Source organism: Bubalus kerabau, chromosome 8, assembly GCF_029407905.1.
Source record: "Bubalus kerabau isolate K-KA32 ecotype Philippines breed swamp buffalo chromosome 8, PCC_UOA_SB_1v2, whole genome shotgun sequence".
NCBI lineage: Eukaryota > Metazoa > Chordata > Mammalia > Artiodactyla > Bovidae > Bubalus > Bubalus kerabau.
The window spans coordinates 10,100,467-10,554,695 of NC_073631.1; the positions used below are offsets into that span (position 1 = coordinate 10,100,467).

Consider the following 454,229-nt stretch of genomic DNA (forward strand, 5'->3'; position numbering starts at 1 on the left):
TTAAGAGCTATCTTATGAAGAGGCCAGTCATCAGATTTAGGTGCCATCACTGTGCTATAATAATGGAATAGATCATTCCTTCCATGTTTCAGGCTTTGAGTTGAGCATGTTTTATGTAGTTATGCTTTGATGAAGGATTAAGCCCTCTTTCCTTTTCATCCCTATACAATAGAGACAGTCATTTGGGAAGCAAAAGTCTTGATTTCTGCACAATTAGATTTGAATCTTTGTTCTATCCAGCATGACACTGATGAACCCCACCAAATTACCTAGTCTCACCCAGTCCCCACTTCAGAATTCCTTATCTTGGGCTTTGCTTCAGGAAGAGGCCACACATATACCAAGTGTAGGGTTCCTGCCACGGAGCAGGTATTTCATCATAACTAATCTTGCATCTCCTTCTCTCCAAACAGCATTTCTAATTAGTGTGTGTTTGAGAGGATTTCTTAAGTAATTTCTTTAAGTAAGTTTATAGATCTCAACAGATATGAATTTTGTGACTCTTATTTGCTAAAGGACAAACAGAATCCTATAGCGATTTTATAGACAAAGTTCTTTATTTCTATTTGTCCAAATGTGGCAAGAGGTCAACTATCCTGGAAAGTTTAAAGCAGATCCTCAAGATCGATTTCCTGAGGTTTGCTTATCTGGGAGGTAATCTCTAACCCGTGGCCACTGACACATGAACCAGCGTTAGGACAAAGCTTTCTTTACATAATTACACACAAACACAAAAAAGAAACACTGCTATAGAGATTAAAAGTCATTCTAGAGAATGGGAAAAGAATGTAGGCTGAATCGTTTACTTGTCCCAGCCCAGTAATTTATAGCCTACTTGATTTTAAAGTTTGCTGTGTAACTTGTGTTCAAGAAAATGTACTGACCACCTACCATGCATCAGACATGCTGCTAAAAACAAGAGGAATGAAACATTCAATTTCCTTGTCACTCACAACAAAGGTATAATCAAACAATTAGAAGACAGGCTGTGTGTGCTGTAGTGAAGCAGATACGGTGCCCTGGGGGAAAGCACGTGCCCCCGCACAAGCGTGGGCTCTGGATCCGTGTACATTGGGTGCCAACCCCTCACACCTTCCTAATCACTGCTCTGACCGTGACCTCACAGGAGCCCAGTGTATCATTCATTCAGTGAATAGAGGCTGTGTTTGCAGAACATTTTTGACTTGGGAAACATTGAGTCTGATTCAAGATAGATGCTCAATAGATCACAATAGATCTGGATTGGTTTTAAAACAGACTAGAAACGTGTTACATGCGGCCATTTTTACCATACTATTCTTGAGTATAAATTTTATTTAAAAAGCTAAAGGTAGGTGCTTCAAATGGCTTTTTGCTCCTATGCAATTTATAGAGACTGTGAAAATCCATAATCTCTTTGATGAGCTGAAAACATTCAGGGCAGACACCTCCACAGGTGATTATTGTGGGTTGTTGTAAGATGCTTGTTGGGAGGATGCTTGCCAAGTATGTTCTTGGGCAACACCTTCTTATTACATTTAATTGGTGCCTTTTAGAAATTCAAAGCCAGACGAGCATCTCTGTGGTACTGACATACTCCTGGAATACATCGAGGATGCGTGCAGACACAGACAGTAAGTGATGGCAATGTTTGCTTCCAGATGCACATCTGCTCTTGTGAGTTTCAAGATGGCGTGAAGAACAAAAGGAATCAACCCGCAAAGCAGGCACAGTCATTCTGATGGCGAGTGCTGACGTTCGTAACATGCTGTTATATTTTTAGAATAGGAAATAATGTATTGTGCAAAAAGTGCAACAAAATGTTATGATCTGTTCTTTTTAATGTTTTCATGATTATTCTGGACTTTTTGCCTGATTTACAAGTGTGATTTACAAGTATGAATGCGTGATGCTTGATGTTCTTTTTTGTAATTAGTAGAAAAAAGTGTGAGCACACAATAGGGAAAAATCAAAATAGACTGATAACTGTATCCTATATACGAATGCAGTACATTTACTTTATCATAAAAATCTTTGACGTGGACGAACCTAGAGCCTATTTTACAGAGTGAAGTAAGTCAGAAAGAGAAAGATAAATATCATATCAGTTCAGTTCAGTTCAGTCATTCAGTCGTGTCCAACTCTTTGCGACCCCATGAATCGCAGCACGCCAGGCCTCCCTATCCATCACCAACTACTGATGCATATATATGGACTCTAGAAAGACGGTACTGATGAACTTATTTTCAGGGCAGCAATAGAGAAACAGAACAGACCTATGGATGTGGGGGGAGGGGAGGAGAGGGCGAGATGTATGGAGAGAGTAACAAGGACACTTACATTACCATGTGTAAAACAGACAGCTGACGGGAATGTGCTGTATGGCTCAGGGAACTCAAACAGGGGCTCTGTATCAACCCACAGGGGTGGGATGGGAGGGAGACGGGAGGGAGGTTCAAAAGGAAGGGGACATGGGTGTGCCTATGGCTGATTCTGATTGATGTTTGACAGAAACAGCAAAATTCTGTAAAGCAATTATCCTTCAATTAAAAAATAAAGTGGCAAAACATCTTTTTTCTGAGAATATTTTCTATTTATTTTAAAATGAGTTTTTATTGGAGTATAGTTGCTTTACAATGTTGTCTTAGTTTCTATTGTACAACAAAGTGAATCAGCCACACATATATATATATATACTGTTGTTGCTGTTCAGTCGCTCAGTTGTGCCCAGCTCTTTGCGACCCCATGGACTGCAGCACACCAGGCTTCCCTATCCCTCACCATCTGGAGTTTGCTCAAACTCCTGTCCATTGAATCGGTGATGCCATCCAACCATCTCGTCCTCTGTCAGCCCTTTCTCCTCATCTATCCCCTCTTTTTTGGACTCCCTTCCCATTTAGATCACAACAGAGCACTGAGTAGAATTCCCTGAGCTATACAGTAGGTTCTTATTAATTATCTGATAAAGAATATGTGATACATATATACAAATAGTACTCCACTATAAAAAGGCAGTGGCTCATTGTAGAGATGTGTTTAGCCCTAGATACTGTCATACAGAATGAAGTTAAGTCAGAAAAAAAAAAAACCATATATTAATGCATATATATAGAATCTATAAAAATGGTATATAGATGATCTTATTTGCAAACCAGAAATAGGAAATAATATTTTTTGCCACTTTGCCCAGTTTATTAGGGCTTCCCTGATAGCTCAGTTGGTAAAGAATCCACCTGCAATGCAGGAGACCCCAGTTTGATTCCTGGCTTAGGAAGATCTGCTGGAGAAGGGATAGGCTACCCACTCTAGTATTCTTGGGTTTCACTAGTGGCTCAGCTGGTAAAGAATCTGCCTGCAATGCAGGAGACCTGGGTTTGATCCCTGGGTTGGGAAGATCCCCCGGAGAAGGGAAAGGCTATCCACTCCAGTATTATGGCCTGAAGAATTCCATGGACCCTATAGTACATGGGATCACAAAGAATCAGACAGGACTGAGAGACTTTCACTTCACTTCACTTCCAGTTTATCAATTGCAGAAGGACTCACCATGATCATTTCATTTGATTTTTACTACCCATCAGTTCAACCTCCTCAAGCAGAATGCATCGATGTTATCATGGAGTCTTCAAAGTCATGGAGTCTCTGCTCTCGCTCTAAAAAAGGTCACTGGGAACAGGGAGGAAGGCAGGGCTTAAGGTTAGAGAGGGGAAATAATCTACTGAAGCCCCTGAGGAAAGCTGCCTCAATGTCCTGAGTCTTTCTGCTCTCCCTCCCTAAATCCTCTACCTGAAGGAAAAAAGCAAAGCTACGAGAGTAGGCCATGCCACGGACGACCTCCTTAGAGGACCCAGTGTTCCTAAACTGTGGACAGAATCTAATTGCAGACCCTGCCACCTTGGACACATCATATGTGGACAGGGTTCATGGTCAGAGAGAACTTGAGTCGAGTTCTATCTTTCCCTTGTGACCTTCAGCAATTTACCAACCTCTCTGAAGCTCAGTGCTTCATCATGGTTTACTCGTTTCTGTCTATTCTCCTATTGGATTGTGAAGAAAAAAAGGTAAAATTTGAGTCATTTTGATTCCACTTGTTTGACTTAGTATGAATAGAATGAATAGATTTCTAATTAAAATAAAAAAAGATATGCAACAAGCCACAGAGGTTTACTGAACAGCACAAACAACTACAGTCAATATCTTGCAATAACCTATCATGGAAAACAATTTCAAAAATAAGATATGTGTATATGTATAACTGAATCAATTTACTGTGTGCCTGAAACACTGTAAGTTAACTGTGCTTCAATAAATATATATATATATATATATATAAAGAAAAAATATCCAATGTATAAAGGACACTAAGGCGGATGTCTAAATGTAAAGTGAGGCAGAACAGAGAATGAAATGAGGAGACCCACTGACATGTTTCAGTTTAGGCTGTGCACTCCTGGGCATGTGGCCTTCGTGTCTGCTCTGTGTTTTGTTTTGGTGTTTCAATTCTGTTGGACTGACCCAAAAGTTCTTTTAGGCTTTTCCGTATGATGTAATGGAAAAACCCAAATGAACTTTTTGGCCAACTCAATACTTTACCAACTTGAAAACAAAAAATCCCCAAATATGAAAGTCTGTAACATCTTAGTGTCTTTTCATCCCAATTTCCACAAGCCTATACTTGATAAATAAGATGATGATTAACTCTTTTCATTTCCATAATTGATTTCACAATGGGAATCCATTTACTCATTTTATCCTCCCTTTTTAAAAACATTTTTATTTTATATTGGAGCTTATTAACATTATATTAAAGTGCACAGCAAAGTGATTCAGTTACACATATACATGTATCTACTATTTCAAAGTATGATCTCTGCTTCACTGCCTGAGTCTTTCTCTTCTCCCTCCTTAAATCCCTGAGCCTCAGTTTTCTCATCAGTAAAATGTGTGCATCTGTGTCTGTCCAGCAGGGCCGTATAACGTGAACACAAGATAAATTATGGTATGTAACAACACAGTTCACAGCTGGCTCATAGCAAATGTACATAAGATGATTGCAATATGATAAACTGTTTTACAATATTTTGTGATAATTCTTGCCTCTAGAAGAAGAAATCTTTTCCTCAGGCAGACATGTATCTCAAGGTTTGCACCCTGAGTTTAAATGTGTTTTATAAAAGCATTAGACTGCCCCCAAGGAAGGGGCAGGGTTTCTCTTAGATTTCAGACATTTATTCTGCCTTCAAGGCTGCCTGTGACAACTACCATTTGGAAAGTTATCCACACGTTACTAGTTCTGTCATGTTGGACCAGCTGACTTTTCCATTTCCTCATCTCCTAACCAGAAGTCAGCCTATCCTGGACCATCGGGACCCTAGAAGCAGAAAGGTGTGCAGAGGCCCCATGCCAGTGACAGCTGGTTTAGAATTCAAGAAGCTACAGAGTAAGCATTTTCCAAGTTTCAGCCTCAATTTCCTCTCCAGCCAAAATGCCAGGAAAACCAGAAGTTTTATCTTTCTGAACAGATGGGATTGTTGAAATCAGAAAGAACCACATCCCGGCCCCACAATGGAACCTGCAAGAGGCAGCCACTGCTCTTAGAATAGCAAATATTCAGGCAAAACCATGCTGATCAAAGCATGGCACAAACATAACACAAGGTATTTTTTCTTGACACTTTCACATAAAAAGGTGAACAAGATTGATAAAAAGAAAAATAACTTTCACTGAATCTCATTATGCAGCAACCAATTTTATGGTAAAACTGTGTGAAAACACCTTTCTTAGACAAACTCCTGCATATGTAGACTTTGACAACCTGTTAGTTGTAATAAGAGATAAATATAGTGAATGCCTACCCCCAAAATTTCTTGTTCAATAAGGGGATTTTCAACGCCCTTGAACAAAAAGTAGCCTTGATGAAGCTGACCCTGGCCAGGGCCTCAAGGTCTGAGCATTCCTCGAGGGCAGTTCCCGATTGTGGGCCTCCCCAGACGTGGGCACTTGACTGTTTTGAATTCTAATCTTTCAGAAAGTCTAGACTCTCCTTTGGATTCCATGAGTCAACTTTTCTCTCTGAGGACAACTTCATGGAAACAAATATACATTTTCTCTACCATTTCTTCATTCCAGCAATTTGATAGAGTTGATCTCTGGTTACACTGAGAAAGAAGACATCCATCAAGAACTAAGAAATGTTCAGGCTCCATTGATCTTCAGTGATCTTGGTCTTGTCTAAACAAAATTCCAGAAAAGGACTAAACTTTCAAAAATTCCTCCCACCAAAAATTGTGCTCACTGCAAATACTTTATTACCCTGATGCATTTTGGTAATATTATCAATTATATTAGACTTTTGCAGGCACCATTTTTATCTGCTAGGATGGTATTGTCTTATGAGGAAATTTTAGTATCTAAGGGCTCTGTTGAAATTTCCGTGTGATGAAATTTGAATTATATCTTCTATTTGTTTATTGTATAATGTGATTTGAGATTACTAAAAGAGGAATCACAGACTCCCTGCTGTAACTGAACGAACGCACGCATATACACAAATACATACCATGCTCTGAGAGCAGTAGGAATGTTCTCTTGTATGACAACCCCTTTGACAAGGAAGGGGATGCATTTCCAATGTATTCAAAGTGAATGACCCTCAAAATGGTAATTCAGTGAAAGTCTCCCTTCTTTGGAAACAATGCATTTAAGAATCGGAATAATTAAAATTTAAATGGGTCACATCTTTAATTAGATATCTTCCTCTACTTGGAAGACTTCAATAAAATTAAAAGGTTAATTTTAGTCAGCAGGATATAGAAATAGCATAGACGTGTGTGTGTGTGTGTGTGCAAATATTTTTAATAAAATAGAATATCCATTCAAGCTCCACTTGGCCACTCATCCTTTAGGAGACATATCATCCAGAGGCTCAGATGACGACAGCTAACTAGTCCTAACATATGAGCATGTCCAAGTCTGTGCATCGTGTCTGCAAATGTCTTATTGTTCAGGGAAAGCTCCATAGACAAGACCAGGTTCACAGGTGTGGACCCCATCAGGCATGGACTGATCAGTCTCATTGCTTCAATCAAGTGGCCATGGTCAGCGTTCCATGGACCATCATTATCTTTGGGTGAGGAGCCAGGGACATGCATATTACAGGGTATTCATTCACTCTCTCATTCAGCAAGTCTTCATTACACTTGTTTATTATATTGCAGTGGTTTGAATATGTGACACCCAAAACTTATGTCCAAGTGGAACCTCAAATCTCATGTGCGTGTAGGGTCTCTGCAGATGCAGTCAGTTAAGACAGAATCATCCTGGGTTAGCTTGGGCCCTAAGTCAGATGAGTGGTGTCTTTAGAAGAAGAGGCGAGATGCAGATGCAGGAAGGATGACCTGTGTGACCAGGAGGCAGAGACTGGGATGATGGGCTAGAAGCCAAGGACACCGAGGATTGACAGGAGTCGCCAGAGACACAAGCCTTCAAAGAGACATAGCATTGCCCCAAATCTTCATTTTGGATTTTGATAAGAGAACAAATATCTGCTGCTTCAAGCCATCTGGTTTGTGGTAATTTGTTACAGCAACACTAGGAAACAATTACATCTACTAAATGCCAGTCACTGTTTTTCAAGAGCTGAGAGCAGATGAGCAGGTGACCAGGTAAGCAGATGGCAAAGAGCACTTTGCAAAGAAGGGCAGAGGAGAGCAGATACAGCAAATTTTACCCCTTTCCATCCTGCCTTCTGCTTTATTTTCACGTGGAATTATTAATTTAGGAGAGAAATTTTGAGAAAAAGGAAACTGCTTCATCATTGGAAAAAAAAATTGCTTTAAAATCAAACTGATCTTGGTTTGAGCTGCGTCTCAACTATTTTCTTGCTAACTTAGTGAATACCATTTTTTTCTGTTACCTCATCTGTAAAATGGACAAAATAACCCATGCTGGACAGTGCTGTAGGGAAGACTAGACCAGTTAAGACATATAAAGTGCCTGCTGGGACTTCCCTCGCGGTCCAGCAGTAAAGAATCTACCTGCAATGTAGGAGCTGCAGGAGATGTGGGTTCAATCCCTGGGTCAGGAAGATCTCCTGGAGGAGGAAATGGCAACCCATTCAGTATTCTTGCCTGGGAATCCCGTGGACAATCCCGTGGACTGGTAGGCTACAGTCCATAGAGTTGCAAAGAGTTGGTCACAACTGAGGCAACTTAGCACTCATGCACACACTTCCACTGCAGGGAACACAGGTTCCAACCCCGGTCGGATCTTGTCTGCTATGTGGTGCAGCCAAAAACAAGGAAATAAATGAATACTTGCATAGAAGAATCAGGTAACAGAAGAGAATGTGTTGGTTAGTTATGCTTGGTGTCAGCTCCATACACAGACTCCCTAAAACTTGAAATCATGTCTGATTTACCTTCATACTCTCCTCCCTTTACCCCTCAACTCTTTACCTGGTACCTGTCATCACCATACAAATGTTTGTGAAACATTCAAGGAATGAGTGAGTGAACAAAAGAACAAACCTCTGGATGTGTCTCCTGGTCTTCGATCTGGCTGGGATGCCCTTGTCTCTCTGCTTTTCTAGCAACTTCCACTTACCCCTCTGAAAGTTTGTCTCTTACTCACCAGATCATGAGCACCTTGAGATATACCTTAAACTCCCAGCAAATAATGCCATTAATGGAATTTAATCCAGTAGACAAGACAGTTTGAGCTCTTTGAGACCTTCTATTTTGAAAACTCAGGAATTATTCCTTCCTCTGTTCAAAAGATGCTGTAATATTGCTAGATGATTTCTTAAAATTGGTTAAGGTTTAAAAAGAAAAAGAAGAAGGATCTGGTGTTAGCACAGTACAAATTGAGAGTTTCTTAAAAGCAGTCGGGTACATAATTGAAAACTAATTGAATGTTCTAATCCATATGCATGAAAAACAATTTGCATTGCTTCATTACTTAAAAGCAGTGTGAAGATGAGGATGTGCTGGGAATCTACAGGAGGAGCATTCTTTTGAGAAAATTCATGCATATGAAGCTTAACTCTTTAGGTCTTGGAAATAAATTTTGGAAATACCTAAACACTCAAAATAACCTGCATTTTTATTTTGATTTCAGATTAATTAAAAACTGCATTAGAACTAGTTGTATCCACAATTCACACCTTAACAGAATTCCAATCTTGACAGTATTTATTCTAGACAAAGAAAAATAGACAACTTGGTGTTCAAACAAACTTGTATTGAAGCCTCTGTGAATGTGTGATCAGTAGTTCCAAAACCAGTGTTGGTTCAGAAAACCGAAGGATATTCAATAACAGACCATGAGCAGAATTGCAGGTCACCACCACTGCCCTTGTCCTGCAATGGGGGAGTCCAGAATCTGGGTCAAAACTGTGCTGGACATTTTAATGTAAGTCTTGCCACTTAGACGCAATTCAAGTAGTTGTGGACTCTTGTTTATTTCTAAGACATTCCCTTTGTATCACAGAGTGAGATTCCTTGTGCCTTGTCAGTTGTGTGTGGGTGTGTGTGTTCGTGCTCAGCTGTGCCTGATTCTTGCGACTCCACAGACTGTAGCCCATCAGGAAATCCATGGGATTCCCAAGGCAAGAATAATGGAGTGGGTTGCCATTTCCTACTCCAAGGGATCTTCCTAACCCAAGGATCAAACCTGCATCTCCTGGCATTGGTAGGCAGATTTGCCACTGCACCACCTGTTGTCAGAAAAAGCCTGGTATTCTTACTACTTGGTTTCTCTTCTCCTCTGTCCAAATGATCTTTACAGAGAGACTTTGGTTTCCAATAAGATGGAAAAACCAGGAACCAGATTTGCCTTCTCACCTTAAATAACTGAAAGAATGAGGAAAATATACATTTATAAAACAATGGTTTTCAGACATGAGAGTTCTCTGAGAGAACAGAAGCAAAGGGTAAAAGCTCTATGCTTGCCCTGCTGCCTGCCTGGGGAAGGATTCTGGGTTGTGACTGTTGGAGGAGGAACACAGATGGAGCCTAGAGATTGCCATGGTGACAAGAGACAGAGTGTGGATTCTGGAGAGAATGAGTCAGAGATTGCAAGGCCAAGAACCAAGGAGAGCTGAGGGATTGGGTCTCCAAAGTTTGCAGAGGGCCACCCCACGCTCTTAGCTGAGGGCTGATGGGAGCACAGGCTGAGGAATATGCCTGAAGCTCTGGGAGAACAATCCCACAGGAGCGGGTGGAACCATCTTCAAAGCTCCCTCAGGCCAGGATAGTTGGTACCTCCACTGTACAAGTGGAAAAAAAGTCATAATACACAGAGGATCGGGAAGAGTTAACCCCATGGGAGGGTTTTGTTTCAATCATGAGAAAATACACACACCAAATGCTGGTGTGGTTCAGTCTAACAAAGCTGAAAAGCAAGTCTCAACAATACCCCACTGTTTCAGAGTAATTTAACGGAATAAAAATGAAGAATTGTCGAAAGTAAAAGGAGGTACAGAACTCAAAAAAGTAAAATTACAACATCGTCAGACATCTAATTAAACATTTCCATACATGGAAGAGCATAAAAATCTATCAAAGCTGATCCAGAAAGAGATGACAATGACAGAATTATTGCAGCAGGGACATTCAGACACTCATTACAACTTTATTTGATATATTCAAGAAAGCAGAGCGCAGCAAAGTACAAGCCATAGAAGACATAAAAAATGCAGCCCAAATTGAATTTCTAGAAGTGAAAACTACAATGTCTAAGATGAAAAATACTGAGTAAGAGTAAGAAAAGATTTCTGCTCAACACGGAGGGGACAGGTTATCAAATGTGAAGACACAGCAACAAAAGCATCTGAAAGGAAACAGAGAGAGTGAGAGCAGAGGAGCATCTGTGAGCAGACCCAGGGCATCAGCAACGTTTAGATACTTCCAAATATGCAATTGAGGCAAGGGATTCAGGATGCCAAAAACTCAGGTCTCGTAGTAGGAAATACATACATGTGTATTGTGATGTATATGCATAATCATCTAGACTAATGCCGAGAGTAAATCATTTCTGAGAAGTAAAGAAAGGCTTAAAAATAGATGATATTCAAGGGGGATGGGTGAGGGGATGGACTAGGAGTTGGGGTTTAGCAGATGCAAACTCTTATATATAGGATGGATAAACACCAAGGTAGGAATAAGATGGAGGAGTAGAAGGACGTGTGTTCAGCTTCTCCTGAGAGAACTCCAAAATTACAACTCACTGCTGAACAACCATTGATAGGAGAATGTTAGATCCCACCAAAAAAAGGTACCCCATGTCCAAGGGCAAAGGAGAAGCTCCAGCAAGATGGTAGGAGGGATGAAATCACATTTAGAATCAAACTCCATACACACCAGTGACACTTGGAGAGTTCAAACAAACTTTCTGCACACCAGGACCCAGAGACTCCAGAGATTGAGCCAGAACTGTGTTTGAGTGTCTCCTGCAGAGGTACGGGTCAGCAGTGGACAGCTGCAGGGACAGGGGCTCTGGTTGCAGGAGACCTGGGTATGGCATAAGCCCTCTTTAAGGAGGTCGCCATTAACCCCACCGTAGAGTCACCAGAACTCACACAGGACTGGGAAACAGACTCTTGGAGGGAACAAACAAAAGCTTGTGTGTACCAGGACCCAGGAGAAAGGAGCAGTGACCCCACAAGAGACTGAGCCAGACTTGCCCATGAGTGTCCAGGAGTCTCTGGTGGAGGCGTGGGTTGGCAGGGGCCTGCTGCAGGGTTGGGGCACTGAGTGCAGCAGTGCATGCATGGGACTTTTTGAAGGAGGTCACCATTATTTTCATTACCTCCGCCATAGTTTGGCCTAGGGTCAAACAACAGGGAGGGAACACATTCCCACCTAGCAACATAAAATTGGATTAAAGATTTACTGAGCATGGCCCTGCCCATCAAAAGAAGACCCAGTTTCCCCCACAGTCAGTCTCCCCCATCAGGAAGCTTCCATAAGCCTCTTATCCTTCTCCATCAGAGGGCAGACAGAATGAAAACCACAATCACAGGAAACTAACCAATCTGATCATATGGACCACAGCCTGGTCTAACTCAATGAAACTAAGCCATTCCGTGTGGGGCCACCCAAGACGGACGGACAGGTAATGGTGGAGAAGTCTGGCAGAATGTGGCCCACTGGAGAAGGGAATAGCAAACTACTTCAGTATTCTTGCCTTGAGAACCCCATGAATAGTATGAAAAGGCAAAAAGATAGGAAACTGAAAGATCAACTCCCCAGGTCGGTAGGTGCCCAATATGCTACAGAAGATGAGTGGAGAATTAATTCTAGAATGAAGAGATGGAGCCAAAGCAAAAACAACGTTCAGCTGTGGATGTGACTGGTGATGGAAGTAAAGTCCAATGCTGTAAAGGGCAATATTGCATAGGAATATGGAATGTTAGGTCCATGAATCAAGGCAATTTGGAAGTGGTCAAACAGGAAATGGCAAGAGGGAACATCGACATTTTAGGAGCGAACTAAAATGGACTGGAATGAGCGAATATAACTCAGATGACCATTATATCTACTACTGTGGGCAAGTATCCCTTAGAAGAAATGGAGTAGCCATCATAGTCAACAAAAAGATCTGAAATGCAGTCAGATCAGATCAGTCGCTCAGTCGGGTTCGACTCTTTGCGACCCCATGAATTGCAGCACACCAGGACTCCCGGTCCATCACCAACTCCCAGAGTTCACTGAGACTCACTTCCATCGAGCCAGTGATGCCATCCAGCCATCTTATCCTCTGTCGTCCCCTTCTCATCCTGCCCCCAATCCCTCTCAGCATCAGAGTCTTTTTCCAATGAGTCAACTCTTTGCATGAGGTGGCCAAAGTACTGGAGTTTCAGCTTTAGCATCATTCCTTCCAAAGAACACCCAGGACTGATCTCCTTTAGAATGGGCTGGTTGGATCTCCTTGCAGTCCAAGGAACTCTCAAGAGTCTTCTCCAACACCACAGTTCAAAAGCATCAACTCTTCGGCGCTCAGCTTTCTTTACAGTCCAACTCTCACATCCGTACATTACCACAGGAAAAACCATAGCTTTGACTAGACAAAGCTTTGTTGGCAAAGTAATGTCTATGCTTTTGAATATGCTATCTAGGTTGGTCATAACTTTCCTTCCAAGGAGTAAGCGTCTTTCAATTTCATGGCTGCAGTCACCATCTGTAGTGATTTTGGAGCCCAAACAAATAAACTCTGACACTGTTTCCACTGTTTCCCCAACTATTTCCCATGAAGTTATGGGACCGGATGCCATGATCTTCGTTTTCTGAATGTTGAGATTTAAGCCAACTTTTTCACTCTCCACTCTCACTTTCATCAAGAGGCTTTTTAGTTTCTCTTCACTTTCTGCCATAAGGGTAGTGTCATCTGCATATCTGAGGTTATTGATATTTCTCCTGGCAATCTTGATTCCAGCTTGTGCTTCTTCCAGTCCAGAGTTTCTCATGATGTACTCTGCAGATAAGTTAAATAAACAGGGTGACAATATACAGCCTTGACGAACTCCTTTTCCTATTTGGAACCAGTCTGTTATTCCATGTCCAGTTCTAACTGTTGCTTCCTGACCTGCATACAAATTTCTCAAGAGGCAGATCAGGTGGTTTGGTATTCCCATCTCTTTCAGAATTTTCCACAGTTTGTTGTGATCCACACAGTCAAAGACTTTGGCATAGTCAATAAAGCAGAAATAGATGCTTTTCTGGAACTCTCTTGCTTTTTCCATGATCCAGCGGATGTTGGCAATTTGATCTCTGGTTCCTCTGCCTTTTCTAAAACCAGCTTGAACATCTGGAAGTTCACAGTTCACATATTCCTGAAGCCTGGCTTGGAGAATTTTGAGCATTACTTTACTAGCGTGTGAGATGAGTGCAATTGTGTGGCAGTTTGAGCATTCTTTGGCATTGCCTTTCTTTGGGATTGGAATGAAAACTGACCTTTTCCAGTCCTGTGGCCACTGATGAGTTTTCCAAATTTGCTGGCATATTGAGTGCAGCACTTTCACAGCATCATCTTTCAGGATTTGGAATAGCTCAACTGGAATTCCATCACCTCCACTAGCTTTGTTCATAGTGATGCTTTCTAAGGCCCACTTGACTTCACATTCCAGGAGGTCTGGCTCTAGGTCAGTGATCACACCATCGTGATTATCTGGGTCATGCAGATCTTTTTTGTACAGTTCTTCTGTGTATTCTTGCCATCTCTTCTTAATATCTTCTGCTTCTGTTAGGTCCATACCATTTCTGTCTTTTATCGAGCTCATCTTTGCCTGAAATGTTCCTTTGTTATCTCTGATTTTCTTGAAGTGATCCCTAGTCCTTCCCATTCTGTTGTTTTCCTCTATTTCTTTGCATTGATCACTGAGGAAGGCTTTCTTATCTCTTCTTGCTATTCTTTGGAACTCTGCATTCAGATGTTTATATCTTTCCTTTTCTCCTTTGCTTTTCGCTTCTCTTCTTTTCACAGCTATTTGTAAGGCCTCCCCAGACAGCCATTTTGCTTTTTTGCATTTCTTTTCTATGGGAATGGTCTTGATCCCTGTCTCCTGTACAATGTCATGAACCTCATTCCATAGTTCATCAGGCACTCTATCTATCAGATCTAGGCCCTTAAATCCATTTCTCACTTCCACTGTATAATCATAAGGGATTTGATTTAGGTCATACCTGAATGGTCTAGTGGTTTTCCCTACTTTCTTCAATTTAAGTCTGAATTAGGCAATAAGGAGTTCATGGTCTGAGCCACAGTCAGCTCCTGGTCTTGTTTTTGCTGACTGTATAGAGCTTCTCCATCTTTGGCTGCAAAGAATATAATCAATCTGATTTTGGTGTTGACCATCTGGTGATGTCCATGTATAGAGTCTTCTCCTGTGTTGTTGCAAGAGGGTGTTTGTTATGACCAGTGCATTTTCTTGGCAAAACTCTATGAGTCTTTGCCCTGCTTCATTCTGTATTCCAAGGCCAAATTTTCCTGTTACTCCAGGTGTTTCTTGACTTCCTTCTTTTGCATTCCAGTCCCCTATAATGAAAAGGACATCTTTTTTGGGTGTTAGTTCTAAAAGGTCTTGTAGGTCTTCATAGAACCGTTCAACTTCAGCTTCTTCAGCATTACTTGTTGGGGCATAGACTTGGATTACTGTGATATTGAATGGTCTGCCTTGGAAACGAACAGAGATCATTCTGTCGTTTTTGAGATTGCATCCAAGTACTGCATTTCGGACTCTTTGTTGACCATGATGGCCACTCCATTTCTTCTGAGGGATTCCTGCCTGCAGTAGTAGATATAATGGTCATCTGAGTTAAATTCACCCATTCCAGTCCATTTCAGTTCGCTGATTCCTAGAATGTCGACATTCACTCTTGCCATCTCTTGTTTGACCACTTCCAATTTGCCTTGATTCATGGACCTGACATTCCAGGTTCCTATGCAATATTGCTCTTTACAGAATCGGACCTTGCTTCTATCACCAGTCACATCCACAGCTGGGTATTGTTTTTGCTTTGGCTCCATCCCTTCATTCTTTCTGGAGTTATTTCTCTACCAATCTCCAGTAGCATATTGGGCACCTACTGACCTGGGGAGTTTCTCTTTCAGTATCCTATCATTTTGCCTTTTCATACTGTTCATGGGGTTCTCAAGGTAAGAATACTGAAGTGGTTTGCCATTCCCTTCTCCAGTGGACCACATTCTGTCAAATCTCTCCACCATGACCTGCCTGTCTTGGGTTGCCCCATGGGCATGGCTTAGTTTCATTGAGCTAGACAAGGCTGTGGTCCTAGTGTGATTAGATTGACTAGTTTTCTGTGAGTATGGTTTCAGTGTGTTTGCCCTCTGATGCCCTCTTGCAACACCTACTGTCTTACTTGGGTTTCTCTTACCTTGGGCGTGGGGTATCTCTTCATGGCTGCTCCAGCAAAGCACAGCAATCTCAAAAACAACTGAATGATCTCCGTTCATTTCCAAGGCAAACCATTCAACCTCACAGTAATCCAAGTCTATGCCCCGACCAGTAACCCTGAAGAAGCTGAAGTTAAATGGTTCTATGAAGACCTACAAGACTTTCTAGAATTAACACCCCAAAAAGATGATGTTTTCATTATATGGGACTGTAATGCAAACGTAGGAAGTCAAGAGATACCTGCAGTAATAGGAAAATTTGGCCTTGGAGTACACAGTGAAGCTGGTCAAAGGCTAACAGAGATTTGCCAAGAGAACGCACTGGTCATAGCAAACACCCTCTTCCACCAACACAAGAGAAGACTCTACACATGGACATCATGAGATGGTCAATATCAAAATCAGACTGATTATATTCTTTGCAGCCAAAGATGGAGAAGCTCTATACAGTCAGCTAAAACAAGACCGGGAGCTGACTATGGCTCAGATCATGAACTCCTTATTGCAAAATTCAGATGTAAATAGAAGAAAGTAGTGAAAACCACTAGACCATGCAGATATGACCTAAATCAAATCCCTTAACAATTATATAGTGGAAGTGGCAAATAGATTCAAAGGATGAGGTCTGATACAGTGTCTGTATCAGAAGAACTATGGACAGAGGTTTGTGACATTGTACAGGAGGCAGTGATCAAGACCATTCCCAAGAGAAAGAAATGCAAAATGGCAAAATGGTTGTCTTGGGAGGCCTTACAAATAGCTGTGAAAAGAAGAGAAGCTAAAGACAAAGGAGAAAAGGAAAGATATACCTATTGGAATGCAGAATTCTAAAGAATAGCACAGAGAGATAAGAAAGCCTGGCTCAGTGATCAATGTAAAAAATAGAGGAAAACAATACAATGGGAAAGACTAGAGATCTCTTCAAGAAAATTAGAGATACCAAGGGAACATTTCATGCAAAGATGAGCACAATAAAGGACAGAAATGTATGGACGTAACAGAAGTAGAAGAGACTAAGAAGAGATGGCAAGAATATACAGAAGAACTGTACAAAAAAGATCTTCAAGATCCAGTAACCATGATGGTGTGATCCCTCACCTAGAGCCAGACATCCTGGAATGCGAAGTCAAGTGGGCCTTAGGAAGCATCACTAGGAACAAAGCTAGTGGAGGTGATGGGATTCCAGCTGAGCTATTTCAAATCCTAAGATGATGTTGTGAAAGTGCTGCACTCAATATGCCAGCAAATTTGGACAACTCAGCAGTGGCCACAGGACTGGAAAAGGTCAGTTTTCATTCCAATCCCAAAGAAAGGCAATGCCAAAGAATGCTCAGACTAAGGCACAATTGTACTCATCGCACACGCTAACAAAGTAATGCTCAAAATTCTCCAAGCCAGGCTTCAGCAATACGTAAATTGAGAACTTCCATATGTTCAAGCTGGATCTAGAAAAGGTAGAGCAACCATAGATCAAATTGCCAACATCTGTTGGATCATCAACAAAGCAAATGACTTCCAGAAAAACATCTACTTCTGCTTTATTGACTATGCCAAATCCTGTGACTGTGTGGATCACAACAAACTGTGGAAAATTGTTAAAGAGATGGGAATACCAGACCACCTGACCTGCCTCCTGAGAAATCTCTATGAAGGTCAAGAAGCAACAGTTAGATCTGGATATGGAACAACATACTGATTTCAAATCAGGAAAGAAGTCCATCAAGGCTGTATATTGTCACCCTGCTTATTTAACTTATATGCAGAGTACATCATGAGAAACATTGGGCTGGAAGAAGCACAGGCTGGAATCAAAATTGCAGGGAGAAATATCAGTAACCTCAGATAAGCAGATGACACCACCCTTATGGCAGAAAGCAAAGAAGAACTAAAGAGCCTCTTGATGAAAGTGAAAGAGGAGAGTGAAAAAGTTGGCTTACAACTCAACATTCAGAAAACTAAGATCATGGCATCCAGTCCCATTACGTCATGGCAAATAGATGGGGAAACAATGGAAACAGTGACAGACTTTATTTTTGTGGGCTTCAAAATCACTGCACATGGTTACTGTAGCCATGAAATTAAAAGACATTTGGTTTTTTGAAAAAAAGCAGTGACAAACCTGTTGCTAAGTCACTGCAGTCGTGTCTGTAGGGTTGTCCCCTGTGCAACCCTATAGACAGCAGCCAACCAGGCTCTCCCATCCCTGGGATCCTCCAGACAAGAATACTGGAGTGGGTTGCCATTTCCTTCTCCAATGCATGAAAGTGAAAAGTGAAAGTGAAGTTGCTCAGTTGTGTCCAACTCCTAGTGACCCCATGGACTGCAGCCTACCAGGCTCCTCTGTCCATGGGATTTGCAGGCAAGAGTACTACAGTGGGGTGCCATTGCCTTCTCCAATGACAACCCTAGACAGCATTATTAAAAATCAAAGACATTGCTTTGCCAACAAAGTTCTGTCTAGTCAAAGCTATGGTTTTTCCAGTAGTCATGTATGGATGTAACAGTTGGACTATAAATGAAGCTGAACACCAAAGAATTGATGCTTTTGAACTGTGGTGTTGGAGAAGACTCTTGAGAGTCCCTTGGGCTGCAAGGAGATACAACCAGTCAATCCTGAAGGAAATCAGTCCTGAATATTCATTGGAAGGACTGATGCTGAAGCTGAAACTCCAATACTTTGGCCACCTGATGTGAAGAACTGACTCATTGGAAAAGACCCTGATGCTGGGAAAGATTGAAGTCGGGAGGAGAAGGGGTCGACAAAGGATGAGATGGTTGGATGGCATCACTGACTCGATGGACATGAGTTTGAGCAAGCTCTGGGAATTGGTGATGAACAGGGAGGCCTGGTGTGCTGCAGTCCATGGGGTTGCAAAGAGTTGGACACCACTGAGCAACTGAGCTGAAACAACAGGGTCCTACTGTATAGCACAGGGAACTATATTCAATCTCCTGGGATAAATCATAATGGAAAAGAATATAAAAAGCAACATATATATATATTTATATTTATATATTTGAATCACTTTGTGGTATTGCACAGTTTAACACAACATTGTAAAGCAACAATACTTCAATAAAATAAAAAAATTTTAAGTAAAAAAATGATTTGGGAGATTGAGATTGACACATATACACTATTGATACTATGTATAAAATAGATAAGTAATGAAAACCTACTGTATAACACAGGGAAGTCTACTCAATACTCTGTGGTGGCCGAAATGGGAAGGAAATCCAAAAGTGAGGGAATATATGTATATGTACAGCTGATTCACTTTACTGTACAGCAGAAACACAGCATTGTAAAGCAACTCTACACCAACAAAAATTAATTTTTAAAAATATATATTTGAAATAATAGGATGATATCTGTGTTGAATTATAAATAATGACAGGAATGATAACAGTGCTTTGGATGGAATGCTTGTGTCTCCCACAAATTCACATGTTGAAACCTTCACTTCCAATATGGCTAAATTTTGAGATTGGCCATTACAGAATTATAGTTCAAGGAGGTCATGGGTACGGTCCTGGATAGGATCAGTGTCCTTAGAGGAAGAGAAGGCAACAGCTCATTCTCTCTGAGAGCTCAGACCAGCTGAGCACTCAGCCCTGAAAGCCAGGAAGAGAGCCGAGAATCAGACCTACCCCCAGGCAGCTGGGGCCTCCAGGATCTGAGAGATGTAAGTTTCTTCCGTTTCAGCCCCCCAGTGCAGGGCATGTTGTTATGGCAGGCCTGGGGCAGTGATGGTGATAGTGATAATAAGACCATTTATTTAACTGTTCACCACATGAAAGCTCTACACGGGTCATCTCACTGAGTTCTTACAACAGCAGTGATCATACGTATATTTTATGTAAAAGCTGAATCACAGACAGTTAAGTAAGCTCTTGAGTTTGCACCACTAAGACCTACAGACAAAGCCCAGACTATTTATGTCAGCACAATCCTGCCTCAGGACTGATTCCAAGAGCTGCTAATATCGCTGAACATCTACTCCATGCTGGACAGTGATGAAGAGAGATTTGCATTAATGTTCTAGCTTGATCCTGAGTTACAAATGCCCTCTACATCCAGGAAGGTCAAGTAACATTCCCAAAGTGAAAATGTTAGTCACTCAGTTGTGTCTGATTCTTTGCAACCCCATGGACTATAGCCTGCCAGGCTCCTCTGTCCACAGAATTTCCCAGGCAAGAATACTGGAATGGCTTGCCATTTCCTCCTCCAATGGATCTTCTCAACCCAGGGACTGAACCTGGGTCTCTTGCATTGCAGGCAGATTCTTTACTGTCTGAGCCACTAGGGAAGCCCCAGCACCCCCAGAAGACCCGCTATTCTCAGGTCAAAGAGGCAAGATTTGAAAGTAGGTCTTTCTGATTTCAGGAACCATCCTTCCACTGCCCTGAATTTTATAGCATTTCAGCAGAGAGGAGAAACATGCTTTTCAGAGGAACTACAGAGAAAATACTCAGAAGCTTTGATGTATTGGAGGGAAGTGTACATCACAAAGTGGGCTGGAGAAGATCACATTTGAGCTGGAAGCAGAGCCAGATCTGCTGGCACCCAAGCTGGTATCTTGCCCTTGACCTGCTGTCTGACCCTGGCTCATAACCCTGGTTCAGTTCAGTTTATGTAAAGGTGAATGAAGCCTTCATCTGATTACATTTGGGTGGGGTAACTATGGGGCTTTCCTGGTAGCTCAGCTGGTAAACAATCTACCTGCAATGCAGATCCTGGTTCAATTCCTGGGTGGGGAAGATCCCCTAGAGAAGGGATAGGCTACCCACTCCAGAATTCTTGGACTTCCCTGGTGGCTCAGGTGGTGAAGAATCTGCCTACAATGCAGGAGACCTGGGTTCTATCCTTGGGTTGGGAAGATCCCCTGGAGGAAGGAATAGTAACCCACTCCAGTATTCTTGCCTAGAGAATCTACATGGACAGAGGAGCCCACCAGGCTACAGTCCATGGAGTCACAAAGAGTTGGACATGACTGAGTGACTAAGCATAGCCCAGCACAGGGTAATTATGAATGTGGGGGGGGGGGGGCGGGGGTTGGGGGAGGAACAGTGACCAATCAGCCATCACGACACCATAGGAAGGGTTTGTCTGAAGTTACATCCTGATGTTTAATGAACAAAACCACAAATATATCCCCATAATTTGGTAACCCATGGGATTCAGTGTACAAAGTCATACCCTCGGACATATGAAATTGAAAGTGAAAGTTGCTCAGTCCTGTCTGAATCTTTGCAACCCCATGTATACAGTCCACTGAATATACAGTCCTGGCATATACATATACATATATGCCATGGCAAATATAGTATTCACAACAATGCCTCCCATTTGCAAGACAGTCTCATGAAGCTTCTAGATGTGTTTTTTAACCAGTACATTTTCCTGGGTTTGAGAAATGCATTTACCTCAGTAGACTCCATTTTTTCCTTGAAACACTTGAATGTAAAGAAAAATATGATAAATTTACTGATAAGATAGTGAAATATCCCCCATGCAATGACAAGCAATAACAAATAATTAAGAAAAATGCTTCTGACTTCTTTCAGCAATTTGAAACCCTTTCCAGCAAGAAAAAATTATCCATTAAAGCTCTCCATAGGAATTCTCACTGGGAGAAAATGGCAATGATATTTTTTTAGCCCAAATGGAAAATATACATAAAATTTGTTCTTTTCTTTATCTATTGGATCCAATTTGATAACGCTTGTAAATACAAACAGCATTTGACCTACAGATGTTAATGTGTGTGTGTGTGCATGTGTGTGTGTTAGTCATTCAGTTGTGTCTGACTCTTTGCAACTCCATGGACTGCAACCTTCTAGGCTCCTCTGTCCATGGGATTTTCCTGGAAAATATACTGGAGTGGGTAACTATGCCTTCCTCCAGGGGATCTCCCTGACCCAGGGATCAAATCCAGGTCTCCTGCATTGCAGGTGGATTCTTTACCATCTGAGCCACTAGGGTAGCCCACAGATATTAATAACACTACACTCATCCTAAAAATAGTAATGCTCTTAGAGCCTGGGCTGCACCAAGATAGTCACCTAGTTCACTCAGCATGTCCAAAACTGATTTCATTCTGTTCTCACGGTGAAATGGCCACAAAACTTGTAGTGTGTTCCTGTGGTAGTAATAGCTGGCTGCTTATATCCAGTATCTATTTTATTCTTGCATAAAATCAGAACCCACATTTCATTTTAGGGCCATGCCTGACAATGTATTGCCCAAACATTTGCAGATAAGCTATGGCTATGTGATTATTTCTGGCCAATGTCATATAAGCCAGGAGACTTCTTTAAATTTTGTACTTCCCCCTACCCAACCCTAATCCTTTTTTATTTTTTTTCCTTTTTGGATTATATTGTGACAGCTAGAGCTCTAGCAGCCACTTTGGAATATAAGGGAAATTCTAAAGATGGCAGATCTGGGTTCTCAGTGTCTGTGGATCCATTATATGTTTCCTCCAGAACTGTAGGCAAATAGCCATTGCTCACTGAATAGTGTTTATTTGCTCTAAAATTCTCTTACTCTCAATAAACTTCTTCCTGTTCTCCATCTCTGGAGGCCCATCCAGATGGTGAGGATTCCATGAGGTCAGTACCCGCACCGCTGGTTGGAGAGCAGAGGGTGGTCAGTGCTCACAGGTCTCAACCTGCCATCTCCACCAACTGCCTGCTTCTCAAGCTTTTTACTGAATACATTACCTCTTGCTTACTGCACTCACCTTTCATTTAGTACATAGAGAGGGCTTAATAATATTAATTGAAAAAATGATCATGTGCATGCACACTTACGTGACCGAAAGGGCTTTGGACTATGCTAGGGTATGAAACTAAGCTGAAACATACCATAGACAGACTGCCCCCAAACCATCACTAAGCAGGACTAATGCAACAGCCAAGCAATAACAAGGAGAAAACACAGTCATATCTGTTTGGAAATTTTAAATGTCTATATCCTCCATTTGGGTAGGAATATCTGTGATTAAACTGAAGTATTCATATCCTACTTATGACATGAAATATCGGGGGGAGGGTATGTGAGGAGCATGCATTTCATAAGATGATTTGGAGGGATAATGTTATTGCTGTTCAGTCACGAAGTCGTGTCCAACTGTTTGTGACCCCCCGCACTTCAGCGCGCCATGCTTCCCTGACCTTCCCTATCTCCTGGAGTTTGCTCTAGCTCCACTTTTTAATTCAATATCCACTAAACCAAACTAAGTGTAAGTTTAAGGCTCTTACTCTTTACTATTCCAAAAATATACTTCTTGTTTGCTTTTTACACTCTCGATTTTTCATGAGGGTCTTAATACATCCTCTGTTTAAACATCTGGGTAAAGATACACCATATAATAAAAGTCAGATCAGTGGAAGTGGAATCATAATGGTTGTGTCTGCCTTACAAAGTACTCCACTCATAATGCTTTCAAATGATGGGAGTTTGTTTAAAAGTCTCAGTTGGGTGACCTTAAGCCCAAAGGTCTTAAGACAAATGTTCAACTTCAAAGGCATAACATATCTGCATGACTTATGAATGCAATGACATTTTCAACATTAACATAAGCTTTGACCTTTTGTGTCCAGCCTTCTGGGATACGGTGTGTTAGCAGGTATGCTTCCTGTGTATTGTTCAGAGTACACCTTGAAGCATAAACTTCAAGAACACAGCATCTCAAAGCCTAGAAAACAATCCCTAAGAGCAGATTGTAGCAGAGTAAAACTCAATGAAATTTTAACCTTTTCAAGCTTTAAAGGATCTAGTAGTTTGTTTTCCTGCTTACCAAAATTAAATTCAATTCCTAAAGATGCAAGGAAATATACTGGTGGAAACACAATTACATTCCGAGAATCAAGTTAAAGCACATCTCATTTATTCACAGCAGTATAAACATGTTCATTATTCACAAATTTTATCTATTGATTCAACAACAACAAAAGATTGTATCTTCCATTTTGACAGGGAGACAATGTGAGAATTTGGGGAAGATCATAAGTAACTTCTTCAAGAAAGCATAATTCAAGTGATACATGTGGATCAAAATCATTCCACCAAAACAATTCATGATTGGCTTAATCCTTACCAATTAAAAAATCTCTAGTATAGAGTTATATTCAGGAAAGATTATATTTTAATGAAATCTTGCTTCAGCAAAGAAATACCACATGAAAGTGTTTTGCTTTGATCACAAGCTACTATTATTAAATAACTTAATTGCATAAAGTTAAATTTTAAAATAAAGTCAGTACAGTCCTCTATTTTAGAAAAATGTTATTCAATGAAAGTTGAGAAAACTTTCAACTCAGAAGTGTCTGACTAGAAACTCTTTCAAGGAGCAGACATGGTGATTTTATTCAAGTTTACACAGCCTTCTAGAGCACTTTATATCTGAGAACATTCCAAGGACAATAATTCTGAGAATAACATAATTTTAGAAATATAAAACTTGTCTAAAAATCAGTGTTTCCTACATATAGTGGTACTTTTGCTTCTATAATTAGAAGGTACCTAAGTATTTCTTAGATCGTTGATTTTCAAGCTGAAAAGTGCCTCAGAAACCCAGGGGACTTGTTTAAACTGAGACTGCAGGGCCCCCGGCCCAGAGTTTTAGATTCTGGGGTGGGGGCTGAAAACCTGCATTTCTACCAAGCTCCCAGAAGATGCTGATGCAGCTGTTATGGGCACCAACACACTCTGAAAACCACTGACTTAGAATAACTTTAAGAACAATAATAACTCATTCAAATTAATAAAAGGAAAATACATCTATATCACAATTCTTTCTATATTTTCCTAAATTTATAATCTGTGAAACTCTGGTCAAATTTTTTGTAAATGATACAGAGTCCCCAGTTCAATTTACTTAATTTTGATAAAGCAAAATTGACTAAAAATTTCTTTAATTACTCTTTTTAAAAAGACTCTTTTATAAGGAAGAAATGGTATGCTTTCATCTCATACCATATAATGTCATCCAGGGTTATGGAAAGGGTGCATTTAAATCATTGAATTGTTACTTAGACACATGTAAAGGTAATTCCCCTGGAGAAGGAAATGGCAACTTACGCTAGTATTCTTGCCTGGGAAATTCCATGGACAGAGGCCTGGTGAACTACAATCAAAGGGTCGCAGAGAGTCAGACACGACTGAGCGACTGAACAACAACAACAACAACAAAGATAACCGAGTAAAAAGATGACAAAAAATAGGAAACAATCCTGGGTATTATTCTCTATGCAAATAAGTCAGGAAAGTCTTTAACCTTCGGGGCCTCAGTTGCTTTAAAACTAAAATGGAACATTTCACCCAGACAACCTCTGACAGCCTTTCTAGCTCCTGAAGGAATGTGAATTCCTTCCTGTGTCCCAGGAAGCCACCTTGGCTTGGCAAAAAGAGTAACTAAATCAGAGAAAGTGCCCAAAAGTCTACAGAAAAGCATGACCTTTCAGCGTGTTCATTATTAACTAAGAAAGAGCTTCAAAACAGAACATGAAGGCGAGAATGAGACTGGACTGCCACCCGTGTCTTCCACCTTCTCTGGGGCCCACTTGCTTCTTTGATCTTTGAATTTAATTAAAACAAAAGACAAGGTTTTATTTCCCTGAAAAACGTCTTCTTAGTGCTTAGACAGGCAGGTGCCGTGGGTGATCACACTCAGCGGACAGATCAGAAGGTGATGGAGTTTGCCACTGCTCAGTCGCAAAATTAACAAATATCTGGAAGAAATGATGAACACAATTGCTAACTTCGAGGAACCCTCAACCCTTTGTTCTCATACAAGGAACATCTTCTCAAATATTCCTAAGAATCACAACCATTCATTCATACCAATCCTTCCCAATCACCTTCAACACATAGGTCCCAACTTCAGGAATGATAAACATTTCCAGACACAATAAATTGCCAGGAAATTCTCAATGCCTTAAGCACGATTTTAGATTGACCTATGATCTAATTTCACCTGCCAGGACTCTTAGGGAACCAAGCACGTTTCTTCCTAAGGTCAGCTCACAGTGGAGCCCCTTTAATTATTAGTGGTATGTGTGGGTGCCAGGTCGCTTCAGTCATGTCTGACTCTTTGCAACCCTATGGACTGTAGCTCACCAGGCTCCTCCATCCAAGGGTTTCTCCAGGCAAGAATACTGGAGTGGGTTGCCATGCCCTCCTCCAGGGGATTCTCCTGACCCACGCCTCTTATGTCTCCTGCATTGGCAGGAGGGTTCCTTACTGCTAGCGCCACCTGGGAAGCCCAGTTATTAGTGGGGGTGGGGGATAACTGGAGACACAGTGGATGGCAGCCTGACCTGCTTATTGAACAAACAATGAAACTAGGAGCAGATGGAAGCCCTGAATGCTGAATACTTACCTTGAGTGGAGAGCACACAATCAACAGACCTCCTTTATAAACTCAAAAAGTGGTTAATAAAAGACATGGTGACCTCAAGAAGTAATCTGCCCCTTTTTTAAATCAGCTGGAGCAGGCCTCAAGGAAAACAACCCAGTGTCTCCTTCAAGGTACTATACCTGCTCCAGAGTGGTTTGGTTGATGGAGTAATGTCTGATATTCAGGAAGCTTTTATTGTCTTCTAGAACTCTGAACAGGTTGGCTAAGCATGCCCATCTTTTTGGCATGTGATATTCCAACAAATTAAGGCGCTGCCCCTGAAAGCAAAAAAAAAAAACAAAAAGATTGGATCACAGGATTAGGAATCATTAAAACTTGACCACACTATAGTTAATTGCCAAATAAACTATCTCTTTTCAAAGCACAGTCTTTTCAAACCCTTTTCAAACTCTTTTCAAACCCTCAGACACCAGCTAAAGTCAGAGGTCAGTTTTGTGAGCCTTCCAAGAATGCTCATGGGCTGTGCTTTACCACGAGGCATATTTGATAAGACGTATCCCCCAGGGAGGGGTGCTGCTCTGCCCCTTTCTGTCCCCACTGTGCCACAAGCCTGGGAAACCCTTCTTGGGGAAAGAAGATCCTGTTAACAGCTAGGGAGAGGGAGGTGGATGTGGTATCAGAGACAGATGCACGGAGACCCCTGAACCTCACACCAGAGCACCCGCCATCCTCACCACTGGCTGAGCAACTCCCGGTAAGATGCTTAACTCTCTGAGCCCCATTCTCAGGGGCGCATGTGGAGACCCCAGTAGTAGTTTCATGGGGTAGAGGGCCTTGAACATGAACCCCTGTAACCTAGACAGTATGCCTCTCTCTGGGTAGGATTTTACCCAATGGTTGTAGATGAAATAGACAAGCAATAGCTCCTTTAAGGACAACAATCTATTAGAAGTTCTGACAAACTGGAATCTTGGGGTCATCCAAGAGAACTGCAAATGGTGCTTCTCAGAGTTTCCTGTGCACAGGGGTTGCTTGGTCCCCTTGGTAACACAAAGACCTGGGGTTAGGATGCCGGGGACTGAGATGCTACGGGTCTCACCCACTCCCAGGTGATGAGGACCCACTGGCTCAGGGACCACACTTTGTATCAAGTGTGTAGAGGGCTGTGACCTCAAGCCCAGGGCCATTCTTGTGAATTAATGCTGAAACCACAGAAGCTACAACCCCCCTAGTAAATGTATGGAAGAAGCTAACTTGTGTATCTTCCCTCCTAAAGAAAATGAACTATGTGATGAAGTTGTGCCCAGAGGAAAGGGAAGATGAATAAGAACTATCTGCACTGGGAGACCTCATAACAGGACCAGAGGCTTGCCATCCTTCAGAGAGGTCAGGTGACACCCACAGACAGCCCCTGCTGTTTTGGGGGAAGATATGTGGCCTGTACTTTGCAATGAGCTCACAACAGCAGGCAGTGTCTTTGAAGCATAGAATTAAAACAGGGGGAAGACAAGGGCATTTGTGAGAGGTTTTTAGCTCAAAATGAAGTAATGTACAATGTTAGCACTACCTTAAACTGGATTCCTGGAAAATAGAGCTTCAAGCAGTCAGAAACAGCACTGTGTTGATCTACTTCCTTGTGGAGCCAAATCTTGACTGTATAACCATCACCAAACCTGAGAGTTGAATTTAAAAAATAAGGTTACTATTATATAAATCTAAGATAGATAAACTCTAAGTCCACTTTCACAGGAAGGCAGAAAAAGTCAGTAACTATTCCAAATTGTTGGAAGATTGTGTATTCTCAAAAACAGAATATTCAAGAATTAATAACACAGACACTGATTTATCTGTTTGAAAAATTAGCAAATCTTAGAATCAACACCTGGTTCAATACAAAAGAGAGGGTGAAAATGCAAGCTGTGAAGACAAAGTGCTAAGTTAAGAAGCCAGAGCTGAGATGGAGATGAGCCCTGGGACCATCCCAGTCTCAAGAACTGCACTGATGCCCAAGTGGCTAGAAGAGTGGACGGTAACAGGGGCTGATCATAGAATCAAGACAGACATTTGCTTATCATGAAAAACAATTTCCTCAACTGTCTGCCAACTCTGAGGGCCCAGCAACTCTGACGTCACAGAGCTGTGAACAGAGGTCTGCTGGGGTCTGAGCAACCACACCCGAGGGGACGCTCCTACTACACACAACCTCAAATAGTGAACCCCAAGAGTGGAGGGGGCTTCCCAAGATGATTTACATTGTTCTATTACATAGGCCAGGTGCCCAGCATGGTGTCAGACACACAGTCAGATCTCAGTGAAGATCTGCTGAGTGAAAGCAAATACACAAATATATCATGATAGAGTGATTTTTTGCTGGTTTTGTTCACTGATATATTTACCCCAAGTACCTAGAACTAATAAACAGTAGTCGAATGAATGAATGAAAAAATAGTACGTCCAGAGCCTTACAAGCACGATCATGCTGGGGGGAAACATGCTACTTTTAAGTCAATTTTCCATGACTAAGACTGACTAACACATTTATGGGCAATCATTTTTCAGGTAAGTCTACCTGGTGAGGAAGAGGACAAAGATAATATGGCTTTGCTTCAGGGACACGGAACAGCCTTGCAAACACCCAGAGATCCTGGTCCCAGTTCTGCTTTCCCACCTCCTGCCCTGATCTCAGATTTCCTCTGAGACCTGTGTGTGACTCCAACTGCCCCCAGCTATTCCGAGTTCATGGTTTCACGTCCACTCCGGGATGAGAGGTCACTGAGGACATGGACAAAACCTGAGTGACAGCAGCCAAGGAGGTAGCCCACCCCTCTGGCTCTCCTGAGCTCATTCCCAGGACTCTCTGAGGCCGACCCTACCCGGTTAGTACAGGAAGTGTGTGTGCTCTGGGCTCCCCTCGCTCAGGGGTGCATGTCCGACATGGAACCCGGGTTCCTGCTCTGTGTCCCTGAGAGTCTCCCACGTGGGTGTGTATTTCAGGGTTCCATGGAGGAAGAGCTGAGGTCCAGATCCTTGAATGGCTCCCACGGTGAGGTGCTGTCTCAAAAGCTGCTACCCTTCAGAGAGCTCTCTGCTGTCCTGGGGAGAGATGCTCCTAGTCACGTGGTTATGGCCAGCCTGAGAGTGAAGGTCAAAGTGTCTGGAAGCCTATGTGTGAATCCAGCTCCCCATCCATGCACCAGACCTCTGACCCCATGGAATTGAATTGTCTCACTTCCATTCTCTCATCTAGAAAACGGGCTCATAGAACGAGGCCCCTGACAAGGGGGTCAGAAGCCTGAGTACACGACCCCCTGAGGAAGCAAGTGCATGAACATCCAGTGAAAGTGAGGTTCCACATGGGACAGGCCCAGAATGAGGAGCATCCTTGGTGTGAAGATGCTCACAGTTTATCTGGGGAACGTAGACAAAGCAAATGAAAAATCAGAACACAGGTGTACCTAGAGATGACCATACTAAGTAAGTTAGACAGAGGCAGACAAATATCATTTGATATCACTTCTATGTGGAATCTAAAATATGACACAAATGAAACAGATTCAGAGACATAGAAAACAGACTTGTTGCCAAGGGGGAGAGGCAGAGGGATAAATCAGAAGCTTGGGATTAACACATGCACACTACTCTATATAAAACAGATAACCAACAAGGCCCTACTGTATAGCATAGGGAACTATAGTCAATGTCTTACCCAACAATGGAAAAGAATATGAAAAAGAATGTACATATGTGTATAACTGAGTCACTTTTCTGCACAGCAGAAATTAACACAATATTATAAATCAACTCTTACCTCAAAAAGTAAAGAATCAGAACATGAATCTGCAGCACTTATTACACAGAAATACAGGGTGAGAGGTGACACAGACTAAGCAGAAATGACTTCATGGTTTCACACACATTAGGATCCCCTTCACATCATCAGAAATGGCAGCCCTCCAGGGGTATTCTCCTAGAATGTCTTTTAATGCACGCTAAATTCCAATAATGGTCTAATATTTTCACCATAAGCATGTATACATATTAATGTTTAAAAGTTATATTTGCACTAAGCCATTTCAGCTTTACTCTAGAGAATCAGAATTACACAGTTCCTTAAAAAACAAACAAAAAACACCAAAGAGAAAATGTTTCTGAAATAGATTGCAAACTCCTCAGGATCTCTCTAGAATACTTGATAAGACATGCAGACAAAAAATTATACAATCACAGCATCCTCAATAATTGAGAGAATCTTTGCATATTATCAAATTATGATATATCTAATTTACATTATTCTTACTTTCTCACTTCTGCCTATAACCTACACTTAATGCCAATGATCTAAATTCCACGAAGGATTTATTCGATTCGTGTACTTTCCATTCTAAAAGCTTTCAAAGTAGCAAAGGAGTCATCTGTGTATCAACTCACTCATCCCTCTCACATTTGCAGATAACCGATCACATCCACATCATTTGCAAAGCCGGCGATTACGTAAAGACAAATAAACAGCTTTACAACTGTCACTGAAGACGCCTGTAAGAAGCACTCAATCACTATTGAGAATCAGCATTTAGGTACCACAAACATTCAGTGTAACATATGCAATAAACAGTAAAACAGGGGAGTAGCAATGGACTAGTGGAATAAGAAATGTACACATATATACTGTAAAAGCCAGTGAGGAAATAAGGAAGGAGTGACTGAATGATAGATACTCATCAGTTTTATTCAGCTTCCAGAGGATCCTCTGCAAATCGCTCACACTCATGGCATTCATTTTTAAAAAAATATTTATTTAGTTGCAGCATGCAGGCTTTTGTGAAATATATCTCCTGCCATATAAACAAACAAGAATGTCAAAGCTATCCGTGATTCCTGCCCTCCAAATGTGAATTTCTGAGCCACGCAGACAAGCGTGCTACTCCCTACATGACAACTTAAGGATGTCACAGTCATCAGTGATTATAAATCTACCCCAGGGTGAGCCAGTGAGCCCTAAGGGAATCCAAGGAAGAAAAGAATATGTCTGTAAAAATACAGGATGCTTGGCCTTAGATAGCTGAGATGTATACGAAAGAAATGACTTCAGTAACCCCAGACTCTTGCATCTTCCCGTACATAGAAAAATACTAAATTCCTTAACTTGATGTCTACTTTTCATTACTTAACAATAATATTTGATGTTCAGACTGCCTGCCCCCTTTGTTGCAAACTTCTATATAAACTGACCTACTGCTCAGGGCTACTTGGGATGCTGTCTCCAGGGCTTGAAGTCCTAAGATTTTCCCACCAAATAAAACATCTCTACCTTCAGTCTGCTTTCAGGTTGTGACTATTTTTTACGTCGACACTTTGTCCATGGCATGTGGGATCTTAGTTCCCCAGTCAGGGTTTGAACCCAAGTTCTGTGCACTGCAAGGTGATTCTTAAGCACCAAATCACCAGGGAAGTCCCCCATAGCATTCCTAGTAGTAATGCTCTCACATCAAGCCTCCTGAGAAACCTGTATGCAGGTCAAGAAGCAATAGCTAGAACCGGACTTGGAACAACGGACTGGTTCCAAATTGGGAAAGGAGTAGGTCAAGGCTGTATGTTGTCACCCTGCTTATTTAACTTATATGCAGAGTACATCATGAGAAACACTGGGCTGGAAGAAGCACAAGCTGGAATCAAGATTGCCGGGAGAAATATCAATAACCTCAGATGTGCAGATAACACCATCTGGCAGCCTAAAGAGCCTGTTGATGAAAGTGAAAGAGGAGAGTGAAAAAGTTGGCTTAAAGCTCAACATTCAGAAAACTAAAATGGCATCTGGTCCCATCACTTCATGGCAAACAGATGGGGAAACAACGGAAAGAGAGAGACTTTATTTTGTCGGCTCCAAAATCACTGCAGATGGTGACTGCAGCCATGAAATTAAAAGAAACTTGTTCCTTGGGAAAAAAGCTATGACCAATCTAGACAGCATATTAAAAAGCAGAGACATTACTTTGCCAACAGAGGTCCATCTAGTCAAAGCTATGGTTTTTCCAGTAGTCATGTATGGATGTGAGAGTTGGACCATAAAGAAAGCTGAGCACCAAAGAATTGATGCTTTTGAACTGTGGTGTTGGAGAAAACTCCTGAGAGTCCTTTGGACTGCAAGGAGATCCAACTAGTCAATCCTAAAGGAAATCAGTCCTGAATATTCATTGGAAGGACTGATGCTGAAGCTGAAACTCCAACATTTTGGCCACCTGATGCGAACAGCTGACTCCTTTGAAAAGATCCTGATGCTGGGAAAGATTGAAGAGAGGAGGAGAAGGGGACAACAGAGAATGAGATGGTTGGATGGCATCACCGACTCGATGGACATGAGTTTGAGTAAGCTCCGGGAGTTGATGATGGACAGGGAAGCCTGGTGTGCTGCAGTCCATGGGTCTCAAAGAGTCGGACATGACTGAGCGACTGAACTGAACTGAATGAGAACGTAATATATAGTACAGGGAACTCTACTCATTACTTTGTGGTGACCTAAATGGGAAGGAAATCCAAAACAGAGGGGATGTATGTATACGTAGAGCTGATTCACTCTGCTGTACAGCACAAACTAACATAACATTGAAAAGCAGCTGTGTGCATGCTCTGCTGTATCTGACTCTTTGTGACCCCATGGACTGTAGCCCATTAACCTCCTCTGTCCATGGGATTTCTAGGGCAAGAATACTGGAGTGGGTTGCCATGCCCTCCTCCAGGGAAGCTTCCCTACCCAGAGTTAGAAGCCATGTCTCCTGAATTGGCAGGTAGATTCTCTACCACTGACCCACCTGGGAAGCCTTAAAAAGCAACTATACTGCAATTAAAATTAAGTTAAAAAAGAAGCCTGGTCATCAAAGAGAATGGCTTTTTTGTGGTATTAATGTCTGTCCATCCTGGGTAATGTCAGCACCAGAAGGGAAGGGTCTTTAGGAAATGTAGAAGTTGCTAGCAGCTGGATGGATGTCCGGTTACATCAGACTTCATAACAAGACAAATTCTGGAGATCTGCCTGCAGACAGTCTCAGCTGCCAAGCTGTGCTCACACCAGGGTCCCCTGCAGAGGCAGATGGGACTAAGGTAATCATTCTCCTCCTGACTTCTCCCTCTGAGCCTCTCTACATAATTCAGCAAACGCCCCATGGAAAATGGCCACTGCAATTTACTGCCTGACCTGATGAGTGCTACCTGGAGAGATGGCCATAGAACTTATGCATGAGACCCCAGGAGGGAAATAGCATCATGAAAATGGGGACCCTCAGAGCCTGCACCCCACTCAGCTGCCCTCTGGACAAAGATCACAGCTTCAAAAAACCCTTTCTGGCAGCAGGAAGTACTCTGTTCTAGGCCCACAAGCAAATGCACTTGATGCTATTCGGCTGGAGTTTGAAACTCCTGTGGTGTAAGGGGGATGGGTCCTCTTAGAAGATGTGATTAAAGCTCTTCTGAATTTCATTTTAGAGAGTTCCCAAATAATCTCTGTGGACTCCAGTCAGATCCTATGTAATACAGCCTTTAAAACAATATGGGAATAATGAGAAAAATGATTTTCTTGGCAGAGAGGAATTAAGAGGCAGACTCCTTCCCCCTGTTGAGAAAATGCTTCAAGAAGCCAGATTCAGGGTGAAAGTCTCTGGGGCCTAAAACATTCCTGCTGGACACGAGGGTAGATACATGCTGCCTGCCAGAGGAGTGTGGAGATGAGAAATAGTGGGTGCAGGATGGCGCCAGGCAAACGGGTAGCTCTGTGCTGCCCGTGCCCACCTTGCCCCCAGCTCCATGTTCAACAACATCAGGGAAGTGACTAAGTTCGCAGTACACTGGAGCCTGATGTGTTTGGGGGCGCATGATGAGAGGGTACATGGCTGAGCTGACCTGGTCCCAAGGGCAGCGGCAATTGCATTGGACCTAGACTAGCTAAAACAATCTTAAAAAGAGGAAGAAAGCTGAAGGACTAATACAAATTTCAAAACGTACTCAAAAGCAACAGTAATCAAGACAGTTTGGTATTAGCATCAGGATAGATATATAGACCAATGAACAGTATTGGGTCCAGAAATAAGTCTGTGGGCCTATGGTCAACCAATTTATGACAAGGTGGTCAGAACCATTCAATGAGAAGAATAATGTTTTCATCAAATTGGTCTGGATATACAGCAATACCAAGAGTTAACACATATAGTTTATGCAAAATGGATCAAATATCTAAATGTAGGTGTGTAAAAATACAAAACTCTTAAAATCATACATAGCAATAAATCTTCACTTTCTCTGATTTCACAGTGGATTCTCAGATATGACAAAAAAAAACCATGAAAAACAAAAGAAAAACTGGTAAGTTGGGCTTTATCAAAATTAAAGACATCTGTGCTTCTAAACGGAGAAGGCGATGGCACCCCACTCCAGTACTCTTGCCTGGAAAATCCCATGGACGGAGGAGCCTGGTAGGCTGCAGTCCATGGGGTCTCGAAGAGTCGGAAACGACTGAGCAACTTCACTTTCACTTTCCTGTATTGGAGAAGGACATGGCAACCCACTCCAGTGTTCTTGCCTGGAGAATCCCAGGGCCGGGGTAGCCTGGTGGGCTGCCGTCTATGGGGTCGCACAGAGTCAGACACGACTGAAGCGACTTAGCTGCAGTGCTTCTAAAGGTGTTATCAAGAAAGTGAAAAAGCAAACCAACAAGTTGAGAGAGTAGCACTGGCATATATACACGACCATGTGTGAGACAGCCAGCTCGCAGGAAGCCGCTGCACGGCACAGGAAGCTCAGCTCAGTGCTCCACGACGACCTAGAAGGGTGGGAGGATGCGCAAGGGAGCCCCGAGTGGCAGGGGACAGACATACCGATAGCTGATTCACACTGTCGTACAACAGAAACTAATACAACATCGTAAAGCAATCATACTGCAATTAAAAAGTAAATTTAAAAATGAGACAATACTTGCAAATCACCTATCTGAAAAGGGACTTGTACCTAGAATGCACAATCCTTCAATAATAAAAAGACAACCTAATACTGTTTAAATGGGCAAAAGATATGAATAGACATTTCTCCACAGCAGACAGGCAAGTGAGCAACAAGCACAGGACAAATCAAAACCACAAGATACTACTCTTCACTGGGATGGCTAGAATAAAAATTCAGATAATGAAAAGTAATGGCCAGGATGTAGAGCGATTACAAACTTCATTCAGGGATGATAGGAATGTAAAATGGTACAGACGGTTTGGAAAACAAACCGACAGCTCCTTTAATGTTTAAGCACAGAGTTAACAATATGAGCTGCTTCCCTGGTGGCTCAGCTGGTAAAGAATCCGAGAATTCCATGAACTGTGTAGTCCAAGGGGTCACAAAGCGTCAGACACGATTGGGTGACTTTCACTTTACCATATGATCTAGCAGTTTTCCTCAAAGGTATATACCCAAAGAAATAAAAGATATGTCCCTAGGAAAACTCCTAGCTGATTGTTTGTAGCAACAGAATGTATAACAGCCAAAAGGTGAACATAACCCAAATGCCCACTGACAATGAACAAACAGAAGTGTTGTATGGTATTTGGCCTTAAAAAGAAATGAAGTACTGGTAACACAAATGAACCTTAATGAGTGAACGCAGCAATGAGTGAACGCTGCTGGTCAGAGAAGACCATATATTATGTAATTCCATTTATAGGTCAATAAAAGACAACTTTATAGAGACAGAAAGCAGATCAGTGGAGGTTAGAACTAGAATGAAAAGAAAATTGATCGCTAAAGGGACAGGGTTTCTTTTTGAGATGATGAAAATGCTCTAAAATTGGCTGTGGAGAAAGTTGCACATAATTATGAATATGCTAAAAAGCACTGAATTATACACTTTAAGCGAGAGAGTTGTATGACACGTAAAGTATATTTCAATTAATCTGTTAAAAGACAAAGAAAGGATGGCCACTGTTTTGAAAAATCAATGACAAGTGGTTGGGACTGTAAAAGATTGTAAAAGTGTTAGTCATTCAGTTGCGTCTGACTCTTTGTGACCCCATGGACTGTAGCCCACCAAGTTCCTCTGTCCATGGAATTCTCCAGGCAAGAATACTGGAGCAGGCTGCCATTCCCTTCTCCAGGGAATCTTTCCAACTCAGGGATCAAATCTGGGTCTCCCGCATTGCAGGCAGTTTCTTTACCATCTGAGCCACCAGGGAAGCATGGCTCCAACATGACACCCTTTGCCATATCACCCTGCTGAGTTCTTGCCTTAAGAGGTGAGACTGTTCTCCTGCTCTTTTTCTTAACAGCCATGTGACACGGTTTGCAGGTGCTATGTGACCTCAGGCTTGAATCGTACTTGTGCTCTCTAAACATTTTCCTGTTTGGAAAATGCTCAGACACTGATTCTGGAAGGAGGATGTGTTACAGGTGAGACAGAGCCAGCCCCTTTGAACCATCCAGACCAGCCCATCTGCAGCTGCTGGAGGATGAATGAAAATCATATCAACCACTGCATCTCATAAACTTCACTTTGCAGCTGTTTACAACAAAAGCTAACTCATGCAAAGTTTTTTTTTTTATGCTTTTGATAAAAGAGAGCCAAATCAAATTTGTAAAATGCTTCTCAACTATGAAACCTTTAAACTGTTGCGGCCCCATGCATTTTCTTTGAATGCACACACATTCACCAACACACACACTTACATACACACATACAAACATACATACATCCACATACACAGACACACATGTACACTCACACACAGAGAAACATGTACACACACATACACACAGAGATACATATACACACACACCTAAATTTTAGGCTAACTGAACCCAGAGTAAACAAACTTCCCAAATTTTAATCCTGAATTATTTGAAACCTGAAATACAGTTCCGACCTAGTTTGCAGTTTACCGCACTGAGCTGACCTCCTCACGGTGCTGTGCTCCGTCGCACAGTCATGTCCGACTCTCTGTGACCCCAGGGACTGTAGCCGCCAGGCTCCTCTCTTCATGGGATTCTCCAGGCAAGAATACTGGAGTGGGTTGCCATGCCCTCCTCCAAAAGATCTTCCAAACCCAGGGATCAAACCCAGGTCTCGCGCATTGCAGGCAAATTCTTTACCATCTGAACCACCAGGGAAGCAAAGTCCTGGGCTAAGAGGAATCCATTTCTTTGGCTAGCCTGGGTATTCCTGGGCTTATTAAGCTGCATTTACAATTGGAACTCACCATCCTGCAGTGCCCGCTGGGCTTTGGAGTGGCACATTTTTGCTGTCTATGTGCACATTAGTTCTTGGCAGGTCAGGCTACGTCAGTATTGGGTCTGGCTACCCTGCAGGGAAGTGACAGGAAAACACTGCCAAGACTGAGCAGCAATTGGGCCTGCATCACACACCTGATGGTTCCTGTTAATGGAGACACTGAGTAAGACAGAGCCTGTTTCTAAAAACAAAGGATGAACGATGCAGAAGGTTCTGGGAGAAAGCAGGCTTCATCCCATCCAGAGAGCAGTGGGAGCTGAATAGAAATCTTTATCAAAGGGGTTGATTGTTGTTATTAGTCATTCTTCATTAAGCTGAGCAGAGCCTAAATTCTCCCACAGTCTCATCTGACTGCTCTTTTAAAGTTCAATCAAAGCAGCCTGGAAGAAGATATCATCTAGCAAAGGTCTCTCATGCACTACAGAGTTTGCGTTCATTCACTCATCTATTTATTTGTTCAACAAATACCCTGAGCATACGTCATGTACTGTCCCGAATGTCAGAGATACAGTAATAAAAACAAAGGTCTACTGTCAAAGGATTTACATTCTATCAGGAAGAAGTTTAAAATAGTAAAACCCACGAATGTTGTGTTTTATATGTCAGAGAGTGCTAGTCTGTTCAGATTCATAAATGAGTGGCAGAAAACCCAGAGAAGTAGGATATTAGCAAGTATAAAATCTGAGGTCAGGCAACCACAAAAGGGTAAGGCCTTTCTTTGGCCGGTTCTGTCATACTGCTCTGCTCACAGGTCTCCATTGCTGAAGTTGCCTCATGGTCCAAGATAGCTGCTTCATCTCTAACCATCACATCTGCATTCACATCAGAAGCAAGGAAGGAAGAGGCAGAAAAAGTGCACACCCTTCCTTACAAATTCATATCCTTGAAGTTGCTAGTACCTCTTCTATAATCTCTTTGCCCACATATACAGATAGTGAGAGCTGGAAAGTGCATTCTTATTTCCAAGTGGCTATGTTGCTAGCTAATATCCAGGGGCTCTTATGCTTCTATGAATAGGTGGACTACATATAGGAGATCCCACTGGAGAGCAACTTTTGAGAAAAGAACAGAGGAAATAAACTACAATTTGATCTCAGGGCATCCTAGCCCTCAAGGTAGAAATATGCTCACTGTATCCAGCTACGTCTTTCCACAGTACCGCAAAATATGTATGATTGTCCACATTAAGAGAAAAAAACAAGCTTTCAGAAATGTTAAATAACTTTTTCAAAATCCTAGAGGTGATGTTCCAAGTCTGACTGTAACATCAGACCGACTGACTGGCTACATCTCATCCAGCCATACTAGCTTTCAAAGAGGAGTCAGCCCATGTTTCAAAACGAGGGGAGTCTGTTCTCTCCGCAGAGGCAAGAGAAGAAAGTTCTACAGAGGAAGCTCACAGCTGGCGTCACAGACAGACGCCCCCAAGCGCTCCCAGCAGCAGAGCTCTGTCATGCCGTCAGTTTGGGGTGAGTTGGGGAGACAGCCGTAGTATGAGGATCTTAGGAGTTGAGAATTGAGTTCTAAAACTGGTTCAGCTTTGTAACTCTGTGTTCTGAGCCAACTGCCGAACTTGTTTAGGTCTGAGCTGCTTTATGGTGAAGTGGGTAAATCACAGCTATTTAGGCTATTAAATGAGATGATGCACAGAAAGCACTTGACAAATGGCCCAAGTTCAATAATGTTTCAGGAAAGGTAAGCACATGGATGAGAGCCCCGCCCCATGATATGCAAATCCACAAAAGTGACAAAGGTGGCATGAATCCAGCTACTCCCTGCCTCTGTCTCCCGAGAGAGTCGACGATCACCATCAGCTTTAGGCTTCTCTCCCTGTCTCCTGCCACAGCTAAGAGCATCCGGGCAGAACACAGCATCCTTTCTTCCTTATGAACCCCTGGGCAGCCCCCAGGCTCACAGAGAACACGCTCCTAGCTCCTCCCTCTCAGCCCATCCTGACTTCGTGTTTCTCCCCTGACATCACCATCTTCCACCTCCCAGATCCCAAGGCTAGTGACATGACAGCTCCTTCTCTCCTATTGCCTCAGACCAGCTGGCTGTAAAGCTCTGTTATTCTTCTGCCAAGCCTCCCCACCAATGCTTTCTTTCCCGCCTGCCCTGTTCCCAGCTGACTCCAGTTCATCTTAATTAACTTCCAGCTAAAGAACAAAAGTCACCTTTTAATGGACCATTTCTGCTCCTGTTTCTTATTGCTTCCCTTTGTTCCCTTATTTTCCACTCCAGAATTTAAACCTCCCTTGGTTTAACCCCAAACACTGTCTCCAAGTGGATGCCCCCATTATTCACCCTGCACCTGTGTGACAGTCCAGCTCTTCTCAAATGTGATTTGCGTTACTCATCTCCATGACTCCCACCACCAGAAGGGCTCACACAGTTGATTCACCTCCCACGAGTACACCTGGTTTAAATGCCGCCTTCTCCAGGAAGCCACCCAGGAAATCCATCATCTAAAACACTGGGCTGTCTCCTAAGCCTTACCATGAGTAGCACTTATGGTATCTTATGTAAGCTTTTATTTGGGCTGCACCTTATTCATCTATCCTAAAGACCCTGTGACTAAAGAGACACCCAATAACAGTTGCATCATACAGCATTTTGTCCACAAAATTACCTCACTTTGTGTTGCATTTACATGTCTTTGTAATGTGTGTCCATCTGACACCAGACTTACTGACTTAAGGGACCAGGCTCAAGTTGGGGTCCTGACACAGGCCCTCATCAAATGTGCAGGAATGAAAAGGGATCACGGTGTGAATCTGAATCCAGGAAAAAATCTCCCATCACTTCCATTGCACATCTTCACTGTAGGCAAGAATCAGTCCCACTGTTCCAAGGGAAAATATGAGAAAATCAAAGCACAGTGCTCCCTCTGGTAAAGTGACACTTTGGATGACATCCCTCATGAGCTGAATGTCCAAGACCAGGGACATCGCCCAAGAAGTCCAGTGGGAGAGGAGCACGTAGATCAGAAACCCCTGGAGCAACACTGAGTGTGTTCAGGCAACTTGGTGTCTTCAAAGCAAACAGGATAACAAACTACTAGCCTCTGTAAAGTGCACACATGCTGAGGAGAGCTCAGTCCTTTCTCTCAAAAGAACCATTTCTAGTAAAGAGAATGAATTCATTGTTTTTAGAAGTGGTGAAATGCTTCTAAGCAAGCAAAACGCAGACCAATAGAATTTGGTTCCCTGTGATTCAAAAGCTCTGTGCCACAGCAGAAGTCATTCTATGCGCCCATGTACAAAGTGCCTCCTCATTTGTGAAGATGATATAAACACACAGAATCATCAGATATTTCATTTTTAAGTGAGCCAGTTTATTATCAGGCGATATAATCTAAGTCTAGGCTTTTATGTATGTGGTAATGTTTTGTAGAAGTAATAGATTGAAGTTGTCACGCTTAAGCATATGGTGTCACATAGGTGATATATTAATTTGCAGATGCCCAGAAAGTCACAGTCTGAGAACTGAAACATCATTGTACCTCCTCGTGTCTCTTCGCGGAAAACTGATGGATAAATCCTCCAGATTATTCTTTATATTTTGGGCTTCCCTCGGTGGCTCAGTTGGTAAAGAATCTGCCTGCAATGTGGGAGACCTGGATTTGATCCCTAGGTTGGGAAGATCCCCTGGAGAAGGGAACGGCTACCCACTCCAGTATTCTGACCTGGAGAATTCCATGGACTGTATATTCCATGGGGTCGCAAAGAGTTGGACGCGACTCAGTGACATTCACATTCTTTATATTTTAAGTAAAATAGCGACATAAATGACCGATGAGCACATCCTTTGAGGTTTGTTTCATTTTCTTTCTCAGTTCCTAAAATTTGCATGTCAGACAACTCAAGGAAATGAAAATTCTCATCATCTTAAGTAGTCTCTTTAAAATCACATAAAGTTTTATTTTGTGTATACATAAACAGCCCCATCTTCCCTCTCCACTTAAACTGGCCCAGCAGACTTCAAATTGTAAACACTGTGCTTCAGAAATGTGACTCATTTTTCCTTCCTGGGAGGACCGCTTTTCACCTTCAAACTTAACTCTCCCGCTTAAGCCAGTCCCAAGGGAGGGAAAGCAAAGGGGTGTGATGCATGGCTGTTACGGGTCCCTCCCTGGTGGGTCATGAATGTGCCCACAGCCTGCAGGTGATAAGGCAGCTGCCCAGACTCTCAGGATGTGCTCCATTACGACCTGCATCCCTCACTACCTGGGACGAGGCATCAGTGCCCACAGAGGTTGGTGTTAGTCATCCCTGGTTACCAGGTAGCCACCACTGCCTCCAGCTTTCCTTTATACAGACATACACACGTGCACACGATGTACGACTGTATATTCCATATCACACACCAGTCTTGTACCAGAACCACAGATCACAGCCCGTTGAAACTGACAACCACTCTCAACTGAGGAAACAATCCTATCAGAATGTGACACTGCAGAGAACCACCCAGCATCTATCTCCCTTGTCTTCCTCGTAACAGAAATCAACTTTATTTCAGTGGGGAAGCCCCTAGCTCAGGTCTATATTTCTTAGCCTTTCTAGTAGCCAGGGTGACCAACAACACATAAGTGAAAGTCTCTGGGTGGGACTTGGAAAAGCCTGCTTGAAGAGGGAACAGTGGCATGCGCCTCTTTTGCCTTTCCCTCCTTCTTGATTCTCGTCTAGGACATGAATGTGACGGGTGGGTGGAGCCAAGCAGCTATTCTGGGGACCAAGCAAATTGTGAAGACTCAGGCCAAGTGAACAAGTGCCAATAACCAGTTGCTTCTGGGTTTTTACTACATGTGAAAATGAATATGCCTAATAAATATGCTTCTATGTGTCTAATGTTCTGTTACTAATAAAGAAATGTATCTCAAAACAGATACAAAAGAAAAGGTGTAAGATCCAGAAGAGGAAGGAGAAAAGCACTAGAGGAAGGTCTCAAGGGGAGATCATGTCAGTATCAAATGGATACAAGAAATACAGTTGATAAAGAAGCAATGTTCTTCCTCAAAAATAGGGACATCAGAAGAGAAGAATGTTGAATAAATATTTAGTGAGACCCCACTGAAGCATCTTTCAGACCTGGAAATCAGAAGTTAAACGTTAAGTGGGGGGTCAGATTCTCAGTGACAATTAGAACATGCAGAAACACACCAAGAGGAAGGCTGGTGTGGCTGAAGACCCGGCACGAGTCTGCATCCATTCTCATCTGTACAGCCCTAGATTGCAGCCAGCGGGAAGCCAGCCTGGTGCAAGCTGACCATCCGGGGGCTCAGCAGTCAGATGGACCACAGGTGAGCCCTGACCTCACCCTGGCTCACTCCTGTACTTGTTAGATGGGGATGGTCAGCCCCAGTGCTTGGGCTCAAATCCAGCTCTTCCATTCACTAACCAGTGGCCTAGAGAGACTCCCAAACATTCCAGTCTTACTTTCTGTGCCTGTAAAAGCAGAGAGGCCATAATGTCGGCTCCTGGGTTGGTCATCATGGTCACGAGGAATAAGTTACCTGATACACATAAAACTGAAGAAAGGAATAGCAACCACTGTAGTATTCTTGCCTGGAGAATTCTATGGACAGAGGAGCCAGGTAAGGTGCAGCTCGTGGGATCGCAGAGTCAAACACGACTGAGTGGCTCACACACACACACACACACACACGTGTGCACACACTTAGGACCAGCATCTGGAATGCACTCTACAGGGGTCATCTCTGGGTATTACTATCTAGCAAGCTAGATGATCTACACACAGTACTTAGTCCAGCAGGGATGAAAACAGGTGATCAATGGCCACCAGGGAAGAAAGGCAATTTGGAACTTAGAAGGGCTGACCCAGAGCCTGGGGAAGCGAGAAAGGGCAATGGGCGTGACTCCCTGGAAGGGCCTGGTCACCAAGGAGCAATGGTCTGGGACTGCGGGCTGTTGTCATGCTCTATACATTTCAGAGAAGGCGACTTCTTTAACCACAGGCTTCCCATGTAACTCAGCTGGTAAGGAATCCTCCTGCAATGATGCAGGAGACCCCAGTTCGATTCCTGGGTTAGGAAGATCTCCTGGAGAAGGGAACGGCTACTCACTCCAGTATTCTGGCCTGGAGAATTCCATGGACTGTATAGTCCATGGGGTTGCAAAAGCTGGACATGACTGAACAACTTTCACTTTCAAAAGGAAAAGGCCAAAGGATGAGGGACATGTTCCCAAGTTTCTTGACCCTAAAGGGGTCTTCCAGGGGCACCAGGAACTCTCCTGCTCTGATTGGAAACAGGGAACAAAGGAAAGTGGTGTCCAAGCCCCACAGCCACTGAGCACAGGCATGACCCCCACCCCCAGAGGCTGGGGGAGGAGGGATGATGTCCGGGAGGTGGTCTGGCTGAGCGCAGAAAGGCAGGGAGTGCAGATGAGACTGAGGAGGGATCTGAGAGGAGCTCAGAGATGGCAAAAGCCCTGTGGCTGGATGGGGGCAGGGACACACACCTCCAGCCTGAAGCAGAGGCTGGGGGGTGCAGGGTATGGGGAGGCACAAAGATGGGGTAGAGACGGGGGCGGAGCCAGGGCACAGCCAGGGTGCCACCCTCCCTGAGAGACCACGCCTCAAAAAGTCAATCGCAGACCCTGTGTGTCCTCCTGGCCCACCAGTCCCACTTTTAGCCAAATCCTCCTGTCTCCATAGCAGGCAGGCTAAGGATGCAATGCTGGCTGAAGCCAGGACCAGCAGAGCCAGAGCCTGGGTAAGTCCCAGGAAGAGAAACCTAGCAGTGATCAGACTCGACTTGGTTTGTTCTTGGCTTGCAAACGCAAAGAACATTTAAAAATAAATTAGAATGCCAGCTCTAAGGTTAAACACAATGTTTATAATTAACTAACTAATTGAAGTCACTCAGTCGTGTCCGACTCTTTGCGACCCCATGGACTGTAGCCCACCAGGCTCCTCCATCCATGGGATTTTCCAGGCAAGAATATTGGATTTGCCATTTTCTTCTCCAAACACAATGTTTAGTTGTTTAGAAATATGACTTAAGATACCTTAAAAAGTTATAAAAAGAAGGCCTGGAACCTGACAAAATAGGATGTCCAATTATTAACAAAGGAGTGAGTTTAGAGTCTGGCAACATGAGGGCTCCTGGGAATCAAAGCCTGAACATTTCAGGACCACATGCACATCTCTGAGGTGGTTCTGTTGGGTTCCCTGCACCAAGGCATCCAGGACTGGCTCTCACTGCCCCCAGGTTCCATCCCTGAGACGGCACGGATGCTGAGCCCAGGGCGATGCTGGAAGACAAAGGACCCAGGCGGTGTTATCCAGGAGCGTCAGGTCTCACTGGAACCAGGTGGGTCTGGCACAGACAGAACTCCTGGCAGGGAGGAGACAGCTCCTGCCAAAGAAGAGACAGGCAGTAGCTGCGAAGACACAAGGCAGAGAAGTGCTGAGCCTCAGAGAGGCCAGAGGCCCCATGCCCTGGCCAGGAAGGAGGGCGGTGCGGGCGGCTTGGTGGGGTGCAGTCATGGCTGCAAGGTGTCCAAGCAAGCGGGAGACAGTGAGGCAGGAAGAGGAGGGGTGTTCAGAGGATGTGGGGGATCCCAACCTGCCATCTTCACAGTGTCCTCCAGGCCCGCTGGCACCCGGGTACCATTTCTCACATCTGAGCTGGACCAGACTGAGGCTGGAAGGAGAGGAAGATGCTCTTCTCACTAGATCCTGGAACTTATGCAAAATGAGATTACCCAGGGCCCAGAGGACCAGCCTACGGGAAGAACCATCCCCCAGTGTGTGCAGAGCTGGCCGTCACCAGGCCTGTTACCAACCCATCCCGCTCACAGTCTCTCCTCTAGCTGACGCAGAGCCACACCTTGGAGGTCAGGGAAAGGGCAGGGCTACGGCCTGAGCTGCCTTGGGGACTCTGAGTTCCAACCTCAGTTCTGCCCGCACGTCCAGCCATCTCTGACTGCCTGAAGACACGGGGGAAAGTGCAGGTGAGATGGTGCTTCGCAGCCAGGGCCATGTCTGGGGACATGCTGTGCTGCCATCCCCAGGCTGGGGGCGCTGCCGAACGAGACACAGGACAGGCTCCGCTGAAAGAGTGATCCACCCCAAAATGAAAAGAATGCAGGCTTGTGAAACCCAAGGTAAGGCCAGAAAACCCATGGTCGTTCAGCCATATTTATTGTTCAGTTGCTCAGCTGTATTTGACTCTTTGCAACCCAACGGACTGCAGCATGCCAGGCTTCCCTGTCCTTCACTATCTCCCTGAGTTTGCTCAAACTCATGCCCATTGAGTCGGTGATGCCATCCAACCATCTCATTCTCTGTCATCCCCTTCTCCTCCTGCCCTCAATCTTTCCCGGCATCAGGGTCTTTTCCCACCAATATTTAAAAATCAGCTATTCCCAGGGTGGATTTCACTCAGCCAATGATTCCCTTTAATTTCAACATTATATCAAAGCATTCTTTAGCTAGCGTACATTCATCCCTCTTAAGTGTTCTCACATCCAGTATTTGTAGAGCTGTGTCTATTATGCAATCAAGAATCCAATGCCCTTTAAACAGTCTCCCCATGGTACTTTTACCTGTACTCAGAGACTTCTCTATGACCCCCAACCAGAGAAGTCCCCTCTTCTGGACCCATGGTTGCTACCTCTCCTGAGATGCCCACCTACCAGGCCTATGAATGCCACAGGCACCATGAGCTCCACTCCCCAGACTGATGGGCACCCAATGGGAGAGACTCCATTGGGCCAACCTGGTACCTCCCACTGAGTTCAAGCCTCACACCTCTGCCCAGAAGATGTGACAAAGCCCTCGGTCCAATCATCTTCTAGTCTGTGGGCCTCATGACAACTCATATTTTGATGAATGCATTTAAAACATATACACAATGGAGTATTACTCAGCCATTAAAAAGAATGTATTTGAGTCAGTTCTAATGAGGTGGATGAAACTGAAGCCTATTATACAGAGTGAAGTAAGCCGGAAAGAAAAACACCAATACAGTATACTAACGCATATATATGGAATTTAGAAAGATGGTAACAATAACCCTGTATACGAGACAGCGAAAGAGACACTGATGTATAGAACAGTCTTTTGGACTCTGTGGGAGAGGGAGAGGGTGGGATGATTTGGAAGAATGACATTGAAACATGTATAATATCATATATGAAATGAGTCGCCAGTCCAGGTTTGATGCACGATACTGGATGCTTGGGGCTGGTGCACTGGGACGACCCAGAGGGGTGGTATGGGGAGGGAGGAGGGAGGAGGGTTCAGGATGGGGAACATCTGTATATCTGTGGTGGATTCATGTTGATATATGGCAAAACCAATACAATATTGTAAAGTTAAAAAATAAAATTAAATTAAATTAAAAAATAAATAAAATAGAATAAGAAATGAAAAAAAAAAAAGAAACAGGAGGGATGGAGGAGGTAGTAGGATGGGCATGCCGCAGGATGCTGGGCTGTGAAGCTCAGAAAGGACTTGGGGAAGGGCTTGTCCTTCAGAGGAACATTCTATGATTGGGCGGTTCTTGGGGTCTGCCCCTTTGGGTCCAGGAAAGGAATTCAAACAAGCAAAGGTGGAGAAACCAACACAATACTGTAAAGGAATTATCTTCCAATTAAAAGTAAATAAATTCTTTTAAAAAGAAAGGAATCAGACCTAACACCATACACAAAGATATACTCAAAATGGATTAAGACCTAAATGTAAGGCCAGAAACTATAAAACTCTTAGAGGAAAACATAGGCAGAACTCTTGACAACATAAACCAAAGCAATATCCTCTATGACCCACCTCCTAGAGTAGTGGAGATAAAAGGAAAAGTAAACAAGTGTGACCTGATTAAACTTAAAAGCTTTTGCACAGCAAAGGAAACTATAAGCAAGGTGAAAAGACCACCCTCAGAATGGGAGAGAATAATAGCAAATGAACCAACTGACAAAGGATTAATTTCCAAAATATACACGCAGCTCATACAACTCAATACCAAGAAAACAAACCCAATCAAAAAGTGAGAAAAAGACGTAAATAGACATTTCTCCAAAGAAGACATACAGATGACTAACAAACACATGAAAAGATGTTCAACATTGCTCATTATTAGAGAAACACAAATCAAAACTACAATGAGATATCACCTCACACCAGTCAGAATGGCCATCAAAAAGTCTACAAACAATAAATGCTGGAGAGGGTATGGAGAAACAGGAACCCTTCTGAACCATTGGTGGGAATGTAAATTGATACAGCCACTATGGAAGACAGTATGGAGATTCCTTAAAAAACTAGGAATAAAACTGCCATATGACCCAGCAATCCCACTCCTAGTTATATACCCTGAGGAAATGAAAATTGAAAGAGACACATGTATCCCATTGTTCATGGCAGCACTATTTGCAACAGCTAGAACATGCAAGCAACCTAGATGTCTATCGACAGATGAATGGATAAAGAAGTTGTGATACATATACACAATGGAATATTTCTCAGACATAAAAAGGAATGCATTTCAGTCAGTTATAATGAGGTAAATTAACTCAGAGCCTATTATACAGAGTGAAGGAAGTCAGAAAGAGAAAGATAAATATTGTATACTATGACTAGAGATCTCTTCAAGAAAATTAGAGATACCAAGCGAACATTTCATGCAAAGATGGGCTTGATAAAGGACAGAAATGGTATGGACCTAACACAAGCAGAAGATATTAAGAAGAGATGGCAAGAATATACAGAAGAACTGTACAAAAAAGACCTTCATGACCAAGATAATCACGATGGTGTGATCACTCATCTAGAGCCAGACATCCTGGAATGTGAAGTCAAGTGGGCCTTAGAAAGCATCACTACGAACAAAGCTAGTGGAGGTGATGGAATTCCAGTTGAGCTATTTCAAATCCTGAAAGATGATGCTGTGGAAGTGCTGCACTCAATATGCCAGCAAATTTGGACAACTCATCAGTGGCCACAGGACTGGAAAAGGTCAGTTTTCATTCCAATCCCAAAGAAAGGCAATGCCAAAGAATACTCAAACTACCGCACAATTGCACTCATCTTACATGCTAGTAAAGTAATGCTCAAAATTCTCCAAGTCAGGCTTCAGCATATACGTGAACCGTGAACTTCCTGATGTTCAAGCTGGTGTTAGAAAAGGCAGAGAAACCAGAGATCAAATTGCCAACATCTGCTGGATCATCGAAAAAGCAAGAGTTCCAGAAAAACATCTATTTCTGCTTTATTGACTATGCCAAAGCCTTTGACTGTGTAGATCACAATAAACTGTGGAAAATTCTAAAAGAGATGGGAATACCAGACCACCTAACCTGCCTCTTTAGAAATCTGTATGCAGGTGAGGAAGCAACAGCTAGAACTGGACATGGAACAACAGACTGGTTCCAAATAGGAAAAGGAGTACATCAAGGCTGTTTACTGTCACCCTGTTTATTTAACTTCTATGCAGAGTACATCATGAGAAACGCTGGACTGGAAGAAACACAAGCTGGAATCAAGATTGCTGGGAAAAATATCAATAACCTCAGATATGCAGATGACACCACCCTTATGGCAGAAAGTGAAGAGGAACTAAAAAGCCTCTTGATGAAAGTGAAAGTGGAGAGTGAAAAAGTTGGCTTAAAGCTCAACAGTCAGAAAACTAAGATTATGGCATCTGGTCCCATCACTTGATGGGAAATAGATGGGGAAACAGTGGAAACAGTGGCAGACTTTATTTTTAGGGTCTCCAAAATTACTGCAGATGGTGACTGCGGCCATGAAATTAAAAGACACTTACTCCTTGGAAGGAAAGTTATGACCAACCTAGATAGCATATTCAAAAGCAGAGACATTACTTTGCCAACAAAGGTCCATCTAGTCAAGGCTATGGTTTTTCCTGTGGTCATGTATGGATGTGAGAGTTGGACTGTGAAGAAAGCTGAGCACTGAAGAATTGATGCTTTTGAACTGTGGTGTTGGAGAAGACTCTTGAGAGTCCCTTGAACTGCAAGGAGATCCAACCAGTCCATTCTGAAGGAGATGAGCCCTGGGATTTCTTTGGAAGGAATGATGCTAAAGCTGAAACTCCAGTACTTTGGCCACCTCATGTGAAGAGTTGACTCATTGGAAAAGACTCTGATGCTGGGAGGGATTGGGGGCAGGAGGAGAAGGGGACGACAGAGGATGAGATGGCTGGATGGCATCACTGACTGGATGGACATGAGTCTGAGTGAACTCTGGGAGTTGGTGATGGACAGGGAGGCCTGGCGTGCTGCAATTCATGGGGTCGCAAAGAGTCGGACACGACTGAGCAACTGAACTGAACTGAATGCATATATACAGAATCTAGAAAGATGGTACCAAGGAACTTATTTGCAGGGCAGCAATGGAGAAACAGACATAGAGAACAGACTTAGGGACATGGGAAGAGGGAAGGAGAGGGTGAGATGTATGGAGAGAGTAACATGAAAATTTATATTTACATGTAAATTTACACGTAAATTAGATAGCCAACAGGAATTTGCTGTATGGCTCAGGAAACTCAAACGGGCTCAGTATCAGCCTAGAGGGGTGGGATGGGGAGGGAGATGGGAGGGACGTTTGAAAGGGAGGGGATATATGTATACCTGTGGCTGATTCATGTTGAGGTTTGACAGAAAACAGCAAAATTCTGTAACGAAATTATCCTTCAATAAAAAAATTAATTAAAAAAAAAGAATCAGAGCAGCAAGAATGGCGTGTCCATGGAAACCACCCAAGAGGAGGCAGGGGGAAGGTCTCGCCCCCCAGGCTCAGACATGACGTGATGGCTCTGAGGCCCGGGGGGCACCATCTTCCCCGAGCTGCCTCCTGAAGCCCCCCAACACCTGGAGGAGAGAAGCAGGCACCATACTGATGACCCCCAGGTTTAGAAGCCCAGCATGCATTTTATGATGAACCCTGTATTCTTTATCTCAATATTATGGAAACACATGCACTCAGTTTGTCACAAGAATATACCAACTTTACAAATCATTTTTTGAATGTATTAAGTTCAAGGTTCCAGTCAATCACCCACAAACTATCTCTCTTAACAAAACTGTACTACTCATACTTACTGACCATCTGTTCTCAATCCTGTTACACACTGAAAGTGCTAGTTGCTCAGTGGTGTCTCACTCTCTGTGACCCCTGGACTGTAGCCCACCAGGCTCCTCTGGGCATGGAATGGTCCAGGCAAGGATACTGGAGTGGATTGCCATTCCCTTCGCCAGGGGATCTTCCCAATCCAGGGATTGAACCCAGGTCACCTGCATTGCAGGCAGATTCTTTACCATCTGAGCGACATATTACACATTATCAGACCTGAAACTCAGCAGCAGGTGAGAGCACGCAGACCAAAGCGGGGAGAGGATGCTCCTCCAGGGACCTTACTCACTGCCACTTCCAGCGAGGTCAGGAGACCTCCTGAAGGGCAAGAAGCCAAACTCAGACATACATCACCCAGCAATCGGGCAAGGGCTGTAAAACTTTATGTGAGCATTCATAAAGGTGAGGGAGCGTGAAATATTATTTTTCTTTTGATGATCCTTATTAAAGGTGAGCAGAGCACATTCTGAGAGAAGTTTCCAGCAGGCTATCTGATGAGGGATTGACCTGAAGTGAGAGTGAGCAGGGCAGACAAACAGTGCCCCCAACTCTGAGCCACTGGAAAACAGCGATCTACCTCCCAACTTGGCATCTCAATCCAAGCATTCATTGTTATTTTCTCCATAGAATAAAAATATTTCGACCTAATATACAAATTTGTTACAAATTTAACAAATCTCTGCTTGGGAATTCCAAATTTAAAAACGTTGAATAAATAAAAGAGATTTATCAACATACATGGATAAATTACTCTAGGTCAAAAGGGACAGATTAAACAACACATTTAAAAGAAATGACAGGGCAGACCTTGGAGACACTGCAGGTTTGGTTTAGGCCACCACAATCCAGCAAATGCCACAATTACAGGGGTTACATGTTGGGGGGCTTCTCAATGCATATAAAATTATGCTATACTGTAGTCTATTAAGTGTACAATAGCATTATGTCTAAAAATGTACATGTGATGTGAAGTCACTCAGTCATGTCCAACTCTTTGCGACCCCATGGACTGTAGCCTGCTAGGCTCCATTCATGGGATTCTCCAGGCAAGAATACTGGAGTGGGTTCCCATTTCCTTCTCCAGGGGATCTTCCCAACCCAGGGATCAAACCTGAGTCTTCCACACTGCAGGCAGACTCTTTACTGTCTGAGCCACCATGGAAGCCCAAAAATGTACATATCTTAATTTTAAAAAGATTTTGCTAAAAAAAAATGCTATCATCTAAGTCTTCAGTGACTCATAATCTTTTGGTTAATGGAGGGTCTGAAATACTGCAAGAATTACCCAAATGTGACACAAAGACAGAAAGTGAGCAAATGCTGTTGGGAAAATGGTACCAACTGACTTAGTCAGTGCAGGGTGGCCACAAACCTTCAACTTGAAAAAAACGCAGTGTCTGTGGAGCGCAGTCAAGTAAAACACAATAAAATTGTGGCATGCCTTATAAACTTTGAAAACAGCTTAGGCAACACTGAATTTTTTTTTAAGTTATATGAATACCTAAAAACACTCATACAACTTGATTATAGAATCATTAATATTCCAAAGAGTAAATGGAAAAAAAAGACAATTAACCAAGGAATAAATCTAAGCTATTAAAGCACAAAGTCTCTAGTTTATTAGCTGAACTAGGAAGCAACTACAAGAACCATCTTTCACCACCCTAAATCCATGGGGTCTTTCTCCAAGTGCAGCACAGGTTACTGACCCGCTCTGGGTGAGGGATATGTCAGTACATCTTTCCATGAGGTTTTGTGTATCCATGAGGATGCTTTTGGTCCCATTTCATCTTGACTCTGCAGTGGTATTTCGAACCCTCCCAATGTCACCACAATGAGAGTGGGTGTCCTTGGGGGCAGAAGACCTTGCGGGGAAACGCTGGGCTCTGTGGGGCTGCGAGTGGGCACCCCCGGTGATGGTGTTTCACACACACCCTTCCCATCGCAGCCTCCGTCTCCCCTCCCAGGCCGTGAGGGGCCTGCACCATGCCAACCCTAGTGCCCCCCTGGTTATAATGGGTCCAACTACAAATTCACAGGAGACATCTAAATGAAAAGATGGCACGCACCTGTTTTTGATGTGCTGTGGGGAACCCAGGCATCGAAAGCTGCCGTGGACCATGATGGCAAGCCTTGTGCACACAGCCTCGCACTCCTCCATGCTGCGGGAGACAAGACCAGGGGTGAGCCGCAGCCCCAGACTCAGGGCTTGAATCAACAGGGGGATGGGCAAGGAGAGACATGCCATTATTGAAAATCAGCTGACTTTCCATATAGGAACCTCGCAGAGCTCAAAACAGCACTCTGGAAATGGTTAAGGTTTCATTTACATGGCCAACTACACGATTAACCAAAATATAGTAGTCTTTCCATATACTAGGAAAAACTGTTACTGAATATATAGGAGAAAACCTTTTAGCAATAGCACAAAAATGCAAAATAGATCAGAAAGACCTTCATAAACATGTGGAAATCTTATGAAAAGAAAGATTTACTGATGGAAAATGAAATTTTGAACCAGTGGGAAGATATATCAGAAAGAGGGAAAAGAACAAATACAGTTTAAATGAGAAATTGTTAAAAAAAATCATTATAATATAAATAATATAATGTAAGTATAAAATTAACAAGTATAAAATAAATTTTGTATAAACTATAAATAAAAGTCATACTTTAATACAGTATATTATATATAAAAAATAACAATGTAATTTATAACTATAACTTAGCTTGTAATATAATTTAATATTATGTTGATATGAAGTATGTTATCAAGATTTAAAATTTACAATTATATCATTCTAAATATATAAAAGTATAATATAAATTTTAAGAAGAATTTAGTATAATACTGATCAAAAGTTTATCTCTCCCCACAAGAAAAATTGAAAACAATTTAAAAAATATACTTTAACACTATTTAGAGAGAGTTAGAAAAAGGTCAAACAAGAAGAGAAGTAAAATAAGACTCATTCCAGAAAATATTAACATTTTCTTAAATAATTAAAAAGAGACAGTATGCTAAGGAATTACAAGCAAGATCTTTGGAACAAAATATGACAGTGCAGATGAGACATTAGTATTTTAAATACAGACTAGAGCATGGAACATGACTCTGAGCATAAGAGCAGTGGAATAAACTGTGAAGGGAAGTTTTATGTACTTGACAATGAAAAGCTACAAACTTCTAATAAGTATGTCAAAACACAGCAAACTAACATTTAAAAACCTGCAACAAACACAAAGGGTAATATTTGATGCACTTATTATAAGAACTCATGTGTGCGTGCTAAGTTGCTTCAGCCGTGTCTGACTCTTTGAGACCCCATGGACTGTAGCCCGCCAGGCTCCTCTGTCCCTGGGATTCTCCAGGCAAGAATAGCAGAGTGGAATGCCAGGCTCTCCTCCAGGGCATCTTCCTGATGGCAAGAAAGGAGTCACAGGGATCGAACCTGCAACTCATGTCTCTGGCATTTGCAGGCAGGTTCTTTACCATGAGTGCCACCTCAGGAGCCCACAGAACTCATATATACTACTGTAAAAATAAACAAAAACTCAAGAGAGAAAGGGTAAATAATATGTAGACTTTTCAAAAAAATCATTTATGGGTAATAAACATACCAATAAATTACAAACGAAACCATCAGATAAGTGATCTTAAAACTATTTTCTAGCCTGATAGGCATTTGTCACATATACTTGTGTGTGTTACAGACAAAAATTCTTTTTCCCTCCATCTCCTATGTGAATAAAAACAATAAATAGATCCAAAAAAATACTCCCAAAGTTAGACACTTTCTCAATAATTTTAAACAGGTCAGTGTATATATGACTGTTGGGAATAAAACATTGGTATACCTTGGTGAAAAACAATTTGCCAAAAATTCCTTTCCTAGGGACTCACCTTAGCAAAGAAATACAGAAAATATGAATGCATATAACAACTTATTTATAACTGTAAAAAATCTAGAAACAGGTTCCACAATAGAATAATACAGAAACATAAATGAGGGTATATCCATATGTGTGTCAGCCACTGAAATGAGGGTTTCCAAAGTCAATTAATTGGATATGGAAAAGGTAATTATTTAGCAATGGTAAAATGACAATCCATGTTAGGAAAACTGCACATATATGTTTAAAAAAAAAAGTAAGGAAAAGCACAAAAAAAGTATGACTGTCAAATACCTGAAAAGTGAAGCTACTGGTGGAATTTCTTTCCTTCTTCTACCGTGTTGTATTATACAAATTCTAAGTATTGGAAAAGAAGAAGTAAAACTCTCACTGTTTGCAGATGACATGATCTTCTACATAGAAAACCCTAAAGACTCCACCAGAAAATTACTAGAACTAATCAATGACTATAGTAATGTTGCAGGATATAAAATCAACACACAGAAATCCTTTGCATTCCTATACACTAATAATGAGAAAACAGAAAGAGAAATTAAGGAAACAATTCCATTCACCATTGCAACAGAAAGAATAAAATACTTAGGAATATATCTACCTAAAGAAACTAAAGACCTATATATAGAAAACTATAAAACACTGGTGAAAGAAATCAAAGAGGACACTAATAGATGGAGAAATATACCATGTTCATGGATTGGAAGAATCAATATAGTGAAAATGAGTATACTTCCCAAAGCAATTTATAGATTCAATGCAATCCCTATCAAGCTACCAACAGTATTCTTCACAGAGCTAGAACAAATAATTTCACAATTTGTATGGAAATACAAAAAACCTCGAATAGCCAAAGCGATCTTGAGAAAGAAGAATGGAACTGGAGGAATCAACCTGCCTGACTTCAGGCTCTACTACAAAGCCACAGTCATCAAGACAATATGGTACTGGCACAAAGACAGAAATATAGATCAATGGAACAAAATAGAAAGCCCAGAGATAAATCCACGCATATATGGACCCCTTATCTTTGACAAAGGAGGCAAGAATATACAATGGATTAAAGACAATCTCTTTAACAAGTGGTGCTGGGAAATCTGGTCAACCACTTGTAAAAGAATGAAACTAGAACACTTTCTAACACCTTACACAAAAATAAACTCAAAATGGATTAAAGATCTAAACGTAAGACCAGAAACTATAAAACTCCTAGAGGAGAACATAGGCAAAACACTCTCTGACATACATCACAGCAGGATCCTCTATGACCCACCTCCCAGAATATTGGAAATAAAAGCAAAAATAAACAGATGGGACCTAATTAACCTTAAAAGCTTCTGCACATCAAAGGAAACTATTAGCAAGGTGAAAAGACAGCCTTAGGAATGGGAGAAAATAATAGCAAATGAAGCAACTGACAAACAACTAATCTCAGAAATATACAAGCAACTCCTATAGCTCAACTCCAGAAAAATAAACGACCCAATCAAAAAATGGGCCAAAGAACTAAATAGACATTTCTCCAAAGAAGACATACAGGTGGCTAACAAACACATGAAAAGATGCTCAACATCACTCATTATCAGAGAAATGTAAATCAAAACCACTATGAGGTACCATTTCACACCAGTCAGAATGGCTGCGATCCAAAAGTCTACAAGCAATAAATGCTGGAGAGGGTGTGGAGAAAAGGGAACCCTCTTACACTGTTGGTGGGAATGCAAACTAGTACAGCCACTATGGAGAACAGTGTGGAGATTCCTAACAAAACTGGAAATAGAACTGCCTTATGATCCAGCAATCCCACTGCTGGGCATACACACTGAGGAAACCAGAAGGGAAAGAGACACGTGTACCCCAATGTTCATCGCAGCACTGTTTATAATAGCCAGGACATGGAAGCAACCTAGATGTCCATCAGCAGATGAATGGATAAGAAAGCGCTGGTACATATACACAATGGAGTATTACTCAGCCATTAAAAAGAATGCATTTGAATCAGTTCTAATGAGGTGGATGAAACTGGAGCCTATTATACAGAGTGAAGTAAGCCAGAAAGAAAAACACCAGTACAGTATACTAACGCATATATATGGAATTTAGAAAGATTGTAACAATAACCCTGTGTACGAGACAGCAAAAAAGACACTGATGTATAGAACAGTCTTATGGACTCTGTGGGAGAGGGAGAGGGTGGGATGATTTGGGAGAATGGCATTGAAACATGTAAAATATCATGTATGAAACGAGTTGCCAGTCCAGGTTCGATGCACGATACTGGATGCTTGGGGCTGGTGCACTGGGACTACCCAGAGGGATGGTATGGGGAGGGAGGAGGGAGGAGGGTTCAGGATGGGGAACACATGTATACGTGTGGTGGATTCATTTTGATATTTGGCAAAACTAATACAATTATGTAAAGTTTGAAAATAAAATAAAATTAAAAAGTAAACGGAAATATATAAAAAAAAGAAAGAAATTCATTTTTGTGGGAAATATAGACTGTTTAATGGCTTCTTTCAATTCAATTGTTTTAGTAACAGTATTGTTCTGTTATTACATTTGCTAAAAAAAATGTTTCCTATTTTTCTGTATGTTCTTCAATCATCTGTTTTAAATAAGCATAATACCATTTAATAAAATGACTTGACTATCTTCTTAAAAAAAAAAAAGAAATTATGGTTGTTTTCCTGCTGGGGAATGGACATAAAACAGTGTGCTCGTCGGGTCAGTGTACGTTCTTATCAAGATTATACTGGTCAGCCTTCCATGCAGCCACAGGTGGACACACAGCCAAACAGGTCAGTGTGAAGGACAAATTATGAGTCACACTGATGTGGGCAAGCTACTTGCCCTGGGTTTTGGATCTTTCCACTTCCCATAAGCTGTGATGTGGATACAGCTACTGAGTCAACTCAACACTGAAGATAAAGAGTGAGTGACTTGGTGGAAAGAATCTGAGTCCTTGGATGACCCTTGGCTCTGACACAGCCCCCCAGTGTGAACTGAGAATGTTTGTCTGGTCTGGGTCACTGTCATTTGGGGTCTTTCTTACAGTAGCTTAACATGAAGTCTCAGGGCTATTCACATCCCAAGTATGCTTTATATATTTTTCTGTGCAGATGTTATCTTTCTCTATGTTTCTTAATTAATTTCAGTCTAAAATAACCATATCATTTTTTGTTATGAGTGCATAGTAGGTGTCTCGTAAAAGACAATGGCACCCCACCCCAGTACTCTTGCCTGGAAAATCCCATGGGTGGAGGAGCCTGGAAGGCTGCAGTCCATGAGATCGCTGAGGGTCGGACACAACTGAGCGACTTCACTTTCACTTTTCACTTTCCTGCATTGGAGAAGGAAATGGCAACCCACTCCAATGTTCTTGCCTGGAGAATCCCAGGGACGGGGAAGACTGGTGGGCTGCCGTCTATGGGGTCACACAGAGTCAGACACGACTGAAGTGACTTAGCAGCAGCAGCAGTAGGTCTCTAATTAAAGTGATAGAATATCTAGTCACTTCTATATGACCTTCCTAAACACAAGACCCCAACAACAACTGATATTAATTCAGGCCGCAGAATAACGACTCGCAGTTTCCAATTGCCTGAGTATCTGCTATCAAACAACTATGCTCTAGAACCTTGGGATTCTATAGAGTCTTGACCCAGAGGCAGAGATTTGAAATGCTGATGGTCTTCAGCATCAGGAAGGATACACAGAGTCAAGGTTCTACACAATGAAAGGAATCTCTGACCATTCATTCAAACATAAACACTATGCTGTTTATTTTTGGTGATTAAGCAGATGGGGACAGAACTGGGTCAGGTGACTCAGAGCTTTAAGTGTTTATACGGTAAATCCCCTACAGACAAACCTTCAAGTCAAAAACTTTCAAAGACACGAACATGCGTTCACATGTCCAATCATGTAAGTGAGCTCACGTGTCTGCATACACTGTCGCGTGCACGCATCCTCTACACACGACTGTGCTTTCGTGTACCACACAGTGCTGGATACAGTACGGCAGTGCAGCATGTTTCTTTCAAGCCCTGGATGTCCAGGAGCAAGTGTAAACGCAGTGGTGATATAGCTGGCATTACTGTACTTTTCAAGGTTCTGTACTGTAAGATTAAAAATGTTTTATTTTTGTGATTTTTGTTTATTATTCATGCAAAAAGTTATATAAACTTATATAGTATAGTACTACAGACCTGATTGTGTTAGTTGGGTACCTAGGCTAACTTTTCGGACTTATAAACAAATTGAACTTACAAATGTGTTCTCAGAATGGAACTCGTTTGTATACAGCGGACGTCCTATGGTGAACTTCTCAGGTCAGTGTCTGATGAGTGAGGAGGAAGCAGTTCTGGCCCTCTTGGTCGGGCTGATTTTAATTCCTCATAAAATGTAAATCAGGACCCAGCACTCCTACTTTTGTGCCCTACCCCTGCTCTCCACCACAGTCCCATAGGATAAGGACTTGGAGAGGGGGGAGATGGACTCCTAATTAAAAGGAAACTCTACTTCAGAGACTTCCTAGAATCAGGGAATCAATCCAAGGCTGCCTTGCTCTTCATTGTCAGTCATTTAGACCTTCGTGTTGTGTGACTACAGACAGATTTTTGGAAATAAAGATACATCATTAATGTGAGACCAAATGAACAGGAGGATATAAAAAAGAAATTACAGTGATATTTGGTCTTTCTGAGAGCTGTCTGCAATAATTATATGTTACATGAAAATTATAAAGACCTTTTAACGTGACACCTGAGTTCCCAATCTTAGAGCTTAGGGGATCTAAGTACTGGCAGAATGACAATAGAAATCAGAGTTCCCAGGACTGGCAGAGAAAGATGGTCACTGGAAGCAGGAATGTATTATGATAAAGCAAGGGATTTGCCAAATTTATCTTACTTTGATGTAACATTTTATTTTCTGAATAGAAAAGGAAAAAAGACAAAAAAAAAAAAAAGCATACTCAGGACTTTCAGCTAACAGCCATACTGCCAAGGGCAGTCATGTTCAAAAGACAATTAAGAAACCGGAGAAACTGAACAAAAATGATATGTTTCAGAATTCTGGAAATTGACCAAAAGCATAGGACAATAAGAGAAACAGTTACAGTTGACAAACTGCTGAGCCAGGGTAAGAAGGGGGACGGGCTATGGCATCCTGGCTTGCAACAGGCAGCTCCTGTTGCAGGGGGCCAGGCCATGAGCATCGGCAGCTTCTCTGCCCTGTGGAAGGATGCGCGCCCTGTGCAGGGTGGGGCAGAGCCCACACCTGTCAGCCCTGTCCCACTGTAGACTCCACAAGCAGGAAGGGCCAGCAGCCCAGCATCTGGCCTGCGGCTGTGTCACGCGCGGAGCCCGTGAGGCTCCGTGTACAGCACTAGAGGTTGGAGAAGTCCAGGCCAGCCACCCACACCACGTGAGCCCAGAGGCTTTATGCCCACCATCCACGTGCACCCTACACAGACTAGAGGGACCAGGAAAGACAAAACCTGGCCGACTGGAAAATGGCCTGAGCTGGGAGAGCCCCGCCTTGACCACATTCAGGTGACAGCAGAGACTGAATCCTTGTAGACCTGCTGCTGCTGCTGCTAAGTCGATTCAGTGGTGTCTGACTCTGTGCAACCCCATGGATGGCAGCCCGCCAGGCTCCTCTGTCCCTGGGATTCTCCAGGCAAGAATACTGGAGTGGGTTGCCATTTCCTTCTCCAATGCATGCATGCTAAGTTGCTTCAGTAGTGTCCGACTTTGTGCGACCCTATGGATAGCAGCCCACCAGCCTCCTCTGTCCATGGGATTCTCCAGGCAAGAATACTGCAGTGGGTTGCCATTTCCTTCTCCAGAGTCCAGCAAAGGCTCTAACTGTCAACTCGCCTGGACAAAAACAGCGTGGCTCCAGAAACATCCAGGCTTCAAAAAATGAAAACAAAGTTGAAAAAAACAACTAGACAGAAGCATCAGGAGCTGCTCACTGCAAGAAACATGAACAAAACCCAGCTAGAACACACACAGATCTACATCCAAACACATCAAAGTCAAGCTGTTGAAAGGCACTGAGAAATCTGGAGAGAGCCAGACAAAACTCAGGACATCCAGGGAGCAGCGGAGCTGTTAGCGGCTGGCTTCTTATATACCTGTGGCGGATCCACTTTGATATTTGGCAAAACTAATACAATTCTGTAAAGTTTAAAAATAAAATAAAATAAAAAAAATAATAATATAAAAAAGAAGCAACGCAGGTGAACAGACAGCGAGGAGAGATGTTCGTTCCAAAAATGTGAGTTAAAACCACACATCACCAGGACGGTTACAAACAGGAAGACCAGCAGTGTTCATGGCAGCCTGGAGATCCTGGAAACTTCCATCAGTGTTCCTGGGATTAAAAGATAATTGACACTTTGGAGAACAGCTCTGCAGCTTTCTAAAGTGCTGAACACAAGTTACCGTACAACCCAGAAAAAGACCGCTGAGAGAACTAGAAACGTGTGTCTGGACAAAGACGTGTGTGCAGCTGTTGACAGCACTCTGCACTGAACAGCCGAGTGTGGGAACCATCCAAAGTGCCAGGACGGCGGAGTGGGCAGCAAGCAGTGTCCTGCTGCCCAGGGGACACAGCTCACTGCTGGGTGCCGAGTGGTGACTCTCAGACAGAGGACAAGTGACAGAGTCACAAACAAACGATCACAGGTCACATGACTCCATGTGGATGGAACATCCAGGAAAGGCACATTGATGGAGACAGAGAGACCGCAGTGGACGGGGGTGAAGTGAGAACCCTCCAAAGCGATGGAGATGCCCTGAACTGGGTCTTGATGACGAGGCACAGGACTGCGGTGACGAAAAACACACAGGAAGGTGCACTTAAAGTGGAGAAATCACATGGTACATAAATCACACCTCAAAGAACCTTTTTTTAAATGGCAGTGGGTAGTCTGACAGCAAGGGCTTCCCTGCTGGCCCAGCAGTAAAGAATCCACCTGCCAATGCAAGAGATGCAGGAGACCTGGGTTCAATCCCTAGGATAGGAAGATTCCCTGGAGGAGGAGGTGGCAACCCACTCCAGTACCCTTGCCTGGAGAATGCCATGGACAGAGGAGCCTGGTGGGTCCACAGGGTCATAAAGAGTAGGACATGACTGGGCTATGGAGCGTGAGGTCTAACAGTAAAAAATTCAGGAAAGTCGGGCAGCAGGCACAGCATCACTGAGTGCTGCTGTGCCATTCAGTTGCTCAGTTGTGCCTGGCTCTCTGCAACACTATGGGCTATCGCATGCCGCTGTCCATGGGATGCTACAGGGAAGCATGTTGGAGTCGGCTGCCATTTCCTTCTCAAGGGGATCTTCCTGACCCAGGGATTGAACTCAGGTCTCCTGCTTGGCAGGTAGATTCTTTGCCACTGAGCCACCTGGGAAGCCCATCACTGAGCGAGTGTAAGCTAGAAAAACACAAAGAGGAAGCAGTGGTGTGAACAGCATCCCTCCCCGATGAGGGTCGACTCCGCCTGGACCCGAGGGTGGCCCCCAGCCCTCCCAGGGGAATTCGTTCTAGTAATAGCATTCCCGCCATGGGTCTGTGTGCCTGGATTGACAGCGCCCGGTGTTATTTTTCCAGGAACTGACACTGCTGCAGTCGTCGGCAGTGTCTCCCAGGACCCCCTCGGAGACCTCCCATCTTGACTGATGGGCTGGCTTTGTGTTTCACTTCTAGCAACAAGGAGCAGGCCACTCAGTCCAGCTCAGACTTATCCATTCAGGAAATTTGGGGGACACTCCTCAGGGCCCCTCCTCCCTCACAGGTCTGGTTAAGAATCCCCAGGCTGCAAGATCCCGGCTGGTCTTGACCTGGGCCTTTCCTCACAGCTGTGTTTGCATGAGCAACCTCGCATAATGAGGGCCCTCGGCTCCCAGAGGCAGAGCTGGCTGGCTTGTCAGCTGCAATAAGGCAGAGGGTCCCCAGGTCCATGTGTCTCTCCTGTGCCCACAGGTCTCTGTCTGAGCCTTTGGCATCCCTGGGGTGACCCAGGCTCAGGAGACCAGATGACTTTGCTGATGCGGGTTGCTTCTCTCTGATTCATGAGTCTCCTGTCTTCTGGAAGCATCCAGGAAGCCATACACCAGATCTGTAAGCTTGCAAGTAAGGAAGAATCCCAGATCCTTCACCGTTTCTAACATTTTGCTCCTGGCATATTTGACTTCCAAGTCAGAAGAAACCACGTCTAAACTCTAAAGCCTGATCTCCACTGTAGGACATACAGTGCCATGTATAAAACAGATCACCAGTAAGGCTCTAATGTAGAGCACCGGGAACTCTACCCAGTACTCTGTGAAGACCTTTATGGGAAAAGAATCTGAACAAGAGGGCGTATATGTACATATAACCGATTCACTTTGCTGTACAAGAGAAACTAACACAACATTGTAAATCAACTATATCCAATAAAAGTTAAACAAAATAATAAATTTTAAAAGAATGCTGATGAGCCAAATCACTGTGTTCACTCTCCCTCCGTGAGTTTAGGAAACCTAAGAACTGCGTCCCTCTGCATCCTGGAACAGTGCAGCATAAAGCCAAAAAAAAGCCAACGATGTGAAAATCTCACTACAAGACTAATTCTGTGAGGAAGAAAGTACGAGACCCTATATAGAAATGTGCTGAGTTTTCATTTCAGCTAATTCTCATGCTGGAATAAAGGGGCTGAAACTGGTCGCAGAAGGGCCTGAGGAGGATGCCCGGCTCTTTAGATGTGACTGACGGACAGACAGAGTGTGGTGAGTGAGGGCCCACTGGCTGCAGAGTCCCAGCCGGGCCACGCACCGGGGGAACGGCCTGGTCAGTGTCCCGACCTCCGTCAGGGGTGGCACATGGCATCTGTGTGGCAGTGCTGTGGGGGGGCACTGCACTCGGTTGGGGAGCCACTGGGCTCACCTGTGGGAGCTCAGGACCACAGCACAGCCCTCCTCAGCCTCCTTCCTCAGTGCCTCCCACAGGTGCCGCTTGGAGCAGGGGTCCATGCCTGAGCTGGGCTCGTCCTGAAGGAGAGAGAACAGAGGGTGAGGGGAGGGGGAGAAGCCACACGGGAACACGCTCCCCGGCGCAAGGGTGCAGGCTGGGGGAAATCCAAGCCCACACGCTATGCTGAGCAGGCACCAGCACCCCTCAAGTCTGCTGGGCTCCCCTTGGAATCCTGGGGAGGTGGGCCTGCCCTGATGCACCCCAACCTCTTTATAATACCAGAAGCATCTACCCTAGAAGATATACAAGAGCAGAAACAGGCTTCATTGGTTTCACAACATCAAGGACCGTGAAATCTCTTTTAAACCTGAAGCTTCCTCCTTCAACAAACACCCAAGCACTTCTTATCTGAGCCCCTTTAGAGAGAGCTGTGTGTAGGCTGCCTGATGCATTTCTGTGCTCTTGTGGTCAGGGAGTACCAAACATATTGTTCTTAAGAGCTGAGGTCATCAACTGCCCCAAAATCACGTGACACGGTGAATAGTTATAAACCAACTAAGTGGAAGGCGTGATTGGCCACTGTTCCCTGAGAGAGTCGGAGGCATCACTCCACGTTTCCACACAAGTGTCCGCAGGGGGACACTTGACCTGTCTCTGGGGAGGATGCTGAGCGTCCTTCAGCACACCTCCTCTGCCAGATGCACACACTCACAGTCACCCCCGCCACTAACGCTTCACGTGGAGGATTTCAAGGGTGACTTCAAGGACTCCGAAAGACACACACTGTCGTCAAGGACCACTTCAGATGAGGAGGAAACATGCACAGGACTTGTGAGCCCCAACCCAGGTCACCGCCCAACCACTGGAGACCTAGCGAGCTGAGAGTGGGATCGAGGACCAAAGTCCCAGCCAATGCAGGATATGGGGGGCAAGGCTGAGCGGAGGATCCTGCTGAAGGCAGGGAACAGCCCCGCCGGGAACGCTTTAAGGCAAGCCGGCCTCTCCTCTTGTAAGGAAAAGGCCTTCTGCAAACTGCAAAATCACGCAAGCGTAAGCTTTGGTTACCCGGTTTCAGACGATGGATTACACAGTCGTCTTTGATTCCGGACCTTAGGAAAAAGCAAGCTTAGTGCAAGTAAGAGGAGAATCCAGCTCAGATTCCAGAAGACACTCCACAATGGGGCCCTTTCTTCAACGCAGGTCTTCTGAATCTCCCTTAAGTCCCCCCACTGAAACGCTGCCTCCACTGAACAAACAAGAACGGGCAAAGAAAGGCTGTCTTCTGTCTCCCATACTGTTCCATGTTCCTCAGATGTCCTTTCAGTGCAAAACCCTGGGAGGTCCTCTAATGGTTAGAATCCAGTCTATGGCCCGCAAATAATGACTTCTTTTTATTATTTAAATGATACTACTCTTAGCTATTTTTGAAATGCAAAACAAGTGGCTCTGTTTATTGACACCTGGGCCACCTCTAACTCATGCTTCTCTCCAGCCGAACTGGATTAATTTCAGTGCCCACGTGGATGATAGGTGGCCCTGTCTCAGGCCCACTGTCTGTACTCTGCTCTCCTGCTGGACGCCCTCCCCTCCCCCGCAGGTTCTTCCTTCCCCAAGACCCCCACCCTCAGATTCACCACAGAGTCCCTACAGCTCTGACCATCGTATCTGCAGAAGACTTAAAGCAACAGGACAGAGGACAGGCGTGCTTTGGATTTCAGATTACAAGTGGGCTCTGGTATTCTTTTAAAAATATTGTCTTTAGTGTTAAGATTTTATGGACTCTTCAACTGGATAAATAAAAGGGACTCCAAAGACTCTGCTTTGTCTCAGTAAAATTCCAATGGTATTATAGATTCTGTTTGGAAAATGTTGATTCAGGGCAAAACATTTATTAGTTCAGAAATGTGACATTGCAAATTTTGAACATCCTCCCCGGAGGACCTCTGATAGATCAAAGCATTTTATTTGGAGACACTGGCATGTCACTGCTCCATCCACTACTCACCAGTAAGAGAAGGTCAGGTTTCCCCAGCAGGGCCAGGGCTGTGGACAGCTTCCTCTTGGTGCCCCCACTGTAGGTGGCCACGGGTTTGTCCACATGGGCTTCTAGGTGGAGGCGTCTCACGAGGTCCCCAGCCACCTGGAAGAGAGGAGCTCTCTGTAAGGGCACCCCATTCACCAAGGGCCCCCCTGACAACTGTTTCTGGGCCTGGAGCCCTGCTGCCTCCTGCCCTGCCCACACCCACACTCAGCCCTGCTCCTGAACAAGCCCCCATGACACAAGGATGCTGGGAATGAACAGGCAGGAGCCCCCCTGGACAGAGCTGGGTTTTCTGAGCCTATGAGTTGCGGAATTGATGGCCAGAACCCTGAGCTCAGGCTTAGACTCAGGGAGCAGCAAGGGCCATCAACGTGGGGTCCAGCGTGGGTCAGACACACTTCCATGCTGAGGTGAGCAAACACAGGTGAGCCAAGCAAGGACAAAGATGGAGCTGAGGGCGGCAAAACCTGAGGAGAGGAAGCTTCAGGGGACAGAGGAGCAAGCGGGAGCCTTCAGTATGCCAAGAAAGGAAGACTCTTCCCTAGAGACTGTACTCCTGGTTCAGTTTAGAAAGAAGAAGAGCGGGTGTCCTGTTTATCTGCAACCACTGAGCACCCTCTGATCAGGTCCAGAGGATGCTGACTGCCTATCACCAGAGCACCTCCAGCCCCAGGGGCATCCCAGCCCCCGGTATTTCAGGCACAGTCACCGCTCCTCTTCCCCCTCCACCTTGCAGCCCGTCACACTTTTATATCTCCTAAAAGCCCCAGATCCTTTCCTTCCCTCCCAGCAGAAAACAGCTTCCCCCCACCACCTAGCTGCTTCACACTCTTTCTGTCTGATTCCTGGCTGCGCTGGCTCCTCTGGGGGCCAAGATGAAGAAACGTGTGCTTTCAATGATTTTAAAATGTTGTAAACAATTTTATTTAACTATTGTGATCCTAGAAGTATTAACATAGATTTGTTTCTTTCAATATCATCATGTAACTGAACTGGTCAAAATCGTATCTCAATTCAAATATCAGAGAAGTGGGAAAACCTCTGTAGGACTCTGGGGGTGAGCTAATAAGTGTGTGTTCTAAATAACCCAATAGAGCACAGTTTTAAACTCATACATACACTTTTTTTTGATAAATGCATAAAAGTTGGGATAGTAATAATAACAGTGGTAATTGCAATGATGAAATATTAAGAACTTCTAAGATTAGGATAATATTTAGGCCACCCAATAAAAACTCCTTAACATAAACTGGGGCTTCCCCAATAACTCAGCAAAAAAATCCACCTGCAATGCAGGAGATCTGGGTCAGGAAGATCCCCTGGAGAAGGGAATGGCTACCTACTCCAGTATTCTTTCCTAGAAAATCCCACGGACAGAGGAGCCTGGTGGTCTACAGTCCATGGGGTCGCAAAGAGTCCGACAGGACAAAACAAGTAATATTTTCACTTTTCAAGATCAACTGCTATTTCACTTTATTTGTACAGCCTCAAAATGACCCAGAAAAAATTAAGTCTCCATGACTGGTCTAGTTGTGAAACAGTTAATTCAAGGAGGTGAAGATTTCAAGGCCCCAGAGATTCCAGAGGATGGTCTTAAATCCCCTGAGATCTGGCAAAGAATAACATCTCAGTCAGTAGTTTGTTCATCTTGGAAATGCCATCGTTTTCCCAGATAGGTTTAGAGGTACTATCCCTTTCCATAGCGCCATTAAGTATAATAATTCCAATTAACATAAAGTGCCTGTGTGCTAAGTCACTTCAGCTATATCCAGCTCTTTGCAACCCCATGGACTGTAGCCCACCAGGCGCTTCTGTCCATGGGATTCTCCAGGCAAGAATATGGAGTGGGTTGCCATGTACCCATCCAGGGGATCTTCCTGACCCATGGATTGAACTCCCATCTCTTACATCTCTTGCATTGGCAAGTGGGTTCTTTACCACTAGCACCACCTAGGAAGCCCCTAACATAAAGTAAATGAATGAAGTAAGTAAAAAGTTGTTCAAACAAAACAAATGATTCACAACAGACAGAAGTGTGAAAGGCAGTCCTGTGAGAGGGAGACAGAGATATGATGGCTGGAATCAGAGAGGGTCTTCCAGAGAATAAGACCAGTTCACAAGCAGGCGTTCACATAGAAAATGAAAGAAGACAGCCAAAGAGGCTTCTTGGAAGAAGAGGCTCTGTTCACGTGAAAAGAAGGAAACTGGGAAGGCAGAGCCTGCTGGGAAGCTTCCTCCTCCTGGAAGGCGGTGCCACCAGCTCTGGGGCAGCTGGTGGGAAAGTGATATTTTTAGGTTATTTTTAGATCCATAAAAATCGTGCCAAAGAGACTGGAAATACACATATGTATCAGAAATAAATTTTATTTCATGCCCATTCTCCTTATTCATAGACTCCTCTGTCCATGGAATTTTCCGGGCAAGAATACTGGAGTGGGTAGACATTCCCTTCTCCAGGGGCTCTTTCCAACCCAGGGATCGAATATGGGTCTCCTGCATTACAGGCAGATTCTTTATCATCCGAGCCAACAGGGAAGTTCATTTAAAGGCTAGCAAGACCTAAATGAAAGCTTATAAGCAGAAAAATGAAATAAGACAAGCACAAAAGTACAGCCTGTTGCTGTAGAAAATGCACTGCCGGATAAGAGAACTTCTGAATAAACCTACCAAACTAATACTGAGAGTTTTTATGAAATCAGGAAACATGTGTCATGCTTTTCCAATTTCACAAAAGGTTAAGTGTTGCAACCTTCAAATTCTGGACTGGTTAACCACAGCAAAGAATCCAGAATATACAGGAATGGACATATTAGTTTGATTCACATTCAGAATGTCATGTTTTCAGAAAAATAGCTGAAAATGGTCTAATAAGAAGTGTTCTGTTGCAGTCCTTCCTGCACTCAGGACTCTTGTCAAAATAATGGCAAAAGTAACACCTTAGTCACTGTGGTCGCAAAATGCCATCTAAACAGCAAAATGTCAATAGTTAATGGGATCTCTCTGCTGCTAGATATTTCCTTGGCATAAATTCTAGAAATTGTACTGCACTTAAGGCAAGAATTTGGGATTATTCACTTTATCGCCTCAATCTCTAATCATCTTTAAATGGAACTTCTATAAATATTATTTGAATCAAAATAAATTGCCCAGAGATTCATCCATCCATCCAATTGATTCCAAAGCCAAAATGTTTCCACTAGCTTATGTGTCAATAACCACATTGAAATGTTTCATGAGATTAAAAGATCAAAATGAAGTGTTAAGTGGAACAAGGGAGTGAAGGGCTTAAGGCAGAATGCCTTCCTTCTGATCCTCTATTTCCTTCTGGCTCCTGTCCCTCTTGTTTTATAATGTCTAGCTCCTTCTAACAAAACTGGGAATAGAAGAAAACTTGGGGAGACAAGTGATATCTGTGGAGAAGATAAGTAGAAAGATGCAATAGGGTTTTTTCCCTGATTAGTGTCTGCCAGTATTAACAAAGAAGAGATGGCTAAGGGCCTACCTCATCTATTCCAGGGAAAATTAAAATACAGAAATCCCAGCCCCATCCCATGGGCAGTGTGGTTTGGTGTTGTGAATATGACTCTAACTCTGAAATTTTCTTACATGTGTCTCTAGCAATCCAGACCATGTTATAATCATTTTGTTATAACTTTACCTAAGTTTTAAAAAATTAGATTAACTGAATTCAGGCTCAGACATGGATACAGTCCAAAACTATGCAGTGTGGACAATGGGGGAAAAAATTTAAATGATTACATCAATCTGCTGAGCCTAAATCCAAGCTGAATGAAGACAGCATCCTTTTCTTAACAATTTGAACTTCTGGAAGGTCACGGAAATGGGTGATACAACCACACGCTGGAGACCCCAAGCTGGACATGAGCAAGGACCCTGGAGCACGGTGGCAGCAGCAGGTGGGGGGACGCTTGGGGGCGGGCCTTCCCCAGAGCCAGGGGGGCTCTGCCTCCACAATCACAGAAGACACAAGGGTGCGCGTCGTGCCACAGCGAGGACAGGTGGAGAGGGCCCAGTACAGCGCAGACACCAGGAGAGCCTCCTACCAGATCTGGGAGTCCTGAAACCCAGAACAGCTCCCCGTCAGAGGAGCCTTGCCATGACCTCATGAGGTTTCCCTCCTTCAGCCACTCACGGGGTGTGGAAAAGCAGACCGAGCCATTCGGGGCACTGGAAACTCCACCTGATCAGCCAGCCACCCAAATGTGCCGAGAACCCACACTCTGGAGCCAGTCCATCTGCCCTCAAAACAAACCACCCACATTCCAGCCACTGGTTTGGGCGGCTTCCTATCCTGTGTTCAGGCACTAAGCCATGTCCAACTCTTTGAGACCCCATGGACTGCAGCATGGGAGGCTCCTCTGTCCTCTCTTTTCCAGAGTTTGCTCAAATTTATGTCCAATGAGTCAGTGACGCTATCTCACCATCTCATCCCAATTCTGAAATGAGGAATACACCCTGCACAGCTCCCATGGTGGTTGTAAAACAGAACAGTGCCTTGCCCACAATAAGAGAACTATTGTTTTCTGCTCTTTTATCAAAATCCCTTCTGGTCATGTAGTGATGAGTGCATTGGACCAGACAGCCTCTTCTATATTTCACATATTTCTAAAATTTACAGGAGAGGGGAATTTGTCATCAGGGGAGCTAATTCCTCTCGGAACACATGTGCTGACATCTTAGAAACCTCTGAGCAAGCAGCGATTCTATCTGCAAAAATCACTTGCCATTTCATGAAAGAAATGAAGCCAGTTCCTAATTGGCGACCATTAAGATAACTTTTCTCTGTGGAGACGCTCAGCACAGCGAGCTCGCAAGACAGCTGAGGATCAGAAGCGATTGCTCTGGAAGACAGCAAGCTTCACTGTTTTAACAAGAATGCTTTCAAGGGGCGTGCTTCCCCCGCCTCCCCGGGACAACAGGGGAGCTAGCATTGAGCGCTCGCCAAGCATCCACCTCTTTAATCAGAAACCAGCCAGGGAAGCTGGCGGAGATGAACACCGATTAAAGGCTGAGCCAGCAACTAGCTCTGGATGTCAAGAGCTGCTTAAACTGTGGTGAGCTGGGTCCTTTGGGCGGACACGTGTCTTTGCTTTATTGAGACGGGAGGTGGGTGAGTGGACTAGCACCCCTCTAGGGACATGGAAAGATTTCATTCTGGTTTCACTTAGAGTCACAGGGCATAAATAAGAAAGGAAGGCCGCAGCACGGCACGGCAGCACAGAGAATGAATTTTCATGGGCTGGTGAAGGAGATGGCTGTGGGTTTGTCTCCTGGGAACCCCATGATTGCTCCATCTCCTGCAGAAGCTCATTGAAAATGCATCCCACACGCCCCTTATTTCTGCTCCAACTTCAGAATCTAGACAGGCAAGCAGCACCCCACAGCCTCCACAGTGAGGTGCAGAGGAGGTAAAACCACTGCCAGTCTGAGGCCCCCTGGCCTGAGCTGTCAGTAAAGACTGTCAGCTCCGCCTCGCTGGCCACAGCTGGAAGCGACAGAAGGGCAGATGCTTCTGATTCTCTCAGTGGCACCCACTCCCTCAGCCCCGAAGGGAAGGGGGACTCTGTGGCTCCCCCCACACATCTGCCCCCTGGACCCCCCAGAAAGGAGATGCAGAACCCTCCAGAAAGGTGCCCAGGCATGTGGCTGGCAGCCCCCTCAACAGGAAGTCATCCTTTCCATCCACCCACCAAGTCCACGCATGAGCTAAGTCCTTCTCCACAGGCCCTGGGATCCAAATCTATGCTATTTGCTCTTCACTATAAATTAACAGCCCACTAAATGTAAATGATGCTTGGTGGGGGAGGGGGTCCTATAGGAAACAAGATTGCAGATGGCTGTGGGCTTTCACTCCTACCCACGGCTTCTTCTCTGGGCAGGGACCTATTCTAAATATACATCATGAATATCTGTGTTAACTTCATATCTGTGTTAACTTCAGTGTGACAATACTGGAAATATATTTCAGGGACACTTAACCTGACACTGCAGATCCTCATCACAGGCTGAGAGAGCTCGCCTAGGACCCGGGGTGCTGCCACGCACTCCTCAGCTGGCCCCTCTTCCAGGAAGCCCCAGGAGGCTCTTACCTTGGGGATGGACTGCTTTGGAATCCCATGGAGGCAGCAGTAGTAGTGCAGGTGCTCCCAGCCCGTCAGGAGCTCGTCCAGGGCGTCCTGCTGCGGACAGTAGCCAACGCGGATGCCGGCTGCACCAGCAAGAGACAGATTCACGTCCTCTCTGCCAAGAGAAGCAGCAGCATACAGAAGATCCAACTTTCTGGACAAACATCACCCATTTCTTAACACTGGCTCATCGATCACAAGCTTGTGACAGTTGGTGCTGGGTACTAAGTGCGTGCTAAGTCACCTCAGTCGTGTCCAACTCTTTGTGACCCTATGGGTTGCAGCCCTCCAGGCTCCTCTGTCCGTGGGATTCTCCAGGCAAGAATACTGCAGTGGGTTGCCAAGCTCTCCTCCAGGGGATCTTCCTGACCCAGGGATCAAACCCACATCCTAAGGTCTTCTGACTTGACAGGCAGGCTCTTTACCACTAGCACCACCTGGGAAGCCCTGTTGCAGTTTGTCTAATTCAATTAATTAACTTAGTATAAATGGGTTCAATGAACTAGTAGCAGTCCATGTGTGGCTAGGACAGACCTAGCTCTAATGCCACGAATGCTCTGGATGTCAAAGAACAGGCATAAGGCACAGAGCTTCCCAGCATCATCTGGCTGCACACAAGGTTTTGTTTGTGCCCTCCAAGAGTCTGTTTCCCCAGTGGAACTTCTGTGATCAAATACCACTGGCCTCCAAAGTCAAATTCCCGAGGGGTTTGGCAAAAATGCCTGCTGCTCCATAAATGGCCATCACAGCTATTATTCCCCCAACCAAAACAATTTATATGAAGATCTAATAAATCCATGGTGAGGCTATCACTCAGTATCACATTTTTTAAAAATCACTTTTATGATAGCAATAATATATATCTGATTGAACATACAGAAAAATAGAGGCTAAAAGAAAAAATTCATGGTCTCAGCCCTCAGGTAATATCGACCATTGATATTCTCATGCTAATCCTTTAAGTGTAGCAATGCTCCACGAGTACTTGCTGAGGACTATACAAAACTGTACTTACTCAAAGGAAAAGAGCTCCTGTTTTATTCTAATTGTATTATTAATAGATATTCATTATGGACATTTTTAAACTACTCAAATGTGATCACATTTAACATGAAACATTGACTTCTTTCTATGCATTTTTACATAGATAGAATCATAAAGTCTAATAAATTTTCCTGAGAACACTTCAGAAAGGAAAATTTACATTTTCAAAATGGAACATTATGTAAAGAAAAACTTGCTGAGAAATTATGACTACTACAGAAGCTGTTATGAGCATCTTTCATTAAAAAAAAAAAAAACAGTGAATCTAGTCATTCAATGACTAAAAAAGCAAAATGGCCGTCTGAGAAGGCCTTAAAAATAGCTGTGAAAAGAAGAAAAGTGAAAAGCAAAGGAGAAAAGGAAAGATACACCCATTTGAATACAGAGTTCCAAACAATAGAAAGGAGAGACAAGAAAGCCTTCCTCAGTGATCAGTGCAAAGAAATAGAGGAAAACAATAGAATGGGGAAAGTCTAGAGATCTCATCAAGAAAGTTAGACATACCAAGGGAACATTTCATGCAAAGATGGGCTCAATAAAGAACAGAAATGGTATGGACCTAACAGAAGCAGAAGATATTAAGAAGAGGTGGCAAGAATACACAGAAGAACTGTACAAAAAAGATCTTCATTACACAGATAATCACGATGGTGTGATCTCTCACCTAGAGCCAGACATCCTGGAATGCGAAGTCAAGTGGGCCTTAGGAAGCATCACTATGAACAATGCTAGTGGAGGTGATGGAATTCCAGTTGAGCTATTTCAAATCCTGAAAGATGATGCTGTGGAAGTGCTGCACTCAATATGCCAGCAAATTTGGACAACTCAGCAGTGGCCACAGGACTGGAAAAGATCAGTTTTCATTCCGATCCCAAATAAAGGCAATGCCAAAGAATGTTAAAACTACCATACAATTGCACTCATCTCACATGCTAGTAAAGTAATGTTCAAAATTCTCCATGTCAGGCTTCAACAATACATGAACCATGAACTTCCAGATGTTCAAGCTGGTTTTAGAAAAGGCAGAGGAACCAGAGATCAAATTGCCAACATCTGCTGGATCATCAAAAAAGCAAGAGAGTTCCAAAAAAACATCTATTTCTGCTTTACTGACTATGCCAAAGCATTTGACTGTGTGGATCACAATAAACTGTGGAAAATTCTGAAAGGGATGGGAATACCAGAGCACCTGACCTGCCTCTTGAGAAACCTGTATGCAGGTCAGGAAGCAACAGTTAGAACTGGACATGAAACAACAGACTGGTTCCAAATAGAAAAAGGAGTATGTCAAGGCTGTATATTATCACCCTGCTTATTTAACTTATATGCAGAGTACATCATGAGAAATGCTGGGCTGGAGGAAGCATAAGCTGGATTCAAGACTGCTGGGAGAAATATCAATAACCTCAGATACGCAGATGATACCACCCTTATGGATGGGTGAAGAAGAACTGAAGAGCTTCTTGATGAAAGTGAAAGGAGAGTGAAAAAGTTGGCTTAAAGCTCAACATTCAGAAAACGAAGATCATGGCATCTGGTCCCATCACTTCATGGCAAATAGATGGGGAAACAGTGGAAACAGTGGCTGACCTTATTTTGGGGGGCTCCAAAATCACTGCAGATAGTGACTGCAGCATGAAATAAAAGACGCTTACTCGTCAAAAGAAAAGTTATGACCAACCTAGACAGGAGAAGGAAATGGCAACCCACTCCACTGTTCTTGCCTGGAGAATCCCAGGGACAGAGGAGCCTGGAGGAGGCCGTCTATGGGGTCACACAGAGTCGGACACAACTGAAGTGACTTAGCAGCAGCAGACAGCATATTAAAAAGCAGAAACATTACTTTGGAAAACAAAGGTCTGTCTAGTCAAGGCTACGGTTTTTCAGTAGTCATGTATGGATGTGGGAGTTGGACCATAAAGAAAGCTGAGTGCCGAAGAATTGATGCTTTTGAACTGTGGTGTTGGAGAAGACTCTTGAGAGTCCCTTAGACTGCAAGGAGATCCAACCAGTTCATCCTAAAGGAAATCAGTCCTGAATATTCATTGGAAGGACTGATGCTGAAGCTGAAACTCCAATACTTTGGCCACCTGATGCGAAGAACTGACTCATTTGAAAAGACTCTGATGCTGGGAAAGAATGAAGGCAAGAGAAGAAGGGGACAATAGAGGATGAGATGGTTGGATGGCATGATCGACTCAGTGGACATGAGTTTGAATAAACTGTGGGAGTTGGTGATGGACAGGGAAGCCTGGTGTGCTGCAGTCCATGGGGTCGCAAAGAGTTGGACACGACTGAGTGACTGAACTGAACTGACTGAATGTTTTAATCTGTATTTAAGTGGTACAAGTACCTGGTAACAAGTAAACAATGCAAGAAAATTTGGTTTTGTGTAAAATTTTTCCCTAAATTTCAAATAGCAAAAGTTTATTTCAGCCTGATTTTTGCTACTCTTTAGAAAATACGTTCATCTGTTCAATCACTCTTAGGAATTTTCTTTATCAGTGTATTTAAGAGATTTCACAAGACATACAGTGGTGTGTATCTTTTTCAGCAAATTTACTGGCATATTAGAATTTTTTATTTCAATATGTAACATCAGGTTTTGTTTTGAACCACTGCCTCTGGAAAAATTTCACTCAATAACTTTTTTTCTACCCTCTTTTTTATTCTTCGTGGTGGTAAAAGACATTATACAAAATTTACCATTTTAGCCATTTTACATTTTAAGTATAAAATTTAGTGGAATATTAAAAGCATTCTATGCAATCATCATTACTATTAACATCTAGTTCTAGAACATTTCCAATATCCTCAAAGTAACCTGATAATTATTGGTATATTTAAAATAAAGAAACAGAAACTTTAGTCAAACAAAGTTAGTTGAGGTGGCTCAGATGGTAAAAAAATCTGTCTGCAATGTGGGAGACCCAGGATCGATCCCTGAGTTGGAAAGATCCCCTGGAGAAGGGAACAGCTATTCACTCCAGTATTCTTGCCTGGAGAACTCCATAGACAGAGGAGCCTGGTGGGCTACAGTCCATGGGGTCACCGACTGAGACATGACTAGGTGGCTAACATACATAGGAGACCAGCAGCTCTCAAGCCCTGTGTCAGCAGCAGGGCCCACAGGCAGAGGAAAGACTTCCTCTCTTCTGGCCTGGACTCAGCCAACGGAAAGTCAGCGGCAGGCTCGTTGTGACTGCTCCACCCACCCTGCCTTCCATTCTATAAAAGCTTTTCTGCATTTTTACAGGGGGACTTGCCAATGCATTGCCATGGTTGCAGACCCCAAATCATAATTTCTTTGATGATCCCCCAAACCCACCCTTGCTGGAAAAATAACCAGCAGTCTATTTATTCTATCTGTTTTAGATCAACATGCAGGTATGAGTCATGCCTCATTTCCCTGTCCCTCCAGCCCCTCACCTTCTTTTTTAATCACCACTTTCCATTTTGTAGATGTTAAAACTAAACCCTGCAAGGCACCGCTGCCTTGAACTGACTACAGAACCAGTTCTAACACCTTTATGTGGCCCATACAAGTCTACCATTGTTTTCATTCTTTAACACTTTTGTACAAAGATAAATTGACAATATAAAAAAGGAAGAGAGGAGGTTATTACCTTTTTAACTAATCGGTTTAATTTTTAGAGTGGTTTAGGTTTATGGGAAAGTGGAACAGAAAGTACAGGAAGATGAAGGAGGTCACCTAGAACCACCCCCCTCCAATTATCATCTTCATTGCTATGGCACATGTGTTAAAACTGACTGATACTCCTATTAACAAATGTCCACAATCCACCCTGGGGCTTGCATTTTGAGTTGAACATTCTGTGGGCTTTGTCAGAGTCATGATGTCAGGTACCCACAGAAGCACACAGGCCAGCTTCGCTGCCCTAAAGTCTGTGATCAGCCTCTCCACCCCTCTCTCCATCTTCCCTGGAAACCACTGATCTTTCATTGTCTCCATAGCTCTGACTCTTACAGATCACCATAGAGTTGAAATTACACAGATATATAGTCCTTTCAGACGGGCTTGTTTTACTTAGTAATATGCATTTAAGTTTCTTCCACAACTTTTCATAGCTTAATACTGAACTGTACTCCTAAAAATTGTCACGATGGTGAAATTTATGCTGTGTGTGTTTTACAACAAATTTTTTAAAGATATACTATGCAAACGGTATCCAAAAGCATTTTGGAGTGGCTATACTAGTATCAGACAAAATAAATTGTAGTATAAAACTTGATAGACACACAGAAAAGCACATAATAATAAAAGCCTCAATTCCTTGGGAAAATGTAACAAATATTAACATGTTTTTACCTTAGAACAGAGCCCCAGAATACATGAGGAAAAACTGACAGAAGTAAAGAAGAAACAATTTAACAATAAAAGTTGGAATCTTCAGAATATCACATCTGATAATGGATAGAAAAATCAGACAGAAAAATCAAGAAGGAAACAGAGAACCTGAACAACACTATAACCAACTGGACCAAGAGACTTTTATAGAATTCCTCACCCACAACAGCAGATGGATATTCCTTTCTGATGCTCTTAAAACATTTTCCAGATAGAATATTTGTGAGCTTATTAAAAAAATCAATATACGTTTTCTGACTACAATAGAATGAAATTAGAAATAGAAAAAGAAGGAAATTTGAGAGGACCACAAATATGTAAAATTTAAATGACATGCTCCCAAGAAAACGATATGCCAAAGAAGGAAAACTAGAAAATATTTTGAGATGACTAGAATAAATATAAAATATATAAAAATTTATGAGATTCATCTAAAGGAGTACATATAGGGAAAGAAACAGTTGCAATATATATATGAAAGAAAGTCAGTTTCAAAACAATAACCTAACATTCCCAGTAAGAAATTAGAAAAAATTACAGCCAGCTAAATCTAAAGCAATCTGAAGGGAAAAATATAAAATCACAACAAAAAATGAATATGAAAAATTATAGGGAAAATCAACAAAACAAAATGTTGGTTCTTTGAAAAAACACAAGAGGATCCACAGGGTAGACTGACCAAAGAAAAAGGAGAGAAGATTCAAATTATTGAAATCAAAATTAAAGAGGAGACATTAGTATTAAACTAAACAAGAGGCATTAGTATTAAACTTACAGAAATAAAAAAATTTATAAGGGAATACTGTAAATATTGTACAGCAAAAAATTAGATCCATACCTCACCCCATATGTAAAAATCAACTCACAATTGATTTTAAAAAAAACTTAAACATAGGAACCAAAATTATGACACTCCTAGAAGGAAACATATGCCTGAATCTTCCTGATCTTGGAGAAAGCAATAATTCCTAGATATGACACAAAAAGGATAAGCAACAATAGAAAAGACAGCATCTATCCAGACTCTACTGAAAAAAAAAACTGTTAGAATAAATCACCAAATTCAGTAAAACTTCAGGATTCAAAATCAGTGTGTAATATATGAATTCTTTAAGTAGATGAGAGAAATCTTTCCACATTATATATTATATTATGCACTTTAAACATATTAAAATTTTATCAATTATACCACAATGAATCTGAAAAAATACAAAAAGATAATTGCATAAAACTGAAATTTAATTTTTTTGTGTTTCAAAACACTATCAAGAATATAAAAGATAACCCATGCAACTGGAGAAAGTTTTTGTAAATCATATATCTAATAATGGGCTGACTCTAGAATGTAAACAACTCATACTAGTCAATAATTTTAAAAAAGTGACCCAATTTGAAAAATGTTCAAAGGATCTGAATGTATATTTCTTCAAAGAAGATGTACTGCTGCTGCTAAGTCGCTTCAGTCGTGTCCGACTCTGTGCGACCCCACAGACGGCAGCCTACCAGGCTCCCCCATCCCTGGGATTCTCCAGGCAAGAACACTGGGGTGGGTTGCCATTTCCTTCTCCAAATAACCAATAAACATAGAAAAAGTTGTCAGCATCATTAGTCATTAGAGAAACACAAATCAAAGCCATAATAACATACAGTTCACACCCCAAGGGATGGCCATAATAAAAAACAAGAAACATGGCAAATGTTGGTGAGGAGGTAGAGAAATTGGAACCCTTGTATATGACTACCAGGAATGATGTAGCTGCTTTGGAAAACAGTTTGGCAGTTTCTCAAATGCTATGCTTAGATACCTAGCTATACAACCCAGTATTCCACTTCTGGTTATACACTCATTAGACCTGAATACATATGTCTGATAAAATATATACATTAATGTTCATAGAAGCCTACTCATAATAACAAAACAAGCAGAGAACCAAATGTCCTTCAGCTGATGAGTGGATAAACAAAATTTGATAGACTCATACCATTAACTACTGTTGTCATAAAAAGGAGTGAAGGACTGACACAGGCTGCAGCACAAACGAACCTTGGAAACACGCTAGGTGAGAGAAGCCAAACATAAAAGGCTGTGTGATTCCATTCTTACAGATGTCTGTAATAGAGACACAGAGTCACAGAGACAGAGAGCAGACTGATAGCCGCCACAGGGAGGAGGGACAACAGGGAACAGCCACTTGAAAATGGGCATTTCCCTGGCAGTCCAGTGGTTAGGACTCCACCCTTCTACTGCAGGAGGCACAGGTTCCATTCCTAGTGGGGGAATTAAGATCCTCTTTGCCAAGCAGCATGGCGAAAAAAAAAGTGATGCAAATGATATGGAATTAGTAGAAATAGTTGCATAACTTCGTGAATTACTAAAAACCACCAAATTTCTACACTTAAAAGTATGAATTTTATGGTATATGAATCATATAGCAAAATAGTTTGTCAGTATCCACAAAGGCTGAAAATGCACGTGCTCCCTGCAAACAGCCATGTTCCTTAATATGTATACAACTGGGATGCCTTATATGTTCCCCAACAAATGCAATGGTGCGAAGAGCTGACTCATTGGAAAAGACCCTGATGCTGGGAAAGACGGAGGGCAGGAGAAGAAGGCGGTGACAGGGTGAGATGGCTGGATGGCATCATTGACTCAATGGACATGAGTTTGAGCAAATTCTGGGAGATAGTGAGGGACAGGGAAGCCTGGCATGCTGCAGCCTACGGGGTCACAACGAGTCGGACATGACTGAGCAACTCAACAACAACAAATGCTCACAACACATCTCTGTCAATATTAACTACGTGAACTACTGCAAAACGTAACAACACAATGCATCTCACAAACACAACACTGCCAGAAAGGAGCCCCTAACCAAAGCATATGCTGTATGATTTCATGTGTATAAAGTTTTAAAACAGGAGAACTATAATCTAGGTGATAAAAGTCAGAATACTGCTTTAGTTTGGAGGAGGGCTCTTGACTGAGTTCATGATGGTGGTTTCTGGGTCCTGGCAAAGGTTAATTTCTTGCTTATGTGCTTATCTGGGTGGGCTAACATGATGAAAACCCACCACGCGTTACACACTGAGAAGTTCTAGGTATTACATATCTCAATGCAAAGTTTTCATTTAAAAAACTGTTGTACATGTTAATTTATAAGATTCCCTGGTGGCTCAGACAGTAAAGAATCCACCTGCAATGCCGGAGAACTGGATTCAATGCCTGGGTTGGGAAGATGTCCTGGAGTAGGGCATGGCAAGCCGTTCTAGTATTCTTGCCTGGAGAATCCCCATGGACAGAGGGACATGGCAGGCTACAGCCAGTGGGATTGCAAAGAGTTGGACATGACTGAGTGACTAAGTACAGCACACAACACAATTTTTACTGTTTAAGAAGCGAAGTGAAGTGAAAGTCACTCAGTTGTGTCCGACTCTTTGCGACCCCATGTTCTATATAGACCATGGAGTTCTCCAGGCCAGAATACTGGAGTGGGTAGCCTTTCCCTTCTCCAAAGGATCTTCCCAACCCAGGGATTGAACCCAGGTCTCCTACATTGCAGGCTGATTCTTTACCAGCTGAGCCACAAGGGAAGCCCAAGAATACTGAAGTGGGTTCAGTTCAGTTCAATTCAGTCGCTCAGTAATGTCCAACTCTTTGTGACCCCATGGACTGCAGCACACCAGGCCTCCCTGTCCATCACCAACTCCTGGAGTTTACTCAAATTCAGGTCCATTGAGTCAGTGATGCCATCCAACCATCTCATCCTCTGTCTTCCCTTTCTCCTCCTGCCTTCAATCTTTCCCAGCGTCAGGGTCTTTTCTAATGAGTCAGTTCTTCACATCAGGTGGCCAAAGTGTGGGAGCTTCAGCTTCAGCATCAGTCCTTCTAATGAATATTCAGTACTGATTTCCTTTAGGATGGACTGGTTTGATTTCCTTGCAGTCCAAGGGTCTCTCGAGAGTCTTCTCCAACACCACAGTTCAAAAGCATCAATTCTTCAGCATTCAGCTCTCTTTATAGTCCAACTCTCACATCCATACATGACTACTGGAAAAAGCAGAGCTTTGACTAGATGGACCTTCGTCAGGAAAGTAATGTCTCTGCTTTTTAATATGCTGTCTAGCTTTTCTTCCAAGGATCATGGCTGGAGTCACCATCCACAGTGATTTTGAAGCCCCAAAAAATAAAGTTTCTCACTGTTTCCACCATTTCCCTATCTATTTGCCATGAAGTGATGGGACCAGATGCCATGACCTTGGTTTTCTGAATGTTGAATTTTAAGCCAACTTTTTCACTCTCCTCTTTCACTTTCATCAAGAGGCTCTTTAGTTCTTCTTCGCTTTCTGCCATAAGGATGGTGTCATCTGCATATCTGCAGCCTATCCCTTCTCCAGCAGATCTTCCCAACCCAGAAATCTTACCTTAAGTTCTGCAGGAATAAGTTTTCATGGTTTCCTGAAACAACTTTCCCCATCTCAAGTCTTTGACAATTTAACAATATGAAGCTTGTATGAATTTAAACATTCTGACTATTTAAAGAGATGGAATAGCTTTTTTAATTACCCTTTTCAATACTCAGTGGGCTTAGGACTTTCTGCCCACACTCTGCCTGTAACCCTCCAGTTGGTATCTTTGAATTTGGGAAAGTGGAAGTGTTAGTCACTCTGTTGTGTCTGACTCTTTGAGACCCCGTGGACTGTAACCTACCAAGTTCCTAGTCCATTGGATTCTCCCGGCAAGAATACTGGAATGGGTTGTCATGCCCTTCTCCAGGGGATCCTCCTGACCCAGGGACCGAATGCATGTCTCTTACGTCTACTGCATTGGCAGGTGGGTTCTTTACCACTAGTGCCAGTGTTGGTATCTCTGAACTTGGGAAGAGGCGAACAATTCAGAGTAAGTGAGTGATGGTGGGCTGGGGAGGCAGGGGTCCAGCCATGGGAAGAGTCTGGTCCTTTTTCTTTTCAGACTTACTCGTTACTTAGCCCAGTGACTGCAGCCTAATTTCTAGCCACACAGGACTGATAGCTTTTAACTAAGGACAAGATTTCACAATGGAGTGAGATAAAGTGCTTTTACCCTCTCCTTTTAGAGCAGGGCATCTTCTGCCTGCTATGCAATTAAAATGTGTGCATTTGCTTTGAGTGAGAAGGAATCGCCTCCCTGCTCACATCTGGCACAGGACAGTTGTCAGTTCTATAGTTTTTATTATGAATTGGCATTCATCTCTGTGGGGCTCCTGAACCGCAGTGGAGCTAGTTGCTCAAACAGCATTAAAGACACATGAAGTCAAAGCATGTCAAGGTTTCCTTAGCTCTATCTCATTAGCTTAAATACCTGCTGCTCTGTAACTAGAAAACATTTTTTATCAAAATTTCGGAGGAAATAAGGCCTCGAAGAGATCAACCTGACACCTCAAGTTCAGCTTGAACATGACTCACTTTCAATGACATCAACTTACAAACCAGAGATGGAGTGGGCACAGCCTTGTGAAAACATACATACAAATAAAATCATCTATACCATTTTTTCGGCCTTCCCAGGTAGTGCTACTGGTAAAGAACCCACCTGCCATGCAGGGGACATAAGAGATGCAGGTTTGATCCCTGGGTCAGAAAGATCCCCTGGAGGAGGGCATGGCAACCCATTCCAGTATTCTTGCCTGGAGAATTCCATGGACAGAGGAGCCTGATGGGCTACTGTCCACTGCGTCATAAAGAACTGGACATGACTGAAGCAACTTAGTACACATGTACATACCATTTTTCTATATTCAACATCTAGATCTCATATGCAAAGCAGAAACAGTGATACGAATGTGGAAAGCAAACATATGAATGTCAAGGGGGAAGGGGAGGATTGGATGAATTGGGAGATGGGATTGACATATATACACTATTGATACTATGTATAAAATGGATAACCAGTGAGAACCTACTATGTAGCTCAAGGAACTCTACTCAGTGCTCTGTGGGGACCTGAATGGAAGGGAAATCCAAAAAAGAGGAGATACATGTGTACGTATGGCTGACTCACCTTGTTGTACAGTAGAAACTAACATGACACTGTAAAGCAACTACACTCCAATAAAAGTTAATTAGAGAAAAAAATACAAAATATAATACCCCTGTATGTACAAAAGGGCATCATATGACAATGAAGCTATGGAGTAAGGCCAGAGTACAGGACCAAACCAGAGTTCATTCTAACTGACCTAAAAGAAGATGAACCTGTAGATATTAATCTCCCAACTCATCTGTGAGTGATGCTAGCCAAACATTTTCCAAATCAAAATCACTGTCAATCACATCTATGTGCTATTGGAAAATGCTCACATCTATTTTTCAGTTTCCACATACTTGCATTTCAGTTATCTCAAACTAATAAGAAAGGTCATAACACTGTATGCTTTATGCTCTAGTGCCAATCGGAAAGGCAAGACATTTTTCAGTTGAAGGTCTGACATAAGAATGAACTTTGAGTGGTTTTTACCACGATGCATGCTGACTAGGCTATTTTTCTCTTTATTTAATAACAGGGCATGAAATTATGAAAATTAAATAAAATGTCTGGAGCATTCTGAGAGGTCTTTACCAAACCAATGGTTTAATGTTGGGAAAGGTTTTACCAGGGTTTCGCTTTTCACTTCAGGCCGTTAATTTTCTTTGTATCATCAGCAGTTTGTAAGCTGCCAAAATAGGTCAAAAAGAGCCAGGAAAGAACTGTTTGGTGGCCCTGGTTTGATTTGCTTTCCTGTCAGTACTTTAAACCTGTTTGCCCTCAAAATGCTTGATGTTTTGCTGACACCGTCCACATTTCACTGCAAGGTTACCCACTAATTCACCCCCATTCTGTCGTCAGGTGAGTGCAGGGCTGTCTTCACACATGATTCCTGAGCAACTGGACTGTGAGTCAGTCTCACTGACTCCTGGACATGAGCCCTGTGTCAGGAGAAACCCCTGAGCCCAAGAACAAACTCAGCGACTGGATTTCCGGGAGCTGAACCCCCATGATGACTTGATGTGGCTTTAGAGTGACACGATGCTGACATGTTGCTCTGTTTTAGCTCCTTCTCTGAAGACAGAATAAGTTCATTGCCCTGGTTCACACATAAACACACACACTAACACACAGACGCACACACACAGAAACACACAGACATGCCACACACAGCACACATATTCTACTGTCTACTACAAGTAGAGTTCCCTCAGGTCCTTCAGATCAGTACTTAAACACAAGCACACCTGCAACATTCAGAGAACACGGTCACTCTTTCAGGGAGTACTGAAGCTATAACTCGGAGAAGGCACTGGCACCCCACTCCAGTACTCTTGCCTGGAGAATCCCATGGACAGAGGAGCCTGGTAGGCTGCAGTCCATGGGGTCGCTAGGAGTCGGACACGACTGAGCGCCTTCACTTTCACTTTTCACTTTCATGCATTGGAGAAGGAAATGGCAACCCACTCCAGTGTTCTTGCCTGGAGAATCCCAGGGACGGGGGAGCCTGGTGGGCTGCCGTCTATGGGGTCACACAGAGTCGGACACGACTGAAGTGACTTAGCAGCAGCAGCAGCAGCAGCAGCAGCAGCAGAAGCTATGACTTGTATTTGTTTTTATTATCTCTAAGCCAGCAACCTGATTAAGTAATGTCCTTTCAAAACAGTAAAATGATACCCAATCATATTTTTCTATGGCTGAGATTTTTGCCTTCCTGCCCAAGGCAACACTACAAACTTCTGGCAACAAAGTGGCTCATTGCCTTAGACACATTGCTGGTGCACAAGTCTTCAATCTACTCATTTACTCCAGGAAAGATGAAGTGGATACATTGAAGACTTGTTCCTAAAGAACAAATGCTGGGATTCTGCCAGTCTCCTGCTGCACTCTCACTAGACTGTCCGTTCAGCGCTTTCTCACTTGATGCCAGACGTGAAATGAGACATGCTGGTCCACCTGGGAAACCACGGGGACCAGCAGCGCCGCCCTGTCCGCAGGATCGCTTCACCATACACGCCCCTCCTCACGTCAGGGTTAAAGGTTGAATAAGTCATTGCAGCTCACAGAATCAGGACAGTAAGCCTGAGTGTCACTAGCTCACAGGATAATTGTAATATATCTTGCATATATTTGTACCTATGTGGATTCAAATTATATTAAATGTGTTATGAGTAGAAATATAATATCTATTTCTGACTATAATAGACATTGTCAGGAAGAGTGGTTTTTTCTTTAAATAGTTTAAATTATTCTAATAGTTGGTAGCTCTGTTTAAAATTATACAAGGCTAAAAAAATTGACATTTTGATTCCACTTGTTTGACTTAGTATGAATGGTATGCTAGATTTTAATTAAAAAGAACAGATATGAAACGAGCAACAAAGATTTACTGTAGAGCACAGGGAACTATGGCCAGTATCTTGTAATAAATAACCTATAATGGAAAATAATCTAAAAAATAATATTTGTGTGTATCTATAACTGAACCACCTTGCTGTGCCCCTGAAGCACTGCATGTTAACTGAACTTCAATCATATATGTATGTATTAAGAAAAAATAAAATTTTATAATGAATCTTCATATAAAGAAATACTAAAACACCAGGACATTCATAAAAAATTGACAAATTGGGAATGTTTATATTCTCTACCTATTTAATAGTTGGAATATTTAAGCAGGGACAGGCAAAGTTGCTATGGTTTTTATTTTCTCAATGTGAGACTAGTAATTCCTACATTAGAAGTGTAAGTTAACTTTACTATGTCATGTGTCAAAATCTACTGAGTCTCATAGAAAATAACAAGCTACAAATAATACTATTAGCAAAATAACTTCATTTTTAGTGCTAATAAGCTGTTGATGAACAGTAGACATAAGATGACAATGCCTCAATTTTATGGCATTCTTTAAAGTTTTTGGAGTCTCAGAAATTCTAACATATTTTCTTCAATTAAAAAAGAACACTCTGGAAAACTCGAGGTTGTTATTTTACAAGTTTAGAGGTCAAAGAAAAAAGCTAATGTATGAGTTACACTGCTTCACGTGGAGACGCCGGTAAAGGTCTGACAACCAAGTGACACCAAAGTCTCTGCTTTTGTCCAGTTCTCACTCCTACATCAGTGATGCCGTATCACCTCCCCCAAAAAAATTCTAGGGGTAAAAAGTGAAAGGAGAAAATTCATTAAAAAAAAGAAAAGATGGGGTGATGTCTGAAATTGGGAACGTATGGACTTTGCTATTGTTTATGCTGAGGAGATAATAGTCTCTATAAAGTATAAAATTATGTACTATATACAATTATATTTGTAGAAGAAACCAGAGAAGTTGAACACAGTCTGAAAACCCTCAAAATTGTCAGATGAAATGTGAGGCATGCAGAAAATAAAAAAGGAGCATTCAACAGAAACAAAAATAGACCAAGAAGAAATAGGGCATGTGAAAATTTCCTAGTGAATGAAATAAACCAGCAGAGAAACAAAACATTGCAGAACTTTGAAATGTCAAAATGAAAGCTCTTTCCAAAATGAAAAATCAAATGACTGTGCAAAATATATGGAAAATAACAAAATGAAATCATACGTGGAATGTTGTCAAAAACAATGATCAGAGGAAAGTTCATGGATTTAAAATTTTCAATAACAGAAGAACTAATTGGATTTAATGAATTAAGCAGTATACTAAAAAAGCTAGAGAAAATTTAAAAGGACATTGAAGGAAAGAATAAATATAAAGCACAAATTAAATAAATGCAAACAAAAAACAGAACAATTAATAGCTGATTTTATGAAAAAAGTAAACAAAAGATCCATTCCACTAAGGAAAAAAAGATAAAAATCACAAAGCTTAAAATGTGAAATAAAAACAATGACATTACAAATATAGAGGAAAGTAAAACAATAAGAAGACATTATTTTGCCCATATCAAAGCAAATAAACTTACATTTGGATGAAATTATTTTCCAGGAAATAGAAATGGCCCCCCGGACTCCAGGATGGCAGCCAAAATGTAGACCAATTACTATTTCAGAAACTGAGAAATAGATGCTGATGACTAACTCCCATTCATCCCCTCCCCCTCCACAATGTCTAGGCAAGCAGGAGCACAGACTGAAGCATGAACCCTCCAGAGGGGTACCGGCCCACTAGGGAACCCAGTTACCCCATAATCTACAGTCTTTGAGTATTTCTACCACATGTATGCATTGCATATTCCAAACAGCTAAAATGAGGATGACAAATGCTAAAGCAACATCACAAAAATTATTTACCTGATAAAAAGAATGCAAAAAGGAAACTGATATTTTAGACCAAAGTATTAAATAGTATCCATACAAAGCCCACAGCCTTTAAAATATACTCTTCTGTGATCTAGGTAACAGCTTGAGGCTAAAAAGCATCATCCTTCCCCATGGAAATCATAATACATCAGTGTTATTACAGATAATACCAAATGTTTACTATTTATGCTAAATAATTTGGGTAATCATCTACCACATTCAAAGGCAACAATTTACATCAAAAGCACAACTTCATCCCTGTCTGTTTCAGGAAGCATATTTACCTTTTATAGTTTTGTCTAGGAAGAAAAAGGAAAAATAACATAAATATGATGCATTTGTCCCTTTTAGAAAAGAGCATATATTGCAGGGACCATAAGACTAAATATAAAATTTAAAAAAAGAAGAAACAACAGTAAAGCCCTGATCTTCTGCCCTCAGTGGTTTTTTTTTTTTTTTTTTTTGGTTTTTAGTTTGCAACTCTACTGCTGGTTAACACTCCAATCTTCAGAAAATCTTGACTCACACTTCTCAATCTTCTTTCAATGCCCCTGTTCAAAATGTATGGCACTATGTTCCCAGAACTATTTGGGCCTCTTTCTTTTCTCCTCAACTCTTCTCTCCTGGTTTGGTTACCACTGAACCTTGCCTACATCTCGGAGAAAAAAAATGTTAATTCATATTAATCCACATCAATTCTCACTTTACCTCATTATCAGCATTACAACCAGAGGTCAAACTTCCATTTAAAAATTACATCCATAATGTTTACCTTAAAATGCCTCTATATGCATGTGTGCAAATCACTTCAGTCATGTGCGACTCTTTGTGACCCCATGGACTGTAGCTCACTAGGCTCCTCTGTCCATGGGATTTCCCAGGCAAGAATACTGGAATGGGCAGCAATGCCCTCCTCCAGGGGATCTTCCTGACCCAGGGATCGAACTCCCATCTCTTATGTCTCCTGCACTGGCAGGCGGGCTCCAGTGCCACCTGGGAAGCCCATAAAATTCAACAAAATTTCTTCATACAGAGAAGCAATGTAATAATCTGTAATAATATTAGAGGGCATCTTAATAGTTATAACCAAAGGACTTGGATTTTAAGAAACTATTAAAAACCCAGTTCATAATAAGGATTTGAATCATAGAAGAGAATATGTGAAGAAAGGTAGGTAAACCTACATCCACCTTCCCCCACCCACAGATGCAGCACCTGGATCCTGGGTCGGAGAAGAAAGAACAGCCACCAGAAGACAGGGCTCCAGAAACCTCAGGTGCCGCTCTGAGTCCCAGCTCGTGTCTGTGTTCTACCCTGGCTCAGAGCTGCAGGACAAGGCAGCACAGGCGAGAACCAATGCCACCTCAGTACAAGGGGCCAACGAAAGGGAAAAACCTGCCGGCCACCCACACGGGCCTGCGCCCAGTCCTCTCCTGCTGCTGCGGCCAAGTCACTTCAGTGGTGCCCAACTCTGTGCGACCCCATAGATGGCAGCCCACCAGGCTCCCCCGTCCCTGGGATTCTCCAGGCAAGAACACTGCAGTGGGTTGCCATTTCCTTCTCCAGTGCATGAAAGTGAAAAGTGAAAGTGAAGTCGCTCAGTCGTGTCTGACTCTTAGCGACCCCATGGACTGCAACCTACCAGGCTCCTCCATCCATGGGATTTTCCAGGCAAGAGTACTGGAGTGGGTTGCCATTGCCTTCTCCGCCCCTCTCCTGCAGGCATCTCTAAATTTTATACACAACTAGTCCTACCTGCGTAGAGAAGCCTGCTTACCACTGCTTCCAAGAAATATCAACTTAAGAAAGAGCACACCTTTGCTAAGAGAAGTAAAATGATACCCCCTAAAAACAGTGTTGAAGAGTGAAAAGGGAGCAACATCCAGAAAATTCATCAAGAGGGTGTCTGAAACACTTAGGAAATATGTACACAATCCTGGTAGAACATGAGATAGAGCAGCCTCAGTGAAAGAGAAACATTAGTCCAAGGAGAGAAATGGCAGGTAAAAGGGCATCAAAATAAAAAGTCTCCCAGGATGAGAATAACAGGTCATAACTTCAAATAAAGAAGGACAGTAAGGAAACCAAAATTATCTTCTCGAATTTAATTTAAAAACGTATGAGAGAGGGCTAAACATAATCCAAAATAAAAAAAAAAACTATGAATTCTCTAATTCTTGAAGAATAGTTAATAGGTTTTGTTTTTTTGCTTTTTCTGGTAAATTTAAGGGGAAAGAAAATAAGACAATACAGATATCTGAAAGGGAAGCAAAGTGAGGCTGATAGGCAGCAGACAATGGAGCAACATCCAGAGCTTCTGAGAAAGACCATGGGACCTGCGGACATCCATACACTCAGGTTGTCTTTCATCACGGAGGCAAGTCTCTGATACTCCAGCAACCATAACACATATATCTCTACATCCCAGTTATCCTTCATTAAAACAAACAAACAAAACCTAGGTAGGACTAGACACTATAAATATAAATGGAAAAGCTGATGATCAGTACTGACACCAATTAAAACAGGCATATATCCAAATACATGATGCATGCGACACATGTGCACCTTCTTCTTTAAAAAGAGAAAGAACAATACAAAAATTTAGCAACAGTCTGAATCTAAAATCTCTTTATATGATCAAGTTAGAAGAGGAAAAAGATCCAGTCACCTCTGGATTAATGAGAGGGGGAACAAAAACCAAATAGGATGTCATGTTTTATAAATAAATAAATAACCACAGAGAATAAACTAGTAAAAATGTAAAAGCAATGATTACATTAAAAGTTGAGAAAAATCTCCCAGAAAGTAGAACTAGAAAACAAAGATGCTGAAAAGAGAAGAGAAAATGTTTCATTCTAGGAGACATGCCAGCTGAATAAAGAAGACCAAGAAAGAGATAACAAAGAAACACAAGTGGGGAAATTATAAAAGAAAACAAAATCAAGAAGATGTCTAAGCATCAAAAGAAGCAAGCTTTTACTGATTAAAAGAACCCACAGAGTCTTCATTAAGACTTTTAGTGCAAAAAAGAAAAGAGCTCAACTACAAGTAGTATTTATGAACTGAATATTTAGACACTGAACAGAAAAGTTAACCAGTGTGCATATGTATTCCTTTAAAAATATGTAAAATAATATAGTTCAAATGATGAAAGATCACTGATATTCACAATTTAGATAAAATCAGCAATCATTCCTAATGGAAAAATTCAGAAAAGTGAGTTCTTAGTAAAAGATACTTATTACATATGCAGGTTTAGCATAATTCTAGTTCAAATAAATTCAATCATAAAAAATATAGAGATAAATATTAGATATATAAATATTATAAAATAAGAAGTAATATTTTTCTCTACCAAGAAAAATGCTGATACTTAACTAGGAAAATAACAGATCAAATAAAATAATTTTACAAAATGGATACAGCTTTAAAAAATTAGTTTCCTTGGATATCAACATTGATCAATTAAAAATATAAGTGAAGGAAAATTAATTACTTTCACAGCACTATCAAATTACATAAAATATTAAGACACATCCAGAATGTGAAATATGCAGGTTATGTTAAAATTTAATGAAGAATCGCTGCAGCTGATGCTACTAAGTCACTTCAGTCGTGTCCAACTCTGTGTGACCCCAGAGACGGCAGCCCACCAGGTTCCCCCGTCCCTGGGATTCCCCAGGCAAGAACACTGGAGTGGGTTGCCATGTCCTTCTCCAATGCATGAAAGTGAAAAGTGAAAGGGAAGCCCCTCAGTCGTGTCCGACTCTTCGCGACCCCATGGACTGCAGCCCACCAGGCTCCTCCATTCGTGGGATTTTCCAGGCAAGAGTACTGGACTGGGGTGCCATTGCCTTCTCCGGAAGAATCACTAGAAAACTGCAAAAAGTGTAGCAACCATAGTCCTAAATAAGAAGGCTTAGAATCATCAATATTTTCAATGTTTTAACAAGTCTTTACATCTATGTAGATTTCACAACAGGAAAATTCTGATAGCTGATGATGAAGGAACTTTCTTTGATCATAAAATATATTATAAAACCATAGTTTGAAAGATGTAGGGTAGAATTTGTGCCAGAAAATGCAAACGAGTTTGAAACTTAAAGCACATAAACATATCAAGTTTATATAAATAAACCTAACAGTGTATTAAATGCTAAGTGGGTCACTTCAAATCAATAAACATCAACTATGCATGGGTATGGGAATAAATGGATAACCCTTTTTAAAATTCAAATCTTAATTGTATCTCATTCTTGTATCCCTGAATAAGATACAGATCCAAAAGGATTTTGATATAAACAAGGAATCAGAATTTTATCTTGTGTGAGCATCTCTACTACTTAGGTGGGGAAGACAGTATTGTGCATTGCTACGCATTACTCTAGGGTTGAACATCAACAGGAGGTAGAGATCAAGTTATTGGAATAACTAGAAAGGAAAAACTAAAATCATCTCATCTCCAATCATAAAAATTTGTCTGGGAATTCAGAGTGTTAATGTCAATTACTTCCATGAGGATGTTAAAAAAGTGGTGTGTGTTTAGTTTGCTTGTTTTCTTGATTCTTATAAGTATTTCAGATGATAGTATTTGTTTTCTCTCAGAATGCACTTCCAGCATTCCTGCTACAGAAGGTGGGCATGAAGAATGACACATGCAGACCTTATTCTAGAAGCCTGCCCAGCTCTCCTGGAGAGCCCACACCCCGTGCTGCACTGGGAGAGGTTTCTAATTTACTCCACCAAGTGCAACGCAGAGGAAAGCTGAAATGAGTAGGAGAGTTACTTGCCCTAAAGCGACAGGGTGAAATACAGAATGAGATCAGAGTGTAATGACGAGAAAGGCAGTGTCTGTTCAGTTTCCAGCAGACGTGGCTTCTGTGTGTTGTACACTCACCATCTTAGCTCTTCCAGAAAAGAGGAGGAAGAGGCGGAGGAGGAGGAAGGCGGGAATGGTGGAATCTGGGGAGGAGGATCCCTTACGACTATACCATGGAAGTTACAAATAGATTCAAGGGATTAGCTCTGATACACTGCCTGAAGAATTATGGACAGAAGTTTGCAAGACTGTATAGGAAGCAGTAATCAAAACCATCCCCAAGAAAAGGAATGCAAAAAGGCAAAATGGTTGTCTGTGGAGGCCTTACAAATAGCTGAGAAAAGAAGAGAAGCAAAAGGCAAAGGAGAAAAGGAAAGATATACCCATTTGAATGCAGGGTTCCAAAGAATATCAAGGAGAGATAAGCTTCCTCAGTGATCAATGCAAAGAAATAGAGGAAAACAATAAAATGGGAAAGACTAGAGATCTCAAGAAAATTAGAGATATGAAGGGAACATTTCATGCAAAGATGGGTACAATAAAGGACAGAAATGGTATGGACCTAACAGAAGCAGATGATATTAAGAAGAGATGGCAAGAATACACAGAAGAATTATACCAAAAAAAAATCTTAATGGCTGAGATAACCACGATGGTGTGATCACCCACCTAGAGCCAGACATCCTGGAATGCAAAGTCAAGTGGGCCTTAGGAAGGATCATTGCAACAAAGCTTGTGGAGGTGATGGAATTCCAGTTGAGCCATTTCAAACCTTAAAAGATGATGATGTGAAAATGCTGCACTCAATATGCCGGCAAATTTGGAAAATTCAGCAGTGGCCACAGGACTGGAAAAGGTCACTTTTCATTCCAATCACAAAGAAAGGCAATGCCAAAGAATGCTCAAACTACTGCACAATTGCACTCATCTCACATGCTGACAAATAATGCTCAAAATTCTCCAAGCTATGCTTCAACCGTACATGAACTGAGAAATTCCAGGTGTTCAAGCTGGATTTAGAAAAGGCAGAGGAACCAGAGATGAAATTGCTAACACCCATTAGATCACAGAAAAAGCAAGAGAATTCCAGAAAAACATCTACTTCTGCTTTATTGACTATACCAAAGACTTTGACCATATGGATCACAACAAACTGTGGAAAATTATTCAAGGGATGGGAATACCAGACCACTTTATCTGCCTCCTGAGAAATCTGTATGCAGGCCAAGAAGCAACAGTTAGAACTGGACATGGAACAACAGACTGGTTCCAAACAGGGAAAGGAGTACATCAAGGCTGTGTATTGTCACCTTGCTTTAACTTATATGAAATGCCAGGTTGTATGAAGCACAAGCTGAAATCAAGATTGCCAGGAGAAATATCAATAAGCTCAGATACACAGATGACACCACCCTAATGGCAAAATGTGAAGAGGAACTAAAGGGCATCTTGATGAACGTGAAAGAGGAGAGTGAAAAAGCTGGCTTAAAATTCAACATTCAAAAAACTAAGATCATGGCATCCAGTCCCACCACTTCATGGCAAATAGATGGGGAAACAATGGAAACACCAAGAGACTTTATCTTCTTGGGTTCCAAAAGCACTGCAGATGGTGACTGCAGCCATGAAATTAAAAGACGCTTGCTCCTCAGAAGAAAAACTATGCCCAATCTAGCATTATTAAAAAGTAGAGACATTACTTTACCAACAAAGGTCAGTCTAGTCAAAGCTATGTTTTTTTCAGTAGTCATGAATGGATGTGAGAGTTGGACCATAAAGAAAGCTGAGCACGCAAAAATTGATGCTTTTGAACTGTGGTGTTGGAGAAGACTCTTGATTGTCCCTTGGACTGCAAGGAGATCAAACCAGTCCATCCTAAAGGAGATCAGTACTGATTATTCATTGGAAGGACTGATGCTGCAGCTGAAGGTCCAATACTTTGGCCACCTGATACAAAGAAGTGACTCATTAGAAAAGATCCTGATGCTGGGAAAGATTGAAGGCAAGAGGAGAAGGGGAAGACAGAGGATGAGATGGTTGGATGGCATCACCGACTCGATGGACATGAGTTTGAGCCAGCTTTAGGAAGCCTGAAGCCTGGCGTGCTGCAGACCCTGGGGTGGCAAAGAGTCAGAGATGACTGTGCAACTGAACTGGGGAGGAGGAGGACAGAGAGATGAAATCTCAGCTGACAGCTCTCTTGTCCCATTTGCCATGTGATGGAGTGAAGCCCTGTGGGATGCCAGGTGTGACAGCTGACACAGCAGGGATGTAGGGGAAGAACAGAGCAGTGATGACTTGTCCTTGTGTAGAAAACATGAAATCTTAACCCCCAGGGCCTCAGAATGGGACTTTCAAATACTCTGGGGACATGCCCTTAGAGGTAAGCGACGCTAAATATGGTCATAAGGTTGTAAAGTCAGACAGACCCCAGGAAGCATGAGGACCCAGCAAGAAGCAGCCCTCTGCAAGCTCAGGAGGATGGCCTCTGTAGTTCATCTTGATCTCGGACTTCTCTTCAGAACCATGCAAAAGTAGGGAGAGAAGGATTGGGGTTAGTAGATGCAAGCTATTACATATGAGATGGATAAACTAAAAAGTCTTACTGTATAGCTCAGGGAACTATATCCAATATCCTGTGATAAACCAGAATAGAAAAGAATATAAAAAGAATACATATATATATAAAACTGAGTCACTTTGCTATACAGCAGAAATTAATACAACATTGCAAATCAACTATACTTCAAAAAAATTTTTTTAATTAAAAAAAGTAACCACAAGAAAATAAATTTCTATTGCCTAAGCCACCTGTCTATGTAATTTTGCTGTGGCAGCCCTAGAACATTATTATATATATATAACAGTGTAATACTAGGGCTTCCCTGGTGGCTCAGACAGTAAAGAATCTCCCTGCAATGCCAGAGACCCGGGTTCAATTCCTGGGTAGGAAAAATCCCCTGGAGAAGGAAATGGCTACCCACTCGTGTATTCTTGCCTGGAGAATCCCATGGACAGAGGAACCTGCCGGGCTACAATCCATGGGGTCACAAAAACTCAGACATGACTGAGTGTAATACTACACACACACACTTACATACAAACACACACATACTGTCATTCAACCCGTGGTGTCATCCACTGCAAAAAGGAAAACAAAAAGTAGGAAACAACTGTTTCAATGGATTTTTGTTCAACAATAAAAACAAGAAATATATAAAATGCTTGATACACAAGGGAGTACATGAAAAGTTGAATTTTCTATGAAAATATATAATATTCAGACATTTCATGATAGGCATGGCACAAAAATGTCAGCTATGTTCCATCTAATCATGAGCTTGAAGGATAGAGGGAATGTAAACGTGTTCTGCTGAACCAGGCTGTTACAGTTCATGACATTCTTCCTGTTTTCTAGACATCTTAAGGTCAAAACTTCAACAAAGGCAGTAATAAAAACAGCAAAAATTTATTGATCACTCCTTATGTTCTAGCCATGGACTGTCTCATTTAACCCTCACATAGACCCCTGGGATAAGTTATTTCAATCTATTGTTTTCTCATTTTAAATATCAAAAGCTTATATTTAATGAAGATAAAATAACTCACCCAAGCTCACATAGCTAGTCAGTTGCAAAACTAAGATTTAGATCAAGAGAGATTCTCTCCTAAGCTCCAAATGTAAAACACTGCCCTTAACCCAGGAAGATTCCTGAGGGTCAAGATCATGGTTTATACATGAAAATACATAACAAATAGAACAATGTTTTATGCAGTTAAGATATAATGGCAATGGCTGGAGAGCTAAAGTACTGTGTTATAGTTTTAGTTACTATTTTAACACATCTCAAACATTCAGTTCAGTCGTTCAGTCGTGTCTGACTATTTGTGACCCCATGGATAGCAGCATACCAGGCTTCCCTGTCCATCACCTACTCCCAGAGCTTGCTCAAACTCATGTCCATCGAGTCAGTGATGTCATCCAACCATCTCAACCTCTGTTGTCCCCTTCTCCTCCTGCCTTCAGTCTTCCCCAGCATCAGGATCTTTTCAAATGAGTCAGTTCTTCGTATCAGGTGGCCAAAGTGTTGGAGCTTCAGCTTCAGCATCAGTCCTTCCAATGAATACTCAGGACTGATTTCCTTTAAGATGGACTGGTTTGATCTCCTTGCAGTCCAAGGGATGCTCAAGAGTCTTGTCCAACACCACAGTTCCAAAGCATCAATTCTTTGGAGCTCAGCTTTCTTTATGGTCCAACCCTCACACCCAAACATGACTACTGGAAAAACCATAACTTTGACCAAACAGACCTCTGTGGGCAAAGTAATGTCTCTGCTGTAATCTCAAAGGTTACAGTTTTATTTCACCTACATGACTAGTTAAATATTTGATTAATCCCACAGTGGTCTGCATTGTCTCCATTCACATGGTCGTGTCCTTATAGATTGTATGATCAATTCAATGACAGAAAATATAATGACGACTCTCACTTTTAAGTCAATAGAAAAATCCTTTAAATCATTTTTCCTGAATCATATTAATCATGCTGCTTCAGTTATAGCATTGTGAAAATTACTCTTATAAATGACATGTGAAATGCAATCTAGGTAGCTAACATATTTATAGGTATAGTTCATGAGAGGAATCAGAAATCTTTAGCATCAGACTAAGAGACAAATAATGACCCCTAAGTTTAGGTTTTTGGCCACGGGTATGTCATGGAAGTGACCACCTTCTTCACCAATCTTAACATGTTGCTGCTATTTAGTCACTAAGTTGTTTCTGACTCTTTTGTAAGACTCCATGGACGGTAGCCCAGTAGGCTCCTCTGTCTATGAGATTTTCCAGGCAAGGATCCTGGAGTAGGTTGCCACTTCCTCCTCCCCCCAGGGAGTCGAAGGATCACAAAGAGTCAGACGTGACTGAGCGACTGAGCACAGCGAATTAGAGAGGTGCTGAGGACTCACAAGATGCTGGGACGGCTGTCAGCATGTGCCAGGGGCACCAGCAATGGTGATGAGGTCCACAGTGACTGAGCTGAGACAACCAACTCTATTTTAATATTCCAAGCTCATAACAGAACCCTTGTACAGCTCAAGATACCAGCTCTAAATTTGTGACTTTTTAAAATTTTTTATTTATATTGGAGTACAGCTGACCAACAATATTGTGTTAGTTTCAGGTGTACAACAGAGTGATTCAGTTCAATGTATACATGTATCTATTCTTCTTCAAATTCTTTTCCCATTTAGGTTATTATAGAGTATTGAGTGGAGTTTCTATGTGATGGTTTTTGACATTTAAACATCTTGGGATGAAAAATCAAATGTCTGAAGTTGCTGTTCCTACTGCCCCATACTCTTTGCAGCCTAGTCTATTTATTAAAGGAAATATGGCTCCGTGTTAGAGCAGCCTGAGAAAAAATACATTCTCAATTTACAGAGACCTCCACAAGGCTTTTGTATTTCAGTATCTAAGAAAGGAAGCAATTGTCTTCAATGTCCCTCTTCGGTGAGCATTATCCCTAATTAAAAAAATGTTTAAGGACACAGCTCTGCCAGGGGACGTTCAGAGTTCCTCTAATACTGGTTTGTAATGAAACACACAGATTGCCTAAGATGAAGCAATTACGCTGGCACATCACGGCAGGAGAACAGAGCAATTTTGCAGGCATAGGATAAAGCCCCAGCGAGAAATAATAAGTCATGCTGCACACTCCATATGAAGGGTCAGCAATCCTTTACATCCTGAAGGTATTTTCCATTAAAAAAATTGCATTCTGAGCTCCAAAATAATATTGTTATTGCAACTATGTATTTATGTATATATGCATATATACTTGTGTATATAGATACATAGCTACATTTCTTTTGCAAAACTGGGACTACAAGAATGAAAATAACTTTAATGTAAGATTATACAGGGTTTTCCTTCATTGTTTCTCTAACTGTATTAGTGTTGCTAAATTGTGATTTAATTTAGAATACATGTTCAAGCAATTCCTAGTTGGTGAGCTTATGGTTTAAATTACTCTAATTTGGGATTCCTGTCAATCTAAAGGAAGATAAGGCTTTTACTAGCAATAAATGAGCTCCATGTGTTTTTATATAGGTATTGCAGTGGTTTAAATGAAGCAGAGGAGCCTGTATATAAGCTCCTAAATGCTGTAATTCCATAATGCTTAGCAATTTGATAGAGTTACAGAACTTTAGAGTTACTGTTCCCATGAATCCTATGATAGTGATCACTTAAGACAGGGAGAAACTAAGGGTGAAAAAGTCTATCACTTGTACATATTAAAATAGAGCAGGTTCAGAAAATGCTGGTTTGAAATGTGAAGAGAAAGCCTTGTATCTTAAGTTTTTCTATTGCTTATTACTTAAATATCTGACAGTTTAACATAGGATCATGATATGAGCTGAAAAACAGAGGAAAGAATGAAGAACAAATAAAAATTATCTGTCATTCCCCACTGAGACATAACAACTGTTGACCTATCCAGAAATTTCAGATTTTTCATTCATGCTATTATTCCATTATTTCTATGTATAAGCCTGCTGCTAAGAGGGTGGCTTTGGTGTATGTCCTCACTGCCCAATGGAAATTCCTGTGACCATGGAAATGTTCTGCCTCTATGCCATATAAAACAGAAGAAACTGTTGAAGCTCTTGAAATGTGGCTAGTGCGGCCAAGAAATTAAATTTAAAATTAACTTATTTAAACTGAAGCCTAGAAGCCATGAATGTTTAGTAATGACTATTTTGAACAGGTACAAGTCTAATTTCACACCTTTATGATGATCTACGTTTTCTCCTTTTTTTCTTTACTTTTGGAATTCTGCCATTTCACTGTAAGATGTGTATGAATATCTTCTTATTTGTTATGCTTGAGAAGCATAGCGCTTTTCAGCCTGAAAAATCTTTTTATTTGCACTGGAAAAGTCTTAGCTATAATTTCTTCCAGTGGTAGCTTTATTCCATTCTATCTTTTCTGTTGTTCACAAATCTGATTAAACACGTGTTACATCTTCTCTTTCTACCCCTCATATCTCTTAATTTCTCTTTCACATATTTTTATAAGCTGTGTATTATTTGTTTTCAACACAAAAACTGTATTTTATTTTTTATTTCAATGACCATCTTTTTCAACCTTAGAAAGTGATCCTTTTTTCAAATCGCTTCTTTTTTATGATGTCCTGTTGCTTCCTTCATGTTGCAAGCTCTCTATGAGGTTCCAGTTCTATTATATTAGATTCTTTGAGGCTAACTGTCCCCTTGTCATGGGCTTCCAAGATGTCGCTAGTGGTCAAGAACCCGCCTGCCAATCCCTGGGTTGGGAAGATCCCCTGGAAGAGGGCAAGGCAACCCACTCCAGTATTCTTGACTGGAGAATCCCATGGACAGAGGAGCCTGGCGGGCTACAGTCCACAGGTCGCAAAGAGTCAGACACGACTGAAGCAACTTAGCATGCACACATGTTCCCTCTGTCATACCCATCAGTGTATATCCTCAATAGATAATTTTCTGAGTTCTACAATGTTTGATTGGAAACTCTATTTTAGTGGGACTCTGCTTTTGTAAATGAAATTCCCATAAAGTCTGGGTGGTGGAAGCACCCTTTCACATAAATTTCATGTTGTTTTCTTGTAGGTGCCCATGGGGACCATCAGCCTGAAGTTATCTTTATGTTACATTCTTGGGTAAGGAGAGATGAAAATCCTTCCAGAGGTAGTTAAATTAAACCCCCTTCCCCACAGTCAGTAGAATCCCAGAGTTTCAAAATCCCAGGGGAAACCTTGCCTTTAAACTCTGACCCTCAATTGAAACCAACAAGTTTTCTTATCATCTCTCTCTCTGCCGGTTTTTGAAAAGCCCATTGCATCAGTGAGGACTCAGCCCTTCCGTGATGCTAGATTTATACTGGTCATAGGTTCAAAGTCTTCCCTTGTGCAAAGCTGCAGCCACATCTCCTCACCTTCAGGGACCTTAAAACCACAACCTCCAATTCCCAAACCCGGAGGTGCTCTGGCTTTGTCAGGCAGCCAAAGCACCAGACCGAGCAATCACTCTGCTTTGTGAGTTTCCTCTTCAGTCATAGAACCAGGATTCCCTTTCCTTCTTGTGGTCTCAGATAGGCACTTATAAAATAACCATGGTTTAACTAGTAATAAGAGCATTGTAAGGTTATCCCAGTCTTTCACCTTAACTGTCAATAAATAGTATTCAAACTTATAACGACTTTATATGTCTATCCTGTCTTATTAGATCCTTGCTTTTGCCTTTAAATTTTAGTGATTTTGCTTACAAGAAAAATGTAGAGTTTCCACATTTAAATATATCTGTATTTTGCATGAAGAATTTTATATTAATGTTCAGAAACAGGGGAGCAGTCCTAAGATGGTGGAAGAATAGGATGGAGAAACCACTTTCTCCCCCACAAATTCATCAAAAGAACATTTGAACGCTGAGAAAATTCCACAAAACAACTTCTGAACGCTGGCGGAGGACACGAGGCACCCAGAAAGGCAGCCCATTGTCTTTGAAAAGAGGTAAAACAAAAGATAAAAGATAAAAAGAGAGACAAAAGAGTCAGGGACGGAGACCTGTCCCAGGAAGGGAGTTGAGAAGCAGGAGAAGTTTCCAAACACCAGGAAACCTTCTCACTGGCAGGTCTGTGGGGAGTTTTGGAATCTCAGAGAGCAACATAACCCAGATGAAAAAATAACTAAATAAAACCCACAGATTACATGCCTAACCTCAACTCCCAGTGGAGAAGTAGCCCAGATGCTCGCGTCCCCACCAGCAAGCGGGGGCTGAACAGGGAGGCATGGGCTGAATTGCTTAGGGTAAGGACCAGGCCTGAATGCCCTGAGGACAATCTGAGGGAGATACCAACCCCAATTGTGGGATAGCCAGAAGGGGGGTAAAAAAGAGGAAAGAGAAAGAGAGAACTTTCCCATGAAAAGCTCTAACCTAAGGCACTGCTGGGCTGCTCACAGAACAAAGGACTGAGCAAATACCAGAGGAGAGCTAGCCAGCTGCAGACAAGCCCATCCCCCGCCAGAGGCAGGGAGGCAGGTGGGTGACAGCCAGAGCCAGAAGGCGAGGGGCAATCTCGGCCCCAGAGACAGCATCCACCACCAAACTGTGAGCAGGCTCTCAGTTGCTAACCAAGTCTTCCTGGGATCCTGGATGGTTGACATCCACCAGGAGGGTCACAGCCAGAGATCAGCTCCCCAGAGCAGACACACAGCACACCTCAGACAGCACTCCTGTTGCGCACCCAGGAAACCAAGCGGCTGGGACTGGGGAGGTGATAAGACACACCACCCACCTGGGAAGAGTGTGCTCGCCAAGCACCTGGTCACCTAAGCTGCTCAGACCTGAGAAGGGCAAAAAACACAGGAGTCTGTGCCTTTGTGGTATATGAAAGAGCCTGAATCTGAGTGACTTAGACCTGGGAAGCACATGCAACCCAGGGCCCGCTTTATCAGTTCCTCTGCAGAGCAACCTGGAGACTGAGCAGTGTAGACCGGAAAAGCACACACGCCGTGAGTGGGGACAAACCCAGTGTGGCCCAGACACTGCGAGCACTCCCCACATACGCTGGTGATATTTGTTTGCAGTGTTCCTCCCTCCCTGTGGCACAACTGAACAAGTGAGCCTAAATAAATGATCACCTTCGACCCCTTGTGTCAGGGCAGAAGTTAGATACTGAAGAGACTTGCAAACAGAGGAAGCCAAAATAAACAAAGAAGAGGGAACTGCTTTGGAAGTGACAGGTGCAACAGATTAAAACCCTGTAGTTAGCATTGACTACATTGGAAGGGAACTATAGACCTTGAGAAGAAGTATAAGTTGGAACAAGGACCTATCTGAAACTGAACTGACCCCACACTGCCCTCAACAACTCAAGAGAAATTCCTAGATATATTTTACTATTATCATTTTTTATTTTTAAGTTCTTTTTACTTGTTTAATTTTCATTTTTAAAACCTACTATTAAAAAATAAATAAATAAATAAAACCTACTATTACCTTGCAAAAAAAGACCTTATTTGTAAAGCAAATTTCATATATTTTTAATAACTTGAGATTTTTTTTAATATTAAATATTTGAGAGTCAAAACTCTAGATTTTTAATATTCACTTTTTGGTATCAGTTATCAATTTTGTACCTTTAAGAATCCAATCTGCAGTACCCATTTTTACTTAGGAGTGTGATCACTGGCTTGATTGCTCTCTCCCCTTTTGACTCTCCTTTTTCTCCCCCAGGTCACCTCTATCTCTTCCCTCCCTCTTCTCTTCTCTACTTAACTCTGTGAATCTTTTTGGGTGTTCCAGGCTGTGGAGAACACTTAGGGAACTGATCACTGGCTAGAATGGTCTCTCTCCTTTTGACCCCCCCTCCTCTCCTCCTGATCTCCTCTGTCTCCTTCCTCCCTCTTCACTTCTCTGTGGAACTCTGTGAACCTCTCTGAGTGTTCCAGACTGTGGAGAGCCCATAGGGAAGTGATTACTGGCTAGATTGCTCTCTCCCCTTTTGCTTCCCCCTCTTCACCTCCTAGTCACCGCTGTCTCCCTCCTCCTCTTCTCCTCTCCATGTAAATCTGTGAACCTCTCTGGTGTCCCTCACTGTGGAGAATCTTTTCACCATGAACCTAGATGTTTTATCACTGGTGCTGTATGGATGGAGAAGTCTTGAGGCTACTGTAAGAATAAGACTGAAAGCCAGAGGCAGGAGGCTTAAATCGAAAACTTGAGAACACCAGAAAACTCCTGACTCCAAGGAACATTAATTGACAAGGGCTCATCCAAAAGCCTCCATACCTACACTGAAACCAAGTTCCACCCAAGAGCCAACAAGTTTCAGAGCAAGACATACCAAGCTAATTCTCCAACAATGTAAGAACAAACCCTGATCACAAAAATACAGGGGGCCAAAAGTCACACCAAGCACATAGACACTTCAAAACTCACTACTGGACACTTCATTGCACTCCAGAGAGAAGAGATCCAGCCCCACCCATCAGAACACCAATGCAAGCTTTCCTAACCAGCAAACCTTGAAAGCCATTCGTCCAACCGCACCCACAGGGAATAGCCTCCACAATAAAGAGGAATCACAAACTTCCAGCATACAGAAAGGCCACCCCAAACACAGCAATCTAAACAAGATGAAAAGGCAGAGAAGTATTCAGCAGGTAAAGGAACATGATAAAAGCCTACCAAACCAAACAAAAGAGGAGGAGATTGGGAGTCTACCTGAAAAAGAATTCAAAATAATAATAGTAAAAATGATTCAAAATCTTGAAAACAAAATGGAGTCTGGAGACAAGGATTGAGAAGATGCAGGAAAACGTTAACAAAGACCTAGAAGAAATAAAAAAGAGTCAATATTTAATGAATAATGTAATAACTGAAATCAAAAGCACTCTGGAGGGAATCAACAGTAGAATAACGGAGGCAGAAGATAGGATAAGTGAGGTGAAAGATAGAATAGTAGAAATAAATGAAGAAGAGAGGAAAAAAGAAGAATGAAGTAAAAGAAATGAGGACAATCTCAGAGACCTCTGGGACAATGTCAAACGTCCCAACACTCGAATCATACGAGCCCTAGAAGAAGACAAAAATAAAGGCCATGAGAAAATACTTGAGGAGATAATAGTTGAAAACTTCCCTAAAATGGGGAAGGAAATAGCCACCCAAATCCAAGAAACCCAGAGAGTCCTAAACAGGATAAATCCAAGGCAAAACACACCAAGACACATATTAATCAAATTAACAAAGATCAAACACAAAGAACAAATATTAAAAGCAGCAAGGGAAAAACAACAAATAACTCACAAGGGGATTCCCATAAGGATAACAGCTGATCTTTCAATAAAAACTCTTCAGGCCAGAAGGGAATGGCAAGACATACTTAAAGTGATGAAAGAGAAAAACCTACAACCCAGATTACTGTATCCAGCAAGGATCTCATTCAAATATGAAGGAGAAATGAAAAGCTCTACAGACAAGCAAAAGCTGAGACAATTCAGCCACCAAACCAGCACTTCAACAAATGCTAAAGGATCTTCTCTAGACAGGAAACACAGAAAAGGTGTATAAACTCGATCCCAAAAACAACAAAGTAAACGGCAATGGGATCATACTCATCAATAATGGGTTGAATGCCCCAACCAAAACAGAAAGAATGGCTGAATGGATACAAAAACAAGACTCTATATATACTGCCTACAAGAGACCCACCTCAAAATAAGTGACACATTCAGACTGAAAGTGAAGAGGTGGAAAAAGATATTTCACACAAATGGAGACCAAAAGAAAGCAGGAGTAGCAATACTCATATCAGATAAAATAGACTTTGAAATAAAGGCCATGAAAAGAGACAAAGAAGGACACTACATAATGATCAAAGGATTAATCCAAGAAGAAGATATAACAATTATGAATATATATGCACCCAACATAGGAGCACTGCAATATGGAAGGCAAATGCTAACAGGTATGAAAGGGGATATTAACAGTAACACAATAATAGTTGGAGACTTTAATATACTACTCACACCTATGGATAGATCAACTAAGCAGAAAATTAGCAAGGAAACACAAACTCTAAATGATACAATGGACCAGTTAGACCTAATTGATATCTATAGGACATTTTACCCTAAAACAATGAATTTCACCTTTTTCTTAAGTGCACATGGAACCTTCTGCAGGACAGATCACATCCTGGGCCATAAATGTAGTCTTGGTAAATTCAAAAAAATTGAAATCATCTCAAGCATCTTTTCTAATCACAATGCGGTAAGATTAGATGTCAACTACAGGAAAAAAAAAAACTATTAAAAATACAAACATATGGAGGCTGAACAATGCACTTCTGAATAACCAACAAATCACAGAAGAAATCAAACAGGAAATCAAAATATGCATAGAAACAAATGAAAATTAAAACACAACAACCCAAAACCTATAGGATACAGTAAAAGCAGTGTAAGGGGAAGGTTCATAGCAATACAAGCCTACTTCAAGAAACAGGAGAGAAATCAAATAAATAACCTAACTCTACATCTAAACTAACTAGAAAAAGAAGAAATGAAGCACCCCAAGGTTAGTAAAAGGAAAGAAATCATAAAAATTAGGGCAGAAATAAATGCAAAAGAAACAAAGGAGACCATAGCAAAAATCAACAAAGCTAAAAGCTGGTTCTTTGAGAAGATAAATAAAATAGACAAACCATTAGCCAGACTCATCAAGAAAAAAAGGAAGAAGAATTAAATCAATAAAATTAGAAATGAAAATGGAGAAGTCACAACAGACAACACAGAAATACAAAGGATCATAAGACACTACTATCAGCAACTATATGCCAATAAAATGGACAACTTGGAAGAAATGGACAAATTCTTAGAAAAGTATAACTTTCCAAAACTAAACCAGGAAGAAATAGAAACCTTAACAGACCCATCACAAGCATTGAAATTGAAACTGTAATCAGAGATCTTCCAGCAAACAGAAGCCCAGAACCAGACAGCTTCACAGCTGAATTATACCAGAAATTTAGAGAAGAGCTAACACCTATCCTACTCAAACTTCTAGAAATTGCAGAGGAAGGTAAACTTCCAAAATCATTCTATGAGGCCACCATCAACCTAATACCAAAACATGACAAAGATGCCACAAAAAAAGAAAACTACAGGCCAATATCACTGATGTAACATAGATGCAAAAATCCTTAACAAAATCCTAGCAATCAGAATCCAGCAACACATTAAAAAGATCATACATCATGACCAAGTGGGCTTTATCCCAGGGATGCAAGGATTCTTTAATATCTGCAAATCAATCAATGTGATACACCACATTAACAAGTTGAAAGATAAAAACCATGTGATTATCTCAATAATAACATCCATTTATGATAAAAAAAAAAAACCCTCCAGAAAGCAGGAATAGAAGGAACATACCTCAACATAATAAAAGCCATATATGATAAACCCACAGCAAACATTATCCTCAATGGTGAAAAATTGAAAGCATTTCCCCTAAAGTCAGGAACAAGACAAGGGTGCCCAGTCTCACCACTACTATTCAACATAGTTTCAGAAGTTTTAGCCACAGCAATCAGAGAAGAAAAAGAAATAAAAAGAATCAAGATTAGAAAATAAGAAGTAAAACTCTCACTGTTTGCAAATGACATGATCCTCTACATAGAAACCCTAAAGACTCCACCAGAAAATTACCGGAGCTAATCAATGAATATAGTAAAGTTGCATGATATAATATTAACACACAGAAATCCTTGCATTTCTATACACTAACAATGAGAAAAAGAAAGAGAAATTAAGGAAACAATTCCATTCACCATTGCAACAAAAAGAATAAAATACTTAGGAATAAATCTACCTAATGAAACAAAGAGTAGGAAATGGCAACCCACTCTAGTACTCTTGCATGGAAAATTCCATGGACAGAGGAGCCTGGTAGGCTACAGTCCAAGGGGTTGCAAAGAGTCGGACATGACTGAGCAACTTCACTTACACAAAGAAAAAAAGACTTATATATAGAAAACTATAAAACACTGATGAAAGAAATCAAAGAGGACACAAATAAATGGATCCATGTTCATGGATCAGAAGAATCAATATAGTCAAAATGAGTATACTACCCAGAGCAATCTATAGATTCAATGTAATCCCTATCAAGCTACCAATGGTATTTTTCAGAGAACTAGAACAAATAATTTCACAATTTGTATGGACATACAAAAAACTTCAAATAGCCAAAGCAATCTTAATAAAGAAGAATGGAACTGTAGGAATCAACCTGCCTGACTTCAGACTATGCTACAAAGCTACAGTCATCAAGACAGTATGGTACTGGCACAAAGACAAAAACATAGATCAATGGAACAAAACAGAAAGCCCAGAGATAAATCCACACACCTATGGACACCTTATCTTTGACAAAGGAGGCAAGAATATACAATGGAGAAAAGACAATCTCTTTAACAAGTGGTGCTGGGAAAACTGGTCAACCACTTGTAAAAGAATGAAACTAGAACACTTTCTAACACTTTCATACACACAAAAACTTCAAAATGGATTAAAGATCTAAATGTAAGACAAAAAACTATAAAACACCTGCTGCTGCTGCTGCTAAGTCACTTCAGTCATGCCTGACTCTGTGTAACCCCATAGACGGCAGCCACCAGGCTCCCCCGTCCCTGGGATTCTCCAGGCAAGTGGAGTGGGTCGCCGTCTCCTTCTCCAATGCATGAAAATGAAAAGTGAAAGTGAAGTTGCTCAGTCGTGTCTGACTCTTCGCGACCCCATGGACTGCAGGCTACCAGGCTCCTCCATCCATGGGATTGTCCAGGCAAAGTACTGCTAGAGGAAAACATAATGCAAATCACTCTCTGATGTAAATCACAGCAGGATCCTCTATGACTCACCTCCCAGAGTAATGGAAATAAAAGCAAAAATAAACAAATGGGACCTAATTAAACTTAAAAGCTTCTGCACAATGAAGGGAACTATAAGCAAGGTGAAAAGACAGCCTACAGAATGGGAGAAAATAATAGCAAATGAAGCAACTGACAAACAATTAATCTCAAAAACATACAAGCAACTCCTGCAGCTCAATTCCAGAAAAATAAATGACCCAATCAAAAAATGGGCCAAAGAACTAAACAGATATTTCTCCAAAGAAGACATACAGATGGCTAACAAACACATTAAAAGATGCTCAACATCACTCATTATCAGAGAAATGCAAATCAAAACCACAATGAGGTACCATCTCACGCCAGTCAGAATGGCTGCTATCCAAAAGTCTACAAACAATAAATGCTGGAGAGGGTGTGGATAAAAGGGAACCCTCTTACACTGTTGGTGGGAATGAAAACTAGTTTACAGCCACTATGGAGAACAGTGTGGAGATCTCTTAAAAAACTGGAAATAGAGCTGCCATACGACCCAGCAATCCCACTGCTGGGCATACACATCAAGGAAACCAGAATTGAAAGAGACACATGTACCCCAATGTTCATTGCAGCACTATTTACAACAGCTAGGACATGGAAGCAACCTAGACGTCCATTGGCAGACAAATGGATAAGAAAGTGGTGGTACATATACACAATGGAATATTACTCAGCTATTAAAAAGAATGCATTTAAATCAGTTCTAATGAGGTGGATGAAACTGGAGCCTATAATATACAGCGAAGTAAGTCGGAAAGGAAAACACCAATACAGTATATTAATGCATATATATGGAATTTAAAGGCTTCCCTGGTGGCTCAGAGGGTAAAGCGTCTGCCTACAACTTGAGAGACCCGGGTTCGATCCCTGGGTCGGGAAGATCACCTGGAGAAGGAAATGGCAACCCACTCCAGTACTCTTGCCTGGAAAATTCCATGGATGGAGAAGCCTGGTAGGCTACAGTCCACAGGGTTGCAACGAGTCGGACACGACTGAGCAGCTTCACTTCACTTCACTTCACATGGAATTTTAAAAGATGGTAATTATGACCCTGTATGTGAAACAGCTAAAGAGACATAGATGTAAAGAACAGACTTTTGGACTCTGTAGGAGAAAGCGAGGGCAAGATGATTTGAGAGAACAGCACTGAAACATGTATAAACAGATTGCCAGTCCAGGTTTGATGAATGAGACAGGGTGCTCAGGGCTGGTGCACTGGGATGACCTTGAGGGATGGGATGGGGAAGGAGTTGCAAGAGGGGTTCAGGATGGGGGACACATGTACACCCATGGCTGATTCATGTCAATGTATGGCAAAAACTACCACAATATGGTAAAGTAATTAGCCTCCAATTAAAATAAATAATTTTTTTAAAAAATAAATAATTCGCCATTGACTAATGAATGTTTATATATATATTTGCAGTATTTCTAGGTTTCTAAGAGAAACATTAAACACTGATCTCAGGAAAATTTGGTGATATGATCACCATGGTACTAGTAGTAGGGAATAATTGCACTGGTAAAGTTTTTGAGTGGGAGGTTAAAAGTTAACTACTGTTGCCAGAGAAGTTTATACAGGCTAATCAGACCTACATTTTTTTTAAGTGCAAACTCTTCAAGTCTCCAAACTATTTTTGTGGACAGTCTGTTCACTTTCTAAAGTGTGAATGACAGTATCGGAGTTTTATCAAAAAAATTTAAAAATTCATTACCAGTATATAAATATTCATATAAGTATTATAATTTAAGTGTATTTATATCTGAGAAAGATAAAATTTGGTATATATCTTTCTGAAAGGAATATTTAAATATATATATTTAACATGTCTAATATATATTTTATATAAAAAACATACTTAACATGCAATATATAAATATATAGGCGATTCTTTACCACTAAGTGCACTCATCTTCTCCTGTGAGAACACCAAAATCACAACTAGCTATTGAACAACCATTGACAAGAGAATGTTTGGTCCCACTGAAAAAAGATACCCTGTATCCAAGGGTAAAGGAGAAGCCCCAGCAAGATGCTAGGAGAGGTACAATCGTGTTTAGAATCAAGCTTCATATCCACCAGAGACGCTTGGAGGGGGCAGACAAAATCCTTGTATGCACCAGGACCCAGGGAAAGGAGCAGTGACCCCCCACAAGAGACTGAGTCAGACCTGCCTTTGAGTGTTTGAGTGTCTCCTGCAGAGGCATGGGTCATCAGTGGCCTGCCAAGGGGACAGGCGCTCTGGCTGCAGCAGACCTGGGAGACATGGCATTTGGCATAAGTCCTCTTGGAAGAGATCGCCATTAGCCCCACCATAAAGCTACTGAGCAGACAATCCACAAACTAGAGAACAATTATACCAAAGTTCTCATACTTTTGCAAAAGTTCTAGGGCCCACAGCAGATTTCCCACCTGATCTGGCAAAGGGACTGAGAACCCCTGGGGAATTTGACTTTGAAGCCCAGTGGGATTTGATTACAGGACTTCCACCATTGTCCCTACCACAGTTTGACCTCAGGCCAACTACAGGGAGGGAAGGATTAAAGATTTACCTAGCATGGCCCTGCCAATCAGAGCAAGACTGGGTATACCCCACAGCCAGTTCCTCCCATCAGGAAGCATCCACAAGCCTCTTATCCTCATCCATCAGAAGGCAGACAGAATGAAAACCACAATCACAGAAAACTAACCAAACTGATCACATGGATCACAGCCTTGTCTAACTCAATGAAACTGAGCCATGCCATGTAGGGCCACCCAAGACAGATGGATCACGGTGGAGTGTTCTAACAAAACGTGGTCCACTGGGGGAAGGAATGGCAAACCACTTCAGCATTATTGCCTTGAGAACCTCATGAACAGTATGAAAAGACAAAAGATGAAACTGAAAGATGAACTCCCCTGGTCAGTAGGTGCCCAATATGCTTCTGGAGAAGAGCAGAGAAATAGCTCCAGAAGGAATGAAGAGGCTGAGCCAATGTGGAAACAGTGACCAGGTGTGGATGTGACTGGTGGTGAAAGTAAAGTCCGATGCTATGAAGAACAATATTGCATAGCAACCTGGCATATTAGGTCCATGAATCAAGGTAAATTAGAAGTGGTCAAATAGGAGATGACAAGAGTGAACATCAACATTTTAGCAATTAGTTAACTACAATGGAGCAGGATGGGTGAATTTAATTCAGATGACCATTATATCTACTACTGTGGGCAAGAATCCCTTAGAAGAAATGGAGTAGCCATCATAGTCAACAAAAGAGTACGAAATGCAGTACTTGGATGCAGTCTCAAAAACGACAGAATGATCTCTGTGTTTCCAAGGAAAACCATTCAATATTACAGTAATCCAAGTCTATGCCCTGACCAGTAATGCCATACAAGCTGAAGTTGAATGGTTCTATGAAGACCTACAAGACCTTCTAGAACTAACATCCCCAAAAGATGTTCTTTTCATCATAGGGGACTGGAATGCAAAAGTAGGAAGTACAGAGATACCTGGAATAACAAGCAAGTTTTGCCTTGGAGTACAAAAGGAAGCAGGGCAAAGGCTAATAGAGTTTTGTCAAGAGAGTGCACTGGTCATAGCAAACACCCTCTTCCAACAACACAAGAGAAGACTCTACACATGGACTTCCCCAGATAGTCAATACCAAAATCAGACTGATTACATTCTTTGAAGCCAAAGATGGAGAAGCTCTATACAGTCAGCAAAAACAAGACTGGGAGTTGACTGTGGCTCAGATCATGAAGTACTTATTTCCAAATTCAGACTTAAATTGATAAAGTAGGGAAAACCATTAGACCATTCAGGTATGACCTGAATCAAATCCCTTATGATTATACAGTGGAAGTGACAAATAGTTTCCAAGGTATCAGATCTGATAGACAGAATGCCTGAAGAACAATCAATGGAGGTTCATGACATTCTACAGAAGGTGGTGATCAAAACCATCCCCAAGAAAAAGAAATGCAAAAAGGCAAAATGGTTGTCTTAGGAGGGCTTACAAATAGCTGAGAAAAGAAGAGAAGCAAAAAGAAAAGGAGAAAAGTAAAGATATACCCATCTGAATGCAGAATTCCAAGGAATAGTAAGGAGAGATAAGAAAGATCTCCTTAGCGATCAGTGCTAAAAAAAAAAAAAAAAGGAAAACAACAGAATGGGAAAGACTAGAGATCTCTTCAAGAAAATTAGATATCAAGGGAACATTTCATGCAAAGATGGGCACAATAAAGGACAGAAAATATATGGATCTAACAGAAGCAAAATATATTGAGAAAATGTGGCAAGAATACACAGGAGAACTATACAAAAGAGTCTTCATGACCCAGATAATCACAATGGTGTGATCATTCACCTAGAGCCAGACATCCTGGAATGTGAAGTCAGCAGGCCTTAGGAAGCATCACTACGAACAAAGCTAGTGGAGGTGACGGAATTCCAGCTGAGCTATTTCAAACCCTAAAAGATGATGCTGTTAAAGTATGCACTCAATATGCCAGCAAATTTGGAAAACTCAGCAGTGGCTACAGGAATGGAACAGATCAGTTTTCATTCCAATCCCAAAGAAAGGCAATGCCAGAGAATGTTCAAACTACTGCACAATTGCACTCATCTCACGTGCTAGCAAAGTAATGCTCAAAATTCTCCAAGCCAGGCTTCAACAGTAAGTAAATCGTGAACTTCCAGATGTTCAAGCAGGATTTAGAAAAGGCAGAGGAACCAGAGATCAAATTGCCAACATCTGTTGAATCAAAGAAAAAGCAAGAGAATTCCAGAGAAACATCTACTTCTGCTTCATGGACTATGCTAAAGCCTTTGACTTTGTGGATCACAGCAAGCTGTGGAAAATTCTTTAAGAGATAAGAATACCAGACCACCTCACCTGCCTCCTGAGAAACATGTATGCAGGTTAAGAAGCAACAGTTAGAATTGGACATGAAACAATAGACTGGTTCAAACTGGGAAAGAATTACATCAAGGCTGTATATTGTCACTCTGCTTATTTAAATCACATGCAGAGTACATTATATGAAATGCAGGGCTGGATGAAGCACATACTGGAATCAAGGTTTCCAGGAGAAATATCAATAAGCTCAGATATGCAGATGACACCACCCTTATGGCAGAAAGCAAAGAGGAAATAAAGAGCCTCTTGATGAAAGTGAAAGGGGAGAGTGAAAAAGCTGGCTTAAAACTCAACATTCAAAAAACCAGGATTATGGCATCTGGTCCCATCACTTCATGGCAAATAGACAGGAAGCAATGGAAACAGTGACAGACTTTATTTTGGGGGGGCTCCAAAATCACTGCAGATAGTGATCACAGCCATGAAATTAAAAGACGCTTGCCTCTTGGAAGAAAAGCTATGAGCATCCTAGACAGCATATTAAAAAGCAGAGACATTACTTTGATGACAAGGTACATATAGTCAAAGCTATGGTTTTTCCACTAGTCATGTATGGATGTGAGAATTGGACCATAAAGAAAACTGATCACTGAAGAATTGATGCTTTTGAACCATGGTGTTTGAGAAAACTCTTGAGAGTTCCTTGGACAGCAAGGAAATCAAATCAATCAATCCTAAAGGAAATCAATCCTGAATATTCATTGGAAGGACAGATGCTGAAGCTGAAGCTCCAATACTTTGGTGAAGAACTGACTCATTGGAAAAGGCCCCGATGCTAGGAAAGATTGAAGGCATGAGAATGGGATGACAGAGGATGAGATGGTTGGATGGCATCACTGACTCGATGAACATGAGTAGGCTCCGGGTGTTGGTGATGGACAGGGAGTCCCGGTGTGCTGTAGTCCATGGGGTCACAATGAGTCAGACATGGCTGAGTGACTGAACAACAACCAGAAGCACCACCTGGGAAGCATATATGGCATGTAGAACTACATACAGTTATTATTGGGATCAGAAGTTATCATTGGGATCAGAATGATTAGGGTGTGGAAAAGGAAGTTGATCTTAGGATCAAGAACAGATAAGAGAGGTGAACTGAAAGGAAAAATGGAAACAGGATTTTCCTTTTCTCCACTACGTAAAAAGAGTCGATGGGTTCGATCCCTGGGTTGGACAGATCCCCTGGAAAAGGGAATGGCAACCCACTCCAGTTTTATTGCCTAGAGAATTCCATGGACAGAGGAGCCTGGTGGGCTACAGTCCACGGGGTCACAAAGAGTCAGACACGACTGAGTGACTAACTTTATCTTTTATCTTTTACTTTAATCATCTATCAGTAGGACCAGCAAAAAAAATGGCACAGCCTCCACAATGCTGACAGGATATGACATAAACACATTCAGCAATGCACAGTGTCCTTTTCCAGAGCTGATTTACACCTGCTGAGAAGCCTCCAAATCTGAGCTGATTCCAGGAGGGACCAGGTCAGGCCAGCTGGGCTCGGAGTCAGCACCTCAGTCTCCTGTTGGCCTGCTGTCCCATTAATGGGCCTAGATTCCAACCATCAGTTATTTGCTGACCATATGTTATGAGCATGGATTCAAGTCCTCTGCTCCTCCCGGGGAGTCTGCCTTCTGTCCTCCGCTCAAGTCCTCTGAATCTCAGCTTCTTTCTCCCTCAAATTAGGGCAACAACCTCCTCTCAAGGTTGTTACAATTATGAGATAAGGTGGAGGAAGCCAAGCCCATGACACGGAGCTGGTCAGCACTTGAACACTGTGCTCAACCAAGGACAGGGCGGGTGGGGTTTGGCCTGCAGTCTTCCACTTAGTGATTGCTGCCATTATACCAGGAGCTCCTAACGCTTTAAACCAAATCATAACAATCACATCATATTCTCAAGTTTGGGCTTCTCTAGTGGCTAATTCTGAAAGAGATGGGAATATCAGACCACCTGACCTGCCTCTTAAAAGACCTATATGCAGGTCAGGAAGCAACAGTTGGAACTGGACATGGAACAACAGACTGGTTCCAAATAGGAAAAGGAGTACATCAAGGCTGTATATTGTCACCCTCCTTATTAAACTTACATGCAGAGTACATCATGAGAAACACTGGGCGGGAAGAAGCACAAGCTGGAATCAAGGTTGCCAGGTGAAATATCAATAACCTCAGATATGCAGATGACACCACCCTTATGGCAGAAAGTGAAGAGGAACTCAAAAGCCTCTTGATGAAAGTGAAAGAGGAGAGTGAAAAAGTTGGCTTAAAGCTCAACATTCAGAAAACAAAGATCATGGCATCTGGTCCCATCACTTCATGGGAAATAGATGGGGAGTCAGTGGAAACGGTGTCAGATTTTATTCTTTGGGGGCTCCAAAATCACAGCAGATGGTGATTGCAGCCATGAAATTAAAAGACACTTACTCCTTGGAAGGAAAGTTATGACCAACCTAGATAGCATATTCAAAAACAGAGACATTACTTTGCCAACAAAGGTTCGTCTAGTCAAGGCTATGGTTTTTCCTGTGGTCATGTATGGATGTGAGAGTTGGACTGTGAAGAAGGCTGAGCGCTGAAGAATTGATGCTTTTGAACTGTGGTGTTGGAGAAGAGAGTCCCTTGAGACTTGGGAGTCCCTTGGACTGCAAGGAGATCTAACCAGTCCATTCTAAAGGAGATCAGTCCTGGGTGTTCTTTGGAAAGACTGATGCTAATGCTGAAACTCCAATACTTTGGCCACCTCATGGGAAGAGTTGACTCATTGGAAAAGACTCTGAAGTTGGGAGGGATTGGGGGCAGGATGAGAAGGGGACGACAGAGGATGAGATGGCTGGATGGCATCACCAACTCGATGCACACAAATTTAGGTGAACTCTGGGAGTTGGTTATGGACAGGGAGGCCTGGCATGCTGCAATTCATGGGGGTGCAAAGAGTCGGACAGGACTGAGTGACTGAACTGAACTGAACTGAATCACAAAAATTAATAAATTGGAAAACACAACTGTTTCTGATAATATAATTTCAAAGGAGAGGCCAAAGGAGCCCTAATCTAACAAATGAATGAATTGCTGTGTTTCAATTAGGTAACAGTTAAATTATGAGCTTCCTAGGCATAAAAGGTATATACCAACTCCCTAAATTGTTAAAAATTCCATTGTGTTCTAATTATCCATTTACTCCCTTGAATACCAATGTACAATTAACATTACAAATAATCAAGGTTAAAAATAAAATGAATGCAAGTGTGACCTAGTTATAATTAAACTAATTATACAGATATGTAGCATAATAAGGGTCTTACAGACCATTATAAGGATGTAAATTTATTCTTCCTTTCAAGATCAGCTATTTGAATTTCATTTTCCAATTACTTGACAAATGATGGAATGGGATTATTAAGAAGAGAGTCAGCCTTGCAGGGCTGATAAAATGAACCACATACTTTAGTTTTCTTTTGAAATTCTGATCCTTTTGGCCATATATACTTAGCTACTGAGCACAAGCGTACCTCTTGTTCAGATAAGCAGTAATATTGTGCTATTTGGGTCTTCCCTGGTAGATCCATGGCAAAGTATCTACCTGCCAATGTAGGAGACTCAGGTTTGATCCTTATGTCAGGAAGATTCCCTGGAGAAGGAACTGGCAACCCACTCCAGCATTCTTGCCTGGAGAATCACCATGGACAGAGAAGCCTGGTGAGCTACAGTTCATGGGGTCACAGAGACTGGGACACAGCTGAGCAACTGAGCGCACATGCACGTGTAAACAGAGAAACTGGAGGGGAAAGGGCACCACAGAATCAGCAAAAGCACTTTCACTTGTATGGCTGCATAGCAAAATGAGCGACACACCACCCGAGAGCCTCAGGTGCACAGGGCTTGGTTCCCTTTCGGGGTGCCAACTGGGATCTACAACCCTACCTCCACAGACCTCACTCACTCACTCAACTTACCAGTTCTTTCTATTCTCTGTTCTTGAACATAATTAGTTACAAATACTGACTTTTTAATCAATTGTCACAGACTCACCAAAGTTTAATGCAGTCTCTGTCCACAGACAGCAATGATTGTAACAGTTAAGAGCCAATACAAATCAACTATAACATAAAGCAAAAATTAAATTAAAAACAACAAAGCAAACAAGAGCCAATAGATGGCAGAACAATTGGACATACAGTCTTTGGAGTAAGACAGATATGATTTCAGGTCTCTAACTGTCCTCACAGAAGCCAAGAATGGGAACAGTCCTTGCATGAGGAGTGCACACCAGCTGCTGGATATCAGACCTCTCTGAATCTTCGACATCTAAGAACATCATTCCTAGTTAAAGGATAAGGAAGCCAGACTGGAGGAATGGGGAGAGGTAGGAAAAATGCCATCTTAAGAAGTGAAAGGAATAATGAAGCACAAGTAAATGTCTGATATCTTCTAAATCTATCAGAATAAAATTAGAATAATACAACCAAATACAAACAAGCAAACAACTCCTAATCTTTTACCTCTCAGGGTGATTGGAATGAACTGATTATCTTGAAAACCGAATAGATAGATAGAAACGAAAAACAAAAGCAAGCATTTATCTGTTCTTTTTTTATGTGAAATATACCTCTGGGTAGTGAAATAAAATATAGGAACAGAAACTACTTATAAAATTATTCCAGTTAGTAAATGAAAACAAAATGACAAGTTAATACATAACCATTTTGCAATCTCCAATGAATTAATGCATTAACCTTGGCATTAGGCATCAAAAAAGGTGACAAGACCAAATATTATATGCTTCCTGATGAAAAATCAAAAACGAAAATACTACCTCCTGCTTACTTGTGCCAAAGGACAGACCCAAAGACTGATTATAACTCTGGACCCAGCAGCAACTTGTAAGAAACAGGACAGAGCATCACAACAGGCCACATAATTTGTATGCAATCGTGTGATCCACAGGCAGCTCTCTCCAAATCCAACGGCCCAGGATCAAAGGCAGATTAGAAAGAAAAGAAAGAAAGGAAGAGGGGATCTGTAGACTGAGGGTCTGAAAAGTCCTATGAGATCTTTACAAATGAGCAAGTCTAAAAGCTTGTGTCCAGGGCAATCTCAGGAGATAAAGCCACACAGGATCCTCTACATAGAGGGGATGTTGCTGGTACAGGGCAGGCACACTGGCTTCTGGGTTACCTGCCAAAGTTCTGGGTCGTGGTCAGAGTCTTGGTGATAAAAGCTTGCCTTATAATAATATACTAATTTACATTTAAAAAAATATAATTGGAGTTACCTTTGAAGGGGAAAAATGACTGGATAGGGATTTAAGGGGTACAGTCCTATGAAGATGGGACTATCAGACCATCTCACCTGTGTCCTGAGAAGCCTGCATACAGGTCAAGAAGCAACAGTTAGAACCAAACATGGAACAACGGACTGGTTCCAAGTTGGAAAAGGAGTACGTCAAGGCTGTATATTGTCACGTTGCTTGTTTGCAGTGTACATCATGGGAAATGCTAGACTGGATGAAGCACAAGCGAGAATCAAGATTTCTGGAAGAAATATCAGTAACCTCAGATATGCAGATGACACCACCCTTATGGAAGAAAGCAAAGAGGAACCAAAGAGCCTCTTTTTTTTTTTTATTTTATTTTATTTTTAAACTTTACATAACTGTATTAGTTTTGCCAAATATCAAAATGAATCCGCCACAGGTATACATGTGTTCCCCATCCTGAACCCTCCTCCCTCCCCCCTCCCCATTCCATCCCTCTGGGTCGTCCCAGTGCACCAGCCCCTAGCATCCAGTATCGTGCATCGAACCTGGACTGGCAACTCCAAATTGGAAAAGAAGAAGTAAAGCTCTCACTGTTTGCAGATGACATGATCCTCTACATAGAAAACCCAAAGAGCCTCTTGATGAAAGTGAAAGAGGAGAATGAAAAACTCAACATTCAAAAAACGAAGATCATGGATCTGGTCCCATCACTTCATGGCAAACTGATGGAGAAACGATGGAAACACTGACAGACTTTATTTTCTTGGGCTCAAAAATCACTGCAGATGGTGACTGCAGCCATGAAATTAAAAGATGCTTGCTCCATGGAAGAAAAGCTAAGATAAACCTAGACAGCATTAATTAAAAAGCAGAGACATTACTTTGCCAACAAAGATCCATATAGTCAAAGCTATGGTTTTCCTAGTAGTCATGTATGGATGTGAAAGTTGGACCATAAAGAAGGCTGAGCACTGAAGAATTTCTGCTTTTGAACTGTGGTGCTGGAGAAGACTCTTGAGAGTCACTTGACTACAAACCAGTTAATCCTAAAGGAAATCAGTCCTGAATATTCATTGGAAGGACTGATGCTGAAGCTGAAGCTGAAGCTCCAATACTTTGGCCACCTGATGCAAACAGCCAACTCATTAGAAAAGACCCTGACGCTGGGAAAGATTGAAGGTATGAGGAGAAGGGGATGACAGAGGAAGAGATGGTTGGATGGCAACACCAACTCAATGGACATGAGTTTGAGCAAACTCCAGGAGTTGGTGATGGACAGGGAAGCCTGGTGTGCTGCAGTCCATGGGGTTGCAAAGAGTTGGCTACAACTGAGCTACTGAACAAAAGTCCTAAACAGTTTCTTGAGAGAGACACAGATTACAAAAGTATTTCACTTTTGTAAAAATTCATTGAAATGTTCTTTTCTATAACTTCAATTAAAAATTTTTAAAGACATTTAAAAAAATACATTAAACCAAGAAACACAAGATTTTGAGATAGTATAAATATCCTTCTAAGTGAATTTTGGAAAGATGAAATCAAAATTATGTATATTATGTACAGAGCAATGACAGCAATAATATCACTTATGAAATTTTTAGGGTTAAAATAAATCTGTACAAAGAAACATATTTATAGACTTGGTTTGATAATTTATTTAAAGAAAAATATTTTAAAATTCATTCAAATCAAGTTAGAAATAAAACAACATAACTAAACTGAGAAAAGTACGATGGAAAGGCTAATAAAAATGAAAAAATTTAACCTAGAGATTGTCATAGTGAGTGAAGTCAGACAGAGAAGCAGAAGCATCACATGACATCCCTTAATGCAGACTAAAAAGAAATTATACAAATGAACTCAATGCGGACTAAAAAGAAAATATACAAATGAACTTATCTACAAAACAGAGACTTAGAGAATGAATTTAGGCTTGCTGGGGGTGGTGGGGAGAATGGAGGGAAAGGATAGCTAGGGAGTTTGGGAGCCACATGTACACACTGCTATGTTTAAAATGGATAACCAACAAGGACCTACTGTATAGCACAGGGAACTCAGCTCAGTGTTATGTGCCAGCCTGGCTGGGAGGGGAGTCTGGGGAAGGGTGGCTGAGTAACTTTTCTGTGCACCTGAAACTCTCACAGCATTATTAACCAGCTATACTCCAATATAAAATAAAGAGTTTAAAAATAAAATATTAAAAACAAGAATTTTTTAGAAGGTATTAATTAGAAAAACTGGTGTGTGATTTTCTCAGCTGAAGCAAAATAAAATGGAAGATCTATTTTTTAAATATTGATTTTAAACTTTGGTAAAATAAACTGATCTGTGACTTTGTTAAAAAAAAATGACAAAATTTAATAAATTTGGAAACTGAAAAACATTTGAATTACTATGTAAATTCAATATTTCGTTCTTTTTAAAATAAAACAGTCATAGTCTGGAAAGTACAAAGACAATTTAACAGAAAAAAATCACAACTATACAGGTACAGAGGGAGGAAAAATACAAATATTAAGATGATCATAGTTATAACTCCATGTAGGTACTTAAAATTTTAAATTAAGTAAATAGGTTATAGAACAGAAATAGAGTCATAGATGTAGAAAAAATTTATGATTACCAAACGGGAAGGTGGGAAAGAGATAAATTGGAAAATCAGGATTGATAAATATATACTACTATGTATAAAACAGTTAACTAATAAGGACGTACTAATAAGGGAACTCTACTCAATACTCTGTAATGTGACCTACATAGAAACAGTATAAAAAATAGTGACTATATGTATAACTGAATCAATTTGCTGTATACCTGAAACTAGCACAGCTTTGTACATCAACTATACTTCAATAAGAATTGATTTTAAAAAAATAAGAAATAAAGTAAATAGGTTCATGGAAGAGAGAAATATTTTGTTGTCAAAATAACAAAAAAATAGAAGTAACTTAACAGTAGGGCTTCCATGGTGGCTCAGCAGTAAATAAGCTGTCTGCCAATGCAGGAGACGCAGGTTCGCTCCCTGGGGATCGGGAAGATCCCCTGGAAAAGGAAACGGCAACCCACTCCAGTATTCTTGCCTGAGAAACCCTATGGACAGAGGAACCCAGTCCCAGGGGTCGCAAGGAGTCAGACATGACCGAATGACTAAACAATGACAAATTAATAGTACGGATTTAACATCAGATTTTTTTTTAACAAAACAACTAGTTTTGTTATGAATCGTAAGTTTAAATGATGTATGAAATTTAACAAATAAGAAAATATTTAAATTCCTGACAAAAGAGTGTGCTGCAGAAATAAAAGGACAGATTGATAATCGACAATCTTTTATTTGTGACATAAATATGTCACAGGGATGAAATGTTCAGTGTGGAGAATATAGTCTATAATAACATCATAACTGCGTGTGCTGACAGATGGTAACTAGATCACCCTGGTGATACCGCCATAATGTACGGAAAGAGCTAATCGATGTGCTGCACACCAGGAGCTAGCATAGTGCTACAGGTCAATTATACTTCAGACTGACAAACTCATGGAAAAAGAGATGAGATTTGGGTCACCAGAGGCAGGAATGGCAGGAAGGGGAATCTGATGCGGGCAGCCAAAAGGTACGAACTTGCCGTTATAAGATAAATAAGTATTAGGGATGTAAATGTACAACATGATGAATACAATTAGCACCGCTGTGTGCTATACATGACGGTGGTTAAGAGAAGACAACTTAAGAATTCTCATCGCACAGAAAATATAATTTTCTCTTTCTTTTATATCTATACGAGATGATCAATGATCACTAAATTTGTGATAATAATATCATGATATACGTAAGCCATTCCATGATACATGTACACCATTATGCTGTACTCCTTAAATTTAACACAGGTTTATAAAATGATACTGTGTGTCCATTATATCTCAATAAAGTTGGAAGAAAAAAAATAGAGGAGGGAAAAAATAAAAAGAAACACTATTATTAGGTTAGTAAGATAACACTACCATTGAACATTGCCTGAATGGTTTTAGGGAAAGCAAAAAGGAAATAGGAATCAGAAGCATTACTATAGGAGAAACGGAAGATTTTCATGAATTACTAGGATAAACATTGTATTCTGGATGGAATAAAATACTTTTTAAAAGGAATTAGATTTGTTTCAATGAATGGAAAATATAGAAGGTTTGCAGAAAAGACAAACATTCACATACCAGTTATTTTCAAGTTAATCTATTAATATAAATGCAATATAAAGTCAAAACTCCAGTGTGAATTGTGAAAACAGCTTTACATTTTTTCTCTACATTGAAAAAAATAACTTATATGCAAAACAGATATAGATCCACAGACATAAGAAACTAATGGTAAGGGTTGGGGGGGGATAAATTAGAAGTTTGGGATTGACATATATACTACTATATAGGTGACTCAGTGGGTAAAGAATCCATCTGCAATGCAGGAGACACAGGAGACATGGGTTCAATCCCTGGGTCAGGAAGATCCCCTGGAGAAGGAAATCACAACCCACTCCAGTACTCTTGCCTGGAGAATTCAACGGACAGAGGAGCCTAGGAGGCTACAGTCCACAGGACTGCACAGAATCTGACACAATTAACACTTTTCACTTTCAAGAGATGAATTACCTCCTGATGAAGACAAATTCACTGCAGATCTAAAACAGATATGCAAGGATTCTACAGAGAAAAGTGCAAAACAAGTAAACAAGGCTTTTTTAAATGACCTGAATGCATGGCTCTGTACCAGAGTTAAGGATAACGAACACAAACTATCATAGAGATGTAAATCTCTTCAAAGTATAAAATAAATTTGACTCCATTCCAATCAAGATTCAAATATTGTGACACTTTTATACAAGTTACCAAAATGATTCTAAAAATGATAACTCATAAAGGTACCAAAGTAGTCCAGATTATTCTGGAAATGAAAAACTAGGAAGACAGTCAGGTGGGACCAACTCACCAGTATACATCTGAAACAGAAGAAGGTAAAGCGAGTCCCAGCCTAGCTGCGAACTCGGTGCAAAGAAGAAGACAGACAAAAGACACATGGCTGTGAAGGTGGCCTTAGACAAACTGGAACTGGAATCTTGGACTGGAAAAAAAATCAGATTATATGTTCAAATATAGACTCCATGCAAATAATAAACATGAATGTAGAAAAGAAGCCTCTGAAAAGAAAATAGCTTTATCATAGTAGAAAGAGAATTTCCTGAGACTCAAAAAGGAAGAAATAACAAAGGAATAAAAGAAAAAACTGTCTTATCAAAACTGAGAATGTCTATAACAAAATTAAAATACAAGGAACCACTAACAGGTAATACTTGAAACATATAAAGCACGTTGAAGATATTGAATATGTGAATATATTGCCAGTTGAATATATTAAAAACTCTTACATTATTAATGAGTAAAAAAGACAACCTTATAAAAAAGAACCATAGTCATGACAGGTGATTGGCAGAAAGAAACCCTAGGCAACAGATAAATACGGGGAAAGCACTCTGTCAAGTTCATGAGTAATTAAAGAAATGCAAATCAATCTAACAATGAAATTGCCTGCCCACCAGGCTTGTGAAAAATTAAACCCTTTAATAACTATTGCTGAAGAGGATTATGAAATGTTCATGGAATAAGTGTAGGTGAAGTCTACACAATGATCTTTATAATCGTGTCTGATTTTAAAATATGATTCTCCCCACATATTTAATCACCTACACTTGACATGCCTACACATATGCAGAAAGTGATAAAAGTAGATACATACACATGGACACCTGTGTATGTTTAAACAACGAGCAGGAGACATACAAATATTAACACTGGATTTTAGGATTAGAGGAAGAATTTCTGTTCTCCTCGTGCCTGGCACGTCATAGATGGATGATAACTATTTGTCAATGCAAAAAAAAAAAAAATTAGCTAATTAATGAGTACTTATGATATTTTTGAAATTTTTTCCATGAATTTATTTGAACCTATATATAAAAATCTCAAGCAAATTACTTCCAAGTCTATTAAGAGATAAGTCTAGGATTCCTGGTAGACAGACTATGAAACTGAGAAGTTGGTGGCTATTTACACAATGACCCTCAGAGAATGTATCACAATGCCTGTCGTGTTCTTTATGTCAGTTCCATGAGAGATTTCTGAAATCTGTTATCAAGTTACAATTAATTCGCTCTAGCAGGAAAAGCAGAAGGATATGTGCTGGGACCTGTCGCACAGCACTGATGCTCAGAAGAGCAGGGTACAGGGTGGGCGTGGGGAACAGCTAAAGGGTTATTAGGACACATACGCATGGCACACAGATGGGACCGACGGAAAACTGCTGAACTGCCAGAAAGGCAAAGTCTGGGGGTAAAACAAATGAAACTACCCCGCCCTGCCAGCCCCTGCACTGCAGTGAGCCATCTGAAGCTCCACCCCGTCCGTGGCAAAGCAGAAGAACCCGGCCCCGGCCACTCCCACCCACCCGGCTTCCATGGGGCAGAGCAGCCAGCATCACTGCTGGAAGAGGGTGGCCCTGGGCTGCTTTCACCATCCTCTGGCTGGAAACATCAAGTCCATTTCATTCCCTCTTAGAGGCCTTTTTCCCCTCTTGTGAGCAGTGGTCACTGGAAATAAATTTGGAGGCCAATGACCTCCTCTGACTTTAGAGCACAGGATGGGGGGAGGCTGGGATTCTCTAGATTTGATGATCATCTCTACAGGCAATAACATGATGGAACGTGGACTTTACCCCATGGGAATCCTGACGACGGCGTGTCCCGAGCTTGGAGGCAGGTCCCCAGTCAGCATTTTGAAAGTGGTGGTTTTCCCAGCCCCGTTCACCCCAAGAAGCCCAAAGCACTGAAGGCAGAAAAGAAACAGACCATAAAATCAAAATTACATCAGAAACAGCACTTGCTTTCAACTACTTTTGTGCTACTTTTGGTTTGTATTATTTGTAGCCTTTTACAATCATAAAATAAGTGTATAAAGCACTTTATAGCTCACACAGTACTTCTGAAATCACTGTGACATTTGAGCGGTATAATTTCAGCATTAATTCACAGACAATATATTCATGTCTGGAAAATGAAAGAGCATGACAAGTAAGTGCAATTACCACAAATTATGCTGAATCCTGTCTGATAAGACAGGGGCCCACATCACAGGTTCCTGTGTCCCTCCGGTTAGCACAGGATTTTTAGGAGTCACGTCATCATAGTCATGACTATCCCAGTGCCTTCTTCTGTCTCTGAATCTCTCTCTGTCCTCTAACTCTGATGATGGCCTAACCCTGACAACTAGTGAAGAAAGCCCTCTATTTCCATATGATCACACTCAGCATCAGGTCACCTTTTCCTGCTTCACTCTGTCATATTCTGTGTGGAACACGGCCCTGCTGTCTTTTGCAGCCCAGTCTCTACTTTGAACCTAGGCTATTCTTAGCTGGAGATGCTGTGGTGGAAGCCGAGATGCTTATCCTTACTGACCTCCTTCCAGGACAACTGTTTCCCAATGTCTGGCCACTGCTGGCTCCCTGAATCCTGGGTTTCCTGTGGCTGAGCCCACTTAATTAGCACAGAGCCCTATTTTGTAGCTCTGGGAGCAGTCTGCTTCAACACCTATGTTTTCCCCACCTTACCTGGGTCTCTTCTACCCTCTGAAACATGGGGCCATCCTGCTGCAGATCTGTGCTGTCCCGTCACTCATGTCAGCCAGACCACACCTGAGCACTGCCCCAGGTACAAAACCATCAGGTAATTCGAGCACATTCTACCCTCCGGGCTGAGGCTGAAGTTTATTGGAGCCTTCCTTTCTCACACTCCTGCCTCCCCACTCCGCCTATTCCCCCTTCCCTGCTCTCAGGCTCCACCCTGGCCGTGGGGCCGCCATCTCTAGACTTACGGCTCTGAGGCCATTCACTTCACTCGGCGCCTTTCAACCTTGATCTGCTGTTACATCACACTGGGCACTGTTTATGACCTCCCATAGCCTGCCCAATTATTAATTCCTGGAGGGAAAGGGGCACAGCATAGTCATCTCGGTGTTTTCCGTAGGCTTTTGCACAATTCTTTACATCTAAGTCATTAAACTCAGATGCTCAAAAAAAAGCCTAGTGAACAGAATCCCAAGATGAATGCATCCTGGACCATTTCAGATATCTGGAGCATTTCTCTCAGGACATTTTTCAAGGTTTTTTTCTTACTCTTTAGATCTATCACAGAGAAGGAGCTGTTGGTTAGTCATTCAGTCATGTCTGATTTGACATCCCATGGACTGTAGCCCACCAGGCTCCTCTGTCCATGGGATTTCCCAGGCAAAAATACTGGAGCAGGCCATTTCCTCCTCCAGAGGATCTTCCTCCTCCAGGGAGTCAGTCCCAGCCCAGGTATTGAACCTATATCTCTTGCACTGGCAAGCAGGTTCTTTACACTGAGCAACCATGGAAGCCATGGAGAATAGCAAAATGGAAGTTTTTTCTTTTTAAGCGAGGGTAAAAAAAATAGTTTGATAAGATGGCAAAAATCACAATACTAGTCTTAGAGTTGAGCAGAAAACACAAACCCTGCAAAAAAACACTTGTTTAACATCTGTCCTGTCTGACTGCACACCTCAGTGCAGGGTGCCATGTCCCTGGTTAGACACGGATCCATCATCCCTCAGCTCCTCTCTACCTCAGATCCACTCACAGCAGAGCTTGGATGCCAATCAGATAACCATATAACCTACTTTGAATTCCTCAGAAGCTTGGAACATGAATGCAAGATACTGTCATTTATTTTTAACAGTTAATTAAAAGTAATCACTTTCAGAACTGACTTCCCTTTATGCATTAAGCACGCATCAGGAACAATTTACGTGGCTTCTGTCAGTTCAGAAAAAACATTTCTACTAGAATTAATGCCACGTTCATGAAAAACAACTCTAAGCTAGCTGTGGTGTGTGAGTGTTTTTACTTTTTCAGAATAACATTTTACTAGATGGCTTAATTGGCCACTTAAAGAGTACTGAAGTTCAAACAGGAGTTAGAAGTGTTTTCCTTAATTAATCGGATTTATAAAATATTTGCACTCAATGGAGGGTCACCCTGTAACCCAAACAACAATGAAAAGTCCTGGGTCACTTGGGCTTCCCTGGTGGTTCCCTGGTAAAGAACCCGCCGGCCAAGCAGGAGATGCAAGTTCAATCCCTGGGTTGGGAAGATCCCCTAGAGAAGGGAATGTCTACCCACTCCAGTGTTCTTTCCTGGAGAATCCCATGGACACAGGAGCCTGGTGGGCAGTCCATGGGTTAGCAACTGAACAACACCAACCTTGATCACTTAAATTTTTTAAATTATGAAAGAGAATAAACCCCATCAATCAATCAGCAGAGTTTTCACTAGGGAAAGTCAACCGACTCTCTATACAGATCCAGGAGAGATTCCTAAAATGTGCAGATGCTTTCAGTTGTGAAGTCAGATATTCTGAGAATAACATGAGCAGATCAACAATTAGACTGAGGTCTGTTTGCAGCAGAAAAGGTACAGGTAGAAGTCTCTTACCTCTCCCCTGCGTACGCCCAAACTGATATCTTGCACGGCAGTCATGCTCTTGAAGAAGCCCCTGTAATTCTTACTGAGGTTGTACAGTACCAGAGTGTCTCTGCTGGTTCTGCCTTTCAGCACCCTCACTTGCTCTTTTTCAACATCTATGTCCTTGGAAGATGTGACTGTGCCTTGAATGGCAGAGTGGCCCCTGGGAGGATAGATAATTCAGAGTTAATTCACCACTGGGAAATGGGCCGGAAGAATCGAGGGGAAAAGAAAGGTCAGAGTTCATCCAAAGGGTGACATGGATGGACACCAAACTCAAACCACTTGCTGATTTTATGAACAATAAAGTCACGCCAGACTTTTGTGCCAAAGGACAAATAATTTATCACAAAGTTGTAAGAAATCAACTAGTCTGACCACTTTGAGCAAGTGAAGCCAAGAGTTAGTTGCTCAGTTGTGTATGACTCTGAGACCCCATGGGCTATGGCCTGCCAGACTCCTCTGTCCATGGAATTCTCCAGGCAGCAATACTGGAGTGGGTTGCCAGTTCTTTCTCCAGGGGGTCTTTTCAACCCAGGGATTGATCCTGGGTCTCCTGCATTAACAGGTGGATTATTTACTATCTGAGTCAGCAGGGAAGCCCTGGAGCAAACAAGCCCTTTGATAAACTAGATTATACATGAAAGTCCCCAGTGCTACAGTTCTGCAGCACGCGCTGGATTGTGTAAAAGAAAACATGGGAGGCACTCGACAGACACCTGTCAGATGAGCACAAAGCTAACTCTTGCCTCTGATTTTTTTCCCTAAATCTGAGCCAGCTCACTTTCTAATCTTTATGATTTTCTTTTCTGGTGCATTTTGCCTTTCGAGTAAATCTCAATTTCTGCAAATTGTAATAAGCCAATATTTTAGTAACTAAATGAGTACAGATCACTGAGATAGCATTGTACCCACATCAATTTCCTGGTTTTATCAATGTAATATTGTAGTGTACTGTGTTATTATACTATCACAGTATTGTTGGGAGAAGCTGGGTGAAGGGGTCATAGAATTTCTCTGGACTGATTTTGCTATTTCTTATGAGTTTCTTAAGCTATTTTAAAATTTAAAAAGTATTAAAAATACAATAAAATATCTAGAGCTAGACCCCAGTGCCCCCAGCCCCTTTCCCTGTACTATTTTTTCCATACCTGAAATCACCACTGGAAAAACATATAAGTTTCTCAACACACAACATAGATGATTAGAAAATACAGCTACACGTGCAGGAGTATGTGTTATATGATGGATTTTATATAACATTCAAAAGCATAAGAAATGAATCCATCTATAGAGTGGGACAGGAAAGCCTGGTGTGCTGAAGTCCATGGGGCTGCAAAAACATGACTTAGGGACTGAACAGAAAACAGAGTGGGACTGACTGACAAGGGGTTCTGAGGGGACTTCAGGTGCTACTGACTAGGGGAAGGTAACGCGGCTGTGTTCAATTTACGAACATTCACTGAATTTGACACTTTCTCCTTGACTGTCGGGCACCCTTCCCCAGGTGAGGGTGCGTTCCATGGCCCTTCAGCCTAGTCTGGTCATCCAGAGGCTGTCTATCACTCCACCAGGACACACGTCACCTAATCCCTTCCTGTTTCCAAGACCCATCAGCAGTTCCGACCATCTCCTCATTAGCATCACCCGGGCAGCTCTGCGCCTGCTGCCTGGTCTCAGGTCAGAGCATCTGCTCTCAGGGCTCAGGGCTCCAGCACGTCTACTAGTTTCATCTCAAGTGGATCTGGTGGGTGGGGGGCTCTGAGTGAGGTCACTGCCCGTTGGCCTCCTCCCCACAACACAACATGCAGTTCATACCCCTGTACTCAGAAACGAGCTGCCTGGCCATCCTCCAACTGACCATCATGAAAAACCGCATCTGTGTCAAGAGGAAGGAGCCTGGTGGGCGTTGGTGCAGCGGGTCTTTGCAGGGATTTAGTGCAGCTGATATCAGAAGGGAGACGCTGCCCTGGGCCATGTGGCTGCTCAGACCCAGCCGGCAACTGGGATATAGAGAGCAGAAACTGCCTCCAGACCAGAGAGACAACAAACAGGGACCTCCCCCCACCCCATAATCAAAGCCCACCCAACCTGATTCGTGTGTGGCTGGAGCGCAGGTTCTGATGTGGTCCTGGGTCTGGGCAGACAACAGGGGCTGACAGAGGGACTGCAGGCTATAAGCAGGCGCCGGGTGGGGAAGGGCAGTGGGGAACCAGCACCAAGGTCAGGCGGGAGACAGTACACTTAGGAGGGGCTGCAGGAACTGTCTGCCCAGATGCAGAGGGTAGGGTGTTCCTATTCTTTCCAGGAATTCACTACAACAGTGTAAAATGTTTCCTGCACAAGGAATTTATAGAGTCAGGTAGAGGAGAGGAACAAACACGTTAAAACAACACTGACGGCCCTGATGGTAGATGCAAGCTGTAATAGAAACACTGGCAGGACGTCATGCTGGGCCGGAGAGGCAGGAGGACCTACAGGGAGGGTCCTGGAGATGAGGAAGGCAATCCTGGCAAAGGACCAGCCCAGACTGGAGATCAGGGCCAATGTCACAGGTAGAGACAGAAGGGACATCACATGGAGCGTCCCTGAGCATGAGCTGCCAGACTTGAAGGGCCTGGCTGAGAACCTTGGACTTAGCTTTCAGGCAGTGATTAGTGACCTGGTTAGATCTGGTTTTAATATGGTTTTAAAATCCATATTAATTTGGTCAGGTCACTGTCATTCATAATGGACTGACAGGTAACTAATATCTAAGTTATATTTAATTGCTGGATTCTGTAACCTTCACAATGACAAAGAACAACAAATATTGACTATTTACTGCAGATAACAAGGACATTATTCTAATATTTGGTTTCACTTTTACTTTTCCACTCCAAAATCACTGCAGATGGTGACTGCAGCCATGAAATTTAAAGACACTTGCTCCTTGGAAGAAAAGCTATGACCAACCAAGACAGCATATTAAAAAGCAGAGACACTTCTTTGCCAACAAAGGTCCCTCTAGTCAAAGCTATGGTTTTTCCAGTGGTCATGTATGGATGTCAGAATTGGACCATAAAGAAAGCTGAGCATCAAAGAATTGATGCTTTTGAGCTGTGGTGTTGGAGAAGACTCTTGAGAGTCCCTTGGACTGCAAGGAGATCCAACCAGTCCATTCTAAAGGAAATCAGTTCTGAATATTCATTGGAAGGACTAATGCTGAAGCTGAAACTCCAAAACTTTGGCCACCTGACATGAAGAACTGACTTATTTGAAAATTCCCTGATGCTGGGAAAGACTGAAGGCAGGAGGAGAAAGGGACGACAGAGGATGAGATGGTTGGATGGCATCAAATGACTTGATGGACATTAGTTGAGCAAGCTCTGGGAGTTGGTGATGGACAGGGAAGCCTGGCATGATGCAGTCCATGGGGTTCCAGGTAAAGGTAACACCCAAAGTCTTTACAGAAAATTCTTTTGATGCTGCAGGAGGATTTAATACCCTGAAATCTGCTGAAGGGGTTTCTACAAAATAGGTTTTAAAATACATTAAACTATGTAGGGCCGATGGAGAAGGCAATGGCACCCCACTCCAGTACTCTTGCCTGGAAAATCCCATGGACGGAGGAACCTGGTAGGCTGCAGTCCATGGGGTCGCTAAGAGTTGGGCTCAACTGAGTGACTTCACTTTCACTTTTCACTTTCATGCATTGGAGAAGGAAATGGCAACCCACTCCAGTGTTCTTGCCTGGAGAATCCCAGGGACAGAGGAGCCTAGTGGACTGCCATCTATGGGGTCGCACAGAGTCAGACACAACTGAAGCGACTTAGCAGTAGCAGTAGCAGCAATGGAGGGCCGAACACAGGACCAATTACATTTGAAGAGCACACAGAATTCTATTTCAAACTCTGCCAGTATTGGAAATCTACAGATTCCAGAGGGATTGTGGCCAACTCAAGAGAGCTTCGTGATGGGTATTCAAATGGTTCTCCACTTTAGCAGATTCTAAAGGAAGTATGTTGATGAAATGACTGAGGGGGGGATAGTCTATAAGGAAATCATCATGGATTGTTAATACTAGGTCTATAATATTTAACAGTTTCTCCTGTGATATAGTCCTAATTAGTACTTTCTCCATGAAGGATCCCTTTCTTAGAGCAAGTCCACAGATTAAGGCCACGAGGGTTACAAAGGGAGAGACATGCCATTGTGGACCCTACATAAGAAAGTACACTCCTTGCTTAATACTTGAAATGTGTTATCTGTCAATATGTCACATGTCCTTGCAAAACCACTTATGATCCTATTGAGAATATAGAGATGCAGGTATAAGAATGTGTTTGTGTGGACATGGGCACACAGAAACTCACGTGGACAGCACACATCATATACACATACACCCCTTGGGCTACTGACTTTCATTCTCACCTAACAAAGAGGAGGACATTATCAGCATCATTATTGAATAATATTAATTAAATAAAATATCTTTAGTGCTAATAACAAGAGGATCCCTCCCAGCATCAGGGTCTTTTCCAATGAGTCAACTCTTCGCATGAGGTGGCCAAAGTATTGGAGTTTCAGCTTCAACATCAGTCCTTCCGATGATCAGTCCTGCTGAAGCTGAAACTCCAATACTTTGGCCACCTCATGCGAAGAGTTGACTCATTGGAAAAGACCCTGATGATGGGAAAGATTGAGGGCAGGAGGAGAAGGGGATGACAGAGGATGAGATGGCTGGATGGCATCACCGACTCAATGGACATGAGTTTGAGTAGGCTCCAGGAGTTGGTAATGGACAGGGAGGCCTGGCGTGCTGCGATTCATGGGGTCGCAGAGTCAGACATGACTGAGCAACTGAACTGAACTGAACAAGAGGATCTGGCAAAGGGCAAGTGGTTATCAGCACTGACTTTCTTACACACCTGCATTTAGGAGTTGATGCTATTTTGCCACAAAATGATATTATGTTATGAAAGTGAAAGTGTTAGTCGCTAAGTCATGTTCAACTCTTTGAGACCCCATGGACAGTAGCCCACCAGGCTCCTCTGTCCATGGGATTTCCCAGGCAAGAATACTGGAGCAGGTTGCCATTTCCTTCTCCAGAGGATCTTCCTAACCCTGGGATCCAATCAGGGTTTCCTGCATTGCGGGCAGATTCTCTACCATTTGAGCCACCGGGGAAGTCCAGAGTATGTTATGGGACCAACTGAATTCACCCTAGATGCTACAATCAGAGTAAGAGGAAAACTGAGCAATTTTAAGAAGTAAAATTCATTAAGGTGACTAAAGAATTGGGTTGATTATCTCACAGGTTGACACCTTTTCTTTTGGCATTCCCCTTCCTAATGTCAGTAACTCACCAATAAAAAGAAAAAAAAAAAAAAAAACAAAGCAAACAAAAACTATAAAATCCTAACTATGAGATGTGGGTATGACACTGTTCAGAATGTTTCTTGTCCCGCAACCTCTAGGATGGATTTGCTGCTCCATCTTTATTCAGACACTAGTTCCATCAAGGACGAGCCCTGCAGGACGTACCTGGGTTGCAGCCAGAGGTCTCTGTGAAGCAGCACCCTCAGGAGGAGAAGGACCGAGCCTTGTACAGCCAACTGCACGAAGATCCAGCCCAGGAAGTTCATCTCAAATGGGCTCACATAGGGGTCAATGCCAAAGTTATGGGTCAGGTCGTACCTGATCTGATTGTAACAGAGTTCTACCAGCCCCTGACCCAGGCAGAACTGAGGGAAAATAGTGAAGACCCACTTGAGGACGTCATAGATGTTCTGTAAATTCTGTGCAGTGAAAGAAAGAGAAATCAAAGTGAGAGCTCTTCATAAAGAAGACATACAAAACCATCAATTACCTATCTTACAGCCAATACCGTCCAGTGTTCCCTTATAATGTAAACTCACGGCTGTTCACAATGAGTTGTCTCTACTAGTGTGGTTCACGGACAATAGAAAATCCAAAAAAAAGGCTTTTAGGTCAACACCAAAAATCAAACAGCCCAATCAAAAACTGGGCAGAAGACTTAAAGAGACATTTCTCTGAAGAAGACATAGAGATGGTCAAAAGGCATAAAAAGATGCTCATCATTGCTAAGTATTAGAGAAATGCCAATCAAAACCACAATGAGATATCACCAGTCAGAATGACCATCATCAAGAAGTCTACAAATGCTGAAGAGGGTGTGGAGAAAAGGAACCCTCCTACACTGTTGGGGTGAGAATGTTAACTGGTGCAGCCACTATGGAAAACAGGACGAAGATTCCTTAAACAGCTAAAAATAGAGCTACCATATGATCCAGCAATCCCACTTCAGGGCACATATCCAGTGAAAAATCTAATTTGAAGAGATACATGCACCCCTATGCTCACAGCAGCACTATTTACAATGGCCAAGACATGGGAACAACCGAAATGTCCTTCAACAGATGAAGGGATGAAGAAGATGTGGTGCACACACACAATGAACCATTACTCAGTCATAGAAAGGGATGACACAATTCCAGCTGTAGCAACATGGAGGCTACTAAAAGGTTATCACACTACGTGAAGCAAGTCAGAAAGCGAAAGACAAATGTCATACGCTATTACTCATATGTGGAATCCAAACCATGACACAAATCAGCTGATCCGTGAAACAGACACAGACTCACAGACATAGAGGACAGATCTGCAGTTGCCAAGGGCAGGGGGGAAGGGGAGGGGTGGAGAGGGAGTTTGGGATTAGCAGATGCACGCTATTACAATATAAAGAATGAATCAACAACCAGGCCCCACTGTATGGTACAGGGAACTACATTCAGTACCCTGTGATCAGTCATAATGGAAAAGAACAAGAAAAAGAATGTACAGACGCATATGATTGAGTCACTGAACTGCTGCACAGTAGTAATTAACACAACATTGTAACTCAACTCTACTTCAATAAAAAAGTAAGCTGAAAAATAAGAGTGATAAAGCAAAAAATGACTTTTGGGGGGCATGTATTGCTGCATCACAGTTTACTGTCCTTTGCATGCAGACATGAGAAAAACATGAAAGGCTCATTTAATGATCCTTTGGTTCAAGTCTTGACCAACTACCACTATTTACAGATTTCAAGCAGTCCTAAAGGGGCTTATTATCCCACTTTTCATAAAACTATGTCCCTGGATCAAATAATATATGACTTCAAAGGGTTCCATTTTAACAAGATGGAAACAGGAGACTATTATAGCTTTTAACTCAGGATCTGACAGTTCAGGGAATAATTAATTAATGGTGAGGACTCAGATCTGACTGCAAGAAAGTCACACACTCTCTTCCCACATGAACGAAGCTATTTGCAACTCATAACACCAAGTTGGTAAATAACCCCCACGTGTTGAGTGTAGCCACACAAAGTCACAGAACAGCAATTCATAAGTGTCTGATTCATAATATGTGGAGATTGATCAAGTAGAGACATAAATTACTGAAACTATGCTGCTGCTGCTAAGTCGCTTCAGTCGTGTCTGACTCTGTGCGACCCCATAGATGGCAGCCCACCAGGATACCCCATCCCTGGGATTCTCCAGGCAAGAACACTGGAGTGGGTTGCCATTTCCTTTTCCAATGCATGAAAGTGAAGAGTGAAAGTGAAGTTGCTCAGTCATGTCTGACTCTTCGCAACCCCATGGACTGCAGCCTACCAGGCTCCTTCATCCATGGGATTTTCCAGGCAAGAGTACTGGAGTGGGGTGCCATCTACTACTGAAACTACGAGCTTTTTCCAAAAGCCAAAACTACTGGGTTGGCACACCACAACTAGAGAGCCCATGCACCACAATGAAAGATCCACACGACACAACCAAGATCCCACGTGCTGCAACCAAGACCCAACGCAGCCAAATAAATAAACATTAAAAAAAAAAAAACTATGAGTTTTTCACCTACCTGCATCCCCCATCCCTCAAAAGAGAATCTCCGCAGTGGGAGAGACAGATGCACCGCAGCCTGAATTAGAGCCCCAAATACCTTTTCTGTGCATATCTGCCTATAAACTGTGACTTGGTCAAAACTAAAATGCTCACATTAACAGTACTGTGTGTCTACACAGTGGTTAATGCCAGCTCTACTGGTCTTTAGCACTGGTCTGAAAACCTAGTCCCCTTCCTCATCTTATGTCATGTTTTCATAGGAATACGTTACCTCTTGAACTTACAAAGGAATATCTGAAAATCACCCATTTATGACGTTGATCTTTTTAAGCGGAGCATATCAAAATAAAGAGCAAAGGGAAAAAAAGACCTCAGCAACAGCAAGGAAATGCCTTTTATTATCTGTTAACCATTGAGCTTGACTCATTTTTTGCAAACAACTTACTGCCTGATTTCTCTCCAAGTGAACAAAGCTGTTTATAACAGGAGGGAACAAGGCATCCCACTGACCTCAGTCTCAGGACCTCAAGACTCTGGGTTGGTTTGCTCTGAGGGTCTAGAAGACCCCTCCCTCATCCTCTTCTGTCTGTGACCCGTCCCCAGGGCAGGGACTGTCTATCTCGAATCTGCCTCTCTTCACATTTAGTTCATGAGATCCATGGTTATATCAGAGCTCTGACGAGGACAAGGAAGCTCTGTTCTACCTCCACTAACTTCAACGCTCTCTCAAGTTAAAGTCAATGAATCGTTCTGCTAGTTTGCTATTTCAAGTCTAGACCCACTAATACAGATTAGTGTCAATAACAGATCTAAAAAAATCACCAGAATAAGTTGTTTCTTTCAATTGGATCCAAAAACGCATGTCTACAGAGCTCACTGCTTCTGTACAAACTTAAGGAAAAGAACACAAGCCGTTGCTGGAGAATCACGTCCTGGTGCGTCTGGGCACAGGAAGGGAGCTTAGCCTCCAACTTGCTGGACACTGACCAGCAGCCCGTCCTCTGGACTGGGCCTTTCTGGGGCTGTTTTCTCAGCCTCTGAGTGGATCCAACACCAGGACTAGTGAGGAACGGGGCCCACACAGTGGGGAGTCGGGAGAGAACGTTGTGGCCAGAGCCAAGAAGGGAAAGTGTGGAAAGACGGGCACAGGAGGCTGCAGACTCTGAAGTCCATCCCCACAAGCAGCCCAGGGGAGGCTGAGAAAGACGGAAAATGAGTTACTGCGGACAAGACCCCAGCAGGCCTCCGGAGAGGAGCCTGGCCCGACAAGAGTCGGCGGGTGGTGGGGGGTGGCCAACACTGCTGGGTTCCACTGGACCCTGATGCCTGCTGGAGTGACAGCCCTGAAGTGGCCCTCCTGATACAGACCGCCTGATGGAAGGGGTTCCCTGAGAGAGGCGCCTCCTCACCAGAATAAATGTTCCTGGGCCAGGAGTCCAGTATTGGGGAAGCCTTCTGCTCCAAAACTCTGAGAGCAGCAAATCTAAATCTGTCCCAGGGCTCCGAGGGGAGAGGGCAGAATCACCCAGAAAATCCAAACCCGCTGTGGCCTGAGAGTATGGTCTGTGCTGTGGCAAATCCCAGGCCGGAGCATCCAAGCCCAAAGACAGGAATGTCTGAGCCCCGTTCCCGCGATGCCCAGACAGGACACACATCACACAAACAGCCCCTCTTCCAACCGTCGATCGGTCATTCATCCGTAAACAGGGATGAGGCCATGAACCCACTGCTCAGTCTGCCCTTCACCCGTGAAGCAGGAGCACAAACAACTCATCTTCTGCCCATGGCTGCCAGCCTGGGTCCGCTGCTGGCAGCAGATGTCAAGGCACAGATGTTTCTGCTAAGTAGAGTCCCTGTCTCTCTCTGGAGGTAAAGACAGTGGACACCAGTACATCTGCAGTGAAGCCCAGTTGGAAAAGGAATGGTCTCGGTGTGAGTCGACCCTCTCTCCCCCCCTCACCCTGGGAGGCCGTGCAGAGAGTCACGGACCTGAGCCTTGGAGACGATGGCCAGCAGCCGGGGCATGACCGTCATCATCATGGTACAGAGGCCAAAGATGAAGTTCAAGGAGATGTAGGAGATGAAAGCAACGTCCGAGCTGGAGAAGATCCTCGAGACGAGATACATCCAGGGAAGAGTGGCATACCTGAAAAGCAAAGCGAAAAGCCATGCTCCTTGTCCTGCAACTCTTCTTTCTCTAGAGACTGAATCACAGACAAGATGCTGTTGGCTGGTTAGTCTTCCTCCCTCAATGAACAGAGGCACACTTGACTTAATAAAGCTGGCAGTATTTTCTAAAGATGAAGCGCATTTTCCGTAATACAGTGTGCAGAGCCTGGGTCGGGTCAAACCCGGGCCTGGGCGTGTAGCTCCATAAGCCAAAGAAAGGCCTACTTCCCCCACCCGGTGGGGCAAGCTTGGCCTTGCTCCTCGCTCACAGCTTCTCAGCAAAGAGACATGACACCTGTTTGTTAGAGTGAGAATTAAAGCTATCACAAGTGGAGAATGCTATACAAAAAGAGGACCTCAGATGAAAATGGAAAGCTTCCTCTCTGGGGTGTCCTCACAGGCTCCATGCCTTATGCCTCCAGTGTGTGCTCTGACCTCCCCTCTCCTACAGCCCCCCAGGTGGGAGCCATGGCCCTGTTTCACCACGGCACTGACAAGGCTCAGATGCCTGACTGGGAACCCACAGCTGGAAAGGATGTGGAGCTGAAGTGGGAGTCATTTCTGTGTGACCCGAAGCTGGGCAGTGGACAGTGAAGCCCAGAAGTGGCCCCCACAGGCCTCAGACAGCCTCACGCTGTAGGAAAACACCCACAAGGTTCCTCACAGGAAAACACCTCTTCATGTTTCCTTCTCCAGAGCACAGAGCCAGGATTTATTCACGGTTGACTCCCCTCGGCTTCCTCCTGTGACCTCCCCAACCCACCTACCCCACTAAGCAAAGGAAGTTGGTACCTCAACGTGGACGCCAGCAGAGAAGTCACTGACTTTTTTAAAAAAAAAATTTCTTTTGTGTGTGTGTGTGTGTGTGTGTGTGTGTTTTGAGATTAAACTTTATTGCATTTGATTCCAAGTGAATTGGGGCTAGGTTACAACTTCAGCCCAAGCTTATATGCCTTGACTCTCCCTCGCAATTAGTTGTACATTAGCCAGACTCCCTGACCTCAGACAAAATAAGTCCCCATTTCCTTGTTTGTAAAAGGGGAACAATGACCTTTTCCTCACAGGGCTGTTTAAAGCTTAGTAAGATGTGTATCAAGGGCTTAGCACAGAGTCTCAGACTTAGGGAAGCGCTTAGTAAAAGTCACTTAGCGATAAGAAAGGAATAAGACATAAGGAGATTTGTAGGGGGACATTCATGGAAATCGGTTGTCTCTTCTCTTACTCAATCCACTTGCTTTTTCACTTATTTTTTGGTCATCGTTCACTTTTGCATATAAGGTACAATCTAAAAGTTCTAGTAGTTTATGGGAAACTCTGTCAGAGTCTTTTTTTTTTTTAACTTGAAAATATTTCTTAATATTTTTTTAACTTTTTATTTTATATTGGAGTAGAGCTGATTAATAACGTCATGATAGTTTCAGGTGGAGCTAACGGACTGAGTCACACATATACATGGATCCATTCTCCCCCAGACTCCCCTCCCATCCAGGCTGGCACATAACACTGAGCAGAGTTCCCTGTGCTATACAGTAGGTCCTTGTTGGTTATCTATTTTAAATATATCAGTGTGTCCGTGTGTGCTCAGTCATTTCCAACTGTGTCCAACTACGACCCCATGGACTGTAGCCCACCAGGCTCCTCTGTCCATGGGATTCTTCAGGCAAGAATACTGGAGTGGGCTGCAAGAATACTGGATCCTCCTCCAGGGGATCTTCCTGACCCCGGGATCGAACCCGAATCTCTTGAGTCTTCTGCTTTGGCAGGCAGGTTCTTTACCGCCAGCGCCACCTAGTAAGCCCAGCAGTGCTTACATGCCAATCCCAAACTCCATACCTATTGCTTCCCTCTGTCCTTCCCCCTTGGCAACCAGGAGCTTGTTCCCTAAGACTGTGAGTTTGTTTCTGTTTTGTGATTTCATTTGTATCATTTCTTTTTAGATTCTGCACATAAGGAATGTCATACGATATTTCTCCTCTGTCTGACTTACTCCATTCAGAACAATCTCTATGCTGCAATTTTAGCATTATTTCATCATTTTTATTGGCTGAGTAATATTCCATTGTAAAGTGGTACAGCCACTATGGAGAATAGTATGGAGGTTCCTTTAAAAACTAAAAATACAGCTACCATTTAACTCTGAAGTCCCTCTCCCTGGCTCAGCAGGCTCTTGAAATAGGTTTAGATTTGAGTGTAATTCCTTATCCACATGAAACCTATGGTATTTGCCCCTGGATCAAAAATACATCCTTGTATTTCAGAAAATATTAATATTATATATGTTTAATATTAAACATAAAATCATACAGTATGTTAGAAACTTCTGTCAACAGTCTGCCTCATAATTCAGGCATGAAAAAAATGATTTTTAAGCACATGAGGGGAAGGTAAGTGCTTTAATGCAACTGGTCTTAATTAGCCGTTGCATCAAATAGTTTAATGATTAATGATCACTGAACTAAATTCACACTACTATGTAAAAAATAGATAACCAGTAAGGACCTACTGTATAGCACAAGGAACTCGACTCAATGCTCTGTAATGATTTATATGGGAAAAGAATATTAAAAAGAGTGGAAATATGTTGTCCAGTTGCTAAGTCGTGTCTCACTCTTTTCAAACCCATGGACTGCAGCATGCCAGGCTTCCCTGTCCTGCACTATCTCCCAGAAGTTGCTCAAACTCATGTCCACCAAGTCAGTGATGACATCCAACCATCTTGTCCTCTGTCACCCCCTTCTACTCCTGCCTTCAATCTTTCCCAGCGTCAGGGTCTTTTCCAATGAGTTGTCTCTTCACATCAGGAGGCCAAAATGTTGAAGCTTCATATGTGTAACTTATTCACTGTGCTGTACATCTAAAGCTAACACAACACTATAAATCAACTATACTCCAATAAAAAATTAATTTTAAAATAAACTAAATTAATTACCAAAGAGGTCATGACTCCATGGACTCCATCTGAAATACAGACAGCAGCCCTGCCTCATGTTCAGCCCCACACGGCCACTCTCTGTCCTTCTCTGTCCCCCAGGACATAAACAAGTGCTACCCTGCCGCTGTGTGGCTGTCTGGATGAGCACATGAGACAGCAGCAGTCAGAGCAGATTTTAACTGAAACACAAGGAGCAGCAGCAGTCTGCGAGCCAGCTGTGGGAGGCAGCTGTAGTTGCTGTGAAATTCCTTCCAAGAATGAGCCAACACTCCCTCCCCAGCAACGTAAAACTACTGATTCAGGGACTTCCTGGCCATCCAGTGGTTAGAACTCTGCGATTCCACTCAGGGTGCCCGGGTTCCATCCCAGGTCAGGGAACTAAGAGCCCGTGTGCCACTCAGCAGGCTTCCCCAGTGGCTCAGTAGTGAAGAATCTGCCTGCTACTGCAGGAGGTGCAGGAGACGTGGGTTCAATCCCTGGGTCAGGATCCCCTGAGGAGGGCATGGCAACCCAGTCCAGTACTCTTCCCTGGAGAATCCCATGGACAGAGGAGCCTGGCGGGCTACAGTCCTTGGGGTCGCAGAGAGTCATTCACAACTGAGCACACACACAAAGGGCATAACCTATTTTTAATGAAACCTATGGTAGCTTCTAACATCCTCCATTTTTTATTAAACTATAATGCCATTTTAATATTTTAACACTGGAGGTCGGAGGCCTGCTAACCATTATTCTGCCATTTACGGGGTTTTCCTCCCTTGAAACTGGCCCCTCCCCCCACACAGCAGGAATTTTCCAAGACATGGAACAGGATTCTGTGCTCTCATCCTTTAGTGTTAAATGTGCACTAAATAGTGGTTAAGGTTTCATGTTTTTATATAAGTTAGATTCTCTTTTCTCTCTGAGATTTTTAGGTTTACTTTCTTTTTCCTTTTTGATGCTTATTCTCCCTTTCCAGCTTAAAGATTGATTTTTCCTCCATAGAGAGAAAGAAAAGAAAAAGGAAAATTGTAACTGGGCATGTTTTCCTATTATATCTTATGAGACTCTGATCACTTACACAATCCCTAGTTTTTCCAGATTCCAAACAAATGGCCCCTTTTAATGCCTGACTGTGTTCTTGGGTCTCAGCTTATTCTGGGATCAGCCTTTTTGAAGTGGTTCTGGGGCTCCTTCTGTGGACAGGAGGGGTCAGCCAACACGCTTGTCCACTGGGGCACTCAGGGGATGTGGTAGCATTTGGGGCCCCAGGGATCTCTCCTCTTGCAGGGGAGTCACCGTGTCAGGGTCCTGCAAATTCCTGGGCTCCAGTGGAGGAAGAACCCGTCTAAAAACTGAACCAGCCCTGGGATGTCACCTGAGAGCCTGGTGGGTCCCTGCTTTGTGCTTCTCCCCCAGAACCTGCCTGAGTCACCTTTCCAGGTCCTCTGGGTCCCCCTCACCTGGGACCCTCCACTTGACATGTCACCCTCTGGGCCCATGGCTGTGCCTCAACCCGAGAGACCAGTGAGTCTCCTGAAATCCTTTGAAAGGTGCTGCTGTCATGAACATGCAGAGAATTCTTAGCTTAAGGTTTCTCTGTCTCTCTCTTTGTCCCTCATCTATTCATCTATCCATCCCTGTATCTGTTTTTCCAGTAAGGATATAACTGTTCCCTAATTAGATGCTTTGAAAGGTCTGAATTGCTGATACAACTGTCATCTATGTAAAAACCATTTCATAAACTTTGGCTTAGATAAAAGCAGAATGCTCTGTTTAAATATATATATATATATATATATATACACACATATATAAGTGTATATGTGTGCATGTGTGTGTACTCAGTCGTGTCTGACTCTTTACAACTCCATGGACTGTAGCCCTCCAGGCTCCTCTGTCCATGGAATTTTCCAGGGAAGAATACTGAAGTAGGTTGTCATTTCCTGTTCCAGTGGATCTTCTTGATTCAGGGATTGAACCCATGTCTCCTGCACTGGCAGGTGGCTTCTTTATCAGCGAGTCATAAGTTAATTTTTTCCCTACTATTATCAAGCATCTCTCACATACCTAGCCTAGATCTAGAGTCAAATGATGATCTTATGCATTCTTGCTACCTGGCAGATACACTTTGGGGACTGCTAGCAAGGATCCTGATCAGTGTGTACAAAGGAGAAATTTGTAAAATGACTTTTCTGCTTTTGTTACTTTGATGCTGTGAGAAAAATAATAAAGAGACCGAAGTTAGACAAAACATTTCCAAACTACTGAGACCAGGAGAGGGAGAAATATGGCAGCCGTAGAGCTTCACGAGTTCCAGGACAGCTCCGGAGCGCAGTGGGTGGTATGTTTGAGCCCCAGAGGAACATCAGAGATGGAATGACGGGCTCTGAGACAGATGGGACCAAGCTGTCCCTGTCACTGCCCCCCGACCGTGAGCAGGTACCAGGCGTCCTGCTCAGGCTGCTTACCTCCGTGCCCCTGGAAGCAGCAGCGTAATTGGTTGGAAAGAGAGAAAACCGTGAAGCTGGCAGCAGGTTCAAAGCTGCCCCGGGGGGTTTCTCCTTCAGAAAACAAGCCGTAATTCTTCAACCACGCGTCCCATCACATACCCGAAAAGCACCAGCAGCAGGGCCGTGGCTGCCAGGTTCTCCCGGAAAGTGAAGGCGGTTAGCTGGAAGGCCATGATCACAGAGACACACAGGCAGACGGAGACCAAGTAAAAGAGCTGAGAAATGAAGAGGAGAGAGCCTGTTAGCACAAGGGTTTGTCTATCACCATCTCCTGACCCCTGCCTGCCAAGACAGGAGACACAAGAGATGCGGGTTTCATCCCTGGGTTGGGAAGACACCCTGGAGGAGGGCATTGCAACCCACTTCAGTATTCTTGGGCTTCCCTGGTGGCTTAGACAGGAAAGAATCTGCCTGCAATGCAGGAGACCTGGGTTAGACCTCTGGGTTGGGAAGGTCTCCTGGAGGAGGGCATGGCAACCCACTCCAGTATTCGTGCCTGGAAGATCTTCATGGACAGCAGAGCCTAGAGCGCTACAGTCCACGGGGTCACTCGCAAAGAGTCAGGCATGACTGAGCAACCGAGCATGCACGCCTGACCACAAGCTCTCAGTTTGGCTCCCACTTAGCCTGTGTCCTGTCTAGCCCAGCACATGGTTGCAGCAGTGGACTCAGGCCTGGAAAGTCACAGTTTGGGACTGAAACATGTCCCCTTCGAGATTCATGTAAAATGAGGTCGTGAGGATGGACTCTGACTCCACCGGGCGGGGGTCCTTACAGAGAAAGGAAATGAGGACACAGGCTCCCAGAGAGAGGACGTGGGGAGGAGACAGCTGTCCACCAGCCCTGGACGGAGGCCTCGGGAGTATCACCAGCCCTGCCCACGCCGGGATCTGGGACTCCAGCCCCCAGAGAGGCCACGAGATAAACGTCTAACGTCTACACCACCCACACCCACCTCCCATGGGAAAGGGCAGGAACCCAGCCCCTGCCAGGACACACAGCTTCTTCCTACACTAAGAACCAAGGCTAGAAACCCCTCCTGCAGGGAGCAGCCCCCGAGCACTGACAACCCGTGGAAAACCCCCCAGCAGCAGTGCCCCTCCTGAAGCGTCAGACCACAGCTCTGATCTCGTCACCCTCTGTCCAGTGGCCCTCTCCCACACCTCTGACAAACCAAGTCTCAAGACGATTGCATCTTGTGTATTTATTTGTATTTATCTACTTGCTTTCTGCTTCCACCCATAAGAACACAAGTTCTTTACAGGCAGAGACCCTCTCTGTTCTGTTCATGGTTTGTCCACAACACCTCAGACACACCTTAAAGAAAGTGAGAGTAAAGAAAGTGAAGTGGCTGAGTCATGTCCGACTCTTTGCCACCCCTTGGACTATACCCTACCAGGCTCCTCTGTCCATGGAATTTTCCAGGCAAGACTACTGGAGTGGGCTGCCATTGCCTTCTTCAGGGGATCTTCCCAACCTAGGGATCGAACCCAGGTCTCCCGCATTGCAGGCAGACGCTTTACCATCTGAGCCACACCTTGGCCCAGAGCAAAACCTCAAAACCCTCCATTAAATGAGTGACTGACTAGGTGGGGAATGACTGGATGGAGGTGGGAAACCGAGAAGAAAGCAGTGCTCCCTGACTTATGCCTCCAGAGTAAAGAGGAGCCACGGTTAGTGGGAGAGAGAGGAGGACAGTTGACTCATGACTTCAGGAATGGGGAGGCTCTGGGTCTCTCCTGCCTGCTCTTATGCTCTCCGGGCACGTCCTGCCCCTTCTCCTCCTCGGAAGCAAGGGTCACTCTGCATCATTAAATAGCAGGCACGGCAATGGGCAGTCAGGGAGGTCCCTGAACCAGGACTGGGCAACTGGCACTGACCCGCCCGCTCTGTGCCCTCTGGACACACAACCATGGAGCAGTCACTCCCAGTTCCATGCTTCTGTGTCGTGGTCCCACAGGGTCAGCCTTCGGGACGCGGCCTGGCCTCAAGCGGGCATCCAAGGAGGGCACTGTTTAAACAGCAGGGATGGATGAGATCACCCACTCCTCACCCACGTTAGAGTGCGAGCCTCTCAGCACGCCCCACGGTGTGAGGACACATGCCCCGTGCAGGGCTTTGCTGTGCTCACCTGCCCCGCTGGTGTTCTCCTTAACGGCCGTCTCCCCTAAAATCAGCTTTCAGTCCCCTTTGGTCTGCCCTGCTCCTGAGTCAGCCTGCTTTGAACAGTTTTCTTTCTCTCGCTTCTTTCACTCTCTGTCCACACACGGCATCCTGCAGGAAGGCATCCCTGGCTACCTTGATTTGGGTGAATCGCCTTCTCTTTGGGGTTCTCACAACACCTTAATTTCCATTTCTTGTGCTGATTGCAATGCTGGGTTTTAACCATCTTCCTGCTAGTTCATCTCTTATACAGTTCTGTGCATTTCGTCTGGGTGGGAATTACATCGTTTGTCCCCAAAGCTGCACAGATCCCAGCTTATATCCATCTTCCCCTCCTCGGAAGCAACACGACTGGGAAGTGCAGAGAGGAGGCTTAACGTCAAATGTGCTCCCAGGAACTGGCCAGCAAGGTGCAGCCACACACACACACACACACACACACACGCACACACACCTCCCGGGGGTGCAGGGACACAGAGGGACAGCGCCAGAGTCCTACCATGTCAAACAGGAAGTGTGTGAGCCAGTAGGTCCTGTAGCCCAGGCCGCTCACGTGCTGCAGCCGCTTGGCCCCGGTCACCCTGTCCCGCACCACGGAGCTGCCGATGGACGCAGAGAGGATGGAGAAGCCAAGCACGATGCACAGGGCGACACCGCACTGGCGGATGCTCTCCAGGCTGCGGCAGGAGCAGAACGGGCATCAGCGGCTGACAGGGACCCGGGGCTGCTCCTGCTGCTACAGTCAGTGAACTGTTAGTTATCAGTTGAACGGTTACAGGGATGGGGAGGACTGACTCTTTGCAACCCTGTGGACTGTAGCCTGCCAGGCTCCTCTGTCCATGGGATTCTCCAGGCAAGAATACTGGAGTGGGTTGCCACTCCCTTCTCCAGCAGATCTTTCCAACCCAGGGATAGAACTCACGTCTTCTGCACTGTGGGCAAAGTCTTTACCACCTGAGCACCAGGGCAGCCCGAAGGGAGGACAGGGTGGGGAAAAATTATTATGGGACGATATGAAATCATATGTGTGAAACTTCTGAAAACTGTAAAGCATGACAGAATTTAAAGACTCTTTCACTTACTTTCTTTAAAAAGTGAAAAAAAAAAGATCTTTCATCCTTTCTGTACTGACTTATAAGAAGGTCCTACAATCTCAATAAAACTAGCTGTTGCCAGATGTGTTGTAAATATTTTTGTTTCTCTCTTCACTTTTTAAAGTTTAGTTTTTGACAGACTTACTTTCCACTTTTGAATATATATATTTATATAATTTATAAAATATATGCTTTAACTTTATAGGCTTTGCATTGGGCTTAGAAAATTTTAGTTCATGAAAATTACAAAAATATTCAGACATTTTCTTTCATTATCTTAAAGTTTTACTTTTAAGTGTTTGTTTCATATGGATTTTATTTTACTGTAAGAAAGTGAGGTAAAAATTAAAAATGCAGATTCATTCATTTACTTTTCGAATAGCCAGTGAGCTCTGCCTACACTGTGAATATATATATCTCTCTCCTCAAAGGAAAAAAAATAAATAAATAAACCGGACCAGCCGGCATATTGGCTAAGGGTGTGGATTCTCTTACTAAATCCCCTTGATGACCTTTCCAGGCCTGGGTTACAGCTCCCAGCATCCAGAGGACACAGAGGAGAGTGAAGGTTTCCCGCAGGTGCCCGTCTGCCCACTCAGAGCCTTGACATGACACTGAGTCTGCGCTCAGGTAAAACGGATGGCCCCTACTGCCTGGCCTGCATGCTGAGCTGTGCCCTCTGCCCACTTGGGGCTACCTCGCTGGACAGCAGCTCCCATGGGGACAGGGAGGCGATCAGCCCACCTCGCAATCTAAGCTCTCAAAGCACTGAAGCTCTGCATAGATGGTGGTGCTTGGCAATGACACACACTGTGCTTTCTGGGCCATTTTTAACTGGAGCATCACTAACACCTCTGGTCCATCGCCGCCTCCTCCTCGGGGATGGTCACAGCCCAGCTGAATGGCTCAGCTCAAACCGTCCATCACATCTTACTGTATAACCAAAATTGACAGACCCACGCCTAGAATCCGGGGCAGGCGTCAGGTAAAGAGAGGACCCCAAGAGTCCACGTGCAAACGTTAGGACCACCTGCCATGTTCAGGACGTGAGGGGGTTCGCCCATCAGGCAGATTGATGTCCTCCCACCCCGTCTGGTCAGTCACAGGAAGTGCATAAATAATACTTTTTCTTATCACCCATTTTTCACTAAAGGTTTGCTCCCTGTGTGGCAGAGAAGGGAGACGGGGAGGAGGAGACTCTCGGGTCTGTACATAAAGGGGCTCACTAGCACCATCTCCATGCGGACAGCGAGGAAAGACTCGCGGGAAACATCAAGACGCGTCGCTATGGTGACCTCAGTAAACACAGTGCTTACAATCTTCACTTGAAGAAGATGTTGGGTCCCATGGGCTCTGGTGAACCATCCCCTCAGAACAACTTCCACCTGGAACTCAGCCGTACAACACGTGCATCCCTTTTAGACTCAGCCGATGCACATCCTCCTTCACTCATCCCTGTCCGCACGCTTTGCACTCAACGCCCAAGTCTTGCTCCACTCAGTGCATCTGCCAGCATCACTCACGGATGAGAAGAGGGATGAGAAGCACCCCTACCAACCCCAAGATGCTCTTCCTTAGCCAGCCCTCCCTCTGTTCCTTCAACTCACATCTTGTCCTCGTTCAGTAAGGCCCCTCCATACGGGTGGCTGTAGAGCGTGATTCCTATGAAAGACAAGTTGAAAATGAGTGAGAGAGCCCTGCCTGCGGTCCAGGGACAGCCCCCCTGCTCGCCACCCGAGGCACCGTGCCCAGTGCTGCCTGCCCACCTGGCCAGGGCCAGTCCCTCCACCTGGAGAACGGCGAGTCGCAGCCAGCAGGTCAACCAGCGTGCACTGGAACTTCTGCAGCCACTGCTCCCAGAAACCACCCCCAGGTACTGAACACATCTGCACTACATGCTAGCCTCAGTGCTAACACGTCACAGCGACAGACTGTCCGTCACTGTGGCCTGGGTAATGTGTTACCCGTGGTTTACTGTGGGGAGCCAGGCTCAGGAAGACCAAACAGCAATACACCAAGGGCATTCCTTCATGGAAACCACTGAAATACTCAAAACTTCTCCTCCAAATCAAGCCAAGTCTAGACAGAAAACGGAAACACTCCACTGGCCCAGCTTTGCTTTGGGGATTGTTTTGTTTTTTGCTTTGTTAGCTTTTTGAGGCTTTTAATTGCTGTAACCACAGTAGCTAATATGGAGAACTTGCCATCAACTTGTCGATTAAAAGGACTTCATCATCTGTACCATCTTTATAGACTCCATATATATGCGTTAATATGCAATATTTGTCTCTTTCTGACTTCACTCTCCTTGATAGACTCTAGGTTCGTGTATTAGTTCAATTCAATTCAGTCGCTGAGTCTCAGTCGTGTCTGACTCTTTGCGACCCCATGGACTGCAGCACACCAGGCTTCCCTGTCTTTCAGCAACTCCCAGAGCTTGCTCAAACTCATATCCATCGAGTCAGTGATGCCATCCAACCATCTCATCCTCTGTCATCCCCTTCTCTTCCTGCCTTCAATCATTCCCAGCATCAGGGTCTTTTCAAATGAGTCAGTTCTTTGCATCAGGTGGCCAAAGTATTGGAGTTTCAGCTTCAGCATCAGTCCTTCCAATGAATATTCAGGACTGATCTCCTTTAGGATGGACTGGCTGGATCTCCTTACAGTCCAAGGGACTCTCAAGAGTCTTCTCCAACACCACAGTTCAAAAGTATCAATAGGTTCGTGTGTACCTAGGGCTGATGCATGGAGATGTATGGCAGAAACCATAATAATATTGTAAAGTAATTACCCTCCAATTAAAAATAAAATTATTTTTTAAAAAACAGGATTTCATCATGAAGGCTTTTGAGACATCCATGTGTGCTCCCCACCCCAGCAAACTCCATCAGTGTTGTATCCAGAAGAACTCCAGGGCAGCAGGCATCTCGTCTTACTGTCAACGATAAAGACCAACCCCTTTTCCTGTTCTGACTGGTCATCTCAGAGGTGCAGAGCTGAGGCGCAGCTGCACATGGAGCTCATCACTGCATCCTTGCCCCATCTCACCCAGCTCCCCTACACGTCTCCTCCTCTGGTGGCTCTAGCCAGTGATCTGTATTTTGCACTCTCTTATGACAGCATGCCAAATATTTATGGAAACACATGGGGCAGAAGTAAACATAATTAAAGAGCTTGGTGCCAGAAGAGACGACAGAAGCCAGGGTCCCACCAGCCCCGCCACCAGGCACCCTGATCCCTGTCCACCCCCGTGCCTCCTTCCCACTCCAGGCTTCTCTCCTCCCACCCTGGGCTCAGCCACCACCAAAGCAACAGCTTCACAGCAGAGAGAACAGTGGGAGCTACTGGTCCAGCTTTCCAGAACCATTTCTGGACTCTAAATTAATGTTGTCTGGGTGCTCTCCCACAGACTCTCAGCCTGTGTACCAAACGCCTGGAGTGGGTTTCCCAGCCCCTAGACCTGATGTACATACACATCTGCCATGAGCCAACTCTGCTGCTCTCGACCACTTGCCTATCGGGACCACTGACGCCCCCTTTTCTGTCTTTCTTTGCCGGAACAAGGCTCTTCCCCCTCCTTAGGTATCCTCCAGCTCTGGCTCCTGCAGGTGCTGAGTCACCTGACAAGTGGCCCAGCATCTACCAGCACTGTTGAGAGGTGGCCCAGCAGCTAAGGGACTGAGGACTGTGCTCAAAACATGCAGATCCAGCCAAAATCTGGCAAGGGTCCCACCAGGCATTGGCAATGCCATGCAACACTCAGGGCTACATGGATGAATAGCACATTCTAGACGAGAAAACATCTAGAAAAATGCAGCTCGCTGACGAGCAGCTTGGAAAATATTTTATTTTAGTGACACGGGAGAACACTGGACTTGTCTAACCTGAAAATAACCCCTGGAGCAAGAGGGAGCCTGAAAATGCCTTCAGGTGGCTAGAGGATTGTCATGAGCACAGAAGATGGACTCGGTCTACAATGTTCTAGAAGTTAGTCCAAGGAGGTAGATTCAGAAGAGATAAAAAAGCATGTGACTAGAGGGTTGAAACTGTGGGTCAGCCTGACTTCTGAGGCAGGAGGTTGTGTCTTCAGCATCTTGTGTTTGGTTGGCTTTTCCGAATTGCAGTCTTTGTAACAGAATAACACTGTGATTGTAGGGCCAGGGCTTCCCTGAGTTCTGTGAGCTTCTAGTGAATTCTCTAACATGATGGAGTGGCTGTAGCCAGCCACTCAGAAGCTGCAGAGTTGAGAGGAGGCTTGAGAGGAGGGAGGAAACTGAGGTGGAGGAGGCTCCAGTGGCCTCTCTAAGAGAAAGTCATGTCTGACTCTTTTGTGACCCCATGGATTGTAGCCTGCCAGGCTCCTCTGTCCATAGAATTTTCCAGGCAAGAACACTGGAGTGGGTTGCCTTTCCCTTCTCCAGAATATCTTCCTGATCCAGGGATTGAACCTGGGTCTCCTGCATTGTAGACAGATTCTTTACCATCTGAGCCACCTAAGGCCAAACACAATCAGTAGGCGAGTGACAGCCACAATCCTGACTACCTGGAACCCAGCTCATCCACTGTCTGCATTTACAGCCTGTGATGCCCTTGCTGTAGGAACCATGGAACTGCAACAGCAAGCCCTGTAACTGGGTTTTGTTTCCGTCACATCACATGTACTCAGAGCTGCGCTTAGGCAACAACTTGGAGCTGATTATGAGGGAAAGGCCCAGGCTCCTCGAGAAGGACCATGGTTCCAGCACTGCACAGGATGAAAGGAAACCACTCACATCTCTCTTCCAAAGGCTTTCAGAAACAATGTTTCAAAAAGTACATTTTGAATACACTTGCCTGATTTTTCTTTGATTATTCTTGCCATTTATAGTCCAGCTTTTCTAAGAATTGGCCCATGGCAATGTACAAATGTATAAAATTAGTTTTTAGTCTTTTCATTAGACCACGTCTTCTATGGTTTCCAGAGTCTGTATATCTGTCATTTGTAAAAATGCACATCTGTGCTTTTGTCCAATATTCATTACAATAGCAAAGTACTTAACTTGTCTCCAATTCAAGCAGTCACTTTTGGGTTCATTTCTTCTGTAAAACTTATCTTTGCAAGTACTAATGCCCAGATGTCTGTAAACATCTACACCTAAGGAAAAGACTGGATTTGGCATCAACTCATAGGCAAAAGTTTTGTTCTTTTAATTAATTCACTATGAGAGATGGAAGAGTTTATTTAATCTGACAGAGTAGTAAGAGAAATGTATGAACTTTTCTGACTAGAAGGCATTTTGATGGCTTTCTCTCTGTCTCTTCTTTCTCTTAATCTCTTCTGGAAAAAAAGATTTTGTTATCAATAGTAAGATTAATTATTATGCTTACTGAGTAGTAGATGCCAATCATAAAAAGATTTTAGATAAAGAATAGGGGAGATAGTAAAATTAAACCATAATCCAACCCCAAACCAACCAGAATTAAATACTATTTGCATTTTGATATTAATTATTTCAAAATGTCCAAGGTTTTGTCCATACACACATTATTATTAAATTATATTTCACTTTAGGTATCTTCTATTTCATGGATCATTCATGACCTTCAATTAATTTTTTGCTGCTGCTGCTGCTGCTTCTGCTGCTGCTGCTGCTAAGTCGCTTCAGTCGTGTCCGACTCTGTGCGACCCCATAGACGGCAGCCCACCAGGTTCCCCCGTCCCTGGGATTCTCCAAAAACAATTTTTTGCTACATGCATGCAAACATGTGCATAATCTATGTGCTTCACTAGAATCGATGTTCACCAAATAATTTTATTCACTCTATGGATTCAATATTTTTGTGATATTACTCCTGATGAATGCCTTACATGGCTGTCTTTGGGCATTCGTTTTCCCTAGGAATATTGATGATATGTTTCTGAGCTACATCCCACAGAAGGGTATTTCTGTGGTCTCTTTACTTTACAAGCAACACTTTCACAATGTATGGAGTTTGGTGAAAGTGTTAACAGTTCACTCGTGTCCAACTCTTTGCGACCCCGTGGACTGTAGCCCGCCAGGCTCCTCTGTCCATGGGATTCTCCCAGCAAGAAGACTGAAGTGGGTGGCCATTCCCTTCTCCAGGGGATCTTCCCAACCGAGGGACTGAACCCAGGTCTCCTGCATTGCAAGTGGATTCTTTACCACTGAGCAGGAGTTTGGGTGCTTGGCTTTTTCCCACCATGTTCTATAGGCAGCGTTACAGGACCTGCTGCCTTGGAGACTGTGGTCAGACTCAGAAATCAAATTGTGGCTCCTCCACTCCCTTGTGAGACCACAAACCCTTGGCCATCACACAACAGAACTCAGAGAACACTCTGACAGGCAGGAACAGGATCTGAGGACACAGGGAAGGACACTGCGTGTCCCCTGCTTTACTCACTGCCCCCACACATCCAGACAATTGCTAATTCCAAATGGATACAGCCAACAGGGAAAGACATTCTGTCTGTGCTGGCTCCAAGAAGCCAGCAAGTCAGAAAAGTGTGGCCCAGTGAAAGAAAACCCTCCTGGCAATATCTACTCCACCCGCCATTCCAGCCAAAAGTCTCTAGGAAAACTGCCTTACAGCAGGTCCCAACTGGAAGTGGATCCCCTCCTACCTGTAGAGACAGCTGGCACCATGGATCCCCTGCCAGCGTTCAAAAGTGAGCTGAGCCTTTTCCCACTGGCCAGTGAGACTGACTGAGGGAGGCGGGGCACGGTGAGGCAGCAGGAAGCCCAGCCCCCATCCACCTGGGGCACCAGACAACGTGGCCACGTGGGGCAGGGCTGCCAGTGCCCCGCTTCACCACCACGCTCAGTCCCACCCTACAGCCCTTCAGGGGCCACGCCTCCATCCCACCGGCACCACTGAGACTAAGGGGGCTGTGAGGTGGGGCACTTGGAGTGCCAAGGGTCCTCTGGGAGATGAACTTAAACCCTCACTTGGGAGCAATGAGACAGTGCATGTTGGTGCCTTATTCACCAGGCTCAGTATATCTGAGCCCACCCTCTGAAACAAGGCAGATCTGTTGCAGGGCCCAGGGGTAGGTTCAACATACATTATCTACCTCGTTCTCAGCCTAGATTTCAACAAGGACTGCCTGCTTAAAAACAAAACAAAACCACTTCATTGGATTCATAATCTAATAATTTGGCATGCAAAATGTCTAGGATTCAATTTAGAATATCCTTCGTAACAAGAACCAGAATAATCACAACTTGAAAGAGAAAAGACAATGAACAGACACCAACACTGAGATGAGTCAGGATGTGAGAATTATCTGACAACACAGATCATAAAGGTGTTTCAACGTGTAATTGTGAATTCTCTTTAAATGTAAAAATATTTTAGTGTATCAGTAAAAAAAAATATATATAGCAGTGATAAAAATAATCATGTGGGAATTCTAAAACTGAAAGTAACAGAAATTTTTAAAAATGTACTAGATATACTCAACAGTTGGGTGGAAATAGAATGATAGAATCAGTGAGTTAGAGGATGAACAACAGAACTTACCCAAGCTAAAACAAAGAAAATAAATCCCAGAAACTAAGGAACCTATGGAAAAATAACACAAGACCTGACATTCTTATTATCATCGTCCAAGAAGAAAAGAGAGGGACTGAAAAAGCACTTGAAGACATAATGGCTGAAAACTTTGCTACACTGGCAGAAGATGTAAACCTACAAAGTCCAGAGCTAATCCTAAATTAAACTTCAGTGAATCCCAAACAGGAAAACACAAATAAATCCATGCCACAATGTATTATAATTAAATTTCCAAAAATTAAAGATAATTTTATAAGGTCTTAAAATCAGCCAGAGAAAGGGATGGTTAACACAAACTCAAAATACAGTGGATTCCTCATTTGGAACCATGGTATCCAAAAGAAATTGGCATATCTTTCAAGTGCAAAATTTTCTTTTCTAATTGACAGCCATGAGTTATATATTCAAAGAAAATATATTTCAAGAATGAAGGAGAAATTAAAACATTCTCAGTGGATAGAAAAGAGAATTTGCCATTAGTAAACCTTTCTGCTTATCTGAGGTGACTGATATTTCTCCCAGAAATCTTGATTCCAGCTTGTGCTTCATCCAGCCTGGCATTTCACATGATGTACTCTGCATATAAGTTAAATAAGCAGAATGACAATACACATCCTTGACGTACTCCTTTCCCAGTTTGGAACCAGTCTGTTATTCCATGTATCAATAATCTCTGATACACAGATGACACCACCATTATGGCAGAAAGCAGACAAGAACTAATGAGCTTCTTGATGAAAGTGAAAAAGGAGAGTGAAAAAGTTGGCTTAAAGCTCAACATTCAGAAAACAAAGATCATGGCATCCAGTCCCATCACTTTATGGCAAACAGATGGGGAAACAATGGAAACAGTGACAGACCCCCCCCCTTTTTTTTTTTTTTTGGCTCCAAAATCACTGCAGATGGTGACTGCAGCCATGAAATTAAAAGATGCTTGCTCCTTAGAAGAAAAGCTATGACCAACCTAGATAGCATATTAAAAAGCAGAGACATTACTTTGCCAACAAAAGTCCATCTAGTCAAGGCTATGGTTTTTCCAGTAGTCGTGTATGGATGTGAGAGTTTGACTAGAAACAAAGCTGAGCACCGAAGAATTGATGTTTCTGAACTGTGGTGTTGGAGAAGACTCTTGAGAGTCCCTTGAGAGACTGCAAGGAGATCCAAGCAGTCCATCCTAAAGGAAATCAGTCCTGAATATTCATTGGAAGGGCTGATGCTGAAGCTGAAATTCCAATATTCTGGCCACCTGATGTCAAGAACTGACTCATTAGAAAAGACCCTGATGCTGGGAAAGATTGAAGGTGAGAAGAGAAGGGGACGACAGAGGATGAGATGGTTGGATGACATCACCGACTCGATCGACATTAGTTTGAGCAAGCTCTGGGAGTTGGTGAAGGACAGGGAAGCCTGGCGTGCTGTAGTCCATGGGGTCACAATGAGCTGGACACGATTAAACGACTGAACTGAACTGAACTGAAACCTACACTCTAAAATAGCAAAAGCCAGTCTTCTAAACAAAAGGGAAATCATAGCAGAAGAAGACTTAGAACTTCTAAAAGGAAAGAACAACATCAGTTCAGTTCAGTTCAGTTCAGTTGCTCAGTCGTGTCCGACTCTTTGCAATCCCATGTATTGCAGCACGCCAGGTCTCCCTGTCTATCACCAACTCCCGGACTTCACTCAAACTCATGTCCATCAAGTTGGTGATGCCATCCAGCCATCTCATCCTCTGGCGTCCCCTTCTCCTCCTGCCCCCAATCCCTCCCAGCATCAGAGTCTTTTCCAATGGGTCAACTCTTCGCATGAGGTGGCCAAAGTATTGGAGTTTCAGCTTTAGCATCAGTCCTTCCAAAGAAATCCCAGGGCTGATCTCCTTCAGAATGGACTGGTTGGATCTCTTTGCAGTCCAAGGGACTCTCAAGAGACTTCTCCAACACCACAGTTCAAAAGCATCAACTCTTCGGCGCTCAGCCTTCTTCACAGTCCAACTCTCACATCCACACATGACCACAGGAAAAACCATAGCCTTGACTAGACGGACCTTTGTTGGCAAAGTAATGTCTCTGCTTTTTAATATGCTATCTAGGTTGGTCATCACTTTCCTTCCAAGGAGTGAGCGTCTTTTAATTTCATGGCTGCAGTCACCATCTGTAGTGATTTTGGAGTCCCAAAAAATAAAGTCTGACACTGTTTCCCCATCTATTTCCCATGAAGTGACAGAACAACATCAGGATGTGTTAAAAATGGAGATAAACATAGCAGACTGGCCTTTGTCACATGAGTTTCTCAAGTCACAGTTTGTGACATAAGCAATAGTTTGAACAGGATATAAGATGGCGCTCAGTTATAAGTAAATACTTAAGACTGTTAAAATTTACGAATGGAGAGACCTAAGGGGCCTAAGTTCAAGGCATGTTTCTACACAGCAAAGTGGCAAATGCTGAAACCAGTTAGTCACCCGTGTACACTGTAACACCGAGAATCACTAGGAAAACTAGATCAGGGGAGATACTCAAAATATGACAGCTAAACCAGACAGAATCCCAAAAACTGTTCCATACTTCACAGGAAGGAATGAAAAAGAAAACAGAAGAAAGAAAACAAATAATAAAGGGTCAGAATCAAAATGTAAATCCATTCAATATAAATGGTCTCAATATGCCAATTCAATGGCAGAGACTGGTAAGAGTAGATTAAAAAATAAGATCCAACTATACTCTGTCTACACAAAATTCACTTCAGATATAATGAAATAGGCTAGAAATAAAAGGACAAAAAAGATATATTGTGCAAATATTAATTTTAAAAAGCAGGAAAATTTGTATTAATATCAATTAAAGTAGACTTAACAGCAGGTAAAATTATAGCAACGATGAGGAATGCTACACAGTGACAAATGAATTAGTCCACCCAGAACACATAACTATGTAGCTTCAACCATCAGAGCTTCAAAATACATGAAGTGGAAATTGGCACAGTGGAAAGGAGAAACAGACAAATCCACAATTATATTTGGGAACTTCAGTGCACTCCACTCAGCATATGACAGAACTACCAGACAGAAAATCAGCAAGTGTATCGATGAACTCAGCCACAAAAACAGGCAGTAAAACCTAATCGATATATATAGAACACTCCACCCAACAACAGCAGAATACTCATTTTTTTCCATCCCCCATGGAAACTTCACCAAGATAAACCACACCTGAACCATAAAACAAACCTCAGCCAACATAAAATCATTAATATGCAGAGTGTGTTCTCTAACTATGATGACCCAAACAAAAAGTCAATGACAGAAAGGTAACAGGAAAATTCCAGAAGACTAGAATTTAAATAACATACTTCTAAATAATCCCCGAGTACAAGAGCAGGTCTCAAAGGAAATTTTTGAAAGTCAGAAGCCGATCTTATTTGTATCACTTCAAAAGTAATCTGTCACAGCTTTGTAAAAGAAACTGTTCTTTAGCTTTGAACTTTAGAAAAATCATCAGTTTTTTTTTATCAATAATTTCTATCTCATAATTTCCAGTTTGGGAATATTGCTTGATTCATGGCAATCCCCTTGTTTGTCCAAAGTCATGCTGTCTTGTTCTGATGCACGTTTTCTTCTCTCATCATTCTTTGTTACTTTAATTATTATTTGTCTGTTTTCTTTCTCTACCTAATCCAAATAGCTCTCCTCCTCCTCATCATCAGTTTAATGACATCATCCTCTCCCTCTGTGCTCTGAGGAGACTGTACGTGGGACAGGAAGTCTTGCAATCAATACAGTGACTCTGCATCCAGTGAAAATGTATGTCACCATCCGCATCTCAGCAGTCTTCTGCCCCAGCCCTGCAACTTGGGCTGGCTTTCCTGCACCTTTTCCCCTCTGTTTCATGAGTTCACACATCTGCCTGGATCTGTGCGGACGTGAGCTCATCCTAAGATGCTCCCTTGATAACCCCTTCTCAGTGTGTGCGGTGTCTTCCTTCCATGAGACATGGGGCAGGTCCCTCACCCCGTGCTGGGTTTGACAGCTGGTTTTGTCTTTTGTTCTGACTCCTCTTTGATGAGGCCAGGGGCTGGTCCTGACATCTCAGTGCCTACGGCCCTTTCAGCATAGGGAGCTCGTCACCTCCGCTTGGGTGAGACCGGATTTTCTCTCTCAAATATCTCCGAACAAATTGAAGGCCAGTGCTGACGACCAGTTCCTGACACCTGACATCTCTTTGTGCAGAAACTCTGCTGGACCGATCTGAGCTGACCTCCTGTTCTCAGGCCTGGGCTCTCTCACCAGGACTCAGGGGTTTATTCCTAGGGGATGTGCATCTTATTCCATCAAAAGGAACATAGGGAGGAAACTCTGCTAAACATATTTTCCTTCTGATCACTCTGAGGAAAAGGCCTTGTATTTACTGTTCCATTCTAGGCTTTGAACAGTGAAATTTTTAAGGATAAAAATTCTGGGGAGAGCTATCTAACTGCTGTTTTTACTGTGAAACACTAATTTTTTTTCCAAGCAGTCTCTTTTTTAAGAGTTATACATACATGGGAGAAAATTCATAACTTACTGTATGAGACAGAAAATTTTAAACATTCTGTGATTCATCTACTCAGAGAAAAAGCCACCATTAATATTTCTGAATCTGTGTGTGTGTGTGTGTGTGTGTGTGTGTGTGTGTTATACATAGATACCTATTGTCTCTCTACACTATTCCACTATATCAAATTCCTGCTTGGAGGTATGTATGTTGCTATAATTTTTTAAAACTATTTTAAACCATTATGCAAGCATAGCTTTAAAGATAATTCTGAAATTATATGCTCATTACTTCCTCCTGAAAAATACTAGCAACTGGAATTGTTTGGCTGCGTGGTTTCCCCCAAACCCTCTTATGTAGGAATTACTTTGATTCTTAAAACAATCCTGTGAGTAGAGAGGCTCACTCTTATCGTAACTAAAATTGTATTGTGTTAAAAAAAAAAAAAAAGTAACCCAGAGAAACCATAATCTGCTTCCCTCCTGCTCATAGGCTCATCTCACCCCCACCTGCGGGCACATCATCGCTCCCACGTGCGCCCTGCCCCAGTCACCTTCCCCTCCCTGGGGTTGACAGCACCTTTGTAAACTGTCCCCTCCAAGGGGGATTCAGAAAGTGGAGTATGGAGCGGAGGAGGTGGGGTGGGAGGAAGGGACATGCTCCTTCCGGCTCCTGACCCAGAACCATACTTCCTGCCCCCAGCACAGGTGTCCGTCGTGCCGGGCAGCGATGTCCGAGCAACTCTGAGTTCAGAGAGGAGGCAAGGGGGGAGCTCTTGACTGTGGCTCCCACTCACCCTCTGTCTGTCTCCCTGCCGCAGTAACCGAAGTATGACTCAGCCAGGTGCCCTCAGTTCAGCCCATGTGGCCGTTTGCGTGTCTTCTTTAAAAAACATCTGTTCAGTCTTCTGCCCACTTCTTATTCAAGTTGTTTATTTATTTCGTTATTGAGTCAAAGGTGTTATATATATTGGATATTAAGTCAATGGGCTATATGGTCTGCAAATATTTTCTCCCATTCCATAAAGTGCCTTTTCATTTTATTGTTTCCTTGAATTAATCAGGTCAGACTCAGAAGAACAAATACTACATGATCCCACTTACATGAAAATTCTAAACTAGTTCAACTCCTAGAAGCAGAGAACAGAATAGTAGTTATCAAGTGCTGGAGGAAGGGGAGATGGGGGGTGTTGTCAAAGGTAAAGTTTTAATTATACAAGCGGTAAGTCTTAGACCTCTGTGCAGAGCCTAGGGTTTAAGGCACTGTACTGTGTATTTACAAATCCACTAAAAGGATTGATTTTATGTTTTTTAATCACAAAATAGATTGACAGATAATAGAGGGATAGATAGATAGATAATAGATTGCTGTAGTTGTTCAGTTGCTAAGTCATGTCCAACTCTTTGTGACCCCCAGGACCACAGCATGCCAGGCTTCCCTGTCCTTCACTATCATCTGGAGTTTGCTCAAACTCATGTCCACTGAGTCAATGATTCCATCCAGCCATCTCATCCTTTGTCGTCCCCTTCTCCTCCTGCCCTCAATCTTTCCCAGCATCAGGGTCTTTTCTAATGAGTCAGCTCTTCACATCAGGTGGCCAAAGTATTGGAGCTTCAGCTTCAGCATAAGTCTTTCCAATGAATATTCACAGAATTCTCCAGGCAGGAATACTGGAGTGGGTAGCCATTCCCTTCTCCAGGGGACCTTCCTGACCAGGGATTGAACCCAGGTCTCTAGCACTGCAGGCAGATTCCTTACCATCTGAGCCACCACAGAGTGACAGTACAGAGATAGAGGGAAATAGACAGATGGACAGACAGATGTGTGGGACAGAAGGCAGGCAAAGGTAACGTTAGGGGCCTGACCATGATGATGGTTTCAGGGTGTATACTTACCCCAAACTCATCAAGGTGTCTATATTGTGTTTACAATTTTCCATATGTCAAACGTATCTCAATATGGTTTTTTGTTTGTTTGTTTGTGTTTAATGTAGAAAGTTGAGCAGAAATTTTTCAGATGAAGAAGAGTGTAAGAGGTGCCCTGGACAGAGGCTGAGCAGAAACCAAGCCCGAAGGGGCAGCAGGTCAGTGGGGTGATGTGCTGGCCACTGGGAGGGTAGGAGGGGAGCATGGCAGGAACGGGGCGCAGTGACAGGTCAGCAGCAGACTAGAAGGCAGCCTTTGACGTGGGAGGAAACACAGGCACTGATGCCTGAACACGGGGCCAGGACAACCTCACCGCTTTAGAAACGCTTCCCCCAGCAAAGCGTCAGCATCTTAACCATGTCTTTACTCTTGAATCACTGTCAGTGGAATCTCAACAAAAATACTTTCCAAGGGGAGCACCCAGACTGGGGCCGGGGGCATGCAGACGTGTGCGCAACATGAAGGGGGAGTGAGGTGCCGGCGATGGGCAAGCAGGACTGAAGCTGGGTTTGGGTTTGAAGGTTTTATTATTATTTCATCCAGGAGGGTATGACAAACAGTCAGGCTTCTCAAGAACCAAGAAGAAAGAAGGGAGGGGCATGGCAGAGAGGAATGCAGAAGAAAGAGAGTCAAGAGGGGCGGTCTGGCCAGAAGTGGGGTGCCTCAGGTTGTAGGGAAGAGTCTATTTTATTTGATTACAGGAGATACAGGAAGGCGGGTGGGTGTGTGATCTGAAGGACTGATTCTGTGGGTGACGTGGGCACTTAGAGGACATGAGGCTGTGGGGTTGGGGGCAAGTAGGAGTCCAGGGACTCGCCCAAGAGGCTGACACAGGGGCAGGTGGTGCAGATCCTGAGAATATTCAGGATCCCAAGGGCAGAGAGATGGACCGATGGTGGGAGGCACAGGAAGAAGCTGTCCACTCTGGGGGGACTTGGCCTCAACTGACTTCTAACTTCCCTCGGAACCCAGAAAAACATCATCACATGACCTTGCTGTTGTTGCTGTTCAGTTGCCAAGTTGTGTCTGACTCTTTGCGACCCCATGGACTGCAGCACGCCAGGCCTCCCTGTCCCTCACTGTCTCCCGGGGTCTGACTTTACCACGTGACTATCCTATTGACATGCGAACAAAGCCTCTGAGTTGCTGCATTCTGCAACCCCCACTCCTCAGATGAACTGAGGCCGCATCCACGCCTGCCGCCTCCCTGGCTGCAGGGCTCTGCCCAGAACCCACAGCTGTCCAGGCCATTGTAGGCAGTCACCGAGCAGGACACGTGGATTCACGTGGGAGGAAGAGCCTCCCTGCAGAGTCCATGCATGAACACATCTACTCATCTAGACCGCCACCAGCCTGCCAGTCATCTAACGATGACTCCAGGTGCTGGGCGAGGCTAGTCACCTGCTTTACATTGAGTTTCACGCTTAAAATCAGGGGGGCCCTGACAAGCTGCAAATTTGCTGGGGCACAGCAGGGTGGCCAGGCTAGGTCAGGGCTCAGAAAGCTCCTCCACTGAAGGCAGGGATGTCCAGGTGTGCCAGGACCCAGGGCCTTGGAGACGAGAAGCAGGTATGTCGTATGCAGAGTGGCTCATCAGCGGTTGTTGTCAAGATACCCACTGATCAGGTTCCCGGTTCTGCTGGGCTCAGGACTCAGGCTCCGCTTACATGGCCCTGCCTGAGTCCCACGGCCCATGAGCTCTTGAGTCATCATAATGGCTAAGCTAACAGCTTGCCGTCTGTCCATCGCAGACAGACAGACAGCCAGGGGTGTGAGGAGGGGCTTCTGTGCAGAGCCCTGCTCATCAGAGTCCTTAATCAATGGTCAGCTATGACAGGTCCCCACACATTCTCCCAAGGGACTGTGCTCCCAATTCACTGCACAGACCTTCCTTCCCACAAGGACCACGTACTCACACCACGAGGAACTGGGATGTGACACAGATAACATACTGCTCAAGAAGTTGCCAGTAGCTGATAATAAATGTCTTCTTCAAGTCAACAGAACCTTACAACAAAGGAACAGAAAGTCTACTACCAGTGGTCGCTTCTCAGCTGACCCTCTCACCAGGCAGGCCTGGGACCCCAGAAAACAGGGCGGAGAAGACACAATCCGCGGATGCCTGCGGGCTAGTCACACTGTCCCCAGGCCCAATCGCTGCTTATGTTACATGCAGCTGCACACACACACACACACACACACACATATGCACACGCACACACATGCACACACACACACACACACACACATACACACATTCCCTGCTCATCCTTCCTCACAGCCAACCTCCCACAGAGTTTATCCATCTGGCCTCCTAAATTCCTGAAAAGGCCTCTCTCACCACCCTCCTTCCCTCTGATTCCATCTCCACAAGTACCCATGTCTAGCTTCACAGAAGCCACCAGCCAATGCACCGCACACCCATTTTCCTGGAGATGCTGGAATACTGGGTGATTTTTTTTCCTGCTCTTCCTGACACGCTACCTTTCTCTGGACTCTGTGCCAAGATCTCTCACCTCAGGGGCCACAGCCCCTCTGCCTCCTTCCCGCTCCCACCCTCTCTCATCCCGACTTTCCTGTCTCCACATCAGTTTGGGCTAAATGGTTTTTATTTACAAGCCCTCTCCTGACCTTATCTCTCCAGCTGTCTGAATCCTGCTGCGCATGTATTTTCACCTGACATGTGACATGAACCCACCACCTGTGAACTTGTATAAATCCCTTACTCTGTCTCTTTCTCCTGAATCATTCCCAGGTCATCAGTACTGACCACTACATCATTCATTACTAAAAGCTCAGATTTATATTTTAATCCTATAAGCTCTTCCTCTAAATGTCCTGGTGTCAAATTCTTAATTTTTCTTCCTGTTCCCTTCTCCAAAGGCTCAACATTTCCTCCCACCTCTTTGAAGCTGATAATTTTCACCTGTTTGCCTTGAGGCGTCCTGGCCTTACCTGGGTCACTCCTAAGTTGGGAGCAGCATCCTTCCAGCAGGGCACGTGGCAGCAGCCAGGGCCCCTCCCTTTACCACGTGGCTTCAGATTATTCTTCCTGACACACTCCTGGGATCCTGTCATCCTCATTCTCAGATACAGACCAAGCCTTTCAGCTGCCCACCGCATAAAGGCCATCATCCTCCCCTGTCAGTGAAGGGCAAGCAGAAGCTGGCCTCAGGGGCCCTCTCAGACAGATCAACAGTGCTCCTCCTGTACACTCGCCCTCGGGATGAGGTCAACTGGAACTTCCTCCAGGAACTTGAGCAGATGCTCTGACTTCTCTCACATCACCACCACTAGTACCCATGGTAGCATCCTGACATCAGTCACACTTTTGCTCATGTTCCAGGTCCGGTGTTAGTGACCTCCTCCATGAAGCATGTTCCATGAAGCACGCTCCCCTCCATGAAGCATGTTCCATGAAGCACACTCCCCTCCATGAAGCATGTTCCATGAAGCACACTCCCCTCCATGAAGCATGTTCCGTGAAGCATGCTCTCCTCCATGAAGCATGATCCCCTCCATGAAGCATATCCCATGAAACACGTTCCCCTCCAGGAAGCATGTTCCCCTTCATGAAGCATGTTCCATGAAGCATGCTCCCCCCATGAAGCATTTTCCCTTCCATGAAGGATGTTCCATGAAGCATGTTCCCCTTCATGAATCATGTTCTATGAAACACGTTCCCCTCCATGAAGCATGTTCCATGAAGCATGTTCCCCTCCAAGAAGCATGTTCCCCTTCATGAAGTATGTTCCATGAAACATGTTCCCCTCCATGAAGCATGTTCCCCTTCATGAAGCATGTTCCCCTTCATGAAGCATGTTCCATGAAGCGTGTTCCCCTCCATGAAGCATGTTCCATGAAGCATGTTCCCCTTCATGAAGCATGTTCCATGAAGCATGCTCCCCTCCATGAAGCATGCTCCCCTCCATGAAGCATGTTCCATGAAGCATGTTCCCCTTCGTGAAGCATGTTCCATGAAACATGTTCCCCTCCATGAAGCATGTTCCCCTCCATGAAGCATGTTCCATTTGTGCCTATTAGAAGCACCCTCTCAGTTTGTTGCAACAGAAAGGCAAAGGCTGTGTTATCAGCTGTACCTGGAACCGAACTGTGGCCCCATCACTCAACAAGCAGGTAATGGGTGATTCCTCTGAATCTCAGTTTTTTAAACAGTGAAAGAGGCAAATGCCACCCACCTTACCAAATTAACACAAACACTAAATGGGACCATGGATATAAAAATATCTAATGCCCATAGTACATTTCAGACACAATAAACACCACTCTGCTATCCCTCATCCATAGCACTCTATATTCTTTATTACTTCACTTGGGCATACACATTTTTATATTATATGCACTGCCATCCCAAAACAATTGCAGTGCCACAGAATAATTAAACCTGTTTTATTTTGAAAATTGGTGGAGAGGGGAAAACAAATACAGCAGAATGAATTTGGAATAAAGTCATGGCATACTGGGGAAATGGTTTAACATTTATTTCTATGTGAATTAATGCTTCAAAAAAATCCTGTAAATAAATAATGACAGCTATGACCTGCTGGTATTTATACATCTGCTTGCATGCTTCCTTTTTTTTTTTTTTTTCAAAGAACTGAATGAATTTGATAAACTACTCAAGTGAAGCATATAACATCCCCTTAAGCCAATAAATCCACTCTGGGTTCCAGAAATGGACCCGTGTCATTTACCAAAAGAAGAAAGCACAGGGAGTGAATTCACAGTCAACACAGGTGCCTGATGAGTGGAGGGCTCAGCATAAAGTAAATTATGGTAAGCAATGAGCACCTTCCCATCAGCAGTGGTGACCTGGACCACACAATAGTGTCTTTAGACAGAGCAATTACTCTTGCTTCTGGAGGATGCTAAGTCACTGGGACTGAGCTCTCTAGCCACCTTCAACTCCTGTCATCTCATAGCTGAGGTCACAACTTCACAGGTAAAGACACTGAAGGACACACAGACACAAAACCCACCACAGCCTCTCAATGTGTACGTGCTTCTACACAGATTGGCTGCCAAATAGAAACTTCGCATCTCTTTTCACATTTCTGCTCACAACTTTTTCTGATTCTTTCCCATTTAACAACACTGTCTTTGGAAAGTAGTGAATTAGAAAATGCACACAGAATAACATTACCATACTGTCTCCAGTCTGCGGTTGGGGGTAAGTGCCTCCACAAAATAAGATTGTTGAGATGATTTAGGTAGGAAGGCAGGGAGTGGAAGCCTTTCTGGTTGTACCACACCTAAAAGAGAAAGATAACTTAATGGCCCTCCTGAAATTAGTTCTTAAGTCTATTCATAAGCTGTTCTCACATACAAGGAACACGTGTAAATTTGCTTCTCCAGCACCTGAACACAGGCCTCCGTGTATTGGTCCCGCATGGCTGACAGTGAGCAGTGAATTCCAGCCTGCTAATTTTATATTTATCTCCAGCATATAATTTATAGCTAAAAATAGATTAATTTTCCCCAGAACAAATGTGAGTGTTGCTCTATAATTATATTCTCACAGCAAAAAAAAAGGAACCTAAGCCCTTTTATTTTTTTTTCTTTCTCCATTGGTAAGCTAATGAAATCTGACCTGCAAATTAAAAGCACAGAAATGATAAGAAAAAAATGATGACTCTCAAATTAATAACTGAATGTGGAACATTATTCCTCAAAATAAATTGAAGTGAACATTTGCTGAGCATGGAGAATAAAGCAGCAGGCCCATCAGACAGGAGGAAGGTGAAGGAGAAAACGGGAGACAGACAATGTTATTAAAATTGAAATAAGGAGTAGCATAAAAAATACTAATTGAACCATCAGTATATCTATATCTCACAATATTGATATTTTAATGAAAAAAATTTTAATGTACTCAGTGGAATGCTGGTGAGTGTCTTTAAGAGATAATGAATCAACCAGCAAATTTTGACCCTAATTCAAGTTCATTTCTCTAGATGACACTGTCTTTTGTGACAATCTTCTTTGTGGAATTACAGCTGCTCCCTCGCTGGTTTCTACTCAGAGGAAGCTGTACAGGTTCTCACAGTGTCTGCAAAGTTCAGGCCAAATCTCAGGTCCCTGGGCTTCCAACCCATTCCCCTCCCCAACCCCATCACAGGGTGACCAGTTGTCTCCACCAGGGTCCTGAGTTCACAGGGGGAGCTAAGTATCCAGTGACAGCTCATGAACATGCCTTTCTCTGCAGGACAGTGGCCCAACCCTTTCTTAGGAAGCCCACCTCCCTGGGTGATGAAGGAGGCAGAACCCTGCCCTCTGTCACAGCAGCTGCCTTTACACACCCCCATCTTCAAATAGTTTCTTAGGTTCAGGGAAACCCTTAGCAGTCACTCTTTCCAATGCCAAGAAGGAAGAAATTCTGCTCAAGACCGACTATCCACAGACCCAGGACAACCTGTTGATGCCCTCGGCTGTGCTCAAGTGGATCTGAGACTGGTAACAGAAAAATCCACAGACTCACAAATGGGTGTAATTCAGACACAGGATTCTGAAAAGTGGGGGAAAGCATGGGTTCCCTTCACAGGGCAGCCCGCCCTGCCCTGGACTGAGATCACTTACCAGAGGGTATCTGCCCCCGTTCTATACCCAATACAGTGACCCCAGTCCCTGCAGGATGCCCCCAGTCCACCTCTCACCACCCCCACCCTCAAACACACACACCTGCAGATGTGCTAACATACAGGGACTACCTATGCGTCTGGATACAATGACGCAAAATGCAAGACCACTAAAGTAGTTAAAGGACATACAGTAGAAAACCTCTGCTGTGGACAGGAACTACAGTCCACGGGCTTCTCCCCCCACCACCAGTCTTGGCTCCATTAACTGCTTAACTGGAGGAAAAAAACATGAAAGCCAAGGGTGTTCTCTGCCCTAGACATGGAGCCTTCAAATTAGTTTGTTTGAAATTTTGTTTTAAAAGCAGGGTGACATTTTTCTCAGCTCAGAAATGACACTGTACATGGAAATTCCATAGTGGTCCAGCGGCCAAGACACCGCACATCCAGTGTGGGGCCTCGGATTCGATCCTTGGTTAGAGAATTAGGATCCCACCTGCCTCATGGTTTGGTAAAAAAATTTTTTTGATCTTTAAAAATTAAGTGATTGATTAAAATAAAACAGCAACAAGGATTTACTGTACAGCACAGGGAACTGTATTAAAAAAATACACACAGTGTACAAAAACACAGAAACCAAAGTGGGGTAGCTATGGTGGGGGCGGGGTACCCCAGAGCCTGGGCATCTCGCCCACCCCTCCCATCGGCTTCAGCTTCTGTGTTGGGTCAAGTTCATGCTCCGTTTCTCCTCTGCCCGTGGCTGTGGGTCTCTGACCTGGGCTCAGCCCCTGTGCCTCTGTTGTCACCGCGGTGCCCCAGGCAACCACCAGGACTGGGTCTCCACCATCATCCCAGTTGAAACCAGCAGCTGACAAACCTCCCCACTCAGGGACACAGTCTCCAAGCCAAAGGTCAAGAGGGATGCCTCATGATCAAGACCAAGTCATAGGCGTGGCCATGAAACTTGGTGATGCTTGCTGAGGGAGGGGTGGTGCCCAGTGACCCTCTCAGGGGACAGAGGGGCTTCCAGGGACCTAAGGGGTATAACTCTGAGGACCCTGACATCCCAAAATGCTCGTTAACCATAGAGGGTGCAACTTGTCCTAATAGGAGCCACAATGCAGCCTGAGGACTTCAGTGAGATGATGAGACGCCAGGGTTCATCAACAGAGCCAGGCCAAAGGGCAGAGGGTGCTGTCATGCTGGCCCCTGAGGGCTCCAGCCCTGCTCTTTGCAGGCAGGGGGCCATTGAGGAGCTTCTCTGTTAGCCTGAGTCTAGGTACTGAAAACACAGCCACAGAGACAGTGCCAGGGGACTGGGTGGGATCCAGTCAGGGAGCCTCCCCACTGGAGGGAAACCCAGCATTCTGTGCAGAGCGCAGCCCCCCAAAGCCCCACCCAGCTCCATGATGGCCAGCTGCTGATGGTCCTGACGACCCTGGCATCACTTTTGGGACAGATGACAACATACAGAGTTCCAAGGAACAATTTGAACGTCATTTCAGTTCTATACAAACTAGCTTTTGCTTGGGAGAAATTTTATAAATTCTTTTAAGTAAGCGATAGATGCTTCATGCTGCTGCTGCTGCTGCTAAGTCGCTTCAGTCGTGTCTGACTCTGTGCGACCCCATAGACAGCAGCCCACTAGGCTCCTCTGTCCCTGGGATTCTCCAGGCAAGAATACTGGAGTGGGTTGCCATTTCCTTCTCCAATGCATAAAAGTGAAAAGTGAAAGTGAAGTCACTCAGTCATGCCCAACTCCCAGGGACCCCATGGACCGCAGCCCACCAGGCTCCTCCATCCATGGGGTCTCCCAAGCAAGAGTACTGGAGTGGGGTGCCATTGCCTTCTCCAGATGCTTCATAATGATCTTAAATAAGTTGTGGGACTTCCTTCCCTGCTGGTCTCTAAGACAGGATCAATAAATCCAACAGCTGAAGGAGGAAATTAACCTCCTTTTAGGAACACATCATGACACCTCAAAACAGACCTTTCATATCAGAATCCCCAAGAACAGTTCCTCAGAGAGGCAACTAAGTTACTATAAGGAAAAAAAAAATCTCTGGATGGATATTCAAATGCGTAAAAGTATACACGAGAAAAGAACAGAATGAACGCCAAACACCAAGAGGGGAGTGTATTTAGCTTTTTTAACTGAAATGTATACATTCTAGAGGGTCTCCCTGGTGGCTAAGAGGTAAAGAATCCACCTGCCAATGCAGGAGATGTGGGTTTTATTGCCGGATCGGAAGATCCCATGGAGAAGGAAATGACAACCCACTCTAGTTATCTTGCCCGGGAAATCCCATGGACTAGCCCTTGAGGCTCTCTCTGTCCATGGGGTCGCAAAGAGTTGGACAGAACTTAGCAATTGAACAACAACAAAATACTTTCTAGAGGGTGTTTAACTAAACCAGCTGAACACTCAAGATGTGAATGAAATCATTCATAAAGGTTCCATGAGAGATATTCTAAAATATGATGAATTTTAAGTATTAAGCCTATTCATATGCAAATTTTCCATTTTCTCCTCAAAAAGACTGCGAAAATCGTAAACTCTGTGGTCTTATGAATGTACCCCAAAGGCCAAAGTAAAAGGCTGGTGGTTAATTACCAAGAGGTTAATGTAAAAATTTGACATGACATCAACCACCAACAATGCTATAGGAACTTGAGACACCAGATGCCGTTTAGAGTCCAATGCAGACTCACGATCATTGAGCTCCCTGAAAAGAGGCTCTCTCCCCAAAGGGCTGGATACTTGCACGCCTGAGTATGGCAAAGTCCATGTCAAACAACATCAGAAGCTGCAGAAGTCACTGCTCAAACATGTCGATACAGAAGACAAACAAGGAGGAAAAAGAGCAGGTGTCAGGGAGACATAGGATGCTGAGCCCTTGTCACGGGAGCAGAGAAACTGGAGAGCCTTGACTGCCTTGCCCCAGACCCTAGAAGCACAGACAGGATGCTCCACTGTCAGCAGGAGGCTTGGTATTCACACAAATTAGAAACTTAAAAAAAATGTTCTCAGAGGAAATGGACAGATTCCTCCTACAAACTGGGTTTATTAATAACAGTCACATCATGTGTTCAAAAAGCCAGCAAAGGTATTTTAGATTATTTTTCTATCAAGCTATGAATCTTGATCTTTTGATCTTAAGCTATAAATCTTTCCCTGTGTGTGGCCTGCAGTGTGAGAGAGATTTGAACAAACTTCAGCTGAAATGAGGGATGTCTGAACAGTCTACACAGGGACCAGAACTTTTCATCAGGGATTACATTGTGAAATACGACTGTTAAAACTTTTCTTTGTGATTACATTGTGAAGTATGAATGTTAACATTTTCACCAGGGATTACATTGTTAAAAACCTGTAAAGCACCTTATTTCAGTGAATAATCCTTCAACAGGCATAAGCCTGGATCCTGAAAAGCTTTTCCATGTCACCATGAACCACGAAAGGCCCCATGACAAGGCAGAGACATTTCATCGGTGATATGACAGGTTTACAAGCAGATACCACTCCCAGGTGGCTCAGCGGTAAAGAATCCAGCTGCCAATGCAGGAGACTCGAGAGACATGGGTTTGATCCGTGGGACAGGAAAATCCCCTGGAGTAGGTAACCTGCTCCAGTATTCTTGCCTGGAGAATCCCATGGACAGCGGAGCCTGGAGAACTACAGTCCATGGGGTCGCAAAGAGTCGGACACGACTGAGCAACTAACACACACACACACCACTCCCATGACTTACTCTTTTCCCAATTTCTCTCAAAATCAGGACCAAAACCAGACTATTTCCCCAATCACTGAGGCTGCGAGCTTCAAATCTTTCCCATCTTAAGGTTGTACCAAGCTCTTTCCTTAGGGAAACCTGTCCTGACTACCTGCCTCTGAGTTCCTTGGTGGCTAAGGGGGTAAGGGTGGTACTGGTGTAAGGGGTCTTTCCTGGCCACTCTTGGTAATGCCAAAGGCATTTTCCTCATTCATAGGGCCAGACCTGGAGGGCTTAAAAATCCAACCCCTGGCAGGGGTGCTCACCACTCTGGGTCCATCCAGTCATCAGGAAGAAAAGGAATTTTTTGGGTTGACCCAAAAGTTGGTTCAGAATGTTACAGGAAAAACCCAAATGAACTTTTTGGTCAATAAATGCATGTATCAAGATCACTGTCATCCTGATGCTGCTGCTGTGGCTAAGTCCCTTCAGTCGTGTCCGACTTTTGCAACCCTATGGACGGTAGCCCTCCAGGCTCCTCTGTCCGTGGGATTCTCCAAGCAAGAATACTGCCGTGGGTTGCCATGCCCTCCTCCAAGGGATCTTCCCAACCCAGGGACAGAACCTGCATGTCTTCCGTCTCCTGCACTGACAGGCAGATTCTTCACCACCTGTGGCACCTGGAAAGCCCTACCCTGACGATAAGCGTCTTTAAAAGCAGATTACTTTCCTTATTTGCTTTAGGTCTATCAAGTGAATTCCCATCTTTACAAAAAACAGTGACCTATTTCATATATTTCTAGATAGTCTAAAGGAAACGACTCATTTTCTCTTTCAAGAGAAAGCTCACATACAACTGGCTGTGTTTCCGGGTAACAAACACTGGTATTTGGTTTGCTTTCGCCTGTACCCACAGATATTTACAAAGCAAGTTTCCCTGAATGCTTTCTAAAACAAGAAAAAAAAAAGAAAAGAGGAAAGACTGTACCTTTGCCAGATTTTGGGGTTTTGACATATTTGAATTTGTGTCTTGAACTTGATTGGGGATTTGTACTCCAAAAGACCATCCTCCGAGCCTGGGGAAGTAAACAAGAGGTCAGAGCTTCCGCCAGGCAGCACCGGGCCCTCCTAACAGAGGGTGTCTCCCACCCACCACACCGGAGGCCGTAAAACAGTGGCTGTGGAACTTCCAGGCTCTGGGTCACAGCCCCCCGGGGTCAGCCTGCTGCGGGATGCGGCCCAGCCCCAGGCAGGTATCCAAGGAGGGCACAGCTTATTTAGCAGGGATGGATGAGATCACCCACTCCTCACTCACGTTGGAGTAGAGCCTCTCAGCACGCCCTGCAGTGTTAGGACACACGCCCCGTGCAGGGCTTTGCTGTGCTCGCCTGCCCTGCTGGTGTTCTCATTAATGGCCATCTCCCCTAAAATCAGCTTTCAGTCCCCTTTGGTCTGCCCTGCTCCTGAGTCAGCCTGCTTTGAACAGTTTTCTTCCTCTCGCTTCTCTCACTCTCTGTGCATACACTGCGTCCTGCAGGAAGGCATCCCTGGCTACCTCAACTGGGGTGAATTGCCTTCTCTTTGGGGTTCTCACAACACCTTAATTTCCATTTCTTGTGTTGATTGCTATGCTGGGCCTTAACTGTCTTTTTTGCCAGTTCATCTCTTACATAGCTCTGTGAGTTTCTCCCGGGATGTGGGGTGAATTTTCTCTCCATATCCCTTGGGTTATATAGTATATTTAGCACTTATGAAACTTCTAAAAATATTGGACATTATAAATAAAAACACATACTAAAACTTTGTTTCCCAGTCTCTGGATAAAAGGAGATTAAAACAACAAATTTCCGCTGTTGTGCCTGGATTTTGAGCAGAAATTTGGGGCAAAAGAATAAGGATAGATACCCACTCAGCTCAATTTAACTCAATCATTCATTTCAGAGACTCAAGCATTCATTGATTGAGTGCCTTTTGTATACCAGATACTATTCTAAGTCCTGGGCACACAAGCGCCCACCTTCAAAAATCAGAGATTCCTGGATGTGTTTAAAGGCACAACGGAGGGCAGCAGGGGCCAGAGATGGTCCGGGAAGCATCAAAAGGAAAGACGGCCTGAGGGTGGGGTGGGAGGATGTTCTAGGCATCGCAGACACCCCACACAATGGTGCTTTTGTGTTGGGGGGTGGGTCTCAGGACATTTGATGGAATAGTGAGTATGATTGTAATTTAAAGCAATGAGCAGCTCATCCCTATCCTCTCATCTAGATTCCCCCTCTCAGGCTCAAGGAAATGCAGCACAGAACAAAAGCTTTCCTCAAAATCTCTTAAGAGGGACATTAGGATACCATGGAGAGCTTCCCTCATTATGCTGTGAACGTCTCAGGGCTTATCCTCTAAAGCAGTCAAGCTGCTTCTGCTTCCCCCAGGTGACACTCCATGAACATGACTCCCCCACTCCCCCCAGGGCCGGAGTGAAAGTCAGCAGGAGGAATCTGATTAAGTTCTGCAGCACGGCTTCGGAATTTTTATGAGTATCAAGGTTACCAGGAGACTTCTGAGCATTGAAGAACATCAGCATTTGAAACGATCAGATTTCCTAAGTAACTCTGAGAACAGGAAAGATACAGCAGAGGTTTCAAACCCACCTCGGTTTTTCTGTCGGCGCCAGCAAATACTCCTCCAGGGGGAGGCCAGAGAGGTTGAGAAGCCGGTGGCCCAGGCGGTTTGTCAGGTAGGGAGCCCTGGTGCTCGCATTGGGGCACTTCTGCAATCATTTCCAAAGATGGGAAGTAGAAGCTCGTTCACACCCACATGCAGGTTTCCCAATACCACTTAAGTAAAGCAAATGTGACTCTTCCCAGCTCTCACTTTTTCAGTGACTCATCGATGGCCTTTTATATGTTCTGATTCCTCATGTCTCTCTTAAGAGAGTCACCTACATTTGAGAATTATACCAGAATTCCACTGCAATCTTTGCCCCTAGTTGCACTGGGGAACTTTCAATCCTTTTCTCTATATAAGTTGGGCAGATGGGTAAGAACTCAAAAGGGAAAATATGTTTTCACTGGGGTCATCTTGCATTTGCTGAACCACCAAGAGAGTCAGAGGACGATAACCAAGAAAATTCAAAAGACTGTGTTTCTTCTCTAAATGCCTGAAACAGAGACCAAACTCCTCTTCTGAAGCCACTCAGAGGCTTGGAACCTGGAAATATTTGCCCGGCAGGGACCACCTGACTCCCTCTCTCCCAAGGGCCTCTGGCTCCTAACGAGTAGACTAGCCTAGCATTTCTGGAAGATTCTGCCAAGGTACCTAGGCACCACACACACACACACACACACAAACAAGGATTCTTTAGTCAGATAAATTAAAAGCTGCCTCTTTCCCACTCCTTGTGATTTGAGCATCTTGCAGGAACTATGGCAAAGAGACCTGTTACATGGGGCTTTCTCTGACATTTCTGAAGCTCCCTTGGCTATGGAGTTTTTTCACAGGAATTGCTTTTCTCCTTGCACACGTATTTCTGAGATCTCGCAGTTCATGTGAATTCGAGCGAATTCAACATCAACCATTCTGGTACTTGTTCATTCATTTGTCTGATACTGACACCCAATCTAATTCCAATAAATTTCAGGGAGCTTGTAATAAAAAGTACCAGTCTAACAGAATGAGTGAATCAAGGCCAAAGAATCAGAGCATGGAGTGAAAACTTATAGGATTCCTGAGTTAATGGAATAAACAAGATGGGGAAGAAACAAATCACTGGGTCCATAAAGAACTTGAGCAGAACAGCTGGTCACCACAAAGGAGCAGCAAATAGAATCACCAATGGCCCAGGCCATAAGGGTGGCATGCGGCATCCATCAGTGGTCTCTGGTGGGCCCTACCTATATCCACAGTGCTATGTGACTGCCTCACCTGAGTCCAGACATTTGCTCTAAAAGAAGAAAGGAGACCGGGTGCATCGAAAGGAAGCCTTTCGAAAGTCACTACACTATTAGGAGGGCTTCCATGGTGGCTCAGATGGTAAAGAATCTGCCTGCAATGCAGGAGACATGGGTTCAATCCCTGGGTTGGGAAGATCTCCTGAAGAAGGGATTGGCAACCCACTCCAGTATTCTTGCCTGAAGAATTCCATGGACAGAGGCTACCATCCATAAGGTCGCAAAGAGTCAGAACCAACTCAGCAACTAACACACACCCTGTGGACCACTAAACAGAAAAGACTTATAAACATGCTCACATGGTCATTTTCTTAAAACTCAATTTAAATTAAGATTTTTGTTTGTCTTATTTTTTTCCTGTAAATTAGGATAGCCATATCTGTTTCTTGATTTTAGCCAACAGACCTGTGCCCTTTACTAACTGCCTCTTGAGATTTCCTTTGAGATGAGTTCCAACCAGTTTTCCACATAAATTTCACTCCATTCTTCTCAACAGACTGGACAGCGCGCCTCTCTAACAGGGGAACCTACTTCTGTGTGCCATTGGATTGCTCAGCCATAGTTAGAAGAGCCACGTGATGTCTTAGTTTTTAACATCCAGCTTTCAAAACTCAAATAAAAATACAAGAAACCTGAGGTCACCCTGCCTTGAAATTCTGGGAAATTTCCCCCCTGAAGTGCAATTCTAGCTCCATTGTTGGACTGTCGCTGATCGCGACCAGTGGAAAATGAATGGGAGGGTCACCCTGGAAACCACATCATGACACCTTTCCAAGAAGCATCCAATCAAGGAAACCTAAGAGTCATTTAGTCTGAAAGTTCATGTAGTTACCGAAAACAAAGATTTTTCAGATGGGAGTGAACTCATTCTTTTTTTAATTGGAGTATAAATCCTTTACAATGCTGTGTTAGTCTCTGCTGAACGAGGAAGGGAATCAGCTCTATGTGTGTTCCCACTCTCGTGGACCTCCCCCACCCCCCCCCACCATCCCCCTCATCCCACCCACCTGGCTCATCACAGAGCACCAAGGGAAGCGATCTAAACGTCAACAGATCCACAGAGAAGGAAGATGTGTGTGTGTGTGTGTGTGTGTGTGTGTGTGTGTGTGTATACCCACACATATGTATATACACACAGTAGTGTCAGCCATAAAAAGGAACAGAATCGGACTTCTGCAGAGATGTGGATGGACCTAGAGTCTGTCATACAGAGTGAAGTAGGTCAGAGACAGAACAGCAAATATCATATATTAATGCATATATATGGAATCTAGACAAATGGTCCAGATGAACTCATCTTCTGGGCAGGAATAGAGACGCAGACATACAGAATGGACACGTGGAAGGGGAGGCAGGGGAAGGGGAGGGTTGGGTGAATTGGGAGAATAGGTGAACTCACTTCTGTTCCTTGAAGTTTAGGCTTTTAAAAAATCAAAAACACTGAGGTAACCTACCAGGCAGCCACAGGACTCTTGGATGCCCCAGTGAGAGGAGGGGTCGGTGTGCCAGCAGGAAGAATTCTCCCTGATAAAACGAAGGAGAAGGTGGGATGATACTCAGATCACAGAGCTGCTGCGTCTCCATGACAGCGTCCCCCAGACCGGAGCACAGCTCATGAGAGCATCGTCTCCCCGTGATGCAGAAGGCAGAGTGCTCACATTTGTTTTCACAGCTTGAGCTGTTAATCTGATGACAATGCTTTATTACAATCACATTATTTCCATTATATTAAATGATGCTCTCTGTTCGTGCACTGAATGTGCCACTGAGGCTCCCGGGGGGCTGTCATGGACCCCAGGGCTCCTGGTGGCCAAACCAGGTACCTTCAGCACAGCAACTCCTAAACACAGGAAGTTGCTAACTCCTTTTCATCGTGTGACATCATAACTGATCATCATTTAAAGAAAAGCGACCAGTATTAAATTTCTGTTATGAAGAACGGTGGTGCCACAGAAATTGCTATGAAACCAACTTACTGCAGAGTTTCAGAACCTCTGTATTCCAAAGCTCCCTATCACTGTTCTCCTTGTTAGTCCTCTTGTTTTGATTTTTTTCAGCAATGTTTACAAATCAAAATCTGCTTTAGTACTAATAATTGTTATTTACCCACAAATTGGGAGAGAAAGGAAGAAATTAACCTTCACTGAACTACAGGCACCTGGCTAGATGTTTTCACCACAGACATCTGCAACCTCACTTCTGGGAAGAAGGGCTGGGGTTCTCAAAGGTCAGGGGCTCACCCGACATCACCCTTTGGAAGACAGTCTCATGTGCTCCAAGCCCTCGCTCTTTGCTCCAGGCGGTGTGGCTCTAGTGTTAGAACATCAAGGTGAAAAACGTCCAAGCCAATGAAAGGAAACCTGCCATTTCTATTAACCAGGTCAGCAAAATACAATTTCCATGTAAATTTCTGAAATATCAAAAATCACTTCAAGGCTTCCCTGGTATGACTTTCTCGGTCAACCAACCCATGGAGACTCCTGTTTTGAGCCTTGAAAGTGACAGGAAGACAGTAGCCAAGGCAGTGATGTGCTTAATCAGACTGCTTGCTGTATCTGATAATCATTTGGAAAAAAATGACTCCATTTACATTCCTGAAGTTTGCAGCTTTCCTTGCTTCCACTGCTGGTCTTCGATGACTGTTAGCAAGTATTTACAACATAATGCATTTCTTCAAAATGTCCTCGTTGTCTCTTCCAAATCCTCCACTGGTTTTTCTCTTAGCTTCCAGTTTAGACAGTAAAGAGATGCACCTTGCTGCACAGGGACCAGCAACAGCATTTAGCAGGTTCTAGATGTGGGAGCCTCCCAGCCTCCAGGAAGTCCTGGGAAGCTGTGCTTGCAGAGGGCGCAGGAGATGGGAGATGTAGGATCAGACTTATTCGCATCCCTCCAACATCAGGACCCCAGGGTTGTGTGTGGAACACCAGCCAGGCTTCACAGGACACATGAGCAGTGATGTCATCCCAAGGGGGTGTCTGACATGGTCCCTCTGTCCATCGCATCTGGCAAGGCTGGACTGAGTGGGTCTCCTTGATGCAGGCCCGCCTGCCTGCAGTTTTCAACATTCAGACGTGCACTTTGCATCTCAGTGCCAGAGAGAGGTTCTCAGGACCTACTCTCAAGAGGGAAGGTTCTGACACAAACTTGCCTGAAGGAACAAAAGTCTCGGCACGGGGACACCCTGTGGTCTGAGGTGACACTTGCTGTCTTGCGAGACATGGGAGCACAGTGATGCTAAAAGAGCAGAGGGAGGCGAGTCATGCCCACATCTCTCAAGAGCGTCTTCAGCAGAGCTGGGATGTAGGCTCTTGTGGCCCCACCCAGAATCTGGGTCTCCCCCAGTTTTCCTGGGTGCTCGATATGTGCATTCTGGGTGTGCTTTAGATTCCTGACCTCACCTTCCATTGCCCCAGGTCCTCTGCAGCCTGGAAGCTGTCGCAGTGATGCCAGGAGTGAGGACCTGGCCTCGTGAGCCTGGGAGTATGGAACCTTGAGGATGACTGCTTGTGCTGCTGCTGTCCAACCATGGAAACCAACCTGACCCATCTTCCCACCTGCGTCTGAACGTGCAATAGAAGATTTGCTCACTGCCCTTCTGTTCTATACAGAACACTATCTAGAACCAGTGGGGAAAGTGTTTTACTTGAGCTATAGTAGGGACACCATGGCTGGAGGTTCACCAGACACAAGCCTTGTGACGTTAACCTCAGTGTTGAAATCTACCCATCTGCTTCTAAAATTTAAATTAGGCATCATCTACTACAATAGGAAAACAGAGAGTTCATTGCACATTTATACCACAATAGTTCTTTCTGGGGACTTTTACTGCCTTCTGCCTTGGTTCAGATGGTAAAGAATCTGCTTGCAATTCAGGAGCCCTGGGTTCAATCCCTGAGTTGGGAAGATCCCCTGGAGAAGGGAATGGCAACACTCTCCAATATTCCATTGACAGAGGAGCCTGGTGAGCTGCAATCCATCAGGTCACAAACAGTTGGACATGACTGAACGACTATCACTTTCTTCACTTTTCTGCCTGAGAAGAGGTAAAGTTGGGGGTTCAATATGCTCCCTCAGCAGAAGCTCAGAGTCTGAGCAGAAAAACAGTCAATACACAGAATCTCGTCTACTGTCTTAAAATGTGTCTGCTAATTCATAATCAAATGATGGCTAAAGTCTGCCCACAATGGAAAATGTAGACACTGAATTCAATACTGTTTTACGTTTATAGAAGGAAAATTATTTGTTTTAAATAAAACCTTTTGTTTCAACCTGAGATTTCGGTAAATAAGACTTAACTGTGAGACGTGGACAGAAATTATTACTGATGTAAGTATGCAAAGCGCCTCCTTGTATAGCGCCCTCCTCCAGCTTTTGGTCATGCTGACCAAGGAAAAGCATAGAAATGGTTAACAGTTAGGAAGGAGTTAAGGGACAAGAAGCAGAAGCAGACCCAGGAAGTCGGAGGAAAGGCTGAGGAGGGAACAGTGAGGATCTGCAGGCTGTGGGGCAGGGGCAGAGCTCGGGGGCAGGGGGTGAGGCAGGAGGGCCTGGGGGCCACTGACTCCTGGCAACAGTTCGTGAGGGTAAAACTGACGTCTGAAGAGAATTTGGAACATGGTCTCCTGTCTTAGCACTGATTCTACCTTTTCCCTCCTCTAGAAAGGCCAGATAAATATCTTTTTCTTTTCTGCCAACTGTTCTTTCTTCTTTGTTGCCAGGTTGGGCCCAGACTAAACCCTGCAGGGCCCCAGATTATATTTCAATTTCTCAAAGGTAGACAGTTTTTACATCCTGCATGTTTCTTTAGACAGAAGGGAAATAAAAGCATCACCATGGAAGCTTTTATTTAGTTAAATTAATTACTTCCTTTTTCAAGAGAAGACTAAAGTGAAACAACGTGATTAACTTTCTATTAATTCTTCCTTACTGAGACCAGTAATAGTTATTCAGTCTCATGTTCATTACCAACATCAATAATGCACAAGACGAGTCATCACAAATTAGGAAAACATGCACCGATATGGCATTATTGTCTGGATTTTAGTATTATTACTGAAAAACATACACTTCAGTACTTAATACATCATTATGGTTTTTTATCACTTCCCCATTTGTAAACTCCTAAGTCCTCCATCAATCCTGGTTTCTACAACAGCACTATATTTAGAGTAGATCCTCAATAAATAACAGTCAAGCAAAGTGAGAGAGAAGACTGCTTATGAAGAAAGGCATGCTTTATCAAGGTCGCATCTCTATAGTATTAATATCATTTTCAAATCTTAGAAAAAAAGTTTTCAAAGTAATTCACCCCCACACTGATGTTATTGACTTTTTAAGTCTCTTGACTTAAAAAAAAAACAATTAATCTTTTCATAGGTACAAGTTTACCCTAAAAAGTAAATAATAAATATTAATAATAACTATTTCATATTTAATTGTTACTTTATTCTTTTTACAGTATTCTTTGGAGGTTTTAGCAAGTTAACTGAATGCTATTGATTATTGATTTTACTAATTGATTTTGCAATGATATAAAGCCTGTATTTACCAAGGAAGGGAAGGGAGAATGATGGAGCTTCTCTTAGGTCATTTTATCAACAGCCAGCATCAGGCATGCTCAGTCCTCACCCTCTCACCCAGCTACTGCTCTCCCTGTACTGAGAACAGGTGCCAGGAGATCCTGCCAGCCTATGGGTTGCCAGCTCAAGCCTGAACTTCTGCAAAGGGTGTCAGGTACTTACAGGTCCGGGTATACGTCAGCACAGGGCGGATCCTGATCCCCAAACTTCCGCAAAAGCATCCGGGTGAGCTCCAGGCCATCATTCTCACTGCTGCTCATGGGGAGACAAAGGACAAGGGGGGAGGTCAGTACTCGGCCAGGAGTTCTCAGGACGTTCTGCCTCAGAGCCAGCCCCAGGCCCACGGGGGCAGGCACATGTTCCCAGGGGTGCAGTTAGAGCTCATCATTCACCTTGTTTATGGTGAAGTCAACCAGGATGAAGAGGCATGATAAAAGCACAGTTTCACCACCACAGATAAACCCATTTTTATATATTTGCACTTAAGTGAGTCATTTTTCTCATCTTTTCACTTAAAATTAAATATTACTAACTCTAGCATCTCTGCATGTTTTTAAAAAATTAACTTTAAAGGCTGCATAATACATCATATTAACATATTCAAGTCTATAAAACCATTCTCTTAATGCCAGAGCTCTGGTTTGCTATGAACATTTGCTCTACTATATAGCCCAGCAACAAAACATCTTATAGTTGGTCTTCTGTGTGTTTCTCTACAGGCTTCTCTGATAGCTCAGTTGGTAAAGAATCTGCCTGCAATGCAGGAGATCCCGGTTAAATTCCTGGATTGGGAAGAGCCACTGGAGAAGGGATAGGCTACCCACTCCAGTATTCTTGGTCTTTCCTTGTGGCTCAGCTGTAAAGATTCTGCCTGCAATGCAGGAGACCTAAGTTCGATCCTTGGGTTGGGAAGATCTGCTGGAGAAGGGAAAGGCCGCCCACTTCAGTATTCTGGCCTAGAGAATGCCATGGACCGTATAGTCCATGGGGTCTCAAAGAGTCAGACACGACTGAGTGTTTCTATACAGGCTTTCTGGGTGGAGGTGGTGGTAAAGAATCTGTCAATGCAGGACTCACAGGAGGCGTGGGTTCGATCCCTCGGTGGGGAAGATCTGCTGGAAGAGGAAATGGCAGCCCATTCCAGTATTCTTGCCTGGAGAATCCCATGGACAGGAGCTTGGCAGGCCGCAGTCCATAGGGTCACAAAGAGTCAGACACGAATATGTAAACTATACTGAATATCTTCTTGATAAGAAGCTCTGCTGCTGCTACTGCTAAGTCGCGTCAGTTGTATCCGACTCTGTGCAACCCCACAGACGGCAGCCCACCAGGCTCCTCTGTCCCTGGGATTCTCCAGGCAAGAATACTGGTGGGTTGCCATTTCCTTCTCCAATGCATGAAAGTGAAAAGTGAAAGTGAAGTAGCTCAGTTGTGTCCGACTCAGCAACCCCATGGACTGCAGCCTACCAGGCTCCTCTGTCCATGGGATTTTCCAGGCAAGAACACTGGAATGGGTTGCCATTTCCTTCTCCAAAGCATGAAAGTGAAAGTGAAGTCGCTCAGTCGTGTCCGACTCTTAGCAACCTCATGGACCATAGCCTACCAGGCTCCTCCATCCATGGGATTTTCCAGGCAAGAACACTGGAGTGGGTTGCCATTTCCTTCTCCAAAGCATGAAAGTGAAAGTGAAGTCGCTCAGTCGTGTCCGACTCTTAGTGCCCTCATGGACTGTAGCCTACCAGGCTCCTCCATCCATGGGATTTCCCAGGCAAGAGTACTGGAGTAGGGTGCCATTGCCTTCTCCAATAAGAAGCTCTAGGTATGCTTTAAGTACACAGTGAATTATAGTCTCTATTTTACTGGCATGAATCTCAGAAGTTAATTAACAGTTCAAGCAGCATCCATGGGAACCAAGCCCTCCAAGATGGAATCTCCTTATTGAAGACAACATCAAAGATAAGACACACTATTCTTCTAGTATGGGGGAGATGTGGAAACAAGCTTTACTGTAAATTTTATACGTCAGTTTTACAAAACATCTTGACTGGAGAAAATGCAGAGGAAACAGTATTTTAAACCTGCCTAAATTAGGCTGATTAGGAGTTGGTCTTACTACGATTAATCACAACCATGCACGTGCGTGCTGTCATTCAGTCGTGTCTGACTCCTTGTGACCCCATGGACTGTAGCCCGCCAGGCTCCTCTGCCCATGGGATTCTCCAGGCAAGAACACTGGAGTGGATTGCCATTTCCTCCTCCAAGGGATCTTCCCCACCCAGGGATTGAACCTGGGTCTCCAGCCTTGCAGGCAGATTCTTTATATCTGAGCCATCTGTGAACAAATTGTGATCTTGCTGATATGCTGAAATCAAAGACCTAATCCTTCATCTCCACCCAGTTATCTTACTTCTCTCAACTGGATCTTCCTGGACCTCTTACCTTTGAGAAAGGACCAGTTTTAATGGAAAAGAAATAACAACTCATTACACCAAATAAGTCATATATTTCTGCTGAGGACAACTTTACTTTCAGACCTAAGATGGAATGCAAATACTGCTACAGCATCCAAAACCAAAACGAATAATTATTTGCAGGAAAACGCCACCTTCCCCACAGCATGAAATATAACCATGAGTTTAAAATATCCAGGTGGTTTACAACTGGCCTAATCTGATTCCCTACAGCCATGGCCAGAACTCTGCAGTGATGAAAGATACTGAAATTTACAGCAAAGCTACATCTCATAAGTAGGCAGTGTGACCTCTGTATAAATAGTCTTCAAGTTTCTGACAAATGAGAAAACACTTTTAGAAGGAAAGGGACATATTTTCCAAGGAAATGTGGCTCGTAAAATGAAAACATTATTTGTGGCATCTGTGGAAATACTCTGAATTGCTCTCTTTTGACCCATTAATCCAAGAACAAATATGAAAGTTTGAAATTTTTTTCCTGAAAAAAATATTGATCCACGAAGTTGTTTACTAGGGATAATTACTAAAAGCAAGTTTCAAAGTTATGGCTTACTTTTACCACTTTTTTGCTTAGGTCTAAAGGTCACTTAAAAAAAAACAAAACTAGCTTTACATTATCCATGTTGCCATAAAATTCAAATGCCTGTTATTTGAGCATGCATGCTAAGTCGCTTCAGTCATGTTCAACTCTTTGCGACCCAATGAGCTGTAGCCCACCAGATTCCTCTGACCATGGGATTCTCCAAGCAAGAATATCAGAGTGGGTTGCCATGCCCTTATTCAGGGGATTTTCCCTACCCAGGGATCAGCCTGTGGCCTGTTCTTTATTATTTTTTTTTTAATGATATTAATTTTATTTTATTTTTAAACTTTACAATATTGTATTAGTTTTGGCAAATATCAAAATGAATCCGCCACAGGTATACATGTGTTCCCCATCCTGAACCCTCCTCCCTCCCCATTCCATCCCTCTGAGTTGTCCCAGTGCACCAGCCCCAAGCATCCAGTATCATGCATTGAACCTGGACTGGCAACTCGTTTCATACATGATATTATACATGGTTCAATGCCATTCTCCCAAATCTACCCACCCTCTCCCTCTCCCACAGAGTGTATAAGACTGTTCTATACATAAGTGTCTATTTTGCTGTCTCATATACAGGGTTATTGTTACCATCTTTCTAAATTCCATATATATGCATTAGTATACTGTATTGGTGTTCTTCTTTCTGGCTTACTTTACTCTGTATAATAGGCTCCAGTTTCATCCACCTCATTAGAACTGATCCAAATGTGTTCTTCTTAATGGCTGAGTAAATACTCCATTGTGTATATGTACCACAGCTTTCTTATCCATTCATCTTCTGATGGACATCTAGGTTGCTTCCATGCCCTGGCTATTATAAACAGTGCTGCGATGAACACTGGGGTACACGCGTCTCTTTCCCTTCTGGTTTCCTCAATGTGTATGCCCAGCAGTGGATTGCTGGATCATAAGGCAGTTCTATTTCCAGTTTTTTAAGGAATCTCCACACTGTTCTCCATAGTGGCTGTACTAGTTTGCATTCCCACCAACAGTGTAAGAGGGTTCCCTTTTCTCCACATCCTCTCCAGCATTTATTGCTTGTAGACTTTTGGATCGCAGCCATTCTGACTGGTGTGAAATGGTACCTCATAGTGGTTTTGATTTGCATTTCTCTGATAATGAGTGATGTTGAGCATCTTTCCATGTGTTTGTTAGCCATCTGTATGTCTTCTTTGGAGAAATGTCTGTTTAGTTCTTTGGCCCATTTTTTGATTGGGTCATTTATTTTTCTGGAGTTGAGCTGTAGGAGTTGCTTGCATATTCTCGAGATTAGTTGTTTGTCAGTTGCTTCATTTGCTATTATTTTCTCCCATTCTGAAGGCTGCCTTTTCACTTTGCTAATAGTTTCTTTTGATGTACAGAAGCTTTTAAGGTTAATTAGGTCCCATTTGTTTATTTTTGCTTTTATTTCCAATATTCTGGGAGGTGGGTCATAGAGGATCCTGCTGTGATGTATGTCAGAGAGTGTTTTGCCTATGTTCTCCTCTAGGAGTTTTGTAGTTTCTGGTCTTACGTTGAGATCTTAAATCCATTTTGAGTTTATTTTTCTGTATGGTGTTAGAAAGTGTTCTAGTTTCATTCTTTTACAAGTGGTTGACCAGATTTCCCAGCACCACTTGTTAAAGAGATTGTCTTTAATCCATTGTATATTCTTGCTTCCTTTGTCAAAGATAAGGGGTCCATATGTGCATGCACTTATCTCTGGGCTTTCTATTTTGTTCCATTGATCTATATTTCTGTCTTTGTGCCAGTACCATACTGTCTTGACGACTGTGGCTTTGTAGTAGAGCCTGAAGTCAGGTAGGTTGATTCCTCCAGTTCCATTCTTCTTTCTCAAGATCGCTTTGGCTATTCGAGGTTTTTTGTATTTCCATACAAATTGTGAAATTATTTGTTCTAGCTCTGTGAAGAATACTGTTGGTAGCTTGATAGGGATTGCATTGAATCTATAAATTGCTTTGGGTAGTATACTCATTTTCACTATATTGATTCTTCCAATCCATGAACATGGTATATTTTTCCATCTATTAGTGTCCTCTTTGATTTCTTTCACCAGTGTTTTATAGTTTTCTATATATAGGTCTTTAGTTTCTTTAGGTAGATATATTCCTAAGTATTTTATTCTTTCTGTTGCAATGGTGAATGGAATTGTTTCCTTAATTTCTCATTCTGTTTTCTCATTATTAGTGTATAGGAATGCAAGGGATTTCTGGGTGTTGATTTTATATCCTGCAACTTTACTATAATCATTGATTAGTTCTAGTAATTTTCTGGTAGTCTTTAGGGTGTTCAATGTAGAGGATCCTGTCATCTACAAATAGTGAGAGTTTTACTTCTTCTTTTCCAATTTGGATTCCTTTTATTTCTCTTTCTGCTCTGATTGCTGTAGCCAAAACTTCCAAAACTATGTTGAATAGTAATGGTGAAAGTGGGCACCCTTGTCTTGTTCCTGACTTTAGGGGAAATGCTTTCAATTTTTCACCATTGAGGATAATGTTTGCTGTGGGTTTGTCATATATAGCTTTTATTATGTTGAGGGATGTTCCTTCTATTCCTGCTTTCTGGAGAGTTTTTATCATAAATGGATGTTGAATTTTGTCAAAGGTTTTCTCTGCATCTATTGAGATAATCATATGGTTTTTATTTTTCAATTTGTTAATGTGGTGTATTACATTGATTGATTTGCAGATACTGAAGAATCCTTGCATCCCTGGGATAAAGCCCACTTGGTCATGGTGTATGATCTTTTTAATGTGTTGTTGGATCTGATTGCTAGAATTTTGTTAAGGATTTTTGCATCTATGTTCATCAGTGATATTGGCCTGTAGTTTTCTTTTTTTGTGGGGTCTTTGTCAGGTTTTAGTATTAGGGTGATGGTGGCCTCATAGAATGAGTTTGGAAGTTTACCATCCTCTGCAATTTTCTGGAAGAGTTTGAGCAGGATAGGTGTTAGCTCTTCTCTAAATTTTTGGTAGAATTCAGCTGTGAAGCTGTCTGGACCTGGGCTTTTGTTTGTTGGAAGATTTTTGATTACAGTTTCAATTTCCGTGCTTGTGATGGGTCTGTTAAGATTTTCTATTTCTTCCTGGTCCAGTTTTGGAAAGTTGTACTTTTCTAAGAATTTGCCCATTTCTTCCACATTGTCCATTTTATTGGCATATAGTTGTTGATAGTAGTCTCTTAAAAATATGGAACGCTTCACGAATTTGCATGTCATCCTTGTGCAGGGGCCATGCTAATCTTCTCTGTATCGTTCCAATTTTAGTATATGTGCTGCCAAAGCGAGCACTGGCCTGTTCTTTAACTCCTTTTTTTTGTTATCTTCAAACTCTAAGCTGTATTTAGAGCACTGCTGGAAGCATGAGAAGCCTGTCCTTATCAGACTGCAGGAACTGGAAATAGTGCTAGATTGGGACTCCTGAGGCATCTCCTACATGGGCACTGCTTCATCTCCATGTCAGCATATCTCAAAACTTCACGTGCAGCAGCATGGCCCAGGGGCTTGTTTGAGCTAATGTGGATTACTACACATCATCCCAAAGGTCTTCGTGTTAACAAGAGTCCCCAGGTGTAGCTCTTGGCGATCAATCCAAATCAAGAAACGTGGGGCTTCTGGGAGGAAGCGACCTGCACATGACTCTCTCTACTCTGTTTGCTGTCCAGTGCTCTGCTGCCCCGAGTCAGCCCCGGATTGGACAGGCATCGGCTCCAGGGGATGCTTGGCTCCGTGGGCACTTCCTCAGGCAGAGCTATCTCAGGGCTAGGTGGCACAGGGATGACATTTGAAGAACAGCTGCAAAGCACCTGGGGCAAGGAAGAGAATGGGCTAGTCCTCCAGAGGATGGCCCTCAGAGACCTACTGAGTACAACCTCCCTGGTCTCTTGGCCCCAAAGAGGAGAGGAAAAGCTGAATGAGAGGGCAGACACCTTCCTCCTCCTGAGCCAGGGAGTGTGGAGGGAGCAGAGGAGGAAACCGCCACGGCTTGGGCCCCTCTGCACCGCCAGAGCATCTCAGAACAAACACGGCCCCAGGGCCCCAGCAGCCAGAGAAACCCAAAGAGCAAAGACACTCAATGAATATAAGGTCGACACAGCTAGAACCAGTTTACATGGTTATGCTTCTTGTCATACATATTTCACCACAACAAAAAAAAGTCACTGAATGAATAGACACCTTGAACCAAACTAAATAAATAAAGTAACAGTGACTGAGACTCACACGCCTACACAGGGCTTTCTTTCTGAAACCAAGACATAGCGTTTTGAGCAAACTTCTGAGCATGAAAGGGAATGATTAACTTATGCACCACGATGCCAGACCTCACCTCTAGTAAACCAGGACATGGGGTCACCCCACTAGGGCATCCGGGACCCAGAGCAGGCAGTGAGGGCTATGGAGAGCCCTCAGCAGCACAGCTGTGCCCACTGAAGCAGGCAGAGGCTCTCCCCTGGCCCACAGCAAACGTAAAAGACAAGAATTCAGATGAGGAAGGAACGTTTCCAGCAAAATTAATGATCTCCAGCAGGATCTTAGTTCCACTCCCCACCCCCATATTTAGGTACACTCCTACTCTACTAAAACAAAAAGTAACAACCTGTAAAGTTGTTTTTTTCTGTTTAGTCTGAAATTAAAGACAAGTCCATTCTGAAGGAGATCAGCCCTGGGATTTCTTTGGAACGACTGATGCTAAAGCTGAAACTCCAGTACTTTGGCCACCTCATGCGAAGAGGTGACTCATTGGAAAAGACTCTGATGCTGGGAGGGACTGGGGGCAGGAGGAGAAGGGGACAACAGAGGATGAGATGGCTGGATGGCATCACCAACTCGATGGACATGAGTCTGAGTGAACTCCAGGAGTTAGTGATGGACAGAGAGACCTGGCGTGCTGCGATTCATGGAGTTGCAGAGAGTCGGACACGACTGAGCGACTGAACTGAACTGAACTGAAAGACAAGTAGAAGGGAAATATGCAATCTCTGTTGGGTCCCCATCTGTAAATATGAGAAAATGAGCATCGAATATGTAGGCTCCTCTGTTTCATAATTTATGCAACATGAGAAATACCTTTGTTCTCATTTGAAAGACTTACTCTTAGAAATGGAAGAAAATATTAAAAGATCTCTAATTCTCAGACTCAAAATAATTTTGGAGTGTGTTACTTTTATGAAAGATTAATACTGTGAGAGCTGGAAGAAATGCTCACAAACAAACAAAAAAACCATAATTACCAAATTAATAACACAGCAGAGAAACTGAATTGGTACTGGCAACCAACTGGAAGCATTTCAGTGCCATGAGCCCAATGAAGAGAAATGCTCACCTGCTTGAGAAGAAAAGGTTAAGATGGGGCAGAGGAGAGGGAAAAACACTGAGTGGAGATTAATTGTATGTGATGCTTGATCTATTCAACATGCAAAGTTAAACGCAGAATAACCACAAAGCAACTGAGAACCTTCAGTCTTAAGAGAAACCTAAGAGCTGCCTAACAGAAACACAGTAGTAAGTCACAGAGTCAAAAGTAATAGAGAGCACTTGAGAGAAACAAGCTTCCCCTCTCCCAGGAACCTGGGGACTTTAGCCTGTTCTACTCACATGTGTGTGACCACCAAGAATGGTATCTGCCATACAGTAGGTGCATAACAGGGCTTCGGCCTGCAGTGCAGGAGACATAAGTTCGATCCCTAGGTTTGGAAGATCCCCTGGAGGAAGGTGTACCCACTCCAGTGTTCCTGCCTGCAGAATTCCGTGGACAGAGGAGTCAGTTGGGTTACAGTCCATGGGGTCACAAAGAGTTGGACACAACTGAAGAGACTGAGCATGCACACACAGATGCATAATAAATATTGTTGAATAAAAAAAGCAAAAGTGTTATGGGACTGTAAGTTAGCGCACATTTGTAAGGATGGTGGTGGCTGGTGGTGGTGGTGATGGTGGCTGAGTGGCTAAGCTGTGTCCCATTCTGCAAGCCCATGGACTGCAGCCCACCAGGCTCCTCTGTCCATGGAATTCTCCAGGCAAGAATACTGGAGTGGTTTACAATATCCTCCTCCAGAGGATCCTCCCAGTCCAGGGATTGAACCCATGTATCCTGCACCAGCAGGTGAATTCTTTACCATTGAGCCACCAGGGATAATTTGGTAATATCTTCCCTGAAATTATTGATGCTATCCTGGAAAAACTTGTGACAGAAATGTATGGTAATGGAAAAAATGGACAGTTGCATAAATCCAAAGTATTCCTACACCACTGTCCATAGTAGGAACACTTACCTAAATAAATAAACAAATCTATACATGCCCCCAAATAGAGACTGTTGACATAAATTACGGCCCCTCCAGGCAACATTCTACAGCAAGTCCAAGGAACTGGCACCACTGTACAAAAATAGATCCACAAATGCATTATCAAGTAGAAAAGCAAATGATGAACAGTGTTACAGTGTGAGCTCATCATTATAAAAGTAAAAATGCATGCATGTGTGCTAAGTAACTTCCATCTTGTCCAACTCTCTGCAACACTAAGGACTGTGGACTGCCAGGCTCATCTGTTCATGGGATTCTCCAGGCAAGAATGGGAGAGTGGGTTGCCATTTCCTCCTCCAGGGGATCTTCCAGACCCAGGAATCAAACCAGTGTCTCCTGTGTCTCCTGCAATGGAGGCAAGTTCTTTACCACTAGCACCACCTGGGAAGCCCAAAAGTAAAAATGCCTAGATTGAAAAATATTTTATGTAACAAGGGGTAGATGACACACCAACAGGTTTGCAGTAGATGGGGTTAGTAGGAACACACATGATTTATTTTTAAATTTAGGCTATCCTGTATCTTATAATACTTGCTTCAAAAAACATACTTTGTAATTCAAAAGCTCAACATAGTTACAGGGTTGTATAGCTTATAACTTAAAGGGTTAAATAGTTATAGCTTATTATGGATATAACAGTTCAGTCACTCAGTTGTGTCCAACTCTTTGTGACCCCATGAACCGCAGCATACCAGGCCTCCCTGTCCATCACCAACTTCCAGAGCTTGCTCAGACTCATGGTTCATCAAGTCAGTGATGCCATCCAGCCATCTCATCCTCTGTTGTCCCCTTTTCCTCCTACCCTCAATCTTTCCCAGCATCAGGGTCTCTTCCAAGGAGTCAGTTCTTTGCATCAGGTGGCCAAAGTATTGTAGCTTCAGCATCAGTCCTTCCAGTGAATATTTAGGACTGATTTCCTTTAGGATTGACTGGTTTGATCTCCTTGCAGTCTAAAGGACTCTCAAGAGTCTTCTCCAACACCACAATTCAAAAGCATCAATTCTTCAGCACTCAGCTTTCTTTATAGTCTAACTCTCACATCCATACATGACTACTAGAAAAACCATAGCCTTGACTAGATGGACCTTTTTTGGCAAAGTTGTCTCTGCTTTTCAATATGCTGTCTAGGCTGGTCATAGCTTTTCTTCCAAGGAGCAAGCGTCTTTTAATTTCATGGCCGCAGTCACCATCTGCAAGTGATTTTGGAGCCCAAAAAAATAAAGTCTGTCACTGTTTCCATTGTTTCCCCATCTATCTGCCATAGAGTGATGGGACTGGATGCCATAATCTTAGTTTTTTAAATGTTGAGCTTTAAGCCAGCTTTTTCACTCTCCTCTTTCACTTTCATCCAGAGGCTCTTTAGTTCTTCTTCACTTTCTGCCATAAGGGTGGTTTCATCTGTGTATCTGAGGTTATATATTTCACCCGGCAATCTTGATTCCAGCTACTGCTTCATCCAGCCTGGCAATTCACATGATGTGCTCTGCATATAAGTTAAATAAGCAGGGTGACAATATACAGCCTTGACATACTCCTTTCCCAATTTGGAACCAGTTGTTGTTCCATGTCCGATTCTAACTGATGCTTCTTGACAGATTTCTTCTCAAGAGGCAGGTCAGGTGGTCTGTTATTCCCATCTCTTTCAGAATTTTCCACAGTTTGTTGTGACCCACATAGTCAAAGGCTTTGATGTAGTCAATAAAGCAGAAGTGGATTTTTTTTTTAACTCTCTTGCTTTTTCTATGCTCAAACGGATGTTGGCAATTTGATCTCTGGTTCCTCTGCCTTTTCTAAAACCAGCTTGAACATCTGGAAGTTCATGGTTCATGTATTGCTGAAGCCTGGCTTGGAGAGTTTTGAGCATTACTTTACTAGCATGTGAGATGAGTGCAATTGTGCAGTAGTTTGACCATTCTTTGGCATTGCCTTTCTTTGTGATTAGTATGAAAACTGACCTTTTCCAGTCCTGCAGCCACTGCTGAGTTGTCCAAATTTGCTGTCATATTGAGTGCAGTACTTTCACAGCATCATCTTTCAGGATTTGAAACAGCTCAACTGGAATTGAATCACCTCCACCAGCGTTGTTCGTAGTGATGCTTCCTAAGGCCCACTTGACTTCACATTCCAGGATGTCTAGCTCTGGGTGAGCGATCACACCATCGTGGTTATCTTGGTCGTGAAGATCTTTTTTGTACAGTTCTTCTGTGTATTCTTGCCACCTCTTCTTAATATCTTCTGCTTCTGTTAGATCCATACCATTTCTTTCCTTTATTGTGCCCACATTTGCATGAAATATTCCCTTAGGATCTCTAATTTTCTTGAAGAGATCTCTAGTCTTTCTCATTTGATTGTTTTCCTCTATTTCTTTGCACTGATTGCTGAGGAAGGCTCAGTAAGATACAAGCTCCTCCTATACCGCTGAGGAGAGTGACAGAAATCTGAACACTTGGCCAGAGAAGGCATTATTAGACATTCGTCTTACAGATTTAAAGCATAGCATAAATGAGAGATGAGAGAAGGCAAATAAAGTACACAGCCAGAGAGGAGGACCCCACTTGGAAAGGACCAGTCAGAACAGACACAGAATCCTTCACACAGGCAGGCAGCAGAGCGGGCTTTCTGCTGGTCAAACCCAGACTCCATGGGGGAGGCAAATACCAATAACCATGGGAGATAGAAACAAACTAGTTTATTCTCAGCTTTCCCTTTTGGGCCTATATTTGTTTAAATCTCATTTCAAAATTGACATAAAGGTCAGCAGGCATGCAGAGCTGAGCTCATGAAGCTCAGTATTTTCATCAAGATGTGCATCTGACAAAAGCAAAGTGACCCAAACTCCTGGCTGCCCGCACCGTGCACAGCCCAATGAAGACGCAGGCTTAGCGGGGGCCAGGTGCCCGAGCCCTGGTCTGCATTCCAACGGGACTGGGCTTTGCCTCCCGGAAGGAGGACGGGCCAGTCTTGGCGCTCAGTGTAAAGACACCATGGCGGGTGCCCAGCAATGATGCTCTGAACGCAATCTGGCAGAGCCAGCCCGCCCAGGACAAGGGTCTCAGGGGCCAGGGACACCTCTCGGGCCCCAATTCCACCTGAGTGAAACAGCACCCCTCGAAGCTCTGAGAAATTCCTACATAAACATATCTGGTGGCAACACTGGAACTGGCCTGAACATGCTGGCAGAAATAGGACCTATTCTGACTTGGAGCGGTGCCTGGACCCATCCTGCTCAGAGAGAAAAAGCCAGACATTTCTCTGTAGAGGGGCATGCACAGTTGAGGGCCGGTGTCTTGAAGCAGCCTTGAAGTGTGAAATATGCAATCCATATACTCTACTAAGGGCTTGCCAGGTGGCGCTAGTAGTAAAGAACCCTCCTGCCAATGCAGGAGATGTAAGAGATGAGGGTGTGATCCCTGGGTCGGGAAGATCCTCTGGAGAAGAAAATGGCAACCCACTCCAGTATTCTTGCCTGGACAATTCCATGGACAGAGGAACCTGGTGGGCTACAGTCCATGGGACCGCAAAGAGTCGGACACGACTGAGTGACTTAGCACACACGCACACATGTGCTCTTCTAAAGTCATAACCATCCTGGAGCAGAAACAGCCCTCCCAGTCCTGTGGGCCTGTGGGTGGCTGTGTTCCCGACTCTCTGCACATCAGAAGTCATGGTCCTTTCCACCAAGGGGACTTGGCTACCTGGGGGGTGTGGGGGGTGGGCAGGACCCCCAGGGACACAGAGGTTGGACCAGGTCTGCCTCGTGTGCCCCTAGCATCTATCACAGGACGGACTTCAAAAAAGCAAAAGCTATTCAGCACTCACCCTCAAGTACACAGACCTCCAAAATGATAACAACTTGTGTATATTTGAAATTCTTCAAGAATCAGAGCTACCGCTATTCATAACCTGTCCAGATGTAATTTGGAAGCACAAGGGGGAAAACAAGGAAAGGTTCTTACCTGAAGAAGTAGGTCTCTGCCTTGTCGTAATGACCCAGCGTCAGTTTGAGGGGAGGGTAGTTGATGGGCAAAGGCCTGACCATGAACAAGGCCATGGCCAAGGCCACGAAGAGCACGGGTAGCAGCAGGTCGGAGACGGTGCCCTTCCAGGCCCGGACAGCGTGAAGAAGCCGCTTCCGCAGGAGGGCAGCTGTCTGTGCCAGGAGTAGGGGGCCACCCCGCACCAGGGGGGTGCCAGTAGGTGTGCGGTCTGCAAGGAGAGGAAGATGTGGCAGGTCTGAGTCCCTGGGACTCCTGTGGCATCCCTGACAGCCCCCACCCTGCTCTCATCCTGCAAGTCCCTGCACCAACAGTCTCAGGTGTTCCCTAAGTCAGGACACCCTGGGAAGTTTCACACACAGGCATCTCACAACATCAAACACAAGGACAGACATCGTGGTAGCCCCCCTTGGCTCCTGCAGCTGAAGGGGGGCAGGCAGATGGGAAAGGACAGGGAGAAAGGCTTCATGTTTATTCCTGCAGATTAAAACAAAGCCTGTGACATGAGCTTCATTTCTAAGCCACCAATGGAGGGCTGGGGGTGGCAGAGACGGCACTGCCCAAATGAGACGTCATCTCCAGGCTTTTTGCCTCTGTCCACACCCTGAGTCCCCACCCCTGGAAGCACAAGGGGGACAAAACTGGTACATCTCATTTTAGATCCAGGCAGCACATGCTTGCCTCCGTCCAGGTCCCCATGAACCCCGCACCTGTGTCCCCTGCCCATCCAAGACATCCCAGGTGGGGAGGAGCCTGGGGCAACCTCTGGGGCAGCAGGGGGTCCCGGCTTCTAATTCGGCCCCTCATAGCCTGTCAGTCTCAGCAGTCCAGGCCTCCCTTCCTGACATGGTAGATCTGAAAATGGCCCTCCATGAACAGAGGGGCAAAATGCAGACCCAGGAAGTAGTGCAAGCTGGCGCCCTGGCTCAGTCCTTCACCAGGCTCCCTCTTAGGCTGGGCATCTGGGTCCACACCCCACAGTGAACCTGCCCCCATTCCCACAAGTGATGCCAGCAGCTGCGTCCAGCAATGAGGACACCAGGCAGGAGCAAACTGAGGCGCCCAAGGCCCGCTGTCTCCAGCTATGTCTAGAGGGCAATGCGGCTCAAACCACTGGCCAGGCCCATGGGCCCCCAGTGAGTCCTCCTAAGGCACGGTACTAGAAATGTGGATTTCTGAAAGAACAGATACGGGAGCTCCCTGGTGGCCTAGTGGTTAGGATTCTGGGCTTGCACCGCTGGCAGCCTTAGTTCAATCCCTGGTTGGGGAGCTGAGGTCCACAAGCCACGCAGAATGGCCAAAAAACAAAACAAAAAAAAGAACAGATATGGTAAATTGATCATACTGCTTATTAATACAAACATCAAATTGCTATATAGTTAATAAAAGAGCAATGAATAAGCTTAAAGTCCTAGAGAAAATATTTCTACAGAAACTACCATTTGAAAGATAAATGGTTGATAATGGCATTAAGAACAGAGATGCAAAGGCATGCAGGTGGAGGTGTGGAACACAGGTTGGGAAAATCCCTCATCTGCAGGTCCTCAGTGAACACCAGGGCGTGGCAGGCTCGGGTGATCTGATTTCTGGCCTCAAAAAAAGGCGTAAAGTAGGGACTGAGATAAAAGTATGAACAATCCAACACAACGTAAACACGACAAAACAATGCACGTGGAGCCCGGGCGGGGCTGAAAGGGTTGGTGCCAAGGACACAGTCTTGGGAGGTTTAAGAGGAAAGTGCAGAAGCAGAATCTTTAAGACTCCGGAGATGTCTGAAAGAAAATGTGGATGTTTAAAGATGAACATGACATACTAACCCTCAAGGTATATTCTGTGTGAGATGCAGAGTATATGTGGCCAGTGGCAGCGGTGCAGCTTAAAGATTAATACGCAAAGCAGAAACAGAGACACATGGACGTCCCTAGTGGTCCAGTGGTTAAGCATCCACCTGCCAATGCAGGGGACACAGGTTCGACTCCTACTCAGGGAAGACTCCACCTGCAACAGGGCAACCGGGTCTGTGAACCACACCCCCTGAAGCTGAGCTGGAGAGCCCACACACTACAGCTACTGAGGCCCGTGTGCCTAGAGCCTGTGCTCTGCAACAAGAGACACCACTGCACTGAGAAGTCCACGCGCTGCAACTGGGGAGAGCCCGTGCATGGCAGTGAAGACCCAGCGCGGCCAAAAATTAATTAATTCAAAAACTGAGTATTGTTCTAAAAAGAAAAGAAATAGAGACAGCTGTAAAGAACAAATATATGGATACCAAGTGGGGCCCAGGGAGCGGGATGACTTGGGAGACTGGGATTGATATATACACACCACTATGTATACAATAGGTAACTAACGAGGACCTGCTGTACAGCAGAGGGAACTCTACTCAGTGCTCTGCGGTGACCTAAATGGGAAGGAAATCCAGAAAGAGGGGCTATATATATCCATATGGCTGACTCACTTTTCTGTACAGCAGACACTGACACAATAGTGTAAAACGAATACACTCCAACGAGATAAATAAATCTTGAATATAAAATAAAGATAGACGCTGACTCATGGAGCTCTTTACCAGCCACTTGAAGGATTACAGATCTTTACTGGACTGGAGGTCCCATGACAGGGTGCACATTATGATATAAAGTAATATTTTACTGTAAAACAAGGAGCATTCTCTAACAAGGGTGGGCGCTGTGTGGTGGAAACAGCAGTTAACACTTTTGACTACATATCAGATTCTCCAGGGGAACTTTTTGAAGAATGCTGATGCCCAGGTCCACCTCCAACAGAATCAGATCTTCAGACTCACAGATAAAAAGACTCAGAAATTTAAAAAAAGTAAAACTTCCCAGAGGCTCCTGATGTTCAGCTGGGTTTATGAATGGCTGATATAATGCACAACCAATGGGGATTCATATGTAACTCATGAAGCAGTTATTAAATGAGCAGATGGAAAGATTCTAGTGCTAGAAAAAGGTGTATTATTAAGCTAAATATGATCCTTTCTCACATAAATACAGATGTGAATATAAAACACCCCCTTCCCAATCATTTTAGGAGATTCTGGTGTGGAATAATACTGATGCTGGGCATTATGCGTTCAGATCTATTAGGATAATTATGTGAATTATCTAGCTCAAGCTGAAATAACTGAGATGTTGCCGGTTGCCAAACCCCTAGATTTCCAAAACAATTGCTGAGATAATTGCTTGATGTTCACAGCCTTGGACTCAGGAGCTCTTTCTCTGCCAGAACAGAATGCCTCATTCTTTCAATTCAAACCAGAAGTCACTGGTGGACCCTGGGGCTTGGTCTCTGCCACGCCTCTGGACACTGTCCACTGGGAGTCACACCCCTTGGGCCAGCCTCTAAGGAGCATCCTCTGAGTGCATGTCTGGACACCACAACTGCTTCCATACTGTGCATCTTCTCACACACACGCACCTTCTCACACATATGCACCGCAGGCCGTGACTGCAAACACCTGTTCACGTCACAAACGGTCTGTCTATGCAGCAGATGCTACAAAATGGAAAGAGGATGTGACTACCTGGGTGTTGGATTTCGCTGGTGATGGAGGAGCTGGACCCGAATCAGAGAATGGCCCTGTGCCCTCTGGCCATCACTGTGGGGTGGTACAGCCTCATCTTTTAATCCACGTAAATTAGGATTTGAATCCAATCTCAGCCAACAGGCTGTGTAACTTCTGGAAACTTACCTAACCTCTCTGAATGCCATTTCCCTCAGTTGTAAAATACAGACTTATAGTATTTTACCTTAGTGAGGATTATTATTACCACATTTATTAAACTACCAATAATAGTAAATGCTCATCAGACAGCCCCAATAAGTCTGCAGAGAAAGATGTTCCTTATATTAATAAAAATGAATTTTCCCCAGCTTCCCATAATCATTAATTGTACATAAATGGAAAAAATAAAGGGCTAAGATTCTGAAGCTAAGAGAGCTGATGTCATGAATCAACACCATTCAAATATTCATGGCTAAACTCATAAAAGTATTCATATGAATAATTTAACAGACAAAACTGAAATACTGGGCCAAACTGTTATGAATTGTCTCATTTGACTTATGAGTCCAATTATATCCAAGGACTCCCATTACACCCATAATTATTCACCCTCATTTACCCTGACTATCATATTACTTAGTTAAGATGTACAAAGGGTTTTTTTTTTTCTTTTTTTTGGGTCAGATGGCTTCGGTTGTTGAAACATTAATGCCTACTAAGAAATAACTTAAAAGGTCAAGGACTCTGCATACACCCCAGAGTGTGATCTCCACATCACCAAGTTCATCCAAATATTCTCAAAGAATTTAAAATAAAGCATTACAAATGTAATGCCTTTAAATCAATTTTCTAAAAATGAGTACTCCAAAAGAAAACTGGGCTAACAGCGTATCTGAATGTGCAGGTCATTAAAAATACTACAAAATAGTAAAAATATGCTTACTGGGAAATCAGATATTTTCACAGAAGAAAATTTATCTGGAAAATAAGTTTTCAGATGATCAACATGGTAAGGATTAAAAACAAGGTGAATCCCTACCATCACTGAGGGTTTTAGGAAATTGGCCTCATCAGCAGCAGTGCTGGAAGAACAGACCTGGCCAGTCTTTCTAGGGGAAACAAATATGAGCCCCCTCTGATCAGCTTAATTCCAATCCAAGAGTGGGATTAGTCAAAAAAGCAAGAGAAATTCATCAAATAGAGCAAACAAGGCGGTTTGTTACATCCTATAGAAAACAGTAGCAAGAAGCTGGAAACAAATGTCTGACATACAGGGATGAACTCAACAGTTGATAATACAACCATGCAGTGGAGAAAAACCCATTACAACATAACACATGGAGAATAAATTGCTACTGTTTTGTGTATATACCTCAGTGAAAAGTTGTCTTTTATGAAGTGCTACACTCTATACATTATTTGAATTTGACCAAGTGATTTTTTTTTTTAGATTCAAAAAGCTGAAGTGCTATATACATTTTCAATCTACTTACTAAAGATTTGTAACTCCTTGTGCAGTAAGATCATGCTACGTCAACTTTCTTCTTCACAGTTTCTGGGTTTGAAACAGTGAATATTCATGCATCTCGTAAGCTTACAATCCACGGGGTCTCAAGAGCTGGACATGACTTAGAGATGAAACCACTACTAATCAATAATTATTTTGTAAAGACTGTATATTTATCTGGGAAATGAGGTATGATTTTACGAAACAGAAATAGTATCTTTCTTTATTCACTGAGTTCAAGAATTTTACAGTTCAAGTGGATCTTAAATATAGTAATTCAAACATTTCACTTACTTATAAACAGACCCAGTTCAAGAGAAATTGTGAAGGAAAGTTAAATTTGGGAGAACAAAGCATGGACTTTATTATGTATAAGTGCTTTGCTAGACCCTTAGGTTGTCTCTTTGAATAAAGTCCTCAAAGCTTTTAGTCCTGTAATAGAGTCAAATGTAACAAAACATGACAATTAACCAAGACCAACACAGTGTACTCTGTTCAACAGTGGGTCAGACTTCTCAAAAGAGCTGTCACTGCCAGAAATTCAAGGAGTAAAAAATGTTCTCTGATGGGTACGGAGGGGTGCCTGGTGTAGGAGAGGACCTCCAGGGAGGAGAAACGAATTCTGAGACAGAAACATGGTAAGCTGGGTATTACGGATGTGGCCAGCCCTCCCTATCTGCCTCAGATCAAAAATATTCAAGAAAAAATGTTCCAGAATGTTCCAAAAAGCAAAACTCAGATTTGTCACACACTGATAACTATATCACTGCAGATGGTGATTGCAGCCATGAAATTAAAAGACGCTTACTCCTTGGAAGGAAAGTTATGACCAACCTAGATAGCATATTCAAAAGCAGAGACATTACTTTGCCAACAAAGGTCCATCTAGTCAAGGCTATGGTTTTTCCAGTAGTCATGTATGGATGTGAGAGTTGGACTGTGAAGAAAGCTGAGTGCTGAAGAATTGATGCTTTTGAACTGTGGTGTTGAAGAAGACTCTTGAGAGTCCCTTGGAATGCAAGGAGATCCAACCAGTCCATTCTAAAGATCAGTCCTGGGTGTTCTTTGGAAGGAATGATGCTAAAGCAGAAACTCCAGTACTTTGGCCACCTCATGCGAAGAGTTGACTCATTGGAAAAGACTCTGATGCTGGGAGGGGTTGGGGGCAGGAGGAGAAGGCGATGATAGAGGATGAGATAGCTGGATGGCATCACCGACTCGATGGACGGGAGTCTTAGTGAACTCCGGGAGGTGGTGATGGACAGGGAGGCCTGGCATGCTGCAATTCATGGGGTTGCAACGAGTCAGACATGACTGAGCAACTGAACTGGACTGAACTGAACTGATAACTATATAGGATTTACATTTGTATCAGGTATTAGAAGTAATCTGTAAGCATGCGTGCTCAGTCACTCAGTCATGTCCAGCTCTCTGTGACCCCACTGACTGTAGCGCAACAGGATTCTCTGTCCATGGGATTTCCCAGGTGAGAATACTGGAGTGGGTTGCCATTCCCATCTCCAGAGGACCTTCCTGACCCAGGGATCAAACCTGTGTCTCTTGCATTGGCAGGCGGATTCTTTATTGCTATACCACCTGGGAAGCCCTGGAAGTAATCTAGAGGTGATTTAAAAACATAAGAGGGTGTGCGTAGATTATATGCAAATACTACACCATTTTACAGAAGAGGCTTGAGCCTCTGGGGACTCTGCTGTCCACGGGGTCTGGGAACCACGCCCACCCCTTGGACACGGAGGGACAATGATGTTTTCTACTGCACCCCGGTCATGACCTGGGATTTCAAAATTATTAGCAGACAGTAAAAAGCTTACACCATTTCATCTGTTCTCACCAGTCCAAAAACTAGAATCAGTGAGCTGTATGGAAAACTAACAGTGCTGGATGGTTCCTGGGGGGTATATGCTTTCAGTTAACCCGGTGGACACCTGTAGATGGGCATTAACATTGAAAACATGTCACAGGGACACAGCTTCCAGCATCGGGCCCCAGAAACCCCAGCCTCACGTGGACACACTGACCTTTGGGCAGGGGTTGTCCCACCAGTGACCCTGTTCAGAACACAAAAGATGCAGCTGGGGTGGTTCCCAATCCTGTTCCATTAAAGACTATAACTGTACGACATTTATGCAAATTCTGACTGAATTATGAATAAGAATTCATACCATTTAAAGAAGAAAACTAACAAAATAAAATATCCTCCAATTAAGAAATGAAGGAAAGCGGGCAACAGGGGTGGGAAGGAGAGAAAAAGAGAAAATTGAAAAAAGAATGAGGAAAAATCTAAAAGGAAGTTTTGTGACACATTACAGGCTTATTAATATGACATAAAACCCAAAATACATTTACTTCTTAAATGTTAAACATGATAATATAAAAATATATAAAACATAAAACCATGTAAGTTACTGTGGCTTTTGTTAACTATTCTTTTATAAAGCAAATGCAATATTATGTTGAATTCTTTAAAAAGCTAACAAATAGAGTCTATTTTATCTAAACTGTCTTGAAAATAATTTCACAACTCTATTTTACCCAAATTTTATAGCACTTTACCTGTTCGTTTCTTGTAATAACCATACTATTTTCTTAGACATGATTTTTCTTTAAAAAAAGAAAAAAGTAGGTGATAGAATAACTTTCTACATGACAAGCCACTGAACACTCCAGTTTCTGTACAGGTATATATCCTTGAATTGGTTCTTTAAAAAGCACTATGACTGGTGAAAAGATGTTCAACATCGTTAAATGTTCAGTTCAGTTCAGTTCAGTTGTTTAGTTGTATCCGACTCTTTGCGACCCCATGAATCGCAGCACGCCAGGCCTCCCTGTCCATCACCATCTCCCTGCGTTCACTCAGACTCATGTCCATCGAGTTGATGATGCCATCCAGCCATGTCATCCTCTGTCATTCCCTTTTCCTCCTGCCCCAAATCCCTCCCAGCATCAGAGTCTTTTCCAATGAGTCAACTCTTTGCATGAGGTGGCCAAAGTATTGGAGTTTCAGCTTTAGCATCATTCCTTCCAAAGAACAGCCAGGGCTGATCTCCTTTAGAATGGACTGGTTGGATCTCCTTGCAGTCCAAGGGACTCTCAAGAGTCTTCTCCAACACCACAGTTCAAAAGCATCAATTCTTCGGTGCTCAGCCTTCTTCACAGTCCAACTCTCACATCCATACATGACCACTGGAAAAACCATAGCCTTGACTAGACGGACCTCTGTTGGCGAAGTAATGTCTCTGCTTTTGAATATGCTATCTAGGTTGGTCATAACTCTCCTTCCAAGGAGTAAGCATCTTTAAATTTCATGGCTGCAATGTTAGAGAAACACAAATCAAAACTACAATCACACCTGTCAGAACGGGCATCATCAAGAAGTCTACAAACAATAAATGCTGGAGAGGGTGTGGAGAAAAGGGAACCCTCCTACAACTGCTTGTGGGAACGTAACTTGATTCCCACACTATGGAGAACAGTATGGAGGTTCCTTTAAAAACTAAAAATAGAGCTACCATATGACCAGCAATCCCACTCCTGGACACATTTGCAGAGAAACACGCAGTTTGAAAGGCTTCGCGCACACCAATACTCACTGCAGTATTTACAATAGCCAGGACATGAAAGCAACCTAAATGTCCATCAACAGAGGAATAAAGATGTGGTACGTATATACATGGGATGTGACTCAACCATAAAAAAGGACGAAACAATGCCAACTGCAGCAACACGGATGGGCCTAGAGGTTGTCATACGAAGTGAAGTAAGTTGGACCAAGACAAACACTGTGTGAAGTCACTTACATGTGGAATCTAACATATGAAACAAATGGGGGAGGAGCCAAGATGGCGGAGGAGTAGGACGGGGAGAACACTTTCTCCCCCACAAATTCATCAAAAGAGCATTTAAACGTCGAGTAAATTCCACAAAACAACTTATGAATGCCGGCAGAGGACATCAGGCACCCAGAAAAGCAACCCAACTCTTCGAAAGGAGGTAGGAAAAAAATATAAAAGACAAAAAAAGAGACAAAAGAGGGAGGGATGGAGTTCCGTCCCGGGAAGGGAGTCTTAAAAAGAGAGAAGTTTCCAAACACCAGGAAACCTTCTCACTGCCGAATCTGTGCCGAGCTTTGGAAGCACAGAGGGCAACATAAAAGGGAGAAAAAAAATAAATAAACAATTAAAAATCGCAGATTGTGAGCCCTACGGTAACTCCCCCAGCGGAGAAGCAGCGCAGACGCCTGCACACGGCATTAGCAAGCGGGGGCTGGGCAGGGAAGTGCGGCGCGGGCTGTGTCCCTTAGAGTAAGAATCGGCCCGAATGTCCTGAGCGCTATCTGAGCGAAATAATTTGGGCTAGCAAACCAGACTGTGGGATATCTACCACGCGAAAAGCCAGCCCTAACCTAAGACACCGCCAGGCCCGCGCACAGAACAAAGGACTGAACAGAGATAGCCGGCTGCAGACCTTCCCCCTCCGGTGACAGGCAGCCAGAGCCGTAAGGGGGCAATCGCAGCCCAAGAGAGACACTATCTATAAAACTGTAAGCAGGCTTCTTTGCTAACTAAAACTTCTTGGGGGTCTGGACGGTCAACATCTGCCTGAGAAGGTGTGCCGGTTTTACACCCAGATAACCGAGTGGCGGGGAGGCGATAAGTCGCAGCATTGGCGCCCACCAAACACATCACCTGAGCTGCTCGGATCTGGGAAGAACACAAAACGCAGGCCCAACCGAGTCTGCGCCTCTGAGGACTACCCGAGTGCCTGAACCTGAGCGGCTTGGACCTGGGAGCTCAGCCCAGGGCCGGCCTCTGATTGTTCCCGGCGGAACAACCTAGAGCCCGAGCAGTGTGGGCAGGGAGGCTACACGCGCCGTGAGCGGGGGCAGACCCAGTGTGGCTGAGGCACTGCGAGCGCACGCCAGTGTTATCTGTTTGCAGCATCCCTCCCTCCCTCCCCACAGCGCGGCTGAACAAGTGAGCCTAAATAAAATAAAAAAAATAGTGTCCTCCACCATCCCCTTTGTATCAGGGCGGGAACCAGACACTGAAGAGACCAGCAAACAGAAGAAGCTATAACAGAGGGAAACGCCTTGGAAGCTACAGGCCATAGATTAAAACCCTGTGGTTACTACGGAATACATAGGATCTTGAGAAATATAAGTCAGACCAAGGAACTAGCCAAAAATGAACTGAACCCACAATACTCACAACAAAACCAGAGAAAGACCTAGATATATTTTTACTATTTTTACAATCAATCTTTCTTTCTTTTCTTTTTTTTAATTAAAAAAAAGTTTTTAAGTCCTCTATTGTCCTTTAATTTTCACTTTTATAACTATTACTTTGCAAAAAAAAAAAAAGACCCTATTTTTTTTTCTTCTTCAGCAAACTTCATATATATATTTTATAATTTTTGACCGTGTTTTTTTTTTTTTTTCTTTTTAGTCTTTTCTTTAACATTGTATTTTTGAAATTCCAAACTCTACTCTAGATTTTTAATTTTAGCCTTTTGGTATATGTTATCAATTTTGTACCTATAGTTTTTTTCATAATTTCTGTGACTTTTTTTTTTCCTCTGTTTCTTTCTCTTCTTCTTTTGTATAACATCATATATCTGCAATTCCAAACTCTACTCAAGACTTTTAATTTATGCTTTTTGGTATTTGATATCAATTTTGTACCTGAATTTTCTTTATAATTTTTGCGACATTGTTTTTGTTGGTTTGTTGGTTTTCTCTCTTTATTTTTCTTCTTCTTTTTTTTAACATTGTATTTTTGAAATTCCAAACTCTACTCTAGATTTTTAACTTTTGCTTTTTGGTATTAGTTATCAATTTTGTACCTGTAGTTTCTTTATAATTTTCGCGACCTTGTTTGTTTTTCTTTGTTCGTTTTTTCTCTCTTTCTTTTCCTTCTTCTTTTCTTTAACATCGTATTTTTGAAATTCCAAACTCTACTCTAGATTTTTAATTTTAGCCTTTTGGTATATGTTATCAATTTTGTACATATAGTTTTTTTTTTTATAATTTCTGTGACTTTTTTTTTTCTTTTTTTTCCCTCTGTTTCTTTCTCTTCTTCTTTTATATAACATCGTAAATCTGCAATTCCAAACTCTACTCAAGATTTTTAATTTATGCTTTTTGGTATTTGATATCAATTTTGTACCTGTATTTTCTTTATAATTTTTGCGACATTGTTTTTGTTGGTTTGTTTGTTTTCTCTCTTTATTTTTCTTCTTCTTTTTTTTTTAACATTGTATTTTTGAAATTCCAAACTCTACTCTAGATTTTTAATTTTTGCTTTTTGGTATTAGTTATCAATTTTGTACCTGTAGTTTCTTTATAATTTTCGCAACCTTGTTTGTTTTTCTTTGTTCGTTTTTTCCCTTTCTTTTCCTTCTTCTTTTCATTAACATCGCATTTTTGAAATTCCAAACTCTACTCTAGATTTTTAATTTTTGCTTTTATGTATTTGTTACCAATTTTGTACCTTTAAGAACCCAATCTTCAGGACCCATTTTTCACTAGAGAACGAGATTACTGGCTTGACTGCTCTCTCTTCCTTTGGACTCTCCGTTTTCTCCACCAGGTCGCCTGTATCTCCTCCCTAACCCCTCTCTACTCTACCCAACTCTGTGAATTTCTGTGTGTTCCAGACGGTGGAGAACACTTAGGGAACTGATTACTGGCTGGATCTGTCTCCCTCCTTTTCATTTCCCCCTTTTATCCTTCTGGCCACCTCTGTCTCCTGCCTCCTTCTTCTCTTCTCTGTATAACTCCGTGAACATCTCTGAGCAGTCCAGTTGTGGAGTGCACATAAGGAAGTGACTACTGGCTAGCCCACTCTCTCCACTATTGATTCCACCTCATCTCATTTGGGTCAACTCTAACTCCCTCCTCCCACTTCTCTTCTCCATGTAACGCTGTGAACCTCTCTGAGTGACCCTCACAGTAGAGAAACTTTTCATCTTTAACGTAGATGTTTTATCAATGGTGCTGTATAGAAGGAGAAGTTTTGAAATTACTGTAAAAATAAGACCGATAACTGGAAGTAGGAGGCTTAAGTCCAAACCCTGACTCCAGGGAACTCCTGACTCCAAGGAACATTAATTGACAGGAGCTCATCAAACGCCTCCATACCGACACTGAAACCAAGCACCACACAAGGGCCAACAAGTTCCAGGGAAAGACATACCAAGCAAATTCTCCAGCAACAAAGGAACACAGCCCTGAGCTTCAAGATACAGGCTGCCCAAAGTCACCCCAAAACCATAGACATCTCATAACTCATTACTGGACATTTCATTACACTCCAGAGAGAAGAAATACAGCTCCATCCACCAGAACATCGACACAAGCTTCCCTAACCAGGAAACCTTGACAAGCCACCTGTGCAAACCCACACACAGTGACGAAACGCCACAATAAAGAGAACTCCACAAACTGCCAGAATACAGAAAGGACACCCCAAACTCAGCAATTTAAACAAGATGAAGAGACAGAGGAATAGCCAGCAGATAAAGGAACAGGATAAATGCCCACCAAACCAAACAAAAGAGGAAGAGATAGGGAATCTACCTGATAAAGAATTCCGAATAATGATAGTGAAATTGATCCAAAATCTTGAAATTAAAATGGAATCACAGATAAATAGCCTGGAGGCAAGGATTGAGAAGATGCAAGAAAGGTTTAACAAGGACTTAGAAAAAATAAAAAAGAGTCAATATATAATGAATAATGCAATAAGTGAAATTAAAAACACTCTGGAGGCAACAAATAGTAGAATAACAGAGGCAGAAGATAGGATTAGTGAATTAGAAGATAGAATGGTAGAAATAAATGAATCAGAGAGGATAAAAGAAAAACGAATTAAAAGAAATGAGGACAATCTCAGAGACCTCCAGGACAATATTAAACGCTACAACATTCGAATCATAGGGGTCCCAGAAGAAGAAGACAAAAAGAAAGACCATGAGAAAATACTTGAGGAGATAATAGTTGAAAACTTCCCTAAAATGGGGAAGGAAATAATCACCCAAGTCCAAGAAACCCAGAGAGTCCCAAACAGGATAAACCCAAGGCGAAACACCCCAAGACACATATTAATCAAATTAACAAAGATCAAACACAAAGAACAAATATTAAAAGCAGCAAGGGAAAAACAACAAATAACACACAAGGGAATACCCATAAGGATAACAGCTGATCTTTCAATAGAAACTCTTCAAGCCAGGAGGGAATGGAAAGACATACTTAAAATGATGAAAGAAAATAACCTACAGCCCAGATTATTGTACCCAGCAAGGATCTCGTTCAAGTATGAAGGAGAAATCAAAAGCTTTTCAGACAAGCAAAAGCTGAGAGAATTCTGCACCACCAAACCAGCTCTCCAACAAATACTAAAGGATATTCTCTAGACAGGAAACACAAAAACGGTGTATAAATTCGAACCCAAAACAATAAAGTAAATGGCAACGGGATCATACTTATCAGTAATTACCTTAAACGTAAATGGGTTGAATGCCCCAACCAAAAGACAAAGACTGGCTGAATGGATACAAAAACAAGACCCCTACATATGTTGTCTACAAGAGACCCACCTCAAAACAGGGGACACATACAGACTGAAAGTGAAGGGCTGGAAAAAGATTTTCCATGCAAATAGGGACCAAAAGAAAGCAGGAGTAGCGATACTCATATCAGATAAAATAGACTTTAAAACAAAGACTGTGAAAAGAGACAAAGATGGTCACTACATAATGATCAAAGGATCAATCCAAGAAGAAGATATAACAATTATAAATATATATGCACCCAACACGGGAGCACCGCAGTATGTAAGACAAATGCTAACAAGTATGAAAGGAGAAATTAACAATAACACAATAATAGTGGGAGACTTCAATACCCCACTCACACCTATGGATAGATCAACTAAACAGAAAATTAACAAGGAAACACAAACTTTAAACGATACAATAGACCAGTTAGACCTAATTGATATCTATAGGACATTTCATCCCAAAACAATGAATTTCACCTTTTTCTCAAGCGCACATGGAACCTTCTCCAGGATAGATCACATCCTGGGCCATAAAGCTAGCCTTGGTAAATTCAAAAAAATAGAAATCATTCCAAGCATCTTTTCTGACCACAATGCAGTAAGATTAGATCTCAATTACAAGAGAAAAACTATTAAAAATTCCAACATATGGAGGCTGAACAACACGCTGCTGAATAACCAACAAATCACAGAAGAAATCAAAAAAGAAATCAAAATGTGCATAGAAACGAATGAAAATGAAAACACAACAACCCAAAACCTGTGGGACACGGTAAAAGCAGTCCTAAGGGGAAAGTTCATAGCAATACAGGCACACCTCAAGAAACAAGAAAAAAGTCAAATAAATAACCTAACTCTACACCTAAAGCAACTAGAAAAGGAAGAAATGAAGAACCCCAGGGTTAGTAGAAGGAAAGAAATCTTAAAACTTAGAGCAGAAATAAATGCAAAAGAATCAAAAGAGATCATAGCAAAAATCAACAAAACCAAAAGCTGGTTTTTTGAAAGGATAAATAAAATTGACAAACCATTAGCCAGACTCATCAAGAAACAAAGGGAGAAAAATCAAATCAATAAAATTCGAAATGAAAATGGAGAGATCACAACAGACAACACAGAAATACAAAGGATCATAAGAGAGTACTATCAACAATTATATGCCAATAAAATGGACAATGTGGAAGAAATGGACAAATTCTTAGAAAAGTACAACTTTCCAAAACTCGATCAGGAAGCAACAGAAAATCTTAACAGACCCATCACAAGCATGGAAATTGAAACTGTAATCAAAAATCTTCCAGCAAACAAAAGCCCAGGTCCAGACGGTTTCACAGCTGAATTCTACCAAAAATTTAGAGAAGAGCTAACACCTATCCTGCTCAAACTCTTCCAGAAAATTGCAGAGGATGGTAAACTTCCAAACTCATTCTATGAGGCCACCATCACCCTAATACCAAAACCTGACAAAGATCCCACAAAAAAAGAAAACTACAGGCCAATATCACTGATGAACATAGATGCAAAAATCCTTAACAAAATTCTAGCAATCAGAATCCAACAACACATTAAAAAGATCATACACCATGACCAAGTGGGCTTTATCCCAGGGATGCAAGGATTCTTCAATATCCGCAAATCAATCAATGTGATACACCACATTAACAAATTGAAAAATAAAAACCATATGATTATCTCAATAGATGCAGAGAAAGCCTTTGACAAAATTCAACATCCATTTATGATAAAAAAAACTCTAAAGAAAGCAGGAATAGAAGGAACATCCCTCAACATAATAAAAGCTATATATGACAAACCCACAGCAAACATTATCCTCAATGGTGAAAAATTGAAAGCATTTCCCCTAAAGTCAGGAACAAGACAAGGGTGCCCACTTTCACCACTACTATTCAACATAGTTTTGGAAGTTTTGGCTACAGCAATCAGAGCAGAAAGAGAAATAAAAGGAATCCAAATTGGAAAAGAAGAAGTAAAACTCTCACTGTTTGCAGATGACATGATCCTCTACATAGAAAACCCTAAAGACTCCACCAGAAAATTACTAGAACTAATCAATGACTATAGTAAAGTTGCAGGATATAAAATCAACACACAGAAATCCCTTGCATTCCTATACACTAATAATGAGAAAACAGAAAGAGAAATTAAGGAAACAATTCCATTCACCATTGCAACAGAAAGAATAAAATACTTAGGAATATATCTACCTAAAGAAACTAAAGACCTATATATAGAAAACTATAAAACACCCGTGAAAGAAATCAAAGAGGACACTAACAGGTGGAGAAATATACCATGTTCATGGATTGAAAGAATCAATATAGTGAAAATCAGTATACTACCCAAAGCAATCTATAGATTCAATGCAATCCCTATCAAGCTACCAACAGTATTCTTCACAGAGCTAGAACAAATAATTTCACAATTTGTATGGAAATACAAAAAACCTCGAATAGCCAAAGCGATCTTGAGAAAGAAGAATGGAACTGGAGGAATCAACCTACCTGACTTCAGGCTCTACTACAAAGCCACAGTCGTCAAGACAGTATGGTACTGGCACAAAGACAGAAATATAGATCAATGGAACAAAATAGAAAGCCCAGAGATAAGTGCATGCACATATGGACCCCTTATCTTTGACAAAGGAAGCAAGAATATACAATGGATTAAAGACAATCTCTTTAACAAGTGGTGCTGGGAAAACTGGTCAACCACTTGTAAAAGAATGAAACTAGACCACTTTCTAACACCATACAGAAAAATAAACTCAAAATGGATTAAAGATCTCAACGTAAGACCAGAAACTATAAAACTCCTAGAGGAGAACATAGGCAAAACACTCTCTGACATACATCACAGCAGGATCCTCTATGACCCACCTCCCAGAATATTGGAAATAAAAGCAAAGATAAACAAATGGGACCTAATTAAACTTAAAAGCTTCTGCACATCAAAGGAAACTATTAGCAAGGTGAAAAGACAGCCTTCAGAATGGGAGAAGATAATAGCAAATGAAGCAACTGACAAACAGCTAATCTCGAGAATATACAAGCAACTCCTACCGCTCAACTCCAGAAAAATAAATGACCCAATCAAAAAATGGGCCAAAGAACTAAATAGACATTTCTCCAAAGAAGACATACAGATGGCTAACAAACACATGAAAAGATGCTCAACATCACTCATTATCAGAGAAATGCAAATCAAAACCACTATGAGATACCATTTCACACCAGTCAGAATGGCTGCGATCCAAAAGTCTACAAGTAATAAATGCTGGAGAGGGTGTGGAGAAAAGGGAACCCTCTTCCACTGTTGGTGGGAATGAAAACTAGTACAGCCACTATGGAGAACAGTGTGGAGATTCCTAACAAAACTGGAAATAGACCTGCCTTATGATCCAGCAATCCCACTGCTGGGCATACACACTGAGGAAACCAGAAGGGAAAGAGACACATGTACCCCAATGTTCATCGCAGCACTGTTCATAATAGCCAGGACATGGAAGCAACCTAGATGTCCATCAGCAGATGAATGGATAAGAAAGCTGTGGTACATATACACAATGGAGTATTACTCAGCCATTAAAAAGAATACATTTGAATCAGTTCTAATGAGGTGGATGAAACTGGAGCCTATTATACAGAGTGAAGTAAGCCAGAAAGAAAAACACCAATACAGTATACTAACGCATATATATGGAATTTAGAAAGATGGTAACAATAACCCTGTGTACGAGACAGCAAAAGAGACACTGATGTATAGAACAGTCTTATGGACTCTGAGAGAGAGGGAGAGGGTGGGAAGATTTGGGAGAATGGCATTGAAACATGTAAAATATCATGTATGAAACGAGTTGCCAGTCCAGGTTCGATGCACAATACTGGATGCTTGGGGCTGGTGCACTGGGACGACCCAGAGGGATGGAATGGGGAGGGAGGAGGGAGGAGGGTTCAGGATGGGGAACACATGTATACCTGTGGCAGATTCATTTTGATATTTGGCAAAACTAATAAAATTATGTAAAGTTTAAAAATAAAATAAAATAAAAAAAAGAAACAAATGAAGTTATTTACGAAACAGAAACAGACCCACAGACATAGAGATCAGACTTTTGGTTGCCAAGGGGTGGGGGGTGAGGGAGGGAAGGAGTGGGAGTCTGAGAACAGCAGATGCAAACTGTTATATGTAGGATGGACGAACAAGTTCGTTTAGCATAGGGGACTATATTCAGTCTCCTGGGATAAACCATAATGGAAAAGAATATGAAAAAGAATGTATATATCTGTATATCTGAGTCACCGTGCTGTATAGCAGAAACTTGTACAATGCTGTAAATCAACTGTACTTTAATAAAATTTTTAAAAACCACCATGACTATAATAACCAAAAGTTTAAAGGAATCAAATTAACATTTTACTTTGGCATAGGGTCACCCCTTATACGTAGCCATATTTTTTTTTTTAATAATGTAAAGGTTGCCGAAATCCCTTTGTTTAAACCTACCTTGAAAAAACAGACTTGACCTTCAGAGAACCAGGGTGCATCCCGGCTCTGCCACGAGCTGCAAACATCACCCGGGCAAGTCACAAGCTCAGAATTTGCGTTTTGTCTTAAGTGCACCAAAGTCAGGTCCTCCAGAAGCATCTTGGGTTTTCAAACCTGAGCTCCCCCCAAAGTTCTAACACATGATTAGGAAAGAGGACTTGGGGACACTTTCCACTGCACCCCCATCTCAACCCCAGCCCTGGCCCTCATCTTGGGCTCTGTTCTGCATGGGTTGGATGGATGAAGGCATGGCTGGATCCAGCATACCCATCTATTTATAACTCACTGGGCTGTTTCTCCCCTACCCCCACCCCAGGCCCTTCTCCCTACTTGACAAACAACCCCTGTGCATTTCCCCAGGCCCCGTACCCTCTTGGTTATGACAGTCATGCCTAGTGGGCCTCATGTAAAGCTGTCCTCAAGCCACCAGCGGTGGCTCCATCTCAATCTGATTTTAATCAGCATAAACAACAACGCTGAAGCAGGTGACAAAGCAACGACACGACTCTGCGGTGTTTAGAGACATAAATACAGCTGCTCAGATACCCCCAAGGCAGCTGCAACCGTCAGGGAGGGACAAACAAGGTACCAGTTCAGGATGCCCGACTCAATCTCCACCCATTCCGGCCAGGGGGAGTGTGTGGAGGGGGCGGGAAGCATCCAGGGCACATCTATCCTCAGCTTCCTGAGGACTGGCACGCCCCTAAAGGTGCCCAGAGCCCTCCTGTCTGATTGACCCGAGTTGGTCCCATGACTTTTGAGGCAATGACTACACTTCAGAGAAGTAAAACACATTCTCTGTCAAATATTTCACAAGCAGATGAGACTCCGGTTCAGGAAATGAGGATGGTATGGTAACTATTCATCGCCAACCTTCCCAGGTGGCGCCAGTGGTAAAGAATCCACCTGCCAATGCAGGAGACTCAAGAGATGTGGGTTCAATCCCTGAGTCAGGAGAATTCCCTGGCGTAGAAAATGGCAACCTACTCCAATATTCTTGGCTGGGAAATCCCATGGACAGAGGAGCCTGGTGGCCTACAGTCCATGGGGTCGCAAAGAGTCAGACACAACTGAGCACACACATCACCAGCCTCGGGAGCTCGCTCTGGCGGTTCTGATCTGCATGCCAGCTCCACACACTGTCCCTGCTTCCCGAGTCCCCTGTGACCAAAGCTGCTGCTTTCTGGCACCTGCCACCAGCATGTATTCCACCCAAGTCTATTTCAATCCCATTTTTATTTTGGCAGACCATTTTCTGCAAAGCACCCCGCCAGTAGCTCTCTGCTGATTTTAGCGAACTTGGCACACAGACCTTCTCTGGCAGGTGTAAGCAGCAGCAGACACGAATCCCACCACCACCACCTCTTACAGAGAAGGCAGCATTTGAAGTTTGAGGAAATGTGGACAAAGAAGAAAAGACAGCTCTGCATCTAACGCCAAGGCCAAGCCCTAGGAGATACACAGAATCTGCAACAGCTCAATGAAGAGGCAGAGAGTACTGGCCTCCCGGTGGGATGGCAGTCAACAGGATGGTCTTAAAAACCATAGGAGAGGCTGCAGAGCCTTCAGATTACTCTCTGCCAAAATTGCTTCCCATCATCACAAAAGCAGTAATTATAGACGAAGCACAGAGGATTAAATCGAGGGGAAAGAAAGAAGTTTAGAAAAAGTGATGCAGACAACCAGAGTTATCAGAATATCAATGCGATCTCAGCAGCAAAGCCTTATAGGGAGAAAACACTTGTTTCCCACATACACTATTAGATGGATTTGTGAAGTTTTACATCAAATTTGGTTTAAAGAGATTCTTAAAGGGTGCTTTTATAGCAGTGACCACAGACTACCTAAATCAAAGGAAACTGGGATGAATGCTTAAAAAAGCAAATGTCTAAGTTTTTGGAATCAAAATTCGTGGAAAGTTAAAGTCACATCCAACTCTTTGCAACCCCATGGACTGTATAGTCCATGGAATTCACCAGGCCAGAATACTGGAGTGGGTAGCCTTTCCCTTCGCCAGAGGATCTTTCTAACCCAGGGATTAACCCAGGTCTCCCACATTGCAGGCAGATTCTTTACCAGCTGAGTCACAAGGGAAGCCCAAGAATACTGGAGTGGGTAGCCTATCCCTTCTCCAGGGGATTTTCCCAACCCAGGAATCGAACCGGGATCTTTTGCATTGCAGGCAGATTTTTTACCAACTGAGCTATCAGGGAAGCTCAAAATTTGTGGAAGTCAGGCGTAAAAATCTGCCACTTTAATAAACATCAGGTTACCCTGCTTTATATATATAAAATAGCCAACCTAACACATATAAGGTGATTCCATTTATGGTTTTGTTTGCATTTTCCTGATGGTTAGTGATTTTGAGAATTTCTTCATTTAACTGTTGTCCATCTGTATGTCTACTCTGGAAATATTGCAAGTTCTCTGCCCATTTTTAAATCAAGTTATTTGTTACTGATTGCAGGAGTTCCTTACATATTTTGGATATTAACTTCTATCAGGTACATAGTTTGCAAATATTTTCTTTCATTCTGTAGGCTGCCTTCTCATTCTGTTGTTTCCTTGGCTGTGTAGAAACTTTTGGCAAGAATGTGGAAAAGTCAGAACCCTGTACACACGTTTTATACATATATATATATATATATATATATATATATATATTTATAATGGAATATTATTTAGCAATAAAAATGAGGAACAACTGGACCAGCCGAAGCTGGGATGTGCTCAGAGATGCAGGGAAGGGAGAGGTCTTGGGGGCAGGAGAAGGGCTAGGGTGAAGGTCCCAGGGGCCAGACAGAGCCCCACAGCTCAAGAAATGGAAGGGATCCGGGCTGGCTGCAGCACAGATACTGGGAGGCAGCCCCAGCTACAAATCAATCGGGTCTGTGGGCAGAATCTGGGTGCCAAAAAACGGAAAACTTTGAGTAGGAAATTTGCAATCAAATACTTCAATGCCTCTGGCTACGCGGAGGGTGGGATTGGAGGGAGTGTCATGTAAACCAAGTGGAGAGAGATGATGTTCTCTGAAGGGGTGGAAGACTAACAGGTGGGAATCATGAGCTGGGCTGGACCACACAGAGAGGAAGGGGCTGAGAGGCTCCTGGATGGAGCTGCAAGCAGGTGGTCACAGCCCCAGCTTGGGGTCGGGGGGTGTAACCAGAGATTCCTCAAGAGCTACAGGGATGAGCAGCACAGACACTGCCGCCTCCGACCAGGAAGAGACAGCTGTGGGCAGAGAGTGGAGCTCAGAAAGGAGTGAAAAGAGGAGAGCCCAGGCTACTGGAGCAGGGGCCTGGAGCCTACAGATGTGCGACATCACCAGGTTCCAGGAAAGAGAGTTTTGTGCACAGAATCAGGGCTGAACGCCACTCACAGGTCAGGAGTGAGGCCTTCAGAGTGAGCAGCACAGGGCCACTGGGGAATCAGAGCAAACCCTGGGTGAGCAGAGCAGGCACAGGACACACGGGTGGACGTGAGGGCATCTCACTGTCCGTGTGAGGGGGGAGCCCTGCAGGGAGCAGGGAGGCGGGTGGGTCTGTGGGGGCAGGGGCTGCGGAGAAAGCTTCTGCTGTCATGTGCCATTGGTTTCCAAAGGAAGACCCATGGGCCTATGTAAGTCCTGATGGGACAGACTCGGGAGATGGGAGACTGAAAAGACAGAGGAAAGGACTTCTGCTCAGAAGGTCGGAGGCTCTTGTCCTGGGCAGAGGACCTGTGCTCACCCAGGAAGGGGGACCCTCTCTCTCCTGGGAGGAGACAAGGGAAGAAGGAGTGGAGCAGGCAGGGGCAGTGGAGGGGGCTGCAGAGGCCAGTGCTCTCTGTGGCAGAGAAGGCAAGGGGGAGGCCAGAGCCACAAGGAGGGTCCAATTTCCAGCGTCTGAATTCTCACCAGTATCGTGGGAGCCCAGGGAGGTGAGCTGGATGGCCAAGAGCCAGTCATTGAGCATCCATCCCCTGCCGCCACTGCACAGTCCAGAGGTGTTCAGAAGCCTCTCGGAAGAAAGTGAGAACCATGCAAGTGAGTGAAGAGAACTCAGCCTGGTCAAACCTGTGAAGGACCAACACACTGGACGTTGCAGGGATGTGACCACTCAGGAGAGAGGAGAGGCCTGGGGTGCAGAAGCTGCTCACCATGCCCTGGGGTCAGCGGGCTCAAGGCAGGCAGAAGGTCAAGGTCACCTGTGGCTGAGCCACAGGGCTGGACCCTGCAACTCCACCTTCATGTCCTGTGTGAAGAGCACAGCAGGGTAACACCTTGTACTGTTTGGCTGCAGCAGTTGCTCTGAAAGCCTTTCAGAGTAGGCAGTCCTGGTGGATTCAGCTACAGAAATATGCTTTATCTCCGGCATCGAGGCTGGAGGTTCAAGATCAGGTGCCAACAGAGCTGCTGTGCCTGAGGCCTCCCTTCCAGGCCAGCAGATGGGGTCCTCACATGGCTCTTCCCAGTCAGGCACGCTCCCTGGTGTCTCTTTTTATGGCCAAATCACCTTTCCTGAGGAGACCGGTCATACAGGTTTAGTACCCATTCGTGTAACCTCGCTTAACACACCTGTGGACACCTTATCTTTGACAAAGGAGGCAAGACTATACAATGGATAAAAGACAATCTCTTTACCAAGTGGTGCTGGGAAAACTGGTCAACCACTTGTAAAAGAATGAAACTAGAACACTTTCTAATACCATACACAAAAATAAACTCAAAATGGATTAAAAATCTAAATGTAATACCAGAAACTATAAAACTCCTAGAGGAAAACATAGGCAAAACACTCTCTGACATAAATCACAGCAGGATCCTCTATGACCCACCTCCCAGAGTAATAGAAATAAAAGCAAAAATAAACAAATGGGACCTAATTAAACTTAAAAGCTTTTGCACAACAAAGATAAGGTGTCCATATGTGCGTGGATTTATCTCTGGGGTTTCTATTTTGTTCCATTGATCAATAGTTCTGTCTTTGTGCCACTACCATATTGTCTTGATGACTGTGGCTTTGTAGTAGAGCCTGAAGTCAGGCAGGTTGATTCCTCCAGTTCCATTCTTCTTTCTCAAGATGGCTTTGGCTATTCGAGGTTTTTTGTATTTCCATACAAATTGTGAAATTATTTGTTCTAGCTCTGTGAAAAATACCATTGGTAGGTTGGTAGGGATTGCATTGAATATATAGATTGCTTTGGGTAGTATACTCATTTTCACTATATTGATTCTTCCTATCCATGAACACGGTATATTTCTCCATCTATTAGTGTCCTCTTTGATTTCTTTCACGGGTGTTTTATAGTTTTCTATATATAGGTCTTTAGTTTCTTTAGGTAGATATATTCCTAAGTATTTTATTATTTTCTTTGCAATGGTGAATGCAATTGTTTCCTTAATTTCTCTTGCTATTTTCTCATTATTAGTGTATAGGAATGCAAGGGATTTCTGTGTGTTGATTATATTTCCTGAAACTTTACTATATTCATTGATTAGCTCTAGTAATTTTCTGGTGGAGTCTTTAGGGTTTTCTATGTAGAGGATCATGTCATCTGCAAACAGTGAGAGCTTTACTTCTTCTTTTCCAATTTGGATTCCTTTTATTTCTCTTTCTGCTCTGATTGCTGTAGCCAAAACTTCCAAAACTATGTTGAATAGTAGTGGTGAAAGTGGGCACCCTTGTCTTGTTCCTGACTTTAGGGGAAATGCTTTCAATTTTTCACCAATGAGGATAATGTTTGCTGTGGGTTTGTCATAGATAGCTTTTATTATGTTGAGGCATGTTCCTTCTATTCCTGCTTTCTGGAGAGTTTTTATCATAAATGGATGTTGAATTTTGTCAAAGGCTTTCTCTACATCTATTGAGATAATCATATGGCTTTTATTTTTCAATTTGTTAATGTGGTGTATTACACTGATTGATTTGCAGATACTGAAGAATCCTTGCATCCCTGGGATAAAGCCCACTTGATCATGGTATATGATCTTTTTAATGTATTGTTGGACTCTGACTGCTAGAATTTTGTTAAGGATTTTTGCATCTATGTTCATCAGTGATATTGGCCTGTAGTTTTCTTTTTTTGTGGCATCTTTGTCAGGTTTTGGTATTAGGGTGATGGTGGCCTCAAAGAATGAGTTTGGGCACAACAAAGGAAACTATAAGCAAGGTGAAAAGACAGCCTTCAGAATGGGAGAAAATAATAGCAAACAAAGTAACTGACAAAGAATTAATCTCAAAAATATACAAGCAGCTCCTCCAGCTCAATTCCAGAAAAATAAATGACCCAATCAAAAAATGGGCCAAAGAACTATACAGACATTTCTCCAAAGAAGACATACAGATGCTAACAAACACATGAAAAAATGCTCAACATCACTCATTATCAGAGAAATGCAAATCAAAACTACAATGAGGTACCATCTCACACCGGTCAGAATGGCTGCCATCCAAAAGTGTACAAGCAATAAATGCTGGAGAAGGTGTGGAGAAAAGGGAACCCTCTTACACTGTTGGTGGGAATGCAAACTGGTACAGCCACTATGGAGAATACTGTGGAAATCCCTTAAAAAAATGGAAATAGAACTGCCATATGATCCAACAATCCCACTACTGGGCATACATACCGAGGAAACCAGAATTGAAAGAGACACGTGTACCCCAATGTTCATCACAGCACTGTTTATAATAGCTAGGACATGGAAGCAACCTAGATGTCCATCAGCAGACGAATGGATAAGAAAGCTGTGGTACATATACACAATGGAATATTCAGTTCAGTTCAGTTCAGTCGCTCAGTTGTGTCTGACTCTTTGTGACCCCATGAATCACAGCACGCCAGGCCTCCCTGTCCATCACCAACTCCCGGAGTTCACTCAGACTCACGTCAATCAAGTCAGTGATGCAATCCAGCCATCTCATCCTCTGTCCTCCCCTTCTCCTCCTGCCCCCAATCCCTCCCAGCATCAGAGTCTTTCCCAATGAGTCAACTCTTCACATGAGGTGGCCAAAGTACTGGAGTTTCAGCTTCAGCATCATTCCCTCCAAAGAAATCCCAGGGCTGATCTCCTTCAGAATGGACTGGTTGGATCTCCTTGCAGTCCAAGGGACTCTCAAGAGTCTTCTCCAACACCACAGTTCAAAAGCATCCATTCTTTGGCACTCAGCTTTCTTCACAGTCCAACTCTCACATCCATACATGACCACAGGAAAAACCATAGCCGTGACTAGATGGACCTTTGTTGGCAAAGTAATGTCTCTGCTTTTGAATATGCTATCTAGGTTGGTCACAACTTTCCTTCCAAGGAGTAAGCGTCTTTTAATTTCATGGCTGCAGTCACCATCTGCAGTGAGTTTGGAGCCCAGAAAAATAAAGTCTGACACTGTTTCCACTGTTTCCCCATCTATTTCCCATGAAGTGATGGGACCGGATGCCATGATCTTCATTTTCTGAATGTTGAGCTTTAAGCCAACTTTTTCACTCTCCACTTTCACTTTTATCAAGAGGCTTTTGAGTTCCTCTTCACTTTCTGCCATAAGGGTGGTGTCATCTGCATATCTGAGGTTATTGATATTTCTCCCGGCAATCTTGATTCCAGCTTGTGTTTCTTCCAGTCCAGATTTTCTCATGATGTACTCTGCATAGAAGTTAAATAAGCAGGGTGACAATATACAGCCTTGACGGACTCCTTTTCCTATTTGGAACCAGTCTGTTGTTCCATGTCCAGTTCTAACTGTTGCTTCCTGACCTGCATACAGGTTTCCCAAGAGGCAGATCAGGTGGTCTGGCATTTCCATCTCTTTCAGAATTTTCCACAGTTTATTGTGATCCACACAGTCAAAGGCTTTGGAATAGTCAATAAAGCAGAAATAGATGTTTTTCTGGAACTCATTTGCTTTTTCCATGATCCAGCAGATGTTGGCAATTTGATCTCTGGTTCCTCTGCCTTTTCTAAAACCAGCTTGAACATCAGGAAGTTCACGGTTCATGTACTGCTGAAGCCTGGTTTGGAGAGTTTTGAGCATGACTTTACTAGCGTGTGAGATGAGTACAACTGTGCGGTAGTTTGAGCATTCTTTGGCATTGCCTTTCTTTGGGATTGGAATGAAAACTTACCTTTTCCAGTCCTGTGGCCACTGCTGAGTTGTCCAAATTTGCTGGCATATTGAGTGCAACACTTTCATAGCATCATCTTTTAGGATTTGAAATAGCTCAACTGGAATTCCATCACCTCCACTAGCTTTGTTCATAGTGATGCTTTCTAAGGCCCACTTGACTTCACATTCCAGGATGTCTGGCTCTAGGTCAGTGATCACACCATCGTGATTATCTGGGTCGTGATGGAATATTACTCGCCATTAAAAAGAATACACTTGAATCAGCTCTAATGAGGTGGATGAAACTGGAGCCTATTCTACAGAGTGAAGTAAGTCAGAAAGAAAAACACCAATACAGTATACTAACGCATATATATGGAATTTAGAAAGATGGTAATGATGACCCTATATGCAAGCAGCAAAAGAGACAGATGTATAGATGTATAGAACAGTCTTTTGGACTCTGTGGGAGAAGGCAAGGGTGGGATGACTTGGGAGAATGGCATTGAAACATGTATATTATCATATGTGAAACGGATCACCAGTCCAGGTTTGATGCATGATACTGGGTGCTCGGGGCTGGTGCACTGGGATGACCCAGAGGGATTTGATGGGGAGGGAGGTGGGAGGAGGGTTCAGGATGGGGAACACATGTACACCCATGGCGGTTTCATGTCAATGTATGGCAAAACCAATATAATATTGTAATTAGCCTCCAATTAAAATAAATAAATTTTTAAAAAGATTGCATTAAAAAAATGATTTTTTAAAGACCCTGCCTCCAAACACACTCACCTGCTGAGGTGGTGGGACCAGTACTTTAACAGACACCATTTAGTCCCTGTGCCTCAGACAATAAAGAATATGCCTGCAATGTGGGAGACCTGGGTTCAATCCTTGGGTCAGGAAGATCCCCTGGAGGAGGAAATGGCAACCCACTCCAGGATTCTTGCCTAGAGAATCCCATGGACAGAGGAGCCTGGTGGGCTACAGTCCACAGAGTCACAAAGAGTTGGACACAACTGAGCGACTAACACTTTCACTTTCTTTCATCATTCATCATTCAGTCCGCAACACCAATGCCCTGCTAGAAAGCAGCAGAAAGAGCCAACAGACTTGAAACTTGTGATTCTAAGTAGAACTGCCCAACTATTCCACCCAACCAGTGGATTCAAGGTGTGGGGCCTAGAGCAGCAGCAATGCCTGGGAGCTCATCAGATATGCAGGTCCTTGGCCCCCATCCTAAACAACTGAACTGGGAATCTGGGGGTGAAGCTCAGTGCTGAATATCTCAACAAATTCTCTGGGTCAACATTTTGATGTGCGGTCAGTAAATTTTTCAGGAAGTCAACCAGTGAATCCAGTTCTCTAGGTATACATCAAGTATTATAATAAACCCAAGTATATTAGATCTTGGAAAAGACTTTGCAAAAAATAAAGGATCCAAAGAGATGAAAGAGCAGGTAGTGCACCTGGATGGGCGTTTCCTGCTGGACCCGCTGAGGGTGGGCAGACAGACAGGATAAGTTAACCTCAGCCTCCTCACCCAGACAGGTGGGAGGGCCTGCCTCTAGGCTGGCTGTGGGCGTGTAATGAGAACACACACACAGTGTGTGTGTCACAGGTCTGACGCCCTCTGGGTGCCTCTATGTGGGGGCAGTTCCCACGCCTGCCTCACCACACAGGACTCGGGCTTCACAGCTCATCTCTGTGGAGCACTGGGGCTCCAAGGATTAAGTCTATATTCTATATTTTATTCTGCCTTCATCAATCTCTCAGAGAAATCAGAACTGACTTACTGGCAGGCTGTGTCTGAAGACACTGGGTGTGTAGAGAGAAGGGGTACCTGCGGGGGTAGGGGTGCCCCCGGTATAGGAAAACATGACAAACAGTAAGTTTCCAGGGCATTCATTGGAAGAGGAACCTTTCTGTAAGTGGTTACTCTAGAAATCATGTTTCCCTAATGGGGATCACGCAAACAAAGATAGACAAACATAGTTACTAAAGCATTTTACCCAGAAGACATGAAAACACACAGTCTCCGAAATCCTGATCTAGCTTTCTGATAAAATTACTTCCAGGAAGTAGCATAAATTTTACTTAGGTACAGGCCTCATGCTGAGCTGAACAGGAGGATTTTGCAGAATATGATGAAATTGGTAAATGTAGGCAATCTGGTACCAAATTTGTTTTAATGTTTCTTGGACTCATTTCTTTTTTAGTAATGAAATACTTAAATAGATTTTCAAATGATGTATTTTCCAGTTCCATAATTTGTAATTTCAATGATAAATGAGATTACATTTTTATATCATATTTTACAACAGTAATGGAAAACACTATAATTTTTCTTTCCTTGGGATTCTCTTTAAAATTTAAAACATACCTCTTTTTCAAGTAACATTAGCTTTTTTGTATGTCTATTTCTAACATATTTACATGGATTTTCATAATGTTCCCCAAATTCAGAACATGGAATTATTATTTTTCAAAAGAGACATATAGCCAGAATGAAGAGGATATATATGTAGGCAATACATTTTCCATGTAAATTATCTTAAATTCTCAACAATGACAAAATGTTTATGAGAGCATAATCATATTTTCTTTAAATTTGTGCATATATATAAAAATCATTTAACTAATGTAACACAAAAAACTGAAGACTCAGAAATTAACCCCTTAGGCAACATTCTAGGACTGAAAAGAAAAAATAATGCCTCTGTTCAGTTAAAATAAAAATTTTATATAAAACAGAGACAAGTTATGATATGTACAGTGGAATATTAACACAGAAGTTACACAAGCAGTAAGACAGATGAATCTCAGAGATAAAACATAGGAAAAAAACCCACACAATTTTGTGCATATTGTATTATTCCACTCATATGAAGTTAAGAAAACAGGCAAAACTACTGAAAGTTAGAGCGTTACTGTCAGAGGAAAGGTCCGACTGGGCGAGGACATGAGGGCCAGGCAAGCCAGCCTGGGCGATGGCTGCACAGGTGCACCATGGGAAGTTCACCCAACTGTGCGCCTGAGAACTGTGCCCTTTATGGTAAGATACACCCAGTTTCTGTTAGTAAAAACACACGTAAAGCACTACTTTTAAAAATGAATGATTCATGGGAAAAGTAAACAATTACAGGATTTTGAAACAAATTCAAATCACTGTAAATATGAAGAGGGGCCCAAATTAATTAGTAACATGGAAATAAGCTCGGCAGTGACAATAATATGAGTCTGAAGGAACCCAAAGGCTGACCCTTCATAAAGGGTTACAGGCCTTTCCTTTGGCTGCAGGGGAAGACCTTACACGTAACAGCTGTCACTCCTACACGTAGGCTACACAACAGCAGAAGTAAAGACTTTTACATATTTAATTAAGATTGCCTTTAAAAAAATCAAAACAGAGACTTTCTCCTGTTCAGTCTGAAGAAGAAACGCATCCTGTTGTGTAAGAGCCACATGGCTAAGACCTGAGGGTGACTTACAGGATCTGAGAGCAAATCCATTCACTGCTGGCCAACCATGGTAGAGCCCAGTTCTATGAGCTGCTGCTGCTGCTAAGTTGCTTCAGTCGTGTCCAACTCTGTGCAACCCCATAGACGGCAGCCCACTAGGCTCCTCTGTCCCTGGGATTCTCCAGGCAAGAACACTGGAGTGGGTTGCCATTTCCTTCTCCAATGCATGAAAGTGAAAAGTGAAAGGGAAGTCGCTCCGTCATGCCCAACTCTTAGTGACCCCATGGACTACAGCCTACCAGGCTCCTCCATCCATGGGATTTTCCAGGCAAGAGTACTGGAGTGGGGTGCCATTGCCTTCTATGAGCACAAGGACCCAGATTCCACCCACAAGCTGAGAAAGTCTGGTAGACGATCCAGATAAGGAGGATTCTAAATAAGAATGTAGAGCAGATGGCACCTCTATTTCAGCCTTGGGAGACTCCAGACTTCTGACCTCAAAGACTGGGAGATAAGTGAATATTTTGCACACAAATATGATGTAAAATCAGCAACTGTAAGAAGAGACTACAAATGTAGGATGTTGGAAATGCATTTGAAACTAAAAGATCAGTAACTTCAAGCAATCTTGTGTGTGTGTGTGTGTGTGTGTGTGTATATATGTGTGTGTGTGTGTGTGTGTGTGTGTATAGCCTGCTATATCAAAACCTTATAGCAACTGCAAACTGAAAATCTCCAATATACATGCACACACACACACACACAGCAATCCAAACACAACACTAAAATTAGGCATCGGATCACAAAAGAACAAAAGAGAAAGGGAAGAAAAAAGACCTACAAAAACAAACCAAAACAATTAACAAAATGTCAATAAGAACATACATATTGATAATTACCTTAAATGTAAATGAATTAAATGCTGCGACCAAAGGACATAGACTGATTGAATGGATACAAAAACAAGACCCATATATATGCTGTCTATAAGAAACCCACTTCAGATCTAGAGACACGTACAGACTCTTCTAACACCATACACAAAAATAAACTCAAAATGGGTTAAAGATCTAAACGTAAGACCAGAAACTATAAAACTCCCAGAGGAGAACATAGGCAAAACACTCTCCGACATATATCACAGCAGGATCCTCTATGACCTCCCAGAATATTGGAAATAAAAGCAAAAATAAACAAATGGGACCTAATTAAACTTAAAAGCTTCTGCACAACAAAGGAAACTATAAGCAAGGTAAAAAGACAGCCTTCAGAATGGGAGAAAATAATAGCAAATGAAGCAACTGACAAACAACTAATCTCAAAAATATACAAGCAACTCCTCCAGCTCAATTCCAGAAAAATAAATGACCCAATCAAAAAATGGGCCAAAGAACTAAATAGACATTTCTCCAAAGAAGACATACAGATGGCTAACAAACACATGAAAAGATGCTCAACATCACTCATTATCAGAGAAATGCAAATCAAAACCACTATGAGGTACCATTTCACACCAGTCAGAATGGCTGCGATCCAAAAGTCTACAAGCAATAAATGCTGGAGAGGGTGTGGAGAAAAGGGAACCCTCTTACACTGTTGGTGGGAATGCAAACTAGTACAGCCACTATGGAGAACAGTGTGGAGATTCCTTAAAAAACTGGAAATAGAACTGCCTTATGATCCAGCAATCCCACTGCTAGGCATACACACTGAGGAAACCAGAAGGGAAAGAGACACGTGTACCCCAATGTTCATCGCAGCACTGTTTATAATAGCCAGGACATGGAAGCAACCTAGATGTCCATCAGCAGATGAATGGATAAGAAAGCTGTGGTACATATACACAATGGAGTATTACTCAGCCATTAAAAAGAATACATTTGAATCAGTTCTAATGAGGTGGATGAAACTGGAGCCTATTATACAGAGTGAAGTAAGCCAGAAAGAAAAACACCAATACAGTATACTAACACATATATATGGAATTTAGAAAGATGGTAACAATAACCCTGTATATGAGACAGCAAAAGAGACACAGATGTATAGAACAGTCTTTTGGACTCTGTGGGAGAGGGAGAGGGTGGGATGATTTGGGAGAATGGTATTGAAACATGTATAATATCATATATGAAATGAGTTGCCAGTCCAGGTTCGATGCATGATACTGGATGCTTAGGGCTGGTGCACTGGGACAACCCAGAGGGATGGTATGGGGAGGGAGGAGGGAGGAGGGTTCAGGATGGGGAACACGTGTATACCCATGGTGGATTCATGTTGATATATGGCAAAACAAATACAATATTGTAAAGTTAAAAAAAATAAAAAAAAGAAAGGTGTAGTAGCAATTCTCATATCAGACAAAGAAGACTAAAATACTGTTACAAGAGCCAAAGAAAGACACTACATAATGATCAATGAATCGATCCAGGAAGTTATAACAATTATAAATACATATGTACCCAACACAGGACATCTCAATATATAAGACATATATTAACAGGTATAAAGGGAGAAATAGACAATAACACAATAATAGAGGAGGGCTTTAACACCCGACTTGAATCAATGGACAGAACACTCAGAAAATCAATAAGGAAACATAGGCCTTAAATGACACATTAGACCAGATGACTTGATTAATACTTATAGAACATCCGTCCAAAAGCAGCAGAATACACATTCTTCTCAAGTGCACATGGAACATTCTCCAGGATTGACCACATGCTGGGCAACAAACTGAGCCTTGGTAAATTGAAGAAAACTGAAATCATCAAGCATCCTTTCCAACGGCAACACTATGAAATTAGAAATCAACCACAAGGAAGAAAAATCTATTAAAAAAACACAGACATGTAGAGGTGAAACAATATGCTACTAAACAACCAATGAATCACTAAACAATATCAAAAAGGAAATCAAAGAATACCTAGAGACAAATGAAAATGAAAGCACAATGATTCAAAACCTATGGGATGCGGCAAAAGCAGTTCTAAGAAGGAAGTTCATAGCAATACAATCTTACCTCAGGAAGCAAGAAAAATCAAAAATAAACAACCTAACCTTACACCTAAGGAAACTAGAGAGACAAGGACAAGCAAAACGTAAAGTTAGTAGAAGGAAAGAAATCGAAAAGATCAGAGTGGAAATAAGTGAAACAGAAATGAAGAAAACAATAGGAAAGATCAATGAAACTAAAAGCTAGTTCTCTGAAAAGATAAACAAAACTGGCAAACTTTAGGCCAGACTCATCAAGAATAAAAGGAGAGGGCTCAAATCAACAAAATTAGAAACAGAAAAGGAGGACTTATGGGGCTTCCCTGGCAGCCCTGCGGCTACAACCCCACACTTCCAATGCAGGGGACGGGGGTTTAGTCCTGGTTGGGGAACTAAGATCCCATGTGCCACGTGGTACGGCCAAAAAAAAAGTTATATAGACAGCACAGAAATACAAAGGACCATAAGAAACTACTGGAAGCAACTTGAGAAATTTGTTTGCAGGTCAGGAAGCAACAGTTAGAACTGGACATGGAACAACAGACTGGTTCCAAATAGGAAAAGGAGTACACCAAGGCTGTATATTGTCACCCTGCTTATTTAACTTATATGCAGAGTACATCATGAGAAATGCTGGACTGGAAGAAACACAAACTGGAATCAAGATTTCCGGGAGAAATATCAATAACCTCAGATATGCAGATGACACCACCCTTATGGCAGAAAGTTAAGAGGAACTCAAAAGCCTCTTGATGAAAGTGAAAGTGGAGAGTGAAAAAGTTGGCTTAAAGCTCAACATTCAGAAAACGAAGATCATGGCATCCAGTCCCACCACTTCATGGGAAATAGATGGGGAAACAGTGGAAACAGTGTCAGACTTTATTTTTCTGGGCTCCAAACTCACTGCAGATGGTGACTGCAGCCATGAAATTAAAAGACGCTTACTCCTTGGAAGGAAAGTTATGACCAACCTAGATAGCATATTCAAAAGCAGAGGCATTACTTTGCCAACAAAGGTTCGTCTCGTCAAGGCTATGGTTTTTCCTGTGGTCATGTATGGATGTGAGAGTTGGACTGTGAAGAAGGCTGAGAGCTGAAGAATTGATGCTTTTGAACTGTAGTGTTGGAGAAGACTCTTGAGAGTCCCTTGGACTGCAAGGAGATCCAACCAGTCCATTCTGAAGGAGATCAGCCCTGGGATTTCTTTGGAAGGAATGATGCTAACTGAAACTCCAGTACTTTGGCCACCTCATGCGAAGAGGTGACTCATTGGAAAAGACTCTGATGCTGGGAGGGATTGCGGGCAGGAGGAGAAGGGGAGGACAGAGGATGAGATGGCTGGATGGCATCACTGACTCGATGGACGTGAGTCTCAGTGAACTCTGGGAGTTGGTGATGGGCAGGGAGGCCTGGCGTGCTGCGATTCATGGGGTCTGAAAGAGTCGGACACGACTGAGTGACTGATCTGATCTGATCTGATATGCTAATAAAACAGACATGAAAGAAACAGAAAAATTCTTAGAAAGGTACAATCTCCCAAGACTGAACCAGGAAGAAATAGAAAATATAAACAGACTAATCACAAGTAATAAAACTGAAACTGCGATTTAAAAACTCCAAACAAACAAAAGCCCGGGACCAAATGACTTCACACGTAAATTCTATCAAACATTTAGAGAAGAGCTAACACCTATCATTTTAAACAATTCCAAAAAGTTGCAGAGGGAGGAACACTCCCACATTCTATAAGACAACCATCACCCTGATAGCAAAATCAGACAAAGACAACACAAAAGAAGAAAATTACAGGCCAATACCACTGATGGACACAGACGCAAAATCCTTAACAAAATACAAGCAAACCAAATCCAACAACACATTAAAAGGATCATACACCATGATTAAGTGAGATTTATCCCAGGGATGCAAGGATTTTTCAACACCTGCAAATCAGTATAATACACCACACTAACAAACTGAAGAATAAAATCATATGATCATTTCAATAGTTGCATAAAAAGTTTTGACAAAATTAAATACCCATTTATGATTTTTTAAAAAATTCTCCAGAAAGTAAAGCCTAGAGGGAACCTCAGTTCAGTTCAGCCACTCAGTCGTGTCAGACTCTTTCCAAACCCATGAACTGCGGCATGCCAGGCCTCCCAGTCCATCAACAACTCCCAGAGTTTACACAAACTCATGTCCATCAAGTAGGTGATGCGATCCAACCATCTCATCCTCTGTCATCCCCTTCTTTTCCTTCCCTCGATCTTTCCCAGCATCAGGGTCTTTTCAAATGAGTCAGCTCTTCACATCAGGTGGACAAAGTACTGGAGTTTCAGCTTCAGCATCAGTCCTTCCAAAGAACACTCAGAACTGATCTCCTTTAGGATGGACTGGTTGGATCTCCTTGCAGTCCAAGAGACTCTCAAGAGTCTTCTCCAACACCACAGTTCAAAAGCATCAATTCTTCGGCGCTCAGCTTTCTTTATACTCTCACATCCATACATGACCACTGGAAAAACCATAGCCTTGACTAGACGGACCTTTGTCTGTAAAGTAATGTCTCTGCTTTTGAATACACTATCTAGGTTGTTCATAATTTTCCTTCCAAGGAGTAAGTGTCTTTTAATTTCATGGCTGCAGTTACCATCTGCAGTGATTATGGATCCCAAAAAATAAAGTCTGACACTGTTTCCACTGTTTCCCCATATTTGCCATGAAGTGATGGGACCAGATGCCATGATCTTCGTTTTCTGAATGTTGAGCTTTAAGCCAACTTTTTCACTCTCCTCTTTCACTTTCATCAAGAGGCTTTTGAGTTCCTCTTAACTTTCTGCCATAAGGGTGGTGTCATCTGCATATCTGAGGTTATTGATATCTCTCTGGCAATCTTAATTCCACCTTGTGCTTCTTCCAGCCCAGCGTTTCTCCTGATGTACTCTGCATGTAAGTTAAATAAGCAGGGTGACAATATACAGCCTTGGTGTACTCCTTTTCCTATTTGGAACTAGTCTGTTGTTCCATGTCCAGTTCTAACTGTTGCTTCCTGAACTGCATACAAATTTCTCAAGAGGCAGGTCAGGTGGTCTGATATTCCCATCTCTTGAAGAATTTTCCGCAGTTTATTGTGTTCCACACAGTCAAAGGCTTTGGAATAGTCAATAAAGCAGAAATAGATGTTTTTCTGGAACTCTCTTGCTTTTTCCATGATCCAGCAGATGTTGGCAATTTGATCTCTGGGTCCTCTGCCTTTTCTAAAACCAGCTTGAACATCTGGAAGTTCACAGTTCATGTATTGCTGAAGCCTGGCTTGGAGAATTTTGAGCATTACTTAACTAGTGCGTGAGATGAGTGCAATTGTGCGGTAGTTTGAGCATTCTTTGGCATTGCCTTTCTTTGGGATTGGAATGAAAACTGACCTTTTCCAGTCCTGTGGCCAATGCTGAGTTTTCCAAATGTGCTGGCATATTGAGTGCAGCAGTTTCACAGCATCATCTTTCAGAATTTGAAACAGCTCAACTAGAATTCCAACACCTCCACTAGCTTTGTTCGTAGTGATGCTTTCTAAGGCCCACTTGACTTCACATTCCAGGATGTCTGGCTCTAGGTCAGTGATCACACCATCATGATTATCTGGGTCATGAAGATCTTTTTTGTGCAGTTCTTCTGTATATTCTTGCCACCTCTTCTTAATATCTTCTGCTTCTGTTAGGTTCATACCATTTCTGTCCTTTATCCAACCTTTGCATGAAATGTTCCCTTGGTATCTCTGATTTTCTTGAAGAGATCTCTAGTGTTTCCCATTCTGTTGTTTTCCTCTATTTCGTTGCATTGATCACTGAGGAAGGCTTTCTTATCTCTTCTTGCTATTCTTTGGAACTCTGCATTCAGATGCTTATATCTTTCCTTTTCTCCTTTGCTTTTTGCTTCTTTTCTTTTCACAGCTGTTTGTAAGACCTCCCCAGACAGCCATTTTGCTTTTTTGCATTTCTTTTCCATGGGGATGGTCTTGATCCCTGTCTCCTGTACAATGTCACAAACCTCCATCCATAGTTCATCAGGCACTATATCATATCTAGTCCCTTAAATCTATTTCTCACTTCCACTGTATAATCATAAGGGACTTGATTTAGGTCATACCTGAATGGTCTAGTGGTTTTCCCTACTTTCTTCAATTTAAGTCTGAATTTGGCAATAAGGAGTTCATGATCTGAGCCACAGTCAGCTCCCGGTCTTGTTTTTGCTGACTGTATAGAGCTTCTCCATCTTTGGCTGCAAAGAACATAATCAATCTGATTTTGGTGTTGACCATCTGATGATGTCCATGTGTAGAGTCTTCTCTTGTGTTGTTGGAAGAGGGTGTTTGCTATGACCAGTGTGTTCTCTTGGCAAAACTTGATTAGCCTTTGCCCTGCTTCATTCCGTATTCCAAGGCCAAATTTGCCTGTTACCCCAGGTGTTTCTTGACTTCCTACTTTTGCATTCCAGTCCCCTACAATGAAAAGAACATCTTTTTGGGGTGTTAGTTCTAAAAGGTCTTGTAGGTCTTCATAGAACCGTTCATCTTCAGCTTCTTCAGAGTTACTGGTTGGGGCATAGACTTGGATTAGTATGATATTGAATGGTTTGCCTTGAAAATGAACAGAGATCATTCTGTCATTTTTGAGATTGCATCCAAGTACTGCATTTCGGACTCTTTTGTTGACCATGAGGGAACTTACCTCAACATAATAAAGGCCATATATGACAAACTCAGAGCAAACATTATTCTCAATGGTGAAAAACTGAATTTCTTCTAAGATTAGGAACAAGACAAGGATGTCCACTCTCACCTCTATTATTCAATACAGTTTTGGAAGTCCTTGCCATAGCAATCAGTGAACAAAAGGGAAAAAAAGGAATTCAAATTCCAATCCAAATTGGAAAAGAAGTAAAACTGTCACTGTCTCCAAATTACATAATATTATAGATAGAAAATCCTAGGGATACTACCAGAAAACTACTAGAGTTAATCAATGAATCTGGTAATGTTTCAGGATACAAAATTAATGCATAGAATTCTGCTGCATTTGGATGCTAAAAAGAAAAATTCAGAAACAGAACTCAAGGAAGCAATCCCCATTACCATTATCTCAAAAAGAATTAAATACCTATGAATAAACTTACCTAAGGAAGCAAAAGACTTGTACTCAGAAAACTACAAGGTACTGATGAAAGAAATCAAAGATAACACAAACAAATGGAAAGATATACAATGTTCTTAGATTGGAATAATGAACATTATCAAAATGATTATACTAACCAACACAATTTACAGATTCAGTACAATTCCTATCAAACTACCAATGGCATTTTTCATAGAGCTAAAACAAAAAATCTTAAAAATCTGTATGGAGACATAAAAGATGCTGAACAGCCAAAACAATCTTGACAAAGATAAACAGAGTTGGAGGAACTGGGCTCCCTGACTTCAAACTACACTATAAAGCTGCAGTCATCAATACAGTATGGCACAGGCACAAAAACAGAAATACAGATCAATGGAATAGGTCGGCAAACCGAGAAATAAACCCACATACCTATGGTCACATATCTATGACCAAGAAGGCAAGACTATACAATGGAGGAAAGACAATATCTTCAATAAATCGTACTGGGAAAACATGTAAAAAAGGAAAGCAGCACATTCTGTAACACCATACACAAAAACAAACTCAAAATGGATACTATAAAACTCTTAGAGGAAGCATAGGCAGAACACACTTTGACACAAATTGCAGCAATATCTTTTCCAAGGCATCTCCTAGAATAATGGAAATAAAAACAAAAATAATCAATGGGACCTAATTAATCTTAAAAGCTTTTGCACAGCAAAGAAAACCATAAGAAAAGCAAAAAAAACAACCACAGAATGGGAGAAAATATTTGCAAAAGATGTGAGTGACAAGGGATTAGTCCCCCAAATTTATAAACAGCTCGTGCAACTCAATATCAAAAAAAAAAATCCAATCAAAAAAATGGGCAGATCTAAGAAGACATTTCTCCAAAAGAAGACATACAAATGGCCAAGAGTACATGAAAAGATGCTGCTGCTTCTGCTGCTAAGTCACTTCAGTCGTGTCTGACTCTGTGTGACCCTATGGACTGCAACCCAACAGGCTCCCCCATCCCTGGGATTCTCCAGGCAAGAACACTGGAGTGGGTTGCTATTTCCTTCTCCAATGCATGAAAGATGCTAAATATCATTAATTATTGGAGAAATGTAAATCAAAACGACAATGAGGTATCACCTCACAGTAAACAGAATGGCCATCATCAAAAAAAAAATCTACAAATAATAAATACTGTATAGACTGTGTTGAAAAGGGAACCCTCTTACACTGCTGATGGGAATGTAAACTGGTGCAGCTGCTACAGAGAACAGTACAGTGGTTCCTTTTAAAACTAAAAACAGAGCTACCATATGATCCACCAATCCCACTCCTGAGCATATTTTGAACAGAACTATAGCTCAAAAAGCTGCATGCACCCCTGTGTTCACTGCAGCCCTATTCCCAGTAGCCAAGGCATGGAAACAACCTAAATGTCCACTGACAGATGAATAGTAAAGAAGATGTGGTATTTACACACAATGGAATATTACTCAACCGCTAAAAAGAATGAAATAATGCCATTGGCATCAACATGGATGGACCTAGAGATTATTATCCTGAGTGAAGTCAGCTTAAACTCCTTTAGACAGTCTGAAACCTGAACTTTACAGATGCCACCGAGGAGGCTCAAGAGGAAGTGAGGTACCTGTTGCTGGAAACGGGAGGAAGATCATAGTCCGGCAGGTCTTCACATGGTTAACCAGTGATCTCACTCCTAGATGCATGCCCAGGAGAGAACGTACGTCCATAGATAACTCATACACAGATGCTCATAGCAGCAGCTTCGTAATAGCCCAAAATTAGAAGCAGCCTGAAAGATCATTAGCTGGTGAAACAGCAAACCAATTTTGGTGCATCTGGACAATGAACATGATCTGGCCACCAAAGGATGAAGCACTGACAGACCAGCACATGGTCCCTGGGAAACAGCAGGCTGAGTAAAGGACACCAGACACAGACACCCACGTGCCATGGGCTCCACTTGTACGAATGTCCAGAGCAGACAGGCAAGCAGAGACAGACGGCAAAGTACAGCTTACCCATGACTGGAGCACACGGGGCTTAGGGGAGGCGACAGGTAAACTGAGGAGAGGTTTCTTCCTGTGGTAGTGCAACTTGCTCCGAACTTGATGGGGGCAAGGGATACACAACTCTGTGAATAAACTATAAGCTGCTGAACTGTGTTAAATGGACAAATTGTGTGGCGTGTAAAATTATTATCTCAATAGAGCTGTTAGAATAAGATACACCCGACATCATTAATCATTAGGGAAAAGCAAGTTAAAACCACAATAAGAGACCCCTACAAACCAATTACGATGCCTAAAATAGATAATTTTTAAACCTGACAGTACCAAGAGCTGAAAAGGAAGCAGGGCCGATGGAAACTCATACGCCGCCTGTGAGAATGCAGTCTACCAAACGTCTGTCGTCAACATCTGGAAGCGTTTAGTTCTGGTCCCTTATTTGCCCTCTATGTGCCTGGAGTCTCTGAGGAAGCCTCTGAGGTCTGTCCTCCTCCAGGCCTCTTCAGCCCAGCTCTGTCCTCCTTTCTGGGTCACTGCCCACAGATCGGGTAGGAACTGGCTTCACTGAGGCCCAGTCACACACCAGGGTTCTGCTCCATGGCCGACGCCTGTGCATGGAGATCTGCACATGAAACCTAAGAACACACTTCAGTCCCAAGAGGACAGATGCTCCAGGAAGCAAGACTCGCATTTGGATTTTTCTGCATGTAAACCCGTCCTGGCACAGTCCCTGCACGTAAGGTGCCCATTGAGAATGATGCTGGACTGGCTTGTTCGTGAGGCGGGAAAACAAAATGGACTGATTCTGTTACCCTCATTTTCTACACTGAGACATTGCTTCTACGATAAATTAAGTTCTGAAGAAATGTAAAGCTGTCCCACAAACACACAGATGTTTGATTCAAGTCAAAGAAAAACACTAAGCTTTCTGCCTCCATTCAATTACACCCCTCACTGTGCTTAATCTCTTCCTCTCCAACTTTTTTTGAATTTATTTATTTTAATGGGAGGACAATTACTTTACAATATTGTGATGGATTTTGCCATAGATCAATACGAATCAGCCACAGGCATACACGTGAACCCTCTCTCCTGAACCCTCCTCCCACCTCCCTTCCCAGCTCATCCGTCCAGGTTATCACAGACAGCGGCTTCTGATGCCCTGCGTCATACATCCAGCTTGTACTGACTGTCGATTTTACATACGGTAATACACATGTTCCAATGCTATTCTCCCAAATCATCCCGCCCTCTCCTTCTCCCACTGAGCCCAAAAGTCTGTTCTTTACGTCTGAGTCACCATTGCTGCCCTGAACATAGGACTGTTGGTACCAGATACCATATATACACATTAATATATGGTATTGGTCTTTCTCTTCTTGACTTACTTCATTAAAACAAGGTGGCGGTAAGGGTGGGGGCCTCACCTCACACACCCCCGCCCCCCCACCCAGTGGAAATGCAAAGAAGTCCCCTGACTTACAGTGACCAGGACCAGGCTCTGGGGGTGCCGACTCCAAGCTCAGGGCAGTATCAGGTTGCTTCTTGGAATCTTGCAAAAGATGCAGAAACACCTTTTTGAAAATGGAAAAGAGCTTCACGTTATTTTATGTTCCCTTCCACATTGTACCTCTTCTGCCTCAATTACCCAACTGGGTCATTATGACAATATTCACCAAACAGCCACCACATTTCACTTGGTCGTTCAGTTAAGGGACAGAACTCTAAGGCCACCTGGTCCTGCCCACAGGACACAAAGGTGAGTAAAACCAGTCTGAACCTCAGGGCACCTTGGTCCTGGCCAAGCCGCCAGGAAGGAATGGGCAGGGTGTGGTGGGGCCGATCACACAGAGCATCCAATTCAACTGTGGTTTGTGAAGTGCCGTCCAGCATCTGAGAAACTCAGGAAGAATCAGGCCACAAACCCGTGACCCACACCGCGGATTCAGAGTGGATGGGCCCACGTGTGACAATCCCCACCACAGAGTCTTCTCCACAGGCTCTGGGACCTCTTAATACCTAAACAGGTTTGTCCTATAAACTGGCTTGAAGTCAGTAATTGGTTAGTGCTGGACGCCGAGGCCCTGCCTCACTGTTCAAATCGAAGGGCTGTGGCTGTCATCAAAGTCCACGAACAATAAATGCTGCAGAGGGTGTGGAGAAAAGGGAACCCTCCTACACTGTTGGCGGGAATGTAGAGCATTCCCTATGAAGAACAGTATGGAGGTTCCTTACAAAACTAAAAATAGAGCTACCACATGACCCAGCAATCCCACTCCTAGGCATGTAGCTGGAGAAAAACATAATTTGAAAAGATACATGTTCACTGCAACACTTTACAGTAGCCAGGTCATGGAAGCAACCTAAATGTCCATCAGCAGAGAAATGGATAAGGACAACGTGGTACATATATACAATGGAATATTTCTCAGCCATAATAAATAATGAAATAATGCCATTTGCAGCAACATGGATGGACACAGAGATGATCATATTAAGTGAAGAAAGGCAGAAAAAAAGAAAAACATCATAAAAATTGTTCATACGTTCTATCTAAAATATGAGACAGATGACCTTATTTACAAAAGAGAAACAGACTCACAGACATAGGAAACAGAGCTACGGTTACCCAACGGGGAAGGAGGGAGGGATAAACTAGGAGTTTGGAATGAACTTATATACACACTACTATAAAAGAACTAGATAACCAACAAAGATCTACTGTATAGCACAGGGAACTATACTGAATATCTTGTAATAACCTATAAGGGAAAAGGATCTGGAAAAGAATATATACATATTCATATAAACATACATATATATGTATATATATATGGGCTTCCCTGGTAGCTCAGCTGTTAAAGAATCTGCCTGCAATGCAGGAGACCCTGGTTTGATTCACGGGTCAGGAAGATCCCCTGGAGAATGTATAGACTACCCACTCCAATATTCATGGGTTTCCCTGGTGGCTCAGACAGTAAAGAATCCGCCTGCAATGCAAGCGACTTCGGTTGGATCCCTGTGTTGGGAAGATCCCCTGGAGGAGGACAACCCACTCCAGTATTTTTGCCTGGAGAATCCCTATGGACAGAAGAGCCTGGTGGGCTGCAGTCCATGGGGTTGCTAAGAGTCAGACATGACTAAGCAACTAAGCACAGCACAGCACATATATATACATATACATATATATGTGTGTGTATGTGTGTGTATACACACACACACACACACACAGAGCTTCCCTGGTGGCTCAAACAGTAAAGAACCTGCCTGCAATGCAGGAGACCTGGGTTCAATCCCTGGATTGGGAAGATCCCCTAGAGAAGGGAATGACTACCCACTCCAGTATTCTTGCCCAGAAAGTCCCTTGGACAAGGGAGCCTGGTGGGTTACAGTCCATAGGATCACAAAGAGTAGGACACAACTGAGTGACTAACACTACTACACACACATAACTGAATCACTTTGCTGTACACCTAACACTACCACAACACTGAATATCAACTATATTTCCATAAAAATTTTTTTTTGTTGTCTTTTGTTTTTTCCAAAATCAGTATGAGCAAGGTGCAAAAGCATGTGCCTGGAGACAGGGAGATGGGAGGACAGGAGTCTGTAGGTGACTGCTGGGGGGAAGGGGATGGGCTGCGTGCAGAGGAGGGAGGGTGTCCCTGATGAGAACCCTTGCAGGGTGCGAGGAGAGGCAATCTGGAGAGGGCAGAGGCGCTGGGCTCTGAGGCAGGGGCTCCACACCCAGCAAAGGTCTGGTCAGCCTTGCACCACAGACAGAGGACTCACACATCCTGAGACCAGAGTGACAGTAACCCAGTGCATAACGGCCACAGACTGGGGAGCAGGCAGTGGGTTTCCTCACTCATTGCTCAGCCACAGTCCACTCAGCCTCTCCTGGGGACCATCACTGAGCCAGGCACTGCCCAGTGCTGCCTTCCCCTGGCGGCATCACCACACACACACCCCCTCGCTGCTGCCCATTGCTGCAAAGCCCTGGGGTCCTGACCTCGGCCCCGCTGCAGCCTCCCCACCAGGTGGGCTCCCACTGTGACTTCAAGTCACCCCCCCCCCGGACTCTGAACTCTGCAAACAGCATTTCCATCCTGACCGAGTTTATTTCGGGGAATGAGCACAGAAATATTGACCAACTCTAGGCATTCCTGGGAGCCCGTGGCCCCTAGGAGAAGATGGGGAGAGGGCACCAGGGGAGAAGCAGCTGGCAAGGGGGAGAGACCTGCCTTCTCAGTACATATGATGAATTATTTTGGGCAGACTCCTGCTGAGAGGAGTCTGAGTCCTCCGAACTAGTGATGAGCCATGAGCTGTCATTACTTTCGATCTGATGAGGTTGCTTTTATTGGTAAGATAACCTCTTGCTGATTCCCAGTAAGACCCCAAGGAAAAGCTGCAGACCTCACAATTACTACAAGTGGGAACAACAGCTTAATAATAAGAGAATAGCAACGCTGCGCCATGTATCACCTTCACTGCCTCATCTAATTAACGGTATTAATAATAAGACACAAAAAATAGAATTGTTGCAAAAAGTGAAAGTGTTTGCATGTAAAGCTGGGAAGACAATGCTAGCCAATTGAGAAGCTCGTGATATCTGAGCCCAAGAGTGATGGGAGGAGGAATAATGACAGCTGGATGCCTGCAACGTGTCACATCATTTTATTACTAAGTTGACCCAATGAGATCAGCACGGTCATCTCCCTAAGAAGAGAGCGCCGAGGCCCAGTGAAACCAGCATTCACCTTGTGCGTTTACCAAGAATGAAATTAGAAACAGTAGAAATAGAGCAACTCAAGATTCATTCACTGAGCAAAGGCTTACTTTGTACCTCATTTTAATGGAATTTTCATTGGGTTTTAAAATGTAATTGTGAATTATACAAAACATACCTTGAAAACAAAGGAGGGAGTCTTGATAATCATCTTCATCTGCTCTTCTATCAGTTTCCCTCTCTTTCTCCTTTCCTAGCAAGGCAGTGTGTGTGTGTATGTGTACCTGTGTACTTGGGACGAGGAAACAAAATAAAGGCAGAGGCCCTGCTCTCAGAAGCTCACAGACCACTGGACAGATCCGTACAACACAGAACTCGTGTCGTAAGGACTAGTCTCAGCAGCCTGGGGCAATAATGTACAGCAGGGTGACTACAGGTAATAATACTGTGTTGTATATTTGAAAGTAGCTGAGAGAATAATTTTTTAACTTCTCATAACAAAAAAAACACAATTATGTAAGGTGATGGATATAACTAAATTTATAATGGCGATCATTTCCCAATATATACATAAATCATAATGTTGTGCTCTTTAAACTGATACAATGTTATATGTCGATAAAACTGAGAAGAAAGAAATAACCAAATTAAATATCAGGGACGCTAAACAGTGTGAAAACAATTGACAATTTAACAAAACTATGGATTTTAGTACAAAGCCTATGGCACCTCTAAAGGAACAGAAGGTCAGGTGTTGGGGAGTCTTCATTCTGGGATTTGTGTTTTTGTAATTGAGAAGAGCTGCAGGATCTAACTTCCATAATGGTCCCAGTTCACCTCAATGTCAACTGGGCCATCAATCCTCAGACCGCAGGGCTAAGCCTGCACCCTCATCAAGCACGGTTAGACCCCAAACTTGACCTGCACTGAAAGTGCCAGCTTGATGGACTGCATCCTGGAGACAGCCAGTGCAAGACGCCTTCTGCCTGGATGCTGCAGAAACTCACAAAACTGACCAACCTCTGTAAGACAATGGTAGCATCACTGCAGGAAGAACGTGAGCAGAGGAAGAATCCCCAAACTTTGGCCAGTGTAACATAAGCTGCGTCTTTCAGCTTCCCCAAAGAGATTTTTTAAAAAAACAATGGACGATAAAATCATGGAAATGGTTTAAATGATAAAGAATAAGACAGTCACTGGCCAATCCTCTCCAGGCATGGGATTCTGGGCAGGGCTCTCCGCTGCCAGGTCACACTGTGCACACAGAAGGACTTCTATTATTTCAAAGATCTTGAATGAGTTCACAACTGCTGATATAACAAATTGTCACAAACATAGGGCTTATGACAACGCACATCTACCACCTTATACTCCTGAAGGTCAGAAATCTAAAATGGACCCAAGGACTAAGATCAGGACGTTGCAGGGCTGGGTTCCCTCTGCAGGGGCTGAGGAAGGAAGCCCTCTGCTGCCTTTTTCAGCTCCTAGTGGCCTGTTTCTTTGGCTTGAAGCCCCTTCCTCTGTCTTCAAAGCTCATCGCTGCGATCTCTGCTTCCACAAAGGCATCACCGGCTCCAGGGTTCCAGGGATACGCTGGCTCTGGAGGTTCCAAGTGGTTCTCAGTATATATCGAGAGCTGGAATGAGTGCAGAGCCTGAGACTCCACCAGGAAGGAATCAGAGGGAGCAGACCCCTCCTGACCATGACGGCATCCAGCGGCCAGGCTCCTGGGAGAGACAATGACTCTAGCTCCTGGGAATTACAATAAGATCTGGAGCTCAAAGATGGGGGGATGTGTTAGAAGACACCGGTCGGCCCAGTGGGGTCCACTGGCTAAATCTGATGTGAATTCCAAGTGAATAATTATCACAGTGAACTGTAGCTCACTGAACAAAATAGGAAGCCATGCATCACTATGGACATCAACAGACAGGGTGAAGATACAGTGCTTCCTTATGTTAATGTCAATTTAAAAATGTAGACTCCACACTGGGGTTAGGAAATTGTCCCCTTGGCAGATGTCTCAGCAACAAGGAACTCGGAAAAGGGTTAAAACCAGTGGGCAAAGTGGAGTTAAGAAAGAATGGGAATTTTAAGAATCTCAAAGCACATCCTCAAAAAATAAGCAATAATGATGGAAAAAGGAAACAGCTTCCAGGGGAAATGCCTGGCAGACACCGTTTGACCTGGACGATCAAAGTTCTGGTCACAGTGTGATGGATGGACCCCCAGCACCGGGCAGTGGGGAGCAAAGAGACAAGGCGGCCCTCCTGTGACTCTCCAGCCAGAAGGTGAACAGGAGGAACCACAGCACCACAAAGTGAGGGCTCCATCATCTGCAGGAACATCCAGATCACTAAGTCAAGGAAACAGGGATTCTTTCTGCTTGATGGCTGCTCCAGAGATGGGCAGTGAGCTAAGCGAGACTCGTGTTCATGAATCAGATCCTTTTGCTCTTAAGGGCAAGGGTGGGATGACTGAAACATGATGGGCGAAGAATGCCTGGGGGTTCTTTGTTCTTGAAAGTTGTTGTCAAAGAGTAAAAGTAAATAACTAGAACATGAATGTCAGGTCCTTATTCCCACTCTGGACTTGATTTTTTTCATCCTCTTAATGCTGTGTAAGATGAAGGCACCCAAGCTCAGGCACCAGAGGGAATGACACTCAGGATCCTCTTGACAGACAGACAAAGGAAACCCTCCTAGAGGAACTCGGCAGGCTCGGTGGAAAGAAACTGCCCATCTCACGTGGGCAGTCTGACTTCCTAAAATACTAAAAGCTTCAGGTATATTAAAACTGCCCTAGGACACTAATCATGGAGGGACACTCTGTTGGGAGGGAGAGGGGTGCAGCGGTGTAGAGGATGTATGGGAAACCTTGGTACCTTCTGCTCCACTGCTGTGAACCTAAAACGGCTCCAAAAATTAAGTCTGTTCCACATGATGCTACTCACATTCACCCTATGTGCATTACGTCAGCAGATTCTGTCTTAGCCTTAGAGACGGCTGTAAACAGACTTTATCTGCAGGTTGGGGCCCCCACTCTCCTGGCCCACAGCCCTACACACAGTAAACACTATCCCTTGCACTGGAGTTGATGTTCAGTCACTCAGTGGTGTCTGACTCTTGGTGACCCCATGAACTGCAGCATGCCAGGCTTCCCTGTCCATCACCAACCCCTCCCGGAGCTTGCTCAAACTCTTGCCCATTGAGTTTCTGATGTCATCCTATCATCTCATCCTCCGTTGTTCCCTTCTCCTCCTGCTTTCAATCCTTCCCAGCATCAGGATCTTTTCTAATGAGTTGGCTCTTCGCATCAGGTGGCCAAGGTATTGGAGCTTCAGCTTCAGCATCAGTCCTTCCAATGAGTATTCAGGCTTGATTTCCTTTAGAATTGACTGGTTTGATCTCCTTACAGTCCAAGGGCCTCTCAAGAGTCTTCTCCAGCACCACTATTTGAAAGCATCGATAGAGGGGTGGGTATGTAATTGCCAAAATAAAGACAGTGACGAGCACAATCAAATTCCACATCCCAGTCTCGCTGGCCTGGGGCCTGTTTCGGGACCGTGACTTACAAGGACATGATCTCAGCTCAAGCGACGCCTGGGCTCCAGCTGCAGAGCCAGGCGTGCTGCTGGCAGCCCCTCCCCGCCCACTAGGAGGTCGTCAGGCAGAATGCAGACAAACAAAAGAAAACGTCCTGGGGTGCAGTTATAGCCCCGCTAACCGTAATCGATCACAGACTCAAGACGCAAAGTCAATACTCGCCAAGTGTAAAGACACAAAATTGGTGGAGATGGGTATTTTATAGACAATACCAAACAAAAGAATTTTTTTTAAGGTGCTTAATCTTTTTTCCATTTACAAAAGCTTTCTCAAATAGATCCAAATATACTATAAAATTATATTTCATTAAATCTCCTATCTGAGATATATAAAATGTTGGCTGCCCCTAACAACAGATACCTTCTTTTTTAGTATCTGTGTGTGTGTGAGAGAGAGAAGAGAGATGAGACTGTATCAATCAATATTTATTTAGTACCTATTACACACAAAGCATGCACTAAACGTAGCAGGTGGAAATTACTGCAAGAAACTGGAGGAGCAGATGAGACTTTCAAAGTAATTGAGTAGTTGGTTCTGTGACTCCTCATTGGGCTTGTTTGGGGATGATTAACAGGATGTGATCCACACAGTCAAAGGCTTTGGCATAGGCAATAAAGCAGAAATAGATGTTTTTCTGGAACTCTCTTGCTTTTTCGATGATCCAGCAGATGTTGGCAATTTGATCTCTGGTTCCTCTGCCTTTTCTAAAACCAGCTTGAACATCTGGAAGTTCTTGAGAAACGTATATGCAGGTCAGGAAGCAACAGTTAGAACTGGACATGGAAAAACAGACTGGTTCCAAATAGGAAAAAGAGTACGTCAAGGCTGTATATTGTCACCCTGCTTATTTAACTTATATGCAGAGTACATCATAAGAAACGCTGGGCTGGAAGAAGCACAAGCTGGAGTCAAGATTGCCCGGAGAAATATAAATAACTTCGCCCATGGACAGAGGAGCCTGGGAGGCTGCAGTCCATGGGGTCGCTAAGAGTTGGACACGACCGAGCGACTTCACTTTCACTTTTCACTTTCATGCACTGGAGAAGGAAATGGCAACCCACTCCAGTGTTCTTGCCTGGAGAATCCCAGGGACGGGGAGCCTGGTGGGCTGCCGTCTATGGGGTCGCACAGAGTCGGACACGACTGAAGCGACTTAGCAGCAGCAGCAGATATGCAGATGACACCACCCTCATGGCAGAAAATGAAGAGGAACTAAAAAGCCTCTTGATGAAAGTGAAAGAGGAGAGTGAAAAAGTTGGCTTAAAGCTCAACATTCAGAAAACGAAGATCATGGCATCTGGTCCCATCGCTTCAAGGGAAATAGATGGGGAAACAGTGGAAACAGTGGCAGACTTTATTTTTGGGGGTTCCAAAATCACTGCAGATGGTGACTGCAGCCATGAAATTAAAAAACGCTTACTCCTTGGAAGGAAACTAATGACCAACCTAGATAGCATATTCAAAACCAGAGACATTACTTTACCAACAAAGGTCCGTCTAGTCAAGGCTATGGTTTTGCCTGTGGTCATGTATGGATGTGAGAGTTGGACTGTGAAGAAAGCTGAGTGCCGAAGAATTGATGCTTTTGAACTGTGGTGTTGGAGAAGACTCTTGAGAGTGCCTTGGACTGCAAGGAGATCCGACCAGTCCATTTTAAAGGAGATCAGCCCTGGGTGTTCTTTGGAAGGAATGATGCTAATGCTGAAACTCCAGTACTTTGGCCACCTCATGCAAAGAGCTGACTCATTGGAAAAGACTCTGATGCTGGGAGGGATTGGGGGCAGGAGGAAAAGGGGACAACAGAGGATGAGATGGCTGGATGGCGTCACCAACTCAATGGACATGAGTTTGCATGAACTCCGGGAGTTGGTGATGGACAGGGAGGCCTGGCGTGCTGCAATTCATGGGGTCGCAAAGAGTCGGACACGACTGAGTGACTGAACTGAACTGAACTGAACAGGATGTGAGGTGGGGGGAGGGGACCCTGGAAGAGAAAAGGCAGTTTACAGGGAGGAGAGGTTTGTGGCTGAATGACTCCTTTGAGAAGCAGTGAGAACGGAGACCTCTGTGTGTCCAGTGTGGTGGGTCCAGTGGTCCCATGACCCTCTGCAATTGCCACAGTGCTTAAGAGTGCATTTTACTGCATGCAATTTAAATAATATTTTTTTAAAAAAAGAGAGTAAAGAGAAGGAAGATTTTAAAATGCCCGAAAGGAACCATATTCAATATCTTGTGATAAACTATAATGGAAAATAATCTGATATATATATATACATATACATATAACTGAATGACTTTTGTTGTACACTAGAAACTAACACAACATTTTACATCGACTATAGCTCAACAAAATCAAAGAAGTGTTCAAAAAGAACATGGATGGGTAAAGTAAAAATATTTTGGAGAAGAAAGGCAGATACTAAACAGAAAGGAATATTTAAGGAATACAGCATAAAAACCATTTTTAGAAGTCATGCTATGATGAAACACTGATCATGACATTAAAAATATAAAGAAACCTTTAATTTCAGAATAAATCACTGCACAGGTACTCTGGAAACAGCAGCAGGAAAAGTAATACTGGTAAGTCTTCACCTTTGTGTGTTTCCTTGCTATTTGTAACCTGTACTCAGTATTATTATATTACTCGATCCAGACGAAAACTGCGTGTGAAAGTTAGGGAAGATTTGTCTCCTTTAGGAATGAGAAACGTGGAGTTCCAGCCTAGGATGGAAGACCAGCTTCCCCTGACAGCAGGTACAACACAAGACCCGCTCACTCCCCGGACCTCACACTCCCTCCTCCCCAGTGGGACAGGGGACGACTCGGGGACTAGGGAAGGGGTTACCAGGGGCAAAAACGCTGGGCTTACAAACAGGTGCATGATTACAGGTCTGAAGGCTCATATCTTTGTCCCAGAAATCACACTTCTGACTCTAAGGCGAGGACAGCAGAACGCCCCCCACACCCTGTTCACCGAGCTCTGCCTTATCTTATTGACAGTATGGAAACACTGCACACGATTTAAGTGCCCAAAGGGCAGAAGTGAGAAACTGCACCGTGGGACTGCTTGATGTTAGAAATTATGTAGCCATAAAGATAACGGTTATGGGGGAAATGGATACTGCTTGAGATAAATAGCGTTAATTGGGTAACTCCTGATTCTTTTATATACACACACACACATATATATATGCAATGAGATTTCAAACCTAATTTAGAATTCTGGGCAAGGGAATTCCCTCAGCATCCAGCGGTTAGGAATCTGAACTTCCACTGAAGGGAGCACAGGTTCAGTCCCCACTGGGGAATTAAGGTCCCACGTGCCCTTTGGCCAAAAATAAATAAATAAATGCAAATTATATAAAGGAAAATAGAAATAAATTAAATTCTGGGCAGGTTCCTAACAAGCTGAAGGTCTCCACGGAGGAGAGAGGAAAGAGATGGGGGTGAGCTGGGTGTGGTCAGAAATCAGGGAGAAGGGGGACCCAGGGGAGGCTGAGAGAGGAGGCTGGCAGGTGAAAGAGCCCAGCAGGAGAAGGGACACTCCCACGAGATGGGGTGGAGGCCCCAGGGATGCCCCATCCAGGGCGAGGGACCCCAGGCTGCAGTCTGTTGCCACCGGCCGCATGGCCAGCCCGAGGGACCCCCAGACCTCCCACGCAAGTCCCAGTCACACTGAACTGCACCAGACCTACGCTGGGGTCCCCTCCATCAGCCCAGCTCCCTGCTCCTCAGTGGCGGCACAGAGCGCAGGGGGCAGACATACCCATAGCCTGAAGGCAGGACCACAACCCGTGGGCTCTATGTTCAGCGCCTGGGCTGGGCCTCCCTGAATTCTGCCAAAACCTCGAGGGCCATCCCATGAGGCAGCCAGACCAGGGCTTCCTGAGGTAGGTCATCATCGCCCAGGCATGAGGGGAGCACACAGAAACCTCCATTTCTACCCCAAGATGAACCCTGTCAGCGGATAAGAATCCCTAGCATTTAAGGCATCGCCACACGTGTTCTAGGTCAGCCATGTAGCCACGGTCAACAGTTTGACAGAGGTCATCTCACTGTTTCCTCTGCTTCAGCAGGCCACAGCTTGCTGTTGCACTTCAAGTCAATTTTCCATCAATTTGCCTAGCTTTTACCAAAATAAGGGGCCTCCCAGGTAGTACTAGTTGTAAAGAACCGCTGCCAATGCAGGTAGACGTTAAGAGACCCAGATTCGATCCCTGGGTCGGGAAGATCCCCTGGAGGAGGACATGGCAACCCATTCCAGTGTTCTTGCCTGGAAAATCCCATGCACAGAGGAGCCTGGTGGGCTACAGTCCCTGGGGTCACAAAGAGTCGGACAGGACTGAAGCAACTCAGCATGCAATAAGAATGCTTATGAAGGAGACAACTGGCTTAAAAAGACCTGGCAGATGATATGTGATACAAACAAACAGGTAAACAGCAGGGCTGCCGTCTCTCCTTCAGAAGCTTCCTTGCTGTAATATCAGGGCAGGGCTGGGACATGCAGCCACAACCATCATTTGAAAGAAAAGAAGGAAGCAATTAGGGGAAAAGAGAGAGAGGATAGAGGGAAGGAAGGGAAGGAGGAAGGAAGGGAAGAAGGGAGGGAAGGAAGGAGGGAGGGGGAAGGGAGGGAGTTACTAAGAATACTGAAGGATCTGATTTACATAAAGCATAGTTCTCAATAAGCCTCTCCTTGGATGTTCATGCTGCCTCGAGACAGTACTGACTGGTTCCATGAAGCACATTGATTAATGAAACATTTAAAAGCTGAGCATCTGCCCAAAACTTAAAGACCCTCCTCACCACGTTCCCTGCGATGCTTAAAGCCATAAAATAGGCCGATCCCTCCCCACCACCTCCCTCCACCTCGCAACAAGCATCACAGGATTCCTGAGGTTCCCTGCTTCCCGGGCAGCAGAGTAAGATGTCACTTACACAAAGGAACACTTGCTCTAGCTATGGGTTTAGCCGTAAATAAGTGAGCACACACATGAGAAGGGTGAACACTCGTTACTGGTGAGTGTGTTTGGTCCAAAAGGCTGAGCCATGCCCCCTCAGGCCCGGCGGCCCTAGCTAGTCCAGCGAGCGCAGGACACGTGTGCATCTGTCCACACCAGGCAACATACTCTAGGAAACACCCAGTGACAAAGATGACTCCAGTGAGACAGCGCATAACATGTCTGCGCGTGACTGGCAATCCCCTCTTCTTATAGTTGGAAAGAAACTCGTCTTCTTTTTCAAGTGACCTAGGCTGGCGAAACAACGCCCAAAGGCACCTCCTCTCCATCTGCAGAGAAGCTGTGATTCACACCACACAGAGGCTCCTAACTGTACAGATCACAAGCTTCCTAGTAACTAGTGACTAGGTTCCTGGATGACTCAGACTGGTCACCCAGACTTCAGAGGACAGTGCCAGTGGTGTGTGGCATAACCACAGTGCAGACCGGCCGGGGCTCCAAGCAGCTGCCCAGGCCATCCACCCAGGTCAAAGGAGAACCCCAACCCCCCCTGGCTCAGGCATCGTGGGAGGGGGTCTGGGAAATGCCCCGTCTGCTACATCCACACAGGCAGGTCGGACGACAGCCAAAGGCCCTGGGCAAGAGGTGCCTTTTCCTGGGGCATACACACAATTTAATTCCACTGTTACCCCAAAGCTGCAGCAACAGTCTCACATTCCAAGGCAAGAAGGACCTTTACTGCTTTGCCTGGTTCATTCTAGGCATTTAACTATTACGGGTAATTCCTGGAATAATTATTCCATTTCAAAGACCACAAAACTGAGGCTCAGGAGTTGAATGACTCATCCGAGGCCACAGGTACTTGAGGGGGAAAGGTGTGGGCTGAGACCCACCGCCTCCACGGTGACAGGCTGTCCCCACAAGCCGGACACACCGCCACTCAGGAAACACTCCTCAGGATGTGAGGGCGATCTGGCTGCGACATCTGTCACCCCGCTGATCGCCAGGGTGACTCGGCTGACCTGGCTGCCTAGGGGGATTTGCCCTTCCTCCCTCACCACTCCGTGGGTGTCCCTCCCGAAGCTGCGAGCTCAGGTGAAGAGGACGACCATCCCTGATAGAGGAGGATCGGGCTTCGGTCAAGAGTGTACAAGCAGCTGTGCTCCCCTACTGGAACCTCCAAGCAAGCTCTCAAGGCAATGCTGATCAGCAGCCACTGGGCCGAGCATGCACCAGCGCAGCGGAGTGCAGCTGGGCACAGAAGACCCTCAGCATCCCAGGCGCAAGATGGCAAGTCAGAGGGGGTTGTGGAGAGGACCACAGTGGGGCAGGCAGAGAAGGCATGCAGAGCTGCCAGGACCGCGGGATCAGAGCTGCCTTTCAATGGGGAAAGCATCCATGTCTCAGCTGGAAGGACGACAGAGGGAGAGCCGGCCCTGACAAAGAGGGTTTGGGACTCCAAGCTCTGGCTGAGGAAGCAGCTCATATCCATCCTTCCTGGTTGTGAATCAGGCTATCCCCTGTTGTCCTACAGGCCTCAACTGCTCTTTTCACAAGAACAAGAGGACAGCTGACGGTCCATGGAAGCCAGAACATCACCCCCAAGGTGACCCATTCAACATGACCCACTCTCAGAAAACCTAGGTCCAAGAGCAGCACTATCATTTATAAGCCCTGCAATCCAGGGTAAAATTAGCCTATTGGAGCCTCAACCTTAAAACAGGAATAATAAGTTACAGAGTTAGGAAGGGAAACTGAAATACATTCTATGCATAAAAGCTGCTTATAGCACTGCAGATCTTTTACTGCTTTCCGATCTTTTGTGACCACTTATTCGACAGAAAAGTTGCAGTGGCCGCTGTCACCTCAAGTCACACTGATTTACACACAAGTGGCTGCCTTACCCACTGCATCACCAACCCAACCAGGGAGGTGCCTGCAGCCCCCAAATCCCTTCCAAAACCCAACCAGAAGTGCAGCCTTTGACATTCTAGGAGCCTCAGTATTTTAATTCTCGTGGCCACTGAGAGTCCCAGGAGTTACTCTATTACTATTCTCGGGTAATACAGAGAAGGTGGCCCAAGGTTCTTTCCAGACGTTTTTAACCTTCAGCACTTGACTTTTATTTGAAATCTGCAGTGCTTTGTAAAACTCAAATCTGGCTCACAATCAACCTCAAGGCCCTCACACACAGCTTGCCATTGGATTGTGTACACAAAATAGCAACTTCCTCCTGGAGGAAAAGCCTGCCTCTGGCTCCTTGGAGCATTCATGAAGAAACCACACCCGTACTCCGAGGGGCAGGCACCAGCACGATTTCCCTCGGGGGAGGGGGAATGGGAGGGGAGCCGAGTGGGAGGAGCATCGTTCCCATGTGTGAGCTTCTGCCCATCTTTTCCCAGGGCGGGGCTAGGACTTCTGAGCAGAACCAGGTCCAGAGAGAAAAGAGGACGCCTCCAGGTGAGCAAACAGGACCAGCCAGCCTCCCGCTGCTGAAACTGTCTGGAGAACTAGTGCTTCTGGATTAAAGAAATCAAAGTTCTCAAATATAAAAATGCTATCCCCCTTAAAGAACCAGTCACCTATCGAGTGCATTAAATTCATATAAATGCCATGCCTGCCACCAATCAGAGCTGGGAAGTTAATGAAAACGCACAGGGTCCCCAGCGCGTCCTTCCCTGCTGTCTCTCCCACGCACAGTGGCAAAGCACAAACCAGAAAAGCCTGCTCGAGTATCTCTCATCAGCAGGTACCTCTTCTAAGGTGGTGTCTGAGAGCCCATAACCTGTCAGGCGCAGCTGGTGGAGGTTCTGGTCGAGGGCCTGGAAGAGCCCTCTGAAGCAGGCTCTGTCTGCACCCTCAGGGATCATGTAGCTCAGCTCGCCCTGGCTGCTGCCTTGAAGAGATGCTTGCGGGAGGTAGGCCTGGATCAGAGACGTGGCACAAGCTGTGTCCTTCGGGTCATCAGCCTCTGGAACAGAAGGCTACCCCCCAGGAAAGCAAGGGAACAGTAAGGAAAGCGAACACAAACATACTAAATTTACATTAACTGGTTTCACCTCTACCCCTAAGCAAATTGTTTTGAAATTTCAACTCCAAGCAGCAAAATCAAGAAACAGCATTTCCAGGATGCATTGCACCTTTTCCTTTTTAAATTTAAATCTAGTGGGAAAGCTGGCCAGGCAAGATGTTACACTAATTGGTCCCCAGGTACATGAGACAGGCTCCCAGGAGGTCTATGCTCACGGACGCCCTCACTGCCTACGGAGAAATCCTGAAAGCCACTCCAGCCCAGCAACTGGACCACAGGATATGGGGCTGAGCCTTCCTAAAAGGGAGACAAGGACCCCCACCCATGGAGGAACGCCCCCTCCCCCAGGACAGTAAGACATTCCCCCTGAATAGAGAGGAAGCAAATAGGAACCTGGACTCAGGGCCACCAAGGGTCAGACCATCAAGACTCGGGGTGGGGCGGGGGTAGGGGGCAACTTAGAGACCTCAGCCCTGAATCCCAGCCCCAGAGCAACTCCAGCCCGCCCCCAGCTGACACAGGGCAATGAGGATGTCTCTCACTGAGAACTCTGACTTCACCCTTTCTATGGTAGAGCTTTAGCCTCTGAACCAAGCATCAGGGTCAGAAAGTTACCTGGGAACATGTGGGGCCATGGTGGTACCCAGCCAGCCACTCAGGCCAACCCTGTTTCCCATCAGGAGCCCTGAATGCCACCTGATTCTTCCTGGCAGACAGAGAGCATCTGGGAGTCCCCACTCACTGCTGTAAAACTTATTTTAGCATCAGGGCCTCTGTACACAAAGGTCTCCACCTAACTACCACCTCCCTTTCCAGCCTCATCCCGGGCCCTCCCACCTCCCTGCCTCCCAACTCCACGCCCACCAGTGACCATGCTCTGCTTATCACTTTCTCGGGCACACTGTTTCCTCCCCAAAGACTGAGACCCCCAAGGACCCTGTGCAGAAAGCACGCCCCCTATTTTGTCACCTCCCCCAAGATCCACAGCCAGCAAGGCCCTGCCTGGATTTGGGATAAGGATCTGCTGAATGACTTGACTGCAACGTGGAAATGCTGTAACTGAGGAACAGTTTCGATTCGTCTCCTCCATTCCCCCAACCGAGGAGGGCCACGTCTCCCTGTGTCCGCTACCAGGGTCTCACCTGCCTGCTGAGCGTCAGGCGGAGCCCCTGGGCATGGGCCTGGGTCAGGCTGGCAGGGGGCCCGGAACAGTGGAGCCGCCCCCACTGAAGCACGGCCACGTGGTCACTCAGTGCCTCAGCCTCGTCCAGGTGGTGAGTGGTGAAGACGATCGTCCGACCTGCAACCCAGGAAAAGGGGCATCAGATCTGCACGGCACACCAGGGGTTCATCCCCTCCCTCCAGTGGAGGAGCTGGGGCAGGGGGTCAGTGGTGTCAAGAGCATCACAGGGTTTTAAGTCAGTTGAGATCACCCCCCAAATCAGAGCCCCGGAAACACCTTGGGGTTAGGACGTGGCTTCTGCAAACCCACCATCACCAGGCGTGACACTAAGGGGCAAGCCAGGGGGTCCCCGGGTCCAGTCGCCCCATCTGTGAGCCCTGAGACAGATCACTGAGTGGATGTAGAGGAGAAATTCACAAAGAGACAGCTGATCGGGACATCCTTCTCTGTCGTCTGATCCTTGACTCTCCACCCTCAACCTCACTACCCCCTCTGCCAGACGCTGGGAGAAGCTCTGTCCTACGGAAGCACTACTGCTGCTGCGTGAGAACACCAGTAACCACCGTGCAGGGCAGGGTGGCAGCCAAGAGGCCGGTCGACGCCCTTGTCAAGTGATGTAACCACGAGTCATGGGGGGCACCACACTTACCTCCTCCTGGGAAGAGCTCACAGCAGCCAAGGGCACAGAGAGAGCATTCTGGGCACTGGGCAGGGGGCGAGGGAGGGGTGGGCATGAGCCAGGGCCTCCCCAGGAAGAAAGAGGGCATGTGGCCACTTTTCCCAGAAACAAATGATCAGCTTATATGTATCCTTTATGAATTCTCACATCTGGTCACATTTTCCAGCCCTTTTTGGGGGAGGAAAGGGCCCAAACTGACCTCAGGGGGCCCGAGGCCAGAGAGCCTGGAAGGCATTTTCATTAAGTTCATGTCAGTTACATGAAGGGACACTCTCAGAACTTTTACTTTCTATTGGCTTGGCCAAGAAGTTTTTTGGGGATGTGACGGAAAACTCTGAACAAACTTTTTAGCCAACTCAATACATTCCCCCACAGGCCTATATCAAGCCCAATTCTACCTATTCTGGTTTACTGAATAAACACACTGATTGAGTCTTATCTCAAAAGCAAATTTTCCAAGAGCAAAGGCTGAACATGATTTTAACTCTGCGTGCCTCTGTGCTAGGTCGCTCCAGTCATGTCTGAGTCTTTGCGACCCTATGGACTGTAGACTGCCAGGCTCCACAGTCCATGGGATTCTTCAGGCAAGAATACTGGAGTGGGTTGCTAGGCCTTCCTCCAAGGGATCTTTCCAACCTAGGGATTGAACCTGCATCTCTTATGTCTCCTGCATTGGCAAGTGGGTTCTTTACCACTAGCACCACCTGGGAAGCCCAATTTTAACTCTATCTGAGTTTATATTTTTAAATAGCAGAGAAAGATAGAAAGACCAGGATTCTCAATTCATCTTGTAAAAACTACATCAAAAGGAAACCATGCTATGTAGACCCTAGAGTGACGAGGAGGAGGGGGCATGGTGGCCACTTTCACCAAGTAGTGTATGTTTCTCAGTCACGTCTGACTCTTTACCACCCCATGGTCAGTAGCCCACCAGGCTCTTCTGTCCATGGAATTCTCCAGGCAAGAATACTGGACTGGGTTGCCATTTCCTTCTCCAGTTTACCTAAAAGGTATGTGCCTATTCTATTGTTCACCAGAGATGTGTCCCAAAGACCAAAGCCAAATCCCCTCACAACACAAGTTCCTTCAAGGCTAAGAAAATATGCTCAGTCCCTGATCTGGAGTTAAGAGACCAGATGATGTGTTTGCAGACAATCATATCATCTAAAAATTAAAGTCAGCTGGAATGTAAATTCCCCAAAAATATAGATGAAGTTCAAAGATTGAGGCAACTTGAGACACACCTCAACCCTCAACGGGCAAGTGTCACTCTGCAAGACACGTCTTTACTGCTTCCCCGGTTCGGGTGCTGCGTCTGAACCCCTCTCCTCAGGAAGCGATCCTTCCCACACCCACTTCTCCTGTTTAACAGCACTGATGAATGGCCACTGGCCAGGCACCCACGTACCAGGCGCTCATCTGTAAACATTCACACACACCTCACACCACCAACCAGCGGCATGATCCCCTCCACTTGCAAAAAGGAAAACTGTTTGCCCAGAGGGGTGAGATCATTTCTCCAGGCCATATAGGACGTGTGGAGCAGGAGAGGGACGAGCAGACTGATTTGCTCTGGTACCTTTTCCATCCTTATTGCTCCCACCAAGGCAGGCACAGAAGCACTGGTCATCAGGCAGTCGGCACTGCTTGTCACTCAGCAGGAAACAAGGGTCAGGCCCCAGGAAGACAGAGCCCCAAACACCCGCGTTCTGCCAGCAGAACCCTCTTCTACTCAGCAGGGGTCGCTTGTTTTCATGCTGCGCTTAGATCTGGTTTACAAAGCTGTGGCCCAGCTGCCTGGAGGCTTGGAGCTGTTTCCAGAAACGACTACATTTTGATTCTTGAAAACATATTTCCCTCCTAGGACCCTCCACCCAATCCTACTGATTCTGCACGTCAGTCAGTCTTCCAAGGAGCCCCTGAAAGACAACCATTGCCAAACGACCAAGAACAGTGAGAAAACATTTAACTCATAAGAAGAGAATCTGAAGAAAGCTGCCTATTTCTGAGATTTTTATCGGATCTAGTTTTGTATCCAGTTACAATTACGCTTGTGACTCAAATGTTCTGTCAGCTGAGCCCTGAAGACCCCAGCTCTGATTTTTCAAGTAAACAAGAGCCATGAACTTGTGGTATGAAATTCGGGCTGCATGCAATTCATGCGAACAGGGAAACAAAATCTACTGATCTGTCTGCCTCTCACCCATCCCTGTCATGTTCCCCCACTCCAGGAGCAGGGAAATGATTTACATTTATCTCAAAACTCCATCAGTCCCTTTAAATGGTGTTCAAAAGTCACGAGTTTTCATTTCTGGTCTCTACTTTCCTCCCCAGAAGGCCTTAGGTAAGTGGATGGATAGGATCTTGGGGCAATGGGCAGGCGAGGTGCTCGGGCGCAGTGTGGTCAGTGTCTCCTGGCCCCAGGTGATGACTCAGACCTGTCCCTGCCCTACCTGTACAGCAGAGCCTCAGACAAGGTCAGCCCATGGCCTCGAGCACCTCCTGCTCCCTGGGGTCCCTCAGTCTGGCTGGCTGCCCATCCCCCAGGCTCCCCCAGCTTCCAGGGCCCACCTAGTCCCTCCAGGCAGCCTCCCTGGCAGGCTCTGCTCCCTCTCAGTCCAGAAGCTGGGAACTGTGAAAGTTCAGGACACCCACCCTGGGCATAGCCCTGGGCCAGGGTCCTGCTTGGGCTCATGAGCTCTGACGTAGCTGCACCAAGTCCGATGAATCTGTGCCCCCGGCACAACCTCATGGTCCTGGAATGATTGCCTAGCGCAGGCCAGTGCCCAGAAAGGAATAGAAAGCCATGCCTGCATCTGATTTTCTTGTGTCCTTCTGCAGCTCCTCTACATTTCTGGAATAGAAAGGATAAGATGGTCCTTTCGGGGCTTCTCCCTGACCCCAGACTAAGCTTTAAGTGGCAGGGGCATCTTTCCTGCCCTAAGGAGAGAATTTGATGACTTTTCTTGGGTCCCTTCTCCTTGCATTTCTTAAGGAGCAAACCCTAACTTCAGGGAAGTGAAGGTTTCAGGTCAAGTCAGAAAGGCTTTGTACCCAAAAGGGCAAAAAGAAAAGCAAAACTGTGTTTTGTAAGAATCAGCAATAACCCTGCCACTGACGCTCCCACACCTGTCTAGAAGCACAAGATATGTTCCCCTATTCCTGAGGTTTCGTTCCAAATTCCAGTGTTTGTATACAAAATGCCCATAGCAATGTTTTCTGGCTGCCACACAGGAGAAATCAGAAGCTGGAAATCAGTAACTGCCCATCTAAAGTTAGAAATCACCTTAACAAAGACGAGAAACCCAAAGCCTCCAGACCAGATGTCCGCTCCTCCCTTGGCTGGGTGAACCGCCTCTGAGGCTGGCTTTAAGCAAACCCCACACCCTTCTCTCTGTGTCTCAGTATCCTCACTGAAAAAAGTGAGGAAACTTTCTTTTTTTCCAGATTGTAGTTGGGACACCCCTTCTGATAATCCCAAAATCACTCCAGAATGGAAGCCACTGTGGATGAGTGCTGTGTCCGCTCGTATCGTGCATAACATGCTCGAAAGACACCACTGCTGGTTCTGAGCAACCCCCAGACCCCCAATACCATGCGGAGGTCACGATGGATGTGTCTCTTCTCTATGCACCCCTGGGTAATATTTTTTATTGTTTGGGGGGAGGTGGGGGGAAGCGTGCTCTACAGCATGTGGAATCTTAGTTCCCCTGCACCCCCTGCACTGGAAGCCATGAGACTTAACCACTGGACCGACAGGAAAGTTCCAGGAATTTTTCTTTTCCCCAGGAATATGTATCATTATTGGGACATGGGCCTCATTCCTCGCCACCTCAACACCCAAGAAAAAACAGAGCGATATCGTCTTTCACGGTGACAGGATGAAGATAAAGCACCACCCTCCTCCGTGATATAGCGGGAAAAGGACATGGAGCACAGCCCTTCACGGTGATAGGACAGAAAGAGAACTTAAAGCACCGCCCTCCTCCATGATATTGCGGGAAGAAAACTAGCACTCCGCTGAGCCCCACCTCGTCGGTACTTGAGGAGGATGTCCCAGATGCCACGGCGGGAGCATGGGTCCACCCCGCTGGTGGGCTCATCTAAGACCACGGTCCCCGACGCACCCAGGAAGGCGATGCCAATGGACAGCTTTCTTCGCGTGCCTCCCGAGAGCACTCGAGCCTGTTGGTGCTGGTGTGGCGTCAGCCCCACATCCTGAAGAGTTCTGAAACAAGAACAGAGCGCTCAGTCTCCCGGACTCCTCAGATGTGCTCGACGTCCCACTCTGGAAGGAAACAGTCACCCGCGAGGACTCGGCTCTTTCTCATCCGCGGACACATGGTGGGGACCCAGAACCATGTGCCCATGATCCTGACACCACAGTGCCGGCCTCCTCGGGGACCAGATACGACCACATCCAAGGACCCAGCATGAGGCCCTGGCAGCAGGGCGTGCCGGGTGGGTCCTGCTTGTAGGAAGTACGTGCTGTGTCCCCTCTGGATTCACTCACCTGCCAAGGGACCTCCATCCCCTCAGGACCCTGGGGAGGATGGCCGATGGGCAGGTGTGGTCAGAGCAACGGGCAGAGGCCGCCCACTGTCCATCCGTGCATCTACGGAAGACTGACCTCGCCCAGGAGCACTAGCTCCGCATCAGCCCCTTCCTGCCTGAGTACCTGGGACACAGCCATGAGTCACCGTGTGCAGAGCAGGAGCGACAGATGCCGCTAACATGAGGACCAGCCCTCTTCTCTCCATGAGCTTCCAGTTTCCGCACTGACTGCAGACACCCAGCATCTTCCGATGCATAGGAGGCGCCATTTCACAAGCAACCTCTCACTCTGCACCATGTGCCCAGTAACACGTGAACACTTAAGACTGTCACCACCTACTTTATCTCACTCTCTTAAGCCCCCTCTTGGAGCAGCAGCACCCACCCACCCACACACACACACACACACACAGGAAACCTTCCTCTGAGCACCCACACACAGTAGATTCACTCCGTCTGAGCCACAGGCCAGTCACAACTTCCTGGAGGCCAAGGAGCAGCCAGAGGAGGAGGAGTGGGGGAGAGGAGGGATTACAAGGTTCCACGCAGTTGAGCTTCAAGACTGTTGGGACCCAGAAAAATGCAAAACTCTCATGCAAACACCAGTAAAATCCCAGGTACTTGCACCTGAGCAACGAGTAAAATGTTTCACTGTTGACAGATTCCTCATCCAGACCCAGAAGGAGCCCAGGCTCCCTTCTCAGGTCTGGTTGTCAGTCGGCCCACTGAGCGGTTAGTCCATGTGGCCCTACATTTCCTGTGGAGTGAACCTCAACCTACATTTATAGCAGTTTTTGCCCCTGTCAGATGCTCCCATTGTGGACAGCAGCCCAGTTGGGAGGAAGAGGACAAGTGGCCCATCTCAGCAGGGGGCTGTCTTGACCTTTATTCCCATTAGAAGCCAGCAATTCCTTCCCACCTGGTGGCTCCCGCTCCATAGGAGGTGACCCTCTGGGGACTAATCCCATTAGTTCCATTAACCAGAGATGGACCGGCAGAGAAAACAAAAACAAGGCGGTGAAATGTCAGATGTTCTCAAACATCCACATCCTAATTACACGTCTACCTTAAACCAAAACCCTCCCCGTTCTCTGTTGATCTTGAAATCAGCACACTCCTAGCCACTCAGGACCAAACCGCACCCTGGACCTGGCTGATTCCAGCATCCACGGCCCCGCCAGAGGCTCAATTCCACCCATCCTCTCCCACACATCCTTCCTCCAGCCGGTCCCTGCCTCCAGCTATCACTCCCACAAAATGGAACTCTCCTCCCTTCCCCTCCTTGCTTCCTGTGTCACAGGCTCTTCCCGCCACAGCGTCACTGCCACTCCCCACAGATCCCAACCACTGCTCACAGGATGGCACCCAGAAAGCCACCCACCTTGTGTTGCCTCAGTGGTTTGTTCAGTATTTGAAATGTCTGTTTCTCTTTCATCTTGATATTGTCTCAAATCTTTGCTCCATTTTTGCATAAAACTCCTGGGAAGAGTTCAGTTTCTAATCCTCTCCTTCCATCCTTTCTCCCCTGACTCCAGAGAGACTTCCCTCCCCATTGTGCTACCAAGATGGCTCTTATCCAGTCAACTAGCGACCTCCCCACACTAAGTCCAGAGGTTAAGCTTCAGTCTTCATGTTACTTGACCCTCAGCAGCATCTGATGCACCAGACCTCTCCCTCCTTAATGGTCTGATCCCTCCTCCTTCCTCACTGATCCCTGCTCTTTAATGGACTAGTTTCTCCTCTTTCCCCATTATTCCTGGCAGGTCCTTCTTCATCCCTCCATCCTCTTCACATGGCAGCATACAGGATTCAATGCTGTGTCCTCTGCTTATGTCCACCTGCACACATGCCCTTGTGGGTCTCATCACCATCAAACAAGCCAGCCTGCAGCTCATGCCTTGTGCTGCTTGCCAGAATCCTCAGGACTAACACTAACCGCATCATGACATCCCATTGATTAAGTTCCCCTCTTGACTTCTACCTTCTCCTTCAAATAAAAGGCAAAATGGTAAAGACCTGACTCTAGACAAATGTTCTCTCTAAGGAGTCCACCCCGGATTGCATCAGCTCGATTGTAACCAAGATGGACATTAAGGGAACCAAGTGCTACCACAGGAGCTGACACTGATCACTTGCCTCTGAATCAGGGCTTTCAGTCCTTGCTCCTCTAATTGAGTATGGCTATCCTAAAACATGATCTCTCCCCACCTACTTCTGTGCACACCAGCGTCGTTGCCAGGTAACTCGCAGCAAACTGATAACCCGTGAGGTTGCTGTGCCCACATCAGAAGATGAAGCCCTCGGAGCATGCTTAGGAGCTGGGTTTGGGCCCAGCCCCCAGCACAGCAGAGTCTGCCATGGTCCAGGGTAGGTGCAGACTTTGAATGAAAATTGGTGGCCTGGGAATTTTTTTTAAAGTGTAGGTAGCACGTAACCAGTTTGTCCGTTAGTGATGTGCACTATTTCTCCCTAAGTTCCCGCTGTCATTTAGGACAGGCTTGACTGGTGCAAAGTAGATGTTTTCCTGTGTATCTGAGTCCCCAGCATCACTGGCGTGGTTGTCATCAGCAGCCACTTCTGAAGACGGGATGTGAGTCAGTCCCGCTGTGGTGGTGAACAGCCTAGACACCAGTTAGCTGCCAACCACATGACTATAAATCCTTATTTTACAAAACAAATCTTGCAAACATATTTTAAGGCGGCAATAAGCAGTAACAGTCATAGTTCCTCAGGGGCCCCTCTTCTTCTGAGGCACATGAGTGACTCACCATCTGTCCTTACGCCCTGGCCTGGTCCCCCATGGGTCAGGCCTGACTGATGCCCTGCTTCATGAACTTGGCTTGAGAGTGAGGAGCCTCCACACTGTGGTCTCACGGTCCCCTCAAGGGGCAGAGCCCAGCTTGGGCCGCAGCTGTCAGCCACACAACCCCGCCCCGCGTGCGATCAGTAGCTCCCCCACTGGATTCAGGCCCCACTCCAGCCCTAACCTTCCCCCTCGGCCCCCTAGCCACACTCACCTCTCGAAGACAACGATTTGTTTCCTGACTAGGGACCTCAGGTCCTCTCCTCCCTGTGGGCTCTGCTTCTGTGAGTCTCTGTGAGACTGGAGGAGCTCCGTGACCCCGGCCCATCCTGCCATCCCAGCCCCTGCCTCCTCTCCCTACACGCATGTCCTCTGCTCCCCTTGGAATGCATCCGGACCCCAGACTCTCCCCTCCCCACCCTGGACGCCCAGCTTGTCAAGTTGGCCTCCAACAGCCTTCAGACCTGGGCCTCCCCTGCGGCCTCTCCATGTCCCGTCCCCAGCCAGGCCCGGTACCCACCCTGGGTCACATGTACGCCTTCCAGGCCCCGGGCTGCTTGCCCCCTCCTGTCTATAACCCCGAATCTGCAGGGTGACATTTAGACTCCTCTGCAGGACTGCTCAGGCTCCTTCACCCACTCCTCACTCCCCCACCCTTCCTTTTCACTTCAGGACACCCACAGGCACCCACACTCTGGACACAGACCTCAGCCCCCATGCTGTCTGCTCCCTCCTTGAGGACAGACCAGGTTTGGTATCCTCCCTGGGACAGTTTCTGATCCCAGGGTTGGGGTTGTAATTCCATAGTTAGAACCACTTGCTAACACTTTCTTCTCACAGATACAGGCAGCGGCGATGCTCGTGAGGCATCTCCCTGCACCCCCCACACCCACATAGGATGGAGGGCAGGGGGAAGAGGTGGCGTCACACACCTGTGGACTTGCTCACGCAGCTCCTGGTGGGTCCCCCGCAGCGCCTTCAGGGAGGCGAAGAGCAGCAGGTGCTCGAGCACCGTGAGGCGGTCGAACAGGATATCCCACTGCAGACACACCCCCAGCTCCGCCCTGACCACCGACGGGTCCTTCTGCAGGCTCCTGCCATTGACGGTGATGGTCCCGGATGTGGGAGGGTAGAGTCCTGTGAGCAGGGATCTGCAGAGAAGATACATCAGTGGGGGCACGGGAGTTGGATGTGCTGCTGCCCTGACCACCCGGAGGCCCCAGGGACATCTGCATCCCATGGGGAGCTCACAGCCAGCGTCCCCCACCAGCACCTGCTACACGGTGAGACAAAGGCTGGACAGAGCTTGGTGGGACGTGAGCCGGTGATCAGGTTATGCTCGCCTGGAACACTCCGTGCCCAATGACCATCCCTGCTGAGAGTTTTTGATGATGACTCCAAGGGTCTTCACAGATGAAGAAACAGCCTAAATGGATGGCCTAACCACCCAAGTCCTCATCATTAGATGTGAGCCAAGCAGCAGCTCATACTCCCATTGCCCCCCACAGCCCTGCGGCCAAGCTTCCTGCCCCTATGCCTGAGCCACCCACCTGCCAACGTCAAATCCATGACAAGCCAAGAGCTCGTCTCCAAAGCTCCTGTCTGCTGGCGCACAGGACACCTGAGGACCGCCATCTCCTAGTTCAGGTCATTTATTATTCATGCTTTACACTATGTTCTCTTTCTAAAAAGTTAGACATATACCCACCACAGCACCTAGCAAACCACACCTAACTACTTACAGAAAGAACTTAAAATGTTATGTCCACACAAATGATGTACATGAATGTCCATCATCACCAAAACCTGAACTCAGCCTCAACTGCGCCAACAGATGAAAAGATAAATGAACTGTAGTGTCTCCATAGCATGGACTCTTCAGGACCTGACAGCTGATGCAACAGCACCACGTATGGGTCTCCAAGCATCATGCCAACAGGAGACTCAGTACCACTCCATTATAGGAAATGCTAGAAAATGCTAACTGTACTACAGCCTCAAGCAGCAGGACTGCGGTCGCTCAGGGGCCAGGATCCAGGAGGCCCAGGGGCCAGCGGGGGTGAGGGTTCACATGTCAGCGTCCTGTTTGTCCCCCGGCCTTTGTGCAGCTTTAGCCAAGCCCAGCTCGTCAGATGCACACCTGGACACATACTGTTTCCTGGGAATAAACTGCACTTCAGTAACCTTGACTGACAGCTGTTGGCTATATGGTTTTCAGACCTCACCAGGGAATACAATGACACTGAGTATACCCATATCAGTGCACTTCGGAGTGCCTCATTTCAAATGGTGACAACCAGCCTGGAAACAGCCTCTGAGCCTCTCCTCCGAGAAGTGCCAGGAAGAGACATTGCTGGGAAGACTCACAACCGATTTCCAACAGTCACTAAAAGCAGTGCAGCCAGCAACCCTCAAAACATCTGCAAACTCCTAATTTAATTCTCTTCATTGTGCAAAACACAGACTCCAGATTTTCTTGCAGGAAACGTGCATTAGTAAAAACTCAGTGTGGAGGCTGGCTTTCGGAGTCTTTATTAGTGCAACCTTTCCCAATCTGAAAAACACTAAAAACATCCTTCATGAAATCTTCAGTTCTTTTTCAGCATCCAAAAAATGAGATGTTTCTTTTCAATTTATTGTCAATAAGAGACTGCTGAAGCTTTTTGAATGTTATTTTTCTTCTTTTGTTAAGAATCTTGAAGCAAATAGTCCCTTTCCTTGTGTTAACTAAGCATACTTTATTTAGCCCTACTAATAAAGAACAAAAAGAAAGTCACTTGTTCAAAACAGAAACTCCATAATTTGGGTGGTTTGGCCTTAAAAATACCCCATTTCCACGGCCAACTTGGGGCTGTTTTGTGGACTGTGAGTGTTTCAGCTCATTCTTTCTCTGGGATCACATGATTCAATTCTTTAAACAAATCTGGAACCACTGGATCCCATATCAAAAATAAAGGCTTCACAAAAACACAACCACATAAAAAGTAGAACATGAAAAAGAAAAATACTGAAGTGTTAAAAAATTTGCAAACATCATTAAAATTTCATCTTCCTCTAAGTATGCAAGCAGAATTAAACTTAGTCAGAGGGGGGAAAAGAATGTCATAAGACTTTTCAAAGGCCAAAGTAAACCCATGAATATTTTGCAGGCAATAAAAGAAGAAATAAATCTATTTTAAAAGATGCCCCCCTACCCCTGAGTCTGTTCAGACCTGCAGCAGCTCTAGTGAGAGGGCTGTCTTTCTGATGTGTCTGTAAACTCTGTATGGAGATGGTTGGATAGCATCTCCGACTCAGTGGACATGAATATGAGTAAACTCCAGGAGATAGTAAAATCCTGGTGTGCCGCAGTCCATGGGGTCACAATGAGTCAGACAGGACTTAGCAACTGAACAACAATAACTGAAACTAAACAAAAATAAACAAACAAAAAGGGATCTAGCCCCTATCTCACAGCTAAACACATCTCTAAGAATCAAAGCCCTGGAGGGAAGGCGGGAGAAAGGGGAGCGGGACGCACATGACGGTGGTCTTCCCAGCACCGTTGGTCCCCAGCAGCGCAGTGATCTGGTCCCTGTGGAAGGTCAGGGTCAGGTCCCAGACGCCCGCCTTGTGGCGATCGTGCTCCTTGGTCACAGAAAGCAGGACAACGCCAGGGGAGCCTGCTTCCAGCTCTCCTTCCCCGTTTCGCAGGGATGAGCCTGTGAGGAAAATGCAGTCCACCCTGAGAAGACTTCAAAAGTCTCCAAATCAATGTTCACACGTGATAACCCAGCGGCTACCTCGGGCCTGAATTTGTGAAACTTATGAAACAATTCCAAAATCTTTCTCTACCTAAATCAACAGGCACATTATATGATGGCTAAACTTAAATGCAAGCAGTGACTGCAAGGTTCTGTGCCCTTACGTCATACATTTTGCAAGAAAATAAAAATAAACACACACATGTGTTTATATATACATATACACAGAAGAACAATATCAGATTAGTGACACATAACTGACAGTCTCCAGAGGTGACCATTCATAGGTGGTGCTGATCCAAATCTTCTGTAAGATTTGTATTTGTATTTGTGAGGAAAATGCAGTCCACCCTGAGAAGACTTCAAAAGTCTCCAGAGGTTAATAGGTGGTGCTGATCCAAATTTTCTGTAAGATTTGTATTTCTGACTTGTATAGTCAGAAAATTACAGTATTGACATATAGTACAAAATTATCATGGTGAGAACCAGTTTATCCATAGATTTTTCCTCCCAAAAGTTGTGCTCTGTGAACGAGCCCCAGGCCAGGGCAGGTGCCCACCAAGCCTCCTGGGAAGCATGTCCCCGTCTGTAGGGACAGCAACAGTCTCTCTTTCATGGAGCCTGGAATAAACTAGCACTTGTGAAACACTGAACATTCTCAAGTATATTATACCTCAGTAGCTGTCCACCTTTGCTTTTATTATTTACACAAAGTCATGTTAGTAGTGGAGCTTCATTCAGCTGAGTTACAGCAGAGGCACAGAGGCTGCTGTGAACAGTGAGACTCACACACAGGTTCCTGCCCACCTGGGATGGAAGGCAGGTCTCTGGGCAGCCATGCACTCACAGTTGCAAAGGCTCAACTGGAAAGGAAAACCAAAACCAAAGCTGACTGGAAGGAGAAAGACACCTCCAACGCGCCCTTTACCCACCTTGACCATCCAAGTTCTCACTAGAGGAGAACAGGTTAGAACTGGCCAGGCTCTGCCTTTTCACCACTAGCCCACACACATCCTTCCAGTAGGATGCGGTGAAGGGGAAATACCACGGTTTCCTCAAACCGAAAGTTCCTAAAAAAATAAGTTGAGTTGAAATCAATTTGCTTGTTTTTCTACTTAGAAGAAGATTCTGTAGTGGAATATCTTAGCTAAATTACTATAAAAATTTATCCCATCTTATCATGTTCCATCCACATCCCTTACATGGACCAGTGACCACAGGGGACAGAGCATCAGCCCCCAGCCTCCCTCGGCCTGGCCAGGGCCCCCCATGATGTCCTCACATCCCCTTCCCACAAAACGTCATCTGAGCAGGTGTTCAACAAACAGGCAGGTATTTATTAGAAGTAAGACTAGCGTTAAATAATTGGGGAATGTTCCCCCAGCCTTCCCCCTCCTGTTTAGCTGTCACTCTTCCAGTATGTCTTTGCCATCTGCATGGATTACTAGACATGATTAAAAGCTGAAGGAATTAATCAATTAAAACCCTACAGAGAAGGATAATTCAGAGTGCTAACATTTCTATGTGAGACATACTGCCATTCTTCAAATGGATTCTCCAAATTCATTTCGTCCACTTAATAGTCACTACCCCATTATGTGTCGAAATGAAAGATTTAGTTATTAATGCTTCTCAGTTTTCTTTCAACACAGTCAGACTAGCTTAAGTTTGATGGTGGTCTAAATTCTACAAGTGCTTGAGGAGATAAAGACCTCCACGCAGACTGTTTCATGTTTTAGCTCTCTGACCACAAAGCACAGAAGAGACACACAGTTCCTCACACACTCCACACAAAAGATTCAAAGAGGTGACTGCAAATAAGAGCACTGGGTCCCTTGTCTTTTGATGTGAAGGGAGATGCTGAGCTGGCGTTTGGTCCAGTATTTACCACCTGTCATGGGTTGTTGGAGTCTTAGCCTTGGTACCTTGGACTGTGACTGTATTTGGAGGAAGAACCTTTAAAGGGGTGATTAAGATATAATGAGGTCGTGGGGGTGGGCTCTGACCCATCAGAACTGGTGTTCTTATAAGGGATCAGGACTCAGACACCCACAAAAGGACGGCCATGTGAGGACACAGGAAGGAGATGGAAAGAGGAGATGGATGTCCGGAGCCCAGAGCTGTGAGAGTATAAACACCCCTTTAAGTCGCAGTCTGTGTACTCTGTAATGGCAGCCCAAGCTGAACAGAGCACACGGAATATTCCCCAAGACCTTACGTACTAACGACCGTGCCTTAGGTCACATCACAGCCTGCACTGCACTTGCACGCTACTCCAGGCACTGTCCAGGGTCCTGAAAACACTGTCCATGGGGACAGGGCTGTCACCTCTCCTCCCCAAGCGGAAGGGAGGCAGCAAGATGGTCTGGGACAAGAGGCTGCAGAAGCCACACAATGAGCTGCCAGGCAGCCTCTGGGAGCACCTGCCCATCAGCCCCTTCAAACCAGCAGAGTGCCTGCCTTGGCTCCTGGACTCTACTGTCTTCAACCCCCTGGTAGGAGCCTTGGGCACTCGCGTGAATGACAAGTTCGTGGAAATAAAAGAGAGTGAGCAACAAACATATCAGGAAAACTAGTTTGTGATGCCAGCGGCTACCTTCTCTCCCTTTGGCCCGTTCGAGCAGCAGCAGTTTCCTGCTGGGACCTCACCTAGGTGACCATAACCAAGCTCAGGAGCAGCCACAGCCAGCAGAAGGGGCCCTGCCTGTTAAGAGCAGGTGGGATCAGATGCACGGGGTTAGGCACAGGCTGTGAATTAGCAGAAGTGAGGCGGTGGGGGTGGGGGGTGGCGCCTGGAGGCCTGGACGGCATTGGGAGGATGCTGAGAGGTCCAGATGGGATGCCTGAGGCCTGAGCAAGGGTTGCGGCTGCAGAGATGGAAAGGGGGGGGGGGGGGCAGAATGGGAGAGGCCATTCAGTTAGAAAAACAAATTAGAAGTAAATTGAATATTAATGGCTGATTTGCTAATTAAACCACCCTCGCTCTGCTCTGTCTGGACTTTTAAATCCTCCTAATTAACCTATTAATCTAAGATAGATGGGGAGGGGCCAAGGCCCAGGCATCACAGAGGCCGATCAGCTCTCCCCTGCCCTTGGCTCTTGCTCCTAAAGTCACACCTGATTCTTGAGCACCCTGCTCACGTCACCAAGTATAATGGGAGCATTAATACAAGCGAAGGCCCTCAGTCCATCCAGAGTCTGCTCCTTGAGAGTGTAAACCGGGAGCCTGCACAGACCAGGAAGCGAATCAGTGTTTCCTCTAAACTGACAGCGGTGCAGGGAGAAGCCAGGGACATGAGACAGCCGGGGCCAAACCCAATCCGGCTGGAGATACATGAAGAAGAGTTCGTGAAACGAACTCCCAAGGAGGACCAGATGCTTGCTCATGCACTGAGTGGAGCTTGGGGGCCCTGCAGTGGATACAGAACCCTGCTGGCAACAGTGACCTGTGACTGGGTCACCTGTGACTCTGGGTCTGCAGGGCATCCCCCTCAGATACGAAGCCTGGGAAACGCCAGGCTCAGTTTCCACACCATTGCTGCATCAAGGAAAAAAAAAAAAAAAAAGAAAAGAAAATGCAGAGAAAGCACTTGTGTGGGGGTGCACACACATGTGTGTGAGACAGACAGAAAGTTGTCACCCATCCCCCAAGCTGGGGAGACCCTCCTACCCAGGGAGACTGTCACACAGTGACTGTCCTGATCCCCAAGTGCCTCAGTGGCACGTCCCTGATGGCTCATTGATAAAGAACCCACCTGCAGTGTAGGAGATGCAGGTTCAATCCCTGGGTCAGGAAGATCCCCTGGAGGAGGAAATGGCAACCCACTCCAGTATTCTTGCCTGGAGAATCTCATGGACAGAGGAGTCTGGTGGGCTACAGTCCATGGGGTCACAAAGAGTCGGAAACAACTGAAGTATCCCATGGACAGAGGAGCCTGGTGGGCTACAGTCCATGGGGTCACAAAGAGTCAGACACAACTGAAGTGACTGAATACCAAGTGCCTGGGAGCCCTGCAGGGAGTCCTGGATGTGTGGGAAGGGGTTCTTTGGGTTGACAGAGTGAACGGGTGTTTTTAAACATGGGCATCATTATTATTCAGGCACAGTGAGGCCACCAGAGTCTGGTTAACCCCATTCTCAAGAGGAGGGACATGCCACACCTGGCAGGGCCTCCTGAGGAAGCACCAGAGCTGGGCAGGGAGCAGACGAAACCAGGGGAATCGTGGACAATAGTTTGTACTGTGGCTTCCCTGGAGGGAATGGGTAAGCAGGCTTAGGACCAGTCAGTCTGGGTAATGCCCTTGGGCTCTGGGCACAGGGCTCCCCCTGATTGTCTGTTCCTGGCCTTGGGTGACAAGGGCAGGGGACAGTGGCCAGAGGGTGGAAGCATGTAGCAGAGGCTGGGGTATGGCCCAGATTTCCTGTGTTGAGTGTGAAAGGCATGCCCATGGGCAGAGCCTTCACCGTCTCCAGGGATTCATTTGTAGGGGAGAAGGGGTCCCTGCCCCTGCAGTCTCTCCAGGGTCAGGAAAGCCCCAGCACATCACATTAGCAGGAATTTGTATTTATTTTAGAAATAAAAAGGCCTGATGAACGGATGAATGAGCAGGGACTACACAAATCCCCTCCAGTGGGCAGGCACCTAGATGGCAGGTATCCTACAAAGGGAAGACCTGTCCCTGACCTGCATCCTGTGAGACCACCACACACACTCATACAGGGGACAAGCCCTTGTTCATGTGAGTGCCGGACACATAAACCCAGAGTTTCTGTGCAATTTCATTACATACTGAATTCTCCAGGAGTGCAACCGCCTTAACACCAAGTGAAAGATGATCTGATGGGGAAGTTGTTCATCATTTCAGGAAACCCCATCACGAGTGTGACAGCAACTTGCTGTCGGTCTGCAGTGCAGCATGACGGTGGCCACAGCTCAGCACAGGACCCACAGACACAGGACAAGAGCGCTGAGATGCTTCTAGCAAACTCAGAACCAAAGGTGCTTATGGTGGCAGTTTTATGAATGCGCTAAATCTCATCCATAAAGGTTTTCTGGAAACGGTTTTGCATTATTATTATATGTGTATATATAAGCATTATAGTACAATAATAAGAAATCCATTGTGTAAAACTGCACATTAAAGTGATTCATACGCAGGCTTCCTTTTAGATTTCAATCTCCCTCTGACGCTGTTCTCAGGTATTCACCCCGTCTTCTCCTCAAACCCGCTTTATTACTGTTCTTTTGTCCCACCCACCCTCTACTTCCTGTCACTGGCAACAGAATATGATACCTAAAATCCAAAAACCTGGAGTCTGAATGGAGGCTCTGACATGAGGTAAAATTATAAGACAGATGTATCTGCTGCTTCATCATTACCAGTCCTGTGAAATGACCTAAGGAATTATCTGATCGTACACTGTTAAATAAGACCCAGATCATTTACCAAAATAGCATTCTTTTATCCACTCCATTTGCACCTAATTTTTCCTTTCACATTTTTTCTATTTTAATTAATGCTATTTCCATATTTTTTATCATATACAAACAAGTCTTATCTGGTATTCCTTATCTTAATATTAGCTTTATTTTAGTCTCTATCTTCATCTCCTCTCATATATTTCTTCTACTTTTAATACCAATGCTTTCTGATCATTTTCCTTCCCTAAAATACAAATTTATGCCAAGAATCTGAGTAACTACCTCATTCTGTGTTTTAATAAGGTCTTGGTTGACCATTGAGAATTCATATATTATTTCATTATGAATTGCTTTCTCTTTTACATTACAGTTAAGACATTACACTAATTTTTTAAATTACCTGCAAGAATCATATATATATATATATATATATATATATATATATATATGTAGGCTTTATTGTCTGTGACTTTCATCTTATGAGAGTCAAGGGTGTGTTACAAAATATTTGTCTTAAAAAGAGAGTACTGAATGACACTGGAAGTATCATTTGTCACTCATTTGAAACTCATTTGTCACCTTGATGCCCTTTAGAAATCCTTCTAGTTCTATCATTATTGTATCCTACTTAAGTAAAGAGGCTTTGAAAATTATAGAAAAATAAAATTTATTCACCTCCCCCCACCCAAAAAAAATAAGTGCGCTGAGTCAGAGAGTGCCCAGAAACTGTAATTAGTACTTATGGATCTGAGAGTCCACTGATACTTTCTAGCAATTTCATTTTTTGTTATTATTGGCAGACTTCATCAAAGTTGAAAATAAATACTCTGTGTTATTTAAGGGTACATAAATTACCAATTACAGTTGTTCTTTTAACTTCTGAAATGAAGAATCAAGGAATTTCATGATTTAAAAAAAGGAAAAATATTTATTGTCATCTCTGGTAAATTCTGTGTCTTTTTATTTTTATATCTTCTTACAAAGATATTGGAGTTTTGATCTTTTATCTTGAAATAGACTTTGGTCTTCTTCCTAACTAGCCACTAGTTCAGCCAGAAAGAGAAAAACCCACTCAAATTCTCTACAGAAAATGCAGAGAGGGGCATTCCTCATGCAAAAGTTGCTTCCAGGTTCTCTGCCTTCACTCCCCTTTGTGAGGAGTAGAGTCTGACATGGAGGGAATCCCAAGCATATCCAGATTACAGACCTCGTAAGACCTGCAGGCAGAGTGGAGGTGTCCCCTGCATGGGGTAGCATGGGGGGTCTGATTCAGGGGTGAGGTTCTGCCCTGGTCTCAGGTGGGAGGAGAGGGTCGACTTGGTGCTCACGTTACTGGTGGAAGTTAAGGGACAGAAATGTACCAGGAGAGGAGTGGGCAGCAGGTTTGGTGCCTGGATACAGTGGGCTGTTGCTGCAGGGACAGTAGAGGAGCCGGGAGACATGTGGGCCTTAGGGGACCAGCAAGAGAGGAACCAGAGGCATGGAATCCCCAACCCAGAGTGGCCCTCATGATCATGCTGTTTCCAAAAGATAAGCAACTTGGGCTTTTAGGTCTCCTGGTCACTTAAGGAAAATGACTTTTCCTTCCCCTCTGAGCCCTAGGTTGACCTTATTTACCTTTTAGAAATATATCAAATACTCTCTAAAAATCACCAGCTTGGCTGATCTTCTGCAGACTCACACAACAAGGGATGACTCAGCACTTCCTCCCTCCTGAGAAATTCCTGCCATCTCTCAGCCTTTCTGAGCTGACTTCCCCTCCTCCAGGAGCCCGCCCAAGCTTCCTTTTCTTCCCCTTAAACGTGATTTAGAAAGTGGGATTTCTGAGCACCAGATATCTTCCTCAAGGGTTCGGCTTCTTCTTTTAACTATTATAAAGTATATATCACAAAATTACCGTCTGAACCAAGTTCAAGCAAACAATTCAGGAACGTGAAGTTCATCACACCGTTGTGCAGCCATCTCCAAAGCTACCTTCATCCTGTGCCGTCCAGGCCCTCACCTCCCTCTCCTCCAGCCCCTAGTGAGCCGCATTCTACCTTCTATTGATATCGCTATGATTTGGCAGGTGTGTCACTCAGCAATCTCCAGAGCAACAGAATCAAGCAGGGGTGTGTATGTGTGTGTGAGTGTCTATCTGTGTAGAGACAGACAGAAAGAAGTTTACTGTGGGAGCTTGGGTCATGCAATCATGAAGGCTGAGAAGTCCCACCTGCTCTCTGCAAGTGGGAGGCCCAGAACAGTGAATTGAGCAGTTCTAGTTCAAACCCAAAGACCTGAGAACTGGGGGTGGGGAATGCTGCTAGTACAAGTCTCAGTCTGAGTCTGAAGGCCCACGAACCAGGCACACCCATGTCCAATCGCAGGGGAAGATCCTGTGTCTTTCTGTTCTATCCAGAGCCAAGTGGACAGTCAATGCAAACCCAGTGGATCTCATCGCCCATGACACGACACATCATCGTCTTTCTAAAGACCCTGCCTTCTACTGTTAGGGGAAGCACACTGATTGAAACCGCCCACCCTGGCTGGGCACCATAGTAACCATTTGCATGAGTTGTTTTATGACAGGAGATCCTGATAAGGAATACGGAACTAATAAGCCACCACCAACCAGAAGAGTTCAGGAAAGGTCTAAAGGAGACACCGCGTGTCCGTCCACTTCCCAGAATCCCTCTCCCTGGCATCCATCTTGGCTGAGTGATGCGTGCGCCACCAGGAAAGACTCTGAATTAAAGTGATTGGCCAAAGACCACCCGGAAACTAATCCCATCACCATAAAACCCGAGACTGCCAGCCACGCAGCAGAGCAGCTCTCCTGGGTTCCCTTACCCTACTGCTCTCCACCCAGGTGCCCTTTCCCAATAAATCTCTTGCTTTGTCAGCACATGTGTCTCCTTGGACAATTCATTTCTGAGTGTTAGACAAGAGCCCAGTCTCGGGCCCTGGAAGGGGTCTCCCTTCCTGCAACACTACCTGCTCACAGAACATCCACAGTTCACTTACAGTTCTGTTTTTCTGGGGCTTCCTGGTGGCTCACACAGTAAGGAATCTGCCTGCAGTGCAGGAAACCTGCGTTCGATCCCCAGGTGGGGAAGATCCCCTGGAGGAGGGCATGGCAACCCACTCCAGTATTCTGGCCTGGAGAATTCCATGGACAGAGGAGCCTGGCAGGCTACGTTCCATGGGGTCGCAAAGAGTTGGACAGGACTAACACTTTCACTTTTTTTCCCTGTTCTTTTAGTTCCTTCCAGGAGAAACAGAACCAAGTCTCTCACACCTTTCAAAAGAAGAATAGGAAGAAATAGTTTTTCATCGCCAAAACCATGGAAGTAGATTCTTTCAGCCACATTCCCAAACATGCCTCTCTCCTTTCTAGGTTGTCTTTTGCACCACCACCTCAACAAAAATTTTTGCTTTCTTTTCCTCTTATTAAATTATTTAGCATGCTGAGAAAACAAAAAATAAAATATAGTCAGTTTTTACAGTTTATCTTCTGCATTAGTTAATGTAATTTTTATCACAGAGAAAAAAAAACTGTCTTCTATGTATTTTGCAAATTTATACTTTTGTATGCTCATTAAAGTTTTTTATAAATTCACTAAATATAAACTTTACTTTCTAACAAATGGTTCAAGTTATTTGCTAGGATATCCATTGAGATATATGTTTTTAAAATTTGACTCAAGAATTTCAATTTTCATATACTCATTAAATAGCTTTTTTAACTTTGAAAAGCGTATAATTTTCATTTGGATTTTTGAAATACTAATTTAAATTCTTATAATATAAACTGGTGATTTTTTTTTGTTTTTTGTGTCTTTTTAAACTTTTTACTCCATATTGTAGTATAATTGATAAACAACGTTGTGATAGTTGCAGGTGGACAGCAAAGAAACTCAGCCATAGATATACATGTCTCCATTCTCCCACAAATTCCCCTACCTTCCAGGCTGCCACGTAACACTGAGCAGAGTTCCCTGTGCTACACAGACCATTTTGAATATAGCAGTGTGTACATGTCCATCCCAAACTCCCTAACTATCCCTTCCAACCATTCTTCCTGCCCCAGTAACCATAAGTTCGTTCTTATGGTTCATTCTGTGAGTCAGAAACTAGTGATTTTTATCATTTGTGTCCTTGGCATTATGGTGCAAAAGGCCTTCCTTTTCTTTAAAACCATACTTTTCTTATTTGTTCATTATTTTAATATCACTTTTGATGAATTTATGAATGAGTAGTTTTTTTCTCACTAGTGGATTGACTGAATTCTATATCCTTTCTCTTCCATTAAAAATGCCAACTTTGATTCAAGGTCAGCATCAGGGGGCATAAGATGGCCTCTTCATCTCCCTGCTTCAATCTACAACTAGTAAAGCAGCCATGACTCAGCAAAGGTTCCTCTACCCAGCACACCAGGACCCCTGGGAGACCCCCACACCTGTGTGTCTGAAGGTGGGTGCACTGGAACATACCGAGGAGGCAGGATTAGCAGGGCAGTGGAGGTGGGGCCTGCAATCCCCAACTGGGGACGCTTCGTGAGGTCAGGTTACCCAAAACCATGGTAACATGGTAGCACAGAGACAGGATAACAGTTCTCCAGAAACTGAACTTAAAGTCACACAAGTCAGTGACATCACTGATCTGCTGCTGTTGCTGGTTAGTCGCTCAGTCATGTCCGGCTCTGCAACCCCACGGACTGCAGCACACCAGGCTCCTCTGCCCTCCACACCCTCTCCCCACTGGGGACCACAGCAGCTGATGCCGAAGCCCCAGGCAGAGAACCAGAGCAGCAGGCGTGTGGTGCCCAGGACCCCAACTTCCAGCATGGAGCTGCCCTCAGCCACAGGGAGGAGGCTGACAACCCCAGCCACTCCAGCTGCCTCATCTCCTGCCTGAGGCAATGGCACCCACAAACCAACTGGACAACCCCAGACCCAGGGAGACGCCAGCCACCCCAGCTCATTCCCACTCCAACTCTCCATACTAGGGCACAGTGACCTGACCCCGGCAAACCCCCACCATGGGGGTGGGGGCGTCCTCCATCCCAGTGCCCCTCAGCAGCAACGCCAGTGACAGCAGGGACCCATGACCCCAGAGACACACACACAGGCAGTGGGGAAGCGTCTAGCAGGGATGTTGGGGTGGAAACGCTGTCTCGAATGCAGCCAGAGGCCACTCAGGGAAGAGACCCCAAAAACTTGAGTTACAGCGCCACCTACTGAAAAACCAGGAAAAAGGCCTCTAGTCATCAATCTGCTGAACTCAGAATCAAAGTAAAAAAAGCGTTACTGAAATGAGAAAGGTGTTTACTACTTCAAATGTACCAGCAGAAGAGAAATTCATCCAGTTTCACACACACACACACACCAAAGAAACCATGATAGCATGGTATCGCAAAGACAAAAATGACAATTCTTCAGAAACCAAACTTAAAGAATCTAGTAATCTGATTTGTTGTTGTTGTTGCTGTTCAATCCCTCTGTCATGTCTGGCTCGCTGAGACCCTGTGGACTGCAGCACACCAGGCTCCTCTGCCCCTCACTATCTCCGGGAGGTGTCCACCGAGTCAGCAATGCTATCTAATCATCTCATTCTCGGTGGCCCCCTTCTCCTTTCCCAGAATCAGGGTCTTTTCCAGTGAGTCAGCTCTTCGCATCAGGTGGCCAAAGTATTGGATCTTCAGCTTCAGCATGGGTCCTTCCAGTGAATATTCAGGATTGATTTCCTTTAGGATTGACTGGAAGACTCTCAAGAGTCTTCTCCAACACCACAATTCAAAACATCAATTCTTCAGCAATCAACTTTCTTTATGGTCCAACTCTCACACCCATACATGACTACTGGAAAAACCAGAGCTTTGACTATGTGGGCCTTTTTTGGCAAAGTGATGTCTCTGCTTTTTAATAGCTGTCTAGGTTGGTCACTGCTTTCCTTCCAGAGAGCAAGCATCTTTTAATTTTATGGCTGCAGTCACCATCCGCAGTGACTCTGGAACCCAAGAAACTAAAATCTGTCACTGGTTCCACTCTTTCCCCTTCTATTTGCCATGAAGTGATGGGGACTGGATGTCATGATCTTAGTTTTTTAATGTTGAGTTCCAAGTCAGCTTGAATCACCTATCAGGAAGCATAGCCTTGTTGTGGTGAAGAGGCTTACACAACTCAATGAATCTATGAGCCATGCCATGCAGGGCCACCCGAGACAGGCAGGTCGCAGTGAAGAGTTCTGACAAAACATGGTCCACTGGAGGAGGAAATGACAGCCAACTCCAGTATTCCTGCCTGGAGAACCCCATGACCAGTATGAAAAGAAAAAAGATATGACACCAGAAAGATGAGCCCCCCACCTCTGCCCCAGGTCAGAAGGTGTCCAATATGCTACTGGGGAAGACAAAAGGGCAATTACTAATAGCTCCAGAAAGAATTAAGTGGCTGGGCCAAAGAGGAAATGACAGATGTGGATGTATCTGATCTAACTGACAGAGAATTCAAAATAGCTCTCAAGAAGAAAATTAATGAGCTATAAGAAAACTCAGAAAGGCAGTTCAATGAGCTTAGGAATAAAATTAATGGAATAGAAGTAATACTTTGCCAAAGAGACTGAAACTCTAAAAAAGAACCAAACAAAAATTGTGGAGTAAGAAATTCAATAAGTACGATGAGACAGGAAGCACTGGAAATAGAGCAGACCACATGGAAGAGAGAGTACTGAGCCCAAAAATAAAATCTGGAAATGATTCGGGTAGAAGAGGAGAGAAAACTATGATTTTTAAAAAATTAAACAATTCCAGAAGAACTATCTAACCCCATCAGGAAAGGCCTGTAAGGGTGGCGTGTGTCTTAGAAAGATGAGAGAGGGAAGAGAGTGTTTAGTTAAAGAAACAAGAGCTCAGAATGTCCCAAACCCAGGGGAGGAACTGGGCACGTGAGTCCATAAAGCTGCAGTAATTACCTCGGCACAAAAACACCTTATCACAGCGCATTAGAGCTGTCAAAAATGACAAAGAAAGAATTTTAAATGCAGCCAGCGTTCTAAAAAAGGCAGTAACCTGCAAAGGAATCCCCATTAGGCTATCAGCAGATTTCTCATCAGAAACTACAGGCAAGAAGAGAGTGGAATATCAGAGCCAAAGATTAAAAGATGAAAACAAACTCTCAGCCGAGGATACTCTGTCCAGCAAAGTTATCCTTCAGATACAAAAGAGAAATAAAATCTTCCCAAACTGTGAGAGCTCATCACCACTAGACCTGCCTTACAAGAAAAGTTGAAAGAAGCTTTTCTATCTGAATCAAAAAGGCAAAAGTACACAAAACTTTGAGTAAGGTAGACAGTAAGCAGACAGAGGAGTGAAACTCTGGGACTTCCCTGGTGGTCCAGTGGTTAAGACTCGGAGCTCCCAGTGTGGAGGGCTCAATCCCTGGTTGGTTAGGGGATTAAGATCCCACATGCCATGCTGTGCACAGTCATAAAAAAGAAAGCAAGTGAAACTGTATAAGAATAGATTGTTAAACAATTACAGAATAAAAGTTTTTAAAATGCAGTAAAAATAACTAATTTGGTCACAAGCTCACAACATAATAAGGGATAATTTGAGAATACAAAAAGATAAATGGGAAAGAGGGAAAGGATAGAACCCGTATAAGCAAATGAAGTTAAGATGCCAAATATCAGCAGTAAAAGGACTATATTATCTGATACATTTTACACAAAACTTAGAGTGACACAAAACATACATCTAAAAGAGGTACATAAAACACAAAAAGGAGGAGACTGAGAAAACCTCATGGGAAATCACCCGGCTAAAATGGCAGACACATGGGAAAAGGCATAATGGAGATACAGAGCAACCAAAACACAAAAGATAGAATGCCAGCACTATGTCCTCACGCATTAACAATCACTCTAAACATAAACAGACTGAACTGACAAAGCAAAAGACACAGGGTGACTGGATGGAATATAAAATGAGACCCAACCATATGCTGCCTCCAGGAGACTCAGCTCAGCTCCATAAACGAAAACAGGCTCAAAGTGAACAGGTGGAAGATGATACTCTGAGTAAATGGAAACCAAAAGAAAGTAGGGTGGCTATGCTTACACAGACAAAATAGACTTCAAGCCAAACAAGATAACAAAGGACAAAGATGGATATTATGTCACGTTAAAAGGGACAAGTCATCAAGAAGTGATAACACTCATTCTTTAAAAAGAAGATATAACACTTATTAACATATACGCACCTAACACAGGGGCATCAAAATATATAAAGTAACCATCCACAGACCTAAATACAGCAACACCACTGTGTTAAGCAAACTTCACATTCAACCTTGCGGGGAGCTGCCCATGAGAACGGGATCCTTTGTCCGAAGGACACAACTCTGGGAGCTGCCTCGGTCCTAGAGGGTTTGCTTGCAAACATAGCTCTCTGTCCCGCCACCCCAGAGATTAGACGCTTATTTACTGCAGGCACCTGGAGTTCTGTGCAAACGTCTCACGCACAGAGAAATGTTATCTGGTGTAAGAAATAATAACAGGGTGCCATTCCCATGCTCTCAAGATTTCTTGTGACTGTTTGTAAGATGTATAGGTCAACAAAGAAAATGTTAACTGTCTTGTCTTTCTCACGCTCTTCTGTATAAACATGAGATGCTGAATAAAGTTGGTGTCAGACTGCGTCCCTTCGTGGAGACGTGTCTGAACCTCTCGACCCCATCTTTGTTGTAGATTTCTCTTGCTATAGTTTCCTTTCTCAGCCAAGCTGTGCACGTTCTCGGGACCTGATCGACTTTGCTGGCTGGCACTGGCACAACCTACATGAATTAATAGATTCACCAGACATAAAACCAACAAAGAACACCAGGCCTAAATGAAACATTAGATTAGATGGATTTAATAGATGCACACAGAACATTCCATCCAAATGCAGCAGAATACACATTCTTCCCAGATGCTCTTGGAACTTTCTCAAGAATAAATCATATGTTGGGACACAGAACAAATCTCAATAAATTTAAGAAGACTGAAATCATATCTTCAAGCATCTTCTCCAAACACAGTGATATGAAACTAGAGATTAACTACAAGAAGGAAGCTGGGAAAACCACACATTTATGGAGACTAAACAGGATGCTAGTAGCTTGGTCAGTAGATATTGGGTCTGTAACCACACGGGACGCTATGGGGCTTCCCAGGACAGAGCCCCTCTGCCACCACTACCACGCTCTCCACTGGGCTCTTGCTGCAGAAAAACGTTGACTTCCTACACCTTCCCTGCGTTCCAAAGAATAAATTTAATCAGAGAAGTGAAAAAACGCAGAAACAAAGGGAAATGGTCAAGCAAGACAAAATAATAGTTGTTTAGCCATGAAACAAAGTCAAAGGGCATTTAGCTCCTCCGCAAGGGCTATAGATAATATTCTGAGCCATGTCCTTTGAGCTGTTTTGCAGAGACCGAAACTCCCACCAGGTGGGAGAAGTTGACTGTATGCTGCCCCAAAGCACATGGACCCCAGACTAGTTGGAACCCAAAGGTTGACGATGTTGACTCCTAATTACCTCACTATCAACAAATCAGAAGAATGTCCATGAGTTGATCACACACATTTCAACCCTCTCCCTCTCTCTTCTTTAAAAACCTTTCCCTGAAAGCCTCTGGGGAGTTCAAGGCTTGGAGGCATTAGCTGCCTGGATTCCTTGCTTGGTGCCTGCAATAAAGGCTGCACTTTCCTTCACCACAACTCAGGGTCAGTAGCTTGGCCTTACTGAGCACAATCAAGCTCAGTTCAGTAGCAAGTCAATGAAGAAGTTAACGGAGAAATCAAGAAATACCTGAAGGGAAATGAAAGTGTGCATACCAAAATCTATGTGGTTCAGCAAAAGTGGTATTAAAAGGAAAGTTTGCAGCAATACAAGCATACTTCAAGAAACAAGAATAATCTCAAACAATCTAACCTTAAACCTCAGTGAAAAAAGTGAAAGTGTTAAGTCGCTCTGATTCTTTGTGATGCCAAGGACTGTAGCCCGCCAGGCTCTTCCATCCATGGCATTCCCCAGGCAAGAATATTGGAGTGGGTTGCCATTCCCTTCTCCAGGGGATCTTCCCAAACAAGGAATTGAACCTGGGCCTCCTATACTGCAGGCGATTCTTTACTGTCTGAGCCACTTGGGAAGCCCTAGCCTTTAACCGTAAATCTAAAGGAACCAGAAAAAGAAGACTGAGCAAAGCTGGAACTCAGTATAAAGGAAGAAATAATTAAAAATCAGCAGAAATAAATAGAGACTAAAAAGACTACAGAAAAGATTGATGAAACTAAGAGCTGATTCTCTGAAAAGAAAAACAAGATTGACATACCTTCAGCTAGACTCACTAAGAAAAAAGAGGGCTCAGATAAACAAAGTCAGAAATAAAAGACAGAAAATCATGGTGGATGCCACAGAAATACAAAGAATTACAAGAGAATACTATGAAGAACTACACACCAAAAAACTGGAAAACCCAGAAGAAAGAGATACATCCTTAGGATCATACTGCTTTCGGAGACTGAAATGTAAAGAAATGGAAAATTTGAACAGGACTTCCCTGGTGGCCCAGTGGTTAAGAATCCACTTGGCGATGCCACAGAGCAACTACCCCATGTGCCAAAACCACTGCGCCCACACGCTGCAACCACTGAAGCCTCTGCACCTGGAGCCCACACTCCACAACGAGATCACCCGCCACAGTGAGAAGCCTGAACACAGCAGCTAGACAGGAGCGCCCCTCACCACCACTGGGGAAGGCCCGCGCGAAGACCTGGCGCAGCCAAAAATAAACTAACTGACTCAATTTAATTTTAAAGAAAAAAGCTGGATAGACTGATCCCTAGAAGGAGACTGAAGCAGTAATAAAAACATCCCCCAAAACAAAAGTCTAGGCCCAGTGGCTTCACAGGTAAATTCTATCAAACATTCAAAGAAGACTCAATACTTACCCTTCTCAAACTCTTTCAAAATACTGAAAAGGAGGGAATGTTTCCAAATTAACTTTACCAGGCCAACATTAGTACCCTGATACCAAACCTGATACACCATATCAACACAATGAAGGATAAAAAGCATCTGAAAGGACATGACATGCATTTATGATAAAAAAAAAAAAAACTCTCAAAAAATGGGTACAGAAGGAGGATACCTCAACATAATAAAGGTCATATATGACAAACCCACAGGTAACATTATACTGGTGGAAAACTGAAAGCTATCCCTTTAAGAGCAGGAATGAGGAAACCCACTCATATATCTGACAAGAGGTTAACATCTAATATATTATTAACATACAACACAACATCAAAGAAAATACTATGATAAAAAACTAGGCGGAGGCTCTAAATACACATTTTTCAAAAAAAGACATTGAGAAGGCCAACAGGCACGTGAAAGATGTTCAGTATCAGTAGTTATTAGGAGAGAAAAATGAAAAGCACAGTATTACCTCATGCCCAGTTAGAAAGGCTGTGATCAAAAATACAGGAAATCACCAGGATATGGAGAAAAGAACCTTCTACACTGTTAGTCAAATGTAAATTGGTACAGCCACTATGGAGAACAGCATGGGAAGTCCTCAAAAAATTAAGGCTAGATCTACCATATGACCCAGCAATTCCACTTCTGGATATTTATCCGAAGAACATGAAAACATGAATTTGAAACAGTGTCAGTTCAGTCGCTCAGTCGTGTCCGACTCCTTGTGACCCCATGAATCGCAGCACGCCAGGCTTCCCTGTCCATCACCAACCCCCGGAGATCACTCAGACTCACGTCCATCAAGTCAGTGATGCCATCCAGCCATCTCATCCTCTGTCATCCCCTTCTCCTCCTGCCCCCAATCCCTCCCAGCATCAGAGTCTTTTCCAATGAGTCAACTCTTCACATGAGGTGGCCAAAGTACTGGAGTTTCAGCTTTAGCATCATTCCTTCCAAAGAAATCCCAGGGCTCATCTCCTTCAGAATGGACTGGTTGGATCTCCTTGCAATCCAAGGGACTCTCAAGAGTTTTCTCCAACACCACAGTTCAAAAGCATCAATTCTTCGGCGCTCAGCCTTCTTCACAGTCCAACTCTCACATCCATACATGACCACAGGAAAAACCATAGCCTTGACTAGACGGACCTTTCAGTTCACTTCAGTCGCTCAGTCGTGTCCGACTCTTTGCGACCCCATGAATCGCAGCATGCCACGCCTCCCTGTCCATCACCAACTCCCGGAGATCACTCAGACTCACGTCCATCAAGTCAGTGATGCCATCCAGCCATCTCATCCTCTGTCATCCCCTTCTCCTCCTGCCCCCAATCCCTCCCAGCATCAGAGTCTTTTCCAATGAGTCAACTCTTTGCATGAGGTGGCCAAAGTACTGGAGTTTCAGCTTCAGCATCATTTCTTCCAAAGAAATCCCAGGGCTGATCTCCTTCAGAATGGACTGGTTGGATCTCCTTGCAGTCCAAGGGACCCTCAAGAGTCTTCTCCAACACCGCAGTTCAAAAGCATCAATTCTTCAGCGCTCAGCCTTCTTCACAGTCCAACTCTCACATCCATACATGACCACAGGAAAAAACATAGCCTTGACTAGACGAACCTTTGTTGGCAAAGTAATGTCTCTGCTTTTGAATATGCTATCTAGGTTGGTCATCACTTTCCTTCCAAGGAGTAAGCGTCTTTTAATTTCATGGCTGCAGTCACCATCTGCAGTGATTTTGGAACCCCAAAAAATAAAGTCTGACACTGTTTCCACTGTTTCCCCATCTATTTCCCATAAAGTGTAAGCACATGTATTTCTACCACAGCACTGTTTACAACGGCTGAGATACAGAAATGATCTCAGTGCCCAGAGTAAATTACTATATATAAATGGGTTGGTTACTGAATTTTTCAATATATTCCACTGCTTTATTACTGCATGAGTACTCCATTGTTTTAATCCCTGTCAAATATAGAGGTTTTACATAATCATCAGACGCCTGTCCCTCTTATCATTTTCAGTAAATTTTGATACTTGTTGTCAAGTCACATTTTAGCTATCTTTAGAAACATTTCATTAATTAAAAACAAATCCCTTGTAACAGTATTTTTAATTTAAATGATTGTGTAAATTTCATTATTTTACATTGACATGTTTCATAGTAAATGTTATATAATTTAAAATTATATAAATTTATACATCAACTTGGAAAAAATCAACATATTCATGACAAATAGCCACGTTGAGGAATGTGGCATCTCTTTCCATTTATTCAAACCTATTTTAAATATTTAATTTGATAAACATTCTCCTCTCCATTGGAGTCACACTGATATTTATTTTAACGCTATCTTCCCCACTGCAGTCTCTATTTACTGACAACAGAGAGTCAGGCATTGATGTTCACGGATGTGTATTTGTGACCAGCCATCTGACGGGCCTGTTTTTCACCTGATTCTCACACTGAGCTAGGGACGCCCTGGTTTTCTCTATCTTTTCCGTTGTCTCTGATTCTCCATTTCCCACAGCTGGAACCTGTGTCTCCCAGGTTATCCCTGTCACAGCAAGCAAGTAGGGGCCGGCAGACAGCTGGGGGGCGGAGCAGAGACACGAACCCGCCCCTCCCTCGCCACCCCGTCTCAGGTGCCCCCACCTCCTCGGGAGGAGACAGGTGCCCCCAGAGCATCGCCAGGCCCCATCCGAGCCCACACCTGCGGCGGAGGTCCTCGGTGCCCAGGACAGGCAGACAGATAGAAGCACACCCCTCCACGTGTGCTGGCCCCTTCTGGCACCCTACTCCAACCCTGCCTTGCCCCTCCTGCACAGCAGGGCTTTCTGAGCACCAGATGCCCTTCCCACATCCCAACATCCACAAGAATCATCATCAGATCGAAAGCCTTTCCTCTGTGCTTTCCCACAGCTGCTGCCTCCCTACTTTTAGATTTTACCCAGTTCCTCCCCAAAGCCTCCCCAAACTTGCAGGATAGTCCCGACCAGGCCACCTCCCTCTGGTCACTCTGTCTTTTGAATGGGCCTCTGTCTCCTGAATGTGCCTCTGTCTCTCTCCCTCTTCCTGAGCAACACCCCAGGCTCACTCACAGGTGCTGCCAGGAAGCCTCTGAAGTCCCTGTCTGACCAGTCCCCATCCATTGGCCTCAGGTCTGGACAGAAGCACCTTTCCACTTAAGACTGAGGCTTCCTCCACTGGAATGTCCCAGTGGGAATTGGGTGCTAAGCCCTAGCTGAGCATCACAAGCTCCTTTGCCTCACTGGAATATATGAAAATGAGAACCTGGGACCTCTTGCCTCAAGGCGCTGGGGCTAAGGAAAAACTCAGCTTCTTCTGAATCCAGCGACAAATCTGCTAATAATCTTCACCTGGACAAGAGCAACACGATTCCCTGGTCTTTACACTCCTCGAATTCTTTTCTTTTTCTGTGGACTCCAAGACATCTGCCATTTTGCATCTAAATACAGCTTTTTTAAATTACTATTTTGTGTGCGATGTACTGAGCCTTTACTTTGCAAATCCAGGTTTTTCTCATTGAAACGTGATGGTTCCTCTTCTTCCCCTGGATCTGTCTGGGGGTGGGAGTCGGGGGTTCACAGGCTGCCTGATCCATCACTTTCCTGGCACCATCTGGGCATGTCCCTGTCCTGACGGCATGGCTGCTCCTCTGCACCACTTCTTGTGCATTTCAAACCAACATCCCACCATCTTCTACAACATCCCTCGTGGTTAACCAGCTTCTTGGTAACATCCAGCCTTTTACAGCTTCCCTTCACCTTGGCCTCCTCAGTTAAATTTTTTTCTCATTTCCTAGATCCACCTTTTCTTAGATTTTATTCAAATATCATGACAGTGCAGTCTAAATTTTTCCAGAATAAATCACGTTTCTAAATTATGCTCTCACTACCTCTTGGGCATCACTTTTCCTGCTCATATGTAAAATAATCTTTTCAATGACCCATTTTATTTTGATTTTTACTCATCCTTAAATGGTGCATGAACTCTCCAAGTGTAGAATATATTTTTGTAAACAGAATGAAGGTTTTTTTATTTTCTCCTATCCCTTCATTTTCAACTTGTATATGATTAGAATCTCTTTTAGTTCTTAACTTTAAAGGTTAGATGCCGCTTGAAATGCCCAGTTGTTTGGAAAGTAAATAGCCAGAACCACAAGCAATTTCAGCAAGAAAGTATGATACCATTTAAAAGCTATTTCTAAAATACATAAACTAAAAAAGGTTGAAGTGCTCTCTCTGCTGCCTGGGGCTGAGCTAGGCATGTGGCGTGAGCGCCTCCTCCGCCACCGACTGAAGGGGAGGCCCACGGCCTTGGGCAGCCGGCCCTGCATCACCTCCACACACAACACTACTGCCTCTGCTTTGGAGGGACTCCCAACCACCAGGCCCCCGCTCAGCCCCCTGCTGCCAGCCCAGCTTACCTCCAGGTCCTGCCACCCATGGGCCTGGCTGAGAACCAGGTCCTTTTACTCCTACCCCGCGGCTCTCTCTGAACCCCTGACCTTGGGCTCCAGGGGCCCAAGACACATGAGTGCCAGGCTCTCCTGCTCTCACTCCCTCACCTCTATCCTCCTCACACACATGATCTTGAGAACCAGCTTCTCTGCCATTACGTCTTCTGGAGCCCCCAGGCTGGGGAGCTGCGCGGTGGGCCCATGGGACCCCACCAACACCTGTCCTCACAGGGTCTCGGTTGCCTCAGGATTCAGAAGCACCATTTTTCCCTCAAACATGCTCAGCTCCCTTTAAAACACATCCTATCAACTCCCTTTCTTGTGTCTTATTTAAAGAACAAATAATTATCCAATATTCACATACATTGCTCAAACTGTTTTTTAAGTTGATTTTGTCATAAAGTGCAGAATTCTTACCAGGAATCAAGTTGTTCAAGTACCATCCACATACAAAATAAAGTCCTGAATCAAACAGAATCATCCAGCAAACCCAGCCAAATGTCATGCCTGCTACTTCTGGAGACTGGTACATGTTATCCCACTGAATCCCTGGAAGGAAGAGAAAGGTCAGCGTCAGCACTGCTCATCCTCTTTCAGGGCAGACTTTGATGACCTGAGTCCACTGGGCCCGGGGTCAAAGCTAAGCACAGCTAAAACAAAAGGAAGGTCAAGGCCATGGATCCTGGCCTTCCAGTGAAATGCTGCTTTCATCTCACACCGACAAGGACAGCAGGTGGGTGACCATTAACAACACTTGAATATCTAACATTTAAAATTTTTTAAAGGTTGCTTTGCTTATACCTAGTTGTACTTGCTTAACTAAAAAACTCTACATTTAGGAGAAATAAACCTGTTTAAAAACAAGATGAAAAGTCTTTGAGCACCCACTCTAAATTATACTATTCTTCTTGTTCTTGGAATATATATAAATAGGATACAGCATCTGCAGTAGGAAAGAATAATTCTCTTCTAACAATATGTTTGTAAGGTATTGCTGGATTAAAATTAATTCTGTGATGGTTCAGTCACTCAGTCGTGTTTGACTCTTGTGATCCCAAGACTGCAGCCCACCAGGCTCCTCCATCCATGGAATTTTCCAGGCAAGAATACTGGAGTGGGCTTCCGTTTGCTACTCCAGGGGATCTTCCCAACCCAGGGACTAAACCCAGGTCTCCCACATTGCAGGCAGATTCTTTAATTTATTTTACAAGAAATATTCATCTTTCTCAATTTTCCTATGGTACTAACCTGCTGCTGCTGCTGCTGCTGCTAAGTCACTTCAGTCCGACTCTGTGCAACCCCATAGACGGCAGCCCACCAGGCTCCCCCGTCCCTGGGATTCTCCAGGCAAGAACACTGGAGTGGGTTGCCATTTCCTTCTCCAATGCATGAAAGTGAAAAGTGAAAGTCAAGTCGCTCAGTCGTGTCCGACTCTTCACAACTCCATGGACTGCATGCAGCCTACCAGGCTCCTCCGTCCATGGGATTTTCCAGGCAAGAGTACTGGAGTGGGGTGCCACTGCCTTCTCCAATGGTACTAACCTAGAACTCAATAAAATAAATGTTTTGGGGCATCCCTGGTGCTCCAGTGGTTAAGAACCTGCCTTGCAGTACAAAGGGCACTGTTTGGATTCCTGGTCCAGGAAGATCCCGCATGTCACGGATCACCTAAGCCCGTGTGCCACAACTACAGAGCCCAAGCTCCAGGGCCGGAGAACCACAACCACAGAGCCTGCCAGGCCACAACTACTGAAACCTGTGTGCCGGAAGCCCGTGTTCCACAACAAGAGAAGCCACTGCAACCGGAAGCCCGCACACAGCCACTGGAGAGTAGCCCCTGCTCTCCACAACTAGCACAAACTCCACACACAACAACCCAACACAGCCAATAAATAAGCAAGTAAATGTTGTAACATTGTGGACTTGTTGGAATCTGGATCAAAATATTCAAACACTCTAACAGTAACCATATTTCTTCCATATTCTCATGATCCTGTTTAGTTTAAAAATCAGTTCAAAGAACTCAGGATAGGTCATTTCAGGATGACTCATCTGTTTCAATACAGTTTTAGTGTTGTATAGTTCAGGACAGTTCAACATGTTTTACCGAAAAGTCTGAGAATTTCAAGACAGGCACAAATTCATGAGTTAATGTAATGAGATCTGGAGTTTGGTTTCATATATGGTATACATTTTCCCTGCATCTTCAATGTACCACAAAAATCATATAAACATCTAAGAAATACACGTCTCCTCTGGTCTAGAATTTTAGTTGCCAAAATCCCAATATAAGTGAAGATTACTGCCAACGGTTTTTTAAATGTTTGTAGGGTGATCAGTGGGAGAAGGCAATGGCACCCCACGCCAGTACTCTTGCCTGGAAAATCCCATGGACGGAGGAGCCTGGTAGGCTGCAGTCCATGGGGTCACTAAGAGACATGACTGAGCGACTTGACTTTCACTTTTCACTTTCATGCATTGGAGAAGGAAATGGCAACCTGCTCCAGTGTTCTTGCCTGGTGAATCCCAGGGATGGGGGAGCCTGGTGGGCTGCTGTCTATGGGATCGCACAGAGTCGGACACGACTGAAGTGACTTAGCAGCAGCAGCAGCAGCAGCAAACCAACACCAGGATCTCCTTCCAAACCTTCTGCTTAGTAACTGACACTCTCTACTCTATCACTTGAAACATGATAACTATACATTTCCAAAAACCTGAGTCACTTAGAGTCACTACTTAAAAAACTGCATCCTCTTACCTGCCTCTTGCCCTTCTAGGAATGTAATAAAAAACACTCCTTGTCCAAAGGCGGTTGTGGAGAGGAGGCACTGCCCGCAGATTGAGGGAGAGAAGAGAAAAACAGAAAGTTAGTGCTTGACTGGGGACCAGAGAAAATCCACAGCACTAAATTCAAAGAGAGAAATCACTGCACGTTCAGGCGCTAATGATATAAACCACCGCTCCAGGTGGTGGTTCCAACATCTGAACCCAAGACTGGGCCACGCATCATTCCATTCTGAAAAGTGTGATAACAAGCCAGTTTTTAATGTTAAAAGGAATTATTTCTCTTTACTGCAGTGTTTGAAGTGTCATAAATCCAACGCACTGTACACAGAAACGTATAACACCAAACAGTGGAAAATAGAATAGAGCAATTTACTGTGTTTTATTATTAAGTGAATGCCCTGGAGCACACGGCAGGCAGACTGGATGCCGAACACGCACGATTCTACATGAGAAGAAGGTGCCTTGGAGGAAAATGTTATTTCATCTCCAGTGGAGAGGTCTTGTGTTTAAGAAAAAAAAAAAAAAAAACCTTACTGGAAAAGTATCTCACATTTAAAAATATAATGTACAGGAGTCAGACTTTTTATTTGCTAGAAGCAATTTCAGCATATAAAAAGGAAATCAGCCTTCATGTACATAAAATCTTAAATCTAAGGACTGAAATAAAAAACAAAAAACATCACTTGAAACTCAAGTTTTGTTGAGTTTTACAGGCCGGATGTTTTATAGGCCAGATGGCCGATGGCTCGTTTTCCCTATGTAAGGAGTATGTGATGGGGACACCGGAGTGGGGGGGGGGGGGGGGTCTCCCAGGTGTTTCCACTATTCGGCAAACACCTATTTAACACACAAGATGACTGGTTATGAATGACTACAGGTAGGACACAAACTAATCCCAACTGAGAAGCACGTATCAGTGGGTAAAATACTGATGAACACCATGCCAATCTATGCTTATGACTTGTGGAAACCAGGTCGGTTTGAAGGGCGTACTGATGTTAGAGAAAAATAATTCCGTTTTCTTGGAAGCATTGATATTTTACTCTGAGGCATGAAATGAGCAGAGACCTTGACCTCCGCCCCAGTGAGGGGGCCGGGAGACCTCTGAAGGCCTTGGTCATCCTCTGGCAGCACTGGGAGTCTTTTTCTTAATAACTTAAGTACAGTTGACTTAACAGTATTCTGTTGGTTTCAAGTGTACAACATGGTGATTCAATATTTTTACAGATGATATTCCACATAGAGTTACCATAAAACAGTGGCTCTACCCCCTGTGTTGTATGTCACATCCTCGGAATGTTCATTTGGTCCCTAGCAGTTTGCACCTTTTAATCCTCTACCCTCTCTTACACCTCCCTCCACTCCCTTACCACCACACGCTCTGGTAATCACTAGTTTGCTCTCTGTATCCATGAGTCATCTTCTGCTTTGTTATATGGTCCTTTGTTGTATATTTTTGCGGGGACCTGCCCGTGAGAACGGGGTCCTTTATCTAAAGGACACAGCTCTGGGAGCTGCCTCAGTCCTTGAGGGTTTGCTTGCAAACATAGCTCTCTGTCCCGCCACCCCAGAGATTAGGCGACTATTAACTGCAGACACCTGGAGTTCTGGACAAACTTCTCACGCACAAGGAAATGTTATCTGGTGTAAGAAATAATAACAGGGTGCCATTCCCATGCTCTCAAGATTTTTTGTGACTTTTCGTAAGATGTATAGGTCAGCCAAGAAGAATGTTAACTGTCTTGTCTTTCTCACGCTCCCCTGTATCAATATAAGATGCTGAATAAAGTCGTGGTCAGACCGCTTCCCTTTGTGGAGACAGGTCTGACCCTCTCAACCCCATCTTTGCTGTAGTATTCTTTCTCAGCCGCGTCGTGCACATTCTCGGGACCTGATCGACTTTGCCGGCTGGCTCCGGCATATTTTGGATTCCACATTCAAGAGAAAACATACAGCACCTGGAGGCTTCTATCTTTGCCTGACTCTCCCCCCGGTCCCTCCTCAGATCCTCCCTCCAGCTGGGGGACTCCAGTCACACTCCCGGCCTGCGGGGAGGACCTGCCCTGCCCTTGAGCACGTGGGATGTTTGCGTGGCAACAACGCCTTTAACCCCAGCTCCTCCTCCCTTCCAGTGCGGGGCTCCGCCCTGTGTCTCTGCTGTGTCTCAGCACCATGCTTGCCAGGCGTCATCACAAAGCATATGAGCGTCCGTCTTCTGAGTGTTTATGTCACAGACCAGCAAGTATTCTAATGCTTTGAGAGGTACATTCTAAATGAGTGACTCTGATGCTGCCAAAGGAGAGGTCTTTCCACCTAATGTAAAGTAATTCATGATACTTCAAGGAAAAAATGTGTATTTCTTACTTCTAAAATAGCTTTGGAAATCTGTTTCATTTCACATAAAGAGACACAGAGTAAAGGGCTTCCTTTAAGATGCTCTTGAGTGAAACAGTCTTCAGAGGACAGTCCCCATCATGTAACGAGTGACAGTCTCTCACAGGCTGTCCTCTGTGGTCGCGGTGGCCCCACCCATGGCAAGGCTGCCTCTGAGCTGGGAGGACAGACCATGGGAGGTGGGAAGCCCTGCAGAGCTGAAACGGTGTGCTGAGACGTGGAGAGTGCGGGTTGTGTGCTGCCGGGGACATGCAGTCTTGTTTTGCAGTTTCACAGCACAGCACACTTACCAGGAGATTTCCTCTTCATGGGCTCTGAAATCACTGTAGATGGGGACTACAGCCACCGAATTAGAAGATGACTGCTCCTTGAAAGGAAGCTAGGATAAACCTAGACTGCATATTAAAAAAGCAAAGACATCACTTTGCCGATAAATGTCCATCTAGTCAAAGCTATGGTTTTTCCAGTAGTCATGTACGGATGTGAGAGTTGGACCTTAGAGAAGGCCGAGCGCTGAAGAACTGATGCTTTCAAATTGTGTTGTTGGAGAAGACTCTTGAGAGTCCCTTGGACAGCAAGGAGATCCAACCAGTCCATCCTAAAGGAGATCAACCCTGAATACTCATTGGAAAGACTGATGCTGAAGCTGAACCTCCAATACTTTGGCCACCTGATGCAAAGAACCAACTCACTGGAAGAGACCATGCTGCTGGGAAAGATTGAAGACCAGAGAAGGGGACAACAGAGGATGAGATGGTTGGATGGCATCACCGACTCAATGGACATGAACTTGGGCAAACGCTTGGAGATGGTGAAGGACAGGGATGCCTGGTGTGCTGCAGTCCGTGGGGTCTCAAACAGTCAGACACAAATGGGCGACTGAGTGACAACACACTTACCAGGACCGTCTGCAGGACGGTGCCCATCTGGTCGTGCAGCACCAGCAGCACGATGTAGGGCAGAAAGCTGGCCGTATACAGCAGGCTGCTGCACAGGGCGGCCATGCTTGCGCGGCTGAACAGCGCGCTCAGGAGGTAGCTCAGCGTGACCACTGACACGCCGAAGTCCAGGAGGAAGAGGAAGACGATCCAGGCGCTGCTATAGGTGAAAACGCCGCTGACCTTGAGGACGAGGGCCAGGGCGGCACTGCTCACGGTCAGCATGGCCACGTTCTCCAGGAACCAGGCCAGGAAGTGGACGGCCGGGTGCACGCCCATCATCCTCATGTACTGTCAACACAGGGAGGAGAGCAGGTCAGCACGGGGACTGAGAGCAAGCAGGGCAGGTTCCCGGGAAGACCACAGCTGCGTGGGCCAGGGGAAGAGGGCCGCTGTCGTGGACACCTGGCCCCAGAGACAGCGCACCAGACACTTTGCCCAGAGTCCGCGTTTAGTTGAATGAGATCCCAGCAGAGCAGGTCGCTGGCTGTGAAGAGGTAAGAACTGGGACCAGGTGACCTTAGACCAACCTCAAGGAGGGACCCCAGACCCCAGCTTGACCAGCCACACTCTTGCTGCCTTCCCTTGTTTATTGAGCTTCCGTCGATTGTGTTCTTTTATTTGTCATTTGGTGTGTCTTGGGTTTGTTTAATAAGAACAAACAGAAAAATGAAGGAGGAAACACGGAGCCTTAAGCTGCTCTCTGTGAGGGTTATTGCTCAGGTTCTAGAGCGAGTTTTGCAAAATAACTCAGTTTAAAATCATAACACTAAAATTTATCTACCCACTAACCTCCTGTTTGCCCATCTATAATGGGGTGACATCTCTGGGTGTGGGGCTGAATACTCAAAGATGAGAATAATTTGGATACACCCCCACCTCACTAACCCCAAGGCCCAGGCCCCACACTGGGGTGCAGCTGGATGGGGAAGAAACACAGAAATCCAGGAATGCATGTGTTCCACACAGGTAAACTACCTACAAAACGAAAGTGCGATTCTAGTCAAAACTGAATGAAATGCACTTTGTAGTCTCTGCACCTTTCCTTTTCTTTAATGAACAAGTGGACAGCGTGTGCCCAGGCATCGGCCCAGTTGAACGGGAGGCTTGGTCTTTTCTGGATGCTGTTATGAACTTTCATTCTTAAAAGCAGTTTTGATAGTTTCAAGTTTTAACAAAAATAGCAAGGCTACACATAAAGAATTCCAACTGTAAACGAAGACGGTAATTCTGTCTGTATGTCCGTCTAGGTCACATGAGCACCAACACTGCTGAGTCAGCGACTCTCACGGGACCATCTGCAGCCTCGCTTCCTCTCTGTGGGTGAGCCAGACGTGTCACCCGTCCAGCTCTGGCAGGGCATGCAGCTTCCAAGTGCACGGGTCTCCTGGGACAGTGGGACCCAGCCAAACACACAGGGTATCCGGCCACCCCCCAGTCGCTGCCCCTTCCCCTCACCCAGGCTGCTTACCTCTTCCAGCTGGATCTCCCGCTCATAAACCAGCTTTCGGACCATGCTGGCCACAGACACCATCCACGTGAGCATCATTATCAGGGGGAAGAAGAAGCCGACGTTGTTCAAGAACCTGTGGGGACGGGCCGGTCAGCATCCAGGCTGCCCCAAGATGCTTTCAGTGAGTCTAGCTCCCACACTTCATCCTGCAGTCCTTACAGCCCTGGGGTTCACCCAGGAACACAACCTCGTTTGACCCTATGACTGGGGCAGAACCACTGCTGGGTACCCTGATTTTGAAGGATACTAAGTGCTAAACCTCACAGAGCAGAGTAAAGAGAGAGTCATGAGGGGCCTGGAATTGGAGGAATCAGACTCTGGGGTTCGTGGAGTCACTATCCAAGATCCAGAGAAGTCCAGATGTTTTGCACAGACTTGTCAGAGTGAGGCCATTTCGTGCAAATTAAAGAGAATAAAAAATCGAAGAGAAATTACAATACATGGATGTATAACTCAACCCTTTTCCAATCTGCTCCTGGAAATGAGTCCAAACCAACAAGAGAAGGAAAAACTGACACTGTGATTCTGATACATAGTTGGAAGAGATGGCCAACTATTTGAAAAAGCTGCTAAACATAATCAAGTTCACAGGAGAGTTACACGAAAAAATGTATGTAAGAACTCAGGTTAATTCATCTCAGGAGATCTTCTTCAGGAAGTTACCAGAAGACAAACCAGCCCACAAAAGAATGACTTTTGTGCATTCTTTTGGGTAAAGATAAAGCAAGGATAAAGCAAGAAGTGACTGTATTTCTAATAAAAATAAGACTGAAACAAATATTAAAAATAAGGTGACAAGACAGACTGGAAATGTTTTGTTCCTGGAAATGTAAAAATGAGACAAAAAACAAAAATTGCAAGATTGGGGAAATGAGCCAGAGAGGAAGAATAAAGTTGATGAAATCCAAAATAAAAGGCTATTATTGGGCTATTTGTTTCGGGCTTCCCTGGCAGTCCAGGGGTTAAGAATCTGCTTTGCAATGCAGGGGACATGGGTTCCATCCCTGGTCTGGGAAGATCCCACATGCTGCAGAGCAACTAAGCCCACATGCCACAATTACCGAGCCAGCGCTCCAGAGCCCATGAGCTGCAGCTACTGAGGCCCATCCATCTAGAGCCCATGCTCTGCAACAGGGAGCCACCACAGTGAGGAGCACGCACACCACAAATGGAGAGAAGCCACTGCCCGAAGCAACTCGAGAAAGCCTGCACGCAGCAACGAAGACCCACCAGTCAACACGTACAAAGATATCAATCTTTTTTCTTAAAGGCTAATTTTTTAACACTGACGACTGTAGACTACAAGTTCAGTCATCTTCTAATGGTACAATGGAAGACATTAGTGGAAGAAGAAAAATCATGTTTTTTATTGGTCATGGTAAAAAAAAAAAAAAAGGTTGATAATATTTATACAAAGTTACAACTACAAGGCAAACACTAGAACAGCAAAACATGACTAAATATAAATAAGAAAAATATAAGACACAACTAAGACCATATATACACATGAAATTGCATTTCATACTGTTGAACAGCTAACCTCACCTGTGTAAGAAGTTATGTGCTGCTCACAACAGACACGCCTGAAAGAAAACACTTCAGAAAAGTTTAAGATGAAAGGATGGGCAAAAGGCATGGCAGCAAATGAGAATCCAGAAAGAGAAAAGAAAGGAGGAAAAGCAGACCCCATTAATTTAATCATATACAAAGTAGAATGACATATTGCTGCTGCTGCTGCTGCTGCTGCTAAGTCACTTCAGTCATGTCTGACTCTGTGTGACCCCACAGACGGCAGCCCACCAGGCTCCCCCGTCCCTGGGATTCTCCAGGCAAGAACACTGGAGTGGGTTGCCATTTCCTTCGCCAATGCATGAAAGTGAAAAGTGAAAGTGAAGTCGTGTCTGACTCTTAGCGACCCCATGGATTGCAGCCCACCAGGCTCCTCCGTCCATGGGATTTTCCAGGCAAGAGTACTGGAGTGGGGTGCCACTGCCTTCTCCGTGACATACTACTAAGGACATACTAATGAGACATACTAAAGACATACTACATAAGAAAGGCCCAGAACACAGTTATTCACAGCTCTGCGCAGCAACTCAACCTCAAGACTAGAAGGCCGAACCACAGGAAAAATCGAGGGCACGTTCCAGAAGCAGGGACTGTGATTTCTCTCTTAGCTCAGGACAGATGAAGTGGACACAAAAAGGACAGAGAACTCCTAAATAACAAAGTTAATGCAGGTAAATTTTCCACTACAAAAACAGGAAAATAAAAATTATTTTCAAGTGCCCATAAATCATTCATCAGATTATATATTGGTTGATAGAGGAAAATGCCATAAATCCAAAAAGTGAAAATGATTAAGACAGTATCTTCTGGTGGCAAATGCAAGTATTAGAATTTATCAGCAATATTTAGGGTATGATGCAATTTTTGGATTTTTGTCAATCTGACTTTTTAAATGCTATCTCAGACTAGTTTTAATTTGAATTTTTCTTATTAGGAGTAAGCTGAGTAATTTCATATGCTTAAAATTCCTGAGAATCCCCATCTGGAAATTGAAAGAAATTTTACTTAAATAGCTCTTGGGTCAAGAAGATTATAGAAACCCATACTGCAAGTGTCTACAAAACAATGAACTTTAAGTCATATATCAGATCTATGGGAAGTGGTTAAAATAAAGATTGAAAGAAAAGTCATCACCTTAGGCAAATACATAAATTAAAGAGAAGAAAAAAACATTAAAAATAATGAATCAAACACGAGTCTCCATTATCAAAGACAATTATCAAAGACACAGGGACTTCCCTGGTGGTCCAGTGGTTAAGAATCTGCTTGGCAATGTTGGAGATGCAGGTTCAATCCCTGATTTGGGAGGATTCCATACGCTGAGGGGCAACTAAGCCCATGCACCACAACTAGAGAGAATCCCTCGCATGCCGCAACTACCCAATGCAGCCAAATAAATAAATTAATATCTTTTTAAAAAGTACCAAAGAAACAGCATAACAATTGACCATACATAAAAGTGAAGAAGTAATAAAAATAAAAGCAGAAACAACAAGTAAGTTAGACAAGACAAAAGAAGAGAATTGATAAAGTCCAAGTGCAGTTCTTTGAAAAAATAACAACAGAACAAGAAAATAAGGAAATTACGTGTGCACCAAGTGAATTTTTAACACACAGAAGTGTGTTGAAAAGGGAGTAACTACAGACAGAGAGAAAATGAAGGAGCAGGAGGCAGGGGAGAAGGACCACGGTCATTTTGCTTGGCCTCAAATCCTCACTCGGACCTCAGGGAAGAGGTTGATACACAATGTTGACGCATGTGCACCTCCACCAGCTTCCCAACTGGGTGAGAAGAGGTCCTCTGACTCTCACCCCTGGGGCATCCTACAGGGGAGGGTGACCATAGTTCTCGGGGTTCACATGGTCTTGGTTAACCCTTGTCTGCAAGCTTCCAGAAGGCAGGAGCAACACCTATTTTCACCATCAAGTACGACAGTCAAGTACATACATAACACATAGCAAATGCCCCATAAATGGCTTCAAATGAAGAAACAGCACAAAAATTGCACTCTTAGCAAGATGTCATGATTTCAAGTATATAAAATATGTATCACAAGGTCAGCAAGGATACTCTGCAAACAATATAAACCAACTTATGATTTAGGAGAGGGTATGAAGTATGTTTTTTTCCCCTCTATTTTCTCAACTCTTGACAGCCATTTGTTCATAAAACCTAACAAAAAAGGAAACATATTAAATCAGGGATGTCTAAGTGACCTCAGAAAAAGGACTGTCACCTCCCTGTTATCTGGACAGCATGAATTAAACAAACCTGTTCCAGACTCTTCTGAATATTTATCCTTACTCTGGAACCCAAACAAAAGCTTGTTGACAAATTTTGAAATGAGGAAATCAAACATTTTCATTTAAGTCTTTTTAAAAGGATACTCTGATCTTCATAAACATTCCATTGTCACCATCACTTTTCCTGAAGGTGGCGAATCCCTGATCTGCATGTTAATAATGCCCTTGTTAATAGTGTTTTCTCTGTGCCCTGCCTCTATTAGCAGCGTCCCGGGAGTTCAAAGACAGAAAATGATGAGCATGTTGAATCAAAACTGCACATGCAGGAAGAAGCACTGGAGAAAGCTTTCTTTTTCTTGTCTCTCAAGATGCATGACATTGGTGCAAGTGCAGGGTGGTGGTCAACCTCCAGTGCCCACTACACTTCACCCCAGCTCACCCTCCTGGCCTCCTGACTGCCTTTTCCCCTTCATCTACCTCCAACCCACCCATGACCCCAGTGCCAGGCTGATGCAGGTTCTCTGCCTCTACCACCCTCTCCAGCACTGGGGCTCGAGTCCCTTGTGACTCATGATATGGGCGAGGAAGGCACTCAGAGAGGGGTGAATCCGGGGCTCTCAAGTCTCACATCAGGGCTGTGCCCTCCCTCCCAGCCTGTGCCAGATGCACACACAGAAGTGTGTGGCTTTCCCAGCCCTGGAGAAGGGAGTCGGATTTCATCCTCTCCTTTCCCAGTCCTGTTTACTAACCCACTGGGATAATCAAGGAGGAGGAAGGATGAGAATGCACGCACACCTCTCTAAACACAGCACCACCCACATCACCACCCGTGTCTCACTCTGGAGCGTCGAAAACGGAAGAGCATCCCAAGGGTGAGCACTGCCCTGGGTTCCCTCAACTGACCTTCCCCTCACTGTCACCCCAAGAGATCACCCACCGAATTACCCAGTTCAACAAGGACCCCACTAAGCCACCGCCCCAAGCCTCTGGGAATCCCCCACCCCTACATGTGAGTGGCACAGACCTAAACTGTAAGGATTTCTGCTGAAGAACAAACACGCTTTCTCTGATTCCCTAGTTCAGGTGGGAGGAAGCCCCCTTGAATAGTACTCGTCAAACTTATTCCAAGGGGTGTTTGAGGCTACAGATGCCTGATGTCAGTTTTAACCGAACACATTGTCTCAACAATTCTTCTTCTATCTGGATGGCTCAGACAGAAATGAGCCTTAGGAAATCAAAATGGAGAATGGATTTTCTTCCAATGCCTTGTAGTGGAACAACTATGCAAAAGCTCCAGGATTTTCCTCTATCCGGTCTCCCAACACAGGGTCCCCCCCATGGCCGGGGTACTCACAGGTCACTGGTGTGGCAGGGGTATGGGATGGCCTGGGCCTGTGTGACCGGGTCCAGGGCCTCTTGCCCCATCTGCACCGAGATGATGGCTCTTTCGATCATGTCTTGCAGTGGCACAAAGATGTAATTATACTTGAACCCGTCGGCTGGGAGGTTCTGAGGGTGGAACTTCCAGAAAGGGTTTTTCACCAGATCCGTTCTCATGCTATACAAGATACTGGTTCGGATGCTGTAGGTGACCTGGGGCGGTAGCTGCAGAGATTCTGAGCTGAGGTTCTTACCAATTAAGGAACTGTTGAATATGATGCCTAAGGTCAGAAAAGGGCAAACAAGGGGTCATCATAACCTAGGAGAGGCTCACAGCGCATCAGCACCGGTCTGACCAGACCATCCAAGACATTCAGCTCAGTCCCTCCCCCATGATGCAGGGGCCTCACTCCAGGCAGATGAGGCTAATCTGTGTGACACAGCCCTCAGCCATTAGGTAGAACCAAGACCTCCTAACTCCCTACTTTTTCTAGAGTACTTGCTCTAGCTACAACTTCTAATATAATATTGACTGTGTATGTGTGTGTGTGCACTCAGTCATGTCCGACTCTCTATGACCCCATGGACTATAGCCATCCAGGCTCCTCTGTCCACAGAATTTTACAGGCAAGAATACTGGAGCGGGTAGCCATTTCCTATTCCAGGGGAATCTTCCTGACCCAGGGATTGAACCCATATCTCTTGTGTCTCCTGCACTGCAGGTGAATTCTTGACCACTGAGACACTGGGGAAGTCCATAAAATTGACTAGAAGTGTCGAAAGTGGCCATTGTTCCTGATTCTAGGGGGAAAGCTTTCAGTCTTTCACCACTGAATATTTTGCTGGCTGTGGGTTTTTCTTATATGGCCTTTATCATGGTAGGTTTCCTTCTATTTCTAGTTTATTAAGTGTTTTTATCATGAAACAATGTAGAATTTTGTGGAATTCTTTTATTGCACTGAGATGATTTTTTTCCTTTCATCTTATTAAAGTGACATATCACATTGATTAATTTGTGTCTGTTAACCTATTCTCAGATTTCAGGAATGAATCTCCCTTGGTCATAGTAATATAACCCTTTTAAAGTACTGCTTTCATTTGCTTGCATTTTGCTCAAGATTTTTATGTCAATATTCATAAATGATATCTGTAATTTAAAAGAACTATCTTTTTTATTTTAATAAAACCAACACTGTGGTGTCATAAATACATAAAAATTAATTTCCTTTGCATTTTTTCAGGACTTGAAAAATCACACTAGGCTGCTTAAATAATCAGGATTTCCTTCTATGGGATAATATATGTTCCTAAGAATTGATGTCTTTGGTTTCTGTGTTCTGCTATAGGAATTCTTCCAACTTCTTATATAAAATCCCCTGTGGGTTCAAGTCTGCCCTCCCGAAATTCATAAGTTGAAGCCCTAACCCCTAGTACTTCACAATATGACCTTGTTTGGAGACTGAGTCTTCACAGAGGTCACCAAGTGAAAATGAGGTCACAAGATGTGCTCTAGCCCAGAAGGACTGGGATACTTATAAGAAGGGGAATTTTGGACAGACACACACAGAGGGGAGGCAAGGAGAGACACAGGGAGCAGACAGCCGTCCACAGGCCGAGGAGCGAGGTCTCTGAGGGAGCCAGGCCTGCCCATACCTGGATGCCAGAATTGTGAGAAAATTAATTTCCGCTATTTAGGCTACTAGTCTGTGATACTGTCAAAGCAGCCTTAGAAAACTAACACAAAGCTGAATACAAACAATTCACTGTTTATTCAAAAGGAATACAAGAATACATCATATTCATGTTGACTCAATAAGACTTGAACTAGCCACTGTCTCTTCTTTGCTGACACCAACAATGTTGAGACACCATGGTAAAAATAACAGATGTAAGAAATCATAGATTTAATCAAGAAAAGCATTACGTGTCGTGTAATGTGTCATGCGAAATTTAACCATAAACTAGTAAATTAGTTTAATAAACTGGGAAGAACAGACACTGGAAATAGCATACAAGGCCAATCTTTCCACCAACTCAAGGCAACCAATTCTGCTTTACTCATTTTACCTGGAAAGCACTCCTTTTCTTTTGGAGCCATGATAAGACACGTTTGGGGAGAAATATGCAAGCGCTGCCCTTATGAGCATGCGTGTTAACTGAATACTTACTGGCCAACAAAGTGTTCTTCCGCAGGAGCTCCTGTGCTGTGGCCTCCAGGGCGGCAGCAGAGGCCAGGCCCCGGAAGCGGTTCAGCCGGACGCAGGAGGCCAGGTCGACCAGCACGCGGCCCAGGGAGCGCAGGCGGCCGGCGCCCGTGTGGTTCAACATGGCATCCAACTTCCCTCCTGAGGAGCATAAAACGAGGACATAGCAAGTTTTCTCGGCACAGCATGTACGGTTCCTACAGCGGGGATTATGCAAATAAGCTCCCTCATCAGAAAATGACTCGAAACAGTCCAGTTCTGTTCCATGCAAAAACTGCTACTTCCATGCTGAGGGCAAACTTTCACAAACACTCCCTGTGATGTTGATACTTGGAAAGAAAACAGTTAAATCACAGAAGGTGAGGTTGCAACCAATGGGCAAGTCAGTAGCAGGGGCCAGAGGGAATGAAGAACCAAGGGAAAGAAGGTGAGAGACATGGGCTGGAGGAAGCCAGCTCTGAGCGAGAGGTAGCCTTGCCCCCTCTGTACCTTCTCAGGGCAGCCAGGTAGCGGGTTCTGCAATGGGGACAAGACCCAGTGTTGCTCCTGAATCAGCTCTACTGTAACTCCATGTTTACACTGGAAAGTTGTCTGAAATGTCAAAGTCTGTGTTCTCATCTGAAGTGTGAAGAAAGCAGAATCCCCTATGGGATCGTCCTGAGGATTAAGCATTCGTGGGTACTTCGTGTGTGTAAGTGCTTACTGAGCACCTCCTGTTGTCATGGTTCCCGCTGCTGAAGAGGAGAACTAGGCACCAGTCTTAATTCAATTCTTCCTAATGAAAGCTCAACAGCTAGAAAATAGGAGGGCTGCACACTCTGAGGCGCTCTGACTGTTGGGGATTTTTGTCTTCTTGTTTTTGATAGAGAATGGGAAAGTGTTCGATTTGGCAGCATGGGGCAAAGGGGGCATTTCTGTGTTGCTGATCATCTGTCATTTGGAATGTGTGCTCTACAAGCTTGCCCAGGAAGCTTGCCAGAAATTTCACTGTGTGTCATTCCAGAGGCTTCATGGAATAAGGAGTGACTTGGCCTCTGCAGAGTGTGGCTTTGCTTGTCTCCCAGGGACAGAACCAAAGCTGCTTTAAGTGGGCTTGGCATAGCTGAATCATTATATAACTGAATCATTATAGCTCTGTGTGTACATGTGTATTGTTAGAAAAGCAGCCCCACACAAATGCCATGGGCTTCAGGGTCCCGTGCAGAGCCCTCCCTCAACCCCCAAAAGCAGCAGCATGTATGTGGAGAGAGCTCTCACTCAACGGAGCAAGTGTACCACAAGAGCCTCTCAAGTCTTCACCATTTGTTGAGTCTGAACACTGCAATGCCCTCCCCTGCCTGACGAGGGTGCTGGGGAGTGCTGGGGGGGCACCTCCACAGGAGAGGATGGAAACAGGACAGGGCACAAAAGCCCACCGTGAGAGGCCTGGACCAGGCCGGCTTCTCTCCTGGGTCTGTATCACACACAACAAGACAGAGGGAAGACACACAGGACCAAGGAGCAGGAGGTACAGGAAGGCCATGGGGTCCCAGTCAGCCTGCAAAGGCAGCAAGACTCAGAGGCTCACACAGGCACAGGGGACAAGATTCTACAGTGATTTCAGCCAAGCTTTGCCAGGAGAAGCTGAGCATTTTTCCCATTCGATGCTTATGACTGAGGACCTGAGACACACTAGTGTGAGCCGTGACCAGCAAGGAGACCTACTGCTAAGTCGCCTCAGTTGTGTCCGACTCTGTGCGACCCCACAGACGGCAGCCCACCAGGCTCCCCATCCCTGGGATTCTCCAGGCAAGAATACTGGAGTGGGTTGCCATTTCCTTCTCCAATGCATGAAGGTGAAAAGTGAAAGTGAAGTAGCTCAGTCCTGGCCGACTCTGAGCGACCCCATGGACTGCAGCCTGCTGGGCTCCTCCGTCCATGGGATTTTCCAGGCAAGAGTACTGGAATGGGTGCCATCGCCTTCTCCGAGGAGACCTGAGCTCCCCCATTTCTGGCCCTAAAAATGATGTTCAACAACTGCCTCCATCCTGATGCTTTTGGCTCTTCCAGACGAAGGCTTCCCAATATCTGGGGCCACTGCTGTTAGGGGAGCTGTCCTGGCCAGAGCATCTCACCAGCTCTGACCCTGCCAGATACCCCTGGGGACAAGCCCTCCCTCTGCTGAGACCCACAGAAGGAAACTGAGGCCAAATAAGCTCTATGCACATGAGAAACATCCAACTGGGTTTCAGCGCCTCGTTCTTAACCTCACCAAACATTTTAAGGAAACCCTCCAACATGAAAGAGAGAATTCAAACAAAATGAGTAACAAAAAACAGAAACAATGATCCAAAATGAACCTAAAGATTAAAATGACATTATTTTTTACATACAGGTGAAAGATTCAATGAAATGACAAGAAAATATCTGATATGTGAAGGACAATTGCCTGCAGACTAAAAGGATCCAATATTAAAGTATTAATGATAGTGATGGACAACCTGCTGAAGACAAACAACTAGAAAATACAGATGATTTTTAAAAATCTGTGTGAAGGCTTCAAAGAGCTTCCAGAGATACTTCCAACTGATTAGTATTCATGGACATCATAAAACAGAATAACCAAAAATCCAGAATAAAAAAAGATGAAAAACTAACAAGAAACTCAATACATGTTTCAAAAATCTTTGGATACAACTGTCCAAAAAGTAGATGAAATCAGGGAGAATTTCAGCAAAGAACTGAAAACTATTATTAAAAAAAAAAAAAAAACTCCAGGGCCTTCTCTAGCAGTCCAGTGGTTAAGACTCTGCACTTCCACTTCATGGGGCACAGATTTAAATTCCTGGTTGGGGAGTTAAGATCCCACATGCCAAGAGGTATGGCCAAAAAAAAAAAAACCAACCCAGAATCAAATTGCAAGTTTAGATTGGGAAACGGGACAAATGAAACAACTCTCAGCTGAGGTGAGAATGAGCGGATTTAAAAAAAGCAAGAAAAAAAAGATCTCAAGCTGAAGCACAGAGAAAAAAAGATTAGAAAACAAGAGAAAAAGATACAATAAGCATATGGACAAAGAAAATCTTTCATGGTGTTTAATTGGAGTTTCAGAGGAGAATTAGAGAGAAAATTGCTCAGAAGTAACATACCAAGAGAAAATTACTAAGACTCTCCCGAAATGTATGATATCAAGAAACTAATTCAAGAAGTGCCTCAAAACCAAAGCAGGAAACCCATGATGTAAAATGTAAAGTAAAACTGCTAGAAAGAAACAAAAATTTTAAATACAAACATAATAAAATAAAGATCTTACATGTTCTCAGTAGAAAATTAAATACAGTCTCAAAACAAATCAAGCCTAAACTGACAGAATCAAGGAGAAATAGACAAATCCACAACCATAACGGGAAATATAAACACACACTCCTTAACAGCCTATAGAACAGGCTTACAAAAACCAAGGACATACAGGGTTGCATCCCCTCCCCACATAGAACCATTATATGGAGAAGCCAGGCTAACCATGCAGGGGCATTAAGTCAACAAATCTGGAACAAATGAAGTCATATTGACTGTACATGCTTTGACTACCGCGACCTGAAGCTGGAAGTCAGTAACATAAAGATAAATGGAAAATCCCAAATATTTCTAAATTAAGTTATAAACCTTCAAATAATTAAAGAACCAAAAAAAAAAAAAAAAAGCACTTCACTGAATAATATGGAAAATAGAAACCTGTTGAGAAGTGGTATGGGTTCTCAGCAGGGTGCTGGAGAAGCATTTGGTCCCTGTGCCCCAAGGTAGCCCTAGTGGGGCTGCAGGCACACAGAGTAATGAGCCTCAGTGTAGGGACAGGAACCATCTGATCCTCACCCCACAGCTCGCAAGGGAGCCACTTGCCAGTTTTCCAGAATGACTCTGTTTTCAAGTCTGCTTTAACTACATGAAAACATGATTCAAGGCAGTAATATCTATTTAAAAATACTGTTAAACTTTCTAAGGCCATAAATCACTAATGCCTTGCCCCCCACTAACCCTCATGCTCCAGGCAGACACAGCCCCTGTCCCGGGCATGAGCACAGTGCCGGGGGCCTCGGATGGCCTGACACCCTTCCTCCCCTCCTGGAAGTACTTCCATTCCATCTGCTGGTCCACGCTCCTGGGAGCATCCTTGGGACGCACCTGGCAAATCAGATTCTCGCTCAGAGTTTGACTCTCCTGCATGTTCACAAAACGGTTGTTGAGTATCTAAATGAAGTCACAGATTGATAAACTGTAGGCATGTGATAAACATTTGCTGATTGATGAATTTTTTATCTAAGCTTCAGATCTTCAAATCCTGAAATCAATATAAATGCTTTCAATTGACTTAGTAACTCAGTGATAGCCATTTCTTGTATAAACTTGTGTTAAACCTTGCAATTCATGTATTTAAATCAGAACCCTTCCTATTGAACTAAGTCCCTTACTATTCAAGCCCCGAATCAGCAGGTAAGAAAACTTCAGTTATAAGCAAACTATGGAGTATATTTAATTCAAGCTCTTCATCTAACATGAGAAACCAGAAACTGGGGGAGGAAGCAGTGGCTTATCTGCATCACCCAGAGATTTCCTGGCCGGAGGGTGGACCCACCACACCATCCACCACACTTACCGAAGATCTGAAGCTTTTCAGTCAGTTTGGCTACATCAATGTGCAGCTGGCTTTTTATAAAGCTTCTTATAAATTTGTTTTTCAGGGCTTCCTAGAGGAAAACAATATAGTTTAACAAAAATAATCTCACCATTCCTCTCGTCAAATAATACTTGCTAGGTTTATTTCAAGTTTCATGATACAGGAAAATGGCTCAAAAAGTGAGTCCTCTGTAAAGGGTTTTAAAACACCCCAGTGAATAACAGGACAACATTTGCTCAGGAATTTACTTGAAAAACAAAAGTAAACCACTTAGGTTATAATTGTAAATATGCATTAAGACTGAAAACAATTTGAGTGATAGTTGTAATTATGCACTAATATTGAAAATAAGGGGCTTCCTGGGTTGGTGCTAGTAGTAAAGAACCCTCCCGCCAATGAGATGTCAGAGATGCAGGTTTGATCCCTGGGTCAGGAAGATCCCCTGGAGTAGAGCATAGCAACCCACTCCAGTATTCCTGCCTGGAGAATCCCATGGGCAGAGGAGCCTGGTGGGCTACAGTCCGTGGGATCACAGAGTTGAACACGCCTGAATCACTTAGGACTCACTCATTAAAAACAAAGAATGAATTCAGTGTTGATTTGTTTTCAAATCTTCCTAACAAAACTATTTGGTGGTCCTTTATATAAATCCTTTGTGTTGCCTTTTCCACAGGCCAGTTATAAAGAGGGGGTCATTGTTACAAAAACGCTGACGAAAGGTTTCAGCCTTTTCCCAAACCCTGTCTTGAACCTGCAATATTCAAAGCCTTCTCTTTGGAAGCACGTTTCGTATCATCATGCACATCTTCTTTCACTATGGACAGTTCGAGCTCCACCTCATTGGTCAAAGGTTTCCCTGTGGAAGGTTCTCCAAGATTACTTTCATCAGCTTGATGGCCTCTTGCCTGCTTACCCTGCAGCGGACATGTGCACACGCCCACTGTGGTACCACCCACTTACTATACTCGACAAGCCACTGAGAGTGAAAATGTAGGTGCGGGGTGCCAACGCAGGATCAGCCGAAGGGAGGGGGAGCTCTGAGTGGGGATTAATTTGGGGATTTGTTAGCTCTCTGGAGAATATTGATGTTATCCTGACTTACCTTTACCAAACAACTTTATAACTTGAGGACTTCTGACAATTTTCAAATAAGAACCACCTTCGGCATTTAGCTATTTAATTTCATAGTCGCCTCTTGTCTACAGATGACAGGACTCCGTGATGAAACCTCAGTGTCCGCTTTTTTAAAATCTTGTTTCTATTCTTACACTGCCGCTGCTGCTGTTCACTCACTAAGTCGTGTCTGACTCTTGTGACCCCATGGGCTGTAGCCCACCGGGCTCCTCTGTCCATAGGTTTCTCCAGGCAAGAACACTGGAGTGGGCTGCCATTTACATCTCCAGGGATCTTCTTTGAGCACTAGCTACTTGCCCACCATTGTGGAAGGCACTTTATATGTATTAGTCATTTAATCTCAGCAACATCTCCACAAAAAGATGCTTTTAATTGAAGGAAAAAGTCAGTCAAGGTTGCCGGCATCAGCAGAATACTAACCTGGCCCTCTGGGGGCAGAGCCAGACCAGAGAAGGGCCCTGACGTCAGTTATGTAAAGTCCAAGGATATTACGGATGCTCCTTGAATGTGATCCTGATGCTAAGAAATAGAGCCACTCACCACACTTCATTCTCTTAGCAAAAAGTTCTTCAAGTGACTGATAACTGGCTTTAATTTCTAACTTGACTACTGTGTAAACAGTATTCAGCTAAACTGAAGATTTCGCCATGAAGCTAGCTTCTTGTCTTTTCCTAAAGTATGTTTGATTTACAAAGTTGTATTAGTTTCAGTTTTCAGCATAGTGATTCAATTATACATATGTGTAGTCTTTTACTCTTTTTCATATTCTTTTCCATTTTAGGTTATTACAAGATATTGAATATGGTTCCCTGTGCTATACAGTAAGTTGTTGTTTATCTGTTTTATATACAGTAGTGACTGTTAACCCCAAGCTCCTAATTTTTCCCTACCCCTCCACAAACCACCTGATTCTTGAGATGGATTTGGGCACTGTCACATGCTCTCCTGCTCACATGTCTCATGCTACTTTCTAGACACTCGATTTGCTGTTTATTATCCTGCATATAGGGCTTCCTCAGTGGTTCAGTGGGAAAGAATCTGCCTGTAATGCAGGAGCCACAGGAGATACGGCTTTGATTTCTGGGTCGGTAAGATCCCCTGGAGGAGGGCATGGCAACCCACGCCTGTATTCTTGCCTGGAGAATCCCGCGGACAGAGGAGCCTGGCAGGCTACAGTCCACATGGTCACAGAGAGTCAGACACGACTGAAGGGACTAAGCACACCCACACATATTGCATGTAATCATCTGTAGTTACAGCAGAGCCCTTATCAAAGCCTGAACTATTTACCATATATGATTCATAACAGAAAATGTCTCCTGATCTTTATGTCAGCAGACGAACCCACAGGAAAACAAAGAAGAAAGCAGTAACAGCCATACCCACCCCAAGAGCATCACAGGCTTCCAACTCCAGGAACGGAACCGGCCAAGGCCCACTGCTATGCTCGGAAATCCTTGCCCAGAGGCCACACCTCCCCAGGCTGCTCTCAGCCGTGACCATCGCCAAAGTCATGCCTAAGAGCCACGGCGCCCCGACACAGGAACCCATCCCCTGGTAACTGACTTCAGCTCAACGGAAGCACTCACCAAACACGGGCTGGTGGGGGCATTTCCACCCAGCCCCACAACCCACATCTTGCAGGGCCAAATCTACTGACTGGGGACCCAGCACCCAAACTCCCCTGCCTCGCCAGCCTCCCCAGCCTTCCCTGCCTCCCCTGCCTCCCCAGCCTTCCCTGCCTCCCCTGCCTCCCCTGCCTCCCCTGCCTCCCCAGCCTCCCCTGCCTCCCCTGCCTCCCCAGCCTCCCCTGTCTCCCAGCCTCCCCTACCTCCTCAGCCTCCACAACCTCCCCAGCCTCCCAGCATCCCCTACCTCCTCAGCCTCCCCAGCCTCCCACCATCCCCTACCTCCTCAGCCTCCCCAGCCTCCCCTGCCTCCCCTACCTCCTCAGCCTCCCCAGCCTCCCCTGCCTCCCCAGCCTCCCACCATCCCCTACCTCCCCAGCCTCCCCTGCCTCCCCACCCTCCCCAGCCTCCCCAGCCTCCCCTGCCTCCCCTGCCTCCCCTGACTCCCCAGCCTCCGCTGCCTCCCCTTCCTCCCCTGTATCCCTTTCCTCCACAGCCTCCCCTGCCTCCCCTTCCTCCTCAGCCTCCCCTGCCTACCCTGCCTCCCCAGCCTCCCCTGTCTCCCAGCCTCCCCTACCTCCTCAGCCTCCACAACCTCCCCTGCATCCCCAGCCTCCCAGCATCCCCTACCTCCTCAGCCTCCCCAGCCTCCCCTGCCTCCCCAGCCTCCCACCATCCCCTACCTCCCCAGCCTCCCCTGCCTCCCCACCCTCCCCAGCCTCCCCAGCCTCCACTGCCTCCCCTGCCTCCCCTGACTCCCCAGCCTCCGCTGCCTCCGCTTCCTCCCCTGTATTCCCTTCCTCCCCAGCCTCCCCTGCCTCCCCTGACTCTCCAGCCTCCCCTGCCTCCGCTGCCTCCCCTTCCTCCCCTGTATCCCCTTCCTCCCCAGCCTCCCCTGCCTCCCCTTCCTCCCCAGCGTCCCCTGCCTCCCCTTCCTCCCCAGCCTCCCCTGCCTCCCCTACCTCCCCAGCCTCCCCTGACTCCCCTGCCTCCCCTTCCTCCCCAGCCTCCCCTGCCTCCCCAGCCTCCCCTGCCTCCCCAGTCTCTCCAGCCTCCCCTTCCTCCCCAGCGTCCCCTGCCTCCCCTTCCTCCCCAGCCTCCCCTGCCTCCTCTGCCTCCCCTGCCTCCCAGCCTCCCTTGCTTCATCAGCCTCCCTTGCTTCATCAGCCTCCCTTGTTTCATCAGCTTCCCCAGCCTCCCCTGCCTCCCCTGCCACACCTGACTCCCCTCCCTCCCCTGCCTCCCCTGACTCCCCTGACTCCCCTGCCTCCCTTGCCTCCTCAGCCTCCCCTGCCTCCCCAGTCCCTCCTGCCTCCCCTGCCTCCTCAGGATCCCCTGCCTCCCCTCCCTCCTAGCCTCCCCTGCCTCCTAAGCCTCCCCAGCCTCCCCTGCCTCACCCTGCCTCCCCAGCCTCCCCTGCCTCTCCCTGCCTCCTCTGCCTCCCCAGCCTCCCCTGCCTCCCCTGCCTCCCCAGCCTCCCCTGCCTCCCTTACTTCATCAGCCTCCCCTTTGTCCCCAGCCTCCCCTGCCTCCCTTGATTCATCAGCCTCCCTTGCTTCATCAGCCTCCCCTGCCTCCCCTGCCTCCCCCTGCCTCCCCAGCCTCCCCTGCCTCTCCCTGCCTCCTCTGCCTCCCCAGCCTCCCCTGCCTCCCCTGCCTCCCCAGCCTCCCCTGCCTCCCTTACTTCATCAGCCTCCCCTTTGTCCCCAGCCTCCCCTTCCTCCCTTGATTCATCAGCCTCCCTTGCTTCATCAGCCTCCCTTGCTTCACCAGCCTCCCTTGCTTCATCAGCATCCCCTGCCTCCCCTGCCTCCCTTGCTTCATCAGCATCCCCTGACTCCCCTGCTTCCCCTGCCTCCCTTGATTCATCATCCTCCCTTGCTTCATCAGCCTCCCCTGCCTCCCCCTGCCTCCCCAGCCTCCCCTGCCTCTCCCTGCCTCCTCTGCCTCCCCAGCCTCCCCTGCCTCCCCTGCCTCCCCCTGCCTCCCCAGCCTCCCCTGCCTCTCCCTGCCTCCTCTGCCTCCCCAGCCTCCCCAGCCTCCCCTGCCTCTCCCTGCCTCCTCTGCCTCCCCAGCCTCCCCTGCCTCCCCTGCCTCCCCAGCCTCCCCTTCCTCCCTTGATTCATCAGCCTCCCTTGCTTCATCAGCCTCCCTTGCTTCACCAGCCTCCCTTGCTTCATCAGCATCCCCTGCCTCCCCTGCCTCCCTTGCTTCATCAGCATCCCCTGACTCCCCTGCTTCCCCTGCCTCCCTTGATTCATCATCCTCCCTTGCTTCATCAGCCTCCCCTGCCTCCCCTGCCTCCCCCTGCCTCCCCAGCCTCCCTTGCTTCATCAGCCTCCCTTGCTTCATCAGCCTCCCCTGCCTCCCCTGCCTCCCCTGACTCCCCAGCCTCCGCTGCCTCCCCTTCCTCCCCTGTATCCCCTTCCTCCACAGCCTCCCCTGCCTCCCCTTCCTCCTCAGCCTCCCCTGCCTCCCCTGCCTCCCCAGCCTCCCCAGCCTCCCCTGTCTCCCAGCCTCCCCTACCTCCTCAGCCTCCACAACCTCCCCTGCATCCCCAGCCTCCCAGCATCCCCTACCTCCTCAGCCTCCCCAGCCTCCCCTGCCTCCCCAGCCTCCCACCATCCCCTACCTCCCCAGCCTCCCCTGCCTCCCCACCCTCCCCAGCCTCCACTGCCTCCCCTGCCTCCCCTGACTCCCCAGCCTCCGCTGCCTCCGCTTCCTCCCCTGTATCCCCTTCCTCCCCATCCTCCCCTGCCTCCCCTGCCTCCCCAGCCTCCCCTGTCTCCCAGCCTCCCCTACCTCCTCAGCCTCCACAACCTCCCCTGCATCCCCAGCCTCCCAGCATCCCCTACCTCCTCAGCCTCCCCAGCCTCCCCTACCTCCTCAGCCTCCCCAGTCTCCCCTGCCTCCCCAGCCTCCCACCATCCCCTACCTCCCCAGCCTCCCCTGCCTCCCCACCCTCCCCAGCCTCCCCTGCCTCCCCTGACTCTCCAGCCTCCCCTGCCTCCGCTGCCTCCCCTTCCTCCCCTGTATCCCCTTCCTCCCCAGCCTCCCCTGCCTCCCCTTCCTCCCCAGCGTCCCCTGCCTCCCCTTCCTCCCCAGCCTCCCCTGCCTTCCCTTCCTCCTCTGCCTCCCCTACCTCCCCAGCCTCCCCTGACTCCCCTGCCTCCCCTTCCTCCCCAGCCTCCCCTGCATCCCCAGCCTCCCCTGCCTCCCCAGTCTCCCCAGCCTCCCCTGCCTCCCCTGCCTCCCCTGCCTCCCCAGACTCCCAGCCTCCCCAGCCTCCCCTGCCTCCCCTGCCTCCCCAGCCTCCCCTGCCTCCCCTGCCTCCCCTTCCTCCCCAGCCTCCTCTGCCTCCCCTTCCTCCCCAGCCTCCCCTTCCTCCCCAGCCTCCCCTGCCTCCCCTTCCTCCCCTGCCTCCCCTGCCACCCCAGCCTCCCCTGACTCCTTTGCCTCCCCTTCCTCCCCAGCTTCCCCTGCCTCCCCTGCCTCTCCTGTCTCCCCAGCCTCCCCTGACTCCCCTGCCTTCCCAGCCTCCCAATCCTCCCCAGCCTCCCCTGACTCAACTGCCTCCCCATCCTCCCTTACCTCCTCAGCTCCCCCAGCCTCCCTCTGCCTCCTCAGCCTCCCTGTCTCCCAAGTCTCTCCTGCCTCCTCTGCTGCCCCTGCCTCCTCTGCCTCCCCTGCCTCCCAGCCTCCCTTGCTTCATCAGCCTCCCTTGCTTCATCAGCCTCCCTTGTTTCATCAGCTTCCCCAGCCTCCCCTGCCTCCCCTGCCACACCTGACTCCCCTCCCTCCCCTGCCTCCCCTGCCTCCCCTGACTCCCCTGCCTCCCTTGCCTCCTCAGCCTCCCCTGCCTCCCCAGTCCCTCCTGCCTCCCCTGCCTCCTCAGGATCCCCTGCCTCCCCTCCCTCCCAGCCTCCCCTGACTTCTCAGCCTCCCCTGCCTCCTAAGCCTCCCCAGCCTCCCCTGCCTCACCCTGCCTCCCCAGCCTCCCCTGCCTCTCCCTGCCTCCTCTGCCTCCCCAGCCTCCCCTGCCTCCCCTGCCTCCCTTACTTCATCAGCCTCCCCTTTGTCCCCAGCCTCCCCTGCCTCCCTTGATTCATCAGCCTCCCTTGCTTCATCAGCCTCCCCTGCCTCCCCTGCCTCCCCCTGCCTCCCCCGCCTCCCTTGCTTCATCAGCCTCCCTTGCTTCACCAGCCTCCCTTGCTTCATCAGCATCCCCTGCCTCCCCTGCCTCCCTTGCTTCATCAGCATCCCCTGACTCCCCTGCTTCCCCTTCCTCCCCTGCCTCCCCTGCCTCCCCAGCCTCCCCTGCCTCCCCTGCCTCCCCCTGCCTCCCCAGCCTCCCTTGCTTCATCAGCATCCCTTGCTTCATCAGCATCCCCTGCCTCCCCTGCCTCCCCTGCCTCCCCCTGCCTCCCCAGCCTCCCTTGCTTCATCAGCATCCCTTGCTTCATCAGCCTCCCCAGCCTCCCCTGCCTCTCCTGCCTCCCTTGCTTCATCAGCCTCCCCTGCCTCCCATGCCTCCCCAGCCTCCCCTGCCTCCCTTGCTTCATCAACCTCCCCTGCCTCCCCAGCCTCCCTTGCTTCATCAGCCTCCCTTGCTTCACCAGCCTCCCTTGCTTCATCAGCATCCCCTGCCTCCCCTGCCTCCCCTGCCTCCCCCTGCCTCCCCAGCCTCCCTTGCTTTATCAGCCTGCCTTGCTTCATCAGCCTGCCTTGCTTCATCAGCATCCCCTGCCTCCCCTGCCTCCCCCTGCCTCCCCAGCCTCCCCTGCCTCCCTTGCTTCATCAGCCTCCCCAGCCTCCCCTGCCTCTCCTGCCTCCCTTGCTTCATCAGCCTCCCCTGCCTCCCCAGCCTCCCCTGCCTTCCCCTGCCTCCCCTGCCTCTCCTGCCTCCCTTGCTTCATCAGCCTCCCCTGCCTCCCTTGCTTCATCAGCCTCCCCTTCCTCCCCAGCCTCCCCTGCCTCCCCAGCCTCCCCTGCCTCCCTTGCTTCACCTGCCTCCCCTGCCTCACCAACCTCTCCTACGTTCCTGCCTCCCTGCCTCTGCCTCAACACCTCTTTCCTTAACAAAATCCTCACAGATGCAATCTCATCTCAGTATCTGCTTTGGGAAGGACCCAGATGCAGAGACATCTTCCTACGTACCAGTGCTTTGCTGCTGCTGCTGCTAAGTCGCTTCAGTCATGTCTGACTCTGTGTGACCCCATAGATGGCAGCCCCAGGCTCCGCCATCCCTGGGATTCTCCAGGCAAGAACACTGGAGTGGGTTGCCATTTCCTTCTCCAATGCATGAAAGTGAAAAGTGGAAGTGAAGCTGCTCAGTCCTGTCCGACTTACATAATCTAAATCGCTTCACAGTTCAAAACTGTGGTTCTTTCCTCCCTTCACAGGTAAGAAGCCCAAGGCACAGAGAAGTTCAGGATCACACAGCAGTGGGGACAGGGCTGGGAATCCAGACTCTCCAGCTCTGAGTCCCTTCTCGGGAGCACCTAGAACTACACGTCTGGTGGATAAGAAACAAACCAAACAAGAACAAAACGTAGGTATGTTTTCTCAAGCTCAAGTTAGAGCAACACAGATGCCCCAGAAAGTTATCATGTGACCTACCTTGATTAAAGTTTTGTAATTAATGATTGTCCTTCTCTGAAGAGGTTGAGACATTTGAAGCTAAAATCCATGATTTTTTGGAATACATTATGTTCTCAATACAGAATATTAGGGAATGAAGGGTTTTAACAGGCCCACAGTTCAAAAGCATGCAAACCTTCCAAAAAGATTTCAGTTGGCAGAGCTGATGAACTGGAATCGGGAGATTTAGATTGACATATATACACTATTGATAACTGTGTATAAAATAGATAACTAATAGAACCCACGGTATAGCACAGGGAACTCTAACCAATACTCTGTGGGAACCTAAACGAGAAGAAAATCCAAAAGGGGGATATACATATGGCTGATTCATTTTGCTGTACAGCAGAAACTGACGCAGCAGTGTAAAGCAAATATATTCCAATAAAAAACTGAGACCAAGGCACGAGCTACTTGTCTCTTTGTGTGGCCCTGAAATAAACCATTCTCTGCTCAAAAAAAAAAAAAAAACCAGCTTTAAGTTAATATGGAATTTAAAGCACAAATAAATATTAATGAATTATTGATCATTCTCACAGCAGTAAGATCTTACATGGACAAAACAACTGATCATTTACAAGAAGTTTTCACACTTATCCAATTTCACATCAACATTACTAGTCACCCAGCAAAGCCAAGCCGCAGGTGACTCTCTAGTGCTCTCTGAAGGAGACCTCTGGTTTTGCAGACACACCTGGGGTCTCCCAGCCCTTGGTGGCAAAGGGGCCACCCCTCACCTGCAGCTGGTGGAGCATCTGGCCATTTCCGCTGCTCTGAAAAATGCTGGACGCGCTCAGCAGTGTTTCTGACAAAGTCTTCAACTTGCCCACAAAATCAAAAGTATGATTTACCTGCAAAATAAAGCACATCAGGGTGTGTCTCTAGTTCAGCTATGTTGCACTAGGCAGATCCTTCAGCCTTGTGGCTGCCACAACAAGGAGATACACATTATGTGCAACTTGGCCATCAGAGCAAAGATCTTCCAAGGCCACATGTCACCGGATAAGGTGACCGTGCCAGTGCCCCTTCCTCCAGGCTCCTTCCACTGCGTGCTGCCCATCTGTTCACCATGGAGTCCCCAGGGTACAGGTCACTCTAAGAATGAATGTTCCAGTACACACTGGCTAAATAAGACAACATCTGCCCCCACGTCCTCCTCAACCATACATTCTCAACTAGCATCTATGATCTGGTTTATGATACCCAACTCTATTTAGGAGAAAGCAAAACTGTTTCTAATTAGAGGATAATTTTTTTATTTAGAGGATAATTGCTTTTTTTGTGTTGGTTTCTGCCATACAGCAACTCAAATAAGTCCATTCTGAAGGAGATCAACCCTGGGATTTATTTGGAAGGAATGATGCTAAAGCTGAAACTCCAGTACTTTGGCCACCTCATGCAAAGAGTTGACTCATTGGAAAAGACTCTGATGCTGGGAGGGATTGGGGGCAGGAGGAGAAGGGGACAACACAGGATGAGATGGCTGGATGGCATCACTGACTCGATGGACGTGAGTCTGAGTGAACTCCGGGAGTTGGTGATGGACAGGGAGGCCTGGCATGCTGCGATTCATGGGGTCGCAAAGAGTTGGACATGACTGAGCGACTAATCTGATCTGATCTGATATATATCCCCTCTCTTCAAGCCTCGCTCCGCATTCCCATCCCGTCCCACTTCTCTAGGTTTTCACAGAGCGCGGGTTTGAGCTCCCTGTGTCATACAACAAATTCCCACCAGCTATCTATTTTACACATGGTGTGTAATGTTTTTACATTTCAATGCTACTCTCTCAATTCATCCTACCTACTCCTTCCACCGCTGTGTCCACAAGTCTGTTCACTAAGCCTGTGTCTACATTTCTTCCCTGCAAATAGGCTCGTCAGTACTATTTTTCTAGATCCCATATATATGCATTAATTACAATATTTGTTTTTATCTTTCTGACTTACTTCACTCTGTATAATAGGATCTAGGTTCATCCACTTCACTACAACTGACTCCCAACTCATTTCTTTTTATGGCTAAGTAGTAGTCAATTACATATATGTATCACAACTTTATCCATTCTCTGTCAGTGGATATCTAGGTTGCTTCCATGTCCTGGCTATTGTAAACAGTGCTGCAATGAAATCTGAGGTGCATGTATCTTTTTGAATTGTGGTTTTCTCAGGGTATACGCCCAGTAGTATGAAAGTGTTAGTCGCTCAGTCGCATCCCACTCTTCACAACCCTGTGGACTGTAGTTTGCCAGGCTGCTCTGTCCATGGAGTTCCCCAGGCAAGAATGCTGGAGTGGGTAGCCACTCCAGGGAAATAGAAGGGGAGTAAAAACAGTGACAGATTTTATCCTCTTGGGCTCCCAAATCACTGCAGACAGTGACTGCAGCCATGAAATTAAAAAACACTTGCTCCTTGAAAAGAAACCTATGACAAACCTAGATGGCGTTAAAAATCAAAGACATCACTTTGCCAACAAAGGTCCATCCAGTCAAAGGTATGGTTTTTCCAGTAGTCATGTATGGATGTGAAAGTTGGACCTTAAAGAAGGCTGAGCACCAAAGAATTGATGCTTTTGAACTGTGGTGTTAGAGAAGACTCTTGAGAGTCCTTTGGACAGCAAAGAGATCAAATCAGTCAATCCTAAAGGAAATCAACTCTGAGTATTCATTGGAAGGACTCATGCTGAAACTGAAGCTCCGATACTTTGACCACCTGCTGCGAAGAGCCATCTCAGTGGAAAAGGCCCTGATGCTGGGAAACACTGAAGATAAAAGGAGAAGAGGATGTCAGAGGATGAGATGGTTGGATGGCATCACTGACTCAGTGGACATGAGTTTGAGGAAACTCCAGGAGATGGTGAAGGACAGGGAAGCCTGGCGTGATGCAGTCCATGGGGTCACAAAGAGTCAAACACGACTTACCAACTGAACAACAACCATGTCCAGTGGTGGGATTGCTGGGTCATATGGTAGTTTTATTCCTAGTTTGTTAAGGAATTTCCATACTGTTCTCCATAGTGCCTGTATTAATTTACATTATAACCAGTAGTGCAAAACTCTATTTATTTATTTATTGCTGCTGGCAGAGCAAATGAGCATAAGGTTTTTGTAAAATAATTTGGTATCATAAAAAATATTCATAGTCACTGACCTACAAAAAACTTCCTTGCCTTTTTCTCTCAAAATAAAAGGATACTGTCCTAAGGAAATATTTGAAATGAAATACAAAGCTATACCCACGAAGATGCCTCTATGTGTGTGTATGTGTGTGAGTGTGTGCACACTTAATCATGTCCAACTCTTTGCAACCCTGTGGACTGTAGCCTGCCAAGCTCCTCTGTCCATGGAATTCCCCAGGCAAGAATACTGGAGTGGGTTGCCATTTCCTTCCCCAGGGGATCTTCCTGACCCAGGGATCGAACCCACATCCCTTGCGTCTCTTGCACTGGCAGGTGGATTCTTTGCCACTGAGCCACCTGGAAAGCCCCATGAAGATGCCTATGGCCACATTACTATATTTCTATATCAAAAACAGTCTAAATGCAAAGAGATAAGATTATAGAGGGTTTGGGAGTCCAACCACACACCTCTGAGGTCACAAGGGCACAGGTCACGCCAGCTCAGGGGCTGGAAAGAAGCGAGGGGCTCCTGCTGCTAATTCCCACCAGGAGTCCAGGACAGGATGAAGCACTCACCAGCACATGGCTGCCTCTGCCGCCTCCTGCCCTCCCTGCCCTGCACCTGTGCCCACCCCCTGCTCGGCTGCTGGGGTCTGAGCCATAAAGGGAGGTGCAGCCTGTCCATACGCCTCCCCTCTGGCCTTCACATGACCCTGGGAGGTGTGCACCCACATGACGTCTGTGTTATTTACCCACCCGGGTAAGTGTGAGCCTCTGTTCCTAAGGATGAGCAAGCATGGGAAACACCAAGGGGCACATGAAGAGATCCTTCTATTCAAAAGACGAGGCCAGTGTATGCGTCAGAATAAAGGTCTTTATCTGGAACTGATTTAGGGTAAGACAGGAAAAAATGTATGAAGCAACTACTGTGTATTTCAAGAAACATCCAGGAGCACAGAGGAGGTGGTGAGGAGGCCGTGATGACACGGGAACGACCCCACAGGAAGAGGTGTGACCCAGAGGCTGAGCACAAGCTCAGAATCAAAGCAAAGGGGGCAGACTGGGGACTGGTCTGGAGCCATAACACAGACCCCACTCCAGCCCTCAGAGGAGGCTAGAGACAAAGAAGGAAGAGGACAAGTCAGAGACAATCAAGACAGATGCAAGAGATCTAAGCCAGGGAGGACTCGGAACTCAGAGCAGAGAAAGGGCTAGATAACAGGCCCAGTTATCACAGGAAGGGGAAACCCACTGCTGAGTCTGCACATCTGAAGACCATTTCTGGTTTGTTTGTTTGTTTGTTTTTTAATTGAAGTATAGTTGCTATACAATATATATAAGTTACAGGTATACAATATAGTGATTCAAAATTTTTAAAGATTATACTCTATTTTAGTTATTATAAAATACTGGCTATATTCCCTATGCGGTACAATATACCCATGCAGCTTATTTCATACATAAGAGTCTGTACCTCTTGTTCCCCAGCCCCTGTTCCACCCCACTCTCCCAACTGACAACCACTAGTTTGCTCTCTATATCTGTGAGTCTGCTGCTTTTTTTAAGGGTTGTCTTTTTATTACTGTTATTTGCACTGGATCTTTGTTGCTGCACACCGGGCTGTCTCTAGATGCAGTGAGCAGGGGCTAATCTTCACTGCTGTTCGCAGACTTCTCATTGCGGTGGCTTCTCTTGTTGCAGAGAACAGGCTCTGGCACCCTGGCTTCAGTACTTTTGGCTCTCGGGCTCTAGAGCACAGGCTCAGCAGTTGAGGCACATGGGTTTAATTGTGCCTTAGTTGCTCCACAGACAACAACTACGATTCCACAGCAGACTCTTCCTGGACCAGGGATCAAACCCATGTCTCCTACACCAGCAGGCAGATTCTTACCCACTGCAACACCAGGAAAGTCCTGCTTCTCTTTTGTTATATTCACTAGTTTCATTTTTTTTTTAGACTCCACATTTAAGTTCTTGTCTTTCTCTGACTTATTTCACTTAGCATAAAAAACTAAACAAATCAGCAAACAAAACAGAAACACACTCAGAGATTCAGAGAACAAACTGGTGGTCTCCAGTGAAATAGGCAAAGGCACAGACTTCCTGGAGAAGCCCTCCCCACTTCAGGCAGAAGCACTGGAAATCACTGGAAGCCTCATGGGCACCAGATGAACCGAGCAGATCAAAATAACAGCACAAAGCCTGTGATGATTAGACGTCCCTGGAGTCACAGCCTACAAACAAGGCTGAGACCTATGTGTTGAACCTAAACAACAGACTGTCTGCAAATATGAAAGGTATTTCTTACAGAGTCTCTGAACGTAACAGTCAAAATGCCCACAATACAACCGAACATCACCTGCCACACACAGAACCAGAGAACTCACAAGCAGTCAACTGACGCCAATAATGAGACAAAGCTGATGCTGGAACGATCTGGCGAGTATTTTAAAGCTGTCATCATAGAAATGCTTCAACAAGCAATTCAAAATTATCTTGAAGCAAATTAAATAGCAGAAAATCTCAACAAGAAAATACAAGTTATTAGAAAGACAGATAAGCACAGGGCAGTACAGAACTGGAAAACGCCATAACAAAAAGTATTTTAAATTTGCCAGATGACCTCAAGTAGAAGAGTAGAAATGACAGAGGACAGGACCAGTGAACTTGAGGACAGGATATTACACATCAACCAATATGAGCAAGAGGAAAAAACAGACAAGGCGGCCAGAGCTTTGGGGACCTGTAGGACAACAACAAAAGGTTCCATGTTTGTATCTGAGTCCAAGAAAGATAGGAGTGGGGCTGAAAAGCTATCAGAAGAAATAATGGCTGAAAACTTCCCCAAACTGGTAAAATAGAAAACTTACAGAATCAAAAACTTGAACAAAACCTTCAGATGGTTGTAGAGAGACCGGGAGGCTCGGAGCTCGGAGCCCCACCTGGAAGTGGGCGCAATTCTCAGAACTGCCACAGCCTCAAGTCTTATCTTCACTTCTACCTCCTTGGGAGAAACTGCTCGGGTTCTGTTTTCACCTATCAATCACCTAATAACTGCTGGTTTTAGAAAATAGCCTCTCTTATTTGCAGTTAATTCTGACTTTAAAAAAAAAGAAAGAAAGAGGTGACTGGGTCTCAGCATGAGATCTTAGCTGTGGGCTTATTTTTTCTGCTCATTATTTTCTTATTTACATCACCCTGCTCCCTCCTCAGCATTCAGAATATTTGCCTAATGCTTCTAAGGGGAATGAGGCCTGAGGGACCTGGAAGAGGAACAAGGTTTCTGAGTCAAAGGACATGAGCTGGAGGCAAGGTTGGCCAAGGACTGTGGAGAGACCCTGAGCAAACCATCTCAGCTCTGAAGCCAGGTTTACAAAGCAGCCTGGCGAAGGTGATCGTCTCTCATGGTGCTTGGATGTGGCTGGCTGGCTGGCTGTCCTGGCTCGGCCGTCTCACAGCTGGCACCCTAATTAACCTGTGGCCTTGGACTCGGGGACAGAATGATGACATCACACAGACATCCGCGGTCTCTAGGAGCAGCATGCATCCCGGGGGCTGGCGATTATCTCGTTTCACAGAACAGTGTATTCCCAGACCTACTGATGCTGCTTTCTCAAGGGACCGCCGCTTTACAGGGGATTACATCAAACTAGTCTATTCGTAAATGTAATTACTTTTTCTCTGGGCAACCTTGCTGCATTTTGATAAAATGTTTCATGTTGAACATTTCCACCCACCCGAGAATCTCACTCCGGGGTGAACGCTGAGGACCTACTTTCAGATGAGTGATCTGATGCCCGCAGTCAGACATCAAATGAGTGCGAGTTCTGTTCCCTCTGAGGGGCTCCCCGGGGACAGTTGCTGCCTCCTGGGGCCACAGTGCTCTGTGCACACACACAGTCCTGCGTGCAGGGCACATGCGCCTCCAGCCTGTGCCTGGTTCACTTACAGACTCCAGTCGTGGGAGGCTCCCACCTCACGGACATCTTTCATCTTTGACAAGCAGCAGAAAGCAAAATTTTCATTTCTATTCAGTTACTTAATCATCAGGCTTTATGTCCACTTGAGGCTGATTCTCATCCTCCCAAAGTTCCCCTGAAGGCAGTCACGTGCTGAAGGTGGATAAACACTACACACAGGCATAAAATCGTGCAGAGCATCTGATCAGGAATCTAGTGTCCCAGGCTGATAATAGTAAAGGGTGCTGCAGGGTACAAGCTCTTTCCCACATGATAACCTAACACTGTAAATACAGCTGGTGAAAAGCATTTGCTATGGAGTCCACAATATGCTTCCATGGCCCAGCTAATGAGGGCTTCCCTGATGGCTCAGTGAAAGAATCCATTTGCAAGGCAGGAGACACAGGAGACATGGGTTTGATCCCTGTGTGAGGAAGATCCGCTGGAGAGGAAATGGCAACCTACTCCAGTATTCTTGCCTGGAAAATCCCATGGACAGGGAAGCATGGCAGGCTACAGTCCATAGGGTTGCAAAGAGTCAGACACAACTGAGTGACTGAGCATGCATGCACCAGCTAATCAGTATGGGAGAGTAAACCTCACCAGCCTTCACTATGTTCCATCTGTAAAATGGACCTAGTAGCACCTACCCGCAGGCTTCCCTGATGGCTCAGTGGCAAAGAATCCACCTGCCAATGCAGGAAATGCGGGTTCAGTCCCTGGGTCGGGAATATCCCCTGAAGAAGGAAATGGCAACCCACTCTAGTACTCTTGCCTGGAGAATCCCATGGACAGAGGAGCCTGGCGGGCTACAGTCCATGGGGTCACAAAGAGTCAGACACGACTGAAGCAACTTAGCACGCACGAGAAGGTAAGAAGCCTAAGAAAGGGAAAACGCGCAGAGCTGTGCAATGCCCAAACTCTGCCAGGGAAGCTCTCTACCTCTTCACCTGAGCTTGCCTGCCATCGGGCGGAGTGGGGCAGGGACCAAGGAATGAAAGTGAGGGCACCAAGGCTCGCCACCAACTTGGGAAACGACACGACCAGACCCATACCACAAACTCAGGGTCTGACTCTCCCTTCATCACCAGGTGCCCACCTATTCTCCACATCCTCCTGGGACCACCTGACCGGCCTTCTTTCTGTCTAATTGCTCCCCCTGCATTGGTTACTCTAAACAACACCTCCTCCCCACAGATGTCCTGAAAGAATGATGCAGCACGTCTAAGCTCAATAACAAAGGGCACAGGCAAAAAAAAAAAAAAAAAGGCAAAATGAATTGTCATCAACATAAGAAAACTGTGTGTAATCCGAGCTATACAACAATCATGATAAACATTTTAGCAACCTGCTCCCCACTGCACTTCTGGTATGGTCTATAACACGCTCATTCGGTCATACTCACCTTCTGAATGACTTTATTAATCTCTGGAGTGTTTGGTGTATACAGTATTTTTCCATGTAATACAGGTTTTAGGAAGGACCACACCAAAGCGCCATTTGGAGACTGCAGAATTTCCTGATAAAGCTTCAAGCAAAATGGTGCTGTCAGCATTAAAAAAAAAAAGAAAAGAAAGTGTTACTCATGATACAGGATGCCCAGGATAACAGGAGAATTTACTTATATGGCCAGGACACCTCACTTTCAAATAAGTGGTTTATATTTTTTTTTCATGATTCAATTCTGAATTGGGGCAGTCAGGTCAGAAATAATTTTTTGGTCCCTGTCATTAGCAGTTCGTTTCTCAAAACTTTGTTCCCATCGATATTTTGAATGAAAAGGAAATATGATTTTCACATTTTTAAACTAAATCATCAGTAAAGCTACCAAATAATGACAAAGACACTTGAAAATGAAAACAGTGATGTAAAAGGAATGCATCTGCTGTTTAATCTAGAAAATTTTCATTTCAACAGTCACAGTATCAAGATTAGAATTAGGTTTTTCTTATGAAATGCTACAGGCTTTTTCATAATCCTAAAGATTTAGCTTTATGAAATGCTACAGGCTTTCCTTTGCTGCATTTATGAAGAACTGCTGCTACTACTGACTACTGACTAACTATTGAAGTACTGACTACTTTTGTTACATTAAAGAGCCTGCTGCTGCTGCTGCTAAGTCCTTCAGTCGTGTCCGACTCTGTGTGACCCCATAGACGGCAGCCCACCAGGCTACCCCGTCCCTGGGATTCTCCAGGCAAGAACACTGGAGTGGGTTGCCATTTCCTTCTCCAATGCATGAAAGTGAAAAGTGAAAGGGAAGTCGCTCAGTTGTGTCCGACTCCTAGCGACCCCATGGACTGCAGCCCACCAGACTCCTCTGTCCATGGGCTTTTCCAGGCAAGAGTACTGGAGTGGGGTGCCACTGCCTTCTCCATTAAAGAGCCTAGCTTTCACCAAATATCAGTTCCTTGTGATGGCACTCATACCTGCTGTGGTGCTGGCTGGTTTCAATGGAAGGTTTGCTTGACTAAACCAATAGGTATGAAGGTGGCACCTTTACCATGATAATATTAGTAATCAAATATTAAAGGTTTTAAGCTAGTGATAAATGCTTGAGTATAGCCCATTCTTTTACTCCCAAAGAGAACATTTAAAATGAAAATATTATCTTAGCTTTGATACCATTATCTGTAATACCCAGTGTATGAAAATTACTGTTTTGATAATTTTCACTATTAGTTTCATCTTTCTAAATTCCCCATTTGAAAATAAAAGCAAATTCCTTTTATTCAATAAACACAATAAAATTGAAAGAAATAATTTCACAAAATATAAATTAAGTACATGATTTCATAATGACTTTTTATAGCATTAAGTATAGAGGTTATTCTTCTTACTGATATTTTAACAACTTATACTTGAAATTATAAGCTTAATATAGATGGTGGCAATTTTTAGCTTGGAAAACACATAAGAATATGAACATAAAGAGAAATCTGAAACCAAGAATCCTGACATCTGCCACTTGGGAGCTGTGTGAACTTGGGCAAGTCAGTTAATCTTCTCTGAGCTTCTATCATGTCAACTGAAAAATGAAGGTATTAGTATTTTCTATGGTTAGTGGGATAATTATCTGAAATAAATGTATGAAAGAACCCAGCAAGACTGGTCCTCAGTGTTAGCTGAATGACTGGATGGATGGATGAATGGATGGCTGGATGGATAGATGAGTGGATGGGTGGATGGATGGCTGAATGGATGGACAGATGGGTGGATGCATGACTGTATCAATGGATCAATGGAAGGATGAATGGATCCATAGTTGTAAAGATGGAAGGATAAATGGATGGATAAATGGTTGAATGACTGGATTTGATGAACAAATCAATAATCCTCAAAAAACCCATATGCAAGAAAAAAGAGGAAATGAAGATTAGTATAGGAGACAACAAAATTATCCACATTAATAGCCTTAATGTGCATCTACACTGCCACACTATATGTTGGTCAACAGCCACCCAATTATCCATCAGCTGATGAACACACCAACACCCTGTCTCTAGGCAGCTCTGAGGAACCTTGCAGCTCCTCCTCTACACAGTCCAACTCTGTCCTTTCTCCTTGCCCCATCAACACCTCCATCCATCCCAGGCACAAGTACAGAAAGAGACGTCCTGGGTACAGCAGACAGAAGTCTAAGATGGCCTCAAGGCACACACGCCTTCTTGTGTGGACACGCCCATGGTCAGGTTATCCGGAGTTGGTCAAAGGGGAGATTATCTTGGCTGAACCATCAGCCAAACCCTTTAAAAGAGTCCAGAAGCCCCCCTGTCAAAGAGATGCACTGCTGTCCTTAAAGATGCAGCCATCAGGGCTCCTACACCTGCAGGAAAGTGAGTTCTACCAACAACCACCTCCAATGAACATTCTCACTGCAGCCTTGTCAGTCCCGACAGAGGACCCAGCTAGTCAGTGCTCAGACTGTGGCCCCTACAGACTATGAGATGATGAGTGTGTGTGTCCTAAACTGCTGACTTGCTGGGCAGCATGGAAGAGTAATTAATACACCAGGACACACTAGAGCACGGTCCTCAGCAGTTAGCAGGCGTTACTCCTAATACCTCTCATAATAACCTTAGGAGGCAGGTATGAAGTTTCCATGTTAAACACAAGATGAAACTGATTGAGATGTAAAGTCACTGGACCGAAGACACCCCACTTGTTGGTGGGACTGAACAGTCTAAACCTTTATCAGCACGCTTACCCTTAGTCTGTCTTTCTAATCAAAATCCATCCACTTCAAGTAGGGCCAGGAAATCACTTTTAACTCTGCTGTTATTTGCTACTGAGCTTGATCTAGAAGGCAAGTTTGTGGGAGGCCACATACAGCTCTCCAGGCTTTGTGAGACAGCCATCCTGCAGGAACCGAAACCCAGACCTCTCACTGTCACTAGCTATCCCGGGATCCCAAAGGGCTGGGGCTTCAGGTGCACCAGAATTTAAGACCCAGTTCCATGGCATCACAGGCAACAGAATTAGCCTGTGCTCAAGGGTGCAGGGGTCTTACAAAGCCAACTGCCAGACCAGCATTTACTGACTTTACACTAAACGAAGGATACAGGTTGGACGGTGGAACAGGAAATTCTTGGCAAGTATGTTCCCAATTTCCACACAGACTGAGTATCCTGTACAAAGCAGGGCTAATTATCAAAATGCAAATTAATCTAAACACATATGGATTACTGTTTTCTTACTCGAATCTTCAGGAATGTTGAATTTCTCTTTGTCATCTCCTAAGAGTTCATGAACTCTAGGCAAGTTAAGAAAGGTGTCAGAGCTGCTAAAGAAAGACGCTTGGTCCTTGCAAACCATCTTCATCAAAGACTGGAAAGAACCAATGGCTGAACTTCTGGCCTGGTTACTCTGTGAAGCCTGAGAACAAAAGAAAAATAAGTCCCAGGCAAACGGTGGCTTAGACTGATTCCCTCAAAGGCTCCTGAGCCTGCCGTCCCTCCTCCAAAGGAACACAGAAGACTGTCGCCACGTCAAAAGTACAGTATCTGAGCTTTAGTCTTTTCTGTCCTTGATTTTGCTGGTCTATATGCTTGAAGAGACAAATGTCATACATACACATAAATTATTACTCATAAATATCACTAACTCAGACTAACCAATAGTATGAATATGTGTCTCTACAACCAAATTTCCCAGATGCCTGAGGATCATCAAAGCAGCCCTCAGCTGATGACCAACCCAAGTACTGCCTCCAAGGCAGGTCCAAGGACACACCACCCACCCCTCATCCTGCCCCTCCCCCTCAGCAGGCCCCCACACAGCCCCCTCCCCACCATTTCATTCCAGGCAGACAGAGTCCAAGCAAAACGAACCTCAGGATACTAACCTCACTGGACTTTGTATTTGCAATACGTAATCTGTAACCCAATTATTTGTGTGCAAATAAATGTATTGAGGTTTTTGAAAGCAATGTATTCTCTGAGAAGCTAAAAAAGCCCCTGAAATCTCATTTGTGTGGATGACCAATTCTGTGATTTCTTAGGTCACAGAAAACACACATGCGTGGATGGATGTGCCTCCCTGGAGTCTGCTTCCTCGGATTTTGAAGGACACCCCAGGCTTTGCTCTTCATCACAATGTCATAACACTGCTGCCTCCAGAACCATTAAGAGGTCCCCTCAGCCCCAGGCTTGGTCATCAATGCACATTTCAGACTTTGAAAGAGAAAGAAAAACAAAGGAGCAAACACAAAGACAGAGGGGGTCCACACCTTTCTCGGGGCCAAGACCAAATACCCACCTGCTGGAAGTCGGGTGCATCCAGCAAAGCAGTGATCTTAAATTCATGGAGGAATGCGGGAAGGTGCTCGAGAACGCGGCCAGCTCTGGGGAGCAGGTGGCTGAGGCTGGACACAACGTCCAGCAGGGCGCTCAGCAGGCTGCTGGCTTCAGCAGGAAGCAGAGTCTCAAAAGAAACACGACATGACATAACCAACGCTGGACAGTGAAGGGAGTGAAGAGTGTTATTTGATTGCATCCTCTTGAGCCTGGGAGACACCTCTGTTGTGCCCTGTGAGGTCCTCTCTATCAGCTCCATTTCTGGAGCACACTCTACCACACCGGGATTGTCAGCACGTAAAGCAGGGGCAGATGTGACCCGTTGTTAAAATCCAAACCACTTTCAAAATTCTTTCTAGTACTTTTCTGGCGGTTCAGTGGTTAAGACTCCATACTTCTACTGCACGTGGGAAGGATTTGATCCCTGGTGGGGGACCTAGGATCCCACCTGCAACGTGGCCATAAACAAACAAATGAATAAATAAAACAATCAGTGCATGTGTGCTAAGTCACTTCAGGTGTGTCTTACTCTTTGTGACCCCATGGACTGTAGCCCACCAGGCTCCTCTGTCCATGGGACTCTCCAGGCAAGAGTATTGGAGTGAGTTGCCACGCCCTCCTCCAGGGAATCTTTCCAACCCAGGGACTGAACCTGCATCTCTTACATCTCCTACGTTGGCAGGCAGGTTCTTTACCACTAGTACCACCTGGGAAGCCCAAAATAGTTCGCATCTGTATCTAAAGGCTGAGTCTTAACCTTGAATACTTACATTTACAAAAAAATTGAGTAATTAAGCATCCAATTTAAGAGGTTAGAAAATGAGCAACAAAATTACCCCTAAAGAGATCAAAAAAGGAAACATTTAATAATAATGATAGAAGCAGAAATTAATGAACTGGGAAACAACAGCAAAAATGATAGAACTAAAAAACATTTTTTTTAATCTAAAAAAATATTTCTGTCTTTGGGGTGCCCTGAGTGGAAATTTAAGAAGAGAGTCAAAATGAGACAGTTGTTATGTGTGAGACAGTTTCCATCTACCCACTGCCTCCCTGGGTCACAGCACACATCGTTTCCAGTCCTCCTTGCCCCTGCAGGCCGTGTGCTGGGGCTGGTTTTGTGGGTGAAGAACCTGAGCTCAGAGAGATGCAAGGGTTCCCACAGCATCACAGCTGGATGGTCAGGGCCAGGACTGCAACCTGGGTGCTCTAGAGACGTCAGTGTCTCCTTATCGTGGGACCCGCCTGTGCCGTCACCACTGAATGCTCTGCACTTGACTTAGGCATGGCATCCTCTCCGTTCGGGAATGTAAATTCCACGGAGGCAGGGATTTTTGCCTGTCGTGGTCACTGATGTGGCCACAGGGACTAGAACAGCCTTTGGCAATACTGGTTGCTTAGCACAGGGAACTCTACTCAATGTTCTGTAATAATCCATAAGGTTATTTCCCCTTTCCTATAAGGGGAATGGAGCTTCCCAGGTGGCTCAGTGGTAAAGAATCCGCCTGCAGTGCTGGAGATGCAAAAGACTTGGGTCTGACCCCTAGGTTGGGAAGATCCCCTGGAGGAGGGCATGGCAACCCACTCTAGTACTCTTGCCTGGAGAATCCCGTGGACACAGGAGCCTGGTGGGCTACAGTCCACAGGGTCGCAAAGAGTCAGGCACAACTAAAATGACTGAACACACGCATATAAGGGGAAAGAATCTGAAAAAATAGTCATGTATGTATAAGTGAAGCACTGTGCTATATATCTGAAACTAATACAATACTATAAAGCAACTATAATTTAAAAGGTTAAAAAAATTTTAAGAAGATTGTCATGGGATTTCCCTGGCAGTCCAGCGGTTAAGACTTTGCCTTCCAAGGCAGGGGGTGTGGGTTCAATCCCTGGTCAGACAGCTAAGATCCCACATGCCTCATGGCCAAAAAACCAAAACAGAAACAATACTGCAACAAATTCAATAAAGATTTTTAAATGGTCCAGATCAAAAAAAAAGTTTTTTTGGAGACTGTGTTAGGAGAAAATGTCAACAAACAAACAAATAAATGAAAATTTCCAAAAAATACCAGTCTGTGGATGAATGGGTAAATCAGCAAACTCTGCCTCTTCCCACAGAGGTGGAGGCTGCACAGTAGTCTCCTCCCTTTGCTCTCATCTGAATTTCCAGGTTTGCATACTCGGGCCTTGGCCCCTAAGAATTCTGCACCTGCCACATGGCTGCTGGCTCTGCCCCTGACCTGTGGGACAGAAGCCCCGCTCTGTCCCTCACACACTCAAAACAAAGCGACTGTCCTCAGTTAAGGCAACAGAGACACCTTGGACAGGAGCAAAGGGATTGCAGGCTCTTGTCACATTTCCACCGCCTTTCTAACTGCAGCTGCACCTGAGAAGTTGCCCTCGGGGACACTGGCTGTTGCGTGGCTGGATTTGGGACCCAGCACCTAAGGCCAGAGGAACACACTGGACATTAACCGCAAATGGTGTCTTGTGAAAGGCACCTTAGCTTCGCTGTCAGTCGAGAGGCCCGGGGCGTAGGCTGAGCCTGCTGATGCCTGGGCTTGGTGTGGCTCCCATGTGCATCCGTGGGGCTCTAACACCAGAGCATCACCATGGACCAACAGGCTTCCCTGGAGCTGGGAAGCTAGAAGGAGCTGGTGTTACTAACAGTGGTGTCCATTTCATGGTGTCTGGAGAGCGACTCCAACCCAGTATTCCATCCCTATGGCCCTTGTCAAAGTAACTATCTGGGCCCCAGAAGCACCAGTTTCAAATCGGTCGCTTCTGTGTGCCTAAGAGAACTGGCCTCTGCTGGGCGGCATGTTTCCGAAACTGCACGTGGAACCGTGAAGAGACCAGCTGAGCACAGGACCCACCCGCCTGCACGTGAGCTGGAGGCCCGGACACTCCTCGGTGGGGGCGGCCTCACCAGTCATGGAGACTCAGGACATGTTCATTCTCCTGCTTGTGGGCTTGAAATGAAAATTCTGAAATGTTCAGAATTAATTCTCATCCTGAGAGTTATTCTTTGTTCTGTGTGTGTGTGTATGATACAACATCCACCCACTGGATTCTTGGAGTTACTGAAAAGAGGGAGGCCACGAAGGAAATAGGACTGGACTGGCAAATCTGCCTTTTCCTGAGCCCAAAACTGTCCTTTGGGATGTGGAGTGCCTAAAGCCACCGTGCTAACTCTGATCGGCCCAGATGTCGGCTGATCTCCCTGGGGAGAAACTTGGAGCAAGACCAGCCCCTAGAGGTCAAGGGTGAAGGGTCTGGAGACATAAACAGAGTGGAGGCCGGAAGATGAGGAAGTTCTAGACGAGGCAGGACCAAGAGCGCAAGATCGAGGGCATGAGCCATGTGCGTGCAATCCCTCGGGCGTAACTCCTGTGTGCAGGGGGGACTGGGCTCCCCAGGCAGCTGTCCCCACGGTCACCTTCAGCTCCTTCTCACTCACACTATAACCATCGGTTCCTCCCATCTCCCACCCCTCACCTGCTGGGCGTGGGCATGTGGTGGCGGTGGGGGAGGTAACAAGCTGGTTCACACAGGAAGGGGCTGCCCGATGCCCCCACCATCTGCACACCTTCATCTGGACAGGCCCCGGCACGTCCCCTCATGGGACACAGTCCATGTGCCCCAGGATGTAACGGGGGGCAGAGGAGGTCACGGCCAAGGTAGGGAAGTGGCTCTGACTCAGAGGGGCCACTAGGAGTGATGGGCAGCAGAACCCAGCCTCCCAGAGAAAGTCAGACCAGTGCTCCTCAAAGAGGAGGGAGCAGGTGCTAAGCTCGGGTGGTGACTCTGTTCACTGGTTGCCGGGAGCCGGCATATTCCATATTGAGTGCATATTGCATATTGCATATTGCATATTGAGTGCAGCACTTTCCACAGCATCATCTTTCAGGATCTGGAATAGCTCAACTGGAATTCTATCACTGCCGGGAGCCAGCGTGAGGAACTCCGCCCATGACAAAGGTCATGAGGAAGGAGGCTCGGCATACGCAAAGGCAGGATCAAGCCTCAGGAGTCCCCCTGGAAATTCTCGAGCATCTACCCCCCAAAACCAGAGTCTGCCTACTTTCTGCTTTGTGCTTTCACCTACACCTCTGACTTTATGGGGGGCTGTCCCCCACTACCTCTCTCTGAAAAAAGAGTTAACTTACAGCTCCATGTTCTAAACTGTCTAAATACAGATTCCTTTGAGCAGTTAAAAGATTGATTAGAAATTGTATTGGTGAAGGGATTTTCACTTGTTGGGCCAATGTTTGCTGCTAAGTCTCCATATCCCTTACCTGCTGTGTCCCTGGCAGTGTATTGATTAATATAATTGGTGTAAGTAGTAGCTTTAATGTTTGTAACCTGGGACCCTTGAGTTAATTCTTTTTCTTGTTATAGCCCACCACACCTTTGCTCTGTAGGAATGCAACTTTATCTAATGCTTTTGGAGGGTGGCTCCTGACCAATCACCTTTAGAGAAAAATAAGTTTTCTGAAGAAAGGGTCTTAAAATGTTAACAGGCCTCTGGGCCAGAAGATGATGCAAATCACCTAAGCTTTTGCATATGATATGTTTGCAGGAAGAAAGCCTGGCTGGCTGCATGACTCTACCCCTTCCCCCATTATCCTCTATGGATAACTTAAGATATAAAAACTACTTTGGAAAATAAAGTGAGGGCCTTGTTCACCAAAACTTGGTCTCCCCATGTCGTTCTTTCTCTCACCTTCTGGCTGAATTATTCAGCCTCTTTTCTCCACTGAATTTCCTCACTGAGCTATCTTTATTCTATTACTCTTTATATCCTTAATTAAAGTTTAATTAAGCAGTTGTTTCCTGATCCTCACCGACGCCGTCCCCGCTTCCAATTCCCTGGATCCACCGGGGCAGGACCCCGGCAACTGGTCCTTCCACAGTGAGCGCGCTGACTGCCACCAATGCTGTGCCAAATGTCCTGATGGGTCTAACTGCAAGGGCCCTAGAAAATCTCCTGAGCAACCCTTGATTCCGAACCCCCCCACCCAGAGGTGGTGCCCAGGAGGCTCGGGGACAGGCCAAGGCTGTGAAGTCTGCACCTGCCTTGCTGGCCCTGATGCATCCACACCGGCCCCTCATGCTGCCCGAGCCAGGCCAGCACCCGCCTTCCCCTTACTTTGTAAATGAAGTTCCGCAGGTCCAGGTTTTGAGCCAACACCACAATCATGGAAAACACCTGGGCCCTGGGCAGGCCACATAGCTCCATCGCTGCAGACTCGGACTTTCCATCTTCAGGGAACTGGAGCAGGAGCTGAAGAACGTCCCTGTTGCAACTTCCAGACAAAGCCACTGTCAGGGCGCTGGACAGCACCTGTGTCAAAGCATGAGGGTTGGACCTAACTATGCCTGAGATGTCGAGTCCCCGGACTCAGAAGGCCCCCAGTGATGAGACCTTGGAAACCCCATTCTCCCAAGATGCTGAGCCTTTACCTGCATATTCATGGATTCCCCAAACTCTGTGCTATTTCAAACATTTTGAATGGAAAGGTTTCCAAAATGTACACATAATCCCCTGAATCTGTAAGCAACAGAGTGATGACTTGGGACCTTCAGGCCCCCAGCTGCCTCCCGCCCTCCACCCAAGATGCTCTCAGAAGTCATGTCTGTGTTTCTCCCTCTGACAGTGAGTCTCAGCCTTTGCTCTCAGGTTATCAGGGTTTTTTGTTTGTTTGTTTGTTTGTTTGTTTTTGCTGTTATCAGCATGAACTATTTTTTCTCCTCCATCTCCAAGTGGAAACCAGATTTCCAAGGCAGTTATCATTTTTGAAAAGAAAAAGCAAACAGTGTGAAAAGCAGGGCCCCACTGTTCCCTCTGTGAGAGGGCTGGGGCTGCGTCTCCGCCTGGGAATGAATTCCGGTTAATGGTCTTCCAGTTAATGTGACAAATTATAAAGCAGAATTTAAAACAAGCAGCAGACTTCCTGTTGTGTTCATACTCTGATGGCTGCGATTACTGCAAAATGTTCTGGCTAAGAGGGGCCCTCTGTGAACAAGAGCTACTGTTCCCTTATTAGGAGCCTTGTGAACATGGAGAACTCATCAGATGCTTTCATGTAATGCCATAAAGAGCCCCCAGAATCATTAAGAAGTAGAATGATGGACTAATAGGGGTTCTCTAGAGAAATAGAAACTATAGGATATGTATCTTCCAGGAGATTTTTTTAAGGAATTGGCTCACTCAGTTGTAGGGACTTGGCAAGACCATGCTCTGCAGGGTCAGCTGGCATCAGGGAAGCCCAGGGACAAGCCAATGTGGCAGACTAGCCCCAGGAGCCATCTGGAGGCAGAATCCCCCTTCCCCGGGAAGCCTCTGTCTTTTTACTTAGTTCTTCAACCGACTGGATGAGGCCCACCCATAGTACAAAGAGTAATCTGCTCAAGACTGGATTACAAGGAGATCAAACCAGTCAGTCCTTAAGGAAATCAATCTTGAATACTCATTGGAAAGACTGATGCTGAAGCTGAAGCTCCAACACGTTGGCCTCGTGATGCAAAGAGCTGACTCATTGGAAAAGACCCTGATACTGGGAAAGATTGAGGGCAGGAGGAGAAGGGGGCAACAGACGATGAGATGGTTGGATGGTGTCATTGATTCAATGGGCATGAGTTTGAGCAAGCTTGGGGAGAAGGTGAGGGACAGGGAAGCCATGAGGTTGCAAAGAGTCGGACAGAACTGAGCAACTGAAAAACAGCGACCATCTGCACAAAGTCTACAGATATCAATGTTAATCTCATCTAAAAAATAACTTCACAGGGACACTTAGATTGCTATTTGCCAAATATCTGGGTACTGTGGCCTAGCCCTATATACATATAAAACTAACCATCACAAACGGAGAGAGAATTTAATATGCTGATGGACATTTTGAATCTTTGAGAAAGATGTTGTTTTCATACCTAATTAACCAAAAGCTCTTTTTCCACAGGGGACTTACAAGGCAGTCTCTAAGGGAAGGTGCATGCCTCTGGTTGAAAGAGGGTTTCAAAGAGGGGTTGGGGGTAATGTACATCCACCCTTCACTTCGATTAGGGAAGCCTCTCTTTGGCCAGTTCTGTAAAACAGACTTCCATGGAAGTTCTCCTTAAGTCGGGATCACTGCCCCGGTCTCATGTGGGCACCAACCAGAACCAGCTGGTGAGGGTCCCTCTGCACCATCTCAGCGTCAAGTGTGGTCCCCAAGAAGGATCGTATTCCATGCATCATTTAGAATTTAGCCCTAAAGCCAACATTTGTCTTAAAACTTGTATACACGTCTCTCAACCAACGGGGAGGGCCCAGGGGCTGCCTTCATGCAGAAACCTCACGGCCACACCACACACAGAACAGCGCCTTGCAGCGTGTCTGCTTCCATGCCTGCTCTGTGCCTCCCTACTTCATTCTTTATCTTTGTTTTTAATTTTACTGTGACCACTTTCCCTGCTCAAAAGATGCCTCAAACAGGCAGGGAGTAAGAAAAACAGAGAAAATACTCAGTTTTGTTGGACTCGAAATATCATGGGTGAATCTGTTTTAGAGTCAGTCATCTTTCAGCTCAGACTAGTCCAGGCAGTTTAATTAAACATGCGGATGCCAACTTGCCAGCACCTTTCCTACATGTCCACATCTTCTTGGAAAACTTCAAGGAGCCAGGGGTCCAGGGCAGACAGCTCCCCACCACTGTGATCCAAGCACACACACACACACACTCGATGAGACATTCATTCACGTTCACAGACTCCCTATAAAAGCGGAAGTGATTGCCAGGAGAGATATTTGCATTTTCAGCAGGAGCTTGTTTCCTGGGATCTGCCAAAACTCTAACTGCGCTCAGAGCAGCAGTTCAGAGGTGGGTTTGCACAGCTGGTAATTTCAGACTCAGAGGCACACAGAAACACTGGGAGGAATCACTGTTCTCAGCCTACCTGTGACTAGAAAAAAAGCACCGACAGTGACAGGGAAGGATGGGGAACATCACAGGAGGTGACTGGGCCACCTCTGCTTTTGTCAAAGCAAAGAAGTGGACTGGATACTAGGCACCAGTTTCTACAGGACAGAGAGGAGCTGGGGCCCAGCTCCCAGGGTCCCATCGGGCTTGGATCTGCCAGCACAATGAAGAGGCCTGGGTGGGGTGCGATGAGAGGGCAGTAGGTGGCTCCTAGACCATCTGGAAGGGCTGCAGCCACACACAGTGGGAAGACCACGGGGAGGACTCAGGAAGGATCCAGAATAAGGCAACTCCAACTCCTCCTGTGGGACCCCCCAGAGGTCAACACTGTTAGCCTGAGTTTATCCATCTGAGCAAAAGAGACGATAACAAGACCCAAAAGTGCTCCAAGGGGAGAACCAAACGAGATCATTATAAATGACACGCAGCCCAGTGACATCCATTATAGCTGACAGGAGGCTAACAGCAAAAACAGAGCTTGACTTACTGGAATGTGAAAAAAGATGTATAAGAATTAGATGGGTTTATTGATTGAAAAGTATTGAATTTAAGAACGAGAGTTAAATTAGTGAATTCCTTCTTTGCTTCCATACTCCTATAAAAGTCTATGGGCCAGCATCAAGCCCCCCATCCTGTCCTGAAGTGGCAGTAAGGGGGAGGGCCTGCCCCTAAGACAGTCACCCACCAGCTACAGGCCTGGTGGGAAACTCCACTCCCCCACAGAACCCCAACCCCGGCCCATCCCCAGGGCTCCCTCCTCCCAGGGCTTCAGACAGTATAACATTCTATTACCAAGAGTGTTTTAGAAGTCAAGAAGAAAGTTAAAACCACCTTAGCTTTATCTCTTAAAGTAAACTTTAGAAAAGACTGGCAGATAATGTCAGTCCTGGTATGAATTCTGATCCTGGGTTAGCTACGAGCCCTTTAAGAATATGGAAATTGCTAAAATCATGCCAGATCAATACAAAGTCATTTTATTTCGAAGGCAGAGTAGTATGTTACCAGGGCACTAATGGTAAAGAACCCTCCTGCCCAATGCAGGAGACATAAGAGATGCAGTTTTTATCACTGGGTCAGGAAGATCCCCTGGAGGAGCGCATGCAACCCACTCCAGTATTCTTGCCTGGAGAATTCTATGGACAGAGGAGCCTGGTGGGCTACAGTCCATGGGGTTGCAAAGAGTCGGTCGTGACTGAAGTGGCTGAGCACACACGCGAGTTACCGGTTGTGCTACAGCTGGTCTATGAGCCCAAACTGTTAAACAGGTGCAGGCTGGCGACTCCTCAGGTCACAAGCCTCTTTCTATATTGATAACACAATTGAAGATATAGAAGGTGTGCTTTTCTCCTTTGTGACTGGCCAAGATGAGAGACAAATAACACTCTGCAAAGTAGATCAGGACTGAAAACACCTTGATGGTTAGAATAATTGGCCAGAACCAGTAAGAAATACTTTCTGCAGAAATTAATGCAATCGATCTTAAGACTTAGGCTTAAAAATATTTACCTAAGTGTGAGTAATGAAAGAGAGGCCCCATTAGAGGGGCCATTCAACATTTTTGTTTCTTTACTGACAGTGGGGGTCTGAAGCTCCCCAAGTTAAAAGGACCTATGTAAGCTCTGGTCTGAAGCCACGGGGGTGGGGTTACCTGCAGGCACGGCTAGCACCAGCTCCCTCAGGTAAGATGCTGCGTGGTTGGCAGTGCCTTTTTTTTTAATATATTTATTACTGATGCATTTGAATGCACAGGGTCTTAGTTTCGGTACTCAAGATCTTTGATCTTCACTGTGGCATGCGGGTATTCAGTTGCAGTACCTAGGATCTAGTTCCCTGACCAGGGATGAAACTCAGGCCTCCTGCATTGGGAGCTCGGAGTCTCGCCCCTGGACTACCAGGTAAGTCCCTTAAAGGGCACACCTGGCCACAGTCCTCTGCGTGGGCCAGAAACTCTAAACTCCACTCACAAAGTAATTATTTCTTTCTCTCTCAGGGAAGAGAAAAGCCAGAATGAGCCAGTTGTTTACCGGGGTCTGCTCTGAAGCGAGTTACACCAAGAACTATCCATTGCAGCTTTCCAGAAGACAAGCCTCATGCGCTGTAACAAATGGGATGTGTGGAGCTGGCTGAATCCTGACCAGGCATCTCTAAGCTAACAGAGCACCAGTCGCTCCTGATGCTCAGTGATGGCCTCCTCGAGTGAGAGAGAGAAACTGCGCCAGGCCCACCAAATGCACGCATTTCTGCCCGAGTGACGTAAATAAGACAAGGTTTCAGAGTACCTCCTCCCTTTAGAAGCCTCCCAGGAGCGATCAGAGCCAGGGCAGCCCTTCCCTTCCTCCCTCCATAAGTACCTGGGTGCTGGGGGGAGGGAAGGGACAAAGCTGCTGAGGATGCTAGAACCCAGTCTTCCCCAGCTGAGAGCATCCAGGGAGAAGAAGCACCTCTGGCTGCTCTCTCAGTCTATGGCCCTGAACTCTTAGACCTCGCTGTGACATTTAAAAGAATAAAAATGTGGCCTGGAACACACAGCGAGGAAGTCACTGCTAACCTGAGCCAAGAACATCGCATCCCAGCGTAGGAAGCTTGGTTGGTCTCAGGCGGGGGAAGGGGATTCAGTCCGGGAGGTGGACTCCAGGACCCAGGAATCTATGATTCGGGTTTAACCTGGAGATACAGGCGTTCATGGACAGAACGTGGGGAGAGAGGGGCTTCCCGGGTGCCAGTGTCCCCACCGGTCGGCCCGGCTCCGTCCCTTTCTGCCTCCTCGGGAGCACTGACCTGAGTCGGCCAACCTGTGGCTCTCCCGTGACTTCTCACAGCGGGGATTTCTCCCCATTTCCGTCTGAGCCCTCAGCCCCATCCTCGGGGCAGCTCCTTATGCCCAGGGGCTCCCTCACTGCACGGCTCACACTGAAACGCCACCTCACACATGCTTCTGGAACTCTGCTGCACAAACACGTCTATTTATCTCGCAAGCCAGCCCACAGACACCTGCTGCCTTCAGGGAACTGCGGACTCCATGTCTGGAAGCTCTGAGACCTCTTGAGGTAGGTGATGAACTGAACCACTGGCTGAGGGTAAGGCGAAGCGAAGCGAAGCGAAGTCGCTCAGACTCTTTGAGACCCCGTGGACTGTAGCCTACCAGGCTCCTCAATCCACGGAATTCTCCAGGCAAGAATACTGGAGTGGGTTGCCATTTCCTTCTCCAGGGGATCTTCCCGACCCAGGGAAAGGCAGAGAAATTCAAAGAGAGAAATGCCGAAGTTACTACTGATAATATGTATTAAGAGATGCTGCCATCAACCTAACAATCTAGAAGAATCTAGGGCCCAAGTGTCACTTAACCAAACATGAATTTATTATCTCAGATTTATAGGCACACAAGAGTTCATGTATCCACTTAGGTAGCACAGCAAATATTACTAACTTACATTACTAATCTGAATCCCAAGAATGCAAGCTTTTTAAACGCCCCTGACGATAGCCCCACCATCCAGCCACTCGGGTGACCATCCGCAGTGACCCACATGGTCAGAAGGACGCGCACAAAGAAAGCACTGCACAACCACCTCAATCGCAAAGGCGCCTTAGACCTCGAGCCCTCGCAGGGCCCAGCCCTCCTGCGGCAGAGCGTCAGCGACACCTGGCGGCCGCTTGCTAATCAGGCAGCAACCTCTGCGGTGCTAAGTCGCTTCAGTTGCTACAGACTATAGCCCGCCAGGCTCCTCTGTCCATGAAATTCTCCAGGCAAGAATACTGGAGTGAGTTGTCCATTTCCTTCTGCAGGGGTTCTTCCTGACCCACGGATCAAACCTGGGTCTCCCACACTGCAGTCAAATTCTTTACCAACAGGGAAGTAAACCCCCATGTGAGAGCCAAAAGGTGATCTCAGCAAAGCACTTGCAGAGGATCCAGATGAAGTTCACCTGCTGTGCCCTGCATGGGCAAACCCAGCCTATGTCCCCATCTCCTTACTCCTGGGCCTCAGTGCCCCTCCCCCAACTGGTGGTGGCCTGCCCGCTGCTGTTCCACTGCTCCAACATGCTCTCAGGTTGCACAGCATTTCCTACTGAAAGGATATCAGTTTGGGAATCAGGAACGAACATCACCACCAATTTTACCCTTTCTAACTCTGGTCAAGTCCAGACAACAATTGTAAAGAACAACAGTGCATAGGAACCTGGAATGTTAGTGAGAGAGTCAATTCCCAGGCAGATTGATAAGAAGTTCAGGGTCCCCAAGGAGGAGAAAGGGGTCTGGGGCTCTCAAAGTGGAGATTGGGGGTCTGGAACTCTCAAGGAGGAGAAAAGGACAAACTTTTTTTCCTCTGCATTCCTTAGTCTCAGTCAATTACAAAACTCAGTTTAAATTCTGTACTAGGGATTATATAACAACACTGGATCCGGCTGGAGGACAGTTTCTCCTTCCTGAAAACCTTCTGACTAACCCTGATATCTTAGAATGTATATTATGGCAGTAGGTCTGGAGGATCTTTCTATTGTTAAATTCTAATCTTGTTATCCTAAACTGTAAATTGTGAGAGTAGGTCTCATAAAATTTTCACAAACTTGAGACATTTTTTTATTCACTATAATAACTAATTAAAAGGTATAAGGTATATAACTCCATTGCTAACACTAGCAAGGGGGTACTCTTTGTGACCCCTTCTGATGTCTATGTCAGAAGCTTTCTCTATCCCTTTTACAGTTTAATAAAATTCTATTGCCCAAAAGCTCAGAGCAATCAAGCCTCGACTCTAGCCCCAGATTGAGTTCTTCTCTTCCAGAGGCCAAGAATCCCTGGATCTTTTCATGGGTCAGCAACAACCATTCATTAGGTCCATGAATCAAGGTAAATTGGAACTGGTCAAACAGGAGATGGCAAGAGTGAATATCGACATTTTAGGAACATCAGCGAACTAAAATGGACTGGAAATGGTGAATTTAACTCAGATGACCATTATATCTACTACTGCGGGCAAGAATCCCTTAGAAGAAATGGAGTAGCCATCACAGTCAACAAAAGAGTCCGAAATGCAGTACTTGGATGCAATCTCAAAAATGACAGAATGATCTCTGTTCGTTTCCAAGGCAAACCATTCAATATCACGGTAATCCAAGCCTATGCCCCAACCAGTAACGCTGAAGAAGCTGAAGTTGAACAGTTCAATGAAGACCTACAGGACCTTCTAGAACTAACACCCAAAAAGGATGTCCTTTTCATCATAGGGGATGAGAATGCAAAATTTGTAGGAAGTCAAGAGATACCTGGAGTAACAGTCAAATTTGGCCTTGGAGTACAAAATGAAGCTGGGCAAAGGCTAACAGAGTTTTGCCAAGAGAATGCACCGGTCATAGCAAACACTGTCGTCCAACAACACAAGACACAACTCTACACATGACATCACCAGATGGTCAACACTGAAGTCAGACTGATTATATTCTCTACAGCCAAAGGTGGAGAAGCTCTATACAGTCAGCAAAAACAAGACCGGGAGCTGACTATGGCTCAGACCATGAACTCCTTATTGCCAAATTGAGACTAAAATTGAAGAAAGTAGGGAAAACCACTAGACCATTCAGGTATGACCTAAATCAAATCCCTTACGATTATACAGTGGAAGTGAGAAATAGATTCAAGGGATTATATCTGATAGATAGTGTGCCTGAAGAAATATGGATGAAGGTTCGTGACATTGTACAGGAGACAGTGATCAAGATCATCCCCAAGAAAAAGAAATGCAAAAAGGCAAAATGGTTATCTAAAGGTAAAGGAGAAAAGGAAAGATATACCCATCTGAATGCAGAGTTCCAAAGAATAACAAGGAGAAATAAAGTCTTCCTCAGTGATCAATACAAAGAAATAGAGGAAAACAATAGAATGGGGAAGACTAGAGATCTTGTCAAGAAAATCAGAGATACCAAGGGAACACTTCATGCAAAGATGGGCACAATAAAGGATAGAAATGGTATGGACCTAACAGAAGCAGAAGATATTAAGAAGAGGTGGCAAGAATACATGGAAGAACTGTACAAAAAAGATCTTCATGACCCAGATAATCACAACAATATGATCACTCACCTAGACCCAGACATCCTGGAATGCAAAGTCAAGTGGGCCTTAGGAAGCATTACTACAAAGTGAGTGGAGGTGATGGAATTCAGTTGAGCTATTTCAAATCCTAAAAGATGATTCTGTGAAAGTGCTGCACTCAATATGCCAGCAAATTTGGAAAACTCAGCAGTGGATGCAAGACTGGTAAATGTCAGTCTTTATTCCAATCCCAAAGAAAGGCAATGCCAAAGAATGTTCAAACTACCGCTCAATGCACTCATCTCATACACAAGCAAAGTAATGCTCAAAATTCTCCAAGCCAGGCTTCAACAGTATGTGAACCGTGAACTTCCAGATGTTCAAGCTGGATTTATAAAAGGCAGAGGAACCAGGGATCAAACTGCCAACATCCGTTGGGTCATCAAAAAAGCAAGAGAGTTCCAGAAAAATATCTACTTCTGCTTTATTGACTATGCCAAAGCCTTTGACTATGTGGATCACAACAAACTGTGGAAAATTTTTAAAGAGATGGGAATACCAGACAACCTGACCTGCCTCCTGAGGAATCTGCATGCAGGACAAGAAGCATCAGTTAGAACCGGATGTGGAACAACAAACTGGTTCCAAATTGGGAAAACAGTACATCAAGGCTGTATATTGTCACCCTGCTTATTTAACTTATATGCAGAGTACATCATGAGAAACGCTGGGCTGGATGAAGCACAACCTGGAATCCAGACTGCCAGCAGAAATATCAATAACCTCAGATATGCAGATGACACTACCTTTATGGCAGAAACCGAAGAACTAAAGAGCCTCTTGATTAAAGTGAAAAAGGAGAGTGAAGAAGTTGACTTAAAACTCAACACTTAGAAAACCAAGATCATGGCATCTGGTCCCATCACTTCATGGGAAATAGATGGGGAAACAGTGGAAACAGTGACAGACTTTATTTTGGGGGCTCCAAAATCAGTGCAGATGGTGACTGCAGGCATGAAATTAAAAGACGCTTGCTCCTTGGAAGAAAAGCTATGACCACCCTAGATAGCATATTAAAAAGCAGAGATGTTACTTTGCGAACAAAGGTCCATCTAGTCAAAGCTATGGCTTTTCCAGTGGTAATGTATAGATATGAGAGTTGGGCCCTAAAGGAAGCTGAGTGCCAAAGAATTGATGCTTTTGAACTGCGGTGTTGGAGAAGACTCTTGAGAGTCCCTTGGACTGCAAGGAGATCCAACCAGTCCATTCTAAAGGAAATCAGTCCTGAATATTCATTGGAAGGACTGATGTTGAAGCTGAAACTCCAATCCTTTGGCCAATACCTTATGTAAAGAATAGACTGATCAGAAAAGACCCTGATGCTGGGAAAGACTGAAGGCAGGAGAAGGGGACGACAGAGGATGAGATGGTTGGATGGCATCACCAACTTGATGGACATGAGTTTGAGCAAGATATAGGACTTGGTGATGGGACAGGGAAGGCTGGTGCGCTGCAGTTGCAAAGAGTTGGACACAACTGAGTGACTGAACTGAACTGAACTCTGGTAAAGACACTATTATGAAACTGGAGACTCCAAGGTCTTGGCAGCAGATCATGATGCCCCTGGGTTGCCAGCGTGTGTTGTGATCTCCTTTCTGGCTCCATTTACATGGTTCAGGGGCTTCCCTGCTGGCTTAGATGGTAAAGAATTTGCCTGCAATGCGGGAGACTCAGGTTGGATCCCTGGGTCAGGAAGATCCCCTGGAGAAGGAAACAGCCACCTACTCCAGTATTCTTGGCTAAATTTCATGAACAGAGGAGGCTGATGGGCTACGGTCCAGGGGGTTGCAAAGAGTCAGACACACCTGAGCGATTAACAAATACACACACACGGTTCACAGGGGACCCCCAGCCGTAGGGTAGGGATAGGACCACAGGAGGTCAGCAGCCCCAGCCATGAACAGAAGCAGCAGCCCGACCTTTGAGTGGGAGATGTTTGCTTCTAAAATACTGTTGATGGTTCCATCTGAGACGTGCAGAGAAGATCGGAGCTCTTCAGTTAACTTGCTGATATTCTGCATCAAATCTTTTACTTTTACATCTGAAAGACAATCAGAAGGAAGGAAATCTTATAATAATAAATATTCGGGCTACTCCTGACTGAAGTAGTGAAGACAAGATCTGACATGAAAACCTACAAGGACTGTTCTTCCACTCCATCCAGCCCGTAACAAGCACCAAATAAAGTCAAACCTTACTCTTCCATGGGGGTGCTGCGATCACTTGTATCAGAAGTAAAACAAAACCCCAGATGATGTGGCAATTCTGCTCAGTTGCTTCCTCTAAGACCCATGCATTTTAAATTTTACTCTAGAAAGAAGTGTCCCCACCAAGGGAACAGTGACCAAGGAAACTCACTTCTCCCTACATATCTATTCATCTCACTTTTCCGAACAAGAGATTTGCCAGAATTCTTCAGACCTGACATGGTGATGCAGGGGGCTTCGGGATCTATAAGACTGGGAGACAGGGAGACAGGGCCAGGGGGACTCCTGGACCACAGAAGCGTCTCTCATCCTTTCTTCGTTTTGGTACCCAGGATTCTAGGACTTTCTTCTCAGCCCCAAATACATCAGAGCATCCAGGCTCTAAATTGCTATTTACCACATATAGATAGCATAACTCACCCTTTACATGTCTTATTTTAATGATAAATTTGTGTGAGAAACTAAATTTAATTTTTAATCAAGCACACTTGGAGGACCTACATACTCACCCTCAGCTACTGTGAAATTGCTAAGAAAAGTCATTATGGGATTCCCAGACAACAATAACGTCTTCTCCAGGCTTTGGGCCAACCTAAAATGGCAGAAAATTAAAGCTAATTTAGGCAAGATAAAGCCCCAGGAACAATGTTCGTTGAATACACTGCCTCAGTTCCCAGGAAATGAGCTAGATAACAAGATGGCGTTTCCCTAAAATTTCTCAGCTAATTGGACACACGATGTGTCTGTGTGTGAACACCCATTAATATCACGACACCCCTGCCAGGCAGGAGGAGGCAGGGGAGTAAGGATGCATGACAAATGGCTTCTCATAAATGCAGAAAGAACAGTTAGGGTAGACCATGGAATGTACGAGAAATGAGGATACCAAAAAGTCAGAGGAACACCATTTCTTCTGGGAATAAGTCACTTTCAGAAACAAGTCCCCAACTTCCTCTTCTGAGGGTTAACACTTTGAGAACACAGAGCAAAATTAACCCAGTATGAAGGTGCTTTGGAAAATCACTGCCTGACTCTACAGAACATCTTTACTACCATATTGTAACCTTGAATCTTGACATTTTGATTCAATTTCTTGATCCCCAATAAAGCCAGCCTCAGCACTAATGCTGCTCCTACCACTTACAATTTCAAAAGTTAAAAGTCATGGGAAACTTTGGTGTGGGTGAGAAAATACATGCATTAATGTGTTCATTAACGGTGTGTGAAGGTGAAGTTCCTCAGTTGTGTCCGACTCTTTGGGATCCCATGATGCCTACCAAGCTTCTCCGTCCATGGGATTTTCCAGGCAGGAGTACCGGAGTGGGTTGCCATTTCCTTCTCCAGGGGCTCCTCCTGACCCAGGGATCGAACCCCGGTTTCCCACATTGCAGGCAGATGCTTTACCCTCTGAGCCATTAACGGTGTATGTTACACATTATTGCCTGAGATTCATAATTTACTAATGCACGACATTGCCCTTATGAAGAGAGAAACTGAGGCAGCTTGGGCCCCACCAGGGCATACGTGTGTGGCTTGGAGGCCGGCCCAGGCTGGCATTCACAGTCCTGCTCACTGGCATCTTCCAAACTGCTTCTGAAGCTTTCCAAGGCTCTGGAGAGATTCCTGCGAAGGCCTTCACAGCTTAGTTGATGGGGAGAGGTCCATATCTTTTCCAATTCCTAGAAAACACAGCAGTGATACAGTTGGAGACTGTTGGCATGAGCTCAACCAGACGCACCGGCATCCTCGCCAAGCATCACATGGACCGTCAGTCTACTGTCTACACAGCTGCCAGTCCACTGTCCTCACTCTAAGGAAACAGGGCAGAGGAGACAGAGAATGTCTGATCCTGCCCAACTGCCTGAGTGCACACTGCAAGGCCTTGGAAGGAGCCCTTGGCCGGGAACCAGGAGAGCCTTGCTCTGCCTGGCCTTGCCATTTACCCAGCGGACACAAGGGCACGGCAAGGACCAGCACTGCCCAGCTGAGAGCCTGACACATGACCTCCTGGCCTGAAAACAGACACTTTTCAAGGAAGGTGCCAGGCCACTCTTTGGCAGGGGAAGTGGGTGCTTGGAGAAGCCCCATGGAAGAATCCCTGGTCTAGGCCCTGACTCTTAAGACTCCATGGACACATTATCAGCATCTTTTACAAGCATAAACAGCTGTATAAAAGACTGATCATTTTATAAAATACATAATACCTATAAATTAATAAGAATGTAAAATACCTATAATTCATAAGACTAATTGGCAAATATAACTTCACTTAAAATATAAAATGACCCCAAAAGCAGGAGATCACATGTGTTTATATGTACAGACACATATAAACCTATACACACTTCCCTGGACTCAGAAGTGCTGCTATATATCATTTTTCCTCCAAACTTAACACTTCTAATTTTGTATTGGGGTATAGCCAATTAACAATGCTGTGGTTGTTTCAGGTAACCAGCAAAGGACTCATCCATATACATGGATCCATTCTCCCCAAACTCCCCTCCCATCCAGGATGCCACACATCACTGGGCAGAATTCCCTGTGCTATACAGTAGGTCCTTGTTGGTTACCCATTTTAAATATAGTTCTGCTGTATATCATTTATTTCACATCATCAGAATTGATTTATTTCATCACCCAGTTCTTCCTGATGTTGCAAGCACAGTCCCAGGTTGTGGGGATTTGGGGAAGGCATCTCATGTAACTCGTGCATGCTCAGTCACTTCTGACTCTCTGTGACCCGGTGGACTGTAGTCCGCCAGGCTCCTTTGTCCATGGGATTCTCCAGGCAACAATACCGGAGTGGGCTGCCATTTCCTTCTCCAGGAACTCTTCCTGACCCAGGGATTGAACCCTAGTTCCCTGCATTGGCCAGCGGATTCTTTAACACTGAGCCACCAGGGAAGCCCCTATCTCATATAAATCAACACATACTAATTTTTTTTTCCTTCAGCTAAGACAGCAAAAGAGATGATTTATTGTACACGTTATGTTCAGCCACAACTGAGAATAGAACTAGTCCATACATTCAGAAAACGAAGATCATGGCATCCAGTCCCATCACTTCATGGGAAATAGATGGGGAAACAGTGGAAACAGTGTGAGACTTTATTTTTGGGGGCTCCAAAATCACTGCAGATGGTGACTGCAGCCATGAAATTAAAAGGCGCTTACTCCTTGAAAGGAAAGTGATGACCAACCTAGATAGCATATTCAAAAGCAGAGACATTACTTTGCCAACAAAGGTCCGTCTAGTCAAGGCTATGGTTTTTCCTGTGGTCATGTATGGATGTGAGAGTTGGACTGTGAAGAAGGCTGAGTGCTGAAGAATTGATGCTTTTGAACTGTGGTGTTGAAGAAGACTCTTGAGAGTCCCTTGGACTGCAAGGAGATCCAACCAGTCCATTCTGAAGATTAGCCCTGGGATTTCTTTAGAAGGAATGATGCTAAAGCTGAAACTCCAGGACTTTGGCCATCTCATGCGAAGAGCTGACTCTTTGGAAAAGACTCTGATGCTGGGAGGGATTGGGGGCAGGAGGAGAAGGGGATGACAGAGGATGAGATGGCTGGATACATCACTGACTCGATGGACATGAGTCTGAGTGAACTCCGGGAGTTGGTGATGGACAGGGAGGCCTGGCGTGCTGCGATTCATGGGGTCACAAAGAGTCAGATGTGACTGAGCGACTGATCTGAACTCAGGGCAAAGGACCAAAAGGGACTGCTTTGATACAAGCAAGATGAGTGTCTCAAAGGTGGTTGAGGAGATCAGAATGGCCATGGAGACCATTCAAAGTTCCAGATCCACTGAGACAAGTTCTGGATAGTAGGCATGCAGTCCAGCAGTTTGTCCCAGCGTCCCTGGCCTCTGGCTTCCCTTGTTCCTGCCTCTGAGGCTGCCATGGGTGTACACATTTGCTTGGACCTCTGCCTCATCTTTTTTCTTTTGCACATGGCTTCTTCCTCCACTTCACTCTCATGGCACAGAAGTTTCTCAAAAGATGGTGCTAAGGCTGAGAGAACACATTACATTTTAATAATGCTTCTAAATATCTTTCTCAAAACTGCCACAGATCACTCTCACAAAGGAAAGTCATGAATTGTTCAGATGATCAGAGAACTAACAAATGCGTGTTCCAAGCAAGGTAAATGTGAAGAATTCTGAGGTGTCACAGTAGAGATTCCTGGGCTCTGAGCCCCTGCCTTGGGGTTTCCTGGGCACACATGAACTTCTCTGCGTGTGATCTGAGCACCAAAACGCAAGTCCCCTAAAGAGGCCACCACACAGAACCTCTGAATTGTGGAGCAAGGAAGACGAGAAGCCTGGGATCAGTGGTGTTCAGAGCATGAGGCCTTTGCCGGAGTCTTGTCCATCTGAGGCCTGGGGAGGGTGGGGCTGGGCAGTCCATCAGACCAGACTATTCACTTCCTACTTGGTGGCAAACTCACGCACATATGGCTTTCTTCCTCTGCCCCCATGTGCCTTCTGCCTGCCAGACTCTCGGCATGACCTACTCAAACAGGCAACATGACGTCACTGAACACAGGATGGGCAAGAGACCAGCAGCAGCAGGCCCGCTGTGCAGATAAAAGAGCGCAAACCTTCTCAGACAAGAGCAAAATATGCTAAACTAATTAGGAAGTGAGGAATCTTGAATGTTTAGTGTCTTTGTTTTCAACTTTATTTTACCATATATAATTGGATTCTTAATGACGTCTATGTTTAAGAACCAGCTTGCAAAATTCTTAAACATTTAACAACCAGCTCTCCCAAGCCTGTGCCAGCCACTCAAGCAGCAGCTGGAAGACCTGGGGGAAGAGGTGTGGACACCCAGTCGGCAGCCCTGACTCCCCACACAGCTCTGCACCATGGTCCCTTGTCTTTAGGACCAAGCCAGCAAGCCTGGAACAGGAAACTGTCCTGCATGGGCCAGTCATAAGGAATAGGAAGGTCTCTGAGACATCAAGGATGCCAAACCTGGTAGTGGTCGTGCACCAGAATGACCCCTCGCAGGGCAGATAACAGCAGAAGCCTCACCACGCTCTGCTCACAGTGCAGAGCGGCACACAATACATCCTTCGTCAGAGAGTGGTTTTCTGCAGAGGAAACACACAGAGAAGCCATCAGTATGCAGTTCTCCTTGGCTCTCACAAAGGCACTGTTTAAAGGTTCAAAATGACTCAGATTCATAAAGAATTCTAAAACTACCAGAAACGAGGGGGACACTGCTCCTTTTGAGTCTCAAATGCAACTAAATAAACACTGCTTTATTCTGGTCTAACTGAAAGTACAGAAGTTAAGTTATTTCTCCCCCGGCCCCAAACGGCCCCCTCTTCACACCCCTTGGGCAATGTGCCCCCAGCACCCACTTTGCCCAGGGCAGTCTTGGTTTTCACCAACGGGCCTGGAGTAGCGACAAGAAGAAGGTCCTCAGTCTGAAGGTACATCTCTCGGTTGCTCAAGCTCTCTCTCTCACACACGCGTGCACGCGCACGCACACACACACACACACACACACACACACAATGGACAGCAGGCCCCCACCATCCACCCCTTAGATGCAACATGCTGGGAGTACCGCCTGGCTCCTCACAAACCCCACTGTCGGTCACACTCAACACCTCTGGACACTGTGCCTTGTCCAGAGCCCCCAGGTCATACCCAGGACAGGGCAACACCCTGACAGGCCTGTCCCTCGCCACTCCCTCCCCGCAACTCGCCTCCACCCTGGGCCACGTGCTCTTCCTAAAGCAGGCAGCTGGTGAAGGAACCTGCGGCTCCAACTCACTCGCTCTCGGCTCCTTCACGAGGCTCCTGACCTCTTGTCTTCTCAAGACTACAAGTGCCTTGCCTCCCGGCTGCTCTCAACCCTGCTCAGCGCAGCCTCGCGACCCACCCTGCGGAATCACAGAGGGCTCCACTGTGCATGAGCAAACCGAGCGCATCCACAGGCGCGCAGCCCCTGGCTTCACACGTGCTTCTGTGTCTTCATCTTATAGAAGATGAAATGTATTCTCACGAATAACAAAACTTCTGTCACTTTCACATAGGAAAAAAAAAAAAGCAAAAGTCCTGCTTCTTACATTTTTACATTGTTTCTCAAAAATTCTTTTTTTAAAATGGTTTTGAACTGCAGACAAGGTAGAGTGCATAGAATAAACCCAAATTCACACTTGCCAGAAGCAGACCACCCAGAGCCACCTTAGTTTATATTTTCTCATTAATCTTGCTATTTCTCTGATTTTGAAACCCAACATATTATTGTTAAAAATACAAGTAATCTCTTATTAAAATGGAAAATGAATAAGGTAAGGTACCAGTCCATTCTGAAGGAGATCAGCCCTGGGATTTCTTTGGAAGGAATGATGCTAAAGCTGAAACTCCAGTACTTTGGCCATCTCATGCAAAGAGTTGATTCATTGGAAAAGACTCTGATGCTGGGAGGGATTGGGGGCAGGAGGAGAAGCGGACGACAGAGGATGAGATGGCTGGATGGCATCACTGACTCGATGGACATGATTCTCAGTGAACTCCGGGAGTTGGTGATGGACAGGGAGGCCTGGCATGCTGCAATTCATGGGGTCGCAAAGAGTCAGACACGACTGAGCAACTGATCTGATCTGATCTGATCTGAAGGTATATGAAGCATTCAGCATGTATCCTTGAGGACAAATGTGTGTGTGCTTAGTCACTCAGTCATGTCTGATGCTTTGTGACCCCACCACTGGGATCCTCCAGGTAAGAATACTGGAGTGGGTTGCCATTTCCTTCTCCAGGGAATCTTCCCAATCCTAGGGTCGAATCCAAGTTTCCTGCATTGCAAACGGATTCTTTACCACCGGAGCCACCAGGGAAGCCTTGAGAACAAATGGACCCTCTGTTTTGGAGATACAGCTGCCCCACCGCTGACACTGTCCTGCAGCTGCCCAGGAGGCTTGGAAATGCTAGCCTCTGTCCCCTACCTTCCCGGCCCATTCCTGCTGCACCTCACTTGGCCTCTGCAGACCTGCCCCCTCGACCAGTCCTGGCTCTTCCCACCTGCTACTGGCATTCTTCCAGCATTTGGTCACATCAGGCCACCCCCATGCCTGGCCCATCTCCCTGTCTGGACCCTCTTCTCTGTTTGGTCAGCCCTTCTGTGCTTCTCCACCGAAGAGGGACTCTGACTTCTCCCCCACACCCCAGGCCCTGGGCAAGTCACTCACACTCTCTGGACCTTTGTTTGCCAATTTGGGAAACCAGATCAAACCAAGTCAAAGGTGACTACGAGGTCCCTTTTGGTTTAAGAGCCGTCAAACTACACACCCTGTTCCCAGGCAGACTTTTCTAATGTATTTCAAGTACTACATCCAAAGGACAAAAAGGTTACTTTCTTCATGATGTTGCTGAACTCAACTCTGTGACACACAAATCACTGCTTCATTGTCAACAGTCATTGTAACAGATCTGACTGTATTCCCTCTGTGTGACAGAAGAGGACTACTTGCCCATTTTGGCCCATTCTACCCCAATGCCCTGTTGGCTGACACTTGTAACTTCTCTGGGCCTGTCACTACAGAATGGAGTGACAACTTAATAAGGAAAGTGGAGATGAAGTTTGAATGTTACTCATGCTTAAGTATGACATGCTTGGGTTTTCTTGAAATGAAATATAAAAATTAGAAATTAATCTTCAGTAACGAAGTGACTCAAGTGTGCTATATTAATTTAGCAAATGCAGTACAGAATGGCAAAATACATATAAATTCAAGTATTGGTGAATGTTTAATTCATTTAAAAGCCATTACATTAGCTGACTATAAAACAGTGAAATAATTATGCTTTAAAGTGTGGCTGGGTTCACTATGTCAGATAAGCAGCCACATTTTAGAGTGCAAGCTCTGCATGTGAGAATATCTGTCAGCCACCCAAAGGTGAGCAGAGGCGCATAATACAGCATCAACAACACTCATAACATCTCTAACTGGAAACAGAGATTTTCTTTAAAGAAAAAAATAAACCTACATGACAACTGGGATTTCATTTATAAAATGAATTCACCTTGCCTCCCCGACCAGCCTCACTCCTCTCCTGCTCTGTCACTAAAAGATTCATCGATTCTTGGGTTTAAGAAGGTATTACAGAAGAGAGGTGAGTGAGTGGATCAAAGCTAAGCCTGTGTTAGATCCTAAGTTACCCTTTTTTGCTACAAACAGCTCTTCATAAGCTGTGGGATGATGTCCCCACGGTGGGCAGGGTCACCCATACTCAACCTACCCTCTTAACAGAATGCAGGAGCGGGACTAGTACATGCCAAGCACCCATGTATTCATGCCTCACTGATTTCATCAGTGGAAATAGCTACGAGCTCCAGCCTCTGGTGTCCCTCAGCCAGCCTGTGTCTGCAGGCACTGGACACCGGCCCATTTGGTCTGGAAGCCCTGGTCCTTCCCCTGCCCCAGCCACCATGATTCAACTTAATGTGAGATCAAAGTTGACATCTTCCCTGATGGCTCAGATGGCAAAGAATCTGCCTACAATGCAGGAGACCTGGATTTGATGCCTGGGTCAGGAAGATCCCCTAGAGGAGGAAAAGGCAACCCACCAGAGTATTCCTGCCTGGAGAATCACATGGACAGAGGAGCCTAGCGGGCTGCCTCCATGGGGTTGCTGAGTCGGACACAACTGAGCAACTAACACTAACACTTGATAGGCTGGGTCCTGCCCCAAACGAGCCTCTCCTCCCAAAGCCCCAGCCTCTGCTGCCCACACCCTTAGTCAACCCCCTCCAGGCCCTAGATCACTGTCGGTGGCGGGTGTGGCCACTCCTGCACTGAGCCCGAGCAACCTCTGCAAGGTATCCTCCAGTGCCACACAGCCATGCAGGGACACCTGGGCCTGGACACTGCCTGCCAGGGCTACACATTCCCTCCAGGATGTCAGAGCAAAATTCACAGACCACACTCATGCAGGAGTCCCGGGGGACAGAGACTTGAGCCCAAGAGGGCCGCTAACACGTGCTCACGTGTTCACTCACCAAGCATCTGCCAGTGGCTGCCGCCTCCAGTCCCCACATGCAAATGCAATCACAAGGAGCCCATGGGCTCACTGCCCAGAGGGCACAGCTAACGGGCCTGACACAGGGCCACCGAACCCAGGCAGGGGCGCCGAGAAGAGCTTCCCAGAGGACATAACACCTCACCTGAGAATAATCATCTAAGTACTAACAGTCACCAGAGAGTAAGTCAGGAGGAGGCAGCAGTGTGAGCCAGGTGTCGGGTCCACCTGGGATGACAGGGAGGGGGCAGAGCTGGCCTGGCAGGCTCCACGAGGGACCCCAGGGCTCACGGCCTGCTCCACTGACCCCGGCTCCTCTCTTCTCCTGATCAGCCCACCTCGGCTTCCCCGTGTCCTCCTCTGGGCTCACACCATCTCCCCGACATCCCTGACACCATTGCTGTCAAGGACTTTAGGGCCGACTGCACCAAGACAGCTGTGTGCAAAGACCTCCCTGGTGACCCAGTGGTTGAGACTCTGTGCTCCCAATGCAGGGGCACACGTTCCAACGCTGGTTAGAGAACTAAGATTCCACATGCAGCAGAAAGTGTGAAAGTGTTAGTCGTTCAGTCATGTCCAAATCTTTGTGACCCCGTGGACCGTATCCTGCCAGACTCCTCTGTCCATGGAATTCTCCAGGCAAGAACACTGGAGTAGGTTGCCATTCCCTTCTCCAGGGGATCTTCCCTACCAAGGGATCAAACCCAGGTCTCCTGAATTGCAGGCAGATTATTTACCATTTGAGCCACAAAGGAATGTGGCCAAAAACACATTGTTTTAATAAAAAAAAAAAAAGAGGTCTGGGTGCAGCCTCATTTAGGAGCCTACGCGTGAAAAAGCAGCAACATGCACGCGTGGGTGAATACACTCCAGCAGCACTGTGCAGTGTATGGTCCAAATGTGCTCTGAGGCCAGTGTTCACATCTTGGAAAAAGATCTAAAAATCACCCAGGAGCCCCATGAGGCAGCTCGTGGTACTTTCCTTCCACAATGGTATGCCAGGGAAACGTCACTGAAATCTGTAGTAATGGATTTGGTAAGAAGGATCTTAAATGAATGAATTCATTTACAACGTAAGTAGCAATGAATCACTGTCACAGACTCTATGCTGAGTATCATGGAGACAGAACTGAATGAGTAACAGATCCTATTCTCAGTGAAGTAGCAAACAAATGCAGGAGAGGGTCCAACAAACTTAAAGACAAGCACTCAGTGCCAGGACTTTAGAGAAAGTGTTTCAGGAGTCGAGTCACTGCATGGACCACCCAGCACCTGTCGGTAGAGTGATCTTCCACGCCAGGCACTGGGCACGCACAGGAGACAGAGACACAGTTGCTGCCTTCAAAGAACATTGACTCGGGCAGAGGAGGGAGACTTAAGAAATAGGAGCCTTAATACCACATTAGATAGAGGTCAACTCAAGGTCACCACCAGCAAACAGGACGCAAATGGGACGCAGGTATTCCTCCTGGAAGAGATGCCCTGGCTCCAGCCAGAGGCCATGGCTGAAGTTCAGACTGCAGAGACAGGGAAGCACATTCCACGAGCAGAGGCAGAGCTTGGAGCAGGGAGGGGGATGTTCACCTTGGCTGGAGGTCACAGTGCTGGGGGCAGGGGGAGAGGAGGTCCTCAGGGTCTAGGGAACCTGGCAAGAAGGCTGCAGTTGAGCCCAAGAGTAGCTCAAGGGCATCCAACCATCTCGTGGCCAGTTGAGCTCTGGAAACAGGCGGGGACCAACCAGCCCTTCTCCCGAGAGCAGCTCACCTGCAAGGAGGAGGAGCACGCGCTGGGCCAGCGTCTCCATTCTCCACAGGGTCACCACAGCATCTGGGGGCTTCGGGGACTGCAGGAAAGCCTGACAGGCATCCAAGACACTTGGGGGAAACAGACAGGAATATTAGAGGTGAAGACCAGCTTCTCTAAGTGAGTGCATGTGTAACACTTATGAAAGAACCATCCCACTGCTGGGCCACTCACTCTACAGACATCGGAGGACACAGCTGAGGAGACAGTAGGTCTCCTGTTTTCATTCAGAGCATCATTTTGTTGCCAACAATCCTGGCATTCCCTCCCTACCAGTAGGGTTCTCTGTCTTGGACTTTTTGTATCTTCCTCATCAAGAAGGCATTGATCAAAGAAAAGTAAAGACAGGAAATGGCATCACTGACTCAGTGGACATGAGTTTGAGCAAACTCCGGAAGATGGTGAAGGACAGAGAAGCCTGGCATGCTGCAGTCCATGGGGTCACAAAAAGTCACTGAGTGACCGAACAGCAACAAAAAGACAGGGAAAAAAATAGTGGAAGGAAGGAATCGCTAAAGTGGAACGAAACTGGGCACCGTGCCTTGGACAACCACACCCAGCCAGATCACAGCCCACTAGTTTCCAGTCTTGGGGCCATGGTGTAAAGTACCTCCATGAAGGACTGGACACTTTGGGGTGAAAGCCAGGACTGGTGGGGAGCAGGGTTTGCCGGAATCACCTCCAGCTCAAATAAAAATTTGGAGACAAGTGTCAAGTCAGACAGAGTTTAGGATCAGAAACAGTGAGGCTCTGAAAGCCAGCATTCAAATTCCAAGGCACTGCTATTAATAGTTCTTTGTGCCAATAAACACCTGCTTCACTATCCAAGGAGACCTTTCCAACTTTTTAAGAAGGAGTGGATTCAAGGTGCAGCCCTGTGGCAACAGGGATAGAGGAGAGCAGGTCAGGCTGTCTGGCAGGTGAGTGAGGGTTCACTTTCCATCTCCCTTTGGGGCTTATAGAACCATCGGTACCGCGGAGCCCACAGACCACTGGAACCGTGTGTCACACACAGAGAGGATGGGCCGGGGCACATCTGCTCTCGCCCACATCCTTGGGCAGCAGACAGCCTCCAGAGCATGACGGCCAATAGCACTGGGCCCTCCAGGAACCTGCCATTCCCCTGACCCACCATTCAGGCTGGGCAGCTGGTGCTTGGGTGTGGGTCAACCACATGGTCTTGGATGGAATCTGAGAAGGGGTGAAATCTGGGCTTGCCCAGTGGGCAGTTACCACTGAAAGTGCAGACTTCTGTGTGACTTGAGTGGTCCCAAATCTCTATTTCCATATCAAGTAGCAGGGCCGTTGGCTGCCAGAGCAGGGGACCACAAACGCCAGTTAGGTACCTAGTCTTGGGATGTGTGAATAGAATGAGAGGTTTTTACTTTTGGGGAAAATGAATGGAAAGATTTGGAATAAATTCAAATCATATTTAAGTGCTGACTAGTCAAATAGCAAGCAGGGACTGGGCTTGAATCATTCCTGTGGAAGCCAGTGTCAGAGGGAGAAGAAGGCTGAACTCAAAGACCACATCCCTGTGGTGCTTCCCTATGTTATTCCAAAGCGTGACTGAGATGAGGTTGATCACCATTCTCAAGTAACTCCCTAGTTCTCTGCTGTTTCATGACAGGATTTCAGGCAAAAACAGGATGATGACTTCTTTCCCTTTGTATCTTGAGGGAATTATGAGTGGAATTTGGGTTAGAATATAAAAAATCTGTTTAAAAAGTTCCTTATTTATAGGAACATACATCATGAGAAATGCTGGGCTAGAAGAAGCACAAGCCGGAATCAAGATTGCCGAGAGAAATATCAATAACCTCAGATATGCAGATGACACCACCTTTTTGGCAGAAAGTGAAGAGGAACTAAAAAGCCTCTTGATGAAAGTGAAAGAGGAGAGTGAAAAGGTTGGCTTAAAGCTCAGCATTCAGAGAATGAAGATCATGGCATCTGGTCCCATCAATTCATGGGAAATAGATGGGGAAACAGTGGAAACAGTGTCAGACTATTTTGGGGGGCTCCAAAATCACTGCAGATGGTGACTGCAGCCATGAAATTACAAGATGCTTACTCCTTGGAAGAAAAGTTATGACCAACCTAGATAGCATATTGAAAAGCAGAGACATTACTTTGCCAACAAAGGTCCGTCTAGTCAAGGCTATGGTTTTTCCAGTAGTCATGTATGGATGTGAGAGTTGGACTGTGAAGAAAGCTGAGCACCAAAGAACTGATGCTTTTGAACTGTGGTGTTGAAGAAGACTCTTGAGAGTCCCTTGGACTGCAAGGAGATCCAATCAGTCCATTCTGAAGGAGATCAGCCCTGGGATTTCTTTGGAAGGAATGATGCTAAAGCTGAAACTCCAGTACTTTGGCCACCTCATGAGAAGAGCTGACTCATTGGAAAAGACTCTGATGCTGGAGGTATTGGGGGCAGGAGGAGAAGGGGATGACAGAGTATGAGATGGCTGGATGGCATCACTGACTCGATAGATGTGAGTCTGAGTGTACTCTGGGAGTTGGTGATGGACAGAGAGGCCTGGCGTGCTGCAATTCATGGGGTCACAGAGAGTCGGACACGACTGAGCGACTGAACTGAACTGAACTAAACTTACACTTACCCTGGATCAGTGTGATTCCTGCCTGCTTCTGTTTTATAGTTACTGTGGCGGGGGAGGGGTGGTGCGGGCAGGCAGAATGAAACAAATTGGGTGTTTCATTACCTTTGATCAATCAGCGAGACCCTCTGCCAGTATTCAACCAATTCGATCAATGCCTTCTGGTATTTCTCAAAACGTGATAATGGTTTGAGGATGTCGGGAATGTCAACCAGCTCTTTCTGGGTCTTCTCATGTGTTCCAGTGGTTGCATGAATAAAAATTTCAAAAAAGGGCTGAAGCAAAGTGCTCACGGAGTGCGTCCACTGAGAGCTGTTGAGGAGAAGCTCTTTCTTCACGAGAGCTATTTTACTCAGTAGGGTCTGGATGGCTTCTTGGAGTTGCTGCTCAGTCACATTCTGAATCCAAGAGGTGTTAAAAAGTGAAGCTTCACGGGAGGCCTCTGCCACTGTCGTGATGAGTTTCAGAAGGTCGTTTGGATGCAGAGCCAATGTCAGCAACAGATTAAAAACACCCCTGTGGTCCTTCCCTGTGTCATTCAAAAGCGTGACTGAGATGAGGTTGATCACCATTCTCAAGTAGCTCCCTAGCTCTGTCCTGTTTTGGGACAGGATTTCACGCAGAAACAGGATCACTTCATGAGTTATTTCCCATTTTATATCTTGAGGGAAATTATGAGTGGAAGTTGGGTTAGAATATAAGAAGTCTATGTGGCTGGTGATGTTATTTATAGGAACTAAGCAATCAAGGATTTCTTCCCATAAATTGACAGAATCCACAGAAAATATTTGGGCCCCATTTTTAAATGCAGCCAGGAGATGTTCCACATCTCCCAAATTGATTTTCACAGAAGTTAAAAAGTCAGCTATTTCTTCCCTAATATCATAAAGATGTTTGGACTGGTTCATGTATGTGAATATGCCAGATGACATATTGAGGATATCTGAGTCTTGGGAAATATTAGGCTTAACTCCAATCATGCCAAAGGCCAAGTCAAGAAATGGCATCAACAAGTCATCTATATTTTCAAATATTAAATGATCTGCCTTTTTTAAAGTAATCATTTCATTGACAACATTTCGAACACTTTGTAGCAAAAGAAAATAAAGAGTGTCAAAGAATTTCATGGTGTCGTTGGCAGTGGAAATGAGATGAGTTTGAAACATGGTGGCCACCTTTCTTGCAATTTTCTTGGCTAACTTAAGAAATTTCACGGTGGAGGTGACTGACGTGGCAAGACCTCTCATCTCTACACCATCGTCGGCCAGCATGGTCAGAGTGTCAGACATATCCAAGAGTGGGTCAAGGGTACAGTTCCCTCCACCTGCTCCTGAGATAACACCCAATAAGTGCCTGGTAATTTCTAATGTTGCTCTGTTCCTTAGGGGGAATGAATTGTTTACAAAGGAAAGCAAATGGGTTAGATTTGCAAGTATAACTTCCTGGAGGGAAGGGTACAGCACACGGAAGTCCTTAACAGGAGAGCTTAAAAGAGCGTCCATGAAATGTGCTATCACTATGGAAGTTTCTCTCACGAGGTGAAGAGCTGACCGGAGATCTTGATTGAGTTTGAAAAGGTCCTCAGAACTGTTCATATGGGAAAGCAACTGATTCAGCACCATAAGAAACTCCAGATCATTTTCAGTCTCCTTTTTCATTGATGTTTCCCTTAGAAGAGTGTGGAATAAATCTCCCAGGAGCTGCAGTCCTTGATGATTATCAAAATATAATTCTCCATCATCTAATGTAAATGAGTTCTTTATTAGATGATACACAGTTTCCTTTAAAGTTGAAAAAGCGGTCACCAATCTATCTTCTTTCATGGAGGTGAGAAAATGATCGAGTTTCAGATTTTCTAGAATTTTATCCTTTGGAACAAAACTGTAAATATATATTTTTTAATTTCATGGTTAGTAATGAAAAGAGTGAAAGCTTACACAGTGGACCCTTGAACAGTCCAAAGCTTATGGGCACTAAGCCTCCACATAGATTAAAAACTGTGTCTGCCATTCCCCACCCACGGATTCACCCAACCATGGATTGGGTAGTGCTGTACCACGTATTTATTGAAAAAATCCAAGTATAACTGGGCTCATGAGGTTGTTCAAGTGTGAACTGCAGTGATTTCTCGGGGGCTTTATAATAGCATTATAGGAGGATAATACTGAAAAATTGAAATGTTACAGTACATTCCAGATGAAAATTAATATTCTGTTGCCAAATAATGAAAAGAGTGGGTGGGTTTTATATATCAATCCATTGCAAAGCTTCAAACCTAACAACTTAAAGAGCCATGCATTTTTGCCTTTAGAAAGGAAAGGAACATGAAATGATCAAATGGGACACTCAGGGTGGGAGGGAACATCCTTCTGAATATCCCAAGTCCTGGCAAGCTGCTTGGCTTGGTGGCGGCTAGCTGGGCCACATGACAGCCCCAGAGCCCTCTCTGGTGTGTTTCTGGTTTGCTGGGCTTCACAGGGGGTCCACTTACGAGAGTCAGGATGCCCACGTTGTACCATTGTAAACACTAAGGTAGGTGGTGCTTAGGGAGATTTGTCAGATGTGACTAAAGACCCAGTCAGTGCACAGGCATGTGGCCCTGGAAAGGCTGACTTCACAGACAGAGGGTCTTCGAGAGGGTTAGGACCTCCTGGGCTCTAATGGGTGAGTGGTTGGACATGTCCTGGACTGGACATATCCCATCACCCCCTGACCAGCCTTGTGGATGGGAACCTGCAGCCCCTATCTGTGGGACAGGCTCCATTGTTTCCTAATGCCCTGCCCTGCTGATTCTAGGCTCGCTGAGCCAACCCCAAAACGGCAGAAGCCAATCCTGGTATGAAATCTTTGTTTTCGTTCTGCTTCTGAGGTTGACACCTTACTGATACAGATATCCTAGAATAAATGAGAATTTCCCTCCAGTCTTTTCATTGGCAAGCTTCAAAGTGGATGAAAACATAATATATGAAAAAATATAATGTGACTATCAGTTTTAAAATGTTGGAGTTTTATCAATTCCAAATATAAACATCATAGTAAACTTATTAGAATGAAAATATTTAAGCCCTTCATTCGTAATTAGACAGTTCATGCCTTAATTCAAAATATGACCCTGATTTATATCCATCTGGGCTTTCCACGTGGTGCTAGTGGTAAAGAATCTGCCTGCCAATGCAGAAGACATAAGGAACCTGGGTCCAATCCCTGGGTGGGAAAGATCCCCTAGAAGAGGGCATGCCTAGAGAATCCCATGGACAGAGGAGTCTGGTGGGCTATGGTCCATAGGGTCACAAAGAGTCGGACATGACTTAGCACTTATACACACACACACACATACACACTGCATACATCCATATATGTATATAATAATTTTTCAGTTCCATATAAAATATAATCTTAACAACTTTTTTCATAATCTAAAATATAATAAAACATAATACTATAATATACACATTTGTATATAGGTTTATTAGATGACAATCATCAAAGATACTTTACCTTGGTTTTTCCAAAATGTTCATTAAGACAAAATTCACTTCAAAGATCATTCCAAGGTTTCATAGAAGTTCGAGGAAATAAACTGGATTGTAATGTACAACTACAGGTGCTCTACAAGCAAAAATAAACTCACCTTATCTCTGCAAAGAGATCTTTGTGGATGTCTTTTAGCAGAAGAAATATTTTGTTCCCAGAATTTTCCTTTAGTAAAAAGAAGAATGTTTTCAAAAGCTGTTCCATGAAACCCACTCTGCTTCTTGGAGGGAGAACGATTCTCTCACCATTTTCTGACTGTGTGTGGTTCAAGACGAGGTTAATGAGATTCATTATTTGAAGGTCAGCATCACTTAAGTTAAAGGCTGCTCCTTGAGAACGCTCAGCTAAGTTATTGACTGAATTAATTAGGAAGCTTTCAAAAAGCAGCTGAACAACTGAGAAATTAGTTAGCTGTTCTTGACTTAGCAGACGAGTAAGAAGGGCAACATCAAAATTACCTTCTCTAGAAACATTTTTGAGATAATCCAAAAAGGTAGCAATGTCTTTAGTCACCAAAGCGATATCATCAGTTGAACTCTTGTTAGCCGAAAGAAGAAATAATGTTTGTATCATTTTGGAGTAATCTTCATTTGCAAATTTATGAAACCAGTTTTTTATGACCAGTAAAAAATCTTCAATAATTTCTAATGTCTTCAATGATGATAAATCCAGGCTTTCCAAAAAATGGGCAAGTGATAAGGGTATGTTTTGAAGAGCCACTGAATTAGTCCTTTGGATCACTTTGTAAATTTCAGAATATAGGGGTCTGATACTAAAATTATGGGTTAGATCTTTTATGATTTGTTCAAACTCAAGCCATTGTTTTTCCAAGTTGTAAGCTGCTTCGCTTTTGTTAATAAAACATGATAATGCTTCTAAACTACTGCCTGTGAAGTTTGCATTCAGCAATGTCATGAACGGAGAAACTAGCGAATTGGTGCTGTTTACCAGGTTCTCCTTCCTAGAAAGAAAGTCTATTATTCTTTTCAAACGAAAGGAAATATTATACCGAACAGATGTTTCTGCTCCTTCATCCACATTAAGAACCTTGTTTAAACTAACTAGTTTTTCAAGAAGGTTTTCATCTGATGTGACTTTTGTAAAGTTGAAGTTTTTAAATTTTTCTATGATTGGCAAAGCGACTTGCTTTATGAGATGACCAGGACAGAGCTCAGAGATGCTGCCACTGCTCTGATTTCCAGAAAGCGGGACAAATGGTAACACCTTATGCCAAAATTCTTGCACAGATTTCACAAGTGAAGTTTTAACATGGAAAACTTCACACAGCTCTAGAAGAATGGGACTCCAGTCCATTAGTTCATGAATTACACAGGCTACTTTCTTAGTTATTTCCTTCTGTGTGCTTTCATTCAAACATTGTGAATCATCACCATGGGGAGACAGGTGGAGGTGGTCAAGGATACTGGCTACTTGGCTGTAAAAGGAAGATGTGAGCTCATGGGCATTACAGGCATCTGATCTTGGGTTCTGCTGAAACCCAGAAGTTGTATGATTCCAGCACCAAAATACAGGAAGACAAGTCAATGTCTTCGAAACGATGCCAGGTTGAGCTGATACTAATTCAATTGTGTCCATAAGAGTTTTTATCGCAGCAGTGAAGTCTTCCTTGGTGACGTCTGAAAGGTGTATGCCATGGAGGAGTGTGAAGTTATAGACATCCCTGAGGGCCTCTGTGATGTTCTTGTCGCCCATGCCCCACAGGAGCCTCATGGCATGCGGGAGCATGTAGTACGCATCCACCACAGCATCAGCATCCTTTTTAGGAAACAGACGTAAGAGCCTCAGCAGGTGGTTAATACTCCAAGAATGTGAGCTGTCAACAAATCTTTCCATTAAGTCAACAAAGAAGCCGATCCCCAAATTGCTAGCACCTAACCTGCTGATGTTCTTAAAGAAATCCATCATGCTTTCACTAATGTGTTCAAGCTGATCTACTAGCAGATATACGTCTGTTTTCTTAACAGTGCGCAGGAGAGAAGTCATCGTCTTTAAAACTTGAAAGTCACCTGGCTCTTGTTGAATATTGTGATAAGCAGAGGGTGTTAGGGAGTTGAACAAATCCTTCATGAGTTGAATACTGAGACCCACAGCTTTCATTACTTCTTGAGAAATTATTTTGGGTGAACTTTGGAGATCGTGAGATAAATTGAAGGCAAGGTAACTAGCTAACTGGTAAAATGAATTGCCTAAGCTGTGTATATCCTTTTCCTTTGGACTGGTAGCAATTATGTTTAAATTTTTTTCAGCTTTATAAGAGGTGTTATTTTCCAGGTTGTTAGGGGAAATATCTTTCACAAGATTTTGAATTTCCTTCCCTAGAGCTACTAATTGCAGCCAAATATTTTGAAATTGAAGAGGCATTTCATCTGATATTTCTATGGGTTTTAGAATTAATTCAGTAAAATGTGTCCAGTTAGATTGAGGTGCAAAATCAAAGTCTCTCAAGACATTGTTGATAATCATCCTTACTTGGTTTGTGGAATCATTTAAAAGAGTTAATAAAATCTCAAAATGTGGTACCTTTTCTTTTCCAAAGACTGCGGTGAGTAGAACATTCAGAAAGTCTGTCACGTTTTTTAAGTAAACATTCACACAGTTTATATTTGACCTATTCAGTGGGCAAGGCTCCATCATTATATTCAACATCCCAGTAACAAGCTTCAAAGTAGAGTTCAGTTTGTCTTTCACCTCTCTGAGACTCCGCAGAACACCGTGAAGACGGCCTTGTGAAAAACTGGAGTTATACACAGCACACAGGTGGTTTATAGCACTGACCCACGTGGTACATCCTTTCAGTCTGCTAACTATGTCCACAGAGGAAAATGTGGAATTCAACATGGCCAGAATGTGGAATGCCCTCTGGGAAGAATTTTCATACAATAAACCATCTTCCAAGATAAACTCAGTGACATTTTGGAAAATGTCAGCACAGGACAATAAATCCTGGTCGTGGGACATATTTTTAAGAAATAATACTGTGTCTCTTAGGTCGGTGATGGCACTTGCAAACTTTACTTCATAATTTGTGAGGTTCCTTAAGAGAAAGTGAGTCATCAAATGTACGCTTCTATCTATAGATGCTGAGGTATTGCTCAACTCAATAAAAATGTTGAGCAGAGAATATAAAAACTCTCTGCTCGTGTTGGTATCTAGTGACTTCAGCTGACTCAGGGTAGTTTCCATGGTGAAAAGGGATTTCTCTATCTGGTCCAGGTTAAGCAACTTTACTCGAACTAATCCATCACCTACTGCTACCCAGAGATCCCTGAGATTCAGGAAATCATTCCAATCATGAAAGCCATCAGTTTGAGTTACATTCTTAAGCAAATGTAAGATGAGTCTAGCAGGGTGATGGTTGGGAATTACTTCCTGACAGCTTGTAGGAATTTTCTCATCACTTTCCAGTTCATCCAAAAGCTGACTGAGACCAACACGAAGAGGAGTGAAAACACTCGTGTCCAGCTGAAATATCTGAGCTATATGTCCACAGACCTCGGTCCACATGTGAAGCCACAAAGTGGTGCAATGAAGAGCTGTAAACTCGTGGAACTCACTGCCATCTGCTGAGAAGTTTGAAAGGATTTGTGCCCATGGGAGGATAAATGGAGACCCCTCATCTGGTGAATAATTTGCAGAAGAAATGCTTTTATTATCCAGAACAAAGCATTCATCACCCAGCAGGGCCTCTGCTGAGCCATTAAAGAGTTGACTCACATACTGAAATACAGAATTACGAAAACCGTCATCCACCATGAAGAGCTGCTTGAGGCCTCTCAAAGTAGCATGGATGACTTCCGTTGCAGGGCCCTCTGTGGACACCAGGGATTGGGCTTGAAGCTCCAAAAAGTTAAAAATTGAAAGCAATTGTTGACAGTAAGGTACTTCAGAAATCCTCCCAAGGACCCCTGTTGTCTCATATAAAAATGAAAATGCTTTGCTGATGTTTTGGAAATTAAATTGCTTTAGGATATCCAAAATGTGTTTTGAGATTTGCATAAGGAGAGAAAACAAAGACTCTCTGCTCTGAATGCTCATGAATTTATACATATACTGGTGAAATGAAGAATAAATCTGCAGAAGTAAAGCTGAATCTTTGTCCTGGAAGACATGTAGATATACACAAGTCAAAATTTTCTCAATGTCTTGTTTTTGAGGTTCAGAAAGGGCTACGAAAAGATTGGATGCGTTCCTCATAGCATAGAGTGTGCCCACAGTTTCTGAGACTTGTTCCTGCCTCAGAAATCCAAACTTACAGAGACTATTTATTATCACTTCAATTACATGAACAAAGTTCATTTTCATGGCTGGTGATTGAGGCCAATCTGAATGAAACAATTGGGAAAAGTTAAAGCTTTTCCTATGAATCATCTCATTTTCTGAATCAGAAACATTTGCAAGTGTAGGCAAGAGTCCCAGTTCAGCTCTCTTTCCTTTTGAAGCGCCATGCATCCAAAATGCCAAAAACTTGGGATTCATCCCCAGAAGTATTAATTTCACAAATCTCAAGATATTTATTGATTCCTTCCTTATCCAGAAACTTTCATGAGTTTCTATTTTTTCAATCATCTCTTTGCTGACTTCTAGAAGTTTCTGAGTATCCATGCCAGGTATATCTCTCTCTAAACTTGCTGAATGATTTGGCCACAAATGACTTGTATTTACAGTCATCTCAGGGACAGATGGGAGGTTATAAAATTTGAGAATACTGGATAAGTTGAATGGATTAGGCAATAATAATTTCTCCAAAAATTCCATAAAAGATAAAAGGAAGTTTATTTGCTCATCTTTAAGCATCTGCAACTTCTTTTCCATCACTAGAAGTTCCTTTGTATAATTTAAGACCCTACAATATTAACAGAACGGATTCAGTATCAGAAAAAAATACCTTTAAGAAAAATTCAACTTATCAAATTTTCAGAAAATATGCAGTCTTGTTTACAGGAAAACATAAATGAAATATTTACTAGGCAATATATTTTCCCACAGAGATTAAATTAATGTGAACATCTGAAAATGTTTTAGAAATCTACAATGTAGTTGCATACTTTTAGCTTAAATTCTGCTTCTTGCACCAAAAACAATGCATTTTAAAGTTCTTTTACTCAATGAGTTGATACGCATGGTCATTAACGTCTGCTATTTATTCTAGAAGAATCTTAGCATTCAATTCCTTATTACGTCTCAGAGTGTCCTAGTGATAGAAGTTGTCCAAATGGCAAGACAATTTGCCCCTGAATGATCTAAGGACAAGTGTTGAGATTTCTCATTCTAAAAAGCAATCACAGTGCTCTGTAAATAATGCTGTATTCCTGACTATTGGAAACTTATTGTTTTAGATGGTATAAAATAAACTTCTCCTCCAGGAGTTTATTTTTAAAACACAAAAAGGTCTCAAAGGAGCAGCTCAGCAATTAGGACAAATCTACACTTACAGTGTGAGTCTTCACTTGAAAGAGTTACTTCTCAGACTCAGGAACAACACACCCACTTTTGAAGTCCTGAGGCCCTGTGTGTTCTGGACTCTAGGAAGGAAACTTGTGCCTGTGTCTACCACACGTGCATTCACAGCCCCTCCACCCATGGGCACCAGGCGCCCTCTGTCAGCCCACCAACACTTCTGCAGGGAAACTTCAGAAGAGGCTCAGTGTGTGTGGGCAACAGACCCTTAACACTTAAGTCTGGGACTTCCCCAGCAGTCCAGTGGTTACAACTTCGTACTCCCACTGGAGGGGACACGGGTTCGATCGCTACTCAGGGAGCTAAGATCCTACATGCTGCAGGGCAAATAAGCCCACATACCTCAACAAGAGAAAAGCCTTAATGTCACAGCGAAGAGTCCCCACAGCCAATATGTTTTTTAAGTTAAAAAAAAAACAAACACTTTAAGTCTGCAGAATGAGTTGTGCTGCCAACCATAAGGAGAGCTTCAATTTTCAGACTTTTTAAGATTTCAGAACTGTGGGTACAGGATTTTGACCTATTTTGGCTATTATTGCCTTAAAGGGTGAATTACTTTCTGAACTTCCTTAATTCTATAATCCTGTGTGTAACCCAGCCTGACACAGAATAGAGAGAGGATGGATGAGATGCAGAAATCGTTTTCCTCTCTCAGAGCTGAAATCTGAAAGCAGAAAAACTACAGGCTCGGTTTAGTTTACTATTATTTGTAGAACAGAGAGCTGTTAGTTCGAACCATGGAACACTGAAAACATTTCCTGGAGAAAATTCCATCAGGAAAAAGAAAGCTCGACTATGAAGAATTTGAGATAAGACTTACTCAAATCTAGCCATGTAGAGAAATACATGCTCGAAGAGATTGTGTTATTGGTACAGAAGAATGCAGAATGATCTTGTTTTTCATTAGCAACTGGAGGTCATGAAGCAGTAATAGATGACTGAGAACCAAGTCAGAACTGCTGCTACTAGTAATGATGCTGCCTCCCACATTTATATCACCTTACAGTTTATTAAGCACTTTCTCGACTATCATCTTAGTTCATTCCTACAACAGCCCTTGGAAGTAAACATCATTATTTCCATTTCATGAGGAAAGAAACATTTCAGGATTTTTTAGGTTAGCAAATTCAAACTGCTGTTGTACAGCAGGAACCAGGTATGGGCTGCGTTTTCTCATTTCAAGCTCAGCTGTCTTAATATTAGTTGTACTTAGTGTCCATTCTTCTTCATCCATTCATTAAGTCAACACCTAGGTACCTAGCCCCTGTCATGAAAGATGGGCTTCCGTGGTGACTCAGATGGTAAAGAATCTGCCTGCAATGGAGGAAACTTGGGTTCAATCCCTGAGTCAGGAAGATCCCCTGGAGAAGGGAATGGTTACCCACTCCAGTATTCTTGCCTACAGAATTTCATGGACAGAGAAGCCTGGTGGGCTACAGTCCATGGGGTCACAGTCAGACACAACTGAAACTAACACTGTGACTACTATCATTAAAGACACTGTGCCAGCTGCTACGGATCTACAAATATAACATTAAAACACGCTCTTGGAGCATCTAGAGTAGTTTCACTGCTGGCTTTCTGTGTTATTAAGTAGTTAAGACCTTCAGGAAAGTGAGGTATTATAAACCTGACTCACGTGAGGGAAGGCCTGATTCTCCAGAGGGTCTGTCCCCTGCTATTCCTCCTGTGCCCACTAATAGCTGAGCTTAAAAAGCTTCCCAGGATTTTCCCGTCTATGTTTATCAGTGATATTGGCCTGTAGTTTTCTTTTTTGTGTTGTCTTTCTCTGGTTTTGGAATCAGAGTGATGATGGCCTCATAGAATGAGCTTGGAAGTGTTCCTTCCACTACAATTTTTTGAAAGAGTTTTAGAAGGATAGGCATTAGCTCTTCTCTAAATACTTGATAGAACATGGAAACTTACTTTACCATCTGTAAAATAGATGGCCAATGGTAATTTGCTATATGGCTCAGGAAACTCAAACAGGGGCTCTGTATCAACCTAGAGGGGTGGGATGGGGTGGGAGATGGGAGGGAGATTCAAAAGGGAGGGGATATATGTATACCTATGGCTGATTCATGTTGAGATTTGACAGAAAAGAACAAAATGCTGTAAAGCAATTATCCCTCAATAAAATAATTAATTAAAAAAAAAAAGCTTCCCAGGAGTGATGGATCCCAGTGATGGATAGATGTTATGGGATGCTTCTTAAGCTTTGACCTATACCAGAGCCACCTATAGAATTCTTCATATCTACAGAAATCTGAGTCCCACACATAAGCAAGATTTAGCATGTCTGGGGCAAAGTTCAAGCACTTGTATTTTCAGCAAACTTTACAGATAAATTTTATCCATTTCCAAGTTTGAGAACTACTACTCTAAGGCAAAGCTTCTGTCACATCATGTCCCAACACACCCCACAGACAATAACGTGTGCTTTTAAACTATACACAGTATCCATGATTATACATTAAAATGTCCATTTCAGTACATGCACTGAAAGAGTATAGCAGTATATAATCTGGCAGATTTGGTCCAAAGATCACTTCTCTCCCAAAAGTCTCCAGAACTTCAGACTCTTAAATCATTGACCCCCAGTGTAAACTCTAAGTAAATAGATAAGACTATTTTTCAAAGAATGATTTTTTTGTAGTGGGGGGATTTTATAATAAATTACATTATCAAATGGAAATCTTATTCCTCTAATTTGTTTCCTTTCAAAATCCATGGAAACATGAGTCATATGTGTTTGATACAAATATGTGTTTGATACAAATACATATGCTATGATACAAATATTTATTGAGAATTGAATACATATGAAAGACTATCAACAGCTAAATCAGGATCTCATGTTTTAAAGCAAGCGTTTTGTTTATTTCAAATAATAGTTAAGTCAAGACCTAGAAGTTGAATTCTGAAAACTCACCTGGACATGGAAGCTGTTGGAGTCCTGATCAAGTTATTCAAAAATGCAAAATAATTATCACTGATGCTTTTCCAATCCATGTTTTCTTTATAACAAGGAGATTCCTCAGAGAAACCTAAATAGAAAGGCATTTCATATATTGATTTCAAATTGGGTAAAAGGTCAAGTCTAGTAAAGTGAAAAATGCTACAGTGTCTCAGTTAACATGGTTGAAAGTATAACAAAAGAGGATTAGAAGTCCTTCTCATTTGTCCTCCACTTCGGCCAAGATGAGGTACCATTGGCCATCAAGCAATGTAGGACAGAGACCCACGAACCACAGAAAATAAACAAGGTGAGACCTTCCAGGCTGTGACTCAGACAGCAGGAACAGAGCTGGGGCCTGGTGGGCGTCCTGAGTTGAGGGGAGAAAGTTTAGGGTCCAAGAGACAGCAGAATTTACAGGACAGGGGAGCAGAACTAAGGAAGCAAGTTTTCTGCCATCTGCCCTCTCCAAGTATACAGCTGAGGACAAATTGATCTGTGCACGAGAAGGGGCTCCCTGAGACCAGAGAAAGACCCACACCAAAATTAAAGATTTAGGAACTTCCCTGGTGGTCCAGTGGTTAAGAATCTGCCTCCAGACACAGAGAACAGACGTATGGACACAGGGGTGCAGGGGAAGAACAGAGTGGGAGGATGAAGAGAGTAGCAGGGAAACATATACACTACCATGTGTAAAATAGACAACCAGTGGGAATTTGCTGTGTGACTCAGGGAACTCAAATCGGGGCTCTGTGACAGCCTGGAGGGGTGGGATGGGGAGGGAGGTGGGAGGGAGATTCCAGAGAGAGGGGACATACGTATACCTGCAGCTGATTCATGTTGATGTATGGCAGAAACCAACAAAATACTGTGAAGCAATTATCCTTCAATAAAAAAATTAATTAAAAGAAGAATCCACCTGCCAATGCAGAGGACACGGATTTGATCCCTAGTCCAGGAAGGTTCCACATGCTAAGGAGCTACTGTGCCAGAAGTACCGAGCCCGTGCTCTGCAATAAGAGAGGCCACCACAGTGAAAAGCCCACACACCAAAACCAGCAAGAAGCCCCCATATGAAGCCACAAAGACTCAGCACAGCCAATAAATAAATGAACAATTAACTGGCCAGTGATCACACAGGACCAGGAAAAAACTTGGAACCCATTAATCAGACTGGAGTGATCCATGATGTGTTAGACATTGAGGATAAGATGCAAAAAAAAAAAAAAAGGGTCGTGACTCAGTAATGGGATATTTACAACCTCTCTAAGCACTGCTCCAGCCCTGCCCAACAAATCTTAAAAGCAAGACCCTAAAGGATCAAACTATTTCAAGCAATGTTTTCAATAAAAGGAAAACAAAATAACAAGCACAAAACAAGGTTAAATTCATAATATTTAGCATTCAGTCAAAAATTACAAGGCATGCAGAAAAGTAGGAAAAGGTGACCCATAACTAGGAGAAAAATTGATTAATCAAAACTTACCCAGAATTGACAGAATTCAAGTAGAATTAGTAGATAAGAGGACTCATCACATAAAACAGTTTATAATACTTAGCTTAAAAACCCCAATTAAAGGGCAAAATTTGTCAGGTCAGACAAAACTAGAACTAATTATACGTTGCATGTACAAAATGTACTTGAAATAAAAGACATAAAAACTTAAAAGTAAAAAGATGAAAAAGTCGTATCACCCTACATTTTCAAAAGGAAGCTTTCAGATGAAGTAGATGTCAGATGATAGTATCATTGCTATTCAATAACCATAAAAGCAACAATTAATCAGGAAGACATAACAATTCTAAATCTTTATGCACATTATAACAGAGCCTCAAACCATATGACACAAAAACTGATGAAATACAGGATAAATAGACAAAGCCACAATTATAGTTGGAAATTTCAATAGCTCTCTCCAAATAATTGATAGAAGATGAAGACAAATATCAGGATACAGATTTCTACAATACTATCAGATAACATGATCTAACTGGTGCTTAAAGAATGCCCCACGTGGCAACAACATTGTACATATTCTTTCCAAAAGCAATGGGATATTTTACAAGATCATGCATATTCTAGACTATAAAAAATAATCTCAATAAATTTAATAAGATTAGAGTCATACAAAGAATGTTCATTGATTAACTAAATTATATATCAATGACATAATTATATATCAATAAACATAATCTTTGATATTAATTTCTCATTTTGATAATAATTTCTCATTTAAATGCATTTTTCTCTGCAATCACCTTCTGTATTTTTTCAGTTTTTTAACTTTATTGAGGTTTGATATAGATTTCTAACATAATTCCTCGACTCTATATGATCTCAATACCTTTAGACTATGAATTTTTTCACCTTGTTTTATGTCCCTATCAATTCCAGTATCTTCTACTTTATAGTCTATGAGAAATTGAATAGAATTTATATCCTACTGTTGTGTGAAAATTGTATAAATCTTACTTTTGTTGAATTGGTTCATAGAGCTTTTCAGGTCTACAATATCCTTCTACTTTTCTGTCTATTCAGCCTATTAATTTCTGAGAGTTTGATATTGAAACTTCAACTAAAGTCTTAATTTATCTACTGAAAAGATAATTGTAATATAGTGAAACTTTGTTCTGTATTTTCCAAGTTTCCTATAAATGTGTTATCATACTTCCATAATTTAAAAAAAAAATCAATGACATAAATATACCTGGAAAACAGCTTACAGGCCAAAAAGAAATCAAAAGGTAAATTAAAAAGCACTTTAAAATTTTATGAAAATGAAAGTACAGTATACTAATATTTGTGAGATGCCATCTAAGAAAATGTACTTAGGAAGAAATTTATACCCTTAAGTTTCTGTATTGGAAAAAAATAAAGATCTCAGTTTCCAAGTTAAGAAAAGAGAAATGAAGAGTCATTTAACCTGCAGTAAGTAGAAAAAAAGAAAATATTAAAGATCAAGGTGGGAACCGAGAAAATAGGAAAAAGAAAAACAATGAACAGAAAATGAACAAAACCAAAGGCTTCTTGTTTGAGATCAGTAACACTGACAAACCTCTGACAGAGGGATCAAGCAAAAAGAAAGGCATACATAACTGAGAAGGGGTGTGAGAGAGGCAAAGAGTTTACAGATTCTCTAACATTCATTGAGCAACATGGGAATCAGGGTTCATTCCACAAGGTGGAAAACCCATGTATCATGTGTAGTTAGCCCTCCAGATCACATCCCCCATATCTGCAGATTCAATCACTGCGGATCACACAGCACTGTAGCATTTTCTACTGAAAAACATCCACGCACAAGTGAACCAGAGCAGTACAAACCCATGATGTTCAAAGGTCAGCTGTGTTATGAAAAACGTATAATACTAAATTAGACACTGCAGATGAAAGAGAAAAATTCCTTAAAGACACAATCTACCAAAGCCCATGCAAGAAGAAACAGACCATCTGAATGGCCTTTAGCTATTAAAAAAATTGAATTTGTAGTTTAAAATCTTCCTACAAAGAAAACAAAAGGCCCAGATGGCTTCACTAGTGAAATATACCAAATGTTTAAGGGAGAAAAAATACACAAACTCTTCCAAAAAACTAAAAAGGGGAAAATACTTTTCAACTCATGAGGCCAGGATCACTCTGATAACACAATAAGATAAAGATATTAAAAGAAAGCAAAGCTACAGTCTAATATCTCTCATAGCACAAATGTAAAGTGTTAAATAAAATTTTAGCACATTGAATTCAATAATATACAAAAAAGATTTACGCCTTACCAGTTGGGATTTATCCCATTTATACAAAGTTGGTTTAACATTATATATATATATATTTAGTTAGCATTTCAATAGCATAAAAACATTAAATATTAAGACAACTACAATGAAAAACTACAAGTTGTTAAGAGAAAGTAAAGTAGACACAAATAAACAGAGAGATACTCTATGTTCATGAGTCAGGAGACTCATTATTTCCAGAAAAATGTCATTCTCCCTTAAATTTACCCATAGATTCAATTCAATCCAATTAAAAAATTCTAGCAGGATTTTGAGAATCTGACAAGCATTCAGATTGGAAATTGCAAATGACTTGGAATAGCTAAAAACTTTTTTTTAAGAAAACGCAGTTGGAAAGATTTCACTTGACTTTAGGATTTACCATTAAACTATAATAATCAAGATCAGGTGATACTGATGCAGAGATGACTGGAACAGATGAAACAGTGCAGAGAAAGACCCATGAATTTGCACAATGTATTTAACAACAGTGCAAATGTAGTCAGTGGAGAGAGAAGAATTGTCACAATAAATTTTTCTGGAGCAACTGGATCTCCATGTGCAAAAAATAATAAAATCTGATATACATCTACATCATGTATAAAAATTAACTCAGAATGCACCATAGACCTTGTTTAAAACCTAAGGCTATTAACCTTCTAGAGGAAAACATAGCTCAAAAATCTCTGTGACCTCGAGAGCTAGCAAAACTTCTCAGCTACAATACCAAAACCATGATCCGCTGCGGAAAAAAGAAAAAGATAAGAAGAATTTGATCAAAATCAAACCTTTTGCTCCTGGATGACACTGTTGAGAAAAGTGGAAAGACAGGCTTGAGAGTAGGAGAAAATATTAGCAACGGACATATGTGATAAAAGGCTTCTATATCTTACCTTTACAAGGAAATTTCAGACTCAACAATAAAGAAACATACAGCCTAATTTTAAAACTGGGGAAATGATCTGAATAGACAATTCATGACTAATGATGCACAGAGGATACATAAGCACAGGACAAGATAGCTGTTCAAATCACTAGTCACAGATGCAAATGAAATCCATAATGAGATACCACACCCACTGGAATGGTTAAAAGTTTCTACACTGACCACACCAAGTGCTGTGAGGATGTGGCAGGATCAGAACTCTCTGGTAGAAAGGGTGCTGGTTGAAACTGCAAAATGTACAACCTTGAAAAACAGTTTGTCAGTTTCCTAAAAACTTAGGCGTGCACGTACCATATAATCCAGCCATTTTACTTCTAGAGGGAAAAAAAGCATATTTCCATCAAAAAATTTATTTTCAGTAGCCCAAAACAGGAACCAAATTGTAAGTCATGTGAATGGATAAACAATCTGTGATATATCCACACTCAGCAGTCAAGAGTACGTGTACCACCTCATGAATGAAGCCGAAGCTAATTAGTTCTAATTAATGACAGTAAGTAAAAGATGTCAGAGAACATGCTATATAATTCCATTTATATGTATTTCTAGAAAAGGAAAAAACTAGTTGATGGCAACCAAGGGCAGATCAGCCTGGGGACAGGAGTTGGGGCTGGAATTAACACTGGGAAGAGGTGGGCACAACCCTGTCTTAACTATGATGATAGCTTCATGGATACACACACACATGTCAGAACCCAATAAATAGTATATCTAAACACGTGAGATCTGTTGTTCAGTTCAGTTCAGTCACTCAGTCGTGTCCGACTCTATGACCCCATGAATCGCAGAACGCCAGGTCTCCCTGTCCATCACCAACTCCCGGAGTTCGCTCAAACTCATGTCCATCGAGTCGGTGATGCCATCCAGCCATCTCATCCTCTGTCGTCCCCTTTTCCTCCTGCCCCCAATCCCTCCCAGCATCAGAGTCTTTTCCAATGAGTCAATTCTTCGCATGAGGTGGTTGAAGTATTGGAGTTTCAGCTTTAGCATCAGTCCTTCCAATGAACACCTTTAGGACTGATCTCCTTTAGAATGGACTGGTTGGATCTCCCTGCAGTCCAAGGGACTCTCAAGAGGTTTTCTCCAATACTACAGTTCAAAAGCATCAATTCTTCGGCGCTCAGCTTTCTTCACAGTTCAACTCTCACATCCATACATGACCACTGGAAAAATTATAGCCTTGACTAGACAGACCTTTGTTGGCAAAGTAATGTCTCTGCTTTTGAATATGCTATCTAAGTTGGTCATAACTTTCCTTCCAAGGAGTAAGTGTCTTTTAATTTCATGGCTGCAGTCACCATCTGCAGTGATTTTGGAGCCCAAAAAAATAGTCTGACAGTATTTCCACTGTTTCCCCATCTATTTCCCATGAAGTGATGGGACCAGATGCCATGATCTAAACATGTGTGATCTGTTGTACATAGCAATTATATTTCAATAAAGCTAATTTTTAAAAAGAAATCCTTCTCATTTAAGGCAAGTAATTTAATCTCTCTAGCACCTATTTAAGAGGAAAAATTACATAAAACTTGCAGTTTTTATGCTTCACTGAGTTCCCACTGCAATTGATTGGCTTATGTATATATAATTTCATATGTGTTTAAGACGGGGAAAAAGATGGTAACCATCTCGAAAAAGAGCACAGGTGTGTATGATTAATATCAGATTTTTTTTAAAGCAAATGCTACCAGAAAAACCAGTCTGTATGATATAACTTTTTTAAACAAAAATAAAAACGGAATCCAGTAAAGTGAATTCCATGGCCACTGTTTGTGGTACATTATTACTCTGGCATCATTTTCGTGGGGAGAAAAAGGAACTAGCATCTATGGCAACTGCCTAACAGTACTGCACTAGGCATTTTATGTACATTAGCTTGCTTAATCCTCATAAGGACCCAGTAAAGTAGACCGTATAATTTCTGTGTCACCAAGGAGAAAACTGATTGCAGTGGGAGTCCAATAACTCACTCAGTAAAGTCTGTATCACAAACAGGGTTTGCTCCCAACTCCATCTGCCTGCAAAACTGCCTGCACTGCACAGTTTAAATGCTTACAGCAGAATCCAGTCATTAGAACACTTAGTTAGTATCTCTATTATAGCTGAAACTCCAATACTTTGGCCACCTGATGGAAAGAGCTGACTCATTTGAGAAGACCCTGATGCTCGGAAAGATTGGGGGCATGAGGAGAAGGGGATGACAGAGGATGAGATGGTTGGATGGCATCACTGACTCAATGGACTTGGGTTTGGGTAGGCTCCGGGAGTTGGTGATGGACAGGGAGGCCTGGCGTGCTGCAGTTCATGGGGTCACAAAGAGTCAGACACGAGTGAATGACTGAACTGAACTGAACCATTATAGATAAATAACAAATTCTTATCACGTGCAGTTGGTTTTGTTTCCTACTGGAGGAAGGGAAATATGGAATGTGTAACCTAAAGATGAACGCTGACCAATAGGCTTCGTCCTAGTACTCTGTTGTCTTGACATTCACACTCTGATTCTGTACGTCTGACATGGGCTCTCAGATGGTGCTGATGCCACTGGTCCAGGGACCACACTTTGAATAGCAAAGACATATGTGAATCAGGAGTGTGTAACTCATCCAACACAGTCAGGAAAGGGCCCAGAGCCACTAACTTCCCTTGACCATTGTTAATCACATAATGTTTCCATGTGACCATCAAAACTGCCTGACAACCCATTCACTACCCAAAGCCTTAAAATCTGAGTGTGTTCAATATAGAAAGATTTGCAGGTCTGATGTAAAACATGATGTATCAACATGTGTGGAATATATGCAGAACTTTGCAGAGGGGAAAATGTACCGTCCTAAAAGCATATATTAGAAAAGAAAATCTGAGAATCAAAAATCTAGAAAAAGAACATCAAACTAAATTTACTAGAAGGAAGGAAATAAAGACCAAGAAAAAAAAAAAAAAGATTAGCGAAATAGGAAAAAAAAATACAGCAGAAACCAATAAATCTTAGTTCTTTGTCAGAAGAGGCTGTATTTCTGCAATGGAGCATGTTGAGGCAGAGTTAAGCTCCTGCAAGGATCCCTCCAAAGGGAAGCGACTGGTCAAGCTTGCAGGCACCACAGTGAGGATTCCTGGATTTGACACTTAGTAGTTTTGTGACATCCTCCAGGGATGTTGTCGGGAGCCGTGTTAGCCATTACTGACAAAATGAAGGCACAGCCCCAACTCCCTCTCCTTGTCCTGCAGGCACAGACCCGGGATGAAGGACCTAGGTCTTGTGATTCTGACTTGTTTTTTCCTCTCCTCGGCTGAGTTGACTCAAAAGAATATTAAGGTGCTTATTGTTCTTGAGAGGAGCATGAGAAGGCACAAAGCCTTCTGCAGTTGTGCTCAGAGAATAATTCATAAAGTTAATCATTGACATTTGTTCAAGGATCTTTACAAAAGAGTGTTCCAGGATGAGCACATAGGCCGCAGCTTGAGGCCATGGGAAGGATTGTCATCTGAAACTTATTTGTGAAGGAAATGTTTATAGCAAAGGAGCTTGCTGAATTTAGGGCTTAGGAATAATTAGAAATAGTTAGAAGCTAAAGATTTAAGGAATATTATAATGTTAGCATATTTTACTATAGCTTATGGAGATTAGGAATTTTAGAGATATTAATAGCTAGAAGCCTTTTTAAGAGATGGTGAGATCAGGATACTAGGGGCAAACAGGATTTAGAAAGATAAGAAATAAACTGAGGTTTGTGGTATGCAGCCCAGATATAAGCACGAGTTACAATGTAATCACAAGTTAAAGCAAACACAATTCTGAGACAACCCCTGAAGCAGAAACTCTGCTTGAAGGGAAACAATGATTTATGGAGACAATAAATCTGGGTGAGGGGAAATTGAAAATGTCAAACCTCTGACCTAATGCTTTTGTCAAAGTATAAAAGAAAACCTAAAGCTTGAAATAAACATGCAGTCCAAGAAAGCTGAATGAGAGGCTGCATCGTTACTCGCCTACACCGCTCATCCCTTCAGGCTGATTCCCTGGCTGCTGGAGCTGGACTCCGGCAGGATGTAATCTGCATGAGCTCTGGCATGAAGTTATACCCAACTCATAGGCTGCCATGAGGATTGTGTGTGATTATCAGTACTAGAGACTTCTGAACCTGGGCCTCTGGCTGATGGTGAGTATGTTTGTAGCCCGTGTTTCTGGAAATGGTAGAACTGCGCAGATATATGCGATGAAAAGGAGGACAAGGTGTTGAAGCAGGAAGTTAACATGTAGGTTGTTGTTTTTTAGTTGCTAAGTCATGTCTGACTCTGTGTGACCCCATGGACTTTAGCCTGCCAGGCTTCTCTGTCCAAGGGACTTCCCAGGCAAGAATACTGAAGAGGGTTGCCATTTCCTTCTCCAGGGGATCTTCCCGACCTAGGGATTGAACCCATGTCTCCTGCATTGGCAGGCAGATTCTTTACACTGAGCCACCAGGGAAACCCAACATGTAGAATGAGCACCCAACGCAGAAGAACACGGCCAACCCACTGGAGAAGCCACGTGGACCCAGCTCTGTATATGGGGTACAGAGCCTGGAGAGTAACAACAGTGAACACAGGGACCCCTCTCATGGCTGATGAGTCTGATACCAAGAACCAGAGACATGGGATCTCTATCAGCCCCTCGGATCAGTTTGAGGAGGAAGGAAGGAGTGTTAGATGGACACGGCCACAGAAAAGGAACAGGGAACTGTCATCCCCAGGCCCCAATCCCCAAGCTCAAGACACAGGGGCTCCAAGGAGATGCTGATGACCACATGGGACCAGAGCCTGTGTAACACAGGAGAACCAGGGCACGTGGTTCCCAGGGTAGATGGAAGCACACTCCCGGCTCTAGACCCAGAAGAAGCTGACACAGAGATGGAGGTGTCTCCCTGCCAGCATCTTCTCTAAAAACAAAGCTTCTCGGAGACCAGTATGATCCTCTGTGAGTTCTGTAGTTGCAAGTTGTAAAGTTCATATTTTAAGGGGCTTTTGGCTCTGACACTGGTAAGGAGAGAGGGGAATCTACTTGCCACGGGTACTTGTGGCAGGCACACTGCCAAGGGAGGTGGTACCACACACAGAGCATCTGGACTTTCAAAGGTTGGGTTACGATGAGTCTGTACAGATAAGTATTTATGGGCCCAACTGGGCCAGTTTAGAGTGGAAGCAGTCACTGTGCTGGGACCTGTGGTCAGTCTTGTTACCACTGATAGAGTAAACGGGAAGCTCAGTGTACGTGTGCTGGCAAGCCCCCCTGTCAGCCCCCTCCCCTCGGGGGACTGCTTGTCTCTGAGGAAGCTGTGCTGCCACAGCAAATGGGGAAAACGCCCACATGGCTGGAGTCCAGGGGCCGACTTACCCAGTGAACTGTTCTGGATACCCTCCTGCTTATTCACATATCGAGCCACTTCGCAAGTCCTCCTGATAAACCCCATGAAGGCTTTCCAGAAGTGTGTATGTTCCAGGAATGAGTGTGCTTTCTCAAGTGTATGAAACATCCTGCAATTAAAACCAATCCAGAAAAAACACATTTTAATAATGATTTTCCAGAAGGTCTTATCACAAACTCATCTAAATACAAATATATACAAATGTCTGGCAGTCCGATTATACAGGACATTAGAACCTTTGAAATCGTTTTCTTATTTATGAACATTCCGATCCTGATTTGCAAAATGAGGAAAAATTATTTTATGGAAATACATAAAACATAAGACAACAAGCCAAGAGAGGAGAAAGTGGGAAATTAAAGGATACGATATGAAGCGAGTTCTGAGTTACGAAAAACACATTTCCCATTTGACATATTCGACTTTTAACATCCTAGCAGCTGAGGAGAATAGAAATTCGTTACACGTACAATCCATGGTTTGAGAAAATAAAAGCAAGGCGGATTTTCTGGAGGAGCACAGCTCCTTTGAAAGCCACTTGCTGGCGATTCACGCGAGCATCCTGGGTGACGTGATAAACAAGCACCTTGGGGAACCTCCCTGGTGGGCTAGTGGTTAAGAATCTGCCTGCTAGTGCAGGGGATGTAGGTTTAAACCCTGGTCTGGGAGCTAAGATCCTACATGCCCCAAGGCAACCTTAAGCCCTCTCACCTCAACTAAGACCCAAAGCTGCCAAATATATATATATATATTTTTTCTTAAATAAAGCTCCTTGGACTAAATGAGGGTTCTAGATTTCCTGTGAAAGATTAAGCCAATGGTTAGAAGGGACTGTTTACTATTTTATACCCTGTAGATGCTTTCCAATAGTACCAAACAGGCTAATATTTTTAAAATAGAAAAAAAAATTAAGTGACTATTTATAAGTAGAATATGCCATGCTGACCTATCGCTCATATAGAAGGAAGCCACAGGAATCCCTTCGGTTTCCGATTGTGCAGACGTTTTCCACCTAACAGCTACTACTTACACCGTGGAGAAAAGCTGGTCCGCACAGTCAGCAGCGGAGACATCAGCTCTCAGTAGCTGCAGGAGCCGAGTGCAGGGCAGGCTCGCTTCCTGCAGCTGTGCCCCTAGGTCCTGCCAGTCCGGGGCATCTTCTGGTATTGAAACTGGCATACTTGTGTGCCCGGTAATGACTGCTTGCAAAAGATGACTCTGAAAAGACAGATACAGCATGGTTTGCGGTCCATAAAGTGATTAAACTGTGGGCAATTGTGATGCAGCCTTGCCCTGTTCTCACTCAGCAGTGGGTCCCTTTGAACTGCACCACGTAGGGTTGGGGCCACTGAGTCCTGGACTTGTGTCTCTGTTCACTTGAACAAACCCCAAATTCAGCTTCAGGCAGACATCAACCAGAGAGCACCTACTCTTCAAGCCCATCTATACTGGCTTGTTGCCTACATGATCCCAGTGGAGCAGACTTCCAAGCATCACAGCCCTGTAACCGGTCCCTGCAGCTCATCGCGGCTGGGCTGGGACCCACGTTTAACCAACCAGCACAGAGCAGAAGGACACGGCCCTTCCGGCCCCACCCTTTCTGAGGACATCGGCTCCCAGCCCCACTCTCTTGCCTGGGATCCCAGGCTGCCACAGGAGAAGTGTGGCCGCCCTGCTGGGGGCCACATGAAGAGGCCACAAGGAGCAGAGGGACCCTGGCACTTGGAGGAGACAGCTGCCCCAACCCATGCTGCTACAACCCCCAGACTCCCGCAGCTAAAAGAGAGGCGTCTGGTGGGACCATCAGAACCACCTGCTGCACTCTGGGGGTTTGTTAGTGACACATAACCTAAGCCCCATCAGAAAGGCTATCACGTGTACATAAATATATGAATATAACGAGCTCACAGCACCAGCAGATGCTGGCTCTATTGGCTCCAAGTGTGCTGTGTGCTCAGTTGTGTCTGACTCTTTGCAACTCCATGCCTGCCAGGCTCCTCCATCCACAGCATTCTCCAGGTAAGAATCCTGGAGTGGGTAGCCATTCCCTTCTCTGGGGGATCTTCCTGACCCAGGGATGGAATCTGAGTCCCCTGTATTGGCAGGCAGTTTCCTTACCACTGAGCCACCTGGGAAGCCCATGGGTGCCATGACATAGGCCTACGGATACAGAGAAATGCGGGTGGGCTTTCTGTCAGGAAAGAGTTTACAAACTGAGAGCAGAAAAATGGCTGTGCCAACAGGCGATGGCTTCCGTGCCTGCACACACCTTCCCTCTGGCTGGCACTCTCCCCAAGTTCTCCTTGCTTCCAGTCCCCAGCCTCCTTAAGAGCTCATACACTCATCTGGGAGGACGTGCCCCACCGGGGACCCAGGCTGCCCCCCGCCCTCCTCAGTCAGGCCGGCCTGCACCCCTCCACCCACGATCCCTCACAGACCAGGTGCGGAGAAAACACCGACTGGACTGACACGCTACCCTGGTGGCTCAGACGGTAAAGAACCTGCCTGCAATGCGGGAGACCCAGCTGCAATCCCTGAGGTGGGACGATGCCCTGGAGAAGGGGACGGCTACCCACTCCAGTATTCTTGCCTAGAGAATCCCAGAGACAGAGGAGCCTGGTGGGCTACAGTCCACAGGGTCACAAAAAGTTGGACACGACTGAGCAACTACACTGCTGCTACTACTACAGGTCACTGGTTTCATCTTTTCACTGATTTTATTGCATGGTTTACGTGAAAGATAAACGTGAAACAGGAAATACTGAAAGTGAGATGGACTATCAATACAAAAGGATGAACGTTCATATAACTTCCAGTGTTCAGCAGGGCTTCCCTGGTGGCTCAGAAGGTAAAGAATCTGCCTGCAATGCGGGAGACCCAGGTTTGATCCCTGGGTCGGGAAGATAACCTGGAGAAAACGGAATGGCAGCTCACTCCAGTATTTTTGCCCGGAGAATCCTATGGACAGAGGAGCCTGGCGGGCTACAGTTCATGGGGTCACAAAGAATTGGACATGACTGGGCAGACACGACAGCGTTCAGTAGGAAAAACGTGGGCTGGACTTGACACGGTCCTTTTCACTAATGCTGCACACTTTGCACACTTAGATACTGGGGGAAGGCAGCCCCAGGTCCTGGGCACGACGTAGGGAGAGCACATGCCCACCAAGCTCTGGCCACTGGAACTATAACTCGGACCCCCACTGACTGACCTCAGGACACGGCTCCACCCGCTGTGGCATCTGCAGCTGGAAGTGGAGCCGGACACAGGGAAGCACACGCGACCTGGGGACAGTCCTGGGTGCTCTTGGGGAGATCCGTTCAACATCAAGTAGATTTTGGCCAGGTGGGGCACACAACCTCCTAAGGCGGCCAGACAAGGTCTGGGGTCCCGGGGCAGCTGGGGCTTGATGACATCAGCAGCTGCCTCATAAAACCACAGCTCCAGGATGGACATCTTCAGTGAATCTACCTCAGGACTCCCAAAGCCCAGAAGAGGCCAGATGGTGGGTACTCACAGAGTCCTGCATGGACCCAAGCAGCTTGTGTAAAGCGCTGGCCTCGCTGGAGGGGAGAGGACCACAGGTCAGTCCCCCGAGGGCCTCCTGGACGCCAGCCACTCTGGGACGCAGGGGAACTCCCGTCTCCAACAAGCACCCACCAAGGCAGAAAGAAGTGGCATTCTTATTCATCAGCAACTAAGACAAACAGAAGCAGGGAGAGCAACGTGAGACAGTTTCTGAGCCAGAGGCCACAAACAGGAGCCAGACTTACAAGAGAAAACAAAGTTCCTCTAAAATTGCCTACTGGGACTTCCCTGGTGGTCCAGTGATAAGAACCAGCCTGCCAGTGCAGGGGACACGGGTTCCATCCCTGGTTGGGGAAGTTCCACATACCACACAATATGGCCAAAAAAAAGCATAAAAACTGCCTACTGTTCTCTTTACTTTGCTAGAAAAGCAGGACCAAAAGGAAATACCACTTGATTTTCTCGAGTGTTCTAGCCAAGTTGTTTATTTATGATTCTTTGCTGTTTTACCTGCTTTAACTCCTTAAAAAGCACGTCCTTTTCCAGTTTTGATTGGCCAGGTCCATGGGATCTAGAGTTGCTGGCAGATGCCTCGAGGCAAATGATGATTTCTGAAGGACAGACAGACGGGTTACTGTTCAGCCCCTGGGGCTGCTCCGTGCCTGACTCAACACGTGGCTGTCAAATAACAGACTGAACCCTGGAAGCAGGCGTGTCAGCACCCAGACTTGCGATCAGACATTCCTGTCTCCCTGAGGAGGGAGCTGAGAAAGTCACCACAATTCTGGCTCCTCTTTCTGAAGACTCACGAGGGGAGGTTCTGTCAGCCACCTCGCTCCCCCTCCACCATAAGAAGGGACAGAACCTGACTGCCCAGTGCACACGGCCGCCTCCTGGGACCACAGTCATGGTCTCAGTCAGGGAACGGTGCTGGGCAGACGAGGGGGACCAGGCCTTCAGTCCAGGAGGATGCCAGGGCCATGGGGAGGGAACAGAGGAGGGTGCGAGCATCAGTCCCACCCAAGCACCGGGGATGGGAGTGGATGGGACAGCAGACCTGGTCCCAGGAAGGAGCCCGTCCAGGCCCCAGGGAGGCTGACAGGGAGCAGCAGGGTGTGACCTCCAAGGTGACAAGCTATTTATTCAGCCTGGACGTGCTCGGTCTGAAGCACCTCGGGCAGTATGTACTCCACGCCTGCACCTCACCTGCAAACCCGACAGGTGTCTGGCGGCTTGGAGTCTGCCCTCCCTGCACCCACATTTGCCCTGATGTGCAGTGTGGACAAATAAACCTGGCACTAGTTACCTCGGACGAGGTGTAGATCCTGGGCCACTGCGTTCCTGAGAGCCCCATCTAGCTGGAGCAGTCTCGTCAGGGCCGGCCCCGGGGGCAGCTTCTGGAGGACATGCTGCAGTCTCTGCATATACAGTAATCTGAGGGTGGAAATATACAAATGAAACACGATGGAAAGCAGTTCATGGGCCTCCTTGGGAAATAAAATCCCACTCACAGGAGAACCCCCCATGGCTTCAGGATTTCACGTCCCCACAGACACAGACAACCAGGTTCCTGACAGATCGTATCCCCTGAATGCTCCAATTTGGAGATTCTTTTAGGCTGAACATAGATTAAATACTCTCTTTACCCCAAAACAGAAAAGTTTATTCTGAGTAGTGGGTAGAAGAGATAAGGGTTAGGATAAAATTCCAGGTGAGATTTAAAGACATTTGCATGAAACCTGAGTTATTAGAAAAAGTTTTGCACAGAAGTGTATTTTAAGAGTGTTTTAGTGTCCAGATGGTGTGTGGTGGAGTCCAGGCTGCCCAGCTCCGACCAGACCCCTGCACCCTGTTAGGTGGCTTCCAAAACAGGGCCTGACAGGATGACCGCGGGCAAATCGCGTTCCTCCAACTCTGGGTCACTCGGGAGGATGCCTGCTCAGTGAGCTCAGAGCACGATGTGGTCACTGATGCCCCGAATCCCTGAGAAGCCAAGAGCGGGGGCAGGACTCCTGGGGCCCCCAACACTGTGGTCCATCACAATCCAGGCAGGACCCTGGGCGGAAGTGCCAGGACACACTGGAAGTTGACAGGATTGTTAAGTTGACCCAGTGCAGTGTCTCTACTGATGTGCATTAAGTAACACAGGTGCTATTTTTAACAGCTTCAAAGTAGACAGCCAAGCAGGGAAGGTTTTAATGCCCTCGTTTGTGTCCTGTATGTGAAGCTCTCATGAGACAGGACCGTGTGTCTCATGATTTCTCCAGCTAATCGGGCAAGTATCTGCGGCTGGCTGACCCCTCACCCCTCCTGTGGGAAGCCTCACCATGGCACCCACATGCCCTGGGCAACCACTCGAGTTTTGTTCTATTCAAAGGAAAGCCCTAACTTTAGGAGGTTAATAGTTGGATGGCATCACCAACTCGATGGACAAGTTTGAGCAAGCTCCAGGAGATGGTGAAGGACAAGGAAGCCTGACATGCTGCAGTCCATGGGGTCGCAAAGAGTCAGACATGACTCAGCAACTGAACACAAGATTCATCAAATCACTACAAACAGCCACCTCCGCTGAAGAAACAGACCCCATGTTGCTCTAGACTCCTCCTTCCTCCATGTGAGTGAGTGCTGGTTTCAGTATCTTAAACATGATAACATGTGACCCACCTTTCCTACTTCTGAAATATTTCTGGACCTCATGTAAACATGTCAACTACACAAAAAGTTATAAATACATAAGAAAATAGGTACTTCCTTACAGGAAAGGACCTTTAAAATATTTTTGTTCATTTTTAAACAAATATCAAAGACATAAGACCTAAAGGTCAAGAATCTGAAAACCTCCTCAAACATTGTACCCCCATTGGTTGTTTTTAACACCTGAACAGGCACGTAGATTGCTGCAAACCGTCCTATCCAAGTCCACAACACAAGCCTCGCACTTTGCAGTTGCTAACTAGCCCTTTGTTGTCTAACTGGGGTTGCACAGAAAGCATCCTAAGGGTTATGCACTCTTTAAAATTGGAGTTGTCAAACTTCGTCAACAACCAAACAGGAAAAAGTGCCTTACATCCTGATAGGTGTGTGGCTGCCTTCGGGGCCATCTGCTGCCATGCTGTCATTCAGGAGGAGGAGAGCGGCCTGCAAAGCCCTGACCACCTTCCAGGGCTGGCTCCCCTCCCCAGACTGAGTCCTCAGTGTCTCCAGGCCACGGCCAATCCCCGCCAGGACCTGCTGGAAGAGGCTGCCTTTCCACTGATGATCAAATACCTGCATGTCAAGAAACAGGAACATTGTTATCAACAATAATAAACTGGAAATGATAGAGTTTAGTTAGGAAATAGTAACAGAACTTCCCTGTGTTCCCAATGCAGGGGACACAGGTTCGATCCCTGGTCTGGGAAAATTCCACATGCCAAGGAGAAACTAAGCCAATGCACCATAACCACTGAGCCTGAGCTCTAGAGTCTGGGAGTCGCAACCTCCAGGCCCATACACTGCAATTATTGAAGCTCACACCCCCTAGAGCCTGTGCCCAACACAAGAGAGGCCGCTGCAATGAGAAGCCCATGCACCACACTGAGGAGCAGCTTCCACTGCCGCAACTGAAGAAAACCCACCCAAAGCAACAAAGACTCAGCACAGCCAAAAATAAGAGGAAAAAAGACAGGAATAACAACAGACTATTCCAGGTGACAGATGGCCTGTTTTTATGCAGCTGGCAGATTGAAATACCTGTTAACAACTGTATTAGGATTTCATTTCTACTCAGAAATTAAAAATTGCAAATTTCTACAATGGATGCATGCGATTGTTTCGTTGGCCCAATTTCTCTTTTTCCTTGCTCTCTCCCCATTTTCAAAAGAGAAGGTAATAATAGTGCTTAGTCACTCAGTCGTGTCCGACTCTTCGTGACCCCATGGACTATAGCCCGCCAGGCTCCTCTGTCTGTGGGATTCTCCAGGAAAGAATACTGGAGTGGGTTGCCATTTCCTCCTCCAGAGGACCTTCCCAGCCTGGAGAGTCTGCTGTGTCTTCTGCACTGCAGGCAGATTCTTTACCTGCTGAGCCATCAGGAAGTCCGAAGGTAATAATGTACATTTCTAAATAAGTGAAATAAATCTTAAAAACTAAGCTGATGTGGAATGGTATACATATATTCATGTCTGAAAATTATATAGCTAATACACAGTTACTGAATATCATTTTATGTCATGAACTTGGGGATTCTAAAGGCGGTTCATATTGTGGATTATCAACATTACACCAAAACAGAGCATTCCTGCCCAGACTGAAAGCATGGGGATGTATGGAGACCGGGGCTGTGTGCCAACTATCTTCCATTTCTCCACAAGCTCGCCACCCAGACAAGGCTTCCACTGACCATGGCAATGCTGGTCAGTCACTGCTGCCCCTTTGGACGTTCTGAAGATTGCATACAGGATGGATAAACAACAAGGCCCTACTGTATAGCACAGGGAACTATATTCAATAATGGAAGACAGTATGAAAAAGAATCCGTGTGTATATATAGTTGAACAGCAGAAATTTACTTTGCTAAACAGCAGAAATTAACATAATATTGTAAATCAACTATAGTTCAATAAAATAAAGAGGGATCCTTGGTGCTGTCTGTGTGCATATGAAGCTGCAGAAGGAGGCCAGGCTGTGGGGCTCCTCAGGCCTCCCCCACAGAAAGATGTGGACACGTGGAAGGCAGCAGGCAGTGATGAATGGACTGACTCTTGTAAAGCTCCAGTAAGCCAGGTGCACCCTCGCTGGGCTTTGCTGGATGGCCTGAGCTGTAGGCAGCACTGCTGTGCTGGACACTTAAGAATCAGGTGAAAGAGTAAATCTCATGTTCAGTGTTCTCCACACAATAAAATAAAATAATAAGTATAAATAAGATCACCAACAAGCACCTACGGTATAGCAGAGGGAGCTATATGCAATATTTTATGAGACTCTCTAAGGGAAAAGAATCTGAAATAAATAAATATATATATATATATATAACTGCACACCTGAAACTAATACAACATTGTAAATCAACTATGCTTCAATTTAAAAAAAGTATTAAAAAGAACTCAGGACTTCCCTGGTGGTCCAGTGGTTGGGAATCCACCTGCCAATGCAGGACACCAGTTCAATCCCTGGTCAGGGATCATGTGGGTAAGATCCCACATGTTGCGGGGCAGCGAAGCCCACCCACCACAACTACTGAACCGTGTGCCCTAGAGCCCACACATCGCAACAAGAGAACCCACTGCAGTGAGAAGCCTGCACACTGCAACTGGAGAGTAGCCTCCACCTGCTGCAGAGAAAGTTCTTAGAGCAGCAGCAAAGCCCCAGCACAGCCAAAAGTAAATAAATGGGGGGGCGGGAGAAGAAATCAAACCCAGAAAAAAATCCAAAGGATTAGATAAATAAATTAAACCCAGCAGTGAAACACTCAGGAGGAAAGTGCTTGGGTGTGGGCACGCCAGGACAGGTGTCTACTGTGGACGGCACCTGTCTGTAGAGGTGAAGCTGGCTGACCGCCTGGACCAGGTAGTCTTTGGCCGCTGACCGCCGAGGGTCACAGTCTGCAGGGCGACCCTCTCCGTCATCTTCATCCTCGGAGGAGCCAGACAAGGCTGAGCACAGCATCTGCTCCAGGGAACCATCTGTGGGGATCTGCCAATGATACAGGAACTATTTAGAAATCAGCGTGTTTTTCCTGGGATGTTTTTCTCCTAATAATACCACAACCTTGCCAAAGAAAAAGCTCCGACATTTGTTTGACTGAAGACATAACAAGTTGATGGAGCACTATGTCCACATGCATTTACCTGGAGGGGAGGCCTTCAGAGCGCAGCAGTAAGCTGATGATCCTTTTCAAGAGAACCGCAGTTTCTCCAGGACATGGGGTGATTTCAGAAATTGTTCATCTCCATTCCCTTGGGCCAAAGGCACCCACAGGCTGGCCCAGTTTAACTGATACCTTGGACTCTCAAATTTGCTTTGCCAAAATCATTTTCTAAGTATCAGAGCCGGATGAAGTTGGGTCAGAGTTCTGAGTCAGAAATCACTTAATATTTTGAAACCAAACCCCCTTTATTGCTGTGAATGACCTTCACATGAAGTTTCTCTAATGCAATGCTATTAAACATGTATGTTCTTGTTGGAATGAACTGTGTTCCTCTATTACATAGTTTTATAACAATCATGGTGTCATCCTATCTGGAGGTGGGAAAGGGGTCTGGGGGAGCGGGCACAGGAAGGAGACAGGGCTACAGTATTTGGCTCCTGCCCTGCGAGAAGCAGAAGCACCCACAGATGTGCCTAGAGACTAAAGGGTCAGCAGGTAAGGGCCTCCCAGACCCTCAGGAGCAGCTGCTAATGGGCCCTGGAGGGGTCAGAGGGTCAGACCCTGATTTTACAGTTTGGAAAGTAAGGCTCCGATCTGGTGAAGCCAGCTGGTTCCGCAGACCCCAGGCATCGCTCTGCTTGGAAGGCAGTCCTTTCATGCCCTCTGCCCCATCTGGACCCCACTGGCCTTCACAACCTCCCACCCGCAGGGGCCTGGCTTGTCCCCCTGCTGCCTCGAGGTGTTCTATTACATGCAAACTGTGTTTGAGGCAGGATCACGTGTCAAGGAAAGAGGGAAGGAGCAGTTTTAGAACAGTCAGACACAGCAGCATCCCGCCGGGTCCAAGGAGCCAGATTTCAGTAAGGGAACTCCCGCCCCAAGGTCCCAGGAGAAGGTTCTAGAGTCGCCCTCGGGGAGAAACCCAAAGCGTGAGAGCAGCCGAGCATGTGTACCTCGTCTAGGTCAACAGAGTAATTCAGGACTCGTTCTGCATGAAGGTCATCAAAGCCAAATTGGGATTTCAGGTCAGCCTGAACCTTCTGTGGGTCCCACATCAGTTCCTTCACGGACAGGCTGTAACCTGGCTCTGCAAGACAACAAGTGATTTATACTGTCGGCTGCAGCAGCACTGGGACAGGTCGAAAGTCATTTAGAAAATGATGTCTTTTCCACTTTGAACAGAAAGGCAAACGCAGTGCAAAGGCTAACTGGACCATTCACAGGAAGAGCAAACAGAAGCTAATCCAGAGCTACGGAGATTGTGGTGATACATCACTTGCTTCCTTGCATGCTCAGTCCTATCCAATTCTTTGAGACCCTATGGACTATAGCCAGCCAGGCTCCTCTGTCCGTGGAATTTTCCAGGCAAGCACACTGGAGTGGGTTGCCATTTCCTCCTCCAGGAGATGGTCCCGACCCAGGGATTAAACCCTCATCTCCTGCATCTCCTGCATTAGCAGGTGGATTCTTTACTACTGAGCCACCTCCTGGCGCATAAATGACCACAAATTTCTAGAGGGTAATTTGATAATGGGCTTCCCTGGTGGCTCAGACAGTAAAGAATCTGCCTGCAATGCAGGAGACTTGAGTTCAATCCCTGGGTCGGGAAGATTCCCTGGAAAAGGGAATGGCAAGAAGTTTATGAAATTCACATATTGAACCCAATAATTTTGTTTTACAAAATCTATCTCAAGAAACCTAATAAGATGCCTGAAGGAAAAGTCATGAACCACGATATTACTGCACTGATTTTACACTGTTTAAATACTGAAAACCAACTCAGTGTCTAGCGCTGGAGGAGGGAAGGAAATATGATTTATTTATAGCACAAAATACTGTGGAGTCTTTAAAATCATATTTATAAAAATTATTTAAAACCAAAGAAAAAGTTTCCCCGCAACAGAGCTAATCAAGATATAAAACCCATAAGGTACCCAAGTAACCCAGCAATGCCATACAAAAGTGGCAACCCCTGCCCCAAAATCTACAAACGATACCTCCAAGGTCAGGTGATCTCTGGTGAGTATGGCCTGGCAATTTCACACCTAAAAGCACATAAATTCCAAAGCGAACTTGCATCTGGAAACCCAGCTCTGCTGCTGCTGCTGCTAAGTTGCTTCAGTCGTGTCCGACTCTGTGTGACCCCATAGATAGCAGCCCACCAGGCTCCTCCGTCCCTGGGATTCTCCAGGCAAGAACACTGGAGTGGGTTGCCATTTCCTTCTCCAATGCGTGAAAGTGAAAAGTGAAAGAGAAGTCGCTCAGTCGTGTCCGACTCTTTGCGACCACATGGACTGCAGCCTACCAGGCTCCTCTGCCCATGGGATTTTCCAGGCAAGAGCACTGGAGTGGGGTGCCATTGCCTTCTCCAGAAACCCAGATCGAGGTCATTTCAGAACATGATTCAACAAGCATCAGCTGAGTGCTCCAGCTACACAAGCCTCCACCACAAGCCCTCCTATGAGACTTCACATGCCCTGAAATTACTGCTGTGAAGATGCCAGAAAGTCAGGGTCACAGGGAACTCTGGGTAGGTTCTGAAGTGGAGGGGAGGGGGCGGCTCCCTAGGAGCTTGGGAATGGCTTGGGGAAAAAACAGGTTCTGAGATTAAAACGAGTACTTCCTGTGTGTGGAGAGGTGCCAGGCAGGAGATATTGGTCATAGTATAGACTTTCAGTTAAAGGTAAGTTCTGGAGATTTCCTGCATGACACTGGGATCACAGTCAACAATGCCGTATTATATACTTATCACTCAGACATCATTATCACCCAAAAAAGGCAACTGTGTGAAGTGCTGAATGTTTTAAATAACTTGTTTTTGGTGATCATGTTACCATGTATACATATAGCAAATCATTACCTTGTACAGTTTGAGTATATACAATATTGTCAGTAAAATAAAAGAAAATGAAAATTTAAGGAAACAAGAAAGGATACCTGGGTCAAGCTAAGTCATTTCACCTTTTCCTGTGGAAAGACTATTTGGTTGGGGGTGGGGGGATGGTTCTAAATCCATATCACCTTTCTGCTCTTATTGTTTTTCAAATGCTTCAAATATTTTGCAAATAATAGAAGTTCAGGAGGGAAGAAAGGCTAAAATCAACTAACTAATGGGACTTCCCTAGCAATCCAATGGATTGGGCTCTGTACGTCCTTTAGGAGTCCAGGTTTCCATCCCTGCTCAGGGAACAAAGATCCCACAAGTCGAGTGGTACAACCAAAAAAAAAGAACCAATGACAGGTCTATTCTTAGAGGGCACAAGTCCAAGAGTTTTAAAATCAGTTATTTTTTTAATTAAAAATAACATATTTATTAGAAATGACTGCAGAATTTTGGTAGAAAATCAAGCTGTTTTGAGTTTCAAATTTTCAGTCTACCTCTATCAGAAACAATCGATTCTTTCTTGCATTTGATATTTTATTTAAATCATTTCTTTGAGCAGCATGTGAGCTCTGTGGTGGCTGCTGATACATTTAACCAGTACCACAGTGAAATGTCACAATAGTGTTAAGAGGCCCATACCTGTGGCCACCGCTCCACTCTCCTGCAGGGATGCCAGCGTTGAAACAGCCGCCTTTAGCAGCATTTCAGAGACCCTGGAAAAGGTGTGGTTGAGAGGCAGCCAATCTAAATCTTCTAGAGCTGATAAGGAACTGGAAATGAAGCAGAACCAGAACAACATTAGCAAAACAGGTGGCATCCCCCTGGCCCGCCCCGCCCCACCCCAGCAGGATGTGGCTGGAACTCACAGGGCTGGAGTGTGACCCCGACTCCCTGGACCAAAAGTTAACAAAAGTTAAGCGCTTTCTTTGGTCCACTCTGGAAGCCAACAGGTGCCAAGTGCTGTGACCTCAGAAAAGTGCTCATCAGCCCGCCTGTGTCAAGTTTGGACACTCAGTCTAGTATCCGGGGCCCCCTGCCTACTGGAGAACCCTGTGCGAAGCCTTGTTCAACTTCATACTGTTCTGATTCTGAGTTATGCACCAGAAGGAAGGGGAAGGAGTTCCCGGTCCCCCCGCCCTCCCCTCCCCAGTTCTGCCTGTACTTCAGCTCTGTCTGCATCTCATAGGCCCCGTCTGCACCCCTGGACCTCCTGCCTGCACATCCAAGCACCATCCACACCCCTACCTTACACTCCTGCCCACCCAGGGACCTGGGGGTGCACACTCCAGTGGGGAGAGCTGCCCTCCATGGTGGGTAGGGAAGGGGCCTATGGAGCTCTCAGAGTGGGCTCTGGCCCCTTGCACAGGGAGCTCCGGCTGCTGCAGAGGCCAGGGGCCCCCTTTGGAAAAAGGACTCCTGCCCCCTGGCTTGAGGACAACGCTGACTGCTCTCACTGATGGCAGAGAAAACAAGTCACAGTTTAAAATCTGGAAAGGATATCAACTTTTACTAATAAAATACCCTACTGGTACAACAGATTTACACAGAGTCCAATTTGAGGAGGGGAGGAAGACCACATTATTAATATGTGGGAAGCCACCCGGGAAGGGGTCCTCTCAAAGGTCACCCTGTTATGGAAACCATGGCGTCAGAAAGAGATAAGCAGCACTCAAAGATGCAGAAGAGCCGGGTTTATTCAGCACTGTTGTGGGCCCAGCAGAGTCACCTCCAAAGGCTGAGTGCCCCGGCTTTGTTCCGGGTATCTTTTATACACAGTAAACTTTCTGCTCAAACTGCAGATCCCTCCCCTCCCCAGGTAGCCCTCGTTTCCCTGGGTATAACTAGGAAGCAAGAACACAGACGTGAAAGCGGTGATTGATGAGCAGCAGCTATTTAAAACAAGGTAAGGGAAAGGAAAGCAAAAGGTTGTTACTTTAATTGGGGGCTTAAATCTCGCTCCTATCTCAACCCAGGGTAACATGGGGTCAGGTCCATCACAGGAGACCAGCGTGCTGCTCCATGAACCACAACTGGTAAGACTGAGCATCATTTACTAAGAAACTAGTTTAAAGTGTTATTGTTGCTGGGAGAAGTCAATTCTGACTCCTTGTAGGAACTGTTTCTTTGACGTGCTTTCTGTTGTTTTGTTATTATTATCAATAATTATTATTATTATTATTCTCATACAATGTCCTGCCTCAGAGAATCCTGCCCCTCTGCCTGACTGTTAAACTAAAGTGCCTTTGTTCAGAACCCTGTCCACCCAGAGATGGCAGAAAGAAAGAAATTAACACACCCCCCTGCCTGAGGCTTTCCATTCTAGGAGATACTTGCAAGATTAAATGGCCTCTTTACTTTGTGTCCCCACCATCCCCCATCTGTGATCCATGAAAGAACCCGGCATCCAGACCCCGACAAGACGGTAGTTTGCCAGCTTCTCGGTAAGCCAGCCAGCCTTCCGAATAAAGTCGGATTTCTTGCCTCAACCCCTCATCTCTTGGATTCATTGGCCTGTCATGCAGCGAGCAAAGCAAGCTTAGCAAGCTTGGACTCAGTAACATTATGTTCATGTCACATCTCCAGTAACGAAAAGCTCAGAAACAACCAAAGACCAGTTATAAATTATCAAGTAAACTGCGGTCTACGGTACCTTAACAAAATGGAATGTTATTCAGCCAGTGATGATGCTCATCTTAAGACTATCAGGACACAGGAAACATTAATGATGCAACATTATATTGTTTAAATCAGGGAGCACATGCTCTGAATAGCATCACTGCACTTGTGTAAAATATTTATACAGGGAATGCAAGGCAGGCGTGGTGAAGCAAGAGCTCAGCCATCTCTGGGTGATATAATTCCAGGGATATAATGCCTGTTTTTCTTGTAGCAATCACTCAGAGATGTATTTTCTCGTTAAAAAGTGAGGAGGAAGAAACCAACACAACATTGCAAAGCAATTATCCTCCAATTAAAAATAAAATTAGGAAAAAGATGAAAATACAAAAAAGAAGACCCAGCGCAGCCAAAACTAAACAAAGCAAAACAAACAACAACAAAAAAAAAGTGAGAAGGATGAACCAAATTCTCTGTAGCTGGTTGCATTTCTCATTTTAACTTACGTCAGAACCGCATGGAGTAGGTGTCCTCCCGCGAGGACGCCATCTGCAACGTGGGAGGTGTTTGCGTAGAGTCTTGGCAGTAAAAGCAGAAAGTCCCAGAGGTGAGGCTGCTGGTGGAGACTCTCTAGCTTCTCAATCACTTCCTCGGTCTTATTGAGATCCATCTGATGGAACAAAACGCCATGTGGGAGTGGGGGAGGCGCAGGGCCACAACAGATGTAAGAGCGCAGAGACCCTGGGGGCCAAAGTCACACCTCCCGAGTCACTACCTTGAACAGACCCGATTTTAAATTTACTCTGTGAAGTTGGTTTTTTAACTGTTGTGGAAGTTTGAACCGGGGAAGAGAGGTAGACGTCTGTTTTTGCAACAAGCTGAACCAATTTCTAAGATGTTGAGATAGATTTTAGAAACAGATGATGAATTGTTCAAATCTGAACAAAACTGGAATAGCTACTGTTATCTGGGTTTTTTCTGTTCTTGCAGCTGAGCACAATCATGACTATATCAGTTATAGTGTCAATAACTGAATACTTCCATCCTCACAAAAATTCATCCTCCCCCCCCACCCCGCCACCCACCAGCATGTGACCAAAACTACATTCCACGCTGTCAAATGTCCCTTGGAAGGCAAAACGTCCCCTGGCGATGACTGGGGCCTTAACTGAAGGCTGTGTATCTAATGCAAGTCAAAGGTTTGTGCCATACACATGAATCTTTTTTTTTTTTTTTTTTTTTTTGGCTATGCCGTGGCTTGCAGTGTCTTAGCTCTCTGCCAGGGACAGAACCTGGGCACCCTCCAGTGGGAGAACAGGGCCACTTGCCCTGCGTCACCCAACGCCATGTTCACCCTCTGGGTTTCTAAACTCACAACCTTCCTTCAGAAAAGTAAACTTGCCTTTTAATCCATCTCCTGCACAATTCTGGCTATCTCAAATACAGCTTCTATACAGTGTTAACTAACAATCAAATCACTAGAAAGATGTGTTTGAAGAATAAACTTAAAATCAGTGCTTTGAACTTAACTGTAGTAGAAGAAGAATGTCGCCTGTCATATCAGTAAACAGGGAACGCTGCAGCCGTCGAGCCAGCAGGCGCTGCATCCGAGACCACTCTCCACCCCCCAACTCCACACCCCTCCTCTGTGCACCCTGAGGAGGTTCAGGACGGAGAAGAGCCAGACACTGCCCAGATAACTAAGATGCACATCCATAGGATGATTTCAGTGAGCCCAGATTCTTGCATCTTCCCATGCATGGAGAGGCAATGAGCTCATTCACACAGGATCTGCTTTTTCCTTAATCAACAGGAATCTTTTGATGTTCCAATTTCCCTGTCTGTGTTGCAAAAATTCCTACATGTCCAGGTTCCTCCCTTGCCTCTTCAGAGCAGTTCCTCAGAGAGAACTGAGACTGTAAGTGTACGTGAAAGCATTAGTCGCTAAGTCTGACTCTTTTGAGACCCTATGGACTGTAGCCCACCAGGCTCCTCTGTCCATAGAATTCTCTAAGCAAGAATACAGAGTGGGTTGCCATTCCCTTCTCCAGGGGAATCTTCTCAACCCAGGGATCAAACCTGGGTCTCTGGCATTACAGGTGGATTCTTTACCATCTGAGCCATCACAGAAGCTGTCCCTGGCTTAAGTCCTCAGCAAGTCTACTGAATAAAACATAATTCTTTTAAAAAAAAAATAGTTCTTGGACTTCCCCAGTGGTACAGTGGTTAGAACTCTGTGCTTCTACTGCAGGGGGCATGAGTTCCATCCCTGATCAGGGAACTAAGATCCTTTGGGGCATACAATGCACCCAAAAATTCAAAAATTAAAAATATTTTTAAAAACATAATTCTCAGCTTTTTTTTTTTCAGTCAATGCCATTATGTCTCTGAAGACTAAGTTTCAAACTTTTGTTAAAATACTTACTGTTAAAAAACTGGAACCATAAGGAGAATCTACAAAAAGAAGACATCAGAGATATTAGTTCAGGCAGTAGCCAGACAGAACATGCCAAGCAACTATTCTAGCTCCAAAATCAAATGCCAGTCACAGAGTCCTGCTCTGAGAGATGATTACAACAACCTGAGAAGTAAATCTGAAGGCAACAGTCACTCCTTTCAAAACACATTGTTGTTAAATAAATTCCAGGGAAGTGATTTAACTGGTAAACCAAATTTCAACCATTTGCCATTAATTATTTATTGGAATAACCAATAAATTAAATGGAATCACCAAATAACCATCTATTATTTTCTTAGTCTCCAATTCCACAGGCATTGTGAGCGTACAGAACAGGACAGAGAGAATAAAAGGAAAGTAAAGAAAAACAAGAGAAAGAAAAAAATGGAAGACGGAGAGGAACATGAAAGTGTGACTTTCAGATTATATTTGGAATCTGGTTGTGACCAAATAAGAAATATGTTCTGGCCTCTGCTTTCAGCTACTAACACAGGCTCCTAGAACTCGCATTTCCCGAGTGGAGGGTGTGACGGGAGCATCTCTTTGTGTATCAGTCCTTGTTCCTGACAGGAGAGCTTCAAAAAGCCCTGTGACCTCCACGTGATGCCAGTGCCTCTGAACACTGAGGACATGCCTGGGCGCTTGGGTGCACAGATGGCTTCACTGGAAAAGCCGAGACACATTGCTGAGACAGGCTGGACTTGGGGCCTACTTGGGACAAACATCTCCTGCAGTTGAGCTAAAGTATGAACAGGATACAAAAAGGCCACAACCCAACTGCAGAGCAGTGTCCGGAACATGATCCCTGCAGACTGCACCTCCCAGGGGGTGGGCAGATCACCCAACATGACCCACTCACCCACCCCCACCCTCATCCCACTTAAGGGAGCCGGTCACTTGATCTCGCTCCCTTCTGGGCAGCAGGGGCCTCAATAAAGCCTCACCTGAATTTCTCATCTGGTCTCTGATCAATTTCTACTGACTTTGAGGAGCCCAAGAACCCAAGTTGGTAACAGCTGGACCTTTCACTCCCCCCGCACCAGTGACCACCCCGACCATCAGAGAGTGAGGGCTGGAGATGCAGTGAATCACCAGTGACCTAATCAATGGAGCCTGCCGAAGGGAACCGCCACAGGAAAAGCCCTAAACAATGGCTTCAGAGAGCCGTGGTAAAAATTATATACCAAATATACTTATGGTAAAAATTTAAATGAATGTCTTCTGTTTTCATTAGCTAAATGAGCAACCCCAAGTACCAGGATGAAGTGAAGAGTCTGAGAGATTTACTTGCCTGGAGTCTTGGATCTTTCTGCCCAGAGTTTTTGTAAGTTTCTAGCCTTGTCCATCACTTCATAAACTTCCTGGGCGAGGTCCTGTATCTCTTTTAAGAAGGCCAGGTTGTCAACCTTCTGGTGAGGAGCAGCTGCAGCTGGGAACCTAGGAGAACTTTAAATAAATGAAGTAAATACCCAGGTAGAACTTGTCTATAGGCGAGTCTCCTCAGCAGTTTAAGGTTCTTGATACCAAAAGGCCCAATTGTCCTCAATTGAGCCTGTGCCCATTTATACCTCCTCCAATGCCCCAACAGCCCACTCACCTGGACCTTCATCCATAATGGACTCAATCATTAAAAAAAAAAAAACTTGTAGCAATAAATGCTGGAGAGGGTGTGGAGAAAAGGGAACCCTCTTACACTGTTGGTGGGAATGCAAACTAGTACAGCCACTATGGAGAACAGTGTGGAGATACCTTAAAAAACTGGAAAGAGAACTGCCATACGACCCAGCAATCCCACTGCTGGGCATACACACCGAGGAAACCAGAATTGAAAGAGACACGTGTACCCCAATGTTCATCGCAGCACTGTTTATAATAGCCAGGACATGGAAGCAACCTAGATGTCCCTCAGCAGACGAATGGATAAGAAAGCTGTGGTACATATACACAATGGAGTATTACTCAGCCATTAAAAAGAATACATGTGAATCAGTTCTGATGAGGTAGATGAATCTGGAGCCAATTATACAGAGTGAAATAAGCCAGAAAGAAAAACACCAATACAGTATACTAATGCATATATATGGAATTTAGAAAGATGGTAACAATAACCCTGTATGCGAGACAGCAAAAGACACACAGATGAATAGAACAGTCTTTTGGACTCTGTGGGAGAGGGAGAGGGTGGGATGATTTGGGACAATGGCTTTGAAACATGTATATTATCATATGTGAAACAGATCGCCAGTTCAGGTTCAATGCATGAGACAGGGTGCTCGGGGCTGGTACACTGGGATGACCCTGAAGGATGGGATGGGGAGGGAGGTGGGAGGGGGGTTCAGGATGGGGAACACGTGTACACCCATGGCTGATTCATGTCAATGTATGGCAAAACCAATACAATATTGTAAAGTAATTAGCTTCCAATTAAAATAAATAAATTTATATTAAAAAATAAAAATACTGTCTTTAAAAAAATAAATAAAATAAAAATTTTAAAAAACTTGTCCAGGGACATGGTCCAGTGATTAAGAATCCTCCTGGAAATATAAGAGATGCAGGTTGGATCCCTGGGCGAGGAACTAAGATCCCACATGCTGCGGGACAACTAAGCCCGTGCACCTCAACTAGACAGTCCCTGCCCCACAATGAAGATTCCGTGTGCTGCAATTGAGACCAGACACAGCCACATAAATAGTTTTTTTAAAACCTTGGCCAATTTAAAATTAGAAAGTTATTGGCACAACACTGTAAATCAACTATACTTCAGTTTAAAAAATAACAATAAAAGGGACTTCCCTGATGGTCCAGTGGTTAAGACTACATGCTTCCACTGCAGAGGGCGCAGGTTTGATCCCTGGTCGGGGAACTAAGATCCCGCCTGTCTTGCAGCATGGCCAATAACAATAATAATAAATTTTTTAAAACGAAAAACAATACGGTTAGAAAGCTGTCCTCAGTCTGTTTATTATCTGTGAGGCTCAATCGTTTTATATGTTTATTAGTCATTTCATTCCTCTCATTGATTACACCGCATGCCTCAAGCAACATGCTGGGGGTCAACACAGCAGTGAGTGAGGCCCTGCAGGTGGAAGAGGCAGGATGAGCCCCATTGTAAACGCCAAGTCCAGTCAAGAGGTGGGTCAACCGTCCCGAGGCTCCGTTGAGCTGGGGGTGAGCAGGAAGGTCTGGGCGGGCAGGGGGAGCCCAGCAGGGCAGCCCAGAGACAAGTCTGTGTGCCTCACCCCTGATTTAGACCCACTTGGGCATCGTGAAGATGGGGCGTCAGGCAGAGGGGCTCAGGGGGATGTCCAGGGAGCGCTGGGGGGTGCCTCCCCAGGAGAGGTCAGCTGTGGGTAGAAGCAGAGGAGCCCCAGACAAAAAGGACAGATGTCAGGCCAGGTCACAAGGACTAGCAATCAGGAGGGAAGAGGGCCGTCCCCACTGGGTGGTCAAGGCCACAGCCCCATTTTCTGATGGGATGTCCCCTGTCTTCTCATGTTTGAAACATAGCTTCTCTTTGTCATATTTATAAGAAACATCCTCTCCCGGTTTTTTTTTTCCCTTTAATTTTATTTTGTTTGTTTAGTTGCTAAGTCATGTCAGACTCTTCTGCATCCCCCAGGACTGTAGCCCGCCAGGCTCCTCTGTCCATGGGATTTCCCAGGCAAGAATATCGGAGTGGGTTGCCATTTCCTTCTCCAATTTATTTCAGCCTTGAATAATTTTAGCACTAGAAGATACTAAGGAATGTAAAATGTGCCAACAATAATGTCCATCAGAGCAATGATCTAAAAGGGTAAGATCTAGACCCAATGTAAATGTCAAGTTCTAGGAGAAGCGTTAACGTAACATCACATGCTTATGAAAAGACTTCCTTTCATCTTTAAAAATGGGGTTCCAGGAAGCAGACTTCCGCAGAAAGGGTCGGAACTGAGTGTGAGTCTGTGAAATACAGATTCTGAGCCCGCCTCCCACCCTCAGCCAGGAGGCTGCCCAGGACTCTGCATTTTAACCCGCCCTCCTAGTAGTTCTAATAGGGATGATCCTGGCTGACCTCATGGTGTGGGAAAATACACAGGTACCGGATGGTCCCCCATACTAAAACCAAGACTTAACCCCCAACCTAACTGCAGGTCAGTTTCCCCAGGAATATAACCGTGTGGGATGTAATTTCAGTGTGAAATTCTCTGATCAACACCAAGGAGGTGGTCCTTTCCATCCCCAAAGAAAGATGGTTTGTCACATGGACCCTCTCTTTCCACACAGAAAGGTTGCTTAAGCTTGAAATGCTCTTTTTTGCTTGTGAGGTTTTTAAAGGCAAGACAAGGAGCCCTCTCTACTGACCAGATGGGGTGCTGCTCGATTCATGAATCATTTGATACAGCCAATTCAACCTTTAAAATCTACTTGTGAATTTTTGTTTTAGCAACACAATGTAGTTCTAATTTAAAAAATGATAAAACTGCTGTTTTTTCTTAACTTTATATTAATACTTGTCATATGTGGAGGAAAAATTATTTTTCATGACTGAAAAAGAGAAAACATTCTCATGACCTTTAAAATCAGCACAATCTACCCTCTACTGCACTCCATGGGGTTGCAGAGTCTGACACCACTGAGCAACTGAACTGAACCCTATCTACATCCATTCTCAAATGCAGTGGGAACTTACCTTAGTCAGTAAGAACCTACTGATTTAAAATAAAACAAGGAATCATTTCACAAATTGCTGGAAGCTTGTTTAAGTAGGTGTCCAATTACTTTTAGCACATCTGAGAGGAAAAAATAAGTAGAATTGGGAGAAATTTTTCCTGATTAAAAAGTTATACATCCCATTAGATTTTTTAACTCCCAAACCTTTTATTATATAAATACTCAAACACTGACTGAAGGAATTGTTGTCAACAGGTAAATCCACCTGCTGCATCAGCCCCCGGGACATCAGCCTTTCACTGTCACCACCTACAAGGAAGCAGAGGCTTCCCAAGTGGCTGAGAGGTAAAGAACCCACGTGCCAATGCAGGCGACACAAGAGACATGGGTTTGATCCCTCAGTCGGGAAGATCCCCCGGGGAAGGGAAGGACCACCCACGCCAGTATTTTTGCCTGGGAAATATCATGGACAGAGAGCCTGACAGGCTACAGTCCATGGAGTCACAAAGAGTCAGACATGACAGAAGCAACTTAGCACACACGGGGAAATCCCAGGACTGAAACAGGCATTGTGTGAAGACCAATTTCCTCCTTCCCAAGTCCAACTCTTTCTTTGGTCTTTTCATCAGGTGACATTGGACCCTGCCAGGTATCGGAGGAGCCGTGAATGGAAGAGCGGACAAAGGAAATCTGATTCAGGAAGACAAGAAAAGGCCACCTTGCTGGTGGCCCTCAGACCAGTAGGAAACCACCCTCTCAAAGGGCCCGGAGCCAAATGCTACATCCAGCAACCCCTGTGGGATTTCAGTGAAGGACCTGAGGATGTCAGAGGTGGGAGGAATCACTCAGGCCCCTCCCTCAGTTTGCAGACAAGGAAACTGAAGCCCCCTGAGGGTCCCCAAAGCCAAAATGTTTCTCAAGCAATGTCTCCCTTAGAAAGTCATCATTCAAATAATGGGATCATAACCCTAATAGGTTACGATTTAAATAATAAAACCCTTTATTTGGGGGGGCTCCAAAATCAGTGCAGATGGTGACTGCAGCCATGAAATTAAGACACTTACTCCTTGGAAGAAAAGCTACAATCAACCTAGACAGCATATTAAAAAGCAGAGACATTACTTTGCCAACAAAGGTCTGTCTAGTCAATGCTATGGTTTTTCCAGTAGTCATGTATGGATGTGAGCTGGACTATAAAGAAAGCTGAGCACCAAAGAATTGATGCTTTTGAACTGTGGTATTGGAGAAGACTCTTAAAAGTCCCTTGGACTGAAAGGAGATCCAGTCCATCCTAAAGGAAATCAGTCCTGAATATTTATTGGAAGGACTGATGCTGAGGCTGAAACTCCAATCCTTTGGCCACCTGATGCAAGAACTGACTCATTGGAAAAGACCCTGATGCTGGGAAAGATTGAAGGCAGGAGGAGAGGGGGATGACAGAGGATGAGACGGTTGAAAGGCGTCACCAACTCAATGGACATGAGTTTGAGCAGGCTCCAGGAGTTGGTGATGGACAGGGAAGCCTTGCATGCTGCTGTCCATGGGGTCACAAAGAGTCAGACATGAGTGAGCAACTGAACTGACCTGAACCCTAATAAGGTTGTTGGAGGGTCAGCAGAGGGAATCTATGTAAAATCTTAGCACCGAGTCCAGTTCCCAGCTCTTTTTAAAGGGCAGTAATAGGGACTTACCAGGTGGTCCAGTGGTTACGAATCCACCTGCCTATGCAGGGGACACAGGTTCAGTCCCTGGTCCAGGAGGATCCCACATACCACAGAGCAACTAAACCTGTGTACCACAACTACTGAAGCCCACACTCTAGAGCCCACAACAAGAGAAGCCACTGCAATGAGACGCTCACACACTGCAATGAAGAGTAGCCTCCATAATCAGAGAAAGCCTGTGTGCAGCAATGGAGACCCAGTGCAACCAAAATAAATAAGTAATTTTTAAATATAAAGTAGGACTGTGAAACAATTTTAAAATTAAAAATAAAGGGCAGAAATAATACACCTGATGCTGGGACAGACACATTTTCAGCCCAAGAGCTGCAGGAATAAGCAAGCAAGATAAACAGGACTGTTGCTTCTATTACGTGTGTGTGTGTGCTAATGCTTCACTCTTTGTGACCCCATGGACTGTAGCCCACCAGGCTCCTCTGTCCACGGGATTCTCCAGGCAAGAATACTGGAGTGGGTTGCTGTGCCCTTCTCCAGGGGATCTCCCCAACCCAGGGATCGAACTAGCCTCTCTTACATCTCCTTCCTGCACTGGCAGACGGATTCTTAACCACTAGCACTGCCTGGGAAGCACCGTTTCTATTATAAATTCTGCTAATGTCTCTTACTGGGATCTTCCCCAATGACTCAGTGGAAGAATCTGCCTGCAATGCAGGAGACACAGGAGATGTGGGTTCAATCCCTGGGTCAGGAGGATTCCCTGGAGCAGGAAATGGCAACCCAGTGCAGTTCTTGCCTGGAAAATTCCATGGATGGAGGAACGTGATGGGGTATATCCAGCCCATATGGGTCACGCAGAGTCAGACACGACTGAGCACACTTGTAAATTTTTCTCATTCATTTACTGCCAAGGCACAGTCTAACAGAATTAGGATTGTTTCTTAAGACAGCCAGATCTCAATGCAAAAAAGTAATTCTAGGAACTGTCTTGTCTTGAATGCCCCTCAGCTGCCTTGTGGCCGCTAAGGCCAGGCAGACCCCTACCTTCACTGCCCACTGGTAACTCAGGACAAGTGCTGACAAGCAGAGTCTCAAGGATGTAAAGGCTTTTGAAACCTGTAATAGATCTGGAGTTTAAAAGAGAGGGAAAGTTAGAGAAATTCCCAACTGAGGAAGGAAGAAATAAAGTAAAAAGTCTTTGGCACTTTCTTTAGATCTATTTTTTTTTTAATCCATGTCCACCCTGGAATTATTTGCTTTTCCTGGAGAATACAGCTCTGAAGCTACATGTGACTTGAAGACTTTTTCCTGTTAAAAAGATCACCTCCAAAGTTATTGCCTTATTGTCCCTCTTGGACCCAAAAAAGCTTTGTGTCTTACCTACAAAATTAATATTCATGTTTTTAAAGGTTGACATAACTAGTTTCTCAACTGTTCCTTGAACCAACTTTGTCATCCTACTGATCATGTAATTAATGAAGTAACACTCAGTGATATATCTGTTATACAAAAGACATTTTTAATTTTTTGAAAATTTACCTCTGACAGAATCTATACTCATTCCCCTACATTGGATGTGTAGAATCTTAACCACTGGACTGCTAAGGAAGTCCCCCCATTCCTATATTGATATTGCCCGATAGTTACATAAGATCTCACTATTTGAGGAACCCTTTACATCTATAATTATTTCAAAATGAAACTTAAAGAAAAATAAAGTCAAATAATACATGATAAACTCAGGAAAGAATATTTACAACTCATACAACAGATGAAGGGTTTAACTCCTTAATATGTAAAGAGTCTCTAGGAATCAGGAAGAAAAATAATAAATGAGAAGAATTGACAAAGGCCATGAAAATAAGTATAAATTGTCCAAAGATATAAAAACAGGTTCAACATCCTCCATAATAGGAAAAACCCAATCAAACATGCACCAAGATATCATTTCTCATCAAGAAATTAATAAAAAATCAGGTTGGCAGAAATCTAAAATTTCAACCAGACCCTCTATTGGCCTTACTAAAGAAAGAGATAGCCTCATATTTCAAAAGGTAGAGTGCAGTATATTATAATCCCTATATAGGATCGTTTGCAAAAGGCCATTAAAATAAAAAATGCATTTTTCTCTTGACTTGGAATTCTGCTTCTAGTAATCACTCCTATAGATACATCTACATTAGTATGAAAATGCATAAGCCACTAGAAAAATATAACAAAAAGGTACAGTTCATAAGTCAATAATAGAGAAACATTAAAGCATACGAAATATTCAATTTACATAAACAAAAGCAACAAAGAAAAAAATAGGAATACAGAAAGATGGCAAAAGGAGGAAACAAAAGTAAATCCAATATAATAAAAAAAAGTGGTCTAAACACTAAAAGGCAAAGACTGTCAGACTGAATAATAAGAAAGAACCAACTCTACACCATTACATTTTAAAAATAAAATTTAAAGATGGCCAGAAAGTAAAAGAGATGGAAAAAGATATATCATGTAACACTAATCAAAAGAAAGCTACAGGGTTTATGTAAATACCAACAAAATAGTCTTCAAAACAAGAAATACAACCAGGGATAAAGAGATTATATTAACATATCATATATTATGTATTATAGTATTTTAGATAACAGATGTAGTATAATGCATATAACATAGTGTGCGATATATTGCATGTACAATGTCTTATATGCATAATGTCTAATAACTGAGATAACTGGATTAAGTTATACAATGGTAAATGAATCAACACAGAAAAGATTGACTCTAACATGTATGCACTTACACCAGAGCTTCAAAGTAAATGAAGCAAAAATCAGTAGAACTGAAAAAAAAAAAAACAGAAAAAGCCACAATTACAAAAATTAGAAATCCTTTCTTGATTATTTATAGAACAAACAGAAAATCAGTAAAGATATTGAAGATTTAATGCCACCCAACAGTACTTTGGCCACCTCATGCGAAAAGTTGACTCATTGGAAAAGACTCTGATGCTGGGAGGGATTGGGGGCAGGAGGAAAAGGGGACGACAGAGGATGAGATGGCTGGATGGCATCACCGACTCGATGAATGTGAGTTTGAGTGAACTCCGGGAGTTGGTGATGGACAGGGAGGCCTGGTGTGCTGCAATTCAAGGGGTCGCAAAGAGTCGGACACCACTGAGTGACTGAACTGAACTGAACTGAACTGAAGCCAAGAGTAGGGAAAATGGGGAGACAAGGAGGGGTGAGTTTTGATGGATACAGGTGGTTTTTTTTTTTTTTTTGAGTGATTCAACATTTTCTACAGTTGATTGTGGTGATAGTTGCACAATTCTGTAAATACACTAAAAACTATTGAATTTTATGCTTTAAATGTGTCATTTTATGGTATATGAATTAAATCTCTATAAGGCTATTTTTAATGTAATCCTCATCAAAATCCCAGCAGACTTTCATGTATAAATAAATAAGCTGATTTTTAAATATATATGGAAATTCACAGATGTGCTAAAATAATTTTGAAAAAAAAGTTGAAGGACACACATAGTACCTGATTTCAAGACATTTTCTCTAAAGCTATAGAGTATCGGCCTAAGGATAGTCGTAAAGACCATTGAAATAAAAGAGAACAAAAGCAGATCTACATGATATTATTAGATCAACTGGTTTTCAACAAAGGTGCCAACTATGTTTAATGGGCATATGTTAGTATTTTCAACAAATGGTATTAGAACTACTAGACAAGCAAATGTAAGATAAACCTCAACACTTACATCATATACAAAAGCTAACTCAAAAATGCGTCATACACCCAAACAAAAGTTAAAACTATTAAACTTTTAACAGAAACTGCAGTAGGTAATTGTAATGATCTTCAGTTACACAAATATTTCATTGTTAGAGAAAAATACAAAAGAGACAAACAAGACATAGAGAGGGCCAAAAGGCACATGAAAAGATGCTCAGCATCACTATTAGAGAATGCAAATGAAAACTACAATGAGATAGCATCTCACAATGGTCAGAATGGCCACCATCAAAAAATCTACAAACAATAAACCCTGCAAGGGCGTGGAGGAAAGGGAACCCTCCCACACTGTTGGTGGGAATATAAATAGGTGCAGCCACTGTGGGAAATAGGATGGCGGTTCCTTGAAAACCTAACAACAGCTATCATATGGCAGCAGCCCCACTCCTGGCATGTATACCCAGAGAAAACCGTAATTCAAAACGATCCATGCACCCCAATGTTCACAGCAGCACCATTTACAATAGCCAAGACACAGAAGCAGCCCAGTGTCCATCGACCAATGAGTGGACACAGGTGAACGGAGAAAGAAGACGTGGTGCATATATACAGAGGAATAGCACTCACACATAAAGTGAGCGGAATACTGAATGCCATTTACAGCAATACGGGCGGACCTAGAAATTGTGATACTGAATGAAATAAGTCAGACAGAGATAAATATCATATAGTGTCACTTATATGTGGAGTTTAAAAAAGGATACAAGCGAACTAATTTACAAAACATAAGTAGACCCATAGACATAGAAAATGAACTTAGAGTTACCAAAGGGGAGGGGAAGAGAGGGATAAATCAGGAGTTTGGGATTAAAATATACACATTACTGCATATAAAGTAGATAATCAACAAGAACCTACTATAGTTCCTACACTAGAACTATACTCAGTATCTTATAATAACCTATAATTGAAGATAACATTAAAAAGGGATACAGACATTTATATATATCACATCACTGTATAGTTGAAACTAACACACCATTGTAAATCAACTATACCTAAATTTTTTTTAATTTTTTTAAAGCATAAACCAAAACAGAAAAAACTGATAAACTGAATTTCATCAAAATGAAAAAAAACCTCTGCTCTTCAAAAAAAGGTCACAGACTGGAAGAAATATTCACAACACATTTTTCTGATAAAAGATTTACAAACAAAGTAAGTAAAGAGTTCTAAAAATGCAGTAAAACCAAAAATTACACAATAAATTGTTAAAAGATTTGAACAGGGAACTTCCCTGGCGATCCAGTGGTTGAAGAATCCACACTCCACTGCAGGGGGCACAGGTTCGATCAGTGGTCGAGGAACTAGGATCCCACATGCCACGCAGTGTACTTCCCCACAACCACCAAAAAAGGATTTGAACAAACCACTTATACACAGAACGTCAAACAGCCAATAAAGATATGAAAAGATGCTCAACATCACCCATGATTAAGGAAATGCAAACTAAAAGTATAATCAGATCACACTCAATAAAAAATATGCATGGCTTTTAAGCAAAAATATTATGAAGCTATAAATTAAATGATGTGTCATTTAACCATGGGACTTGATGCAATTCCAATCAAAATGCCAATAGGGTTTTTTCATTGACCTTGACAATGAATTTATAAATTTAAATGGAAGAGCAGAGACTTCCCTCAAGGAGCAGAGCAAAATATGTCAGACATCAGATGTCAGACATTATCATAAAAAAGACACTGAGGGATGTTCAGGGATGGCCTGCTGGACAAAACAGACATTGGAAAAGGGCACACAAGAAGCTTGACACGTAGACCCTCGGGACTGCAGATCAGGGCAAGACGGGCGATTTCCTTACAGGGTGCTACAGCGATCACTCATCCAAATGGAAAAAACCTAAAATGGATCACCGTGACGCCATTCAAAGACATAAAGCCCAGATGCATGAGAGACTTACATGTGAAAGGAAACCCGTACTTTTGGAAGATAATGAAGATAATGTAGGAAGTTATCTTTATGGTGGTTTAGTTGCTAAGTCATGTCCGACTATTGCAACCCTCTGGACTGTAGCCCACCAGGCTCCTTTGTCCATGGGATTTCCCAGGCAAGAATACTGCAGTGGGTTGCCATTTTCTTCTCCAAGGAAGTTATCTTTATTAGCTAAAGAGATAAACATGTTCTAAATATAATCCAAGTTTTATGGAGAAAGGAACACACCTGATTCCCCAAGTTCTTGAACGCCAAAGAGAGGAAGCTCAGCTGGGCCTGGAGGGGGTTCCTGGGGGGAGACCCACCCACACGCAGCCAGAGGATAGACCAGGACCTCTGGGTGACCGCAGGTCAGAGAGGGGGGCTCCGTGCCCAGGGGAACATCCCTCACACATGCTGAGCCAGCGCTTCACTGAAACACGGGAAATTCAGGGCCTGAAAACACACCCAGGACCCCGCAAAATTGTCTTTCATTGTGGCTTGTTAGAGCCAACACTACAGAGACAGAGGAAGGGCGTAAGGACAGGGACTAAGCTGGGATTACGGCTGGGAAAGCCCGAGAAAGAGAGAGGAGAAGGTTCATTGCACAGCGGGCAGACCCTCCAACTGGGCAGGAAAGGAAGCGCCTTCGCTCAACGGAAGCATCTGTGTGACCATGGAGTAGTGCACACAGTTCCCCGTCTATGATCACCCTAACTGTGACCCCTCTTTTCCAAGGCCAGGAGGGGAGGGAGATGGGCGAGAGCCTGGATCAGGAACCCGCAGGCTCTCTGCTCTGGTGCAACAGGTGTAGCCAGAGAATCCACGCTGCTTGGAGGCCACAAGGTTTCATCCCCAGGGGGAACCTGGACCACGGGGAGCAGCCTGCCTCCAAAGGATGGAGGGCGGGGACAGAGTGAGAGAAAGGAGGCCCCCAGGAGTAGGACAGGGTATGGGAAAGGGCCACCTTACTCCTTCCTTGAACTTGAGTCCTCCCTGCTGTCAGAGGAGTCGCTGATGAGACAAGGATCAAATTCTTAGCTGCTTTAGTTGGAAAAAGATGATTCAACTCATGGCAAAGGGGCTGGACCCTGTGATCAGGAGAACTATACACTAGAGATGCTAAAACTTGGAAGGCACTCTAAAGAGCATCCAAAGAGGGAAAAGCCAACGGAGGAGAAGCCAAGAGAGAGGCGGCCGCAGTCAGGGAGCAAGTGAGATGTACAGCAGGAGGCCTTCCTGGAGTGAGGTGGAGGCAGTGAGATGGCTCTCGGGGGATCTGGGTGTATTTGAGAAAGAAGAAAAGTTAAAATATTGAAGATAAGAAAGTGAGAAGAGTAGGGAATAGTCAGGAACAGTTGGATGGAAACCTTTCAAGGGGCTGAGATGAGAATGAAGGACGTCCTGGCCTGGCGAGCAGCTCCTGCGGGTCCTAACAGTGAAAGGGCGCAGGGGGCAGGTTCAGACAGTGCGTTCGCGTCATGAAGCACTTTCAATTGCTTTTCTGCTATCAGCTTGACTGTAAACAATGAAGAGCGATTCCTTGTATTGCCACGCAGTGGCAATACCCACTTAATCTGTGGAGTCATGATCCACGGTTCACGATTCCAACTCTGAAATCACCTTTTAAGTGTTGAGCATTGGCTCTGTAATAAAACCAGGAATCTGAAAGTGGATTTTCATAATCAGAACCTAGATCAGATGAAATTGGGGATCTCTGCCCAAAGTGAACTTTCCCCAGGGAGCAAACTCCTGGAGATGGTGAGGAACAAGGAAGCCTGGCATGTTGCAGTCCATGGGGTCACAAAGAGTCTGACATGACTTAGCAGCTAAACTGAACTGATCCTAGATCAGATGAAATTTGAGATTCCTGCCCAAAGTGAATTTTCCCCAGGGATCACAAAGCGCACAGAAATCCACAAACTGGTTAACCGTGATGTTTAAATAGATTTAAATTTTGCTTTCAGATATTCATAATCTGAGACAATTCTCAAAAAGTGATCAGAAGTAAATTTTTAATTATGGTTTTGGGAGTCCACTGAATTCATCCTGGACCAACATGAAAACAGTGAGAGCCTCTGAGTGGAGGGGGCAGGTCCGAGGACAGAGCCCAGCACCGGGATGGACTTCTTTCCTGCTCATCAGCGTCCAAGGCTCTGAAAAGTACTATGGTTCTCAGGATGTGGGGAGAAGTCTCTGAAGGCTGCGTGACCATCTGGTGTCCACAAGTGGAGGTGAGGGCGCGGAGTGGCCTGGGAGACAAACGCAGAGCTATTCTCTGATATGGAGACTCCAGTGTCGGTGTGACTGCTGGAGCCAGAGCCATAGGGATGGGAGAGGGCTAACTCCTACCGCAGGAGGGCTACCCCGCCAGCACTTCAACACTCATAATGTGGAAGGAGGGGAGTGAGAAGCAAATGCAGAGACATTAAGTAAATTGCTCAGAAGCACACAACTAAGAAGAGATGGGGTCGATATGGTTTGCGTGCAAAGCCCCACTTTTCCCCCTTCAAGGACACACAAATTTCCCACTCTGAGTGATGAAGAGATGTGAGAGAGACCTGAAATAGAGACGCTGATCAGCCTCAAACGCTTCTCATTTTCCCAGAAAGGCACTTTCTTTCCCAAACATACAAAAAGGCCAGCATGTATTTCAGGGTTATGACTTTACACTTTACTCTCTAATGATTTTCTTAATGTTTATATTACCTCTCTCAAAAAAAAATGTAAGCACCCACCCTTTAAAAATATCATACCAGATGTGTCCAAAATTACCTAGAAGCTTTGCATTCTCTTCTTGTAACTTACAGTTGAAAGTTAAAGATCACTTATGTTTGCAGGCTTTACACTTGAATGTCATAGACGGGTCAACAGCAGGAAGGATGGAGGAAGCAAAGACAGATGATTCACATGCGAAAAATTCAAACCATCTGAGGACTCAGCTGCTTCTTTTCATGTCTAACTCCACTGAGAGAAGTTTCCAGAGCCTTCAGGGAGCTCTAAGTTAAAAACCTTCTGTATTTTGACTCTTCTCACATAAAATACCTCCCTTCACTTCTCTTTTTAGTCTTTGGTGCCAGACTGCTGCCACAGGTAAGCACAGGCCAGGCTCAGCATCCAGAGTCACGATGGCTACTGTCATCTGGTCCAGGTCAAGTGCATCTCAGCTGCGAACAGATGCTGGTCCAAAATAGCACAGTAGGAAAAGCCCAGTGGGGAACTCAAACAAATACTTGTTTTCAAGCATTTGGTGCCAAAAATGCATAGTTGGCCAAGAGGGTAATTTTGAGGTCAGAGTTTTAACCTACAGAAAACAAACTATGACAAGCAAAAGGCATCTGCTAATCAGCAATCACTTTGTGACTCTTGGAACAGCCGTAGAAAGACCTGTTACTGGAAACGAAGGTTATATGGAGGTTGTTTGCATGTGAGTCTGAATGTCATAAAGCTGATTTCCTGGTGACTAAATTCTGTGTTTCTTATGATGGCTGGCCCACCCCAAATTATTGAGGCTGAACTAAAAGCCTCATGTCACTTCTATTCAGGAGCTTCCCGTGAAAAGGATGTTTGTGTTTCTCTTACCGAAAACGCTGCTCCATAGCCCCTTCATAGCTTGTGTTCCTGCACCTCGACCCGGTGTTGCAAAGAAGGCCTTGGACAAAGGGGAACACACCCCGGCTGGGCAGATCCCGGGGTTGCAAATAGCCTGGATGTGGATACAAGGCAGAAATGAGTCCATATGACTGGTTCCAGAAATGGAATACCTAGTGAGTTCAATAACATGTGATATCACGTTATTACATTATTAGTCCTGTTGTTAGTTTATTTTTTTTTACTTATTTTTTTAATTTAATTTTATTTTTTAACTTTACAATATTGTATTGGTTTTGCCATATATGAACATGAATCTGCCACAGGTATACACGTGTTCCCCATCCTGAACCCTCCTCCCTCCTCCCTCCCTGTACCATCCCTCTGGGTCGTCCCAGTGCACCAGCCCCAAGCATCCAGTATCATGCATCGAACCTGGACTGGTGACTCATTTCATATATGATATTTTACATGTTTCAATGCCATTCTCCCAAAACACCTCAGCAGTTCAGTAACATGTGATATCACGTTATTACATTATTAGTCCTGTTAGTTTATTTTTTTTTACTTATTTTTTTAAATTTAATTTTATTTTTTAACTTTACAATATTGTATTGGTTTTGCCATATATCAACATGAATCTGCCACAGGTATACACGTGTTCCCCATCCTGAACCCTCCTCCCTCCTCCCTCCCTGTACCATCCCTCTGGGTCGTCCCAGTGCACCAGCCCCAAGCATCCAGTATCATACATCGAACCTGGACTGGTGACTCGTTTCATACATGATATTTTACATGTTTCAATGCCATTCTCCCAAAACACCTCAGCAGCCCAACAGGAAAAAGAAAGGACAGAAACCTTTTACATTAACACCTTTCCTCCAGGGCCTACCCACAGGCTGCAAGGCAGGACGGCTCTGCCTGGCCATACACACAACTGCGTGAGACTCCTCTCCCTGCGCAGGGAGTGTTGATACTTCGTCATTCAACCTCACCTCCAGATGCTGTGAATAGGCTGTGGGTTGGAAGAATCAGAGCAAACACCTCCTTTCGTCTCATATAAAAGTGGAGGAGTTCTTGGATTCTTAAGAACTTGAGTGTGGTTACTAAAGGTCATTTAACGCAAAGATGTTTAGAAAAACTGGATAGGATCCAAGGGCTTTCAGGACAAATGGTACAATAAACCACTTTCTGGAGAAAAGAGAACCCTCCCACGCAGTTGGTGGGAGTGTAAGTTGGTGCAGACTGTGGAGAGCAAAGTGGAGGCTCCTCAGAAAACTAAAAATAGAATTACCATGTGATTCAGCAATTCCACCCCAGACGTGTGTGTGTGTGTGCGTGCTCCGTCACTTCAGTCGTATCTGACTCTTCACAACCCCATGGACTGTAGCCCACCAGGCTCCTCTATCCATGGGATTCTCCAGGCAAGAATACTGGAGTGGGTTGCCACGCTCTTCCACAGGGGATCTTCCTGACCCAGGGATCAAACCTGCATCTCTTATGGCCACTGCACTGCAGGCAGGTTCTTTACCACTAATGCCACCTGGGAAGCCCACCCCTCAGCACCCTTTGGGAAGTCACCATCTTCCACATCCTTCAAAGCTTTTACTGATCTGAACCTGTTTGTTCCTCTAGCCACATGTCTGCTTCTCATTCATATAAACTCCTTTTCTTCTGATCTTCCCCCATGCTATCTGGTCTGCCCAGATCTGTCCTCCCCTGAACTCTTTCATCTGACAAAGATTCACATTTGTTAACTCCTCAGAACCCCTTCTTCAGAATGGAGCAGCCACTTCTCCTCTGTGCTCCTGGTACCCTGTATGGAGTCCCAACATGACACTATCTCACTGCATTATCATAGTCTGACCCTACAGTAAGTTCTGGAAGGACAGGGAAAATACTGTGTCCACCACTTCATCCTGAGCAAAGCTTGGACACAAAGGCACTCAAAACATTATTTGCCAAATGAATAAATACATTAATTTACTATTGTGAATAGTGACATACTATTTCAGATAAAAGTCACCCCTTAATAATTTCTAATCATATAACATTTTTAGAATTAACCACATTATCCATATTTCAAGTGAGCATAAGCATGATAGGAACAAAACAGGCAATCATTTCTCAAGGAGTATTGAGGTTTAAACCAGATAAACTAAATGGTCTTTCTGATAAAACACCTGGAGCACAGGAAGTTATTAATAATGGTTTCTAAACATTTTACCACCATCGTTGTCATCACCATCACCACCACCAATATCATCATCACCACCGTCACCATCATCTTCATCACCATCAACACCATCACCACCACCACCACCACCACCATCACCATCATCTTCATCACCATCACCACCACCATCACCATCATCTTCATCACCACCATCTTCACCATCACCATCACCACCACCACCATCATCACCACCATCACCATCATCTACATCACCATCACCACCATCATCATCTTCATCACCATCATCACCATCATCTTCATCACCATCACCACCACTATCACCATCATCACCACCATCTTCATCATCACCACCACCACCACCATCATCACCATCATCTTCATCACCATCACCACCATCACCACCATCATCACCACCATCACCATAATCTTCAACACCATCACCATGACCACCATCACCACAACCATCATCACCACCATCACCATCATCTTCACCACCATCATCACCACCATCACCATCATCTTCACCACCATCACCACCATCATCACCACCATCACCATCACCATCATCTTCACCATCATCACCACCATCACCATCACCATCATCTTCACCACCATCACCATCATCATCACCACCATCACCATCATCGTCATCATCACCACCATCACCATCACCATGATCTTCACCACCATCACCACCATCATCACCACCATCACCATCACCATCACCACCATCACCACCATCATCACCACCATCACCATCACCATCATCTTCACCACCATCACCACCATCATCACCACCATCACCATCATCTTCATCACCATCACCACCATCACCATCATCTTCATCACCATCACCACCATCCCCATCATCTTCATCACCATCACCACCATCCCCACCATCACCATCACCATCACCACCATCACCACCATCACCATCACCACCATCACCATCATAACCACCATCACCATCATCTTCATCACCATCACCACCATCACCACCATCACCATCATCACTATCACCATCACCACCATCACCATCACCATCACCACCATCACCACCATCATCACCATCATCTTCATCACCAACACCACCATCACCACCATCACCATCACCACCACCATCATCTTCATCACCATCACCACCACCATCACCACCACCATCACCATCATAACCACCATCACCATCATCTTCATCACCATCACCACCATCACCACCATCACCATCATCACCATCACCATCACCATCATAACCACCATCACCATCATCACCATCACCATCACCACCATCACCATCATCACCAACAGCATCACCACCACCATCATAACCACCATCACCATCTTCATCACCATCACCACCATCACCATCATCACCATCACCATCATCACCATCACCATCACCACCACCACCACCATCACCATCATAACCACCATCACCATCATCTTCATCACCATCACCACCATCACCATCACCAACACCATCACCACCACCATCATAACCACCATCACCATCTTCATCACCATCACCACCATCACCACCATCACCATCATCACCATCACCATCATCACCACCATCACCATCATCACCAACAGCATCACCACCACCATCATAACCACCATCACCATCTTCATCACCATCACCACCATCACCATCATCACCATCACCATCACCACCATCACCACCATCACCATCATTTTCATCACCATCACCACCATCACCATCATCACCATCACCATCACCACCACCATCATAACCACCATCACCATCATCTTCATCACCATCACCATCATCACCATCACCATCACCACCACCATCACCATAACCACCATCACCATCATCTTCATCACCATCACCACCATCACCATCATCACCAACACCATCACCACCACCATCATAACCACCATCACCATCTTCATCACCATCACCACCATCACCATCATCACCAACAGCATCACCACCACCATCATAACCACCATCACCATCTTCATCACCATCACCACCATCACCATCATCACCAACACCATCACCACCACCATCATAACCACCATCACCATCATCTTCATCACCATCACCATCATCACCATCACCATCACCACCACCACCACCATCACCATCATAACCACCATCACCATCAGCTTCATCACCATCACCACCATCACCATCATCACCAACACCATCACCACCACCATCATAACCACCATCACCATCTTCATCACCATCACCACCATCACCATCATCACCATCACCATCACCACCATCACCACCATCACCATCATCACCATCACCATCATCACCACCATCATAACCACCATCACCATCATCTTCCTCACCACCATCTTCACCATCACCACCACCATCACCATCATCACCACCATCACCATCATCTTCATCACCATCACCACCATCTTCATCACCACCATCTTCATCATCACCATCACCACCATCACCACAACCACCACCACCACCACCACCATCATCACCACCATCAAGCTGGTAAAATGAAATGCATCTATCCCACATTTACCTCTTCCTCTACTCTTTCTATGTTTATAATGACTTATATACCTATATCCTGAATTGAGACAGCTTAATTTAAGGAGTAAATCTATCTGTTATATTGGGCAAATGTGAATATCATTCTTAAGAGAAAAAACCTAAATAGATGCCTACTGGCATATATCCCAGAAATAGAGGTATAAACAAGAGAACACTATCCATTCATTTCACTCAGGATTCAGAATTTATAAAGAACAATAGAAAAAAAAAAGAATGCTGCATTTTATTCTCTAGATGTTGGTGATCAAAAAGTATAATAAAAATGAAACTCACAATTGTCTCTGTGTCTGGGAGGTTCTTGAAAACGAAGTACTGTCAGAATCATGAACAGGATACAAGGCCAGAAGAATTCAGCCAGGGAGAGCACCTGGAAAGTTGTCCAAAAAATTAGTGTCTAAATGAATCACAAAGCATTATGAGAGCTCCCCCTGTTGAAGGAGGGTTCGGAGGCCAGAGCAGGCTTCCCTTAAAGGAAGTCATTGTCATCCTTCCTGTGTGTCCCTGAGAACAATCATTTGAGCTGGGCCCCACAGAGATGGCCCGTGCTCACTGTATCTAGATCCACAACTGTCAGCAGCTTGTCCTTCTCCTCCCAGACCTGGCTTCTGTTCCTCCCCTTTTTCCTCACGTTTTTATTTATTGAAGAACTTATGACATTAAAGAAATTAAATAATTTCATCCATATTTCTCACACTCCAACAGACTTACTATTTTTATTTTTCTCATTTCTTTAACATGTCTGACTTTTCCACCCAAGTAGCTATTTTTCCAGGGTTGGTGGTGGCAGACACTTGGTTTCATCTTATGAATATTTTCACGTGTTGCCACACACTGTATTTAACTATCATCTTACTGGTTATGTAACATTCTTACAAATGAACACATCATAATTTACATCTTTTGTCAATAAATTTTTTTGTAAAAGTAATTTTCTTTTAAATCACTTTCTTGAGATTGGAACAGACTCTGAAAAGTCAGATTATTGGAGTCAAATCTATTGACACAGGTGGCAAAAGAGCCACTCATACGGATTGCAGTTATTTGTATAATCCTGAATTTTCAAAGTCAAAAGAAAAGGAACTAACATTGATACATGGAATTTAATTATTTAAGAAGGAAACACCCAAAGAATAGCCTAATGAAAAATTAATAGAAAATCCTCAATTATCACAAGATAATTTTTATTGCCAACATTCTTCACTTGGTTTCTGGTGCATAATGTTTTCTGTTGGCTTCCACTCAGTTTATAAATACAAAAGTTTATAGCCAGACACAGACCAAGCAAGGCACAGACCAATAATGGCACAGACAAAATCCTAAGAATCTGCAGGTTAAGAAGTTAAGGATGCTGTCAACATGAAAAAGCATGTCTTGTTCTTTCAGACTCCAAAATCATGATGCTTTGAACTAAAGTGAGCTTCCGGTCACTTTACTGCTTTGGTCTTTGACCTACCACAGCCCTACATCCTAGGCTTTGGTCCCAGCCTTTCCCCAGAAGTTCCAGCAGACTTTCTTCCTGGTCACCTGTGTGACCAGGTGAGCATATGTGGTCTGAAACCATAAAGACAAAACTCAGGTGGGAAAGAATGTTTCCACCCCTGGTGTAATTAAAGAAGAAAAGAAAGCACCCTCTTGGAAATGAGTCATGAGGAAGTATTTCTCGTGCTAGAAACTGTATCCTTATGGAAAGTTCTCTGAGAAAGTGCTGAAAACCAACACCACTTACACTGATACAAGAGAAATATTCAAGGGAGGGCACCCTCTGGCTCAGTTCAGTTCAGTCGTGTCTGACTCCTTGCGACCCCGTGGACTGCAGCACGCCAGACCTCCCTGTCCATCACGAACTCCCAGAGTTTACTCAAACTCATGTCCATTGAGTCAGTCATGCCATCTAACCATCTCATACTCTGTCGTCCCCTTCTCCTCCTGCCTTCAATCTTTCCCAGCATCAGGGTCTTTTCCAATGAGTGAGTTCTTTGCATCCAGTGGCCAAAGAATTGGAGTTTCACCTTCAGCATCAGTCCTTCCAATGAATACTCAGGACTGATCTCCTTTAGGATGGACTGGTTGGATCTGCTTGCAGTCCAAGGGACTCTCAAGAGTCTTCTCCAACACCACAGTTCAAAAGCATCAGTTCTTTGGCACTCAGCTTTCTTTATAGTCCAACACTCACATCCATACATGACTACTGGAAAAACCATAGCCTTGAATAGACAGACCTTTGTTGACAAAGTAACATCTCTGCTTTTTAATATGCTGTCTAGGTTGGCCATAACTTTGATCCCTCTGGCTTGAAGGATAGTAATTAAACCAAATTAATTGGTCAAACACTCTGCAGAAGAACTTAAGTCACCTGTTCATTCTCTGTAACAAATGAGTCATTTCTTGAAGTACAGGGATGGTGGGGTGTCTGTAATTAATTCTGGCTAAATATAAATGTGCAAGATTGAAAATATACCTCATATTAAACAATAACTTGACCTCATTAGGAAGAATAAATACATAATTAATTGGGGAGGTTAAAAAAATGTTAGTACTAAAATTTTTATTATTAATAAATAATAAAATGTTAATAACATTTTAAATAACATAATAATGATAACATTTATTATAACTATAATATAATTATTTTGTTATTAACTTTTTTATTTTATAATTTAAATAATAATTAAAAATAAATAATACAATGTTAAAAATAAAATAATAAAATTTTTACCAGTTGAGCCACCAGGGAAGCCCCCAATAATATAAGATAGCCTTTTTTTAAAACAAACAAATATAAAGAAAACTGAAAATGGCTCATAGAGTCAAGACTCATACAGACCCTTCTATTTCAACATTTATTTATCTGGTTGCACCAGGTCTTACTTGCGCACGTGGCATCCTTGGTCTTCACTGTGGCATGTGAACTGTTAGCTGCAACTTATGGGGTCTAGTTCCCCGACCAGGGATTGAACCTGGGCCCCTTGCGTTGGGAGCACAGAATCTTAGACACTGGACCATCAGGGAAGTCCCACCCTTTTTGATATTATAAATTCACAAATAGATGCATGGTTAGGGTATTCAAAAAGTACAGGAAGAATACAACCATTCTCCAAAAAGATTTACACAGTTTTCTTAACTCATTTTTTACAAACATAAATAAATGTAAAGAGTATTTTTAGAAACTATTTTTTTGGATCAGTACTTGTAAATCAGCCCCATTGTTTTTAAAGACGACATAAGAAGATATGGTAAATTTTAATTTATTTAACCAATCACCCAGTTATGGAATTTGCAAAGTTTTCTGTTCGGCACCAGTGCTATTGTGAGCTTTCTGTACATTTGGCTGACTTTTGTAAGTATATTTTTGAGGTATCACTGTTAAATAAGATTTTTGAGCCAAAGTATGTATGATTTTTTAATTTAGATTTTAATGGGTAGATATAACCAAAAACCATCAATAAAAATATTTTCTCCAACTTGTTTATATTAGACTTTTTATTGCCTAAATCTTTTTTGAAATATTTATTTATTTGGATCTTAGTTGTAGCAAGCAGGATCTCTCCTCACAGCACATGGACTCTCTAGTTGCGGCTCGAGGGCTCAGTAGTTCCAGCACTAGGGCTTAGTATCTCCACAGCATGTGGGATCTTAGTTCCCCAACCAGGAATTGAACCTGCGTCCCCTGCATCACAAGGCAGATTCTTAACCACTGGACCACCAGGGAAGTTCCTTGTCTAAATCTTTTAAGCAATCAGTTTATCAATCTTTTTATTTTTAGTATCTAGATTTTTTTCTCTACATATAAAAACCGCCATAATTTAAAGGATCTTGTCAAGGCCAAATTAAAATAGGCAATGGCAACTGTGAAATTATAAATACTTGTCATCCCAGTCATAAAATCAATGGCACATCTCTAGTTTCAAATGAGAATAATACTTAAAAAAAAAATAAAACTTAACCGCTCTCTCCTTGCGAGATGGCCCACACTCTGTGGGGTATGTTTCTCTCTAAATAAATCTACTTCTTATCTACCAATAAATAAATTGGTAGACTTACAATTGAAAAGTTTCTCTGAAGATCTTGAAATAAAAGTAAAACTCCAATTAAACGTAAAATTATAGTAACTCAGTTTTTTTAATTTACAAGGCAATCAGTGACCCCCTGAGAAGCAACGGTAGGAAAAATCTGCCACTGGTCTGAATGTGAACTTCCTTGGTTCAGAAGAGAACGATGGACGGCCCAGGTGTGCCGTGCGGCCGTGCCTTGTGAGTGAGTGACTCACCTCCTTTCACAGGACTATTTCTCCTCAAGCGCATAAAAGCAGCCTCTCCTGTCTCATCATGTTTTCCTGTCATGTTTTTCTCTTATGTGTTGTTATTGTCCTTGACTCTTGCTTTCGGGTTAATTTTTGTACTTCCCCAGGTCTCCCACGCTGCAGGCCCCCTGGCCACGGCTTCTTAGTGGCAGGAAGGGCTCCCAAAGCTGTTCCAGAGGCAGCCAGAAGGAGATGCTGCCGGAGGCCCCGCTCTCGAGGAAAACAGCCTTCTGGAAGCCCTACTAGTGCTCACGAAACAGGGACTGCTCTTCCAAACCACCACAAAGTCCCCTCTTCCTGCCGTGAGTGCCAGCAGAGAAGCTCTCACCAGAAGTGCCCAAATGCCTGTTCTGTAGCCCACATCCCACATCCCACAGTGACGCTTGTGGGAGCTCTGCCCTCAGGCCCCTCAGAACACCACGGCATTTGTGGGGAGCCCTTAACAACACCTACACACAAATGTACACATAAAGGAGCCCCGGGTGAAAAGGTATATTGAAATCTCCTCACAGACTTGTCCTTTTTCTGGACACCATAAGAGAGAGAAAAATTAAAAGACGCTAGAGGAGCTGGGGAGGGGGGTCACCTCTAAGTGGGGATCACCCACCAGGGCTCAGTCCCAGCACGGCCCAGAGTCTCCAGAGCCAGTGACTCTCCCCACCAGACACATCTCCCCACCACTCAGGTGCCCTGAAGGGATCCCCTTTTCTCCTGCTTCTGACCCCGGGAGTGAGGAAATTGCTGCCGGGGGTATTCAAATGACACAGAAAGTGAGCAAGGAGTTAACTGCTGGAGACGCTCCCTAGGCTGTACACAAAAATGAGGAAAGAACCCACAGTCAGAGAATAACTTCCCTAACTGGATAGGTGAATATGGTACAAAACCTCTAACAAGGTGTTGAAGGAGGGCTTCTCTGGTGGCTCAGATGGTAAAGAATCTGCCTGCAATGCAGGACACCCACATTTGATCCCTGGGTCAGGAAGATCCCCTGGAGAGGGGAATGGCAACTCCCTCCAGTATTCTTGCCTGGAGAATCCCATGGACAAAGGAGCCTGGCAGGCTACAGTTCGTGAGGTTGCAAAGAGTTGGACACAGCTGAGTGACAAGATGTTGAAAGAGAGCTGGGAGCACAGCGAGGCTAACACAACTGCACATCATCCCCACCAGCTCCCCAAGCCTCTCTCCTTCCTGCTGGAGAAATCTGGCACATGAAGGATTTGCTCAGGCGCTGCACCCGAGTTTGAGGGAGAAATCAAACTTGTCTCAGGTGTATGGAAAAGAGAGTCAAGGACAAATGCATCACCTGGGCTAAGCTGCCCAAGGATGAGTCAGATGAAAAGAAAAACAGCTGTCTAAACACTGGGAAAGGAGCAAAGCAAAAGACAGTCAAGGAGCATGACTGGCAAAGAAGCAACTCAAACAACACAAAGACTTTCTGTATACCTGTTTCACAAAGAACAATGTGAGAAGAACAAACATTCAGAAAATAAGAGCCTAGGAAAAAGATGCTAAATGAAAAAAGTGCTTACAGATCTAAGGGGAAAAAACAACAAAAAACATTACTGTGGAATTCTAAAGGATTTAGAAACCAAAAAAAAGAGCATAGACACTTGTTAAGTTTCATTTCTACGTTAGATAAACAGTTTGAGATAACAACAGTGAATTCTTAAAAAAAGTTTTAAAGGCAAAATATTAACACAAAAAGCTAATAGAATCAGCTTTGAAAAGCAAAAACTCCACAATATAATGGTAAGTACTATACTTAAAACAGAGAATCCAACAAATGTAATTAAAAATATGCTCAAAGATATAACAGTAGAATTTCCCTAAAAAAGAGAAAACTCTGATGAAAATTTTGTCTCAAGACTGAAAGAGTATGCTATAATTCAAAAAAAAAAAAAAAAAGCTGCAGTTGCCCTTGAGCTATTAAACGCCCAAGATGAAGGAAAAACAGTTCAGTTCAGTTACTCAGTCGTTTCTGACTCTTTGCGACCCCATGGACTTCAGCATGCCAGGCTTCCCTGTCCATCACCAAACCCCGGAACTTGCTCAAACTCATGTCCATCGAGTCAGAGATGCCATCCAACCAACTCATCCTCTGTCATCCCCTTCTCCTCCTGCCTTCAATCTTTCCCAGCATCGGGGTCTTTTCCAATGAGTCAGTTCTTCACATCTGGTGGCCAGGAGTTTCACCTTCAGCATCAGTCCTTCCAATGAATACTCAGGACTGATTTCCTTTAGGATCGACTGGTTTGATCTTGTTGCAGTCCAAGGGACTCTCAAGAGTCTTGTCCAACACCACAGTTCAAAAGCATCAATTCTTCGGTGCTCAGCTTTCTTTACAGCCCAGCTCTCACATCCATGCATGACTACTGAAAGAAATCATAGCTTTGACTAGACCGACCTTTGTCAGCAAAGTAATGTGTCTGCTTTTTAATATACTGTCTAGGTTGGTCATAACTTTTCTTCCAAGGAGCAAGGGTCTTTTAATTTCATGACTGCAGTGATTTTGGAGCCCAAGAAAAGTAAGTCTCTCACTGTTTCCTCATCTATTTGCCATGAAGTGATAGGACCTGATGCCGTGATCTTAGTTTTCTGAATGCTGAGTTTTAAGCCAACTTTTTCACCCTCCTCTTTCACTTTCATCGAGAGGCTCTTTAGTTCTTCGATTTCTGCCATGAGGGTGGTGTCATCTGCATATCTGAGGTTTTTGATACTTCTCCTAGCAATCTTGATTCCAGCTTGTGCTTCATCCAGCCTACCGTTTCTCATGATGTAATCTGCATATAAGTTAAATAAGCAGGGTGACAATATACAGCCTTGACGTTCTCCTTTTCCTATTTGGAACCAGTCTGTTGTTCCATGTCCAGTTCTAACTGTTGCTTCCTGACCTGCATACAGGTTTCTCAGGCAGCAGGTAAGTTGGTCTGCTATTCCCATCTCTTTAAGAATGTTCCAGTTTGTGATGATCCACACAGTCAAAGACTTTGGCATAGTTAATAAAGTGGAAGTAGATGTTTTTCTGGAATTCTCTTGCTTTTTCAGTGATCCAATGGATGTCGACAATTTGATCTCTGGTTCCTCTGCCTTTTCTAAATCCAGCTTTAACATCTGGACATTCAAGGTTCACATACTACTGAAGCCTGGCTTGGAGAATTTTGAGCATTACTTTGCTAGCATGTGAGATGAGTACAATTGTGCAGTAGTTTGAGCATTCTTTGGCATTGCCTTTCTTTGGGATTGGAATGAAAACTGACCTTTTCCAGTCCTGTGGCCACTGCTGAGTTTTCCAAATTTGGTGGCATATTGGATGCAGCACTTTCACAGTATCATTTTTTAGGATTTGAAATAGTTCAACTGGAATTCCATCACCTCCACTAGCTTTGTAGTGATGCTTCCTAAGGCCCACTTGATTTCGCATTCCAGGATGTCTGGCTCTAGGTCATACCTACGAAAATATCCACAGAGGAGGAAAGATACCTACCTGGCCTCAAACATGTCCTCAAAATATCCAGTGCTAGATAATGATGCATCAATATTTACAAAGTTCTAAGAGAAAGAAAGTGTGATAATCATATGATACGTAGCCAAAATGATCCTTAAATAAAAACCAACATACATACATTCACAACCATAAAAGAACACTGATTTTTTTTTTAATTAGAATATAATTGCTTTACAATATTGTGTTGGCATCTGCCATACAACAACATGAATCAGCCATAAGTATATATGCATCCCTGCCCTCTTGAACCTCCTCCCCACCCCTACCCTATCCCCCCCTCTAGGTTGTCACAGAGTTCCACACTGAGTTCTCTGTGTTATACAGCAACTTTCCACTAGCTATCTGCTTTACAAATGGTAATGTGTATGTTTCAATGCTACTCTCTCAATTTCTCCCACCCTCTCCTTTCCCAGACCAGACCAGAACAGAACATCCTGGTCTGTTCTCTATGTCTGCCTCTCTGTTCCCGCCCTGCAAATAGGCTCATCAGTACCATTTTTCTCGATTCCATATATATGCGTTAATATAAGGTATTTGTTTTTCTCTTTCTGACTTACTTTACTCTGTACAACAGGCTCTAGGTTCATCCACTCACTAGAACTGACTCAAACACGGTAAAAGAACACAGATAATTATTAACCATGAACCCTGAGGAGATAAAAAAGCTTAGCAATGAAATCCAGCTGAAATGAAAATGGGACCAAATTAAAAATCCAATATCACTTTGCTTCAAATATTATGCTGACCAGAACAATAGGGCAACACCTGCTGAAAAAAAATATAGTTTTATTGTATTGCTGATCTTACAGAGAGAGTAAAAAGAAATCTCCAAAGACCTGGAAAGAGGAACTGACCAAAAAAAAATTAATTAAAAAGAAATAAGAAGTCATGAGTTGAATCTTTAAGACCGAATTACAAAGGAGCAAGTTCCCTCAAGGGGATTGGAGAGAAAGCAGGTGAGGCAATATTTAAATAACTAATGGCTGAGAATTTTCCAGAACATATAAAATACATGAATTTCACTGATAAAGGAAATAGAACATGTATCAGGAAACAGAAATCCACATTAATAACTTCAAATACAGAAGTCAAAGAGATAATCTCAGCAGCAATTCACATAACAACATATGACCTCAAAGGAATATGAGACTTACAAAAACTCACGTATAGCAGGAAACCAGAAGAGAATTAAATATCTTTAAATTCCTTGGAGAAACTTGGTTGATCTAGAATTGTGTACCCAGAAAACTCATCTCTCAAAAATGAGAGTAAGTTTCAGATAACCAGAAACCAGTTTATTCAACATAAAGATATAGAACAGATGAAAGCAGAGATGAAAAATATACAGTTAGGTAAATAATAAATGAACTACAGTAATATCAAACAGGAGACTTGAAGACACAGAGTATTACTATACACAGAGAGGATCACTACATAATAAAAGAGGTCTTACAATAGGAAGCTATAAAATGTTATGCATTTATATGCTTAACAAATGTAGCCAATATACATAAAGTAACAATCGATAGAAATACAGGGACTGAATCCAGGTCACAGCAAGGAAAGAGCAGACTCCAGACCACTAGACCACCAAGGAACTCGCTATATTGGACTAGTTTTAATTTATAAAAAAAGATTCAACATAAGACTTACTTTTTGAAAAGGTATTACAGTTGTTTTCCAAAGGTGTGTTCAAGACTGCTTACGTACGTACGTACGTGAAGTCGCTCAGTCGTGTCCGACTCTGCGATCCCATGGACTGTAGCCTACCAGGCTCCTCTGTCCATGGGATTTTCCAGGCAATAGTACTGGAGTGGATTGCCATTTCCTTCTCCAAAGGATCTTCCCAACCCAGGGATCGAACCTGGGTCTCCTGCATCGTAGACAGATGCTTTACCTACAATAGCATTATTTGTGAATGGAAAAAAATTGGAGGAAGTCATGCAGGAAAAAAAGGAAGAACAGGAGGATGGATCAATAAAATACTGGTGCACTAGAGCTGTAAGCAAGTGAACGAATTCCCTCATTAGGCGGCGCGTACAGCTCACAGGGCTGGGGAAACAGCAAAGAACGCATAGGACCAGAATCCTCGCCCGGAAGGAAGGCGTGAGCGCCTCTGAAAGCGTGTGGAGCCCAGCCTCCAGCCCACACAGGGAGGCAACGAGGCAGACACCGCCGAAAAGAGGACCAGGCCTTCCTCCAACCGTTTGTGGTCATCGCCCTGAGTGCTCAAGAGTGCTCATTCATCCATCCCTTTATCCTCCCAACATCGGTGAGGTAGGAAACACGCACTGGCTTCACGCACTGGGGACCACAGAGAAAATTCTTTTCCCTGGAGCCCCTGAACCTGTTTGTGATGGAACCTGAATCTGGAGACTGAGCCTCATGCCTGCAAATTAAATACGCTAACTTTCCATCCCACTTGAACAAAATATCTTACGGACTGAGTTTAAACCCTTTTTTAAAACCTCCAAGTTGCTCTGGTAACATGTGGGTTTGATTATGGCTGAAAAGCACAAAGAATAAAATACTTGGGGACAAAAAGCAAAATTGTAAACAAATGAAGGAGGAAAGAGGGTCCTTGGAGGGAGGAGTAGGTCACGAGATCTCAGAGATCTCACTGGCTGAGAAGAAGAAAACAGCCTAATAAGGTTCAAATATCAAGGAAGCTGAAGTCCAACCTATAATTAGGCTGCCGCCCTTTTCCTTGGAAACAAAGGGCTTTACGATAAGGGTGAAATTCTATTGTGTCTCTTTGGAATGCTCAGGTTTCTGGATGCCAGGCACTCAGGAAAGGAGACTTTCCCAGAAGTATTATAAGGTCCCTGCTATAAAACACTGCAAGAGAAGGGGTTCAGACAAAGAATAAGCCAAAGTCCAATGGCAACCATCAGCTGAGTTGGTCCAAGTCCACCGCTGCTCAGAACCAAGTCTTCTGACAGTCCTTCAGAGTGTAAACTTCCTGGCCAAGAGGAACTTTTGCAAACCTTTAAGTTGGTTATGGAGTTAGTTTGGTACTGAAAGGGAGAAATGAATAAACTCTCTCTATCCTTGATTTTTTGAGCTTTATATTGAAAAACAATTGTTTTTCTTTCAAACCCGTACATTAAGCATTCATTTAAATGCATATAGCTGATTCACTTTGCTGTACAGCAGAAACTAAGGCAACATCGTAAAGCAACTATACACCAATAAAAATTAATTTAAATTTTTTTTAATTAAAAAAATAAACATTCATTAGACAGTTCCTTCTTTTCAGTACTGGTGGGGAGAGTTTGGAGTGTGTCATAAAAATGAATGAGAAATAAATTCTTCCCTCAAGGATTCAAAGGAAACACGCGAACAGATCACCCAAGTTAAAGGGAACACTGTTAGGAGGCACACGTTGGTGCATCCTTTCCAGAAGTCAGGTGAATTATTTGTTTCAAAGCAGTAGATGTGCAGACGTTTTGAAACAAAAATTCCAATTCAATGGATGCTTCTAAGGAGACAATTGGAAAAATACCTACCCCAAAAAATTGATTTTGATATTGTTTCCTGCCACAGCTAAGTCATACAGAAGGCTACAGCCTCAAGGAGGCAAAGGTTTCAGGTGAGGAAAAAGGCAAAGCGAAGCACATCCAGGGATTGATTGCTCCATCCTCAGGGACACAGATGGCCAAGATTACCACAAGGCACAGGAGAGGAGGGCTGAGACCACCCTCTCCCCACAAGCACCCACTCACACCAAACACAATTCTGACCCAAATTTAATTGGTACCATTTTTAACTCAAAAACGATGCTAAAATATAATTGGTGAGCGTATATGCTCCAAAAGCAAAGATGAGCTGTGAAAGATTATAATTCTACAAAAACAGTATAATAGAACATACTGAAGTATACGCGCATGAGTCAGTTGCTCCGTTGTATCGACTCTTTGTGACCGCACAGACTATGGCCTGCCAGGCTCCTCTATCCATGGGATTTCCCAGGAAAGAATACTGGAGTGGGTCGCCATTTCCCCCCTCCAGGGGACCTTCCTGTCTCAGGGATCGAATCCGAGCCTCCTGTGTGTCCTGTACTCAGGCGGATTCTTTACCTGCAGAGCCATCAGGGAAGCCCATATTAAAGTATAGATACTTTTTAAAAAATGAAACTGGTGCAAGAACAGATATGCATGGAAAGTTCATGAAACAGCATGGGAAGTCCAAAATAGACTCAACTATGTTTCAAAACATATGACAAAAGAACCTTTTTGGCTCAGGGAGGCAAGGAAGCATTCAACCATACTGTTGGGCCACCTGAACTTGGACTCTGTCACAAAGATAAACTAAAGTCTTATACAGTGCTCAAATGTGCACTCTGAGTAGACAGAAGTCTAGAACAGTACATTCAATAGTAGAAAAACTAGAAGGCAGGAGGAGAATGCTGGTCAAACCTAAGGATGAATGAAGTATGAAATTCCTGCAGTTTGGGAATTACAAAAGACTTCAAAGAGAAACAGAGACAAGACACACAAATTCAATCTGAATAGTAAAAATAAGGAAACACAAAAAAAGAACAACAAGCTGTAGAAACTGGTAATACATGTAGCGAGGTCTTAATAACCAATGAGCAAGAGAAATTGCCAAGCCTCTAATTATGAAATTGGAAGAGGGACTTCCCTGGTGGTCCAGTGGCTAAGACTCTCAGTGCTGGGGGCCCAGGTTCAATCCCCGGTCAGGGAACTAATCCCACGTGCCACGAGTAAGATCCACATGCTGCAACTAAAGATCTTGTACACCGCAACTAAGACCCAGCGCAGCAAAATAAATTAAAATAAATAAAATTTGTTAAAAGAAACTGGAAGAGAACAGGCAGTTTGTATGCAACTATATATATATATGTGTATGTGTGTATATATATATATAAAACGCTCCTTCTTACACTAACCCTCAAGGTAGACTATTGAATAAGCCTTCCTATGCACACATAGATGACACACACACTCTAATAGCTGGAGAACGACAGGGCCATGAGGCAGAACCTGGACACACTGCTGGCGTCACGGGACTTGACATCCCTTCTGGAGAGAAGCCACTGACAGGTAGCACAAACCCTCGAGATGGATGGTAATTTGATTTCCCTTTGGCTTATCTTGCTATTTTGGATTTATTCTAAGACTTACTTTTTCAGCAGGCTGGGAACGAGGGAGCCACCTCAGGAGGGGAGCTCACGCTCTGTGTGTCTGGGTCTGACACCACACCAGCTGTGAGACTGACAGATTATAAGGCTGCACTAGAGACAGGGCCCTCGAGCAGCTCCCCATGGAGATGGCCAAACCATCCCCAGCAAGAAAGATTTCCTAATCCTTGTTGTTTGTAGTGTCTTGTCCTATTCAGCCATACGGGTGCAAACTTTCTGGAACTCAGCTGCTCTGCTGCTGCTGCTACTAAGTCACTTCAGTCATGTCCGACTCTGTGCAACCCCATAGACAGCAGCCCACCAGGCTTCCCCGTCCCTGGGATTCTCCAGGCAAGAACACTGGAGTGGGTTGCCATTTCCTTCTCCAATGCATGAAAGTGAAAAGTGAAAGTGAAGTCGTTCAGTCGTATCTGACTCTTAGCGACCTCATGGACTGCAGCCTACCAGGCTCCTCTGTCCATAGGATTTTCCAGGCAAGAGTACTGGAGTGGGGTGCCATTGCCTTCTCCACTGGAGTGGGTTAGCCCTCAACAAATAAACCTTGCACATGTTTTTTGAAGGTGTTCACTGGAGGAACTCAGGAGGAAGCCCTGGGGTCCCCAGCAGTGAGGCTCCAGACCCAGGCAGTGAAATGAGACCGAGAAAACCTGCCAGGCAGGCTGTGGCGAGACCAGGCAAGTCTGGATCCTGATCTAAAGAAGGTGATAGTCTGAGGCCACTGGGCTGGGCAGCACGACCCAGACCCAGGCTAGAGGAGATGAGCAGAGGAGGGACTCCCTGCTCACAGGTCCACCCTGGTCACAGCACAACTCTGCTTTCACTCCCAGGTTTGCTGTTTTGGCAGCCCCTTGCCCCACACTCAGCTGGGATTCTGCAAGTCTGAGGCAAAGCTCAAGATTCGATGCAGGCACCCTGCCTCCGCTTCCCTCCAACCGGCCCTAAGGAACGATTCTTTTCCAAATTGGCAGTGGGAGAGACTAGGGTATCCAGGTCAGACTCTTGCCAGGAGCTTCAGCTTCAAACCAGTCCTTGCTGGTGAGCGCACACCAGGACCAGGGCGCACGGGTGTGACGAGAGCAGTAGGTGGGCAGGAAGGAAAGGTCCCCAGCAGGTGAGAGCCAAGGGGAGAGGAGATGCATGTGGAGTGGAGAGCGCAGAGCTGACCTCGGACCGAGGCCCTACAAAGTGGCCCCTGGATCCTCGGCTGGCAAAGGTGCTCTTCAGTCTAGAAGGTTCCCCAGGAGGCAGCCTCAGCTCCAAGACAATTGCATCAATCAAGCCCCAATGTCCTCTGCCTCTGTCTCTGCAGTTATTGTTACCAGGAGGTCAGGTTGGTTTGTTTGTTTTTTTTTCAGTCTATCTAATCATTGCAAAATCTAGGCCTATCCAGGCTAAAGAAAACAACTAAATAAACCAAGAAGCTCTAGGATTTCCATCAAATAAGAAGGAAGCACTTGTTCTGTGGTTTTCAGTTGATTTTTTTCCCCACAGAAGCTAACCCACCATCCTAGAAACAATCTTCCCCGTGAAGATCTTGTCATTTTCCCTCCCATATGAAAGAAAGTAAAAGTGTCAGTCACTCAGTGATGTCCAACTCTTTGTGGCCCCATGAACTGTAGCCCACCAGGCTCCTGTGTCCATGGAATTCTCCAGACAATAATACCAGAGTGGGTTGCCATTTCCTTCTCCAGGGGATCTTCCCAACCCATGGATCGAACCCACGTCTCTTGTGTCTCCTGCATTGGCAGGCAGGCAGCTTCTTTATCTCTAGCACCACCTGGAAAGCCCCTCCCTTTAATATGCTGGTAACCATTTTAGCGAAAGAGTGAAGCAAAGAGATGTGTTTTTTCACCCTGACAGACAATCAAATTGAAAAATGAGAAACTGGATGCCTTGCTTTTGAAATCCCGTCAGTTTCCCATACCTTAAAAAGACTGGATATTCTTACATTCTTAAACTCAGGCAGTGACGCAGGACAACAGGAAAACCTCCAGCCAAAGAAAACCCTGAATAAGCGGCTTCCTTTGTAAGCACTCCTGAAGCACCCTTCAAAACCACCTTTTGTTCCATTGTTTATTTAATCACCAGTGCTTTGAAAGACCATAAGGGAGGAAAACCGAGCTACAGCCAGAGACCAAGAAGCAAATTAAGATAAATCAGAACGAAAGAAAGGGCTCTGCTGAGATCATGATTATGACAGGAGGGGCAAAGCAAACAAACCCAAACAGCCTAGTTTGGGACTGCCCCACACTGCAAGGATGCCTGCGTTTTGATACTCCCTTGTTTCCTAGATCAGTGCTCTGAGTAAACTGAAAACACATGCAAATGACCTTTGCTGACCTTCCCTTCCCTGGGTTTGTTTCCTCCCAGGGCCCAGGGCAACCAGGCCAGCCCTGAGGACCCCACAGACGTACACAGAGGCAACGCCCAGTAGAAAGATGGTCAGCTTTGTCTCTTTCAATTCAGTTCAGTTCAGTCGCTCAGTCGTGTCCGACTCTTTGCAACCCCATGAATCGCAGCACTCCAGGCCTCCCTGTCCATCACCAACTCCCGGAGTTCACTCAGACTCACGTCCATGGAGTCAGTGATGCCATCCAGCCATCTCATCCTGTGTCGTCCCCTTCTCCTCCTGCCCCCAATCCCTCCCAGCATCAGAGTCTCTTCCAATGAGTTTGTCTCTTTAGCTGGACAGAATTCTTCTGAATGGTTTTCCAGTTTTAATAACAAGGAGATCAAACCAGTCAATCCTAAAGGAAATCAACCCTGAGTATTCATTGGAAGGACTGGTGCTGAAGCTGAGGCGCCAATACTTTGGCCACTTGATGCAAAGAGTCTATTCATTGGAAAAAACCTTGATGTAGGAAAGATTGAGGGCAGGTGGAGAAGGGGGCAACAGAGGAGGGGATGATTGGATGGCATCACCGACTCAATGGACATGAGTTTGAGCAAATTCCAGGAGATGGTGAAGGGACAGGGAAGCTTGGTGTGCTGCAGTTCACGGGGTTGCAAAGAGTCAGACACAACTTAGCGACTGAACAGTACAAAACCAGCAAACATCAACCTCTAAGACTTAAGTACTTTTCCAAAAGAAATAAGAGCTTCTTTACTTTCTGGGACTTGATGTCTATAATTTTTCACAATTCTAGAAATATACAGAAATTGTGACTCAGCTGGTAAAGAATCCACGTGCAATGCAGGAGACCTGGGTTCAATCCCTGGTTGGGAAGATCCCCTGAAGAAAGGAACAGCTACCCACTCCAGTGCTCTGGCCTGGAGAATCCCATGGACCGTATAGTCCATAGGGTCGCAGAATCAGACACGACTGAGTGACTTTCAATTCACTTCACATGTTGTTTCTCAAAGGAAATTATTCTTTAACACCATGTTAGGCTTTTAGCACCTGAAATCTCAAAGAAATATGAGGGATTTGTTCTGTAAAGAAAACACAGACACGTGCACACAAAAATCCTCGGGTTTCAAGGAATTAGAGCTGAGATTGTGTTTGCTCTTTACATGTTAAAGAGAAGTGGGATCCGGGGGGCGTTTTAAGGACCAGGCCCTAAGGCACAGGTAGACAAAAGCCTAGATGGGAGGTAGACAGAGTCCAGATGCAGCCTGGAGTGCGTGGTCTTCCTGGGGGTTTGCTAGAGGGAGGCTTGAAGCTTGAACTTGCCCCCGCTTCTTGTATCAGGGGCTTCCTGTAGCCAAGCCGGAAGGAGCAGCCCTGGCGAAGACACCATAAATCTGTACAAGAGGTGTGCGTTTTACCACATAGGTGGTCCTTTACGGCAAGAAGACAGCCCTTTACGTGTGGGCATGGGTCTGGATGTGTGTCGACAGGCAGAAGTGTGTTGTTGGTGAAATGGTAACCAGGAGAGTGTTATTCTTTCCACCAGCTCCCTTCAACCCACAGCTGGGAGTGGACCATGGATTTACAGGATGAACGTGTCCTTGCAATAAACCACACTCCAAGCCCCCTCTGTTAGCCGAGTCTCCAGTAAAAGCTCACCAAAGCCCAAAGCTTGCACTAGTCTTCCTTCAGGAGTCAGGAGTTAGAGGCTGGTCCAGCTGGGGATGGAGTTGGCAAGGGTGAGGGGAGTCACAGGAGGTGAGCTTCAGGGCAGAAAGGAAGGTTCCCACAGGTGCAGAGCACAGGAGGCAACCTCAGCCCAGAGCCGGTCACCGCTCCACGAGCCACAGGCTGCCTGGAGGAACGGAGCCATCTCTGGTGAGCAAGCACTGCTCAGCCTCTCCTTAATAAAGCACAGAAAAACCTCAAAGACTGCAGAGCTGGGAGACATCCAAGCAGTAGACACTTGGCTTACATTATCTGGTTCTTGTTATTAAATTATTAAAATGAGACTCAGTGGACAGATCGACTTACAGACAAAAATATAAAAATGAATACATAAATTCAGGTGGAAAAGCATGGCTTACTGCCAGGAGATATTTGTCAGTGTTGGAAAGCTTTCTTAGAAGTATCCCACCTGGTCTCCCCTGGGGCCACTGCCAACTGCCGTTGACCTGCCCAAAAGCAGGTGTCCTACATCTGAACCAGAAACCTGCTCCAGGAAATTCCTTCCAGAGCAATGAGTCAGCATGAGACACATCCTTCAGGCACCAAGAAGTTATTCTCACTAGTACACTGGGAGGAATGTTCATACCCAACACCAGGATACAGTTGGATAAATTATGCCAACTGTATAAACTTCTGTCCAACTGATAAACTACTGTCCAATAAAACCATTAAATATGAAGACTAAGCAGCAACTTTTAAAATATTGTGATTCAATGTTAAGTGAAAAAGAAAGCTAGCATTTTAACCACGTAAAAATGTCGTATAACACCTACCAAATGACAAGACCACAAAAGTAACAGACACATTTGGATAATGGAATTTTAGGTGATTTTTAAACTTTTCCTTATTGTTATGATGCTGTTTGTGTAATAAATAACATTCAAGAGAAAAAGTAATTTAAAGTAGGTATAAAAATGTGCTTGTATTAAAACCGACTTTTCCCAAAAACAGTAGCATTTCAAAAATCTATAAAACTAAGAATTAATATAAGTGTGATGGGTCTTATTCATTCATTCCATACTATTCCTACTATTTTTCTCTGTTTGAAATGTCACTAATAAAAGGTTTCTTAAAGGAACTATAATAATAAAATCTAATAAAAATGAAGGGATTTTTAAAGTAAATATAAAGAAACATGCTTCTCTCAGTGGTATGCTCATCTTACATGCAGTGTCAATTTTTATTCACTAAGGAAACATTTATTTGAGGCCATGTAGTCACTCAGTTGGATTGGCTACCCCCATGCTGTTTCTGCCGACACCCCATTCTCATAGTCAGGAAGCTGCTGTGAACAAAGAATTTACAGATGACCATTGGGGACCAGGAGGAAGCTGTGAGAAGTAGGTCAAAGACATTCGCCCAGAGGGGCCCTGGCCTCAATCTGTGCAAGGCCATCGCGTGAGATGTGAACTCCTCCTTGCGTGTGGTCCCCAGGGCTCCATTCCAACCCACTCATGCGGCAGGAGCCACAAGTTGCCCTTGGATCTCTCTCCTCTCTCAGTCCTCTGGGTCACCTCCCACCTCCCACCCCACCCGGATGTCCAAGACCCCCACCTCTACCATCTCTGAAACTGGCCAAATAAGAAAACAGGTCTCACTCCTATGCTAGGCGTTGCTGTGAACACATGACACGCACCGACTCTAATCCTTCACTCTCTCTTCACCGGGAGGAAATCTGCCTCCACAAGCGAAGGAGTGAGGGCGAGGTGGGACGTGCTCTCAGCACCAAACCCTGGGGTCATCAATACTCCTTTGCTGTTACACACAGCGCTGCAGTGCAGGACTGTGTGCAAACAGCTCTTCCCATTTGTGCAGGGACATGTGCGGAATATTTCCCCAAAGGCGGGTTCATTACACACACGCCTGTAAACCCCATCACTTTCTCTGTCCTAACCTGTAGCTCCATGAGAGCAGGGCACACCTTTGGCAGCTTCAGCAGGCATCTGTTATTAGCACACAGCAGAGATGCAATAAATAGTATATTCCTCTCTTCTTTCACTCATTCAATAAATAGTTATTGAACACCGGTTTTGTTCCAAGCACTGTTCTGGGTGCTGGGGAATATGTTGGTGAACAAATCAGAAAAAACTCTCAGCTCTAAGGGACCTGACAATCTAATGTGAGTTCCAGAGCAAATGAACCAATCAGTAAATTCATGATGTGTTATGAGGTGATAAATACTAAGAAAAATAAGGCAAAGAATGATGGGCTACAGGAGCTACCACTGAAATGAGTGGTCAACAGACCAATACATGCATAAAATATTTCTGATGAGGATATTTATTTCAGCAGCACTCAGTCATGAAAATATTTAAACAATTCAAGGGTCTGATAATGAAGGAGAGACAGGCCTGCCCTACTGAGCTGTTCTGAGCTTTAAATCAGTTGACAAAAAGCAGAAAGTGTGGAGCCTGAGAACCTGACTTCTACCCACAACTTTCTTTCAGAGGAAAATAGGCTTCATTCCCCCAAACCAACTAAATGTCAATAAAATCTTCTTTTCATAAATTGAAAACCACTTTCACAGACACCAGTGAGAGCACTGACAGTTCATCAAGAGCAAAGTCTGACTTGTTAGTTTCTGACCTTCAAAATTCTGCGCAAATTTCCAACTGAAATCATTTTCATCCTGAAGATCTTTGCATGAGAAAGAAAGCATCTTTTCAAAACATTTTTTACATTATTTTGAGGAAGCAAGAATATTTTGCAGATGAGGATTTAGCAAAATGAAATTCAATGTCAATCATTGAATTTCTTCCAAAAGAAGAATTGGTCAGCAATACACACACACACACACACAAACTCCACATGCTAAGTGTGGACCTTAAAATCAGAAAGGATGCAGATATTACTGCAGGTCTACTTCTACTGGAAATGACATTTCCAAGTGTTCATTTTAATCTTGTAGCATTAGGAATAAAGCATAGTCTAATAATAGGAATTATTAAATTAAAGCATAGGAATAAAGTGAAGTGTAAAAATAAGCCATTGATTCTACTTCATTAAAACACACCTGTGCAGGATATTTATGTAGCATCAGCACAAATTTGGTTTGAACAAGTCCAGTCTTCTTAGGAGAGCCTTGCTCTGCAATTTGGATGCAGCCCCCAAGAGATGTGGATTAGCACTAAACATACACCATAAAAGAATAATAGAATGGATGCTTCTTGCCAATTCTGGTTACCTAGGCTGTGTAGCCTCCTGGTTTGCAGTCCATACCTGTGATGTTCTGTTTATGCATTAAAAGGATGTAATGCCCTGTCCTTTCAACCAGAAGATTTGCAGTTCAATTTTTACCACAGATGCTCAAAGTACCAAGTACAGTTCAAATTCTCTTTAAAAAAAAAAAAAAAGTTTTTCTAAATTAGCAGTTTTCTGACCCAATGCTGCAGATGGTCAGGAAGGCTCAGCTTTTGTTAATAATACTTTAGCCTGGGGGGTAGGTTCTGGATTTCAATAATCCAGTGTCCGCAGTTTCCTAAGTGAACCAGACCAGCCCCTCGCCCGCACCTCACCAGCCTCTGTGACCCCGGAACCCTGCGGACACGCAGCACTCACCCGGTGCCTGACCCTGCACAACCAGTTCTTCCAGACCAGGGCCCGGAACTGGCGACCCACTCGCCCCATGCCTGCCCTCCAGGGCGCTCAGGACTCCAGCCCCAAGCACCCGGCTTATATTGGCCTCCTGGGCGAGGCCGGTGCGGATTAGTCAATTCCAACAAAAGTGAGTGATGCAAGACAACCTGCAGGTGACTGAACAAGGCGGGCATCGAATGTCCTCCTGCTCTGCGTGTGTTGAGAAATCTTACCTTCTCACTCAGTCCAGCGTCGGGGAGAGTGGGGCTGCAGAGGCAGCCTCCGGGCCCTGTAGGCACGCGCACTTTCAAGCACCCACGCAGCTGCGGAGCGCAGGGCCCGGAGCAATGCTCACATTAGCGCTGCCCCTTTTCCCCTTGATGTTAACCGGATGGAGTAACCCCTGCCCGCCCCTGAAACCCCCGCTATCACACCAATCCACAACAGGCTCCATTTAGGACGCCCGGTGGCAGATCATCAGTGGGAAAGAGATGGGAGGACCGAGGGAAGCAGTGTAGGTCTCCGGGGGATGGAAAGAACATGCTTCAAGTTCCGCTGAGCTGTCACGCCCCGCTTAATCCACGTGTTTCATCTGTTTTCCCCCAAAAGCGCAGGGGGCCTGGCTGACCTCTCCTGGTTCTGTGAGTAAACCCCCTATGCTCTCCCATCTGTAATTTATCGCTGCCCCTGGAGAAAAGCAACCGACAGAGCTCTGGGCACGCCGTGGAGAGCAGTGAGAACCAGCAAGCTGCGCAGCCCGGCTGATTTCCCCACACCTTTAGCTTCCTAACCAGCTGGAGATTTCAGCTGGGCAGCACTTGCTCCATCCTCCTAGTGGCCAAGGCTCCTGGGTTCCTGTGGACTTGGTGTTGTGGTCAGGAGGATGTCAGGCAACCAGATTCCTGTGGTCTTCCATTTCATAAAACCATTGTCTCAAGCTACCAACGCTTTATCAGTGGGCTTTGCAACAGCAAAGGGCACAGGCTTCAGCAGAGTCAATTATCCTACAAACCTATTTTTTAAAAGAACATCATTTTAAAACGGTATTCTAGAGGACTTCCCTGGTGGTACAGTAGTTAGGGTTCTGGGTTTCCAACGCAGAGGGTGCAAGTTCCACCCCTGGTTGTGGACTAAGATTTCACATTGCTGTGCAGGAGACCAATACATAAATAAAAATTTAAATGTTCTTTTATTTGTTGGGCTTCCCAGGTGGCGCTAGTGGTAAAGAGGAGACTCAGGTTTGATCCCTGGGTCGGGAAGATCCCCTGGAGGAAGAAATGGCACTCTGCTCCAGGATTCTTGTCTGGAGAATTCCATGGACAGAGGAGCCTGGCGGGCCACAGTGCATGGGGTTGCAAAGAGTCGGACACAAGTGAGGGTCTGAGCACTTTTTTTATTTGTAACCCAGGTTGAAGCACCAAATTGAAGGTCATGGGGGTGGAGGGGAAGCGCACAGTCCTGCCTGATGCTCCGGCCACAGGTGCCTCCACTCCTCCCTAAAACCCAACCCTTTTGCAGACAACACTTCACATCCCAGGGGACTGTCATTCTTCTCAAAAAATCCAGTGTAAGGAAAAGCCCCCAAGCATGGAGCTTCCCCAATTTCATCTCATAGCAGCCAGTGCTCTGCTCACTCGCATGTGGCTTCACTCATCCTTCTCTGGAACCATGCCATGAGCGTGGCATTCAGGTCCCAATTGCACCAGTGAGGAGGGGTTGCTGCCAGCGCCGCTGTCCAAGATTCAAAAAGTGACTTTTAGTTAAACAGAGAATTGCCAGGTGACTATGAAATTCCAGTGCTAAGTATAAACCACTACGAATCCAAATAGGGAACTCATCTGGGTCCAGGCACACCCACGTCCACTGAGCACATTCACAACTGCCAAAAGCTGGAAACACTCATGTCCAGGAAGCCACGAGTGGATCAACACATGTTGGTAGATACATGCGTGTAACAGAGTGAAATGCAGACACCACAATAACACTGAGGGTACCCAGTGGAGGAAGGCGGACAGGAGAGGCCACACGTGTGAGTCCTGCACACGGGAGTGGGCAGAGGAGACAAAACCACTGAGCTGAAGCCGGGGAGAGGGCTGGAGCGGAGAGATGGGGAGGCGAGGTACCGGTGCGGGTCGCAGGTCAACCTCCCCAGGGGAGGCCGCGCTATGGGACCAGGTAACAGAGGTGGTCGCACCCTGCGGATGCACTGTTCACTGTCAGATGATCAGTTTTATGTCACGTGCCCGTGTCCCTCAGGGAGTTACTTTTCAGAGACTGTCCCGACTCGTCTGTCCTCAGCCACCGGGACGCGCTTACCCGGGGATGAGGTGGTGCGGCGCGGCCGGAGAGCCAGCGTCTGATCCTGGGAGCTTGGACCACGCTGGCCCATCGCGGGGCCAAATCTGTGGATTTGCCGCGTCCACGTCCCCACGAGTCAGGCGGGAGCGGCTGCGGTTGGTTCGCCTGAGCGAAGCCAGGCGGACGCCCCTCCCAGACGGTGCCCTCCCTCCCTGGCGCTCCGCACAGCTGCCCCCGGGGACCGCGGCGGCTCCCCGCGCGCACACATGTACACACACAGGCACACAAACACAGAAGAACGTACATGCACGCACCCCCAGGTGTAGGCACACGGGCACGCACGTGCACACGGAGATGTGGCGGCCCCACGGCCAGCCTGCTGCTCCAGCTCGTGGGCGGAGGGGATACCGCCCGCCTACCCGACCCGTCCCGGCTCGCCCTCCACACGGGGCGCATCCGCCTCCGGTCCCCGCCAAGAGCGCAGCCTCCGAGGGTAACGTGCTGGCTAGGAACCCGAGGTGAGTCCAGCCAGACCTCCACGGAGCTTGAGGACGGTGGCGGTCGTTGGGGGCCAGCGGCGCGCGCAGGTTCCCCTGGTGGTGACCTGCCCCCGCCCCTCTGCAGGGCTGCCCCTCTCCCGTCTCCTTGCCCGCTAGAAAGCTCGCAGGATGCGAACCAGCCCAGTGCAAGCCCCAGCCAACCTCTGTCGGCTCTTCTCCAGCAGCCGGCTGAGCCCGTAGGCAGCCTCACGCTGTGAACAATAATCGCGTAATAGTAATTGTATAGCAGGACGGCTGGGGATCGGATGGAGGGGTGCCTAGGCCCGAGACTGAGACCCCAGCAGTCCGGATGGCGCCCCACAGCGGGAGTGGCTGCTGTGCGGCTGCTGTGCGCAGAGACGGGGGCCTGCAAGACTCCATAACCCCATGCACACAACCTAACGAAAAGAAGGAAGGAACCTGGGCTCCAGGAACTCCCACCTGGGGCACAGCCCCCAGCACGGAGCCTGTGTCATGCTCGCTGAGGCGCCAAGAGTGCTGCTACTTTGGCCATGGCCCACGGGGCACTTTTCACGATGCCGACCCTCCGTCACCCTCCCCTCCCTCTTCCCACCCTCCAACTCCTCGCCCCTCTCCCACTCCTGTCCCCCCATGCGGATCCTGGGTTACAGTGATCCCGCCTTCTGCCTGCCCTCTCCCAGAGGGGTTCCCCACCCAAACCCCCGTGCAGCAGGCTCCCAGACTGTCCAGCACCAAGAGCACTACCTGTTGCCCGCTCCCAACACACACACACACACACACACACACACACACCCCAGCCATCTTACTCAGACAACCTCCTGTTTCACATTCTCTATTCAAGGGCCATCGCATCCAGAGAGAAGCATGAAAGTTCAAAGGTCACCATGACAATTAGAGGAAGAAACCATGAGAGGAGGCTCACTTATCCCTCTTTGTTATAACGCACAAGAAGGAAGGTTTGCTGGTTCATTGGTAATTAGGAAACAGAACTGTGAAACCTATATAACAAGGTGAGTGGAGGAAGAAAAGGAGAGTGTTATGGATGGAATTGTGTCCCCCAAAATTTATGTTGAAGCTCTAACCCCAGATGTGTATTTGGTGATCAGACCCTAAGGCTAAATGAGGTTGTAAGGGTGAGACTTGACTCAATAGGACTGGCGTCCTTACCAGAAGAGGAGGAGACCAGAGATCACTTTTTTCCCACGCATACACAGAAGAAAGGCCATGTGAGGACCCAGCCAGAAGGTGAGCGTCTGCAGGTCAGGAAGAGAGGCCTCATCAGAAACCAACCCTGCTGACACTTTGGCCTTAGATTTGCAGCCACCCAGCCTGCCATGTTCTGCTTTGGCAGCCCTAGGAAGCCAATACAGGGGTCTTACAGCAGGGGTCTGGGAGGCTAGAGTTGCATTTGTGTCTCTGCAGGTGAGGCTTGCTGGTGCTGGCAACTTACCCAGATCTGGGTGTTCCTCTGGCCATGGAATACACTCAGGAGATCATGGAGTTAGCAGAAAAGTCTTTATATGAAAGGATCCTGAGAATGGAACTCCTGGAGATTTTCTGTGAAGCTGACGTTTCCCTGGAGGGGGAACTGGTCACTTGCATTAGCACAGACTCCTGAGTGATCTGTGCTGGGCACACAGTATGCCTCGGGTCCAGTCATTACAAATCAGGGTTCTCTTCACTGACCGTTTGTCAGAAGGCATCTCATACCAGTTTATAAAGATAACATCTGGCTTCAGAAGTGATCACAGGGCTTGCCCCCAGCATCTGCTCTTTGCCCACCCTCACCCCACCCACCATTTGTTCATCCCACGGCCACTCAGCTGGATCCTTCGCATGAAGGTTGACTCCCAGCAAGCGGAGTTAGGTTAGCAAAGTGGATGTGAGGCCAGGCACACAGAGGGGAGGGTCAGAGGGCTGATTCCAACCCTCTTCTATCCCAGCTGCACTTCTCCCACTCTCCTTAAACAGGCCAGTTTCCACCAGCCCTGTCAGTGAGTGAGTGAGTGAGTGCTCAGCTGTGTCCGACTCTTTGCGACCCCATAGACTGTAGCTGGCCAGGCTCCTCTGTCCATGGAATTTTCCAGGCAAGAATACTGGAGTGGGTTGCCATTTCCTACCCAAGGGATCTTTCTGACCCATGGATCAAACCCTCGTCTCTTGTGTCTCCTGCATCAGCAAGCAGATTCTTTACCACCGCACCACCTGGGAAGCCTTCCCCAGGGGCTTTCTCCAGGCTCCCAGAGAGACCACCATGTCTTCAGAGAGCATGCTGTGAGCTTGAATGCAGGAGATTACTTTATACACATGGCTGGTCCCTCTGAAAGGATATGGTAATGTCATTTGAAAGTTATAATGCAAATTCTTCAGGATCTTCAGGTAAAATTGCCTCTTTGTCTCTGTTTAAAAGTTTTATTAAAATTAGGGACAATAAGCAATTAGAAGTTTCATAGCAGAAAGAATTTTCATGACCCAGTTGTACCTTATTTAATTGCAATTTTTATTATAAATCTTGAAAAATAATAACCTCATGGGCAATTTAAATAATGTACTTTCCTCTGATACTGAAATTCTGTCTTTCTAATTTCAATAATTTCCCATGAATCTGAATTAGTTTCTCTTTTTTCTCTAATAGAACACCATAACACCAATTTGTATCTAAAAGATGTGCATTCAAAAGGCAATAAATTGACTGGAATATGTGGTTTTCATCCTCTAATGCCACCTGGTGCCCACTGAGCTAAGAAAATGAAAAGATATCATCAACAATCCACTAAGAATACTGAGAGGAGAGTTGCTCAACCTTTGACCCAAATATAAGGGCATGGATAGGAGTCTTGTAGTCCCTTCTAGACAAGCTGAGGCCTGAGTCACGCTTCTTGTACCTTCCATTTGAGTTGTGTTTCTCCAGGAGAAAACATGAAATGTGATCTCCGTTTACTCCATGGCCAGAGAGTTGAGCTCTTTTTAATTATTTCTTTATTTATTTGGCTCACAAGATCTCTTAGTTGTGGCATGCAGACTCTTAGTTGCAACATGTAGGATCTCGCTCCCCAACCAGGGATTGAAACCGGGCCCTCTGCATTGGGGATAAGGCATATCAGCCACTTCAGCACCAGGGGAAGTCCTGAGAGTGGAGTTCCAATTGGGAAGCATGGGACCACATGCATGGTGGGCTTCCTCTGCCCCTCTCTGCCGCACTGCGGTCTCCACTCCACCACCCTGACAGGAGGGCCCCTCGCACAGCTTCAGGTGACAGTGGACCGCCAGCCCCCTGCACACTCACGCCCTGCTGGCTGGTGCTGTGGTGTCCCAGCCCCACCCTGGAGATACCATGAGAAGGAAGATAGAATGGGTAAGGGTCTCCTCTAAAAAAAAAAATCTTTCCATTCAGGTTTCCCCGAGAATCCCATCTACTTACATCAGACAACTTTATGTGGACTCCCAGAAGAGGAGACATACAGACAAAAATCAAAGAATAGCCCTCCAAATAACTCTGCCTTGTATCTGGACCAGTGGCCTCTTGACCTAAAAGCTCAGATGTTCAGTCTGCTTCTGGTTACAATGGATTAGGCATTTTCTACCCCTCCTGTCCCACTGAGAGCAGCTAAAACTCCTGGATAGAATATGGAAAGTAACTATTGGAAAACTGAATAGCAAATCAAACTCAAACACTGATCCATATGATGGTGAGTTTCCTTTTTGTTTTAAGGGGTTTGGGAGGCATTCCTTCCGTACTGCATGCTTGACAGTTGAGGGTCCCCCAAGTCCTGGAAATGTGAAGAAACTCAGATGGGGAAGCTCCCAGAATAAAACCTCTTCCTTGAGCCAGAGGAGGTACAATGCGACCTCACAGACTTCTCTAATGGTCCAGTGGATAAGAATCTGCCTGTCAACGCAGGGGACACAGGTTCGACCCCTGGTCTGAGACTTCACTTGCCATGGGGTAACTAAGCCTGCATGCCACAACTACTGAGGCTGTACTCTGGAGCTGTGAGCCACAGGAGAAGCTGCTGCAGCTAGAGAGTAACCCCCACCTGCCACATCTAGAGAAAGCCAGCATGCAGCAACGTTAGAGAGAGGCTTCACAATATGCATGGAGTTCTGGTGAGCCTCCTGAGCCTCTGGCGTACTCCATAACAGACGTAGACCCCAAAGTAGGGAAGGGCGGCAGCAGCACAAGGACCCTAAAGGCCCTGCTCCCAGCCAGGGCACCAGAAGGCGACCACAGGGACCTCTGCGTGGGGAACATCACAGACCACATGGGGCAGAGAAGGAGAGCCTGCAGCTCTGTTCATGAAGCCCTGGGATCCCCCTGAGCTGTGCAGTCCTGGAACAGAAAAAATGTCAACATAGCGAAGGGCTTGCCAACAGAACTCCAAGTCAACACTGCTCAGGACTCAGACTGGCCCCTTGGGGACACACGTGTGAAGCAGACCAGACTAGCACTGTGAAGTCTGAAAATTAAAATTAACACTGGCAGCAAAGCCCACAAAAGATGGCTCAGGACTTGCACAGTGAACCTAGCTGTGTTGACTGCTTGCTAAAACAAAGTGAATCAACATTTCCTGGAAAATTTTAATAGACCCAGTCTTATAATATTCAGGAGTGCCCTGGATAGAATTCATAATCACTCAAGAAAGAAAACTGAAGTCGCTCAGTCGTGTCTGACTCTTTGCGATCCCATGGACTGTTGTCTACCAGGCTTCTCTGTCCATGGGATTTTCCAGGCAAGAGTACTGGAGTGGGTTGCCATTTCCTTCTCCAGGGGATCTTCCTGACCCAGGGATCAAACCCAGCTCTCGTGCATTGCAGGCAGACTTTTTACCCTCTGAGCCACCAGGGAAGCCCCACAATCACTCAACATACATTAAAAGCCAGAAAAACTTCTTTTGTAAATTTTTTTATTTTTTAACTTTACAATATTGTATTGGTTTTGGCAAATATCAAAATGAATCCGCCACAGGTATACATGTGTTCCCCATCCTGAACCCTCCTCCCTCCTCCCTCCCCATACCATCCCTCTGGGTCTTCCCAGTGCACCAGCCCCAAGCATCCAGTATCCTGCATCGAACCTGGACTGGCGATTCATTTCATATATGATATTATACATGTTTCAATGCCATTCTCCCAAATCATCCCACCCTCTCCCTCTCCCACCGAGTCCATAAGACTGTTCTATACATCAGTGTCTCTTTTGCTATCTTGCATACAGGGTTATCGTTACCATCTTTCTAAATTCCATATATATGCGTTAGTATACTGTATTGGTGTTTTTCTTTCTGGCTTATTTCACTCTGTATAATAGGCTCCAGTTTCATCCACCTCATTAGAACTGATTCAAATGTATTCTTTTTAATGGCTGAGTAATACTCCATTGTGTATATGTACCACAGCTTTCTTATCCATTCATCTGCTGATGGACATCTAGGTTGCTTCCATGTCCTGGCTATATAAACAGTGCTGCGATGAACACTGGGGTACACGTGTCTCTTTCCCTTCTGGTTTCCTTGGTATGTATGCTCAGCAGTGGGATTGCTGGGTCATATGGCAGTTCTATTTCCAGTTTTTTAAGGAATCTCCACACTGTTCTCCATAGTGGCTGTACTAGTTTGCATTCCCACAAACAATGTAAGAGGGTTCCCTTTTCTCCACACCCTCTCCAGCATTTATTGCTTGTAGACTTTTGGATCGCAGCCATTCTGACTGGCGTGAAATGGTACCTCATAGTGGTTTTGATTTGCATTTCTCTGATAATGAGTGATGTTGAGCATCTTTTCATGTGTTTGTTAGCCATCTGTATGTTTTCTTTGGAGAAATGTCTGTTTAGTTCTTTGGCCCATTTTTTGATTGGGTCATTTATTTTTAAAAGCCAGAAAAACCTTAAAGAGAGAACTCTCAAGGGAAAAGGCAACCAACTGATAACAACCTTGAGATGACCCAAATGTTGGAATCATTAAATAATTACTTTAACACAGGGCTTCCCTTGTGACTCAGCTGGTAAAGATTCCACCTGCAATGCAGGAAACCTGGGTTCGATTCCTGGGTTGGGAAGATCCCCTGGAGAAGTATACCCATGCCAGTATTCTGGCCTAGAGAATTCCATGGATTGTATTGTCCATGAGGTCACAAAGAGTTGGATACGACTAAGTGACTTTCAGTTTCACTTTAATGTAATTATTATAACCATGCTTCATTAAATAAAGTCAAAGGCTCTTGTAACAATTGGAGAGATGGACATTCTCAGCAAAGAATTATTATGTATAAAAAAGAACCAAATGAGAAATTTTAAAACTTAAATATAAAATAACAGAAGGAAAAAATTCACTGAAGAAGCTCAGTAGCAGAATGGATATGAAAGATGAAAGAGCAGCAAACTTGAAGATAGATCAGTAAAAGTTATCCAGTCTGAACAATAGAAGGAAAAAGATTGAAAAAATAATAATACTCAGAACCTCCAGACCTGTGAACAGTATCAAAGTTTGCAACATTCATAGCACTGGTGTGAAGGAAAGAGTGGAAAAAGATAATTAGCATAGAAAAAAACAAATGAAGAATAAAGAGACATAACACAAAAAAGACAATCCATGAAAGGAAAAAAATGCATAATTAGGCTTCATCAAAATTAAAACTTTTTCCATGTGAAAAGCATTGATAAGAGAATTTAAAAAGAAGCCAACAAGCTGGGAGAAAATATTCTCAAACCAAATCTGACAAAGGGCTTATATTTAGAATATATTAAAAGCTGTCGAAAGATGATAGTTTTAAAAAAAAAGGAAATAGCCAAAAGACATGAACAGACATTTCCCAGAAAAAGATGTACAAATATCAAATAAGGCCATGAAAAGGTGTCCAGCATCACTAACCATCAGGGAAATGCAAATTAAGACCAACATAAGATATTTCCACCTGCCTCTTAAGACTGCTAAAATAAAAATCAGTGAAAACAGCAAACTCTGGCAGGGATGTGGAGAAATTAGATCTCTCCTATATTGCTGATGGGATGGCAAAATGGTACAGCCACCAAAATAAATTGGTAGTTTCTTTAAAAATTAAGTATACATACACTTAGCATATTACCTAGCAATTATATTCCTGGGCATTTATCCCAAAGAAATGAAAACTTATGTTCATACAAAATCCTGTACCTAAACGTTCATAGCAGCTGTATTCATAAAATAGCACAAAACTGGAAACAATCATAATGTCCTTCAACAGGTGAACAGTTAAACACTGTCATTCATCCACACCCTGGAAGGTAAAAAGGAATGAAGTGTTGATACAGGCAGTAACCTGGATGAATCACATGAAAAACATCCAGCTCAAAAGTCACATACGGTATGATTCCATTTCTGTGACATTCTCAAAATGACAGAGTTGTAAAGAGGGAGACCGTCTTAGTGGTGGGGGCGGGGACTGGGTCTGACTACAGGAGGGAGCAAGAGGGAAGTCTCTGTGGGCACGGAACAGTTCTGTGTTATCGACCGTGGTTCCTGAACCCGCATGTGTGATACAATAGCGCAGAACCATATACACACATTGCACCCATGTCAATTTTCTGATTCTGGTGTTACACCAGTTATGTGAGCCATAACCACTGAGGGAGACCATGTGAAGGGTTGTGGGGTTTCTCTGGACTGTCTTTGCAACTTCTTCTGTATCTACACTTATTCCAAAATGTTTGTGAAAAGCCATAGTACTGCATATTTTAAAGGTTCATTGCATTGTATGTAAATCAGAAAGGACCAGCTGGCAGAGCTCCAGTCTTTTCCTGTTCTGGAGGCCAAGCTGCTGCATGAGACTTAAAGCAAAGAACATAATCCCCAGTTTCAGAAGCAAACCTCAATTGACCCATCTAGGCAGTCTCATCCCCCTCCCACAGAACTGGGGCAGGGGTCTCACATGAGACATCTTTGACAGGGAAAGTGGTGGTGGTTTAGTCGCTCAGTCATGCCCGACTCTTTGCAACCCCATGGACTGCAGCTCACCAGGCTCCTCTGTCCATGGGATTTCCCAGGCAATAATACTGGAGTGGGTTGCCATTTCCTTCTCCAGGGGATCTTCCTGACCCAGGGATGGAACCTAGGTCTCCTGCATTGCGGGCAGATTCTTCACTGACTGAACCACCAGGGAAGCCCAGGGACAAAGTAGGCGATTAAACAGTTAATCCCACCAGGGGACTGTAAGTAAATAAAAATATATGGGAGACTCCCTTAAGTTAATGATCACTCAAGGAAGTAGGTTTGTATAACTACAAAATCAAGCAGGCTTGCTTAGCAATGAAACCATGAAACAAAAGCATGAGACGTGCCCCCAAACAATAAGACAATGGTAGCATGAGCCCCGCCCGCTGCCCAGTGAGCTCAGGAAGTTAATGACCCTAGGACATGAACAAGCATTTATGGAAAGATGATATTTCAAAGTGAAAGACCTGCATCATACTGAGGTCTGAAATAATTTTTGCAAAGTGCCACGACCGTCTTGGCTTGACCACATAGGGAGGAGAAAACTCCCCTCCCCAACATGGAGGAGGAGCTGATGATGGAAGCGTTTCTACTGAAGAATGAGGAAGAAGAAGGTGTTTTCCTCCTCCCCACTTTTTCTTTGCTTATAAAACTGGCCCACTCAGTTCTCAGGGCATGGCACCCTCTTGTCCGCTTGTCAACCTCACAAGCGTCTTTATTCTAATAAATCATTTCTTATATACAACTTTGCCTCTCACTGAACTCTTCCTGTGCAGAGACATAAAGAACCAGAGGTCCTCAGAGCCCCCAAGACACAACCCAGTGGTTTCATTTGGTCCTGGGTGCTCTACTGCCGCTTCATTGACAGTTGTCTAGGCTCTTGGGAAGAAGACACCAGGGGCAATGGCCTTGACTTTGGATGTGACCCTTGCAAACCCCATAGTCATCTCAATACTGCATGGAGGTGAAACTAATCCTAAAAGAGAGCAAAGAGGGAGAGCCACAGAAAAGTGGCAGCAGCCAGTAAGTGACCCTGATCCCAACCCAGCTCCACCTGGACAACTTGCAATGTGAGTTATGAACGACAGAGGGCAGAGTGGTTACCTGGAGGTGACAGTGTCCCAAGTGAGATGGTCAGAATCTCCTCATCAGCAGAACTAACTGAGCTCCCCTGGGTTTTGTACACTGTTCTCAGACAGGAGCTTGTATCAGAACCGCCCAGAAGGGCTGTTAGGTCATAGATTGTGTCCCATACAGATTTTCTAACTCAGTCCACCGAGGGCCTGGGGATTTGCATTTTCAACACGTTCTCAAGTGGTATTCACGTTGCAAGTTCAGCACCATGCATCCTGAACCACGGTTTGGGGCTATGGCTTCAGTTCCTTCCTGTTTCCTGAGTGAATTTGAGCTCACCTGCAGGGCAGCCATACTTCTTGAAGGGAACACAGCTGAGCTCCATGTGATTCAAGGTGACTCAATCCAAAGGCATCAGGGAACCCCACACAGAACACCCTCCCCCAGACGATGTTCTGCTACCATATGATAAATATTTCTTAGAGGAACAACATGATCACTATGCAAGCCATCCAGATTATGGTCATTTCAGGATCAGCAGTAATAGAATTCATTTCATGTGCTATGAAACAGCAGTGTCCTGCTGGGGAATTACTTGTTCCAGCTCATTTGGCAAACTGTTCTTTAAGGGACCCCAAACACTGGTTATAAAGGGAGCCTGGATTGATTATGGTACATGAAGTTATCTCTAAGGGACGAGCACCCTCCAGAGAAGCTGCTAAACAGTCTGAAAACTCTGTTAATCTATTCTCTCCTTGGACTCAGGGCAGGGACATTTTTCTCATTTAATAAAACCTCAGGCACACTGATGCCCTGGGACCTGAGCACACTCAGTACAGAAGCGGCCATGACCCACCCGCACTGCAGTCTCTGGCAGGGCTTCCCCACCAGACTCTCCGGCCTGCTTAGCGCTGCTTAGCATCACAGGACTGATGGTCTTTGCAAACAGCCAGGTGGTAGGCAGTACCCTGCTTCAGGGAAACTGTGACAAGTGTAAACCATGGGGCATCCTTGAGTTCAAAGCAGCTTCAACACTTCACTGGAGTGCCCTGGCTCTTGATACCAGGACCTGCAAAGCTGATAAACATCTTCTGAAATAACAGCATATGTCTGAAGAGAAATCAAGCCCTTCCCGCCGGCATCACTGTGGACTCTACCCCAGTCGTTTAATGCCAAATGTCTTCCTCTCCTTCAATGCTCAGCAACCTGAGGGCTGAGTATGTGTTCTAGTCTATATACCAGCTCTAGAGTAGATTTTAACTCAGGTCCATTCATTAGATGAAATTCATTATTATTCCAGAAAATGAGAAAAATCCTTCCAGCTTTGGAAAATGTTGCTGGACTGAATGCAGTTTTCCAACAATACTATTCATTTCCAAGGCATTTTACCCAGCTAAACTTACTCATTCTTACATTTTTAAGGGTACGGATTTAAATGCCACCCACCCAGACATGAGGGTGGCCCTCATTACTGGGGTCCCTCTTGCTCCTATGCCTGTATGGGTGTGCAGAGGCAGGGTCTGCTCAAGAGTGACCCCCGAGTGTGCACCCCCATTGTACCCCTCCAATCCCCTCGCCCCAGCCCCGCCCTTGCCCCTCTCTGGGCCCCGTGGTTCCAACCTGATGGGATGCTGCACATCCAGGCAGCATCCCAGGTGATTGCCACTGAGCAGAACAGCCCCTGGCTCCAGTCACCTGTGGCGCTCCCGCTGTTCAAGACAAGATGAAAACCTGGATTTTCATGTTAAATACCTAGATGTTTAAAATTCCATGTAAGCTAAACTGTAGTTCCCATCCCAAGAATCTGTAAGAATCTACCTTTCTGGTCTAGTCCCAATACTTCTGTTAATACAACCTAAAAGAACAGATTTCTTTAAAAAGCTATTTTCAGCAGCTTCTCTCCCCTTTTCATAGTTGTGAATTATTGTGGCAATTCTTTAAGAGCTGAAAAAGGTGATATTTAGTATTAAAACATCTCTTGGCATCCAAGATCATCTCAAAGTGGAAATTAATTTGGGCATGTGTGTATTTTTTCTTCCCTTTCAGGTTTTCTGTTGTTAAAGAACAAAGGCCACGTTTCTTCATCTTCTCTTGCTTCCTTAAAGATTTATGTTACACACCTCTGAAAACTAGTTGATTTGGCATAATTCATAAAAGCTGTATGTGTGGGATTTATACTTTTAGAAAAATCAGGTCAAGTTCAAAAAGTCAAACTGTTATATACTCAGTGGCTTTCGATTTATTGTAACTGCCCTCTTATTGGATCAAACTCCTGGTTCCTTGTACATGAAATGAATAAATCTTATTTCCATTTGAAGGGGAAAAAAAGGACACATTATGGTCTAAGAAATTCTGGGGCCAAATCTATGGACCAAGTGAGAATGTCTAACAGCTCAAGAGAGAATCCAGAAACTGAGCCAGAAGAGCTCTGGTAGAAAGCAGGGAGGCACTGGGTATGCACTTCATTTCTTCCAGGTGATAAGGGCTGGGAGGCCTGGCATCTATTCCTATTGTTCATCTATTCCCGCCTGTCTAGACAGCCATCCAACTCAGAGTATCAGAACTGCTAGTGAACATTAATAATGTATATGTGAGTAGAACTTGAAATTGATTTCTATTCAAATAGAAATGTGAAAAGATTTGAAAAGAATCCATTTTTCTTCTGACAGAAAGTCTATTATGACTGACTGGATGAGTTCTGTCAATTAGAATATATGACACATCCAAAATCAAATGAGCTAACTTTTCAGCTCTGAGGTTTGACTGGATACATTTAAAGCAAAGGTACAATAGATATCCCAGATATTACATCCTTTGCCTCTACTAAACTTATGATAAAAGTTAGATGTAGACCTAAAGTTTTCCCAGGAGGTACACAGATTTTCAAATTATATTCTGGAATTTTGTTGTTGTTGTTTAGTCGCTAAGTTGTGTCCAACTCATTTGTGACCCCATGGACTGTAGCCCACCAGGCTCCTCTATCCATGGGATTTTCCAGTCAGGAATACTGGAGTGGGTTGCCATTTACTTCTCCAGGGGATCTTTCCAACCCATGGATCAAACCTGTGTCTCCTGCATTGCAGGTAGATTTTTTTACCTCTGAGCCATCAAGGAACCCATATTTAGGAATAAATGACCAAAAAACTTAAAGACTTAAGGATACTTAGGTTTATCAATATGATAAGCCTAGATGGTATTGTGAGCTAATAAACATATATATCTGGCCTTTATCCTGTTTCAAAAATCCTTGGAATGTCTTGTTTTACCACCATGGACTGACTGTGTCCCCCCAGAATTCATGTGTTGAAACGCCAACTCCCAACGCGATGGTGTTTGGACGTGAGGCCTTTGGGAGGTGATGAGGGTGTAGTAAGGTCTTGAAGGCGGGGCCCTCATTAAGAGATTAACACTCATAGAAAACAGTCTACAGACTGGGTTGAGGGCTTTTGCCAGGGAACAGCGTCAGCAGGCACCTTGCTCTTGGACTTCCAGCCTCCCTAACTGTGAGAAATGAATTCCCATCATTCAAACCTCCCAGTCTGTGGTGGTGTGCCTCAGCGGCCTCAGCCAACTGAACAGTAACACCCCCCTTTCTACTGTATCTGACGTCTGGGAAGGGGAGGGCAGCAGAGCTGGGGACTGCGTTCACTCCTGCGGCCAATGCTTTATTTCATCGTGTCTGCTGCTGCTGCTAAGTCGCTTCAGCTGTGTCCGACTCTGTGCGACCCCATAGACGGCAGCCCACCAGGCTCCCCTGTCCCTGGGATTCTCCAGGCAAGAACGCTGGAGTGGGTTGCCATTTCCTTCTGGATAATGGAAACTCAACGTACCAATGCTGAACGCCATTCTTGAGGGAGCTTCCTGTTGGTGACCACGTGGATGTACAGGAGGGAGGCTCACACTGAGCCCTAGGGACGGGAGCGCCTGTACTTGGGCACTCCTAGACTTGGGCTCCTGGTCCACTGTTCATTTACAGCCTATGTGCTAAAATGACATCTGTAAGTACAGCACTTCGCCAAGTGTTTTCAGTCATTCTAACAAACTGTCAAACCTGAGCGCATCACAGAAAGCCCCAGATTTGACGTGTGGGTAGCCTGGGGACCCTGCTTGCAGCTGGCATCTAAAACAAGGGCACTGTGGTCAAGACCTTTCCCTTCCACTTGTGGAATCAGGTATAACTTCACGTAGGTAAGTGTCAGAATCGAATCTAATTATCAGCCACCCACCCAGTGTTGGAGATGGTCAGGGAAGCACAGTGGGGCAGCGGGAGGCTCCAGAACTTTCCCATCTTCCCAAACTGAAGCACTGTCCCCAGTAAACCCTGACCCCCCATCTCCCCTCCCCAGACCCAATAACTACCATCCTACCTCTGTTTCTATGGACTCGACAACTCTAGGAACCTCATATCAGTAGAGTCCTATAATATTTGTCCTTTGTGACCGGCTTATTTCACTCAGCATAGTGTTCTCGAGGTTCTTCTGAGTTACAGCACGTAACAGAGCTTTCTCCCTTTCTAAGGCTGAATAAGCCCCATTTGTCCGCACGGACGTAGTTTGTTTATCCTGTCATCCATTGATGGGCATTTGGGCCATTTCCACCTTGTGCCTGTTGTGAATAACACTGCTGTGAACACAGGTGTCCCAACATCCGTTCAGATCCCTGCTTTCAGTCCATTCGTCCAGATATGCAGACATGGAGTTGCTGGATCCTGCGGTGACTTTGTGTGGAATTCTTTGAGGTTCTGCCATACTGTTTTCCACAGCCATTTTCCATTGGCCATTGCCCATTTCTATTTTCCACTGCACCTTTTCCACTGACATTTTAGCCATGTGGCTTAGAGGAGTCACAGAACCTCTGAGCCTGGGTGGGGTGGGGGGGCGGGGTTGAGGGAAGGGGCTAGGAAGCCCTTGAGGATGAGAACCAATAGACTCAGAGATCTGTGCCTCCCTGACTCCTAGACCCGAGCCTCGATCAGTGCTGGTGGAACAGGCTGCTCCCCTCCGTGGCCTCAGGGGTCAGCAGAGCAGAGTAAAGCAAGGCCAGCAGCACCCACAGCAACGGACGGAGAACCTCGGAAGGCAGGCCAGCAGCATTTCAAGGCCGACTGTGCCAGAGGCCTTCCCAGGGCAGCAAGCACCTCAGGACCCCCTAGTTGCCCTGCGTGAGCGTGATAGGAGGAGCTCCACAGCGGTCCAGGGCGCCCTCCATGGGGCCAGGTGGTCCTGACGTCTGGGTCCGTCACACCGCATGACTAGAGGAATCTAACATCACTGATGAGTGAATTCCAGCAAAACAGCTGTCCCAGGTCACGAGGGAGCCAGGCTCACCCACACTTGTGCATAGGTAGACCATGCCTCGAGGGCGTGGGCAAGACCCCACCAGCACCATGGGCTGAGCGCTGTCCTTCCCTCTGGGGCTAAGAGGAGCAACACAGGCCTCTTTTAAAGGCCCACACAGGATGGGAGACCCAGCCTCAGTGTACAGCTCCCACTGTGCCTGATCCAGTGGCACCTGGGCCCCTCTGGACACAAAGTCTGCTCCCTCCTCACACACCTGAATAGATGGAGGGACCCTTCATTTCTACCGCACATGTTTCACTGATGCCTGTGTGACAGTCATCAGTTCAGTTCAGTCGCTCAGTTGTGTCTGACTCTTTGCAACCCCATGAATTGCAGCACGCCAGGCCTCCCTGTCACATCACCAACTCCCGGAGTTCACTCAGACTCACGTCCATCGAGTCGGTGATGCCATCCAGCCATCTCATCCTCTATCATCCCCTTCTCCTCCTGCCCTCAATCTTTCCCAGCATCAGGGTCTTTTTCAACCAGTCAGTTCTTCGCATCAGGTGGCCAAAGTATTGGAGTTTCAGCTTCAGCATCAATCCTTTCAATGAACACCCAGGACTGATCTCCTTTAGGATGGACTGGTTGGATGTCCTTGCAGTCCAAGGGACTCTCAAGAGTCTTCTCCAACACCACAGTTCAAAAGCATCAGTTCTTCGCTACTCAACTTTCTTTATAGTCCAACTCTCACATCCATACATGACCACTGGAAAAACCATATCCTTGACTAGACGGGCCTTTGTTGACAAAGTAATGACTCTGCTTTTAGATATGCTGTCTAGGTTGGTCATAACTTTCCTTCCAAGGAGTAAGCGTCCTTTAATTTCATGGCTGCAGTCACCATCTGCCGTGATTTTGGAGCCCAGTGACAGCCGTACCTAACCTTTTAAAAACTTTTCTTTTTAAACCACTCTCTGGTAAGTGTGTGCTCAGTCGCTTCAGTCGTGCCTGACTCTTTGAGACCCTACGGACTGTAGCCCACCAGGCGCCTCTGTCCGTGGAATTCTCCAGGCAAGAACACTGGAGTGGTTTGCTGTGCCGTCCTCGAGGGGTTCTTCCCGACCGAGGGATCGAAACCGGGTCTCTTCCGTCTCCTGCACCTGCAGGCGGGTTCTTTGCCACTAGCGCCACCTGGAGGACACCCTAAGAGGAGCAGGCGTGCCCCACCCTCGTCAGGGCTCCCAGGCTGGCCCAGAGGGTGCGACCTGGGCGGAAGTTCTCCTTTTCCAGGAGGAGGTTAAGGCCACTGAGTACCACTCGATTTCTACCTGGTGAATGTCTGCGGGGCTCGCGTGTGCACGGAGCATGTGCGTACGTGTACGTCTGTTTTGTGTGCGCCACCGGGCACGCCGCACCAGCACAGTCGCACCCCCCACACAGCTGAACCAGCTCTCCAGGTGCCCTGCGCCTCAGTTCTGGCGCCCGTTCTCTCTGCCAGCGCAGGATGGGGGCGGAGGGGGGGGGGGGGGGGGGACCCGGACGCGGGTGGGCGGGGACGGCGGGGGAGCGTCAGCTCTGGGGTCGTCCCGGATCTCTATTAGTCCACAGGGTCGGATGTCTCGCTGAAAATGCGTGTGATCAGCTGCTTTTACCCCATCGGGTAGGTACAGCACGGCCCCGCGGGTGAGCCAAGCCCTTCCCACTGCGGCCAGCAGAGAGCGGCGCAGGTCCCGACGGGCGCCTCCGCGTGGCCTCGGCATCGGTGAAGAAGAACCTCGTCTCGAGCCCCCTCCCTCGTCCTCGCCGCTGAGGGGGAGAGGGCCAGTGAGCAGGTTCCAGGAGGCTCCATCCGTGGGCGCGGGGCAGGGACCGCCGGCCCGGGAGACGCCGCAGGGACCGCGGTCTCAGGATTCAGTTTCTCTGGCTGTAAACAGCTTTTCGTGCTGTTGACTGACAAGCTCCTGCCGTCTCCCCGCTTCCCACGGGGCACCCCGCGTCCACACCTGCGTGAGAGCGGCACACACAGGACCCGCCTGCAGGTCCCCGCGGCTCCTCACGGGACTTGAGCCTGGTGACCACACGCACGGCGTCCTAGCCCGATACCTGGACTGCAGGGGCCGCCAGCCAGCCCACCAGCCAGGCATCCGGAGACCGACCCTGCCTGCCCCTGCACCCAGGTTTTCGGGCAGAGCAGACCCGCGAGCAGACGGACTTGGAAATGTCTCCGCTGAAGCCTGGGGCACTGGGAATTGGGGGGCAGATGTGAGCATGGTGACAGGAGCCTGGGAACAGCTCCTGCAGCTTGAGCCAGCAGCAGAGGCCGCCAAACGCGAGAGGACACACATATTCCAGGACCTGCCAGCTGCTGGCGGGCTGCAGGCGGCTTCTTCTGGAGCAGCCTCAAATTTGGGGTGCAGCAGATACCCCTTGAGGGGACCGAGGGAGAAACTGCAGGCATTCCTTCTCCACACTGCAGCCTCTAG

The 454,229-nt window shown here is 44.5% G+C and overlaps 1 protein-coding gene and 1 non-coding gene across 2 annotated transcripts; both read right to left on the minus strand.

Moving 5' to 3' along the window:
• Positions 1–25,233: 25,233 nt before the first annotated feature.
• On the minus strand, positions 25,234–434,792 carry ABCA13 (ATP binding cassette subfamily A member 13). Its single transcript, XM_055589635.1, has 64 exons — positions 434,590–434,792; positions 414,258–414,351; positions 409,225–409,348; positions 394,878–395,032; positions 393,554–393,582; positions 391,635–391,798; positions 389,152–389,282; positions 386,582–386,715; positions 385,289–385,453; positions 382,848–383,047; positions 381,087–381,214; positions 380,291–380,391; positions 379,770–379,949; positions 377,283–377,470; positions 376,222–376,361; positions 366,104–366,218; positions 357,791–362,557; positions 354,265–356,040; positions 351,503–351,612; positions 345,680–345,798; positions 342,219–342,377; positions 341,741–341,742; positions 341,208–341,290; positions 340,411–340,532; positions 329,590–329,784; positions 324,400–324,564; positions 323,340–323,517; positions 320,048–320,187; positions 312,304–312,417; positions 303,141–303,231; positions 298,472–298,648; positions 296,278–296,584; positions 291,069–291,183; positions 289,559–289,888; positions 286,237–286,306; positions 283,896–284,027; positions 263,512–263,649; positions 262,357–262,537; positions 259,769–259,987; positions 255,511–255,707; positions 250,760–250,917; positions 249,221–249,570; positions 247,480–247,669; positions 244,471–244,558; positions 193,341–193,590; positions 180,187–180,276; positions 175,897–175,966; positions 173,144–173,262; positions 171,487–171,574; positions 165,354–165,462; positions 147,792–147,846; positions 145,590–145,767; positions 143,027–143,142; positions 137,324–137,480; positions 132,969–133,222; positions 127,413–127,605; positions 124,620–124,729; positions 71,651–71,801; positions 65,505–65,639; positions 63,473–63,576; positions 52,698–52,790; positions 27,826–27,931; positions 26,438–26,575; positions 25,234–25,629 (listed from the first exon to the last, which is right to left on the minus strand). The coding sequence occupies exons 1-64, from the start codon at positions 434,656–434,658 to the stop codon at positions 25,537–25,539; spliced, it is 15,399 nt and encodes a 5,132-aa protein (XP_055445610.1). The 5' UTR covers positions 434,659–434,792; the 3' UTR covers positions 25,234–25,536.
• LOC129659761 (U6 spliceosomal RNA) lies at positions 186,264–186,370 on the minus strand. The gene has a single exon (XR_008718231.1). It is a non-coding gene; the product is annotated as a U6 spliceosomal RNA (small nuclear RNA).
• Positions 434,793–454,229: the final 19,437 nt, after the last annotated feature.

Bases quoted from the DNA above. Each gene is read 5' to 3' on its own strand.
- ABCA13 (XM_055589635.1), bottom strand. From the start codon at position 434,658: ATGGGGCGAGTGGGTCGCCAGTTCCGGGCCCTGGTCTGGAAGAACTGG. The intron at 250,918-255,510 runs GTGGGGCTCAGC...CCTGGGTTGCAG, and splicing joins CCTCCTCAAGTACCGACGAG to GTCGGACGATCGTCTTCACC. The intron at 127,606-132,968 runs GTACGTCCTGCA...CTATCCTCCCAG, and splicing joins GACCTCTGGCTGCAACCCAG to GGGCCACTCTGCCATTCAAG.